Source organism: Scyliorhinus torazame, chromosome 16 (genome assembly GCF_047496885.1).
Source record: "Scyliorhinus torazame isolate Kashiwa2021f chromosome 16, sScyTor2.1, whole genome shotgun sequence".
Classification (NCBI taxonomy): Eukaryota; Metazoa; Chordata; class Chondrichthyes; order Carcharhiniformes; family Scyliorhinidae; genus Scyliorhinus; species Scyliorhinus torazame.
The window spans coordinates 101,214,739-101,693,709 of NC_092722.1; the positions used below are offsets into that span (position 1 = coordinate 101,214,739).

At 49.0% G+C, this 478,971-nt stretch overlaps 1 protein-coding gene and 1 long non-coding RNA gene across 2 annotated transcripts; one reads left to right on the forward strand and one right to left on the reverse strand.

The window, feature by feature from the left end:
* Positions 1 to 28,179: 28,179 nt before the first annotated feature.
* mypn (myopalladin) lies at positions 28,180 to 428,207 on the reverse strand. Its single transcript, XM_072478794.1, is given in 22 exon segments — positions 28,180 to 30,661; positions 34,508 to 34,641; positions 36,462 to 36,627; positions 38,220 to 38,366; positions 38,369 to 38,426; positions 50,392 to 50,515; positions 62,557 to 62,639; positions 65,453 to 65,602; positions 65,792 to 66,013; positions 86,146 to 86,196; positions 88,322 to 88,466; positions 94,371 to 95,033; positions 210,800 to 211,121; positions 222,212 to 222,328; positions 235,914 to 235,937; positions 239,121 to 239,262; positions 252,657 to 252,728; positions 254,101 to 254,224; positions 256,955 to 257,006; positions 260,043 to 260,218; positions 422,702 to 423,664; positions 428,038 to 428,207. Coding segments are annotated over 21 exon segments (4,101 nt in total). The 5' UTR covers position 423,664; positions 428,038 to 428,207; the 3' UTR covers positions 28,180 to 30,494.
* LOC140392973 (uncharacterized) lies at positions 270,309 to 392,486 on the forward strand. Its single transcript, XR_011935460.1, has 3 exons — positions 270,309 to 270,346; positions 369,015 to 369,085; positions 392,379 to 392,486. It is a non-coding gene; the product is annotated as an uncharacterized lncRNA (long non-coding RNA).
* Positions 428,208 to 478,971: the final 50,764 nt, after the last annotated feature.

The window sequence follows — 478,971 nt, forward strand, 5'->3', positions numbered from 1 at the left end:
AGTTTGGCTTTGTTTTTCTTTACACTGATTCTGGTTGGCATCTGTCTCTTAAAATGGGCGTTGTCGGGGCGGGGTTGATGAAGGCAATGGTTTTGATGGGCGGGGGAGGGCAGGTAGGCAACAATAGGTGGGAGACATGCTGGCGCCGGAGCCCCGGGCCACCAGGCTAGCTGGGTGAGCTAGTCTGCGGAAGCACAGTGGGGTGTGTGTATACAATCAGATTAGGGATGGGGTTAGGTTACAGAGTGTTGTTGCTATGTGGGGGAGGGGCGGTTGTTCGGCTGACGAGGGAGGGATTTGATTTTAGAAGCGGAGAAGAGGTCGGAGATGGGCGCTGCCAGGAGGTGGGGCAGTGGCTGGAGGCAGGCCCAGGAAAGGGGATGGCTGACCGGCAAGGGGGGGGGGGGGGGGGGGTCCGCGGTGCCCCCCAACTAGGCTGGTCACGTAGAATGTTAGAGGACTAAATGGGCCGGTGAAGAGGGCAAAGGTGTTCGCACATCTTAGGGCTCTAAAGGCAGACGTGATAATGTTGCAGGATACGCACCTGAAGGTAGAGGACCAGATTAGGTTGAGGAAAAGCTGGGTTAGTCAGGTATTCCACTCAGGGCTAGATACTAAGACCAGGGGGCCGCGATTCTGGTGAACAAGCGGGTGCAGTTTGAGGTGGGGAGTATTGTTTCAGACAGGGGAGGTCGCTACATTATGATTAGCGGTAAGCTGGAAGGGAGGAAGGTGGTCCTGGTCAACAGATATGCGCCAAACTGGATTATGCGGATTTCATAAAGAGGATTCTGGGGAAGATAGCCGATCTGGATTCCCACAAGCTGGTTATGGGAGGGGACTTCAATACAGTTATTGATCCAGGCCTGGACCGGTCGTGCTCAAAAACGGGCAGAGTGTCAGCAATGGGAAAAGAGCTGAGGGGGTTCATGGAGCAGATTGGGGCAGGGGGCCGACCCGTGGAGGTTTGGCAGGCCGATAGGGAAGGAGTTCTCCTTTTTCTCGCACGTCCATAGGGTCTACTCCCGGATCTCTTTTTTTATACTGAGTAGCGATCTACTGACAGGGGTGGTGGATGCGCAGTATTCGGCAATCACCATTTCCAACCATGTCCCGCATTGGGTCGAGCTACAGGTGAGTGAAGAGAGCTTCCAGCGCCCGCAGTGGAGGCTGGATGTGGGACTGCTGGCGGATGAAGGGGTGTGCGAGAGGGTGAGGAAGTGTACACAAAACTACCTGCAGGTCAACGATACGGGGGAAGTCTCAGCAGCGGTGGTGTGGGAGGCGCTCAAGGCAGTGGTGAGAGGGGAGCTGATTTCAATCCGGGCTCACAGGGACAAGACGGATAGGGCAGAGACGGATCGACTGTTAGCAGAGATCCTGCAGATTGACAGGAGCTATGCGGGGACCCCGCGTGCGGAGCTCTTGAGGGAACGGAGGAGACTGCAGGCGGAATTTGGGGTGTTGTCCACGGGTAAGGCAGTGGAGAAGCTCAGGAAGGCGAGGGGTGCGGTATATGAACATGGGGAGAAAGCAAGCAGGATGCTGGTTCAGCAGCTCAGAAAGAGGGAGGCGGCTAGGGCATTAGGTAAAGTGGTTTATGGAGGCGGCAACTTGGTAGGGGATGCGGCGGGTGTGAACAGGGCTTTCAAGGACTTTTATAGCAGACTCAATAGCTCGGAGCCCCCGCGGGGCCGGAGGGGATGAGACGCTTTTGGCCACTAGGATTGAGGATTGTGTGCCGAGTGTTATTAGGGAGGATCAAACAGGGTTCGTTAAAGGTAGGCAACTGGTGGTGAATATAAGAAGACTGCTCAATGTGATCATGATGCCCCCAGAGGGAAAGGAGGTGGAGGTAGTGGTGGCAATGGACATGGAGAAGGCGTTTGACCGGGTAGAGTGGGAGTACTTATGGGAGGTGCTGGGACGGTTTGGATGTGGGGTCGGTTTCATCGACTGGGTCAGGCTGCTATATCAGGCTCCTGAGTGTGAGGACAAACAGGATGACTTCCGACTATTTTAGACTGCACCGCGGGACGAGACAGGGGTGTCCCCTCTCCCCATTGCTGTTTGCGCTAGCTATAGAGCCGCTGACAATTGCTCTGAGGGCTTCAGAGGGTTGGAAGGGGCTGGTTCGGGGGGGGGGGGGGGGGAGCATAGAGTTTCATTGTAAGCAGATGTCCTGCTCTTTTCGTTTCGGACCCGATGGCGGGGATGGACGGAATCATGGCGACCCCCTGGGGGAATTCGGCCGGTTTTCGGGGTACAAATTGAATATGACAAAAAGTGAAATGTTTGTAGTTCAGGAGAGGGGCCAAGGGGACCGGCTGAGGAAGATGCCGTTCCAGTTATTTGGGGACAGTTTCAGGTACCTGGGAATACAAGTGGCGTGGGATTGGGGTCGACTGCACAAGCTGAACCTGTCCCAGCTGTTAGATCAAATGCGAGGGGAGTTCCGGAGGTGGGATGCGCTCCCGCTGTCATTAGCTGGGAGAGTACAGACAGTTAAAATGACGGTCCTCCTGAGGTTCTTATTCGTGTACCAGTGTCTCCCCATTTTCATTCCACGTTCCTTTTTTAAGAGGGTAAGCAAGATCATTTTGGGCTTTCTATGGGCGGGCAAGTCCCCGCGAGTGAAGAGGGTGATGCTCGAGCAGAACCAGGGGAAGGGGGGCTTGCACTGCCGAATTTCATCAACTATTATTGGGCGGCTAACATTGCCATGATTAGGAAGTGGGTGGTGGTGGGAGCGGGGGGGTGGCTTGGGAGAGGGTTGAGGCAGCCTCGTGTAGGGATACCAGTCTAGGGGCGTTGGTGACGGCGCCTCTGCCGTTCCCGTGTGCGTGCTTCTCCACCAGTCCTGTTGTGGTGGCGGCCCTTCGGATCTGGGGACAGTGGAGGAGGCACGTGGGAGCAACGGGAGCATCGGTCTGGTCCCCGATATGTGACAACCATTGGTTTGCCCCGGGGAGGTTGGACGGGGGGTTTCGGGTATGGCGGAGGGCGGGGATTGAGTGGATGGGAGATTTGTTTTTGGAAGGGAGCTTCCCTTACTTGAGGGCGCTGGAGGCCAAGTTTGGGTTGACGAAGGGGGAATGAATTCCGGTATATTCAGGTGCGGGACTGTTTGAGTAGGCTGGTGCCATCTTTTCCACTCTTGCCACTAAGGGGGATCCAAGATAGGGTAGTGTCCAGAGGATGGGTGGGGGAGGGAAGTGTCTCGGATATTTACAAGGAGCTCATGGGGGCGGAGGAGACGCAGACCAAGAAGCTGAGGCATAAATGGGAGGAGGAGTTGGGAGGGGAGATTGAGGAAGGCCTGTGGGCGGACACGCTGAGCAGGGCCAATGGGACTGCAACATGTGCCAGGCTTGGCCTGATTCAATTTAAGGTCGTCCACCGGGCCCACATGACCGTGTCCCGGATGAGCAGATTCTTTGTCGTAGAGGACAGGTGTGTAAAGTGTCTGAGAGGACCGGAAGACCATGTCCACATGTTTTGGGCTTGTCCAAAACTTACGAGATACAGGCAGGGGTTTGAGGACGTCATGTCTAGAGTCCTGAACACGAGGGTGGCAATGAGTCCAGAGGTGGCGATTTGTGGGCTTTGAGAGGCCCCGGAAGTCCAGGGGGAGAAAGAGGCCGACGTCTTGGCCTTTGCTTCTCTGGTAGCCCGGAGACGGATACTTCTACCTTGGAGGGACTCAAAACCCCCGAAGTCGGAAGCTTGGCTGTCAGACATGGCGAGTTTCCTGGGCTTAGAGAAAATCAAGTTCGCCTTGAGAGGGTCGTTGTTAGGGTTCGCCTGGAGGTGGCAACCATTCATTGACTTCTTTGCGGAGAATTAATCGTCAGCGGGGGGGGGCGGGGGAGGGTTAGGGGAATGTAGTATAGGGGGTCAATTAGGCAGATCTGGGTGGGGCGGGCTACGGTAATTGCACTATGTACTTTGTTCACTGTACAGTCCTTTTGTTTTCTCGTTCTGAAATTCTACTGTTTACAATGCCAACAAATACCTCATTAAACTGTTTATTAAAAATAAAAGGTTGATAGACATGGGCCGCGATCCTCCAAAATCCCGACCAAGTGTTGATGCCGGCGTAAATACCGGAGTGGTGTACGCCGGCGTCAACGGGCCTCCTGGCCAGCGATTCGCCGAAAGGCGACACTGCGCAGCCGGCGCATGTCCGCGCATGCATGCGACGGCCGTCGCGCCGACACTTGCGCATGGTGGCCGTCTCCGCGCTGGCACCAAGCAACATGGCGGAGACCTACAGCAGCCCGCGTGGAAGGAGGTAGGCCCTTTTCAGATCACAGGCGCCCGCCGATCGGTTGCCCCCGATCGTGGGCCTGGACGCCGTGGAGGACCCCCTGCAGTCAGATCCCCCCGCCCCCCCCCCCCCCCAAGCAGGACGGTCACCGCGGCCGCGAGTTCCCGCCGGGTAGTACTAGGTTGGTACCATGCCGGCGGGACCCGTCGGAACTCGGCAGGAATTTGGCCGGTTGACCGCAGAGAATCGCCGCGGGGCCGCTAAAAGAGACCGGTGCCACGTCAACCGCACGGGCGCGATTGACGCCGATTCTGCAGTCGCTGGAGAATCGCGTCCCGGTGTCGGAGCAGCGTGGCGGGAATTTCCCATGTCACCGGCGATTCTCGGATCCGGCGCGGGCTTGGAGAATCCCGGCCACGGGATTCTACTGAATTCAATCCTCGTCTTCCATTTGCTTATCTGTTTAATATGCAGAGTTTTCGTCCCTAATTGGACGCAGCTTGTGAGATCCTTCACTTTTCGTTGGAAACAGGCTTCACTGCGACACATTGGGACCAGCAGTTTGGACCCACCGTTACACAGGTGAACATTAAACAGCTACTAAATTAATTACTTGAACTTTCTTCATTAAAAATACAAAATTAAAACAAATTTTGTTCCTTTTATTCTCCAAGGTACATAATGATACACGGATGAAACTGGGTTTTATTGCATGTATTAGCCAGTTAGTTAGTTAGTTAGTTGTCGATAATGTAAGATTTCTCCAGATATTCATTCAGTATCAGTGATTATTTGTACTCGAGGGAGAGAATAGCAAAGACAGATGGTGGGATGTTTCTGCTGTGTCTGCTGGATAGAGAGCTCACTGCTTGTTCAGTTCTGTTTTCTCTGCTTTATTCTTGTGCTTTGTGACCGTGTTTGGAAGAAATGGCGAAAAGAGACTCCTGAACGACAGTGCAGTCTGTCAACAGTTTCAATTATAATGTTATTTTACTCTATCTTAATAAATCATGGCTGGTATTATCCATCCAGTGACGCCGGAATCGCGAAACACGATTGGGCAGAGAATTGCATGTGAGGTGAAAATCATGGCCGGCTCCAGGCGCCCGACGGAATGCTATATCCGGTTCCTCAACAGCAGTTCTACTCTGTACATACAATAAATGGCGTTGACATATCATTAATGGGCCCGACCTGGTATTCTCCACGCTACTCTACCTCTGCCAGGATGATGTTCACTTGTGGTTTTAAAAATGGCCTTCAGCGAGGAAAGGGAGGAGGGATTTCATGTTTTTTCTTTGTTTGGGGAGGATTGGGGGGACAAGGGGGAAAAATAAGGGGCAGGGTGAGTTGCAGGTTTGTTATCAGTTGCCGCGGTCAGCTTTCGCTTTTGTATCTGTGTTTTTGTTTTGTTTTCTGATATTTTTATGTATATATAAAATGCCTTTAATAAAATCTATATTGATCAAAATTGGGAGTGAGAGAGAGAGAGGAGGTAGGACAGAGGCACGACGGTGGGCTGCCAGACTTGCGGCCTTGTACTTTCTGAAGTAACTCACCAAACACTTCGATATGTCCAAACCAGGGCCTTTTATCGTGTCAGATGGCAATCTGATACAGAGCACGTTACCATGGACTCTTGCTACTCCTCTGGAACTTACACCTAGCACTGACCAAATTACAGGTATATCTTCTAGGTAATTTGGACATTCTGAATTCTCCCTCTGTGTACTCGAACAGGCGCCGGAGTGTGGCGACTAGGAGCTTTTCACAGTAACGTCATTGCAGCGTTAATGTAAGCCTGCTTGTGACAATAAAGAATATTATTATTATTATTATTACCCTCTCAATCTTCCTCTGGAGATGGCTGGATGCATCTCCCTTTCTTTCCGGGTCCCAGGACACATGATCTTGGTCAGGAGACTGCATAGTGTGTTTTTACTGCCATCTGCTGATTGGAGGTCGCAAACCATCCAACTATGATGTTGCCCATAGGCATATCAGCACAGAGCTGGCTGGGGGAGCGTCTGCCAGGGCCGGGCGGTGGGAAGGGGGCTGCTGGGGGGAGTAGCGAGGTGGGGGGAGGCTGTTACGTGGGGTGACCAATGGCCGTGGGGGTCGGAGTGCCCCCCGCGCCGGGACCGGGGTGTCCAGGCATGGACCGCCACTGCCGTAGCCTGCAAGGCAGCCACCTTGCAGCACACTCCACTGACCGCCCACCATGGCCCGTGGTTGCTCAGAGTGACACCGGCCGTATGGTTCCCCCACCGCAACACCCCCCCTCCTCCATCCCATCGAACCCCACCCTCGCTCCCACAATTGGGCACCATCCACCGGTGGATCATCATGCTGCCCACAGTAACCCCGACAGGAGGCTGCTGGACGGAGGGGGTCGCGGAGCATACCGACAGCATGGGTAGGGCCAGCCACCGGTACCCCCGCCAGCAGAGACGGGTGCCGGGCACCGATGGGCCAGGGGTGCGGTGCGGAGGGCACAGTGCCGGGGGAACGGCCTGAGGTGCCCATGGGTATGGGGAGGAGGAAAGGAGAACATGCAGGGTCAAGGACTGCAATGCAGCCTAGTGCCACCGTGTAGTCCATTGAACCTGGTTGGGAACCATGGTATGTACCATGCTAATATGTCTGCCTTTCCCCCCCTGCCAACCAGGAACGGTGGCCTCCATCCTGGCCGCTGCAGCCCTGGGGGATTCACTGAGGCTGTACGAGTTGCTGCTTGGGAAGGACCCTACAGTGGCGGACCCTGTCGCACAGGAACAGGAGGCAGCTGGTGAGAATGGAGAGCCTGCCTCCTGACAGGCCGAGGAGGTGGTGGGGAGCACCTGTCTCTCGAGGACCTGCTGGACCGGGCATGCTGTGGCTTTGGCTACGCAGGGGGACAGTGCATCTTATCTGCCAGATCATGGTGCACCTGGAACCGTGGGGGTATGGGGGAAGAACACCCGTTCCCAGTGGCAGTCAAGGAGACTGTCGCCCTGAACCTTTATGCAATGGGGCCCTTCCAAGCGCCAAGTGGGGCCCTGTCCCAGATCTCACAGACCTCGGTGCACAGGTGCATCCGCATTGTAACGGAGACCCTCTATGCCCGGTCGCCGTAATACATCAACCTGAATGTGGACCAAGCCCATCTGGATGCCCGGGAAGCGGGGCTTACTGCCATCGCTGGCATACCCAGGTCCAGAGGGTGATCAAAGGGATGCATGTCGCCCTACAAGCACCGGCCCATGACAGGCCGATTTTCACAAATCGAAAGGGGTTCCACTCGCTGAACATGCAGCTGGTATGTGACCATCAGCTGTGCATCATGCATGTCTGCACCCGATACCTGGGCAGTGTGCATGCCACCTTCATCCTGGCACACTCAACAGTTTCCAGCACCTTCGGCGCATCCCCGGGTGAGGGGTCGGTTCCTGGGCGACAGAGGTTATCACTGTGGTCGTGGCTGATGATGCCACCCGGAGGCCACAGACCGACGCTGAGACCCACTACAACGATGCCCATGCAGTGACCAGGGCCATGATCCCCCCCGGCTGACAACTATCTCCCATGATCACCTGTCCTACTTCACGCCCCCCCACGCCCACAACCACCTCCGTGATCCCTACTTGCGTGTAGGGTTGGCAGTAACAGCGGGTCTGGTCCAAAGGATGGAGGATGATGACAACCCGCACTGTGATGAGCTCTGGTGCTCCGCATCATCTGACAATGTCTAACTCCTGCCATTGGTAGCTCTTTCCACCGTCCACCTGGGCGATCCCTACATGCGAGCTGGCTATTCCATCACATGGCCCCCATCAAATCCCTGGGGAGCAGTGAACTCCTGGGGCTCTCCCACCACGTGGTGCTGCCAGTCCTGGAGGCCCACTCTCATCTCAACTAGGGTCTCCATGCTCGTGACCATGGGGCACAGGGGCTTTGAGAGGGTAGTGACGGGGGTTGGGGTGGGGGGTCTGAAACGCATGCCATTGGAAACTGCAGCTCAGTGGGGTTTCACTTGGTTGCTCAATGCTGACCTCTACTTCGGCGACTGCCCTCTCTCTGGGCCCACTGACCAGGTCTAGTGCCCGTTGCTCTGCGGTGGTGAGGGGCCACTGATCCGGCAGTCCCCCTCCGGCCTTCTCTCCCTCTTTCTCTCTCTCTCTCTTTCACTCTCTCTCTCCCCTGCTATGTACCGTCTTCTCCTGAGTGGGGGAGGGGTGACAGAAAGCGCACAGTGTTAGACTGTGGCGGACACGGGCAGCACAGGGGGTGGGCAGCTGATGCGTTCGTGGCTGGGGCACCCAACCATGGCGGCTGTTATGGGTGCTGCATGTGTGGCAGATTGGGGACCGTGCACACTGCCGACGGGTGAGTCTCGATCGCCCTGCGGGTTGAGGGGGGGCAGTGGTGGATACAGGTGTTTGGGACAGTGGTTGGTGCCGGGGCACAGAGCTGCCTTCTCACCCTGGCCACCCTGAGGAGGTCATGCAGCTTTTTCCAGCACTGCTGCCTGGTCCTGGTGGCGAGGACCACCGCACACACGCCCTCTGCCACTTGCGCCCAGGCCTGGTGTAGGGCAGTGCATGGCCACCTCCTTCCCACCCCAGGGAACTGGGTGGTCCGCCACAGCGTTCAGCAGGGTCTCCAGCTCTGCGTCCACAAACCGGAGTGCCGCACTCCTTGCTGCCATCTTGTTGGCTGGGTTGAGTGTGTGTGGGGAGTGGTATATTAGTACGTGGCCGCAGTTTGTCAGCCTCTCGAGTGGCAATCCCAACTCTGGCGAAACGGTCACCATTTTTCACTGAAAGCGATCGAGTTCCAGGTGGCGCCGGTACTAGCCCATTAACAGATCATGAATTGCTCTGGGACCGGTGCCAATTTAGTTGTCGTAAAAGTCCACCGGTTCAGTCCCGCCATCAACACTTAGGGCTGGATTCTCCATTGGCGGGATCCTCCATTTCACCGGCAGCGCACTCATGCCCGCGATTTCCCGATGGCATGGGGTGCCCACAATGGGAAACCCCATTGGCTGGCTGCTGGGACGTAGGATCTCGCAGGATGGAGAATGCCACCCTTATTGCTTTAAGACAGTATTGCAATAGAGAAATTGCCAGTGGGATTCACATTCTAGGAAGGATGTGATTGCACTGGAGGGGCTTCAGAGGCGATTCACCAGGGTATTGTCTGGATGGAACATTTAAGTTATGAAGAGAGGTTGGATAGGCTTGGGTTGTTTTCACTGGAGCAGAGAAGACTGAGGGGTGACCTGATCGAGGTGTACAAGATCATGAGGGACATGGACAGGGTGGATAGGGAGCAGCTGTTCCCCGTAGTTGAAGGGTCAGTTACGAGGAGACACAATTTCAAGGTGAGGAGCGGGAGGTTCAGGGGGGATTTGAAGAAAAACGTTTTTACCCAGAGGGTGGTGACGGTCTGGAATGCACTGCCTGGGTGGGTGGTAAGAGGCGGGTTGCCTCAAATCCTTTAAAAAGTACCTGGATGAGCACTTGGCACTTATTAACATTCGAGGCTTTGGGCCAAGTGTTGGCAAATGGGATTAAGATTGGTAGATCAGGTGCCTTTCATGTGGCGGTGCAGATTTGATGGGCCGAAGGGCCTTTTCTGCACTGTATGTTTTTGTGATCTGTTAAAATTGCTTCAGGCTGGGCTATTTTAACACCACACAGCCCCATTTCTCTATGTTGGGGGTTAATTTAGAGACCATGTTTTTTGCTGATTTAACTGACCTCCAAAAGGGGGAATTGATGTCCTTGGGATAAAATGGAGAATATCAGGTGTTCTTAATCCTGTTCAGCATCTGGTGACCCTTCTTAAAAGTGCACATGTGGGAAATAGATGTGAGCACAATCATGGGTGGCACAGTGGGCTGCTCTGCTGCCTCACAGCACCAGGACCCTGGTTCAATTTCCTCCTTGGGTCACTGTCTATGCGGAGTCTGCACGTTCTCCCCATGTCTGCGTGGGTTTCCTCCGGGTGCTCCAATTTTCTCCCACAGTCCATGGATGTGCAGGTTAGGTGGGGATTGGACCGGAGAGTTTTTAAAAATTCATTTACGGGGAATGGGCATCGCTGGTTAGGTCAGCATTTATTGCCCATCCCAGTTGCCCTTGAGAAGGTGGTGGTGAGTTACCTTCTTGAAACGCTGCAGTCCCTGTGGTGTAGGTACTGTTGTGTTCCGTGATCTTGTCTAGCAATGAACCTACAGAACTGCTGGTGACTTAACCAGAACCAGGATTTATTAATGTACACGTGGTAAGGTAACAATCAGATACAGACCAAGTTATCCCATCGAGTTACATTAGTCTCTCCTGGAACTACCCTTATGCACGACTGTCCTCATGTATGCCTTACAGCCTTCTGGCCTTAGCCGGATGTCCCCTGACTTATATCTAATGCCACCTGCTGGTGGGAGGTCACACTGCTGAGTACATGGCCACCTGTTGGTGGGAGGTCATACTGCTGAGTACATGGCCACCTGTTGGTGGGAGGTCATACTGCTGAGTACATGGCCACCTGCTGGTGGGAGGTCACACTGCTGAGTACATGTAATATTATCTACAGGCATCTCACCACAGGTACTATGCATTTTGGTAGAGCACATCAGGGCAGGACCTACTCAGTTAATGGTAGGGAGTTGGGGAGAGTTATAGAATAAAGAGATCTTGGAGTACAGGTTCATAGCTCCTTGAAGGTGGAGTCACAGGTGGACAGGGTGGTGAAGAAGGCACTCAGCATGCTAGGTTTTATTGGTCAGAATATTGAATACAGAAGTTGGGACGTCTTGTTGAAGTTGTACAAGACATCAGTCAGACCAACATGGAATACTGTGTACAGTTCTGGTCACCCTATTATAGAAAAGATATTGTTAAACTAGAAAGAGTACAGAAGAGATATACAAGGATGCTACCAGGACTTAATGGTCTGAGCTATAAGGAGAGGCTGGATAGGCTGGGAACTTTTTCCCTGAAGCGGAGGAGACTTAGGAGTGATCTTATAGAGGTCTATAAATAATGAGGAGCATTGATAAGGTAGATAGTCAACATCTTTTCCCAAAGGTAGAAGAGTCTCGAACTAGAGGGCATAGGTGTAAGGTGAGAGGGGAGAGATACAAAAGAGACCAGAGGGGAAATTTCTTCACCCAGAGGGTGGTGAGCATCTGGAACGGGCTGCCAGAGGCAGTGGTAGAGGCGGGTACAGTTAGACAGTTACATGGGCAGGGTGGGTATAGAGGGATATGGGCCAAATGCGGGCAAGTGGGACTAGCTTTGTGATAGAAACTGGGCGGCATGGACAAGCTGGGCCAAATGGCCTGTTTCCATGCTGTAAACATATCTATGACCACAGGTACACCCACAATGCTGTTAGGGAGGGCGTTCCAAGATTTTGCCCAGCAACAGTGAAAGAACAACAATATATTTCCCAGTGGTGAATGACTTGGAGGGAAACTGCCAGTGGTGGGGTTCCCAGGTATCTGCTGCTCTTGTCCTTCTAGATGGTAGTGGTTGTGGGTTTGGCAGGTGCTGTCTAAGGAACCTTGGCGAGTTACTGCAGTGCATCTTGTAGATGGTACACATGGCTGCCACTTACTGTTCATCTGTGGTGGAGGGTTTAAATGTTTGTGGAAGGGGGAGCAGTCAAGCGGGCTGCTTTGTCTTGGATGGTGTCGAAATTCTTGAGTGTCGTTAGAACTGCACTCATCCAGGCAAGTGGAGATATTCCATTACACTCCTGACTTGTGCCTTGTAGATGGTGGACAGGCTTTGGGGGGTCAGGAGGTGACTTACTCACCTTACGTTTCCTAGCCTTTGACCTGCCCTGGTAGCCACAAAATCCCTACCGTGCAGACGGAGGCCAATCGGCCCTTCAAGTTTGCACCGACCCTCCAAAGGAGCACCCAACCTATGCCTAATCCCGGCCCTATCCGTAACCCCACCTAACCTTTTTGACACGAACGGGCAATTTAGAATGGCCAATCAATCTAACCCGTACATCTTTGGACTGTGGGAGGAAACAGGATCACCCGGAGGAAACCCACTCAGACACAGGGAGAACGTGCAGACTCTGCACAGACAGTTGCTGAGGTTAGAATCGAATCCGAGTCCCTGACGCTGTGACACAGCAGTGCTAACCACTGTGCTGCCCCAAAATGGGCTGCTTCATTATCTGAGGATATTTTGGGCAGCGGAGGTGTCCCGCCAGCTGGATTTCTGGTCCCGCTGTTGGCAACGGGATTTCCCGTTGACTGCACCCCTTGACTGCACCGGGATACCTCAGGAGTCAGTAATAGTAATACTGGAATATTCCGCCGGCGTGAACAGCCGGTAAATTCTGCCCATTGTTTCATGAGTATGAAATCTGAGCCAGTCAAACAGCTCAGTGAGTAGTGGGCAGGACATGCATGTCAGCAAGCCGAGGTTTAGAAGGATGGTTCCAGGGATGAGAAACTTCAGTGATGAGGAGAGATTGGAGAAGTTGGGACTGTTCGCCTTGCAGAGAAGAAGGCTAAGACGAGATTTGATAGAGATGTTCAAACTCATGAGGGAATTGAGCAGAGCCAATAGGGAGATACTGGGCGCGATTCTACACTCCCGCGCCGGTTGGGAGAATTGCCTGGGCCGTCAGAATTTCCCGCGACGCTGGTCCGACGCCCTCCCGTGATTCTCCCAAGCGGCGAGAACGGCCCGGTCAAGTTCCGCGGGACGCAGGCCGGAGAATCGCCAGAGACACCCAAAATGGCGATTCTCCGGCACCCCTGCTAGTCTCAGGCCCGGATGGGCCGAAGTCCCGACGGCATGACCCCAGTTCACGCCGTCACCGTTCACACCTGCTTTTCAAAGTCGTCAGCCAGTCGTGCTGGCTGACGCTGAGCAGGGAGGAGGTGAGCAGACTGTTCCGCAGCTCCTGGAGACCGGGTCGGCTTACCCGAGAAGGCTGCGGCCAAAGGGGGGGGGAGCGGGAGAGTGTGCAGGTGGGAGGGGGGGGGGGGTGGGAGAGTGCGCAGGTGGGAGGGGGGGGGTGGGAGAGTGCGCAGGTGGGAGGGGTTTGTGAGGGAGAGTGTGCAGGTGGGAGGGGTGTGTGGGAGAGTGTGCAGGTGGGAGGGGGGGTGTGGGAGAGTGTGCAGGTGGGAGGGGGGATGAGGGAGAGTGTGCAGGTGGGAGGGGGGGATGAGGGAGAGTGCGCAGGTGGGAGGGGGGATGAGGCAGAGTGCGCAGGTAGGAGGTGGGGTGACGGAGAGTGTGGATGATATCGTCCATCCGCGGATGCCACATGTCAGCCGCCGTGATATGGCAGTACGGTGACGAGGACACGGCCGCAGGTTGTGTGTGGCTGATGGGCACAGGCGAGCGGCACACTGGTGAGCAGTACGGTGTGAGCTGACCGTTGGGCACAGACAGTGACCAGGTGTTAGGCTGGCTGCGTGTCTGCAGCGCGACCAGGCCACCGGGGCACACAGGTATCCCAGGCAACCCAGCTGGCGAGGTGTGGAAGAACCTTGGTGTAATATGTCGTTTCTGTGCCCCCCACCACCCTCCTGCAGGTCACCATGTATGCCAACCAGACAGCGATGTTCACTGCCGTGGTTGGAGCCGCAGTTCTGGAGTTTGCCATCCGGCAGCGTAGAGTCAGACGGCCCACAGTGGCTGCAGATGCAGCGGTTGCCGGTGCAGCAGAGGGGATGGCCGCGGAGTGGCCCGTCATCGACGCGCAGGCCGCAGGCGCTCAGGACCCGAATGTACAGGGGGATGCTGAGGGGAACATTGACCGCCAGACGGCAAGGAATGCAGAGGAAGTGCTTGGGGGGGTGGGGGGGGAGCAGGAGGAGCAGGAGGAGGAGGAGGAGGAGCCACTGATGGTGGTGCCAGGGCGCCAAAGGCTTCCATAAGACCATAAGACCATAAGACATAGGAGCGGAAGCAAGGCCATTCGGCCCATCGAATCCACTCCACCATTCAATCATGGCAGATTTCAACTCCATTTACCCGCTCTCTCTCCATAGCCCTTAATTCCTCGAGAAATCAAGAATTTATCAACTTCTGTCTTAAAGACACTCAACCTCCCGGCCTCCACCACCCTCTGTGGCAATGAATTCCACAGACCCACCACTCTCTGGCTGAAGAAATTTCTCCTCATCTCTGTTCTAAAGTGACTCCCTTTTATTCTAAGGCTGTGCCCCCGGGTCCTAGTCTCCCCTGCTAATGGAAACAACTTCCCTACGTCCACCCTATCTAAGCCATTCATTATCTTGTAAGTTTCTATTAGATCTCCCCTCAACCTCCTAAACTCCAATGAATATAATCCCAGGATCCTCAGACGTTCATCGTATGTTAGGCCTACCATTCCTGGGATCATCCGTGTGAATCTCTGCTGGACCCGCTCCAGTGGCAGTATGTCCTTCCTGAGGTGTGGGGCCCAAAATTGCTCACAGTATTCTAAATGGGGCCTAACTAATGCTTTATAAAGCTTCAGAAGTACATCCCTGCTTTTATATTCCAAGCCTCTTGAGATAAATGACAACATTGCATTTGCTTTCTTAATTACGGACTCAACCTGCAAGTTTACCTTTAGAGAATCCTGGACTAGGACTCCCAAGTCCCTTTGCACTTCAGCATTATGAATTTTGTCACCGTTTAGAAAATAGTCCATGCCTCTATTCTTTTTTCCAAAGTGCAAGACCTCGCACTTGCCCACGTTGAATTTCATCAGCCATTTCTTGGACCACTCTCCTAAACTGTCTAAATCTTTCTGCAGCCTCCCCACCTCCTCCATACTATCTGCCCCTCCACCTATCTTTGTATCATCGGCAAACCTAGCCAGAATGCCCCCAGTCCTGTCATCTAGATCGTTAATATATAAAGAGAACAGTTGTGGTCCCAACACTGAACCCTGCGGGACATCACTCGTCACCGGTTGCCATTCCGAAAAAGAACCTTTTACCCCAACTCTCTGCCTTCTGCCTGACAACCAATCGTCAATCCATGTTAGTACCTTGCCTCGAATACCATGGGCCCTTATTTTACTCAGCAGTCTCCCGTGAGGCACCTTATCAAAGGCCTTTTGGAAGTCAAGATAGATAACATCCATTGGCTCTCCTTGGTCTAACCTATTTGTTATCTCTTCAAAGAACTCTAACAGGTTTGTCAGGCACGACCTCCCCTTACTAAATCCATGCTGACTTGTTCTAATCTGACCCTGCACTTCCAAGAATTTAGAAATCTCATCCTTAACAATGGATTTGAGAATCTTGCCAACAACCGAGGTTAGGCTAATTGGCCTACAATTTTCCATCTTTTTCCTTGTTCCCTTCTTGAACAGGGGGGTTACAACAGCGATTTTCCAATCCTCTGGGACTTTCCCTGACTCCAGTGACTTTTGAAAGATCATAACTAACGCCTCCACTATTTCTTCAGCTATCTCCTTTAGAACTCTAGGATGTAGCCCATCTGGGCCTGGAGATTTATCAATTTTTAGACCTCTTAGTTTCTCTAGCACTTTCTCCTTTGTGATGGCTACCATATTCAACTCTGCCCCCTGACTCTCCTGAATTGTTGGGATATTACTCATGTCTTCTACTGTGAAGACTGACGCAAAGTACTTATTTAGTTCCTCAGCTATTTCCTTGTCTCCCATCACTAGATTACCAGCGTCATTTTGGAGTGGCCCAATGTCTACTTTTGCTGCCCGTTTGTTTTTAATGTATTTAAAGAAACTTTTACTATCATTCCTAATATTACTGGCTAGCCTACCTTCATAACTACTCCTCTCTTTCCTTATTTCTCTCTTTGTTATCCTCTGTTTGTTTTTGTAGCCTTCCCAATCTTCTGACTTCCCACTACTCTTTGCCACATTATAGGCTTTCTCTTTTGCTTTGATGCATTCCCTAACTTCCTTTGTCAGCCATGGCTGCCTAATCCCCCCTCTGATAACCTTTCTTTTCTTTGGGATGAACCTCTGTACTGTGTCCTCAATTACTCCCAGAAACTCCTGCCATTGCTGTTCTACTGTCTTTCCCACTAGGCTCTGCTCCCAGTCGATTTTCGTCAGTTCCTCCCTCATGCCCCTATAGTTACTTTTATTTAACTAACACCTTTACATCTGATTCTACCTTCTTGCTTTCAAATTGGAGATTGAATTCTACCATATTATGATCACTGCCTCCTAAGTGTTCCCTTACTTTAAGATCTTTAATCAAGTCTGGCTCATTACATAACACTAAGTCCAGAATGGCCTGTCCCCTCGTGGGCTCCATCACAAGCTGTTCCAAAAAGCCCTCCTGTAAACATTCAATGAATTCCCTTTCCTTGGATCCACTGGTGTAGCACCGTCAATATGACGCGAGGCAGGTTGAGGCAATGTCAATTGAAGGCTTTATTAAGCAGAACTTTATCCCCAGTAGCGTGGTTACAGAATGCAGCTGCTGAGGGAAATGGAGGGAAAAGCTGGGTTCTTATACCGGCATTTCTGGGTGGAGTCCAGTAGGTGGCAGATCCTATCAGCACCTGGCATCCCTCCACCAATAGCCTGTTGACACGTGGTGTACCGTATTACCCCTAATACATACCACCACATTCACCCCTTGTTGAAAAAAAACCCGGCGGGATGGTGGTTCGCATGGTGGTAGTTGTTTACAGAGTCGGTACTGTGCCGTAACTTTGAACAAAACACAAAATTATCGCTTCAACTGGGCCAACGGGCCAAACAGGGTCGGCATAATGCCATAACTATAACAAGACACAAAAAACTGAAAACTGGGCCAACGGACCAAACAGGGTCGGCATGATGCCATAACTATAACAAGACACAATAACTGAAAACGTTGAGAGTTAAAGTGATTCGATGAGCCGGATGGGCGCCCTGGTCGTCCTTTCCGATCGTCTCGGGCGTGGTGGTGATGGCGCTGGCTCGAGTCCCGTCGACTCTGGGAGCGTAACGCTGTCCCGTGTCCTTACTCATGAGCGGGTCTGGGAGGAGAACCGAACCCCCCGGGAAGGGGGTGGCTGCGGGATGAACCGGCGGGAGTGAGGAGGTGGTGATTGGCGTGGGTAGCTCCGGCGGGCGCCAGATCTCGCAGGGAGACCATGTCCTGTCGGCCATCGGGGTACTCCACATAGGCGTATTGCGGGTTGGCGTGAAGGAGATGCACTCGTTCCACCAACGGATCTGACTTGTGCGCCCGCACATGTTTCCGGAGCAGAATGGGTCCCGGAGCTGCTAGCCAGGTCGGAAGTGGCATTCCAGAGGAGGACTTCCTAGGAAAGAGGAGGAGGCGCTCGTGAGGCGTTTGATTCGTGGTGGTGCACAGCAGGGACTGGATAGAGTGAAGGACATCCGGGAGGACTTCCTGCCAGCGGGAAATTGGGAGACTCCTAGACCGGAGGGCCAGCAGGACGGCCTTCCAGACCGTTCCATTCTCCCTTTCTACCTGCCCGTTCCCCCGGGGGTTGTAACTGGTCGTCCTGCTCGAGGCTATGCCACTGCTGAGCAGGAATTGACGCAGTTCGTCACTCATAAAGGAGGACCCCCTGTCGCTATGGATATAGTCGGGGAAACCGAACAGTGTAAAAATGGTACCGAGGGCTTTAATGACCGTGTACGCTGTCATGTCGGGGCAGGGGATGGCGAAAGGGAAACGGGAGTATTCATCAACGACGTTCAGGAAGTACGCGTTGCGATCGGTGGAGTGGAGGGGGCCTTTGAAATCCAAACTGAGGCGTTCAAAGGGTCGAGAGGCCTTAACCAGGTGCGCTCTATCTGGCCTGAAAAAGTGCCGTTTGCACTCAGCGCAGATCTGGCAGTTTCTGGTGACTGTCCGGACGTCCTCGATGGAGTAAGGGAGGTTGCGGGCCTTAAGGAAGTGGTAGAAACGAGTGACCCTCGGGTGGCAGAGGTCCTCGTGGAGGACTTGTCGACGGTCCACTTGTACATTGGCACATGTGCCGCGAGATAGGGCATCGGATGGCTCGTTCAGCTTTCCGGGACGATACAAGATCTCATGATTGAAGGTGGAGAGTTCGATCCTCCATTGCAAGATCTTGTCGTTCTTGATCTTGCCCCGCTGTGCATTATCAAACATGAAGGCAACCGACCGTTGGTCAGTGAGGAGAGTGAATCTCCTACCGGCCAGGTAATGCCTCCAGTGTCGCACAGCTTCCACTATTGCTTGTGCCTCCTTTTCCACTGAGGAGTGGCGGATTTCTGAAGCGTGGAGGGTTCGGGAGAAGAAGGCCACGGGTCTGCCTGCTTGGTTGAGGGTGGCCGCCAGAGCTACATCCGATGCGTTGCTCTCGACCTGGAAGGGGAGGGACTCGTCGATGGCGCGCATAGTGGCCTTTGCGATATCCGCTTTGATGCGGCTAAAGGCCTGACATGCCTCTGTCGACAGGGGAAAAGTAGTGGACTGGATTAGCGCACGGGCCTTGTCGGCGTATTGTGGAACCCACTGGGTGTAATAAGAAAAGAAGCCCAGGCAACGTTTCAGGGCTTTGGCACAGTGGGGGAGAGGGAACTCCATGAGGGGGCGCATGCGTCCAGGGTCGGGGCCTATCACTCCATTACGCACTACGTAGCCCAGGATGGCTAGACGATCGGTGCGGAACACGCATTTTTCTTTGTTGTAAGTGAGGTTGAGGGCGTGAGCGGTCTGGAGGAATTTTTGGAGATTGGCGTCGTGGTCCTGCTGATCGTGGCCGCAGATGGTGACATTGTCGAGATACGGGAACGTGGCCCGTAAACCGTGCTGGTCAACCATTCGGTCCATCTCTCGTTGGAAGACCGAGACTCCGTTGGTGACGCCGAATGGAACCCTTAAAAAGTGGTATAACCGCCCGTCTGCTTCGAAGGCAGTATAGTTGCGGTCACCGGGACGGATGGGGAGCTGGTGGTAGGCGGACTTGCGGTCCACGATGGAAAAGACCTTGTACTATGCAATCCGATTGACCGTGTCGGATATGCGGGGGAGAGGGTACGCATCTAGCTGAGTGTACCTGTTGATGGTCTGACTATAGTCGATGACCATCCTGTTTCTACCCGGTCTTAACGACTACCACCTGGGCTCTCCAGGCACTGTTGCTAGCCTGGATGATGCCTTCCTTCAACAGCCTCTGGACTTCGGCCGGGATAAATGCTCGCTCCTGGGCGCTGTCCACGGATCGAGTGCGGTCGGGGGTGGACAAAATGGCGGCGCCCATCTCTCCCTCCTGGCGTCCGGGGTCCAAAATGGCGGCGTCCGTTGGTCGCACGTGGATCGCTGGGGGGGCTGGATCTGTGGTCCCGTTTCTTCCTCGGAGATAGCGGCGACCCCGCGGGACTTGCACACCGTCGCGTAGTGGCCCTTCTTCCTGCAGCTTTTGCAGGTAGCCGCGCGGGCCGGGCAGCGCTGCCGAGGGTGTTTCGGCTGCCCGCCAAAATAGCAGCGGGGCCCCCCCGGTTGGTCTGGTGTTTTGGCCGCGCAGGTTTGCGGGGGTGGGGGGGGGGGGTGTCGGAGAGTCGACCGCAGCGGGGGTCCACGGAGCCCAAGGGGCTGTAGTGCGGTCGGGGGCGTAGGCGCGGGCGTTACGCGAGGCCACATCGAGGGATGCCTCCAGGGCCCGAGCTTCTGTAAGTCCCAGAGATTCTTTCTCCAGAAGCCTCTGGCGGATCTGGGAAGAGGCCAAACCTGCCACATACGCATCGCGGACCAGGAGCTCTGTGTTCAGTCGCTGTTACCGCCGGGCAGTTGCAGTTTCGACCCAGGATCTGCAGGGCGCTATAAAACTCGTCCAGCGATTCCCCCGGAAATTGCCGTCGTGTGGCGAGCTAGTAGCGAGCAAAAACCTGGTTGGCGGGCCGGATGTAGATATCCTTCAGCGCGGCGATGACACCGGTGTAACCGTCCTCGTCCTCGATAAGGGAGTAGACGTCAGGACTCACCCTGGAATAGAGGACCTGCATCTTTTGTTCGTCTGTCGGTGTGCCGGGGGCCGTTCGGAGGTAGCCCTCAAAGCATGCCGGCCAGTGCTTGAAAATAGATGTCGAGTTAGCTGCACAGGCACTCCGGGGTGATTCGGAGCTCCATGTTCCCACGTCGTTTTCTTCAATTGAAATTCTGCTTAATAAATTGTAGCACCGTCAATATGACGCGAGGCAGGTTGAGGTAATGTCAATTGAAGGCTTTATTAAGCAGAACTTTATCCCCAGCAGCGTGGTTACAGAATGCAGCTGCTGAGGGAAATGGAGGGAAAAGCTGGGTTCTTATACCGGCATTTCTGGGTGGAGTCCAGTAGCTGGCAGATCCTATCAGGACCTGGCATCCCTTCACCAATAGCCTGTCGACATGTGGTGTACCGTATTACCCCTAATACATACCACCACAACTGGCAGCATTATTTACACAGTCCACCTGCATATTGAAGTCCCCCATGATCACTGTGACCTTGCCTTTCTGACATGCACTTTCTATTTCGTGGTGCATTTTGTGCCCCCGGTCCTGACCACTGTTAGGAGGCCTGTACCTAACTCCCATTATGGTTTTTTTGCCTTTGTGGTTCCTCAACTCTACCCACACAGACTCCACATCATCTGACCCTATGTCGTTTAGTGCTATTAATTTAATTTCATTCCTAATTAACAAGGCAACCCCACCCCTCTGCCCATCTCTCTGTCTTTTCGATAGGTTGTCAATCCCTGGATGTTTAAATGCCAGTCCTGAACCCCCTGCAACCAGGTCTCTGTGATGCCTACCACATCATACCTGCCAGTCACAATCTGGGCCACAAGCTCATCTACCTTGTTCCGTACACTGCGCGCATTTAAATATAGCACCTTTAATTCTCTATTGACCGTCCCTTTTTGTTTTCTTAGTGTGGTGAACCTTGGTTTACTGAGCCTTTCCATACACTGTGTCATATTTTGTGGGATGGGGTCTATCGTAACCTCTCCTGAGTTCTGTCTTTTCGTGCTTTTTTGTATTCCTAAGCAGCTACGCTTCCCACTGATTACTTCACTTCTTGGTTCCCTGACTTTCCCTTCCCCCCCAATCTCTAGTTTAAAGTCCTATTGACCACCCTATTTACTCTTTTCGCCAGAACACTGGTCCCAGCTCGGTTCAGGTGCAGACCATCCCAACGGTATAGGTCCCCCCTGTCCCAAAACTGATGCCAGTGTCCCATGAAAAGGAACCCATCGTTCCCACACCACTCTTTCAGCCACGTGTTAACTTCCCTTATTCTTGCCTCCCTATGCCAATTTGTACGTGGCTCGGGCAGTAATCCGGAGATTATGACCCTTGAGGACCTGTTTTTTAATTTGAATCCTAGCTCTTTATAATCTCTAAACAGGTCCTCTTTCCTAGACTTGCCTATGTTGTTGGTACCGACATGGACCACAACAACTGGATCCTCCCCCTCCCTCTCCAGTATCCTTTCAAGCCGGTCAGAGATGTCCCGCACCCTAGCACCAGGCAGGCAACATACCATGCAGGACTCTTTATCCTGCTCACAAAGGATACTATCTATCCCCCTGATAATAGAATCCCCTACAACGACAACTTGCCTATTTACTCCCTCCCCTTGAATGGCCTGCTGAACCATGGTGCCTTGGTCAGCTGACTCATCCTTCCTGCAGCCCTGTTCGCCATCCACACAGGGAGCAGGTGCCTCATACCTGTTGGACAGGGTCAAGGGCTGAGGCTCCTGAGTTCCTGACTGCTGGTTCCCTTTACCTGCCTGTTTTGCAGTCACACCCTGCTGTCCCTGCCACTGGCAGGATTTAAACTACTTACTCTGACAGGTGTGACTGCCTCCTGAAACACAGTGTCCAGGTAAGCCTCCCCCTCCCGGATGTGCCTCAGTGTTTGAAGCTCAGACTCCAGCTCATCAACTCTGAGTCGGAGGTCTTCGAGCAGCCAACACTTACTGCAGATGTGGTCGCTGAACTCGCAATGGGATCTGCCAGCTCCCACATCAAGCAGCTCACGCACATCACCTGACCAGCCATCACTAATTAATTAATTAGTTTAATTTAAGTTTACGAGTTTAGCTGTGTTTTTAAAAAAAATTTGGGGCAGATTTGCTATCAACCAATCAGATCACAGCTTCCCTCTGACGTCACCTTTGGGGGGAAAAACTGGAAAACAGGAAGTTACCGTTAGGTTTTTATACTCACAGAGACTGCTCCTCCTCCTCCGAATGGCTCCCAAAATTAGGCCCGAAGAAAGAGAGAGAACAAAACAGTCAGGAAAATGCACCTTCTCCCACTCTTCACCGAATTACCTCACTGCACCAAATTACCAAGGTTCAAATTCTCACTCTGTCTGTGTCTCACTCACTCTGGCTGTGTCTCACTCACTCTGGCTCTCACTCACTCTGGCTGTGTCTCACTCACTCTGGCTGTGTCTCACTCACTCTGGCTCTCACTCACTCTGGCTGTGTCTCACTCACTCTGGTGGTGTCTCCTTGACCAGCGCAATGCTTACTAAGTGTGCTTTCTGTCTGTCTTTTATACAGACTTTAGGATGACTCACACTAAAACTTCAAAGAGAAGAATACAATGTGTACCTTTGTGCCCCTTAACAGGCCTCAGGTGACTGCCAGATAACTGCTTCTCAGCAATTAGGGTGGGGGCAGCTTCAGCCAATCAAACACTAATCTACACTGCACTTTTAACTGAAAAACAGCAGAGTTAGATTAACCACTTACCTTTCCTGGTTACCTCACTGCACCAAATTACCAAGGTTCAAATTCTCACTCTGGCTGTGTCTCACTCACTCAGGCTGTGTCTCCTTGACCAGCGCAATGCAAGGCCGAGGGTGTACCGTGACAGAATGTCGTTCGAGGCCCTAACGGACATCACATGCAGGAGGAGACTACGGTGCAGCAGGGAGTCGGTCGCACATATATGCCAGCCCGTGGCGCACCTCGCACCACGTGGAATGGGAGGAGGACACGCTGTACCAGTCTCCATCAAGGTGACGGTGGCCCTAAACTTTTACGCTACCGGTTCCTTCCAGGTGCCGAGCGGGGACCTATCCGGGATCTCACAGGCATCAGTCCACAGGTGCATCAGGGCCGTCACCGACGCCCTGTACGCCATCGCGGACAGGTACATTCAATTCCCCGAGGACTGAGCACAGCAGGAAGCATGGGCACGTGGATTCGCCAAGGTGGCCGGGATACCGATGGTCCAGGGTGTCATCGATCGTGTGCACATCCCCATGCGCCCGCCTGCAGACAACAGTGTTCATGAACAGGAAGGGCGCATACTCCATGAACATTCAGATGGTGTGCGACCCCCACATGACGATCATGCACGTGTGTGCAAAGTACCCCGGCAGTGTGCATGACGCCTACATTCTGGCACAGTCATTCATCCCCGCAATGTTCGATGGATGCCCCCACCCCCCAGCTGTGGGGCTGGTTGCTGGGCGACAAGGGCTATCCGTTGAGGTCATGGCTGCTGACGCCAATACGAAGGCCTCACACCAACGCGGAGAGCCTATACAACGAGGCACATGCAGCAACCAGGGGTGTGGTGGAACGGTGCTTCGGGCTGCTGAAGATGCGCTTCAGATGCCTGGACCGATCAGGAGGGGCCCTGCAGTACCAACCCGACAGGGTCGGTCGCATGGTTGTTGTCTGCTGTGCGCTGCACAACATTGCCATGCAGAGGGGAGATGACCTGGTGGAGGAGTCGGAGGGAGGACCTGACGGCATCGGAGCCAACACAAACAAGGGGGATGGGGAAGAGGAGGATGCGGAGGAGGAGGATGATGGAGTGCATCAGGGTGGGGGGAGGGGCGCAGGACGCAGACACTGCCCGGCTGCTCGTTACATCCAGGAGGCTGCGCGACAGCACAGCCGCGGACAGCGGGCACGCGACGCGTTGGTGGCCGCATGGTGGGGGTGGGATCCGCTGAACACTGCCACTTGCACCGCCAGTCCTGCACACGGGCACCACACAGCACCCACCAGCCCCCCCCCCCCCCCGCCCCCCGCGCTCCCACGCACCGCGTTCACGGCAACAATTCCACATCACCTTACCACTGCGGCACTACGGGATTGCACAACAGTGATGATTGGGTAAGCGGGTGTGATCAGTGCCATGGTGAATGATGACAGCCCGCTCTGCGATGAGCTGTGTGCTCAGATTCACCAGCCGAGGTCTGACTCATGGCTATGGCTGAACCATGCACTCCGGTGGTCACAGCCTTCGAGACGGATATTTCACCACATACCCATGGGGTGGCTGGCGTCGGTGTACCGAGGACAATGGTGTCCGATTATGGGAGGCAGGGGGGGAAAGGGTCAGCACATCCGGAACAGACCTTGAACGGCTCGTATACCACTACGCCAATCCGGCACTCTCACGAGCCCCCTGGCACCGGACATAGCACACAGTCTTACAAGTCAAATTTAACAGTGAATTTATTTGTGTGGTAAACATAGGTGCCCTACCCACTACAACTAGACTGTGCCCTGCACCCGTGCCAACTTCTTATGTGCCTAACGTCTTTGCCTTACGGGCCCTACCACTACGTCTAGGTGTGTTCCCAGATGGTACAGCAGGAGTGAAGGCGGACTGCTTTGAATCACGCCCTTCGACGTGGGTCCCCATCGGCACACGTTTCCTGGGGCGGTCTGGCTTCGATGGGCCAGGCTGCTCTGCGGGCGTGCTGGATGGTGTGGTGCCACCCTGACCTGCCCGCTCCCCACCAGGGACGGAACGGGGGGAGGCCGAGTGTACCGGGACGTCCCTTGATGGCGCTACCGGGATGGGCCCCAGAACGTCCTCCTCCCTCGGGGAGCCCGATGGCCCCCGGGCCTCACTGTGGGATGGAGATGCGCTCGGAGACATGCCCCATCGCACCACCGACACCTGGCACTGCCAGTCCTGGAGGCCTGCAGCGGTATCGACCACGGTCCGAATGCTTGCCGAGACGGAGCCCAGGGAGTGCCACATTCCTGCCAAGGTCTGTGCGATCTCGACCTGTGAGTGCGCTACGCCATCCATCACGTGCGCCAGGCAGTCAATGCTCTCCACGACCGACTGCTGGGACTGTGCCATCGCTTGCTGGGACCAGGCCATGGCATGGTGAGACTCAGCCAGGGCCCCGAGAGCGGCGGCAATGTCCTGTTGGCTCTGGCGCATGGCTACCTGTGAGAGGACAGCCCTCTCCTGGGACATGGATGACGCATGTACGTGAAGCCCAACGCCTTGCAGAACCTGACCAACGGCCGATACAGTTTCACTCATTGCCTCCACTGCGGACGCCACCCGTGCGGTGTCGGCCTGGGTGGCTGTGATGAGCGGCACCACTCCCTGCTCCTGGATGCGGATAGACTGCTCCAGCTGCGTGTGCAGGTCCTGGAAGATGGCCCTCATCCCGTTATTCAGTCCCTTGGTGTCCACACGCATCGGTTGTCCGGATGGGTCAATTGCATCCAGGAACCCGGGAACCGTCTGGGTGGCAGCTGGTTGCTGGGCCTGGGCTGCCCTCCGACCGTCCAGCCCCTCGGCTGCTCCAAATTCTACCTGCTGTACCGGCTCGGCTGTGGGGTGCGCACCAGACAGTGACCCGGGAGCCTCATCACTTATATGCCCAACCGAGGTGGGTGTCTCTGTGATGGTGAACGGTGTGGGAGACCGCAGTGCCGCAAGCTCGAGGTCATCATCCGTCAGGAAGTCTGGTGTGTACTGGTCCCCCTCATCCATGCGGGCCATGTCATCTTGACCTCCAGGTGGATCCAGCGGGTGTGTGGCCGTGATGTGGGCTTCGGCATGACTGTCCACCCTGTGCCCCTCACTAATGTCTGTCTCGGTGTCTGAGCGTCCCGGTCCTGCGTCCCAGACTGAGAGGTCTGCCCTCCTGTCCGACCGACTGCCAACCTCTGCCGTGCGTCCCTGGGTGCAGTTGCGGTTGGCGATGCTCCGCTGTTTCCTGGGCGAGGCGACCCTGGACGTTCGGCGGGTGGCCCTGGGGAACATAAAGATACGGAGTTCGTTAGACTCGGTGGCCCGGGTGTATGATGCTGGTGGGTGCACAGTGTGAGGGGGGAGGGGATCGGTGGTGCAATGGCCAGAGTGTGAGGGGGGATGGGATCGAGGGTGCAGTGGCCAGAGTGTGAGGGGGGATGGGATCGAGGGTGCAGTGGCCAGAGTGTGAGGGGGGATGGGATCGGGGGTGCAGTGGCCAGAGTGTGAGGGGGGATGGGATCGGGGGTGCAGTGGCCAGAGTGTGAGGGGGCGATGACGGGTTGGGGGTGGAGAGGACATGCAGGGTTCTCTCACTTGCTTCTGCGCCTCCGACCTGGTATGACGCGACCTCCTGGGTGGCGGATCCCCCAGCGAGGTCCAGGGCCCTCTGCTCGTGAACAGTTAGGGGGTGCAGGACCGGAGAACCCCCTCCGGTTCTCATGCGCTCGCGCTGGTTGTGCGCTGTCTTGTCCTGCGGGGGGGGGGGTTGGATAAAGCATCACTATTAGGCGGGTATCATCAGGGCATGCAATATAGATAACATTGCTGCTGGTTCAGGAGACAGCACGCCATGGCATCGCTCCAGGGGGGTCCCGGGGCTCATGTGGGTCAAGTAGATAGTTGGGCACCGTGACCCCCCCAACCCCCCCTGATCCCCCCCAGCACCGCCCCTGATGCCCCCCCACCACCGCCCCTGATGCCCCCCCACCACCGCCCCTGATGCCCCCCCACCACCGCCCCTGATGCCCCAATCCCCCCCAACCACCGCCCCTGATGCCCCAATCCCCCCCAACACTCCCAACCCCCCCAACACCGTCCTTGATGCCCCAGTCCCGCCCAACACTCCCAACCCCCCCTGACCACCCCCACACCGCCCCTGATGCCCCAATCCCCCCCAACACTCCCAACCACCCCTGACCCCCCCCAACACCGCCCCTGATGCCCCAATCCCCCCCAACTCCCAACCCCCCCTGACCCCCCCACCCCACTCCCCCCCCCCCCCCGTGCCCGGGGGGGGGGGGCCTGGGGGCACCCTCATGGCACATACCCTGGCAGCCCGGGTGAGGTCGTGCAGCTTCTTGCGGCACTGCTCCCCGTCTGGGGGGTCTGCCCCACAGCACTGACTGAGGTGCCCACCTCCCGCCAGCCGCGCCTCACCGCGCTGGATGGCAGGCGATGCCCACGTCTTGGGCAGAGGGTGTCCCTTCTTTTTTCCACCTCATCCACCAGGGTGTCCAGGTCCGTGTCCCAGAACCTCGGTGCGGCTCTTCGGGGCTCAGCCATCTCCTCTCTTCTCCTCCGGGTCCTCTGTGTGCGGATCGCGCCATTTATGACGCAGCGCTGCGTCATTTGGACGTCGCGCGGTGATGACGCGGCCTTCGCGACATGCCCCCCCCCCCCCCCCCCGTGTTTCTCGCGGCCCCGATCCTAGCCCATTTCCGGGCCCTGAATCGGTCGGGATCGGGGCCGTTTCCCGCCGTCAGCGTTCACGACGGTGTGGGCACTTCGGCGCGGGAGAGGAGAATCGCGGCCACTGTTCCAGCTCGTAAATAGATCAAGCTCGAGAGGCACAGATTTAAAGTGATTTGCAAAGGAAGCAAATATGATGTGAGAAAAAATTTGGTCACACGGTGAATGGTTGGGGTCTGGAATGCATTGCCTGGAAGTGTGGTGAAGGCAGGTTCAATTGAGGCATCCGAGAGAGCATTAAATGGTTACGTGAATAGAGACAATGTGAAGGGTGCGGGGAAAAGGCAGTGGAATGGCACTAAGTCATGATGCCCGTTTGGAGAGCCGGTACAGACACATGGGCCGAATGGCCTCCTTCTGCGCCATAATAATTCAGTGATTCTGAACAGGCTCAAATACATTAAATAAAGCATCTCTGTTCCATTATTACCTCACTGGCAGATATCCCCCAAGCAAGTTCACGGCTTGAACACGTATTGGAATAAATAAAACTTTATTCACGAGATAAACAATCCATTATTTCTTTACAAGTGCAAGTTTACATTAAAACACTTGGCTTAAGCTACCTGGCACCTTATGTAATATTGCAGCCTGTATATACTGAATTAGGAAAGGTATTGTAAACTGCTAAACAACCTGAAGCATTGCTCAGAAAAAACTAAAAGACTATTTCACATGAATCTGTTGTCAAAAATATCTGTCAAATGAAAATAAATAGCTATCAGTTGTGGAGCAGATCCTATAATTTTCAGTAGGTATATAGTTAGATATGTGTGACATTTTAACAAGTAACTTATCAGTTAGCAGCACAGGTTAAAAAAAACAACCTTATGCAGTGAGCATTTATTGACCGATTTATTAAAAGCTTCCTTCTGTTTGTTCCAAAAAAATAATTTATAATCCGGGTTGGAATTTGTCCTGTGTTGATTTTGAATTGAGAAGATGTGAAGTTCCAGCTATCATTTATAGTAGCCATGGAGGCAAAATATTACCAACCAGATGGAATTACTGACTCAGGTTTTGCAGTCAGTGACAAAATGATGACGCTAGAGGGAGATGGTGGCGTAATTGTAATGCTGTTAGACTAGTATTCCAGAGGCCCAGAGTAATACTCTGGGCATGGGTTTAAATCCCACCATGGGGTTTTAAATTCAATGAATAAATCTGGAATCACAACATTAGCCTCAGTAATAGCGACCATGACATTGTTGTTAAAAACCCATCTGGTTTACTAATGTCCCTTGAGGGGCCATCCTTACCTGGCCTGGCCTACATGTGACTCCAGACCCACAGCAACGGAGTACCTAGCTCCTGAAATGGTCGAGCAGGATAATCAGGGCTGGGCAAGGAATCATGCCCACATCCCATGAAAGATTGAAAATAAAAACTTGCTACTAACCTCAAAGAAAGCTGTACACAAAATGTCTGGCAATTGCTGGGCTGTATGTTACACCTTTCTCCTGAAGTTATTTTCATTCTGGCATCAACTAAAGGGGATCTCTGGCAGAAAGCAATATTGACGCCATCAAGCGAGCTAAGCAGCCAATCACATTGAAGAATTCTCACAAAGAGACAACCAGGAAGTAACTAGCAGGTTTTATCATTCACCTTTTTAAAAAATTATTTTACAGGAAGTAAAGTAATGATTGTGACATACACATGGGATTAGTGTCGAAGCTGAAACATCATAAAATTTAATAAATATTTTTGTTTTTAAAAACCTGCAGAATAGAGAAATTTGACATTACACAGATCCTGAATTTGTTCTGGGGGGTCAGAAAGGTAGTTATGACCCTTCATTTATCTGGATGTACATTTTTCAAGGGTTTTTACAGCAAGACTAAAGTGAAAATCTATTTCCAAGGCTTTTAACAGCACACCGTGTGGAGGAGCAGGGAATTATTGGTAACGCCTTCTGAATTTCCACATTTAACAGCACTTTTCGGGCCTTCAGAAGCTGTTTCAGTTTCACAGGGGAACGGCAGCAAACATTGACAGTTTTGCCAGTTTTACAGCTGCGAAGTCCTGGCTGATGTAAATACTGAAGTAGATTTAGGGAACCCCAATAACCGTCTCATTGTGATTAGCTGCTTCATGTTTAAGTGTAAATTGCTGACAAAACAGTTCTGAGGGAAAGTACATTAACCGCTTTAATAAACAATCATAAGATTCACTTGTATTTGTTATAAATAAGGACAGAAACGCTCGAATAACAATGTCCACTGCAGTCAATGGGTTTAACTGGTACAAACAACTTGTTGCATGAGACCAGCTAGGATTATAGTAAAGAAACACAGGTTAATCAATATGCTATGGTTTTGCGGAGCGTGTCTGAGCTGTTGCAAGTTACATTTGAGTGAAAAACATCCTTTTGCAGACGTGACTAAGCCCTTCACATTGTCCAATTAATACTCTGACCGTCTACCTTATCCCAATGCTTTTGAAAACCTCCACAGACACAGACATTCAGATAAACAGCAGATTCTTTGGTGATTTGCTATGATTATGAGACAGCTGTCATCTTATTTTAACTGGGGCATTGCTGGCATCTTTGTTCATTAACTTGAGTTTTCCAATCATTATTAACGAGGAGTTACAGAAATCATCATATTGCTTCTGTATAATATCTGCACGCTACTTAAAAATCACCATTTCAATTGTGTTGCTTGCAACATTCACAAAAGCACCAAGGTCTTAGAAAAAAAAACAACTTCATGTGAACCTTGAATCGCTTGGCCTCTCTTATCTTCACAGTTCTAAGTCCTGCAAAAGCAAACATAATGAAATAACTTCACAGTTCATCGCTCTCCATCACTTCGTGTCTGGCTGGGAATTGCGAGTGGTCTACTGATGGGAAGGCAGATTTGAAGTCAAGTCCTTGGCTAGTGAGAGCTGCATATCGACTGCCTGAAGGCCGCACTTTCTTTATGGGCTGTGTGATCTGCTGGTGCCACTGCGCTGTAACAACAAAGAAAGTCAACCAGAGGCTCAATATTGCAATAGAGAATGTTATCATTCGATGGAATTCTAAGTGGTGCATGTTGACAACATGACTACAGCTGAAAACAATTTTCATTAGCAATCAGCACTGTTTAATGCAGAAATGAACAGATTGTTTTTGTGTAGTAACTAGTACCATTCAATTAGTTGTATTATACAGCAGTAATTATAATGGGATTTCAATTATATTATTCTCTAGGTAGCTCTCAATCAATTATCATGTAAAACCTCATTTAGTCAATTAGTCTCACCCCAGCTCCAGGAACAGTGTGATTTGATGCAATAGTATTTACTAGATAAGGGAAATCATGCCTTAATTTCCCCATATGTCTGGCTGACAGGAGAAGTACCTTTCTTCAGCTGCTTAGTGGCAACCATAAAATGGACGCAGTAAGTTACAGGTTATTCTATTGGCAGTCGAGATACGAGGATATGGAAGGAATGTACATGGATGTTGAAGGGTTTGTGGGAAAAATTGAAGGGAACAATTTTGATTAGGTCAGGTTTTCCAGCAGCAATTTAGTATAATAAACATGCATTACATGCAACATGTCTTACATATTGCATGGCACATCTCCAACAACTAATCACAATGAGTTTATAATTATAGTGGCATTATGCCATCTATTTCACATACTCTTAACTGGAAGTTTTCTTTAATATAGCTTTTCTCTCCAAGGACTCAAAAACGGAAAGGATTTCTTGAGGTCTGTTGTAAATTTGTGATTAGCCGGTGCCCCTAGTTGTGGGTCATGAGAAATTAGCATATGAATCTTTTAAATTGATCCCACATTTTGCATTGTTAATATCTAAAGTAGGGTAAGCTCAAATTTTATTTGTGTAGATCCTGATAGTAGATACCTCATGGGAATACTCAAGGTTAATAGTGTTGAAAAGAATTAAATTGATAAATGGCCGTTCACACAACTCAATGCAGGCATATGAGGAAATGAGTGCATTTGTTAGAGCTATAAGGATACATAAGTGTTGGTAGATCCGAGTAATGAGTCAGCAGCCCAACTTTATGGTTTTCTCCATTTCTACTTCTATTGAAAATGTAAAATGTGTGCTCATCGCGCTTTCAATGGCCTGTAATGTGCAGTCCGCAGCGGAGTGATGGCAATCGCCACTGACCTCAAGGAAAGCTGCCCCAAGAATGACAAAGGTAGGGTTTCCAAACCAAGGGTCGTGACAGGTCAACCATTTGGGGTCACAAGCTCCGATGCTGCAATGGCAACTGCCAAGCATAGACTCTGGTCAGGTCAGGAAGTTTTTTTTCAAACAGTTCGTCAACGGGACAAGCTTTCTGCTGCCCTGATTGGTTGTTCTTTCAGTGTCCCAAATGGCTCCTCGTTTTAGCACTCCAATTTGCACCAATTTTCAAACATTAAAATGTGGTCACAGTGGGAGAATGTTTGGGAAGCAATGGTCTAAGGTACTGTAAAAGTGAATTCCAACATTCAAATATTTTAGAACCATCCTTCCCAATCCCCCCCCCCGCCCCCCCCCCCCCCCCCACTACCCAACCCCACTTCACTACAATGAACACATGAATAACGAGTGTGGATAAAAAGCGGTTGTTCAAGATCGGACTGAAAGTTGATGTTCGAAAGCAGAAAATTCAAACATCTGTCTCAGTGAGGTAATAGTTGGATTTTATTTTAAGGAGAGGATTTCTCTGAGCACTTATTGTACTGCTGTTTTTTTAGTTTAAGGTTTTCCACATTAAGGTTCAATACAACTGATCCTCCACCCGGTGGGGGGGGGGGGGGGGTAGCAGCCGCGCCGCGTAAAGCCCTCTGCGGATATGGCCGCAGAATGGCCGGGTCTGTGGCTGTGCATGCGCCTGGCGGCGACCTGCGCCAGCCACACCGTACAACATGGTGCTGGCCACGCGCGGACCTGGCCTGCCAAAAACTGCCCCCCTCTAGCCCCCCTCTCCATCCCCGGATCACCCTCCACCAAAGCCCCCCCCCGCCAGTGGAACACAGTCCGCAGCCGCCACGTGAGGTCCCTGAACGTTGTGAGGACACAAGCCCCACAATAGTGATGTTTAAGGGGCATTTTGACAAATACATGAATAGGATGGAATGGAGGGATATGGACCCTGGAAGTGTAGAAGATTTTAGTTTAGACGGGCAGCATGGTCGGCACGGGCTTGGAGGGCCGAAGGGCCTGTTCCTGTGCTGTACCATTTTTTGTTCTTTATTCTTCTTTGTAAGCCATCGGGGACTCAGCCCATCGAGGGTGGAGCATCGGGGGAGGGCCTCAAGTGACGTCCTGAGGCCGTCCGTACTCCCCGAGTATGCCGTTTTCGAGGGGGCGGAGCATCAGAACAACAGTGCCATTCCTGATTCCATCGTAAAAACACATTCTCCAGCCGATTGGAGAATCCAGCCCAGTATTCCAGCTGCAGGTTCACCAAGGCTAGTTATAACTTTAACATCGCCATCTTAGACTTATAAAACATACGCTTACTATAACCTGCTGAAAATGTGATTTCTTGGCTGTCTCAACACCAGTTACGCAATGTCAGCATCAAGCACTCTCAGCTCTGCTGAAGCAAGAGATGGAACCAAACTTCAAATAGTCATGCTACTACGAGGTTAACAACACCGGTGTGAATTCATCCACATACCATGTGCTGTGCTGTTGGCTTGTTTGGTAGGTTAAACAGCTTGTGTCAGAATTTAGTCATAGATATGATGATGTTCACAAGAACACCTTCAAGATGGTGAGCACTGAATGGAAATGTACATATAGTCTGTTAATAGTTATTGAAAAGTGACCTACAAATTATGGTGACATCATCTGTACTTCTATTATTCTCAGTGAATTGTTAAATCTGCCCTATATCAGTTTGAATGTAAAGACATTCTGCAAATAAAAAAAATAATTCAACCTCTTAACAGTAGCAAGTTCACCATAGGACCACATTTTATCAAGAGATATTAAGGAATGTTCTAATTCAGGTCTATAATATGAGTATTCAGCAAGAAAACACTTCTGAGCAAAATGATTGTTGAAACCTAAAACCCTCTCCCTTAAAAAACGGAGGAGACTCGGGATGTCAATTTTTAAACGTAAGATTAATTTTTATCAGCTAAGGACATTAAAGTTTACAAAGCCAAAGAAGGGCATGGACGGTGGTGGAGTTAAGGTACAGGCAGGATTTGAACAAAGAACAAAGAAAAGTACAGCACAGGAACAGGCCCTTCGGCCCTCCAAGCCCGTGCCGACCATGCTGCCTGACTAAACTACAATCTTCTACACTTCCGGGGTCCGTATCCCTCTATTCCCATCCTATTCATGTATTTGTCAAGAAGCCCCTTAAACGTCACTATCATCCCTGCTTCCACCACCTCCTCCGGTAGCGAGTTCCAGGCACCCACTACTCTCTGTGTAAAAAACTTGCCTCGTACATCTCCTTTAAACCTTGCCCCTCGCACCTTAAACCTATGCCCCCTAGTAATTGACCCCTCTACCCTGGGGAAAAGTCTCTGACTATCCACTCTGTCTATGCCCCTCATAATTTTGTAGACCTAATTCAATGGTGAAACATGTTTAAAAGGCTGAATGTCTGAATCCTGTTCCTGTATTCCTGTGTATATTAAAAGTACCTACTGTCTGATTCTGATAGTCCTAAGGTCGGTCCTTCTGAGGTTTGCATCAATGGATCAGGGGTGGGGTTGGTAAAGTTTGCCCATCATTATAGGGGCATTACTGCCCTGCATGCACCTAGCAATGCCAATGAAAATCTATTCCAATTATTGGTAAGCAGCTAACATTCAAATATACACTGACCATATAAGTCGAGTCTGGCTGTACAAGACACTATTCCAGCTTCATTTTTGGCAGATACAGTATACCAACCAGCATCGTGCTTCTTGGTTGGCTGAATCAGGAGACAGACATATCCTGTGGTATCTTGGTGCAAGCTGGGTAAGACAATACCATAGATTCCATTAAAAACACAATAAACTGGAAGGCTAACTGGTGATCCAAACTATTATCTTAGGGCATGTACTTCAGAATAAACAACACAACTCATCACAAGTAGGTAATTTAATTTTCTTTTCACTTGCATTGCAACTTTTGATTTATTGTTTTTTCGAAAGAAAACGTCAGTTAAGTTTATATTTAATATTACAGAGCAACTCGTTCTACCAAGACTGAATTAAAGGGCAGGATTCTCAGGCCGTGCCCGCCCAGTGACCAAAAATTCCCACCCAAGATCAATGGACCGTTAAATGGCCCGCATCCCGCTCGTGGTGATCTTACAGCGGGCAGGGCAGAAGAATCTAGCCCAGAATGTTTTCTGCAGAAATAAGGCAGTGTAATTCTGGGTGGCACGGTGACACAGTGCTTAGCACTGCTGCCTCGCTGCTCCAGGGACCCGGCTTCAATTCCAGCAATCGGTGACTGTCAGTGTGGAGTTTGCACATTCTCCCCCTGTCTGCGTGAGTTTTTTCTGGGTGCTCTGGTTTCCTCCCACAGTCCAAAGATGTGCAGTTTACATGGATTAGCGATGTCCAAAGGTTAGGCAGAGTTATGGGGTTGTGGGGGGAGTGGGCCTAGGTAGGGTGCTCTTTCACAGGGTCAGTGCAGACTCGAAAGGCCAAATGGCTTCCTTTGGCACTGGAGGGATTCTATTCCATGAACTGACTAATCAACAATTGAAATAAAGTGATATTCAAAAAAACAAGACACTGCCTCAAACATAGTCCAGTTAAAATGACATTTTTCAGATACGACAAGAATATCCTACTATAATTATAGTGCACTGTGAAGATCTGAATGATTTTTACAGAGTCCGCACTCTTCAAATGTATTTGCGCTGTAAGATTAGTATTGGAGTTCACATGGCTCTGAAGCAAAGAGCAATGAAACTCCTGGGGAAGGACGAAAGTCTGTCACTCCTTTGGTTTGCCAATGCATTACACACACACAGCCATGAGGTCCATTGTTCTTGGGGGACCCCTTTGAATTTGCTGGAGAGTATTAAAATCCATCATACTGAAACTCAGATGTTTAAAGGCAGAGGCATGCTCGGTGGTGCAGTGGTGAGCCCTGCTGCCTCACAGAGTCAGGGACCCGGGTTTGATTCCGACCTCGGGCGGCTCTCTGTCTGGAGTCTGCACGTTCTCCTCGTGTCTGCGTGGGTTTCCTCCGGGTGCTCCAGTTTCCTCCCACAGTCCAAAGATGTGGTTTGGTGGATTGGATATGCTAAAACTGTCCTAGGTGGAGTTCCAAGGATAGGATGGGGAATTGGGCCTAGGTTAGGGTGCTCTTTCAGAAGGTCAGTGTAGACTCGATGGGCCAAATGGTCTCCTTCCGCACTCTATGATTCTATAAATTCTATGAATTGCACTCTCTAAACATTTAACTTTGTGTTTGGAGAATGCTCGGTCTGATCTTCCAACCGATGTGAACCACGCATTATAAGTAAGGTTCTGGATGCCTGAACCATGAACTGCAGTTACCCAGTTTCAGGTTGGCACCTGCAGTATCTTAGCTAGGGGCAATCAGGATAAAGTTCTGAGTTCAGATATACCTGATGGCAAATCTTGCCCACTGAATGTTTATCAGGAATTCAGGTGCGACCAAACGGTGATGAAGTACTGTGCTACATATGGCCACCTTTATAAAATGCAGTTTATAATATGGTTCCTCATGGGAACAGAATGTCATACGTATTTACCAGGTAACTGTCACATTAACAGCTATAGTCAAACTGTACACCGTAGCCTGTACATACCTTATCCTATCTCTATTGGGAGAGATTGTCTCATTGTCTTTCTTCCAGAAGATTATGGGTGGTGGCATGCCCACCACCCTGCACTCTATTCTGACTGGGTGGCCCTCTGGCACTCCAGTGTTCCGCAGCTTCTCAATGAATACAGGCGCCTTCATAATTTCTTTTGCTACAAAACACAAACAAAGGGAAACAGAATAACATTAGCTTTGACCTTTCTGTAAGTTTTATAATGTTTCTGTCTTTGCTGCACATATACTAATTTCTATTCCTGTAGTTCTTCCTCTCTTAAAGGAAAGCTGCGAATTTTCAGGTGCGTTAAACTAATGGAAAGGGACTACTGCCCCATACAACAGAGGGAATGCACAGGGACGCAGGTAACAAGTGCTACCACCTCTCTTCTGAAATGGAAAGCCCACAACTTGTTGGAGCCAAAGATAGAATCATTGAATCTTTCAAGGGACACACTACATACCAGAATATCCAACTGGGAGAAGGCAATGTTTGAATACACAAAGGAAAAACTTCTACATTTGCAGAATCTGACAGAATTAGGGGTTGACCTTTTATATTTCCTGAAGCGGGAAATGGATTTATTGCATTGCAATGCAACATGCTAATCAACATATAATCATGGGAACAGGTTTAGCTCAGTTGGTTGGACAGCTGGCAGATGCAGAGTGAGGCCAGCAGCGTGGGTTCTATTCCCGTATCGGCTGAGGTTATTCATGAAAGCCCCTTCTCAACCTTGTCCCTCATCTCAGGTGTGGGGACCCTCAGGTTAAATCACCACCAGTCAGCTCCCCTCCACAAAGGGGAAAGCAGCCTGCTGGGTCTATGGCAACTTTGTTCTAACTCAAGAATTTTGTTGTACAATCTGACTTCATGAAGTGAGGGATGTAACTAATACAAAGCATTATCTCATATAATATATAAAACAAGCCCATAATTATCAGCTTTGTTTTCTTGTAATACATCAATAAAAACAGAATCTATTAGGATTTCAGATTGCCCAACGAAAAAAAGCTTTCAAAGTTGCTGGGATATTCAACGTTCCATGAAAGTTGGATTGGTAAAGAGCAGATCAGGGTTGGACTAAACGCAGGGTTCACATTCAGTGGAAAACACCATTACTAGAATTCTGAAAGGATGGGTGTTTAAATCAGATTTATGGGTAAATTATCACATTATGGGTAAATTAACCTTTTAAATGGCAGATGTATTGGCACGAATCCCCATTGTCCAATAGGAAATCACTGAGTTACCGTGAACAAGCGAGAGCAGATATCCATTAACATGTACCAATGCAGGGGAGAGATTAAAGAAAGCAATTTGCTTCTAAAACATGGTTGTTGCAATAATTTTATTGGCTTTGAAGAGGGGGGTTGTGAGGGCTGGGGATGGGGGGCGGGGGGGGGGGGGGGGGGGGGGGGGCTGTGATGATGGTACGGGTAGCACAAAGTTCTAAGCATGAAGATTGGAACCTATTTCTTCTCCCACAATCTAGCAGTACCGGCTGCTGAAATTATGCAACCGACACTGGGTTTCTCTCTGCTCGAGGCTGCCCTCAGGCTGTCACCTGCAGTCCCTTCAATTGGAGGACAGCAGCTTTCCACCACCCATGTTGCAGTCGCTGGGAAAGTTCGATTTCCACCTGATCATCATTAAGTGATTGCAGGAATTTCTTTGGCAAATTCATCTGGTTTATACGAGGATTACAAGTAATTATAAACTTTCCTTTCGGTACGAACTATACTTTACCGACAACAGACAGCTCCAAACTAAAGGAACTTTGTCCTGCTTTGTTTGTTGCAATGCACGTGTAGGTTCCTGCGTCTCCTCCTGTAAGGTGATCAATCAAGAGGGAGTGAATTCCATTTTCACGCACGAGTATCTTGTGGGAAACACTGGTAAGATAGGTTTCCCGTTCAGCAGCCAGAAAAGGTCAGGGTTTGGCAGCCCACTCACCTGAAGAAAAAGGAAATATGTTTATTCCAGGGTGGGAATCGCTGAATGAGAAAGTATTGTGTCTGCCCGAAGTGCAATGAAAACACTCTCTAATTTTCTGACAAAACTACAGCTTTTCAAATTGATATCGATACACAGCTGAACCCTGGGGTGTACATTAGGAGCTCACCGTCGCCAAGTGGAATCGGCTAAAACACATTGCCATGCTTGAGAATGTCACGCCCCTGAGAATCTATGTTCATCTATAGGGTTTGGGTTTTCTCAAATGGAGTGCACACTCACTTTGTAGAGACACAGCCCGCTTACCTTCAGAATAATACAAAACAGAAGAGACCCTTTGGCTCATTGAGTCTGCACCTACGCATGAAAAGCACCTGACCTGCCTACCTAATCCCATTTGCCAGCACTTGGCCCATAGCCTTGAATGTTATGGCGTGCCAAGTGCTCATCCAGGTACTTCAAGGATGTGAGGCATCCCGCCTTTACCACCCTCCCAGGCAGTGCGTTCCAGCCGGTCACCGCCCCTCTGAGTGAAAAGGTTTTTCCTCAAATCCCCCCTAAACCTCTTGCCCGTCACCTTGAACTTGTGTCCCTCATAACTGACCTTCAACTAAGGGGAACAGCCGTTCCCTATCCACCCTGTCCATGCCCCTCATAATCTTGTACAACTTGATCAGGTCGCCCCCTCAGTCTTCTCTGCTCAGCGAAAACAAACCAAGCTTATCCAACCCCTCTTCATAATGTCATGTGAGAGTACCTTTAAGAAATGGGTGTTTATAAATGGTGTGTATATAAATATCTGCAGTGAGAGTACCTTTAAGAAATGGGTGTTTATTACTGCAGTGATGTCAGAGAGGGAGTGGAGCTGGGCTGTCTATCAGCGTTTTCCTTCGTTTTAGGCTGTTTGCTGCAGGGTGTATTTTAGTTTCGTTTTCAGAGCTGGATAGCTGCAGTCACAGCAGAGGGTGTATTAGAGTCTCACTTTGTAATCTAAAGAATGTAAATCGATCCTTTGGTGATTTAAAACTAATAACTTCTCTCAGTAGTGACTTTAACCTGACGTGCTTCTGTTAAAAGTTTTTTTTTGTCTTCTGGATGTTAAAAGAAAGCTTAAAGGATTACTTAGTGTTGTAATCTTTGTGGTTGTATTTGAATTGATGGTTGCTAAGATGTTCACTGTTTGTTTTAAAAAGGTTAACTTGAGTTAATAAAATAAACATTGTTTTGTTTTTAAAAATACTTTTCCATTTCTGCTGTACCACACCTGTAGAGTGGGCCGTGTCCTCCCCATACCACAATCTATTAAAAGTTGTGGGTCAGGTGAACTCCATGATACACTTTGGGGTTCTCTAAACCCTGGCCCATAACAATAACTTAAATGTTCCATCCCAGGCAACATCCTGGTGAATCGCCTCTGCACCCACTCCAGTGCAATCACATCCTCAAGTCATCCCCACTCTACAACCTGCCCTCTACCATCTGCTAAAACTGTTCATTATTCCAGGATCATCCTGGAATGCAAAGAGAACCCCTGACTTCTTTTCACTACTGCAACCCAACTTCTCTCTCCTGTCTCCTCCGTCCTCATTGCCAATAATAAATTCCAGGATCTCATCTTTGTGACTGAGATTGAGATCAGCCAATCATCTGCCACTATTAATCCTCCCTTCCACTAGCCCAACTGGCCATGTTTCCTCTAAAGGTCACCCGTGACCTAGCCTTATGTCTGGCATCTTTTTCTGGTGTTTCTCCAATCTTCCCTCATGTCCTCTTCAAGCTCATTCTGTCCACAAGACCCACCTCCTTTACACTCCAATCTCTTTCCATGCCAGCTGATACATCTCTCTCTCATTAGCTATTGACTATTAAATCTGTCATCGTCAACCTCTCCTCAAAAGAAAATGACCCTTGACCCCACCATCGTTGTAAATTATCAACCATCCCCAATCTCCCTTTCCTTTCCTAAATCCTTGATTGAGTTGCTACCTCCCAAATTCATGCCCACTGGAGGGTAGAACACAGCCCTTCCAAGGATGACACCCACAGTGGATCTCACAGGTGTGCACAGGACAGGGGCCGCAACAGGTGTGCACAGGACAGGGGCCGCAAAGTGTATCATTGCATGGGTAGCGCCATCCACCGGTACCCCTGACGACAGGGACGGTTGGTGGGGTCAGAGGCTCACCGGTGCCAGAGGTGTGGTGTGGAAGGAAATGTATCAGGAAGAACTGCTGATGTGTGGGAGGCGGGATCCACGGGGGTATGAAGGAGGTCACCTGCTCCCAGTGCCCATCAAGGTGATGGTTGCCCTTAACTTCTTCACCACGGGGTCCTTCCAGGCACCGAGTGGGGACCTGTCTGAGATATTGCAGATGTCTGTGCATAGGTGCATCTACGCCGTCATGGATGCCCTACATTACCAGGCAGCGGGCTATATAAATTTCAATGTGGACCGATCCCACCAGGTTGCCCGGGCAGCGGAAATCGCCCCAATCGCTGACGTGTCTCAGGTCTGGAGTGCACCGGATCATGAGGGGGTACCCTTCATCAACAGGAAGGGCTTCCACTCAATGAATGTGCAGTTGCTGTATGACCACCGGATGCACATTGTATTATTCCTTGTGTCTGAATAAAGCTCGTAGTCTTTGAGTTGAAGTAGATGCTTTATTGTGCAAGTTTGTTCTCTCTCCAGCACTTATACTATGTTACATCTGAGCTGCCTGTCTGTGTCCTGCTCACCACCTGCCGTTCCTGTGAAGAGTATGCTGTTGACTTCCTGTCTGTATTTATACACCTCCCGTGCTCCCTCTAGTAATTGCTTAGTTGTAGTGCATTTCCATTGACCCCTTGTATATATACACAGATATGCAGATCACTACATCCGCCCCTTTTTCTTTTACATATTTTCTGTACAGTATTAAGGAAAATTGTATAAAACAGTTAGATTAATTATGATATGTATATCTGTACAAGTGGTGATGATATTGGTCATTATACAAAGCCAATTAATATTTATGAATCCAATCTTAATTTAAAAAATTTATGAATCCAACTTTATGAATTTATTCCGTTGAGTTTATTTTTTCTTCTGTTGTTGACATGGTGATGTTGATATTAGAACATAGAACATAAAACATACAGTGCGGAAGAAGGCCATTCGGCCCATCGAGTCTGCACTGACCCACTTAAGCCCTCATTTCCTCCCTATCCCCGTAACCCAATAACCCCGCCTAACCTTTTTGATCTCTAAGGACAATTTATCATGGCCAATCCACCTAACCTGCACATCTTTGGAATGTGGGAGCAAACCTGAGCAGCTGGCGGAAACCCATACAGACACAGGGAGAACGGGCAGACTCCGCACAGACAGTGACCCAGCTGGGAATCGAACCTGCGACCCTGGCGCTGTGAAGCCACAGTGCTATCCACTTGTGCTACCGTGCTGCCCTATTGTAATTTCTTTGTGAATGTCGTCAGTGTTCTTGTTTTTTAAGTAACCAACAAGTCATCACGAGGTGTTTGAATGGTCGAACCACTGATGTTGACTGACATGGAATTTATTCTATGCTTGTGTTATCGATTTAGTGTGTCACCTGCCTTGAAAGCTGGTGTACTTGTTTGTTCTGGAGCAAATGTGAATTTGTGAGATTCATTGTCATGCCATGGTATGTTTGTACTCTTGTCATTGTTTTGGAGTGTGCTGTTGCATTGTTCTTCATGTGCAGAGTTGTACTATGTTGTACAGGTCGTTGTTTCTGTCTTTTCTGTCTTTGTTGTTTTCATTGTTGTTTTTGTCATGCTTGTTGTTTCTGTTTTTGTTGTTTTCGTTGTTGTTCTTGTTGTTTTTGTCATGCTTGTTGTTGCTGTTGTTGGCTTGGTAATGCTTCTTGTTGTTGTTGTGCTTGTAGTTTTTGTTGTTGTTCGTGTTGTGTTTCTTGTTGTTGCTGTTCTTGTTTCTGCTGTGCTTCTTGTGGTTTTTGTTGTTCTTGTTGCGCTCAATGACTGTTCCGTGTGGATAATTTGAATAATTCTCAAAGTTATTGGTGTCAGTGTCCTTTGTGGTATCTGATGTTTCATTGAGCGTTTCTTCTTGAGGATTGTGAGAATGATCTGATGTTGCATTGATCTTGGTGACATCAGTCATTTGTGGTGGATTTGATTCCTCTTCTTTGATTCCTTGGTGCTCCTCTTCTGGAGTCATTTCTGATTGATCTGAATCATCTTTGGTTTCTTGGTGCTCCTCTTGTCGGTAGTTTAGAGTAGATGAGGTTTCAATTGATGTGGTCTCACTGGACTCTTGAGTAGCTGTACTCTGATTGTTGAGTGCTTCTGTACAGACGAGCTGAGATCTGTCAGTCTCGCTGTGATCTTGCACATCTTGTATGTTGATTGTGATCACATTGCCACTTGTCTCACATACAGTGGGTAGACATACATTGTCTTCTTGTTGATTATGTGAGCTGGGTATACTTTCATAGTCTGCTTCTGGTTGCTCAGATACGGTGGGTAGATCTTCATGGTCTTGATCATACATGGCGTTCGCTATGGAGTGTTCAATTGCTTCCATTCTGGAGTCTGTCAAAGAGCACTCTGTGGAGGCTTGCGTCGCTCTCTCTGTGGAGTCTTTCATCACTCTGTGTGGGGTCGTGCAGTGTTCTCTCTGTGGAGTCGATCTGTGCTCTCTCAACGGAGTCGGTCAGTACTCTCTGTGTGGCGTCATTTTCTTCTTGAATATTTGACAGGTTGCTGTCATCCAATGTATCAACGATCTGCCATTGCATCATGGTATTGGATTCATCTACCATGAGTAGAGTCGTGTTGAGCTTTTCAACCGTGTCATCGATGCTTTTACGATCGTATCCGAACCACTCAGCCATGTCTGAGTAATATTCTTTGATAAACAAATCATCTTCTGGTGTTTCGGATTTGTTATTGTTCTCGTCATTGTTAATTAACACATCATCTGCTTTAGATTTGGATTTATTTATTTGCTCTTCACTTTTTATGCTGCAAATTGCTAGTTCCGGGGTGCTGCGGAAGTTATTTTCAACTGCTGGTGGAAGTTCAGGCAATGTTGTGCCTTTTTGAGGTTGAATTCTTGCCTTTAAGAATCTTGTTTGTGATTTTCGGGCATTTTCCCTTTGTGTGGGCGTGGTCTGAGCCGCCTGACATCATGATGCTTGTGACGTAAAGCATAGGAATCGTTTGCTCATGTGCAAATCAATTTTCCATTACTGTGCGCTTTTCCGTAAACTGCGCATGTGCGGCTTGCACATGGGCAGAATGATTTGCGCCCAAACCGGTTATTTTCAACTGTGCATGCGCGGCTGTGGTTTCCTGCGCATGCGCAGACCCAGATTTGCGTCTTTTGTTCCCCGGGCAGTTTCAAATGTGCTCAGACGCCAGTTTGACGTGGACTTCTGTGTTTTTTTCTTGGTAAAAAGTTAATGTTATTTTTTTCCTTTTGATTTGCACTTTTCAATCGTGATTTCCAGTGTTAAACCTTTCTGTTCTGGTAATGATTGTTTGAGTTTTGCATCACTCATTCCCTGTGCAATTTAGTCTCCAACCATTGAATGTCTTAAAGCAGCATTGTTACTGGTGTTTCAGTGATCTTCAGATTTTTTGAGTATTACTTCTAATTTGGTGTTGTCTTCAACTTTCAAGTATTTAAAGCAGTTATAGATTTCTCTAGCTTCATGTCCTGCTAGCAGCAGTGCTATTTTCATTTCTTCTGAGGCCGTGCTCAAATCATTAGCTATGATATATATTTCGAACATTTGTTTAAAACTTTTCCATCTATGACTTAAATTAGCGGTTGTTTTCAGCTGCGCTGGAGTTCCAACGAGTTCATTGAATCAGCGAAGTCTCCCCACGTCGAATGTCCGGTCCAAGTTTTTTGACAGTTCGATCTTTCTTTGTCTGCATCTTGTGTAATCTTCTAGTAAGCGTTCTGAAGCCCCCTGGTACCCCACTGAATAAAGCTCGTAGTCTTACAGTTGAAGTAGATGCTTTATTGTGTGAGTTCATTCTCTCTCCAGCGCTTAACTATATTACATCCTAGCTGCCTGTCTGTGTCCTATTCACCAGCTGCTGTTCCTGTAAAGAGTCTTTTGTTGACTTCCTGTCTGTCTGTATTTATGCATCTCCCATGCTCCCTCTAGTGATTGCTTAGTTGTAGTGCATTTCCATTGACCTCTTGTACATATACACAGATATGCAGATCACTACACACATCATGCACATCTGCACCTGGTACCCCAGCAGCGTGCACCACGCATTTGTCCTGGTGCACTCGACAGTGGCTGACACCTTCGAGGTGCTCCGTTGGGTGAGGAGGCTGGCTCATGGGTGACAGGGGGTATCCTCCGTTACAACGACACCCATTCAGTGACCAGGAGCATCATCGAGCATTGCATCAGCATTCCACAGACGCGGTTGAAATGCCTGGACCGCTCTGGTGGAGCCCTCCAATATAGCCCTAGGAGGGTCTCCCACATCATGTTGGCCTGCCGTGTCCTGCACAGAGGGGCATGCTGGAGGAGGAGGACGGGAAAACACCAGGTCTCCATAGACTAGGAGGATGCGGAGGACTTTTTAAAATTTAATTTGTTCTTGGGATGTGACCGTCTCTGGCTGGGTCAGCATTTTTCGCCCATCCGTATTTGCTCTTGGACTGAGTGGCTTGTTTAGGCCATTTCAGCGGGGGGCACTTAAGAGTCAATTGCATCACTGTGTCGGTCTGGAGTCACATGTAGGCCAGACCAGTTAAAGACAATAGATTTCCTTCCCTGAAGGACATTCCTGAACCAGATGGGTTTTGACAACAATCGATAATGGTTTCCAGGTCATCGTTAGATTTTTTTATTCCATATTTTTGCTGAGTTCAAATTTCAACATCTGCCATGGTGGGATTTGAATTTGGGAACCCCATACTGTGATGTCAATCTGACCAATCGGATACTGTGGTCTCAATCTGACCAATCAGAACCTGTGGCCTCAGTCTGACCAATCAGATGCTGTGACCTCATTCTGACCAATCAGATACTGTGGCCCTCAATCTGACCAATCAGATACTGTGGCCTCAATCTGACCAGTCAGGTACTGTGGCCTTCAGTATGACCATTCAGGTATTGCGGCCCTCATCTGACCAATCAGGTACTGTGGCCTTCAGTATGACCATTCAGGTATTGCGGCCCTCATCTGACCAATCAGGTACTGTGACCTTCAGTATGACCAATCAGAAATTGTGGCCTCAATTTGACCAATCATATATTGTGGCCCTCAATCTGACCAATCAGATACTGTGGCCTTCAATATGGCCAATCAGATACTATGGCCTTCAATCTGACCAATCAGATAATGTGTCCTCAATCTGACCAATCAGATACTGTGACCTTCAATATGACCAATCAGAAACTGTGGCCTCAATCTGACCAATCATATATTGTGGCCCTCAATCTGACCAATCAGATACTGTGGCCTTCAATATGACCAATCAGATACTATGGCCTTCAATATGACCAATCAGATACTGTGACCTTCAATATGACCAATCAGAAACTGTGGCCTCAATCTGACCAATCAGATATTGTGGCCTCAATCTGACCAATTAGATACTGTGGCCATTGGTATGACCAATCAGATATTGCGGCCCTCATCTGACCAATCAGATATTGTGACCTTCAATATGACCAATCAGAAATTGTGGCCTCAATCTGACTAATCAGATATGTTGGCCTCAATTTCAATCTGACCAACCAGATACTGTGGCCGTCAATCTGACCAATCAGATACTGTGGCCTCAGTCTGACCAATCAGATACAGTGGCCCTCAATCTGACCAATCGAATACTGTGGCACTCAATCTGACCAATCGGATACTGTGCCCCTCAATCTGACCCTCAATTCGGCATGTCCACATTAACTCTGACCAACTTTTACAGATGCACCATAGAAAGCATCCTATCTGGCTGCATCACAGCCTGGTATGGCAACTGCTCGGTCCAGGACCACAAGAAACTTCAGAGGGTCGTAAACACAGCCCAGTCCATCACACAAACCTGCCTCCCATCCATTGACTCCATCTACACCTCCCACTGCCTGGGGAAAGCAGGCAGCATAATCAAAGATCCCTCCCACCCGGCCTACACACTCTTCCAACTTCTCCCATCGGGCAGGAGATGCAAAAGTCTGAGAACACGCACAAACAATCTCAAAAACAGCTTCTTCCCCACTGGTACCAGATTCCTAAACGACCCTCTTATCGACTGACCTGATTAACACTACACCCCTATTTGCTTCACCCGATGCCGGTGTTATCTAGTTACATTGTGTACCTTGTGTTGCCCTATTATGTATTTTCTTTTATTTCCTTTTCTTTTCATGTACTTAATGATCTATTGAGCTGCTCGCAGAAAAATACTTTTCACTGTACCTTGGTACATGTGACAATAAACAAATCCAATCCAATCTGACCAATCAGTTACAGTGGCCCTCAATCTGACCAATCAGATACCGTGGCCCTCAATCTGACCAATCAGATACTATGGTCCTCAATCTGACCAATCAGTTACTGTGGACTCAATCTGACCAATCAGATTCTGTGGCCCATAATCTCACCAATCAGATACTGCGGCCCTCAATCTGACCAATCAGATACCATGGCCCTCAATCTGACCAATCAGATACTATGATCCTCAATCCGACCAATCAATTACTGTGGCCTAAATCTGATCAATCAGTTACTGTGGCCTCAATCTGACCAATCAGTTACTGTGGCCTCAATCTGACAAATCAGATACTGTGGCCTCAATCCGACCAATCAGATACTGTGGCCCTCAATCTGACCAATCAGTTACTGTGGCCTCAATCTGACAAATCAGATACTGTGGCCTCAATCTGACAAATCAGATACTGTGGCCTCAATCTGATCCATTTTTAATCTTCTCTTGCAGGAGAGGTTTCTCACTAGTGGAAGATGCAGATAATTGGATGGCAAAGAATCCATCCAGCTATTGTAGAGATAAAAAGTTAGAATATTCATGTCAAAAGATTAAACTGTGAGAAAATAATGGCAATACAATAATATTAATCACTGATTGTCACAAGTAGGCTTCAATGAAGTTACTGTGAAAATCCCCGAGTCACCACATTCCGGCGCCTGTTCGGGGAGGCCGGTATGGGAATTGGACCTGCGTCGCTGGCCTTGTTCTGCATTACAAGAAAGCTGTTTAGCCCACTGTGCTAAACCAGCCCCAATACTTAGTGTCGAAAAAGAGAACAGGGCCTGTAGCCGGATCACGAATTTGTCTTTCCATATTTTATATGGACCAACCTTCATTTGTGCTTAATTCAAGGACCTCACACTCTGAGAATTTGAGATGCTCTCCTTTCCAGAACTACTACTCTTTGTCAGCTGTAAATTATTCCTGGCCTACAGTTCTCAGCAAACTGCGTTTTATCAGTATTCACATCATTGAGAATTTCCCAGGGTGATTCTCTCAACAGTCAGGCACTCAAGCAAACTGCAGAACAACTCAAGGCATGTCTTTCCTTAGGTTATAACAGTAATTATGAATTTGTATCACCAAATAATTTCCAGAACAAGTTGGAGCATGAACTGCAGAAACCTTTACTAAGGTGTTGGAAATATGAGAAGAGAAATCATTCATTCATGTTTGCCAGAGCAGCTTTTCTCCTTTTAGCTGCTAAAAATTGCCATGATTTTCTGTCATTAATTCAAATTCTAACTTTAGGAGTGTTATAACCTGCCTACTTACGATTGGCTGGGGACTAATGACTATCCCACAATCCTGTGGGAGTATGAACTTCCCCAATGAGGGGGGCGGAGAAACTCCTAGTATAAATAAGCTGGCCAGTTCAGGAACCAGGAAGAAGGAGAAGGTAGCAAGGGAAGTTACTGCTACTGTTATGTGTATATTGTTATAGTAAATAAATGTTGTTACTTTGTATCCTCGTGCTGGATTCTTCGTGGCCCTTACAAAAAGGAGTCTTTAAAAACTTTTTATTTCTCGAATAGCAATGTATTGATGCGTATGGTGATGTAATAGGATATATTTCCCCCTTCTGATATGCAACCTCACTATCAAAAAGCACATTATCTGTAAATCTTGCCCATAGAGCAGCCAATGAATTACCACCTCCTCAAATTGAACCTCACATATACACAGGCAAAGGACTGTTTAATACAGGGTAATGTCAGAAAACTGTTCAGCGGTTTCACAGTAACTCAAGAAGTGATTTTTTTCACAACATCAACACAATTCTTCATAAAAGACTGAATGTGAGCTCAATAATAAATGGTTAACTGTTCCAATTGTGAAATTGCAGCAATCCAGTTCCAAATTCAGATTAAAAGATAAATGTCAGATGGTTATCACTGATTACAGCTTTAGTGCCATCTGTTATACTGTCGACTTGTTACCCTGGGCACTTTTGTGCTGTTCAGGATCTGGGACAACTGTGAGCCCCAGAGTACACTTTTGCCTCTTTAATGTTTAGGTAATTAGCCATGAACCTTTTTGCCATATTTTGGATTTCTACTTGAATCACACGATAGGTTTTCCAAGACCAACAAACTGCTCGAGTTGAAACTGATGACTGTGGCACTAAAATGCGATGCATATATGGTGTTGATTTTTATGGAGCCTACACGATTGGGAGAGAATTCAGGAGGGAAGGTGTGGTGGGTGGGAGGGGATGGAGGGTGGGAGTTGGAATGTCTGATTCCTTCCTGTCACCTTGACATTCTGCTTGTGAGGAAGGAGGAAGCTGCCCATTCCGCTCGAAGGCCGAATGAGTCACTTAAGTGGCCAATTAGGACCTGTTCCAGCCACCACTGGCATTTATACCAGAAGTGGATAAGCCCTCCGGTGTGTGGGACTACCTGCTGGCCTCCCTCTGGGCTTGGGGGTAGCGGAGAGCCCTTCTAATCAGTCACTCTGTGGATGATAGAGGCCCCCCCCCCTCCTCCCCTCCCCCCCCCCCCCCCCCCCCTCCCACACCACCCCTCCGGCAGCATTGGCCGCTCCTGTGGTAACACCTTACCTGTCCTCACCAACCCCATCCCCCATCTTAGCTAAGTCCTGGTGAGACCCAATCCCACTTTACCTTGCAGTGACAGCCAGCAGCTCTTATGGGCAGTTTCTCGTCTCTCAAAGTTACAGGATTCCTGGCAGCAGATCAATAGCTGCAAGGTGGGTTTATGATCCATCCAGAGTTCCTCAATCTGCTGAGGCTGGGTTTTTCCACCCCACCTTCCCCACCTCCTGCATCGCCCCACTGCTCCCAGCCCACCATCAGGATCACTGATGCCATGACAAAATCCAGCTCATTGACTATTTTAATTTTTAAAAATCTGCAATAATCCCCACGAGGTCCATGAGGATACTCTAATTGATCTCCCTGTGGGAGAATGTGAGCTACCGCACTAGTGGGTGGATGCATACCCAGCTTACAATCTAGTAGAAAGGCCGGCCTAAACAGGGCCCGGCACGTTGGTCGACCCAAATGGGACTAATACAGTGTGTGTATTTACCACCGTAGAGCCGTTTCCTTTGACCTTAAATAAACTAGCGTTCTCCCGACTATTCGACCTCCTGGGTCGTTATAACATCAATCTTTCGATCTCAGATGAGATCCTGAATTTTACAAAATGACTGGGAAATAGTTATCAAAAAATAAGAGGCAAAGAAAATGTCCATTAAACATGAAGAGAGCACACACAAAACCCATAAGATGGTTGTATTGTGTGAAGTCCTCTTTTCGCTGACAGCAATAAACATTAATCATTCATCTAAACCAATTTCTGAATTAACCAGGGTTTGTAACTCTTTATTTGCCAAGACAGAAAAGGAAACCAACACCACAATATATTGTGGATAAAAATTCTCCATTTTGTCACACTGCTCTCCGTGATTTGAACTGTAATTTGCAGTTCCTACCTTGCAATCCAATCGGCAAATTTGTCCTTCATGAGCGATCATGTCTCCAGGAGCCTGAAGAAAATGAGGGCAGAAAAATCGCTCCTGCACAGGTTCTTCGCCTTCTGACACCCGAGACCTTGTCCTGTTATTTAATACATGGCAAATTGTATTACTGTGGGCAATTAGACATTATTCCTTTGATTTCTGTCTCAGTAAAATGCAGGCAGTGAAATGTGCTGTCGAATTCAATAAGTGTACTCAGAACATTGGTCGATGGGCGGGATTCTCCGCTCTTGTCCGTGGCGGGATATGTTGTGACCGGGAATGGAATATTTGACATTCCACCCAGAAAAAAATTCTGGCCCCGGAAAATTCCAGCCATGAATCAGGATGGAAAAATGCAGCCTGTATCGAAGAATTATAGTCATTGTTATTTGTTGAATTACGAGGCCAATGTGAAATTTATTCAGTAACAAATTTTAGCAAGAATTACCTATTTTTCAGATTCACCAATCTGAGTTCTTTCTTGAATTACATATCTCAAATTCTAATTCTAGGTAGCACTCCATTTTCTTTATCAGTACTGTGTTCCTCTTTTTCAGTTTTTGCTTCTCATCAAGGTAATTGCTTGTATTCCAATGGCACAGTAGTTTCATTGCAACATAATTGTGGCAAGATCATTGAGGAAAATAGTCCAAAGTAGAATCATGGAATGGTTACAGCAGAAAATGAACCCATTCAGCCCATTATATATATGCCTGTTCCCTGCAAGAACAATTCGCCTGCCTTCCCTGTAACCCTGATGTTTTTTTTCCTCTTCACATACCGATCCAATTCTTTTTTGAAAGCCATGACTGAATCTGCCTCCATCACACTCTTAAGCAGCACACTCCAGATCCTAATCACACTTTCCGTAAAAAATGGCTTTCCACCTGCTGTTGTTGCTTCTTCTGCCAATCACCTTAAACCTATGTCCTTTGGTTCTTTGTCCTTTGACCGACGGGAACAGAAAATAATTCATATTTGAGATGGATGACGGAAGATGAAGGAATTATATTTTGACCGGAGGGGGTGCAGAGGAGATTCTCCAAATTGCCTGGGGTGGTAAGCTTCAGCTATGAGGAGGGACTGGATAGGTTGGGTTTGTTTTCCCTAGAGCAGAGGAGGCTGAGGAGGGATCTAATGGAAGTATACAAAATAATGAGAGGCGTAGATGAGGCAGATAGTAAGAATCTTTTCCTCATGGCAGAGGTGTCTAAAACCAGAGGGCATAGGTTAAAGGCGAGGAGTAAATGGTTTAGAGGGGACCTGAGGAAACGTTTTTTCACGAACATGGTGGAAATATGGAACGTGCTGCCTGAGAGGGTGGCGGGGGAAGGTACTCTCGCAATGTTTAAGAAGCATCTGGACGAGCACTTGAAATCACCAAAGCATAGTCAGCTGTGGACTAAGCGCTGGTAATTGGGATTAGTATATATTTGAATTTGATGGTCAGCATAGACATGGTGGGCCGAAGGGCCTGTTCTGTGCTGAATGATATTGACCAAGTGAAAGAATGTTCAACTGATGTAAGACAGGGTAGATTATCATATTATCTCCACTTGCTTGTAGTGGATTACACTCGAGGAAGTTTGGGAACAAAGTCAGATGGTGCTATTTGTCTAACAGTTGATCGGCATGATATTGGAGCAGATGCTTGCAATTATTCCAGAAGAATTTTTGAAACCAAGTAAACACAGTTATTTGGCCCATAATATTCACTTTGTCCTCATAATGATCAGAATGATCCAATAGCGAAAATCATCAAGACCATTATTATGACCCTTCATTCAAAAAGCTTAGAAGTTCACACAGGACTGACTGTTTCAACCAAGGTAAGGTCTTTTAAGTATATAATATAAGAATAATCTTTATTGTCACAAGTAGGCTTACATTAACACTGCAATTAAGTTACTGTGAAAGGCCCCTAGTCGGCACATTCCGGCGCCTGTTCGGGTACACAGAGGGAGATTTCAGAATGCCCAAATTACTAACAGCATGGGTGCGATTCTACACCGGGAGGGAGAATCGCCGGGGCGCCGCGCGAATCACGCCACGCCGCCCCGACCCTTGCACGTGATTCTCCCCCCCCCCCCCAAAAACAGCGATTCGCGCCGGGCCGCTCGGAGAATCGCCGCAAACGGCGAGCGGCGATTCTCCAGCCCGAATGGACCGAGCGGCCGCTACGACACGACAGGTTCCCACCACCGCCATCCACCCCTGGTCGCTGCCGGCGGGAACTCTGCGGGAACGCTGGGGGGGGCGGCCTGTGGGGGAGGGGGGCTCATTCACCGGGGGGGGGGAGCCTCCGATGGGGTCTGGCCCGCGATCGGGGCCCACCGATCGGCGGGCCAGCCTCTCCCCCTCCCCCGGACCTACCTACCTCCGCGTGCGGCCCCAGAACACCGGCGCCATGTTGGTCAGGGGCCGGCGCACGTAAGAAGTTCCCCGCGCATGCGCAGGATGGTGCGGCTCAACTGCGCATGCGCGGGTTGGCGCGGCGCCCATTTGGCACTGCGTAAGGACGCTGGAGTGGCGTGAACTGCTCCATCGCTGTGCTGGCCCCCTGTGGGGGCCAGAATGGGTCATGCCCGGGCCCTGTTCGCACCATTGTGGAACGCGACGGCGTTCACGATGGCGCGGGCACTTAGTCCCGGGAGCGGAGAATCCCGCCCCATGTCTTTCGGGACTTGTGGGAGGAAACGGAGCACCCGGAGGAAACCCACGCAGACACGGGGAGAATGTGTAGACTCCACACAGGCAGTGACCCAAGCAGGGAATCAAACCTGAGACCCTGTAGCTGTGAAGCAACAGTGCTAACCACTGTGCTACCGTGCTGCCCCAAAACAACAGATCTTTGTTCAGGCATATCCCTGCCAGATAACATTGACATTGTTGCATTCAGCAAGCACCATATGTGCTTATTTGCAGTCATCAATACACTCAGAAATCATCGTTTAGTTATCATTTGACATCCCAAGTAATTAAATAATGATCAACTGGCATCATTAGTTATTAATTGACATCAAATTAAATCACACAGGGGTCATAACATCATTTGTGATCATTTAGCATCATTTAATTACCTTTAACGTTCTCAGAAGCATTCAACTAACATCAAAACATTCCAAGTTCTCGTGATCACTCTGAAATTTGACTAAGTATCAACCATCAGTTGACAGCAACCATATCATTGCCACAGATATTTTCCAGTCCCAGGTGCTACAGTATATTACACATCCATTGTGTAGATTTCACTCATCCAGAGCCCATTGACACACTGCAACTTACGGAGGGAGTGGGAGCTTTCGCACATTTGGGTAAGGTGACAAAATATAGAATGGGAAGAGCGCGGGGAGAAAGGAGGCATCAATGAATAAATGAAGGTTGAATACCTGCGTGAATATGGCTAAGTGGGATATGGGAGGTAGGTCATGAGTGAGTGCGGCTGATTGGGGATGGGAGGGCAAAAGTGAGTGAGTGGGGGCTGTGTGGGGAGGGAAGGTGTGAGTGAGTGGGGGCTGTGTGGGGAGGGAAGGTGTGAGTGAGTGGGGGCTGTGTGGGGAGGGAAGGTGTGAGCGAGTGGGGGCTGGGTGGGGAGGGAAGGTGTGAGTGAGTGGGGCTGTGTGGGGAGGGAAGGTGTGAGTGAGTGGGGGCTGTGTGGGGAGGGAAGGTGTGAGTGAGTGGGGGCTGTGTGTGGAGCGAAGGTGTGAGTGAGTGAGGATTGAGGAAGGGTGTGATTGAGTGAATAGGGGTTGTGTGGAGATTGAGGGAGGGTGTGAATGAGTGAGGGCTGAATGTGGATTGGAAGGAGGGTCTGTGAGTGGGGCTCAGTAGGGATGGAGGGAAGGCGTGAGTGAGTGAGTGTGTGAATAAGTAAGTGAGAGAGTGAGTGAATATGTGAGGTGAGGTGAGGGGGCTGCAGGCCTAATGTTCGCTATTTATGTCAAATGATGATGATTCCAAATATTTTGAGTGTATTTGAACACAAATTATGTTGATAATTTCTGTTAGGGATGGTTAGAATTCTCCACTTTTATTCCTGTATCTTCCAACCATTCCACTCCTATTACAGGTTAATGGCAGCCAGGATAACAAAAAAGCCTTGTCTTTATTAGTTTGCTTAATAATGTGGAATGTTCAAGGATGGATTCTGTGTCCTGCGACATCCGGTGGACGTTTCCTGATGGGTCGGAGAATCGGCATCGGGGAAAATCGGCGAACGCAAAGCTCTGATCGCGCAGGTGCTGGGATCGAGGTTCACAACCATCCAAGGCCATTCCCCCCCCACCACAGATTAGCTCCAAACCACCCCCCGCACATCACTAGTGTGGTTGTGACGTGGTGGATCTTGGGGGAGTTAACCCCAGTGTCCATCTGAGGTTCACCCCCCCCCACAATGCACTGCCTGCCCACCCCTCCTCTACCAGATTCCCCCCCCCCCCCCCCCCCACACACACACAATGACTCCCTCCCAGGGACCCTTAAGAGGGAGACTCCCTCAGGGATCCCATAAATAGGAGAGACCCTTACCAGTGACCCATGAATAGACCCCTAACCGAAGGAGTAAATGCAGTGAAATCACACGCTTGAGTGATTGGAATGCACTTAGTGCATTTTCATCTCTTTGGTGTGGTCAATGTTTACAAACATTGGGGTTTCACCACTTAGGCCACTGAAGTATGAAGGGATATGAATGGATCAAAGCTGCAGATGTTTTTACGAGCTGTCATTCACAAACCACTGCTGGAAAACCATGAATGGATTGCAGATAATGGATCCCCTTCAAAGAATGGATACATGGAGCTGCAAGGTAAGTACTGCAGCTATAGAGCTTCCCAGAGGATCGGTATGGACTGCTCTCTAGCTTCCAGACAGGGGTCCTTTTCAAGGCCTGCGTGTTTGTGTGTGTTGGGGGGGGTTCCTTTAGGTGGGGGTCCCTGTGGGCTTCCCCCAATTACAGGGATCCCGGGGAAGTCTCTTATTACAGGGCTCCCAGTCAGGGAATCCCCTGCAACAGGGGGCCCAGTGGGGGTCCCAGTGGGGGTCCCACTATTACAGGGGTCCCGGGGGGGGCGTGTCAGGTCACCCTGTACTTATATCCATGCTCCAGCTGGCATGCAGTAGAACTCGTTCACGCCAACAAGGGGGGGGGGGTTTGGAGCATTGTGTTCGGGCCAATCCCGATTTTGCTGCAATGCCCGACTCTCCGTCCCATCAGGGAACGCATACCGGGTGTCCCAGGGACAGAGAATCCCGCCCATAGTCTCACAAACGGAAAGTTCAACCCAAACTCACCTTTAAAATCAAGTGGACTCCAACAATAGTGACATTTAAGGGGCATCTTGACAAATACATGAATAAGATGAGAATAGAGGGATACGGACCCAGGAAGAGTAGAAGACTGTGTTTAGTCAGGCAGCATGGTCGGCACTGGCTTGGAGGGCCGAAGGACCTGTTCCTGTGCTGTACTTTTCTTTGTTCTTTGTAACAGTAGCCTTGACAAGTTACTGTTTAAAAATAAATGTAAAGTACCCAATTCTTTTGTTTTCCAATTAAGGATCAATTTAGAGTGACAATCCACCTACCCTACACATCTTTGGGTTGTGGGGGTGAGACCCTCACAGGCATGGGGAGAATGTAAACTCGACATGGACAATGACACGGGGCCAGGATCGAATCCGGGTCCTCGGCCCTTGAGACAGCATTGCTGATCACTGCGCCACCCTGCCGCCCTGACTTGACAAGTTACTAACGCGGTTCACAAAAGTTAAATTAGGAGGTTTCAAAGACCAACCTACATTCCCTTGTACAGAAGATGAATGTGTGAACTAATTGAGGTGTTTAAGATAATTAAGGATATGATAGGGTTGACGTAGAGAAATGATTTTCTCTGGCTGGAGAAGTCCAGAACTATTCCTTAAAATTATAACTAAGTAATTCAAGGAGGTGTCAGGAAGCACTTTTTTTACATAAAGTATTGGAAATCCGGAACACTCTGCCACAAAAGCTGTTGAAATAGGAGCCGGAATTCTCAAGTCGCGACTGCCCCTTCTGCTGTGAGCAAGGACAGAGAATTCGGGGCTCAGCCAAATTATAGAATCATAGAATTTACAGTGCAGAAGGAGGCCATTCGGCCCATCGAGTCTGCACCGGCTCTTGGAAAGGGCACCCTACCCAAGCCCACACCTCCACCCTATCCCCATAACCCAGTAACCCCACCCAACACTAAGGGCAATTTTGAACACTAAGGACAATTTAACATGGCCAATCCGCCTAACCTGCACATTTTTGGACTGTGGGAGGAAACTGGAGCACCCGGAAGAAACCCACGTCGACACGGGAGAACGTGCAGACTCCTCACAGACAGTGACCCAGCGGGGAATCGAACCTGCGATCCTGGCGCTGTGAAGCCACTTGTGCTGCCGTGCTGCCCCATTCACTGCAGTGGGAACGGAGAATCCCGTCCAAGGTCAATCGAAGGTTTTAAAATGAAGATGTTTTGTATTATTAAGTGTTGCAAATATCATAATGCAAAGGTTTTAGAATATATCTTTTAGCTTTTGGAATTAAAGTTTCAATAGGTTAAGACACTGATAAGGAGCCTTGCAGTAAATGCAATTTAAATAAGCTTGGAATTCATTACGCTCCAAACCTCAGGCCACGTTGACTTAAGAGGTTAACAGCTGGAAAGGCAAGGTCATAAAATAGCATTTTGGTCTCTTTTGAAAATATATATAAATGTGTTATATGGTTCAGAGAAGATTCACTCAACCCATTCCTGGGTTGAGGGGCTTATGTAATGAAGAAAGGTTGGACAGTTTGGGCCGATACCTGAAATTCTGCAAGTCATCAACTTATTTATAGTTTTAAACCATTACATCGGGCTATTGGAAACCAAGAATGTTTTCCTGATGTTTTAACTCACTGCACAGGAGCCAGAGGGAGGCCGGTGCTGGAGCTTTGGAACCCAGAGCTGCGAGATTGCTGAAGGAATTGGAGGGTAACCTCAGCAGAAGCGAATGGAAGGACCCCAATTAAATCATGCAGCTTGGTGAATAGCCACTGATAAATCAGAGTGAATTCCAGCGAGCTGTGGTATATTTTTGGTTTGTTCCCAGAGCAGAAAAGTTAATTAATGCTCGAGATTTTTTACGATAAGGTGGGGGACTCTTGTAGGGGTAGGACGTACAATGTAAGTTCTCCCAGTGAGCCAGAGAAGACACAGCCAGAGTGAGACAGAACCAAGAGTGAGTTTGGGAATTTGAATCTAGGTGGGAATTCAAAGCTGGGTGGGGAGGAAGTGCTTTTTATCCCTGGTAAGTGACTGGTAAGTAGTTTTTCTGTTTTCTTTTTCTTTTCATTGGTATATTTATTTTATTTTTTCTTTGTTGTTTATTTGTTTATCTCAGACCCATGCCATGCTCCTCGTGTGCGATGTGGGAGCTCAGGGACACATCCACTGTCCCTCGCTCCTTCACGTGCAAGAGGTGTGTCCAGTTGCAGCTCCTGTTAGACCGCTTGACGGCTCTGGAGCTGCGGATGTGACTCACTTTGGAGCATCCGCGATGCTGAGGACGTCGTGGATAGCACGTTTAGCGAGCTGGTCACACCGCAGGTGAAAGGTACTGAGGGAGATAGAAAATGGCTGACCAAAAGACAGAGCAAGAGTAGGAAGGCAGTGCAGGTGTCCCCTGCGGTCATCTCCCTGCAAAACAGGTATACCGCTTTGGATACTGTTGAGGGAGATGGCTCACCAGGGGAAGGCAGCAGCAGCCAGGTTCATGGCACCGTGGCTGGCTCTGCTGTGCAGTTGGGCAGGAAGAAGAATGGCAGGGCTATAGTGATAGGGGACTCAATCGTAAGGGAAATAGACAGGTGGTTCTGCGGATGCAATCGAGACTCCAGGATGGTATGTTGCCTCCCTGGTGCAAGGGTCAAGGATGTCTCGGAGCGGCTGCAGGACATTCTGGGGGGGGGGGGGAAGGATGAACAGCCAGCTGCCGTGGTGCACATAGGCACCAACGATATAGGTAGAAAATGGGACGAGGTCCTACAAGCTGAATTCAGGGAGTTAGGAGTTAAACTAAAAAGTAGGACCACAAAGGTAGTAATCTTAGGAATGCTACCAGTGCCACGAGCTAGTCAGAGTAGGAATGTCAGGATAGATAGGATGAATGCGTGGCTCGAGAGATGGTGCAAGAGAGAGGGATTCAAATTCCTGGGACATTGGAACCGGTTCTGGGGGAGATGGGACCAGTACAAACCGGACGGTCTGCACCTGGGCAGGACTGGAACTGATGTCCTGGGGGGGGGGGTTTGCTAGAGCTGTTGGGGAGAGTTTAAACTAATGTGCCAGGGGGATGGGACCGATGCAGGAAGTTGTAAGGTAGTAAAACAGGGACAGAAACAAAAGGCAATAAGTGGGAAAGTGTAAGGCAGAGAAGCCATAGTCAAAAATCAAAAAGGGCGACAGTACAAGGTACAGTGACTGAGGGGAGCTCAGTGAATAGGACCAGGAATACTAAAAGGAATAAAACGGGAAGTGAAAACATGAATGGTAAGCAACGCGGCAGGTTGTTACATGAAGATATGGGTTCAACGACAAGGAAAATTAGGAGAAAGGTTAAGAGGAAATATAACTTAGGAGAGGTTACTGATCGAGGTGTTCAGATTCAGAACAGAGGTAAAAAAGCCAACATCAGTGTACTTTACTTGAATGCTCGTAGTATTCGGAATAAGGTAAATGAGTTGATGGCGCAAATCATCGTGAATGACTATGATTTAGTGGCCATTACTGAAACATGGTTAAAGGATGGTCACAACTGGGAGTTAAATATCCAAGGGCATCAAACTATTTGGAAGGACAGAGTGGATGGTAAGGGAAGTGGTGTAGCTCTGTTATTTAAGGATGACATCCGGGCAATAGTAAGGGATGACATCGGTGCTATGGAGGATAAGGTTGAATCCATTTGGGTGGAAATCAGGAATAGTAAGGCGAAAAAGTCACTGATAGGAGTAGTCTATCGGCCACCAAATAGTAGCATTATGGTAGGGCAGGCAATAAACAAAGAAATAACTGATGCATGTAGAAATGGTACAGCAGTTATCATGGGGGATTTTAATCTACATGTCGATTGGTTTAACCAGGTTGGTCAAGGCAGCCTTGAGGAGGGGTTTATAGAATGTATCCGTGATAGTTTTCTAGAACAGTATGCAATGGAACCTACGAGGGAACAAGCGGTCCTAGATCTGGTCCTGTGTAATGAGACAGGATTGGTTCAGGATCTCATAGTTAGGGATCCTCTCGGAAGGAGCGATCACAATATGGTGGAATTTAAAATACAGATGGAGGGTGAGAAGGTCAAATCAAACACTAGTGTTTTGTTCTTAAACAAAGGAGATTACAATGGGATGAGAGAAGAACTAGCTAAGGTAGACTGGGAGCAAAGACTTTATGGTGAAACAGTTGAGGAACAGTGGAGAACCTTCCAAGCGATTTTTCACAGTGCTCAGCAAAGGTTTATACCAACAAAAAGGAAGGATGGTAGAAAGAGGGAAAATCGACCGTGGATATCTGAGGAAATAAGGGAGAGTATCAAATTGAAGGAAAAAGCATACAAAGTAGCAAAGATTAGTGGGAGACTAGAGGACTGGGAAATCTTTAGGGGGCAACAGAAAGCTACTAAAAAAGCTATAAAGAAGAGTAAGATAGATTATGAGAGTAAACTTGCTCAGAATATAAAAACAGATAGTAAAAGTTTCTACAAATTAATAAAACAAAAAAGAGTGGCTAAGGTAAATATTGGTCCTTTAGAGGATAAGAAGGGAGATTTAATAATGGGAGATGAGGAAATGGCTGAGGAACTGAACAGGCTTTTTGGGTCGGTCTTCACAGTGGAAGACACAAATAACATGCCAGTGACTGATGGAAATGAGGCGAGGACAGGTGAGGACCTTGAGAGGATTGTTATCACTAAGGAGGTAGTGATGGGTGGCAAGCTAATGGGGTTAAAGGTAGACAAGTCTCCTGGCCCTGATGGAATGCATCCCAGAGTGCTAAAAGAGATGGCTAGGGAAATTGCAAATGCACTAGTGATAATTTACCAAAATTCACTAGACTCTTGGGTGGTCCCGGCGGATTGGAAATTAGCAAACGTGACACCACTGTTTAAAAAAGGAGGTAGGCAGAAAACGGGTAATTATAGGCCAGTGAGCTTGACTTCGTTTGTAGGGAAGATGCTGGAATCTATCATTAAGGATGAAATAGCGAGGCATCTGAATGGAAATTGTCCCATTGGGCAGACGCAGCATGGGTTCATAAAGGGCAGGTCGTGCCTAACTAATTTAGTGGAATATTTTGAGGACATTACCAGTGCGGTAGATAACGGGGAGCCAATGGATGTGGTATATCTGGATTTCCAGAAAGCCTTTGATAAGGTGCCACACAAAAGGTTGCTGCATAAGATAAAGATGCATGGCATTCAGTGGAAAGTAGTAGCATGGATAGAGGATTGGTTAATTAATAGAAAGCAAAGAGTGGGGATTAATGGGTGTTTCTCTGGTTGGCAATCAGTAGCTAGTGGTGTCCCTCAGGGATCAGTGATGGGCCCACAATTGTTCACAATTTACATAGATGATTTTGAACTGGGGACCAAAGGCAATGTGTCCAAGTTTGCAGACGACACTAAGATAAGTGGTAAAGCAAAAAGGCAGAGGATACTGGAAGTCTGCAGAGGGATTTGGATAGGCTAAGTGAATGGGCTAGGGTATGGCAGATGAATACAATGTTGACAAATGTGAGGTTATCCATTTTGGTAGGAATAACAGCAAAAGGGATTATTATTTAAATGATAAAATGTTAAAACATGCTGCTGCGCAGAGAGAACTGGGTGTGCTAGTGCATGAGCCGCAAAAACTTGGTTTACAGGTGCAACAGGTGATTAAGAAGGCAAATGGAATTTTGTCCTTCATTGCTAGAGGGATGGAGTTTAAGACTAGGGAGGTTCTGCTGCAATTGTATAAGGTGTTAGTGAGGCCACACCTGGAGTATTGTGTTCAGTTTTGGTCTCCTTACTTGAGAAAGGACGTACTGGTACTGGAGGGTGTGCAGAGGAGATTCACTAGGTTAATCCCAGAGCTGAAGGGGTTGGATTACGAGGAGAGGTTGAGTAGACTGGGACTGTACTTGTTGGAATTTAGAAGGATGAGGGGGGATCTTATAGAAACATATAAAATTATGAAGGGAATAGATAGGATAGATGCGGGCAGATTGTTTCCACTGGTGGTTGAAAACAGAACAAGGGGTATTGCCTCAAAATAAGGGGAAGTAGATTTAGGACTGAGTTTAGGAGGAACTTCTTCACCCAAAGGGTTGTGAATCTATGGAATTCCTTTCCCAGTGAAGCAGTAGAGGCTCCTTATTTGAAGAATAAAGGGATTAAGGGTTCTGGTGTTCGGGCCGGAAAGTGGAGCTGAGTCCACAAAAGATCAGCCATGATCTCATTGAATGGTGGAGCAGGCTCGAGGGGCCAGATGGCCTACTAGTTCTTCTGTTCTTATGTAGAAGTGAGTTTGAACACAAATCCTTATAAATTTCTAAGTTAATGCTGCTGCGTTTTTTATAAAACTGAAATCCTGTGGTGTAGTTCTGTCAGCTAATTACTGGGTGTTCACATTTCTTCTTTAAATGTTCACGGTCCCAACAGGATTGTAACATGAAGGATGTGGAACCTATACAGGTAGATGGTCTTTAAAATACAAATCAACCATGAATTCTGCAGCAGAACAGGGTCAAGGAGGCTGGATGGCCTCCTCTTGTCTCCTTGAACCCGTTCCGATGTTTTAACACGTGTATCGGTACTTATGTACTCAAAATGGCTGAAGATAACTAGATCCACCTGCACGGCTTTCATTGATGTTTGTATGACTAAAGCAGGAGATTATTGCTGCAACAGTAAACCCATAGTGAAAACTGAGGGGCCATGCCTTTGACAATGCATGGAGCATTCAGGATCCAGATCTTGGCAGATCATTGACAAGTTACTAACACCCAAAACAGCTCTTACTTTATGTGTCAGAAAATGTATATGTCAAAGAATGGGAAATAATACGCTATGCAACATAACTCTAAGGTAAACCTACCTACGGCTCTGAACTGATGGTACTATACGGCCACGTATTGGAGTATTCTGTACCATTAGATGACCAGAGAAACTGTTTCTTCCCTATATAAAACAGAGCATGTTAATACACTCAAAATAGGCTCAGGTCAAAGAATGATTTCAGTCAGAATGGAATGAAACAAATGTGCTATCCATATGTAAGCATATATAATTCATCCATATATAATCTATATATAAGCATTCAATGCAGAAAATTACTTAAAGCAGAATAGAACATAGAACATTACAGCGCAGTACAGGCCCTTCGGCCCACGATGTTGCGCCGACCTGTGAAACCACTCTAAAGCCCATCTACACTATTCCCTTATCGTCCATATGTCTATCCAATGACCATTTGAATGCCCTTAATGTTGGCGAGTCCACGACTGTTGCAGGCAGGGCATTCCACGCCCTTGCTACTCTCTGAGTAAAGAACCTTCCTCTGACATCTGTCCTATATCTATCTCCCCTCAATTTAAAGCTATGTCCCCCTCGTGCTAGACATCACCATCCGAGGAAAAAGGCTCTCACTGTCCACCCTATCCAATCCTCTGATCATCTTGTATGTCTCAATTAAGTCACCTCTTAACCTTCTTCTCTCTAACGAAAACAGCCTCAAGTCCCTCAGCCTTTCCTCATAAGATCTTCCCTCCAGACCAGGCAACATTCTGGTAAATCTCCTCTGCACCCTTTCCAATGTTTCCACATCCTTCCTATAATGCGGCGACCAGAATTGCACGCAATACTCCAAATGCGGCCACACCAGAGGTTTGTACAGCTGCAACATGACCTCATGGCTCCGAAACTCAATCCCACTACTAATAAAAGCTAACACTCCGTACGCCTTCTTAACAACCCTCTCAACCTCGGTGGCAACTTTCAGGGATCTATGTACATGGACACCGAGATCTCTCTGCTCAACCACACTGCCAAGAATCTTAGCATTAGCCCAGTACTTTGTCTTCCTGTTCTTCCTTCCAAAATGAATCACCTCACACTTTTCTGCATTAAACTCCATTTGCCACCTCTCAGCCCAGCGCTGCAGCTTATCTATGTCCCTCTCTAACTTGTAACATCCTTCCGCACTGTCCACAACTCCACCGACTTTAGTGTCATCTGCAAATTTACTCACCCATCCTTCTACGCGCTCCTCAAGGTCATTTATAAAAATGACAAACAGCAGTGGCCCCAAAACAGATCCTAGTGGTACACCACTAGTAACTGGACTCCAGTCTGAACATTTCCCATCAACCACCACCCTTTGTCTTCTTCCAGCTAGCCAATTTCTGATCCAAACTGCTAAATCACCCTGAATCCCATGCCTCCGTATTTTCTGCAGTAGCCTACCATGGGGAACCTTATCAAACGCTTTACTGAAATCCATATAAACCACATCAACTGCTTTACCCTCATCCACCTGTTTGGTCACCTTCTCAAAGAACTCAATAAGGTTTGTGAGGCACGACCTACCCTTCACAAAACCGTGTTGGCTATCTGTAATCAAATTATTGCTTTCCAGATGATTATACATCCTATCTCTTATAAACCTTTCCAAGGTTTTGCCCACAACAGAAGTAAGGCTCACTGGTCTAATAGCCTATAGTTAACTTCTAACCTGCAGCACATCCCCTTATATTAATTGTCCGATGGACTTAACACAGTATGACTGAATTTCCTGAGCTCTCCCACTGTAACATTGATGGTAACCTTGAGGAAATAGCGCAGATGGCTGATCTGAGTCATTGCTATAGTGAATTTCAACCAATCTCCCACTGGAGAATCCACCTGCAAACTTTAGGCACATATGTCATTTGCCATAGGTTGGTTTCTCACTCTTGGGGTCACCGGAACAGGAGTGGACCATTTAACCCCTCCAGCTTACAGATGTGGCAAGGTGATGCTATGCACGTTTCAAGGCGTTTACCGCCTAATATGATGTTCTCCACATTTCCAGATTGATTCTCGGGCTATTGCAAAGTCACATTTGTGAATGAAAGCAGTGGAGCAGGTCCTGGGCCACACATGCTGGGGATTTCACCAAGTGACCCGGAAATGCTGGACCTCCAGGTGATCATGAGTTTATTTGAATACATTTCTTCTAACACTTAAAAAAATGGGAGAGTATTTTAGAAAATAAATGCGCTCCCAGACATTTACACCCCTTTGAAATATATTCCAGAAACCAAAGGGGAAAAGTTTAGGTGAGCCTGTGTGTCTGTTAGCATTGGTGGATGTCTAAATGATTTAGCCAAGCCCCTTAGTTAATGAAAATGCTTTGAAGTCTTATGGAGAAAGGTTGTGCCTTAGCAACAAATTGTTGGCAAATGTTTGATATATTAAGAGAGGAGAGAGGGAAAATTAAAGATTAACCCATGACGTTAGGAGATACCAGGCAAATATCAGGCAATATGGAGTTAGGCTGCAGATTAGCCATGATCTCAATAAATGCTAGAATAGGCTTGGGAGACTAAATAGCCACAGAGTATAACTATATAATGGCCAGGATTCCTCAACACGCCCCCCCCCCACCCCCCACCCTCCCACAAAGTGGGACAGCTTGCCATTCGCCAGCAGGATCTTCCAGTTCCGCCGAAGTCTATGACATTTTGAATGGCTCACCCACCTTGCCACTGGGGTATCCGCCATTGGGGAGGCCTTCAGTGGGACCAGAAGTTTCCACCGGTGGAGAATCCCACCCAATGGGTGCATGATGACGAGGGAGAAGAAAAATAAGATACCCTTCCCTCACATGGACTTTACTTTTTGCGCAATCAAAAAAAAACATGATCATCTTCTAATTCTGTAATGCTACAGATTGCAATGCAAACAAATGAGCTACAAAATCACACATTCCAGTTAAAGACTTTGGTGCTCACCTGGGGATTTACAGCCATAATTGTGTAGTTTCCGTCATCATCATTCGTGGCTGATTCAATACACAACGAACATGCACCGTCACCATCGCGCTTCATCTTAAAATGTTCATTCTTCTTGGAAATCTGTTTACCATCTTTAAACCAATATACCTTGGGTTTTAAAGTATGAGAGCCATTATGGTAAATTGATGCCATTGACTGTTGCGCAGCAAGTATATATTCGGATAGAATAAATGACATATTTAGATAATAATGATTAACTATAGCAAGCATTGTGGAAAGGGGTCATCCCACAAGAGTGTTGGTAAGTTTTAACATCACAGACAGTCCAAAGCTTACTTTTGGCACTGGTATTCCCATAAGTTTGCAGCTCATTGTTACTGGTGACCCTTCAACCACTCGCAAATGTTTTAGTTTCTTGTCAAAGATTGGGGCGATGCACTTCCCTGTCGGAATATCCTCATGTTCCACCTCATCATCAGACTCTTCTACAGGAGTTCTCTCCAAGCGGAATTCAATTTCATTCAGGAGCCTTTGTTCAAAGTTGGACACCTTGTATTCCTAGGAGCAGAGATGACCTGTACACATTAACATCCAGAAACACTTATATATATGAATGCAATTGAGGTAGAAGGCAGAATTTTGAAAAGAAGAACGGCAGTAAATTCCAGGCTGTTGGGAGAAAAGCAACGATATTTGTAGCTGAGGCACCAGAGCAACAAAGTTGCATGCAAAGTGCTGAGGAGGCCAACACAGTAAGAAACTAACCACAACTTCAAAGATTATAGCAATGGGACCATGAGCAATGGAGAGTCCAGAGTAGCTGGGAGAGGCAGAAATTATTTGCCAAAGCACAACTGCCTTTTGGAGACCACTCCAGATATATGCTACCCACATGTAGCCGGTGTTTTCCTGATTAAATAATTGTTCATTTCTTGATAGATTTAACGTAAGTGAACATGTATCTTGCAGTTTTGCCTGCTTTCTCAACCTTTCCCCTCGCCTGAGGTGTGGTGATCCTCAGGTTAGATCACTATCAGTCAACTCTTCCCCCCTCAAAGGGGAAATCAGCCGATGGCCATCTGGGATTATGGTGACTTTACCATTATGTGAAATAAAACATTGGCGTTAACTGGCAAACAGAAATGAGTTTAAATTTGTCAAAGACAGGGCAGCACGTGGCGCAGTGATGGGACTACGGAGCTGAGGACCTGGGTTTGAATCCCAGCCCTGGGTCACTGTCCGTGTGGAGTTTGCAGATTCTCCCCGTGTCTGCGTGGGTTTCACCGCCACAACCTAAGGATGTGCAGGCTAGGTGGATTGGCCATGCTAAATTGCCCTTTAATTGGAAAAATATATAATTGGGTACTTTAAATTTAAAAAAAAAAGAAAACTGAAAAAACAAAAGACTGAAAAAAAAAATGTTTATAAAAAAAAAGATTTGTCAAAGATCTTGGTTGGCTGCTGTATCTTTTTGTTTTATACATAAAAGGACTGAAATGAAGAAGCTCAAGGCACTGATATTGGACAACAGATAGTTGAATTCCCATTAAACTGCAGATATTGAAACTTAAAGCCTGGTGTGCATATTGTATCTGTCTGGATGTTTGAAAAACCATAAACTAATGACTTGAACAGGTTGACTGCTATCTTTTGCCAAAGTCATAAACCGGGAGATTTTAACGTCATTTGTCTGAGTATAAAGAGGATTCATACATGCTAGACACTTTGGTGAAATGAGTTATAGGAGTAGAGTTTGAACAGAAACATTTTGAAACTAGCCATTATAAATAACGGTGTCACTGTGCCTCTTCTCTGTGTCGGAGGACTGTTTTTAGGTTATATCATTTCAGACACCTCATGAGACTACACTAAGTTATAGTAAGTACAGTAGTCACAGTCCCAGATGACCATAGGCTGCTTTCCCCTTTGACGGGGAGAGCCGACTGGTGGTGATTTAACCTGAGGATTGATCACCACAGCTCAGACGAGGGGAGAGGTTGAGAAGCGAGGCCTTCATGAATATCCTCAGCCGGTGTGAGAATTTAACCCGCGTTATTGGCCTTGCTCTGCATCACAAATCAGCCATCCAGCCAACTGAGCTAAACCAAACTAAACTGAGCTAAGTTAATATTAAAGAGTTTAATATTTAAATAATCTTATACATCAACTTACATGGAAAATGCAAATGCAACGTTATTTTAAATTTATAGCAGTTTAGAATTAAAGATCTTTCCTCTGAAGTATTATTTTCCCTGCAGTACTTGCTGCAAATCAACATTCAGGATTTCTCATATTATAACAGCTGCTCAACTCTTACTTTCAAACACTTCAGGAGAATAAATTGGTGAAAATATTGTTCACTCCTTACCCGACCACAACGTCACAGAATCACCGAGAATCCTAACCACACAATAAGCTTGGGTGTAGCTGGAAGGTTTAAGTGGCTACTGGACTAGTAATTCAGAGGCCCAAGCTTAAATCAGACCACGGCAGAATTTGAATTCAATACAAATATGGAATTAACAGTCTAATGATGACCATTGTCATGTGAGAGTACCTTTAAGAAATGGGTGTTTATAAATGGGTGTGTATATAAATATCTGTAGTGAGAGTACCTTTAAGAAATGGGTGTTTACTACTGCAGTGATGTCAGAGTGTGGATGGAGCTGGGCTGTCTGTCAGCTTTTTATTTTCGTTTTTGGTTGTTTGCTGCAGGTTGTGTTTTAGTTTTGTTTTCAGTGTTGGAGCTGAAGCCAGACACAGCAGGTGTACTGTTAACCTCTCTGCCATGAAAAGACTATCTCTTGATCATTTGGTGAATTCAGAATTATAAATGTTCTCAGAAGTGATTGTAAACCTAATGTGCTTCTGTTAAAAGGTGTTTCTTTTGTCTTCTGGATGTTGTTTGGGAAGTTATTAAGGATTACTTAGTGTTGTATTCTTTGGGGTTCTCTAAACCCTGGCCCATAACAAATTGGGGGCTCGTCCGGGATAAAAGTCTATCTATTGGATTGGCTTAGTGAACTAAAAGACACTGAGGGGTGAGCATATTGTGGTTATTTTTCAGGTGTGGTATTCTAGTTTAAGTAGAGAGTGTGTTGTGAACAATGGCTCTTTCAGAGGCTCTGATGTTTTTGGGGGTGGAGACGGTCACGTGCAGTCCCTTACGGACAGAGACTAAAAGCAGACTGGTAGATTCGGCAAAAACATTGCAGTTAACATTACCTGACAAAATGCAAAAAGATGAGGTAATTATGGCGGTGGCTAAGCATTTAAAGTTGCCTGAGATACAGTTTGACTCATTGGAAATGGCAAAAATTCTGTTGCAAATTAAACAAATGGAACATGAGAAAGAAGTAAAGCAACTTGAATACGAGAATGAGGAAAAAGAAAGAGAGAGAGAGGAAAAAGAAAGAGAGAGAGAGAGAGAGGAAAAAGAAAAGGGGAGAGAAGAAAGGAGAAAAGAAAGAATAGCCCTGGCAGAACAAAAATAAAGAGAAAGGGAGATACAGATCAGGGAAAACGATAAAGAGAGAGACTTTGAACTTCAGAAAATGGCCATGAAACGTGACAGTCAGTTAAAATTGGCAGACGTAAAGGGAAACGTACAAACATACAGTTGGATGATAATGAGAAAGAGTGTCAAAGTCGAAGGCTTTGTGGGAATCTATTTAACTATGTCCAAGCATTGCCAAGGTTTGACGAGAAGGAGGTAGAAGCCTTTTTCATTTCATTTGAGAAGGTGGCTAAACAAATAAAATGGCCACAGGACATGTGGGTATTACTAATTAAAACAAAGCTGGCAGGTAGAGCTAGTGAAGTGTTTGCATCACTACCGGAGGAGGTATCTGGGACGTATGAGGAGGTGAAAAAATCCATCTTAGGTGCATATGAACTAGTGCCTGAAGCTTACAGACAAAGGTTTTGAAATTTAAAGAAAGAATTTTGTCAAACATACATGGAGTTTGAAAGGCTCAAACAAAGTAATTTTGCTAGGTGGATAAGGGCTTTGAAAATAGACCAAAGGTATGAAGCTCTCAGAGAAATTATGCTTTTGGAATAGTTTAAAAATTCAATTCCTGATGTAGTGAGAACTCATGTGGAAGAACAGTGGGTTAAAACTGCAAGATTAGCAGCAGAAATGGCAGATGATTATGAATTAGTTCATAAATCAAAGCTTGGTTTCCGACATCAGTTTCAGCCTGTGAGGGATAAAAACTGGGGACATGAGAAATACTCAAGTGGCAGAGGCAAAGGTGATCTGATGGGAGATAATAAGGAGAGTGTACATCAGATTAAAAAAGAAATCCAGGAGGGTGGAAAAGTTTCAAATGTTTTCACTGTGATAAACTAGGCCATGTAAAGTCACAGTGTTGGTGGTTGAAGAAAAGCACTGGGAAGGCTGATGTGGTAAAACAGGATAAGACAGTGGGGTTTGTTAAAGTGGTAAAGGAAAGCCCAAGTGAAGCGAAGGAAGTGCAAAAGATTGTACAGCCTGATCAAGAGGTGATTGATAAGAAGGTGCCAGATGTCTTTAAAGAATTTACTTGTGTGGGTAAAGTTTACTCATGTGTATCAGGAAGAGTAGGTGAAGAAGTCACAATTTTAACAGATACAGGAGCTAGTCAATTCTTAATGGTAAGAGATGAGGAGTTATGTAGTTTAGGAAGAATGTTGCCAGAAAAGGTGGTAATATGTGGAATTCAGGGTGAGAGGAGTAATGTTCCATTATATAAGGTAAGGTTGGAAAGTCCAGTGAAGAGTGGTGAAGTGGTAATAGGAGTAATAGAGAAACTATCGTGTCCAGGAATACAGTTTATCTTGGGTAATGAGATAGCTGGATCACAGGTGGGAGTGATGCCAACTGTGGTTGATAAGGCAGTGCAAAATCAGAGAACTGAAGTGTTCAAGGATGAATAACCTGGGATTTTCCCGGATTGTGTAGTAACAAGGTCGCAAAGTCACAGGTTAAGACAAGAGGAGAAATCAAAGTGTGAAGATGAAGTTGAAGTGCAATTATCAGAAACGATTTTTGATCAGATGGTTGAAAAAGAACAAGAACAGGTGGAGGATGAGGCGTATATTTTTAGTTCAGGAAAATTGGCGGAGTTACAACAGAAAGATGTAGAAATAAAATGGGTATATATGAAAGCATACACGGAAGAGGAGTCTGAGTGGATACCAGAGTGTTAATACCGTAAAAGTGATGTCTTGATGAGAAAATGGAGACCTTTACATATGCAGGCGGATGAAAATTGAGCAGAAGTTCATCAAGTCGTATTGCCGGTCGGGTATAGAAAGGAGGTGTTACGAGTTGCACATGAGGTACCAGTAGGAGGTCATTTGGGAATAAGGAAAACTCAAGCTAAAATTCAGAAACATTTTTATTAGCCTGGACTACATAAAGATGTAGTTAAATTTTGTCAATCATGTCACACATGTCAAGTGATAGGGAAACCTCAAGCAGTGATAAAACCAGCGCCCTTAATACCCATTCCAGCATTTGAGGAACATTTTACAAGGGTCCTAATTGATTGCGTAGGACCGCTTCCTAAAACGAAAAGTGGGTATTTACATCTTTTGACGATAATGGATGTGTCTACTAGGATTCCAGAGGCCATTTCAGTATGTAATATTACAGCTAAAAAGATTGTGGAGGAGTTACTTAAATTCTTTACTAGATATGGGCTACCCACAGAAATTCAATCGGATCAAGGATCAAATTTTACCTTGAGGTTATTCAAAGAAGTCATGGATAGCTGAGAAATAAAATAACAAATCAACTGCATACCATCCAGAATCGCAGGGAGCGTTAGAAAGGTGGCATCAGACATTAAAGACAATGTTGAGGGCTTATTGTCAAGATTATCCAGAGGATTGGGATAAAGGAATTCCATTTGTACTATTTGCAATTAAGGATGCACCTAATGAGTCAACCAAATGTAGTCCTTTTGAACTAATTTCTGGTCATGAGGTAAGAGGACCACTTAAATTGATTACTAAAAAACTGGTGAGTGAGAAATCGGAAATTACATTATTGGATTATGTGTCAAATTTTAGGGAACGATTAAATAGAGCAGGTGAATTGGCTAGACAACATTTAAAAGTTGCACAAAATTTGATGAAACAGGTAGCGGACAAGAAATCCAAATGATCATAGTTTTGCCTGTGGAGATAAAGTTTTAGTGTTGTTACCAGTGGTGGGTGACCCTTTAAAAGCTAGGTTTTCTGGACCTTATCAGATTGAAAGTAAATTAAGTGAGGTGAATTATGTGGTAAAAACACCAGATAGAAGGAAAACTCACCGAGTGTGTCATGTGAATATGCTTCAAAGGTACTTTGAAAGGGAAGGAGAGAAAAAGGAGGAGGTTTTAATGATTCTAACTCAAAGTGACAAACCCAATCCAGATGACTTGGAATTTGACATACTTCAAATTAAATTGGAAAACGAGGATGTTCTTAAAAATTGGGATAAATTGTTGAGTTACCTTCCAGAGGAAAACCGAACTGACCTGAAAGAGTTATTGATATCACTTAGGCAAGTTTGTAGAGATAAATTGGGAAGTACTAAAATGGCGATACATGATGTTGATGTGGGAAATGCTGTTCCAATCAAACAACATCCATACGGACTTAGCCCTTTAAAATTGGCACAGGTGAACAAAGAGATTGAGAGTATGCTTAAAAATGGCATAATTGAAGTGGGTTGCAGCCAATGGAGCTCACCCATAGTGATGGTACCAAAACCAGATGGTACCAACGGTTGTGTGTGGACTATAGAAAGGTTAATGCAGTTACAAGAATGGACTCTTATCCTATCCCACGTTTGGAGGATTGTATTGAGAAAGTGGGACAATCAGCTTTTATTTCCAAACTGGATTTACTTAAAGGTTACTGGCAGGTACCTTTATCTGAAAGGGCGAAGGAGATTTCAGCTTATGTGACTCCAGATGGTATATACCAATTCAAAGTTATGACATTTGGCATGAAAAACGCACCAGCCACATTTCAACGGTTAACTAACAAAGTTGTTTCAGAATTACCCAATTGTGTGGTATACATCGACGATCTGGTAATTTTCAGCCAGACATGGAAAGAACATTTTAAATATCTGATGGAGTTATTCGATCGACTTCAGGAGGAGGGTTTGGTGATACATCGAGCCAAAAGTGAATTTGCAAAAAGCCTAAGTCACCTTTCTTGAGGAATTTCCGATACCCTCAAGACAAAGAGAAATAATGAGATTTCTTGGCATGAGTAGATTTGATCGAACATTTGTGCAAAAGTTTAGTAGCGTGATTGCTCCACTGATGGACTTGCTGAAGAAACATCGAAAATTTCAGTGGACAGCGGACTTTCAACAGGCATTTGACGGCCTGAAAACTGTGATAACCAATGCTCCTCTGTTGGAGAATTACAAGGGACTCTGTGATCAGATTGAACTAAAGTATCTGACTTTAAAGAGAAATGCTGAGGCGTAGAGAAATGGTCAGATCGTGCAGAGACCTTCTTGTTCAAAGAGACTGTCAATCAGGAAGGATTTCAGTTGGAGGAAGAAAAAAAATGGACTATATTATTATACCTGTTTGCGTGTGTTGTTTTTTGAAACAAAAAAGTATATTTACTATGTCCATTTCTTAAAGGACAGTGAAAGGTGAAAAATGAAACCATCTTGAAGTTGAGGGGGGGGGGGGTTCTTGGGGGGAGGTGTCATGTGAGAGTACCTTTAAGAAATGAGTGTTTATAAATGGGTGTGTATATAAATATTTGTAGTGAGAGTACCTTTAAGAGATGGGCGTTTACTACTGCAGTGATGGCAGTGTACTACTGCAGACAGCTGGGCTGTCAGCTTTTTACTTTCGTTTTAGGCTGTTTGCTGCAGGGTGTGTTTTAGTTTTGTTTTCCGTGTTGGAGCTGAAGCCAGACAGAGCAGGTGTACTGTTGATCTCTCTGCCATCAGCTTGATCATTTGGTGAATTCAGAATGATAAAATGTAGTGAATGTAAACCTAATGTGCTTCTGTTAAAAGGTGGTTCTTTTGTCTTCTGGATGTTGTTTCGAAGTTATTAAGGATTACTTAGTGTTGTATTCTTTGGGGTTCTCTAAACCCTGGCCCATAACACCATTGTCGAGAAAACCCATCTGATTCACTAATGTCCATTAGTGAAGGAAATCTGCCATCCTTACCTGATTTGGCTCACATAAGAACTTGGAGCTGGGATTGGCCATCTAACCCCTCAAGCCTGCGCCGCGATTCAATTAGATCACGGCTGATCTTTTTTTGGACTCAGCTCCACTTACCCATCCACTTACCATAAACCGTAATCCCTTTACTGTTCAAAAATCGATCTATCTTTGCCTTAAAAACAGTCAACGAGGTAGCCTCAGCTGCTTCACTGGGCAGGGAATTCTACAGATTCATGACCCTTTGGATGAAGAAGTTTCTCCTCGACTCAGTCCTAAATCTGCTCCCTCTTATTTTGAGGCTATGCCCTCTAGTTCTAGTTTCATGAAACTCCAGATCACGTGCCCTCAGTTCAAGGGCAATTAGGGATGGACAATAAATGCTCATCCCATGAATAAAATATAAATGTGAGCAATTAATTGTGCCTTTAGCTCAGGATTCTGCCTTGAACAGCCAGCACACTGGGTTTCTACTTGTTTAGAACTCACTAGAATTAACAGCTGGTGTGTGACCATAGCTGGAAACTGCCATAATTCCCTCGTTCTATGGAAGTCAGACCTTCTACAAGTTTTCATAAAGTAAGTGGGTGACTCCTTGGAGGCTCCTCTGAGTACCTGACTGATGACTCCTGTGAGGAACCCGATCAATAATGCAGAAGCTTAGTGACCACAAGGATGAAGCCATTTGGTTGCTCAAGATGTGATGCATGTCCCTTCAACAAATCTGGAGACAACCTTCATGGGTCTCCAGTACTGTCCGTCGTTCCTTGCTTAACGCTGTGTTCCAGAGAGGAATAAAGCTTAAGCTGAGGTGCAGACCAATTGAGAAGGAGGGCGCTGGACTCATTTTGCTGCAGGCCAGACACCATTTGCATGAGGCGCTGGATCGGGCAGCATGTAACGAGAAGGAGAACGGTGCTTCCGCGATGAATGGTGTAACGGTTGTACATCCACGGGCTGTGGGACCGAGGACTCCCACTCTGAGGTGTTCTGTGTCTCCATCTCGGAGTCGGAGTCCAAAGCCTTCGTCATTTTGGCGTCTTTATCTCCACACGGTTCTGCAACAACGTGCAGGCTTTGCGTGTATTACCAGAGGAAGATCGTGAGGATGAACCTCCGCTGTGTCTGGTCTCTGTGGCTGTAGAAGTGAGTTCCGAGGGCGGGGAATCTTTGGAAGAGGCGGCCTTCTGGACTGAACGTGGTTTAAATGCTTGCGCTGGAGACTACACTGGGCTTGCACATGGTAAGAAATTGGGCCCATTCGTCGAAAGATAATGCCAAGGGACCACTGGGATGGCTCCAGTTTCTGTCGGAACGACAGCGCCTCTTGCGCCCCCAGGACCAGCGTCTGCGATGGGGTCGGCACCCACAAGTCCAACACTGACATGGTTCCTCATCCATCGGCTCTGGAGAAGGCTCCCTTTGGGATATTGGATATTATAACCAATATCATGAATAGATCCTGAGCCATTTTCTCAACATGCAAGCTTGGCACCGAAGTAAGATGCATCAAAGCTCTCCTGAGGGATAATGACTACCCTGATCAGATCATTGCTCACTGTATATCATGGATACTCACTAAGGGGCCAAAGGCTGCTACTTGCAGACCTGAAATGTGCCCAGTTTACCTCAAATGACCCTGGAAGATATCTGAACAATCCCGTGTGCGAATTGCCCTAACAATGAATTTAAGAGTTGGGCTCAAAATGTGGCTCATTTACGCTTGCTAGAAGCTACATATATTCAGTCTTAGGGACCTGTCCTTCGCAGTCAAAAGAAACATGTCCATGCAATGCACCTTTTGCACGAAATAAAAACATGGAGGCCAATGGTTGCCTGATACATTCTCCGTGGCAGGCCTCATCTAGTCAACAAGCATCGTACTTTGATTCTTCAGTATAGTTTGTTGCCCCTTTTGAAATTTGGAATTCTTACATCTGTCCTGATGAGTGCAAGTTGAAAAGCTTTGACAGCACATCTCAAAGTCACACTGAGGCTCTCCTTGAAGGGTGGTGGTGTTAGCTTTAATGACTGGAAGGAGCTTGTTCCCAAATGTACAGAATTGCAACAACTTGTCCCTCAAGCTGCATCACACTTGGGATCCCAATGCCTTAATGATGAGGCAAAGAAGGCGAGAAAAGGAAGCCAATCCCACTCTTCGCGTCCCACCTCATGGGATGTCCTGTTCCATGTACCCAAAGGTCTGGGGGTTGGCCTGCTCAGTCACATGAGTATTCATGGCAGAAACCCACAATCCCAAGTAGACATCATCCTTGAATCGAAGGACAGTCAACAAGGTATATTCCACAAGGGGCAAAGAGAGAAAAATCAAAGTCAGATCTGCATGTGTGCGGGCGACACGGTGGTGCAGTGGTTAGCACACTGCCTCATGCCGCCGAGGACCCAGGTTCAATACCAGCCCCAGGTCAATGTCCATTTGCGGGTCACACATTCTCCCAGGGTCTCACCCCCACAACCAAAAGATGTGCAGGATAGGTGAATTGCCCATAATTGGAAAAAATAATTAGGTACTGTAAATTTATTTTTTAAAAGATTTCTATGTGTGCTTAATACAGTCATTGATATGATCACATTGACTGATATAAATTGTAACACAGTAAGAAACAACATTTTCTGCTTCAGGTCAACGTGCTATCCACATATCTTCTCACCCAGTTAATCTCCTGATGGAAAGTTCTGTGCATCTATAAATAAGTAGAATTCCAGAAGATATTTTCCTTCCCACATTTTCACTATTCAATCCAAAAGAATCGTTGTCTCGGGAAGAAAGCAACACAAGAAAATTCATGTTCCTTGGAACAGAGCACCTCAAACTTTGTCCCTTTCTCACATCCGTTTATCTTTCTTTCTTTTCCAAGTATTCAAAAGGGTTTACTTGTCTTTCTGTTCTGACAACAGAACTTACTTCAAATGTATTTTCCCCTTGGAGATCTGCTGAGCATTTTCTGCCTTCTCTCTGTCTCCATATATTCCAATCCCGCTCCATGTTTGAAGGGGTTAATAAACAGTGTATCCATTGGCTGTTCTACGTGTAAAATATTCCATCTGACCCAACAATCTCATTCTCGCAATCTAATCTGGGATCTTTCTCTGCTTGCTAAACTTCAACAAGTGTGCTTGAGTTCTGAAAGGTACTTTGGAAAGCAGTGATGGGCAACCTACGGCCCGGGGGCAACATCCGGCACATCTGGTTTCTGAGTACGGCCCACGGGTCATTATGTTGACCGATCGCCACATTCCGTGAATTTCCGTCTCCGTAGTTTCTTTTCCTACCAGTTTAACTGAAGTGATCTGCACGTGAAGCAAGGGTAAGAAAAGTGAGGTGCCCGCTGATTACACACAATATTGACTGAGAGAGCGGTGCGCTCCCTCTGCGTCCAAAGTGTAATATTTATTTTGTTTTTACCATTTGAAGTTGATAACAGCTCTATTAATATATAAATGATTCAGCATTTTCTGTAACTCACTGTGAAATATTGGGTATTTATTAAATGTATTTAATCTTATTCATGGATTGATAGTTAGTGAACAAGCCCAATTTCAATCTGCAGCCCACTGAGACAAAGGAAGGTTCTTGTAGTGATCTGTACATCTGTACATACATCTGCACATACACCAGGGACTGCAGACAGATATAACAGCCACAACATCACTAGAGGGCATCATAGACGGGTATAAAGGGTCCAGCCCAAGGTAGGGTCCGCCTCTTTCAGAAGCACAGGGCTAGTGAGCAGCAGCACACAGAGACAGCTCAGCATAGGCAGTTTACCTTAGCTTCTCTGGTCATACCTCTTGACTGTATTATATCTAGTTAAGCTCTGGAAACAGAACAAACCGACTGAATAAAGTATTTGTGTTAACTGGAAGTCTACAATCTTTATTCAGACTTAGAGAATAACATATGATACCAGGAGTGATTTCAGAAAGCTAGCTAGACACCAGCAAGAGAAGAAAAACTTAAACCAGATATTCGACTGTGGAAGACTTCGCAGCAAATGGATCCTCGATGACTAACTGATTCGATGGAACTTGTTGGGACTCCGTGGCAGCTGGAAACAGCCAGTAATTTAAGTTATAACTGGAAAATGTTTGAACAGCTGTTCCAAATATTTATTACAGCTAATGATTGAAGCACTGCCTCTGATGCAACAAAAATAGCCCTACTACTCTCAACAAGAATGCATGAAGCTAGAGAAATGTATAATTGCTATAATTACTTAGAAGGTGAAGACAACACCCTCAAAAATTTGCTAAACGCTGTAACAGACAGGCTGGTGCGATGCTGGAAAGATTTAAAACTTGTCAGAGAAACGGAGGGCCCATCTCTGATTTTATTACAAATCTCAAGTTAATACCCCAAGGCTGTGATTATGCTGATTTCAGAGACACTGTGTGTGGTAGTCAGTATGAGGGGTATTACGGTACCTAGGTTGAGACTGTAAGATCATTGGGGTGGGAGGTACCTGAGACAGGAAGATCATTGGTGAAGCCTGCCTGCTGGTTCCGCCCAGTAAGGCGGAGTATAAGAGTCTGTGTCTCCCTAGCAGCTGCATTCTGTACCTGCGCTGCTGGGGGAAACATCTAGTCCAATAAAGCCTTCAATTGTCATCCAATCTCGCTTCTGGAGTGATTGCTCGATTTATTGGATAGATTTTTTTAAATGGAGCTCTGAATCAAGCCGGAGTGTCTGCAACTCAGCCCCCATGCGGCAAACTCAGCGGCAACATTCAAACACTGGCTGGTGTGCTTCAAAGGGTACCTCAGGACGGCCACGACTGCACCCACGGAGGACCAAGAAGATGCATGTTCTCCACTCGAGGGTGAGCCCAGAGATCTACACCCTCATCGAGGATGCGGACGATATCGAGGCCGCGATGGCCCTGTTGAAAGGACATTACATTCGCCCAGTAAACCAGGATTGCGCCCACATCTGCTAGCAACAAGGCGACAAATCCCGGGGGAATCACTGGATGAATTCTACCGCGCGCTCCTGGTACTAGGTAGGAACTGTGACTGCCCGCAAGTTTCAGCCAGCGACCACACAGAACGTTTAATCCAGGATGCATCATTGCAGGTATGCTGTCCTCAAATCCGTCAGTGGCTGCTGGAGAAAGGGACACTAGGCCTCAAGGAGGCACGGACCCTTGCTAGCTCCCTGGATGTGGCCTCCCGAAACGCCCGCACGTACGCCCCCGACCGTGCGGCAACCCCTTGGGCAGCGTTGAACCCACCCACGGCCGACCCCGATGCATCCCCCATCCCCCCACAAGCTTGTGCCGCGCGGCTACCAGCCAACCCCGGGGGGCCCCGCTGTTATTTTTGCGGGCAAGCCAAGCACCACCGGCAGCGCTGCCCGGCCCGCTCCTCCACCTGCAAAGGTTGTGCAAAAAGGGCCATTTTGTGGCGGTATGCCAGGCCCGGTGGTCGCCACTGTCTCTGGGGGCGAACCGAGGCCGCCACCACAAGTCTCTCGACGGGCCACGTGTGGGCCCCGGGCGCCGCCATCTTGTTCCCCAGGGACCACGTCTTCAACTTTTACCACGACTCGGTGACCCTGGACCAGTCTCGGCCCCGAACGCTACCGACCGCGGCGACGACCATGCTTATCAATGGGCGCAGAACATCCTGCCTGATCGACTCCGGGAGCACAGAGAACTTCATACACCCCAACACGGTAAGGCGCTGTTCTCTTCCCATACACCCAGTTAACCAAAGAATCTCCCTGGCCTCCGGGTCTCACTCTGTAGTTCTGCGTAGCGGACCTCACGGTCCAGGGAAGAGAATTAAAAAAATTCCGACTCGACGTCTTCCCTCACCTCTGCGCTGCCACGTTCCTGGGATTGGACTTCCAATGCAACCTCCAGAGCTTAACCTTTAAATTCGATGGCCCTATACTCCCCCTCACTGTCTGCAGCCTCGCGGCCCTCAAGGTCGACCCGCCTTTCCTTTTTGCGAACCTCACCCCAGATTGCAAACCCGTCGCCACCAGGAGCAGACGGTACAGTGCCCAGGAACGGACCTTCATTAGGTTGGAAGTCCAGCGGCTACTGAAGGAAGGTGTTATCGAGGCTAGCAACAGCCCCTGGAGAGCTCAAGTAGTGATTGTAAAGACCGGGGAGAAGCACAGGGTGGTCATCGATTATAGTCCGACCATCAACAGGTATACGCAGCTCGACGCATACCCTCTAACCCGCATATCTGATTTGGTCAATCAGTTTGCACAATACAAGGTCTTTTCCACGGTGGACCTCAAATCTGCCTACCGCCATCTGCCCGGGCGACCGCAAGTACACTGCATTCGAAGCAGATGGGCGGATCTACCACTTCCTAAGGGTTCCCTTCAGTGTCACTAATGGAGTCTCGGTCTTCCAACGGGAGATGGACCGAATGGTTGACCGGTACGGTTTGCGGGCCACGTTTCCGTACCTCGACAACGTCACCATCTGCGGCCATGACCAGCAGGACCACGACACCAACCTCCGCAAATTCCTCCATTCCTCCATACCGCAAAAACCCTTAACCTAACCTACAACAAGGACAAATGCTTGTTCAGCACCGACCGTCTAGCCATCCTTGGCTACGTAGCGCATGATGGAGTCATAGGCCCAGATCCCGAACGCATGTGCCCCCTCATTGGGTTTCCCCTCCCCCACTGCTCCAAGGCCCTGAAACGCTGCCTGGGATTTTTTTCATATTACGCCCAGTGGGTCCCCAGTTATGCGGACAAGGCCCACCCACTAATCCAATCCTCGGTTCTCCCCCTATCGGCAGAGGCCCGCCAGGCCTTCAGCCGCATAAAGGCGGACATCGCAAAGGCCACGATGCACGCAATCGATGAATCCCTTCCCTCCAAGTCGAGAGCGACGCATCCGACGTAGCTCTGGCGGCCACCCTCAACCAAGCGGCCAGGCCCATGGCCTTTTTCTCACGCACCCTCCATGCTTCAGAAATCTGTCATTACTCAGTTGAAAAGGAGGCCCAGGCCATAGTAGAAGCTGAGCGGTACTGGAGGCATTATCTGGCCGGCAGGAAATTCACGCTCCACACTGACCAACGGTCGGTAGCTTTCATATTCAATAATGCACAGCGGGGCAAGATAAAGAACGATAAGATCTTACGGTGGAGGATTGAGCTCTCCACCTACATCTATGAGATCCTGTATCGTCCCGGGAAGCTAAACGAGCCTCCTGATGCCCTGTGCTGCGGCACATGTGCCAACGCACAAGTGGATCGACTCCGGACCCTCCATGAGGACCTCTGCCACTCGGGGGGTCACTCGATTCTTCCATTTTATCAAGACCCGCAACCTGCCCTACTCCCTCGAGAAGGTCAGGACCGCCACTAGGAACGGCCAAATCTGTGCGGAGTGCAAGCCGCACTTCTACAGGCCAGAGAAAGCGCACCTGATAAAGGCTTCCCGTCCCTTTGAATGCCTCAGTATGGACTTCAAAGGACCCCTCCCCTCCACCGACCACAACACGTACTTCCTGAACGTGATTGACGAGGACTCCGGTTCCCATTCGCCATCCCCTGCTCCGACATGACCACAGCCACCGTCGTAAAATCCCTCCACAGTATCTTTACCCTATTTGGTTTCCTCGCTTACATACACAGCGATAGGGGGTCCTCCTTCGTGAGTGACTAACTGCGTCAATTCCTGCTCAGCAAGGGAATCGCCTCGAGCAGGATGACCAGTTATAACCCCCGGGGAAACGGATAGGTAGAGAGGGAGAACGGAATGGTCTGGAAGACCGTCCTACTGGCCCTACTGTCCGGGAATCTCCCAGTCTTCTGCTGGCAGGAGGTCCTTCCCGTTGCACTCCACTCCATCCGATCACTGCTGTGTACCACGACAAACGAAACAAATGTCCCCTTATCTTCCCTCGGAAGTCCTCCTCCGGGACCTCGCTCCCGACCTGGCTGGCAGCTCCTGGACCCATTCTGCTCCGCAAACATGTGCGGGCGCACAAATCGGACCCATTGGTAGAGAGGGTCCACCTCCTTCACGCTAACCCACAGTACGCCTACGTGGTGTACTCCGATGGCCGGCAGGATACGGTCTCCCTACGGGATCTGGCGCCCGCTGGATCCCCACCCACACCCCCACCACCAACCCCACCGACGCACCCCACGGCTGCCCCCTTCCCAGGTGGATCGGTTCTTCCACTGGTCCCACCCAGGGCTGATGAAGCTACCGAAGAAGCCAAAGTCATGCTCCTGGAGTCACGGATGCCCGACCCGGCGCCTGCATCACCACCAAAACTGCGACGATCACAGAGGGCGACCAGGGTCCCCTATCAACTAATTGCTTCATTCTGATATGTACATATAAAATGAATACTGTAAATAGTTGTGACATGTAATAAGGCAAAACACTGTACCACCGACGGATACCACCATAACCTCTGCCACTGTATGACTCGAGACCACAACCCCCGCCGAACTACTGTCAGTCTTTACAAACAGAGAATCAGTGTCTAAAAAAGAAAATCAGAAAACACGGTGCCAAAACTTACCACGAGGCAGAGGCAGGATTAAAGGAAGTTCTGAGCGGCAGCCATCTTGAGAAAGGAGCCACACATGCGCAGTTGCGAAACAAGCGCACAGTACAGGAAACTCGGAGTGCGCATGGGCAATCGAGTCCTACGCATGACGTCAAGAGCTTCATGACGTCAGAGGACCAGGACCACGCCCACTTAAAAGGGTAATGCGTGAAAATGAACAAAAAGAAATTTAAAACTGCAAAACCCAATTTTCTTGCCTCAAAAGACAGAACAATGCCCGAACTTACACCAGCAGTTGAAAATAATTTTCACAACACCCTGGAACAAGCAGTTAGCACCGCCCTAGAAGATGATATGGTCCTTGTAGACTACAACTCAGACGAAGATTTCATCTTGGGAGATGGCTACTCCAGTACCAAATCCGAACCGCAACTAGAGGTGTTGTACCGTGAAGACCCCGACGGTGAGTTCTTCGGATTGGGGAATCTTCAGCCCAGCATATATGACATCCCGACTCGTGAGTGCAGGATTATGCTGCAGCCTGACGCCAAGTAACAGAGAGTGGTTCACTCATCACGAAGGGTCCCAGCCTCCACACAAGATGATTTGTTCATTGAACATGAAGAGAACGATCACAACTTTGAAACAGAAAGTGATGATTTGTCCAACGAACAATACGCACAATACTGCTCAGACATGGCTGAGTTATTCGGAGATCCTGATCACAGCATCAGCAACACAATTGAAAAGCTCAATACGACTCTTCTTATGGTAGATGAATCCAATACCATGGTGCCATGGCAGATTGTCGGTATATTGGATGACAGCAATACCCAAGACGAAGACGATGCCACACAGAGAGCACAGAACGACTCTGTTGAGAGAGCACAGATCGAGTCTACAGTGAGAACACTGCACGACTCCACAAAGAGAGCGATGACAGACTCCACAGAGAGAGCGATGACAAACTCCACAGAGAGAGCGATGAAGGACACCACAAAGAGAGTGACGCAAGCCTCCACAGACAGCTCGGTGACAGACTCAAAAATGGAAGAAAGCAAATACTCCATAGCGAACGCCATGCATGTACAAGACCATGAAGATCTATCAAGCTTATTTGAGCCACCAGAAGAAGACACGGAATGTCTACCCACTGTATGTGAGATAAGTGATGAAGAAATCACAACTCCCATACAGGATGTGCAGGATCACAGCGAGACTGACATATCTCAACTCGTCTGCACAGAAGCACTCAATAATCAGCGGACGGCCACCCATGAGTCCAGAGAGACCACGTCAATAGAAATCCTGAAGATTTTGACTCCAGAAGAGGAGCACCAAGAGACCAGAGAGACCACGTCAATAGAAATCTTGAAGATTTTGACTCCAGAAAATGAGCATCAAGCGATCACAGATGATTCAAATGAACCTCAAATGACTCCAAAAGAGGAACACCAAGAAATCAATGATAATTCAAGTGACCCAGAAATGACTCTAGAAGAGGAGTACCAAGTAAGCAAAGAAGAGGAATCAAATCCACCACAAATGACTGATGTCACCAACATCAGTGCAACATCAGATCATTCTCACAATTCTCAAGAAGATACGCTCAATGTAGCAGATACCACAAAGGACACTGACACCAATAACTGTGACAATGACTCAAATAATCCACATGGCAAACTCATTGAGTGCAACAAGAACAACAAAAACCACAAGAAGCACAACAGACACAAGAACAACAGCAAAAACAACATGCAGCACAACAAGAACGACAAAAGCAACAAGAAGCATCCCAGAAACAACAAGCAGGACAAGAAAAAGAACAAGAATAAAAGCGAAAACAACGAAAACAGAATCAACAAGCGCAACAAAAAGAACAACAAGAACGACAACAACAAGAACGTCAACGAAAACAACCAAGACAGAAACAACAACAATGAAACAACGACCTGTACAACATGGTACAACTCTGCACGTGAAGGACAATGTCACAGCACACTGCGAAACAATGACAAGACTACAAACATGCCATAGCATGATAAAGAATCTCATAAATTCACATCTGCTCCAGAACAAACAAGCAAAACAGCTTTCACGAATGATGACACACAGAATCAATACCACAAACACAAGAAAAAGTCGAGGTCAGAGAAAGGTGCGACACAGAATCGCTACCCACAATCAAATGGAACAGGGGATAAAGGTGTCCACATCATTAAACGACTCATCAGCAAAGCAGCCGTGTCACGTTCCGAAATCAACCTAGCTCTGTTATCGTACCGAGCAACCCCATTGAGCTCAGGACTGTCACCAGCGCAAATGCTCCTCAGCAGAGACATCCGGACAACCCTACCTGCAAAGCAATTCCGAGAACCAGCAACGCACCGGTTCTCAACGACATGCAGGCACTATGCTCCAAACAAAAACTATACTACGATCAACATGCGATCCCACTCAAGCCACTGACAATAGGTGACACCATCAGAATCAGGGCCCAGAAGGCAGATGGTCTGAGTCAGCCATGGTGATCAGGCAGGAGGCACCACGGTCCTACATTGTCACATCATCTGCGGGAGTACTTTTTCGCCCTAACCGCCGGGATCTATTAGAGATTCGACCTACAACGCCAGTATTTCCCACACTGGACTAGACCGAGTCCATTTGTCCACCGGACGTTCCTCACCAGACAACGGCAGACAGTACTCTTGATGACATCAAACCATCATACCTACTACCACCATTAAGACGCTCCAGCAGAAGCCGTAAGGCACCCGACCGGCTAGATTTGGGACGACACTTCAACACATGCACAAGACGAATATGGACATTTCTCACAATGGACTCAGAACACAGTTAATTTTTTCTGTATTACTTTTTACATTTTCACAGTGTGCAGATTTGCATATTCTCACCACTTGTTATGTACAGTTTTCTTGAGGCCAGTCTGGAAAACATGTCCAATAAAAAGGGGGGGGGATGTAGTGATCTGTACATCTGTACATACATCTGCACATGCACCAGGGACTGCAAACAGATGTAACAGCCACAGCATCACTAGAGGGCATCAGAGACGGGTATAAAGGGTCCAGCCCAAGGTAGGATCCGCCTCTTTCAGAAGCACAGGGCTAGTGAGCAGCAGCACACAGAGACAGCTCAGCATAGGCCCCTTACCTTAGCTTCACTGATCATACCTCTTGACTGTATTATATCTAGTTAAGCTCTGGAAACAGAACGAACCTACTGAATAAAGTATTTGTGTTAACTGGAAGTCTACAATCTTTATTCAGACTTAGAGAATAACATAGTTCTCATGCGACCTACCCACTAGTCTAGATTTCTCACCTCTGTTTTAAAGGGTAAAAAAGGATAAATAGACCTTAGGTGGGGAAAGAGGAAAACTGTGCAAGTAGTGGTTAGACAGCTTGGTTCTGAATGGTGATTAATGTGGGGAGAAAGGTAAAGGGGCTCAACAACTGAATTGTAGACACCTCCTCCACCAGGTGTTCGGGTTGGGTTGGAGGAGGGTTGGGGAGAGGGTGGAGGGGAAAGGCACAGGGGAGAGGGCAAATGGAGGCTGGCAGAGCTTGAGAATGATGTTGTTAGGTTTAAACTTCCATGCTTCAGTTCAAAGCTAAAGAGGTACTTTTCGGGAAAAAACAGTTCAGGAGATAGCCATCTTAAATTAGCAGATGCAAAGAAGTTAACGAGCAAGACAGGCATGCAACATTTGCCTAATTGGCGATGAAGCAGCTCAGGCAAGCAACACTGCAAACTCAGGATTGAAGGCTTTCCAAAGGTTGCATGTCTTAAAGACAGATTCACTTTGACGAGATGCTTTATAGAGCTGGAACATCTCATGCAGTTGGCTACAGAATGCCATACAGATGTATGTACATCTAATATTGTAAAACAGAAAAGATTGATGAGAAATGGCTCTGAAATAAAGAAGAAATAGTAAAATGTTGCTTTCGACTTAACCTGTTGTTGACCAAGACTGTTGCGAGTTGATTCTATCAGATATTTAAAGTCCTGCAGGCATAAAAAGAATTTAATAAACATTTGCTTCTAAATTTCATCACCATATGTAGCCACGCTTGGATAATGCGGAACCTTCATTGGGAATCTGTAGATAAGAAAGAATGATGAATGGGAAAATTTAAGGGATGGATGGTAGTTGGACGGATTGGATTGTTACAATGAATCAATAAATGGGCTAAGTGGTGAAATGGTTAAATGAATGCATCGGTGCATGGATAGCTGGATGGTTAGTCTGATAGACTAAAGAGAATTGGTGTATAAAGAGATTACTGAATGAATTTGATTGATGCATAGATTGCACAGATGTATTAGATGGACTGATGGATTACATGGATGGACCGGGTGGATAGATGGATGGACCAGATGGATGGATGGATGGACAGATGGATGGATTGGATGGATGGACATTATGATGATGATTTTGGGTGAGCAGGTCAGTGATGGATGGAATTCATGGAGAGCAGGTATGGAAGGACAGATTAGCAGATGAACAGGGTGAACGGATAGGTGGATGGATTAGATCGAGTGATGGATGGATGGCTTTTACAGTTAGGTGACTGGATTGATAAAGTGAATAGATGGCTTGGATGGATAATTGGATGCCTTGGATGAATACATTGAACAGATAGATCAGAGGATGAATGGTGTATTAAACAGGTGGATTGATCAATGGATTTAAAGGATGGCTTGAATGGATGGATGAATGGTTTGAATGAATTTATTGGATAAATGAATGAATGGATGGTTACCATTTCGTAACATCCTTTCATTCTGTTATGTTCTAGATTAATGGCCAAAATAAAGCATCTGGGTATATAGTGCACCAATCTGCCATATTAACCTTGAGCAATGTGATGGATGTGACAAACGAATATATTAGGGTACATAGTTTAAAAAACACATTCAGAGGCAACCTTTGAATAGAAACACCAAATTCAATCTGTTTTACGACTCCAACATCGCACACAAGGTTAGGAGCTGCTTTCCGTGGATTTGGCGATATATTAATGCCTAATGGTTTTATACAAACAGTAAGTGGCTGCATTTTGCAACCTCTGAGCACGCTACATGGTGAGTACAACGCATTAATGGCATTTAATTTCATATAGTGAAGATTAGATATGTATGCAATGAATAGATGTTAAATATTTTAATAAACATATGCACAGATCATTAATTCAATAGTTTGCAGATGAATTGTTAAATGTTAATTGCAGCAACTGAGTCAAATAGGATTGATTCAAATGGTATTGATGGTATTGATCAGCAAAGGGAATTGAAAAAAACGGTGTTGTACCTGTGATGCTGCAAAATCCTTTACCTCATCAAAATTTAATTTTGAAGGAAAGTTTGGTCCAAGAAATCTGGGGGCCATTTTATCCTCATAAATTATTCTCTATTGAAGGGAAGCAGGTGATTAGTCAATCGTGCCATAGCAATAAGCAGATGGCAGAATACTTCAACAGAATAGATGCAATGTGGGTGTTCCTGGCAAGGTAAGCATTTATTGCCCATTTCTAATTGGCCTTGAGAAGGTGGTGGTGAGCTGCCTTTTGAACTGCTGAAGCCTGTGTGATGGAGGTGCACCCACTGCGCTGTTGGGTAGCAATTGTCAGGACTTTGATTTCATCTTATGATGATTCCCGAAGGTGCCAACCACAAACGGGGTAACAACAAAATCCTCTGCTGCAACCGTTACCTCTTGGCATTGAACATGTAGTATTACTGTTGCAGCATTTAGTAATCCTTGGGGGTAAATTCAGTGATGCTGAATTTCTCAGCTCTCATTTGCTGGGACTTCAGGATGGAGAATGGGCCGCGTAACGGCAAGCGGCCCACACTGCCATTGAGATTCAGATCCAAGAATGTCCTATTCCTGAATTTATCCTTATGCTTCTTTTAAAATTGAAAAGATGCACCATTATATTCATGTTTTAGGATATGAGCAGGGAGGCAATTTGTAAATATTCTTGGGTAACTTTGAATGCGGTCGCATGTTAAGGGAATTAAAACCTTGACGCAGGAGAACATTTGACAAAATATTGCTGAAGCTGGAATTTTCAGTGTCAATACAACAAGAAATTTCTTGATTCTTCTCTGTGTTGAAAGCTCTTACCTGCTGCCCAGTTTGGAAAACCTCCTCTTTAAAGCGTAACTTTCTGTCGAGGTCATATATTACAGAATCCTTGTTCTCGCGTATTTCATCATCGGTGAATGTTTGAGGTGATTTGAACACTTTCTTCAAGACACCTTGCGGAGGGCTGTATTATTAAATAAAGTGTGTCACTCTATAACATTTGTACACATCTAATAAATGATATTGTTTAATTTGTAAAACACTTAAATCTAATATATTCCAAGATAAATGATTAATTTGGCACCAGTTGGCAGGAGGATGGGTTCAGTTGGCTATCATGTTGCCTTTGGATCAACTGTTAAAACCCACGTAAAATGGGTTTTGGTAACTTTAAGTGGTTCTCAGTGTGTTCTGTCCCACTTCACACACTTACCCAAGATCGGCAAAGATTAGCAATCTGACTCAGAAAGCCCATAGTGGTGGTTGGTTCTGGATGCAGAAAATTCACGCGGGCCCAGTAGGCGCTACTTACTTTCAGTTGAGACACAGTCAGGTCTTCCAACCTCTGGATAATCGGAGACCAGATGCACCCGAGTGAATTAAGCTCTTTTGTCCATGTTCAGACAAAGGCTGTAAAGAGATTAGGGACTGAGCTGCCCTGCTGGAACCCAAACTGAGTGTTAGTGAGCAGATTTTGCTTTGTAAGTGCCACTTGACAGCATGGTTGATGAAACCTTCAATCACTTTACTGATGATTGAGAGGAGGCTGATGGGGCAGTAATTGGCCATGTTGGACAGGACATACTTAAATAATTTTCTACATTGCTGGGTCATTGCAATTGTTGTAGACTTTCTGGAACAGCTTGTCTAGGGGCATTGCAAGTTCTGGAGCACAGGTCTTCAGTTATATTACCAGGATGTTGTTAAGGGCCATAGCCTTTGCAGTATCCAGTACCTTCAGCTGTTTCTTGATATCATGTGGAGTGAACTAAATTCACTGAAGATTGACATCTGAGGCGGAACGATGGTGCAGTGGTTAGCACTGCTGCCTCACGGTGCCGAGGACCCGGGTTCGATCCCAGCCCTGGATCACTGTCCATGTGGAGTTTGCACATTCTCCCCCGCAACCCAAAGATGTGCAGGGTAGGTGGATTGGCCACGCTAAATAGCCCCTTAATTGGGATTTAAAAATTGGGCACTTTAAATTCATAAACAAAAAAGGAAAAAATAAGATTGGCATCTGCAATGCTGGGGACCTCAGGAGGAGGTCGCGATGGATGATCCACTTGGAATTTCTGACTGAAAATGTTTGCAAATATTTCAGTCTTGTCTTTGCACTGATGTAGAACTTTCTCCACTTATTGGATGTTTAATTGTCCACTGCCATTCACAACTGAATGTGGGAGGACTGCAGAGCTTTAACTATAGGACAGCATGGTAGCATAGTGGTTGGCGCAGTTGATTCACAGCACCAGGATCCCGGGTTCGATTCCTGTCTGTGCGGAGTCTACCCCCTTTGTCTGCGTGGGTTTCCTCCCACAGTCCAAAGATGTGCAGGGTTAGGTGGATTGGCCATGCTAAATTGCCCTTCGGTTAGGTGGGGTTACTGGGATACAGGGATAGGGTGGAGGTGTGGGCTTAAGTGGGGTGCTCTTTCCAAAATCTGGTGCAGACTCGATGGGCCGAATGGCCTCCTTCTGCACTGTAAATTTATGACCTATGATCTATGATGCCTGGATCCATTGTGTGTGGAATGGCTTAGCTCTTCTATCACATGCTGCTTTCTCTGTTTGGTTCCAAGTATTCCTGAGGTGTAGCTTCACCAAGTTGACACTTCATTTTCAGGTTTGCTTGGCACTGCTCCTGGCATGACCTCCTGTACGTTTCATTAAACCAGTGTTTATCCCATGGCTTGATGGCAGTGTGGTAGATATGCTGGGCCATGGATTTACAGATTGTGGCTGAACACAAACCTGCTGCTGCTGATGACCCACACCACCTCATGGTTGCTAAGTTTTAGTTGCTAGATCTGTTCTCAATGGATATCATTCAGAATGGCGGTGGTGCAACACAACATCTTTTAAAGTTGCCACTCAAGTGGATAGAGCTGTGAAGAAGGCCTATGGTGTGCTAGCGTTCATTAACAGAGGGATTGAATTTAAGAGCCGAGAGGTGATGATGCAGCTGTACAAAACCTTGGTAAGGCCACATTTGGAGTACTGTGTACAGTTCTGGTCGCCTCATTTTAGGAAGGATGTGGAAGCTCTGGAAAAGGTGCAAAGGAGATTTACCAGGATGTTGCCTGGAATGGAGAGTAGGTCTTACGAGGAAAGGTTGAGGGTGTTGAGCCTTTTCTCATTAGAACGGAGAAGGATGAGGGGCGACTTGATAGAGGTTTATAAGATGATCAGGGGAATAGATAGAGTAGACAAGACAGTCAGAGACTTTTTCCCCGGGTGGAACAAACCATTACAAGGGGACATAAATTTAAGGTGAATGGTGGAAGATATAGGGGGGATGTCAGAGGTAGGTTCTTTACCCAGAGAGTAGTGGGGGCATGGAATGCACTGCCTGTGGAAGTAGTTGAGTCGGAAACATTAGGGACCTTCAAGCAGCTATTGGACAGGTACATGGATTACGGTAGAATGATATAGTGTAGATTAATTTGTTCTTAAGGGCAGCATGGTAGCATTGTGGATAGCACAATTGCTTCACAGCTCCAGGGTCCCAGGTTCGATTCCGGCTTGGGTCACTGTGCGGAGTCTGCACGTCCTCCCCGTGTGTGCGTGGGTTTCCTCCGGGTGCTCTGGTTTCTGACCACAGTCCAAAGATGTGCAAGTTAGGTGGATTGGCGGTGATAAATTGCCCTTAGTGTTCAAAATTGCCCTTAGTGTTGGGTGGGGTTGCTGGGTTGTGGGGATAGGGTGGAGGTGTTGACCTTAGGTAGGGTGCTCTTTCCAGGAGCCGGTGCAGACTCGATGGGCCGGGTGGCCTCCTTCTGCACTGTAAATTCTATGATACTCTATGATTAATCTAGGACAAAGGTTCGGCACAACATCGTGGGCCGAAGGGCCTGTTTTGTGCTGTATTTTTCTATGTTCTATGTTCTAACACAATGGAGGGTATCCTCAGTGATAAGACTAGATTTTGTCTTTACAAAGACTGGGGAATCGTCACTGCTACCAATATAGTCATGGACAGATGCCTCTGGAACAGCTAAATTAGTGAGGATGAGGTCAAGTATGTTTTGCCTCCTGTTAGCTTGCCAAGTCGAGCAGGCCCAGTTTTACAGCAGCATCCTTCAGGACCTGGCCAGCTGGGTCAGTAATGGTTTTCTGAGCCACCCTAGATTATGGACATTGGAAATCCCCCACACAGAGTACACTGTGTGCCCTTGCTACATTTGGAGCTTCTTCCATATAGTGTGCAACATGGAGGAGTGCTGATTCATCAGCTCAGGGAGGGTAGTAGGTGGTAATCAGCAGGAGGTTTCTTTGTCCCTATATCATACCATGAGACTTCATAATGTCCAGAGTTAATGTTTAGGCATCTCAGGACCATACCTACCTGACTGGATACCATTGTGCTACACTTCAGGGTCGTGTGTCATGTGGTGGGATAGGACATACCCAGACATTGTGGTGGACAAAAATTAGCTGCAAAGTACGATTCTGTAAGTATGACTATGTCAGGTTGTTGCTTGACAGGTCTGTAGGTTAGCATTCCCAGTTGCGGCACAAGTCTCCAGATACTAGTTAGGAAGACTTTGCAGGTTTTGTCATGTGCAATGTGTTCCTTTGTCATTTCCAGTTCCGAGTTTAGTGCCAGCTGGTCCAATCACTTTTCTCCATGTTCGACTTTTCTGTAGCAGTTTGATAATAACCGAGTGGCTGGCTTGATTCTGCTGGATTTTGCAATGGGTTCATCTTTGGTGGGACAGAATGTTTCGTTGACTTTGGCTCTTGACCCTGGGGTAATTTAGTTACGGGAGATTACAATTGAACCCGGCTAAGGAGTTGCAAAAGATTCGGGTCAGAGACCTGTACCAGGCCATGAGGACAGAAGAAGGCAACATCCAAAGTGACCGGAAATGGGGCCTGTGCACAATTCCACTCAGAGTGTGCTTTCATAGCACCTTCTTTATTTGCGCCCCAAAGGCCCCCTCCAGCATCTGTGAATATTCACACTGGGCCCTTCGAGGTGGCAGATGCAGGTGGTGACATTTTAGGTTGGACAACACAACTCAAGAAGGATGTGAACGCTTTAGGGAGGGTACAGAAAAGATTTAGGAGAATGATTCCGTGAACGAGAGTCTTCAGTTACATAAACAGATTGGCAAAGCTGTAACCGTAATTGTTAGAGAATGTCAAGAGCAGACTTGGTGGAGGTGTTCATGAGGGCTCTGGACAGAGAAGATAGGGAAAAATTGCTGAAAAAATACATTTTGTCAAAGGGTTCTCGACCATGGTCTACCACAAGCCTTCCTTCATTGATCAGCACACGCGCTGGGATTAGTACAATTCCACACTATAAGATTGGATTTATTGGATAAATAGGGCCCAGGCCATTTGCTCTCCATGCATGCTTGACGCTGAAATAGGGTGGGTCAAAGACATCCTGCGGGATAATGTCAACCCTGGTCAGATAATTTTGCTCTGTATATTTTGCAAACTCACAAATAAACGTAAGGTTTCAACTTTGAGTCCTGAAAAGTGCCCAGTCTACTTCAGATTAACCTGATAGGGCAAGGTATGTCAAACAATTGAGAAACGGCTGTTTCACGCTGCCACTATGCAGTAGCAACACAAGTAGTATTCCCCACTAACAGGATGCTGCCATTAAGCTAAAAAGGCATTCATCTGACCACACAAATGAGTAATGTTGCATATGAATTTCAGTGCCAGTGTGATGCTAGTTATGTAAGTTGTTGTCCCAAAGACTGGCGGATTATATCAAACAGGATGTCCCTTCCACTGTTCTCAAGGGGCAAGGTACAGACCGTATCCAACCAGCCTGTGTTTGAGAAACTCAAAACAGGGTGTCCAACATTAGATGTGACTCAGTGATTGGACAACTTTTGCTAAATAATCCTCAGTGTGCTAAGAATGACACACAACCAATTTAAGATTGTCAGTCAGGCTTGCAGTGTGGCATATTTGTGTGCACTGGAAACGACATGTATTAATAAATGGAGCCCTGTACTTTGTAGACAGAAAGAACATGTACACACATTATACCTGTTTCACTAAACAAAATGAGTGACAGCCATCCACTGGTTCATTCCACAGGACAATGCCTTGACCAATCAGGCTTATGCTGCCCGTTTTAAATTTTAAACAATGCTTTGTAGTTAACTGTCAGTCACTATCAACTGGTGTACTCTCCATGGCAACACCTTTAACAAAGAGCCCACTTGCCAACCAATCAGCACCCTCTTCTCATACAGAATAAAGTTGTTGTTTCCTCTGGTATTCTTGTGATTGTCCTGTTGAGTACAAGACCAATGTCTTTTCTCAGTAATACTCAGATTCTGTGCTACCAAACAACTATAGGGAGAAATTGTTCCCATAGGCAGGAGAAACAGAGGACACAGTTAAGGTGGTTAGCAAAATAACCAGAGGCAACATTATGAAAAACTTTTTTAGTGAGTGATTAAGTTCTGGAATGTACGCCTTGAGAGGGTGGCTTTCAAAGGGGAATTGGATAATTATCGGAAGATAAATAAATTTGCAGGTCTAGGGGAAATGCAGGGGAGGAGGAGTGGTTAGCAGAGATGGCACAGACACGACAGATCAAATGGCTTCCTCCCGTGTTATTACCATTCTATAGACTCACCTACTGAGAAAAGGTGATATGCAAGAAAAAAACATAACACATTCTCCATCAAGTTAATGTCCACACCCATGCCTGGCCAAAATCCATAAAATAATCAGGGTGATAGATGGGGAATCTAGCCTCTCATCTGTAACCCATTATGCCATCAGTTCCCTTACATAGTACTTGAGAGGATGAGCTTTAATGACCCATGCCCCAAACTCCCCATAACTTCTAGCACAGTAGTAATACGTCTTTTGTAACTGACACTTACATGGCTGGAGCACTCTTGGGAAGACCCATGGCATTGGTAGAGGGTGCAGAAGGCAATGATGGTAATACAGAGCTGAGGAAAGCTACTGGGTTTTGAACTGGACTCTGACAAGAGTTAGCAGCATTAATGAAAGTTGGTGATACAATCCGAGGTTGAGAGCTTGGCAGAGGAGGAACAGGGGAAGAAGTGGCTTGCCCAACTGCACTTGTGGTGGAGGGACTGCGTGGGAGTAGGGAGGGCAAACTCCTACTTGGATATATAAAAGGATCCTGAAATGCTGGTGTGAGTGGAAATCCAAAGTAATTTTTGTCATCATACAGCTTCTCTGTCTTTTCCGATCTTGCGTTCAGTGTGGGCAGAGGAGAAGGTGAGGGGGAGTAACTACGGACAGCTGCCGGCATTACATTCGGAGTGGCAATGAACTGTTTTGGCCGGGCATAATTAAACGCCTGTGGCAGGGTGTTTGGTGTTGGGGACCTGCTAGATGGGGTTGGTTGTACAGATGGAGGAGTAGCAGAATTGACAACATTCATGGTGGAATTGAACGCAGTTGGAAGTGAGGAGGACAAGGTTGAGGACTGTGATGGAGACTGTTGCAGGATCGCTTCTTGCTGCTGTTCAAGTAGGACCTGGTTGTGTAGTTGTTGCAACTGGACAGGATCACTGTACATAGAAATGGAGAAAAGACAATGAGTTAGATTCAAGTTCAAACAGCTGTCATGGACCAACACAAATCTTTCAGCATTTTGATCAAACTGACTCACTGGATGTTACATGAATGTTTATTTTTGTGTCTGATTCACACGTCAAACATTACAAAGACCCTTTTGAGAGATTATCATTACACCACAACAATAACTACACTTTGGAAATATTTCATTGGCTGTAGAGAACTTTGAGATGTCCCAAAGTCTTGAAACATGGGGCGTAATTCAGCGACCCCATTGTGCCCTGCACAGATTGGGCGCAACGGATGAATCACGCCTGAGCCCAAAATCGGGCACTGCGTCGGGCAGGTCACAAGTCACCTAACTCACTCCGCCCGGTGCGACCTGGATCTTGCCCTCGCTGAGCCTAACAGATCATTTAAATACATGGACACCGGATTCATCCAGTGCCCGGGATTCAACAGCCACACCTGGGACACCTCGCCAGGGTGTCGTGTAGTACTGGTCCACACAAACGTGTACCAGACGTAACGGCACTTGGGGGGGGGGGGGGGTCTCCTAGGCCATTGGAGACTCCTGGGTGGTCGGGGGCAGGGCAGGGTGGCACCCTGGCATTCCCCCTGGCACCTGGGCACCTTGGCACTGCCAGCTTCGCACCCTGGAAGTGCCACCTGGGCACCCTGGCCATATCACCTAGGCACCATAGCCATACCATCCTAGCACTGCTACCTGGGTGCCAATGTGGCATTGCCAATGTTCCCAAGTGCCTGTCAATGCCACTTGGCATTGTGCCCGTGCTGGGGATCGGTCTTGAACTGGCACTTAGAACTGTACAAGACAGATCAATACATCAGAAATCCCCCCCTCCCCCCCACCTCGCTCCCCAACCCCCCTGTGTGGTGTGTCGTGGAGGCAGCCCGCCATTGGCTGTGAACAAGGTTTCCTGTTCTATGCATGGGGAGGTAGTGGCTTAGTGGTGTTATCACTGGACTAGTGATCCAGAGATCCAGGATAATGCTTTGTGGACCCGGGTTCAAATCCCACCACGGCCGATGGTGAAATTTGAATTCAATAAATATCTGGAATCCTAATGATGGTCACAAAACCATTGCTGATTCTCATAAAACCCCAATTGGTTCTCTAATGTCCTTCAGGGAAAGAAATCTGACGTCCTTACCCGGTCTGCCTACATGTGACGGCAGACCCAAATTGTTTGATTCTGAAATGGCCCAGCAAGCAAATCAGATGAAGAGCAATTAGGGAAGGGTAATAAATGTTGCCCATATCCCTGAATTAATAAAACGCCAGGGAGCTAAATGGCCTACTTTTCTTCCTAAGTGGGTCCAACTCATAGGAGGTAAATCTCTACAAAAGTCAAGCCTAGATCATGCCAAAATTGAAAATATGATGGACATGATGTTCCTGCCCACCCGACGCGATTTGTTTTCTGGCGGCGGAGGCAGGACGTTATTGGCCACCGTTGTGATCTTCCGGTCCCGCCAATGTCCACGGCGTGTTGTGTGGCTCGCCCGCCCCGCTGCCGGGGACCAGTCGCAGGGGGTCACCCTTGGCGGGACCGGATGATCCCACCACCGGGAAGGGCAGGAAAATCCCACCCAATGGGTGCAATTTTCCCTGGATACCTCAGTTACTAAAGGTGACCAAGATGAGGTTTGAGCTGAGACACTAACTCAGCGAACCATTAGCGCAAGGCACCAACTAGCTGAACGATTTGAAATGCAGCCACTTTGAGGATTGTTAAGGCTCCAACTGCCAATTAAATAGGCTGCTGGCACTTATTTCATAGATTATCATAGAATTTACAGTGCAGAAGGAGGCCATTCGGCCCATCGAGTCTGCACCAGCTCCTGGAAAGAGCACCCTACCCAAGGTCAACACCTCCACCCTATCCCCATAACCCAGTAACCCCACACAACACTAAGGGCAATTTTGGACACTAAGGGCAATTTATCCTGGCCAATCCACCTAACCTGCACATCTTTGGACTGTGGGAGGAAACCGGAGCACCCGGAGGAAACCCACGCACACACGGGGAGGATGTGCAGACTCCGCACAGACAGTGACCCAAGCCGGAATTGAACCTGGGACCCTGGAGCTGTGAAGCAATTGTGCTACCCACAATGCTACCGTGCTGCCCTAGAGGTTGCACACGTTTTGGTGGTTAGTCCTGAAAATAATGCGCTCTCCCAACAGCGGCCAGCTAACCAGGAATAAACAAGCCATTGCAGAGGATTTTGAGCACTAATTAAAACCATGTTCAGCTTTCGTGTTCATGTGCTGTTAATGATTTACTGCGTTGAAGAGGACTTCTGAAACACACCAGGAGACTTTCTGGGACAGTCTTTCAAGACTTCCTCACACTCCATCAATATTCTTCCTGGAAGTTTTCTGAGGACCTCACCTAACAGGAGCAGCAGCTGTTGTACTCCCCTTCAAATGAGCCACCAGGAAAAAAGGTGTGCTTGGCACTTTGACAGGAGTCTCCCTTGGTCTTGTGGAGAATTGGGGAAAGGAGATTAGGTCAGGGAGAGCAATACTGGCTCCTGGAATCTAGATGGACAGAAGGGCAAATGGGACTCCTTCCCATTCCAGAGGTTACACAACATCGCTTGGCGCCTGAGCCATCCTAACATATTTCATTGTGTGTCAGTCAGGGTGTTCCACACCTTCGTGGTGCTATTATTCCATGACAATTGCTTCTAATCAGTGCTCAAGTGTTGATTGAGTGTCAAAGGGCCTCTTCTTCAGAGCACATTTAAATTTATGGTAATCAATATTTGCTTCAAAATGCAAGCCAAAGCTCAGTTTTTGTTATGGACGGGGTGGGGGGGGGGGGGGGGGGGGGGGGGGAGGAGCGGGGGGGGGGGGAGCGGGGGGGGGGGGGAAGCGGGGGGGGGGGAGCGGGGGGGGGGGAGCGGGGGCGGGGGGGGGGAGCGGGGGGGGGGGGGGAGCGGGGGGGGGAGCAGGGGGGGGAGCGGGGGGGGGGAGCGGGGGGGGGGGGAGCGGGGGGGGGAGCGGGGGCGGGGGGGGAGCAGGTGGGGGGGGAGCAGGGGGGGGGGGCAGTTAAAACACCGCTGTTTTCATCTACCACCTGTCCGTAAATAGAAGGTGTTTTGAATTAATAGAAAATGTTGGAAAAGCTCAGCGGGTCTGGCAGCATCTGTGGAATGGGAAACAAAGTTAACGCTTTGAGTCCGTATGACTCTTCTATTGCTCTGAAGAAGAGTCATACAGTCTCAACGCAGTAACTCTGGATGGATTTGGGCGGCACGCTGACGCAGTGGTTAGCACTGCTGCCTCACTCCGCCGAGGACCCGGATTCAATACCGACCCTGATTTACTGTCCGTGTGGAGTTTGTACATTCTCCCCATGTCTGCATGGGTCTCACCCTCAAAACCCAAAGATGAGCAGGATAGGTGGATTGGCCATGCTAAAATTGCACCCTAAAGAACAAAATTGAATTGGTCTCTCTAAATTTATTTTTTTTAAACTATGGGTGGATTTATCGCTCCCATTTTTGGGGACGGGATCAGCAGCTGGGGCAGGAGGTCCAGCGGGAGTCTCAAAACGTGATTTATGCTGGTGGGATTTCCCCTAGTCGTTGTCCCTACCCCCTGCCAATGATGTAACGGGAATCCTGACATTCAACATCATCATTCCCATTATAAGTTTAAATGTAATTATCAGGCCTTTAATTCCACCGCCCCCCTTGTTAGATTGTCTGTTCACATCGGTGTGAAGGTATGCCAACGCGAATCAAGACAGATCTCCCGCGGTGTGCATTTGGTGAGCAGCAACCGACCACCGGAGTTCAGGTGAGTGTATGGCTCCCAAGGGAGCCACTGTTGTGTAGTGGGGTTCCGTTGGGGGTGTGGTTCCGTGAAAAGGGCGGGTGTGTATGGAGTTCCAGTGTCCGGCGAGGTGGATCTAAGTTTCATTTCAATGTTTTAGATCTTTTAGAACTTAAGTTGTTGGCAAGGTGGACTGAATCAGAACCCAGGCGGGTTCTCCCACAATTGGTGGGATGGCCCGACGCCGGCGGCAAAAATGGCGCAAACCACTCCGGCGTCGGGCCAACCGGAAGTTGTGGAATCCTCCGTACTTCCGGGGGTTAGCCCAGCGCCGGAGGGGTTGGCGCCAAGTGCCGCTGAAGGGCCGGCGCGAGTTGGCTCATGCGCAGAACCGCCGGCATGGTTCTGCGCATGCGCAGACCGGCTGGCGTATTCCTGCGCATGCGCAGGGGGGTTCATCTCCTCGCCGGCCATGGTGGAGCCCTACAGAGGCCGGCGCGGAAGGAATGAGATCCCCCCCGCACCCCCCCGAGGACTCCACTAGACGGCCTACCAGCCAGTCCCGCCGTGTGGGACCATGTCCATTTCACGCCGGCAGGACTGGCCAGGAACTGATGGCCGCCCGGCCCATCGGGGCCTGGAGAATTGCCGGGGGCCCGATGCCAAGGGCCCCTGACCGGCGTGGTGTAAACCCCGCCCCCACCCAAAAACCGGCACCGGACAGTACGGCAGCCTGCGTCGGAGCGGCGGGGCGGGATTCACGCCACCCCCCGGGGATTCTCTGACCCAGCGGGGGATCGGAGAATCCCGCCCGTGATGTTGTGGGACCTGCCCCTTTGATTTCCTTATATTAAATCTGTAATGATACGAGGGAGGAAGTCGCCATTGGGGCTTCAACAACGTTTTTCCAACCCACTGTCACACTCGGCAAAAAGATGAGAAAATGCAACCCGACGTGGCTCAGACGCAAAAGGAGGTGGCACAATCGCAGTGTGATATGGCGCAGCTCCAGGCGGAGTTAGTCCACTCTCTTGTGCTCCATGGTCATGATAATGCAGACCCTGGTCGAGACGGCAGCAGGCCTTCAGGTGGCGGGGGAGCCTCAGGGCTTAGTTCCGCACACCCCCCCGTCCCATGGAGTAGCTCGGGGGCCTTCGTCACCCCGAGGGAGAAGGTGGTGATGGGGCCGGAGTCGGTGACTCCCACAGGGGAGGGGCTGGAACACTGCAGCACCTCGGATTCCCCTCCCCCTCCTGTCCCTGGTGCATCTGGTGGGCAGAAGCAGAACAGGGTGGCACCTGTTGTGTTATGTAATTTGGAATAACACAAGCTGCCACTTGATGCAGTTTTGAATAAAAGATGCTCCAGACTTTGAAGTGAGTTCAGTGTGTTTTATTGAACTATTAGCACAGATCTCAATGAGTTCGACTCTCTGCAAATCTAAATGTAGTAATTGGCAGCACGGTAGCATTGTGGATAGCACAATTGCTTCACAGCTCAAGGGTCCCAGGTTCAATTCCGGCTTGGGTCACTGTCTGTACGGAGTCTGCACATCCTCCCCGTGTGTGCGTGGGTTTCCTCCGGGTACTCCGGTTTCCTCCCACAGTCCAAAGATGTGCTGGTTAGGTGGATTGGCCATGCTAAATTGCCCTTAGTGTCTAAAATTGCCCTTAGTGTTGGGTGGGGTTACTGGGTTATGGGGATAGGGTGGAGGTGTTGACCTTGGGTAGGGTGCTCTGTCCAAGAGCCGGTGCAGACCCGATGGGCTGAATGGCCTCCTTCTGCACTGTAAATTCTATGAAAACAGTTCTAACTGAACCAGCCTTGCTCTAAGCCACGTGCTGGGGTGTGATGCGGAGGATACACCCTGTCTCACTCTGTTGGTCTGTGGAAAGAGGCGGGGTGTGAGTGCCTCATCCCTTTTATAGTGAGATACCACCCTGAGTGTCCTGACTGCTCATTGGTCGTGTCCTATTCTATGTGTTCATTACCTGCATGTTTGCATATCATGACAGCACCATGCCGCCTGGGACACCTGAGCAGCAGTTGGGCCCATCCAGACCCGGTCGCCCCAGAAGATGCGCGCAAACGGGGACCCAGGTCACAAGGCGAGAATCAGAGCAGGCCGCCTCCACTCCTGATGTACCCGTCTGAAAATCCAGCTAGACGTAGTGTTAAGGCCAGAAAGTTAGACACCAGTTAAGCTGTCACGGGTGCAGGGCACAGTTTAGTGATAGGGGGCAAGGGCACAGACTGTATATATTTGTTCACGTGCAAATTGTTACAACCTGCCTCGGTACTCTGTCAGGGGTGAGGGGTGGGCTGGTTTGGGCTGGCCAGGTGTGAGGGGGTGGGGGGAATTGACTGACATTGTGACGAATGTGATATACAATAGTTACTTTAGAGAAATTAGTTAATGTAATGTAGAAATAGGCCACTTTGATTCTGGTTAGTTCATAGACAAAGGATTTCAGACCGCATGGAAAAAGCAGGAAGAGGTGTGTCTACGAGAGTGATGCTGGATAATAGGGGCCAGAGGAAGGGATTGGAAGTGAGCCAATCAGAATAGATCAACAGGTCAGGAGGGATATAGGATGACCTATGGGCATCGTGTATGTGAAACTTGATGCCATTTGAATGTATCAGTACAGATTCCTTTGTTCCATATCTTCACTTGATTCCAGAAGTCCATGGAGCAGAATGTGCTTCGTGCTCCTGAGAATTGAGGAACGCTTGCAAGCTAAATAAAATAACTAATGTTATACCTGCAAATCCATCTCGACTTTTATTGAGGCCAGACTGACGGGTAAAGAAACCTGGGATTCAACATTTGGTGCCGTAAACCCGGGATTTATCAGGGCGATCCTGACCAACTGCGAAATCAGAATTAGACTGATTATGAACAGGAGGATGGGGAAAAAAGGGCCCTCAATGTAAAGCTGGAAAATGACCACGCATTGATTGTTCCCCTCTTCTTATCGTCTGATTAGTCTGGTCACTCGCGGTTGGCACAGAAAGATCGCCTCGATGAAATCAAAGGTCAGTCTGGGGATTAGCATTTTAATTGATGGGATCTCATATTGTTAATTCAGCTTGGGTTAGGTTATGGGAGGTCGATGGGACATTTGAAATTGAAAATGGTTCACCTCCATGTGTGTGTTAATTCGGCTTGGGTTAGGTTATGGGAGGTTGATGAGACATTTGAAATTGAAAATGGTTCACCTCCATGTGTGAGTGTGTTAAATATATAGTTGATTAAGCTAAAATTGTACCCTTGGACTGTAGTGGCGAAAAACGCAGTTCCGAGGACTAGTTGAGATTGTGGGGAATGCTGCATATTGGTTCAAGCAGAAGTCTCTCAAAGGGTTAACAGCAGCAGGCAAAATCAAAAGACAGACAGTGCTTCTCACTCAGGCTTTGAGATAACAGCAGCAGCCTGTAGTGTAATTGGATACCTTTCCTTTGAGTCAGTGAACACCAGCAAAGTTACGTTTTGAATTAATTAAAGGAAACCAGTGGGTTTCTCCACCTCTTTGATAAAAGTTATTATTTTCGAAAGCAATTGATTGAAATTGCCAGAATCTTAAGTTTTACTTACTTGAAATAATGTTTATCTCATTTTATCAGGAGATTAATAGAAACTTAAAGGAGGTCACGGACAGCATTTTAAAAAAGTGTAAATCTGGAGATGATAGTTGATTTTGCCAACATTTATGTGAATGTAAAAGAAAAAAAAAACTTGTTAAAAGAAAAATTGTTAAGATAAAGAAATAATTAAGTTGTAAATGTTATACAAGTTTGTGTTAAGCAAATCGTAAATTTAGTTCTGAGTTGAGATCAGAGCTAAGCTTGCAAGTTGCAGTAATTCAATTTGAATTTTCAAACATTTTTAAGTTTTAAAAAAAAACCCACTGTTAGAACCTTTTCAACCAAGTAGAGACAGGAAAGGCACGGGTGAAACAAAAGATGAGCTACGTAGTTCAATGGCTGGCCTTGAATTGACAGAAAAAGATAAATTCAATAATTTAGAAAATGTTCACTAAAAGTTCCGACTGCACCTGTAGCATTGTCTGCACTAATTCCAGAACCACCAGAGTATAATAATTGATATCCAGTCACTTCTCCCAAATTCCAATTATGCCAGTAACTCAAGCCCTTTTGGGTGATAGTGTGGGTCCTGATTTACCATCTTCACGATCAGTAGAGGGAGAGGAGCTCTGTTCCACAAGCCCAGTTAGCTCTAGGACAAGATCTCGGACAGCAAGAGAGGGGCTTGACCCTCACCAGAAACAATTAAGTATACCACCTAAGCCTCTCCAAACTAAGGAGACACCACAAGGTTCGGGAACAAAGGAACCTGCAATAGATGATTTTGAAGAGAAAGAACTCCCCCTAGTGACAGGGAGAGACGTTGAAGTCTTGGAACAAAGGGGAAATAGCTAGAGTGCCCCCTGGTGAGATTCGGAGACAGTTGCCGATTAGGAAGATACCAAACCCACCCAAAGGGACCCTCAGCTCCTTTTTATGGCCCACCGAATGCATCAACAGCTTTACAACCGCAGCCCCCTCTGAGGGGCCATTGGTCTACTGGGAGAAGAGGACGAGGCAGATATAGAGGGAGCAATGCATGTTTTAATTGCGGCCGTGCAGATCACTGGCAACAGGAATGCCCCTTTAAAAGACAGGACAGGTGTGTGAGTATCCTATTTCTGAACCTGTGACAGTCACTTACGAGAATAAGTCTGCAGATCATCAGTTTGTAGTGACTACTGGATTGGACTGTAACTTGCTGGCCCGAGGTTTACTGTGTATCTTCCAGCTACAGCTAGAGTGCGGAGATGAGGGGGTAACGGTTACATCATGGAGGATGAGACAACAGTGCTATATTTCTATCACCCCCCCAGTGGTGGACGTTAGACATTGAACAGTCACTGCATCACGTTACCCTGGCCTATGACAGAACTGGACGAAACAGGGAGTTGGAGGACAAATACCGGCCATTAATTGAGACCGAATGGCCAGTCAAGGTTACAGCCACAGTCATGGGAAAAGAAGGTACAGCCGATTTTGTTACAACATGGCCACAGTCAGCTTCGGTAAGCCCTCATATTACACGTCAGGTCCACGACCAGTACCATGCCAGGGATATGGGGCGAATGCTCAGGAGGGCAGTGGATCATTCGGATCCAACAGAGTACGCACTTCAAGTCATGCCGGACGGCACTACCATAAAATATTTTGAGGTCCCTGAAACGATTAACACTCGACTGCAGCATCACAGGGGACATAATGTGTTGGAATATGTCAATCCACAGGTCTGGGCGGAATACCCATCACAAGTGGGAAAGACAAATGTTACACCTATCAAGGTGATGATTAAGGATCATGTAAAGCTACCTTCCATTCAGCAATACCCCCTGAAATCTCAAGCTGCTCCGTCAATAGATAAATTAATTCAAGAGCTGTTGAAACAGGGTATTTTGGTCCCTTGCCAATCAGAATGTAACACCCCCATACTTGCTGTGCCTAAACCAGCCAAACCAGACCAGTACCGATTAGTACAGGATTTACGTTCAATTAATGCGCTGCCCACACGAATGGTAGGACCCCAGTTGACGTTGGTAATGAACGAGCAGATCGTGCAGCGCGAACAGCCGCGCAAATTCAGCAAGTGATGGTGCCTAAGATGTTAAGTCAGACTAAACGATCTACTATAAATATGTCTGCTTCTGACAAGTCAATGCCAACCATCCAAGACGTCATAAGGTTACAGGAGGACGCTCCTGAGAGTGATAAACAAATGTGGAAACGGTTAGGTTGTACATATGATTCTGTTTCCTCTTTATGGACCACGCCAGCGCATCAGACTTGTATGTCTGATGTGCTGGCTTTATGAGTCATTGAATGTGTACACTTTGCAACTCATTGTGGGGCTCGAGGGACTAGTGATTTGTTGCTGGACACTTGGTGGCACCCTAAAATGCAGGGGTTGGCCCAAAGTATCAGTAATCGGTGTTTGATTTGTCAGCAATATAACACCGGAAAAGGTATCCCTTGTGGGATGGGGCAAACCCCATTGCCCAGTGGTCCCTTTGAGACGCTCCAAGTGGATTACATTGAGTTGGAAAGGTGTCAATGTTATAAATATGTTTTGGTCATTGTGGATGTGTTCAGCAGATGGGTCGAGGCGTATCCGACTATCGATAATAAAGCTGCTACTGTGGTTAAAGTCTTGATGCGGGAAATCATTCCCCGGTACGGTATATCAGCTCAGTTAAGTTCTGATAATGGGCCTCATTTTATTGGACAAATTAACAAGGAGTTTTGCTCCCAGTTGGGCATACGCCAGCAGTTACACTGTGCTTATAGACCGCAGGCGGCCAGGTTGGTTGAGAGACACAATCAGACCCTCAAAACTAAATTGGCTAAATTAAGAGCAGACACGGGACTGACATGGCTTAAGTTGCTCCCCGTTGCCCTCTTCCAGCTGCGGGTTACACCTGCGGGACCGGCCCGGCTCTCTCCTGCCGAGATCCTTTATGGCAGGCCTCTTAGAACTCCCTGGAGCCTGCAGGTTCCCAGACTTTCAGTTTCGCCAGATGTCTGAAGAGATGACCACCTATGTTCTAGCCCTCACGCAAGTGCTCAAGGAACTCCATGGCCAGGTCCGCGCGGCTCACCAGCCATCGCCCCCAGTATCTAGCTCACTTTCAGTCCAGCCCGGTAGTTATGTCATGGTCAAAAATTGGACTAGGAAGGGGTCGGAGCCGCGATGGGACGGGCCCTTCCAAGTTCTCCTTACCACCCCCACAGCAGTTAAAGTGGAGGGGCGAAGTGCTTGGGTCCACCTACATCACTGTAAATTGAGTCCATCTCCACTACTGTAAAAGGTCGGATACTAACCTGCCTCCCTTCTCCAGTGCTATTTTACAGGTGTGGAGCATGATGGGGTGGCTACGCACCATCTGTGTGATATTTGGCCTCACTTCGCTTGGCGTGTTATTGGCGATGGACATGGAAAAGGGGAATATTATTTATAAGTGTAGCCCCAACCAATCTACAAGGATACATCACCTATGCAAAGTTGCTGTTCTTCGCTGCCCCCATATACGAGGACATGGTATCGACCGCATGGAAGGTCGTCAAAGTTAAGGAGAATGCAGGAGTCATGAAGCAGTTCCACCGGTCCCGGCGATGGGAAGGGAACATTATATGGACATTGCCTTGTTTTTGGAATACATGTAAATTCGATTTTGGATGTGTTAAGAGTGGTGCAATAAAGGTAACATCAGGCTGTCAGAAGAGCATAGGAAGAGGCTATGAGAAAGTGAAAGGGACTAGAGAGAGGACGGGGCGTATGAGAAGGGAAGTATAGCTAGAACGTAGGTTACCGGGAGATACACTTAAGTTAGTTAAAGGCCAAACTGAGGGAAACCCGGGTAGTATGAATCTCTTCTACCAGAATTACCACCGCTTGTATGGACAGGGACGGGTTGTCTGCTACCCGAACCCCGCAGCGGTGTCTAGGTTATTTTCTGTTTCACCGCTTTGGGGCACTCCCCAAACGGTGTTTCATTGTCAGCATTCCGAGCCACTACCCGAGCAGGTCACTCTTCCTTACGATCCGGGTTCAGCCCCACCGGTTATTTGCCTTCCCCTTCCTCGGGATAATTCCCATTCACAGTACGATAGGCTGCAACGGTGGAGGGCCTACATACCTAGCCACTTCACTCCCAATAGGGATTCCCGGTCGTACGAGAATTGTTTCAGCAGTGAAGGATACGGCTGTTTGCTGGTAGAGGTGGACACGAATATAACATGTCTGTTCCCCACCTGTACGGACAGGAGGTGCCATATCACCCAGGCGTCTGGCCAATGCGTTTGTTACAACACCACTTGCGTTCCATTGAACGCCGGCCTCCAGCTCCTTTGTGGCTGGGCGAATGTCTCTCATATCACTGTTGGGACTAGGGCTTTCCGCATTGCTAGGAGGCCCGAATGGGCGTTTCAAAGTTGGATAAACAGGGCTACTGGGGGGTCCTTACGCAACCGATATGCTGATTGTGATGCTAGCCTGCACACGGAGCAAGGATACTACTTTTTATTTAATGGTACAGCGACCAATGTTTTGTCACCCCCATTTCCCCGCCGAATTGCTATAGGGACTCTAGTCCCTACCACAGTCCCCTGCCCTTCGGCGTGGAAGCTGCATAATCAGTTAGCACACCGGGCAGTCTCTGCTGAATTTTGCGAGAACTGGAAAAAACCTCAGGTTCTTGCACCCAACCGGGGCCACTCAGCCGGGTGGGGGATTCTGAGCGTATTGACACTAGGAGGTGTGGGGGGTTCCTTGGCTGTCAGTGATAGGAATTATTTTATTTGTGGCCTTACCATCTTGGGAAATGAAACCTTGGGAGCCCTCGGGGCAATAACCAAGGAATTGTCTCAGCTACGGTTGTTTGCAATGCAGAACCGGTACGCTCTTGACTATCTTCTGGCCCGTGAGGGTGGGGTATGCGCCATAGTGCAGGGCAAGTGTATCATGGGAGTTCAAGACTTGACCACTAACATCACTAAATTTATGGATCGCATACGGGATCACCTGGACGGGATGCAGGATCCTGGTTCTTGGGGTAACTGGGGATTTGGAGGTTGGAAGGACTGGTTGATAAATATGGCCATGTATTTAGTGGTAGCTATCGGCTGCATCTTTGTGGGCCTGGCCATCCTTAAATGTGTGATGGGTAGAATGCGGGGTGCACTGGATCAGATCAACGCCCCTAAAACTTAACTGTTAAAATCCATGAGGGTGAAGCAGATGAGGGGGGCCAAGCCAGGAATTGGAAATGCAGCGACGGATCTTTTTAGATGAGGAACCGTAGCTATGGATTGGATAGTCCGGTCATCATGGAATGATAAAAGGAGGGAATGACGAATGTGATATAAAATAGTTACTTTAGAGATATTAGTTAATGTAATGTAGAAATAGGCCACTTTGATTCTGGTTAGTTCATAGACAAAGGATTTCAGACTGCATGGAAAAAGCAGGAAGAGGTGTGTCTACGAGAGTGATGCTGGATAATAGGGGCCAGAGGAAGGGATTGGAAGTGAGCCAATCAGAATAGATCAACAGGTCAGGAGGGATATAGGATGACCTATGGGCATCGTGTATGTGAAACTTGATGCCATTTGAATGTATCAGTACAGATTCCTTTGTTCCATATCTTCACTTGATTCCAGAAGTCCATGGAGCAGAATGTGCTTTGTGCTCCTGAGAATTGAGGAACGCTTGCAAGCTAAATAAAATAACTAATGTTATACCTGCAAATCCATCTCGACTTTTATTGAGGCCAGACTGACGGGTAAAGAAACCTGGGATTCAACAATTGTGGGTGGGCTTGGCTCAGGGACTGCAGTTCAGCCAGCGCTCACCAGTCCGGTCTCCCACGCTCACCCTCACCACCATCATCTCCACCCCCACCGTGCCCACCTCTGCCACCCCAGGGAATCGATGGGACTGTGAGATGGAATGGCCAGCTCGCATGCACGGATCACCCAGCTGGACGGTGGAAAGTGCCACCGCAGGCAGGAGTCAGACATTGTCAAACAATGTGGAGCAGCAGAGCTCATCGCAGATTGGGTTGTCATCATCCTCCATCCCATGGGCCTGACCCGCTGTTACTGCCAACCCAGGACCCGCATCCCGTAGTGCAGCAGATATGTATCACGGAGGGTATTGCAGGCTGTGGGGGGAGGAGCAGGGTGGTGGGGTGCGGTGTCCGTGACTCCCGGTCAGTCCCCTCATAGTCGGTGAATCTTTAGGCGATCAGCATCCCGTGCGCATTGGCCCTGGCACACACATTGTGCGGCCTCCCATGTCTGCCTGGGCCCCATGTCCCATCCATTCTCACCCTCACCCACATCCTTCTTGTCAGGCGAGGGATGGTGTTAATCCCCTCCTCCAGCATATCGCCCCTCTGCTGCGTGATGTTGTGGAGAATGCAGGAGGCCACCGTGATGCAGGCGATTCTCCCAGAACCATACGGGAGGGCCCTTCCAGAGTGGTCCAGGCATCTGAACTGCATCTTAAGGATACCAAAGGACCGCTCGATCACACCCCTGGTCGCTTCATGGGCGTTGTTGTAGTAGATCTTGACGTTGGTTTGTGGCCTCCGGAGAGGCGTCATCAGCCACGACCGCAGCGGATAACCCCTGTCACCAAGGAGCCAACACTGTCCGCCGGGGAGAGGCATCTCGAAGAGGAGGCATCGTGCACACTGCCCGGGTATCGGTGCAGACGTGCGTGTTGTCACATACCAGCTGCACGTTCATCGAGTGGAACCCCTTTTGGTTTGTGTAGAGTGGCCTGTCATCTGTAGGTGCCGGTAGGTCAACATGCATCTCATCGATGACCCCCCTGACGGCGAACCCAGCCGCCTCGGGCATCCTGGTGGGCCCAGTCCACATTGAAATGGATGTATGGTGCTGACTGGGCATATAGGGTTTCCGTGACGGCGTGGATGTAACTGTGCCCCGAGGCCTGTGAGATCCCGTACAACTCCGCACTCGGCGCCTGGAAGGACACCATGCCCTAAATATTCAGGGCGACCATCATCTTGACGGCCACTGGGATTGGGTAAGCTCCCCCATTCCTCTGCAGTGCCAGGTGCGCCATGATCTGGCAGAAATGTCGGACTGTCCCCCTCCTCAACTGGTGTCTTCGATGGCACGCCGGTCTGGCAAGTCTTCAAATGTCAGTCAGTGCAAGTACACAGAAAGCCACATGCAACGCCTACGTTGCATCTCCTCCTTATCCTCCTCGCCTGTTGGGCGGCCGGCTCTCCATCCTCACCGGCTGCCTCCTTTTCCTCTGGGACACGCTCTACTGCTGCAGCTTCCTCCGCCTCGAGCAGCTCTAGCTCGTACTGCCACAGTGCATCCCCAGGGCTGCGGTTACTAGGAGAAAGGCCACCAATGCTGGTTGAATTCCAATACCAATTGTCGGCGGGGGGTGAAAGGTCGACATGTCCACCTAAAATGGCTGATTCCCTATTAATTTTGCCAAAACCCGATTTAAAATGGTTCACCGAAAAAGCTGATGGGAAAAGCAGCCAACAGGACACAAACGGACAGCTGCAGACAGAATAGCATATGCGGCTCTGGGGAAGTCGGCCCAGAGCGATACTCAAGACCATTAGCAGCACATCAACCCAGACATCTACAGTTTAATCGGCTATCCCTGGGAACAATTGCAACATATTAGCAATTGAATGCCGGGCCAGACCTGTCGGCGCCTGCAGTGGCCGAAACAAAGACAGGTGAACGACCACCCCCCAATCAAGAAATCGCCCCGTTATTGGACGTATCAAACCCAGTGATTGGGAACAAGTCCAATCACTTGGGACTCAGGGTCAAGGGCCGCTCCGAGAGGCGGGAAGCCCCTGGGCCCTATAAAGTACGGGGCCAAGTTCAGATCTCTCTCTTTCTCATCTTCACCTGCTCGCGACCTTCGCAAGAACATCGACCAGAGAGCGTAAGTTTGACTCCAGCGATCGTTACCCGATAGAGAATCCTAGCCATCGACCTGTATCAGCCTTTTGAATCCCGTGGGCCAGACCCGATTGGATAAGCCTTTCGTTTCCCTGACCTGGTGGGCCCTTCCTAAAGCTAAGTATTGGCCAGTAGTGATAGGTTTCTACATAGAGAATAGCATTATTGTGTAAGCATTACTTGTTGTATATAATAAATGACCGTTGATTTCAATCTTACTAAGCGGTGTGCTGACTTATTAATCATAACCTGAACTTGAACCACGTGGCGGTATCAGAAAGATACCTGGTGACTCATGAGCAAAGGTGACGTAATTAGAACTAAATAAACTAAGGCTAATACGAGCAACATGTTAGCATGGTTCGTTAGCCCCTGCGCAACCAGGTCCAACGGACGACACAGTGGGCCCGGTTGGCACTGCGGACTCTGCCCTCACATGTCCCCCTCCCCTCGCCTCTCCACACCCCTGGCCCCGTGGGGGCCTCTGACCCTGAAGCCTATCCCTGCTGCCAGGGGTAGCCAGATATATCCTCTCCATAACAATATAATCTGGGCTGTATCAGAATAATTCAACATTGAGTCTCATTACAACCTTGATCCAAAGATGGATAAAAGAGCTGAACTCTGTCATGATATCCATGTTAACATATCATGGTGCAATCACACACACACACTGATGGACAGGTAGATGGACCAACCAACACACACACAACATCACAGCCAATCACCAGTGAGAGCACTCGCACTATAAAACAGGGAACACCACAGTTCCCGCTCATTCTACCAGGTGATAGCTCAGAGCACAGAGCTCACAGCGTGTCACTCAGACATACACCATGTGCTGAGTGCCTCACTAAGATAGTGCTAGGGCTGGGTCCACAGGTTAGCTGGTGAAGTACGAACCACAGCCAGAAGTTAATAGTTATTATTGTACAGAATAATAAAACAGAGTTGTACCATCTACAACCGTGTTGGTTTGTTTGTGTATCGGAACACCCAACACGACAAACTCCAGAGGAGAGGTGAGAGTGGCTGCCCTTGACATCAACAAATTGACTGAGACATCAAGAAGTCCTAATAAAATTGAGGTCAATGGGAATCGGGGGAAATCTCTCCACCGTTTCGAGTCATACTTGGCATCAAGTAAGATGGCTGTAGTTGTTGCATAGCTAATTAGCTCAGCCTCAGAACATCGCCGCAGCAGTTTCTCATGCATTAGACCCAACCACATTCAGCTGCTTCATTAATGACCATTGTTCCATCATAAGGTCACAAGTGTAGCACTATGGAGAACAGGTGAAGGATGGAATTAGAGCCACGCCTTTACACACTTTACAAAGATTAACCTGTTGACTCATCCACCCAGTTTCAATTTATAGGAACACAAGCGAATCAGCTACTGCCTACTACCTGAATACAAGTAAATGTGCAATGACTTTACATCGAACATAAAGTAGAGATGTTCACTGATGCCTGCACATTGTTCAGTTCCATTTGCAACTCCTCAGATACTAAATACTCCCATACATGCAGCAAGGCCCAGACAAAATTCAGGCTTGGGCTGTTAAGTTGCAAGTAACAATCATGCCACCTCAGTGCCAGGGATTGACCATCACCAACAAGTCGAAGGCTCCTCCTGACATTCCACGCATTACCATCATCAAAATCAATACCAATAACAACCTGAGGGTTCACATTAACCAGAAATTTCCTTTGACCTGCCGTATAAATGTTGTCTCTCCCAGTACAGTCCTTGCTCGGAGAACTAACCACACCAGGCCTTGCTTTGGGCTGGCTTTTATGTATCTGGGTGGCCTCCGCCACCTATCTGGGAAGTTCGTACTCCATGAGTCCTATGGGGAAATCAACAAGGATCTGGGGTTCTTGCGAGGATTATAACAAATGCAGTTCCACTACTACTTAAGAAACTAGACAGAAAACAGGACAAAGCAGTCTGCTTATCTTTGTGACAGGCTCATACTTCTCTACATTTCAAGAAATACGTAATCGGGATGCTTTCAAAACATTATTAGTTTTAACTTGACCTGCCTGTTCTTAGAACATAAGAACATAAGAACTAGGAGCAGGAGTAGGCCATCTGGCCCCTCGAGCCTGATGAGATTCAATGAGATCATGGCTGATCTTTTATGGACTCAGCTCCACTTTCCGGCCTGAACACCATAACCCTTAATCCCTTTATGCTTAATACTGTAGTTCGCATCAAGGTGCCTGATCAATCACTAAGTTCTAAGAAATTTTACGTTTTGAGAATTCAGGACATTGTTAAGGTTTTCAGCCAACCAACGATCAGCCATTTTGTTCAACACCACCAGACATGGAGACTGGAAAATCATTTAGATGAACGCCTTCAGAAGCCCCTTAGTGTTAGGAAGCAATGTAACTGAAAGGCAATGGTAAGCAATGAGAAGGTGAAACGTCCTCAGCCCTTTATTCATTCTCATGAGAGTGCAGTATTCGATTTGAATCTTCTGTCCATTAACATTTGCAATTTATTTCCTAAGCGCAAATGATCAATTAAGCCGAGGGATCAATAAATGTACGAGAACTTCCATTGATTTTAAATGATAACTCTGTTTCTCTCTGCACAGATGCTGCCAGACCTGCTGCTGTTTTCCCAACATTTTCTGTGTTTAACTTCAGATTTCCTGCATCCTCAGTATTTAGTGATTGCAGAACGATTAGTATTAGAGTGGTCTGATCAATGAGAATGAGGAATAATTAGTACTGAAGGGATTAATAATAAGAGTTAAGAATGATTAATGGTGCCTGGTAAATGGGATCGAAGCATACTGGAGGTGGCTGATTGGCAGGTAGACCAGATTAAGGATTCACAAACATCAGAATCCGTCTGTTAACAAGAATCAGCTTGATTCCCCCAAAATCAACACTCTGGGCGAAATTCTCCCCCAACGGCGCGATGTCCGCTGACTGGCGCCAAAAACGGCGCCAATCAGATGGGCATCACGCCGGCCCAAAGGTGCGGAATGCTCCGCATCTTTGGGGGCCGAGCCCCAACATTGAGGGGCTAGGACGGCGCCGGAGGGATTTCCGCCCCGCCAGCTGGCGGAAATGGCGTTTGTTGCCCCGCCAGCTGGCAGAAATGGCGTTTGTTGTCCCGCCAGCTGGGGCGGAAATGCGGCGCATGCACGGGAGCATCAGCGACCGCCGACAGTTTCCCGCGTATGCGCAGTGGGGAGAGTCTCTTCCGCCTCCGCCATGGTGGAGGCCGTGGCGGAGGCGGAAGGGAAAGAGTGCCCCCATGGCACAGGCCCGCCTGCGGATCGGTGGGCCCCGATCACGGGCCAGGCCACCGTGGGGTCACCCCCCAGGGTCAGATCGCCCCGCGCCCCCCCCAGGACCCCGGAGCCCGCCCACGCCGCCTGGTCCCTCCGGTAAATACCAGCTTTGATTTATGCCGGCGGGACAGGCAATTTCTGGGCGGGACTTCGGCCCATCCGGGCCGGAGAATTGAGTGGGGGGGCCCGCCAACGGTGCGGCCCGATTCCCGCCCCCGCCCAATCTCCGGTACCGGAGACTTCGGCGGGGGCGGGATTCACGGCGGCCAACGGCCATTCTCCGACCCGGCGGGGGGTCAGAGAATGACGCCCCCTATTTTTAATAAGATTCATAAATTCAGAGTGTACATTTTGGAAATTTTTGATTCAAACTTGGGCAGTTCCGACAAGAGCATGTGTGAAGGAATCATGGGACAATTCGCGAAAACCTTTTGTCAATCTCAAATAGCATTATGAGACTATACCATAAATTGATCAGCTGTGCATGTCAAAAATAAGACCATAAGACATAGAATCTACAGTCCAGAAGGAGGCCATTCGGCCGATCGAGTCTGCACCGGCCCTTGGAAAGAGCATCCAACTTAAGCCTACACTTCCACCCTATCCCCGTAACCCAGTAACCCCACCTAACCTTTTTTTTTTGGACATGAAGTGCAATTTAGCACGGCCAATCCACCTAACCTGCACATCTTTGGACTGTGGGATGAAACCGGAGGAAACCCACGGAGACACGAGGAGAACTTGCAGACTCTGCACAGACAGTGACCCAAGCCGGGAATCGAACCTGGGACCCTGGAGCTGTGAAGCAACAGTGCTAACTGTGCTACCGTGCCGCCCGTTTGAGCGGAATTAGACCGTTCGGCCCATCGAGTCTGCTCCGCCATTCAATCATGGCTGATATGTTTCCCATCCCCATTTTCCTGCCTTTGCCCATAACTTCTGATCCCCTTATTAATCAAGAACCTATCTATCTTTGTCTTAAAGACACTCAGTGATTTGGCCTCCACAGCCTTTTGCGGCAAAGAGTTCCACAGATTCACCACCCTCTGGCTGAAGAAATTCCTCCTCATCTCAGTTTTAAAGGATCGTCCCTTCAGTCTGAGGCTGTGTCCTCTGGTTCTAGTTTTTCCTACTAGTGGAAACATCTTCTCCACATCCACTCCATCCAGGCCTCTCAGTATCCTGTAAGTTTCAATAAGATCCCCCCTCATCCTTCTAAACTCCAATGAGTACAGATACACCGCTCCTCATATGACAAGCTCAAATGTTTGGTTAAACATTTTAAATGAAGAAAGCAAAGAGCCAATTTTCTTATCATTTCAGCTTCCCCACCTCTCGCATTTAACTAATTCAGCAAACAATGAGCTCAAAGAGCCAGCCGTTCATTATCCAAAGGGAAACAAAATAACATCTGTGTTTTCTGTTGCCTGTGGAAATACTGCCTCCGATTATGCTGTTTGCTCGAGATCAATAAAAGCAATGCTAATATTTACCTGCGGATAACAGTTTAATTTTGTGTTGATCAATCTCCGCGACTGGATGAGTTGGAGTAGTTCTGTTTAGCTGTACACTTCAACTATTACTACCAACCTGCAGAACCCATCTTACCTGCAGCTCTGATGCAGGTTTCTATTTGCCGGCCAGCATTATAGTAATGGCAACGTAACTCAATTGTTGCTCGAATTAAAATAACCTTGGCACATACGGGTGTTGAGTCTGAACTGACATGGAGAGTGAGGGAGTGGGGAAATGTAACTGAACAGTACAGAACAGTCATAATTTCAGGAAAATAGGGCAGCACGGTGGTGCAGTGGGTTAGCCCTGCTGCCTCACGGTGCCGAGGTCCCAGGTTTGATCCCGGCTCTGGGTCACTGTCCGTGTGGAGTTTGCACATTCTCCCATGTTTGCGTGGGTTTTGCCCCCGCAACCCAAAGATGTACAGGTTAGGCGGATTGGCCTCGCTAAATTGCCCCTTAATTGGAAAAAATGAATTGGGTACTCTAAATTTTTTTTTTTTTAAATCATTTCAGGAAAATAAAATTTGCTGACACTATTGTAAGTAGAAAGGTTCCACTTAATATTTCTTCAACAATTACAAACTTACAGTCTTCGCCTAAACATTTAATCATTCTTTACTGAGCTTTACTTGGCCACTTCAAGTTAAGCAGGCTGTCAGGATTCAGGCAGCAAGTTACATTTTCCCACTAACGATTATCATAGAAAGTATTATAGTATATTCAAAAACAAATGCACAAGGGGAAGTATATATTGAATTGCTCTTTAAAATGTTTATCAATATATTGGACCAAGTGGTTTATAAATTTTATAAAATTGTTCCCTCTTAGACCTTCCCTCTTCTGAGTAAGAATCCCAATGGGGAACACTGCAATAACCAGGAACACCCTTGGTGGGAATGACTGGGTAGTAATGAGTTCAGATCTCTTTCCCCACCACTACAATAAAGTACGTACTCTGATGTTTCCCAAATATTCTGTTGGTAAAATGAATGTGGCACTAAAATGCTTGAAACAAAAAATCACATTTCATAATTATTTTAAAGAAACAAGTTTAATGCGAATTAACAGATTTGAAGAATGCATTATTACTTTTCAGCACATCTTTCAAACATCTTTTCCAGGCTCAACCGGTTCTATTGAATCTATAGAATCCCTACAATGCAGAAGGAGGCCATTCAGCCCATCCAGTCTGCACTGACCCTCTGAAACAGCTCTGCTGCCTAGGCCCACTCTCCTGCCCTATCCCCACAACCCCCGTGCATTGATTATGGCCAATCCACCTAACCTGCACAGCTTTGGACTGTGGGAGGAAACCAGAGCACCCCCCCCCGCCCCCCGCCCCCGCCCCCCTACCCCCCATGCAGACGCGGGGAGGAAGTGCAAACTCCACACACATAGTCTCCCAAGGCTGGAATCAAACCTGGATCCCTGGCGCTGTGAGGCAGCAGTGCTAACCACTGTGCCACCGTATCTGTTATTATCTGTAGGCTTACCAAGGCAAATTGGATCCCAACTGTACTCCCAGTTTAAGAGATTTTTATTTTTAAATTCTTTCATGGGATATGGGCGTGACTGGCAAGGCCAGAATTTGTTGTCCATCCCTAATTGCCCATTTCAGGGGGCAGCTAAGAGTCAAACACATTGCTGTGGGTCTGGAGTCACATGTAGGCCAGACCAGGTAAGGACTGCAGATTTCCTTTCCAAAAGGAAAGTGTCTGTATGGGTTTCCTCCAGATGCTCCGGTTTCCTCCCACAAGTCCCAAAAGACGTGCTGCTTGGACATCCTGAATTCTTGGACGTGTCATTTGGACATTCTGAATTCTCCCTCCGTGTACCCGAACAGGCGCCGGAATGTGGCGACTAGGGGCGTTTCACAGTAACTTCATTGCAGTGTTAATGTAAGCCTACTTGTGACAATAAAGATTATTATTATATTATAGTGAACCAGATGAGTTTTTACGTTAATCAACAATGGTCACCATTAGACTTTAATTCCAGGCATTTTATGGAATTCAAATTTCACCATCTGCTATGGTGGGATCGAACCCTGGTTCCCAGAGCATTCCCTGGTTCTCATGGTCCACCATATCCATTATGATCATCATGCCAGGGTCCTGGTTCAATGAGGAATGTTTGAGAGTATGGCAGGTGCAGCGCAAGGCATGCCAATGAGGTACCAACCTTATGAAACCACAACACAGAATTACATGCATCTTAAACCGCAGAAATAGTATGCGATAAACAGAATTAAGCAACAGCTCAGATCAAAGCTCTACTCCTGCCACATACAATTGGGAATAATATTGGACAATTTAACAACTAAGTGGAAGAGGAGGCTCCACAATCATCCCCGATCTTCAATGATGGCAGAGCCCAGCAGACGAGCAAAAACCTTTGCAACCATCTTCAGGTAGAAATGTCCTGAGGTCCCACTCCTCATGGATGCCAATATTCAGACAATTTTATTCACTTCACATAATATCAAGAAAAGGTTGAAGGCACGAGATACAGCAAAGGCTACGGTCATTGATAGCACGCCAGCCATCATACTGAAGACTTGTGCCCCAGAGTTAGCCCCACCCTTAGCCATGTTAATCCAGTACAGCGACAAGACAGACATCTACCTGATAATGTGGAAAATTGTCCAGTTATATCTGTTGACAAAACGCAGGACAAATTCAACCAGGTCGATGACTGCCCCATCAGTCTACTCTCAATCATCAGCCGAGTGAATGGATGAATAGAATGGGAATAGAGGGATACGGACACCGGAAGTTCAGAAAGTTTTAGTTTAGACAGGCATCATGATCGGCACAGGCTTGGATGGCGGGAGGGCCTGTTCATGTGCTGTACTGTTATTTGTTCTTTGTTCTCGTCATTGTGAGCGTGGTCATGCTACACTTACACAGCAACAACCTGCTCACTGACACTCAACGCGAGTTCCGCCAGGGCCATTCGGCTGCAGACCTCATTAAACCCTTGGTCAGAGCTTGAGCAAAAGAGTTGAACTTCAGAAGTGATATGAACGTGACTGCCCATGGCATCAAGGCAGTATTTGACCACGTGTGGCATCAAAGAGCCCTAGCTAAACTGGAGTCAACAGGAATCAGGAACAAAACCCTCCACTGATTGGAATCATACTTACCACAAAGTTGTAGCTGTTGAATACCAATCATCGCAGCCCTCAGATATAAGGCCAGAAATGGGATGATTGCACAGTGTTCAGTACCATTCACAGCTTCCAAACGCTGAAGCAGTCGTGCCCATTTGCAGAAAGACGTGGACAACATTTAGGCTTGGGCTGATAAGTGATAAACAACATTCTTACCACACAATTGCCAGGCAATTACCATCTCCAACAAAAGAGAATCTAACCATCTCCCGTAACACTCAACAGCGCCATCATTGCTGATTCCTTAATCATCCAAACCCTGGGGGGTTAGCATTGAGCAGAAATTTAACTGGATTAGCCATATAAATACTGTGACTACAAGAGCAGGTCAGCCGCTGGGAATGCTATGAGTAATTTGCCTCTTGATTCCCCAAAGCTTCTACAAGGCACAAATCAAGAGTGTGATGGAATATTCTCCACTTGCCTGGATGGGTGCAGCTCCAACACACAAGAAGCTCAACCCCATTCAGGACAATGCAACCCATTTGATCGGCACCCCATCCGAGGCCTTAAACATTCATTCCCGCCACCACTAATGCACAGTCGCAGCAGTGTATACCATCTATAACCTGCACTGCAACAACTCGCCAAGGCTCCTTTAACAACACCTTGACAACCACTACCAAAGAAGGACGAGGGCAGGGAGAAGAATGCAAACACTACCGCATGCAAGACTCTCTTCTCACGCCCCGCTCAAAGCACACACCATCCTCCTGACTTGGAACTATATCACCATTCCTTTACTTACTGTCAGTGAGCCAAAATCCTAGAGATCTATTTCGAACAAAATTGATGGACCAGATGGACTACAGTAGGTCCATAAGGTGGTTCATCGCCACCTTTGCAAGGGCAATTAGGGATAGGCAACAAATACTGGACTTTCCAACAGCTGCCACATCATAAGAATGATCAAACAAAGATAAAAATTGAAATCAATAATTGGGCAAAGCTTACTCAATCTCTGAAAACAGACAGTAAGCTCCCTATTGTTAGAACCTGATGAAATTTGTACTTTCTATTCCCATTGACTTATTTCTAACTACCACAGGGTCTAGTTTGTCCAAAGTCTTCCAGTCCACAATAAATCGCTGAAAAATCCTGGATCTTTTAAGATTAAAATAAATGCCGCTGTTTTGCAGCTGCTTCTATTACAGCTTCAAATGAGTCACTACCCTCTGTGTACAACTGAAATTGAGAAACGCTGCTCAGTGTCAGACCATTGGCTGCACTTTTAAATACAAACAAGAGTGTTCCTTCTTTAAACAAACTGGCCGCAAACTGACACTGCAATTCTGTGAGCACAAGAATGAATGATAACACGATAGACAACTTGGAACAAATTCAAATAAAAGCAGATTACTGCGGGTGCTGTGATGCACGATCAATTGCACAAAGACTAAAGTTGGGTACAACTGCGGCTTTATCACAGATGCGTGGCCTCCTGCTGCAGCTGGCGAAATGGCAGGACGCTGGAGGTCATGCATATTTATACAATTCTCCCTGGGCGGAGCCAGCCAGCAGGAGCTACCGGCGAAGCTGTAGTGCAGGTCCTACCTTACATCTCCTATTACAGTGGTTCACCACATTCACCCCCTGTTAAAAATGAATCCGGCGGGATTGACGTGAAACTATATACAATTAGTGCAATTATGTACAGTGGTAGGGTAATAAAAGTCCATGTTGATGGTCCGGAGTCCGTCAAAGGTTCAGCCAGTCCGGTGCTTTGGTGCTTCGTTAGGATCGGCGTAACGGTGGCGGAGAAGTCGGTGATGGCGGTGGTGGAGGTGGCAGCGATGGCGGTGCTGATGCTGGCCAGTCATCGGGGAACTCCGGGAGCGTGCAGAAGTCCTCTTCGTCCTCTTGTGCGTAAAAGGGGAGGGGGGGTGGGGGGTGGTCTGGTGGGGTCAATATTGGCGGCACGGTGGGAGGGGTGGGGGGGGTGCATTGGTAGGGGGGGGGGGGGTTGGGGTGGAACCTGACGGTGCTAGTTCCTTGAGTGAGACAGTATCTTGGCTGCCGTCGGGGAACTCAACGTAGGCATATTGAGGGTTGGTGTGGAGCAGGTGAACCCTGGCCACCAAGGGGTCCGCCTTGTGGAGTCGGACGTGCCTACGGAGAAGGACCCGTCCTGGAGCAGCGAGCCAAGTCGGGAACGACACCCTGGATGTGGACTTCCTGGGGAAGGTGAAAACGCGTTCATGGGGTGTATTATTAGTGGCGGTGCACAATAGTGACCGGATGGAGTGTAGAGCGTCAGGGAGGATCTCCTGCCAGCGAGAGGCTGGGAGGTTCCTGGACCGTAGGGCCAGCTGGACGGCCCTCCAAACCGTCCCATTCTCCGTTTTACTTGCCCGTTTCCCCGGGGGTTGTAGCTGGTCATCCTGCTGGAGGCTATACCCCTGCTGAGCAGGAACTGACACAGCTCATTGCTCATGAATGAGGATCCCCTGTCACTGTGGATGTAGGCGGGGAAACCGAACAGGGCGAAGGTGGTGCTGAGGGCCTTGATGACGGTGGCAGACGTCATATCGGGGCATGGGATGGAGAAGGGGAATCTGGAGTACTTGTCGACCACACTGAGAATGTACGTGTTACAGTCGGTGGAGGGGAGGGGCCCTTTGAAATCCACGCTGAGGCATTCAATGGGGTGGGAAGCCTTCACCAGGCACACACGGTCCGGCCGGTAGAAATGCGGCTTGTACTCCGCACAGACCTGGCAGTCCCTGGTGACTGTCCTTACTTCCTCGACGGAGTAGGGCAGATTGCGAGCTTTGACCAGATGGTACAATCGAGTGACCCCTGGGTGACAAAGGCTGTCGTGTAGGGCCCGGAGTTGGTCCACTTGTGCGCTGGCACATGTACCTCGGGAGAGGGCGTCTGGGGGCTCGTTGAGTTTACCGGGGCGATACAAGATCTCGTAATTATAGGTGGAGAGCTCGATTCTCCACCGCAAGATTTTATCATTTTTGATCTTGCCCCGCTGTGTGTTATTGAAAATGAAGGCTACTGACCGTTGGTCCGAGGGGAGAGTGAATCTATTACCGGCCAGGTAATGCCTCCAATGCCACACAGCTTCAATGATAGCTTGGGCCCCCTTTTTCGACGGATGAATGTTGAATTTCAGAGGCATTAAGGGTGCGGGAAAAGAATGCCACGGGTCTGCCTGCCTGGTTTAGAAATCAATAATTGGACAAAGCTTACTCAATCTCTGAAAACAGGCGATAAGCTCCCTATTGTTATAACCTGATGAAATTTGTACTTTCTATTCCCATTGACTTATTTCTAACTACCACAGGGTCTAGTTTGTCCAAAGCCTTCCAGTCCACAATAAATCACTGAAAAATCCTGGATCTTTTAAGATTAAAATAAATGCCGCTGTTTTGCAGCTGCTTCTATTACAGCTTCAAATGAGTCACTAACCTCTGTGTACAACTGAAATTTCTATCAGTGAATGGCGCTGTCGAGAAACACACAGCTGGGGAATTAGAGAATTCGGACCATTGTTTTGTGCAATAAAGTGTTGAGTAAAGTTGTGTTGGTCCTTCAAATTAATCTTGTCTTCTTTGTCACCGCGGTAGCACAAGTGGCTAGCACTGTGGCTTCACAGCGCCAGGGTCCCAGGTTCGATTCCCCGCTGAGTCACTGTCTGTGCGGAGTCTGTACGTTCTCCCCGTGTCTGCGTGGGTTTCCTCCGGGTGCTCCGGTTTCCTCCCACAGTCCAAAGACGTGCAGGTTAAGTGGATTGGCCATGATAAATTGCCCTTAGTGACCAAAAGGATTACGAGGGGTTATTGGGTTACGAGGATAGGGTGGAAATGAGGGCTTAAGTGGGTCGGTGCAGACTCGATGGGCCAAATGGCCCTCTTCTGCATTCTATGTTATATGTCTATCTCACCGCGTAGCACATCTGAGTTAAAAAGGGTTACTGCAACCTGGTCAGTTGGGGTACATTTACCCACCTTTCACTTTACAACATTTTCAATCCTCATTTACCTAGAATTTCTGCAGCAAGGCATCTAATGGGAAAGTTACAATGTTATTCCCCTTTCAGCGAGTATATCTTTGCTGTAAAATGTAATAATTTTTACTTGGAACAATTTATCACCAGATTATTACCTGCAGGATTGGGAGCCCACAGTTTCTATTGCTCTCTTTATGGACGGAGAGATTGAAAGGAATTGCAGGAACATAAATCTTGTAATTAGAAGTATCCTATATTGTTAAGCACGAGCCCAGTCTTTCTGAGTCTAGGTTACGTTGTTTCAACAGTAATTTCCTGAAACTCACAGAGAGGTTGACACTCTCACTCACACACATGTATACACACACCCACTCACCCCTATCTCTCACACACTCACTCACCCCTCTCTCTCACACACAAACTCCTCTCTCCCTCTGTCACGCAACACACACATACATGCTCACCCCTCTCTCTCACACACACTCACCCCTTTCTCTCACACTTACGCACACACTCACCCCTCTCTCTCACACACACACACACTCACCCATCTCTCATGCACACACACACTCACCTCTCTCTCACACACACACACTCACCTCTCTCTCACACACACACTCACCCCTCACTCGCTCACACACACACTCACCTCTCTCTCACACACACACACACACTCACCTCTCTCTCTCACACACACACACCCCTCACTCTCTCACACACACACTCACCCCTCACTCTCTCTTTCACACACACTCACCCCTCTCTCTCACACACACTCACCTCACTCTCACACACACTCACCCCTCACTCTCTCACACACACACACTCACCCCTCACTCTCTCACACACACACACTCACCCCTCACTCTCTCTCACACACACACTCACCCCTCACTCTCTCTTTCACACACACTCACCCCTCTCTGGGTGGGATTCTCCACTCCCGCGCCGAAGTGGCCGCGCCGTCGTGAACGCCGTCGAGGTTCACGACGGCGCGAAACGGCCCTGATCCCGACCGATTCAGGCCCTGACAATGGGCCAGGATCGGGGCCACGTCATCTACACGCGCCAGGCCTTGTCGCCCACGTAAAGGCGGCGCCGCATAGATGATGCGGCCGCGCCGCATAACGGGCGTCATCCGCGCATGCGCGGGTTGGACGTCGCCAACCCGCGCATGCGTGGTTGCCGTCCTCTCTAAGTCCGCCCCGCAAGAAGATGGCGGACGGATCTTGCGGGGCCGCGGAAGGAAGGAGGTCCTCCTTCAGAAAGGACGGCCTGACGATCGGTGGGCACCGATCGCGGGCCACCCCACATTTCAGGTACCCCCTGGTGCAGGAACCCCCCTCGCCCCCCCGCAGGCTGCCCCCCCAGCGTTCACGCACCACTCACAATGGCAGCGACCAGGTTTGGATGGCGCCGGGGGGAACCCGCCGTTTTGGCCTGGCCGCTCGGCCCATCCGGGCCTGAGAACAGCGGGGGTGCCGGAGAATCGCCATTTTGGGTGTCTCCGGCGATTCTCCGGCCTGCGAAACCCGACCGGGCCGTTCCCGCCGCTTGGGAGAATCGCGGGAGGGCGTCGGACCAGCGTCCCGGGAAATTCTGGCGGCCCAGGCGATTCTCCCAACCGGCGCGGGAGTGGAGAATCGCGCCCTCTATCTTTCACACACACTCACCCCTCTTTCTCTTTCACACACACTCACCCCTCTCTCTCTTTCACACACACTCACCCCTCTCTCTCTTTCACACACACTCACCCCTCTCTCTCTTTCACACACACTCACCCCTCTCTCTCTTTCACACACACTCACCCCTCTCTCTCTCTCACACACACACACACACACACACACACAATCACCCCTCTCTCATGCACGCACACACACACACCCCTCTCTCTCTCACCCCTCTCACACACATGCACACTCACCCCTCTCTCACGCACACACACACTCATCCCTCTCCCTCTCTCTCACACACTGTGGTTTTTACGAGTTTAACAATGGAATGATGTAAATTTTCAAACAATTTATAGCTATTTGCAACACACAATACAGCCCTTCCTCACCGTAAATTACTGTGTGAGTTATCCATGAACAACGCTGTGCACATAAAACTTACAATTATTTTCCCAACAATTCTGGGCCATGGCACCACATGAATATAACAGAACATCAACACTCCTGTTATTTTTACTCTGGGTATACAAAATGCTCTCCAATATATTTACAGAGATGAATTAAAATAAATTTCAAATCAACAGATTATCAGGTACTTTGCAAGAACAGTGGCTTAAAGAGTGATGAATATGGATGCAAGTCTATGTTAAAGATGGCTCGAGACAGAATCCTTTGAGGAGAGCTTTTCACCCAGTCATATTTTGCAAACAATTCTTTGAAGATGCTTCTGCACTATAGTGTGTTTTCAGTCAGTTGCACTCTTTCATAATTTGCATTAATATAGTTCCCTAAAGTAGACACTTTTTCCCCTGATGTCATTATGTGGTGTGCTTACAGTTATTTGTGTATGTTAAAGGTTCTACTTGATTGAAAAATGTTGCTATAGGAACACAGCTAACTGCAGACACACATGCTGCGTCCCGTTGGATGCTTTATTGTGCAAACAGCCCCTAGCTCAGGAACCAATCTGTTGAAGTTACTCTCTGCGGATCTCCATTTAAAACAGAGATCGGCGTGGCTATTGACACATGCTGCAGTCCAAATAGAAAATTGCCGTACAATTGGAAAAGAACTGTAAGACCATAAAAGGTCTTAGTCATTCAACCCATCCTTCTCATGCACTTAACTTCTTCATTGCTGCCATTCTCTAACTTTCCGATTTGGCTTAACCCCTCCAGTACCCATATTGTCACATTATGTTTTAGCCCTCTCTTTTTTTCATAGGATGTGAGTATCGCTGATCAGGCCAGCTATTTGTTGCCCATCCCTAATTGCCCTTGAACTGGGTGGCTTGCTAGGCATCTCAGCGGGCAGTTAAGAGTCAACCACTTTGCTGTGGATCTGGAGGTGACATGTAGGCCAGACCAGGTAAGGACGGCAGATTTCCTTCCCAAAAGGACATAAGTGACCAGATGGGTTTTTACAACAATTGATGATAGTTTCTCAGCACCATTACTGAGAGTAACTTTCAATTCCAGTTTTTATTCAGCTGCCATGGTGGGATTTGAACACATGTCCCCTGTGCTTTTGGATCTTGACAAGTGTCATGACCACGATGCTACTAACTCCCCTTTAAATCCTCTCATATGCAAGTTTCCCAATGAACCCCATTGCAAAAAAGACGTGAATTTATTTGAACCATTTAAACAGCATTTTATACAGCTCCATCATAACCTCCCTGCTTTTAAATTGTGGAGATACCAGTGTTGGACTGGGGTGAGCACAGTAAGAAGTCTTGCAACACCAGGTTAAATTCCAACAGGTTTGTTTCAAATCACTAGCTTTCGGAGCACTGCTCCTTCCTCATATTCACCTGAGGAAGGAACAGTTCTCCGAAAGCTAGTGATTTGAAACAAACCTGTTGGACTTTAACCTGGTGTTGTAAGACTTCTTACTGTGCTTTTATATTGTTAGGGGAGGCAGTGGTGTAATGGTAATGTCGTTAACAAGTAATCCAGAGACCCAGAGTAATGCTAGGTTCAAATCCCACCATGCAGATGATGGAATTTTAAAACTCAATAAAATATCTGGAATAAAAAGTCAAATGATGCCCAGTCTGACGACGATATTGTAAAATCCCATCTGGTTCACTAATCTGCTTCAGGTAAGGAAATCTGCCACCCTTACCTGGTCTGGCCTACATGTGACTCCAGACCCATAGCAATATTGTCCACTCTGAAATGGCTGTGCAAGCCACTCAGTTGTATTCATCCGCTACAAATGGAACATAAAGGAATGAAACTAGAGGATTGAGGCACCAGAAACAACAATAACAAACTCAGCCCTGTCGACCCGGCAAAGTCCTCTTTCTATCATCTGGCGACTTGTCAAAATTGGGAGAACTGACTCACAAACTAGTCAAGCAACAGGAGTCATACTCCCGTAGCCATACTCACGGAATCATACATGTCCCAGACACCTCCATCATTATCCCTGGGTCTGTCCTGCCGATGGACACACCCTGCAGAGGTGCAGCACAGTGATGCACAGTCGAGAGCGAGTTGATCTGGGATTAGGACCCCGTGAAGTCTCATGGCACCAGGCCAAACATGGGCAAGAAAATATCCCATTGCTTACCAGTCATCCGGTGAATAATAATAATACTAATTGTTATTATTGGCACAAGTAGGCTTACATTAACACTGTAATGAAGTTATTGTGAAAATCCCCTCGTCGCCACACTCCGGCGCCTGTTCGGGTACACAGAGGGAGAATTCAGAAGGTCCAATTCACCTAACAAGCACGTCTTTTGGGACTTGAGGGAGGAAAAGGAGCAAACCCACGTAAACACGGGGAGAAAGTGCAGACTCCTCACAGACAGTGACCCAAGCGGGAATCAAACCTGGGACCCTGGTGCTGTGAAGCAGCAGTGCTAACCACTGTGCTACCGTGTCACCCCAAAATATTCCTCCGTGTTGAAAACCACTTGGAGGAAGCACTGAGGGTGCAAGGGCGCAGACTGTACTCTGGGTGGGGGACTTCAATGTCCATTGCCAAGAGTGGCTTGAAAGCACCACCACAGATCGAGCTGGCCGGGTCTTAAAGGACATAGCTGCCAGTCTGGGATTGTGACAGCTGGTGAGGGAACCAACAAGAGGGAAAAACAAACTAGACTTCATCCTCACCAACCTGCCTGTCACAGATACATCTGTCTATGACGGTGTCGGTAGAAGAGACCACTGCACTGCACTTGTGGAGAAGTCTCATCTTCATATTGAGGATACTGTGCATCGTGTTGTGTGGCACTACCATCGTGCTAAATGAGATAGACTTTGGAACAGATCTAGCAGCTCATAACTGGGCTTCCATGGCACTGTGCGCCATCAGCAACAACACAATCTGTAACCTTATAACCCAGCATATTCCCCACTTCAACAAGCCAGGGATCAACCCTGGTTCCATGTAGAGTGCAGGAGACCATGCCAGGAGCAATATCAGGCATGTCGAAAAATGAGGTGTCAACCTGGTGAAGCTACAACACTGGACTACTATTCCAAACAATATAAGCATGCGCGCGACGGCCCACCTCGGCGCGGCACCGGCCACATGGCGGAGCCACACAGCGGGCCCACGGGGAGGAAGACAGGTCGCTCCCAGATCGCAATGGCGTGCCGATTGGTGGCCACTGATCGTGGGCCTGCCCATCGTCGAGGCCCCCACTCCCCCGTTGTCCGATCCCCATGCCCCCCCCCCACCATAACGCCCCCATCATCCGCGACTCCAAGTTGCGGCCAGGTGGAACCACACTCGGCCCGTCGAGTGCGGAGAATCAACGGGGGGGGGGGGGGGGGGGGGCCTTTCCAACGGCCCCCGACCCGTCGATTGCGCACGTGTGAATGGCAGCGATTCTCCGGCATGGAGGGTCGGAGAATCCCGGCCCATATGCCTTTCTAGCTACTCTATCTACCTGCCCTGCTGCATTCAGGGATCTATGGATGTGCATCCCAAGATCCCTCTGGACCTCTGTACTTCCTACCGTCCTACCTATTGGGTGGCAGGGTGGCACAGTGGCTAGCACTGCTGCCTCACAGCGCCAGGGACCCGGGTTTGATTGCGGTCTCGGGTGACTGTGCAGAGTCTGCACATTCTCCCCGTGTCTGCGCGGGTTTCCTTCGGGTGCTCCGGTTTCCTCCCACAGCCCAAAGATGCGCAGGTTAGGTGGATTGCCATGTTCAAATTCCTCTCGGTGTGCAAAGATTGGGTGGGGCTGTGGGGTTGGGGTGGGAGAGTGGGCCTGGGTGCGGTGCTCTTTCGGAGGGTCGGTGCAGACCCGATGAGCTGCGTCCTTCTGCACTGTGGGGATTCTATGATTACTATGATTACTATTTGTTGTGTGTTCCCTTGCTTTGTTTGTCCTCAGGGATTAATTCCATTTAGAACATAGAACATAGAAAATATAGCACAGAACAGGCCCTTCGGCCCACGATGTTGTGCCGAATCTTTGTCCCAGAACAAATTAATCCACACCCCAGATCTACTGTAATCCATGCCCCTATCCAATAGCCTGAGATGCTAACGCTGTCTGTCCTGGCTTTTGACTTCCAGCCTAACTCCCTAAACTCGTTTATTACATCCACACCCCTTTTCCTACCTACGTCGTTTGTACCAATGTGCACCACAACTTCTAGCTGCTCCCCCGCCCCCTTAAGGATCCTGAAGACACGATCTGAGACGTCATGGACCCTGGCACCTGGGAGCCAACAAACCATCCGAGAGTCTCGACCGTGCCCACAGAACCACCTGTCTGTACTTCTAACTATCGGGTCCCCTATAACTAGTGCTCTCCTAATCTCCCCCCTTCCCTTCGGAGCCCCAGAGCCGAACCTTGTGCCAGAGACCCGGTCACTGCAACCTACCCCTGATAGGTAATCCCCCCCCAACAGTATCCAAAGCGGTATATTTATTGTTGAGAGGAACGACCACAGGGGATCCCTGCACTGACTGCTTCCTCCTCTTCCCTTCTCTAACTGTTACCCTGCTACCTTTGTTCTCAGGTGTAGCTATGTCCCTGTAGCTTCTATCTATCACCCCCTCAGCTTCCCGAATGATCCTCAGTTCATCCAGCTCCAGCTTCAGTTCCGTAACACGGTCTGTAAGGAGCTGGAGATGGCTGCACTTCCCGTGGGTGAAGTCAGCAAGGACACCGGTGGTCTCCCTTACCTCGAACATTCTGCAGGAGGAACATTCCACTGCCCTAGCTGCCATTACCTCTACTTAGTCTCCCAGTAAAAAAGAAAGAAAAAATAGCTTACCTGCTCACAGCACTGAGTCTTTTTTTATAGGTTAGAGGAGGAGGGCAGGTGGGAGACACCACACGTGTAGGGGGCGATTCTCCAATATAGAGCCCAAGTGTTCGCGCCATCATGAACACCGTCACGACGGCACGAACCGGGCCCGGGTACGACCGATTCTGGCCCCCACAGGGGGCCAGCACGGCGCTGGAGCAGTTCACGCGGCTCCAGCCTCCTTTTACGGCTTCAAATGGGCGCCGTGCCAACCTGCGAATGGGCGGGGGACTTCTTTAGCGCGCCAGCCCCAACTCAAGATGGCGTCGGTGTTCGGGGCCGGCCGTGCCAGAAAGTAGGCCCGGTGGGGGAGAGGCCGGCCCGCTGATCAGTGGGCCCCGATCGCAGGCCCGACCCCATCGGAGGCCCTCCCCGATGAAGGAGCTCCCCTCCCCCTCCCACAGGCCGCTCCCCCGACCGTTCGCACAGAGTTCCCGCCAGCAGCGACCAGGGGTGAACGGTGCCGGCGGGACTCTGTCGTATTGGCGCGGCCACTCGGCCCATTCGGGCCGGAGAATCGGCGGCCTCGCCGATTCCACCGGCCCGTGGCCGGCGCCCCGCCAAACATGCCAGCGCACATGGCGCTGATTCTCCGCACCTCAGAGAATCGCGCGCCGGCATCGGGGCGTTGTGGTGCGGCGCCGATTCTCCGGCCCGGCGCAGGGCCCGGAGAATCGCCCCCCAAGTGTCTCAGGTTTCCTCACCGTTCAAATTTATTGGGTAATAGAAACCTTCCCAGGTCTCCCCACGGCCGACTTCCGGTTTCCTGCTGCTCTGAGAAGAAGAAAAAAGCTCCGAAAAAGTAAGTTTAAAATCAAAAACTCAGCTTACCTTCCAGATCTCCCCTCCAAAAAATCACTCCCCTCTCTGCCCGCTCCGCTGGAAGAATGAGGAATGGAAAAATTTGTCACTGTTCTGCACATCTGACCAACCTAAGGCGTTCCTCCTGGCCATTTACTACACCACTAATTTTCATGTCATCTGTGAACTTATTGATCATACCCCTCACATTGACATCTGGATCATTAATGTACACTACAATCTCCCTCTGACTCCCGCCATTCAGCTAATTTTGGATCCAAGCTGTCAAATTTCCCTGGATCCCATGGGCTCTTACCTTCTTGATCAATCTCCCATATGGGACCTTGTCAAAAGCCTTATTGAAGTCCATGTAGATTACATCAACTGCACTACCCTCATCTACACACCTAGTCAGCACCCCCTCGAAAATTCAATCTAAGTTTTTGGACGCAATCTCCCCCTGACAAAGCCATATTGACTATCCTTAATTAATCCTTGCCTCTCCAAATGGAGATTAATTCTAGCCCTCAGAATTTCTTCCAAAAATTTCCCAACCACTGAAGTTAGACTCACTGGCCTGTAACTACCTGGCTTTTCCCTACTTCTCAAATGTTCCTAACAGTTCACCCTTTACCCTTGAGGTAAAATTTTGTTGAGCTTCCTTAGTGCATACATGTCATTCTGTTGCATTACTGAACCCTGGAATAGCTTAGTCAAGAATTAGTCTCAATTGCTCCAATCTAACTCTTAGGGATAGTTGGTCTTATTTTATTGTTGCCAATTTTCGACTGATTGGCTGCAGTTACCCCACTTTGATTTGTTAGTCTTTTAAAAAAATAGCAACTATGTCTTCTTGTTTCAAGTCCTGTAGAACCTCACTGAGTCACATATTGTACCGAGGTATCCCACTGCCAAAATATTACAGAATAATGTCACACAGCAGAGTACTGTAGCTGTATGAAACAGCCTACACACCTTATTAACATTTATCAATGCTTGCCTATAAATATTGCCCTCTTAAAATATTCCAAAATTCACTAATTATGCTCATTCCTGTAATGCATTAATTCGCTCACATGGTAACATGTGCGGTATGCAACTATAAAAATCCTAGACTGGCGTTTACTGTCTAGACACACAAAAAGACTTTCTTACTTCCAATGGCCAATGCTTGTCAATGACCCTCACTGTACTCACCTTCTGGAACTCATTACCCAAGATTACATTGTGCCCTTCATCAATTCAAAGCCAAAAAGGTAATTTCTGGGTTTATTGGTCTGGGAATATAAAATGTTCACTTTTTGCATTAACATTATGGCCTGTTGACTACCTTACTAGAATAGCTGACGAGCAGACTGAAAATCAAATCAATATTAAAGGCAAGTACTTTTTGTTCTTGGAGGAGTCTTAATTTGAAAGTCTAGACCTCTCCTTTCACATCCCAAGCAAAGGAAAGTCACACAACGACAGACAATTCTCACACAATGTTCCATAAAAATCCAGCAACTTACTAAAACTACTCACCTTTCTTTTTGACAGTCTGATAAAGAACCTTCGGCCACTCTGTGAAGTGATGCCCAATTATTTCATACCTGATGCTCAGCAAAGGATGAAAACAGAAACACCAAGAGCTATTAAAGAAACAGCTGAACTGACAGACTCCAAACTGTTCCCCCACAGCTCCTGTACTGTTTCCCTATTTGTTCTTCACCAAGCTCAGGGGCTGAGCAGTGACTTCAAAATAAAAGTCCCAATTCGGAGCTCTTATTTTCCTTTGTTGCAATTTTTATTACCCCCGGTGAGCAAACATGATGTAAATCTGTCAGAATCCATCAGAAACAACTTTTACCAATAAAGGACTGTACTTGTTGATAAAATCTGTAGGTATTTGAATTACTCAAACAATGAATGGTCGCTTCTGAAGGAGTGTATTCTTTTTGATCGGACAGCACGGTATCATTGTGGATAGCACAATTGCTTCACAGCTCCAGGGTCCCAGGTTTGATTCCCGGCTTGGGTCACTGTCTGTGTGGAGTCTGCACGTTCACCCCGCGTGTGCGTGGGTTTCCTCCGTGTGCTCCGGTTTCCTCCCTCAGTCCAAAGATGTGCAGGTTAGGTGGATTGGCCATGATAAATTGCCCTTAGTGTCCAAAATTGCCCTTAGTATTGGTTGAGGTTACTGGGTTATGTGGATAGGGTGGAGGTGTTGACCTTGGGTAGGGTGCTCTTTCCAAAAGCCGGTGCAGACTTGATGGGCCGAATGGCCTCCTTCTGCACTGTAAATGCTATGATAATCTATAATCTAATGTGCTAATACAACAAAATGCTTTAGCTTGAGTTCGTACATTTTCAATTTGAAAATATCTACTTGATATTTGAAGTCAAAAATCAAAGCGGAGAAAGAGACCAGTTGAGCTTGTGTCCTTGCTAGCTTTTCCTTTAATTCCATTTCCATAACTTTTCCTGATATATTCCCAAATACTTATCTCATTCCCTTCTAAGCTAGTTGTGATCGCTGCTTCATACCAAGTTGTGACACTACAGGTGCTAATTTAGTAGCAAAATGGCAGCAAAATATCCACCCAAACACAATGTGCGAATGCTGTGAGATTTGGGCGGAAGTCTGGAGCAGTGCTAAGTGTCTGAGGATGAGGTGAGGCTACACGTGTGAGGTTATAATCCTAATTGATTGATAGGGATTGTTGGTTGATGGGTGAAGGGGCTGTAGTGATTGTGAGGCTAGTGAGGCACAGATATAGAATATACGAACCTTGGCCATTCGTGTGAGGCAATTAAACTCCATCTGGCACTGCATCCAGATCCTTGGGCCTACACTGGTTACATAGACTGCATTGGCTACTTGCTGCCACTGCCTTTTCAGTATCTGTTTTGAGAGCCTCCTGGCCTCATAAGGGAGGAAGCTCTCTCTCTCTTCCTGTGCACCTTCTGCACTTAAATCTCCAATAGGCTATCCAAAATCCTGGCAACACGGTCTCTCCTGGTTTGTCATTGCTGACTGATCTTCAACTCTGCTGTACCCAGTTCCACTGGAGAATATCTGTCCGAATGCTGCCATCCTTAGCTGCAGTACAATGGGTAGTCCTGGTGTTTGAGAAATCATCCTTTGGTTCAATGCGGTGGCTCAAATATGGTGGAAACAGCTGCATGATAAAGTAGAAGCATCATGGGTGCTGTTAAGATAGTGGGAATTCACCAAGATGATAGACCAGGAGTGGCTGCAGACTGACTGCACGTACAGGGAGTGGAACCTTTTTCAGTACATCTCCACATTGAGGTGTAGTACCCACAGTGCTACATGCCTGCAGGCCGTCGCTCTCGGCTTGGGAATCATGCTACCATAGCAAAGCCACAATCTCACTCTTCCTGCTTCCCTCTGGTTTGAGAGGTTGCAATTAGGTTCTCCCTTTCCTGTACAATTCCTCTATGATCTTTCTAATGCAACGATGAACAGTGAATGGAGAAATGTTAGAGATTGGGCTCCACTACGGTAGAATCCGTTGGGATAGAAATTGAGGGCTGCAGTGGCCATGACAGACACTGGCAGTGCCACACTTGCCTTGTTCTACAGTGACAGGTCCAGTTGGAAAGGGTGGAATTTTTCAGTGAACATTTCCTTGGTGAAGCCACCCCCAAACCCTGCTTCAAGATGAGGCGAATGTGAGGGAAATGCCCTCTGAATACCCCAGCTAGGAATGTTAAGTGTCCTCCTCCTCTGTAAACAGCTTCCCCTCTCTGATATCAATCTGCATCCCGAGAGGAACTCCAGCTCCATCCTCCGTAACTGTCAGCAAGTTTATTGCTCAGAGACCTTTCAAATCCAGACTACTCCCTCCAAAGGTCCTGCATTATTCCCCTCTGATTGAAAACACTTCTGTCAACTCCCCCAACAAACACAAGACACACAGAGTATTTCCACTGATGTTGCAGCAGGAAAATAAAGTCAAAAGCACCTCACCTGAAAGTTGTGATGTCTTTATACAGCCTAGCTGGGGACTCTCTCATGCAGCTGAATACATATCCAGCTGTGTGTGTTTATCAGGAGCTACAAGGTCCAAAATGGCAGTTCATGCACCATATCAGCATGAGACACTGGCGGAATGACCTGCCCACTCTGCATCCTTCTGACACATACACGATGTCTGGGTAAAGAGCTGAACTCTGCGGTTTTAATATTTTCAGTGTCCTGCTTTATGTATATGTGTAAGTTTCTGCCTTTTCCACAGACATTAACTCATAACAACTAATTAATCCCATTAAAATAGCATAGACTTGAATTTATACAAATATGGGGATCCCATGGTCCAGTGGTGCCTGTAGCAATTTTCTGTGGGTGTTATAACTCGCTGGAGGCATTATCGTTGAATCCCAACAGTGCTGAAGGAGGTCATTTGACCCTTCGAGTCCGCACCGACATTCTGAAAGAGCACCCTACCTAGATCCATTCCCCAGCCCTACATTCGTAACCATGCGCATTAATCATGGCCAATCCACCTAACCGGTGTAGCCATCTGGGATGGCCACTTCCCAATTACAAAATGGACACTTGCAAAGAATGCAGGTAAAATTGGACAATGCTAATAAACAAGCAGGTGCAAGCTCTGTCTGTTGATTAGAACCTTAAACTCTCAGACAGGACAGAAACTACCAAAAAATCTACATACTAATGAGCCATCTCCGGGGACAAAAGAAGAAGCTAAGACAAAGCCGACTGACAGTCACCAGGACACGCCCAGCGATCAGGGAACCACCCCTCTATTGGAGGAAAATCAATACCGATGATTGGGAAAGACCCAATTAGTTGAGGCCAAGTTCAAGGCCCGCCCAAAAGCGCGCGAAGCCCTTATTAATATAAAAGGTATCCCCCAAGGGAGAATCTTCCTCCTTTGGCTTTGGCTCTCACAAAAGAGAGAGACCTGCCTAGCAGCTGCATCAGACCAAGTAAGTCCCAAGTCAACGCACGCTACGGGATAGATGCTCCTAGTTGCTACCCTGTAAACAGCTCAACCCAGCAGCCTCAGAACCGAGCAACGGCCATTGTTCCTCTGACTGAGTGGGCACCCGAAGCTAAGTATAGGCTTTAGTAATAGTGATAGTTTAGTTTGTAGAGTTTATGCATGAGTAGATTTGACTGTGTGTAAATAAATGAGCATTGCTTTTGAACTTACTAACTGGTGTATCGAGTCTTTGATCAGTATTCGGTTCTGAACCTTGTGGCGGTGTCGAAAGATACCTGGCGACTCTTGAGCAAACATGATTAAACAGAGCCAAATTAAGAGCCAACCAAAAGTTAGCAACACCGGTACAACTTTGGACTGTGGGAGGAAACCGGAGCACACGGAGCAAACCCACGCAGACACGCCGAGAACATACAAACTCCACAAAGTCACACAAGGCCGGAATCGAACCCAGTTCCCTGGCGCTGTGAGGAAGCAGCAGTGCTTACCACTGTTTACACAAATCACTCCTGTCTGATGTTTATAGAATCACTCCTATCTGAAATTTAAATACGTTGCTCCTCATACTATCTGCAACTTTCATCTGAACAATATTTCACATCTCGAGGCTCCTGCTAACACTAAGAATTATTATTTCAATCATTAATGGAATTTGTGGAAGAAATTCCCATTAGCATTTATCCCAATTGATTTTTATGAACCACACTGTTAGATATTAAATTATAATTCTGCACAAAACATCTCTTTCAGCAGATTTTTATCAAATTGCTTCTGAATTGTGTCTTTATATTACATCCCCCTCTCATAACATCACATCTCAGAGTTGGTCAAATGACTCCTAATGGTTTATACATGTTTATGCCTCTGAAGGAATTTCCTTTCAAACTTCCATTGCCCATTTATATTTAGAGGACCCTGAGGACTTTTAAATTAGAACTGAGAGCCTACGGAAGACTAATTTGCTAAACTGATGATTACCACATCTGTTCCTGTTTTCTGCACAAATTACACAACCACTTGATATTTATATCGAGACCAATACAGAACTTTATCATATTACATACCAGCTTGCTGAAACTGAATCATCATTGTCGCGGCATGGTGGCACAGTGGTTAGCACTGCTGCCTCACAGCTCCAGGGACCTGGGTTCAATTCCGGCTTCGGACGACTGTCTGTGTGGAGTTTGCACTTTCTTCCCGTGTCTGCGTGGGTTTCCTCCCAGTGCTCCAGTTTCCTCCCACAGTTCAAAGATGTGCAGGTTGGGTGAATTGGCCCTTGTGTCCTAAAGGTTAGGTGGGGTTACGGGGATAGGGTGGGGGAGGTGGGCTGAGGTAGATGCTCTTTCAGACGGTCGGTGCAGACTCCATGGACCGAATGGCCGCCTTCTGCACTGTAGGGATTCTATGATCAGAAAATGGTTGCGAAGCTCTATATGCTTACAATTCATTTTGCAAAATTACACAGGTATAGATTAAAAGGCCACATGGCACCTAGCAGTATGGCTAGATACATTTGTTAATTCGATGCTGTTACCTAAACTAACCCAAATAGAGAAGGAGGAGCTATGCTCCTTTCAAAGTTAACAATTGAAAATAATGATATTAATTTAGTTCCTAGCAGTCACTAACTTTGTTTTAAAATATCAAGTCCACAATTCTCCATGGAAAACTCCACTAGATTGGAATTGTACAGTTTGTGTTTGGAAGTGTCCATCCCCAATTTCCAGCCATTTGCCACATCAATTCCCCTTCCTCCAACTCTGACACCTCTACATTTGGCCTACCCACAGTTCAAATGAAAATCAACTCACCAATTTACAACCCTCTGGTCTTCACCTCAAGTTTAACAACTTTAGATTTTAATCAGAGCTCCCATTGCCTTTTGCAATGTGAGATGGATGTATCAGCTTTTCAGAGATGTGGGGCAGAGGGGAGATGGTGAAAGATTATGTTGTGGCTTGGACTGGGCACCCTCTTACATAAACAACACTGTGATATGAGTTGTATTGCTAATTTCAACATTCTTCAAGGTTACTTGTCTATCAGGAGATGTCCTCAAGTTTCCATTTCATCCGTCAATCGCCGTCCTTTTACCTATTCACACGCTCTTGGTCTCTTTTATTTCTCTCATTTTAACTCTTGTTGTCGCATTTGACCCATTTCACCATCTGTTTCCCAACCAAGCACTTTATGACTCATCTCTTTCCCTGATTCCTCGATCTGCTCCTTTTTGAATAATGTTCATTTAGACTCCCCTTAAGAGTTTCCACACTTGAAATGTGAACTTCCATTTTCTGCCCACTGAAACGGACTGAGCTGCCCAGCATTTCCAGCATTTTCTATTTTGCCTTCTAGTGTTTAAGTATTATTTTTTCTGATGAGAAGAAAAATGACCCTTCTGATAAAAAGAGAATTTCTGTTCTGTTTGGTTCCCCCACCTCAGATGTACCTGTTACTGATAACTGATGGTAAACCATAAAATGGTTTTCTTCAGTGCTGTATGGAAAACTAAAGTAACTGCTCAGAGATTTATATGAATCATAGAATCCCTACAGCGCAGAAGAAGGCCATTCGGTCTATCGTGTCTGCACCAGCCCTCTGAAAGAGCACCCTACCTAGGCCCAACTCCCCGCCATATCCCCGTAACCCCACCTAACCTTTGGACGTTAAGGGGTAATTTAGCATGGCCAATCCAACTAACTTGCACACCTTTGGAGGAAACCGGAGCACCCGGAGGAAACCGGCAGACACAGGGAGAACATGCAAACTCCACACAGACTTACACAAAATCGGAATGGAAGTCGGGTCCCTCATGCTGTGAGGCAGCAGTGCTAACTGTTGTGTTATGCTGCTTCGTGTAGCATAAGCTGCTTCCTTGATGTATGCTTTGACAAAGGAAGCTCCAGACTATGAAATGAGTTCAACGTGTTTATTGAACTATTAACACAGTTCTTAAATGAGTTCAACTCTCTGCTAATCTAACTGTAGTAACTCAGTAAGAAGTCTTACCACACCAGGTTAAAGTCCAACATGTTTGTTTCAAACACTAGCTTTCGGAGCACTGCTCCTTTCTCACCTGAGTCCAAAGTTCATGAATTTATGGCTTTCTTGTTTTGTTTTTGAAGTGTCGATGTTGATGTTGTCATTTCCTTGTGAATGCCGTCAGTGTCCCTGTGCTTAAGGAACCAAGAAGTCATCAGGAGGTGTCCAACTGGTCAAATCACTTAATTTTCTGACTTGCACTCTTTTTTTATTCGATGCTTGAGGTAGCGATTCTTGATGTCATCTTTCTTATCTGACCTGGACTGGTTTCTGTGTTTGTGGTATTGATGTTGTATGTCAGCTGCCTTGAAAGCTGGTCTGCTTGTTTGTAGTGTGGCAAACGTGAATTGGTAAGATCCGTTATCATGCCATGGTATGTCTGCACACTTGCCACTGTCTTGAGCTGTGCTGTCACAGTGTCCTGCTTTTGCAGAGTTGTACCATGTCATACCAGTCGTTCCACTGTTGTTGGTTTTGTCATGCTTTTGTTGACGTTGGTGCCTGTGGTACGCTTCTTGTTGTTGTCTGTGTTGTTATTTTTGTAGGTTTTGTTGTTGTGTTTGTTGCGCTCAATGACCATTCCGAGTGGAGAATTTGAGTCCTTCACAAAATTACTTGTGTCAGTGTCCTTTGTGGCATCTGCTGTTTCTTTGATTCCTCGGCGCTCCCCGTCTGGAGTCATGTCCGGTTCACTTGAATCATCTTTGGCTTGTTAATTCTCCCCGTCTGGAGTCCGTTCCGGTTCACCTGAATCATCTTTGGTGTCTCGATTGCCCTCTGTCGGAGTCATTTCAGATTCATTTGGATTGTCGAGTGCCTCTTGTGTATACGAGCTGAGATCTATCAATCTCGTATGGGAATTGTGAAGCCTTCGTCACTCGTCTCACATATAGTGGGTAGACCTGCAGTGTCTTCTTGTTGGTTAGATGAGCTGGGCAGACTGTCATAGTCTTCTTCTGGTGGCTCAAGTAATCTGGGTGGACTGTCATCGTCTTTCTGTTGTTCACGTGAGCGTGGCTGACATTCATCGTCTGCTGCTGGTTGCTCAGATAAGGTGGTTAGACCTTCATGATCTTGTTCATGCATGGACTGCGCTTTGGAGTCTTGAGTTGCTCCCATTGTGGAGTCTGTCAATGAGCTCGCTGTGGAGGCTTGTATCGCTCTCTCTGTGGAGTCTGGCATCGTTCCCTGTGTGGAGTCGTGCAGTGGTCTCGCTGTGGAGTCGATCTGTGTGCTCTCAACGGTCGTGCAGTGGTCTCGCTGTGGAGTCGATCTGTGCGCTCTCAACGATCGTGCAGTGGTCTCGCTGTGGAGTCTTTCATCGCTCTCTGTGTGGAGTCGGGGACTCTTCGTGGTGCGTGGACCACCCTCTGTTTGGCAGCAGGCCGCTCTCTGTGGGTTTTGTCTTCTTTGTGGGTATTTGACAGGTTGCTGTCATCCAATGTATCGACGATCTGCCATGGCATCATGGTATTGGATTAATCTACCATGAGTAGAGTCGTGTTGAGCTTTGCAACCGTGTTGCTGATGCTGTGATCAGCAATCCGAATAACTCAGCCATGTCTGAGTTGTATTCTTTTGTAAACCAATTACCTTCTTTTGTTTTGGTATTGTCATTGCGCTCTCTGTGTCCAAGGAGTAGTAGTCTTCAAGGACCAAATCATCTCTTTGGGCAGTGCTAACTGATTGTTGCAGGGTTCTGCGGAGGTTGATTTCAACTACTGGTAGAGGTCCAGGCATTGTTCTGTCTTTCAAGGTGAAAGAATGGTGTTTTGTGGCTTTAAAACTCTTCTTTTAAATTTTCGGATATTTCACCTTTAAGTGGGCGTGATCCGGGAACCTCTGACGTCATGACCCTCGTGACGTAAAGCGCAGGAATGGATTGAGCATGCGCAAATCGCTTTTCCTTCACTGTGCGCTCTTTTCGCAACTGCGCATGCACGACTTCTCGCGCATGCGCAAAACACTGTTTTGCCGGTTCGCGTCGACCAGGGGACTGTGCATGTGCGGACTGGGCCGGCTGGATATGCACAAGATGGCTGCCAATCAAACTTGCCGTTTGCTTCTGTTGCAACCCTACCTCTGCCTCGTGGTGAGTATTGGTGCCAGTTGTACCGATTTCTTTTGTGTTTACCTCGCAGTAGCTTTCAAATTAGTCCGGGACTGTCTGGAATTGCATTCTGTCCTGCCCTTTGGAGTATTTAAAGGAGTGGAAGATCTCTGTTGCATGTTCACCCGCAATGGTGAGTAGAAGAGCAATCTTCTCAGCATCGGACACGCCAGTTAGGTCGGATACTTCCATGTAAAGCTGAAATTGTTGCTTGAATGCAAGCCAGTTGGCACTGAGATTACCGTGGTACCTGAGTGGATTAGGAATCGGAATCTCGATCATCGTGCCTGGGTTCGGTTGGTGGTTGTCACGGATCTTGCTGAGTTGAACTGAATAGATTGAACAGGCACTCCTGGTATCATGTTATGTTATGCTGCTTCGTGTAGCATAAGCTGCATCCTTGATGTATGCTTTGACAAAGGAAGCTTCAGACTATGAAGTGAGTTCAACGTGTTTATTGAACTATTAACACAGTTCTTAAATGAGTTTGACTCCCTGCTAATCTAACTGTAGTAACTCAGTCTATCTTTACCAGCCTGCTCTAAGCCATGTGCTAGGTGTGATGCTGTTGATCAACCCTGATGTACTCTCTAGATGTCTGTCTGTGGAAAGAGGCAGAGCATGTGTGCCCTGTCCTTTTATATGGGTTGTGAAGTGCCCCCTTGTGGTAATGCCACCTCTGGGTGTCCTGATTACCCATTGGTTGTGTCCTGTTTTAATGACCCATTGGCTATATGTCTGCATGTCATGACATCTCTGGTGCTCCCTCCAGTGGTTACTTAGTTGTAGTGTATTTACATTGACCCCTTGTGTATATTCAGTGATGCATATCACCACACTAACTACTGTGCCATTGTGCCGCCCTTTGGACCACATCATTAGACCAGAAACATTTCATCAAGAATAAGTGGACTATAGGGGGGCAGTGGATAGCACTGGGACTGCGGCGCTGAGGACCCGGGTTTGAAACCCGGCCCTGGGTCACTGTCCGTGAAGTGTTTGCACATTCTTCCCATGTCTGTGCGGGTTTCACCCCCACAGCCCAAAGATGTGCAGGTTAGGTGGATTGGCCACGCTAAACTGCTCCTTAACTGGAAAAAAAATAATTGGGTCTTCTAAAGTTATTTTTTTTTAAATAAGTGGACTATGCTCACAAAAGTGTCATAACATGAACAATCAGTGTCCCTGAGGGAGATCAACATTAGTAGAGAAATGGTGCTGGGAAAACTGATGGGACTGAAGGCGGATAAATCCCCAGGGCCTGGGAATCTGCATCCCAGAGTGCTTAAGGAGGTGGCTCTGGAAATAATGGATGCATTGGTGGTCATCTTCCGGGATTCTGTAGACTCTGGAACTGTCCCTGCAGATTGGAGGGTAGCTCACGCCACTCCGATATTCAAAAAGGGAGGCAGAGAGAAAACAGGGAATTATAGACCAGTAAGCCTAACATTGGTAGTGGGGAAATCCATTGGGCGGGATTCTCTCACCCCGCGACCGGCGCAAATCGTGCCACGCCGCCCCGACGCCGGCAAGCGATTCTCCGCAGAGCGGAGAATCGGCGCCATTGGCGCTGGCGTGGTTGGCGCGGCACCGGTCGGGGGCTACGCTACGCGGCTTGCCCACCGACTCTCGGCCCAGGATGGGCTGAGCGGCCTTTGTGAAAACGCCAAGTTCCGCCGCCGCCATCCACACCTGCTCTCAGCCGGCGGGACCTCGGCGTGGAAGGGTCGGGGGCGGCTTGTGGAGGGGGGGAGGAGGGTCTGACCCCGGGCGGGGGGGCCTCCGATGTGGCCTGGCACGCGATTGGGGCCCACCGATTGGCAGGTCGGCCTGTCTGGCTGGGGGCCTCATTTCTTCCGTCCCTGTTGTCCTGCGCCATGTTGCGTCGGGGCCGGCGTGTTGAAGGAAGGCACTGTGCAGGCGCGCGTTGGTGCCAGTGCCACTGCGCATGCGAGGATCCCGCGGCACCCAGTTGACGCCGGGATCAGCAGCTGGAGCGGCGTGAACTGCTCCAGTGCCGTGCTGGCCCCTTTTGCGGGCCAGATTTAGTTGTGGGGTCAGCCCGTTCACGCTGCCGTAAAACGCGACGGCGTTTACGATGGCGTGGACACTCTGCCGCGGGATTAGAGAATCCCGCCCATTATCAAGGACTTTACAGCAGAACATTTAGAAAGCAGTGGCAGGATCAGTCAGAGTCAGCATGGATTTATGAAGGGGAAATCATGCTTGACAAATCTGTTGGAATTCTTTGAAGAGATAACCCATACAGTCGACAAGGGGGAGCCAGTCGATATGGTATATTTGGACTTTCAGAAGCGTTTGACAAAGTGCCGCATAAGAGATTATTGAGCAAAATTAAAGCACATGGGATTGGGGGAAATATATTGAGGTGGATAGAAAACTGGTAGGCAGAGAGGAAACAAAGAGTAGGAATTAATGGGTCCTTTTCAAATTGGCAGGCAGTAACCAGTGTGGTACCACAGGGATCGGTGCTGGGACCCCAGCTATTCACAATATATATTAATGATTTGGATGAGGGAACAAAATGTAACAGCTCAAAGTTTGCAGATGATACCAAATTAGGTGGGAGGGTGAATTGTGACGAGGATGCAGGGATCCTGCAGCAAGATCTGGACAGGTTGGGCGAGTGGACAAACCAATGGCAGATGCAGTATAATTTGGATAAGAGTGAGGTTATTCATTTTGGAAGCAAAAACAGGAAGGCAGATTACTACCTGAATGGTTGTAAATTGGGAGAGGGGAGTGTGCAGCGGGACCTGGGTGTCCTTGTGCACCAGTCGCTGAAGGTAAGCATGCAGGTGCAGCAGGCGGTAAAGAAGACTAATGGTATGTTGGCCTTCATTGCGAGAGGTTTTGAGTATAGAAGCAGGGATATGTTTCTGCAATTATACAGGGCCTTGGTGAGGCCACACTTGGAGTATTGTGTGCAGTTTTGGTCTCCTTCTCTGAGGAAGGATGTTCTTTCTCTCGCGGGGGTGCAGCGAAGGTTTACCAGACTGATTCCAGGGATGGCGGGACTGTCATATGAGGAGAGATTGACTAGGTTGGGATTGTTCTCGTTGGAGTTCAGAAGAATGGGGGGGATCTCATAGAGACGTATAAAATTCTAACAGGACTAGACAGGGTAGATGCAGGGAAGATGTTCCCAATGTTGGGTGTGTCCAGAACCAGGGGTCTGAGGATTCAGAGTAAACCATTTCGGACATAGATAAGGAGATAAGATAATTTCTTCACACAAAGAGTGGTGAGCCTGTGGAATTCATTACCACAGGAAGTAGTTGATGCTAAAACTTTGAATATATTCAAGAGGCGGCTGGATATAGCACTTGGGGAGAATGGGATCAAAGGCTATGGGGAGAAAGCAGGATTGGGCTGTTGAGTTGGATGATCAGCCATGATCGTGATGAATGGCGAAGCAGGCTCGAAGGGCCAAAAGGCCTCCTCCTGCTCCTATCTTCTATGTAACTGTGTATCATGCAACCACATGTGAAATCAGAACCTTTTAGGACTGAAGTGAGGAGAAATTTCTTCACCCAGAGAGTGGTGAATCTGTGGAATTCGCTGCCACAGAAAGTAGTTGAAGCCAAAACATTGTGTAATTTCAAGAAGGAATTAGATATAGCTCTTGGGGCTAAACGGAACATTGGATCTGGAAGGAAGGTGGGATCAGGGTGTTGAACTTGATGATCAGCCATGATCGTAATGAATGGCGGAGCAGGGTCGAAGGGTTGAATGGCCTCCTCCTGCTTCTATTTTCTATGTCTCTATGTGTCCCCCTCCTCACCTGCACTTCACTCAGGAGGACGTCCTGGGAGGTGTTACTGAATCTGGGATTGGCAGGCTATCCTAGTGTGTAACTTAATGTCCAGCCCACCCCAACTGCAATAATTAACGAAGCCTGCATCGTGCAATTCGGTGCGATCCTCCAGCAACCTCAGTGCTGGTAAAGACTCCCCATTTCCACCTCTACCATGAGTCTTAATCCGGGAATGGGAAAATTCCACTCCATGCTTTTATACTCTAAGCCTTTTATAGAAATCCCAGAATCTCAGGTGCCTTTTTCACCACTTTCTCAGCATGCCCCAGCCACTTTCAATGATTTTGCACATGTACCCCAGGTCCGCTGGTATTCACTGGAGTTTAAAAGAATGAGAGGGTATCTCATTGAAACATATAGAATACTGACAGGGCTGGACAGACTGGATGCAGGTATGTTGTTTACTCTGACGGGGGGAGAAGAACACAGAGTCACAGTCTCAGGATATGGGATGGGCCTTTTAGGAGGTGAGGAGAAACATCTTCACTCAGAGGGTGGTGTACCTGTGGAATTCTCTAACACAGAAGGCTCTGGAGGCCAAATCACTGAATATATTTAAGAAGGAAATCAATAGATTTCTAGACTATAAAGTTGTCAAGAGGTTTGGAGGGAGAGCAGAAATATGGCATTAAGATAGAGGGCCAGCCATGATCATATTGAATGGTGGAGCAAGCACAAAGGGCTCTTGCTCTTATTTGCTTTGTTTCTATGTCCCTGCACCCCACCTCTAAAATCTAACTTTTTTATTTATATTATCTCTCCACATTCTTCCACCCAAATGTATCAACTTACACTTCTCTGCATTGGATTTTATTGGCCACATTCTTGTCCATTTGACCGGTCTGTCTGTGCCCTCTTGAAGTCTTTCACTATCTTCCTCACAGTTCACTATACTTCCAAGCTTTGTAACATTAACAACATTTTAAATGGCACCCTTTGGACCCAAGCTTGGGTCATCCATATGTCCCATTATGTACCTTCCTCCAGTCCAAGAAACAACCATTCACGACTCTCTGTTTCCTGCCACTCAACCAACTTTGTATCCACATTGCCACTGTTCATTTTACTCCATGAGCCCCCCTTTTCTGGCAAGTCTATTACATGGCAGATTATCAAGTACGTTTTGGAGGTCCAGATACACCACATCAACTCATTCCCCCATCAACCTTCTCTATCATCACATCAAAACATACAAACAAGTTGGTTAAAAATGAATTGTCTTTAAAAATTCTGTGCTGGCTTTCCCTAATTGATGACAATGTTGTCCCCCACACTATTGTTTCCATAAACTTTCCCAACATTGAGGTTAAATTGACTGACTTGCAGTTGTTAAATTTATCTCAATAATAATAATCGCTTATTGTCACAAGTAGGCTTCAATAAAGTTACTGTGAAAAGCCCCTAGTTGCCACATTCCGGCGCCTGTTCGGGTAGGCTAGAACGGGAATTGAACCCACGCTGCTGGTCTTGTTCTGCATTACAAGCCAGCTGTCTTAGCCCACTGTGCTAAACCAGCCCCTCATACCCTCTTCTGAACAAGCAATTCTCCTGTCTTCTGGCACCACCAATGGTAGGAGAATTACCTCCCAACCCCACCTCACCCCAAATTAACAGCCATTATTTAAAAGGGAAATGTTTTATATAAAATAGTACATTCAATATCACCCAGAACTGTGGTCATTTTGATTGAACTCACTTAATTGGCCTCAGCATTATTGACATGCGTTTTATGAAAACTAGGTTGGCAAAAGTTTTCATTTTGAAAACAGGTAAAGACAGCATTCAGTAGAGCACATAGCTCAGTCATGCTGCCTTAACACAATAGTATTACAATTATGCAACCCTTTCGAGAAGTTTTTCCCTGCCTGGTTGCTGCTTTGTGATTAGAAAGCTGATTTAATTTTTAATTATGAGCTTCCGTCTTTGAGATTTAAGCCCAATCCACATCCAACAATCTGCTCTGAGAACTCTGCTCACACTTTGACAGCTGTGACAAATTCCATCGCAGCAGTTGAGACAATCCACAACATTCCAAAAGGATCAACAACATTCCAAATCAAATAACCGACAACATCCTCAATTCACCTTATCTTTCTAATGTTAATTATAATAATCTTTATTGGTGTCACAAGTAGGCTTACATTAACACTGCAATGAAGTTACTGTGAAAATGCCCTGTTCGCCCACTCGGGTGCCTGTTCAGGTACACTGAGGGAGAATTCAGAATGTCCAATTCACCTAACAAGCAAGTATTTCTGGACTTGTGGGAGGAAACCTGAGCACCCGGAGGAAACGCACGCAGCCACAGGGAGAACGTGCAGACTCCGCACAGACAATGACCCAAGCCGGGAATCGGACCGGGTCCCTGACGCTGTGAGGCAACAGTGCTAACCACTGTGCCACCGTGCCGCCCGTACTACCGAGCAATATTGACCACCTTTTTAAAAAATTCCAGGATCCCAATCCATATCTGGATCTGCATTTTTGCCTAACGAATGAATCAGCTCTTCCTTGGGCAGTACCCTATCGGTGTACCACGTTGCATTGAAATCTGTCTCTTTTGAGATTTTGTTTTGCAAACTGACAGTCAATAGTCAGGGGTGAAAACATAACCTTTGCCACTGAAGGTGCCAAGCACAAACATACCAAATATAGATTTACTTTAAACATCACTCCTCTCAACCTATTTTCATCATGTGTTGGCCAAGGAAACGAGCAGAATAACCTCTCCTCAGCCATTGTGTCTTTACAGCTCTGTACATTTTAGAAAGAATGGGAGGGGTTAACTTGTATTCTCAGTGTCTGCTCAGTATCTCCACTGGATTTGACTGGGACCTCACCACATAAGCAATCACGATCACCATGGGCCAGCACTTTAATCCCTGAAGGTCACATACTGTAGGAAAACATCCAAACAGATTCAGTAGGTAATACATTCACTGTCCAAATCGTTGCCTTTATTTGGCCACCTTTCATTGTGCCAGATAATTATCAAAACTATGGATCATTTTGTGAGGCCATGTATGGCTTCATGCAAAGCATTCCACCTTTCTGGACTATACATGGTGACATCTGTAAAATAAACTACCTTGGAGATGGGACAGATCTTTCGAGGCTGAATTTTACTCACACTTCTGGGACAGAGGGTTGTGAGTTTATTTTGCTGCGCAAAAACACTATCAAGGCTAACACGACAGGGCAATTCTGACGGAATGCTGTACTGTTGGAAGTGCCATCTTGCAGATGAGACAATTCAATTAATGCTCTCACGAATCGATCTTAAAGAGTCAATGACAGGTTTGGAAGAAAAGTTGAAGAATTCTCATATGAACAGGAGTCGACCAGTCGGCCCTTTAAGCAAACTCAAACTATTTTGATTAACATAAATAACCAAGTAAACAAAATCAAATGAAGTGAGGGACAAATTAGAGGGACAGTCCCTTAAAGGGAAACTGCCTTAATCAAAAAGCCAATCACAAAGGAAATTTAAGACATTAAATCAAAATGTGATTAACGGGGTCAATAAGACACCCCAGCCCCTACGGTGCCCATGGATACCGCATGTTCCCTCTCCAGGGATATCCGGACGCTAATGTAGCCGCGGAAGAGGGGAAAACAGTCGGGTTGGACAACCCCCTAGTTTGCCCGGAGCTGCCTGGAGCTGTTGATGGCAAGTTTAGCCAGGCCCAGAAGCAAGTTCATAAGCAGGTCCTCTTCCTTCCCCCCCCCTCTCCGCACTGGGTGCCTGGAGATCAGTAGCGTGGGGCTGAAGTGCAAACTTCACCAAAAGTTTTTTTCAATAACTGAAAAGGGAGTGCAGCATATAACGACCTATATAAACATGATCCACGGACTGCACTAGGCCACAAAAAGGGCAGGTATCTTGGGAGTCCGTGAACTGCTGCATACAACAACCTCCACCCTAGGTCCCCCCGCTTCACCTTCAAAGAAACATGCTCTTAATTTCACTCTAAATAAAGTTAAAGTCGCCACAGTCCCAAATGACCATGGGCTACTTCCTCCTTTGAGGACTTTGAGTGCTGATTGGTGGTGATTTAACCTCAGGATCACCACACATCAGGCAAGGGGCAAGGTTGAGGAGGTGGGACCTTCATGAATAACCTCCTCACTCTAAATAGGAAACAGCTGGATCCTGTGCAATTAAAGGTACACAGAGCTTGTTGTGTAATGAGCTCTTTACAACAGTATACTTTACGTTGCAATTATTATTGAGATCCTGAATTTAATAAACTTTGGATCAATTTTGCTAAAGTCATTGCTCAGATCCTCATCATTTATCAAGCATGTAAACTACTGCGCTGAAAGAGCTACCAGCTAGTTTATATATCTAGCGTGATTCTGATTCCTATCACAGTAGTGATGGCACTGCTGCTCCACATGTGCAATGTGAACAATGAGGGCACTGAGCTATCCTTCCCCTAGTTGGATTGGGAGCAGCTGTTTAAGGGTAAATCCACATTTGAAATGTGGGAGTCTTTTAAGGAAAGGTTGATTAGAGTGCAGGACAGACCTGTCCTTGTGAAAATGAGGGATAAAAATGGCAAGATTAGGGAACCATGGATGACGGGTGGAATTGTGAGACTAGCTAAGATGAAAAAGGAAGCATACATAAGATCTAGGCGACTTAAATCTGATGAAGCTTTGGAGGAATATCGGGAAAGTAGGACAAATCTCAAACACGCAATAAAGAGGGCTAAAAGGGGTCATGAAATATTTTTGGCTAACAGGGTTAAGGAAATCCCAAAGCCTTTTATTCGTATATAAGGAGCAAGAGGGTAACTAGAGAAAGGATTGGCCCACTCAAAGACAAAAGAGGGAATTTATGCGTGGAGTCAGAGGAAATGGGTGAGATTCTTAATGAGTACTTTTGCATCGGTATTCACCAAGGAGAGGGACATGACGGATGTTGAGGCTAAGGATGGAGGTTTAAATACTCTAGGTCAAGCCGGCATAAGGAAGGGAGAAGTTTTGGGTATTCTAAAAGGCATTAAAGTGGACAAGTCCCCAGACCCGGATGGAATCTATCCCAGGTTACTGAGGGAAGCGAGGGACGAAATAGCTGGGGCCTTAACAGATATCTTTGCAGCATCCTTGAGCATGGGTGAGGTCCCGGAGTACTGGAGAATTGCTAATGTTGTCCCTTTGTTTAACAAGGGTAGCAGGGATAATCCAGGGAATTATAGACCTGTGAGCTTGATGTCAGTGGTAGGCAAACTACTGAGGGATAGGATCTATTCACATTTGGAAGAAAATAGACTTATCAGTAATAGGCAGCATGGTTTTGTGCAGGGAAGGTCATGTCTTGCAAACCTAATAGAATTCTTTGAGGAAGTGACAAAGTTAATTGATTAGGGAAGGGCTGTAGATGTCATATACATGGACTTCAGTAAGGCGTTTGATAAAGTTTCCCATGGCAGGTTGATGGAAAAAGTGAAGTTGAATGGGGTTCAGGGTGTACTAGCTAGATGGATAAAGAACTGACTGGGCAACAGGAGTCAGAGAGTAGTGGTGGAAGGGAGTGTCTCAAAATGGAGAAACGTGACTCGTGGTGTTCCACAGGGATCCGTGCTCAGACCACTATTGTTTGTGATATACATAAATGATCTGGACGAAGGTATAGGTGGTCTGATTAGCAAGTTTGCAGATGATACTAAGATTGGTGGAGTTGCAGATAGTGAGGAGGACTGTCAGAGAATACAGCAAAATATAAATAGATTGGAGCGTTGGGCAGAGAAATGGCAGACGGAGTTCAATCCAGGCAAATGCGAGGTGATGCATCTTGGAAGATCTAATTCAAGAGCGGACTATACAGTCAATGGAAGAGTCCTGGGGAAAATTGATGTACAGAGAGATCTGGGAGTTCAGGTCCATTGTACCCTAAAGGTGGCAACGCAGGTCGATAGAGTGGTCAAGAAGGCATACAGCATGCTTGCCTTCATCGGATGGGGTATTGAGTACAAAAGTCAGCAGGTCATGTTACAGTTGTATAGGACTTTGGTTAGGCCACATTTGGAATACTGCGTGCAGTTCTAGTCGCCACATTACCAGAAGGATGTGGATGCTTTAGAGAGGGTGCAGAGGAGGTTCACCAGAATGTTGCCTGATATGGAGGGTGCTAGCTATGAAGAAAGGTTGAGTAGATTAGGATTGTTTTCGTTGGAAAGGTGGAGGTTGAGGGGGGACCTGATTGAGGTCTACAAAATTATGAGAGGTCTGGACAGGGTGGATAGCAACAAGCTTTTTCCAAAAGTGGGGGTGTCAATTACAAGGGGTCACGATTTCGAGGTGAGAGGGGAAAGGTTTAAGGGAGATGTGCGTGGAAAGTTTTTTATGCAGAGGGTGGTGGGTGCCTGGAACGCTTTGCCAGCGGAGGTGGTAGAGGCAGGCACAATAGCATAATTTAAGATGCATCTAGACCGATATATGAATGGGTGGGGAACAGAGGGAAGTAGATCCTTGGAAAATAGGTGACATGTTTAGATAAAGGATCTGGATCGGCGCAGACTGGAAGGGCCGAAGGGCCTGTTTCTGTGCTGTAATTTTCTTTGTTCTTTTGTTCTAGTTATCTAGGTGCGGTCATTTAATTATTTTTTTCCTGGGATGTGGGCATCGTCGGCTGGGCCAGCATTTATTGCCCATCCCTGAGTGCATTTAAGAGTCAACCACATTGCAGTAAGTCTGGAATCACATGGTGACAGATTTCCTTCCCCAAAGGACATTAGCGAACCAGTTGGGTTTTTACAACAATTGACAATGGTTTCACGGTCATCATTAGACTTTTAATTCCAGATTTTTATTGAATTCACATTTCGTCATCTGCCATGGTGGGATTTGAACCCGGGTCCCTGGCGCTTCACCCTGGGTCTCGGGATTACCAGTCCAGCGACAATACTGCTGCACCACCCTCGCCCCATAATGGTTAGAATGTGTTCCTCAAACCTATCCTTCGAAATGCTGGAGGTGTACTAAATTGTGAAGTTGGAGCACTAAAAGAGAATAAGCTTTGTAACGGGCACTGCCTTTTGAAAAGTTAAAAAATAACTTGTTTAATATTTAAACAGGAAATGCTAGAAAAATCTCTGTAGGTGTGGCAGAATTTGCGTAGAGAGAGAAAAAGAGTTAACGTCGCAGGTTAGGGGTATTAGCCATGCTAGAATTGCCCCTAGTGTCCAAAGATTTTCAAGGTGGATGGAGGTAAAGGGGTTACTGGGATAGAGTGGGGGATTGGGCCTAGGTGGGGTGCACTTTCAGAGGGGTCGGTGCAGACTCAAAGAGCCGAATGACCTCCTCTGCACTGTAGAGATTCTGCGGTATTTTAGGTCTGTGACCTTCCATCAGATCTGGGAAACTTTGAGACTTTTTCCAGCATTGTGTGTCCTTACCTTAGATTTCCAGCATCTGGTCCAGACCCCCCAATTTATATTAGGAAACCTTAGGCCTCTTCTGGGATTCCTGACGGTCGTTACGGTTCGCGAGATCTAACAAGATCTCGCAAGATGTCGTGATCTGGATCTGCCCACAATGGGCGGGAGGCAGACTTGCAGACTTTTTAAAAATTCATTTAAGGTACCCAATTCCTTTGTTTTCCAATTAAGGGCAATTTAGCGTGGCCAATTAACCTACCCTGCGCATCTTTTGGTTGTGAGGGTAGGCCCACGCAGACAAGGGGAGAATGTGCAAACTCCACACGGAGTGTGACCCTGGGCCGGGATCGAACCCGGGGTCCTTGGCGCCCTTAGGTAGCAATGCTAACTACTGCACCACTGTGCCGTCTAGACTTGCATAATTAAGTGAGCTTAAAAGTTCACTCTGCCGATGCCAGATCTAACCGGCACCCGGGATCTACCTGCCTCGCTGAGGAGACCCCAGCCATTTAGCACTGGTCCGCACAAATGGGGTCCAGGCGGTTCAGCACTTGGGGGAAGGTCTCCAAGGCGATCAGAGACCCCCGGGTGGTTGGTATCTGGGCAGGGTGGTACCCTGGCACTGATGATGCCATCCTGACACTGTGGTACTGCCAACCTTGTACTTTGGCTGTGCCACCTGGGCACCCTCGTAGTGTCACATGGTTGCACTGCAAAGGTGCCAGGCTGGCATTTTGCCCATGCCAGGGATCGGGCCCAGGGATGTCCTGCCCATATGAGGCGGGTTGCGGGGAGGGCTCATGGACCACCCAAGAGGTGAGTTGGGGTGTTGGGGGGTCTGCAGTAGCATCGGGGGATTGAGAGATCAGGGCGCCAACCAATCCCTTCCTGCACTGGCAAGCGGAGCTCCTCAGTGAAGGAAATGCAACTGAGTGAAGCCTCAGCAGGGCCTACCCGCTGAGGCCTTAAGAAAAGAGTGCTATTAGATAGTGGGGTCATTCCCGGTACCAAGTGCTGGTAACAATCCCTCGAATCCTGTCCAAAATAGGCTCAGTTTTTTATTCATTAGATCTTGTCCAAAGAAAGGCTTTTGAGCTTACTTTCCCATCTATTCAGTTGAGCGAAATCTACACACACAGATCAAATGCCACTTATTAATACAGTTAACACTCAGTGGCTTACAGATTTATTCACAAAGTCCTTGGGAGAGAAGCTTTCAGAAGTCAGTCTGATAAACACACCTTCTTTCCTCAGAACCCAGAGCAGAACTCTCAGCATGAAACCAAAAACATTAGACACAGGGCAGGGCTGAAAATGAAACTAAAAAACAGATCCAGCCCTCCTATAAGTGACATCACAGCCTGCCCAGCTGTTAATCACAGCTTTAGCGTACATCTCATCTGGATATCTGAACCTAAGTTATTTTAATAACATTACTGCAACAGACAGTAGTATATATAAATGATTTGGAGGAAAATGTAACTGGTCTGATTAGTAAGTTTGCAGACGACACAAAGGTTGGTGGAATTGCGGATAGCGGTGAGGACTGTCAGAGGATACAGCAGGATTTAGATTGTTTGGAGACTTGGGCGGAGAGATAGCAGATGGAGTTTAATCCGGACAAATGTGAGGTAATGCATTTTGGAAGGTCTAATGCAGGTAGGGAATATACAGTGAATGGTAGAACCCTCAAGAGTATTGAAAGTCAGAGAGATCGAGGAGTAAAAGTCCACAGGTCACTGAAAGGGGCAACACAAAGGTAGTCAGGAAGGCATACGGCATGCTTGCCATCATTGGCCGGGGCATTGAGTTTAAGAATTGGCAAGTCATGTTGCAGCTGTATAGAACCTTAGTTAGGCCACACTTGGAGTATAGTGTTCAATTCTGGTCGCCACACTACCAGAAGGATGTGGAGGCTTTAGAGAAGGTGCAGAAGAGATTTACCAGAATGTTGCCTGGTATGGAGGGCATTAGCTATGAGGAGCGGTTGAATAAACTCGGTTTGTTCTCACTGGAACGACGGAGGTTGAGGGGCGACCTGATAGAGGTCTACAAAATTATGAGGGGCATAGACAGAGTGGATAGTCAGAATCTTTTCCCCAGGGTTGAGGGAACAATTACTAGGGGGCATAGGTTTAAGGTGAGAGGGGCAAGGTTTAGAGTAGATGTACGAGGCAAGTTTTTTACACAGAGGGTAGTGGGTGCCTGGAACTCACTACCGGAGGAGGTGGTGGAAGCAGGGACAATAGTGACATTTAAGGGGCATCTTGACAAATACATGAATAGGATGGGAATAGAGGGACACGGACCCAGGAAGTGTAGACGATTGTAGTTTAGTCGGGCAGCATGGTCGGCACGGGCGTGGAGGGCCGAAGGGCCTGTTCCTGTGCTGTACATTTCTTTGTTCTTTGTTCTTTGACATATAACACATTATATATTTTAAAATTCTGCATTCATCACACTTTTAGTAGTAAGGGGCTGGCTACGTACCTGATAAATTAACTCCTTTCCACCCAACCTACACCAGCAAAAGGGTGACCAGATACACCAGGGGCTTGGGGAGGGAGTTAAGCAGCAACACCAGGGCCAACCAGTACCAGATAACAGAACATGAATGCCTGCAATTTAGCCTTAGGAATTTTGCCTTGTTGGCATTCTATTACACTCTAGCCTTTGGTGTATGGGATAACTCTGAAGTTCCAACATTATAACCATCAAATTTGAATTCATTTTTTTAAAAATTCCTTAGGGTCTATGACATGATCTAAGGATCATGAGCACTCCTCATCTCCAAATATTCTTCCCAATACAAAACTGAGAGTTTCTTAAATCCAATCTTGCATATCACACAAGAGAGAGAGATGTACTCATCCACGCACTGTCCACTTGGCCTGACCTTAAATGGAATGTTCTTGTGCTTTTGTTGATATAGATTTTCAGAAATGGCATATACAGCGGCTCCTATATCCACTTCCGTTTTAGTTTTGTTCCCGTTCAGTTTCGGATAGACCCCAAATCTCTGCATATTGCCTTGCATCGATACTACACCCGGTTTTAGTTCTTTGTTCTCCCTAGACATCGCGTCTTCTTGTAATTTTTATTGTCTTTGATCGTTCAATGTACTTGTGGGTATGGGTGCACCCTTCTGTTTACCCATCTTTAAAGTTTAAGTATTCTGTCTGTCCCAGTACACCGTTGTCATGTGACCTTTCTTGCCACAGTTATGTTGTTTGTTTTCTCAACACCATCATTCCTGTGACGACTGCCCCATCTAGGCATACCTATGGCGTGCTTATTTGTTAAGAGATTTTCTTTTTTCAGTATTCATCTAGTTTATTTTGGTCCCCCACCCTCCGACTGCATGACTCCCCCCACTGCCGGCTGAGACTACCTGACCCCCACCCCCCCAAAGACCTGTCTAACTCAGCCTTGACATATCTAATAACCCAGCCTGCACTGCTTCCAGAGGAACAAACACTATTAACCGCCTGGGAGAAGAAATTCCACCTTGTTTCCATCTTAAATGGGAGATCCCTTTGTGTCTCCAGAATTCATTTTGATTTTTCTAAGTTTTCTAAATTTCAAACTGTGGCTTCTAAATCTTCAACGCAAAATTAACCCGACAAAGTTTGGAAAATAAAGTTTTTTAAATGTTTAAACTGTCCAATGGAACAGCCTTAAAATGTACCAAGCAGCAGCAATCAGCTACTATACAGAATTCAGCAAAGCATATTCCTCAAGGGGCTTGGTTTGTCTTGAGGTGATTTGTGGTGAATGGTTTAATGTGTATATAGTCTCAATGCATTTGACTTCCTTTGCTGCCTGAGTGCCAAAATCTAATTTACGTTGGCTTCACTTTCTGCTGCTTTGTCTTGTTATTTTCTGGGCAAGTGCTTATTTGATTTTTCTAAACTTTTTTTTGTTTAGGTTACACTCTAGTCCGTAGATTTACCAAAGGATGCATTTACACTGAGAGATTGCTCCTTTCGATTTGTGAGCCCTGAATCTGAGCAGTGGCTCGCTTGGTGTGAGTGTGGGCTGAGTTGAGGCTGCGGCCTTCAAACACGGATACTCCAAATCGTTTCCACATTGGGCGAGGCTCCTACAGGGACAATGGGACCTCTTTTCCATGGCTTTTCATTGAATTCCCCAAATGATCTACCTTGCCGGCAAACTTCCGGCTCCGTCCCTCATTCCCCATAAAAGGGGCTTTTCACAGTAACTTCATTTGAAGCCTACTTGTGACAATAAGCGATTTTCATTTCATTTCATTTCAACATGATGATGCTGCAGTCCAGCTCCTAGAGGTTGCACGTGAATAGCTCATATGAAATTCAGTAATCTCAATCTTTATGGATTCATTAACTTCAGTGTTACAGCACAATTCACACTCCTCACAGTGATACTAAAATTGATGTGCAATTGTATCAAAAGTGTTTCCAATGATCTGTACAGAGCTTGAATACAAGAGAAGACCAAGAGACGTGATGGCAATAAATGCTGGTCCAGCCAGCGATGCCCACATCCCATGAATGAATAAAAACTAAATTTGATTGCCTTCCTGTCAGCAGAAACACAGGGCGCGATTAAACGGAAATGAAACAGAGTCCCATGTCGGGCTAGTTTAGCTCAGTGGGCTAGACAGCTGGTTTGTGATGTAGAACAAGGCCAGCAGCGCGGGTTCATATCCCATACCAGCTGAGAATTCTGACTTTGCCCTCTGTGTACCCGAACAGGCGGCAGAATGTGGCAACTAGGGGCTTTTCACGGTAACTTCAGTGCAGTGTTAAGGTAAGCCTGCTTGTAACAATAAAAGGTTATTTATTTATTTATGTTTAGCCAACAACGACGGGGACCGCCACATTGATATCTGGGACTGGGACTGATACCGAGTGTATTTGCCACCATAGCGGTCATTTTCTTTATAATAATAGTTATCACTTATTGTCACAAGTAGGCTTCAATGAAGTTACTGTGAAAAGCCCCTAGTCGCCACATTCCGGCGCCTGTTCCTGGAGGCTGGTACAGGAATTGAACCCGCGCTGCTGGCCTTGTTCTGCATTTCAAGCCAGCTGTATAGCCCGCTGTGCTAAACCAGCCCCATTTGACTATGAATAAACAAGCATTCTCCCTACTACTCGCCTCCTGGGTCTTTATATTGGCAACGAGGTAAAAGCAGTGATTACAATTGTGGATGTCCCAGCCATCCCATTGCATTTTGCAGCAATGTGTTTGACAGACGTTTGAAAAATTCTGCTCTTTGGGATGTTAGAGGCCTTTGATGCAGGCCTGGATGATTAGGCTCAGTGCGCTGAGCAAATTAGTTACTTTTTCCAGGCGAATGGCATGTGTGGAGAGGACCGACAGAAGGTAATTCTTCTGACTACCTTCAGGGGCTCCAGCCTTCAGCATAATTAAAAGCCTGATGCACCCGGCAGCCCCAAATTCACAGTCCTTTGATGAATTGGTCTTATGGTGGAGTTGGTATTTGAGCATTATGACCCGAAACTATCCGTGATTATGTAACGGTACCAACTGATTACTGCTGTGCAGACTGCGAGAGAGTCAGTTACAGATTTTCTAACTTGACTCCGAATGCTAGCTGAGCATTGCGACTTTGGTCCATCCCGTTTGGAGATGTTAAGGGACCATTTGGTATGCGGTATTTAAAAATATTTTTTATTCTCCTCCTTTTTCACATTTTCTGGTATGCGGCATCAATTATATGGCCACTCAGAGGAAGTTGTTGGAGGAACCAACACTGGACTTGAAAAGAGCCATCGGGCTAGCCCTGTCCCACAAGAACGCTGAGAATGGAGTTCAGGAAGGTTCTGTGGATTACAGTGTTCATAGTGTTGGTTGACCCCCATGTAGGAATACAGCACCCTCTCAGTGCCAGCAAAACCAGATTGCTGCCAAAACAGCAACCAACTGTGCAACATCGTGTCCAGACGCAGGGCCACCATGACCAGCGTGACACCACCCCAGAGGACGATGGGGAGCACCAGCAGCATTGCAAGCCTGTGGTCGCAAAACGCATGGCAGCTAAGGCCACCAGAAATGGCAAAGAACACGCCGCCCTGAGCAGATGATAAGATCACCCCAAGCCAGGGCTTTGCACATGGCCCAGCCTGAGGAGGATGACTTGATGAAACTAAATTGCATCATGGCCACTGAGTGGCACCGATCAAACTGCAGGTAAATGGACACCCCCTAGTAATGGAGATAGACACTGGGACTGGCGTCTCCATCAGCAGACCTTCTGCTGTCTTTGCACGGAATTCTGCCATTGAACCTGCGCGATACCAGATTGACGACATATACTGGGGAACCGCTGAACATTATTAGAATCACCGTGACCCCCGGTGACCCACGGGCAGCAGACATTCCGACTGTCGTTAATAGTGGTACAGGGGCCGGGACCCAATCTGTTAGGCTGTGATTGGCTGCGAACACTTCGCTTTGACTGGCAGCAGATTTTTCTGATGGGCACCAGAAACCTGTACAAGGTCCTCGGGAAGCACCCAATGGTATTCCAAGAAGGCCTGGGTAAAATAAAGGGGGCCAAGGCGCAAATTTACATCGAGCATACCCGACTCCCTTCGGGGTCTCTTCCATTTGTGCAATATTCCAGAGAGTCTTGGAAGGCATTCTTGCAGGGGCTACCCAAAGTGGCAGTTATACCTGGATGACATGCTCATTACGGGGCTACTGAGAAGGAGCACTTAGACAATCTGGAAGAGGTCCTCAGACGATCCTCTCACGTGGGTGTTTGCCTGTCTTTCAGTCAAAGGCAGTTACATACTTGGGTTACCGTGTGGACCAAGAAGGCTTGCACCCAGTGCAGGAAAAGGTCCAGGTCATAAAGGGGGCTCGGACACCAGAAAACATGACCGAATTGAGGTCATTTTGGGGGTTCGTAAATTATTACAGAAAGTCTATCCCGAATTTGGCCATCCTGCTGGCACCTCTACAAACAATATTAAAGAAGATCAAAAGTGAGCTTGGGAAGCTCCACAAGAGGAGGCATTCGCCGGTGAAGAACTGTCATCCTCCCAGCTGCTGGCCCACTATGACCTTTGACGAAGTAACGAGGAAGGTAGACAATGGAGAACCAGTGGACGTGATTCATTTAGATTTCCAGAAGGCCTTTGACAAGGTGCCGCATAGACTGTAAAATAAGATAAGAGCCCATGGCGTTACAGGTAAGATCCTGGCATGGATAGAGAATTAGCTGACTGGCAGACGGCAGAGAGTGGGGATAAAGAGGTCTTTTTCAGGATTGCAGCCGGTGATTAGTGGTGTGCCTCAGGAGTCAATGCTGGGACCACAACTTTTCACAATATACATTAACGATCTGGAAGAAGGAACTGAAGGCACTGTTGTTAAGTTTGCAAATGGTACAAAGATCTGTAGAGGTAGTATTGAGGAAGCAGGTGGGCTGCAGAAGGACTTGAACAGGCTAGGAGAGTGCGCAAAGAAGTGGCAGATGGAATACAATGTGGAAAAGTGTGAGGTTATGCACTTTGGAAGGAGAAATGGAGGCATCGACTATTTTTTAAATGGGAGATGCTTCGGAAATCAGAAGCATAAAGGGACTTGGGAGTCCTTGTTCACTATTCTCTTAAGGTTAACGTGCAGGTTCAGTCAGCAGTTAGGAAGGCAAGTGCAATGTTAGCATTCATGTCAAGAGGGCTAGAATACAAGACCAGGGATATACTTCTGAGGCTGTATAAGGCTCTGGTCAGACCCCATTTGGAGTATTGTGAGCAGTTTTGGAAATTTAGATTTCCAGAAGGTCTTTGACAAGGTGCCGTATAGGAGACTGTTAAATAAGATAAGAGCCCGTGGTGTTTCGGGTAAGATCCTGGCATGGATATCTAAGGAAGGATGTGCTGGCCTTGGAAAGGGTCCAGAGGAGGTTCACAAGAATGACCCCTGGAATGAAGAGATTGTCATATGAGGAACGGTTGAGGACTCTGGGTCTGTACTCGTTAGAGTTTAGAAGGATGAGGGGGAATCTTATTCAAATTTACAGGATACTGCGACGTCTGGATAGAGTGGCCCTGGAGAGGATGTTTCCACTTAGAGTTATAGAGTCATAGATGTTTACAGTATGGAAACAGGCCCATTGGCCCAGATTGTCCATGCTGCCCAGTTTCTATCACCAAGTTAGTCCCACTTGCCCACATTTGGCCCATATCCCTCTATAATCATCCTGCCCATGTAAGTGTTTAACTGTTTTTTAAAGTTAAAAAATTGTACCCGCCTCTACCATTGCCTCTGGCAGCCCATTCCAGATGCTCACCACCCTCTGTGTGAAGAAATTTCCCCTCTGGTCTCTTTTGTATCTCTGCCCTCTCACCTTAAACCTATGCCCTCTAGTTCTAGACACCTCTACCTTTGGGAAAAGATGTTGACTTATCAATGCCCCTCATTATTTTTTAGACCTCTATAAGATCACCCCGAAGCCTCCTACGCTCCAGGGAAAAAAGTCACAACTTATCCAGCCGCTCCTTATAGCTCAGACCATTAAGTCCTGATAGCATCCTTGTAAAGCTCTTCTGTACTCTTTCTAGTTTAACAATGTCCTTCCTATAATAGGGTGACCAGAACTGAACACAGTATTCCATGTTGGTCTGACTGATGTCTTGTACAACTTCAACAAGACGTCCCAACTCCTGTATTCAATATTCTGACCAAGAAAACCTAGCATGCTGAGTGCCTTCTTCACCACTCTGTCCATCTGCGACCACCTTCAAGGAGCTATGAACCTGTACCCCTTGCAGGAAAAACTAGAACCAGAGGACACAATCTCAGACTAAAGGGACGATCCTTTAAAACTGAGTTGAGGAGGAATTTCTTCAGCCAGAGAGTGGTGAATCTGTGGAACTCTTAGCCGCAGAAGGCTGTGGAGGCCAAATCATTGAGTGCCTTTTAGACAGAGATAGATAGGTTCTTGATTAATAAGGGGATCAGGGGTTATGGGGAGAAGGCAGGAGAATGGGGATGAGAAAATATCAGCCATGATTGAATGGCAGAGCAGACCCGATGGGCCGAGTGGCCTAATTCTGCTCCTTAGACTTATGGTCTTATGGATCCTTCCCAACCACTCGTCCTCATGTGTGACGCCTCCCCATATGGCATCAGAGCAGTGCTGTCCCATCGATGGCACGACTTCACGGAATACCCTATTTCATGCGCTTCCAGAACCCTGGAAATGCAGGGTGCCGTCATGCCCAAATAGAGAACGAAGGCCTGGCCGTGATATATGCAGTGAAAAAATGTCATCAATATGTCTACGGGCAGAATTTATCGACATCATGGACCGTAAGCCTCTGCTTGGTCTTTTCAAGGAGGATAAAGGGATTCCTCGCACAACCGAATCCAGCGCTGGGCCTTATTATGAGCGACGTACGAATACGCATCGCCCTGAGGTGCAAATAGCATATGCTGACCCCCTCAATCATCTCCCGCTGCCTGTGAGCCTCGCCTCCCCCTCAGTGACGCATGAAGCTGGGGCGATACTGAACTTCATGGATACTCTGCCAGTGACAGCCACATAGACTTGTGCATGGACCCAGAGAGATCCCACATTGTTGAAACTTTGCCACATTATTTTGCATGGTGGATTACAGTGGACCCCCCCCCTGGTCCCTAGGGCCCCCCCCCCCCACCACCCTAGGCCCCCCCCCCACCCCCACCCCAGCCCTGCATCATGAAACAGCAGGGGCTTAGTGAGGAGGACGACATCCTCCTATGGGGAGTGCACATGTTTGTCCTGGGGCAGGAGGTGATCCTATAGGACCTACATAGTGGACCCCAGGGACTTTGAAGATGAAGGTGTTGGCAAGGATCTATGTCTGGTAACCTGGGATAAATGGTGACATCAAGAGAGTGATGCAAACCTGCCCAGCATGTCGGGAGCACCAGCAGCTCCCTCGTTGGCCTCACTTCATCCCTGGGAATGGCCAGGATGCCTCTGGGTGTGATTACAAAGAACAAAGAAAAGTACAGCACAGGAACAGACCCTTCGGCCCTCCAAGCCTGCGCTCACCATGCTGCCCATTTAAATTAAAATCTTCTACACTTCCGGAGTCCGTATCCCTCTATTCCCATCCTATTCATGTATTTGTCAAGATGCCCCTTAAATGTCACTATCGTCCCTCCTTTCACCACCTCCTCCGGCAGCAGGTTCCAGACACCCATTACCCTCTGTGTAAAAAAACTTGCCTTGTACATCTCTTCTAAACCTTGCCCCTCGCACCTTAAACCTATGCCCCCTAGTAATTGGCCCCTCTACCCTGGGAAAAAGCCTCTGACTATCCACTCTGTCTGTGTCCCTCATAATTTTGTAGACCTCTATCAGGTCGCCCCTCAACCTCCGTCGTTCCAGGGAGAAGAAACCGAGTTTATTCAATCTCTCATCAGAGCTAATGCCCTCCATACCAGGCAACATTCTGGTAAATCTCTTCTGCACCCTCGCTAAAGCCTCCACATCCTTCTGGTAGTGTGGCGACCAGCATTGAACACTCTACTCCAAGTGAGGCCTAACTAAGGTTCTATACAGCTGCAACGACTTGCCAATTTTTATACTCAATGCCCCGGCCAATGGAGGCAAGCATGCCGTATGCCTTCTTGACTACCTTCTCCACCTGCGTTGCCCCTTTCAGTGACCTGTGGACCTGTACACCTAGATCACTCTGACTGTCAATGCTCTTTTTTTTTTAAATTTAGAGTACCCAATTATTTTTGTTTTCCAATTAAGGGGCAATTTAGTGTGGCCAATGCACCTAACCTGCACATCTTTGGGTTGTGGGGGTGAAACCCACGCAGACATGGGGAGAATGTGCAAACTCCACACGGACAGTGACCCAGGGCCGGGATTCAAACCCGGGTCCTCAGTGCCGCAGTCCCAGTGCTATCCACTGCGCCACATGCCGCCCCGACTGTCAATACTCTTGAGGGTTCTACCATTCACTGTATATTCCCTACCTGTATTAGACCTTCCAAAATGCATCACCTCACATTTGTCCGAATTAAACTCCATCTGCCATCTCTCCGCCCAGGTCTCCAAACGATCTAAATCCTGCTGTATCCTCTGACAATCCTCATCGCTATCCGCAATTCCACCAACCTTTGTGTCGTCCGCAAACTTACTAATCCGACCAGTTACATTTTCCTCCAAATCATTTATATATACTACAAACAGCAAAGGTCCCAGCACTGATCCCTGCGGAACACCACTGGTCACAGCCCTCCAAGTTGACTTTGCCGGACATTTCAGGCAGTCCATGTTTTTGGCCCTTGTAGACACCCACTCTTAGTGGCTAGATGTGCATAGGATGACATTCACCACCTCGAGAGCCACTACTGACAAATTACAGCACTGATTTAGTACCCACGGGATTCCAGAGGTACTGGTTACAGATAACGGGACCCTGTTCACAAGTGAGGAGTTCATAGCATTTGTGCGTGACAACAGGGTAAAGCACATACGGACTGCCATGTGCCACCGGTCCTCGAATGGTTGGAAGAGTGGGCGATTCAAGAATTTAAGTGAGGCATGCCGAAGTAGACCATTGGCTCCCTCGATACACAACTGGTGGGGTTCCTCTTCCATTACAGGACCATGCCACATGTCATAACAGCGTTAGCATCGGTAGAGCTATTGATGGGCTGGTGCCTCCGAACTTGCTTAAGTCTGACTTTCCCAAGCCTTCTTGGAAAGGTAGGGTCAAAACAGGATAGTCGGAAGAAATATCACGACCACAGTATGCCCGGGAGAAGTTTCCAACCAGGGGATGATGTATATGTCCGGAATTTCGGTGACGGCACCCACTGACTTCCGTGGATCATATTGGAGAAAACAGGGCTCGTATCGTACAAGGTCAGAACCTTCTGTAAACACGTGGACCACCTCAAAGGACAGAGAGCCCACCTCGGAAGAAGCTGCTCCAGGGACCTTGGTACCTCCACGCCTATGGGACAGCTTCATAGCCAAGGAATACAAACCCCCATGGTCCAACGCTCACACCGTTAAGATGCTGACGACTCAGGCTTGGAGGTGGACACAGAAGAATTCGCACTGATTGATGATGTTGTGTCCAGAGTCAAACCCTGGCAGTGCTCCTACGTGATTCGTCCGGAAAAAGCGATTGACTAATTGCCACATGCCACCCGACCCAGACTCACCACTGGCAGGAGCGCAACTGCATGCAAAGCAGTGAAGGAGGCCTCCTCAGATGGCTACTGAAGGGGAACGTTTGGACCTGGGGGTGAGTGGATGTAATAACCCCCACGAGGCCCAAGGGGATATCCTGACTGAACTCACCCTGGGCCCCGTGAAATGCGAGCTTCCCTGCTAGCGGGGCTCATAATTACCTTATATAAGGGCCGGCCCAGATAGGGACCAGCAGGTTGGTAGTCCCAACAGGGACTGATACTGTGTGTATTTACCGCCACAGCAACCATTTCGTTTGACCGTGAACAAATTAACATTTACTCGGCTACTCAGCCGACTGGGCCTTCATAGAAATGGTTTTCACCCTTTCTTGAACAACCATCAGCGGCTCCTTTTGAAAATGAAAATGAAAATCGCTTACTGTCACAAGTAGGCTTCAATGAAGTTACTGTGAAAAGCCCCTAGTCACCACATTCCAGCGCCTGTTCGGGGAGGCTGTTATGGGAATTGAACCGTGTTGCTGGCCTGCCTTGGTCTGCTTTCAAAGCCAGCGATTTAGCCCTGTGCTAAACAGCCCCTTTTAAGATGCAAGCTCCAATCTTTACTATTTGACAAATGTATATGAGGACTTCGAACACTCTCACTTCAGAATCAGGGGAGAATGCTACTTGTTTGTTTACAAGACTGCCTGATAATCAGGTTGACCTTGGTCATCAATTATTGTCGACTTATCATTTGTCCGATGAGAAACAAAATTATAACAATTTATAATCATCCATCGTAATTCATTCTCCAAGTCTAATTGATGATAGATTAGCAAGTCACTGCAGGTTTTTGAGCTGGGAGTTTAATTTGTTCCAAAACCATATACAACGGAATCATAATCCCCTCAAGGTTCAAAACAGGAGTATTTATGTATCGCATTTATTTTTAACATTTAGGGGCTGTTTAGCACAGGGCTAAATCGCTGGCTTTGAAAGCAAACCAATGCAGGCCAGCAGCATGGCTCGATTCCCGTAACAGCCTCCCCGAACAGGCACCGGAATGTGGCGACTAGGGGCTTTTCACAGTAACTTCATTTGAAGCCTACTTGTGACAATAAGCGATTTTCATTCATTTCATTGATGGTAAAAATGATTTAAAATTAACTCCAGATCTGTGGCTGAAGCAGAAGAGTCAATAATGTAACCTGAACACCTCAAAGCTGGGGCTATGCAGATGCTGCAGTGGTTTACTTGTATTTCTTTCAATTTGGTGTACTGCATTCACTGCTTGTGAGTGGCTTCCACCCTGGGGAGGCCAAACACACATGGAGTGCTCACTTTGGGGAACACCTCCATTCAGCCCCCAAGAGTGAGCCTGAGTTTCCAGTCATAACATTGACTCTCCACATTGCTCATCCTCTGACCTTTCTGTCCTCGGTTTCCTGCTGTGATCAACAAAACCCAATGCAAGCTCGAAGAACACCTCATTTTTCACTTGGATATTTTACAGCCTTCCGGCTCAATGCTGAATTCAACAATTTCAGATTGTGACTTTGACTCCCGTTTTCTTTTTCTTTGCTGGTTACGGCTTTCCTCTCCTCTTTCTCTCTCATCTCCCACTTTTTGCTTTTGGACAGCAGCTGTTTGTCATTCTGCCATTCACAGCTCCTCGAAACAAGTCTTTTTATTCTTTACATGTCCCATTATAATTCCCTTCGGCCCTGCACCTCTTTTAACCCTTCTTGCCTTCCACCCGGTCACAGACCTTAGAATAAAATCATAGAATCATAGAATCCCTACAGTGCAGAAGGCCATTCGGCCCATACTCCCAGAACACCATGCCGCCAAGCTCATATCAAAGCTCCAAAACCTAGGACTTGGCTCCCCACTCTGCAACTGGATCCTCGATTTTCTGACCAACAGACCACAATCAGTAAGAATGAACAACAACACCTCCTCCACAATAGTCCTCAACACCGGCGCCCCGCAAGGCTGCGTACTTTGCCCCCTACTGTACTCCCTGTACACACACGACTGCATGGCAAAATTTGGTTCCAACTCCACCTACAAGTTTGCTGACGATACGACCATAGTGGGCCGGATCTCGAATAACGACGAGTCAGAATACAGGAGGGAGATAGAGAACCTAGTGGAGTGGTGCAGCGACAACAATCTCTCCCTCAATGCCAGCAAAACAAAAGAGCTGGTAATTGACTTCAGGAAGCAAAGTACTGTACACACCCCTGTCAGCATCAATGGGGCCGAGGTGGAGATGGTTAGCAGTTTCAAATTCCTAGGGGTGCACATCTCCAAAAATCTGTCCAGGTCCACCCACGTCGACGCTACCACCAAGAAAGCACAATAGCGCTTTCAACTATACTTCCTCTGGAAACTAAGGAAATTCGACATGTCCACATTAACCCTCACCAACTTTTACAGATGCACCATAGAAAGCATCCTATCTGGCTGCATCACAGCCTGATGTGGCAACTGCTCGACCCAGGACCGCAAGAAACTTCAGAGAATCGTGAACACAGCCCGGTCCATCACACGAACCTGCCTCCCATCCATTGACTCCATCTACACCTCACGCTGCCTGGGGAAAGTGGGCAGTATAATCAAAGACCCCTCCCATAGAACATAGAAAATACAGCACAGAACAGGCCCTTCGGCCCACGATGTTGTGCCGAACCTTTGTCCTAGATTAATCATAGATTATCATTGAATTTACAGTGCAGAAGGAGGCCATTCGGCCCTTTGAGTCTGCACCGGCTCTTGGAAAGAGCACCCTACCCAAACTCAACACCTCCACTCAACACCAAGGGCAATTTGGACATTAAGGGCAATTTATCATTGGCCAATTCACCTAACCCGCACATCTTTGGACTGTGGGAAGAAACCGGAGCACCCAGTGGAAACCCACGCAGACACGGGGAGGACGTGCAGACTCCGCACAGACAGTGACCCAAGCCGGAATCGAACCTGGGACCCTGGAGCTGTGAAGCAATTGTGCTATCCACAATGCTACCGTGCTGCCCTTGAGAACAAATAAATCTACACTATATCATTTTACCGTAATCCATGTACCTATCCAATAGCTGCTTGAAGGTCCCTAATGTTTCCGACTCAACTACTTCCACAGGCAGTGCATTCCATGCCCCCACTACTCTCTGGGTAAAGAACCTACCTCTGATATCCCTCCTATATCTTCCACCTTTCACCTTAAATTTATGTCCCCTTGTAATGGTTTGTTCCACCTGGGGAAAAAGTTTCTGACTGTCTACTCTATCTATTCCCCTGATCATCTTATAAACCTCTATCAAGTCGCCCCTCATCCTTCTCCGTTCTAATGAGAAAAGGCCTAGCACCCTCAACCTTTCCTCGTAAGACCTATTCTCCATTCCAGGCAACATCCTGGTAAATCTTCTTTGCACCTTTTCCAAAGCTTCCACATCCTTCCTAAAATGAGGCGACCAAAACTGTACACAGTACTCCAAATGTGGCCTTACCAAAGTTTTGTACAGCTGCATCATCACCTCACGGCTCTTAAATCCAATCCCTCTGTTAATGAACGCGAGCACACCATAGGCCTTCTTCACAGCTCTATCCACTTGAGTGGCAACTTTCAAAGATGTATGAACATAGACCCCAAGATCTCTCTGCTCCTCCACATTGCCAAGAACTCTACCGTTAACCCTGTATTCCGCATTCATATTTGTCCTTCCAAAATGGACAAACGCACACCTTTCAGGGTTAAACTCCATCTGCCACTTCTCAGCCCAGCTCTGCATCCTATCTATGTCTCTTTGCAGCCGACAACAGCCCTCCTTACTATCCACAACTCCACCAATCTTCGTATCGTCTGCAAATTTACTGACCCACCCTTCAACTCCCTCATCCGTCATTAATGAAAATCACAAACAGCAGAGGACCCAGAACTGATCCCTGCGGTACGCCACTGGTAACTGGGATCCAGGCTGAATATTTGCCAACCACCACCACTCTCTGACTTCTATCGGTTAGCCAGTTCGTTATCCAACTGGCCAAATTTCCCACTATCCCATGCCTCCTTACTTTCTGCATAAGCCTACCATGGGGAACTTTATCAAATGCCTTACTAAAATCCATGTACACTACATCCACTGCTTTACCTTCATCCACATGCTTGGTCACCTCCTCAAAGAATTCAATAAGACTTGTAAGGCAAGACCTACCCCTCACAAATCCGTGCTGACTATCCCTAATCAAGCAGTGTCTTTCCAGATGCTCAGAAATCCTATCCTTCAGTACCCTTTCCATTACTTTGCCTACCACCGAAGTAAGACTAACTGGCCTGTAATTCCCAGGGTTATCCCTAGTCCCTTTTTTGAACAGGGGCACGACATTCGCCACTCTCCAATCCCCTGGTACCACCCCTGTTGACAGTGAGGACGAAAAGATCATTGCCAACGGCTCTGCAATTTCATCTCTTGCTTCCCATAGAATCCTTGGATATATCCCGTCAGGCCTGGGGGACTTGTCTATCCTCAAGTTTTTCAAAATGCCCAACACATCTTCCTTCCTAACAAGTATTTCCTCGAGCTTACCAATCTGTTTCACACTGTCCTCTCCAACAATATCGCCCCTCTCATTTGTAAATACAGAAGAAAAGTACTCGTTCAAGACCTCTCCTATCTCTTCAGACTCAATACACAATCTCCCGCTACTGTCCTTGATCAGACCTACACTCGCTCTAGTCATTCTCATATTTCTCACATATGTGTAAAAGGCCTTGGGGTTTTCCTTGATCCTACCTGCCAAAGATTGTTCATGCCCTCTCTTAGCTCTCCTAATCCCTTTCTTCAGTTCCCTCCTGGCTATCTTGTATCCCTCCAATGCCCTGTCTGAACCTTGTTTCCTCAGCCTTACATAAGTCACCTTTTTCCTCTTAACAAGACATTCAACCTCTCTTGTCAACCATGGTTCCCTCACTCGACCATCTCTTCCCTGCCTGACAGGGACATACATATCAAGGACACGTAGCACCTGTTCCTTGAACAAGTTCCACATTTCACTTGTGTCCTTCCCTGCCAGCCTATGTTCCCAACTTATGCACTTCAATTCTTGTCTGACAACATCGTATTTACCCTTCCCCCAATTGTAAACCTTGCCCTGTTGCACGTAAAACAAAAAAGAGTGGCTAAGGTAAATATTGGTCCTTTAGAGGATGAGAAGGGAGATTTAATAATGGGAGATGAGGAAATGGCTGAGGAACTGAACAGGTTTTTTGGGTCGATCTTCACAGTGGAAGACACAAATAACATGCCAGTGACTGATGAAAATGAGGCTATGACAGGTGAGGACCTTGAGAGGATTGATATCACCAAGGAGGTAGTGATGGGCAAGCTAATGGGGCTAAAGGTAGACAAGTCTCCTGGCCCTGATGGAATGCATCCCAGAGTGCTAAAAGAGATGGCTAGGGAAATTGCAAATGCACTAGTGATAATTTACCAAAATTCACTAGACTCTGGGGTGGTCCCGGCGGATTGGAAATTAGCAAACGTGACACCACTGTTTAAAAAAGGAGGTAGGCAGAAAGTGGGTAATTATAGGCCAGTGAGCTTAACTTCGGTAGTAGGGAAGATGCTGGAATCTATCATCAAGGAAGAAATAGCGAGGCATTTGGATGGAAATTGTCCCATTGGACAGACGCAGCATGGGTTCATAAAGGGCACGTCGTGCCTAACTAATTTAGTGGAATTTTTTGAGGGCATTACCAGTGCAGTAGATAACGGGGAGCCAATGGATGTGGTATATCTAGATTTCCAGAAAGCTTTGACAGGTGCCACACAAAAGATTGCTGCATAAGATAAAGATGCATGGCATTAAGGGTGAAGTAGTGGCATGGATAGAGGATTGGTTAATTAATAGAAAGCAAAGAGTGGAGATTAATGGGTGTTTCTCTGGTTGGCAATCAGTAGCTAGTGGTGTCCCTCAGGGATCAGTGTTGGGCCCACAACTGTTCACAAATTACATAGATGATTTGGAGTTGGGGACCAAGGGCAATGTGTCCAAGTTTGCAGACGACACTAAGATAAGTGGTAAAGCAAAAAGTGCAGAGGATACTGGAAGTCTGCAGAGGGATTTGGACAGGCTAAGTGAATGGGCTAGGGTCTGGCAGATGGAATACAATGTTGACAAATGTGAGGTTATCCATTTTTGTAAGAATAACGGCAAAAGGGATTATTATTTAAATGATAAAATATTAAAACATGCTGCTGTGCAGAGAGACCTGGGTGTGCTCATGCATGAGTCGCAGAAAGTTGGTTTTCAGGTGCAACAGGAGATTAAGAAGGCAAATGGAATTTTGTCCTTCATTGCTAGAGGGATGGAGTTTAAGACTAGGGAGGTTATGCTGCAATTGTATAAGGTGTTAGTGAGGCCACACCTGGAGTATTGTGTTCAGTTTTGGTCTCCTTACTTGAGAAAGGACGTACTGGCACTGGAGGGTGTGCAGAGGAGATTCACTAGGTTAATCCCAGAGCTGAAGGGGTTGGATTACGAGGAGAGGTTGAGTAGACTGGGACTGTACTCGTTGGAATTTAGAAGGATGAGGGGGGATCTTATAGAAACATATAAAATTATGAAGGGAATCGATAGGATAGATGCGGGCAGGTTGTTTCCACTGGCGGGTGAAAGCAGAACTAGGAGGCATAGCCTCAAAATAAGGGGAAGTAGATTTAGGACTGAGTTTAGGAGGAACTTCTTCACCCAAAGGGTTGTGAATCTATGGAATTCCTTGCCCAGTGAAGCAGTAGAGGCTCCTTCATTAAATGTTTTTAAGATAAAGATAGATAGTTTTTTGAAGAATAAAGGGATTAAGGGTTATGGTGTTCGGGCCGGAAAGTGGAGCTGAGTCCACAAAAGATCAGCCATGATCTCATTGAATGGCGGAGCAGGCTCGAGGGGCCAGATGGCCTACTCCTGCTCCTAGTTCTTATGTTCTTATGTACCTATCCCTCTCCATTACTAAAGTGAAAGTCACAGAATTGTGGTCACTATCTCCAAAATGCTCCCCCACTAACAAATCTATCACTTGCCCTGGTTCATTACCCAGTACTAAATCCAATATTGCCCCTCCTCTGGTCGGACAATCTACATACTGTGTTAGAAAAGCTTCCTGGACACACTGCACAAACACCACCCCATCCAAACTATTTGATCTAAAGAGTTTCCACTCAATATTTGGGAAGTTAAAGTCGCCCATGACTACTACCCTATGACTTCTGCACCTTTCCAAGATCTGTTTCCCAATCTGTTCCTCCACATCTCTGCTACTATTGGGGGGCCTATAGAAAACTCCTAACAAGGTGACTGCTCCTTTCCTATTTCTGACTTCAACCCATACTACCTCAATAGGGTGATACTCCTCGAACTGCCTTTCTGCAGCTGTTATACTATCTCTAATTAATAATGCCACCCCCCCCCCCCCCCACCTCTTTTACCACCCTCCCTAATCTTATTGAAACATCTATAACCAGGGACCTCCAACAACCATTTCTGCCCCTCTTCTATCCAAGTTTCCGTGATGGCCACCACATCGCAGTCCCAAGTACCGATCCATGCCTTAAGTTCACCCACCTTATTCCTGATGCTTCTTGCGTTGAAGTATACACACTTCAACCCATCTCCGTGCCTGCAAGTACTCTCCTTTGTCAGTGTTCCCTTCCCCAATGCCTCATTACACGCTTTGGCATCCTGAATATCGGCTACCTTAGTTGCTGGACTACAAATCCGGTTCCTATTCCCCTGCCAAATTAGTTTAAACCCTCCCGAAGAGTACTAGAAAACCTCCCTCCCAGGATATTGGTGCCCCTCTGGTTCAGATGCAACCCGTCCTGCTTGTACAGGTCCCACCTTCCCCAGAATGCGCTCCAATTATCCAAATACCTGAAGCCCTCCCTCCTACGCCATTCCTGCAGCCACGTGTTCAGCTGCACTCTCTCCCTATTCCTAGCCTCGCTATCACGTGGCACCGGCAACAAACCAGAGATGACAACGCTGTCTGTCCTGGCTTTTAACTTCCAGCCTAACTCCCTAAACTTGTTTATTACCTCCACACCCCTTTTCCTACCTATGTCGTTGGTACCAATGTGCACCACGACTTCTGGCTGCTCACCCTCCCCCTTAAGGATCCTGAAGACACGATCCGAGACATCCCTGGCCCTGGCACCCGGGAGGCAACATACCTTCCGGGAGTCTCGCTCGCGACCACAGAATCTCCTATCTATTCCCCTAACCATTGAATCTCCTACAACTATTGCTTTTCTATTCTCCCCCCTTCCCTTCTGAGCCCCAGAGCCAGACTCAGTGCCAGAGACCTGGCCGCTAGGGCCTTCCCCCGGTAGGTCATCCCCCCCAACAGCATCCAAAACGGTATACTTGTTTTGAAGGGGAACGGCCACGAGGGATCCCTGCACTGTCTGCCTGTTTGTTTTTTTCCCCCTGACTGTAACCCAGCTATTCTTGTCCTGTACCTTGGGTGTGGTTACCTCCTTGTAACTCTTCTCAATCACCCCCTCTGCCTCCCGGATGATCCGAAGTTCATCCAGCTTCAGCTCCAGTTCCCTAACACGGTCTTTGAGGAGCTGAAGTTGGGTGCACTTCCCGCAGATATAGTCAGTGGGGACACCGGTGGTATCCCTCACCACCCACATCCTACAGGAGGAGCATGTAACTGGCCTAGCCTCCATCCCCTCTTACCTGACAGAATATAGCTGCCCTGTGGACTAACTAGATCTCCGCCCTCCGACCCTGCTCCCAGTCAGCTACACTTTCTGTAAACTCCTGGCTCTCTTCGCACTCTTTGCGGAAATGTAGGAAACAAAATGAAAGGAGCACCTTACTCCCTCCTCACCTAACTCCCTCGGTCACCAAACTCTCACTATCGCACTCAAATGCACCAAATTCAGCACTCCCTCAGTCACTAAATTCTCACTATAGCACTCAAATGCAACAAAGTCTGCACTGTAGGGGATCACTTTTATACTGTGAATCTAGCCTCTGAAAACTGGCCTAATCCAATTAACTAATTAACAAGCTCCAGCTGCAAGTGCCTACAAGTAGAAGCTTGTTTAAAGCTTATTGAAAATTCACCTTCTTCTAAACCAAACAGCAACTTTTAAGTTAATTAACTAAATAAAAGAAAGACTAAACTTTAGATAAAAATGAAGCCTTATACTCCCTCGGTCACCAAACTCTCACTATCGCTCTCAAATGCACCAAATTCAGCACTCAGTGCAAACAAAATCTGCACTGTAGGGGATCCCCACCTGGCTTACTCACTCTTCCAACTTCTTCCATCGGGCAGGAGATACAGAAGTCTGAGAACACGCACGAACAGACTCAAAAACAGCTTCTTCCCCACTGTTACCAGACTCCTAGATGACCCTCTTATGGACTGACCTCATTAACACTACACCCTGTATGCTTCATCCGATGCCAGTGCTTATGTAGTTACATTGTATATGTTGTGTTGCCCTATTATGTATTTTCTTTTATTCCCTTTTCTTCCCATGTACTTAATGATCTGTTGAGCTGCTCGCAGAAAAATACTTTTCACTGTACCTCGGTACACGTGACAATAAACAAATCTAATCCAATCCATCGAGTCTGCACCAACTTTCCAAAAGAGCACCCTACCTAGGCCCATGCCCCCACCCAATCACCGTAATCCAGTAACCCCACCTAACCCGCACATCTTTGAACTACGGGAGGAAACCGGAGCACCCGCTGGAAACCCCCGTAGACACTGAGAGAAAGTGCAAACTCCACACAGTCACTTGAGGCCGGAATCGTACCCGGGTCTCTGGTGCAGTGAGGCAGCAATGCTAACCACATGCCGCCTTCTGTATTATTCTTTTTCTTCACCCTTCCCTTTCACTTCTTCAAACCTAACATATCTCTAATGTTTCCGGGTTTGATGAACTGCAGCAATGGCCTGGAGATGGGATGGATTCAGGAAATTTACATGTTGGCTGGCAGGGTTATTTTTATCTTCCATCCCCCTCTGATCAATGCCCGAACGGGGGCTGAAAATCCAGTCCCATGTTTCTCTTTCTGTGCCATTATCACATGGTAAATAAATTTGACTGGTGATTTAAGCTTGAATAACATGACACAGCTTTTCAAACTAGGACAATTTGGTGGCACATTATCTTGATAGAAATGTAACAGGTAACCCTGTGACACACAATCCCATTCACATTTACATAAAACAGATGTCTGCTGAGAGAAACTGCCTTTTTATTGTAAGCGCATGTTTAAAGTTTGGGGGCAGTATTCAAATTATAACAACATGGGCGAAATTCTCCGTAATCGGCGCGATAACCGCCGACCGGCCCAAAAACGGCGCAAATCAGTCCGGCATCGCGCCGCCCCAAAGGTGCAGAATCCTCCGCATCTTGAGCGGCCGAGCCCTAACCTTGAGGGGCTAGGCCCGCGCCGGACTAATTTCCGCCCCGCCAGCTGGCGGGAAAGGCCTTTGGTGCCCCGCCAGCTGGCGCGGAAATTACATTGCCGGGTGGCGCATGCGCGGGAGCGTCAGCAGCCGCTCACGGCATCCCCGTGCATGCACAGTGAAGGGGGTCTCTTCCGCCTCCGCCATGGTGGAGACCGTGGCGAAGGCGGAAGGAAAAGAGTGCCCCCACGGCACAGGCACGCCCGCGGATCGGTGGGCCCCAATCGCGGGCCAGGCCACCGTGGGGGCACCCCCCGGGGCCAGATCGCCCCGCGCCCCCCCCAGGACCCCGGAGCCCGCCCGCGGCCTTGTCCTGCCGGTAAGAGAGGTGGTTTAATCCACGCCGGCGGGACAGGCATTCCAGCAGCGGGACTTCGGTCCATCCGGGCCGGAGAATCGCCGGGGGGGGCCGCCAACCGGCACGGCGCGATTCCCGCCCCCGCCGATCCTCCGGTGCCGGAGAATTCGGCAACCGGCAGGGGCGGGATTCACGCCAGCCCCCGGCGATTCTCCGACCCGGCGAGGGGTCGGAGAATCCCGCCCCATATATATATTCTACGATAATTGCCTCTGAAAAACCAAATAATAAATAATAGATGCTTTAGCTTACAGGCATCAAAACTTTTCCTTTGTTCAAACTGCGAAATATCAGATGGAATTTTAATTATTCTTCCTGTTAATTTATATGTATTGCAAGTTGCTGATACTAACAGAAAATAGCATTCCAAGTTCGGGTTCAACCAATATTTCACTTGGGAGAAGACAAATGGACGTAGAGAATTTGGGGAGAGGGACTGTGAGGCTCTTGACCAATTTGACATAAGGAGTGAGGAGGTATTGAAGGTTGTGGCAGGGTTAAAAGTGGACAACTCCCCAGGTCCAGATGAGTTGTATCCCAGGCTGCTGTGGGAGGCAAGGGAGGAAATTACAGGGGTTCTGACCCAAATTTATAGTTCCCCTCTGGCCACAGGGGAGGTGCCATGGAATTGGAGGACAGCTAATGTGGTTCCACTTTTCAAGAAGGGTGGTAGAGATAAAGCAGGAAATTATAGGCCAGAGGGTCTCACAAACAATTGGCAAAAGTTCTGAAAGAGAGAATTAGTCTCCACTTGGAGGGGCAAGGTTTGATCAGGAATAGTCAGCATGGCTTTGTCAGAGGGAGGTCATGCCTAACAAATTTGATTAAGATTTTCGAGGAGATGATCAGGTGTGTAGATGAAGGTAGTGCAGTTGATGTAGTTTATATGGATTTCAGCAAAACATTTGACAAGGTCCCACATGGGAGACTGATAAAGAACCACATGGGATCTAGGGTAACGTGGCAAGTTGGATCTAAAGCTGGCTTAGTGGTAGAGGACAGAGGGTAGTGGTAGAAGGCTGTTTGTGTGACTGGAGGACGGTGTCGAGTGGCGCACCACATGGATCAGTGCTAGGTTCCTTATTGTTTGTGATATATATAGATGATATAGATGAGAATGTGGGTGGAGGTGGGGGGGGTGATCAGTAAGTTTGCGGATGACACAAAGATTGTCAGAGTGGTTAATAGTAAGGAAGAAGGTCTTAGGTTGTAGGAAGATATAGACCGGTTGGTCAGATGGGCAGATCAGTGGCAGTTAGAATTTAACCCTGAAAAGTGTGAGGTGATGCACTTTGGAAGGCTCAATAAGACAAGGGATTTCTCAATGAATAGCAGGACATTAGGAAACTCAGAGGAACAGAGGGATATTGGGGTGCTAGTCGACAGGTACCTGAAACGGCAGGACAGGTTACTAAAGTTCAGAAGGCAAACGGGACACTTGTATTATCATTCCTAGCATAGATTATATGAGCAAGGAGGTTATGTTGGGGCTGTACAAACCTTTGGTGAGGCCACAGCTGGTGTAATGTGTGCAGTTCTGGTCGCCTCACTATAGGAAGAATGTGATTACACTGGAGAGGCTGCAGAGGAGATTCACCAGGATGCTGCCTGGGATGGAGCAGTTTAGCTGTGAAGAGAGGCTGGATAAGCTTGGGTTGTTTTCTTTGGGGCCGAGAAGACTGGGGGTATCTGATGAGGTGTATAAGATTATGAGGAGTATACAGGGTGGATAGAAAGTAGCTGTTCCCTTTAGTTCAAGGGTCAATAACGAGGGGGCATAATTTTAAGATGAAAGGCTCCTGGTTTAGAGGGAATTTGAGAAAATATTTTTCAGCCAGAAGGACTCTGGAATGCACTGTCTTTGAGGGTAGTCAAGGCAAGAAACCTCACAACCGTTAAAAAGTACGTGAAGTATGTTTGAGATGTCATAACATTCAAGGCTATGGGCCAAGTGCTGGAAAGTGGGATCAGTGTAGATTTAGTGTAGTTTTTTCAGTGCAGACCCGATTGGCTGAAGGGTCTCTTTTATACTGTATGATTCAATGGTCGGAACTTAATCAAACACTGGTGTGATGAATGTAGAAATCATTTTCTCTTATATTTGTTATTTATATTTGTGGCAATAATGGTATTAAAGAACCTAGGTTAAGGTATCCAGACTGCGTCTGCTAAAGCTGTAACTAAGGAGTCGTAAAAGGTGAGGTCGCGATTGTTTCTAACCATTTACTTGTTATATATAGAGGGCTAATGGAACATTGTTATGATTGCTGGAGATTCCCTGCAGAGTAGATAATTTATGGGGGAGTGGTGCTTTGTCCTAGCTGAGAAGGTCATGGAACGTTGTGGGATGCAGATGATGTAATTAGTTGGTGAGCCAGGTCTGTCTGTACTTTTGCAGTTTGCCTTAGGATTTGAGTCTGACAAGGCAGAAGGATCTTAAGTTAAGAAGCAGTTATATCAAATGCTGCCAGGTTGAGCAGAACCCAAATGCTGCCAGGTTGAGCAGTATTGAATTTGCTCCTGAAAGGGTCTCTCTCACTCCAAAAGTCTCGACAAAGGTAAGCAAATAATCTGCTTGATCACTGTAAGGGCTCTTCCTGGTGATACCCTTATTTCCCATTTATTTTGTTTGGCCTTTATCATTTTTGATAATGGATGTTTAATGGACATATACCTGAAGTCAAGCAAAGGAAGTGAAGAACACAAAAATTGCAAAATAGTACACTGTGCTAGCTTTTGAACAGCAGAACTCAGACTTTGTGGCACCCTAGAGTTCGGAGGGATTTGGTTCAATTGGTTGGTTGGTGGCCAATGAATTGGCAAAAGGCTGTATTCTGCACAACGACAGGTGGTAATTGGGTCCTACCCGAGTGGGATGGTTTTCAGAGAACCAAGGAAATGGACACTAAGGGAGGAAGCTGTGAATGTCTCTCTTTCTCTCTCGTTCTCTCTCTTTCTCCCCAAATCTGCGTAGCTGTTATCTTTCTGAACTTACAGAAAATCTGGATAAATCTACAGTCAAATCTATTACAGGCTGAAAGCAGAAACCTCAAACTGAAAACCCATGCTGAAGGAAGGTGTGCTGGAGGACAAGCATCTGAAACTCTTATCCTTTGATGTCAGCCTTATTTTTACACCACTCTTTTCCCCTCTGTGTTTGTTTGCCGTTTTGTGTGTGTGTGTATATATATATGGGGGTGGGGGTGAGTTAAAGGTGGGGGGGTTAGGAATTAGATAATAGTTAACCAGTTGTATTTGGTGCATATTTAATTATAGTTATTGTTATTAATAAAAATTAAATGTGTTTAAATTTACAAACCTGATGAATGTAGCTATTGAACAGCCAAAGATCAGAGACATTGGGAATTTTCTAAGAATTAAGGGCAGGATTCTCTAATAATGGGGCTATGTGAAAACCGGCGGCAACGACTCCGGCGTCAACGGCCCCCAAAAGTGAGGAATTCTCACCTTTCTAGGGGGCTAGGTTGGCGGCAGAGTGGTCCCCGCAGCTCCAGTTAACGCGGAACAGCCCGCGCGAGTTCCCGCATGTGCAGAATGGCCGGCATATTTCCGCACATGCGCAGAGCGGCCGGCATGATTCAGCGCATGCGCGGGGGTTCCCTTCTCCGCACCGGCCCCCGGGCATTATGGCGGAGCCCTACAGGGCCCCGGTGCGGAGTATGGTAGGCCCCAACGGAACCAGCCCGCCAGCCGATCGGTAGGCCCCGAGCGGGGGCCAGGCCACTGTGGGGACGCCCCACCAGGTCGGATCCCCCCCGCTCCCCCTCCACACTCACCTTTCAGGTCACGCCATGTGGGAGGTGAGTAATCCACGCCGGCGGGACTCGGCCAAACTCGTCGGCCACTCTGCCCATCGGGGCCCAGAGAATCGCCGGGGGGGGCCCGGCGTGGCGGTGATCCCGCCAGCACCCGAAAAACGGTGCTGGAGAATGGGAAAGCAGGCATCGGGGCGGTGGGGCCCGGGGATTCTCCAGCCTGCCGCTGGTTCGAAGAATCCTGGCCCAAGTGTTAATTTCAATTGTGTTGCAACGCCAGGTCAAGTGAGGCTAGTATTGACGGTGCACTAGCCCAGGGTGTCGTAACATAACTTTATTTATAAGTGACATTTGAAATGTATTGAGTTGTTTAATTGGAGTTCGTAGATAACAAATTTAAGTTTTACCTTGTGGTTATAGAACCGTTTAAGTGATAATTGTAAAGCTATTTCTTTGATGTTAATGTGGTTAATTCAGTATTTTAATTACATAGAAATATATATAGAAAATAGAAGCAGAAGGAGGCCATTCAGCTCTTCAAACCTGCTCCGCCATTCATTATGATCGTGGCTGATACATTCTATACGCTGATCCCGCCTTCCCCCCTTGATCCCTTTAGTCCCTTCTTGAAATTACACACTGTGACATCAATTACTTTCTGTGGCAGTGAATGCCACAGATTCATCATTCTCTGGGTGAAGAAATGTCTCCTCACCTCAGTCCTAAAAGTTTTAACCCTTATCCTCAAATAATGACCCCTAGTTTTGAACTCTCCCACCATTGGAAACATTCTTTCTGAATCGATCCTGTCTAATCCTGTTACAATTTAAAAGTTTGTTTAAACATAAAACATATCTATTGGTCAGAGTCATTGGTGGGATTGTCCCTTTGGTGGACTGTCCGCACGCCCGCCGAAAAACGGGCGAGAATCACTTCAGACGTTTTCCTCGAAAGTCTGGGGTGGTTCCCCCTTTCCCAGGGGGCTAGTAGGCCTCCGCCGTGCATCCCGCAGCTCTGGCTGCTGGCGGGGCCCTGCTGTACAGACCGTGCAGCCACGCATGCGTGTTACGGCCGCAAGTGGGTCCGGGCATGCGCGCGGCGGCCCACCTTGGCGCAGGCGCCGGGGCCATTGCGGGGCCACACAACGGGCCCGCGCGGAGGGAGAGAGGTTGCTCCCAAATCGCAATGTCCTGCCGATCGGTAGACCCCGATCGCGGGCCTGCCCGTTGACGAGGCCCCCCCCCCGTCTCCGATCCCTACGCCCCGCCACCATAACGCCCACATCAGCCGCGACTCCGAGTTCCCGCTGGGTGGAACCACATTAGAAACATGCCGGCGGAAACTCGTCCGGTCGATCGCAGAGGATCGCCGGGGGGGCCTTTTCCAACGGTCCCCGACCGGCGCGGCTTCGATCGCGCGCATGTGAATGGCAGCGATTCTCCGGTTGCTGGAGAATTGCGTGCCCAAGTGGGGGCCTATTTTGGGTAATTCTCCGCGCCAAGCGCGATTTTGGCGCAGAGGGTCCGAGAATCCCGCCCATTATTTCTGGGGTGAAGTATCCTTGCCTCAATGCTTTACAAGTTTTAAACAATTGTTCGGGGTTCTTGGCCAATATCCAAACAAATGTTGGGGCCTAGCCCACGATCTTAACAATGGTAAAGTGTCAGGATCTCACAGGAAAATGGTGTGGAACTCTCCAGTTCCACAGACCAGTTTTTATGGAATGTTGAGGCACTTTGAAAAATAAAGTGAGTGGGCGTGGTTTACGCCATCACTCTGACGGGGCGGGGAGTGTCCGAGCCAGTAAAGATGGTGCGGGATTCCTGGTGCTCAGCCCAGCGAGGCCGGCAACGCTATTCAACGTTAATTGGTCCACTTAACGAGGCCCCATGGGCTTCTCGCTATAAATGAAGGCTCGCCAGCTGATTTGCCGGGACCGCACTCGCCAACTCCCTGCTAACAAGATCGAGCAGCACTTAAACATCTTTTGCTCAGCCAACCCCAGCCAGCTCGCAATCATGGCGCCCAGGGGACCCGCTCCAAGATTCAGGGATGCGGATCTGGCCTAGCTCCGAGACACAGTGGAAGCCAGGAGTGATGTCCTGTTCCCCCGAGGCCCCAGAGCATGAGTCACAGGACAGCCAGTGCTGCCTGGGATGAGGTGGCAGTGACTGTGAGCACCAGGAGTGTGACCAGGAGCTCTGGCCTCCAGTGCAGGAAAAAGGTCAATGACCAAACTGGGCAGCACGAGTGAGTAGACACCAACCCCACCCCCGAGACCTTTCTGCCTCCACGCGAGCATCCAACCCCCAACTCTCCATGCGACCCCCAACCCTTCTTCCAACCCCTCTCCCTTCAAACCCCCCAACCCTTAACCCCCCTCCCCCCCCCACTGTGAACCACATGTGTGGCTAACGATGCCCTCCCTGTTTCTCCTCAGGAAAAGCTCTCCCACTATTATTATTATCACAACCGTCGGGAGAAGGCCCAGACTGGCAGTGGGGTGCCAGACAAAAGAATCCTCACCTCCTTCGAGGAACGGACAATGGAGGTGAGTGGGGTGGCCGAGGAACAGGGCGTCACCAACGCGGAGGCTGGCAGACATTGCAGAGGTGAGGAACCACCGTGCTCCACCCGGAGGATCAAATGTGAGTTGTTATTGTCTTACTGACTGACCCATCCCTCCCACTGACCACATGTCCATTCTCCCGCAGGTCCTCCAGCCAATGGCGCTGGCCCATCCCAGGTGGCCTCCTCTCCATCCTCCCATGAGAACACCTCAGCTCCGAGGAAGACACAATCGAGGTGTCACAGCTGTCATCTCCACCCTCCTGCAGCACAGATGCACACACCTCGGTGGGCAATGTTATTGGTCAGGCTTCGGAGGCACAATCTGGTGAGCACCACACTGCTGATGCACATCAGGTAGAGGCAGGAACCACCAGGTGAGACAGCATTCGGAGGTCTGCTGGCTCCCAGGACCTAGCTGGGTCCCAGCCAGATGTTGAGCCTCTGGATCAGGCTATCCCAGAACTGATGGGGACATTAGGGAGCGACCAGGACATTGATAGGGAGATGTCAGCGACACTCCAGTAGGTCCACAGCCGAGGAGCCCCAGAGGCGCAGGAGAAGGCGCCGGCAATGCGTGGCACCGAGGCCAACACTGCTAGGGTGGGGGCCGAGTGGAGAGCCCGGTGCACGACGTTGGCACCATCAGTAGAGTTGTCCAAGGTTTTGCGCAGTTGGTGACTGCCATGTCTGAGGGTCTCGACAGATTGTCCGCCTAGCTGGGGGAATGTCATCCAGTACCAGGCTGAACTTGATGAGGTTCTGCGGGACATGTCCCACTCTGGGCATGGCCGAGGTGCTGCGGATCTTGGCCCAGTCACAGACAAGCATCGCTGAGGGTATCGACGAGGTGGTGTAGACCACGGGGAGTCGCCAGGGCAGTCAGAGCCAGATGATGCAGGCGTGGCTCAAACCAGCTGCCCCTCAGATCCATGGTGAACCCCAGGGCCCCATGGACACCGAGCGGGAAGAGGGGGTTGATGGACCTATCCACTAGAGTGGAGACAGTGGCCACCAGATCCCCCAAGTTCCAACCCTCTGATGAGGCCGCGTTTCACAGCCAGCACACAGGACAGGGCTCTGCATGTGCCGCCGACAATTGAGCCGGAGCCCTCCGGCCCCAGAGAACGCCCGCCAGCGGCATCAAAGGCCACGGGGCGAGGTAAGCAGCTGGCTGTCTCCACCTCCGATGTATATCTTGGGGACACACCTAGAAGTAGCGGTACAGCTAGGAAGGCAAAGTACATCAAAGATCACTGAGGGCACCGGGGGAGGGAGGCAGCACCATCGGGAGATTTGGGAATTGTTACACACAATAAACACCCTTGTGCACAACTTGTATGATGTCTCTGTCACTTTCCTCTGTGGGCCAAACCCTTGGCCCACCTCTTTAAGCATCACTCCTCCCCGTGGCACATGTTTCATCCCCTGGGTGGTCGGATGTTGACTGCTGCGTGTGTGGTGTTGCCTCCCGCAGTGTTCAGGCACAGTGTCCAGGCATCACAGTCTGATTGTGATGCTGGGCAATGACTCCCGCATTCTACAAGGCCCACTCCCCCACGGGAATCCAGTGGGATGTGTGAACTGCTCACTTAACCATGATTACGAATTCTCTATTAGCGATAGCCTTCAGCCGCATGGCAAGAGGTCTCGACAGTCGGTGGGGGTTATGGGTTGTTGGTGGGGCAGATTGACAGGGACAGGGGTTGCCCCCGGAATGTATACACATGACCTAGGGGTTGGCATGGTGGTGCCGCATGCGGATGCCTCCCGGTTGCCCCCCCATTGCCTCAGTCCCACCCTCCCATGGCGGCCCACCCATGCACAGTGCACAGGGTCCCCCACCCCAGCCGAGGGTCCCCCACCACGCGCCGAGCACTGGGGTAGCAAGCCCAATGCCCCTGGGCTCTTTGCCTGTGAGCAAAGATGGTTACTCACCTCCTAAGATCCCCACAGATGCCCTTGCACCAGGTTCATGTTTTTCAAAAGGAGTCTAATAGGTGTCAGTGTGACGACTTGCTGGGGAGGCCGATGAATCATGGGAGGCCTTTGGGTGTGGAGTTGCTTCTGTTAATTGTGTGGAAATAGGGTGAAAATTGGATTCTAGCCTCGCTATGGCGAGATCCCGATTTCGCCTATGGGAGCAGACCGGTTACATAGATACATAGATACATAGAAGATAGGAGCAGGAGGAGGCCTTTTGGCGCTTCGAGCCTGCTCTGCCATTCATCACGATCATGGCTGATCATCCAACTAATCCTGCTTTCTCCCCATAGCCTTTGATCACATTCTCCCCAAGTGCTATATCCAGCTGCCTCTTGAATATATTCAAAGTTTTAGCATCAACTACTTCCTGTGGTAATTAATTCCACAGGCTCACCACTCTTTGTGTGAAGAAATGTCTCCTTATCTATGTCCGAAATGCTTTACCCTGAATCCTCAGACTGTGACCCCTGGTTCTGGACACACCCAACATTGGGAACTTCTTCCCTGCATCTACCCTGTCTAGTCCTGTTAAAAGTTTATAAGTCTCTATGAGATCCCCCCCATTCTTCTGAACTCCAGAGAGAACAATCCCAACCGAGTCAATCTCTCCTCATATGACAGGCCTGCCATCCCTGGAATCAGTCTGGTAAACCTTCGCTGCACTCCCTCAAGAGCAAGAACATCCTTCCTCAGAGAAGGAGACCAAAACTGCACACAATACTCCAAGTGTGGCCTCACCAAGGCCCTGTACAATTGCAGCAACACATCCTTGCTTCTATACTTGAAACGTCTTGCAATGAAGGCCAACATACCATGAGCCTTCTTTACCGCCTGCTGCACCTGCATGCTTACCTTCAGCGACTGGTGCACAAGGACACCCAGGTCCCGATGCACACTCCCCTCTCCCAATTTACAACCATTCAGGTAGTAATCTGCCTTCCTGTTTTTGCTTCCAAAATGAATAACGTCACTCTTATCCAAATTATACTGCATCTGCCATTGGTTTGTCCACTCGCCCAACCTGTCCAGATCTTGCTGCAGGATCCCTACATCCTCGTCACAATTCACCCTCCCACCTAATTTGGTATCATCTGCAAACTTTGAGCTGTTACATTTTGTTCCCTCATCCAAATCATTAATATATATTGTGAATAGCTGGGGTCCCAGCACCGATCCCTGTGGTACCACACTGGTTACTGCCTGCCAATTTGAAAAGAACCCATTAATTCCTACTCTTTGTTTCCTCTCTGCCAACCAGTTTTCTATCCAGCTTAATACATTTCCCCCAATCCCATGTGCTTTAATTTTGCTCAATAATCTCTTATGCGGCATGTTATAACCTGCCTACTTACGATTGGCTGGGGACTAATGACTATCCCACAATCCTGTGGGAGTATGAACTTCCCCAATGAGGGGGCGGAGAAAATCCTAGTATAAATAAGCTGGCCAGTTCAGGAACCAGCAGGAAGGAGAAGGTAGCAAGGGAAGTTACTGTTACTGTTATGTATATATTGTTATAGTAAATAAATGTTATTACTTTGTATCCTTAAAACTCGTGCTGGATTCTTCGTGGCCCTTACAAAACTGGTGACGAAGGTAAAAGTGAATAGCTGTCTACACTGCTGAAGCCACCTCCCTGGACTTTTGTTGGATACAGGTTGGAAGTTGTTTTCTATTATACCATGCCTCTGTACGGACGTTTGGATGTTTTTGATGCTGCGCTGGAAAGCTGGAACCAGTACACACAACGGATGCGTTACTATTTCCGGGCAAACAATATCACTGAAAACGAGCGCCAGGTGGTCATATTGCTCACCGCCTGCGGGCCGCATACGTTTGGGGTGAGTAGGAGCCTTACGTACCCAGCTGCGCCGGACACCAGAACGTTTGACGAACTTGTGAATATAGTGGGGCAACACTTTAACCCAACCCCTTCCACGATAGTCCAGCGTTACCGGTTTAATACCGCTGAGAGGACGCCTGGAGAATCCCTTGCCGATTTTTTATCCAGACTACGCGGGATTACTGTGACTATGGTGAGACCTTGTCAGAAATGTTACCCGACCGTTTGGTTTGCAGTATTAACAATGCAGCAACCCAGAGAAAGTTGTTAGCGGAGCCAACATTGACTTTTCAACAGGCAATACAAATAGTCTTGTCCCGAGAGAGCGCAGAGCGAGGAGTACAGGAGTTACAGGGAATGGAAGTGCATGCCTTGGGGCGCAACCCTTTCCGCCCAAAAATGTCCTCCCGCACTCCTGCGGTACCTTGGGCGAGGCAACGTACGGACCAACGCCAGTGGCCATCGGACATTCCTCCCCGAAGGGAGCCTTCTCCAGAGCCAATGGATGAGGAGCCATGTCCGTGTCAGACTTGTAGGCGCCGACCCCGTCGCGGACGGCGGTCCTGGGGAGGCCAGAGGCGCCGTCGTTCCGACCGAAACTGGGACCAGCCCAGGGGCCATAACTGGGACCAGCTCAGAGGCCGTACATTCCATGTGGATGAACCTGCGGCGACCACTCCTGAGGACGTGGAGACGGAGGACGACTGCCTGCAGCTGCATTGTGTGGCAGCTCCCCGTGTGGCCCCCATTAAGGTGACAGTACGGGTCAATGGCCACCCGCTGGAGATGGAGTTGGATACTGGCGCAGCGGTCTCCGTGATCACCCAGAGGACATTCGACCGCATCAAGCAGGGTATACAGACCCTTACATTAACTGACTCACAGGCCAGGTTGGCCACCTATACGGGGGAACCACTGGACATTGCAGGAACTACAATGACCCCCGTTGTCTATGGACGCCAGGAGGGGCGTTTCCCACTTATCGTAGTGCGTGGCCATGGGCCCAGCCTGTTGGGTCGGGACTGGTTGCGCCATTTGCGGTTGCAATGGCAGCACATCCTCCAAACAGTTTCTGGCGGGTTGACTGAGGTGCTAGGACGATACCCAGAGGTATTCCAGCCTGGTTTGGGGAAAATAAAAGGGGCCGTAGCCCATATCCAAGTTGAACCAGGAGCCACGCCGCGCTATTTCCGGGCGCGCCCAGTGCCTTGCGCCTTGTTCGAGAAGGTAGAAGGGGAGCTCACTCGTTTGGAGAGTTTGGGTATTATCAGGCCCGTCCGTTTTGCTGACTGGGCAGCACCAATTGTACCAGTAATGAAGCCAGATGCCACAGTTCGCTTGTGTGGCGACTATAAACTTACAGTGAATACAGTTTCCCGACTCGACCGATACCCAATGCCTCGCATAGAGGATCTCTACGCGAAACTTGCAGGTGGATTCTCATTCACAAAATTAGATATGAGTCACGCCTACCTGCAGTTGGAGCTGGACCCTGCCTCCCGACCTTATGTAACAATTAATACACACCGGGGCCTGTATGAATATACACGGTTGCCCTTTGGAGTATCCTCTGCCTGCGCAATTTTTCAACGTGTTATGGAGGGCATTTTGAGAGGTTTACCACGTGTGGCTGTCTACCTAGATGACGTGTTGATTACAGGGACGTCGGAGCAAGAACATTTGGAAAATCTGGAGGCTGTCCTTAGACGCCTTTTGGAGGCTGGAGTCTGTTTACGTCGCACAAAGTGCGTATTTTAGGCAAAAGAAGTAGTCTACCTAGGTTATCGGGTGGACCGCGAGGGTCTGCACCCCGTCGCAGAGAAGGTGCGTGCAATTCAATATGCCCCCACCCCGACTGACACTTCGCATCTTCGTTCTTTTCTCGGTCTCGTAAACTATTACGGGAAGTTCCTCCCCAATCTGGCAACTACGCTGGCCCCTTTGCACCTGCTGCTAAAGAAAAATCACACCTGGGTTTGGGGTCAGCTGCAAGAAACCGCTTTCCGGCGGGTAAAGCAACAATTGTCGTCGTCTGGGTTACTAACCCACTATGATCCGGGAAAGCCTTTGCTCGTCACATGTGATGCATCCCCGTATGGTATTGGGGCCGTCCTGTCCCACAAGATGGAGAACGGGGCCGAGCGACCGATAGCTTTCGCCTCCCGCACATTGACTGCAGCGGAAAAAAAGTACGCGCAGATCGAGAAGGAGGGCCTGGCAATGGTTTTCGCGGTGAAACGCTTCCACCAGTATGTGTACGGCCGCCATTTCACTATCGTGACTGATCATAAGCCCCTGCTGGGACTCTTCAGAGAGGATAAGCCAATACCGCCCATTGCTTCTGCACGGATCCAGCGCTGGGCTTTGTTGCTTGCTGCATATGAGTATTCTCTGGAGCACAAACCAGGTACGCAGATAGCAAATGCCGACGCACTGAGCCGATTGCCTTTATCGACCGGCCCCATGTCGACCCCCACGACCGGTGAGGTGGTTGAAACCCTAAATTTTATGGACACCTTGCCTGTCACGGCATCACAGATCCGTGAGTGGACCCAGACGGAGCCAGTCCTGTCAAAGGTTCGGCACATAGTCCTGTATGGTGGGCAGCATAGACAGTTCCCAGGCGAGTTGCGGGCATTTTCCTCCAAGCTGTCAGAGTTCAGCATGGAAGACGTCATCCTCTTGTGGGGGACGCGTGTGATTGTCCCGGAAAAAGGCCAGGAGCTGATATTATCAGACTTGCACAATGGGCATCCGGGCGTGACCAAGATGAAAATGTTGGCCCGGAGTTATGTCTGGTGGCCAGGCCTCAACACCGACATTGAGAAGGTGGCCCAAAACTGCTCCATTTGCCAGGAGCATCAGAAGCTTCCGCCGGCCGCGCCCCTACATCACTGGGAATGGCCAGGGCGGCCTTGGGCACGCTTGCATGCAGATTTCGCAGGCCCTTTTCAGGGATCCATGTTCCTTCTACTAATTGACGCCCAGTCCAAATGGCTGGAGGTGCATAAGATGCAGGGGAAAACGTCCTGCGCAACAATTGAAAAGATGCGTTTATCGTTTAGTACGCATGGCCTCCCCGAGGTGCTGGTCACGGATAATGGCACTCCATTCACGAGTGAGGAGTTTGCTAGGTTTACAAAGATGAACGGCATCCGCCATATCCGCACTGCCCCTTACCACCTGGCTTCAAATGGGTTGGCAGAGCGTGCAGTGCAAACATTCAAAAGAGGCCTAAAGAAACAGTCTTCCGGATCAATGGACACGAGACTGGCTCGCTTTTTGTTTACGTACAGGACCACCCCCCATGCAGTGACTGGGGTAGCTCCCGCAGAACTCCTAATGGGCCGGAGACTTCGCACCCGCCTTAGTATGGTTTTCCCGGACATTGGCGCAAAAGTACGCCGCACACAAGAACGGCAGGGACAGGGATTGTCTCGGCATCGACCGATTCGGCAGTTAGCGCCCGGTGACCCAGTATTCGTGCGGAATTTTGCTGGTGGTGCCCAATGGGTTCCTGGTGTAATCTTTCGCCAAACGGGCCCTATATCTTACCAAGTGCAAGCCCAGGGTCGTCTCCAGCGAAAACATGTAGACCACGTCCGGTCCAGAAGATCATCCCCTCAAAAGATTCCCCGCCCCCGGAGCTCACTTCAACAGCCGCAAAGACCAGAGACAAGGGAAGGTAGTCCTCAAAATCTTCCACTGGTGCCTCACTCGAAGCCTGCGCAGGTCGTTACAGGACCAAATGGAGATAGAGACGCTGACATGACGGATGCAGCAGACTCTGACTCCGAGATGGAGACACAGGATGCATCAGAGGGGGAATCCTCGGGTCCACGGGCCGTGGATGTACAACCGCGCCATTCAACGCAGAAGCGCTGGTCTCCGTCTCGTTACACGCCGCCTGATCCAGCGCCGCGTGCAAATGGCGTCCGGCCTGCAGCCAAACGAGTCCGACGCCTTCCTTCGCCAGGGTCTTCGGTGGATTCCTTGGACTTTGGGGGGGTGGGATGTTATAACCTGCCTACTTACGATTGGCTGGGGACTAATGACTATCCCACAATCCTGTGGGAGTATGAGCTTCCCCAATGAGGGGGGCGGAGAAACTCCTAGTATAAATAAGTTGGCCAGTTCAGGAACCAGCAGGAAGGAGAAGGTAGCAAGGGAAGTTACTGCTACTGTTATGTATATATTGTTATAGTAAATAAATGTTATTACTTTGTATCCTTAAAACTCGTGCTGGATTCTTCGTGGCCCTTACAAAACGGCACTTTGTCAAACGCTTCTGAAAGTCCAAATATACCACATCGACTGGCTCCCCCTTGTCGACTGTACGGGTTATCTCTTCAAAGAATTCCAACAGATTTGTCAAGCATGATTTCCCCTTCATAAATCCATGCTGACTCTGACTGATCCTGCCACTGCTTTCTAAATGTTCTGCTATAAAGTCCTTGATAATGGGCGGGATTCTCTAATCCCGCGGCAGAGTGTCCACGCCATCGTAAATGCCGTCGCGTTTTACGGCGGCGTGAATGGGCTGACCCCACAACTAATTCTGGCCCGCAAAAGGGGCCAGCACGGCACTGGAGCAGTTCACGCCGCTCCAGCTGCTGATCCCGGCGTGAACGGGGTGCCACGGGATCCTTGCATGCGCAGTGGCACTGGCACCAACGCGCGCCTGCACAGTGCCTTCCTTCAACACGACGGCCCCGCGCAACATGGCGCAGGACAACAGGGACGGAAGAAATGAGGCCCCCAGCCAAACAGGCCGGCCTGCCAATCGGTGGGCCCCAATATCGTGCCAGGCCACATCGCAGGACCCCCCCCCCCCCGGGGTCAGACCCTCCTCCCCCCCCTCCACAAGTCGCCCCCGACCCTTCCACGCCGAGGTCCCGCCAGCTGAGAGTAGGTGTGGATGGCGGCGGCGGAACTTATCCAAATTATACTGCATCTGCCATTGGTTTGCCCACTCGCCCAACCTGTCCAGATCTTGCGGTAGGATCCCTGCATCCTCATCACAATTCACCCTCCCACCTAATTTGGTATCATCTGCAAACTTCGAGATATTACATTTTGTTCCCTCATCCAAATCATTAATATATATTGTGAATAGCTGGGGTCCCAGCACCGATCCCTGTGGTACCCCACTGGTTACTGCCTGCCAATTTGAAAAGTACCCATTAATCCCTTCTCTTTGTTTCCTCTCTGCCAACCAGTTTTTTATCCACCTCAATACATTTCCCCCAATCCCATGCGCTTTAATTTTGCACAATAATCTCTTATGCGGGACTTTGTCAAATGCCTACTGAAAGTCCAAATATACCACATCGACTGGCTCCCCCTTGTTGACTGTACTGTACTGACTCTTCAAAGAATTCCAACAGATTCGTCAAGCATGATTTCCCCTTCATAAATCCATGCTGACTCTGACTGATCCTGCCACTGCTTTCTAAATGTTCCGCTATAAAGTCCTTGATAACGGATTCAAGCATTTTCCCCACTACCAATGTTAGGCTTACTGGTCTATAATTCCCTGCTTTCTCTCTGCCTCCCTTTTTGAATATCGGAGTGGCATGAGCTACCCTCCAATCTTCAGCGACAGTTCCAGAGTCTATAGAATCCCGGAAGATGACCACCAATGCATCCACTATTTCCTTCTTAAGTACTTTGGGATGCAGATTCTCAGGCCCTGGGGATTTATCCGCCTTCAATCCCATCAGTTTTCCCAGCACCAACTCTCTACTAATGTTGATCTCCCTCAGTTCTTCCCTCTCACTAAACCTTTCATTCTCCAACATTTCTGGGATCTGATTTGTGTCCTCATTTGTGAAGACAGAACCAAAGTATGTATTTAATTGCTCAGCCATTTCTTTGTCCCTTCTTATGCATTCCCCTGTTTCTGTCTGCAGTGGGCCTACATTTCTCTTTACCAATCTCTTTCTCTTCACATATCTGTAGAAATTCTAAGTGTCAGTCTTTATGTTCCCTGCAATCTTCCTTTTGTACTGTACTTTGCCCTTCTTAATCAATCCCTTCGTCCTTTGCTGAATTCTAAACTGCTCCCAATCCTCAGACCTATTATTTTTCTTGGCCAATCTGTATGCTTCTTCCTTGGATGGGATACTATTTCTAATTTCCTTTGTAAGCCATGGATTGGCCCTCTTACCCCCTTTGCTTTTGTGCCAGACAGGAATGAACAGTTGCTGTAGTTCCTCCATGCATTCCTTGAATGTTTGTCATTGTCTATCCACTGTCATCCCTTTAAGTAACTCTCCCCAATCTATCAAGGCCAACTCACGCCTCATATTCTCATAGTTCCCTTTATTAAGATTCAGCATCCTAGTCTCCGAATCAACTACTTCACTCTCCAACTTGATAAAAAATTCTTTCATGTTATGGTCGCTCATCCCCAAGGGGTCTTGTACAGCCAGATTGGCAATGGGAAATTCCCTTCTCATTACACAGTACCCAGTCTAAGATGGCCTGCTCTCTAGTTGGTTCCTCAACATATTGGTTGCATCGGAAACTGTTTGGTGCCTGGTGCGGTTCTCGTTTTCAGCTTCTCCCACTATTCACTGGCCTCGTTTTGCTAGAGTGAGGGTGCACGAGGCCAGAGAATCGCATCCATAGTTTCTGGATAGGGTCATTTCAACCTAGTTCATTGAGGAAGAAACCCACAGAATTGGGTGAAACACTGGTTTTTCACCCTTCGAAATACCTTACATTGTCCTTACTGAAGAGTAATATTGGGCAGAGTGCAAAACCTGTCGTTGCTCCTGAAGCAATTATTTTGCCTCTGGACAGGTTAGTTTAAAACTGCCCCGTGTCAGATTTTCACTCACTGGTTTAAATCAGTTCCAAATGGTTCAGTATTTAGTCTAATTTTGTAAGAATGTGTTAATCGCATGAACAGACGTGTATGAGGGCCAAGGTTGATTGGGTAAATAGATTAAAAGGCATGGCGGTAAATACAGTGGGAAACATTTAACAGAATGTTTGAAAATGTTCAACAAAAATACATTCCATTGAAATGCATTTCAAAAACATCAAAACGCAACAGGAAATCCTGCTACAGCTTTTCCAAAATTCCCTAGATTCTAGAACAGTCCCAGCTGATTCGAAGTTAGTAAATGTAGCACCTCTATTGAAGAAAGGAAGGAGAGAGAAAAGAGGGACCAACTGGTCAGCTAGCCTGACATTAATCATTGGGAAAGTGCTGCAATCTATTATTAAGAAAGTCTTCACAATGCACTTAACAAATCATAGTATAAGAACGAGTAAATGTGATTTCATGAAAGGGAAATTGTGTTTGACAAATTTATTAGAATTTTTTGAGGATGTAACATAGAACATAGACATAGAGCATAGAACAGTACAGCACAGTACAGGCCCTTCAGCCCACGATGTTGTGCCGACTATTTAACCTAATCTAAGATCAACCTAACCTACACCCCTTCAATTTATTGCTGTCCATTTGCCTATCTAAGAGTCACTTAAATGTCCCTAATGACTCTGACTCCACCACTTCTGCTAGCAGTGCATTCCACGCACCCACCACTCTCTGTGTAAAGAACCTACCTCTGACATCTCCCCTATACCTTCCTCCAATCACCTTAAAATTATGTCCCTTCATGACAGCCATTTCCACCCTGGGGAAAAGTCACTGGCCTCTATCCATGCCTCGCATCACCTTGTACACTGTAGCGCACAAAGACTCCATGAGACGAAAAGAGTGAAGTCGATGAGGCTTTATTAAGCGTGTCTGTTCCCCAGCAGCCCGATAGTAAACTGGCCTGCGGGGGAAGGCACCGGCTTCTTATACTTCGCCTTCAGGGCTGAGGTCAACGGCCAACCAGGACCTGGGATCTGTCAGACAATGACATTAGGGCTTCCAGTCCCACATGACCCCCAATACATACTACCACATTCACCCCTTGTCAAAAATGAACCCGGCGAGGTGATGCTTCGTATGGTGGTAAGGGTTTACAGGGCTGGTCCTGGGAGGATAGAACAGTTACATGGTAGTACAGTATTGGACAGTATCGTCCTGTTACAACCATTTACAGAGGGTATAGGAAAAACAAAATGTTCATTGAACAGTCCATCTTTGTTTTACATCGACGCCACGAGTCGGTCGGGCGGTCTGGTCGTCCGTGTTGATCGCCTCGGCCCCCGCGGTGGTGGTGGTGCTTGTACCAGCATTGTCGCCTCCGGGAGCCGCACGGTTTCAGCTGTCGGTGCAAAGGGGAGGGGGACTGATCCTCCTGGGAAGGGGGCGGTCGCGGGGTGCGGCGGTGGCAGGAAGGGGGGCGGTTGGGTTGATGGTGTTGGGGGGGTGTGCGTGGTGCCGGCGGGCGCCAGATCCCGCAGGGAGACCGTGTCCTGTCGGCCGTCGGGGTACTCCACGTAGGCGTACTGGGGGTTTGCGTGGAGGAGGTGAACCCTTTCGACCAACGGGTCCGCCTTATGTGCCCGCACATGCTTTCGGAGCAGGATGGGTCCTGGGGCCGCCAGCCAGGTTGGCAGCGACGTTCTAGAGGAGGACCTCCTAGGGAAGACAAGGAGACGCTCGTGCGGCGTTTGATTAGTGCTTGTACATAATAACGACCGGATGGAATGGAGAGCGTCCGGGAGGACCTCCTGCCACCGTGAAACTGGGAGATCCCTGGACCGTAGGGCCAGTAGGACGGCCTTCCAGACCGTGCCGTTCTCCCTTTCTACTTGCCCGTTCCTCCGGGGGTTGTAGCTGGTCGTCCTGCTTGAGGCTATGCCCTTGCTGAGCAGGAACTGGCGCAGCTCGTCACTCATGAAAGAGGACCCCCTGTCGCTGTGGACGTATACGGGGTAACCGAACAGCGTGAAGATGCTGTTCAGGGCTTTAATGACTGTGGCCGCGGTCATGTCGGAGCAGGGAATGGCAAAAGGGAAGCGGGAGTATTCGTCCACTACATTAAGGAAATATGCGTTGCGGTCGGTGGAGGGGAGGGGCCCTTTGAAATCGAGACTGAGGCGTTCAAAGGGGCGGGAAGCCTTAATCAGGTGCGCTCCATCTGGCCTGAAAAAATGCGGCTTGCATTCCGCGCAGATGTGGCAGTCCCTTGTGACTGTACGGACCTCTTCTAAAGAGTATGGGAGATTGCGGGACTTGATGAAGTGGTAAAACCGAGTGACCCCCGGGTGGCAGAGGTCCTCGTGGAGGGTTTGGAGGCGGTTAATTTGTGCGTTGGCACATGTGCCGCGGGATAGGGCATCGGACGGCTCGTTCAGCTTTCCGGGCCGGTACAAGATCTCATAGTTAAAGGTGGAGAGCTCGATCCTCCACCTTAAGATCTTGTCATTTTTAATCTTGCCCCGCTGTGCATTATCGAACATGAAGGCTACCGACCGTTGGTCAGTGAGGAGAGTGAATCTCCTGCCGGCCAGGTAATGCCTCCAATGTCGCACAGCTTCCACTATGGCTTGGGCTTCCTTTTCCACTGAGGAGTGGCGGATTTCTGAGGCGTGGAGGGTTCGGGAGAAAAAGGCCACGGGTCTGCCCGCTTGGTTAAGGGTAGCCGCTAGAGCTACGTCGGAGGCGTCGCTCTCGACCTGGAAGGGGAGGGACTCGTCGATGGCGCGCATCGTGGCCTTTGCGATGTCCGCTTTGATGCGGCTGAAGGCCTGGCAAGCCTCTGTCGACAGAGGGAAGGTCGTGGTCTGTATTAGGGGGCGGGCCTTGTCTGCGTACTGGGGGACCCACTGGGCGTAGTACGAAAAGAACCCCAGGCAGCGTTTCAGGGCTTTTGGGCAGTGCGGGAGGGGAAATTCCATGAGTGCGCGCATACGTTCGGGGTCGGGGCCTATTATCCCATTGCGCACTATGTAGCCCAGAATGGCTAGACGATCGGTGCTAAAAACGCACTTGTCCTCGTTGTACGTGAGGTTCAAGGCTTTGGCGGTCTGGAGGAATTTTTGGAGGTTGGCGTCGTGGTCCTGCTGATCGTGGCCGCAGATGGTTACGTTGTCGAGGTACGGGAACGTGGCCCGTAATCCATGTTGATCAACCATTCGGTCCATCTCCCGCTGGAAGACCGAGACCCTGTTTGTGACGCCAAAAGGGACCCGTAGGAACTGGTATAATCGCCCGTCTGCCTCGAAGGCTGTGTACTTGCGGTCACTTGGGCGGATGGGGAGCTGATGGTAGGCGAACTTGAGGTCCACGGTGGAGAAGACTTTATACTGGGCAATCCGATTGACCATGTCGGATATGCGGGGGAGAGGGAACGCGTCTAGTTGTGTGTACCTGTTGATGGTCTGGCTATAATCTATGACCATCCTTTGTTTCTCCCCTGTCTTCACTACTACCACCTGCGCTCTCCAGGGACTATTGCTGGCCTGGATAATGCCCTCCTTTAGTAGCCGCTGGACTTCGGACCGAATGAAGGTCCGGTCCTGGGCGCTGTACCGTCTGCTCCTAGTGGCGACGGGTTTGCAATCCGGGGTGAGGTTCGCAAACAAGGACGGGGGTTGCACCTTGAGGGTAGCGAGGCCGCAGATAGTGAGTGGGGGTATGGGGCCGCCGAATTTAAACGTAAGGCTCTGTAGGTTACATTGGAAGTCTAATCCCAGTAATGTGGGGGCACAGAGTTGGGGAAGGACGTTAAGTTTGTAGTTTTTGAATTCCCTCCCCTGTACCGTTAGGGTGACTATGCAGAATCCCTGGATCTGTACGGAGTGGGATCCTGCAGCTAGGCAAATCTTTTGTGCGCTGGGGTAGGTAGTTAAGGAACAGCGTCTCACCGTGTCGGGGTGTATAAAACTTTCCATGCTCCCGGAGTCGACTAGGCATGGCGTCTCGTGGCCGTTAATTAGGACCGTTGTCGTCGTCGTCTGGAGAGTCCGGGGCCGAGCCTGATCGAGCGTAACCGAAGCGAGCCGTGGTTGTAGTAGTGGGGTGTGGTCCGTTGTTGCCGTCCAAGATGGCGTCGGGGATGGACAAAATGGCTGCCCCCATACATCGTACGTGGCTGGGGGGTCACAAGATGGCGTCGGGGGTGGACAAAATGGCCGCCCCCATGCGTCGTACAGGTCGGGGGCGGTCCAAGATGGCGGCGCCCCTCCTCCCCTCGTGGTGGTCGGGACCCAAAATGGCGGCGTCTGCGGGTCGCACATGGTGTGCTGGGGGGTCTGGGGAGCGCTAGGACCGCGCGGAGTTCCTTCACTGCGAGCGCCAGGGCCGCGGGCGCTAGGACCGCGCGGAGCTCCCTCGCCGGGGACAGCGGTGGTCGGGGCCCAGGTAAGTTGCGCCAGCGGGTCAGGCGTGGGGCGTGGGATGGGGGTGAGGGCCCAGGTCGGCGGGTCAGGCGTGGGGCGCGGGACGGGGGTGAGGGCCCAGGTCGGCGGGTCAGGCGTGGGGCGCGGGACGGGGGTGAGGGCCCAGGTCGGCGGGTCAGGCGTGGGGCGCGGGACAGGGGTGAGGGCCCAGGTCGGCGGCGCCGGCGGGACAGGCGTGGGGCGGCGAGCGCTAGGACCGCGCGGAGCTCCCTCACCGGGGACAGCGGTGGTCGGGGCCCAAGTCGGCGGAGCCGGCGGGTCAGGCGTGGGGCGCGGGAGGGGGGTGAGGGTGGCGTTCGGGATGCGAAAAACCCCCTCCTCTCCATGGAGAGTGTTGGCCGGCACCCAAATCGGGAGCGCCGGTGGCGGGTCGTACATGGACTGCGGGGAGGGGGGTTGGGGAGCGTGGGCGGCGTGCAGGGCTCCCAGTTCTCCCGGGGCTGCGGTGGTCGGGACCCAGAGCGGCTGCGCCTGCCGGTCGCACATGGCGTGCTGGGGGGGTTGGGAGGCATAGACTGCCTGTAGGGCTCCCTCTGGCCCCGGGACGGCGGCGACCTCGCGGGATCGGCACACCACCGCATAGTGGCCCTTTTTCCCGCAGCTTTTGCAGATGGCTGCGCGGGCCGGACAGCGTTGTCGGGGGTGGTTCGCCTGGCCGCAGAAATAACAGCGGGCGCCCCCGGTGCGACTCGGCGTTTGGGCCGCGCAAGCCTGTGGGGTGTCCGGGGGGGGGGGGTTTGCCGCGACGGGTACGTACGGGGCCCAATGGCCTGCCGCGCGGCCGGGGCCGTAGGCGCGGGTAGCGCGGCGTAGTACTCGTCCATCGATTCTTCGGGAGCTTGCCGTCTCGTCGCAAGCTGGTAGCGAGCGTAGATTTGGTTAACTGGGCGGACATAGAGACTTTTCAGTGCTGCGAACGCCGTCTGGAAATCGTCAGTGTCTTCGATGAGGGAGAAAATCTCTGTGCTTAACCTCGAGTGCAGGACCTGCAGTTTTTGTTCGTCTGTGACCCGGCCAGTGGTCGGTCTGAGGTAGGCCTCGAAGCAAGTCTGCCAGTGTTTGAAGGCTGCTGCCGCATTCACTGCGTGGGGGCTGATCCTCAGGCATTCTGGAATGATCCTGAGCTCCATAGTCCTTTTTAGGCACGCTTAATAAATTGTAGCGCACAAAGACTCCATGAGACGAAAAGAGTGAAGTCGATGAGGCTTTATTAAGCGTGTCTGTTCCCCAGCAGCCCGATAGTAAACTGGCCTGCGGGGGAAGGCATCGGCTTCTTATACTTCGCCTTCAGGGCTGAGGTCAACGGCCAACCAGGACCCGGGATCTGTCAGACAATGACATTAGGGCTTCCAGTCCCACATGACCCCCAATACATACTACCACATACACCTCTATCAAGTCACCTCTATGCCTTCTTCACTCCAGTGAGAAAAGCCCTAGCTCCCTCAACCTTTCTTCATAAGACATGCCCTCCAGTCCAGGCAGCATTCTGGTAAATCTCCTCTGTACCCTCTCCAAAGAATCCACATCCTTCCTATAATGAGGCGACCACGCTGGACACAATATTCCAAGTGTGGTCTAACTAGAGTTTTATAAAGCTGCAGCAAAACCTCACGGCTCTTAAACTCAATCCCCCGTTAATGAAAGCCAACACACCATACGCCTTCTTAACAACCCTATCAACCTGGTGGCAACTTTGAGGGATCTATGTACGTGGACCCCAAGATCCCTCTGTTCCTCCACACTTCCAAGAATCCTGCCTTTAACCCTGTATTCAGCATTTAAATTTGACCTTCCAAAATTAATCACTTCACATTTATCAAGGTTGAACTCCATCTGCCACTTCTCAGCCCAGCTCTGCATCCTGTCAATGTCCTGTTGTAACCTGCAACAACCTTCAACACTATCTACAACTCCCCCAACCTTTGTGTCATCGGCAAATTTACTAACCCACCCTTCCACTTCCTCATCCAAGTCATTTCTAAAAACCACAAAGAGCAGAGGTCCCAGAACAGATCCTTGCGGGACACCACTGGTCACCGACCTCCAGGCGGAATACTTTCCATCCACTACCACTCATTGTCTTCTTTCGGCCAGCCAATTCTGTATCCAGACAGCCAAATTTCTGTGTCTCTCATGCCCCCTAACTTTCTGAATGAGCCTACCATGGAGAACTTTATCAAATGCCTTACTGAAATCCATATACACAACATCCACTGCCCGACCTTCATCAATGTGTCTCGTCACATCCTCAAAGAATTCAATGAGGCTTGTGAGGCATGACCTGCCCCTCACAAAGCCATGATGACTATCTTTAATCAAACTATGTTTTTCTAAATAATCATAAATCCTATCTCTCAGAATCCTTTCCAATATTTTGCTCACCACAGACGTAAGACTGACGGGTCTGTAATTCCCTGGGATTTCCCTATTCCCTTTCTTGAATAGGGGAACAACATTCGCCTCCCTCCAATCATCCGGTACTACTCCCGTGGAGAGTGAGGGCGCAATGATCATCATCAATGGCGCAGCAAACTCCTCCCTCACTTCCCGTATTAACCTTGGGTATATCCCATCAGGCCCAGGGGACTTACCTATCCAGATGCTTTTCAAAATTTCCAGCACATCCTCCTTCTTAATATCAACCTGTTTGAGTCTATTAACCTGGTTCACACTGTTCTCATGGGCAACAAGGTCCCTCTCTCCAGTGAATACTGAAACAAAGTATTCATTTAGGGCCTCCCTCATCTCCTCAAACTGTAGGCACAAGTTCCCTCCACTGTCCCTGATCGGCTCTACTCTCACTCTGATCATCCTCTTATTTCTCACATAAGTGTAGAACGCCTTGGAGTTTTCCCAAATCCTTTCCGCCAGGGATTTTTCATGCCCCCTTCTAGCTCTCCTCAGTCCATTTTTGAGTTCCTTCCTGGCTACCTTGTAACCCACCAGAGCCGAGTCAGATCCTTGCTTCCTCAACCTTACGTAAGCTTCCTTCTTCCTCTTGACTAGAAGCTCCACTTCTCTTGTCATCCAAGGCTCCTTCACCTTACCATTCCTTCCTCGTCTCAGTGGGACAAAACTATTCAGCACTCGCAGCAAGTGCTCCTTAAACAATCTCCACATTACTGTTGTGCACCACCGAGACATCTGACACCTGGCCTGGTTCGTTGCCAAGCATTAAGTCTAATATGGCCTCCCCCCTAGTCGGCCCATGTACATATTGAGTCAGGAATCCTTCCTGCACACACCTGACAAAATCTGCTCCATTCAAATAATTTGCACTAAGGAGGTTCCAGTCAATATTAGGGAAGTTGAAGTCACCCATGGCAACAAGTCTGTTACTTCTGCACTTTTCCAAGATCTGCCTCCCAATCTGTTCCTCTCTCTCTCTGCTGCTATTGGGGGGCCTATAGAAAACTCCCAATAAAGTGACTGCTCCTTTCTTGTTTCTGACTTCCATCCATACTGACTCAGTAGACAAACCCTCCTCAACTATCTCCTTTTCTGCAGCTGTGGTGCATTCCATAATTAACAGTGCCACACCCCCTCCTCATTTACCTCCCTCCCTATTCTTCTGAAAGTATCTAAACCCTGGAATATCTAATAACCATTCCTGCCCCTGTGAAATCCATGTCTCCGTAATGGCCACAACATCATAGTTCCAAGTACTGATCCATGCTCTAAGTTCATCTCCCTTATTCCTGACACTCCTTGCATTGAAACAGACACACTTTAACCCATTCCACTGAGTGCAACTTTGCCCTATCAACTGTCTATCCTTTCTCACAGACTTGCTGCAGACTATTTCCGCCTATTCAACAGCTACCCTATCCTCTGATCCATAGCTCTGTTTCCCATCCCCCTGCCAAATTAGTTTAAACCCTCACGAAGAGCTCTAGCAAACCTCCCACCCAGGATATTGGTGCCCCTCCAGTTTAAGTGCAATCCGCCCTTCATGCACAGGTCCCACCTTCTCCAGAAGATATCCCATGATCCACATATCTGAAGCCATCCTTCCTGCACCAACCCTGTAGCCACATGTTCAGCTGCACTCGCTCTCTGTTCCTTGCCTCACTTGCACGTGGTATCGGTAGCGATCCTGAGATCACTACTCTGCTTGTCCTGCTCTTTCGCTTCCAACCTAACTCCCTAAAATCACTTTTTAGATCCTCATACCTTTTCTTAGCTATGTCGTTGGTGCCTATGTGCACCACGACTTCTGGTTGCTCCCCCTCCCACTTAAGAATCCTGTAGACTCGAACTGAGACACCCCTGGTCCTGGCACCCGGGAGGCAACATACCTTCCGGGAGTCTCGATCGCGACCACAGAATCTCCTATCCATTCCCCTAACCATTGAGTCCCCAATCACTATTGCTTTTCTATTCATGTAGGGTAGGGTAGATAAAGGGGAATCAGTAGATGCAGTAAAGCTGGATTTCCAAAAGGCAGTTTTTAAGGTGGAGCTCAAGATTTAAGGCTCATGGGGTTGGGGTGAACCATTAGCATAGATATGGGATTGGTCAATGGACAGGAAGGAGAGGGTATGGGTAAATGGGGCATTTTCAAGTTGGCAGGCTGTAATTAATGGAGTGTCATAAAGGTCACCTCTGCGGACCTCAGCTCTTTACAATCTATGTTAATAGTTTAGACTAAGAGAGAGGGAACTAAGTTTGCTGATGATATAAAGCTAGGTGGGAATGCAAGCTGTGAGGAGGACAAAAAGATGCTGCAAGGATATATGGACAGGTTAGGTGGAGTGCGAGCAAGGTGGCAGGTGGAGTATAATGTAGAGAAGTGTGAGGCCTTTGGTCACAAGAATAGCAAAGCAGAATGTTTTTAAGAGGTCGGAAATGTGTAAACCTTGATGTTCAGAGAGAGCTGGGTTTGGCTTACAAGGAACGCGAAAAACTATCATGCAGGTACAGAAGCATTAAGGAAAGCAAATGTTATGTTTGTGCATATTGCAAAGGGATTGGAGCATAGGAATAAAGAAATCTTGCTACAACTGTGTGGGACTTTGATGTGATCCCATTAACGACCGGCAGGAGTAGAGAATCCCGCTGCCAATGAACACCGCTCCGTTGAGAAACATGTGGCTGGGGGACTGGAGAATCCAGCCGTAAGTCTATATTCTCCAGAGTTTAGCAGAATGAGAGGTGATCTCATTGAAACATTCAACATTAGGAAGGAGCTTGACAGGATAGGTAATGAAACACTGGTTCACCTGATTGGGGAATCAAGAACAAGGGAGCATAGTTTCAGGATAAGGGAGCTGAATGTTTAGGACTGAGATGAGGAGAAATGTATCCACTCAAATGGTTATGAATCTTTGAAATTCTCTATTCCAAAGAATGATGAGTATGTGCCAATGAAAATATTTAAGGTTGAGATATACTCAGATTTTTGTCCTCTCAGGAAATCAAGGGATATGAAGGGTGAGATTCTCCAGCCGCGTCCACCCAGAAACTGGAGAATCCCGCCCTCATATCCCTTGATATGAGGTCAATGGACTTCTCCATCGTCCGCATCTCACCTGTTGCATTCCTGCGGCAGGCGGGGCTGAAGAATCCAGCCCAAGGAGCGGGTGGGAAAGTGCTGTTGAGTGGAAGATAAGCCACGATCATATTGAATGGTGGAGCAGGCTCAACAGTTTCTATGGTCTCCTCCTAGGCCGGGATTTTCCAGATCCCGTGGCGGGTTTCTCAGCCCTGGAGGGGGATCACCCAGCAGCATAGCCAGCGAACAACAGAAATGGCCATTGACGTTGCCGGGGCTGGGTGATACCGCTGGCAGCCAGCGATGAGCCGCCTCTGCAGCCTGAAAACCCAGTCCAGTGGGAGGGGCAAGGTGGATCAGAAAATCCTGGCCCTACCTTTTGTTTCTTATGTTCATATTCAAACTTTGTTGGTTGGCAAATAAGCATAACTATTCACAGAGCCAGGTGCTGATGCACATCTTGGGGCTTACCATTGAATCAGAAACTGAACTGGACTGTGGCTACCAGAGCAAGTCAAATCTGTGGAGTCTTGTGGCGAGTAAGTCACCCCCTGGCTCCCCAAACCTGTCCACCATCTACAAGGCACAAGTCAGGAGTGTAATGGAATACTCTCCACTTGCCTGGATGAGTGCAGCTCCAACAACATTCAAGAAGCTCGATACCATCCAGGACAAAGCAGCCCGCTTGATTGCTCCCCCTTCCAAAAACACTCAAACCTTCCACCACCGACGCACAGTGGCAGCCATGTGTTCCATTTACAAGATGCACTGCAGTAACTCACCAAGGCTGCTTAGGCAGCACTTTACAAACCCATGACCACGACCATCTAGAAGGACAAGAGCAACAGATACCTGGGAACCCCACCAGCTTGACGTTCCCTCCAAGTCACTCACCACCCTGACTTGGAAATATATCGCCATTCCTTCACTGTGGCTGGGACAAAATCCTGGAACTCTCTCCCCAATAACCTGCCTAGCCATTAACCCCTTAATCACAGCTTTAGCAGTCATATCACCTGGGTACCTTCCATTTTAATAACATGACTGCAACAGACGCATAATACAAAATACATAAAAATTCCTGCCTTCACCATCAGTGTCAAAGCACTCCACTACTATGGCAAACTGAACTTTGGTGTCAAATTTGTTTTATATCACTCCTGTAAAGGGTATTGGATGGTTTTCATGAATTGCAGGTGATACATGTCTACATATTGCTGTTTTTATGGTATAAAAGCTATTTGTGTTCAGCTGCATTTTAGCTTTAGGCAAGCGTTGCATTGCATGCTTTTTTCGAAGTGTTGATACTTCCAAAAACAACATTGACAGCTGCAGATTCCCCCCTTCGTTCTAGCAGTAAACAGGTTACAATAAAAGTTCAGGTCATGTCAAGCTCCTGTCGTACATTAAAGATAACTGAATGGAAAAGTGCAGCCTAAATTATACATGGTACTGAATTGTCAGCGTGCTTCTGTGAAGTCCTTTGAAATTTCAAACGTGATCTGTACAAAATAAATCTCTGAACCTAATCCACTGACCAGTTCCAACAAGCAAAAGTGAGGAACTTTTAAACTATCGATGCTCAAATTTACAATTTATTCTCTGCACTTTTGAAGTAAAAGTTCTTATTACCCATCCTTTTTATTTATTAGCCAGTGGGAAAAGATATTGGCCAGGATTCTCTCACTCGTCCGTTGCCGCCCGTTGCAAGCGAGAATGGAGAATTGGAGACGAGGCCAAAACTCCATTCACTTTCACTGGGACCGGAGAGTCCCAGTCGCGAGCGACGTCAGAGATTCACACCATCATCCCTGATATTCTTCTCCGCTGTGCCTTGGAATGCTCAGTTCTGAGGTCCAGAGGGAGAAAAATGTACCCGTTACACCAATTCTCTGCCTCTTCTATACTGCCCTTTTCATGGCTTTTGGCACTTAAAGATTGCAGCAAATAGGAATAGGAGCAGACCATTCAGCCCATCAAATCTGCTCCGTCATTCAATATGATCATTGCTGATTTTGGGCTTCAACTGCATTTTCCCGCAAATTTCCCATATCCCTTGATTCTCTGAAACCAAATATCTGTTTAATCCCAGCCTTAAATATATTCAATGATGAATGCCACAACCCTCTGGAATAGAGAATTGACAACCATTTGAGTGTTTTCTGATTATACCTAATTTTCACTCATTCTGATTCTCCTTCATGGGGCGGCAGGGTGGCACAGTGGTTAGCACTGCTGCCTAACAGCACCAGGGAGCTGGGTTAAATCCCGGCCTTGGGTCTCTGTGCGGAGTTTGTACTTCCCCCCGTGTCTGCATGGATTTTTTACGGGTGCTCTGGTTTCCGCCCACAGTCCAAAGACGTGCAGGTTAGGTGGAATGGCTGTGCTAAATTGCCCCTTCGTGTCCAGGGATGTGGAGGTGCGGTTGCAGGGATAGGTATCGTGTTCTTTAAGCTAGACGGTACAGACTCAATGGGTCGAATGGCCTCCTTCTGCACTGTGTGAATTCTGTTCTAAGTAGGCCCTTCCCATCCATTCAATCCATCCCCCTCACAATATTGTACATTTCAATTACAGCTCCCCTCAGCCTCCCTCTGTTCCAAGGAGAACACTCCAGCCGATCCAATCTATCCTCATTGCTGTAATTTTCCAGTCTCGGAAACATTCTCATCAATCTCCTCTGTACTCTCTCTAATGGTGTAATGAGGTGAGCTCTGTTGGCTGGACGGCTGGCTTGTGATGCAGAGTGAAGCCAGCAGCGTGGGTTAGTCATAATATACACCATTATATTATAGTGCAGACACACACACACACTGATGGACATGTAGTGGGACCAATCAGCATACACAACACCGCAGCCAATCACCAGTGAAAGCACACGCACTATAAAGACAGGGGACAGGAGAGTTCCCGCTCATTCTAGTAGCAGCCAGCTTGGAGCACAGAACTCACAGCCTGCAACACAGACATTCACCATGTGCTGAGTGCATCACCTGGTTAGGACTAGGCAAGGGTCAACAGTTAAAGCTGGTATTGCATTTACCCACAGTTCAAGTATGTTAATATAGTTAACCTTATAATAAAATAGAGTTGCACCACTTCCAGTGTTGGTGACCTGTTTGTGATCCAGAACACCCAACACATCATGGTACAAGGAGTGGTTGCATACTAGCACTTCTGAGACCCACCTGCAACTAATCAGCATTCCGGCATCCTGAAGTATGGAGAACGTAAACCCGCCGCCGCCGCTCCGCATCGCCTGCAATCTCGGGGTCAATTGGAAGATTTTTAAACAGCGCTTCCAGCTCTTCCTCGAAGCCACGGACAGGGAGAATGCCTCGGACACCAGGAAGATTGCTCTGCTCCTCTCCACGGCCGGGCAACACGCCAGCCACATTTTCAACTCCCTCACATTCGCAGACAACGAGGACAAGACAAAGTACAAGACGGTTCTCCTCAAATTCGATACCCATTTCAGCACAGAGGTCAATGAAAGCTTCGAAAGATACCTGTTCCAGCAGCACTTGCAGGGTAAGGACGAGCCTTTCCAATCCTTTTTAACACACCTCCGCATCCTTGCGCAGTCCTGTGGCTACGGGCCCACCTCCGACTCCATGATACGTGACCAGATCGTATTTGGTGTTCTGTCGGACCCCCTGCGTCAGCAGCTCCTCAAAATTAAGCAACTCACCCCAGCGACTGCCATCGAGACCATGAAAATGCCACCAGCCGGTACTCCCACATGCAGCGGCTGAAACGGCGTGGCAAGGTCCCCACGAGGCGGAATGGGTCCAAACAATTGAACACCTCCAAGGCTGCAGCCTGGATGAGGGCGGCCATTTCGCGCGCTATTCGCGGCCTCCCGCGCTTGTACGCGCCAAACGAGGGGACGGTGAAGTGGAGGAACGTGATGCGCAGGCGTGCACCACGCAGGACTGCACCGCACATGCGCGGTGACGCAACGAGCGTACTAACGTCACGCCGTGCAACAACTGTGGCTCCGCCCATTTAAAGCGGCAATGTCCTGCAAAATCGCGACACTGCCTACGATGTGGCAGACTTGGCCACTATGCTGCCTGCTGTTGAGCAGCTCAGTCTGCCAATTCGCATCGCTTCAGCCAGCCTCGCAGGAACGTTCGGGCATTTCAAGCCACGTTCACCGAGTCCGATTCCGACTTCCCGCAGATCAGTGACACCGAGGACCCGAGGGAGCCTTTTCGAGGCGCTGTTATAACAAAGAACAGGCTGTCCCCGAATCAAAACCAGCAGCCTCTGTCGGTGCGCAACATTGATCCAGACGACGAGTGGCGTGCCACCCTGACGGTCAACCAGAATTCGTCGCCCACCTCAGAGGCTTGACTTATGAGTTTTACAATGTTGGACTCTTTGATCTGTTCTGTTATCCTGTTTCATCATTCCAGTAGTTTGTATATAATGTTCATTTCGTTGTTGGTGTGACACCCTATTTCTCTGCACCAGGCACCTTCCCATGTAAATAGATTAGCCTCATGTACATAGTCATGTAAATAACACGCACACACATAGTCAGGTACATTCACTATATGATATTTATTGTCACGCAGGCACATGTTCTTTATATAAAAGGGGGGATGTCATAATAAACACCAATATATTATGGTGCAGACACACACACACACACTGATGGACATGCAGTGGGACCAATCAGCATACACAACACCACAGCCAATCACCAGTGAAAGCACATGCACTATAAAGACAGGAGTTCCCGCTCATTCTAGTAGCAGCCAGCTTGGAGCACAGAGCTCACAGCCTGCAACACAGACATTCACCATGTGCTGAGTGCATCACCTGGTTAGGACTAGGCAACGGTCAACAGTAAAAGCTGGTATTGCATTTACCCACAGTTCAAGTATGTTAATATAGTTAACCTTATAATAAAATAGAGTTGCACCACTTCCAGTGTTGGTGACCTGTTTGTGATCCAGAACACCCAACACATCAGGGTTCAATTCCCGTACTGAGGTTATTACTGAATGCCCCGCCTTCTCAACCGTGTACCCCACCTGAGGTGTGGTGACCCTCAGTTTAAATCACCACCAGTCAGCTCCCCCCGCTCAAAGGGGAAAGCAGCCTGTGGTCATCTGGGACTTTGGCGACTTCACTTACTTTACTTAATGGGGCGACCAACACTGCACAATTTCAGTTATCTGAGGGCATTTAAAGCTTCTACCAATTCCCCTCAGAATAGGTGGGCTTTTATCACAGCAAGAGGGATCTGAAATAGACCAGGAACATTTCTTCCCATCTTATTTTCATACCAGCACCCACTGCAGGAACACAGTTAGGCCCACACTCAAGAGAGGGAGAGAGAGAGAAAGAGAGAGAGAGAGAGCCGAGAATTCAGAGCCCATGGAACAGTTGGGTGGGAAGTGGGGTGATGCATTCTGACTGTGGACCTTCCACATTCTGAGAGGATGTCTCAAGGAAACAGATGAGTGATTTTTTCATTTATCTTTCAAAATTCATAATTAGTAATGGTGAAGTTATTTGGCAAGTAATTAAGTAAAGTTGCCATCGTCCCAAATGACCAGAGGCTGCTTACCCCTTTTGGGGGGTCAGGGGGAGCTGACTGGTGGTGATTTAATCTGAGGGTCACCACACCTCAGGCGAGATGCAAGGTTGAGAAGGTGGGGCCTTCGTGAATAATCTCAGCCACTACGGGAATTGAACCCACGCTGCTGGCCTCACCCTGCATCACAAACCAGCTGTCCAGTGAACTGAACCAAACCTCCCCCCCCACTTTGCTGGGTAACAACACTACTATTGGTAATAAGGTTTACTAGTAAAGTTTATTGGGAATTGTAGGTTTTATTAATTATAAGTTAACTTTAAAAAGTAATAACTTAATTAACACATAATAATGATGACAAGGCAGGTGGTGTGACTGCAGAATGTGGGTCTCCTGGATGCCAGTGTGGCCCAGGACAAACATGTCTGCAGTAAATGTTTGTGGCTTGAGGAACTTCAGCTCAGATTCATTGGATTAGGGCGGGAAGGGCTCGTTTTTCAGCCGGAACAGACACGATGGATCAAGTGACTTCTTTCTGTGTTGTAAATGTTGTGCGATTAGTGGATCTGACGGAATAGTTAGTCAGATATGGGAGGCCAGAATATGTTTTATTTTAAATAATTCTCTTCCAGCCAATGCATATGGATTTTCAGGCCTGGAAGCTTTCTGACTGCTGACCTCCAGTATTAGTCAGAAGGTCCTGAGGCTGGTGCCAGCTGTGCTGCTGCATGACATGAATGCTTCACAGGGATTCAAGGCTTGGGTCACTGTCTGCATATTCTCCCCGTGTCTGCGTGGGTTTCTTACGGGTGCTCCCATTCCCTCCCACAAGTCCCGAAAGAGGTGCTTGTTAGGTGAATTGGACATTCTGAATTCTCCCTCTGTGTACCCGAACAGGCACCGGAATGTGGCGACTAGGGATTTTTCCACAGTAATGTCATTGCAGTGATAATGTAAGGCTACTTGTGACACTAATAAAGATTATGAAATAATTATTAATTGCACCCGTGTTCTTCCCTCTGTTTCCTTGCATGTGGTCCTGCCAGGGATTAAACGCAAGTCAATGCTGCAATTGGACCACGCGAAGGCCAGGTTCAATTTCAGACACATACAGGGCGGGTTCTCCATCCTGCCAGACCTGATTTCTGCTGCGGTGCACCCCCGCCAGCAGCGGGATCCTCCGATCCGGCAGCCAGCCAATGGGGTTTCCCATTGTAGCCACCCCCAAGCCATTGGGAAATCCGCGGGCGTGAGTGTGCTGCCGGAGGATCCCGCCGATGGAGAATCCGGCTCAAAGACTTTGATTGGGAATTCCAGGCACCCTTCAACTGCCCAGGGCACAGCAAAGGAAGATCAAAGCGGAATATCAGGGCTATCATGATTATAGCAAGTCCTTCTGTAAACTACATGGAGCTCCCTCTCCCCATAGTCTGCATCATTTCATTGCAGTAGATATAAATTGATTAAAGAGGCTAAAATCATTCCTGCTGACGTTTGCCTTTACGATCTGAGAGCTGTGTTGGAACTTCGAAAAAAAACTGAAAGAAAATATGTGCAGGGAAAGAGAACTCTGATTGGAATTGCTTGCCATAAACTTTGCTCTCAAGCTTATCATTTTATGTATTTTTCAGCAAGGTTACAAATTAGATCATCAATTCTATGCAAACGTTCTGGAGGTCTACAGACAGCTGTGCTTGCACTAATGAGAAGATAGTCTTTTGAAACAGTTGGGATGGTCTGCCAATGAATGAATACCATTCTTTCAGCAACAAACAAATAAGAACCAATTGTCGCTTCATTGTTGTATGGAAGTACATAATTAATCCGGGATTGTGGTTTAGCAGATGTCAAAGGTTTTAATTCAGATACAGCAACAGGATCTGCAACATAAACCTATTCATTCTAAACAAAACAGGATAAACCCAAAGGAATAGAAACTACACAACAAAATAGCTTGTCACTTTACATCACTATTGAAAATAATATTGACAGACGGAGCTGGAAAGGGGTTTCTACTTCAGATAACAAGATGGTTTCTGCTGGTTAACCGATTGGTGACAACGGATCTTAGGCTCAGCATTATTAACAGAGCAAAGGGGAATTGGAAGATTTCCCCCTCCCCCCCCCCCCCAATAATGTTGAGACCCCAAGATGCTTTACAACAATAAGCTTCAGTTGGGAGCAGAGATTGTGGGTTCATAATGCCACTCCAGAGAGGGGGGCACTAAAATCTAGGCTGACAGTGCCGTGTATCAAAGTATTCACTCAAGTGCCTGAGGCCTCCAGACCACATCTTCAAGAAAATACAATTACTCCATTGGGATACCTTTGTACAAAACGGCCTACAGATATTATTGTTTCCCCTCACAATCCTGACTTTCTGATTCACTATGTGTCCTACAGAATTTTAGAAAGGAAATGGGGTTCCGTCATGGCGCAGACCACTGGAGGCTTATATCAGTTATATCAGCCTTATATCAGGACAATTCAGCTCTCCTATCTATTGTGAAGAATCTCCCACGTTAGGTATAAACACAGATGTACATATGCAACCTTCTCGTACAGGTTTATGATTTAAAACAACTGGTTCAGTTTCCTCCAAGATAGTTCAGTCAACTTGAGAAGTTTCAAACAATATTTCAGAAGAACATTTTCCTATGCTTCAACTAGGCTAGCAGAATAAAGCTTACAAATTGCTAATTATCTCACATGTAATCAAATATTTATCCCCTTGCGGGGAACCAGACTAGATCTGCATGCGGATTGCTGGATCACTCTTTGGGTTACAGAGAGAATTGATATCGTGCCCCTCATATTTCAGGGTAACCAAAGACTCTTGCTGCTCAGCAATACTTTAATAAGTTTAGTCGCTGTTATAATCCAGGAATTGGGGCACTAATTTGCAAACTGCAAAGGCAACAATGTTGTAGCTTGGTTCAGCTTCAAACAGTCACCAAGGAAGGGAATGCAATCAGTAGCTGGGGTTGGCAGCTTGGCAATCTCAGCATAGGCTGCAGGGAGAGGGACCAGGTCGGCAAATCAGTTTCTGGCGATGAAAGGGGTGTAACCATCGGCCCAGCCGATGGCAGCCATTGCCGATGGGAGGCCTCCCATGTATTATGGATCAGTTATGAAGGAAGACCCCATTACTGTAACCTGCTGGGAGGCCGCCACAGTTTACCTGGCTGTCTCCACATGTGGCGGGGCCTGTCCCAACACCAGAAGATCTCCAGTGGGGTCATTAAGTGGCTAACTAATTGGTTTAATTGGTCACCCAGCTCTGGTTGGCAGACAGACAAACTACTGACGTATTGCTGTTGAGAATATCCCGTGTCTTCAGGCAGATCTCGGATGCCCCTCCTTCCGCCTCCTGCCACCATTTTACCAGGTCCTCTGTCTCCCAGGGTAAAACCCAGCGCTAGGGAACTGAGTTTTATTCATGGAACAAAACATTACCTGCTCCAAGCTCTCTTCAGATAGCAGCATGAATCTGCCACGAGCTTTGTAACTTTAAAATATACAGCCTAATGTTTATGCATTTTCGAGTGCTACAAGTCTGTTTTGTCGGCAGAAAAATTTTAAATATTGAAAACTGAGACAAGCGGTAGTCAATAGGACTGCTAACGACAACTGTCCAAATTATAGCATTGTTGTACCAATACTTCAATCAGGAGATGCTCTGCCCTCAAACTCCCAGTGTTTCAGACTACATAAACGGCGTAATAATTCTGTAGGTCCGTATTTGTTATTTACTACTCACAGTTTTGGTTTGACAGATACTGGCGGGGGTTCTTTTGTGGGTGAGATTAGCCCCGATGCCCAGGTATTTTGTCCATTCGTTGTGCCATGTTCCCTCTCAAATGAAGGCTCGTTTCCAGTGTCATCTTCAGGCAGTTTGAAATGCACCCGCAGCCTCGCTTTCGGTTTGTGCTCGTGATGGTTCACAAGAACACCCTCCAGTTTGGGTTTTAGGTGGGCAGTGGGACGCAGCAGCGTCTTGATTGGCTGGACTTTCGCCCCAGTGCCCTCGACTGCTGCAGAGCTTGAAGCATTCATACTAACAGCAATACTGTCTTCAGTTCCTGTGAAGAGGGTTAGCAAATAGGATTGAAGGATTGCGGTCAGTTTACTGCATAAAAAATATGAATACAACAGGTAGTCTACAGTCAAGAGCCAATTTAAAGAAATTGAATTCTGAGTTGTGAGCCTCATCCGCCAGGAGCACGGCACAGAAAATTATGGACGTGCTTCCCACAATTTTCCAATCTCGTGGAACTCACCAACAGGCGGGCTCACCACCATGAATGTGGTCTTGTAAAATCTGCCCTCAGATATAGAATTAAACAATTTAAGGAAGCACTACATTAAAAATAAACTGATAGTAAAAAAAAATTACAGCCACTTTTTAGAGCACTCATTGTGAGCCAAGAGGACCACGAATGTTACCCTGGCCCTCAAGCAAATCTTCAACCTCCTTTTTGCCAATCATGGCCTCTTCTTCACTGACAATGATCAACAAGCCTGCCATTCACTCACAATTGAGCTCTGGGGCGTCATTCTCCGACCCCCCGCCGGGTTGGGGAATGGCCGTTGGCCGCCGTGAATCCCGCCCCCGCCCCCGCCAAAGTCTCCGGTACCGGATGGGCCGAAGTCCCACCCAGAAATTGCCTGTCCCGCCGGCGTAAATCAAAGCTGGTATTTACCGGCGGGACCAGGCGGCGTGGGCGGGCTCCGGGGTCCTGGGGGGGGGCGCGGGGCGATCTGACCCCGGGGGGTGCCCCCACGGTGGCCTGGCCCGCGATCGGGGCCCACCGATCTGCGGGCGGGCCTGTGCCGTGGGGGCACTCTTTCCCTTCCGCCTCCGCCACGGTCTCCACCATGGCGGAGGCGGAAGAGACTCTCCCCACTGCGCATGTGCGGGAAACTGTCGGCGCCCGCTTACGCTCCCGCACATGCGCCGCATTTCCGAGCCAGCTGGCGGGGCAACAAACGCCATTTCCGCCAGCTGGCGGGGCAACAAACGCCATTTCCGCCAGCTGGCGGGGCGGAAATCCCTCCGACGTCGGCCTAGCCCCTCAATGTTGGGGCTCGGCCCCCAAAGATGCGGAGCATTCCGCACCTTTGGGCCGGCGCGATGCCCGTCTGATTGGCGCCAGTCGGCGGACATCGCGCCGTTGGGGGAGAATTTCGCCCCTAATCTCGTACATTGGGGTGTCATCTGTGATTGCTTCCCATTCCTGTGTGTTCATTTCATAAACTTATCAGTCCTCTGATTCACCTCACAGGGGCTCTGTTGCCTAATCCCATGGGAAGGCTGTTTAATCATAGTAACATTGAGTCCTAATGGCACAGTTAACCCATACAGTTGGTCACTGTAGAGCAATCAAGTCAGTTGCATTCCCCACGGGCAGCAGGTTTTCTTCCCTCACATACCCATTCAATTCCTTTTTGAAATGATTCATCATTTCTGCTTCCACCACTCTCATAGGCAGCGCAATCCAGGTCGTTAGCACTCACGGCATAAAAATGTTCTGCCTCATATACCCCTGCATCTCTGGCCCAGAACCCCTCGTACCATCAGCTAATGGGAACAGCTTTTCTTTGCCTAGTTTATTGAAACCTCTCATAATCTCGTACACCTCTATCTCCCCTCAATCTCCTTTGCTCCAAGGAGAACATTCCAGTTTCTCCAGCCGAACCTTGTGACTAAAGTCCTTCATCCCTGGAACCGTTCTGGTAAATCTCTGAACCCTCTCAAGTACACACACATCCTTCCCAAAGAGTTGTGATCACAACTAGGTGCAACCCTCTAGTTGTGCTCCAACCAGAGCTTTGGAGAGGTTCGGCATAACTTTCCTTTGTTAGTACTCAGAGGGCGAAATCTCCCATCCTGCCCACGGTGGGCTTGGTGGCGGGCAGGAGCAAATAAGGTCAGAAACTCGCTGGTGTAAAAGCCCATTGCAGTTCTCCCATTGGTGGCTCAGTTTTCCCACTACCCAGTGGCGTGAATGCCATTTTCCTTCATTTGCGTCTCACGTACGCTTATTAAAACAACTTCCCACCGGAATGTCATCAGGCCTTCCAATCTTGCATCGCACTCGCAGGGAATCACGTCGGCCTCAATCCCATTTGAGAAAGAGTGGCGTGCACAAGGCAGATCTCAGTGCGCTCTAGACTTTGAGGTGAGTGTAACATACATAGCCTGCCTGCCATCGCACTGCACCGCTCCTATTGTGCTGAATGCCACTCTGCAGGGGCAGACTAGTTCATGCCCTCCAGCTCCATGCCAAGCTGGTCTTCATGGGCAGCACGGTACTGTTGGGCTCAAGCACCCTCCACTTAACCAACTCGGTTCAGTACGGCGCCTATGGTCAGGAGTGCAGTGGCCGTCTGCTCCCAGTGTCTGACACCATTGTCTGTCTGGACAGCACTGTGCTGTGGCACTCATACTGCCCCCACTTAAGCAGACCGAAGTTCAACTATGGGTGGTTTGTAAGGCAAGGGTGGGGCGGACGAAGACAAGGGGTCAATGAGGAAGGAGGGTTGTGCAAAGTGTCATGACATGCAGACACACACATGATATACAGACAAGCAGCTAATGGACACAGAGAACAGGACATGACCAAAAAGCAGGCAGGACACTCAGGGGTGGGATCTGACTATAAAAGACACAAGGCACGCACACTCCACCTCTTTCCACTGATGAACATCTAGAGAGCCAATCAAGGGTGTATGTACAGTATCACACCTCCACCATGTGGCTAAGAGCTAGTCTGGTTCAGTCAGACAGAGTAACCACACTTAAGTTAGCAGAGAGTCGAACTCACAGAGAACTGTGCTAACTGTGCTATTAGTTCAATAAACCGGATTGAACTAACTTCAAGGTCTGGAGTATCTTTCTGATCTAAGCTGCAGCCAGTTGCAGCCAGTGTTAGACCAGTGTACCTAACATGACACAAAGTGGGGGGGGGGGGGGCAAGGGGGCGCAATGCCAGGCCAAGGGGCAAGGAGGTGAATGAGGATGATGAACAATGGAAGGCAGAGGGAATCATGAAAGCCTGGGAAGCTGGACCCCGACAAGGCTGCACGAAACATTGACAATGAGGGGCTCAAAGGGGTACCACATCATTTACTGGAATGTGATTGACAAAGACTCCAGGTTCTGGGGTGAGGGCTTGTTTTAGTGGGTTGGTTCACAGCAGCATTCAGAATTGGGGGAGGGGGTGGGGTGGTTTGGGAGTTGTCCTTACTCCTCTTTGTAAAGGGAAAAGATGTCAACATTCCTATTTTAGTTCAAGTGCCTTGCAGACAGGAGTCAGAGAGTGCAGAGATTCCTACTAAAGGGAAAGGAGTCACAGATGACAAGCAGTTAGGAGACTATGTGGACCTCACAGTCAGACGTCAGAGAAAGGAGACAGTGCAGAAGTGCAGCAGGAGCAATCACTGGAACCATGGCGTACCTCAGCTGCAGGAAGGGGCAAGGGCTGTGTGCTCCAATGGAAAAAGCACAGCTTAGTGTATAGGACTTTCCTACAGTCGATGTCCCTGGGCTGGCCGGGCTCTGTATTGGATGGCAGAGATAATGGTGATGGCCACCGGGGCCATCTGCAGCCTGTAGGTAGGGAAGACGTGGGGCGGGATTCTCCAACCCCCCGCCGGATCGGAGAATCACCGGGGGCTGGCGTGAATCCCGCCCCCACCGGTTGCCGAATTCTCCGGCACCGGATATTCGGCGGGGGCGGGAATTGTGCCGCGCGGTTGGCGGGCCCGTTTGCTCTGGACAAGGATAGCCAAGCTGCAGGATTCACAGGTTTTGCAGCTATCTCAGGCTTCCCAAGAGTGCAGGGTGCTATAGACTGTACCCATGTGGCTATGGCAGCAACCCCTAATGCCTATTAATCACAAGAGCAGTCAATGTGTAGCTGGTGTGTGACCATCGCAAGCACATCCTACACGCATGTGTATGGTACTCTGGGAGCTGCCAAGACTCCTACATCCTTAGTCATCCCCAGATGCTTGGGAGTGTTGAGAGGACAGGATATCTGCAGGATAAGGGCTAACCACTGAAACACTGGCTGATGGCTCCAGTGCTCCGCCCTCAGACTCGTGCCAAGGAAAGAAAACATTACTGCTTCCCACATCATCGCAGTTTGCTGTGTCCTTCACAATCTGGCTATGCAAAGAGGTGAGGCCTTTACCAGAGAATGAATTGGAGAAGGATAAGAACTCATCGGAAGATGAAGATGTGGAGGTCCAGGAAGCCCAAAGGGCTGCTGAGGGTCAGCGTGAGCACGCTGATGTCCCCGAGGAAGGAAGACATGGGGAACGAGTCCCTGATACTTTAATAACTGGCAGGCTCCAGGATGAGTAAAGTTAAATGAGGTCATCTGGACACATCCTCCCCTCCAGCCCTCCAAGCCATTCCATGCCATCTCAGGAAAAGGCCTAACCATTGCTGAGAGGACGTGTCCTGCATTCACACTCAAGCATCCCAAATCCAGGACTCGCTAGCATTTGATCTTAGCTTTGGTAGGTGGTGATCAGCTAATGCACTCACTCTGTGAACTTGAAACGCACTGAGGAACGACAGTAATATTAGGCAAGGCTTGAAGCTTTCAACACCATTTAATGATGCAAATGCTGCCGCAATAGCTGCGACCAGCCTCAGGATCTCATCCTAAAATGCATGTCTTGTGTTTGAAAACTGACGTTGAGGAGGCCCACGTGCCTCGAGAACCTCCGATTGCATGAACCTCAGTTTTGTCAACCAGCACTCTATGTTGTACTTTGTCAGACACTTTTTTAAAAATCCATAAAGACAACGAGCGCGATTCTCCCAATCGGCGACTAAGTGCTCCCATCATGGGGAAACCAGAGTGATTCTCACTGGGACGAGGAGCAATCCCAATGTGCCATTCCATAGCATTTAGAGAAGAATTTCTTCTCAACAGGGTATTCAGTGCCATTAACTGACACATCGGGCTTCTCGCTGGAACTGAGAGGGGTAGGACCTAATCTCACTGAGAGGTCCTGCTTCTCTGAGATCGGAGCACCATTTTTAAAGGACCCTCCCGTGCTCTTTCTGGGGAACACTTGCGAACAAAGGCAGCCTCATAAAAAAACTGCAGTTAGAAAGCCACTGAGTTAATGGAGCTCTGTAGAGGTAATCTTAATCACCTTTGGAACCTACCTCAACCTGTCAATCAAAAATCGTTTAAGAGGCAATGGTGCATGCAATTGAATGCAAACAATACAGTTCAAAGCTTTTCGCCTTCTTTGCATACTCACAGACTTCAATACTTTTAAAAGGCAATTCAATTAATTGTGAAAAAAACGCTTCAAACTTTTCCACCACATTAATGGGATTGTTTTTACCTTCATCTCACAGATTTCTGAACTTGGCATACAGCCAGAGTTTTTAAACGATTTAGGAGTCCAGATGGAAACACTTTCACTTTATTCTGAGAGAACTTTAATTTTTAGATACTGACTGTTAAAAGGGTTTGAAGGCTGCAGTTGGGTAGAGGACCCACTTCAGCACCCTGGAGGCAATTATAGAGAGAAACTCAATCCTATACGACCCCTCGGAGTGCAAGCAGCTCGGTCCCCATTTCTCAGGCTTGCATGTGACTAACTCATGCCAACGGGACTCTCGGCTGGGGGGGCTGAAGCATTCCAGGAGACTGGTGAATTGGGTGTCCTGCCATAAAATCATATGCTAAGCAGCTCTAATGAGCTATTTGCATGTTTCTAGCAGGTCAGGGCAGGAAGATCATCGGGAACATTGGAAAACCTGTTATTTCTGGTGAGCCTGGCTGGGAGACCCACAGTCGGTTTGACACACGGCGCAAATTCCAATTTTGGCCCGACGCAGGATTCAGCAGGCCATCATGAATCCCGCAGCTAGCAGGCAGCCCTGACGAATCCTGGCCAACATCGTCTTCATCAAACTTCTCCATTATGGCATCAACAACTTCGATCGGATTAGGCAAGCATGAACGTCCTTTCACAAATCTGTGCTGGCTCTCCTTAATTAACTCCAATTTCTTGGTTGATTTTTTTCCCCCCCCCCCCGATTATTGGGCGGGATTCTCCGACCCCCCGCCAGGTCGGAGAATCGCCGGGAGCTGGCATGAATCCCGCCCCTGCCGGTTGCCGAATTCTCCGGCACTGGATATTCGGCGGGGGCGGGAATCACGCCATGCCTGTCGGCGGAAGCCCCCCCCCCCAGCGATTCTCCGGCCCACGAGGGGTCGAAGTCCCGCTGCTGGAATGCCTGTCCCACCGGCGAGAATCAAACCACCTCTCTTACCGGCGGGACTAGGCGGCGCGGGTGGGCCCCGGGGTCCTGGGGCCCGCGGGCCGATCTGGCCCCGGAGAGTGCCCCCACCGTGGCCTGGCCCGCGATCAGAGCCCACCGATCCGCAGGCGGGCCTGTGCCGTGGGGGCACTCTTTTCCCTCCACCTCGGCAACAGCCTCCGCGATGGCCGACGCGTAAGAGACACCCCCCCTGCGCATGCGCAGGCTGATGTCAGCAGCCTCTGACGCCCCCGCGCATGCGCGGACTTCCGCCGCCCGGCAAAGTCCTTTCGGCCCCGGCTCGTGTGGCGCCAAAGGCTTTGCACACCAGCTGGCGGCGCGCCAACCACTCCGGCGCGGGCCTAGCCCCTCACGGTGAGTGCTTGGCCCCTAAAGGTGCGGAGAAATCTGCACCTTTGGGGCGGCCCAACGCCGGAGTGGTTCACACCACTCCATCCCGCCGGGACACCCCGCCCCGCCAGGTAGGGTAAAATCCCGCCCATTGTTTCTAAAACCTTACCCACCACTGATGTTAAACTGACCACTGTAGCCAGGGAGATTGGACAACTAATGGATGCCCTTCCGATATCTCCACCCCTTCCCTCTGCAACCTGGGATGTAAACCCAAGAGCGACAGTGGTAGAAGACACAAGTAAGGGGTACAGACAGTGTATCTGTGGCCACAGACATGACTCCAGGATGGTGTGTTGCCTCCCTGGTGCAAGGGTCAAGGATGTCACTGAACAGCTGCAGGACATTCTGAAGGGGGAGGGGGATCAGGAAAAGGTCGTGGTTCACATTAGTACCAACGACATAGGTAGAATGAAGAATGAGATTGTGCAGCAAGTATTTAGGGAGCCAGATTTCAGATTCTAAAAAGTTGTAATCTCAGGATTACTCCCAGTGACATGTGATAGTGAGTATAGGAATAGGAGGATAGAGCAGATGAATGCGTGGCTGAAGCGATAGTGCAGGAGGGAGGGCTTTAGTTTCCTGGATCACTGGGTCCAGTTCTGGGGAAAGTGGGATCTGTTCAAGTCAGACAGGTTGCACCTGAACCATAACAGGACCAAGATCCTTGCAGGGAGCTTTGCTGGTGTTGTTGTGTTGGAGAGGGGGGTTTAAATTAATTTGGCAGGGAATTGGTTACAGAATGGAGGTGAAGTAGGGAGTGATGCACAACCAAATATAGAAGAAAAAAAAGAGTCAGTTTGGAAGGCAGAGCAAAGAGATACATGTGAAGGCATAGGGCTGGATGGCATTTATTTTAATCCAAGGAGTCTTCTGGGAAGACCGATGAACTGAAGGCATTAGGATGATCTGATTGCGAGGGATATGGTTAAGGGAGGAGCAGGACTGGCAGCTCAATGTTCCGGGTGGGCAATCATGTTGCTGGGAGTGTACTATGGACCCCCAAACAGTCAGGGAGAGATAGAAGAACAGATATCTAAGAAAATCTCAGAAAAGTGTAAAAACAATAGGATGATAATAGGATTTCAACTTCTTCAATATTAATTGGGATAGGCAAAGTGTGAGAGACTTAGAGGAAGCAGAACTCTTAAAGTGCATCCAAGAGAGCTTGTTGAGCTAGCACGTAGCAAGTCCTACAAGAGACATGACCTAATTTTAGGGAATGAAGCCAGGCAGGTGGTAGAAGTGTCAGTGGGGAGCATTTTGATGATTGTGACCATAACTCAGTAGGATTTAAGGTGGTTATGGAAAAGGACAAAGATGGACCTGAGGTTCTGAATTGGGGGAAGGTCGATTTTAATTGGATAAGACAGGATCTGGCCAAAGTGGACTGCGAGCAGCTACTTGTGGGAAAATTACATCAGAGCATTGGGAGTCATTCAAAAAGGAAACAGAGAGCAAATAAAGAAAAAATATGTTTTTCCATATTTGTTGCACAAGATGTCCTTCTTCTAGAACCTCCAACAATTTCTTCGGGCAAGCATTCCTCTTTGTGAAGCAATCTGATAATTGATGACTTGCATTGATGCATTTTATTTCAGAGATCTCTTTTCATAGATTCATAGAATCCCTAGAGTGCAGAAGGAGGTCATTCAGCCCATCAAATCGAAGCCGAACCTCTGGAAGAGCACTCTACCTAGGCCCATTCCATTGCCCTTTCTCCATAACACAATGACCCCACATAACCTGGTGGACATGAAGGGACAATGTAGAATGGCCTACCCACTTAACCTGCACGTCTTTGGACTGTGGGAGGAAACCGGAGCACCCGGAGGAAACCCACGCAGATACGGGGAGAATGTGCAGACTCCACATCGGCAGTCACTCGAGATTGGAATCAAACCCGGATCCCTGGCACTGTGAGGCAGGAGTACTAACCACTGTGCCACACCAATATTCTCGACAACATTTCCTTTAAACCAGAAAGGTCAATCCTCAACCTTTTCAGTAACACAGTGGTTAGCACTGTTGCTTCACAGCCCCAGGTCCCAGGTTCGATTCCCGCTTGGATCTCTGTCTGTGTAGAGTCTGCATGTTCTCCCCGTGTCTGTGTAGGTTTCCTCCGGATGCTCCGGTTTCCTCCCACAAGTCCCGAAATATGTGCTGTTAAGTAATTTGAACATTCTGAATTCTCCCTCCGTGTATCTGAACAGACGCCGGAATGTGGCGACTAGGGGATTTTCACAGTAACCTCATTGCAGTGTTAATGTGAGGCTACTTGTGACACTAAAGATTATTATTATTATTCACGAAGGGAAGTAGAGAAAAATTAGGTATTTTGACACCAGTGAGTCTAATATCAGTGGTCAGGAAATTAGTGGAAATATTTCTGAGGCACAGAATTAAACACCACTTGGAGTGGCAAGAATAATGAGGATAGTCAATATGGCTTTGTCAAGGGGAAATCATATCCAACAAATTTGATTGAATTTTTTGAGACCGTGTATTGATGAAGGTTGATGTACTCTGTATGGACTTCAGTGAGGTTTCTGACAAGGTCCCACATGGGAGACTGATCAAGATGGTAAGAGCCCATGGGATCCAGTGAAATTTGACAAATTGGATCCAAAACTGGCTTAATGGCAGGGGGCAGAGTGCAATGGTCGAAGGATGTTTTTGTGATTGGAAGCCTGTGTCTAGTGGTGTTCCACAGGGATCCGCGCTTGTGCCCTTGCAGCTTCTAGTGCACAATAATTATCTAGATGGGAATGAGGGAGGTATAGTCAGCAAGTTCGCAGATGGCATGAACATTGGTGGTGTGGTAAACGGCCAGGAGGAAATCCTTAGATTACAGGATGCTATAGATGGGCTGGTCAGATGAGCAAAACAGTGGCAAATTAAATTTAACCCTGAAAAGTGTGAGGTGATGCATTTTGGGAGGATGAACAAGGCAAGGGAATACACAATAAATGATAGGACCCTAGCAAGTACAGAAGACAGAGGGACCATGTCCAAAGATGCTTGAAGACTGCAGAACAGGTAGATAAGGTGGTTAACAAGGCATACGGGATACTTGCCTTTATTAGCCAAGGCATAGAATATAAGAGCAGAGAAGTTATGATGAAGCTGTATTAAACGCTCAGCTCTAGTACTGTGTGCAGTTTTGGTCTCCACACTATAGGAAGGATGTGATTGCACTGGAGACGGTGCAGAGGAGATTCACCAGGATGTCGTCTGGGCTGAAGTGTTTCAGCTATGATGAGAAGCTAGTTAGGCTGGCAGTGTTTTCCTTAGAGCAGCGGTGTACAAAATGATGTGGGGCATGGATAGGGTAGATAGGAAGAAGTCTTCCCCCTTAGTAGAGGAGTCAATATCAAGGGAGCATAGATTTAAGATAAGGAGCGGGCAACTGAGAGGGGATTGGAAGAAAAACTTTCTCATCCAGATGCTGGTGGGAATCTGGAACTCACTGCCTGAAAGGCAGGAGCTCTCACAACATTGAAGAAACATTTAGATCAGCACTTGAAATGCCGTAGCATACAAGGCAACGGACCAAGTTCTGGAAAATGGGATTAGAATAGATAGTGTATGATGGCCACCTGGACCAGGCAATGTATTCTTGAAGCATAGCTAGCCTACTCAGCGCATCCTTCCTATCAATCTTCAATCCTCTCGTTATCTTTAGCACCTTTGCTTCCACTGATATTTTCTCAGCATGCTTTTCCTTTAGTAAACTTGATAACAGATATTTGTTAAGTATTCTAGTCTAGCCCTGCATCCCTAAGCAAAAATCCTTTATCCCTAACAGACTACATCCTGTCTTTTATTTTCCACCTCCTATTTATGGCTGGGTAGAAGTTTTTTGAGTTCCTGTTCATGTTAGCAGCCATTCTTATTCTCAGATTGTTACTTTGCCAGTCTTATTTCCTCTTCGCCTCCTCTCTGAAATTGGAGCATTGGGACTGGTTCTCCAGTGCCGAATTCTGATGACATGAACCACCATATTCTTCAAGGGGACCCAGCTTTGGTTCCCCTGCCTTTTGCCCTTGTTGGAATATAACCGCTCGTCTATACTGGAGAACATCTCCTGCTTAAAGATTATCCATTCTTCTGTTACCATTTTTGCTGCCAGTCTTTGGCACCATTTTATCCCGACTAGATTCCTTCTCATCCCATTGAAGTTAGCCCACTTCCAACTTAGAAGCTGTTCTTGCTCTTCTCAATCCTGTTGCTTAACCAGAGATTGCTGCTTCACCCAATGGGACTGTTGTCTAACGCTGTAAAACAGGGGTTTAATCCCATGGGGCTGCTACCTTATCAAGTGAGACTGCTGCCCAATCCCACGGGTCTTATTCCATAGAGTTTGAATAATATTCTTCTTCTGGAGAATTTCAAAAATGTATTTCCAATGTGAAGCTTTTAATGTAGTAAGGCAATGTGAAAGGAACAGTGACAACCTACCGTATACAGTGAGTTGAGAAGTGCTTGACATGGTGCCATACTTGTTGCTGGCTGTACAAGTAAACATCCCAGAGTCTTCAGAGAAAGCTTCAGCAATTACCAGGGTGCAGATCTCCTCTAAAAATATTAAAACATATTACTGATACCTGACAGCCAATCCTCAAGTATTATTCGTATGTCAAAATGTCACAGTGAATTGCCGCTTACAACTTTCTGTGTCCTTAGCTGAGTAATCATACTTGAATAGACAATGCTATTTTTCACACCATGAAATATGAACATCTAAACAGGCTACAGTTAGTGTCACATGCTAGTTCAATTCATGTCCTAGATAACTAACATTGATACTCTTATACCTGAAGCAAGTGGTGGATAAATTGGAGTACTTTCTAAAGAAATGAGAAAATATAAGTTGTGACTGCAAGAAATCTTGGGAGTCCAACTAATCATTGGAAGCTAGTGGAAATGTACAAAGAGAAATCAAAAAGACTAATTAAATGTTGGCATTGATCTCAAGACGGTGGGAATACAAAAGAAAGGTAGATATGCTTTAAATCACGGCGCCGAGGTCCCGGGTTCGATCCCAGCCCCAGTTCACTGTCCGTGTGGAGTTTGCACATTCTCCCCATACCTGCATGGGTCTCACCCACACAACCCAAAAGATGTCTCATGCTAAATTGACCCTGAATTTTTTTTTTTTATTAATTTTTTAAAAGCTTTACATTTTACAGTGCTGTTGTCAGATCCCAGCTGGAGAACTGTATTTAATTCTGGGCACCAAACCTCAGGGAAGATAACCAAAAAAGCAAAATACTGTGAACGCTAGAAATCTGAAACAAAAGACAGAAAATGCTGGACTATTGTAGAAACAGAGTTAATCTTGCAGGCCTGTGACCTTTCATCAGAATGCAGGCAGTCATAAGATAATTTTATAAATTCTGAAGTCTGCATGGAAAATGATCACGAATGCGGCAGTCCACCCTGCTTCATGTTTACAGACAATAGAGATTCTCAGTGAGTGGTGTTTATTGAATGGACCTGAAATGACAGACTATAGTAGCTGCCTCATGGCAAAGCCGCATGACTACAACAACAGATAGGACATGCAGTGCTGTTGCATTTCAAAACCTAAACATTTCCGTTTTCTGGCAAACATAGCACATATTTGCATGCACGATCATGTTTAATAGTGAGTTACCCAAGTTGCCCACTATACATACTGTTCTCATATATTAACAACTGTTTGTTCCACTAATCAGTCTCTGCCCCTGCATTGCACAAATGGGGCTGGATTCTCCATGCAGGTCTCTTAATGGACCATATGTGTGTTGCATTGGCTGTTCATTACGGTGTTACTTGTCTGAAGAGTGCCTTTTCATGGCACTTGTGGTAACTTGTTATTCCATTGCAGTTACTGAGGACATGTGGACCTCTGGAATTGATAGTAGTTCTTGTTACACCACCCTAGGCACGTATGCGGTGAATTCCAACCCCACATGCCCCGGAGTCACAATACAAGTGAATTAATCAATAATTCATATAAAACCTCCCGAAATCTTTGGCGGCTCAATAATTACAGTCACCAGGTTTGTAAATTCAAACACAACTACTTTCATTTATAACAAGATTAATGGTCAAATATTAATAAGAACCTAATTCATACTGTAACTTGCCTCCCACGTCCTCTGCACACACACACACACACACACAGGACAAACAAACACAGAAGGGGGAGGGGAAAAATGTAAATGAAAGAGAAAAGAGTCTTTGCTTCAGATCAAAGTTCCTTGCGAGCTTTCTTCACAGTAGCTCAGGAATCACAGTCTTCGTTTTACAGCCTGTACGTACAACATTCCTGTTCTGATAGAGTCCATATTTCATCAGGCTATGCTCATAGTTCATGGCCTGCTTTCAGGCCCTGTTTTCAGGAATACAACATTCACAGGCTTATTGGGAAGAGAGAGTTAACTGGATCTTTTTTGAAGAAGCTTAGCAGCCATCTTCTGGAGAGGATTTTGCTGGATCTTTCATCTCTGCTGCCAGGACCAAAAGTAAAACTAAAATGGAACCTTGTGGCTCTGCAAAAACATCCCAGTGGGTTAATATCCAATCACCACTTGTTACTGGGCAGAGCACAGACTTTTGGGCCCAGTCATTGTTCACCAGGCATATCAATCAAACCGAGTAATCACTAACACCGGTCAATGGCAATCACAAGTCTAAGTCAGCACTGCCCTCTGGATCCTACTGTTTGAATTAAAGGCACATGCCACCGCTTTCTCCATCACTTGAATTAAACTGGCAGGCTGCCTTAAGGGTACATGTCCATCGATCATCCATGGATCAAAAGTGCACTGGCAAAATAAAAGGAAGGGGGAACTAAGGAAATAGACTAGGAATAAACAAGTAACAGAAAGGACACTTATGGGTGGCACAGTAGCACAGTGGTTAGCACTGTTGCTTCACAGCGCCAGGGACCCGGGTTCGATTCCCGGCTTGGGTCATTGTCTGTGCGTAGTTTGCACATTCTCCCTGTGCCTGCGTGGGTTTCCTCCGGGTGCTCCAGTTTCCTCCCACATCCCGAAAGATGTGTTTGTTAGGTGAATTGGACATTCTGAATTCTCCCTCAAGTGTACCAAATAGGCGCTGGAGTATGAAAACAAGAGGATTTTCACAGTAATTTCACTGCAGTGTTAATGTAAGCCTACTTGTGACATTAATAAAGATTATTTCTATTATTATATTCTCAGGGCAGCACAGTGGCATAGTGGTTAACATTGCAGCCTCACGGCACTGTCGAGCCAGGTTCGATTCCGACTCTGGGTCACTGTCCATGTGGAGTTTGCACATTCTCCTTGTGTCTGCGTGGGTTTCAACCCCACAACCCAAAGATATGCAGGTTAGGTGGATTGGCCACGCTAAATTACCCCTTAATTGGAAAAATGAATTGGGTACTCTAAATTTTGTTTTTAAATTATTATTACATTCTCTGCTCAGTACAGCTGGTGAGATCCCAGTACAGCTGGTGAGATTGTTGCAGCGACAACAATCTCTCCCTCAATGCCAGCAAAACTAAAGAGCTGGTCATTGACTTCAGGAAGCAAAGTACTGTACACACCCCTGTCAACATCAATTGGGCCGAGTGGAGATGGTTAGCAGTTTCAAATTCCTAGGGGTGCACATCTCCAAAAATCTGTCCTGGTCCACCCACGTCAACGCTACCACCAAGAAAGCACAACAGCGCCTATACTTCCTCAGGAAACTAAGGAAATTCGGCATGTCCACATTAACTCTTACCAACTTCTACAGATGCACCATAGAAAGCATCCTATCTGGCTGCATCACAGCCTGGTATGGGAACTGCTCGGCCCAGGACCGCAAGAAACTTCAGAGAGTCGTGAACACCGCCCAGTCCATCACACGAACCTGCCTCCCATCCATTGACTCCATCTACACCTCCCGCTGCCTGGGAAAAGCGGGCAGCATAATCAAAGACCCCTCCCACCCGGCTTACTCACTCTTCCAACTTCTTCCATCGGGCAGGAGATACAGAAGTCTGAGAACATGCACGAACAGACTCAAAAAAAGCTTCTTCCCCACTGTCACCAGACTCCTAAATGACCCTCTTATGGACTGACCGCATTAACACTACACTCCTGTATATGCTTCATCCGATGCCGGTGCTTATATAGTTACGTTGAATACCTTGTGTTGCCCTATTATGTATTTTCTTTTATTCCCTTTTCTTTCCATGTACTTAATGATCTGTTGAGCTGCTCACAGAAAATACTTTTCACTGTACCTCGGTACACGTGACAATAAACAAATCCAATCCAATCCCATCTTCCTGATCAGCCAATTGCTGTGAAGGAACAACTTTGTTGTTTGTACATAAATGCCTGCAGTTCCACCTGTATATTTGCTTGTTCACTTCTACCGCATAAGAGCAAGGTGACAAATTCTCTATGCAAGTCCCAAGTTACCACATGGACTGACTCCTGCTGAGAGTGTGAAGGTTTGTGTCCTGACTAGGTCTCCAATGCTCAGCTCTGCTGGCACAGCTCAATGGTCTTGCAGTCTTGACAAGGTTGAATTTGGCTTTCGCAGTTTCACCTTGGTGTTTTCACTCATGTCTGTTGCTACTTATGGCTTCAGTCGCTTTGTTTTGCTATTGGAAGAGTAGGTTGGATGTGATTTGACTTTAGTCTCTAGACTGGACTACTTTCCATGCCTTCAGTTGGTGCGTTTTTCCACTTGAGTGTTGCCTTGTGTACGTCGGCGTTGGATTTTCTCAATTTCTTGATGATTCCTTTGGCTATTTTCATTTTCATCTCAGCCTTTCCATGCATCTGGGGATAGTTTGGGGAAGAGGTGTCATGTTGAATTTCCCAATCCTTTGTCAATCAGCTGAATTCTTCACTTGAGAACTGAGGGCTATTGTCACTCAACCCAAAGTCTGGAATGCTATAAAGAATGAAGGCATTCTACCATTTATCCTTCATTGTTGAGGTCAGCTGGTCTAAGTCCCAGTAGTCCACAGTGACAAGATAATTAGTTCCTGGTATAGTGAGGAAATTCCTTGATGGATGTGCTTCAGCATCTCTCCTCTCATTTCCTTCGGGATGATGACTCGATTTATTTTGTACAAAATGCCATCTTATAGAACATAGAACATAGAACAATACAGCGCAGTACAGGCCCTTCGGCCCACGATGTTGCACCGAAACAAAAGCCATCTAACCTACACTATACCATTATCATCCATATGTTTATCCAATAAACTTTTAAATGCCCTCAATGTTGGCGAGTTCACTACTGTAGCAGGTAGGGCATTCCACGGCCTCACTACTCTTTGCGTAAAGAACCTACCTCTGACCTCTGTCCTATATCTATTACCCCTCAGTTTAAGGCTATGTCCCCTCGTGCTAGCCATTTCCATCCACGGGAGAAGGCTCTCACTGTCCACCCTATCTATCCCTCTGATCATTTTGTATGCCTCTATTAAGTCTCCTCTTAACCTTCTTCTCTCTAACGAAAACAACCTCAAGTCCATCAGCCTTTCCTCATAAGATTTTCCCTCCATACCAGGCAACATCCTGGTAAATCTCCTCTGCACCCGTTCCAAAGCCTCCACGTCCTTCCTATAATGCGGTGACCAGAACTGTACGCAATACTCCAAATGCGGCCGTACCAGAGTTCTGTACAGCTGCAACATGACCTCCTGACTCCGGAACTCAATCCCTCTACCAATAAAGGCCAACACTCCATCGGCCTTCTTCACCACCCTATCAACCTGGGTAGCAACTTTCAGGGATCTATGTACATGGACACCTAGATCCCTCTGCTCATCCACACTTTCAAGAACTTTTCCATTAGCCAAATATTCCACATTCCTGTTTTTCCTTCCAAAGTGAATCACCTCACACTTCTCTACATTAAACTCCATTTGCCACCTCTCAGCCCAGCACTGCAGCTTATCTATATCCCTCTGTAACCTGCTACTTCCTTCCACACTATCGACAACACCACCGACTTTAGTATCGTCTGCAAATTTACTCACCCACCCTTCTGCGCCTTCCTCTAGGTCATTGATAAAAATGACAAACAGCAACGGCCCCAGAACAGATCCTTGTGGTACTCCTCTTGTGACAGAACTCCATTCTGAACATTTCCCATCAACCACCACCCTCTGTCTTCTTCCAGCTAGCCAATTTCTGATCCACATCTCTAAATCACCCTCAATGCCCAGCCTCCGTATTTTCTGCAATAGCCTACCGTGGGGAACCTTATCAAACGCTTTGCTGAAATCCATATACACCACATCAACTGCTCTACCCTCGTCTACCTGTTCAGTCACCTTCTCAAAGAAGGTGCTTGGGCTATGAATTCATCTGTGTATGCCCAATATGCTCTTGTGACCACGGGTGTGTCCTTGATGCTCTCAAGCCATCCTTTTATAATGATTTCTTGTAGCGCTTGGACAGTTGCATCCTGTTATGTACATCTTTAAGTTGAGCAAGGTGCTTGTCTGTCAGATTCAATGGGCTGGATTCTCTGATTCTCAGGCTACGTCCTGACGCCGGCATGGGAACGGTGGTGTTTTACGCCCAAAAATTCAGCGCAAAACGGCCACCGATCCTCCGTTTGGCTGGGGGCTAGCAGGAAGGCAGCGTGAGCACCCGGCTGCTGGGTCTGTGGCCGCGCATACACACGGCGGTGGCCTGTAGCAACCGCGCCGTGCAACATGGTGGCGACCACGTGCGGACCCGGCCTGCAAAATAGTGTCCCCACTTTGGGCGGCTTACGCGCCCCGGACCGCCCCCAACAGTTCTCTCAGCCTCTGTCAAAGTCCCCCCTGCCCGCAGATCGGCCCTGCCCCGACTGAGTCCGCAGCCGCCACGCCAAGATCCCGACCGGTAAGACCAGGAGAGACCTACACCGTCGGGAACTCGGCTGGTCGGGGACGGAGCATCAAGAGTGGGCCTAAGGCCATTGATATGTACTCCTGGAGTATGCCACTTTGGAGGGGATGGAGCATCGCGAAAGCAGCGCCGCCCCCGATTTCGTCGGAAACAGGGATTCTCCGGCCTATCGCCAAAGGCGATTTCGGCGTCAGCGACCGGAGAGTCCCGCCCAATATCTCTGTTGGGTTGATGACGTCCAGATCATGTTGAGTTGCTACTTCACATTGAATCTGGAAGATTTCAAGTTCCATTGTCACATCCCCAACTTTCTTCATGGAAAGCACTGCTTTCGACAGCAGGGCAACAATGTACATCGGGGCGAGATTCTTCGACCCCCCGCCGGGTCGGAGAATCGCCGGGGGCTGGCATGAATCCCGCTCCCGCCGGTTGCCAAATTCTCCGGCACCGGAGATTCGGCGGGGGCGGGAATCGCGCTGTGCCGGTTGGCGGCCCCCCCCCGGCGATTCTCCGGCCCGGATGGGCCGAAGTCCCGCTGCTAGAATGCCTGTCCCGCCGCCGTGGATTAAACCACCTCTCTTACCGGCGGGACAAGGCGGCGCGGGCGGGCTCCGGGGTCCTGGGGGGGGGGGCGCTGGGCGATCTGGCCCCGGGGGGTGCCCCCACGGTGGCCTGGCCTGCGATCGGGGCCCACCGATCCGCGGGCGGGTCTGTGCCGTGGGGGCACTCTTTTCCTTCCGCCTTCGCCACGGTCTCCACCATGGCGGAGGTAGAAGAGACCCCCTCCACTGCGCATGCGCGGGGATGCCGTGAGCGGCTGCTAACGCTCCCGCGCATGCGCCGCCCGGCAATGTCATTTCCGCGCCAGCTGGTGGGGCACTTCCGCCAGTTGGCGGGGCGGAAATCAGTCCGGCGCAGGCCTAGCCCCTCAAGGTTAGGGCTCGGCCCCGCAAGATGCGGAAGATATCGCACCTTTGTGGCGGCGCGATGCCCGACTGATTTGCGCCGTTTTTGGCACCGGTCGGCGTACATCGCGCCGATACCGGAGAATTTTGCCCCTGGTTCTCTTCTTTACATATCATGTCCGGATGATATAAACTAAGTAACATTCTTTGCAGACATTTTAAAGCATAAAGCAAATATTAGCGGTTCAAGAGAAATACTTAGAAGTGGCTGGTGGTCAGACTCCACTGTTCACTGTCTCTCTCAAGCAGCTGCTGATGAAAATGATCACAAGCAAAAGAGAATAACCAGGCATTCTTCTTCGATCTGAGCATAGTGTTGTTCAGTTTGCATTGCCGTTCTGGATACAAATGCAACTGGTTGTCCTTGCTGAATTAGGGGTGCTCCAAGACCTGTCTCGCTGGCGTCACACTGCAAGGTGACTTCACCGTTGATATCATGAAAATTCAACACTGGTATTACCGCCATTCATTGTTTGATTTTAGTGAATGCTGTTTCTTAGCCCGGAGCGTGTTGTAATGTGTCACACGGCAATGACAAACTGGGCAAAGGTTTTGTGAAATAGTTCACAAATCCAACACTGGTTTCACATCTGTTGGTGGCTGCATTGTTGCTATAGCTTTCACTGTTCAGTGATGATCTTGCTCAGAACCGTGTGTTGAACATGGTCTGCCATTTACAGCTCTTGGCCCTTAGGGTTTGATGCATGGTTCTGGGCCGCAGAGGGCACAGTCACATTCAGGGGAGGTATTTGGATCAGGTGCAGTGGCAATTCTAATGTCATCATAGAATTTACAGTGCAGAAGGAGGCCATTCGGCCCATCGGGTCTGCACCGGCCCTTGGAAAGAGCACCGTACCTGAGCCCACAACTCCACCCTAACCCCCTCCCCCCCCCCCCCCCCACCACCCCTCCCATGGGGCGGGATTTTCCAGCCTCCCAGCCGTGTGTTTCTCAGCAGCAGGAAGCATTGCGCCATTCACTGGCGGTGGGATTCTCAGTTCCCACCGCTGTTCATGGGAATTCCCACTGAAGACACCTCAAGCCGTTGGGAAAACCACAGGCAGCCGGCCGGACTTAAGAATCTCACCGCCAGTGAATGGGTGGAGAATTCCGGCCATTTTCTTTAAACACTTTCACTCATAGAATTATAGAATCTCGAGAGTGCAGAAGAAGACCATTCGCCCCATCGAGTCTGCACTGACTCTCCAAAAGAGTACCCTTCCTAGGCCCAATTCCCTGCCCCACCCCCATAACCCCACCTAACCATTTGAATACTAAGAGGCAATTTAGCTTGGCCAATCCACCAAGCCTGCACATCTTTGGACTGTAGTAGGAAACCCACGCAGACACGGGGAGAAAGTGCAAACTCCACACACACAGTCACCCGAGGCCAGAATTGAACCCAGGTCCCTGGTGCTTTGAGGCAGCAGTGCTGACCACTGTGCCACAGTGCCGTGCCTGGTACCTCATTCTAGTATCTCAAACCATGTATCCATAAGGCACGGTGTGCCATCAGCAGCATCAGGTTTGTACTGCACCATAAGCTGTAAACATGTGGCCTGGCAGATCCCTCGCTCCAACATTACCATCAAGCCAGGTTTTAATGAACATGGCACAAACAGAACTAGGCATGACTAACAAAGAGGTGCTAATCTGATGAAACTACAACACAAGACCCCTATATGCATGTTTAATAGAGGATGCAACATGTTTTTGGTAAACTAAGCAATCTGACAAGCAACAGATCAAGCCTACAGTCCCGCAACACCTAGTCATATACAATGGTGGCTGGAGGCTCAAACTATCAGCCCCAGTGCACCACTACAAGAGTTCCTTGTAGTGTGTTCTGGGCCCAATCACCAGGGCAGCACGGTAGCAAAGTGGTTAGCACAGTTGCCTTACAACTCCAGTGTCCCAGGTTTGATTCCCGGCTTGGGTCACAGTCTGTGCGGAATCTGCACATTCTCCGGGTGCTCCGGTTTGCTCCCACAGTCCAAAGACATGCAGGTTAGGTGGATTGGCTATGCTAAATTGCCCTTAGAGACCAAGAGCCCTTAGAGTTCCCTGAGTGGGGGGGGGTGGGGGGGGGGGGGGGGGGGATTCGCGAGCCCCGCGCCGGGCCGGAGAATCGCCGCAAACGCGCCACGCCGCCCCGATGCCGGCGCGCGATTCTCCGGGGTGCGGAGAATCGGTGCCATTTGCGCCGGCGCGTGTGTCGCAGCGCTAGTCGCTGTCCGAGGCCGGGCCGCCGATTCTCCGGCGAACGGCAGAGTCCCGCCGGCGCCGTTCACCCCTGGTCGCTGCTGGCGGGAACTCTGCCCGAAGGGTCGGGGGGCGGCCTGTGGGGCAGAGAAAAGCGCTCCTTCACCGGGTGGTCCTCCGATGGGGTCTAGCCCGCGATCGGGGCTCACCGATCGGCGGGCGGGCCTCTCCACCCCGGTCCTACTTTGTACGTGGCCGGTCCCTGAACCCCTACGCCATGTTTCTTTGGGGCTGGCGCACTGAAGAAGTCCCCCGCGCATGCGCGGGTTGGCGCGGTGCCCAATTGGCGCGGGGAAGGGAGGCTGGAGCTATGCGGGTCAGAATCGCTACTGCCCGCGGCCGTTTCGCACCGTCGTGAAATGCAACAGCGTTCACGACGGCGCCAACACTTAGTCTCCATTTCGGAGAATTGCGCCCAGGGTGTTTGCGTGTGATTTCACAATGTTGACATCTTAATTAGCTCTGAACTAATCAGCATTCTTTTTCCTGCAGTATAAATGTTGTGGTCATTTCAAATTTGGCATTCTTGCATTTGTCCTCACAAAAACATTTGCCAACCTGTCCCTCTTTTCAGGAACATTCAGCAATATTCAAATTCTGTACAACCAAATAACAATGTTCAGCTCAATTTGCAATTCCCAGATAATAAAGCAGTCCTTGCCCATATACAACAAAATGGCTTTTTTATTCACTTATGGAATGTGGATGTCGCTGACTAGGCCAGCATTTCTTGCCCATTCCTAATTGCTGTTCAGAAGGTGGAGGTGAGCTGCCCTCTTGAGCCATTGCAGTCCCTGAGGTGTTGGTCATCCACAGTGCCGTTAGGAAGGGAGTTCCAGGATATGGACCCAGCGATAGTGAAGGAACGGCCGATATATTTCCAAGTCAGGATGGTGAGTGACTTGGAGGGGGACCTCAGATGGTGGGGTTCCCAGGTATCTGCTGCTCTTGGCCTTCTGTATGGCAGTGGTTGTGGGTTTGGAAGATGCTGCCTAAGAAACCTTGGTGAGTTACTGCAGTGTATCTTGTAGATGGTACACACACCTGCCACTGTTCATTGGTGGTGGAGGGGGTGAATGTTTGTGTAAGGGGGAGCAATCAAGTGGGCTGCTTTGTTCTGGATGTTGTCAAACCTTTTGTTGCAGGGTCCACCAGGGAGATCTTAGTGTCCATATACACAAATCCTTAAAGGTAGCAGGGCAGGTTGGGAAGGTGGTGAAAAAAAGCAAATTGGGCTACTTTAGTTTAAAAATAGATGAATAGAATATAAAAAGAGATCATGTTGGTACTTTATAAATCATTGGTTCAGTATCAACTGGACTGTTGTATAAAATTCTAGGCATTATGCTTCAGGAGGTATGTCAAAGCCTTCAGACACAGACAAGGTTTCCCAGGATGTTAATGGATGAGGGACTTCAGTTACGAGGAGAGGTAAGAAAAGTTAGAACTCTTCTCTATAGAGAGAAATTTAAGCGGCGACCCAATAGAAGTTCAGATGATGAAAAGTTCTAATAGAATAGACAGAGAAAAACTATTCTCGCTGGCAAGAGGGTCAGTACCCAAAGACTGTGAGGGCCATGAAGAATCCAGCACGAGTTTGTAGAATAGAAAGAAATAACATTTATTTACAATTACGTATATATACAACAGCAGCATCAGTACTCCCTTGCTGCTCACTCCTCTCTAGCTGGTTCCATACTGGCGGGCTCTATTTATGCAGGGAATCTGCTAATGGTTTTTCTGCCCCCCTCATTGGGGAAGCTCATACTCCCTAAGGATTGTGGGATTGCCATTAGTCCCCAGCCAGTGGAAAGCAGGCAGGTTATAACATCCCTCCCCCGCAAAGTCCAAGGAATCCACCGAAGACCCTGGCGAAGAAGGGCGTCGGACTTGTTTTGCGCACCATTTGCACAAGGCGCTGGATGGGGCGGCGTGTAACAAGACGGAGAATGGTGCTTCCGTGATGAACGGCTTAACGGTTGTACATCCACGGCCCGTGGGACCGAGGACTCCCCCTCTGAGGCGTCCTGTGTCTCCATCTCGGAGTTGGAGTCAACTGCCTCCGTCACCTCGGCATCCCTATCTGCACGCGGTTCTGCAACGACCTGCGCAGGCTTTGAGTGCGGAGCCAGAAGAAGATTGTGAGGAATACTCTCTACGGTGTCTGGTCTCTGTGGCTGTAGACGTGAGCTCCGGGGGCAGGAATTCTTTGGAAGAAACGGTCTTCTAGACCGAACGTGGTCTACGTTTTTGCGCTGGAGACGACCCTGGGTTTGCACCTGGTAAGAGATAGGGCCCGTTCGGCAAAAGATAACGCCAGGGACCCACTGGGCACCACCAGCTGGTTCCATACTGGCCAGCTCTATTTACGCAGGGAATCTGCTAATGCTTTCTCCACCCCCCTCATTGGGGAAGCTCATACCCCTAAGGATTGTGGGATTGCCATTAGTCCCCAGCCAGTGGTAAGCAGGCAGGCTATAACAAAGACAAAAGGGAAATGAGGAGAAATGTTCCCACACTCGGAGAGTAGTAAAGATCTGGAACGGTCTGTCTGAAAATGTGGTGGAAGCTGATTGCATAAGTAATTTTAACAGGGAGTTGGAGAGATATTTGAGGATAAGGAATGGACAGGGTTAGAGATAGAAAAGCAGGAATATGAGAATAAAAATAGATGTACTTTAAAAGAGCTAGCACAGGCCGATGGGGCAAATGGCCTCCCTCTGTGCAGTACAGGTCTATGTGGTGGTCCTTGCATTGGCAGTGGAATAAAAAACCCTCTGAAATCTGGAATCTAGGCAAGGTGAAAACAACTGCCCATTCATTCGGCTATTGTCATCCCTTGAGAAAATATTCTGCCTGTATGCAGGCGACTGAGGGAGCCCAGCTCTGAAAGAAGCCAGAGGAAAAGAAATTGGGGGCAGTGATTACCTTCACAGTGATGGGAAATGCATTGTTTGGTGTTAAAATTCATTCCTCCCAACATTCCTTCTGACAACTGCACCGAAAAGTGAACAATAGTACTGGGCTGGATTCTCCGGTCCGCCAGCCGCCTGTTTCTCGGTCGCGCGCCGTTCGCTTTTCCCATTGTAACCACCCCACGCTGCTGCAAAACCCACTGGCAGGGGTGTGCTGGTGGCAGGAAAACTGAATCCCAATGATCGGAGAATTCCAGCCGATATTACCTGCAAGTCTCAACACCCTCTGCTGGTCACAGATATAATGACATGATTAAATTCAACAAAACGGGTCCTCGCACAAAGCGTGTGCATAGAATCATAAAACCCCTACAGTGCAGAAGGAGGCCATTTGGCTCATCGAGTCTGCACAGAGCCCCCAAAAGAGCCCCTACCTATGCCACTCCTCCGTCCTATCCCCGTATCATGTCTTTGGACGGTAAGGGGGAATTTAGCATGGCCAATCCACCTAACCTGCACATATTTGGACTGTGGGAGGAAACCGGTGCTCCTGGAGGAAACCCACGCAGACATGGGGAGAATGTGCAAACTCCGCACACACATAGTCACCCAAGGCTGGCACATTGACGATAGGATTGACGATAATCTATTGCCCCAGAGCCCCTCCAATCTTTGTATCCGTGCTCACTCAAGTGAGGCATTCTTTTCCCATTTCTCAGAGTACAAATTTACTCATAATGAGGAAGCCTTGCTGTTAAATGTCAACTTGGACACTACAGTTGAATTGAGGCTGCACGTGCAATATAACTGCAGTTTGATGGTGCGCTGTACACCTTTAATCACCTCACAAAGTCCTATGTGCTCTTGAAAACTGTCATGACGTGGCTGTCAGAGCATAGCTTTCCTGCATTTTTAGGAAATTCTTGGGGCTCACTCGGACGCCCTGCCCGTGATCCATCTGTTTCTCATTCCACCCTGTGACTGCACAAGTGAATTCACAAGGAAGGGCAGCACAGTGTACACTGGTCTTTCCCCTCCCTTCAGAAAGTTTGAGAACCATCGCATTTATGGCCAGCTTTGCTGAAATGCCTAGTCAATAAAAATGGCAAAGAGCCTCCTAATAGGCACAGTCACTTACCTGAATCACTCATTGACCGTGGCTCTAGATAAATAGCAAGGAAAGAGAGAAGAGAGAATACGTAATTAGGAGTTTTCTCATTTGGACAACATTTTTCAAAAGAAGCATTTAATAACAATTAAGATTTACAAAATTAAAAATTAAATTTTGCAGCGTTAGCTCCATTTGAATCTGCCAAGGATTTTAAGGGTGCACATTTGGAAATATTTCAAAGGTGCTATCAAAAAGCATATTCTCAAATCTGTAGTGTTGGTAATGTTACTGGACTAGTTATCCAGAATCCTCAGCAAATGCTCTGGAGACATGAGTTGAAATCTCAATTGGAAATTTTAAATGCAATAAATAAGCACAAAATAAAAGGTTAGTGTGCATGATGGTGATCATTAAATTAAGTCATTGTTGTTTTAAAACCCCATCTTATTCAGTCATGCCCTTTAGGGAAGGAAATCTGCCATCTTTACCAGGTCTGATCTACATGTAATTCTAGACCTATAGCAATGTGGTTAACTCTTAACTGGCCAATGAAATGACCTAGCAAACTTCCCAGTTGTACCAAAAAAATACTGAAAAGTCTGAGAAGAATAAAACTGGACAGACCCCTTGGTATTAAGCTAGCTACCAAATGATACATTCTCTTTAAGTCAACACTGCGATGTCCTCCTTACTAACATCTTGCAACTTGTGCCAAAATTGGGAGAGCAGACCAAGAGATGAGTCAAGTAATAAGCTGACATAGCCATTCCTGCATATGTTCGACCCCACTGGCAGGACAGATCTATCAGAGGTGGCAGCTCAGGCAGGTGGTAGTGGCTTTGGGAATCCTCAACATTGACTCCAGAACCTCTGAAGCCATCAGATCAATCATACACATGAAAACCTTATCGAATTCCTTTTGGAAATCCAGGTATACAACATCTATTGGTTCCCCTTTAGCTACCTTGCTTGTTACATCCTCAAAGAGGTTCGTCAAATACAATTTACCTTTTGTATCCGGTCATATTATAATTTTCTAAGTGCATTATGGGCCAGGGTTTAGAAACTCCAAAGTATATTATGGAGTTCACCTGACCTATAACCTTTTGTTGAATTTGGCAAGGGTGAACACAAGAGCCTTCACTTGAGGTGCAATTCAACAGTCTGCCTAGTGTCATGTGATCGTACCTTTAAGAAATGGATGTTTAAGCAATGTACCTTTAAGAAATGGAGCTGATCGTATTACTGAAGTAATGTCAGAGGGTGGGGGGAGCTGAGCTCACTTCTGCTTTTTTGAGTTTCAGTTTGAGAAGACAGCTGGGAGTGTCTGTGTGTTTTGCTGTGAGCTGCAGGAAGAAACACAGAGCTGGTCTGTTGATGTCTGCAATCCAAAGACTATAAATATATTGAATGCAACCCAATGTGTTCTTATTTTTGAAGGTTTGAAGTCTTTGGATGTTTTGGGGGTTCTGTAAACCCGGACCCATAACACTAGACACTTTAATCAAAATAAGCTTTATTCGAAGAACTTAATTAACATTTATATACAAACAAATAGCAAGAATTCTCATCAATTACAAACATAACGATACCCCACAGCTACAGTAATCTACATATAATACTTGATAAATTCCCCCTTAACTGTTCAATTCAAAAACAAAATCCCATGAACCAAAAAACCCTTTTCAAGGGCGTGGCATAGTACTCTACATTCTCACTTGAATAAAATTGGTTTTCCCTGAGATTATTACTCCATCTCACCAGCAGTTTTAAACCCTTCCGGAAAGCAAACGATATCTCATAAGTTACCAAAACAGCAGGTAGCTATAATCAATGTTTTTTTTTACTGGAACAGATATTTAAATGAAACTAGAGAGAGACAGGCCAAAACTCTTCATTCTCCTGTCTGAGTCCACAGCAGCCAAAACTGAAAGCGGAAGTAAAACTCACAGCCTCAACTTTTCTCTTCAGAAAGTTTGACTTCAACAAATGTGTGCTGTCTGTCATTTATTGGCCCATTGTTCCCAAGTGACAATTTATTTGGTTTTGGATCATTGCCATCTGAAGGTTACCCACAACTGACTTTAGATGGACTGTCCTGTTATCCCAGGTTTAACCCTCTCTCCTTTATTGAATAGCATTGTAACATTTGCAGGCCAGCAGTCCTTTGGCATGGAGAAGTGGTGGTGCAGTGATATTGGCACTGGATCAGTAATCTGGCAGCTCAGGCTCTGGGAACCTAGGTTCAAATCCCACCATGGCAGATGCAAACCTGGAATTAAAAATCTAATGATGCCCATGAAACCATTGTTGCAAAGACCCATCTAGTTCACTAATGCCCTTTAGGGAAGGAAAACCGTCGTCCTGACCCGGTCTGGCCGACATGTGACTCCAGATCCACAGCAATATTTACATAATCAAAGACCCCTCCCTCCCGGCTTACTCACTCTTCCAACTTCTTCTATCGGGCAGGTGATACAAAAGTCGGAGAACACGCACAGACTCAAAATCAGCTTCTTCCCCGCTGTTACCAGACTCCTAAACGATGCCGGTGTTATGTAGTTACATTGTGTACTTTGTGTTGCCCTATTATGTATTTTCTTTTCTTTTCTTTTCTCTTCATGTTCTTAATGATCTGTTGAGCTGCTCACAGAAAAATACTTTTCACTGCACCTTGGTACACGTGACGATAAACAAATCTAATCCAATCCATATGGTTGACTCTTAAATGCCCTCAGGTCATAAAGAAAAATAAAGTCCCATAAAACCAGTCTAAGAAGGATTGAGAGATTGGCATCAGAGCCTTGAATAGCTACACCCTTTTTTCCCTCAGTAATCTAAGATGCTTTTAAGTACCTGTTTTTATCCTATCCAATTTCTATACTATCCTTATATAGCATCCTTATATATTTTAAAAGACCATAAAGACCATAACCTTACATATTTTTTATTGCAGATGATTCCATTTTGATTCTGCTTAAAATTGTCCGTTCCTAGCCAATTGTATCTATATGAAACGTGAAGAATTACTTGTGATTGAATAAAAACTAACCAACCAAACTTCCTGGCTTTTTATTCAGAATACATTACCAATTGGACTTACAAACTTGCAGAAACCTCTTTGTAAATGAATTCCCATGTAGCTGTCCAATTAATACAATAAAATTCCCGAATGGACAGTTATATTATGTTTTACGGTGTCAATTAATCGCGACTTTAATACACAATACTTACTTTTCTGCAGGATTCGAAAATCAGGAGAATCTTCTATTAAAGTTTCCTCCCTGTACCATTCCATTTTTGGGAAAGGTATTCCTTTAATACGGCATTCCAACACGACCAGCTGTCCCTCTTTCACTGTCACATCTTGTAGTGGCTGAAAATCATGATCATGTTAATTTATCAGCCTGAAGTTTTTTCTCTCTTGGCTAAGTACTTACATTCTTGTTTTACACAAGAGGATAAATATCCCCCAGGTATTTCTTTCGTATTTTAGCTCATAAAATATTTTTGAATGATTGTAACTGTTAATTGTCACAACAGACTGATATACAGGAGAGATGATGACAGAAAAATAAATCCAATTTTTGTTTAAATAAACATGTGGATTGGATGAATGAAAAGGTAGGTGGATGATAGCAGGATAGTTAGATAATAAAGGACTGAGCAGTAGGTGATACACTGATAAATAGCTATATCCTTCTATTTGTTCAAGTTACAATCTGCTTTGGGTAGAAAGTCAGGGGCTGGATTCTCTCATGCCGGGGCCGGGCCAGGAAATCCCCGCAACCGGCGCGAATCGTGGATGCCAGAACGTGTTCTCCCCAGAGCGGAGAATCAGCACCATTGGCGCCAGCGTGGTTGGCGCAGCGCTGGTCGGGGGCCGCTCTACGTGGCCCCCCCGCCGATTCTCGGCCTGGGAGCAGCTGTCGTAAAAAAGCCGAGTCCCGTTGGGGCCGTCCACACCTGCTCTCAGCCGGCGGGAACTCAGCGTGGAAGGGTGGGGAGGCAGCCTGTGAGGGAGAGGGGGGTCCGACCCTGGGGGGGGGGGGGCTCCGATGTGGCCTGGCCCGTGATCGGGGCCCACCGATCGGCGGGCCGGCCTCTCTGGCTAGTGCCTCCTTTCTTCAATGCGCCGGCCCCTGTAACCCTGCGCCATGTTGCGTCGGGGCCAGCGCATTGAAGGGAGCCGCTGCGCATGCGTTCGTTGGCGCCGGTGCCACTGCGCATGCGCGGACCCCGCGACACCCAGTTCACGCCGGGATCAGCAGCTGGAGCGGCGTGAACCGCTCCAGTGCCATGCTGGCTCCCTGTAGGGGCCAGATTTGCTGATCCTGAGGCCGTGTTGACGCCGTCGGGAAACACTTAGCCTCAGGATCACAGAATCCCACCCCAGTTTCCTGATGCAAAGAATGAAGTCCCAGAATTCCAACATTGGTTCCTGATTCAGGCAAAAGCTGCTGAAACAAAGGTGAAGTTTAGTCAGTGAACTCCCAAAGGACCAGGAGAATTGTGATATCAAATCCATTGCAAACATTAGGATGGGGGTTGTTAGCACATTTCAGCATTTACAAAAGATTTTTTGTATGTGTAATGTTGGATTGGTTTTTATTCATTGAATTCAGAAGGTGCCTGAGATGAAAATGCAAAGTAGGTGTGGAGGAGGGAGCAGGACCTCAATCAAAGTAGTTGGGCTGGATTCTCCGTCCCGCCGTGCCAGATTTCGGTTCAGCATGCCAGCGGGATGCTCCGTTTCGCCTATATGTTCTGGGCGTGTCCGGCACTCGATGGGTTTTGGAGGGGCTTTGCGAGGACCGTGTCTAAGGTGGTGAACACCCGGGTCAAGCCGAGCTGGGGGTTAGCATTATTTGGGGTATCGGACGAGCCGGAAGTGCAGGAGGTGAAAGAGGCCGGTATTCTGGCCTTTGCGTCCCTGGTAGCCCGGCGGAGGATTCTGCTACAGTGGAAGGATGCGAAGCCCCCAAGCGCAGAAGCCTGGATCAGCAACACGGCAGGGTTCATTAAATTGGAGAGGGTAAAGTTTGCCTTGCGAGGGTCTGTGCAAGGGTTCTTCAGGCGGTGGCAACCGTTCCAGGGGGTGGGGGCGGGGGGGGGGGGGGGGGGGGGGGGCGGTGAGGGAGGGCGTTTCGGGTATGTGTTTATTATTGTTTCATGGGGGGGGTTTGTACATTGGGGGAATTCGCAATATAAATGTATGATGTTGATCTGTGTGTTTTATGCTTTTCTTTTTTCTGTAAGGGGGGGGGGGTTTGTTGAAAATGTGCTAAAATTTAATAAAAATATATATTTTTTTGAAAATGTTTTTAAGATAAAAATAAATAGTTTTTTGAAGAATAAAGGGATTAAGGGTTATGGTGTTCAGGCCGGAAAATGGAGCTGAGTCCACAAAAGATCAGCCAAGATCTCTTTGAATGGCGGAGCAGGCTTGAGGGGCCAGATGCCTACTCCTGCTCCTAGTTCTTATGTTCTTTCAGTCATCGAGTCTATTGTTTCACTTTGACCCGAGAAAATGCATCATTCTGACCTGCAAAACATCGCCGTGTGGGATAGGGGTGGTCCTATGCCATAAAATGGAGCATGGCTCAGGGAGGCCAATTGCCTTCGCATCTGGAAAGCTTTCTGAGGCTCAACGTAAATACGCACAGATCAAGAAGAAAGGCTTTGTCATCATCAACGGTGTCAAGAAGTTTCACCATTATGCTTATGGACGACGTTTCACAATAATAACGGACCACAAATCTCTATTGGGGGTCCTTTGTGAAGATAAGCGGATACCACCAATCACCTCTGCCAGAGTACAACAGTGGGATTTGATGTTGGAAGCCCATGGTTACATCTTTTAGCATCGGCCAGGCACACAAATTACAATCGCTGATGTGCTGAGCCGGCTCCCATTTCCCAAGAACCTGGCACCCCCTCAAGAAATCATCTTGGCATTGAACCTTTTGGCCACCCTGCCAATTTCATCCAAACATAAATTAGAATTCTCGCTCGTAGCTACATTTGGTGGTCCGGCATAGATAAAGGTATTGAACACATGGTGTTCCAGCGTGACCCCTACCACACACAGCACATGCTGCCATCTACGGCCAGACTCCACCATTGGGAGTGGCCTGGTCGTTCGTGGACATGGGTACATAGAACATACAGTGCAGAAGGAGGCTATTCGGCCCATCGAGTCTGCACCGACCCACTTAAGCACTCACTTCCACTCCATCCCCGTAACCCAATAACCCCTCCTAATCTTTCTGGTCACTAAGGGCAATTTATCATGGCCAATCCACCTAACCTGCACGTCTTTGGACTGTGGGAGGAAACCGGAGCATCTGGAGGAAACCCACGCAGACTCGTGCAGACTCCGCACAGACAGTGACCCAGCGGGGAATCGAACCTGGGACCCTGGCGCTGTGAAGCCACAGTGCTATCAACTTGTGCTACCATGCTGCCTCGTGGACGTGTGGACTTTGCTGGTCCTTTCTTGGGCAAAATTGACGAATTCAATACCTCCGGGTTGGAGGAGCCAGTTGGGTGACTAAGGCAGTCTACGGGACCCAGAAAATCCCCCAACAGGATAACATTGTGATGGATTGTTATGGACTATCTTCCTTTGTGTTCCTCAGCCCGTAATGTATATAGTTACTGTATATAGCTTATTTATAAATATGTCATTGAAGAACTTAAGGCAGGTGGGATGTGGCCTCTTTAGGGTATGTGGCCTCACAGTCCATGTGGCTGGCTCGGGGCCTATCGTGTGGGAGTGCGCAAACCGTGACCAATGGGGAAAAAGCAAGGGGCCCAGGGAGCGGGGTCCTGTTCAGAGTTAACCCTGGAGCCAGAGTTAGTGAAGACCTGCATAGAGACTCTGTGCCTGTGTATAATTTATCCTTGTTAGTTGCCAATAAAACCACCTTTCCTTCATATTGAAGTCTACCTGGTATTGCCTGGAGCCACCACAAAAGGTGAGCGGGCAACAAAATGGCAGATGGAGTATAATGTAGGGGAGAGTGACAAAAATTAAAAAAGCAGAATACGTTTTAAAAGGCATAAAGCTTTTTAAGTGTTGATGTTCAAAGAGAATTGGGTGTGTTTATACAAGGAACACAGAGAGTTAATGTGTAGGTGCAGCAAGCAATTAGAAAGGCCAATGGCATGTTGGCCTTTATTTCGAGGGGATTGGAATACAAGAATAAGTAAGTTTTGGTGCAGTTGTTCAGTAGTTTGGTGAGATCACATCTGGAATGCTGGAATCACTTGCCCTTCGGGGTCTCATCAGCGATGCCATATTCCAACCGGTAGGGAGAACATACTCCAAGGGTTACTCAAAGTGACGGTGTACTTGGATGATATTCTGATCACAGGGAATTCAGAACTAGAACACCTGGCAAATCTAGATGAGGTCTTGTGGTGATTTTTGAAAGTAGGGATACATCTCAAAAGGGAGAAAAGCCCTTTCTGGATTCTATGTTCCTTATCCCGGTAGATGCACACTCCAAATGGTTGGGGATTTCCACGCTCTCCCGTGCTACAATCAAAAAACTATGACAGAGTTTTTGCACACATGGCATGCATGGTTCCAGACAATGGCACGGCCTTTACCAGTGGGTGTTCCAGGCCTTCATGAAATCAAATGGCATCAGCCATATTAGAAAAGGACGTTATCACCCAACGTTTAATGGACTGGCAGAACGGGTGGTGCAGACCTTTATAATCGGCATGAGAAAGCAATTGGCAGCATCCATAGAGACCAAGGTTGTGCGTTTTGTATTTGATTATAGAACCTCACACTGCAACAGAAATCGCCCCAGCAAAACTGTTAATGGGATGGCAGCTTTGCACGAGATGAGCCCAAGACTATTCCCAAACCTGGCAGTGAGGGTGGAGGCCCAACAAGTGAATATGAAAATAAATAATAATTATGTGAGATCCAAAAGAATATTCAAGACAGGTCTATGTGAGGAATATGAAGATGGCTCCAGCTAGGTCCCTCCGTGGGAGTACTGAGAGGGAAACAGACTTAAGGGGGGGAGAAACATTATGGTGAACATGAAGGACACGGGGCATCATCAATAGATCTCCCTGTAAGCTTCGTGGAATACAAGTTCCCCTATTGAGCGGGGGGAAGCTTGGCCAATAGGAGATTCATGATGGGGGCTCACAACCCGCTGTTCCCACCCAGACCGACATCTCCATTGATCATCGGGCTTGGACAAAAGTGTTGTACACCGCAGCTAGGGCCCTTTTTGTTGCTTTAATAAAGGGAGTTATTGTGAGAAGACAGGCCTTGGCAAAGCTATTAGAGTCTGGTAAGGGACCAATGATTATGGTGCAAGGTGAGTAAATAGGTGAAGATCAGCCACTGTCCAACTGAATGACGGCCTACTCCTGCCTGATCATACATTCCATATTAGAAGTGATATCAAACAGATTGTAACTATTAGAAAATTGTTATATATTATACACAAAATAAATCACCATGTTGGTTTACCATTAATTTCACCAGAATGCTGACCAATTTACCTCCTGAAAGACAGGAGAAATGAATGTGGTGGATGTAAAATCACAGCACATAAAATCCGAGTTTATTGAGCACATTTACATAACTGGACATTAAATGCAAAGGCAACTCTCCAGAATATAATAGCGTAAAAAAATGATTTGCATTTATATAGCGCCTTTCATAACCACTGGGTATCTAAAAGTGCTTTTTGGAGTGTAGTTGCTGTTGTAATGTTGCAGCCAAATTACATTCAGCAAACTCTCACAGTCAGCAATAATGACCAGATAATCTGATCTTTGCGATGTTGACTGAGGGTTAATTATTGACCAGGAAACTGGGGGAAACTCTGCTGCTCTATTTTAGAAATAGTTCCATGGGATCTTTTACATCCACCCAGGCAGGCAGACGGGGCCTTAAACATTGTATCCAAAAGACAGCTCAGGCCCCAGACCGGGACTAGAACCCAAAACCTCGTACGTGAAAGCCACACATGCTCCCAACTATAGTCAATGTAAAGATTCAACTGGGAGAAATAACTATTTTCCAGTAAAACAAGGGTGTAAACCAAGCTCTCCTTCAACATGCCCAAGAACTGAAGTACAATAACTTAGTCCTCGAATATTTTAGATGTCATCACACCTACCCCTTCAAGAACCTACTTTCCTTGCATCTAAATCATAGATTGCTAGGAATCTTGAAAGTGCATTATTAGGTTACTAACAAGAATACTATTTCTTAAAATCTAACTTTATTATCAGTCCCTAAAATCTAACCTTCTAGTTTACCAACACTTGACTTTATAAGATATTCTTATTGGTGGAATATTGAGTGGGAAAAGTTACAAGTAGGGTACAGCGTAGAAAAGACGGCAAGGCAGACGGATTCTGAGAGTTTGTGTCAAGTTTCAAAAGACAAAAGGACACGACCTCTGGGGAACACTGCTTGTGTCTCTCGTTACCAGATAAAGAACCATGGAGTGTGAAAGCAGTGAGACACAATGGACATTCCTTATGGAAATGTTCCTCCCTAACAGCACTGTGTACCTAAGCCACATGGACTGCAGCGGTTTAAGAAGGCACCTCAACCCCATCTTCTCAAGGGCAATTAGGGTGGGCAATAAATGCTGGTCTAGCCAGCGACACCCACATCCCATGAATGAATTTAAAAAATGTAAGGGGAGCAACAGCCACAACCTGATTAGTCAATGAAAGTGTCCTCTCACACCTGGGGCTGAAGATGACTGGGGTATGGGAGGGGTTAATTGGGTAATAGCCAGAATAATATAAACTCTCACTTTGTTTTTTGCACACTGAAGAGAAAGAGCATCCAGAGACAAGAACGAATCACGACAGACAAGGGAAAGCGAAAGATGGAGATAGAGAGAGAAAGATGGATCAAGAGAGAAAGAGAAAGATGAAGGAAGAGATGCTCAGAGGTATGTGGCCACCTAAAATGGTGTCCAGCAAGCAATGCTGGGAAAAGTGGTCAAGGATATGGAAAAGCAGGCTGCAGGCAGATCAAATAAAGCTACAGGAAAAGGCTTTGCAGATTTCAAACAATTTCACAGCTTGATGCGAATAACATAAGTAAAGGGCTATCTCCAGGCCATCAACAAGATCAATAGAGCTGTCTTGTTAATCACAATTGTTTACCAGACACAGCGGCACCTAACTTCATTATTTGGAAGAGCCTAGATGTTTCCAACACCTTCAAGTATGGCCACTGAATGCCCACCTCAAAATTGATGTGGCAGCCCCTGATTGGACTTTATCGATCAGGCCGATTGAGCCCTGATCAATTGATTGGCAAATGACCCAGAGACCGCCCACCACAAGAGTCACGAAAGTCAAACAGCATAAGAATTACTACACGGATTCATTCTTTCTCTTGAGCAGCAGTAACTAACAACGGTGACTTCCACCGGCCAACGAAGGAGACTATCCACACTACCAACAGAAGGAAGACCAGTGCCAGAAGAGAACTGTCATGATATTCAAACACACATCACAACACACATCATGATAGACAGACCAACAGACCAATTAGCACACATAACACGACAGCCAATCACAGACAAGAGCAGACACAGTATAAGACAAGAAACACGACACCTCCTGGTCAGTCCATCTGGAGACAGGACAAGGCCAGGACCTCATTAACAAGACACTCACACAGTCACCACGTGCTTAGTACAAGGTCAGATGTGTAAATAACTAGTTGGAATAAAACTGCGTTGTACCAATCGCAACCATGTTGGTTCGTCTGTACCTGAGAGCACCCAACACCATAAGAACCAGATTGATAACCAACTAACAAAGGACTACAAGATTGGAACTACAGATAACAGGCCTGTATATGCTCAGTACTTGTCAGTCAATGCCAAGTTAAGTTAAGATCTTGGAACTATTGGGTATATAGTGTAACCTATGATTGGAGTGTGTGATTGAATAACCATAACCATTGTGTGCACGTGAATAAATATTGTTCTGTTTTATAAACTGAGTCTCACAGTCATTTGTCCACCGTATATGAGTTAAGACACACTGTGGTTTAGAAAGGGCAACAGGTCAAAAGACCAAAACTGTGAGAGAAATTACTTTGTGCGCTCTGCTGTCCAGATCTTGACATTGGAATATATTCCGCGTTAAACTATAAATCACTGCTTAAGTTTGTTTGACATAATTTACCTGAGAACTTAATAAACTTGTCCAGACTTACTCAATAAAGTCAATTCACAACAAAACTTTGCTGTCAAGTCTGTTCCTGGATTAAGTGGTGCAAAAATCCCCAAAATCTTACAAAGGGAACTTCCACTCTTTGCATTTGTTGCAACTTATTGCAATAGCAAGCAGAAAATCTGGGATAAAATAAATCTTACCATGAAGAAAGGGTTACTTCCAGAGCAACAAAAATTAATGGAGAGAGAAAAATACAAATAAACGCTAATTTAAAAAAATTAAAAAACAGAAATTTACAAGTGAGCAAGAAATAATGTCAATCTATGAAATAAATGACAAGACTAAGAAAAGGTAATTGTAGGTGTCCTGCATTTATTATTCAGTGATGCATCTTACTTTTCTAGCCATTTTATTGATTTCAGACGATAACTGGCTATTATAATGTGAGTAGGCTGTATCAGAAAATCTAAATTATCCAAAATGCGATCAGCCCTGAAGAGTTCGGTTAACGGAGATCGGACTTGTAAAATGTTGCACAATGAAATTCTAGTTAGTCGAAAGGCTAATGATGCAACAAACACCACTGTTCAAAATAAAATGCCTACCATCTACTGGTATTAATTTTTTTCATAGATAAAGCATAGTTTACTGATTTCTGGGGAGACAAATGATTAATACATAGGAAAACAATGCAACAGTAGAAATGATATGGTCAGCTTAATTTCTTAAAGCTCCCGCATCTCAGAAATTCCTACTACGCGACTGGGTGTTCCTACATCTACTGCTTTGGAGAGGCCGTGGCTTTGGAAGATGCTGTGTAAGGAAGCTCAGCGAGTGATGCAGTGTATCCTGTGGATGGTACACACAGCTGTCAATGAATGCCGGTGATGGAGGTAGCAAATGTTTAAGATGGTGGATGGGGGTGCCAATCAAGTGGGCTGCTTGTCCTGGATGGTGTTGAACCTCTTGTGTATTGTTGGAGCAGCACCCATCCAGGCAAGTGGAAAGTATTCCATCACACTCTTGACTTTAAATGGTGGACAGGCTTTGGAGAGTCAGGAGGTGAGATACTCAACACAGAATTTCAAGCCTCTGCCCTGCTCTGGTAGCCACAGTATTTACATGGCTGATCCAGTTTCGCTTCAGGTCAATGATAACCTCCAGGATGTTGACAGTTTGGGATTCAGTGATGATAATGTCATTGAATGTCAAGGGGAGATGGTTAGATTCTCATTTGCTACAGAGGGCCATTGCCTAGCACTTATCAGCCGAACCCTAAATATTGTCCATATCTCATTGCATTTGGAAACAGATGGTTTCAGTATTTGAAGAGTCACAAATGGTGCTGAACATTGTGTAATCATTTGCAAACATCCACCCCTCTGACCTCATAGTCCAAAGAAATGATTGACGATGCACCTGGGGATGTTTGGACCTAGGATCTACCCTGAGGAACCTTTGCAGCAATTTCCTGACTCTGTAATGATTAGCTCCCAACTACCACAACCATGGTGCTAGGCGGGACTCCAACCACTGGAGAGCTTTCCCCGCTGATTTTCATTAACTTAATATTTCCGGGGTTGCCTTTGGGTGAAATGCGGCCTTGGCATCATGGACAATCACTCTAACGTCATTTGTTGAGCTCAACTCTTCTATTCATGTTTAGACCAAGGCTGTAATGAGGTCGGGAACCAAGTGGCTCTGACGGAACCCAAACTGAGTGTCAGTGAGCAGATTATTGCTGAGTAAGTGCTGCTTTATAGAATTGTCACTGACCCTTTCCATCACTTTGCTGATGATTGAGAATAGACTGATGGATAATTGGCTGGGTTGGATTTATTCTTCATTTTGTGTGCAGGACATACCTGAGCAATTTTCCCTATTGCCAGGTAGATGTCAGTGTTGTAGTTGTACTAGAACAACTTAGCTAGGGGTGCGGCTGGAGGACCAGTTTTCAGCACTTTAGCTGGTATGTTGTCAGGGCCCATAGCCTTTGCTGTCTCCAATGCCTTCATCTGTTTCTTTATAACATGTGGAGTGAATCGAATTGGCTGAAGACTGACAGCTGTGATGTTGGGGGCTTCAAAAGGAGGCCAAGATGGATCCACTCGGCACTTCTGGCTGAAGGATGTGTTAAGGGAAAGTCGTGTTTGACAAATTTAATTGAATTTTTTGAGAAGATAACCAGGAGTGTTGATGAGGGTAATGCATTTGATTTGGTCTATATAAACGTTAGCATGGTTTTTGATATCTGATGGCAGATTGGCCAAGAAAGTAAGAGCCCATGGGATCCAAGGGAAAGTGATACATTGGATCGAAAGTTGGCTGAGGTGTAGGAAGCAGAGGGTGATGGTAGAGGGATTTTCTGTGACTGGAAGACTGTTTCCAGTGTGGGACGCTGCAGGGCTCGGTGTTGGGACCCTTGCTATTTGCGGTGTACATTAATCGTTTGGACTTAAATGTAAGCGGTATGATCAAGAAGTTCGCGGATGGCATGTAAATTGGTAGGGTGGTAAATAGTGAGGCGGATAGTCATAGACCGCAGGAGGATATTGATGGACTGGTCAGGTGGGCAGAGTAGTGGCAAATGGAATTCAACCCGTAAAGGTGTGAGGTAATACACTTGTGACGAGCTAACATGGTAAAGGATTACACTATGCGTGGTAGAATCCTGGACAGTACTGAAGATAAGAGGGATCTTGGAGTGTGTATCAACAGATACCTGAAGGTGTCTAGAGAGATAAATAAGGTGATTAAGAAGGCATATGGGATACTTGCCTTTATTAGATGAGGCATAGCCTATAAGAGCAAGGAGTTCATGTTGGAACTGTATAAAACGCTGGTTTGGCCACAACTGGAGTACTGTGTGCAGTTCTGGTCACCACACTAGGAAGGATGCGGTTACACTGGAGAGGGTGCAGAGAGAATTTACCGAGAATGCAGCCTAGGCTGGAGAGTCTGAGCTATGAGGAGAGATTGGATAAGCTGGGGCTGTTTTCCTTAGAGCAGCAACAGTTGAGAGGTGACCTTATAGATGTGTATAAGATTATGAAGGGCATAGATAGGGTGGATAGGAAGGCACTTTTTCCATTAGTTGAGGAGTCAGTAACTGGGGGTAAAGATTTAAGGTAAGAAATAGAAGGCTGAGAGGGGAATTGAGGGAAACATTTTCACCCAGAGGGTGGCGGGAGTTTGGAACTAACTGCCTGCAAGGGTGGTTTAGTCAGAAACTCTGATAACATTGAAGAAGATTTTAGATATTCCCTTGCACTGCCGTAACTCCAGGGCTATGGGCCAAGTGCTGGAAAATGGGATTAGTGTAGTCAGATCTTTGTTGACTGACATGGACACAACGGGCTGGATGGTCCCCTTATGTGTTGTGAATATCTATGAATCAATGAAGGTGGTTGTCTATATCTCAGCCTTGTCTTTTGCACTGGCCTCCCCATCATTGAGGATGGGGATGTTTGTCAAGCCTGCTCCTCCAGTTAGTTGTTTTATTGTCCACCACCATTCACAACTGGTACAAGGACAGCACAGCTTTAATCAAATCTATTAGTTGTGTGATTGCATGCTGCTTCTGCAGTTTGGCACACATATAGACCTGTGTTAACACCTCATTTTTCGGTGTGCATCGTGCTGCTCCTGGCATGTTCTCCTGCACTCTTTAATGAACCAGGGTTGATCCCCTGCCTTCATGGTAATGGTAGAGTGGGGTCATGCTGGGTCGTCACATTACAGATTGTGGATGAGAACTATTCTGCTGATGCTGATGGTCCAAGCAGCTCATGGATATTCAATTTTGAGCTATTCTGAATCTGTCCCATTTAGCACAGCGGTAGTGCCACACAATGAGGGAGTGAGCTGGCAAAAAACATTGGCAATCTGGTGTAAGACCAATTAACAAAATTCTTGAGGCTATTGTGATGAATGTGTGAAATATTTATACAGATTATATTATATATCTGTTGCAGTAATATCATTACATAATCTAAGTTAAGGTATCCAGATTCTGTGGCTGCAAAAGGGGAAATTAAGATGACATAAAAGTGAAACCATCATTCATTCCAGCCATGCATATTGTTTATCCATATAGAGCTAATGGAATTTTGTTCAGAGAAGGAAGATTCCCTGGGGTTTTAGATAATCATGGGGTTGTGGTTAGCCTTAGTAAGATGGTCATAACCCAGTTAGTGGGACAAAGAAGGTTTAATTAATGGGAGGAGCCAGGTCTGTAGCAGATAGTTTAGCTTTTAATTTTGATAGGAGCTTAATGCTGAGCAGGAGCTTTTGCCAAAGGCTGTCAGGCTAAGCATTAGTTTCCCAAAGACAACAAGACTTACAGCTGGTGTCTGAAAGGGTTTCTCTCCCTCTTCAACCAGTCTTTCCAAGAAATCTCTATACAAGTGTACAGTAAGTAACCGTGTGTTTGCTAGCTTTAATTACAGGTGGCTTTTGACCTGTGATGGGCTTTGCTTGATTGGAGATGAAGAAGGTATCAGTTAGAAGTTAAAGTGTTTCTTTTTATTGTTAAAAATTGTTTAACTGTTAATTGAAAAGCTATTTTCTGTGATGTCAATGTAGTTTAATCCTGTGTTAATAATAATGCCTATTTTAAGACAAAAGTTAACTATTAGTCAATGAAATCACTCCTGGAGTAAAATTCCTTTCATCAGTTTTACAAATTTAAATTAAGTGTTTGGGGTTTTTGTCCAGTGTCCAAGCAAATGTCAGGATCTGTTCTGGGATCTTAACACTGTAGGTAAGCTAAGGCTGACTGCATCCTAGTATCCTTATAAAAAACAGACATTGCAAAATTTGGCACATGGCTTCAGTGGCACTGCTGCCTCACAGCTACAGGGTCCCGGTTTCAATTCTAGCCTTGGATGACTGTATGGATTCCAGACTTTCTCCTCGTGTCTGCGTGAATTTCCTCCGTGTGATCTGGTTTCCTCCAACAGTTCAAAGATGTGCAGGTTAGGTGGATTGGTCATGCTAAATTGCCCCTCAGTGTCCAAAAGGTTCGGTGGGGTTACGGGGATAGGATGGAGGCGTGGGCTTAAATAGGGTGCACTTTCCAAGGGCCGGTGCAGACACAATGGGCCGAATGGCCTCCTTCTGCACTGCAAATTCTATGATTCTATGAACACATCCAATGGCCCAACCCATTGGTAGACTCTCACAGGGCTGATAGATCAGTTTAACAATCAAACATATGTTATTCTCTAAGTCTGAATAAAGACTGTAGACTTACAGTTAACACAAACACGTTATTCAAAGGGTTTGTTCTGCTTCCAGAGCTCAACTAGATGTAAAACAGTCAGGAGGTATCACCGGTGAAACTAAGGTAAACTGCCTATGCTGAGCTGTCTCTGTGTGCTGCTGCTCACTAGCCCTGTGCTTCTGAAAGAGGCGGACCCTACCTTGGGCTGGACCCTTTATACCCGTCTCTGATGCTGCTCTCTAGTGATGCTGTGGCTGTTACATCTGTCTGTAGTCCCTGGTGTATGTGCAGATGTATGTACAGATGTACAGATCACTACAAAACAAATTATTTTTTTCAACTTACAATACCTTAGTAAAAACTGGAGCAGCCATGAGGGGCAGACCATCCAATCCCTGCAGCAAATTTGTGGGGCTGTGTATCTAGTGGAATAATAATACAGTTTTACCCAACTTCAGAAAGGTCAAAACAAAACAATTGTACATCCTGGATAAGCAGAACAGATACAACGGCACCTGAGAAGAAAACAAGTAAGTTAATGTTTCAGATGTACCAATCGTATGCTCCCCCGCCCCCCCCCCCCCCCCCCCCCCCCCACCACCACCACCCAACACTCGAGGGGAGTCCATTAAAAAATGTGCCGTGATGTTGCAGTCCCATTTCTGACTCAGCTCTGCTGATTGTAGCTTCCCTCGAAGGTGTTGGCTTGGTTGACAGACCCTCTGGTATTCTGAAACATTAAGATACCCTTACTTTTCATAAATGCTGACACTTGTGCTTGTGACAGTTCCTGCTTTGTTTAAAACAAGTTTTTGTTTCATTTTGCAACATGTCGTTGTTAGCCTGACAGAAACAGGAAACAGCCCATTCACCCAACAACAAAACCAGCTCAGTGGTCAGAAAGAAACATTGTAAACTTGTTAATCTCCATGAGGGAAAATGTATTGTCCCCCTACACTTGCCATAATGTAAGAGGTCTTACAACATCAGGTTAAAGTCAAACAGGTTTATTTGTAATCACGAGCTTTCGGAGCGTAGCTCCTTCATCACCTGATTGTTTGAGTACACAGATATAACGTTAAATTTAAAAAATAAAGGGAAGAAGCTTCTGGACTTAGTCGCTGCCAAAACAGTGGGACCGGCGATCTTCAGGTTAGCTACTCAATTTACTAATGGGCGGGATTAGCTATGGCTCCTTAAGCCAGCCATGACATTAATGTGCCTCCTCCATGTTGCCCAAACAATTGGGGAGATTGGGAGTGAGGGGGGTGGGGTTCAGAATGGAACATCTTATCAGCCACTGGCAGTGCAAGTCCACCTGCTCCACTGGGATGAAGGTCTTGTTTCAGAAGACTGCAGATGACAGCAGTGGCCTGCCATGAGAGCCCACGCTTCCTGAGGGCTTGAATCCTGCCCCATAGAAACCTGGAACATGCGAGGATCCTGACCTGACCTCAATTTCAGGGATTGACTGTGTATTCAAACAGCCATCCCACCCATGCCTTGACCGGGAACATTTACCCCAAATTTTTAAAAAAAGAAATTGACAAGTATTTAAGAATGAGAACATGGGAAATGAGCAGAAACATTGCCATAAATACACAATTTTAATTGAAGAGCCCGCACTGTAATTCTAGATGGAAAAAAAAAGTTTGGACCAATATTTTTATTCCCCCGTTTTACTGTTTTTTCCTTCTGGGGCAGATGTGATGGTCCAAATTGCCTTCTTCAGTGCGTGACTCTGTGACCCTCGGTAAATTCTGAAAAGAACACAGAACGTTGAATCAATAATACCTGATCAATTGGTCGCACTGGGGGTGAATCGACTGTGGAGTGTAACTGTTGAAACTCTGTATGAACAGTTGTAGGGTTGGATGGGGATGGAGCTGTAGCAGTAATGTTAATCTTTTCCTGAACCCTACATATAAACACATTATTGGTTAGAGCCAATACCTGATAACCTTTTGGCTTTCAATTATTTTCAATCTTACATAATCTAAACTTTAAAAAATCATTCACTTCAACATAAATCCACAAATAATCGACTTCACTTAACTTGGCCTATCACTCGCTGCTTGCACTGTTTGGGAAGCAAGCAGTCCTGTGTTGTAGCTTCACCAGGTTGACACCTGATTTTTAGATATGCCTAGTGTCTCTCCTGCACTCTTCATTGAACCAAGGTTAATGCCCGGACTTAAAGATAATGGGCGGGATTTTCCGAGACTCCGCGCCAAAATTGTGCTCGGCACGGACCAGAGAATCACCACCAGTCGGGGGCATTTGAAAGAGGCCCCCGCAGCGATTCTCCACCGCCAACTGGCCGAGTTCCCGCCGGCGTGGTTCACTCATGGTTCCACCCAGCGGGAGCTCGGAGTTGCAACTGTGGACCCAGTCTGCGGCCGCCCTGATGGGGAGCGGGGGTATCCGTCACCCCAGGCGGCCTCCAGGACGGCCAGACTCATGATCGGGGGCCACTGATCGGCAGGGCCGACCCACCACAGGCGGCCGCCGCGCACATGCGTGGACTGCGGCCAGATGTGCAGGGCCCCGTATCGGCAGCCGGAGCTACGAGGACTACTCTGGGGCCCTGCAAGCCCCTTTGAAAACGGAGAATCACTCAGGACTTTCTAGAAAAAATTCCAGAGTGATGCATGCCCATTTTCTCGCGGACGTGGAGATATAGTCCCATTAATGGAGACTCCCGCCCCATGGTAGAGTGAGGGATATGTCAGTCCATGAGGTTACAGATTGTGGTTGAATGCAATTTTGCTGCTGACAATGCCCCATAGTGACTCATAGATACCTCGGGGGCGATTCTCCGAGCCCCGCGCAGGAGAATCGGCGCAGCCGCCCCACGACGCCCCGACGCCAGCGCACGATTCTTCAAGGTGCGGAGATTCGGCGCCATTTGCGCGGCGCGTTTGGTGCGGCACTGGCTGGAATCGGCAGAGCCGCCGATTCTCCGGCCCGGATGGGCCGAGCGTCCACGCCGATACGACAGAGTCCCGCTGGTGCCATTCACCCCTGGTCGCTGCCAGCGGGAACTCTGCGCGAACGGTCAGGGGGCGGCCTGTGGGGGTGGGGGGGGGGGGGGGTGGTAGGGGGCGATTCTCCAATATGGAGCCCAAGTGTTCGCGCTGTCATGAACGCCGTCGCTTTTCACGACGGTGCAACTGGGCCCAGGTACGACCGATTCTGGCCCCCATAGGGGACCAGCACGGCGATGGGGTCTGGCCCGCGATCGGGGCCCAACGATCGGTGGGACGGCCTCTCCCCCCCCCGGGCCTACTTCCCTGCGTGGCCGGCCCCTGAACACCGACGCCATGTTGAGTCGGGGCCAGTGCGCTAAAGAAGTCCCCCGCGCATGCGCAGGTTGGCATGGCCCAACTGCGCATGCGCGGGTTGGCGTGGGGCCCATTTGGCACCACAAAAGGATGCTGGAGCGGCATGAACAGCTCCAGTGCCGTGCTGGCCCCCTGTGGGGGCCAGAATCGGTCGTACCCGGGCCAAGTTCGTGCCGTTGTGAAACGCGACGGCGTTCACAACAGCGCGAACACTTGGGCTCCATATTGGAGAATCGCCCCCCTCATTTCCAGTTGCTAGATCTGTTTAAGGCCTATCCCATTGAGCAAGGTAGTCGAGCCACACAACACGATGGAGGGTATTGTCAATGTGAAGACAGGACTTTATCTCCAAAAAACTGTGCGGTGGTCACGCCTACCGATACTGTCATGGACAGATGCATCCTCGAAAGGTAGATTGGTGAGGACAAAATCAATTAGGTTTCTCCCTCATGTTGGTGCCATTTTAGGCCCAGCCTAGCAGCTGTGTCCTTTAGGATTCAGCCATCCTGCTCATGTCAGTACTGCCAAGGCACTCTTAGTATTGAAAACTGAATCTTCCCCACCTAACATACACTCATAGAATGTACAGTGCCATTCGGCCCATCGAGTCTGCACTGGCCCTTGGAAAGAGCACCAAGCCCATACCTCCTATCCCCACACCTCCACCCGATCCCTGTAACCCCACATGGCTGTTTTTGGACATTAAGGGCAATTTAATATGGTCAATCCACCTAACCTGCACGTCTTTGGACTGTGGGAGGAAACCGGAGCAGCCGGTGGAAACCCACGCACACACGGGGACAACATGCAGACTCCGCACAGACAGTGACCCAAGCCGGGAATCGTACCCGGGACCCTGAGGCTGTGAAGCAACTGTGCTAACCACTGTGCTACTGTGCTGCCCTTGTCACCTTCAATGCTTCTTTCAATTAATGGGCTTCTGATTCATCAGCTGACAGGGGTGTGGGGGTGGGGTTGAGGTGGGAGGTGGTAATTAGCAGGATTTCAGGGGATCCGGAGTCAATACCCACATGGGGTTTCAGTTTGAGTTAGCAAACACCACTGGTTGAAACTGGTGGGTGGATGAAATCAACATCAGCTATTTCCAAGGTAGATATAACAGGTAACATATGGAATACACACTGATTACAGAATGAAAACACCTTTATTTTGACCTAACGTTTTACTTGCAGCCCTCGATTGAGAGCACATTAAAGTTCCAACAATGTGGGTACTTCCAATTCTCCTAATGATCAACAAAAAGTGTCAGATACAGCAGAGTGACAGGGCTTCATTGTACTTACTGAGTCATGTCTTCTTTTTCAGAGTCATGCTCAGATTCAGATGAAGAGAGTCCTGTGAAATATATAATGGGAAAAGGTTTAAAGGTGTGGTTTTAATAAACTGGTAAATATTTTCCAATAGCAGGTCTACATATTCCATAGAAACAAGATAGTTAAAAATGAAACAAATAAATAAGCCGTCAGCCACTGAGAAGTGTAAGCAGTAGAAGATCATTAGCACCTCTAGTGAGTTAGTTGCGGGGAATGATCCCTGTATTTCTATAGTAGGCCTGAGGCCTGGTCAATAGTGATTCTCGGTCCTCATTTTAAAAAGTCCGGTGAGCAGTAGATTCCACTCGGTGTCCCTGCAGCTTTGCCATCAAAGTGGAGATGGGCGACAGACAGCTCCCATAGTTGGAGCTGGTGAATGATAGAGAAAGAGGGGATGATAATGCATGGACTAGGAGTGGCCCTCAGCTAAACTGTGAAGCAGGGAGGAATCTCCTGTTTTCAGTCATGATGGTTCAATTTCAAGGGCAGCATAGTGGCGCAGTGGTAGTAATGTCGTCTCACGGCATCGAGGTCCCAGGTTCGATTCTGGCTCTGGGTCACTGTCCGTGTGGAGTTTGCTCATTCTCCCCGTGCCTGCGTGGGTTTCATCCCCACAACCCAAAGATGTGCAAGGTAGGTGGATTGGCCACACTAAATTACCCCTTAATTGGAAAAAATAATTGGGTGCTCTAAATTTATAAAATAAAATGATGTAGTTGAATTTCTCCCCAACTTCCTTTACTTTCAAGGACAAATTCAGTGCGGCTAGATGGCACACTCATTTTTTTTATTTCTCATTCAGGGGGTGTGGGCATCGATGACTAGGCCGAGTATTTATTGCCCATTCCTAAATGCACTTGAGAAGATGGTGGGGAGCTGCCTTCTAGAACGCTGCAGTTCCTGAGATATGGGTACACCCCCGATGCTGTTAGGGAGAGAATTCCAGGATTTTCACCCAGCAACAGTGAAGGAACGGCCAAATATATTCAGGATAGCTAAGTGTCCTGGAGGAGAACTTGCAGGTGGTGGTTTTCCCACCTTGTTTCCTTTCAGAGAGACGAACAAGTTGGATAATATGCAAGAATATATTTACGATGAAAAGAAAAAAAACTGGAAATGCACAATGTGTCAGTCAACATCTGTGCATTGAACAAGGTTTCAGATGTGAATGTACCCCTTAAACACTACCTAAAAAGTCCGTGTTGTGTGTTTGGAAGGTGCTGTATGTCTAAAAAGGTTTGGTGAGTTGCTGCAGTGCATCTTGTAAATGGTACACACTGCTGCCACTGTATGTCAGTCTTTGAGGTGGTGAATGTTTAAGGCAGTGATGGGGTGCCAAACTTGGATGTTATCGAGCTTCTTGAGTGTTGCACTCATCCAGGCAAATTGAGAATATTCCATCACATTCCTGACTTCTGTAGAATTCCCACAGAGCAGAAGGGGGCCATCAGGCCCATCAAGTCAGCCAGATCCTCTGAGAGAGGACCCTACCTATTCCCCATCCCCCGCCCAATCCCCATAACCCATCTAAACTACACATCTTTGGAAACAAGGGGCAATTTAGCATGGCCGATCCACCTAACCTGCACATCTTTGGACTGTGGGAGGAAACCGGAGCACCCGGAGGAAACCACGCATACACGGGAGAAACTGCAAACTCCACACAGACAGTCACCCAAGGCCTGAATCGAACCCAGGTCCCTGGAGCTGTGAGGCAGCAGTGCTAACTACTCTGCCAACTTGTAGGTGGTGGACAGCCTTTGGGGAGTCAGGAGGTGAGTTACTCCTTGCAGGACTCCTAGCCTCTGAACTGTTCTGGTAGCCATAGAATTTATATGGCTGCTCCTGTTCAGTTTCTGGTCAATTAACCCCTAGTATGTTGATATTGGGTTTCATTTGTGACAAGGAAAGATTAAATATGACCATCCCAATTATCTAATCTTCACTTACTGACAAGAATGCAGCATCTCTGAACCTACCACCAAAACATGACCTAAAAAGTATCCACACGTAAAACCTTGTTCAATATACAGATGTTGACTGACCCTTTGAGGGCCTTAAATGCCTGACCTCTGTGATAGCGGAGCCCCTTTAAGGGGCGGACCTTCGTAGGCCACGCGACCCACTTGGGGCCTATTGTGTTAGAGCGCGTAAACCCCGACCAATGGGGGAAAATTGTAGGGTCCTGGAAGCAGCAGCCTGGGCAGTGTGGACACAGGAGTCAAGGAGTAAAGACCAGTGCTATCCACTGCGCTACATGCCGCCTTTCCTCGTGCTATTACAACCTCTAGATTCCTTTAACCCTGATGCTGACCTCAACCAGAGTATCCTTAAGGAAATCAATGTTTCCCAAGGGTGTATAAACATCAAATTATTGATGAAGGCCATGAAGCTAGATGCGGGAAGAATGTTCCCAATGTTGGGGGCGTCCAGAACTAGGGGTCACCGCCTAAGAATAAGGGGTAAGCCATTCAGAACTGAGATGAAAAAGAACTTCTTCTCTCAGAGAGTTGCGAACTTGTGGAATTCTCTACCACAGAAAGCTGTTGGGGCCAGTTCATAGGATATATTCAAGAGGGAGCTGGGCGTGGCCCTTGCAGCTAAAGGGACCCAGGGGTATGGAGAGAAAGCGGGAATGGGATACTGAATTTGCATGATAATCCATGGTCATATTAAATGGTGGTGCAGGCTCGAAGGGCCAAATGGCCTACTCCTGCACCTGTTTTCTATGTTTCTATGTTTGTAAGCCTCAATCCCAGAAAATACTTCCTTCCTTTCCTGGCTCACTTTACCCAGGCTGGTCTGGTTCTGAATATTTGCCCCTGGATTTCACCTGTCAGGAATTGTACTTGGATGATTTCGGAAGGAATTTCTCCCTTTCCCACCAACAATATCTCTTATAACAGAAACATTTGAATGTCAATCAGGCTAGTATTTGAATTTGGGCCTGTTAAAATATTCAGGCCACACCATACTTGCCAAATCTTAATGTATTACATATAGCACCATGTTCATTGCCATAGATGCCGCAGCTTCAGAATTACTCCAATACCTTTACCTTCTATATAAAGTTCTGCAGATGTTGTGTCTGATCCATATATATTTGAAGCCAAGCAAGTGTAGCGTCCTGTATCCTCCACAAAAGCCTCAGAAATGGTCAATGAGTAATTATTACCATCATAGCCAATCTGAATATCATGTGAATTCTTGAGCTCCTTTCCTTCACAGTACCACCTGTAAAGAAATATTAAATTCCACTATTTAAACAGCTGCAAGACAGACCGGAGTAAAAACAGATTGTTAAACATCCAAAACGACACCTTAGGCAAAGTGCATTCATAGAATCATAGAATTTACAGTGCAGAAGGAGGCTATTCGGCCCACCGAGTCTGCACCAGCCCTTGGAAAGAGTACCCCACCCATCTTCGTAACCCAGTAATCCCACCTAACCTTTTTGGACACTAAGGACAATTTACCAAGGCCAATCCACCTCACCTGCACATCTTTGGACTGTGGGAGGAAACCGGAGCAACCGGAACAAACCCATGCAGATACGGGGAGAATGTGCAGACTCCGCACAGACAGTTAACCAAGCTGTGAATCGAACCTGGGACCGTGGAGCTGTGAAGCAACTGTACTAAAAACTGTGCTACCGTGCGGCCATTCAAGCCAAATAGAGACTAACTGCTACCACCTTTAGGATATAATTTGGGTTCATGACTATAGTTTAGTTATGATGGTCTCCATGACATTAAAGGCAGGGTATGTCTGCCCTGCTGCGTCTGACACTAATCCAAACTTGTTGCAAGTTTTGCCAAAATGGCATTGCATGCATCTGCATCATGTGTTAGTCCAAGAGCTGCACTAAACCTAGGTGTATGATGGCCTCGAAAGAATGGATAAGGTGATTTGTTACTTGACCAAATTCTAATGCAGCATCTATAAGATATGTTGCCACATTCAGCAAGATGAAATATTCTTGAGACAGGATGGACACTTCTGAGACACCCAGATCTTTATGTGGCAATTCGAGAGTTTAGTGTGAAGGGTAGATTTGTGTATATGTTACATGTAACAAGGTACATGATACCCCTTTCCTGATAGGTTTATGTAAATTACAGAGAAACCAAAGAACTAAGAGCTATGTGAGCAAGTTGTGTTCAAAGGTCATGTATTAAAATGTTGGCATATCATTGAACCAGGCTGTTTTTAGTGGGGGCGCACGTAAAATCTGAGGGGGGGGCAAGCATGAAATCTGAGGGGTGGCAAGCCTGTAAGAAACTACAGAGTCGTGAACACAGCCCATCAAGCGAACCCACCTCCAATCCATTGATTCTGTCTACACCTCCCGCTGCCTTTGGAAAGCAGCCAGCATAATCAAAGCCCCCTCCCACTTGGGTTATTCTTTCTTCCAACCTCTTCCATCAGGAAGGAGATACAAAAGCCTGAGAACAAGCACAACAGATTCAAACACAGCTTCTTCCCCGCTGTTACCTGACTTCTGAATGAACTGAACTGATCTCTCCACGCATCTCCTCGACTGAGTAGTACCACACTCCATGGGCGTCATTCTCCGACTCCCCAGCGGGTTGGAGAATGGCAGTTGGCCGCCGTGAATCCCGCCCCCGCCGGTTGCCGAAGTCTCCGGTACCGGATATTCGGCGGGGGCGGGAATCGGGCCGCGCCGGTTGGCGGGCCCCCCCGCTGGATTCTCCGGCCCGGATGGGCCGAAGTCCCACCGATAAATTGCCTGTCCCGCCGGCGTAAATTAGAGTACCTATTTACCGGCGGGACAAGGCGGCATGGGCGGGCTCCGGGGTCCTGGGGGGGGGCGCGGGGCGATCTGACCCCGGGGGGTGCCCCCATGGTGGCCTGGCCTGCGATCGGGGCCCACCGATCCGCAGGCGGGCCTGTGCCGTGGGGACAATCTTTCCCTTCCGCCTCCGCCATGGTCTCCACCATGGCGGAGGCGGAAGAGACTCACCCCACTGCGCATGCGCGGGAATCTGTCAGCGGCCGCTGACGCTCCCGCGCATGCACCGCCCCGACATGTAATTTCCGCGCCAGCTGGCGGGGCAACAAAGGCCGTTTCCGCCAGCTGGCGGGGCAGAAATACCTCCGGCGCTGGCCTAGCCCCTCATTGTTGGGGCTTGGCCCCCAAAGATGCGGAGCATTCCGCACCTTTGGGGCGGCGCGATGCCCGTCTGATTGGCGCCGTTTTGGGCGCCAGTCGGGGGACATCGCGCCGTTTGGGGAGAATTTTGCCCCATATTCTTCACCTGATGTTTATGTCTATGTACTTACATTGTGTAAAAAACTGGATAAAACCAAATTACTGCGGATGCTGGAATCTGAAACCAAAGAGAAAATGCTGGAAAATCTCAGCTGGTCTGGCAGCATCTGTAGGGAGAGAAAGAGCTAAAGGGTCACCTGGACTCGAAACATTAGCTCTTTTCACTCCCTACAGATGCTGCCAGACCTGATGAGGTTTTCCAGCATTTTCTCTTTGGTTGTTTACATTGTAGGCGGGATTCTCCCTTATGGAGAAAAAGTCCCCACGCTGGCGGGAAAATCGGCGGCAACCATTCCAGCGTCAACAGCACTTCCGGGGGCTAGGAGGACGGCGGAGAGGTTGGCGCCGCACTAGCCGGCGGTGAAGGGACTGCGCGAGTTAGCACATGCGCTGAAGGGCCGGCGTGATCTTGCGCATGCGCGGAACCGCCAGCGTAGTTCTGCGCATGCGCAGACCGGCCGGTGTATTCTGGCACATGTGCAGGAGGTTGCCTTCTCCGCGCCGGTCATGGCGGAGCCCTACAGGGGCATGCGCGGAAGGAAGGAGTGCCCCCACGGCACAGGCCCACCCGCTAATAGGTGGGCCCCGATCGCGGGCCAGGCCACCGTAGAGGCACCCCGGGGTCGGATATCCCTGCGCCCCCCCTGAGGACCGCCCCAGCCGACTTACCTGCCAGGTCCCGCCGTGTGAGACCATGTCTAATCCACGCCAACGGGACTGGCCAGAAATGGACGGCCGCTCTGCCCATCGGTGCCCGGAGAATTGCCGGGGGGCCCCCACTGCCAATGGCCCCTGACCGGTGTGGCTCGAACCCCGCCCCTGCCCGAAACCGGCGCCGGAGAATACGGCAGCCAGCGGCGGGGCGGCGGGGCAGGATTCGCACCGCCCCCCCCCCCGGGATTCTCCGACCTAGCGGGGGGTCGGAGAATCCCGCTTTGTGTATTTATCATATGTCCTATGTTTTTCATGTATAGAACGATCTGTCTGGACCGAACAATACTTTTCACTGTACCTCGGTACACTTGACAATAAATCTAAATCTAAATATCACCTTCCTGCCCACCCCTAAGATTTCCCCCATAATACGGTGGGTGAGCACCAAAATCGTCAGCCTAACAAGCAAGGAAGTGGGGATATATCCTTTGGGGGGTTGCCCTGTGCATGTCGGGGATAGCATCCAATGCAATGATGATATCCTCTGCTTTGTTCCTCACTGCCCGGCCTTACCCACTCTCTCATCTCCCACATCCTTCCCAGTCAATTTACCTCGCCCCAAAGACTCTGCTTGCTTCATCTATGGGACTACTTGCAGTTCGAGCAGCGCCCACTACTGGGACTGCTGCGCCTTCTCGCTCTTCCAGACAATCAGATTGTCTGATTCTCTCGAGGCTGAGACTTGCTCCCATTGTGTCCTACACTCTGATTGCTTAGGCCACCCGCAATATGTTATGGCTGCAGGGCCGCCTCCTTTAACATGTGCCGGCTGTCATCCGACATTTCTTCCGGGAACCGAATATTACGCTCCCTTCCCCCTCCCCCACCCACCCGTAAAACTCATCAAATAATCAGAGCCAGGTTTTCAAGCAGGCTCTTAATTTCGCAATATACTCTGAAAGTATTGGTTGCTCTCACATCGCATAAATAATTATTACAGAGCACAAAGAGCTCATAAATGTGCAATCTGAGCAACTATAATATGTTCATCAATACAGTAAATATGCAAACATACAAAAACACAGACAGGAAAGATTGCTTGGACCACGCTTGTCCCAAAATGTTACAAGGTTCTAATTAACAGCCTCATTAATCACAAGACTCACCGGACTCTCCTGTTTCCTTTACCTGGATCTCCCCTGTATCACATTCTCCTCATACTCACCACTCTTAACAGCATCATTTTACATCGGTTTATATCTTACACATTGACTATTAGCTATTCCATCAAGACAGGTACATTTTGAAGACACTACACAAGATTTTGAGGGCGGCATGGTAGCACAGTGGTTAGCATTATTGCTTCACAGCACCAGGGTCCCAGGTTTGATTCCCAGCTTGGGTCTCTGTCTGTGCGGAGTCTGCACATTCTCCCCGTGTGTGCGTGGGTTTCCTCCGGGTGCTCCGGTGACCCAAGCCGGAATCGAACCTGGGACCCTGGAGCTGTGAAGCAATTGTGCTATCCCCAATGCTACCGTGCTTCCCCCTGATGTAAGCCTGCTTGCGACACTAATAAATATTATGACAAATCCTTTGCTCTCTTTCTTGGAAGAACAGGTTCCACACAGCTGAATGGCACCAGTGGAAGTACAGCTTGTCCACATACCTTCTCCACTCTTGCTAGCTTTTATGAAGCAGAGTCAAGGCTATCCAAACTGGCAACAGCAGAGGAGATGTTCTGCAGGATTATTTCATACATGAGTATACTTGTGTCTTCTGTCCCACCATACATACTCTGGCTTCTGTCCCACCACACATACTCTGCAAGACAAGCTACAAATGCTTCAACCACCAACTTCACTTTCTCGCTGCTTTTCCTTCACACCACAAACTAATTCCACTTTCTCTCTTGCTGTGAATGTGGGAAACCTTGTGCTCGGGGAGGAAGAGAAGCCCTGACTTCCTTAAGATGTATCATCACTTGATATTGTAGCATAAAGGGTTAATGTTGAACATGTAAATATATATTCTACAGTATCGGTGATGATAACAGAACTATCTCCCCATGTTCTATGTAGACCATTATGTACAGACTACCTTGTAAATAGTTAGCACAACATTCACTAAAGGATAGAATTTGATAACAGTATCACTTCCAGCCTGATCAGTAAATCCAGGATTACAACAAGCATATACTCGACCAAAACCAACAATAACAGATTGTGGAAATGGTTAGATGCCGAAAGGAGCAACCCGTGAAGAGCCCCATGACTGGAAGGAGGAGCGAGGGAAACAACAGCAGGACAAGGACAGTGCAGGAAAAGCTTCGACCATATTCCAAACAAAGCAACAGTACAAGGAAGAGATGGAAAACGTCCTCCATCTACAGAATGCTTTGACCATTTGGAAGGCCTGGATCCAGCTGAAAAGTGGCAGAACTGGCGTCACAGATGCACCAGATACAAAACAGCATCAGGAGCAGCAGAAAGAACTACCAAGGAGAAGGTCAGTACCTTACTTTGTACCGCATCGGTTGGGAGGTCAGGCATACTAACCTCAGTGTTCTTGAAGGAGCCAAGAGCACCAGCATCGAGGCCATGATCATCCGAAGCCAACTCCGCAGGGCCTGCCATGTGCTTAGGATGTCAGAGTCCTGACTTCCAAAGCAAATCTTCTTCACCCAGCTCAAGGTAGGCTTCCAAACAAGAGGAGAACAAAAGAAGCACTTCAAGACACCCGAAGGCTTACCTCAAGAAATGCAACATCAACGTCAACACCTGGGAGACTGATGCGACCATCAATTCACACGAGACGGAGAGTTGAAGTGAACAGTGGTTTTAATCAGCTAGAACTGTGCCTGCCTGTGACTGCTCTGTACTGAGTGCCACACAGGCTGCAGCTCTATATACCTCCACCGAGGGGGCAGAGCCACAGGCGGAGCCCACAAGGGCATCAACATAATACAATACAATGTAATGCAATTACAATGGTGAATGGTAGCAGTAATACATTCACCACATTCACCCCCTGTTAAAAATTGAAGTCCAGCGCGGATGAAGTGGGCTCACAGATCGAGTCTGCCCGGCGCCTTGATCGTTCGCTGTGATCGTCTGAGCTCTGGTTTCGCTGCAGGCACGGGTGTTGAACTCGTCGTTGTGGGCATGGGTGTTGGGCTCGTTGACTCCGGGAGTGTCTCTTCTGGAGCTTCATCACTGTAGGTTGGCGATGGGGTGAGGGGGAGTGTAGGCCACGTAGGGGCGGGGGCGGTGTTCGGATTAGGGTGGGGAGGGGGGGGTCGGTGATGGTCGCAGGGGAACCGACGGGTGCCAGATCCCGGAGGGAGACTGTATCTTGTCGGCCGTCGTGGTGCATACTGGGGCTTGGCGTGAAGGAGCTGGACCCTCTCGACCAGGGGGTCGGACTTATGGCTCCTCACGTGCTTTCAGAGGAAGACAGGCCCCGGTGTTGTCAGCCAGGACGGAAGCGGACCCCGGAGGTGGATTTCCTGGGAAAAACAAACAGGCAGTCATGAGGGGTCTGGTTCGTGGCTGTGCTGAGGAGTGGCCTAATGGTGTGGAGCGCATTGGGGAGGACCACCTGCCAGCGGGAAACTGGGAGACTCCTAGACCGTAGGGCCAGAAGGACGGCCTTCCATACCGTCGCGTTCTCCCTCTCCACCTGTCCGTTTCCCCGGGGGTTGTAGCTCCTGCTCGAGGCACTGCCCTTACCGAGCAGGTACTGACGCAGCTCATCGCTCATAAACGAGGAGCCCCGGTCACTGTGGACGTAAGTGGGGAAACCGAACAGGGTGAAGATACTATGCAGGGCGATAATGACAGTGGCCGAGGTCATGTTGGGCATGGTATGGCAAAGGGGAAACGGGAATACTCGTCAATGACATTAAGAAAATACGCGTTGCGGTCAGTGGAGGGGAGGGGCCCTTTGAAATTGATGCTGAGGCGCTCAAAGGGCCGGGATGCCTTCACCAGGTGGTCCTTGTCTGGAAAATAGAAGTGCGGCTTGCACTCCGTGCAGACTTGGCAGTCCCTGGTCATGGCCCTGTCCTCCTCGGTGGAGTAGGGCAGGTTGCGGGTCTTGATGAAGTGGAGAAGCCGGGTGACCCCCGGGTGACAGAGGTCATTGTGGATGGCCCGGAGTCGGTCATCTTGCGCGCTGGCGCATGTGCCGCAGGACAGGGCATCTGGGGGCTCGTTGAGCTTCCCGGGACGATACACAATATCGTAATTATAGGTGGAGAGTTCGATCCTCCACCTCAAGATTTTATATTTCTTGATCTTGCCCCGCTGTGTATTGTTGAACATAAAGGCTACCGACTGTTGGTCGGTGACGAGGGTGAACCTCCTACCAGCCAGGTAGTGCCTCCAATGCCGCACAGTTTCCACAATGGCTTGAGCTTCTTTTTCAACTGAGGAGTGTCGAACCTCGGAGGCGTTAAAGAAGGCTGCCTGGTTAAGGGTAGCGGCCAGAGCGACATCTGACGCGTCACTCTCCACCTGGAATGGGATGGACTCGTCCACCGCGTGCATCGCGGCTTTGGTAATATCTGCCTTGAATTGGCTGAAGACCAGGTGGGCCTCAGTCGTCAGGGGGAAGATGGTGGCTTTGATAAATGGGCGGGCTTTGTCCGCATAGTTGGGGACCCACTGGGCATAAAATGAAAAGAACCTGAGGCATCTTTTCAGGGCCTTGGGGCAGTGGGGGAGGGGGAGTTGCAGGAGGGGGCGCATGCGGTCGGGGTCGGGCCCTAGGACTTTGTTTTCCATGACATAGTCGAGGATGGCCAGTCAGGTTGTGCGGAAAATGCATTTCTCCTTGTTATAGGTGAGATTGAGGGCTTGGGCGGTTTGGAGAAACTTCTGAAGGTTGGCGTCATGGTCCTGCTGATCATGGCCGCAGATGGTGACGTTGTCCAAGTACGGAAATGTGGCCCGCAGCCCGTACTGGTCCATCATTCAGTCCATCGTTCTTTGGAAGACCGAGACCCCGTTGGTGATGCCGAAGGGGACCCGGAGGAAGTGGAAGAGGCGGCCGTCTGCCTCAAAGGCCATGTAGCGGTCTCCTGGGCGGATTGGGAGCTGGTGGTATGCAGACTTCAGATCTACCGTGGAGAACACCCGGTAGTGTGCAATTTGATTCACCATGTCCGCTATCCGGGGAGGGGGTACGCATCGGGTTGTGTGCACCGGTTTATGGTTCGGCTGTAGTCTACACCATCCGGTTCTTTCCCCTGGTCCTGCCGACCACCACTTCGGCTCTCCAGGAGCTATTACTGGCCTCGATGACCCTCTCCCTCAAGAGCCGCTGGACCTCTGACTTGATAAAAGTCCTGCCCTGGGCACTGTACCGCCTGCTCCTGGTGGCGACGGGTTTACAGTCGGCGGTAAGGTTCGTGAAGAGCGGGGGCGGGGCAACCTTAAGGGTCGCGAGTCTACATAAGGTGAGAGGGGGTAGGGGCCGGCCGAACTTCAGGGTCAGGCTCCTGAGGTTGCACTGGAAGTCCAGTCCTAACAGGAGAGGGGCGCAGAGGTCGGGGAGGACATATAGCTTCAAATTGGAGCACTCGGCGCCCTGTATCGCGAGGTTCACGGCACAGTACCCCCGGATCTGCACTGAATGCGATCCGGAAGCGAGGGAGATTGTTTGGAACACGGGCGAACTTTGGAGAGAACAGCGCCTTACCGTGTCTGGGTGTATGAAGCTCTCCGTGCTCCCAGAGTCAAACAGGCAGGGCGTTTCGTGCCCATTGACCCGGACGGTCATCATCGCGTTCCTGAGTGCTTGGGCCGTGACTGGTCGAAGGTGACAACGCCAAGCTGCGGGGAGCCGGCATGGTCGGAGGTGGTGGGGCGGTCCCAAGATGGCGGCCCCCGTTGGTCGCAAGTGTCGGGCGGCGTTGAAGATGGCGTCCAAGATGGCGGCCCCCGTCGGTCGCACTTGTCGGGCGGCGTTGGAGATGGTGGTCAAGATGGCGACCCCCATGAGTCGCACGTGTCGGGTAGGGTTAAAGATGGCGGCCCCCACGGACATCACGAGGCTGATGACGCGTCCGAAGGGGGCGGTATCGGCAGGCACGCAGCCACGCTGTGGGGTCTGCGGGCCTGTGAGTCTGAAAGTCGGGCCTGTGATTTAGGAGCTTTGGATCTGGCCAGGCAGAATTTGGCAAAGTGTCCTTTCTTGCCGCAGTCGCTACTGGTCGCATTCCGAGCCGGGCAACGCTGCCTGAGGTGCTGGTTCTGACCGCAGAAATAGCAGGGCAGCTCCCCGGGTTGGGCGGGCAGCCACGCGGCACAGGCCTGGGACACCCTCTGGTCGGGTGTCCACGAGGGGATCGCGTGGTCGGAGGGGAAAGCATTGAGGCTCTGAAACGCTACTTCGAAGGAGGTAGATTCCTTTGGCTTCAGCTGCCTGTGGGTCGAGTTCCAGTCAATCAGGTTTGAGGGCTGCTTCCATAGCGATATTGTAGCTGACTAAATTAATGCGACCATCAATTCACACGAGACGGAGAGTTGAAGTGAACAGTGGTTTCAATCAGCTAGAACTGTGCCTGCCTGCGACTGCTCTGTATTGAATGCCGCCTACAGGCTGCAGTTCTACATACCTCCCCCGAGGGGTCGGAGCCACAGGTGGAGCCCACATCAACATAATACAATTACAATGGTGAATGATAGCAGTAATACATTCACCACAGAGACCCTTGCTCAGAAAGGACTTACTTGGAGGAACCTCCTGATTGGAGGGACACAATTCTTTGAGGATCCCCGACAGAAAGAGGAGGACCAGAAAAGGAGCCTCAGAAAGGAATACCAGCAATCTAGAATTCAAGGTACTGAAAACAGGCTGAGAAGATACACATCCAGAAACAGAAACTTCCACGAGGCTCTGGCTGAATTGATAATGGCCGATTGCAAGAGCACTCAATTGAACACGTAAACTCGTTATTGCTAGGTGGACTTTGTGATTACCCACTCACGTTTACACAAAAGAACAAGACCATGCTATGAATATGTAACAAATTTCCAGATACAGGTGATCAACTTAGCAGCAGGATGAAGGGAAAGACAAAAGAAGCCATCCGACGCCATAATGGGCTGCAAGCTGGTCAGACGAGGGTGTTTCAGAGGACAGTGGGTCTTGATTGAATTACCCTGGATAAACAGGTGTATCCTGTTTTTCCCATTAACGAGTTGGATGGGACAATGGCCAGTTGTGGATGTATACCTATGACTCAATGCTAGCAGACCAGCATAAAGGAAGGATCATCGGACCTGATCTTCAGCGATAACCTGGGAGTCCCCAGGCGCAACCGTCGCAAGAAAATGAGACCCTGGATTTTGACGCCCAGAGAAGGTATCCATATCGAGTGATCGTAACTGGGCCAGCCTCCTTTACTAAATGTGAGTAAAACCTGAAGCACAGTTGTGAGTCTGAGTCATACTTTGTTGAGAGAGAGAATTGTGAATAAAATTGTGTTAGACTGTGAACCTGGTTTGTCCTTTGTTCATCTCGCTAATAAGGGCACCAGGGTAAAAGTTTTGATTAATACACTGGTCAAAGTATCTGAGATTTTACAGAAACAGCACCTTCCAAGTGTGTGGTCGAAGATACGGCTCTAGGGTCAGGCTCATCAGCCACGCAAGAACCCACAGAACCCATGAGAAGTAACATGGAGTTTCTTAGGTGGACAATCATACTCGTTAGCGAGTGATTGCCGTGAAGATATACCAAAGACAGCAATGCAGATGACATAATGGTCAGACAGGTCATAAATGAAGACATTGCACCATATGAAGAAGTTATTAAAGTCTCTGATACTTATTTCAATCTTCAGAAAATCACTAGCAGAGAGCGAGCAAAATTTAATAGGTGATGCCAAAGTCACAGAGAGAGCATAGATTCCTTTTTAATGAGCTATATTGGTTCACAGAAAATTGCGAATATGGAGCCTTGAAAGATTAACCAATTTGGGATTGCACTGTTGTAGGAGTCTTGGAAGAGATCTGCATATCTGTATGTATATAAAGGGTTAATAGACGTAACAGCGAGGTAACCACTAGATGGCAGCACTAGAAATGGGTATAAAAGACAAGCTCAAGCCAAGTTTTTAAAAAAAGTTAGAGCACGCAATTAATTTTTCCCAATTAAGAGGCAATTTAGCGTGGCCAAGTTAATATATATTTAATCTTGTTAATTTAATCTCTAGTTTAGTTGTTGAAGAGAGAACACATTCACAGTTTGATTGTTAACGTTATTCAGTAAACAATTTGCTTTAATTGAAGACTTTGAGTGTTAATGAACATAGAGTACAGGATCATCTTGGAAAGAAGCAAATGAGTAATAAGATATTACACAATGTAATATAACATGGTACCAGGCTATTGATTTCAAGAAAATTTATTAGATTAGAATCAGCGAGAAAAAAGAAAAAATTTGTACCGACTATTCAACTGGGGAGGCTTCGCAGCATTCAGGGGCGAAATTCTCCCCCAACGGCGCGATGTCCGCCGACTGGCGCCAAAAACGGCGCCAATCAGACGGGCATCGCGCCGGCCCAAAGGTGCGGAATGCTCCGCATCTTTGGGGGCCGAGCCCCAACACTGAGGGGCTAGGCCGGCGCCTGAGGAATTTCCGCCCCGCCAGCTGGCGGAAATGGCGTTTGGTGCCCCGCCAGCTGACGCGGAAATGCGGCGCATGCGCGGGAGTGTCAGCGGCCGCCGACAGTTTCCCGCGCATGCGCAGTGGGGAGAGTCTCTTCCGCCTCCGCCATGGTGGAGGCCGTGGCGGAGGCGGAAGGGAAAGAGTGCCCCCACGGCACAGGCCCGCCCCGGGTGAGACACATTAGATTAGAATCAGCAGAAAGAATTTGTACCGACTATTGAACTGGAGGAGTAGAAAGATCTTGGAGTCTATGTTCATAGATCTTTGAAAGTTGCCACTCAAGTGGATAGAGCTGTGAAGGAGGCCTATGGTGTGCTAGCGTTCATTAACAGAGGGATTGAATTTACGAGCCGTGAGGTGATGATGCAGCTGTACAAAACCTTGGTAAGGCCACATTTGGAGTACTGTGTGCAGTTCTGGTCGTCTCATTTTAGGAAGGGTGTGGAAGCTTTGGAAAAGATGCAAAGGAGATTTACCAGGATGTTGCCTGAAATGGAGAGTCGGTCTTACGAGGAAAGGTTGAGGATGCCTTTTCTCATTAGAACGGAGAAGGATGAGGGGAGACTTGATAGAGGTTTATAACATGATCAGGGGAATAGATAGAGTAGACAGTCAGAGACTTTTTCCCCGGGTAGAACAAACCATTACAAGGGGACATAAATTTAAGGTGAATGGTGGAAGATATAGGGGGGATGTCAGAAGTAGGTTCTTTACTCAGAGAGTAGTGGGGGCATGGAATGCACTGCCTGTGGAAGTAGTTGAGTCGGAAACATTAGGGACCTTCAAGCGGCTATTGGATAGGTGCATGGATTACGGTAGAATGATGGGGTGTAGATTAATGTGTTCTTAATCTAGGACAAAAGTTCAGCACAACATCATGGGCAGAAGGGCCTGTTCTGTGCTGTATTTTCTATGTTCTATGTTCAAGCTTGACACTGGGGCTTTAGCTAATCTACTGACAAGCAAAAATCTCAATCCGATTCCAGGGGAATATGAGATTTTACCTGCTGCATGTAGGCTGAAAGACTACAATGGTAATCAGATTGCTTCAAGAGGATCGTGCCATCTTAAAGTAACAAATCAGAAAGTAAAGAATACACTACGATTTGAGATTGTGGATAACGAAAAATCATCACTGTTAGGCGCTGAGGAATTTCCGCCCCGCCAGCTGGCGGAAATGGCGTTTGGTGCCCCGCCAGCTGACGCGGAAATGCGGCGCATGCTAATCAACACTGTTAGGCGCTCAGACTTGCAAAGACTTGCAGCTTGTGAAAATGAAAATCACTTATTGTCACGAGTAGGCTTCAATGAAGTTACTGTGAAAAGCCCCTAGTCGCCACATTCCGGCGCCTGTTCGGGGAGGCTGGTTCAAAGAATCTATATGACTACTCAGGACACAATAGTCATGGAAGATGAAATCCGGCATATCCTTCAACGTGATTTATTTAAAGGTATGGACACTTTACATTACAGTACAAGATTTTACTGAAAGAAAGATGCAAAACCTGTAATTCCTCCGCCGAGGAGGGTTCCAGCTCCTTTGCGAGAGAGGTTGAAACTAGAACTTGACCGACTACAATCACGAGGAATCATCTCTCGAGTCACGCAGCCGACTGACTGGGTCAGCTCTCTAGTATCTGTTAAAAAACCATCTGGAAATCTTCGAATCTCCATAGATCCGAAGCATTTAAACAAAAATATTCGTAGGGAACACTATCCCATCCCTACGTGTGAAGAAATCACATGCGAGATGGCGAATGCTCATATCTTCACAGAACTCAGCACTTCGCAGGGATTCTGGCAGATACAGCTTGGCGACTTGATCAGATTATTGTGCACTTTAAATACTCCATTTGGACGCTTCTGCTTTAACCGCATGCCTTTTGGGATAATACCCGCTTCAGAGATTTTCCATAGGATAATAGAGCAGATGACTGAGGGTATCGATGGTGTAAGGGTATATGTCGATGACATAATCATCTGGTCCGCGACTGGTCCACGTTTAAAGAAGGTGTTTCAAAGAATCCATAAGTATGGATTGAAACTAAACCAATCTAAGTGCACGTTTGCACAAGCATCATTAAACTTCTTGGGAGATACCATGGGCGGGATTCTTCGACCCCCCTCCGGGTCGGAGAATCGCCGGGGGTGGCGTGAGTCCCGCCCCCGCCGGTTGCCGAATTCTCCGGCACCGGAGATTCGGCGGGGGTGGGAATCCCGCCGCGCCGGTTGGCGCGGTTAGGGCTCACGATGCGGAGGATTCCGCACCTTTGGGGCAGCGCGATGCCAGACTGATTTGCGCCGTTTTTGGCGCCGGTCAGCGGACATCGCGCCGATTACGGAGAATTTTGCCCTATGTGTCAGACCAGGGGCGAAATTCTTCGGAAACGGAGCGATGTCCGCCGACTGGCGCCCAAAACGGCGCAAATCAGATGGGCATCGCGCAACCCCAAAGGTGCGGAATGCTCCGCATCTTTGGGGGCCGAGCCCCAACCTTGAGGGGCTAGGTCGGCGCCGGATGAATTTCCGCCCCGCCAGCGGCGGGAAAGGCCTTTGGTGCCCTGCCAGCTGGCGCGGAAATGACATCTCCGGGCGGCGCATGCGTGGGAGCGTCAGCGGCCGCTGACGGCATTCCCGCGCATGCGCAGTGGAGGGAGTCTCTTCCGCCTCTGCCATGGTGGAGACCGTGGCGGAGACGGAAGGGAAAGAGTGCCCCCACGGCACAGGCCCGCCCGCGGATCGGTGGGCCCCGATCGCGGGCCAGGCCACTGTGGGGGAACCCCCCGGGGCCAGATCGCCCCGCGCCACCCCAGGGCCCCGGAGCCCTAGTCCTTGTCCCGCCAGTAAGGTAGGTGGTTTAATTTACGCCGGCGGGACAGGCATTTTAGCGGCGGGACTTCGGCCCATCCGGGCCAGAGAATCGAGCGGGGGGGGGGCCCGCCAAACGGCGTGGCGCGATTCCCGCCCCCACCGAATATCCGGTGCCGGAGACGTCGGCAACCGGCAGGGGCGGGATTCATGCCAGCCCCCGGCGATTCTCCGAACCGGCGGGGGGTCGGAGAATCTCGACCCTGATCAGAAAGTCCACCACTTTTGAATGGACATAAAGTCATCAAGATGAATGGGTGGATCTTAAAATACCAACGAATGACTGCACCAATACTTGCTTTCTTCGACCCGAATAGAGCAACCAAGATAGCCACTGATGAAGTCAGGATGGAATCAGTGCAGTTCTTTTACAGCAGAATGATCAATCTGATTGGGTTCCCGTTGCATATACTGCGAGGGCTAAGACTGCAACAGAGTGCAGCTATACACGGGTGGAAAAGGAATGTCTTGGACTGCTCGGGAAGACTGAAATTCCACGACTATGTGTACGGGCTTCCAAGTTTTCTAGTGGTAATGGATCACAGACCGTTGGTCCATATAATAGAGAAGAATTTAAATGACATGACTCCTCGTCTGCAGCATATCATGATGAAGTTCAGGAGGCATGACTTTAACTTGATATACACTCCGGGAAAAGATCTCATCATTGCTGAGACGTTATCCAGATCAATTACTACTGGAAGTACACTTACTAGAGTTTATTAGAGACATCGAAGCTCAAACTCAGTTATGTACGGAGAATCTTCCGGCATCTGATGAGAAGCTACAACTGGGGCGGAGAATGGCCGTTGGCCGCCGTGAATCCCGCCCCCGCCCCCGCCGAAGTCTCCGCTCCCGGAGATTGGGCGGGGGCGGGAATCCGGCCGCTGGATTCTCCGGCCCGGATGGGCCGAAGTCCCGCCCAGGAATTGCCTGTCCCGCCGGCGTAAATCAGACCTGGTATTTACCGGCGGGACCAGGCGGCGTGGGCGGGCTCCGGGGTCCTGGGGGGGGGCGCGGGGCGATCTGACCTCGGGGGGTGCCCCCACGGTGGCCTGGCCCGCGATCGGGGCCCACCGATCCGCGGGCGGGCCTGTGCCGTGGGGGCACTCTTTCCCTTCCGCCTCCGCTACGGCCTCCACCATGGCGGAGGCGGAAGAGACTCTCCCCACCGCGCATGCGCAGGAAACTGACAGCGGCCGCTGACGCTCCCGCGCATGCGCTTGGAAACTGACAGCGGCCGCTGACGCTCCCGTGCATGCGCCGCATTTCCGCGCCAGCTGGCGGGGCAACAAACACCATTTCCGCCAGCTGGCGGGGCGGAAATCCCTCCGACTTCCGCACCTTTTTGCCGGCGCGATGCCCGTCTGATTGGCGCCGGCTTTGGCGCCAGTCGGCGGGCATCCCGCCGTTGGGGGAGAATTTTGCCCCTGATTTGTCAAGAAACAAAGAAAGAAAATGAAATGAATGAATGAAATGAAATGAAAATCGTTTATTGTCACAAATAGGCTTCGAAGTTACTGTGAAAAGCCCCTAGTCGCCACATTCCAGCGCCTGTTCGGGGAGGCTGGTACGGGAATTGAACCGTGCTGCTGACCTTCCTTGGTCTGCTTTCAAAGCCAGCGATTTAGCCCTGTGCTAAACCAGCCCCTTTTGATGCAACTTTGCTAAGAACAAAGAACAAAGAAATGTACAGCACAGGAACAGGCCCTTCGGCCTTCCAAGCCCGTGCCGACCATGCTGCCCGACTAAACTACAATCTTCTACACTTCCTGGGTCCGTATCCCTCTATTTCCATCCTATTCATGTATTGTCAATATGCCCCTTAAATGTCACTATGGTCCCTGCTTCCACCACCTCCTCCGGTAGCGAGTTCCAGGCACCCACTACCCTCTGTGTAAAAAAACTTGCCTCGTACATCTACTCTAAACCTTGCCCCCTCACCTTAAACCTATGACCCCTAGTAATTGACCCCTCTACCCTGGGGAAAAGCCTTTGACTATCCACTCTGTCTATGCCCATCATAATTTTGTAGACCTCTATCAGGTCGCCCCTCAACCTCCGTTGTTCCAGTGAGAACAAACCGAGTTTATTCAACCGCTCCTCATAGCTAATGCCCTCCATACCAGGCAACATTCTGGTAAATCTCTTCTGCACCCTCTCTAAAGTCTCCACATCCTTCTGGTAGTGTGGCGACCAGAATTGAACACTATACTCCAAGTGTGGCCTAACTAAGGTTCTATACAGCTGCAACATGACTTGCCAATTCTTAGACTCAATGCTCCGGCCAATGAAGGCAAGCATGCCGTATGCCTTCTTGACTACCTTCTCCACCTGTGTTGCCCCTTTCAGTGACATGTGGACCTGTACTCCTAGATCTCTTTGACTTTCAATACTTTTGAGGGTTCTACCATTCACTGTATATTCCCTACCTGCATTAGACCTTCCAAAATGCATTACCTCACATTTGTCCGGATTAAACTCCATCTGCCATCTCTCCGCCCAAGTCTCCAGACAATCTAAATCCTGCTGTATCCTCTGACAGTCCTCATCGCTATCCGCAATTCCACCAACCTTTGTGTCGTCTGCAAACTTACTAATCAGACCAGTTACATTTTCCTCCAAATCATTTATATATACTACAAACAGCAAAGGTCCCAGCACTGATCCCTGCGGAACACCACTAGTCACAGCCCTCCAATTAGAAAAGCATCCTTCCATTGCTACTCTCTGCGTTTGATGACCTAGCCAGTTCTGTATCCACCTTGCCAGCTCACCCCTGATCCCGTGTGACTTCACCTTTTGTACTAGTCTACCATGAGGGACCTTGTCAAAGGCCTTACTGAAGTCCATATAGACAACATCTACTGCTCTACCTGCATCAATCATCTTAGTGACCTCCTCGAAAAACTCTATCAAGTTAGTGAGACACGACCTCCCCTTCACAAAACCGTGCTGCCTCTCACTAATACGTCCATTTGCTTCCAAATGGGAGTAGATCCTGTCTCGAAGAATTCTCTCCAGTAATTTCCCTACCACTGAAGTAAGGCTCACCGGCCTGTAGTTCCCTGGATTAAGGGTGATGCACCATCTCCAGCATGGTTGGCCAGAAGGACGATGTATCAAAACATTCAGACCGAGTTAACAGTAGTTGATGGGCTTTTGTTAAGAAATGACCAAATTGTAATTTCACATAATCTACGCTCTGAGATGCTACACAAGATTCACGAGGGGGGGCATCTCGGAATCGACAAATGTAAAAGGAGAGCACGACAGGCGGTTTATTGGCCTGGCAGCAACAAAGATATCACTGACATGGTCATAACATGTGAAACCAACCTGCACAATGTAAAGAAACCCTTCAGCAACATGAATTAATCACATCACCATGGACAAAAGTGGGGATTGATCTTTTCCAGGCAACTGGTTATGACTACGCTCTCTACATGGACTACGACTCAAACTTTCCGAAGGTTATGAAACTTCCTGATCTTACTTCTTCATCTGTCATAATGACATGTAAGAAAACATTTTTGCGACATGGGATTCCACAGACGGTAATGTCCAATAATGGTCCTTGTTTTACTAGTTGGGAATGGACAGAGTTTTCAAACACTACAACTTTCGACATGTGACATCGAGTCCACACTACCCACAATCCACTGGGAAGATAGAAAAAGGTGTTCACATCATTAAACAACTTATCAGTAAAGAGTCTGCATGAATTTATGAACGAATCCTTGACAAATCTATTGGAATTCTTTGAGGATTTAACTAGTAGAATTGATAAAGAGAAGCTAGTGGATGTGGTTTATTTAGATTTCCAGAAAGCATTTGCAAAGGCCCACATAAGAGATTAGCATGTAAAATAAAAGTGCATGGGATTGGGGGTCACCGATAGAAAACTGGCAGACAGGAAACAAAGAACAGGGGCGGAATTCTCCCCCTCAACGCTGGATGGGAGAATCGCCGGGGCGCCGCACGAGTCCCGCCACGCCGCCCCGACACCCGCACGTGATTCTCCCACCCCCCCAAACCAGCGCCGCGAGAATCACGCCTGGCCGCTCGGAGAATCGCCGCTCGCCATTTGCAAAAGGCGAGTGGCGATTCTCCGGCCCGGATGAGCCGAGCGGCCGCCCCAACACGACAGGATCCCGCCGCCGCCGTCCACACATGGTCGCTGCCGGCGGGAACTGCGTGGGAACGCTAGGGGGGCGGCCTGTGGGGGGGGGAGGAGGGGGGTTCCTGCACCGGGGGGCCTCCGAAGGGGTCTGGCCTCTCTAAAGGGGGCCCTCCTTTCCTCCGCCGCCCCGCAAGATCCATCCGCCATCTTCTTGCGGAGTGGCCTCGGGGAGGACGGCAACCGCGCATGCGCGGGTGACGTCATTTACGTGACCCCGGCCGCGTCATTGGTGCGGCGCCGCCTTTTATGCGGTGCCTAGGCCCAGCGCGCGTAAAATATGCGATGCCACTCCTAGCCCCCCGGGAAAATAGGGGGCTGGGAGCGGGCTCCGACGCCGGAGTGAAACACTCTGGTTTTCACTCCGCCGTCGGGACTTTGTCTCCATTTTGGAAAATCGCGCCCCAGGTCTTTTTCCAAGTGGCCTTCTAGTGACTAGTGGGGCACCGCAGGAATCAGTGCTGGGACCCTAGCTATTCACAATGCATATTAGCAATTTACATGCAGGAATGTCAAGTCTCCAAATTTGCAGAGAACACAAAGCTGGATGGGAGGGTGAGCTGTGAGGAGGATGCAGAGATCTTTCAGTGTGATTTGGACAGGTTGAGTAAGTGAGCAAATGCATGTCAGGTGCAGTAAAATGTGGATAAATGTGAGGATGTCCACTTTGGTAGCAAAAAATAAAGGAAGGTAGATTAATATCTGAATGGCTAGAGATTGGGAGAGGGGAATGTGCAACAAGACCTGGGCATTCTCCTAAGACAATCACTAAAAGTAAGCATGCAGGTATAGCAGGCGGTAAAGAAGGCAAATGGTCTTCATAGTGAGAGGATTCGCGTGCAGGAGCAGGGATGTCTTGCTGCAATTATACAGAGCTTTGGTGAGGCCACACCTGGGGCGAAATTCTCCGGAACTAGCGCGATGTCCGCCGACTGGCGCCCAAAATGGCGCAATTCAGTCGGGCATCGCGCCGCCCCAAAGGTGCAGAATGCTCAGCATCTTTGGGGGCCGAGCCCCAACCTTAAGGGGCTAGGCCGGCGCCGGACGAATTTCCGCCTCGCCAGCTGGCGGAAAAGGCCTTTGATGCCCCGCCAGCTGGCGCGGAAATGACATTTATCTAGTGACGCACACGGCGGCGCATGCACGGGAGTGTTAGCGGCCACTGACGGCATTCCCGCGCATGCGCAGTGGAGGGAGTCTCTTCCGCCACCGCCATGGTGGAGACCTTGGCGAAGGCGGAAGGAAAAGAGTGCCCCCACTGCACAGGCCCGCCCGCGGACGGTGGGCCCCGATCGCGGGCCAGGCCACCGTGGGGGCACCACCCCCAGGGCTAGATCGCCCCGCACCCCCCCCCAGGTCCCCGGAGCCCGCCCGCGCCGCCTTGTCCCACCGGTAAGGTAGGTGGTTTAATTTACGCCGGCGGGACAGGCATTTTAGCGGCGGGACTTCGGCCCATCCGGGCCGGAGAATCGCAGGGTGGGGGGGCCCGCCAACCGGCGCGGCGCGATTCCCGCCCCCGCTGAATCTCCGCTGCTGGAGACTTCGGCAACCGGCGGGGGCGGGATTCACGCCAGCCCCCGGCGATTCTCTGACCCGGCGGGGGGTCGGAGAATTTCGCCCATGGTGTGCAGTTTTGGTCTGCTTACCTGACGAAGGATGTTCTTGCTATGGAGAGAGTGCAGCGAACGTTTACTAGACTGATTCCTAGGATGGCGGGGCTGACGTTTCAATTATCCTAATATAAACTGGTTAGTAACAGTGTGAAGGGTGACAAGGGCGAATTCCTGAAATGTGTATAAGAGAACTAATTGTGATAAACCAAGCATAATGTACATGTATAAGAGCATCAACTTGGACAAAACAACATTAGCGAATGGTATTTTAATGGTATTAGATTAGCAATTTATAAAGGAATTAAATAAAGAGCTATTTTGACACCAGATGCAACGGCAGTGGGTCAAGTGGTCTCCTTCTGTGTTCTAAACTTCTTGGATTCCAAGAGAATTTTTCAACTGAATCATGTTGTGATACCCTTTTCAATAGGCAGCACATTAAAATGTGTAATTTCCGTGTTTCACATTGAACATATATTTGTTCAGAGGAATAATCAATGACTGTGTACTCATACTTAAATAGGGCATCAAGTTCAATTCATTCATGACTCTTCACTGAATGCTCCAGCTATTTTTTGCTGTGCGTCACTAGATAAATGCTATTTACAGTACTATTCATATACCAAATGTAATCCAGTTCATAGCGACATAATTTTCAGAATTCCATTCCTGCTTTCCTTTTAAGTTGAGGTGTACTGTACATTAATGTAGCTGAAAACGTGAGAATTGTTTCTGACCTTATCTCAACTATTACTTATCTTCGAGACCAGCTGCTTTCAATCCTACATTTTGATGATAAAAATACAACCAAGTATCAAAGAATTGATTGGAATATTTGTTAAATCAACAATAACAATAAATTACATTTAGGTAGGATCTTTAATATGGTATATGTTCCAAGGTACATCACAAAAACAGTATCATATAAATTCTGATTCAAGCCACATAATACGGAATTAAGCCTGAGATGTGCAGGTTAGATGGTTTGGCCATGCTAAATTGCCTTTTATGTCCAAAAGGTTAGATGGGGTTATGGAATAACAAGGGATACGGTACGGGTGCTCTTTTGGAGGTTTGGTGCAGACTCAATGGGCCAAATGGGCTCCTCCTACACTGTAGTGATTCCATGATTCAATGATATGGACAGGTGACAAAAAGCTTAAACAAAGGAATACCTTCAATGGGGGAAGGTCAAGGTGGGAATTCTAGAGTTTAAGGGCTGAAAGCCCCCCCCGCCTTCCTGGTTGCTGACCCCTCTCCACCACGGCCCCCACCATGCCATTATTCACTTGTGTCTGGGTTCCCCCTTCAATCCAAGGCCTCGGGTGTGTGTTTATACCAGCAGCCGCCAGCTCCTCCCCGGTGGCACTGTGAGTACTGACGAGCTGCCGGCCTGCGATTGGCCAGCAACTCTCCACAGGTGGGTCTCCTGGGTTCTTGATCGATCCCGGGGCAAGGCCCGCTGCCAGCCGGTTAATTGCTTGGGTGACACGAGATGTGGCGGGACGTCTTGAAAAGAAGTGACGCAGGGTTGGCCGGTTCCCCAGCTGGAGGCTGAGACCCCCATTGCCTCCAGAAGACTCTGCCCATAGAGCTTATGGAGTGTTGTAGGGCTGGAGGGAGTTACAAAGATAGCAACAACAAGAGATGAGGAAGGTCAAGACCCTTGAGTGGTTTGAACACAAGGATGAGAATGTTAAATTTGAAATGTTGTTGGAAAGAGAGTTTTATGCCTCATACTTCCAGTGGGAAGATTGAGCTGTCAACAGTGCAAATCAGAAATCCAGGCACAAGAGGTTTCTGATATACACCTGGGAGCAAGATTCACTGTCGAGAGCAAAACAATTGACGAATTACATCTCTTAAGTCATGTGGTGACTTAGTTAATTCTGTTCCGCCACTCATTTGCATTGGAGGTGGAATATTGTCTCACGAAGCAACACATATCTTCTGACACTATGGGCGTCATTCTTCGACCCCCCAGAGGGTCGGAGAATGGCCGTTGGCCGCCGTGAATCCCGCCCCCGCCTGTTGCCGAAGTCTCCGAAGGGAGAAAAGTCGGCGGGGCGTTAATGTCGCCGCTGCCGCGGAGAATGTCACGGGTCTGCGCAAGGCAGCCGATTTTCGGCCTGCCGATATTCTCCCTTCCGGATGGGCCGAAGTCCCGTCGACGTGATGACCATTCACGTCGACGTAAATTAAACCTCCTTTTCATCGGCGTGACCCTGTGCTCCAGGTTCACGCCGACCAGCGTGGAGGTGAGTGACGGCCTGAGGGGTTGGCTCTGGGCAGGCAATGGCGTGGCCGCAGTCTGAATGCGTGAGGAGAGGTGTGTCTCGGGTTGTGTGTGTGTGTGTGCGGTGGGGGGGGGGGGGGGGTGGTTAGAGTAGGCTGGGCTCCGGGGGAGTGCCAGGAGGGGGTCCGTGCCGGGTAGGTGGATGGGGGGTCCGTGCCGGGGTGGAGGTTGGGGGGGGGGGGGTCCATGCCGGGGTGGAGGTGGGGGGGGTCCGTGCTGGGGTGGAGGTTGGGGGGGGGTCCGTGCCGGGGTGGAGGTTGGGGGGGGGTCCGTGCTGGGGTGGAGGTTGGGGGGGGGGTCCGTGCCGTGCCAGGGTGGAGATTGGGGGGGGGGGTCCGTGCCGTGCCAGGGTGGAGGTTGGGGGGGGGTCCGTGCCGTGCCGGGGTGGGGGTTGGGGGGGGGGTCCGTGCTGGGGTGGAGGTTGGAGGGGGGGGGGGTCCGTGCCGGGGTGGAGGTTGGGGGGGGGGGTCCGTGCCGTGCCGGGGTGTGGTTGGGGGGGGGGGCCGTGCTGGGGTGGAGGTTGTGGGGGGGTCCGTGCCGAGGAGGGGGATGGGAGGGCAAGTGAGTTGGTCCACCTGGCCAGGTGCCAGCCTTCAACAGTTGGACCCATGCGGTCCATGCCACCTGGCTGGGGGGAGGAGGGGATATGGGCAATGATGACATGTCGTCGTTCCCCTCCCCCCCACCAGGCCGTCATGTTTTCAGATCATCCAGCGATGTTGGCCGCCGTGGTGGCAGCCGCTCATGTCTATGTTGCCCTGGATGAGGAGGAGGAGGAGGAGCGTGCCAGAGAGGCGGCGCAGGCTGCCGCAGAGGGGCAGGCGGCAGCCGCCCAGGATGGAGGGACACCTGACCGACAGGACGAGGAGGGGGAGGAGGACGTCGCGGCCCCACGGCAACGGAGGCACCCGAGGGCGCCCCGTATGTACCGGCCCCGGCAGTCATACCAGGACCTCACGGACCGGGAATGCAGGAGGAGACTCCGGATGAGCCGGGAAACCGTGGCACACATCTGCCACCTGCTGGCACACCTGTCACCGCGTGGCACTGGCGGGGGACACCCTCTACCCGTGTCCGTCAAGGTTACGGTGGCCCTGAACTTTTATGCAACGGGGTCATTCCAGGCACCGAGTGGGGACCTGTCCGGCGTATCGCAGACATCGGTGCACCGGTGCATCCGGGCAGTGGCAGATGCCCTATATGCCATGGCGCACCGCTACATCCGCTTCCCCGTGGACCGGGCCAGCCAAGATGCCTGGGCCGTGGGCTTCTCTGCCATGGCCGGGTTCCCCATGGTCCAGGGCGCGATCGATGGGATGCACGTCGCCGTGCGGCCACCTGCAGATAACAGGGCCGTGTTCACTAATAGGAAGGGGACCTATTCGATGAACGTACAGGTGGTCTGCGACCACGCATGATGATCCTGCACGTCTGCGTGCGTCACCCAGGCAGTGTACACGACTCATTCGTGTTGTCGCGGTCATCCATCCCCGGCATGTACGAGGGACGCCATCCCCGGCTGAGGGGCTGGTTGCTGGGCGACAGGGGCTACCCATTGCGATCGTGGCTGATGACGCCTACACGGAGGCCACGCAATGAGGCGGAGAACCGCTACAATGATGCCCATGTAGCGACAAGGGGAGTGATCGAGAGGTGCTTTGGCGTGCTGAAGATGCGTTTCAGGTGCCTAGACCTCTCTGGGGGCGCCCTCCAGTATCGGTCAGATAGGGTCGGCCGCATCATTGTGGTGTGCTGCGTCATGCACAACATAGCCCAGCAGAGGGGCGATGTGCCGCAGGCAGAGGAGGGCGGAGTGGAGGAGCAGCAGGAAGAGGCCCAGTCCTCCCCAGATGAGGGGGATGGGGGCAATGGTCAGGGCAGATGGGTAGACACAGGCGGGTGGCTGTCCACAGTTACCGGCTGGCCCAGCGGGCATAGGACAGACTGATAGACGCCCACTTCACTGACTAGATGGGCGTGGGAATCGGGTAGTATGGCCACAGACCGCACACTATGGTAACAGCCGACCACCCACACCCCCCACCCATCCACCCACCCAGCACCCTCACCCCCCTCCCCAACCCCACCCACCCCACCCGCATGCACACCACCCCACCCCCCCATTGCCAATCCACCTGCGGCACAACGGGCCGGGCTCACACAGTTGCGGGTGGACGCGCCCGATGCACCTGGGACGGAAGGGGGGGAGTCCGAGGTGTCGCGGTGTACCGGGACCTCCCCTACAGAGGGAGCCGGGACGGACCACACCACCTCCTCCTCCCTCGGGGTGCCCGATGGACCCCAGGCCTCTACATGGGTGGGGGATGCGAACGGACTGGCCATCCGACGCTCCCCCGACATCTGGCGCTGCCAGTCCTGGAGGCCCATGCTGGTATCGACAGGGGTCTGCAGGTTTGCAGCCATGGAGCCCAGGGGGTTGGCAAACCCTGTCTGTGACAGTGCGACGCCGGCTCGCACATGGCCACTGGCGCCGATGCCCTCAGCGATGGCCTGCAGAGACTGGGCCATGGCCTGCTGAGACTGGGCCATGGCCTGCAGAGACTTGGCCATGGCCTCCTGAGACTGGGCTATGCTGTTGAGCGCCTCGGCCACCTGGCGCTGGCACTGGCTCATGGCCTCCTGTGAGAGGGCAGCCATTTCCTGGGCCACAGGCGCCGCCTGCACGGAAGGCCCCAGGCCTCGCATACCGTTCCCCATGTCTGACACCGTCGCACCCATTGCCTCCACCGCGGACGCCACCCGTGCGGTGTCGGCCTGGGTGGCACGCATGACCGGCACCACTCCCAGCTCCTGGACGCGGGTGGACTCCTCCACCTGCGACCGCAGCCGCCGTAAGCCTCCCGTCACCCTCTTCGCTCATCTCCGGGTCGGTGGTTGCATCGGATCTATGTGTGGGTGTGGTAACTGCAGGAACCCGGGATCCATCTGGGCGGCAGATGTTCGCTTGGGCTGGGCTGCCCTCCGACCGCCCGGTCCCTCTGCTGCTCCTACCTCCACCTGCTGTACCGGGACGGCTGTGTTGTGCGCACCAGTGAGTGTACCAGACGCCTCATCACTAAAGTGCCCAACCGTGGTGAGTGTTTCTGCGATGGTGGAGGGTGTTGGTGACAGCAGTGGCGTTGTGTCGTGCTCTTCGTCCCACTCTGAGTCCATGGCACTTTGGGGTGGGGGTTCGTCTCCACCCATCCACTCTGAGTCACTGTCCGGTATTTCGACTTCCTGGGTAGTGCTGTCCCGGGTAGGGGTGTCCTGGGTAGTGGTGTCCTGGGTAGTGGTGTCCTGGGTAGTGGTGTGCTGGGTAGTGGTGTCCTGGGTCGTGGTGTCCTGGCTCGGATATGACGGGGACCTGTGGCTGCCCCCCTCGTCGCTGGGTGGTCGCTCCCGCACGTGACGGGGGTGTCGTCTCCCTGTTGCTCCAGGTCTCTCCGTCTCCCGTGGTCTCCGAGGGGCATCCTGCGGGCGTCGCATGCTGGAGGGTCCGGGTCTCTCCGTCTCCCGTGGTGTCCGAGGGGCATCCTGCGGGCGTCGCATGCTGGAGGGTGCGGGTCTCTCCGTCTCCTGTGGTCTCCGAGGGGCATCCTGCGGGCGTCGCATGCTGGAGGGTGCGGGTCTCTCCGTCTCCTGTGGTCTCCGAGGGGCATCCTGCGGGCGGTCTGCATCTGCGGGGATGGGTGCCTGGACGTTTGGTCCTGCGATACACAATGAAGCATGCATGCTGAGACATCAGGCAGTGATCAGGTGATACGGGGAGGGGGATATAGGGGAGGGGGGATATGGGGACGGGCTGTCGGTGGCTCACTTGCTAGTACACCCCCGACCTCTGCATCAGCAACCTCCCCGTCCTCAGGTCCGCCAGCCAGTTCCAGGACCCTTTTCTCGTGTACGGTCAGTGGCCTCTCATCAGCGGGCCCTCCTCCAGTCCTCACATGCTCCCTATTGTTGTGTGAGCGCTTCTCCTGTGGGGGGGGGGAGCCAGTGGTAAAAGGCAACAGTGTTAGGCAGGTATATGAATGCACGCCATCGGTTGCGCGTGCATTGCAGAGGTTAAGGTTAGGGCTGGATTCATTTGGGGATATGGGGGATATGGGGGAGGAGGGGATATGGGGGAGGGGGGATATGGGGGAGGGGGATATGGGGGAGCGGGGGATTTGGGGGAGGGGGGATATGGGGGAGGGGGATATGGGGGATATGGGGGAGGGGGATATGGGGGAGGGGGGATATGGGGGAGGGGGGATATGGGGGAGGGGGGATATGGGGGAGGGGGGATATGGGGGAGGGGGGATATTGGGGAGGGGGGATATGGGGGATATGGGGGAGGGGGGATATGGGGAGGGGATATGGGGGATATGGGGGAGGGGGGATATGGGGGAAGGGGGAATATGGGGGAAGGGGGGATATGGGGGAAGGGGGGATATGGGGGAAAGGGGGATATGGGGAGGGGGGATATGGGGGAGGGGGGATATGGGGAGGGGGGATATGGGGGAGGGGGGATATGGGGAGGGGGGATAGGGGGGAGGGGGGATAGGGGGGAGGGGGGATATGGGGGAGGGGGGATATGGGGGGATATGGGGGAGTGGGGATATGGGGGAGGGGGGATATGGGGGAGGGGGGATATGGGGGATATGGGGGAGGGGGGATATGGGGGATATGGGGAGGGGGGGATATGGGGGATATGGGGGAGGCTCACCCTGCCTGCTCTGACGAGGTCGTTCACCTTCTTGTGGCACTGGGTGCCTGTCCGTGGTGTCAGGGCCACAGCGGTGACGGCCCCTGCCACTTCCCTCCACAGACGCCGGCTGTGGCGTGGGGCAACTCTGCGGCCGTGCCCGGGATACAGGGCGTCCCTCCTCTGCTCCACCTCGTCCAGGAGCGCCTCCACATCGCGTGACTCGAACCTCGGGGCTGAGCGACGGCCAGCCATCCAGTCGGGTGTTGCGGTCGGGTGGGGGGAGCTGCGCGGCCTTATGAGCCGTCACGCCGTGCAGCGCATATGACGCTGCACGGCGTGAACCACTGCGCAAGCGCGGATCCCGTTACGTCGCTGCTAGCCCATTTCGGGCCGGAGACTATCGACCCATTTTTCCGACGTGACGCAAGTCGGATTTGCGCCGTTTTTTGTGCCGATCGGCGGACTTTCCGCCAATAACGGAGAATTTTGCCCTATAAGTTTATGTCAAAACACAAAGGGAGCTAAAATAGATAGCCTTCAAACACAGGTGCAGGGATCAAAATACACGATAAACCCACACCTGACATTTGAAATGCACGCAGCCCATCTTTGTGCTGTCTGCTGATTTCTGCATATAACCAGCTCAAATCGGGGCACCTATATTGTACCTTCCTAGTATTTCTTGGTCAGTCTGCATTGCTTAAATCTAGCTTTGCCCTCGTGAGGAGGAGATGTGTTGTTGCTGAAACAGGTGCTGGGAGTCGTACAGTAGTTGAATCTAACCTGGGATCAAGTTAACAATGGCACAAAGATAAGTTGTTCCCATTAGTTGATTGTAGACCGTATATAGATTTAGGTTTTTGGCAAGAGATACAGAGAAAGCGTGAGGAAAGGACATTTTTTTGCAATGAGTGCTGATCACGTGGAACTTACTGCTTTTGTACATGTCGGCTGCAAAGACAGTCAATGATTTCTGAAGGAAACTAGATTGATATTTTCAGGAACATAGGGCTAAAACAGTGTAATGGTACTGACTGGATTGCTCTCCAGAGAGCAGGCATGGACTTGATGAATCTCCTTCTATACCGTGATGACTCTATAACATATGGGAGAGTGAGGGTCCAAGGTTTTCCAATGGAGATCTTGTTGCATTGATAGGAAGGGGGTATATGTCCTGTATCCACAGGAGGCCAGGAAGTCTTTCAGGCACACTGTCAAAAGGCAATAGGAACAAATCACTGTGGAGGTCAATGTCAGGAGTCAAGCCCTGGGAATCTGGATCCTATGGCACAAGAAATTCAATGGCCTCATATCAGCTATCAAGACCAGCATACCTTGCTACTAATGCCATTTCCTACCAACTGCATCACTAGATTTAGTTATTACACAACTCACATCACCATCACTCACCTCCCAACTATCACTACCAATCAGTACTCATACTTAACATTCTTAAACTCCACAAGCCCCTGATCCATTCAGCTCTTGTGCAAGCATCACATCATAGCCAAGCTGTTCCAGTAGATTATATGTCTGCGAAAGCTGTGATTAAGGGTTAACAGTTAGGTAGGCTGTGATGTCACTCATGGGACGGTCTGGGTCTGATTTGAGTTTCGTTTTCAGCCCTGCCCTGTGCCTGATGTTTTTAGTTTCATTTTTAGAGTTCTCCTCTAGATCGTGAGGAAAGTCTGTTTCTCAGACTGACTTCTGAAATTCTGAAAGCTTCTCTCCAAGGACGTTGTGAATAAATCTGTAAGCCACAGAGTGTTAACTGTATTAATAAGTGGCATTGACCTGTGTGTGTGGATTTTGCTTAAATGAAATTTTAGAATTAAGTGGGAAAGTAGCTCAAAGACCTTTCACTATTTTATTTTAGAACTTATTAAGTGTTAATTGAAAAGCTGTTTTTTCCTGGATGTTAATCGAGTTAATAATAATGCTGTGTTAATAATAAAGCTTGATTTAACATAAGATCCCTAGGTTGTCAGTGAAATCACTCCTGGAGCAATGTATCCTTTCCTCATATTTTTCTCGAATTAACAGAATTTAAATAAGATCGCAGAGCTCAAAGATTGGTGTGCGAGAAATGGGGGTCTCTTTACTGGGTCTAGCTCCGTGGTCCGAGTCCACCATGGAGCACGGCGTAGATGCACATGCGCGGCCTCTGACCTGGAAGTGCGAATGCCCGTATCTGCAGCAAAAGCTGCGAGATTCACTCCGGGTCCCTGCTAGCACCTTGGAGGGCTAGGAATTTGTGTAACTTTTTTGCAGGAATTTCAGGAGTAAAACTCCACCGTTTTTATGCCGGCGTGGGGACATAGTCTCAATAATGGAGAATCCAGCACCTGGGGAGGGATTCTCCGACCCCCCCCCCCCCCCCCGCTGGGTCGGAGAATCACTGGGGGCTGGCGTGAATCCCGCCCCCGCCGGTTGCCGAATTCTCCGGCACCGGATATTCGGCGGGGGCGGGAATCGCGGCGCGCCGTTTGGCGGGCCCCCCGCCGATTCTCCGGTCCGCGATGGGCCGAAGTCCCGCCGCTGTCAACCCACACCAGCCGGCGTGGATTGAACCACCTTTGGGATGGCGGGACACGGCGGCTCGGGCGGGCTCCGGGGTTCTGGGGGGGGCGCGGGGCGATCTGGCCCCGGGGGGTGCCCACACGGTGGCCTGGCCCGCGATCGGGGCCCACCGACCCGCGGGCGAGCCTGTGCCGTGGGGGCACTCTTTTCCTTCTGCCTTCGCCATGGTCTCCACCATGGCGGGGGCGGAAGAGACCCCCTCCACTGTGCATGCGCGGGGTGGCCGTGAGCGGCCGCTGACGCTCCCGTGCATGCGCCGCTCGGCAAAGTCAGTTTCGCGCCAGCTGGCAGGGCACCAAAGGCCTTTCCCGCCAGCTGACGGGGCGGAAATCAGTCCGGCGCGGGCCTAGCCCCTCAAGGTTAGGGCTCGAACGCTCAAGATGTGGAGAATTCCGCACCTTTGGGGCGGCGCGATGCCGGACTGATTCGCGCCGTTTTTGGCACCGGTCGGCGGACATCGCGCCAATATCAGAGAATCCCGCCCCTGGTTTCAAGGTGATCAAAGCTGGGACCCAGTGCGATAGTTAGAAATTATCCTGGCTTCAAACATGAATGGGCTGCATGGTTAGCACTGTTGCTTCACAGCGCCAGGGACCCTGGTTCGATTCCCGGCTTGGGTCACTGTCTGTGCGGAGTCTGAACGTTCTTCCCTATGTCTGCGTGTGTTTTCTCTGGGTGCTCCAGTTTCCTCCCACAGTCCAAATATGTGCTAAATTGCCCCTTGGTGTCCAAAGATTGAGTGGAGTTACTGGGTTTCAGGGATGTGGTGGAGATGTGGGCTTAAGTAGGGTGCTCTTTCAAGGGCCAGTGTAGACTCAATGGGCCGAATGGCCTCCTTCTGCGCTGTAAATTCTATGATCAAGATGTAAAATCATTTTGAGTGGCGATCTTATGATCTCATGAAAGAGTGGAAAGAAGTCACTGGTGGGAGCAATTTGTAGGCCCCTTAATGGTAGGTGCATTAGAAGACAAAGTATAAATCAAGAAATAGAAGCAAAGGCAATACGAGGGAAAATGTTTTCACAGGTTCAATTTAAAGGAAAATTAGACTGTTATCTGAAAAGGAAGAATATTCAGGGATATGGGGAGAAGGTGGGGGAATGGCACTAGGTGAATTGTTTATTCAGGGAGCCAGTGCAGATGCAATGGGCCCAATGGCTGCCTTCTGCACTGCAACAATTCTGTAATTCTGTGAAATAATGGGGCTTGTAAGAAAGGTACAGAAATAATTGTAATCTTCATATAGACTGGCCAAATCAAATTGGGATAGGTAGCTTTGAGGATACGTTTAGAGAGTGCATTCATGAGAATTTCTTGGAACAATGCTTCTTATGCCAATCTATCAGATGAATATTTGAGCACAAATGTCCTTATCATATTCTTGAAGGGGAAAAATGGAAAGTGTTATCCTTGGCCTGGAAAGCCAAGAAAATAAAAAGGGTAGCTAAAAGTACCCTAGCTGTAGAAACACTGGCACTAGTAGAAGCAACAGATATTGTATTATATTTATCTAACATTCTCAAGAGCATTGTTGGGTTCCTATGACCTGAGAATAAATCAAGCATTGTATGTTCAAAACGTTATCCTTATTGCTATTTTTTTAACGGATGTTTCTGCTGAACAAAGAAAATATGGCTGCTACAAGTCACTTGATGCCATAGGGCTGGCTCTTTGTCTGGGAGCTTTCTCCAGGAGTTGAAGAACAAAATAGCTCTTTTCTCAGCAGTTGGAAATTCACACTTCATTGTACAGACCCTCTTGTAATCAACAAAAGCAGAGAAAATAGACAAACCTGCTCCCCAATCCTGAATTATCCTAAAAGCTGGAGTCCGAAACTCATTATAAGGATGAGCTGCTAATAACAACCTTGTCTCTCACCTAACGAGGGACAGTGCAATTCTGGGCAGAAGCACAGAAACTGATTGGGCAGTTACGATATCGTAATCGGCGATCGGGTGGAGAATCCCTGTTTCCGACTGGATTGGGGACGCTGTCTGTTTCCAGATGCTCCGCCCCCTCCAAAACTGCATCATCGAGGAATATGGCGCACGCCGTTGGAACGGCCTCAGGACATAACCTGAAGGTCCTCCCTCGAAGCTCCATCCCCGATTGGCTGAGTTCCCGACAGCGCAGGAGACGTGTGCTCTCAGTTTTCGTGAACCCGGTATGGCAGTTGCGGACTGTGTCCGGCAGCGCCACAGTCGGTGGGGAGCCATTCTACTGGCCAGGGAGGCTTCGGACTGGCCTTGGAGGACTGGTGGGTCGTGGCCGGGGGGGTGGCAGGACATCGCCATGCGCATGCGTGGCCACAGACCCGGCAATTTTCCAGGCGTTTATATCGGGAAGGCCATGCGTTTTACGTGGCACGGCTGCTAGCCCATCACCGATCGGAGCATCGGTGCGGGGCCGGCATCAACGTTTCCGTTGTAAAACCAGACACTTCCTCTGGATATAGGGCAAAATTCTCCGGTATCGGCGCGATGTCTGCCGACCGGTGCCAAAAACGGCGCAAATCAGTCGGGCATCGCGCCGCCCCAAAGGTGCGGGAACCTCCGCATCGTGGGGGGCCGAGCCCTATCCCTGAGGAGCTAGGCCCTCGCCGGACTGATTTCCGTTCCGCCAGCTGGCAGAAGTGCCCCGCCAGCTGGCGCGGAAATGACATTGCCGGGCGGCGCATGCGCGGGAGCGTTAGCGGCCGCTCACGGCATCCCCGCGCATGCGCTGTGGAGGGAGTCTCTTCCGCCTCCGCCATGGTGGAGACCGTGGCGAAGGCGGAAGGAAAAGAGTGCCCCCACGACACAGGCCCGCCCGCGGATCAGTGGGCCCCGATCGCGGGCCAGGCCACTGTGGGGGCACCCCCCTTGGCCACATCGCCGTGCGCCCTCCCAGGACCCTGGAGCCCACCCGCGCCACCTTGTCCCGCAGGTAAGGTAGGTGGTTTAATCCACGCCAGCGGGACAGGCATTCTAGCAGCGGGACTTCAGCCCGTCCGGGCCAGAGAATCGCCGGGGGCGGGGGGGGGGGGGGGGGGCTGCCAACCGGCGCGATTCCCGCCCCCGCCGAATCTCCGGTGCCAGAGAATTCGGCAACCGGCGGGGGTGGGATTCACGCCAACCCGGCGGGGTTCAGAGAATCTCGCCCATAATCTCAAAATTAGAGAATCCAGCCCATTGTTAAGTTGCAATTAACCAGTAATAGGCGATACCAAATGACCCAAGTATCTGACCTTTCGCACAGTTTTAACCCATCTTTGCGTTTCACAGCTTGCCTGCTGTTTTAACATTCAACTGGTGAACCACCAAGCAGCAGGCACCTCCTCGTAGAACAACAACCCGCCCCCGAGCCTGATTCTGCAGGAAGATTTTGTAGATCCGCCTACAGAACTGATTCAGTCTCCACGTGCCTACTTCATCTTGCAGCATCAGACCCACCTGAAATGTGGGGCGTCATTCTCCGACCCCCCGCCGGGTTGGAGAATCGCTGGGGGCTGCCGTGAATCCCGCCCCCGCCGGTTGCCGAAGTCTCCGGTACCGGATATTCGGTGGGGGCGGGAATCGGGCCGTGCCGGTTGGCGGGCCCCCCCGCTCGATTCTCCGGCCCGGATGGGCCGAAGTCCCGCCGATAAATTGCCTGTCCCGCCGGCGTGGATTAAACCACCTTTTTATCGGCGGGACAAGGCGGTGTGGGTGGGCTCCGGGGTCCTGGGGGGGGGGGGCGGGGGGGCGATCTGGCCCGCGATCGGGTCCCACCGATCCGCGGGCGGGCCTGTGCCGTGGGGGCACACTTTCCCTTCCGCCTCCGCCACGGTCTCCACCATGGCGGAAGCGGAAGAGACTCCCTCCACTGCGCATGCGTGGGAAACTGTCAGCGGGGCTGACGCTCCCGCGCATGCGCCGCCCCGAGATGTCATTTCCGCGCCAGCTGGCGGGGCAACAAAGGCCGTTTCCGCCAGCTGGCGGGGCGGAAATCGCTCCGGCGTCAGCCTAGCCCCTTAATGTTGGGGCTCGGCCCCCAAAGATGCGGAGCATTCCGCACCTTTGGGGCGGCGCAATGCCCGTCTGATTGGCGCCGTTTTGGGCGCCAGTCGGTGGACATCGCTCCGTTTGGGGAGAATTTCGCCCGTGAATCCTGTTCTTCAGCCAGCTGACCTCATTGGACTCTAACTTTGGAATTTGGAACTCGCATGAACCAACATGGATTTTTCTGTGGTCCTTGTACTGTAAACATCCTTTTCTCTATCCCCGCTTTGTTGTGTGTGTGTGGAGTGGGGATGGTGAACACTCCCTTCCTGAGTTTTGAATGTGGGAAATAAACTAATCTTCTGAGTTAATCCTAACTCAAGGTTGTTCCAGTTATTAGTAAAATTGAATCAAAAAAAGCCGAGGGATTTGGGAAAACACGTCACTGCCTATTTGTTAAAACTAATGAAAATCACTTTCTGCTTATGGACAGGTGATAAAGGGCTAGGGTTTGGGTGAGAGAAATCAGTACCATTTTCTGGTCACTCTCCTGTCCGAAACAACATTCTGAGAAACATTTGGCAATTAAATGCTATGTGGATAACAGTTCTCTTTGGGATAATGTTCATTCATCCATTTAATAACAATAATCTTTATTAGTGTCACAAGTCGGCTTACATTAATGAAATGAAATGAAAATTGCTTATTGTCACAAGTAGGCTTCAAATGAAGTTACTGTGAAAAGCCTCTAGTCGCCACATTCTGGCGCCTGTTCGGGAAGGCTGGTACGGGAATTGAACCGTGCTGCTGGCTTGCCTTGGTCTGCTTTAAAAGCCAGCTCTTTAGCCCTGTGCTAAACTGTGAAAAGCCCCTAGTCGCCACTGTCCGGCGCCTGTTCGGGTACACAGAGGGAGAATTCAGAATGTCCAAATTACCTAAGCGCATTCTTTCAGGACTTGTGGGAGAAAACTGGAGCACCTGGAAGAAACCCACGCAGACTCAGGGAGAATGTGCAGACTCCGCACAGACAGTGACCCAAGCCGGGAATCAAACCTGGGACCTTGGGGTTGGGAAGCAACAGTGCTAACGACTGTGCTACCAAAAAGGTTGAGGATTGACCTTTCTATATAAAGGAAATGTTGTAGAGAATGTTGGTGTGGTACAGTGGTTAGCACTCCTGCCTCACAGCGCCAGGGACCCGGGTTCAATTCCTTTTTTTAAAAATGTACTTTATTACAAACATGTATCAAAGTAGGTTACAGCAAATAAACACCCCGGGAAACACACTTCCCAACAATCAACTGTACAGTCTGTACAGATTTTTCCCCTTTTCCCCCTCCCCCTCCCCCTCAAACACCCACTCTCCACCCCCTGCACGAACAGCTCCTCAAACATGATCACAAACATCCCCCATCTTTACTCAAACTTCCCTGCTGAGCCCCTTAACTCATACTTTATCTTCTCTTAACCGCAGGAAGTCACCGAGTCATGCCGCTACCCCCGGTGGTGATGCCGACCGCCACTCCAGCAAAATCCGTCGCCGTGCAATCAGAGAGGCGAAGGCCATGACATTGGCTTTACTCCTCTCCATGAGCTCCGGCTTCTCTGAAACCCCAAATATCGCCACCAAAGGGTCCGGGTCCACCTCCTCCTCCACTATCTTGGGTAAGACACTCCTGCCCAGAATGTCCGCAACCCCAAAACATGTGCGCGTGATTCGCTGGCCCCTGCCCACACCTCTCACACTCATCTGTGTAGGAGGCCATATTAGGGGTGTCGGACCAACCAGGGTTTGAAACGGGCGCGGAGGCAGATGTGATGTTGTAGCCTTCGCCTCGTTGATCACCCGAAGGCGGATCACGTTGGGGTGGAGATCAACCTCTCCAACCTGTGGCCTGGCGTGGCGGGGGGACCTGCTGGAATACTTGACTCTTGAGAAGGTCAAATTTGAACTGAGGGGAATGATGGAGGGGTTCTGCAAGTCATGGGCATTATTCATTATGCACTTTTGAGAATTGGATTACATCAAACATTAGAGGGGGGGCTGGGAGGGTTGGGGGGAGGGGGGCTGTATGTGTTAATAGTGATTATGGGTGATTCCTGATTCCTCTTTGTCATTTGTTTATGTTAACATGCGGACTAATGTTTGGGGGTTTGGTGGGAGGGTGGGATTATTGTTATTGATGTGGGGATTGACATTGCATTCGTTACTGATTGTTGTTTATTGTTGGGTGTAAATTTGGGAGAAAATGTGAAAAAGGAGAATAGAAATATATATTTTTTAAATAATCCCACATTCAGATGAACTTAACTTATGTGGTTTCCCACATGACATTGGATCCAACCACTAACTTACCAACTGCTCCTAACATGGCCGGGATTCTCCCCTACCTGGCGGGGCAGGGGGTCTCAGCGGGGATTTCTCTGCACCTTTAGGGGCCAAGCACACACCATGAGGGGCCCGACGCCGGAGTGGTTTCCGCTCCACCGGCTGGAGTGGAAGGCCTTTGGCGCCATGCTAGCCAGGGTTGAAAGGGCTTCACCGGGCGGCAGAATTCCGCGCATGCGCGGAGCGTCAGCAGCTGCTGATGTCATCCCCGTGCATGCGCAGGGGGGGGTGTCTATTAAGCATTGGCCATGGTTAAGGCTGTGGCCGAGGCAGAGGGAAAAGAGTGCCCCCACGGCACAGGCCCGCCCGTGGATTGGTGGGCTCCGATCGCAGGCCAGGCCACTGTGGGGGCACCCCCCTGGACCAGATCGCCCCGGAGCCCGCCCACGCTGCCTAGTCCCGCCGGTAAGAGAGGTGATTTGATTCTCGCTGGCGGGACAGACATGACAGCAGCGGGACTTCGGCCCATCACGGGCCGGAGAATCGCCGGGGGGGGCCCGCCGACCGGCGCGGCGCGATTCCCGCCCCCGCCGAATATCCGGTGCCGGAGAATTCAGCAACCGGCGGGGATGGGATTCACGGCAGCACCCGGCAATTCTCCGACACGGCAGTGGGTCGGAGAATCCCGCCCCATATCTCGAGGTTAACATCGGGATCAGTGACTTTGTCTCCTCAGCACAAACTCATCATTTCTTTTTCCACTATCCAATCTGCCTCCATCAATCCACTGTGATTTGGTCATTCTTTATCGAGCAGATTGAAACCCGAAGTGACCTTCTTAGAAATTTCATGATAAGATGTTTGTCCTGTTTTTATTCCCTGGTGAATATTCATATTTATTTCCAAAGGAGTAAATAATGGCTGATGGGGTGGAAATTATACTTAAGTAAAATTCCTATTTGCACGTTGAACAAAGTTTAATCTCAGTAAACTGGTTCATAGGTTTGTTGAAATGGTCCAGATCGTCATTTCTCAAGCCTGAGCAGATTTCTGTTCAGTGGAATTTCAATGCTAAAGGTTCCTCAGCATCCCACTAGACTGGAGAATTGTTACTCCAAATTCATACGAGGTTTCGAGAGAATCTTCCATTTGCACCCCACAGATCTGAGTGGTGCTACAAATCAATCAATCTGCTTCAAGTTAAATGGATTACCAGATCGCATTTTGTCATGAGTGAGATGTTTATTCACATTTATTAGAGCCAAGCTTAGATCCCTTTTTGAGGCCAGGCACAGAGAGGGTCACAGTACAGTAAAGCCAGCCCTGGCTCTGTTCAGGCTCTTTGGAACCATTTCGTGAATAAGTAAACCATGCGCAATAATGTAGTCAGATCATTTGAACTCTTATCTGGTATTCTGGGTGCATCAGTCATCATGTGACAAGAGTGCATGCAATGGAATTTCAGCTGCCAGCCATCAGTCAAGTGCTGCCGGCCACCCATTCAATGCTAATCGGACTTTTCAGTTTACGATATTGAGACAAAGGTGGGACGTGGCAGGAGTTTTGGGGAAGTATTGGTAGAATCAGGAGATAAGCTGAGGGAGCATTGGAGACACTTGGTAGGATACTTTTTTTAAAAGGAATTGAACTTCACCTTTAGCAACCATTCCAAAGTGGTATTGTGTGACTGGAGCACTTGCTGCAGAGATGGTTTGCTTGTTTTTGTCTTGAGATACTTCGTTTTTTCCTATTCACCAAAATATTTCTTGTTTCTACCCAGTATTATTTCTTCACAGCACCAGGACCAGGGTTCGATGCTCTGGTCACTGTCTGTGCGGAGTCTGCACGTTCTCCCCGTGTCTGCGTGGGTTTCCTCCAGGCGTTCCAGTTGGGAAGTGCCTTTTTCACGCTGAAAGCCGAGTGGGTCCTGCCGGAGGTCCATCTCTGACCTTAATGTCCTCTGAAAGTACTGAGGATTCCATGTCTATATCAGATGCTGAGTCATCCGTATTCTGCTGGCCTGGGCACAGGTCTCTGGTGTGAAGTGCACCTTGTTCACAGATGGCAGACTGGGGAGGGCAACGGTGGTTCATCTGGCATGGTTTGCTCTGGAGCAGACGCCCTGCCTTTGAGGTGGTCCACGAGCTTTCACATGGTTTGATCTCCAGTCTTGACTGAGTAAGAGACTAGTCCTGTTCTCTTCAGCACGGTCCCTGGGATCCATTGGGCACCATCCCCGAAATTTCAAAAGTAGCCCGTGTCCCCAGGTTTAAATCCTCTGCCGCACGTTCAACGATCGTGGTATTTCTTTTGAAGGCCCTGCTCCTTTTCCACCTTCCCGCCAAGGTTCGGGAACATCAAACTTAGGCGGGTCTGGTGGCGTCGGCTCATCAGTAACTCTGCCGGAGTTACCCCGGTTGTAGCATGTGGCATGATCTGGTAAGTGACAGGAATCGTGCCAGCTTTATACCAACAGAGCCTGGAGTTTGTTTTTTCATACCCTGTCAGGATTCATTCAATCTTACAGCACACAGAAAATAGCCACTCTTTCCACCCCCCAGCTCTTTCAAAGAAATATCCCATTCAGTTCTGTTCTCCAGTGGTTTTGCCCCATAATCCCGCAAATAAGTTCTCTTCAAAAACATGTCCAATTGCCCTTTCAAAAGTTTCTATAGGACATGCTGTTAGGTAGTACATTCCAAATGTTTGCAACCTCCTGTATGAGGAGATTTCTTCTCATTCCTCCTTTAGTATTTTTTTGCAAATTATTTGAGCTAAACAGTTGGCTTGTAATGCAGAACAAGGCTAGCAGTGCGGGTGTGGCGACTAGGGGCTTTTCACTGTAACTTCATTGAAGCCTACTTGTGACAATAAGTGATTATTATTATTATTTAAAATCCATGTGCTCTGGGGCGAAATTCTCCGGAAACGGCGCGATGTCCGCCGACTGGCGCCCAAAACGGCGCAAATCAGTCGGGCATCGCGCCGATGGGCTGAATGCACCTGAGGAGATTTATGTTCAGTGGAATTTCAATGCTAAAGGTTCCTCAGCATCCCACTAGACTGGAGAATTGTTACTCCAAATTCATACCAAATCACCACTGAGGGAGGGCCCGTCCTTTATGGGAGCTGGAAAGTGGGTGGAAGGAGGTGAATACTGAGGTTCAGCCCTGGGGGCTGTGTGGTTCTTGGCTGGAGTCCCATGGGAGGCAAGACTGTAAGAACAGAGTGAAATTCTCATGGATGGCCCTGCCTCATGAGGAATGAAGACCCGTTCACTTCGGAAAGCACAACTGAACTCAGGACCAAGGCATTAAACTTAATTGAATTTTGATCCAACTCTTCATGGGAAATTTGTCTGTCAGGAATTAGTTCTCAGGGGCGAGATTCTCCGACCCCCCCGCCGAAGTCTCCGGCACCGGATATTCGGCGGGGGCGGGTATCGCGCCGCGCCAGTTGGCGGGCCCCCCCCCCCCGCACGATTCTCCGGCCCGGATGGGCTGAAGTCCCGCCGCTAAAATGCCTGTCCCGCCGGCGTAAATTAAACCACCTACCTTACCGGCGGGACAAGGCGGCGCGGGCGGGCTCCGGGGTCCTGGGAGGGGCGCGGGGCGATCTGGCCCCGGGGGGTGCCCCCACGGTGGCCTGGCCCGCGATTGGGGCCCACCGATCCACGGGCGGGCCTGTGCCGTGGGGGCATTCTTTCCCTTCCGCCTCCGCCACGGTCCCCACCATGGTGGAGGCAGAAGAGACTCCCTCTACTGCGCATGCGCGGGAATGCCGTCAGCGGCCGCTGACGCTCCTGCGCATGCGCCGCCCGGAGATGTCATTTCCGCGCCAGCTGGCTGGGCACCAAAGGCCTTTTCCGCCAGCTGGCGGGGCGGAAATTCATCCGGCGCTGACCTAGCCCCTCAATGTTGGGGCTCGGCCCCCAAAGATGCGGAGCATTCCGCACCTTAGGGGCGGCGCGATGCCTGTCTGATTTGCGCCGTTTTGGGCGCCAGTCTCATAGATTATCATAGAATTTACAGAGCAGAAGGAGGCCATTCAGCCCATCGAGCCTGCACCGGCTCTTGGAAAGAGCACCCTACCCAAGGTCAACACCGCCACCCTATCCCCATAACCCAGTAACCCCACCCAACACTAAGGGCAATTTTGGACACTAAGGGCAATTTATCATGGCCAATCCACCTAACCCGCACATCTTTGGACTGTGGGAGGAAACCGGAGCACCCGGAGGAAACCCACGAACACACGGGGAGGATGTGCAGACTCTGCACAGACAGTGACCCAAGCCAAAATCGAACCTGGGACCCTGGAGCTGTGAAGCAATTGTGCTATCCACAAGGCTACCGTGCTGCCCTTCGGCGGACATTGCGCCGTTTCCGGAGAATTTTGCCCCCGGGCTGTTAAATGGGAGAATGAGGTGCATTTTAGATGTGTGCTTGTCATGCTGACCGCAGCCTTCACTCTAATCAGCTGAGCCCTCTTAAAGGACTGAGCAAGCCACTCAGATCAAGGGCAATTAGGGATGGGCAACAAATGCTAGTTCCATCCACATCCCATGAAATAATATTTTCAAAATCTAATTCAAAGTTTTTTTTAAAACAATGTATTATTTCATTCAGTGGCGTTATACCATTCAGTGGCATTATACCATTCAGTGGCATTATACCATTCAGTGACATTATACCATTCAGTGGCATTATACCATTCAGTGGCATTATACCATTCAGTGGCATTATACCATTCTGTGGCATTATACCATTCAGTGGCATTATACAATTCAGTGGCATTATACCATCATTCAGTGGCATTATACCATTCTGTGGCATTATATCATTCAATGGCATTATACAATTCAGTGGCATTATTCCATTCAGTGGCATTATACCATTCAGTGGCATTATACCATTCAATGGCATTATACCATTCTGTGGCATTATACCATTCTGTGGCATTATATCATTCTGTGGCATTATATCATTCAGTGGCATTATACAATTCAGTGGCATTATACCATTCAGTGGCATTATACCATTCTGTGGCATTATACCATTCTGTGGCATTATACCATTCTGTGGGATTATACCATTCTGTGGCATTATACCATTCAGTGGCATTGTACCATTCTGTAGGATTATAGCATTCTGTGGCATTGTACCATTCAGTGGCATTATACCATTCTGTCGGATTATACCATTCTGTGGCATTATACAAGTCAGTGGCATTATACTATTCTGTGGCATTATACTATTCTGTGGCATTATACCATTCTGTGGGATTATACCATTCTGTGGGATTATACCATTCTGTGGCATTATACCATTCTGTGGGATTATACAATTCTGTGGGATTATACCATTCTGTGGCATTATACCATTCTGTGGCATTATACCATTCTGTGGCATTATACCATTCAGTGGCATTATACCATTCTGTGGCATTATACCATTCAGTGGCATTATACAATTCAGTGGCATTATACCATCATTCAGTGGCATTATACAATTCTGTGGCATTATACCATTCAGTGGCATTATACCATTCAGTGGCATTATACCATTCAGTGGTATTATATCATTCAGTGGCATTATACAATTCTGTGGCATTATACCATTCTGTGGCATTATACCATTCTGTGGCATTATACCATTCAGTGGCATTATACCATTCTGTGGCATTATACCATTCTGTGGCATTATATCATTCAGTGGCATTATACAATTCTGTGGCATTATACCATTCAGTGGCATTATACCATTAAGTGGCATTATACCACTCAGTGGCATTATACCATTCTGTGGCATTATTCCATTCAGTGGCATTATATCATTCAGTGGCATTATACAATTCTGTGGCATTATACCATTCTGTGGCATTATACCATTCAGTGGCATTATACCATTCTGTGGCATTATACCATTCTGTGGCATTATATCATTCAGTGGCATTATACAATTCTGTGGCATTATACCATTCAGTGGCATTATACCATTCAGTGGCATTATACCACTCAGTGGCATTATACCATTCTGTGGCATTATTCCATTCAGTGGCATTATACCATTCAGTGGCATTATACCATTCAGTGGCATTATACCATTCTGTGGCATTATACCATTCTGTGGCATTATATCATTCAGTGGCATTATACAATTCAGTGGCATTATACCATTCAGTGGCATTATACCATTCTGTGGCATTATACCATTCTGTGGCATTATATCATTCAGTGGCATTATACCATTCTGTGGGATTATACCATTCTGTGGCATTATACCATTCTGTGGCATTGTACCATTCTGTGGCATTGTACCATTCTGTGGCATTGTACCATTCTGTGGCATTGTACCATTCTGTGGCATTGTACCATTCTGTGGCATTGTACCATTTTGTGGCATTATACCATTCAGTGGCATTGTACCATTCTGTGGAATTATACCATTCTGTGGCATTATACCATTCAGTGGCGTTATACCATTCTGTGGGACTATAGCATTCTGTGGCATTGTACCATTCTGTGGCATTGTACCATTCTGTGGCATTGTACCATTCAGTGGAATTAAACCATTCAGTGGAATTAAACCATTCTGTGGCATTATACCATTCAGTGGAATTATACCATTCTGTGGCATTATACCATTCTGTGGCATTATACCATTCTGTGGCATTGTACCATTCTGTGGCATTATACCATTCAGTGGCATTATACCATTCAGTGGAATTATACCATTCAGTGGCATTATACCATTCTGTGGCATTATACCATTCAGTGGCATTATACCATTCTGTGGCATTATACCATTCTGTGGGATTATACCATTCTGTGGCATTATTCCATTCAGTGGCATTATACCATTCTGTGGCATTATACCATTCAGTGGCATTATACCATTCTGTGGCATTATACCATTCTGTGGCATTATATCATTCAGTGGCATTATACAATTCAGTGGCATTATACCATTCAGTGGCATTATACCATTCTGTGGCATTATACCATTCTGTGGCATTATACCATTCTGTGGCATTATACCATTCTGTGGGATTATACCATTCTGTGGCATTATACCATTCTGTGGCATTGTACCATTCTGTGGCATTGTACCATTCTGTGGCATTGTACCATTCTGTGGCATTATACCATTCTGTGGCATTATACCATTCTGTGGCATTGTACCATTCTGTGGCATTGTACCATTCTGTGGCATTGTACCATTTTGTGGCATTATACCATTCAGTGGCATTGTACCATTCTGTGGAATTATACCATTCTGTGGCATTATACCATTCAGTGGCGTTATACCATTCTGTGGGATTATAGCATTCTGTGGCATTGTACCATTCTGTGGCATTGCACCATTCTGTGGCATTGTACCATTCAGTGGAATTAAACCATTCAGTGGAATTAAACCATTCTGTGGCATTATACCATTCAGTGGAATTATACCATTCTGTGGCATTATACCATTCTGTGGCATTATACCATTCTGTGGCATTGTACCATTCTGTGGCATTATACCATTTAGTGGCATTATACCATTCAGTGGAATTAAACCATTCAGTGGCATTATACCATTCTGTGGCATTATACCATTCAGTGGCATTATACCATTCTGTGGCATTATACCATTCTGTGGGATTATACCATTCTGCGGCATTATACCATTCAGTGGCATTATACCATTCAGTGGCATTGTACCATTCTGTAGGATTATAGCATTCTGTGGCATTGTACCATTCAGTGGCATTATACCATTCTGTCGGATTATACCATTCTGTGGCATTATACAATTCAGTGGCATTATACTATTCTGTGGCATTATACTATTCTGTGGCATTATACCATTCTGTGGGATTATACCATTCTGTGGCATTATACCATTCTGTGGCATTATACCATTCTGTGGCATTATATCATTCAATGGCATTATACAATTCTGTGGCATTATACCATTCAGTGGCATTATACCATTCAGTGGCATTATACCACTCAGTGGCATTATACCATTCTGTGGCATTATACCATTCTGTGGCATTATATCATCCAATGGCATTATACAATTCAGTGGCATTATTCTATTCAGTGGCATTATACCATTCAGTGGCATTATACCATTCAATGGCATTATACCATTCTGTGGCATTATACCATTCTGTGGCATTATATCATTCTGTGGCATTATATCATTCTGTGGCATTATACAATTCAGTGGCATTATACCATTCAGTGGCATTATACCATTCTGTGGCATTATACCATTCTGTGGCATTATACCATTCTGTGGCATTATACCATTCTGTGGGATTATACCATTCTGTGGCATTATACCATTCAGTGGCATTATACCATTCAGTGGCATTGTACCATTCTGTAGAATTATAGCATTCTGTGGCATTGTACCATTCAGTGGCATTATACCATTCTGTCGGATTATACCATTCTGTGGCATTATACAAGTCAGTGGCATTATACTATTCTGTGGCATTATACTATTCTGTGGCATTATACCATTCTGTGGGATTATACCATTCTGTGGGATTATACCATTCTGTGGCATTATACCATTCTGTGGCATTATACCATTCAGTGGCATTATACCATTCTGTGGGATTGTACCATTCTGTGGCATTATACCATTCAGTGACATTATACCATTCTATGGGATTGTACCATTCTGTGGCATTATACCATTCTGTGGCATTATACCATTCTGTGGCATTATACCATTCTGTGGCATTATACCATTCTGTGGCATTATACCATTCTGTGGAATTGTACCATTCTGTGGCATTGTACCATTCTGTGGGATTATACCATTCAGTGGCATTATACCATTCAGTGGCATTATACCATTCTGTGGCATTATACCATTCTGTGGGATTATACCATTCTGTGGCATTATACCGTTCTGTGGAATTATACCATTCTGTGGGATTATACCATTCAGTGGCATTATACCATTCAGTGGCATTATACCATTCAGTGGCATTATACCATTCTGTGGGATTATACCATTCTGTGGGATTATACCATTCAGTGGCATTATACCATTCTGTGGCATTATACCATTCTGTGGCATTATACCATTCTGTGGGATTATACCATTCTGTGGGATTATACCATTCAGTGGCATTATACCATTCTGTAGGATTATACCATTCTGTGGCATTGTACCATTCTGTGGCATTGTACCATTCTGTGGCATTATACCATTCAGTAGCATTATACCATTCTGTGGCATTGTACCATTCTGTGGCATTATACCACGGTGAGCCTTACTTCAGTGGTAGGGAAATTACTGGAGAGAATTCTTCGAGACAGGATCTACTCCCATTTGGAAGCAAATGGACGTATTAGTGAGAGGCAGCACGGTTTTGTGAAGGGGAGGTCGTGTCTCACTAACTTGATAGAGTTTTTCGAGGAGGTCACTAAGATGATTGATGCAGGTAGAGCAGTAGATGTTGTCTATATGGATTTCAGTAAGGCCTTTGACAAGGCCCCTCATGGTAGACTAGTACAAAAGGTTAAGTCACACGGGATCAGGGGTGAACTGGCAAGGTGGATACAGAACTGGCTAGGCCATAGAAGGCAGAGAGTAGCAATGGAGGGATGCTTTTCTAATTGGAGGGCTGTGACCAGTGGTGTTCCACAGGGATCAGTGCTGGGACCGTTGCTCTTTGTAGTATATATAAATGATTTGGAGGAAAATGTAACTGGTCTGATTAGTAAGTTTGCAGACGACACAAAGGTTGGTGGAATTGCGGATAGCGATGAGGACTGTCGGAGGATACAGCAGGATTTAGATTGTCTGGAGACTTGGGCGGAGAGATGGCAGATGGAGTTTAATCCGGACAAATGTGAGGTAATGCATTTTGGAAGGTCTAATGCAGGTAGGGAATATACAGTGAATGGTAGAACCCTCAAGAGTATTGAAAGTCAAAGAGATCTAGGAGTACAGGTCCACAGGTCATTGAAAGGGGCAACACAGGTGGAGAAGGTAGTCAAGAAGGCATACGGCATGCTTGCCTTCATTGGCCGGGGCATTGAGTATAAGAATTGGCAAGTCATGTTGCAGCTGTATAGAACCTTAGTTAGGCCACACTTGGAGTATAGTGTTCAATTCTGGTCGCCACACTACCAGAAGGATGTGGAGGCTTTAGAGAGGGTGCAGAAGAGATTTACCAGAATGTTGCCTGGTATGGAGGGCATTAGCTATGAGGAGCAATTGAATAAACTCGGTTTGTTCTCACTGGAACGAAGGAGGTTGAGGGGAGACCTGATAGAAGTATACAAAATTATGAGGGGCATAGACAGAGTGGATAGTCAGAGGCTTTTCCCCAGGGTAGAGGGGTCAATTACTAGGGGGCATAGGTTTAAGGTGAGAGGGGCAAGGTTTAGAGTATATGTACGAGGCAAGTTTTTTATGCAGAGGGTAGTGGGTGCCTGGAACTCACTACCGGAGGAGGTAGTGAAAGCAGGGACGATAGTGACATTTAAGGGGCATCTTGACAAATACATGAATAGGATGGGAATAGAAGGATACGGACCCAGGAAGTGTAGAAGATTGTAGTTTAGTCGGGCAGCATGGTCGGCACGGGCTTGGAGGGCCGAAGGGCCTGTTCCTGTGCTGTACATTTCTTTGTTCTTTGTTCTTTGTTGTTCATTCAGTGGCATTATACCATTCTGTGGCATTATACCATTCTGTGGCATTATACCATTCAGTGGCATTATAACATTCAGTGGCAGTATACCATTCTGTGGTATTATTCCATTCTATTCACAATTTACATTGCTTAGTCAAAAAAACACTTGAGAGCCTCCAGATTCCAATGGGTAGGCTCTCATCTGCAGACACTAACTTTGACTGACAGCTCAATGGGCAAGTTTTCCAATTCGCTGTATCCTACACCAGTCTTATTCTTAGTTGCAGACAGTCTGTGATCTTGGCAGCCAGCAGGAAAGAGTGTCGATATTTCCAAGTTAGTACTCGCTTAGTTTTGAAGGGTCAAGTCAGAAAAGATTTTTGATTCAGAATTTCCTGTCAAAAATAATTGAAGTGAACGACACTCATTGTTTCTTGTGTGCAAAAGGGGCAGCAAGCTTCGGCAAGCAAATGGACAGTTAAACACAAAAATCCAGACATTGCTGACTGGAAAGTGTTGCTCCCAATCAAGAAACATTTCCTTTTTAATGGTGTAAAATATCTTCGGACTGATTTGGGTTCCTCTGACACAGAAAAGAAACCCAATACTCCGTATATTTAAAAATGTTATACTTATTCCTTCTCCTTATTTCTAAACTGGAATTTTTCTCTGAAACAAAATAATTCTCAGTTTCTGGAAATGTCACAACACCTCGTTATGCCTTGGGAGCTCCTAACAGACAACCTGGGGTAGGAATGTGATTTGCATTTAATAAGCCAATCTGGTTAGCAAAATCCAGGAGTCTACTGAGAGAATGGCTTCCCAAATGCCAGACCCTCAGCACAAATAGCATCCCTTTCAACCCATAATGGCTGAGAGATTATCAGTCGTGAAAACAAAACCAATTCTAGATGCTGACATCCCTTTTGAAGTCAAAGTGGAGGAGGGAGGTCACATGATCCAAGACACTGGCCTTTTGAACAGTTTAATAGCACATTTCTGGGCTGCACACTCAGTTTGCTGTTATACCATCTGACTGCAAAGCCACAAAGAAGCTGGCTCTGTCTAGACAGGGGCCGGGATTCTCCGGTATTCGGCGGGGCGGACCATAACGGCGCCAAGGGGTGGCATGAACCACTCCGGCGTCGGGTCGCCCAGACGATGCAGAATCCTCCGCACCTTCAGGGGCTAGGCCGGTGCTGGAGTGGTTGGCGCCGTGTCAACCGGCGCCGAAGGGCCTCCGCTGGCCGGCGCCAGTTGGCGCATGCTGGCGTGTTTCCTGCGCATGCGCAGGGAGTTCTTCTCCCCGCTGGCCGTGGCGGAGCTTTACACAGGCCGGCGCGGAGGGAAAGGGTGCCCCCACGGCACAGGCCTGCCTGCAGATCGGTGGGCCCCGAGGGCTCCACCCCCCCCCCCGCGCCCCCCTGTGGACTCCGCAGGCTGCCCTCAGAGTCAAGTCCTGCCGGTACGGACCTGGTCTAATCCACGCCAGCGGGACTGGCCGCTCGGCCCATCGGAGTCCGGAGAATCGGTGGGGGGTCCACGACCAACGGCCCCCGACCGGCGGTGCGCGATCCCCGCCCCCACCAAAAAGCCGGCGCTGGAGAATTCGGCGGCTGGCGTCGAAGCAGCGGGGCAGGATTCACGCCGCCCCCGGCGATTCTCCGACCCGGCCGGGGGGGGGTCTGAGAATCCCGCCCTGGCCCATCGAACCTGACTCTGGTGGAAGATTTTGCACCATTGCCTACAGAACAGACTCAATCTCTGCTTTCCAACTTCACCTTGGGACATCAACAGCACCTGAAAAGTGGAAAAGTGAAAAGTGGCTCCAGCCAGCAGAACTTGAAACACCTACATAAAAGAATTCCACATTGGACTCTAACTCTAACTCTGGAACTCATGTGAACCAATATTCAGTTTTCTGAAGAAATTGAAATAAAAAGTATCAGTTTTGAAGAACAAAAGACAGATGGCCTGCTTTCAGGGAGGGAGGGAGGGGGTGACTGCATTGAGGCAATACATAGAACATAGAACAGTACAGCTCAATACAGACCCTTCAGCCCACGATGTTGTGCCGACCATTTATCCTAATCGAAGATCACCCTAACCTACATCCCTTCAATTTACTGCTGTCCATGTGCCTGTCTAAGAGTGGCTTAAATGTCCCCAATGATTCTGACTCCACCGTCTCCACTGGCAGTGCATTCCACACACCCACCACTCTCTGTGTAAAGAACCTACCTCTGACATCTCCCCTATATCTTCCTCCAATCACCGTAAAATTATGTCCCCTCGTGACAGCCATTTCCACCCTGGGGAAAAGTCTCTGGCTATCCACTCTATCCATGCCTCTCATCACCTTGTACACCTCTATCAAGTGACCTCTCTGCCTTCTTCGCTCCAGTGAGAAAAGCCCGAGCTCCCTCAACCTTTCTTCATAAGACATGCCCTCCAGTCCAGGCAGCATCCTGGTAAATCTCCTCTGAACCCTCTCCAAAGCATCCACATCCTTCCTATAATGAGGCGACCAGAACTGGACACAATATTCCAAATGTGGTCTAACTAGAGTTTCATAAAGCTGCAGCAAAACCTCGCAGCTCTTAAACTCAATCCCCCTGTTAATGAAAGCCAACACACCATACGCCTTCTTAACTATCCTATCAACCTGGGTGGCAACTTTGAGGGATCTATGTACGTGGACCCCAAGATCCCTCTGTTCCTCCACACTTCCAAGAATCCGGCCTTTAACCCTGTATTCAGCATTCAAATTTGACCTTCCAAAATTAATCACTTCACATTTATTTAGGTTGAACTCCATCTGCCACTTCTCAGCCCAGCTCTGCATTCTGTCAATGTCCTGTTGTAACCTGCAACAACCCTCAACACTATCTACAACTCCCCCAACCTTCGTGTCATCACAAACTTACTAACCCACCCTTCCACTTCCTCATCCAAGTCATTTATAAAAACCACAAAGAGGAGAGGTCCCAGACAGACCCTTGCGAGACACCACTGGTCACCGACCTCCAGGCGGAATACTTTCCATCCACTACAACACGCTGTCTTCTTTCGGCCTGCCAATTCTGTATCCAGACAGACAAATTTCCCTGTATCCCATGCCCCCTAACTTTCTGAATGAGCCTTCCATGAAGAACCTTATCAAATGCCTTACTGAAATCCATAGAAACCACATCCACTGCCCGACCTTCATCAATGTGTCTCGTCACATCCTCAAAGAATTCAGTGAGGCTTTTGAGGCATGACCTGCCCCTCACAAAGCCATGCTGACTATCTTTAAACAAACTATGTTTTTCTGAATAATCATAAATCCGGGGCGTCATTCTCCGACCCTCCCTCGGGTCGGAGAATGGCCGTTGGCCGTCGTGAATTCCGCCCCCGCCGCCCGCCGAAGTCTCCGAAGGGAGAAAAGTCGGCGGTGCGTCAATGGCGCCGCAGACCTCGGAGAATGGCACGGGTGGGCGCAAGGCAATCGATTTTGGGCCTGTCGGTATTCTCCCGTCCAGATGGGCCGAAGTCCAGTCAACGTGATGACGGGTCACGTCGGCGTAAATCAAACATCCTTTCAATCGGCGTCAACCTGTGCTCAAGGTTTACGCCGACCAGCGTGGAGGTGGGTGACGGCCTGGGGGGTTGGCCGCTGGACAGGCGATAGCGTGGCCGCAGTCTGAATGTGTGGGGGAGAGGTGTGTGTAGAGTTTTGAGTGTGTGTGTGCGGCGGGGGGGGGTGGTTAGAGTGGGCTGGGCTCCGGGGGAGTGCCGGGAGGGGGGATGGGGGGTTCTGTGCCGGGGAGGAGGATGGGGTCCCTGCCAGGGAGGGGGGATGGGGGGGTCCGTGCCGGGGAGGAGGATGGGGGGGTCCGTGTCGGGGAGGAGGATGGGGGGGTCCGTGTCGGGGAGGAGGATGGGGGGGTCCGTGCCGGGGAGGAGGATGGGGGGGTCCGTGCCGGGGAGGGGAGATGGGGTCCGTGCCGGGGAGGAGGATGGGGGGATCCGTGCCGGGGAGGAGGATGGGGGGGTCCGTGCCGGGGAGGAGGATGGGGGGGTCCGTGCCGGGGAGGGGGGATGGGGTCCGTGCCGGGGAGGAGGATGGGAGGGTCCGTGCCGGGGAGGAGGATGGGGGGGTCCGTGTCGGGGAGGAGGATGGGGGGTCCGTGCCGGGGAGGGAGGATGGGGTCCATGCTGTGGAGGAGGATGGGGGGGTCCGTGCCTGGGAGGAGGTGGATGGGGTCCGTGCCGGGGAGGGGGGATGGGGTCCGTGCCGGGGAGGAGGATGGGGGGGGTCCGTGCCGAGGAAGAGGATGGGGGGGTCCGTGCCGGGGAGGAGGATGGGGGGTCCGTGCCGGGGAGGAGGATGGGGGGGTCCATGCCGGGGAGGAGGATGGGGGGGTCCGTGCCGGGGAGGGGGGATGGGGTCCGTGCCGGGGAGGAGGATGGGGGGGGTCCGTGCCGAGGAAGAGGATGGGGGGGTCCGTGCCGGGGAGGAGGATGGGGGGTCCGTGCCGGGGAGGAGGATGGGGGGGTCCATGCCGGGGAGGAGGATGGGGGGGTCCGTGCCGGGGAGGGGGGATGGGGTCCGTGCCGGGGAGGAGGATGGGGGGGTCCGTGCCGGGGAGGGGGGGGGTGCGAGGGCAAGTGAGTTGGTCCACCTGGCCAGGTGCCAGCCTCCAACAGTTGGACCCATGCGGTCCATGCCACCTAGCTGCGGGGAGGAGGGGGTATGGGCAATGATGACATGTCGTCGTCCCCCCCACCCCCCCACCCCCCCCAACCAGGCCGTTATGTTTTCCGATCAGCCAGCGATGTTGGCCGCCGTGGCGGCAGCCGCTAATGTCTGTGTTGCCCTGGATGAGGAGGAGGAGGAGGAGCGTGCCAGAGAGGCGGCGCAGGCTGCCGCAGAGGGGCAGGCGGCAGCCGCCCAGGCTGGAGGGACACCTGACCGACAGGACGAGGATGGGGAGGAGGACGTCACGGTCACACGGCAACAGAGGCACCCGAGGGCGCCCCGTGTGTACCGGCCCCGGCAGTCATACCAGGACCTCACGGACTGGGGATGCAGGAGGAGACTCCGGATGAGGCTGGAAACCGTGGCACACATCTGCCACCTGCTGGCACACCTGTCACCGCGTGGCACTGGCGGGGGACACCCTCTCCCCGTGTCCGTCAAGGTTACGGTGGCCCTGAACTTTTATGCAACGGGATCATTCCATGCACCGAGTGGGGACCTGTCCGGCATCTCGCAGACACCGGTGCACCGGTGCATCCGGGCAGTGACAGACGCCCGATATGCCATGACGCACCGCTACATCCGCTTCCCTGTGGACCGGGCCAGCCAAGATGCCCGGGCCGTGGGCTTCTCTGCCGTGGCCAGGTCCTCCATGGTCCAGGGCACGATTGATGGGATGCACGTCACCGTGCGGCCACCTGCAGATAACAGGGCCGTGTTCACCAATAGGAAGGGGGCCTATTCGATGAACATACAGGTGGTCTGCGACCACCGCATGATGATCCTGCACGTCTGCGCCCGTTACCCGGGCAGTGTACACGACTCATTCGTGTTGTCGCGGTCATACATCACCGGCATGTACGAGGGATGCCATCCCCGGCTGAGGGGCTGGTTGCTGGGCGACAGGGGCTACCCATTGCGATCGTGGTTGATGACGCCTGTACGGAGGCCACGCAATGAGGCGGAGAACCGCTACAATGATGCCCATGTAGCGACAAGGGGAGTGATGGAGAGGTGCTTTGGCATGCTGAAGATGCGTTTCAGGTGCCTGGACCTCTCTGGGGGCGCCCTCCAATATCGGTCAGATAGGGTCGGCTGCATCATTGTGGTGTGCTGCGTCCTGCACAATATAGCCCAGCAGAGGGGCGATGTGCCGCAGGCAGAGGAGGGCGGAGTGGAGGAGCAGCAGGAAGAGGCGCAGTCCTCCCCAGATGAGGGCGATGGGGGCAATGGTCAGGGCAGACGGGCTAGACACAGGCGGGTGCCTGTCCACCGTTACCGGCTGGGCCAGCGGGCACGGGACAGGCTGATAGCCGCCCACTTCACTGACTAGATGGGCGTGGGAATCGGGTAGTATGGCCACAGACCGCACACCATGGCAACAGCCGACCACCCACACACCCCACCCATCCACCCCCCACCCAGCACCCTCACCCCCCTCCCCAACCCCACCCACCCCACCCGCATGCACACCATAACCCCATTGCCGATCCACCTGCGGTACAACGGCCGGGCTCACACAGTTGCCGGTGGACGTGTGTCTATTGCAGGCCATGGAGGATGATGACAACCCGCCCTGCGATGAGCTCCTGGCTCCACATCGTTGGACTATGTCTGACCCATGGCCACAGTACCACCATCCACCCGGACCATCCCTGCATGCGGCTGTGACACTGCAGCGTAGGGTCCCGTCCTCTGCCCGGGGGGATGTTGATGGCGGCCCAGGGAGAAGGGGGCAGACTCACCTGGGGCTGAGGTCAGACCACCCCTCACACACACACTTGCGCTCAACGTACATGACACCCCCGCACGCATTGGACAGAGCACAAAGGCAGCTTTTGTAGGTGTAACATTGACTTTAATAACCAAAGGAGTTCATGCACGGCCCTAGCCCCTAAAACTCATCTGTGCCCTGCACCCGTGCCAACTTACTCAGTGTCTAATTGTTTGGCCTTACGGGCCCTTTGACTACGTCTACGTGGTTCCCCAGACGGCACAGCAGAACTGGAGGTGGACTCCTGTGATTCCTGCCCTTTGACACGGGATCCTTTTGGCGGCCGTTTCCTGGGGCGTCCTGGCCTAGATGGGCCAGGCTGCGGCCTGGGCGACTGGGATGGCGAGCTGCCAGCCTGTCCTGCCCGTTGCCCACCCGATGCACGTGGGACGGAAGGGGGGGAGTCCGAGGTGTCGCAGTGTTCCGGGACCTCCCCTACAGGGGGACCCGGGACGGACCACAGCACCTCCTCCTCCCTCGGGGTGCCCGATGGCCCCCAGGCCTCTACATGGGTGGGGGATGCGAACGGACTGGCCATCCGACGCCCCCCCGACATCTGGCGCTGCCAGTCCTGAAGGCCCGTGCTGGTATCGACAGGGGTCTGCAGGTTTGCAGCCATGGAGCTCAGGGGATTGGCAAACCCTGTCTGTGACTGTGCGACGCCGGCTCGCACATGGCCAATGGCGCCGATGCCCTCACGATGGCCTGCTGAGACTGGGCCATGGCCTGCAGAGACTGGGCCATGGCCTGCTGAGACTGGGCCATGGCCTGCAGAGACTGGGCTATGGACTGCTGAGACTGGGCCATGGCGTTGAGTGCTTCTGCCATCTGGCGCTAGCACTGGCTCATGGCCTCCTGTGAAAGGCCACAGACGCCGCCTGCACGGAAAGCCCCAGGCCTCGCAAACCGTTCCCCCATGTCTGGCACCGTCGCACCCATTGCCTCCACCGCGGACGCCACCCGTGCCTGGTGTCGGCCTGGGTGGCACGCATGACCGGCACCACTCCCAACCCCTGGACGCGGGTGGACTCCTCCACCTGCGACTGCAGCCGCCGCAAGCCGGCCGTCACCCTCTTCGCTCGTCTCCGGTTCGGTGGTTGCATCGGATCTATGGGTGGGTGTTGTAACACCAGGAACCCGGGATCCATCTGGGCGGCAGATGTTCGCTTGGGCTGGGCTGCCCTCCGACCGCCCAGCCCCTCTGCTGCTCCTACCTCCACCTGCTGTACCGGGACGGCTGTGTTGTGCGCACCAGTGAGTGTACCAGACGCCTCATCACTAAAGTGCCCAACCGAGGTGAGTGTTTCTGCGATGGTGGAGGGTGTTGGTGACAGCAGTGGCGTTGTGTCGTGCTCTTCGTCCAACTCTGAGTCCATGGCACTTTGGGGTGGGGGTTCGTCTCCACCCATCCACTCTGTGTCACTGTCCGGTATTTCGTTTTCCTGGGTAGTGCTGTCCCGGGTCGAGGTGTCCTGGGTAGTGGTGTCCTGGGTAGTGGTGTCCTGGGGCGTGGTGTCCTGGCTCGGCTGTGACGGGGGCCTGTGGCTGCCCCTTTCGTCGCTGGGTGGCACACGCCTGCGTCGTCGCACCCACACGAGGCAGGGGCGTCGTCTCCCTGTTGCTCCAGGTCTCTCCGTCTCCAGTCGTCTCCAAGGGACATCCTGCGGGCGTCGCATGCCGGAGGGTCCGGGTCTCTCCGTCTCCCATGGTGTGCGAGGGGCATCCTGCGGGCGTCGCATGCCAGAGGGTCCGGGTCTCTCCGTCTCCCGTGGCCTCCGAGGGGCATCCTGCGGGCGTCGCATGCCAGAGGGTCCGGGTCTCTCGGTCTCCCGTGGCCTCCGAGGGGCATCATGCGGACGTCGCATGCCGGAGGGTCCGGGTCTCTCCGTCTCCCGTGGCCTCCGAGGGGCATCATGCGGGCGTCGCATGCCGGACGGTCCGGGTCTCTCCGTCTCCCGTGGTCTCTGAGGGGCATCATGCGGGCGGTCTGCATCTGCGGGGATGGGTGCCTCGACGTTTCCTCCTGCGATACACAATGAAGCATGCATGGTTAGACACGCAGGCAGTGATCAGGTGATATGGGGGAGGGGGATATAGGGGAGGGGGGATATGGGGACGGGCTGTCGGTGGCTCACTTGCTAGTACGCCCCCGACCTCTGCATCAGCAACCTCCCCGTCCTCAGGTCCGCCAGCCAGTTCCAGGGCCCTTTCCTCGTGTTCGGTCAGTGGCCTCTCATCAGCGGGGCCTCCTCCAGTCCTCACATGCTCCCTGGTGTTGTGTGCGTGCTTCCCCTGTGGGGGGTGGTGGCAGGGGTAAAAGGCAACAGAGTTAGACAGGTATATGAATGCACGCCATTGGTTGCGCGTGTATTGCAGAGGTTAAGGTTAGGGCTGGATTCACTTGGGGAAATGGGGGAAGGTGGATATGGGGGAGGGGGGATATGGGGGATATGGGGAGGGGGGATATGGGGGAGGGTGGATATGGGGGATATGGGGAGGGGGGATATGGGGGATATGGGTAGGGGGGATATGGGGGAGGGGGGATATGGGGGAGGGGGGATATGGGGGATATGGGGAGGGGGGATATGGGGGATATGGGGAGGGGGGATATGGGGGAGGGGGGATATGGGGAGGGGGGATATGGGGGTTGGGGGATATGGGGGAGGGGGGATATGGGGAGGGGGGATATGGGGGATATGGGGGAGGGGGGATATGGGGAAGGGGGGATATGGGGGAGGGGGGATATGGGGAGGGGGGATATGGGGGTTGGGGGATATGGGGGAGGGGGTATATGGGGAGGGGGGATAGGGGGAGGGGGGATATGGGGAGGGGGATATGGGGAGGGGGGATATGGGGAGGGGGGATATGGGGGATATGGGGGAGGGGGGATATGGGGGAGGGGGGATATGGGGGAGGGGGGATATGGGGGATATGGGGGAGGGGGGATATGGGGAGGGGGAATATGGGGGATATGGGGAGGGGGATATGGGGAGGGGGGATATGGGGGTGGGGGATATGGGGAGGGGGAATATGGGGGTTATGGATATCGGGCAGGGGGGGAGGCTCACCCTGGCTGCTCTGACGAGGTCGTTCACCTTCTTGTGGCACTGGGTGCCTGTCCGTGGTGTCAGGGCCACAGCGGCGACGGCCTCTGCCACCTCCCTCCACAGACGCCGGCTGTGGCATGGGGCAACTCTGCGGCCGTGCCCGGGATACAGGGCCTCCCTCCTCTGCTCCACTGCGTCCAGGAGTGCCTCCACATCGCGTGACTGGAACCTCGGGGCTGAGCGGCGGGCGGCCATCCGGTCGGGTGTTCCGGTCGGGTGTTCCGGTCGGGTGGGGGGGAGCAGAGCGTCCTGATGAGCCGTCACGCCGCTGCTAGCCTATTCCGGACCGGAGACTTTGCGACGTTTGGGGCGGCGTGATGCAGGTCGGATTTGCGCCGTTTTTGGCGCGATCGGCGGACTTTGCGCCGATAACGGAGAATTTCGCCCCCTATCTCTCAGAATCCTTTCCAATATTTTGCTCACCACAGACATAAGACTGATGGGTCTGTAATTCCCAGGGATTGCCCTAATCCCTTTCTTGAACAGGGGAACAACATTTGCCTCCCTCCAATCATCCGGTACTACTCCAGTGGAGAGTGAGGATGCAAAGATCATCGCTAATGAGTCTATTAACCTGGTTCACACTGTTCTCATGCCCAACAAGGTCCCCCTCTCTAGTGAATACTGAAGCAAAGTATTCATTTAGGGCGTCCCCCATCTCTTCAGACTCTAGGCACAAGTTCCCTCCACTATCCTTGATTGGACCTTCTCTCACTCTGATCATCCTCTTATTTTCACATAAGTGTCGAATGCCTTGTAGTGATCTCTATATGTGCATATACACAAGGGGTTAATGTGTAATCAGTAGCACCACATGATCACTAGAGGGCCAAACCAACAAGGGTATAAAAAGCAACCACATTGGGTCTCTCGCTCTGTCTTGGGTACACTGTGACCAGGGCAATAGCAGACTAGTTCAGATGGCTAGTGGAGTTACGTATAGTTACCGTAGTTAGATCTTGTTAACCTTATCACTAGTATCAAAGTTAAAGTAAGATGATGATTTTGTTCTATGTCTATGTTTGTTATAAGGAAATAGTGTAGAAGGGCTTTAGAGTGGTTTCACAGGTTGGCGCAACATCGAGGGCCGAAGGGCCTGTACTGCGCTGTAATGTTCTATGTCTAAAGAACTCATGCAATTATTATTAAAGTTACTCAGTAAACCTTTTGTTACTACTGGAGGAGTTCGAGTCTTCTTCATCGAGATTCAGAAGACCTCATCACTAACCAAGGTTTGAGTAGCACATGTTACCTCCCACACAGGTAACAAAACATGGTACCAGGCGTTTTGGCTTTAACAGAACTAGTTAGATTAGGTTAGACAAAAAGAGAAGAAAATTCAGACCGGATATTCGACTGTGGAAGATTTCGCAGCAAATGGATCCTCGACGACTAACTATGGGACTCATTGGACCTCTAGGGCAGCTGGAAACAACTGGTAATTTAAGTTATGACTGGAAAAGATTTGAACAGATATTCCAAATATTTATCAAATGGCAATACTACTCTCAATAGGAGAGCATGAAGCTAGAGAAATCTATACTTGCTTTAATTACGTAGAAGGTGAAGACAACACCAAATTAGAAGTAATACTCAAAAAATTTGATGAACACTGTAAGAGTCAGTCTGGTGCGATGCTGGAAAGATTTAACTCTTGTCATAAATGCCAGAGAAACGGAGGGCCCATCACTTGCTTTTATTACAAATTTCAAGTTAATACCACAAGGCTGTGATTATGCTGATTTCAGAGACACTATGATAATGGATCTATTAATTTCTGGACTATCTGACAAAAATTTGAAGGAAGAACTTTCACAAGATAGGTATCTAACTCTAGAAACTGCTATACAAAAATGCCTTGCTTATGAACAAAAACAAAATCAATACTGTGAGTCTTTACAAACACAGAATCATTATCTAGAAAACAAAATCGGTAAAAATGGCACGAACACTCACCATGAGGCAGAGGCAGGATCTCACTTGATGCAACAGCACTTTTTGATTGGCAGCCATCTTGAGCGAGAGAGTTCCGGCCAGTACGCACATGCGCACTTCTCAAAAAGAAGGAAAACGGCAAAATACACTCGAGAAGTCACGCATGCGTAGTTGTGAAAAGAGCGCACAGTAAAGGAAACTCGAATTACACATGCGCAACGATTCCTACGTATGATGTCACGAGCATCATGACGTCAGAGGACCTGGACCATGCCCACTTAAAAGGGAAATGCACAGAAATGAACAAAAAGAAATGTAAAGCTGCAAAACTCAATTTTCTTATCTCAAAAGAAGAACAATGCCCGAACTTACACCAGCTGTTGAAAATAACTTTCACAACACTTGGGATCAAGCAGTCTGCACCACCCAAAGTGAAGAGTACAATGACAAATCCGAAACCCAAGAAGATGATTTGTTCATTGAACATGAAGAGAACAATAACAACTCCGAAACAAAAAGAGATGATTTGTCCACTGAACAATACACACAATACTACTCAGACATGGCTGAGTTATTCGGATATGCTGATCACAGCATCAGCAACACGGTTGCAAAGCTCAACACGACTCTACTCATGGTAGATGATTCCAATACCATGATGCTATGGCAGATCGTCGATACATTGGATGACAGCAATACCCACGAAGAAGACAACGCCACACAGAGAGCACAGATTGACTCTACAGCGAGAACACTGCACGACTCCACAGAGAGAGCGATGACAGACTCCACAGAGAGAGCGATGACAGATTCCACAGAGAGAGCGATGAAAGACTCCACAGAGAGAGCGATGAATTACTCCACAGAGAGAGCGATGAAGGACTCCACAGAGCAAGTGATGAAAGACTCCACAGAGAGAGCGATGAAGGACTCCACAGAGCGAGCGATGAAAGACTCCACAGAGAGAGCGACGAAGGACTCCACAGAGCGAGCGATGAAGGACTCCACAGAGCGAGAGATGAAAGACTCCACAGAGAAAGCGATGAAAGACTCCACAGAGGGAACGATGAAAGACTCCACAGAGAGAGTGATGAAAGACTCCACAGAGAAAGCGATGAAAGACTCCACAGAGAGAGCGATGAAGGACTCCACAGAGAGAGCGATGAAAGACTCCACAGAGAGACCGATGAAAGACTCCAGAGAGAGAGCAATGAAAGACTCCACAGAGAAAGCGACACAAGGCTCCACAAAGAGCGACGCAAGCCTCCACAGACAGCTCGGTGACTGACTCAAAATTGGAAGCAAGCAAATACTCCATAGCGAACGCCATGCATGAACAATACTATGAAAGTTTACCAAGCTCACGTGAACAACGAAAAGACTATGACAGTCTACCCAGCTTATTTGAGCCACCAGAACCCAGCTCATTTAACCAACAAGAAGACAATCTACCCAGCTTATTTGAGCCACCAGAAGAAGACTATGAAAGTCTACCCAGCGCATGTAACCAACAAGAATACATTGAATGTCTACCCACTGTATGTGAGACAAGTGACGAAGAAATCACAATTCCCATACAGGATGTACAGGATCACAGCGAGACTGACAGATCTCAGCTTGTCTGCACAGAAGCACTCAACAATCAGAGAACGGCTACTCATGAGTCCAGAGAGACCACGTCAAATGAAATTGTGAGATTTTGACTCCAGAAGAGGAGCACCAAGAGTCCAGAGAGACCACGTCAATAGAAATCTTGAAGATTTCGACTCCAGAAGAGGAGCACCAAGAAACCAAAGGTGATTCAAATGAACCAGAAATAACTCCAGAAGAGGAGCACAAAGAGATCACAGATGATTCAAGTGAACCATAAATAACTCTAGAAGCGGAGTACCAAGGAAGCAAAGAAGAGGAATCAAATCCACCACAAATGACTGATGTCACCAACATCAATGCAACATCAGGTCATTCTCACAATTCTCAAGAAGAAACGCTCAATGTAACAGGTACCACAAAGGACACTGACACCAATAACTGTGACAATTACTCAAATTATCCACACGGAACACTCATTGAGCTCGACAGGAACAACAAAAACTGCAAGAAGCACAGCAGAAACAACAACAACAGCCACAACGAAAACAACATACAGCGCAACCAGAGCAACAACAACAACAAGAAGCGCTGCAGACACAAGAACAACGACAGCAACATCAAAAACTACAAGCACAACAACAAAAACTACAAGAACAACAACAAAACCAACAAGAAGCATAACAAAAACAGAAACAACAAGCAGGACAAAAACAACATCAAGAACAACAACAACAAGAACGACAACAAAAATGACCAAGACAGAAACAACAAAAACAACAACAAAAACAACAAAGACAGACACGACAGAAACAACAACAGTGAAACAACGACCTGTACAGCATGGTACAACTCTGTGCATGACGGACAATGCCACAGCACACTGCAAAATAATGACAAGACTACAAACATGCCAAGGCATGACAAAGAATCTCACAAATTCACATCTGCTCCAGAACAAGCAAGCACACCAGCTTTCAAGGCAGATGACACACTAGATCAATACTGCAAGCACAGGAAAAAGTCCAGGTCAGATGTCAAAGATGACTTACAGAATCAATACCGTAGGCACAGGAAAAAGTCCAGGTCAGACAACGGTGTAACACAGAATCGCTACCAGAAGTATAGAAAAAAAAAGAAATCAGACAACAAAGTGATTCGACCATTCGATCACCTCATGATGACTTGATGGTCACTGAAACACAAGAACACTGACGACGTTCACAAAGAAATAACGACATCAACATCACCACTTCAACAACAGAAGAAGAAAGCAACTCAACCGAACAAATTCATAAAGTTTGGACTCACAATTTTTTAATTAAGATTGGACTCATAAATATTAATTGGCTTTGTATAATCATCAAGATCATCACAACTTGTACATAACATCATTTGTCTACCTATTTCACGCAAACGAAAAAACCTAAGAGAATAAATGTATTCACATTTGACGGACTAACTCATTGATTTTATGTAATGCATTTGCAAACTGCATCCATTATGTTTGTTCAATTTTCTTTACAACATACAGAAAATATGTAACACAAAAAAGGGGGAGTAGTGATCTCGATATGTGCATGTACACAAGGGGTTAATGTGTAATCAGTAGCACCACATGATCACTAGAGGGCTGGACCAACCGGGGTATAAAAAGCAGCCACATTGGGTCTCTCGCGCTCTCTTGGGTGCACTGTGACCAGGGCAATAGCAGACTAGTTCAGATGGCTAGTGGAGTTACGTATAGTTACCGTAGTTAGATCTTGTTAACCTTATCACTAGTCTCAAAGTTAAAGTACAGATCTCATGCAATTATTGTTATAGTTACTCAATAAACTTTTTGTTACTACTGGACGAGTTTGAGTCTTCTTCATCGAGATTCAGAAGACCTCATCACTAACCAAGGTTTGAGAAGCACATGTTAGCTACCACACAGGTAACAAAATACGCCTGGGGTTTTCCCTAATCCTTCCCACCAGGGCTTTCTCATGCCCCCTTCTAGCTCTCCTAAATCCATTTTTGAGTTCCTTCCTGGCTACCTTGTAACCCTCTAGAGCCGAGTCAGATCCTTGCTTCCTCAACCTTATGTAAGCTTCCTTCTTCTTCTTGACTAGAAGCTCCACTTCTCTTGTCATCCAAGGCTCCTTCACCTTACCATTCCTTCCTCGTCTCAGTGGGACAAAACTATCCAACACTCACAGCAAATGTTCCTTAAACAGCCCCCACATTACTGTTGTGCATTTCCCCAAGAACAATTGTTCCCACTTTATGCTCCTCAGCTCCTGTCTAACAGCAGTATAATTTTCCCTCCCCCAATTAAATACCTTCCCATACTGTGTGTTCCTATCCCTCTCCGTGACAATGGTAAAGGTAAAAGAGTTGTGGTCACTGTCACCAAAATACTCTCCCCACCGAGACATCTGACACCTGACCTGGTTCGTTGCTGAGCACCAAGCCCAATATGGCCTCTCCCCTACTCGGCCTATCTATATATTGAGTCAGGAATCCTTCCTGTACACACCTGACAAAATCTGCTCCATCCAAACTATTTGCACTAAGGAGGTTCCAGTCAATATTAGGGAAGTTGAAGTCACCCATGACAACAACTCTGTTACTTCTGCACTTTTCCAAGATCTGCCGCCCAATCTGTTCCTCTATCTCTCTGCTGCTATTGGGGGGTCAATATAAAACTCCCAATAAAGTGACTGCTCCTTTCTTGTTTCTGACTTCCATCCATACTGACTCAGTAGACAAACCCTCCTCAACTACCTCCTTTTCTGCAGCTGTGATGCACTCCCTAATTAACAGTGCCACTCCCCCTCCTCTTCTACCTCCCTCCCTATTCTTCTGAAAACATCTAATCCCCGGAACATCTAACAACCATTCCTGTCCCTGTGAAATCCATGTCTCCGTAATGGCCACAACATCGTAGTTCCAAGTACTGATCCATGCTCTAAGTTCATCTCCCTTATTCCTGACACTCCTCGCATTGAAACAGACACACATTAACCCAATCCACTGAATGCAACTTTGCCCTATCAACTGTCTATCCTTCCTCACAGACTCGCTGCATACTATTTCTGCCTGTTCAACAGCTACCCGATCCTCTGAGCCATAGCTCTGAATGGAATTTTTTTTTAAAAAGAGAAAGTGTAGGTTAAGATGGAGGTGACAGGTCAAATCTAAAGTTGCGGAACTCAACCTCGAGAACTGAGGGCTGCAATATGCCCAAACGGAAGATGAAATGTTGTTCCTCCAGCTTGCGCTGGGCTTCATCGGAACATTGCTGCTGGCCAATATTCCGTGCATGTATTGCCTCAATGCAAAATACCCCCTTCCACTCTCACACCAGCCATCTGTCTATTATTCTTAAAGTTACTACTTTTTGTTGCAGCTTCTACATTCTCCCCCCTTTCGGAGAATCCCTGAGGGGGCGGCACGAATCCCGCCCCGACGCCGGCTGCCGTATTCTCCGGTGCCGTTTTTTGGTCGGGGGCAGGGTTCATGCCACGCAGGTCGGGGACAGTTGCCAATTCTCCGGGCCCGATGGGCCGAGCGGCCGTCTGTTTTGGCCAGTCCCACGAGCGTGGATTAGACATGGTCCCACATGGCGGGATCTGGCAGGTAAGTCAGCGGGGGCGGTCTTTGGGAGGGGGGCGCGGGGGGATCCGGCCCCGGGGAGAGCCCCTATGGTGGCCTGGCCCACGATCGGGGCCGACCGATTTGCTGGTGGGCCTGTGCCATGGGGCCACTCCTTCCTTCCGCGCTGGACCCTGTAGGGCTCCGCCATGGCCGACACGGAGAAGTGAACCTCCCGCGTATTCGCCAACACACGCTGGCGGTTCCGCGCAAGTGCGAGATCATGCCGGCCCTTTGCGCCGAAACACGGCGGCGGTTCCGCACACGTGCGACATCTCGCCGGCCCTTTGGTGCATGTGCGAACTCGCGCAGTCCCTTCGGCGCCGGCTGGCGTGGCGCCAACCCTTCCGCCGTCCACCTAGCCCCCAGGCGTGCAAAGAATTCCACACTTTTGAGGGTTGTTGACGCCGGAGTGATTCAAGCAGTTTTCCTGCCGGCGTGGGGACTTAGTCCCCGGAAAGGAGAATCCCGCCCATTAACTTTGTTTCTCTCCTTGGGGTGGCACAGTGGTTAGCACTGCTGACTCATGGTGCCAACGGCTCGGGTTCGATCCCGGCCCAGGTCACTGTCCATGTGGAGTTTGCACATTCTCCACATGTCTGCGTGGGTCTCACCCCCACAACACAAAATGTGCAGGATAGGTGAAATAGCCACACTAAATTGCCCCTTTTTGGAAAAAAAACTCTATTTCTCTCCTGATAGATGCTGGCAGACCTGCTGAGTTTTTCCAGGGTCCTCAGTCCTTGTTTCCGATTCCAGTATCTGCAGTATTTTGCTTATTTCAGTTTTCTGTGGTTCTTGTACAGTAAACCTTCTTTTCTCTATCCCTCCCTTTACTGTGGGAATGTGGAGAGGGACATTGTGGACTCTCCCTTCACGGATTTTCAATGTTCGAAGTAAACTAACCATCCGAGTTAATCCCAAATTTGGTTTGCCGTAGATCACACAAAAATTGAGGGTTGGAACAAATATAGAGGGATACGGACCCAGGAAGTGTAGAAGATTGTAGTTTAGTCGGGAAGCATGGTTGGCACGGGCTTGGAGGGCTGAAGGGCCTGTTCCTGTGCTGTACTTTTCTTTGTTCTTTGTTCTTTGTTCAAAGCACCTTCTGTTTATGGACAGGTGTTAAGGACAAAACAATGCTGTAATGCTGTTTGAACTGAACCCACCTGCCTCCCAATACCGTCGGCTCCTGTCCATAACAATTGCCGAGCTATCTGTCTGATAGTGAAATAAATGTTTCCTTTTCCACAGCGCTTAAAATTTGAAGGAACTATGATAAACCCATTTTTCATTTGTTACACAACAACAGAAAATACTGGACAATCTTAGCAGGCCTGACAGAATCTGTGGAGAGAGTAGAGAGCTCACGATTCGAGTCTGGATGACTCTATATCGTGGCAGGGCTGCACCATCAGCGGGACCGCAAGACCCCACCAGTGTGATCAGCCAGGAAATCCCACTCAAAATCAACAGATAAGGCTTGAGATTACAAAAGTAATAAAAGGACAAAACTTAAGGCTTTGTATCTGAATGCATGTAGTGTTCAAAACAAATCAGATGAAGTGATGAGATAAGGAATCATAAAGGCCTCACCTCTACCTAAACCGCTTCCATATCCTGGTTTCCTGAACATAGGTCATCCCCTCTATTGTGCTAATTTCATCTTTAATTAACAGAACCACACCTGCACCTTTTCCTAACTTCCTATCCTTCCTAAAAGTCATATAGTCTTAAATATTTAGGTCCCGGGCGAAATTCTCCGGTATCGGCGCGACGTCCGCCGACTGCCGCCCAAAACGGCGCAAATCGGTCGGGCATCGCGCCGCCCCAAAGGTGCGGAATGCTCCGCATCTTGGGGGCCGAGCCCCAACCTTAAGGGGCTAGGCCCGCGCCGGACTAATCTCCGCCCCGCCAGCTGGCGGAAAAGGCCTTTGGTGCCCCACCAGCTGGCACGAAACTGACTTTGCCGGGAGGCGCATGCGTGGGAGCGTCAGCGGCCGCTCACGGCATCCCCGCGCTTGCGCAGGGGAGGGGGTCTCTTCTGCCTCCGCCATGGTGGAGACCATGGCGAAGGCGGAAGGAAAAGAGTGCCCCCACGGCACAGGCCCGCCCGCGGATCGGTGGGCCCCGATCGCGGGCCAGGCCACCGTGGGGGCACCCCCCGGGGCCAGATCTCTCCGCGCCCCCCCCCCAGGACCCCGGAGCCCGCCCGCGCCGCCTTGTCCCGCCGGTAAGAGAGGTGGTTTCATCCACGCCGGCGGGACAGGCATTTTAGCAGCGGGACTTCGGCCCATCCGGGCCGGAGGATCGCAGGGGGGGTGCCCGCCAACCGGCGCGCCGTGATTCCCGCCCCCGCCGAATCTCCGGTGCCGGAGAATTCGGGGCGGGATTCATGCCAGCCCCCGGCGATTCTCCGACCTGGCGGGGGGTCGGAGAATCTCACCCCTGATCTATGTCATCCTACAGTCAGGTCTCTAGTAGAATGGGGTATCAAAGAAGAACTAGTGGGAGCTTATCAGAAAGGTACAGTGATTGTCATGGGGGATTTTAATCTGCGTATAGACTGGAATAATCAGATGGGCAAAGGTAACATACATGATGAATTCATAGAACGTTTTCAGGATAATTTCTTAGATCAGTATGCTCTGGAGCCAACCAGGGAGTAGGCTGTACTAGACCTGTGTGGTGCAATGAGGTAGGATTAATTAATGACCTCATAGTGAAGGCACCCCGAGGTAACAGTGATCATAATATGATTGATTTTTAAATTCAGTTTGAGGAAGAGAAGAGTGGGTCTCAGACGAGTCTTTTAAACTTGAATAAGAGCAATTTTGAGGGACAGAGCAGAGCCAGCAAAATTGTACTGGTAATTTAGATAAGCCATACTTAAGGGAATATTTTAGAAGATCAGAATAGATGTATTCCAACAAGAAAAATCTGTGGTTAACTAAAAATGCGAAAAAAAATAGTATCAAACTAAAAGGAAAAGCATATAATTGCACAAAATTGGTTGGCAGGTCAGAAGATTGAACAGAATATAAAAAGCAACAATGAATGACTAAAAGATTAATAAGGGGCGAAATTCTCCGGAAACGGCGCGATGTCTGCTGACTGGCGCCCAAAACGGCGCCAATCAAACGGGCATCGGGCCGAGCCCCAACAATTAGGGGCTAGGCCAACGCCGGATGAATTTCCGCCCCGCCAGCTGGCGGAAAAGGCCTTTGTTGCCCCGCCAGCTGGCGCGGAAATGACATCTCGGGGCGGCGCATGCGCGGGAGCGTCAGCGGCCGCTGACAGTTTTCCACGCATGCGCAGTGGAGGGAGTTTCTTCCACCTCCGCCATGGTGGAGACCGTGGCGGAGGCGGAAGGGAAAGAGTGCCCCCACGGCACAGGCCCGCCCGCGGATCGGTGGGCCCCAATCATGGGCCAGGCCACCGTGGGGGCACCCCCCCGGGGCCAGATCGCCCCGCGCTCCCCCCAGGACCCCGGAGCCCGCCCACGCCGCCTTGTCCCGCCGTTCAAAAGGTGGTTTAATCCATGCCGGCGGGACAAGCAATTTATCGGCGTGACTTCGGCCCATCCGGGACGGAGAATCGCGGGGGGTGGCCCGCCAACCGGCGCGCCGCGATTCACGCTCCCACCGAATAACAGGTGGGAGACTTCGGCAACCGGCGGGGGCGGGATTCATGCCAGCCCTCGGCGATTCTCTGACCCGGCGGGGGGTCGGAGAATGACGCCCAAGGAGTGGAAATTAGAGTATGAGAGAAAGATAGATAGACATATAAAGGCAGATACAAGATTCTCCGCCTACTGAAGCCAAAATCATATCCGGCGAAGCGGCGGAGAATCCATTTTGGAGCACGAAATCAGGAGCGGCGCCAGCTCTTCGACTCTCCACCCCCCCGAAAATCGGTGTACTCATGGTACGCCGCGCCAAGTATCCATCGCCTCAGGCCATTGCCTGAGGCCCGCCCCGCAATGCTCCAACCCTGCCAATCCGAATTTCCAATGGCATGGGACTCGTGTGGTCCCACCGTCGTGATCCTCGTGTGGCCGCTGCGGACTCAGTTCGGGGCCTCCACATTCGGAGGAGGGCTAATTGGCGGGCAAGGGGAGGCTTCATTCAGGACTGGGGGCAATGTGTGCAGGCGGTCCGGAGTGCGCGAGCGGCCGATGTGGGGCACTATTTTGCTGGTCCAGGTCCGCGGGCTGAGTCCGCCATGGAGCACAGCGCAGCCGCTGGAGGTCGCCGCCGTGCGCATGCTCGTCCTCTGACCCAGGGGCCGTATCAGCAGCTAGAGCTGTGAACTCTACGATGGCTGCCTGCTAGGCCCCAGCAAAATGGGGAATCTGTGGTCTTTTGATGTCAGTCTTCCTGGCGTAAAAGACTAGAGTTTTCCCGACAGCGTGGGGACATAGTCCCAAAAACGGAGAATCCAGCCCTAGGAGTTTCTACTGATACTTTAAAAACAGAATGAGTAGTTGGCCTTATAGAAAATGAGTCTGGGGTTAATCATGGAAAGTAAGGAGATGGCAGATGAATTGAGTAGGTATTTTTGCATCGGTCTTCACTATAGAGGATGCAAGTTACATCCCAGAAATCGCTGTAAATGAGGAACTGGAAGGGAGAAAGGAACTTGGGAAAATTACAATTACCAGGGAAAAGCAAATTGTTGGAGCTGTGGGCTGAAGGATCCCTGGGCCTTGATGGAGTTCATCCTCGAGTTTGAGAAGGAGTGGCGAGTGAGATAGTTGATGCATTGGTTTTAATTTTCTAAAATTCACCAGATTCAATCAAGGGTCCATTAGATTGGAAAGTAGCAAATTTTACTCTTTAATCCACGATGGGAGGGAGACAGAAACCAGGAAACTATAGGCCGGTTGGCTTAACATCTGTCATAGGCCATTATTCCAAATGTTATGACACTGTACTTAGATAAATTCAGGGTAATCAGGCAGAGTCAACGTTTGTTTTATGAAAGGGGAATTATGTTTAACCAATTTATTGGAGTTCTTTGAAGGAGTCACATGTTCTGTGGATATAGGGAATCAGTGGATGTACTGTACATAGGATTCCAGAAAGCATTTGGTAAGTTGCCACATCAAAGGTTATTGTAGAAAATAAAAGCTAATAGTGGAAGAGATGATGTATTGGCAGGGTAGAACATTGGCCAACTAACAGGAAACAGAGAGTAGGCAGTTGTTGGTTTGCAGGATGCGACGAGTGGTGAGCCACAGGGATGAGTGCTGGAGTCTCAATTGTTTACAATTTATATAAAAGACTTGGATGAAGGGGCGGAAGGTATGGTTGCTAAATTTGCTGATGACACAAAGACAGGTGGGATAACTTCTAAAGAGGACATCAGGAGGTGACAAAAGGATATAGATAAAGTGAGTGCGCAAAGATCTGGCAAAATGGAGTATAATGTGGGCAAATGTGAAATTCCGCAAACTCCGCATCTTGGGGGGCCGAGCCCCAACCTTAAGGGGCTAGGCCCGCGCCGGATGGATTTCCGCCCCGCCAGCTGGCGGAAAAAGCCTTTGGTGCCCCGCCAGCTGGCGCGGAAATTACATCTCCGGGCGGCGCATGCGCGGGAGCGTTAGCGGCCGCTGACGGCATTCCCGCGCATGTGCAGTGGAGGGAGTCTCTTCCGCCTCCGCCATGGTGGAGACCGTGGCGAAGGCGGAAGGAAAAGAGTGCCCCCACGGCACAGGCCTGCCCGCGGATCGGTGGGCCCCGATCGTGGGCCAGGCCACTGTGGGGGCACCCCCCGGGGCCAGATCGCCCCGGCCCCCCCAGGACCCCGGAGCCCGCCCGCGCCGCCTTGTCCCGCCGGTAAGGTAGGTGGTTTAATCTACGCCGGCGGGACAGGCATTTTAGCAGCGGGACTTAGGCCCATCCGGGACGGAGAATCGCGGGGGGGGGGGGCCCGCCAACCGGCGCGGCGCGAATCCCGCCCCCGCCGAATATCCGGTGCCGGAAAAGTCGGCAGCCGGCGGGGGCGGGATTCACGCCAGCCCCCGACGATTCTCCGACCCGGCGGGGGGTCGGAGAATCTCGCCCCATATTTTCAAAGTGGTGAGAAATTGCAGAACTTTGGGTGTCCTGGTGCATGAATGACAAAAGGCTTTACAGCGGGTAATTAGGAAAGTTAATAGAATGTTATTGTATATTGGAAGGGGGATTACATAAGATGGAAGGATATGCTTCAGTCATACAGGGCATTCGTGAGGCCACACCTGCAGTATTGGGGACAGTATTGGTCTCCTTATTTAATGAGAGATTAAGTGTATTGAAAGCAGTTCCGAGAAGGTTCACTAGGCTGGAATGGTTATCATATGAGGAAGGTTGGTCAATTTAGGCTTGCGTGCATTGGGGTTTAGAAGAGTAAGAGGATTAATTGACTTGATTAAAACATATAAGATCCTGAGGGATATGGGGCGGAATTCTCCGCAATCGGCGCGATGTCCGCCATCTGGCGCCAAAAACAGCGTGAATCAGTCCGGCATCGCGCCGCCCCAAAGGTGCGGATTCCTCCGCATCTTGAGGGACTAGGCCCGCGCCGGACTGATTTCCGCCCCGCCAGCTGGCGCGAAACTGACTTTGCCGTGAGGCGCATGCACGGGAGCGTCAGCGGCCGCTGACGGCATCCCCGCGCATGCGCAGTGGAGGGGGTCTCTTCCGCCTCCGCCATGGTGGAGACCGTGGCGAAGGCGGAAGGAAAAGAGTGCCCCCACGGCACAGGCCCGCCCGCGGATTGGTGGGCCCCGATCGTGGGCCAGGCCACCGTGGGGGCACCCCCCCGGGGCCAGATCGCCCTGCGCCCCCCCAGGACCCCGGAGCCCGCCCGCGCCGCCTTGTCCCGCCGGTAAGAGAGGTGGTTTAATCCACGCCGGCGGGACAGGCATTCCAGCAGCGGGACTTCGGCCCATCCGGGCCGGAGAATCGGCGGGGGGGGGGGGCGGCGCCAAGCGGCGCGCCGTGATTCCCACCCCCGCCGAATATCCGGTGACGGAGAATTCAGCAAACGGCGGGGGCGGGATTCATGCCAGCCCCCGGCGATTCTCCGACCCGGCGGGGGGTCGGACAATCCCGCCCATGGACAGGGTGGATGTGGAGAGGACATTTCCTCTTGTGGGAGAATCTAGAACTGAAGTCACTGGGCGGGATCCTCTCAGCCCACACCTGGCCAGAGAATCGCTGGGCCGGGCGCGAGTCGCGCAACGCCGCCCCAACGCCGGTCCGCCGATTCTCCGGAGAGCGGAGAATCGGCGCCATTGGCACCGGTGCTGCGCCGGTCGGGAGCCGCTCTACGCGGTTCCCCGGCAAATCTCCACCCGGAATGGGCCAAGTGGCCACAAAAAAATCTGAGTCCCGCCGGCGGCGTCGAAGTGTGGTCTTCTACGGGGGACCTCGCCATGCATCCTTCCGGGAGCGGCCTGGCGGACGGGAGGAGGGGGTCCGACACCAGTGGTGTCCGACCTAGGGGGGCCTCTGGTGGGCCGGCCTTTCGGACCAGGGGCCTCTTTTGCTTTGCGACAGCTCTGTAGCCCTACACCATGTTGCGTCGGGGCTGGTGCAGTGAAGGAAGCCTGCGCGCAATCGCGCTGGTCGCACTGCGCATTCGCGCCGGTCGCAGCGCGCATGTGCTGACCCGTGGCGCCCACTTGGCACCGGTATCGGCAGCTAGAGTGGCGTGGGTCGCTCCAGTGCCATGCTGGCCTGCTGAGGGGCTCGGAATCGCTGCTCCTGGGGGCCTGTTGACGCCGTTGTGAGTCGCGATGGTATTTACGTCGGCGTCAACACTTAGCCTCAGGATCAGAGAACCCGCCCCCGTTTAAAAATAAGGGGCAGGATTCTCCGAATGTGCGCCGGGTCAGGAAATCGCTGGAGGAGCTGGCGCGAATCACGCGACGCCACTCTGCTGATTATCTGGTGACCGGAGAATCGCACCATTGGCGCAGGTGCGGTCAGCGCGACGCCGGTCGGGGGCCGCTCAATGCGGACCCTCCAACGATTCTCCCTGCGCGATGGGCCGAGTGCCTGCTGAGTTCAGCCAAGTCCTGCCGGCGTCGTTCTCATGTGGTCAGACCCAGCGGGACCTCGGTGTTCGTGCTGCTGGGGGCGGCCTGGTTGGGGGGGGGGGAATCCAACTCCAGGGGTAGCCTCCACGGTGGCTTGGCCCGCGATTGGGGCCTACCACATGCGCGGACCCACGGCGCCGTCCTGACACCCGTATAGGCAGCTTGAGCAGCGTGAGGCTCTCCAGTGCCGTGCTGGCCTTCTGGGAGGCGCAGGATCGCTGATCCTAGGGGCCTGATGCCGTTGTCGTAAAATTCCTCCGGCGTTTACGATGGCGTCAACACTTAGCCCCAGGATCAGAGAATCTAGCCCCAGGAGCCACCCATTTAAGTCAGGTGAGGAAAATTATTTTCCCTCAGACAGGAACTTGCAGAGGTAGATTGGGGGAGACTATTGGCAGGCAAAGGGACGGCTGGTAAATGGGAGGCTTTTAAAAATGTGTTAACCAGGGTGCAGGGTAAGCACATTCCCTTTAGAGTGAAGGGCAAGGCTGGTAGAAGTAGGGAACCCTGGATGACTCGAGATATTGAGACTCTGGTCAAAAAGAAGAAGGAGGCATATGACGTACATAAGCAACTGGGATCAAGTAGATCCCTTGAAGAGTATAGAGATTGTCGAAATAGAGTTAAGAGGGAAATCAGGAGGGCAAAAAGGGGACATGAAATTGCTTTGGCAAATAATGCAAGGGAGAATCCAAAGAGATTCTACAGATACATAAAGGGGAAAAGAGTAACTCGGGACAGAGTCGGGCCTCTTAAGGATCAACATGGACATCTATGTGCAGAGCCACAAGAGTTGGGTGAGATCCTGAATGAATATTTCTCATCGGTATTCTCGGTGGAGAAAGGCATGGATGTTAGGAAACTAAGGGAAATAAATAGTGATGTCTTGAGAAGTGTGCATATTACAGAGGAGGAGGTGCTGGAAGTCTTAAAGCGCATCAAGGTAGATAAATCCCCGGGACCTGATGAAATGTATCCCAGGATGTTGTGGGAGGCTAGGGAGGAAATTGCGGGTCCCCTAACCAAGATATTTGAATCATCGGCAGCCACAGGTGAGGTGCCTGAAGATTGGAGAGTGGCGAATGTTGTGCCCTTGTTTAAGAAGGGCAGCAGGGAAAAGCCTGGGAACTACAGACCGGTGAGCCTAACGTCTGTAGTAGGTACGTTGCTAGAAGGTATTCTGAGAGACAGGATCTACAAGCATTTAGAGAGGCAAGGACTGATTCGGGGCAGTCAGCATGGCTTTGTGCGTGGAAAATCATGTCTCACAAATTTGATTGAGTTTTTTGAGGGAGTGACCAAGAAGGTAGATGAGGGCAGTGCAGTAGACGTTGTCTACATGGACTTTAGCAAAGCCTTTGACAAGGTACCGCATGGTAGGTTGTTGCAGAAGGTTAAAGCTCACGGGATCCAGGGTGAGGTTGCCAATTGGATTCAAAATTGGCTGGACGACAGAAGGCAGAGGGTGGTTGTAGAGGGTTGTTTTTCAAACTGGAGGCCTGTGACCAGTGGTGTGCCTCAGGGATCGGTGCTGGGTCCACTGTTATTTGTGATTTATATTAATGATTTGGATGAGAATTTAGGAGGCATGGTTAGTAAGTTTGCAGATGACACCAAGATTGGTGGCACAGTGGATAGTGAAGAAGGTTATCTAGGATTGCAACGGGATCTTGATCAATTAGGCCAGTGGGCCGACGAATGGCAGATGGAGTTTAATTTAGATAAATGTGAGGTGATGCATTTTGGCAGATCAAATCAGGCCAGGACCTACTCAGTTAATGGTATGGCGTTGGGGAGAGTTATAGAACAAAGAGATCTAGGAGTACAGGTTCATAGCTCCTTGAAGGTGGAGTCGCAGGTGGACAGGGTGGTGAAGAAGGCATTCGGCATGCTTGGTTTCATTGGTCAGAACATTGAATACAGGAGTTGGGACGTCTTGTTGAAGTTGTACAAGACATTGGTACGGCCACACTTGGAATACTGTGTGCAGTTCTGGTCACCCTATTATAGAAAGGATATTATTAAACTAGAAAGAGTGCAGAAAAGATTTACTAGGATGTTGCCGGGACTTGATGGTTTGAGTTATAAGGAGAGGCTGGATAGACTGGGACTTTTTTCCCTGGAGCGTAGGAGGCTTAGGGGTGATCTTATAGAGGTCTATAAAATAATGAGGGGCATAGATAAGGTAGATAGTCAACATCTTTTCCCAAAGGTAGGGGAGTCTAAAACTAGAGGGCATAGGTTTAAGGTGAGAGGGGAGAGATTCAGAAGGGCCCAGAGGGGCAATTTCTTCACTCAGAGGGTAGTGAGTGTCTGGAATGGGCTGCCAGAGGTAGTAGTAGAGGCGGGTACAATTGTGTCTTTTAAAAAGCATTTAGATAGTTACATGGGTAAGATGGGTATAGAGGGTTATGGGCCAATTGCGGGCAACTGGGACTAGCTTAATGGTAAAAACTGGGCGGCATGGACTGGTTGGGCCAAAGGGCCTGTTTCCATGCTGTAAACTTCTATGATTCTATGATTCTATGATTCTCTCAGAGGGTCGCGAGTCTTTGGAACTCTCTTCCTGAAAAGGCGGCTGAGGCAATCTTTAAATATCTTTAAAATAGAATTAGATTGATCCTTGATAAGCAAGGGGCTTGTCACTCTGTAATCCAAATGCTCTCACTGGAACTCTGACTTTCACACAAGGGTTTCCAATTTCCGCTCTCGAAGAACACACCTTGGAATCTACTCCTAAGGGGATAGGCAGGAATGTGAAGTTGAGGTTAAAATTAGATAAGTGATGATCTTACTGAAAGGCAGAGCAGGTTTGCGGGGCCAAGTGACCTACTCCTCCTCTTACTTTTTGTGTTTGTAGGATAAGAAATAGAAACAGGAGAAGACCATATGGTCCTCTGAGCCTGCTCCACCATTCAATATGATCACTGCTGGTTTTTAGCTTCAGCTCCACTCTCCCGCTCACTCCCCATATCCCTGGATTCCCTGAGAGATGAAAGATTTGCCTATCAGCCTTAGATATATTCAATGATGGTGGATTCATACCCCTATGGTGTGAGGGGACATGCTCTGGAGCGCCTCGGCAATGCCCACCTGTGCATGGGACATGCTCCGCAGCACCTCAGAAAGGCCCACCTGGGACAGGGATATGCCCCCCAGCGACTGGGACACGTCTCCCCAGCGACATGCTCTCAAGGCACTCAGCCATGGCCATCACCAACTGAGCCATGCCTTGGATGCCTCCATTCTTGCTCTCCACTGCGGTCGCCACCCGGGCATTTTGGCCTTGGTGCCGCGCATTGCCGGCACCATCTCCTGAGCCCGTAGTCTCGGGGACTCCTCCAATTGGCTATGGACCTGTTGGAGTGTCACTGACATTTCCCTCTGAATATCACGGCCACATCCTATCAACTGCATCAACTCCGGGTAAACCTGGTCCGGAGGCTCAGCATCTGACTGGGGCGCACCAAGTCCTGGAATCCAGCAGACCTCCAACTGCTGTCTCCTGCCTCCACCTGATGTGCATCAGCAAGTGTGTAGCTCAGCAGAATGTGCCCCAGAAGCCTGACCACTACTGTCACCCACCGAGGTGTGTGTGTCTCTGCACAGTAGAGGGCGGGGATGACATCTGTGCAGTGAATATGGTGGTATCCTTGGAGCTCTCCTCCTAGGTGTTCTCTTGGGAGGAGAGGAGGAGCCACCCCAGATGGGTGGGCAGCACGGTAGCACAAGTGGATAGCACTGTGGCTTCACAGCGCCAGGGTCCCAGGTTCGATTCCCCGCTGGGTCACTGTCTGTGCGGAGTCTGCACGTTCTCCCCGTGTCTGCGTGGGTTTCCTCCGGGTGCTCCGGTTTCCTCCCACAGTCCAAAGACGTGCAGGTTAGGTGGATTGGCCATGCTAAAAATTGCCCGTAGTGTCCATAAGGGTTGGGAGGGGTTATTGGGTTGCGGGGATAGGGTGGAAGTGAGGGATTAATGTGGGTCGGTGCAGACTCGATGGGCCGAATGGCCTCCTTCTGCACTGTATGTTCTATGTAATCTATGTAATCTATGGGCTGACACCTTCGGATGGAGATCCTGCGAGGGAATGGGCAAGTGGTCAGTGGGAGAGATGGGTCATTCAGAATGGCATTAATAACTCACATGTGACAGGTCATCTGTTCAGCCGCCGGTGGATCCTCACCTTTGCGCTGTACACCAACCTCTACGTCAGTGACTGATCTGTCCTGGGCCACCCCTGTGAACCCCAGGGCCCATTCCCCATGAGGGATGAGGACTCTGTGGTCTGACACCCCGCCGTCCATCTTGGCCGTCTCCCATCTGTTGTGGGCCAAGACGGGCGACGGGGACACAGAGGCAGCATCATGAGCCAGATGCTTCGTTCATCGCGGAGTAGGAAGAAGGGGGGTAATGTGGTGGGGGGCTGGATAGGGCATTGGTGAGACCATACCTGGAGTATTGTGTGCAGTTTTGGTCTCCTTGTCTAAGAAATAATATATTTGTCAGAGAGGGAGTGCAGCGAATGTTCACCAGACTAATTCCTGGGAAGGCTGGATTTGTGTACAAGGAGAGATTGGGTTGACTGAGCCTGCATTCACTGGAGTTTAGAAGAATGATAGGGAATCTCATTAAAATGTATAAAATTCTGACATGGCTGGACAGACTGAATGCAGGGATGTTGATTCCTCTGGCTGGGGGTCTAGACCACAGAGTCACAGTCTCAGGGCACAGGGTAGGATATTTAGGAATGAGATGAGGGTGGTGATCCTGTGGAATTCTCGACCACAGAAAGCTGTGGAGGCCAAGCCACTGAATATGTTTAAGAAGGAAATAGATTGATGTCTAGATTCTAAAGGTGTCAAGGGGTATGGGGAGAGCATTGATGCATGGCATTGAGATAGAAGATCAGCCATGATCATATTGAATGGCGGAGCAGGCTCGAAGGGCCGAATGGCCTACTCCTGCTCTGATTTTCTTTGCTTCTATGTTTCTAAATTGCATTCTCACCTAGCTTTGTGTCATCAGAAAACGTGGATCCATTACTCCCTGTCTCTTTTTCTAAGTCATTAATATAAATTATAAGCTGTTGAGGCCCCAACACTGATCCATGTGACACTGCACCAGTCACAGCCGGTCAACCTGAAAATACGCCATTTATCCCCCATCTCTGCTTCTGTTTACCAACCCTCTACCCATGCTAATATACCACTGCCAACTCCTGAGCCTGTATCTTGTGTATTAACATTTTGTGTGGGACCTTATCAAAAGCCTTTTGTAAATTCAAGCATACTATATCTATTGGTTCCCTTTCATCTACCCTATGTTACGGGCAGGGGAAACATGGTAGGAGTTTTCCATAAAACCAGAATAACGCAAGAAATAGGAACATAGAATCATAGAATCCCTACAGTGCAGAATGTGGCCATTCAGCCCATCAAATCTGAACAACCCTCTGAAGGAGCACTCCACCCAAGCCCGCTCCCCTGCCCTATCCCAATAACCCCTTAATCTGACCTGCACATCTTTGGACACTTAAGGGGAAATTTAGCATGGCCAATTCACCTAACGCGCACATCTTTTGGACTGCAGGAGGAAACCAGAGCCCCCGGAAAAGACTCACAGACATGGGGAGAAAGTGCAAACTCCATACACACAGTCACCCAGGCCAGAATTGAACCCGGGTCCCTGGCACTGTGGGGCAACAGTGCTAACCACTCTGTCACTGTGCCGCCCATTAGAGAGCATTCAGTTCTCTAATCTTATTTACCCTATGCTAATTTTCATCTAGCTCAGATGGTAACCCAGGGATTATTGCTTTTATGATTCCACTTTTCAATTTAGCCCCAAGCTGCAAAAAAGGTTCCCGGGTCCAGACTATGGTCAATGATGCCTCTTAGGCCCATGAACCACAGGTTACGGAGAATGTGGCCAAACTTCAATTTGCAAGGGGCCAAGAGGTGCCTACCTCTGCAATGGAGCTGGCTAGGTCAGGAGTACAGGTCCACAACCTTATCGCGTGCCATCAAAAATTGGGGGCACCAGGAATGGGACAGGAATCCAGGAATCAGGTGCCACCCACCATTTGCACATGGCTCCAGAATCGTTTTGACTCTACGGAAATCCAAGCCAGTGGGCAGGATTTTCCGTTCACCCCACCGTGAATGGTGATAGCCTGCCATTGGCCAGCCGCAGGATCTTCAGATCCCGCCATTGTCAACCGGGCTTCCCATTGCAGATCCCACCAACGAGAAGTGCCGGAAAGTTCTGGCCATTGAGTCTGATGCCGGATCTGCGATGTGCAGCAAGTGGCTCCCCTAATGTTGCCACATAAATAAACACAGCCTTTCTGTAGTATAGTCACTATTGTAATGTGGGAAACATGGCACCCAATTTTGCATGCAAGAAACAGCGATGATAATATGTTTTTGGTGATGTTGTTTGAGGGTAAAATATTGGCCAGGGCCCCAGGAATATATGCCCTACTGATCTCGAGGGATTTTTTATGTCTACCTGAGAGAGCAGGGGCTTCAGCCAAAAGACAGTGGACGGGATTTCCTGGCCTCCCAATGGCGTGTTTCTTGGTGGCGGGAGGCAGCACGCAGTTCTCTGCCGGTGAGATTCTCTGCTTCTTCCGCTGTCAATAGGATTTTCCAATGAGGCGACCCAAGCTGCCGGGTTCCAGTCAGAACCTCCCCAAGAATGCAGCATTGCCTCACTACAGCACTGGACCTATGACCTAGGTTTTTGTGCTCACTTCTCGAGCAGAGGACTAGAACCCACTCAGAAGGGAAGGTATCATCAACATTGAGTATACAACATTGTATGGCTGACAGTAACAATCAACAGGTGAATAATCTCACAAGATATAAAAGTTATAGGGTACAATTTCAGCCTTGGGTGAAATGTCCTGATTGCACACAAAATGCTCTCTAATTTGCACTAATTAAATTACTGTTTAAGTTTCCAAGTTTAAGTTTAAAGTATGCAAATAAAAATTATTTGCATAATCGCAAACAATGATTGTTCATACAGCACCATTTGGCAACATAACTGAGCATAATTATGTGTTCATTTTCTTTCCAGAAATTATTCCTTGATGAACTTAGGAGTGATAACTTGGTTCACTTTAATTAATACAACTGAATATGGGATTATTGAAAAACATAAGAAGATTTAATAAGTAAATCCACCCACCCGCATTGAGTAAGTTGATATCAAATTACTGAAAATTACTTATCAATAATTGCTGAAAAAAATACATTTTTGTTGAAGCTTTTAGTCTTTCACTCATCATCTTGCACTGGGGCAGCACGGTAGATCACGAGGCTAGCACTGTGGCTTCACAGCACCAGGGTCCCAGGTTCGATTCCCCGCTGGCTTTATGTCTGTGCGGTGTCTGCACGTTCTCTCCGTGTCTGTGTGCGTTTCCTCCGGTTTCCTCCCACAGTCCAAAGACGTGCAGTTTAGGTGGCTTGGCCATGCTAAATTGCCCTTAGTGTCCAATAAGGTTAGGAGGGGTTATTGGGTTATGGGGATAGGGTGGAAGTGGGGGCTTAAGTGGGACGGTGCAGACTCGATGGGCCGAATGGCCTCCTTCTGCATTGTATGTTCTATGTATCTATGTATGTATCTATGTCAGTCAATGGTGCATTCTCCATGGCAACATCTCTATTAATCAGCACCTACTTGCCAACCAACCCTCTCTTGTCATCCAGTATAAATTGTTGTTTCCCTTACTTTGATGTTCTTGCAAAGTGTCCTGATGAGTGCAAGATGAAAAATCTTGACAAAAAATCTTTTTTCAACAATACTCATCCATATACTCATCTGTACTATCAAATGACTATAAGAAAATATGCTGAAATGCTACTTCCATTGGTGTAGACAAGAGAATTTCTTAGCGAATTAAATATTTTTGATACGGAGTTAAAGCCAACGAGTGCATGTGTGGCTAAGGAGCTGGAGTGATTCAGCTAGACTGACAGTCTTGCAATATATGTGCCTAAATAAGGGATAGAGACCCTGCTGACCCTGCCTGCATACAGAGACTGGGTATAAAGAGACGGCCACTAGCTACAACTAACTACAACTAGAGCTAAATCATTCTTGTTGCAATACAGCTTTGAGATTCAGAAATGAGTATGCCATCAAGACCAAACTATTTAATTGTCTGCTCTAACACAAGCTTAAGTGCAAGGAAATGGTTTGACTCCAGTTAGGTACAAGCCTGTCAGTCTTTTACACATTCAGCTGTGGCACCAGCCTGGGACGCTTACCAGGGCAAAGCTAGAGGAGAAAGAAGGAGTGAAATTGCTCAAATAAGTCACATATTCTCAGCTATGCATGAAGTAAAATCATCGACAATGCAAACGACGGAGGTTTCAGCTGACATTTCTGCCTATCCAATCTCCATTTCAGTCAAGCAGCAGGCTTACCAATTAAAGGGCTGCAGTTGTCCAACTCTTCAGAGTCTCATCAGTCACCGTCACATTTTTCAAACGCTAATAATTAATATTGAACAAGCGGTGTCCAAGAACTCAGAATGGAAGACTTACGCAGACAGGTTCTGTTTCCTGGGACATTTATTAAGCGGTTCAGACGATTGACATTTGAAGACTTGTTGCACGTACAATGCTGTCAGCCTCACCACAGCTTCAACTGATGTTGCTGTTGGAATCTCTCCTGAGACCTGGCCGAGGACTGTTAATGAGCTCATGCTGAAGGTCAGATTCCCCAGCGACTCCAACTTTATTTCAGCTTTACAGATTCATAACTCTCTGACACCCACTCATCAAAACCAAGCTAAAAAAGGTATTTCAGCTGGTGTGGACTGGCAAGATAGAGTTAAGGGACTGCATAATCCCCTGAAAATATAATTCATTTTGTAGAGCAATGATTTAATTCCAGCTAATTTTATTCCTTTCCCTTCACCACTTGCTGGCACCCTTCTTGTTTGAGTGCGGTGTCATTCATTTCAGCTTCCCTCTAGTATTCGGCTGGAGCATGGTCTCGTGGGTTCACTCCACTACTTTCATAGAATCATAGAGAATAACAGCATAGAATGAGGCCATTCGGCCAACCAGGTCCGCGTTAGTTGAGTATTAAACACAACGGGCAGGATTCTCCCTCCCGCCGCACCCTTTTTCCGGTGTGGTGCTCCTCCACCTGCAGTGGGATCCTCCGTCCCGGCAGCCGGCCAATGGGGTTTCCCATTGTGGGCACCCCCCAGGCCGTCGGGAAATCCATGGCATGAGTGCGCTGCCGGCCAAGCAAAGGATCCGGCCGACGGAGAATCTAGCCAAACAACTACGCAGAAGAAAGTTAACACTTTATATAATATTGAATTCATTTCTGTCCAAGCTTCATAAGTTGCAAAATCTGTTAACCAAACAGGGAAGCAAATTTGCAGCTTAATACCAGGACATAAACAGGCTTTGTGGATCAGTCGCCCATTATAGGCACAGCTTGATTCATTTCGGGTGGTTTCTGTACACGAGAGTTAACCTAAAACCCCAGTTTTAAAGCTGAAAAGTGAGCTGGGAATTTATCTCAGGATATCTGGAACATTTTTAAAGGAAAAAGACTCAGAATAATTAACAGAAATCTCCTATCTATTTTCTTTTATAAATTTAGAGTATCCAATTTTTTTTTTCCAATTAAGGGGCAATTTAGCGTGGCCAATCCACCTCACCTCTACATCTTTGGGTGTAACCCACATCTTTTGGGTGTAACCTACATCTTTGGTGAAACCCACGCAAGCATGGGGAGAATGTGCAAACTCCACACAGACAGTGACGCAAGGCCAGGATTCGAACCAGTGTCCTCAGCGCCATATAATAATCTCCTATCTCAAGAGATCTTGACCATATCCAAAGCCACCTCCTCTCGAAAGGCAGCCCATTGTTCCATTCCAGTTTTACCTGTGTTATAACTCTAATGGAGGTCCCGGGATCGGGACCATAAGGTTTCCCATTCTCCCTGGAACATGAACCTCCCCTTTAAGGAGGCGGGGCCTTCCCTTCCAGGGAGCGGGCTTCCCCTTAACAAGGAGACCCCACCTGCATAAATATCCTGGCCTGGTTGTAGGTCGAGGAAGGAGGCCCTTAGGGGAGTGGAAGAGTATTTAGAATTGTATTGTTCGGTAATTTCTACTTTTGTCTATGTGTCCTGCTTACCACGGATTCAACAACCTGTCAATCTCGGATTCCAATTTCAAAAAGCAAATACTGTCTTTTGTTACTCTTTCAGAGTGTGTTTGCTTACACTACTGAACATAACATGCGTTACTCAATCCAGTTGTTGATGAGGTTTTCTGTATCTTGATGAAAAAGACTCGAAGTCGTCCAGAAGTAATGAAAGGTTTACTGAGTAACTAAATTAGCAATTGCATGCGTTCTTTACTTTAATATCAATACTAGTAGCAAGCTTACAAGATCTAAATACAGTATCTATGTGCTCCTGCTCTCGTTACAGTCCAAGCAAAAGGAGAGAGAGGAACAGCCTGCGTCTGGCTTTTATACCCATTAGTGCTGCCCTCTAGTGATCTTCTGATTACTCATTAACCCCTTATGTACATGCACATACAAAGATCATTCCATCCCCCTTTTTTTGTGTTACATATTTTCTGTATGTTGTAAAGAAAATTGAATCAACATAGTTGATGCAGTGTGCAAATGCATTACATAAAATAAATGAGTTAATCAATCCAAATGTCACCAGTTCAAACGATTGGGTTCCATCTTTTTCTAATCGATGTCCTGCATGGATATGGAGTCACTGAAGTTTTAATGTCCTTCTGTTCACCAACGGATGGTTTAAATCATTGTCGAAGGAGTGAATCATGTAAATTCAACATTGGAAAGATAGGTTTCAGAGGTTGCCAATTACATCTGAGCAGCACACCCTCATCAGACTTTATACTACATGAGCGTGGCATTGCTTGTCGTCTTACTGTTGCAGTGTTCGTTGTCTGACCTGATCTTTTCTTGTGTTTGTGATGTCGATTCTGTATGTCATCTGCCTTGAAAACTGGTTTGCTTGTTTGTTTTGGAGTGAATATGAATTTGTGTAATTCATTGTCATGCCATGTTATGTTTCTACTCTTGCTATTGTTTTGGACTGGGCTGTTACATTGTCCTTCATTGTGCAGAGTTGTAACATGTTGTACAGGTCGTTGTTTCATTGTTGTTGGTTTTGTTGTTTCTGTCGTTGTCTTTGTTGTTTTAATTGTTGTTTTTGTTGTTTTCGTTGTTGTTCGTGTTGGTTTTGTTGTGCTTCCTGTTGTTGTTTTTGTTGTTTCTGTTGTTGTCCTTGTTGTTGTTTTTATTGTTGCTCTTGTTGGTGTTCTTGTTGTGCTTACTGACTGTTCCTTGCGGATGATTTGAGTCATTCTCAAAGTTAGTGTCCTTTGTGGTATCTGATGTTTCATTGAGCTTTTTGAGATGAGATTTGTATGAATGATCTGATGTTGCATTGACCTTGGTGACATTAGTCATTTCTGGCTGATTTGATTCCTCTTTGCTTCCTTGGTGCTCCTCTTCTGGAGTCATTTCTAGTTGATGTGCTTCATCTATGATCTCTTGGTGCTCCTCTTCTGGGGTGTCATTCTCCGACCCCCCGCCGGGTCGGAGAATGGCCGTTGGCCGCCGTGAATCCCGCCCCCGCCGGTTGCCGAAGTCTCCGAAGGGAGAAAAGTCGGCGGGGCGTTAATGGCGCCGCTGACGTCGGAGAATGGCACGGGTCTGCGCAAGGCAGCCGATTTTCGGTCTGCCGATATTCTCCCTTCCGGGTGGGCCGAAGTCCCGTCGACGTGATGACCGTTCACGTCGACGTAAATCAAACCTCCTTTTCATCGGCGTGAACCTGTGCTCCAGGGTCACGCCGACCAGCGTGGAGGTGAGTGACGGCCTGGGGGGTTGGCCGCTGGGCAGGCGATGGCGTGGCCGCAGTCTGAATGTGTGGGGAGAGGTGTGTCTCGGGTTGTGTGTGTGTGTGTGCGGCGGGGGGGGGGGGTGGTTAGAGTGGGCTGGGCTCCGGGGGAGTGCCGGGAGGGGGGTCCGTGCCGGGGAGGAGGATGGGGGGTCCGTGCCGGGGAGGAGGTTGGGGTCCCTGCCGGGGAGGGGGATGGGGGGTCCGTGCCGGGGGGGGGGGGGGGGGGGGGGGGGGGGGATGGGGGGGGGGTACGTGCCGGGGAGGAGGTTGGTGTCCGTGCCGGGGAGGAGGATGGGGGGGGGCCCGTGCCGGGGAGGGGGATGGGGGGGGGGTCCGTGCCGGGGAGGGGGATGGGGGGGGGGGTCCGTGCTGGGGAGGGGGATGGGGGGGGTCCGTGCCGGGGAGGGGGATGGGGGGCGTCCGTGCCTGGGAGGGGGGTGGGGGGGGTCCGTGTCGGGGAGAGGGATGGGTGGTCCGTGCCGGGGAGGGAGATGGGGGGGGTCCGTGCAGGGGAGGAGGTTGGGGTCCGTGCCGGGGAGGAGGATGGGGGGGTCCGTGCCGGGGAGGAGGATGGGGGGGGGGGGGGGGTCCGTGCCTGGGAGGGGGATGGGGGAGGGGTCCGTGCCGGGGAGGGGGATGGGGGGGCAAGTGAGTTGGTCCACCTGGCCAGGTGCAAGCATCCAACAGTTGGACCCATGCGGTCCATGCCACCTGGCTGGGGGGAGGAGGGGATATGGGCAATGGTGACATGTCGTCGTCGTCCACCACCCCCCAACCAGGCCGTCATGTTTTCCGATCATCCAGCGATGTTGGCCGCCGTGGCGGCAGCCGCTAATGTCCATGTTGCCCTGGATGAGGAGGAGGAGCGTGCCAGAGAGGCGGCGCAGGCTGCCGCAGAGGGGCAGGCGGCAGCCGCCCAGGCTGGAGGGACACCTGACCGACAGGACGAGGAGGGGGAGGAGGACGTCGCGGCCCCACGGCAACGGAGGCACCCGAGGGCGCCCCGTGTGTACCGGCCCCTGCAGTCATACCAGGACCTCACGTAACGGAATGCAGGAGGAGACTCCGGATGAGGCAGGAAACCGTGGCACACATCTGCCACCTGCTGGCACACCTGTCACTGCGTGGCACTGGCGGGGGACACCCTCTCCCCGTGTCCGTCAAGGTTACGGTTGTCCTGAACTTTTATGCAACGGAGTCATTCCAGGCACCAAGTGGGGACCTGTCCGGCATATCGCAGACATCGGTGCACCGGTGCATCCGGGCAGTGACAGATGCCCTTTATGCCATGGCGCACTGCTACATCCGCCTCCCTGTGGAGCGGGCCAGCCAAGATGCCCGGGCCGTGGGCTTCTCTGCCGTGGCCGGGTTCCCCATGGTCCAGGGCGCGATCGATGGGATGCACGTCGCCGTGCGGCCACCTGCAGATAACAGGGCCGTGTTCACCAATAGGAAGGGGACCTATTCGATGAACATACAGGTGGTCTGCGACCACCGCATGATGATCCTGCAAGTCTGCGCCCGTTACCCAGGCAGTGTACACGACTCATACGTGTTGTCGCGGTCATCCATCCCCGGCATGTACGAGGGACGCCATCCCCGGCTGAGGGGCTGGTTGCTGGGCGACAGGGGCTACCCATTGCGATCGTGGCTGATGACGCCTGTACCGAGGCCAGGCAATGAGGCGGAGAACCGCTACAATGATGCCCATGTAGCGACAAGGGGAGTGATAGAGAGGTGCTTTGGCGTGCTGAAGATGCGTTTCAGGTGCCTGGACCTCTCTGGGGGCGCCCTCCAGTATCGGTCAGATAGGGTCGGCCGCATCTTTGTGGTGTGCTGCGTCCTGCACAACATAGCCCAACAGAGGGGCGATGTGCCGCAGGCAGAGGAGGGCGGAGTGGAGAAGCAGCAGGAAGAGGCGCAGTCCTCCCCAGATGAGGGGGATGGGGGCAATGGTCAGGGCAGACGGGCTAGACACAGGCGGGTGGCTGTCCACCGTTACCGGCTGGGCCAGCGGGCACGGGACAGGCTGATAGGCGCCCGCTTCACTGACTAGATGGGAATCGGGTAGTATGGCCACAGACCGCACACCATGGCAACAGCCGACCACCCACACCCCCACCCATCCACCCACCCAGCACCCTCACCCCCCTCCCCAACCCCACCCACCACACCCGCATGCACACCACCCCCCCATTGCCAATCCACCTGCGGCACAACGGCCGGGCTCACACAGTTGCGGGTGGACGCGTGTCTATTGCAGGCCATGGAGGATGATGACAACCCGCCCTGCGGTGAGCTCCTGGCTCCACATCGTTGGACTATGTCTGACCCATGGCCACAGTACCACCATCCACCCGGACCATCCCTGCATGCGGCTGTGACACTGCAGCGCACGGTCCCGTCCTCTGCCCAGGGGAATGTTGATGGCGGCCCAGGGGGAAGGGGGCAGACTCACCTGGGGCTGAGGTAAGACCACCCCTCACACACACACTTGCACTCAACGTACATGACACCCCCGCCCGCTTTGGACAGAGCACAAAGGCAGCTTCTGTAGGTGTAACATTGACTTTAATAACCAAACGAGTTCATGCACGTGCCCTAGTCCCTAAAACTCATCTGTGTCCTGCACCCGTGCCAACTTACTCAGTGTCTAATTGTTTGGCTTTACGGGCCCTTTGTCTACGTCTACGTGGTTCCCCAGACGGTACAGCAGAACTGGAGGTGGACTCCTGTGATTCCTGCCCTCTGACACTGGATCCCTTTGGCGGCCGTTTCCTGGGGCGTCCTGGCCTAGATTGGCCAGGCTGCGGCCCGGGCGACTGATGATGGCGAGCTGCCAGCCTGTCCTGCCCGTTGCCCACCAGATGCACCTGGGACGGAAGGGGGGGAGTCCGAGGTGTCGCGGTGTTCCCGGACCTCCCCTACAGGGGGACCCGGGACGGACCACACCACCGCCTCCTCCCTCGGGGTGCCCGATGGCCCCCAGGCCTCTACATGGGTGGGGGATGCGAACGGACTGGCCATCCAACGTCCCCCCGGCATCTGGCGCTGCCAGTCCTGGAGGCCCGTGCTGGTATCGACAGGGGTCTGCAGGTTTGCAGCCATGGAGCCCAGGGGGTTGGCAAACCCTGTCTGTGACAGTGCAACGCCGGCTCGCACATGGCCACTGGCGCCGATGCCCTCAGCGATGGCCTGCAGAGACTGGGCCATGGCCTGCAGAGACTGGGCCATGGCCTGCTGAGACTGGGCTATGGCCTGCTGAGACTGGGCCATGGCCTGCTGAGACTGGGCTATGGTGTTGAGCGCCTCTGCCATCTGGCGCTGGCACTGGCTCATGGCCTCCTATGAGAGGGCAGCCATGTCCTGGGCCACAGACGCCGCCTGCACGGAAAGCCCCAGGCCTCGCAAACCGTTCCCCATGTCTGACACCGTCGCACCCATTGCCTCCACCGCGGACGCCACCCGTGCAGTGTCGGCCTGGGTGGCACGCATGACCGGCACCACTTCCAGCTCCTGGACGCAGGTGGACACCTCCAGCTGCGACTGCAGCCGCCGCAAGCCGGCCGTCTCCCTCTTCGCTCGACTCCGGGTCGGTGGTTGCATCGGATCTATGTGTGGGTGTGGAAACTCCAGGAACCCGGGATCCATCTGGGCGGCAGATGTTCGCTTGGGCTGTGCTGCCCTCCGACCGCCCGGCCCCTCTGCTGCTCCTACCTCCACCTGCTGTACCGGGACGGCTGTGTTGTGCGCACCAGTGAGTGTAGCAGACGCCTCATCACTAAAGTGCCCAACCGAGGTGAGTGTTTCTGCGATGGTGGAGGGTGTTGGTGACAGCAGTGGCGTTGTGTCGTGCTCTTCGTCCCACTCTGAGTCCATGGCACTTTGGGGTGGGGGTTCGTCTCCACCCATCCACTCTGTGTCACTGTCTGGTATTTCGTTTTCCTGGGTAGTGCTGTCCCGGGTAGGGGTGTCCTGGGTAGGGGTGTCCTGGGTAGGGGTGTTCTGGGTAGTGGTGTCCCGGGTAGGGGTGTCCTGGGTAGTGGTGTCCTGGCTCGGCTGTGACGGGGCCTGTGGCTGCCCCTTTCGTCGCTGGGTGGCACACGCCTGCGTCGTCGCTCCCGCACGAGACAGGGGCGTCGTCTCCCTGTTGCTCCAGGTCTCTCCGTCTCCAGTCGTCTCCAAGGGTAGTGGTGTCCTGGGTAGTGGTGTCCTGGGTAGTGGTGACCTGGGTAGTGGTGTCCTGGGTAGTGGTGACCTGGGTAGTGGTGTCCTGGGTAGTGGTGTCCTGGCTCGGATGTGACGGGGGCCTGTGGCTGCCCCCCTCGTCGCTGGGTGGCACACCCCTGCATCGTCGCTCCCGCACGTGACGGGGGTGTCGTCTCCCTGTTGCTCCAGGTCTCTCCGTCTCCCGTGGTGTGCGAGGGTCATCCTGCGGGCGTCGCATGCCGGAGGGTCTGGGTCTCTCCGTCTCCCGTGCTGTGCGAGGGGCATCCTGCGGGCGTCGCATGCCGGAGGGTCCGGGTCTCTCCGTCTCCCGTGGTGTGCGAGGGGCATCCTGCGGGCTTCGCATGCCGGAGGGTCCGGGTCGCTCCGTCTCCCGTGGCCTCCGAGGGGCATCCTGCAGGCGGTCTGCATTTGCGGGGATGGGTGCCTCGACGTTTGCTCCTGCGATACACAATGAAGCATGCATGGTTAGACACGCAGGCAGTGATCAGGTGATATGGGGGAGGGGGGATATGGGGGAGGGGGGATATGGGGACGGGCTGTCGGTGGCTCACTTGCTAGTACTCCCCCGACCTCTGCATCAGCAACCACCCGGTCGTCAGGTCCGCCAGCCAGTTCCAGGGCCCTTTCCTCGTGTTCAGTCAGTGGCCTCTCATCAGCGGGGCCTCCTCCAGTCCTCACATGCTCCCTATTGTTGTGTGCGCGCTTCTCCTGTGGCGGGGGGGGTGGGTGGGTGGGGGTGGTGGCAGGGGTAAAAGGCAACAGTGTTAGGCAGGTATATGAATGCACGCCATCGGTTGCGCGTGCATTGCAGAGGTTAAGGTTAGGGCTGGATTCACTTGGGGATATGGGGGAGGGGGGATATGGGGGAGGGGGGATATGGGGGAGGGGGGATATGGGGGAGGGGGGATAAGGGGGGAGGGGGGATATGGGGAGGGGGATATGGGGATATGGGGGAGGGGGGATATGGGGAGGGGGATATTGGGGGAGGGGGGATATGGGGGAGGGGGGATATGGGGGAGGGGGGATATGGGGGATATGGGGGAGGGGGGATATGGGGGATATGGGGAGGGGGGATATGGGGGAGGGGGGATATGGGGGAGGGGGGATATGGAGGATATGGGGAGGGGGGATATGGGGAGGGGGGATATTGGGAGAGGGGGGATATGAGGGAGGGGGGGATGTGGGGAGGGGAATATGGGGGATGTGGGGGAGGGGGGATATTGGGTAAGGGGGGATATGGGGAATATGGGGAGGGGGGATATGGGGGAGGGGGGATATGGGGAGGGGGGATATAGGGGAGGCTCACCCTGCCTGCTCTGACGAGGTCGTTCACCTTCTTGTGGCACTGGGTGCCTGTCCGTGGTGTCAGGGCCGCAGCGGCGACGGCCTCTGCCACCTCCCTCCACAGACGCCGGATGTGGCGTGGGGCAACTCTGCAGCCGTGCCCGGGATACAGGGCATCCCTCCACTGCTCCACTGCGTCCAGGAGCGCCTCCACATCCCGTTACTGGAACCTCGGGGCTGAGCGGCGGCCAGCTATCCAGTCGGGTGTTCCGGTCGGGTGTTCCGGTCGGGTGGGGGGGAGCCTTATGAGCCGTCACGCCGTGTGGCGTGTATGACGCTGCACGGCGTGAACCACGTGCGCAAGCGCGGTACCTGTCACGTCGCTGCTAGCCCATTTTGGGCCGGAGACTTTTGAACCATTTTTCCGGCGTGACGCAAGTCAGATTTGCGCCGTTTTTTGCGCCGATCGGCGGACTTTGCGCCGATAACGGAGAATTTCGCCCCTGGAGTCAACGTTTTCAAGATTTCAATTTCTTGTGGGTAGTTTAGAGTAAATGAGGTTTTAATTGACGTGGTCTCACTGGACTCATGAGTAGTTTTACTTTTATTGTTGAGTGCTTCTGTACAGACGAGCTGAGATCTGTCAGTCTCGCTGTGATCTTTCACATCTTGTATGTTGATTGTGATCACATTGTTACTATTCTTACATACAGTGGGTAGACATTCATTGTCTTCTTGTCGTTGATTGAATGAGCTGGATAGACTTTCATAGTCTGCTTCTAGTTGCTCAAATAAGATGGATAGACCTGCATAGTCTTCTTCATGAATGGTTGTCGCTCTGGAGTCTTTAATTGCTTCCATTCTGGAGTCTGTCAACGAGCTCTCTATGGAGGCTTGCATCACTCTCTCTCTGTGGAGTTTTTCATCGCTCTCTCTGTAGAGTCATGCAATGTTCTTTCTGTGGAGACTCTCAGCGCTCTCTCAATGGAATCGGTCAGTACTCTCGGTGTGGCGTCGTTTTCTTCTTGGCTATTTGAACAGGTTGCTGTCATCCAATGTATCAACGATCTGCCATTGCATCATGGTATTGGATTCATCTACCATGAGTAGAGTCGTGTTGAGCTTTTCAACCATGTTGCTGATGCTATGATCATCATATCCGAATAACTCAGCCATGTCTGAGTAGGATTCTTCAATAAACAAATCATCTTCTTTTTTTATTATGCTCTTCACTTTGAGTTTGCAAATGATCTTCTTTGGTTTCGGATTTGTTATCGTGCTCTTCACTTTGAGTTAGCAAACCATTTCCTTTCGTTTTGGATCTGTTAATTTGCTCTTCATTTTGGATGCTGCAAACTACTTGTTCCTGGGTGCTTCGACAGTTGTTTTCAACTGCTGGTTGAAGTTCAGGCAATGTTCTGCCTTTTGAGGTAAAAAAATCTGGGTTTTGTATCTTTAAGACTGATATTTTTGATTTTTGGGCAGTGTACCTTTAAGTGGGCGTGTTCTGAGTCTTCTAACGTCATGACGCTCATGATGTCATGCATATGAATCGATTGCGCATGCGCAAATCAATATTCCGATGATGTGCGATATGTTTTCAACTGCTCATGCGCAGCAGCTTCTTGCGCATGCGCAGAATGGAATTTTGCCGATTCATGTCTTTCCTGGATGTGGCATGTGCATACTGGTTTGAACGGGAGCTGGCGCCTGAATGAAACTATGATGCTGAGACTCCATTTTAACTGCTTCAGCCTCGTGGATGATTTTTTTGTTTCTCTGTAAAGATTCACAGTACTGATTTTGTTTTTGTTCATGAACAAGGCATTTTTGTATAGTGATATCTAATGTTAAATCCTTTGCTTTTAAAAGTGCTTGCCTTAAATTTTCATCACCTAGTCCATAAATTATTTGGTCCATTATCATTAAGTCTCTTAAAGCAACACAATTGCAGGTGTTACAGTGATCTTCAAATTTTTCGAGTGTCACTTTCAATTTAATTTTGTCTTCACCTTCCAAGTAATTATAGGAGTTATAGATCTCTCTAGCTTGATGTCCTGCTATTGCTAGTAGCAGTGCTATTTTTTTTTCTTCAGAGGCCGTGTTCAAATCATTAGCTACCATATATATTTGGAACATTTGTTTAAAAATTTTCCAGTTATGACATAAGTTACCGGTTGTTTTCAGCTGCCATGGAGATCGAACATGTTCCATCGAATCGGTCAGTCGTCGAGGATCAATATGCTGCGAGGCCTTCTACTGTCGAACCGACAGTACTTAATTTTCTTTCTTTTTTTCTAACCTAATCTAACTAGTTCTTATAAAGCCAAATGTCCTGGTGCCATCATTTGTTACTCCTTCAGAGTGTGTTTTTTTACACTATTGAACATAACATGCGTTACTCAATCCAGTTGCTGATGAGGTTTTCAGTACCTTGATGAAAAAGATTCGAAGTCATCCAGAAAGGTTTATTGAGTAACTAAATTAATAATTGCGTGCGTTCTTTACTTTAATATCAATACTAGTAGCAAGCTTACAAGATCTAAATACAGTATCTAAATCCTGCTCGTTACAGTCCAAGCAAAAGGAGAGAGAGGAACAGCCTGCGTCTGGCTTTTATACCCGTTAATGCTGCCCTCTAGTGATCTTCTGATTACACATTAACCCCTTATGTACATGCACATACAAAGATCACTACACACTGGAAATCTGAAATAAAAACAAAAAAATGGAGCGTGTACTGGCTCCCACTCGGGGCGAGATTCTCCGACCCCCCGCTGGGTCGGAGAATTGCCGGGGGCTGGCGTGAATCCCGCCCCCGCTGGTTGCCGAAGTCTCCGGCACCGGATATTCGGCGGGGGCAGGAATCGCGGCGCGCCGGTTGGCGGGCCCCCCCGCTCGATTCTCCGGCCCGGATGGGCCGAAGTCCCTCCGCTAAAATGCCTGTCCCGCCGGCGTAAATTAAACCACCTACCTTACCGGCGGGACAAGGCGACGCAGGCGGGCTCCGGGGTCCTGGGGAGAGCGCGGGCCAATCTGGCCCCGGGGGGTGCCCCCACGGTGGCCTGGCCCGCGATCGGGGCCGACCGATCCGCGGGCTGGCCTGTGCCATGGGGGCACTCTTTCCCCTTCCGCCTCCACCACGGTCTCCACCATGGCGAAGGCAGAAGAGACTCCCTCCAATGCGCATGCGCGGGAATGCCGTCAGCGGCCGCTGACGCTACCGCGCATGCGCCGCCCGGAGATGTCATTTCCGCGCCAGCTGGCGGGGCACCAAAGGCCTTTTCCGCCAGCTGGCGGGGCGGAAATTCGGCCGGCGCCGACCTAGCCCCTTAAGGTTGGGGCTCGGCCCCCAAAGATGCGGAGGATTCCGCACCTTTGGGGCGGCGCGATGCCCGTCTGATTTGCGCCGTTTTGGGCGCCAGTCGGCGGACATCGCGCCGTTTCCGGAGAATTTCGCCCCTGATCTTTCTGTCTGCTACAGTGTTTCAATGAAGCTTGAGGAACAGCAACTCGTCGTTTCCCTTGGCACTCGACAGCCTTCTGGATTCCATGCTGAGTTCAGAAACTTTAGATGTTAATCTCTGCCTCCATCTTATTCTCTGTGTTTTACTTGTGTTTGTTTCTTTTGTTTTTTTCCTTGCTGGCTTCTTTCTTTCTTTATCCCTTTACACTACATTCAGATAGCTGTTTTATAGCCAGTCCCACCTCACCTGGAAACTCACCTGGAAATCTCTTCACTATACCCATTACTACTCTTTTGTAACAAAAACAGAAAATGCTGGACCATCTCAATAGATCTGACAGCATCGGTGGATGAGAAGGGAGCTAACGTTTCGAGTCTGGGTGACTCTTTGTCAAAGCCTTTTGTTTTTGCACTATTAAATCTTTTGTGAGTTAATCTTTCCCGTCCTCCGCCCGACTTCCCCTTTTATTCTTCCGGCTCCCTGCCCGCTTCCACTGGCTTAAAAACTCTCATGTTTATCTTTCTTTAATGAAAGGTGAGTGAAATGTTAACGCTATTTCCCTCCACAGGTGCTGTGTGTCATGCTGAGCTTTTGCAGCATTTCTTTGTATGATGTTGACTTATCTGGGCCAGATTTGTTCTCAACCTCTAAAGTTGGCCTTCCCCCAAATAATAATTTTTACTTTGGTTTGCTCCTTGCCCTTTTCCATAACCTAAAATTTATGATACTATGATCATTATTCCTTAAACGCTTCCCTACTGGCAATTAATCCACCTGACCCATTTCATTGCCCAGAACCAGATCCAGCAACGTCTCCTTCCTCATTGGGCCAGAAACGTACAGGCCGGAATTTTCCGGCTGTTCCTGCCAGCGGGACCTTCCGGCCCTGCTGATGGCCAACCCCCAACATGGGTTTCCCGGCGGCTGGGGTGCACACTACAGGAAATCCTGTGACAGCGGCAGGATGAAAAAAGCCTTCCGGCAGCCAATGGCGGGCCCCCTTCGCTGCCGTAAAACTTGCCGGGGGGGGGGGGATCACGGAAAAATCCACTCACTGATCGAGAAAATTCTCTTGAACCCAGTTCATAAACTCTCGCTCACTCTGCACATTAATGATCCCAGTATAAACTGGGATTGTAATAAAGTTCCTCCATTGTAACTGCTCCATAATTTGTGCACCTCTCTATAATTTCCTTGCAAACTTGAGCCTCGGTAAGTTTCCCATTCATTGCTGGTCGACAGAATAGACCCTGCACTGTATTGTTTCTTAGCTCTAACCATATCAAATTGTCCTCCAGGGTATTCATCTCTCCAACACAGTACAGCACTTAATCAATACTGCCATCCCTTCACCATTATTTTCTTCCATACTTTTCCTGAACACCTTATATCCAGGAACACTTAGTACCCAATCCTGCTCGTTTTTATGCCAGGTCTCCGTTATCGCTGCAACATCATATTTCCATTTGGCTATTTCCGTCTGTAGTTCACCACCCTTGTTTACCACACTCTGCAGATTTCATACACAGTAAACCCACATTAGATCTTATTACATTCCCTCTGACCCCTTTTAATACCTAATTATTCCTACTGTAGCGCTATCTATCTCGAACGAAAGAGAAAATGCTGGAAAATCTCAGCAAGTCTGGCAGCATCTGTGGGGAGAGAAAGCTAACGTTTCGAGTCCGATGACTCTATGTCAAAGCTTTCAAAGATTCCAGCATCTGCAGTAATTTGCTTTTATCCAGCACTATCTATCTCTCCTAACTCACTGTGCACCTTGTTTTTCCTCTTTAATATTACCTCCTGATTCCCACACCCCTGCCAAATTAGTATAAATCCTGCCCAATAGCAGTAGTAAATCGCCCTACAAGGCCCCAGCCTTGCACAGGTGCAACCCATCCTGGCTGAGCAGGCCCCACCTTCCCCAAAACCAATCCCAGTGTCCCAGATGTGTCAAGCCCATCCTCCTGCACCATCTCTCCAGCCACATGTCCATCTGGTTTAAGATGGCGCCGGAGCGAGGTGACTCTCTGCGAGCTCTCCCAAACAGATCAGCTTTTTACTTAACCTATACTCGTTCTAATCTTTTAAAAATTAACTCTAAAACTAACATTACTAGCCTCTCTCTCTTATCTTCTCTTGCAGGCTTGAACATCCTCCTTTTGACCTTTTGACCCGACCCGACCTGACCTCTGCGACCTGGAAGAAGATTGGGCCCAAACCGGAAGTGACGCCCCAACCTCGATTTGGAGCCGGCCCGGACCTCGGAGCTCCCAACCCGGCTTAACTACCGACGCCAGCCCCCGGATCGCCTGGCTCAGTCCCCGGAGCTCCCAACCCGACCCCCGACGGCAAGACCCGGCCCAACGCGACCCCCAGAGACCCGCCCAGCGATCCGACCCGGAGAGGCCCGCCCAACAACCCAACCTACCTGGTGATGGAAGAAAGAAAAATCCACGTGGAGGCCCGACCGGGCCTACTTCAAGATCTGACCCCAGGAGCGCCCAGGGAGGGAACAGACCACGGGAGCCAGCCCAACCTGCCTCAGGAGGCCCCTGCCCATGACCCAGGACTCCCGAAACGGTGGAGACCCCGCGCAAGGACCCAAACGCGCTGCAAGGTATTCCCACGCCCGCAGAACGCCGGGACCCATCCAGATCACAAACAATCCCCCTAGCAACCCCTCTACCTCAACCAGCACCCGGGACCCTGCGAGACGCAACCCCAAATACGTAGACAGCGCCCTGTTCCAAGCCAGTGCCCGGGACCCTGCCAGACGCAACCCCAAATACGTAGACAGCGCCCTGTTCCAAGCCAGTGCCCTGGACCCTGCCAGACGTGACCACCTACCGTCCACAAGAGCTGACATCTGCCAACGGATCCCAGGATAATCCAGCAGCAGCCGCCGACCGAGGAAGCAAGGGAAACGCGGCGGTTTCCAAGTTAGACTGAAGCAACGCGGTTTCAAGACCCCTCTCCCCAGCATACTCCTGGCAAACGTCCAAGCGATCGCAAAAAAGCTGGATGAATTTAATGCCAGACTTACCTCTCAGAGGGAAGTAAGAGACTGCTGTGTGCTCTGTTTCACAGACACATGGCTCACCCCCGCCTCACCGGACTGTGCCATACAACCTGAAGGCTTCTCAATTCACCGGGCGGACCGCACGACATCATCAGGCAAAGCGAAGGGTGGAGGGGTTTGCCTCCTCATCAACTCCTCCTGGTGCTTGGATGTGGCGACTCTGGCGACCTACTGCTCCCCAGACCTGGAATACCTGACCGTGAAGTGCCGCCCATATTATCTTCCACGCGAGTTCACTTCAGCCATCATCACGGCGGTCTACATCCCACCCCAGGCAGAAGTGAGGAAGGCGCTGGACGAACTATACACAGTAATAAACAACTACGAAACAGAACACCCGGAGGCCTTGTTCATCGTGGCCGGAGACCTCAACAAGGCCAACCTCAAGAGTGTACTGCCAAAATTCCACCAGCACATCTCCTGTCCCACCAGCGGCGACAACACTCTTGACCACGGCTACTCAAAAATCAAGGGCGCCTAACGTTCCATCCCCCAACCGCACTTTGGGAAATCAGACCATAAGACGGCGCTCCTTCTCCCGGCATACAAGCAGAAACTCAAGCGGGAGAATCCAGCTAAGAAGGTTGTGCAGTGCTGGTCCGAGGAGACAGAAGAGCTCTTACGTGACTGCTTAGAGACAGTGGACTGGTCCATATTTAAGAACTCAGCGACCAACTTAAATGAGTATGCCACCACCGTCACAGACTTCATCAGCAAACATGTGGACGACTGCGTGCCAAAGAAAGCAGTACGTGCCTTCCCCAACCGGAAACCATGGCTCAATCGCGAGATTGACTCCCTACTGAAGGACAGATCTGAGGCATTCAAGGCAGACGACCCTGACCTATACAAGAAATCCAGGTATGACGTCCGCAAAGCCATCAGAGATGCCAAGAGAGAATATCAAACCAAGCTAGAGTCACAGACAGATTCTCAGCGGTCGTGGCAAGGACTAAACAACATAACGGGCTACAAAGCGAAGCCGAACAGTATCTCTGGCAGCAGCGCACCCCTCCCCGATGAACTCAATGCATTCTATGCTCGGTTCGAGCAGGAAACCAACAATCTGCTGTCGAGTGCACCAGCAGCCCATAATTCACCCATACCCACCATCACAGCTTCCGAAGTCAGATTGGCCTTCCTGAAAGTGAACCCACGGAAGGCGATGGGCCCGGACGGGATCCCTGGTCGTGCATTCAAGCCTGCACGGACCAGCTGGCAGAGGTATTCGCGGACATCTTTAACCTGTCCCTACTCCACTCCGAGGTCCCCACCTGCTTCAAGAAGACCACCATCATACCGGTACCAAAGAAGAACCAGGCAACGTGCCTCAATGACTACCGACCAGTGGCCCTGACTCCAGTCGTAATGAAGTGCTTCGAGAGGTTGATCATGAAGCGCATCACCTCCATACTCCCAGAATGCCTTGATCCACTTCAATTCGCATACCGCTGCAACCGGTCCACATCAGATACCATTTCCCTGGCCCTACACTCATCCCTAGAGCATCTCGAAAACAAGGACTCCTACATCAGACTCCTATTTATTGACTACAGCTCCGCCTTCAACACCATAATCCCAGCCAAGCTCATATCAAAGCTCCAAAACCTAGGACTTGGCTCCCCACTCTGCAACTGGATCCTCGATTTTCTGACCAACAGACCACAATCAGTAAGAATGAACAACAACACCTCCTCCACAATAGTTCTCAACACCGGCGCCCCGCAAGGCTGCGTACTTAGCCCCCTACTCTACTCCCTGTACACACACGACTGCATGGCAAAACTTGGTTCCAACTCCATCTACAAGTTTGCTGACGATACAACCATAGTGGGACGGATCTCGAATAACGACGAGTCCGAATACAGGAGGGAGATAGAGAATCTAGTGGAGTGGTGTAGCGACAACAATATCTCCCTCAATGCCAGCAAAACTAAAGAGCTGGTAATTGACTTCAGGAAGCAAAGTACTGTACACACCCCTGTCAGCATCAACGGGGCCGAGGTGGAGATGGTTAGCAGTTTCAAATTCCTAGGGGTGCACATCTCCAAAAATCTATCCTGGTCCACCCACGTCGACGCTACCACCAAGAAAGCACAACAGCACCTGTACTTCCTCAGGAAACCAAGGAAATTTGGCATGTCCACATTAACCCTTACCAACTTTTACAGATGCATCATAGAAAGCATCCTATCGGGCTGCATCACAGCCTGGTATGGCAACTGCTCGGCCCAGGACCGCAAGAAACTTCAGAGAGTCGTGAACACCACCCAGTCCATCACACGAACCTGCCTCCCATCCATTGACTCCATCTACACCTCCCGCTGCCTGGGGAAAGCGGGCAGCATAATCAAAGATCCCTCCCACCCGGCTTACTCACTCTTCCAACTTCTTCCATCGGGCAGGAGATACAGAAGTCTGAGAACACGCACGAACAGACTCAAAAACAGCTTCTTCCCCACTGTCACCAGACTCCTAAATGACCCTCTTATGGACTGACCTCATTAACACTACACCCTGTATGCTTCATCCGATGCCAGTGCTTATGTAGTTACATTGTATATGTTGTGATGCCCTATTATGTATTTTCTTTTATTCCCCTTTCTTCTCATGTACTTAATTATCTGTTGAGCTGCTCGCAGAAAAATACTTTTCACTGTACCTCGGTACACATGACAATAAACAAATCCAATCCAATCCAATCCAATCTGTTCCTTCTCCATGTTTAGCTCAGTTGGCTGGACAGCTGGTTAAGATGCACTGCTAGCAGCATGGGTTCAATTCCCATAGCGGCTGAGGTTATTCAAGCCCTGTCTTCTCAACCTTGCCCCTCACCTGAGGTGCAGTGATTCTCAGGTTAAATCGCCACCAGTCAGCTCTCCCCTCAAAGGGGGGATCATCTGTCACTATGGTGTCTTTACTTTATTTCATGTTTTTACGCTCACTAACATGTGGTACTGGGAATAATCAGATGTCCTGCCTGTTTGTTTCTTTCCTATTTACCTAAAATCTGCCTGCAGGATTGCATCCCTCTTTCTACCCAAGTCATTGGACACAGCCGTTGGCTGTTCACCCTCCCTCCTCAGAATGCTCTGCAGCCACTCAGTGACATCATTGACCCTGGAACCAGAGAAGCAACACCATCAAACCCCTACATGGGTTCACACTACATGGATTCCCATCCTTGGCCCAGAAATGCCTTTTTGTTTCTCTGACTATTGAATTCCTGATCACTATTACTTTCTCAATCCTCCTTCTACCCCTGCTGTTCAACTGAGCCTTAGACTTGGCTCTCGCTGCATTACCAAGAGGAAATATTACTCTCACCAGTAATCAGAACTGAATACTGGTTCGAAAGTTTGATGGACTTGGGGGTTTTCCGCGCTACTTGGTGGTCCTTCTTAACTGCAAGGTGACACCAATTTCTTCTCTGCCTGAATACCCTTTAACTATGAGGTGACCATATCCATAAACATGCTATCCATGAACTTTTATGCAAGGTATGACTTCAATAAGTCGAAGGTTTTCTCCTGATTTCCATTGACTCCAGTGTTTCAAAGGCTCCTTGATGCCATACTCGGTTAAATTCTGCTGTGATGTCAAGGTCAGTCACCCTTACTCACCTTTGAGTTCAGTTCTTTTTTCCATCTTTGGACCAAGGTTGTGATGAAGTTAGGAGCTGAGTGACCCTGGCGGAACCCAAACTGAGCCTCAATGAGCATCAAACATCTGTTTGACAGCACCGTGAACAAAACCTTCCGGCACTTTGCTGATGATTGAGAATAGATTGATGGGATGGTAATTGACTGAGTAGGATTTGTCCTCCTTTTCGTGGACCGGGCACACCTGGGCAATTTTCCTCATTGTCAAGTAGATGCCAAAGTTGTAGCTAGCGGCCCTCCTAGCTCTGGACTACAGATGGAATGTGGCAGGGCCCATAAACTTTGCTGTATTCAGTCCCTTCAGCCATTTATTGAAATGAATCGAATTGGCTGAAGACTGGCATTTATGATGCTGGCAATCTCATGAACAGGCCAAAGTGAATCATCCACTCAGCACTTCTGGATGAAAATGGAAATGCTTCACCTGTGTCCGTTACACTGGGCTCCACCATTACTGAGAATTGAGATTCTTGTGCAGCTTCCACCTCCGGTCAGTTGTATAATTATCTGCCGGCATTCAGGATTTTATCTGATAGGATTGCAGAGTTTAGGTGTGATCTGTTGGTTGTGGGATTGGGGTGCTTTGTGCTTCCAGTGTTTGTTATGTGTATAATCCTGTCCTATAGTTCACCAGATTGGCTTCGCATTTTTCGGTACACTTTGTGCTGCTCCTGGCATGCCCGCCCACACGCCTCATTGCATCAAGTTTGATCCTCTGGTTTGATGGTAATGATACATGTGGGAAATGCTAGGTCATGAGGTTACAAATTGAATACAATTCTGCTGCTGCTGATGGCCGGCGGAGCCTCATAGATTCCCAGTTTTGAGCTGCTAGATTTTTTTCTGAATCTGTCCCATTTAGCACGGCAGTGGTACCACACAAGATGATGGAGGGTATCCTCAGTGTGAAGACGGGACTGTTTCTACAAGGACTGTGTTGTCGTCATTCCTACCAATACTGTGATGGACAGATGCATCAATGACAGGTAGATTGAGGATGAGGTCAGGATGAGGATGAGGATTAGGCCCTTGTTGATGTGGTGTTGGGTTCTCTGGTGCACAGATGAGCCAACACAGTTGTATGTGGTACAACTCTATTTTATTATAACTCTTATAATACAGTTCGTTCTGGATACTCTGCACGTGCTGTCTCCCTGAGTGTCTTTGGCAATAGCTGTGTCCTGGTTCTCCTCTGCAGCTCTTACTGACCACCAGGGGTCGTGTCTTGTGCTTTTATATCTTTCTGTCATTGGTTGTGGTGTTGTGTGTTCTGATTTGTCTGTTGGTGTGTCTATCATGATGTGTGTGTTTGAATATCATGACATCCCCCCTTTTTACAAAGACAAGTGCCTACGTGGTTATAAATATAATTGTGTCGTGAGTGCATCTAAGAGTGTGCGTTTGTGTTGTGTACAGCGTGTGTTTATGACGTAACTATTTACATGGGGCGATGTCGGGTGCGTCACACTAACAAGGTTGTACCATAACAAAACTTGGATGCGAGAGAAAAAAAAACTTGAACATTGGTCCGGTCAGACGATATCTGGAACAATAAACAACAACAGGTTATAATACAGAAGTGTTTGACTTTTTGAACGTATTAACAGCGTTATAAGTCCAGTCTAATGGGTGACCGCCTCAAGAATGGGCTGGTCCTCAAGCCGGTTCAGCTGTGGAGATTTGGGGTCACACTGGTTCACCTTGGACTGTTGGAGGTGATGCTGTTGCCGAAGTCTCTACTTTACCATTTGTTGTACTTCATGCAGTGCTTGGTTTTTTTCATTCTTGCAAATATAACATTCAACATCTTTGTTAGTGGTGCCCTGGCTGTGGTTTGGTTCTGGTGGCGATGGAAGGGGCATGATCCGTGGCATCTCCACAAAGTCATCCTTGGGAACCAGTGGAGGATCCGGCGTGTGCGTACGGTGCAGTTGCGAGCGTGGAAGGCGGCACAAAGCCCGCTGATTGCGCCTACGCACCAATCCATCCGCCCTGCATGCCAGGAACAAGGTGGAGTCTGTTTTCTTTTTATGTTTGTGGTGGACGGCATCTTGTAGCCGATGGGTCGTTGCCATCGAAGTAGCACCATCACTAATATCATGCAAGGCGATGACTGTGCCAGATGTGGAAGTTGGCCAAGACCGTGTACGCTGGTTCCGGCCACCTGCTGTGCCGGAAGGGCGACTCCGCAGAGAAACGTCGAAGCATGTCGCCTTGGAGAGAGAATTGTTGCTCGCATCAACGTCTGGCGATGGCGCGAGTTGGTGTGTCCATCTTGGACCGCCGGTGCTGGTTGCCACTGCCGACCCAGTGGGACTGCCACGCGATCCATTCCCTGTCGCCGTGGCATCTGCCGTCACCCTGAGCGTGCCATCACCGAGGCCGCGACACCGCCCGTCCGGAGCAAGGTCTGGCGTGCGCAGATCAGAGTCGGCGCTTGGCTGCTCCCCATCTGGAGTCCGGTCTGCCTTCCGTCGATGCCCCCCGTCCGGAGTCCCAACAGGTTCACTGGAGGCAGCCGAGATTCCCTGAAGCTGCACTTCTGGAGTCGGAACATGCAGGAATGCACCAACCAGTGGAGAGGCTCGAGCCATCGAGGGTGGAAGCGGTGCGCCGCCACCGCAGTCGTCAGTGGTCCCACCGTGATCGTTGAGTGCCTCGGTACGCACTAGGCGAGGTCTGTCACCTTGCACCTTTTGCATGGGAAGTGGGATGCTGTCGTCACTCGTCTCACATCCCGTGGATAGATCGTCATTAGCAGCTTGCTGTTCACTAGGGTTGGGTAAATTGTCAGAGTTTTCATCTGGTGGTGCACACCATGTCGGTGGACTGTCATTGTCTTGCCATTGTCCTTCATTTGGGTTTTTCTTCTTTGGAACTTTAAATCTTCCCCCAGACATTGCAGAACCTTGTTTATTACCCCCAAATTCTCCCATATGTATGGTCTCGAATATAGGATCCACTGGGCGAAATTCTCCCCCAACGGCGGGATGCCCGCCGACTGGCGCCAAAGCCGGCGCAAATCAGACGGGCATCGCGCCGGCAAAAAGGTGCGGAAGTCTCCGCATCTTTGGCGGCCTAGCCCCAACATTGAGGGGCTAGGCCGACGCCGGAGGGATTTCCGCCCCGCCAGCTGGCGGAAATGGCGTTTGTTGCCCCGCCAGCTGGCGCGGAAATGCGGCGCATGCGCGGGAGCGTCAGCGGCCGCTGTCAGTTTCCCCGCGCATGCGCGGGAGCGTCAGCGGCCGCTGAAAGTTTCCCGCGCATGCGCAGTGGGGAGAGTCTCTTCCGCCTCCGCCATGGTGGAGGCCGTGACGGTGGCGGAAGGGAAAGAGTGCCCCCACGGCACAGGCCCGCCCGCGGATCGGTGGGCCCCGATCGCGGGCCAGGCCACCGTGGGGGCACCCCCCGGGGTCAGATCGCCCCGCGCCCCCCCCCAGGACCCCGGAGCCCGCCCACGCTGCCTGGTCCCGCCGGTAAATACCAGGTTTGATTTACGTCGGCGGGACAGGCAATTCCTGGGCGGGACTTTGGCCCATCCGGGCCGGAGAATCCAGCGGGGGGTCCCGCCAACCGGCGCGGCTGGATTCCCGCCCCCGCCCAATCTCCGGGAGCGGAGACTTCGGCGGGGGCGGGGGCGGGATTCACGGCGGCCAACGGCCATTCTGCTACCCGGCGGGGGGTCGGAGAATGACGCCCACTGTTTCTATCGACATTGTACCATTTTCCAAAGAACATTCCGTTTCACTTTTCTTCTCAGGTACCTCATATGTAACTTTGTTTAATGTACATGCCTTCATGGTCTCTGGGTCTGATTTTGCTGGGACTGGCATGGTCACAGTCTCTCTTTTACTGTTCTCAATTGCCCACATTATACTCCCCATACATAACTGCTTAATCACTGGGGTTAGTGTGGTACAATGGATAATCGGGTCGACCTTATCTGCATCTTCACCATTAGTGGAAAGCACACTTGGTTCACTTGAAACTGCTGTGGGTTTTAAATTCGTTATCTGGCTACTCGATGTCGGTGTCCTCAGGATTCTTGCTCCAATGTTCTGCTCAATAATCAGTGGAGTGTGTATAGGTTCAATGCAATTAATGTTCCCCTCCAGGTTTGAAGAGTCATTACTGACGAACTGCTGGTCTCCGAAGTTGGGATTTTGCGGCATTGTGTTGAAGGGAGACATTTGTCCCTGCTGTAGATATGATTCAGGTTGTGTTATTTCCATTACCTGAGGATCAATGTCTTGTCCATTTTTTCAATCCGTACTAAAACACTGGCAATTCTCAGTCTGCTCCTTGCAAGTTAAACATTCAATTAATTTTGTTAGCAAATCCTCAGCATCCTTCTGTGGCCGTGCTGCATTATTAATCTCTGTTCGGCTACAATGATCCTGAAGGTCAGCGCATAAACCTTTTTTCTTCGGGCTTGGACGAGGCGATTCCTTTGGCTTGTCTTCAGTTGGGCTTGAACAGTCTTCAGCGCTGTGCCCTTTATTGTAGCATGAGAGACCGTCATGGTCATGCTGCTGTGTGGTGGAGCATGGTGGGCTGTTATAGCCTTCTTGCTGTTCACGGGAGCGTGGCAGACTTGCATCGTCTGCCGCTGGTTGGTCAGGAGAGGTTGCTAGACCCTCATGGTCTTGTTCCTGCAAGGACTGCGCTCTGGAGTCTTGCGTTCCTTCCATCGTGGAGTCCGTCCACGAGCTCTCTGTGGAGGCTTGTGACACTGGAGTCACTTCTTGTTCGTGCAAGGACTGCGCTCTGGAGTCTTGCGTTGCTTCTATCGTGGAGGCTGTCCACGAGCTCTCTGTGGAGACTTGTGACACTGGAGTCACTTCTTGTTCGTGCAAGGACTGCGCTCTGGAGTCTTGCATTGCTTCTATCGTGGAGGCTGTCCACGAGCTTGCTGTGGAAGCTTGTGACACTGGAGTCACTTCTGGTTCATGCGAGGACTGCGCTCTGGAGTCTTGCATGTCGTCTTTCATAGAGTCGGGAACGTTGAGCGGGACGTGGACCACGCTCTGTGTGGCAGCAGGGCACTCTCCGTGTGCTTGCACCGCTCCCTGTCTGTTAATGTCAGGCTGCAGCATCATCCGGTACTGATAAGTTGGAACGTCATATCTGCTGGGTTGAAGATCCTCAAATCCGAAAAATGAATCCGCATCTGCGTCGGATTCAATGTGGGGGCCGCCAATGTGCAACACGAAAGGTTCGTCCGAGTCATAGTCATATAGGACCACGGAGCTATCATTGGGCTCGCGAGGTTCGGAAACACTGTAAAAATCGTCATCGAAGTATTCAAGGTCGGAATCATCGGCTTGTGCGTAGGTAACTGCTTGTCGGAGGGTTCTTCGGAGGTAAAATTCATCTCCTGGGTCAATTTGCGGCACTGTGCTGTCATTCCAGGTGAAGGAAGGTTGTTTTACAGCTTTAACAGATTTTTGTTTTTTTGATTTGGGACGTTTCCCTTTTAAATTGGATTTGGGACATTTCCTTTTTAAATTGATCCAGTCTTGGGCCTCTGACATCCTGACGCTCGGTATGTAGCACGTAGGAAGCGACTGCGCATGCTCAGATCGCTGTTCCTTTACCGATGGCCGTTTTCTTGACTGCGCATGCGCACCATCTCGCGCATGCGCAAACGAAACTTCCGGTTCTGCGCACTTCTCGCGCAACTGTGCTAGCGTTATACCTTTAGCAAGATGGCCGCCGACCTCGACCCAGCCTTTTCTCAGGCCCGGGATTTCGGGCTCCGGGATCCCAGCCACGAGGTGAGTACTGCAGCTTTTCTTACCTTTAAGTCCCCATTGGATTGCGTATTCTTCACAGTACTTGGCGAATTTGCCCATGACTGCCTGGTAATCGTGCCTTTGCTGCCTCCTGAAGAACCTGAACCTTCTGAACATTGCTCTTGCCCTTGCACCGGCGACGACGAGGAGAAATTCAATTTTTTCCTTATCATCCAGGTCCTTGAGTTCAGCTGCCGCCAGGAACAACTCGAACATTTGCCGGAATCGCCGCCAGTTTTCGTGGAGGTCGCCGTCGCACTGGAGCGCCTGCGGAACCGGGAGCTCGTACATCATGCCTGGGCACTGCTGGTTGTCTGTGTACACTGAGGTATGCCGGCAGGTCTCGATCCACTCCTGTACCATGTGGTGTTGGGTGCTCTGGTGCACAGATGAGCCAACACAGTTGTATGTGGTACAACTCTATTTTATTATAACTCTTATAATACAGTTCGTTCTGGATACTCTGCACGTGCTGTCTCCCTGAGTGTCTTTGGCAATAGCTGTGTCCTGGTTCTCCTCTGCAGCTCTTACTGACCACCAGGGGTCGTGTCTGTGCTTTTATATCTTTCTGTCATTGGTTGTGGTGTTGTGTGTTCTGATTTGTCTGTTGGTGTGTCTATCATGATGTGTGTGTTTGAATATCATGACAGTTGACAGAGATTTTTGGGTCATTGAATTTTACAGGACCGATGGAAGAAATCAGCCCATCTCTGGGCAATATCTGTGATACCTCTGAAATAATTAACTATCTAGTACCTGTTCCCAAATCAATTTTTATAAACCTTTTATACCTTTATAAAAAAGCTATTACTGGTTCTAATTCCACACCATTTTCTGATAGGATAGCCACAGCCGATAGATAGGTTCTTGATTAATAAGGGGATCAGGTGTTATGGGGAGAAGGGAGGAGAATGCGGATGAGAAAAATATCAGCCATGGTTGAATTGCGGAGCAAACTCGATGGGCCGAGTGGCCTAATTCTGCTTCTATATCTTATCTCCTCTTAATCATCCAAAGTACTAGTAAAAACTGGCCCCTTTTCTTTAGCCCTGTAATGGATCCATATGATTAAAATGAATCCAAAACGTTATTGTTTTGCCATGTTTAACAAATGGACTTTCTGCTCAATCAAAAAAGATGGCTGCTCCAAGTCACATTACTAAGAATTGCAAGAACACAAAAAATTGTCTCTCAGCCCATGAGGAATTGCACACCTCATTGTAGACCTATTGTAATCAACAAAAGCAGGTGAACTAGCTCTGCAGCCTGAATTATCACAAAAGAGAGAGATCAAACTCAATATACCTAACAGGCTCATCCAGAACCGCGGTCTGAGTCCACCATGGAGCACGGCGCAGCCGCTGGAGGCTGCCGCCGTGCGCATGCGCGGCCTCCGACCTGGAAGTGCGTGGGCCCGTATCTGCAGCAAAAGCTGCTAGTATTACGCTGGGTCCCTGCTAGCCCCCCCTGCAAGGCTAGGAATATGTGGCCCAGTTTTTACAACGGCGTGGGGACATTGTCCCAAAAACAGAGAATCCAGCCCATTGAGACTAAACTCAGCCAGAAAGGAATCGGCCTCTGGACATTGACTTCTCAGATATGGAAATTGTGAGCTAATGCACTTGTGTGGTTCTTGTACTATCCATAGTTGAAAAATTCCTCCCCCACCCCCAACCCCCTTTGGTGTGTGTGTTGGAGTGGGAAGTTGTGAACACTTCTCCCCTGGTTTTTGAATGTGAAATAAACTAACCTTCTGAGTTAATCCTAGGGCGAAATTCTCCCGAAACGGCACGATGTCCGCTGACTGGCGCCCAAAACGGCGCCAATCAGACGGGCATCGCGCCGCCCCAAAGGTGCGGAATGCTCCACATCTTTGAGGGCCGAGCCCCAACATTGAGGGGCTAGGCCGACGCCGGAGGAATTTCTGCCCCGCCAGCTGGCGGAAAAGGCCTTTGTTGCCCCGCCAGCTGGCGCGGAAATGACATGTCGGGGCATCGCATGCGCGGGAGCGTCAGCGGCCGCTGAAAGTTTCCCGCGCATGCGCAGTGGAGGGAGTGCGGGCCAGGCCACCATGGGGGCACCCACCCGGGGTTAGATCGCCCCGCGCCCCCCCCAGGACCCCGGAGCCCGCCCACGCCGCCTTGTCCCGCCGTTCAAAAGGTGGTTTAATCCACGCCGGCGGGACAGGCAATTTATCGGCGGGACTTCGGCCCATCCGGGCCGGAGAATCGAGCGGGGGGGCCTGCCAACCGGCGCGGCCCGATTCCCGCCCCCGCCGAATATCCGGTGCCGGAGACTTCGGCAACCGGCGGGGGCGGGATTCACGGCAGCCCCCGGCGATTCTCCAACCCGGCGGGGGGTCGGAGAATGACGCCCCTAATGTGAGTGGGCTGCAAATTATTAGCAAATAGGGTCACACAAACTGAGGGTTTGGAAAAACATGCCACAACATGCTTTCAAAATAAACTCAGAACACCTTTGCTTAGGGACAGTTGGTGAGAGGAAGTAAGTAAAATTTGCCTGTCTCTCTCCCGTACATAACGTCTGCCCCACAGCAAAAAGGATGGGATTCTCTGGTCCCCCAGCCACATATTTCTCAGTGGCACGCCATTCGCTGGCAGCTGGATTCACTAGTCTCGTCGCTTGTCAATGAGATCTCCCATTGAAAAGCTGCCAGCGGGAACAGCAAATCTCAATAGCCAGAAAATTCCAGCCAAAATCTCTCATCCCTAATATTATCATAGAACCCCTGCAGTGCAGAGGAGGTCATTGAGGCTGCACCAACCCTCTGTCTAGGCCCACTCCTCTGCCCTATCCCCGTAACCCCACCTAACCTGCACATCTTTGGACTCCAAGGCGCAACTTAGAATGGCCAATCCACCTAACCTGCATATCTTTAGACTGTGGGAGGAAACCGGAGCACCAGAGGAAACCCACACAGCCACTGGGAGAACGTGCAAACTCCACACAGTCAGTCACCGAAAGCCGGCATTGAAATCGGGTCACTGGCACTGTGAGGCAGCAGTGCTAACCATTGTGCCACCGTGCCGCCCGTATAATCCTAACCCATCTCTCCTACACTTTGCTTACAGCTTGTGACATTCTCCCTAAAGGTACACAACCAAAATTGGACACAACATACAAATTATGACCAAATCATTGATTTATTTAGCATCATAGAATCTTAGAATTTACAGTGCAGAAGGAGGTCATTCAGCCCATCGAATCTGCACCGGCCCTTGGAAAGAGCATCCTACTTATGCCCACATCTCCACCCTATCCCGTAACCCAGTAAGGCTTTGCATTATCTTCTGTACTCAGTGCATTGATGTACAAAGCCTGTGATTCTGTGTTATTTTTCTGTTTTATCAACTTGTATTACCAAAATTAAAGATTGAAGTGCCAGAAGTGTGTACACCTTTCTTCATAGAATTGAATCCATACAGTGCAGAAGGAGGCCATTCAGCGCATCAAGTCTGCACCGACCCTTCGAAAGCGCATTCCAACCATGTCCACTCACCCATCCACCTAGCCCTATCTCCATAACCCCAAAACCTAACCTGCGCATCCCTGCACACTAAGGGGCAATTTAGCATAGCCAATCCGCCTAACCTGCACATCGGTGGACTGTAAGAGGAAACCGAAGCACCCGGAGGAAACCCACTCAGACACGGGGAAAACGTGCAGACTTCACACAGAAAGGCCGGAATTGAACCTGGGTCCCTGGCGCTGTGAGGCAGCAGTGCAAACCACTTGGGGGGGGGGGGGGGGGGAATCTAATCCTTTTTAAAGGGCTAATTAAACTCTTTAATCTTAAAATGTGTCACCTCACATTCCGTTGCATTAAATGTGATCTAATACCGAGCATCCTAAAGAACTAATATTTATGTCTTTTTGATTCACTTGCAGTATTCAGTTACCTACTATGGAAGCAGTGAAAATGCAACCCCTCACTGATTTCTAACATTCTCCTCTATTTGGTAAGTTAGTACAATGTTGATGAAGATTTTTTATAAAAGTATTGATTTTGCCAGTCGGGGTAGCCTTTCAAAGGTGCAAACCACAATATATATTTGGATTTGAGATCAGGGACGAGACCAGCCATGGTCTGATTGAATGACAGATCAAGCTCGAAGGGCTGAATTGCCGACTTCTTCTCCTAATTCCTATTTTCCTCTATGTAGAGGCAGGTTCGTAGCATCTCAGAGATTTCCTCTTCATGACACCAACTATTCAGATTTGATTGTTGCATTATTTTTCCTCCAATCTCAACAGCAGCTTATTTTTGTAAGTCACCTGAATTGAACTTCAGATCAGGAAGGAGAATGGAAGAAGCTCCCAGTAACATATATGAAGGATGTTTCAAGAAGTAGGAGAGTCGGGAATGGAATTACATCAGCGTTCACCTCTAAGCCTGTGCGGTTTTGTGGATTTAATAGTTAGTGCTTCTTTCACTTATCATTCACTCCACTGGCGAAGACATGGAGACTATTCCCCAGTTATTTTCAGTGCATCGCTCTTTGAATTAGAAGTGACTATTTATCATACTGAGTGGAATGGATGAATTGTGTTAATACGCAATAAGCTTTCTTCTTTTCCCTTTGGCATTCCAGTACTCTAGCTTCAAGGGAAAATACTAAATATACCTGCAGTACTTTGTTGAATTGAGTTGTTTCTGTAATCAGTTTTTGAAGGAGACAAAACATATTACATTAGACAGAGTACTGGCATAGAAAACTCAAATTATAGAACCACAGAATTGTTACAATGCAGAAGGAGACCATTCAGCCCATTGTGTCTATATCGGCTCTCCAACGAATATTATGACTTTGTGCCATTCCCTGGCCTTTTCCTCGTACCCCTGCACATTGTTTATATTCAACTAATCTTGAACGCCTCGATTGAATCTGCCTGAACCATACTTCCAGGCAGTGCATTCCAGACCTCAACCACGTGTTGTGTGAATAGTTTTTTTTTTCTCACATCACGGGCGAAATTCTCCACCAACGGCGCGATGTCCGCCGACTGGCGCCAGAAACGGCGCCAATCAGACGGGCATCGCGCTGGCCCAAAGGTGCGGAATGCTCCGCATCTTTGGCAGCCTAGCCCCAACATTGAGGGGCTAGGCCAACGCCAGAGGGATTTCCGCCCCGCCAGCTGGCGGAAATGGCGTTTGTTGCCACGCCATGCGGCGCATGTGCGGGAGCGTCAGCGGCCGCTGACAGTTTCCCGGCGCATGCACGGGAGCGTCAGCGGGCGCCGACAGTTTCCCGCGCATGCGCAGTGGGGAGAGTCTCTTCCACCTCCGCCATGGTGGAGGCCGTAGCGGAGGCGGAAGGGAAAGAGTGCCCCCACGGCACAGGCCCGCCCGCGGATCGGTGGGCCCCGATCGCGGGCCAGGCCACCGTGGGGGCACCCCCCGGGGTCAGATCGCCCCGCGCCCCCCCCCCCCCCAGGACCCCGGAGCCCGCCCGCGCCGCCGTGTCCCACCGGTAAATACCAGGTTTGATTTACGCCGGCGGGACAGGCAATTTCTGGGCGGGACTTCGGCCCATCCGGGCCGGAGAATTGAGCGGGACCCCCGGCACGGCCCGATTCCCGCCCCCGCCCAATCTCCGGTACCGGAGACTTCGGCGGGGGCAGGATTCACGGCGGCCAACGGCCATTCTCCGACCCGGCGGGGGGTCAGAGAATGACGCCCCACATTTGCGTCATTTGCAAATCACTTCAAATCTGTGCCTTGTAGTTCTTGATCCTTTTCTGAGCAGGAACAGTTTCTCCCTATCTAATCTGTCTAGCCCCCTCAGGATTTTGAACATCTCTATCAAATCTCCTCTCAGTCTTCTTCTCTCCTAGGAGAACAGTCCCAACCTCTCCAATCTATCCTCATAACTGAAGTTTCTCATCCCTGGAGCCATCCTTGTAAACCTCTTCTGCACTCTCTCCAATGTGTTCACATCCTTCCTATATTGTGTTGCCCAAAGCTATACACAATACTCCAGCTGAGATCTAACTAGTGTCTTGTATAAATTCAGCATAACCTCCTTGATCTTGTTGGGATAAATATTCCGGTCCTGTCCACCACGGAAATCGGCGCGGGTGGAACGGAAAATTTGATGGACCATTTAAAGGTCCGATGACATCAGGTCAGAATTTCTGGCCTCAGGACGGGAGTGACCGGAAAATCCCACCTGTACTCTATATCCCTATTAATAAAGCACAGGATATTATATACTTTTTTAACTGCTCTCTCTACCTGTCCTGCTGTCTTCAATGGCCTGTGCACATATACACCCAGTCCCTCTGCTCCTGCACCCCTTCAAGAATTGTACCCCTATTGCCAGATACAAAAACAGGCAAGTAATCCTAACCTTACACACTTTGATCCACTTTGACACACAGCAACATAGACCCAATGAGGACAGCATTTGGTGGACCATCTCCTCAGTCATTTGCAGGGCCCATGGCCTCACTTTCCAGGAAGCAGGTAACTACTCTGTTGCTCTCCTTCAAGAGGACAGCCATCCACTCGCATGTGCTGCAGGCCAATTGGATGTCTGGCAGCTTAGCAGCTTCAACAGTGCCACCAGGGGTGGTGGCCACAGCTGGGGCTGCACCCGGGAGAAAAGAAAGGCCATAGAAGCAAACCATTCTCCCAACAGGTAAACAGGATATGTCGGGACCAGTCAGGCAGGCTCCGAGAGATGGAGTGTGTTGTTAACGACAGATGGTGCCATTTCAATGGAGGCCCATTACCAAAGAGCGGTCCTACCAGCCAGCGGCGGTGGGAAGAAGCCCTTAATTGGCCAGATTTAAACACTTGTATTGGCCTCTGTGCATGAGGTCACCTTCCCACCTTTGGCCAAATGGCAAAGGCTGGAAAACAACAGTCACTCCATTCCCCACCTTCCCTTGCCAAATATGACCCTCCTGCCATTGAGAGCAGTTTCTTTTCATTTGCTCTATCAAAATCCTTAATAATGATGAAATTTTTATTAAGTTTCCCCTTAACTCTCTCTGTTGGAATCAAGCTAATGCTAGCTGGTCATTCTGCATAACTAGTTCTTCAACCCTCGTACCATCCTACTAAACCTCTGCATCCTCTGAGCCATTGACATCCTTGCTAATTGTGATGAATGTGCATACAGAATTGCACAAAATAATCGAGTCTAGCCTGGAATTTGTTATTGGGTCAGTATAACTTCCTTGCTTTTGTATTCTCTGCTTCCACTTGTAAAGCCTGGAATCCTGTAAGTTTTTTTAATAGTGGGCAGCACGGTGGTGCACTGGCTAGCATTGATGCCTCACGGCGCCGAGGTCCCAGGTTCGATCCCGGCTCTGGGTCACTGTCCGTGTGGAGTTTGCACATTTTCCCTGCGTTGCGTGGGTTTGCCCCCACAACCCAAAGATGTGCAGGGTAGGGTGGATTGGCCACTGTAAAATTGCCCCTTAATTGGAAAAAATAAATTGGGCATTCTAAATTTAATTTTAAAAAGGTTTATTTTAATAGTTAGGTCAACTTATCCTGACACTTTCAAAAATATATGAATTCCCAAGTCTCTCAATATATACCTGCTATCTGTCTGTCCATTTCTTCACTCCGAGTCATTCTAGCCATATTTGGTCTGAGAGTATTGCATTATTATAATTAAACCCGTTGAACATTTGCAGTACACAAACAGATTACACTACAATTCTGCTTCAACGCATATTTCCTTTCTGGGATATGGAAACTTTCTTCCTCAAGGGGTGTAAGCGTCTTTCCTGTTTGTTCCCATTTATTCCACGTTTTTTCCCCTTTCTTTTATTTTTGCCGTTACATTTTTGATCCATGGATGATTTATGGACATGTGTCTTCAAGGCAGCCTGTGCATTTAATTCAAACAGAAGGAAGTAGTGGCCTGTGCCTTTAATTCAAATGAAAGCGGTGCTGTTTTAGACTAGTGATTGATGACTGGCCAGCATCAGGGATGAATTGGTTTGGATTGATTTGGCGGTAGGCCAATGAATTGGCCCAAAAGGTTGTGCTTTGCTCGGTAAAAGGTGATGATTGGATATTATCCCACTGGAATGTTTTTAAGAGCCAGGAGGTTCCATTTTACTTTCACTTTTGACTTTGGCAGCACAGAGGTAAAGATCCATCTAACTCTATCTCTCTCTCCAATGAGCCTGTGGGTGATGGATTCCTGAAAACAGGACCTAAAGGCAGGCCACAAACTGAGGGCAAAGTCTGAGGAAACAGTGACTCTGTCTCTCCAGGAAAATTCTGAGTAACTGCTGCAAAACAAGGACTCTGATTTACAAGCCTACCATGGAGAAAGTCTGCAAGGAACCACCATCTGACGCAAAGACTCTTTTCCCTTTCATTTCTTTTTTTCCCTTCCCCACCTCTGTATTTTTCTGTATTGTGTGTGTAGAGGATGGGGAAGCAAGACACAATAGGAGTTAGGTAATTATGAATATTTAACCAACTGTATCTGCTGTGTATTGGTCCAATAATCTTGTTACAAATAAACAGTAATTGTGTTTCAACTTACGAACCTGGGCCGGGATTCTCCCCTACCCGGCGGGGCGGGGGAGTCCGGCGTAATGTAGTGGCGGGAACCACTCCGGCATTGCGCCGCCTCAAAGGTGCGGAATTCTCTGCACCTTTAGGGGCCAAGCACTCACCTTGAGGGGCTAGGCCCGCGCGGAGTGATTTCCGCCCCGCCGGCTGGCAGGAAAGGCCTTTGGCGCCACGCCAGCCGGCGCCGAAAGGGCTTCGCTGGGCGACGCATGCGTGGGAGCGTCAGCGGACGCTCACAGCATCCCTACGCATGCGCAGTGGAGGGGGTCTCTTCCGCCTCCGCCATAGTGGAGACCATGGCGAAGGCGGAAGAAAAAGAGTGCCCCCACGGCACAGGCTCGCCGGCGATCGGTGGGCCACGATTGCGGGCCAGGCCACCGTGGGGGCACCCCCCGGGGCCAGATCACCCCACGCCCCCTCCCCCAGGACCCCAGAGCCCGCCCGCGCCGTCTGCCCCCACCGGTAAGGTAGGTGGTTCAATCCACGCCGGCTGGCGAGGGTTGACAGCGGTGGGACTTCGGCCCATCACGGGCCGGAGAATTGCCGGGGGTAGCCGGCCGACCGGCGCGATTCCCACCCCCGACAATTCTCTGGTGGCGGAGAATTCGGGACACGGTGGGGGCGAGATTCACGCCAGCCCCCGGCGATTCTCCGTCCCGGCGGGGGGTCAGAGAATCGCGCCCCTGGTGACTGTAATTATTGGGCAGCCAAGGGCTAAAGAATTGGGAATTTTTAAAATAATTATTTGTTAGTTCACTTGTGTTGTGACTCTGGGCCATGTGGGGCTGGAATTGACTGTGTACGTGCCCGGGCTGGCATAACAGGGGAAATTGATAGTATTCTAAAGATCAATTAATTTACATCAATTGATACAAAAGTGTCACAGTCTTCATATGTTACCATACCAGATTATATGTATGGCGGCACGGTGGCACAGCGGTTAGCACTGCTGCCTCAGGTGCCAAGGACCCGGGTTCGATCCCGGCCCCGGGTCACTGTCCGTGTGGAGTTTGCACATTCTCCCCGTGTCTGCGTGGGTCTCATCCCCACAACCCAAAGATGTGCAGGGTAGGTGGATTAACCTTGCTAAATTGCCCCTTAATTGGAAAAAAAGAATTGGGTACTCTAAATTTACTTTTAAAAAAATACCGGAATAGATGTGTACCAGAAAGAAAGCAGTTTATTTCACTCAATCTTAAACAGAATGTGATAGATTAAAATTAACCAATCACATAGAGGAGCTTATCGATGAGTCAAGCAAAGAGGCGTAACACGTTTTAATCACTTAAATTCAGAAGCTGCCATACAACTCAGGGCCTTTTTGAGCTTTGGGAGAAAAACGCTGGATAGATTTTTGAACCTTGCTATTCAAAACACAGGGTGAAACATGATATAAACTACAGCAACAGATGGAACCTGAACTAACTCAGCAATATTAACCATGATTATTTGCCAATAATGCCATACCCTGTTCTGGACTAAGAGATTTGTGTGTCATCAATTCTTTCAGCAGATTAAAGCTAACCCTCAACTCGCTGAAGCAATAAAATATGGATTAGATGTTGCACTTAACTCTACAGTTAGATACACAAAACTGACTCCATTGAAGGTGGGATGGAAATAGAGAGCAATGCTGTTACGAGTTATACAAATCACCTTAGGTAAGAATGAAGGCTGGAGCTCAGAAGGGGAATAAAAGAGAAAAAGAAAATAGCTTTGGTTGCAGAAAAGTAAGACGATGGGGCAATTTCAATCTTGCCCATCCTTCAGGAAACTAACCGAATGATTTTATACTTCGCCAATATCACACTCCATTAAAATCAACCCAGGATGCAAACCAGTGAGTGTAAACTAGTATTGTCCCCAAATCTCTTCAAGTTCCTGACAAGTCCCCTGGAAAACTGAAAGCTGCAAAGAGGTGGTGCTTAATGTGTTAGGTGTAGGATATGTCTTTCAGACGATATTATGTGTTCTGGAACTGGAGAAATCTAACTCTATTGCTCCGTGAAGTTCATCTGAGCAAGGTGCTACTGAGGGCATTAATGTCATTTTCTAATGGCATCTACTAATGGCTTTAAGGGTAAAGTAGTAGCATGGATAGAGGATTGGTTAATTAATAGAAAGCAAAGAGTGGGGATTAATGGGTGTTTCTCTGGTTGGCAATCAGTAGCTAGTGGTATCGCTCAGGGATCAGTGTTGGGCCCACAATTGTTCACAATTTACATAGATGATTTGGAGTTGGAGGCCAAGGGCAATGTGTCCAAGTTTGCAGACGACACTAAGATAAGTGGTAAAGCAAAAAGTGCAGAGGATACTGGAAGTCTGCAGAGGGATTTGGATAGGCTAAGTGAATGGGCTAGGGTCTGGCAGATGGAATACAATGTTAACAAATGTGAGGTTATCCATTTTGGTAGGAATAACAGCAAAAGGGATTATTATTTCAATGATAAAATATAAAAACATGCTGCTGTGCAGAGAGACCTGGGTGTGCTAGTGCATGAGTCGCAAAAAGTTGGTTTACAGGTGCAACAGGTGATTATAAAGGCAAATGGAATGTTGTCCTTCATTGCTAGAGGGATGGAGTTTAAGACTAGGGAGGTTATGCTGCAATTGTATAAGGTGTTAGTGAGGCCACACCTGGAGTATTGTGTTCAGTTTTGGTCTCCTTGCCTGAGAAAGGACGTACTGGCGCTGGAGGGTCTGCAGAGGAGATTCACGAGGTTAAGCCCAGAGCTGAAGGGGTGAGGTTGAATAGACTGGGACTGTACTCATTGGAATTTAGAAGGATGAGGGAGGATCTTATAGAAACATATAAAATTATGAAGGGAATAGATAGGATAGATGCGGGCAGGTTGTTTCCACTGGCGGGTGAAAGCAGGACTAGGGGGCATAGCCTCAAAATAAGGGGAAGTAGATTTAGGACTGAGTTTAGGAGGAACTTCTTTACCCAAAGGGTTGTGAATCTATGGAATTCCTTGCCCAGTGAAGCAGTTGAGGCTCCTTCATTAAATGTTTTTAAGATAAAGATAGATCGTTTTTTGAAGAATAAAGGGATTAAGGGTTATGGTGTTCGGGCCGGAAAGTGGAGCTGAGTCCACAAAAGATCAGCCATAATCTCATTGAATGGTGGAGAAGGCTCGGGGGGCCAGATGGCCTAATTCTGATCCTAGTTCTTATGTTAATAACCTTATATTAAAGAATACCACGGCTGCCATTTCAGTTATTTTAGGCATATGGCTTGAAACTAATAAATAATACTCTCTGCAGATACTGCCAATTAATTACAATATTAAGCTGCTTTTAATTATATGCATTTACAAACTACTTCTGTTGTCTTTGTGTGTTAGAAGGCTGAAGCAACACTTCCGGGTGCGGCGATGACCAGCTGAGTCGCACGTTTCGGCAGCTCCCGGTGAAACGGACTTTTGGGCTCTTGATAGGAGCCCCAACGGCAATTTTGACGGCTAAAAACACTGTGCGGTAAACCAGAAGGGAATCCCCCCTGGATACGGATGAAAAAAGGAGGAGAAAGTGGCCGGATTGCAGTGGATCCTTTAGAACAGCGGCAAGGAAGGAAAGCAAAAACCAAGATGGCGTCGGAAGGTGGCAGTTTAACATGCGGCCCTGAACAACAAGAGTTCTTGAAATGCTGTGTGGAAGAGCTCAAAAAGGAAATGAAGAAAGAGCTGTTGGCCCCGATACTACAGGCGATCGAACGGTTAAAGGAGGAACAAAAGACCCAGGAGCGGGAGCTTCGGGTCGTGAAGGCAAAGGCAGCCGAGAATGAGGACGACATACAAAGCCTGGTGGTGAAGACGGAGATGCATGAGGCACATCAGAAATGATGTGTGGAAAGGTTGGAGACACTGGAGAACAATGCAAGGAGGAACAACCTGAGGATTCTTGGTCTTCCTGAAGGTGTGGAGGGAGCGGACGTCGGGGCATATGTGAGCACGATGCTGCACTCGTTAATGGGAGCGGAGGCCCCGGCGGGTCTGTTGGAGGTGGAGGGAGCATACCGAGTGATGGCGCGAGGACCGAGAGCAGGAGAAATTCCCAGAGCCATAGTGGTGAGATTCCTCCGTTTTAAGGATAAAGAAATGGTCCTTAGATGGGCAAAGAAAACTCGGAGCAGTAAATGGGAGAACGCTGTGATCCGCGTTTATCAAGACTGGAGTACGGAGGTGGCGAGAAGGGGGGCGAGCTTTAATCGGGCCAAGGCGGTGCTTCATAAAAAGAAGATAAAATTTGGAATGCTGCAACCGGCAAGACTGTGGGTCACATATCGAGGAAGGCACCACTACTTTGAGACGGCGGATGAAGCGTGGACTTTTATTGTGGAAGAAAAACTGGAATGAGCGGGTTATTAAAAAGAACGTTTGAACAAAGTGGTGGGGCGAACGTGGGGGGGCAAAGAGGGGGGTTAAAAAGGGGGGAAAGAGGAGTTTTATGTACTAATCCTGCGATGTGGTAACTTTTCTCTCTTCCACAGGTGGTGATGGGGGGAGGAGGGGAGGTGGAGGAGATGGGGAGTTGGCCATTGGGGGCGGGGCCAAGGGAGAAGCGCGGGCTTGGTTCCCGCGCTATGATAATCATGGCGGGAATAGAGAAGCAGGAAGGAGGGGGCGTCGCACGGTGCGAGCTGAGGTCACGGGGGAAGCCGAGGTCGGCCAGAGTTTGCTGACCCCTGGGAGCATCATGGGGGGAGTAATTACGCTAGCGGGGGATCTAGCGGGGGGGGGGGGGGGTGGGAGGGGGGAATTACTGGATTGCTGCTGCTGGGGAGAGGGGGGAGCTGGTATGGGAGGGGATGGGCGGGGGGGCACCGCCTGGGGGAGATACAGCTGCGTGGGAACCGGGTGAGGAGCTGGAAAAAGGGGATGGCTAATCGACAAGGGGGGGGTAGGAAGCCCCCCAACCCGGCTGATCACGTGGAACGTGAGAGGGCTGAACGGGCCGATAAAGAGGGCACGGGTACTCGCACACCTTAAGAAACTTAAGGCAGATGTGGTTATGTTACAGGAAACGCACCTGAAACTGATAGACCAGGTTAGGCTACGCAAAGGATGGGTGGGGCAGGTGTTCCATTCGGGGCTAGATGCGAAAAACAGGGGGGTGGCTATATTAGTGGGGAAGCGGGTAATGTTCGAGGCAAAGACTATAGTGGCGGATAACAGGGGCAGATACGTGATGGTGAGTGGCAAACTACAGGGGGAGACGGTGGTTTTGGTAAAAGTAGATGCCCCGAACTGGGATGATGCCAATTTTATGAGGCGGATGCTAGGACGCATTCCCGACCTAGAGATGGGAAAGCTGATAATGGGGGGAGATTTTAATACGGTGTTGGAACCAGGGCTGGATAGGTCGAAGTCCAGGACTGGAAGGAGGCCGGCAGCAGCCAAGGTACTTAAAGATTTTATGGAGCAGATGGGAGGTGTAGAGCCGTGGAGATTTAGCAGACCTAGGAGTAAGGAGTTCTCGTTTTTCTCCTATGTCCATAAAGTCTACTCGCGAATAGACTTTTTTGTGCTGGGAAGGGTGTTGATCCCGAAGGTGAGGGGAACGGAGTATACGGCTATAGCCATTTCGGATCACGCTCCACACTGGGTAGACTTGGAGATAGGGGAGGAAACAGGAGGGTGCCCACCCTGGAGAATGGACATGGGACTAATGGCAGATGAGGGGGTGTGTCTAAGGGTGAGGGGGTGCATTGAAAAGTACTTGGAACTCAATGATAATGGGGAAGTCCAGGTGGGAGTGGTCTGGGAGGCGCTGAAGGCGGTGGTTAGAGGGGAGCTGATATCAATAAGGGTACATAAAAGGAAGCAGGAGAGTAAGGAACGGGAGCGGTTGCTGCAAGAACTTTTGAGGGTGGACAGACAATATGCGGAAGCACCGGAGGAGGGACTGTACAGGGAAAGGCAAAGGCTACATGTAGAATTTGACTTGCTGACTACGGGCACTGCAGAGGCACAATGGAGGAAGGCACAGGGTGTACAGTACGAATATGGGGAGAAGGCAAGCAGGTTACTGGCACACCAATTGAGGAAAAGGGGAGCAGCGAGGGAAATAGGGGGAGTGAGGGATGAGGAAGGAGAGATGGAGCGGGGAGCGGAGAGAGTGAATGGAGTGTTCAAGACATTTTATAAAAAATTATATGAAGCTCAACCCCCGGATGGGAGGGAGAGAATGATGGGCTTTTTGGATCGGCTGGAATTTCCCAAGGTGGAAGAGCAGGAAAGGGTGGGACTGGGAGCACAGATCGAGGTAGAAGAAGTGGTGAAAGGAATTAGGAGCATGCAGGCGGGAAAGGCCCCGGGACCGGATGGATTCCCAGTCGAATTCTATAGAAAATATGTGGACTTGCTCGCCCCGGCATTGACGAGGACCTTTAATGAGGCAAAGGAAAGGGGACAACTGCCCCCGACTATGTCTGAAGCAACGATATCGCTTCTCTTAAAGAAGGAAAAGGACCCGCTACAATGCGGGTCCTATAGACCTATTTCCCTCCTAAATGTAGATGCCAAGATCCTGGCCAAGGTAATGGCAATGAGAATAGAGGAATGTGTCCCGGGGGTGGTCCACGAGGACCAAACTGGGTTTGTGAAGGGGAGACAGCTGAACACGAATATACGGAGGCTGTTAGGGGTAATGATGATGCCCCCACCAGAGGGGGAAACGGAGATAGTAGTGGCGATGGATGCCGAGAAAGCATTTGATAGAGTGGAGTGGGATTATTTGTGGGAGGTGTTGAGGAGATTTGGTTTTGGAGAGGGGTATGTTAGATGGGTGCAGCTGTTGTATAGGGCCCCGATGGCGAGCGTGGTCACGAATGGACGGGGATCTGCATATTTTCGGCTCCATAGAGGGACAAGGCAGGGATGCCCTCTGTCCCCATTATTGTTTGCACTGGCAATTGAGCCCCTGGCGATAGCGTTGAGGTTCCAAGAAGTGGAGGGGAGTACTTAGAGGAGGAGAAGAACACCGGGTATCTTTGTATGCAGACGATTTGTTATTATATGTGGCAGACCCGGCGGAGGGGATGCCAGAAATAATGCGGATACTTGGGGAGTTTGGGGATTTTTCAGGGTATAAATTGAACATGGGGAAAAGTGAGTTGTTTGTGGTGCATCCAGGGGAGCAGAGTAGAGAAATAGAGGACCTACTGTTGAGGAAGGTAACAAGGGACTTTCGTTACCTGGGGATCCAGATAGCCAAGAATTGGGGCACATTGCATAGGTTAAATTTAACGTGGTTGGTGGAACAAATGGAGGAGGATTTCAAGAGATGGGATATGGTATCCCTGTCACTGGCAGGGAGGGTGCAGGCGGTTAAGATGGTGGTCCTCCCGAGATTCCTCTTTGTGTTTCAGTGCCTCCCGGTGGTGATCACGAAGGCTTTTTTAAAAAGGATCGAAAAGAGCATCATGGGTTTTGTGTGGGCCGGGAAGACCCCGAGAGTGAGGAAGGGATTCTTACAGCGTAGCAGGGATGGGGGGGGCTGGCACTACCGAGCCTAAGTGAGTATTATTGGGCCGCTAATATTTCAATGGTGAGTAAGTGGATGGGAGAGGAGGAGGGAGCGGCGTGGAAGAGATTAGAGAGGGCGTCCTGTAGGGGGACTAGCCTACAGGCTATGGTGACAGCCCCATTGCCGTTCTCACCGAGGAACTACACCACAGGCCCGGTGGTGGTGGCTACACTGAAGATTTGGGGACAGTGGAGACGGCATAGGGGAAAGACTGGAGCCTTGGGGGGGGGGGTCCCCGATAAGAAACAACCATAGGTTTGCCCCGGGGGGAATGGATGGGGGATATGGAATATGGCAAAGAGCAGGAATAACGCAACTGAAAGATCTGTTTGTGGATGGGAAGTTCGCGAGTCTGGGAGCGCTGACCGAGAAATATGGGTTGCCCCAAGGGAATGCATTCAGGTATATGCAACTGAGGGCTTTTGCGAGGCAACAGGTGAGGGAATTCCCGCAGCTCCCGACACAAGAGGTGCAGGACAGAGTGATCTCAAAGACATGGGTGGGGGATGGTAAGGTGTCAGATATATATAGGGAAATGAGGGACGAAGGGGAGACTATGGTAGATGAACTAAAAGGGAAATGGGAAGAAGAGCTGGAGGAGGAGATCGAGGAGGGGCTGTGGGCAGATGCCCTAAGCAGGGTAAACTCGTCGTCCTCGTGTGCCAGGCTAAGCCTGATTCAGTTGAAGGTATTACACAGGGCGCATATGACTGGAGCACGGCTCAGTAAATTTTTTGGGGTGGAGGATAGGTGTGCGAGGTGCTCGAGAAGCCCAGCGAATCATACCCATATGTTTTGGTCATGCCCGGCACTACAGGGGTTTTGGATGGGGGTGACAAAGGTGCTTTCAAAAGTAGTAGGGGTCCAGGTCGAACCAAGCTGGGGGTTGGCTATATTTGGGGTTGCACAAGAGCCGGGAGTGCAGGAGGCGAGAGAGGCCGATGTTTTGGCCTTTGCGTCCCTAGTAGCCCGGCGTAGGATATTGCTAATGTGGAAAGAAGCCAAGCCCCCGGGGGTGGAGACCTGGATAAATGACATGGCAGGGTTTATAAAGCTAGAGCGGATTAAGTTCGTCCTAAGGGGGTCGGCTCAAGGGTTCACCAGGCGGTGGCAACCGTTCGTCGAATACCTCGCAGAAAGATAGATGGAATGGAAAAAAGAAGGCAGCAGCAGCAGCCCAGGATCGGCGGGGGGGGGGGGGGGGGGGGGTAGGGGGGGGTGGAGGAGGAACCAGAAGGACTCTCAGGGTTGTTAATATATACTGTACAATATGTATAGGTCGTTGCGACAGATAATTATATATTGGACTGTTAAATTATATTTTTGGAGAGTGTTACTTGTGATAAGGCAGTTGCCAATTAGGGTTAGTTTTCATTTTTGTTAATTATTATTTATTCATTTTCTGTTTATAAAATAGGTCATTGTTATTTGTGTTGTTATAATATTGTGTAAAGGATGCACAATGTACTGTGTTGGTTGACCAAAAATTTTCAGTAAAATATTTTTTTTTTAAAAAGAAGTCTGAAGCAAACACAAAGATCCTGAGTGGAGTATAGGTTCCAGCTTGAAGGCATTATCCACCTCTATGCACAATAGTTACTTATGGACAGAATCTCCTCGCATCATGTATACAAGACAGTGAACAGCCACCTTTAATGGTTGTTCCACTGGAGGCATACTTCAGGGGCCAGTTTAGCTCAATTGGCTAGACAGCTGGTTTGTGATGCAGAGCAAAGTCAGCAGCGTGGGTTCAATTCCTGTACCGGCTGAGGTTATTCATGAAGGCCCCACCTTCTCAACCTTGTCCCGTGCCTGAGGTGTGGTGATCCTCAGGTTAAATTACCACCAGTCAGCTCTGCCCCACAAAGGGGAAAGTAGCCTATGATCATCTGCGACTATGGTAGCCAATTAAAAACTTAGGATTAACAAATTACATGAGAGGCTTGAAATAAGATAGAAAGTGCTGGAAAAACTCAACCGGTCTGAAAGCATCTGTGGAGAGAGGTTTTGAGTCCAATGTTGTTCTTGAGTGCTTCAGGGAAAGTGAAGGGGAAGCACCCCCAGCTGGTCTTTTCTCAAGAGCAAAAAGGCAAACTCATTTAAAAAATAGTAGTTAGAGAAATAGATAATGTCTGACTTAATGGATCCCTGCATAACTGTAAAAATGAACATAACATAAACACTCTGATTCATCGCTTTGAGCTGGCAGCGAGCCATCAATCACAATCCTTTTAGCAAGCATGGAGTGTGAATTTCAATGTAAACAATCCAGTTCAAAGCATTCAGCTTCCTAGCCATACACACTGGCATCAATACTTCCAAAGGCAATGAAATTAACTGTGTGAAAACCACTTTAAAGATTTTGAGCACATTAAAGGCATAACTTTCACCTTCATCTCACAGACCTTCAAACATGACATGCTGACAGACATTTTAAAGGGTTTAGGGGTACAGATGGGTTCATTCTCACTCTCTTATGAGAACATTTTATTTCTTGCACATTGACTTACTGTTTGAATGGTACTGGGGTACAGATGAGCACATTTTCACTTTATTATGGGAGAACTTTAACTTTTACATAGTGAGTGACTGTTGAATGGGTTTTAAAGATGCATTTTGGGAGAATAGCAAAAGGAGCTCCACCCCAAGGAAGACCTCTGGCCTGAGGTCTCCACCCCACTACAAGCCCCCCTGACCTCCACCTCCCAGGAAGGACCCACCTTGGCACCCTGGTAGCAATTGTTGGAAGAGTACCTACCACTTTGCCACTCCTCAGACTGCAAGTTTGGCACCGAAAAAGGGCAGGGCCTGAAGGGCAAGAATGAGGGAGGTGCTGCAGGGGGGAGTCTGGGGTGGTGAGGGGGGGCTGAATGGGGGATCTGGAGGGGCGAGGGAATGCTGAATGGGGTTTTGAGGGGGGTCTTGTCAGCACTTGTTTGATGTTGGATGTTTGGATGTTTGGATGTTGGATCCAGCACCTGCAGGATGTTTGAGGTGAGGGATGCCGTTAGTGTCCCTGCTGATTTTACCTGCAGGAAGTGCTGCCATCTCCAGCTCCTCCAAGACCGAATTAGGGAACTGGAGCTGGAGTTGGAAGAACTTTGGATCATTCGGGAGGCAGAGGGGGTCATAGATAGCAGCTTCAGGGAATTAGTTACACCAAAGATTGGAGATAGATGGGTAACTGTAAGAAGGACTGGGAAGAAGCAGTCAGTGCAGGGATCCCCTGCGGTCGTTCCCCTGAGAAACAAGTATACCGCTTTGGATACTTGTGGGGGGGGGGACTTACCAGGGGTAAGCCATGTGGTACGGGCCTCTGGCACGGAGTCTGTCCCTGTTGCTCAGAAGGGAAGGGGGGAGAGGAGCAGAGCATTAGTAATTGGGGACTCGATAGCCAGGGGCACAGATAGGAGATTTTGTGGGAGCGTGAGAGACTCACGTTTGGTATGTTGCCTCCCAGGTGCAAGGGTACGTGATGTCTCGGATCGTGTTTTCCGGGTCCTTAGGGGGGAGGGGGAGCAGCCCCAAGTCGTGGTCCACATTGGCACTAACGACATAGGTAGGAAAGGGGACAAGGATGTCAGGCAGGCTTTCAGGGAGCTAAGATGGAAGCTCAGAACTAGAACAAACAGAGTTGTTATCTCTGGGTTGTTGCCCGTGCCACATGATAGTGAGATGAGGAATAGGGAGAGAGAGCAATTAAACACGTGGCTACTGGGATGGTGCAGGCAGGAGGGATTCAGATTTTTGGATAACTGGGGCTCTTTCTGGGGAAGGTGGGACCTCTACAGACAGGATGGTCTACATCTGAACCTGAGGGGCACAAATATCCTGGGGGGGAGATTTGTTAGTGCTCTTTGGGGGGGGGTTTAAACTAATGCAGCAGGGGCATGGGAGCCTGGATTGTAGTTTTAGGGTAAGGGAGAATGAGAGTATAGAGGTCAGGAGCACAGATTTGATGTCGCAGGAGAGGGCCAGTGTTCAGGTAGGTGGTTTGAAGTGTGTCTATTTCAATGCCAGGAGTATACGAAATAAGGTAGGGGAATTGGCAGCATGGGTTGGTACCTGGGACTTCGATGTTGTGGCCATTTCGGAGACATGGATAGAGCAGGGACAGGAATGGATGTTGCAGTTTCCGGGGTTTAGGTGTTTTAGTAAGCTCAGAGAAGGAGGCAAAAGAGGGGGAGGTGTGGTGCTGCTAGTCAAGAGCAGTATTACGGTGGCGGAGAGGATGCTAGATGGGGACTCATATTCCGAGGTAGTATGGGCTGAGGTTAGAAACATGAAAGGAGAGGTCACCCTGTTGGGAGTCTTCTATAGGCCTCCAAATAGTTCTAGGGATGTAGAGGAAAGGATGGCGAGGGTGATCCTGGATAAGAGCGAAAGTAACAGGGTAGTTATTATGGGAGACTTTAACTTTCCAAATATTGACTGGAAAAGATATAGTTCGAGTACATTAGATGGGTCGTTTTTTGTACAGTGTGTGCAGGAGGGTTTCCTGACACAATATGTTGACAGGCCAACAAGAGGCGAGGCCACTTTGGATTTGGTTTTGGGTAATGAACCAGGCCAGGTGTTGGATTTGGAGGTAGGAGAGCACTTTGGGGACAGTGACCACAATTCGGTGACGTTTACGTTAATGATGGAAAGGGATAAGTATACACCGCAGGGCAAGAGTTGTAGCTGGGGGAAGGGCAATTATGATGCCATTAGACGTGACTTGGGGGGGATAAGGTGGAGAAGTAGTCGGCAAGTGTTGGGCACACTGGATAAGTGGAGCTTGTTCAAGGATCAGCTACTGCGTGTTCTTGATAAGTATGTACCGGTCAGGCAGGGAGGAAGGTGTCGAGCGAGGGAACCGTGGTTTACCAAAGAAGTGGAATCTTTTGTTAAGAGGAAGAAGGAGGCCTATGTGAAGATGAGGTGTGAAGTTTCAGTTGGGGCGATGGATAGTTACAAGGTAGCGAGGAAGGATCTAAAGAGAGAGCTAAGACGAGCAAGGAGGGGACATGAGAAGTATTTGGCAGGTAGGATCAAGGAAAACCCAAAAGCTTTCTATAGGTATGTCAGGAATAAGCGAATGACTAGGGAAAGAGTAGGACCAGTCAAGGACAGGGATGGGAAGTTGTGTGTGGAATCTGAAGAGATGGGCGAGATACTAAATGAATATTTTTCATCAGTATTAACTCAGGAAAAAGATAATGTTGTGGAGGAGAATGCTGAGACCCAGGCTAATAGAATAGATGGTATTGAGGTACGTAGGGAAGAGGTGTTGGCAATTCTGGATAGGTTGAAAATAGATAAGCCCCCGGGTCCTGATGGGATTTATCCTAGGATTCTCTGGGAGGCCAGGGAAGAGATTGCTGGACCTTTGGCTTTGATTTTTATGTCATCATTGGCTACAGGAATAGTGCCAGAGGACTGGAGGATAGCAAATGTGGTCCCTTTGTTCAAAAAGGGGAGCACAGACAACCCCGGCAACTATAGACCGGTGAGCCTCACGTCTGTAGTGGGTAAAGTCTTGGAGGGGATTATAAGAGACAAGATTTATAATCATCTAGATAGGAATAATATGATCAGGGATAGTCAGCACGGTTTAGGTCATGCCTCACAAACCTTATTGAGTTCTTTGAGAAGGTGACTGAACAGGTAGACGAGGGTAGAGCAGTTGATGTGGTGTATATGGATTTCAGCAAAGCGTTTGATAAGGTTCCCCACGGTAGGCTATTGCAGAAAATACGGAGGCTGGGGATTGAGGGTGATTTAGAGATGTGGATCAGAGATTGGCTAGTTGAAAGAAGACAGAGGGTGGTGGTTGATGGGAAATGTTCAGAATGGAGTTCAGTTACAAGTGGAGTACCACAAGGATCTGTTCTGGGGCCGTTGCTGTTTGTCATTTTTATCAATGACCTAGAGGAAGGCGCAGAAGGGTGGGTGAGTAAATTTTCAGACGATACTAAAGTCGGTGGTGTTGTCGATAGTGTGGAAGGAAGTAGCAGGTTACAGAGGGATATAGATAAGCTGCAGTGCTGGGCTGAGAGGTGGCAAATGGAGTTTAATGTAGAGAAGTGTGAGGTGATTCACTTTGGAAGGAATAACAGGAATGCGGAATATTTGGCTAATGGTAAAGTTCTTGGAAGTGTGGATGAGCAGAGGGATCTAGGTGTCCATGTATATAGATCCCTGAAAGTTGCCACCCAGGTTGATAGGGTTGTGAAGAAGGCCTATGGAGTGTTGGCCTTTATTGGTAGAGGGATTGAGTTCCGGAGTCAGGAGGTCATGTTGCAGCTGTACAGAACTCTGGTACGGCCGCATTTGGAGTATTGCGTACAGTTCTGGTCACCGCATTCTAGGAAGGACGTGGAGGCTTTGGAGCGGGTGCAGAGGAGATTTACCAGGATGTTGCCTGGTATGGAGAGAAAATCTTATGAGGAAAGGCTGATGGACTTGAGGTTGTTTTCGTTGGAGAGAAGAAGGTTAAGAGGAGACTTAATAGAGGCATACAAAATGATCAGGGGGTTAGATAGGGTGGACAGTGAGAGCCTTCTCCCACGGATGGAAATGGCTGGCACGAGGGGACATAGCTTTAAACTGAGGGGTAATAAATATAGGACAGAGGTCAGAGGTAGGTTCTTTACGCAAAGAGTAGTGAGGCCGTGGAATGCCCTACCTGCTACAGTAGTGAACTCGCCAACATTGAGGGCATTTAAAAGTTTATTGGATAAACATATGGATGATAATGGCATAGTGTAGGTTAGATGGCTTTTGTTTCGGTGCAACATCGTGGGCCGAAGGGCCTGTACTGCGCTGTATCGTTCTATGTTTTATGTTCTATGTTCTACTTCGGGTGGGGGTTGCCCTGCCTGTGATCCTGGGTGGTTGGAGGTGTTACTGCAGCAGCTAATGGAGATTGGAGCTCCCTTTAAAAAATGCCATGGAATGTCACGTCGGAGGCGCTTTCCACTCCTGCAGGGACCAGTCCCGATTCTCTGCTGGTGGGAGAACTTAGACTCTGGAACAGCGAACCCAGGCTAGGTACTGCAGAGACAGTCACAACAATTAAAGTCGCTATACAAGACTGACACAGGAGAAAAAGAGCATCAACATGCATCTAAACTTGTCGAGAAAGGTTTTTAAATGAAAACATCGCCTAGTTCAAAGTTTTGCATGAAAGCTTTGCTAAATACAGTCTACTGCCCAATTTTGCAGAAGGAGATGACAGATGGATTTTTGAAATGCTTGACTTCTTCACAATCCACTAAGTAGAACAAAGACGTTTAGGCAGAACAACTTGTACTCTCATGCAGTAGTTTAATGCCTGAATGTAATAAACATTGCACACTATCATATTGTAAAGTGTGCTATTCTTACTCTTCATCAGCCTACACTCAGTGGTAGCATTCTTGACTCTCAGTAAGAATGTTACGGATTCAAATTCCACTTCAGAGGCTTGAGGGCATAATCTCGGCTGACACTTCAGCGCCGTACAGGCATCGCTGAATTCTTGGAGGCATCACCTTCTTGCTGACATGTGAAACTAAGGCCCAGCCAGAGGTGGGCATAAAGCAACCCATGGCATTATTTGAGAAAGAAAATGGGAGTGCTTCTTGGTGTCCGAGCCAATGTTTACCCCTCAATCAACATCGCTACAAACTATTTGGTTATTGTTACATTGCACTGTGTGGACCCTTGTTATGTTTTCAGCGGCTTCCATGTTTCTTATGGTACCACAGTGGCCACACTTCAAACATTGTCGCACTGGCTGTAAAGTGCTTTTGGAGCCCTAAAGTCAAGAAAGGCACATGCTGTTTTTGTTACGGCTTAATGCCTGAAAAATACAAGCAAAGATTTAGTGAGCTATTGAAAACCCCACGTGGGATTTAGAGAATGAATTGTACAGCTGCAGGATTACTGCCAATCGTAGTTGGATGGGTAAAAGGAAACTGATGACAAGAGTATATGCCAATTATTGCTAAAGAGTCAGTTTCCATAAGCAATTAAGTTCATTTGAGAGTTTGGTTGCTTGTGGAAGACACTCGAGCAGTTGGTTGAACACACTGATCATTTTGTGGCCTCACCAATGTCTAAGAATCATTGTACCTTATATGTGCCAGTTTGTGGGGAAGAAATGAGTCGGAAATTTCACGGTGAACAATCGGGTCTGATTCTCCGGTCCGCCAGCCACGTTTTCCGGTGTGGCGCACCCCCACCGGCAGCAGGATTCTCTGTTCCCGCAGCCAGCCAATGGAGTTTCCCATTGTTGCCACCCCACTCTGCCAGCCGACCAGGATCCTGCCGACGGAGAATCCCACTGCAGATTTCTACCAGAAGGCAGTCTGAGGTCTGAAAAATATCATCAGGTGCTCCGCAGTTATGTTTAAGTGAAGAATGAGTGCATTACACATAGTGCTCTTCACAACGATATATAATTGACAACTGTGGGTGCCACATACTGAGCTACATACGGTAGATAAGAACATCCAGGTGATCAATCCTTATCTTCTTTTGGCCCTGTCTTTTTCAATAAATCCCATGTTCCTGAGCTTTTTGGAGAGACAGCATCTGAAGGGATGCTAATCGTAACAAAGTGGCTACATGTCAATACTTCACACCCGATTTAACAGCCAACAGACTATATGCCATTCTTTCTGTGGCATCGCGCAACAGAAGACAAGAAAAAATGTCACAACCATACCTGCTGATCCAAGCAGCCATTTGAGGCAGCAAGCATGGGAATTGTCTTCATTGGCCACAACAGATTCAAGGGCATCTGCAAATTTCATGCGCTTTAGAGCTGACACAGCCAATGACAACTGAGTCAGCTGTCGCCTCAAATCTACTTCCACTTCCTTTCAGGGATGCTACAATAGCGTCTATAGGAATGGTTATTGGGAGACAAACGGGCAACCTTCCTCACAGCTAATACACCATCTTCATTTCAGCAACTATCTATTAGGTCAGATGATGGTCTTTTCCATTGTTCACGTATGGACTCATGCCTCGACCTTTGCTTCCTTTTCACTCATTTGTTCACTTCTTCGACCTCTTTCCCTTCTGATTTGGCAAAGGCATCAGATGGATTACAATGTCCTTTGAGCCGAAGGCCACAATGATTATTGTCCGCCTATTCGGCCACTTTGTTATAAGTTTCACCCATATTCAAAGACTACCCACCGGGCCACCTGGTGGTGGTGGTGTTACAGTTTACTGAAGGAGTTGGAGTTGCTGGGGAAACACACACTCATTTACATGCACAGGATAGTCTGCAGCTTTGGATAGTGATGGTGGAGGCTCCAATTTATCTCCATAACATGGCTGATCAGGAATCCCTCCCATTCTTACCATTGACGTGTGTTTGGAAGGATTTACAGGTTGCTATCTGTGTGGCCACGTTATGACCGCACCTTCCTTGATCATCAAGTCCTGGTGTGGGAGACAAACCTGGGACTTCGAACTCTGAGGTCGGGATACTACAAGTCACTACATCATAAGGCCTCCATATTGGTCTATCTACCTCCTTGCATATGTCCAAAGCTGCACTTGGAGGAGCAAAGGAATTCTACAAATGACCTGTGTGATATGAAAAATGAAATGAAAATCGCTTATTGTCACAAGTCGGCTTCAAATAAAGTTACTGTGAAAAGCCCCTAGTCGCCATATTCAGGCGCCTGTTTGGGGAGGCTGGTACGGGAATTGAACCGTGCTGCTGGCCTGCCTTGGTCTGCTTTCAAAGCCAGCGATTTAGCCCTATGCTAAACAGCCCCTGATATGAATGTATCACCTACCATTAGAATCGTAGAATTTACAGTGCAGAAGGAGGCCATTCGGCCCATCGAGTCTGCATCACCCCTTGGAAAGAGCACCCTACTTAAGCCCATGCCTCCACTCTATCCCTGTAACACAGTATCCACATCTAACCTTTCAGACACTAAGGGGCAATTTAGCATGGCCAATCCAGTTAACCTGCACATCTTAGACTGTGAGAGGAAACCGGAGCACCCGGAGGAAACCCACGCAGACATGTCTGACGGGAATTGCACCAGTTCTCAACGATTCCGAAGTAAATTATTTCATAGAATTTACAGTGCAGAAGGAGGCCATTTGGCCCATCGAGTCTGCACCGGCTCTTGGAAATAGCACCCTACCCAAGCCCACACCTCCACCCTATCTCCATTACACAGTAACCTCACCCAACACTAAGGGCAATTTTGGACACTAAGGATAATTTATCATGGCCAATCCACCTAACCCACACATCTTTGGACTGTGGGAGGAAACCGGAGCACCCAGAGGAAACCCCCGCACACACGGGAGAACATGCAGACTCCGCACAGACAGTGACCCAAGCCGGGAATCGAACCTGGGACCCTGGAACTGTGAAGCAATTGTGCTAACCACTATGCTACCGTGCTGCCCATAAATGGCACCAGTAAATGAAAACGAACCCTTTAGAGTCTTTCTGAAAGAAATGAGAGGTCTTGTCTAGTTTGATGCCATGGAAAGCAGCAGAGGACAATAGCGAAGGAAATGTAAAGGAGTCACCTTCGAGGTAAGCTTTCCTCGTGGCTATGTGAATGAGGTCACAAAGCTATTTACAGCTAAATTTTTAATTTTGTGACATAAAGCGCAGAGAAGAAATCAAGCCAAAAGAATTACATGCACTAAAGGTTCAAAAGGAGGCAAGATCTAAAAGATGAAAATATGAAAAAAGTCTTCCCAATTTTAACATCACACAGTTGTGACACAGGAGAATTCGCCTCTGTCAGTTGTACATTAAGTCTTCATCTATGTTCCTTAGCTGATGTTAAACTAAAATTTAAGCTGTATTCCAGATGTTTCATACACTCCATTGTTCTGTTCGTTACTCAGAGCTGTAGAGACACTTGGTGGGCAGAAGTGTTCAATGCACAGTGTGGAAGCTGCCGCAAGACACTAACTTTATGCTCATGCACAGATGGAGAAGACATCTACGAAACATTAAAGCTTGACCACAAGCCAAGGATCTTACTGCTCTAAATTGGGTACGACACTGAAGAAAGTTAATGTTGTACCAAAAGAGAAAATGTTGGGCATTCTCAGCAGGTCTGACAACATCTGTGGAGAGAGAGCGGAGCTAACGTTTTGAGTTTGGTTGATTCTTTGTCAAAGCTGATGTTGTGCTTTGTCTTTCTCTACAGGAAGCTGAGTGAGACTTTTGGAATAAAAGAAGATAATTCCGAAAAACTGAGAGCCAGACCAAGAACAGAACAAAGTCTCCTCTTGTGCACCTGTAAGGTCTGTGGACTGAGTTGATAAAAAATATAACTAATGTGAGAGATAATTTGCTCATATTGCAATCATTGGATCAAAATCTTAATTCTGGCTAAAATTTAATGCAAATAACATAATAAAGGATTCAGATTGTGCTAAAGAGAATTAATCTAGAAATGTGCAATGGAAAAGTCATGCAACATACAAGACATCACATATAAATCTCATGATGTCATCATTGGCTACAGGAATAGTGCCAGAGGACTGGAGGATAGCAAATGTGGTCCCTTTGTTCAAAAAGGGGAGCAGAGACAACCCCGGCAACTATAGACCAGTGAGCCTCACGTCTGTAGTGGGTAAAGTCTTGGAGGGGATTATAAGAGACAAGATTTATAATCATCTAGATAGGAATAATATGATCAGGGATAGTCAGCATGGCTTTGTGAAGGGTAGGTCATGCCTCACAAACCTTATCGAGTTCTTTGAGAAGGTGACTGAACAGGTAGACGAGGGTAGAGCAGTTGATGTGGTGTATATGGATTTCAGCAAAGCGTTTGATAAGGTTCCCCACGGTAGGCTATTGCAGAAAATACGGAGGCTGGAGATTGAGGGTGATTTAGAGATGTGGATCAGAAATTGGCTAGCTGAAAGAAGACAGAGGGTGGTGGTTGATGGGAAATGTTCAGAATGGAGTTTAGTTACAAGTGGAGTACCACAAGGATCTGTTCTGGGGCCGTTGCTGTTTGTCATTTTTATCAATGACCTAGAGGAAGGCGCAGAAGGGTGGGTGAGTAAATTTGCAGACGATACTAAAGTCGGTGGTGTAGTCGATAGTGTGGAAGGATGTAGCAGGTTACAGAGGGATATAGGTAAGCTGCAGAGCTGGGCTGAGAGGTGGCAAATGGAGTTTAATGTAGAGAAGTGTGAGGTGATTCACTTTGGAAGGAATAACAGGAATGCGGAATATTTGGCTAATGGTAAAGTTCTTGGAAGTGTGGATGAGCAGAGGGATCTAGGTGTCCATGTATATAGATCCCTGAAAGTTGCCACCCAGGTTGATAGGGTTGTGAAGAAGGCCTATGGAGTGTTGGCCTTTATTGGTAGAGGGATTGAGTTCCGGAGTCAGGAGGTCATGTTGCAGCTGTACAGAACTCTGGTACGGCCGCATTTGGAGTATTGCGTACAGTTCTGGTCACCGCATTCTAGGAAGGACGTGGAGGCTTTGGAGCGGGTGCAGAGGAGATTTACCACGATGTTGCCTGATATGGAGGGAAAATCTTATGAGGAAAGGCTGATGGACTTGGGGTTGTTTTCGTTGGAGAGAAGAAGGTTAAGAGGAGACTTAATAGAGGCATACAAAATGATCAGGGGGTTGGATAGGGTGGACAGTGAGAGCCTTCTCCCGCGGATGGAAATGGCTGGCACATAACGGGCTACAAAGCGAAGCCGAGTAGTATCTCCAGCAGCAGCACACCCCTCCCCGATAAACTCAATGCATTCTATGCTCAGTTCGAGCAGGAAACCAACGATCTGCTGTCGAGTGCCCCAGCAGCCCATAACACACCCATACCCACCAGCACAGCTTCCGAAGTCAGGTCGGCCTTCCTGAAAGTGAACCCTCGGAAGGCGACGGCTCCGGACGGAATCCCTGGTCGTGCACTAAGAGCCTGCGCGGACCAGCTGGCAGAGGTGTTCGCGGACATCTTTAACCTGTCCCTACTCCGCACCGACGTCCCCACCTGCTTCAAGAAGACCACCACCATACCGATGCCAAAGTAAAACCAGGCAACGTGCCTCAATGACTACCGTCCGGTGGCCCTGACTTCCATCGTAATGAACTGCTTCGAGAGGTTCCTCGACTTTCTAACCCACAGACCACAATCAGTAAGAATAAACAACAACACCCCTACTCTACTCACTGTACACACACGACTGCGTGGCAAAATTTGGTTCCAACTCCATCTACAGGTTTGCTGACGATACGACCATAGTGGGCCGGATCTCGAATAACGACGAGTCAGAATACAGGAGGGAGATTGAGAACCTAGCGGAATGGTGCAGCGACAACAATCTCTCCTTCCATGCCAGCAAAACTAAAGAGCTGGTAATTGACTTCAGGAAGCAAAGTACTGTACACATCCCTGTCAGCATCAACGGGGCCGAGGTGGAGATGGTTAGCAGTTTCAAATTCCTAGGGGTGCACATCTCCAAAAATCGGTCCTGGTCCACCAACGTTGATGCTACCACCAAGAAAGCACAACAGCGCCTATTCTTCCTCAGGAAACTAAGGAAATTCGGAATGTCCTCATTAACTCTTACCAACTTTTACAGATGCACCATAGAAAGCATCCTATCGGGCTGCATCACAGCTTGGTATGGCAACTGCACGGCCCAAGACCGCCAGAAACTTCAGAGAATCGTGAACACAGCCCAGTCCATCACACGAACCTGCCTCCCATCCATTGACTACATCTACACCTTCTGCTGCCTGGGGAAAGCAGGCAGCACAATCAAAGACCCCTCCCACCCGGCTTACTCACTCTTCCAACTTCTCCCATCGGGCAGTAGATACAAAAGTCTGAGAACACGCACGAACAGACTCAAAAACAGCTTCTTCCCCACTGTCACCAGACTCCTAAATGACCCTCTTATGGACTGACCTGATTAACCCTAACCCCTGTATGCTTCACACAATGCCGGTGTTATCTAGTTACATTGTGTACCCTGTGTTGCCCTATTATGTATTTTCTTTTATTTCCTTTTCTTTTCATGTACTTAATGATCAATTGAGCTGCTCGCAGAAATATACTTTTCACTGTACCTTGGTACACGTGACAATAAACAAATCCAATCCAATCAAATCCAATTTCTTGGGTGATGGTCCTTTAATTAGTATGGGGTGAGCTTCCATATGTCTCTGTGAGGAGGTCCTACCTCACAGGGCTGCCAACTAATACAAAGCTAGCAACTCTGCACATCAGTAAGGCCAGAAGGAATGGTGGTCACTGCAGGTGGGCCAAGGAGGTGGCACTCAGCAATGGACCCAGATATTCAGGCAAGTCCAAGGTCTCGCTGGGGCCAGTCCAACAGGTTCCAGTGGGAGGGATTGGCAGGAACGTTGGACAGAGCTTGGGGGGGAGGGAGAGGATGGACATGGGGAGGCAGAGCTATGGGGTGGAGCCTGCGATTGGCATCATGGGCCGGCCAAGGGACATCGCCCCCTTTACCTGGCCAGCAGCACGCATGGTTAAACCGGCTGGGGTGCAGGTTGAGCGCAGGCCTTTCCTGCTGCCCATTAAATCAGAGCAGCAGCATGAGGTCCCTGATTAGGCATTAGTTGCCTGTTTAAAGACCTCAATTAGGCCACGGTTGAATGACCCAAATGCGTCTCCTCCACTGCTCATAAGATCGTGGTGAGTCATAAGACCATAAGACATAGGAGCAGAATTAGGCCACTTAGTCCATCGAGTCTGCTCCACCATTCAATCACGGCTGATATTTTCTCATCCCCATTCTCCTGCCTTCTCCCCATAACCCCTGATCCCCGTATTAATCAAGAACCAATCTATCTCTGTCTCAAAGACACTCAGTGAATTGGCATCCACAGCCTTCTGCGGTAAAGAGTTCCACAGATTCACCATCCTCTGGCTGAAGAAATTCCTCCTCATCTCTGTTTTAAAGGATTGTCCCTTTAGTCTGAGATGGTGTCCTCTGGTTCTAGTTTTTCCTACAAGTGGAAACATCCTCTCCACGTCCACTCTATCCAGGCCTCACAGTATCTTGTAAGTTTAATAAGATCCCCTTTCTTCCTTCTAAACTCCGACTTGTACAGACCCAGAGTCCTCAAACGTTCCTCATACGACAAGTTCTTCATTCCAGGGATCATTCTTGTCTCCTCTGGACCCTTTCCAAAGCCAGGACATTCTTCCTTAGATATGAGGCCCAAAACTGTTCACAATACCTTGCCTTTTTCCCAATTAAATCATGCCCATTATCTTTATGATGTTAAAGTTAGTAATACTGTGGTAGTTTGTGTGAATATACCATATCCATGTTTGTGTATGAAATCACTCCTGGAGTGATGTATCATTTCCTCACAATCTTACAAATTAAATTAAATACTGAGGATTCTGCCTGGTATCCTAGCAACTGTCTGGGTCTGGTCCAGGATCTTAATACTGCAGAGTGTAATTTGTAAGAGTTGGATTTTGTAGGTTTCAATTTTTTCTCACTCTGGTCATAACCATAACAAAGAGTTTAAGAATGATATACACTTAATTAGGTATTATTCCATTGATGAAGTAGTGAACTCCAGTAAATTCACCTTACGTTTTATTTTTGTCACTGGCAAATTTTAGTTGTCATTTAGGGGCAGCACGGTAGCATTGTGGATAGCACAATTGCTTCACAGCTCCAGGGTCTCAGGTTCGATTCCGGCTTGGATCACTGTCTGTGCGGAGTCTGCACATCCCCCCCCGTGTGTGCGTGGGTTTCCTCCGGGTGCTCCGGTTTCCTCCCACAGTCCAAAGATGTGCAAGTTAGGTGGATTGGCCATGATAAATTGTCCTTAGTGTCCACAATTGCCCTTAGTGTTTGGTGGGGTTACTGGGTTATAGGGATAGGGTGGAGGTGTTGACCTTGGGTAGGGTGCTCTTTCCAAGAGTTGGTGCAGACTCGATGGGCCGAATGGCCTCCTTCTGCACTGTAAATTCTATGATATCTATGATTCCCCAATCAAATGCTTTTGACAAGATGCAACACTCATAGAGGTAATTGTCAGGAATCTGCAGGGCCAATGGGCTGATTTCCCCCCAGTTAAAGTGCATTGTAGTCTGAGATCTTTAGTCCAGATAATAATCTTCTTTATTATTGTCAGAAGTAGACTTACATTAACACTGCAATGAAGTTACTGTGAAAATCCCCCAATTACCACACTCCGACACCTGTTCGGGTTCACTGAGGGAGAATTCAGAATGCCCAATTCACCTTTCAAGACTTGTGGGAGGAAACCGGAGCGCCCAGAGGAAACTCACGCAGACACGGAGAGAACGTGTAGACTCCATACAGACAGTGACCCAAGCCAGAAATGGAACCCGGGTCCCTGGTGCTGTGAAGCAATAGTGCTACTATTGTCTACAAGGTTCTGAGTGACATGGACAGAGTGGATAATCAGATGTTCTTTCCTAGGGTAGGAGAGTCAAGTACATGGGGACATAGGTTTAAAGTGCGTGGAGAAAAGTTTAGAACAGATGAGCAAGGCAAGAGTTTTATGCAAAGGGTGGTAAATATATGGAATACATTGCCTGGAGAGGTGGTGGGAGCAAGTACGATAGCTGCATTTAAGGGGCATCTCGACAAATATATGAATAGGGTGGGAATGGAAGGAAACGGACTCCGTAAGTGCATTCGGTTTTAGTTTAGGCAGGTACCATAGTCGGTGCAGGCTTGGAGGGCCGAAGGGCCTGTTCCTGTGCTGTATGTTCTTTGTTCTTTATTCTTTGCTAACCACTGTGCTACTGTGTTGCCCCTTGTGAACCTATCCACAGTGTGATCTGTTCCAAGATCCTGGGAATTAACCCTAGTTTGTAATCAACATTGGCTTTGCAGCAAAGTAATTTCCAGGCCACTGCAAGACATTTTATGAGAAGTTTTCAATCCAGATTGACTTTGACACACCCTTCAGACTTCTTTTCTTCACAGAAATTTATAAAATTCTAGTTTGACTGTACAATTAAAAAAATAGTGCATGCAAAAACTCAAATTATTCCAATCCTAGAAGATTCAGCAATAAATGAATTAATCCGCAGAAAAATAAATTGATTCACAATAAATCAATCCAGATTAAACTTCTCTATTATTTTGCCCTGGTTCAGTTTACAACAAGAAAGATTCCAACCTATTTAAAAGCAAAAGACTGCGGATGCTGGAAATCTGAAATAAACTCAATAGGTCTGGAAGCATCTGTGGAGAGAGGAACAGGGTTAATGTTTCAAGCCTGCATGACTCTTCTATTTTTTAAATTGAAGGAGGTGCAAGTGAAATGCAACATCATCTGAAAGGAATGTTTGGGGATTTGGATAGTGAGGAGGGAGGAGGTTAAGGAGCAGGTGTTGCACGTTCTGCTATTGCATAGGAAGATGCCAAGGGAAGGGAATGAAGAGTTGGGGATGAGGGAGGAGTAGACCAGGGTGTCAGGGAGGGAGTGATCCCTACGGAATGCTGACAGAGAGGGGTGAAGGGTAGATGTTTTCAGTGGTGGCATTGTTCTGGAGTTGGCAGAAATGGCGGAGGATGGACCTATGAACGCGGAGGCTGGTGGGGTGAAAAGTGTGGATAACAGCGACCTGTGGTGTTCTTTGTGTTGCTAATACTCAGGATGAATTCATAGTGGACACAAAGACCACAAAAAGCTAAGTCAAATAAACAAAGCTAAATTTATTGCACTACTTATTATGCAGTTCCATCACTATTCTTAAAACAAGCAATATTATAACTAAACTACAATCTACACTATACTAACACCTGTCTCATGCATTCTATCTTAAATTGTTCTCTGCTTTGCTCCTATTCTCTCTAGCCTTCTCCCGCCTTCTCTACACTCTCTCCCAGAAACCTGAGAGGCATTCCTTTTTATAGGTCTGTTCCCCAGCTCCATCTGGTGGTCAGCTAGAGTATTACATTAACCCTTAATGTGCTAGACATTATATATAATGTCACAGGATTGTGTGATAGTTCTAAGAGTGTGGGGAAGGGGTGAGGGCAGAGGTGTGGGACCTGGATCGGACACAGTTCAGTGCCCTGTCAATTACAGAGGCGGGGGGAGGGGGAGGGTGGGGGGGGGGGGGGTTGTCCCTGGTTGACAAAAAAAGGTAGGCATGTCCAAAGTGCCGTTTTGGAAGATGGAATCCTTGGAACAGATACGGTGGTGGCCGAGCAACTGAGAGAATGGGTTGGAGTCCTTGCAGGGAGCAGGGTGTGAGGAGCTGTAGCCAGGGTAGCTTTGGGAGTTGGTGGGTTTGTAATGAATATTTGTGGTCAGTCTATCGCCAGAAACGGAGGCAGAGCAGTCAAGAAAGGGAAGTGCCGGAGATGGACCATGCAAGGTGATAGGTGGAAATTGGAAGGAATATCAATAAATGTTTCCAGGTCCAGATGAGAGCATGAAGCAGCATGGTTATAGACATCGATGTGATGGGACAAGAGTTATGGGAGCAACCCTGAGCAGGACTGGAACAAGGAGTGTTCCACATACTCCACAAAAAGGCATTGAAGGGTCATACGGACTTGAACCAATAACTCTGTTTCTCTCTCCACAGATGCTGCCAGAACTGCTGAGTTTATCCAGTATTTTGTGTTCTTATTTCAGATTCTAATTCTCGATTGGATTTCACTGCAAACCCAGTGTGCAAGGAAGTTGTATTTCAATATATAAACAAGACAGGTGTAATTCAACTCTGAATTGGCTCCAGAGTGAACTCTATCAGATTGTTTGTAAATATAATTTGCAAGTAAACAAGCCAGGAGCCAAACTGGAATAGAAGACCTTGCACAAATGGATTGTGAAGTGCTGAAATGACTGAAATTTCCAAAGTTGATATTTTTTCACATATTTCAAGTTTTATCTGGACGCAATTGAGCTTGAATAATTTTTATTAGATATGCGATAAGTAAAAGTCGCCATAGTCCCAGATGACCATAAGCCACTTTCCCCTTTGACAGGGAGAGCTGACTAGTTACCATTTAACCTGAGGATCACTACACCTCAGGTGAGGGGCAAAGTTGAGAAGGCTTCATGAATAACCCAAGTCAGAACGGGAATTGAACCCTTGCTGCTAGCCATGCTTTGAATCACAAACCAGCTGTCCAGCCAACTGAACTAAACATTTTCCAGGGATGACGGGACTGTCATATGAGTGAGAAATCAGAACTTACATTATTGGATTACGTGTCAAATTTTAGGGAATGATTAAATAGAGCAGGTGAATTGGCTGGACAACATTTAAAAGTTTCACAAAATGTGATGAAACGGGTTGCGGACAAGACATCCAAAGTTCGTAGTTTTGCCAATGGAGATAGAGATTAGTGTTGTTACCAGTGGTAGGTGAACCTTTAAAAGCAAGGTGCTGTGGACCTTATCAGATTGAAAGGAAATTAAGTGAGGTGAATTATGTGGTAAAAACACCAGATAGAAGGAAGACTTACCGAGTGTGCCATGTGAATATGATTAAAAGGTACTTTGAAAGGGAAGGAGAGAAAAAGGAGGAGGTTTTAATGATTCTAACTCAAAGTGGCGAACCAAATCCAGATGACTGTGAATTTGACATACCTCAAATTAAATTGGAAAATGAGGATGTTCTTAAAAATAGGGATAAATTGTTGAGTTACCAACCAGAGGAAAAACGGACTGACCTGAAAGAGTTATTGATATCACATGGGCAAGTTTGTGGAGATAAATTGGGAAGTACTATACATAATATAGATGTGGGAAATGCTGTTCCAAACAAACAACAGCCATATAGATTTAACCCTTTAAAATTGGCACAGGTTAACAAAGAGATTGAGAATATGCTTAAAAATGGCATAATTGAAGTGGGTTGCAGCCAATGGAGCTCACCCACAGTGATGGTACCTAAACCAGACGGTACCCAACGGTTGTGTGTGGACTATAAAAAGGTTAATGCAGTTACAAGAACGGACTCTTATCCTATCCCACGTTTGAAGGATTGCATTGAGAAAGTGAGACAATCAGCTTTTATTTCCAAACTAGAATTAGTTAAAGGTTACTGGCAGGTACCTTTATTCGAAAGGGCGAAAGAGATTTCAACTTTTGTGACTCCAGATGGTATATACCAATTCAAAGTTATGCCATTTGGCATTGAAAACGACATGGGGTTGGATGATGTGGAGTCTGTGTGGGTAGAGTTGAGGAACCACAAAGGCAACAAAACCATAATGGGAGTTATGTACAGGCCTCCTAACAGTGGTCAGGACCAGGGGCACAAGATGCACCACAAAATAGAAAGTGCACGTCAGAAAGGCAAGGTCACAGTGATCATGGGGGACTTTAATATGCAGGTGGACTGGGTAAATAATACTGCCAGTGGGCCCAAGGAAAGGGAATTCATTGAATGTTTACAGGAGGGCTTTTTGGAACAGCTTGTGATGGAGCCCACGAGGGGACAGGCCATTCTGGGCTTAGTGTTATGTAATGAGCCAGACTTGATTAAAGATCTTAAAGTAAGGGAGCACTTAGGAGGCAGTGATCATAATATGGTCGAATTCAATCTCCAATTTGAAAGAAAGAAGGTAGAATCAGATGTAAAGGTGTTACAGTTAAATAAAGGTAACTACAGGGGCATGAGGGAGGAACTGACGAAAATTGACTGGGAGCAGAGCCTAGTGGGAAAGACAGTAGAACAGCAATGGCAGGAGTTTCTGGGAGTAATTGAGGACACAGTACAGAGGTTCATCCCAAAGAAAAGAAAGGTTATCAGAGGGGGGATTAGGCAGCCATGGCTGATAAAGGAAGTTAGGGAATGCATCAAAGCAAAAGAGAAAGCCTATAATGTGGCAAAGAGTAGTGGGAAGTCAGAAGATTGGGAAGGCTACAAAAACAAACAGAGGATAACAAAGAGAGAGATAAGGAAAGAGAGGATCAAATTTGAAGGTAGGCTAGCCAGTAACATTAGGAATGATAGTAAAAGTTTCTTTAAATACATTAAAAACAAACGGGAGGCAAAAGTTGACATTGGGCCGCTCCAAAATGACGCTGGTAATTTTGTGATGGGAGACAAGGAAATAGCCGAGGAACTGAATAAGTACTTTGCCTCAGTCTTCACAGTAGAAGACATGAGTAATATCCCAACAATTCCGGAGAGTCAGGGGACAGAGTTGAATATGGTAGCCATCACAAAGGAGAAAGTGCTAGAGAAACTAAGAGGTCTAAAAATTGATAAATCTCCGGGCCCAGATGGGCTACATCCTAGAGTTCTAAAGGAGATAGCTGAAGAAATAGTGGAGGCGTTGGTGATGATGTTTCAAAAGTCACTGGAGTCAGGGAAAGTACCAGAGGATTGGAACATCGCTGTTGTAACCCCCCTGTTCAAGAAGGGAACAAGGAAAAAGATGGAAAATTATAGGCCAATTAGCCTAACCTCGGTTGTTGGCAAGATTCTAGAATCCATTGTTAAGGATGAGATTTCTAAATTCTTGGAAGTGCAGGGTCGGATTAGGACAAGTCAGCATGGATTTAGTAAGGGGAGGTCTTGCCTGACAAACCTGTTAGAGTTCTTTGAAGAGATAACAAATAGGTCAGACCAAGGAGAGCCAATGGATGTTATCTATCTTGACTTCCAAAAGGCCTTTGATAAGGTGCCTCACGGGAGACTGCTGAGTAAAATAAGGGCCCATGGTATTCGAGGCAAGGTACTAACATGGATTGACGACTGGCTGTCAGGCAGAAGGCAGAGAGTTGGGATAAAAGGTTCTTTTTCGGAATGGCAACCGGTGACGAGTGGTGTCCCGCAGGGTTCAGTGTTGGGGCCACAGCAGTTCTCTTTATATATTAACGATCTAGATGACGGGACTGAGGGCATTCTGGCTAAGTTTGCCGATGATACAAAGATAGGTGGAGGGGCAGGTAGTATGGAGGAGGTGGGGAGGCTGCAGAAAGATTTAGACAGTTTAGGAGAGTGGTCCAAGAAATGGCTGATGAAATTCAACGTGGGCAAGTGCGAGGTCTTGCACTTTGGAAAAAAGAATAGAGGCGTGGACTATTTTCTAAACGGTGACAAAATTCATAATGCTGAAGTGCAAAGGGACTTGGGAGTCCTAGTCCAGGATTCTCTAAAGGTAAACTTGCAGGTTGAGTCCGTAATTAAGAAAGCAAATGCAATGTTGTCATTCATCTCAAGAGGCTTAGAATATAAAAGCAGGGATGTACTTCTGAAGCTTTATAAAGCATTAGTTAGGCCCCATTTAGAATACTGTGAGCAATTTTGGGCCCCACACCTCAGGAAGGACATACTGGCACTGGAGCGGGTCCAGCGGAGATTCACACGGATGATCCCAGGAATGGTAGGCCTAACATACGATGAACGTCTGAGGATCCTGGGATTATATTCATTGGAGTTTAGGAGGTTGAGGGGAGATCTAATAGAAACTTACAAGATAATGAATGGCTTAGATAGGGTGGATTTAGGGAAGTTGTTTCCATTAACAGGGGAGACTAGGACCCGGGGGCATAGCCTTAGAATAAAAGGGAGTCACTTTAGAACAGAGATGAGGAGAAATTTCTTCAGCCAGAGAGTGGTGGGTCTGTGGAATTCATTGTCACAGAGGGCGGTGGAGGCCGGGACGTTGAGTGACTTTAAGACAGAAGTTGATAAATTCTTGATTTCTCGAGGAATTAAGGGCTATGGAGAGAGAGCGGGTAAATGGAGTTGAAATCAGCCATGATTGAATGGTGGAGTGGACTCGATGGGCCGAATGGCCTTACTTCCACTCCTATGTCTTATGGTCTTATGGTCTTAAAACGCCCAGCCACATTTCAACAGTTGACTAACAAAGTTGTTTCAGGATTACCCAATTGTGCGGTGTACATCGACAATCTGGTAATTTTCAGCCAGACATGGAAAGAACATTTAAAACATCGGATGGAATTATTCAATCGACTTCAGGAGGCGGGTTTGGTGATAAACCTGGCCAAAAGTCACTTTCCTTGGCCATACAATCAGACAGGGTCGAATGGTCCCACGGGATGTGACAACAAAAGTTATTGGGGAGTTTCCAATACTCTCGACACAAAAGGAAATAATGCGATTTCTTGGCATGAGTGGATTTGATCGATCATTTGTGCCAAATTGTTGTAGCGTGGCTGCTCCACTGATGGACTTGTTGAAGAAACAACGAAAATTTCAGTGGACAGCAGAGTTTCAATGGGCATTTGACTGCCTGAAAGCTGTGATAACCAATGCTCCTGTGTTGGAGAATTACAAGGGACTCTGTGATCAGATTGAACTAAAGTATCTGACTTTAAAGATACATGCCGAGGCATAGAGAAATGGACAGATTGTGCAGAGACCTTCTTGTTCAAAGAGACTGTCAATCGAGATGGATTCCAGTTGGAGGAAGAAGAACAAAAATGTGCTATATTATTATACCTGTTTGCGTGTGTTGTTTTTTGAAACAAAAAAGTATATTTACTGTGTTTCTTAAAGGGTAGTGAAAAGGTGAAAAATGAAACTATCTTGAAGTTGATGGTTTATTATTTTTTTCTTCGGGGGAGATGTCATGAGAATGTCACTTTAAGAAATGTTTGTCTGCTCATGATACTGCAGTGATGTCAGAGTGTGGGTGGAGCTGAGCTCTGGCTCTGCTTTTTAGTTTCACTTTGAGAAAAGCTTGGGTGTGTCTGTGTTTTTTTGGTTTCGTTTCAGTGTTGGAGCTGAAGCCAGACAAAGCAGGTGTACTGTTGTTCTCTCTGCCATGAAAAGACTATCTCTTGATCATTTGGTGAATTCAGAATTATAAATGTTCTCAGTATTGAATTTAAACCTGCTGTGCTTCTATTAAAAGGTGTTTCTTTTGTCTTCTGGATGTTGTTTGGCTGTTGCGGGGGAAATTTGCATACGTCATTGCGCTCACTCTAACTTGAAAGTGTACCTGAGCAAGAGACCCTAGCTGTTCAAGTGAAGACAAGCATCCAGCAGAGGGCAGTAGAGCAGAGCTGCTGATTGGCTGTTGTGGGGGAAATTTGCATACGTCGTTGTGCTCACCCTAACTTGAAAGTGTGCCTGAGCAAGAGACAGACCCTAGCTGTTCAAGTGAAGCCAAGCATCCAGCAAAGGGCAGTAGAGCGGAGCTGCTGATTGGATGTTGCAGGGGAAATTTGCATACGCCGTTGTGCTCACCCTAACTTGAAGGTAGTTTGTGGAGGAGCTGTTGTCAAGTGACACTTAAACCCGAAACACCTCTTCAGTGTTTCCCTCCCTACCCCCTCCTCTAACCAAACAAAAAACAACCGCTGGAAAGGCTCGAGGGCAGGTAGACGTAGAAAGAAGGTGAACTGTGACGTCACGGCCTGCAGGTAAGTGATTGGCTGGTGACTGGTAAGTAGGTTTTTTTATTTTTTATTTTATTTTCCCTCAGGTATTATAGTGCGGGGCGCAGAGGTTGCTGAGTGAGTGCTTGCTGAGAAGGAGAGTGAATAACAGGTAAGCTCTTTCTTTCTTTTTCTTTTTTATCTAGAGGGGATGGCAGGGAAGGTAGAGCAATGTTCCTCCTGCAGAATGTTTGAGGTGAGGGACGCTGTCAGTGTCCCTGCTGATTTCATCTGTGGGAAGTGCGGTAGCATTGTGGATAGCACAATTGCTTCACAGCTCCAGGGTCCCAGGTTCAATTCCTGACTTGGGTCACTGTCTATGCGGAGTCTGCATATCCTCCCCGTGTGTGCGTGGGTTTCCTCCGGGTGCTCCGGTTTCCTCCCACAGTCCAAAGATGTGCGGGTTAGGTGGATTTGCCATACTAAATTGCCCATAGTGTCCAAAATTGCCCTTAGTGTTGGGTGGGGTTACTGGGTTATGGGGATAGGGTGGCGGTGTGGACCTTGGGTAGGATGCTCTTTCCAAGCGCAGGTGCAGACTCGATGGGCCGCATGGCCTCCTTCTGCACTGTAAATTCTATGATCTATGATCTCCAGCTTCTCAGAAACCGCGTTAGGGAACTGGAGCTGAATGAACTTCGGATCATTCGCGAGGCAGAGGTGGTCAGAGAAAGAAGCTTCAGGGATGTAGTTACTCCGAAGAATAAAGATAGATGGGTGACGATGAGAGGGGCTGGGAGGAAGCAGTCAGTACAGGGATCCCCTGTGGTCATTCCCCTTAGTAACAAGTATACCGCTTTGGATACTTTTGGGGGGGGGGGACTTACCAGGGGTAAGCCATGGGGTACAGGTCTCTGGCACAGAGTCGGTCCCTGTTGCTCAGAAGGGAAGGGGGGAGAAGAGTAGAGCATTAGTCATTGGAGACTCCATAGTTAGGGGGATAGATAGGAGATTCTGTTGGAACGAGAGAGTCTTGCGGTTGGTGTGTTGCCTCCCAGGTGCCAGGGTCCGTGATGTCTCGGATCATGTTTTCGGGATCCCTAAGGGGGAAGGAGAGCAGCCCCAAGTCGTGGTCCACATAGGTACCAACGACATAGGTAGGAAAAGGGATAGGGATGTAAGGCAGGAATTCAGGGAGCTAGGGTGGAAACTTAGATCTAGGACAAACAGAGTTATTATCTCTGGGTTGTTACCCGTGCCACGTGATAGCGAGACGAGGAATAGGGAGAGAGAGGAGTTGAACACGTGGCTACAGGGATGGTGCAGGAGGGAAGGTTTCAGATTTCTGGATAATTGGGGCTCATTCTGGGGTCGGTGGGACCTCTACAAAAGGGATGGTCTACACCAGAGGGGTACCAATATCCTGGGGGGGGGGAAATTTGCTAATGCTCTTCGGGAGGGTTTAAACTAATTCAGCAGGGGCTTGGGAACCTGAATTGCAGCTCCAGTATACAGGAGTTTGAGAGTAGTGTGGTCATGAGGAAGGTTTCAAAATTGCAGGAGTGTACCGGCAGGCAGGAAGGTGGTTTAAAGTGTGTCTTCTTCAATGCCAGGAGCATCCAGAAAAAGGTGGCTGAACTTGCGGCATGGGTTGGTACCTGGGACTTTGATGTTGTGGTCATTTCGGAGACATGGATAGAGCAGGGACAGGAATGGTTGTTGCAGGTGCCGGGGTTTAGATATTTTAGTAAGCGCAGGGAAGGTGGTAAAAGAGGGGGAGGGGTGGCATTGTTAGTCAAGGACAGTATTACGGTGGCAGAAAGGACATTTGATGTGGACTCGTCTACTGAGGTAGTATGGGCTGAGGTTAGAAACAGGAAAGGAGAGGTCACCCTGTTAGGGGTTTTCTTTAGACCTCTGAAAAGTTCCAGAGATGTAGAGGAAAGGGTTGCAAAGATGATTCTGAATAGGAGCGAAAGCAACAGGGTAGTTGTTATGGGGGACTTATTGGATTTGGTACTGGGTAATGAACCAGGACAGGTGTTAGATTTGGAGGTAAGTGAGCACTTTGGTGATAGTGACCACAATTCGATTACGTTTACTTCAGTGATGGAAAGGGATAGGTATATACCGCAGGGCAAGAGTTATAACTGGGGGAAAGGCAATTATGATGCGATGAGGCAAGACTTAGGATGCATCGGATGGAGAGGAAAACTGCAGGGGATGGGCACAATGGAAATGTGGAGCTTGTTCAAGTAACAGATACTGCGTGTCCTTGATAAGTATGTACCTGTCCGGCAGGGAGGAAGTGGTCGAGAAAGGGAACCGTGGTTTACTAAAGCAATCAAAACATTTGTCAAGAAGAAGAAGGAGGCTTATGTAAAGATGAGACATGAAGGTTCAGTTAGTGCGCTCAAGAGTTACAAGTTAGCAAGGAAGGACCTAAAGAGAGAGCTAAGAAGAGCCAGGAGGGGACATGAGAAGTCTTTAGCAGGTAGGATCAAGGATAACCCTAAAGCTTTCTATAGATATGTCAGGAATAAATGAATGACTAGGGTAAGAGTAGGGCCAGTCAAGGACAGTAGTGGGAAGTTGTGCTTGGAGTCCAAGGAGATAGGACAGGTGTGAAATGAATATTTTTCGTCAGTATTCACACAGGAAAAAGACAATGTTGTCGAGGAGAATACTGAGATTCAGGCTATTAGACTAGAAGGGCTTGAGGTTCATAAGGAGGAGGTGTTAGCAATTCTGGAAAGTGTGAAAATGGATAAGTCCCCTGGGCCGGATGGGATTTATCCTAGGATTCTCTGGGAAACTAGGGAGGAGATTGCTGAGCTTTGATCTTTAAGTCATCTTTGTCTACATGAATAGTGCCAGAAGACTGGAGGATAGCAAATGTTGTCCCCTTGTTCAAGAAGGGGAGTAGAGACAACCCCGGTAACTATAGACCAGTGAGCCTTACTTCTGTTGTGGGCAAAATCTTGGAAAGGTTTATAAGAGATAGGATGTATAATCATCTGGAAAGGAATAATTTGATTAGAGATAGTCAACACGGTTTTGTGAAGGGTAGGTCGTGCCTCACAAACCTTATTGAGTTCTTTGAGAAGGTGACCAAACAGGTGGATGGGGGTAAAGCAGTTGATGTGGTGTATATGGATTTCAGTAAAGTGTTTGATAAGGTTCCCCACGGTAGGCTACTGCAGAAAATACGGAGGCATGGGATTCAGGGTGATTTAGCAGTTTGGATCAGAAATTGGCTAGCTGGAAGAAGACAAAGGGTGGTGGTTGATGGGAAATGTTCAGACTGGAGTCCAGTTACTAGTGGTGTATCACAAGGATCTGTTTTGGGGCCACTGCTGTTTGTCATTTTTATAAATGACCTGGAGAAGGGCGTAGAAGGATGGGTGAGTAAATATGCAGATGACACTAAAGTCGGTGGAGTTGTGGACAGTGCAGACAGATGCTACAAGTTACAGAGGGACATAGATAAGCTGCTGCACTGGGCTGAGAGGTGGCAAATGGAGTTTAATGCAGAAAAGTGTGAGGTGATTCATTTTGGAAGGAATAACAGGAAGACAGAGTACTGGGCTAATGGTAAGATTCTTGGCAGTGTGGATGAGCAGAGAGATCTCGGTGTCCATGTACATAGATCCCTGAAAGTTGCCACCCAGGTTGAGAGGGTTGTTAAGAAGACGTACTGTGTGTTAGCTTTTATTGGTAGAGGGATTGAGTTTCGGAGCCATGAGGTCATGTTGCAGCTGTACAAAACTCTGGTGCGGCCGCATTTGGAGTATTGCGTGCAATTCTGGTCGCCGCATTATAGGAAGGATGTGGAAGCATTGGAAAGGGTGCAGAGGAGATTTACCAGATTGTTGCCTGGTATGGAGGGAAGATCTTATGAGGAAAGGCTGAGGGACTTGAGGCTGTTTTCGTTAGAGAGAAGAAGGTTAAGAGGTGACTTAATTTAGGCATACAAGATGATCAGAGGATTGGATAGAGTGGACAGTGAGAGCTTTCTTCCTCGGATGGTGATGTCTAGCATGAGGGGACATAGCTTTAAATTGAGGGGAGATAGATATAAGACAGATGTCAGAGGTAGGTTCTTTACTCAGAGAGTAGTAAGAGCGTGGAATGCCCTGCCTGCAACAGTAGTGGACTCGCCAACACTAAGGGCATTCAAATGGTCATTGGATAGACATCTGGACGATAAGGGAATAGTGTAGATGGGCTTTAGAGTGGTTTCACAGGTCAGCGCAACATTGAGGACCAAAGGGCCTGTACTGCGCTGGAATGTTCTATGTTCTATGTTCTATGTATTAAGGATTACTTAGTGGTGTACTCTTTGGAGGTTGTATTTGAGTTAATGGTTGCTCAGATGTTCATTGTATGTTTTAAAAAGGTTAACTTGAGTTCATAGAATAAACATTGATTTGCTTTAAAAAATACTTTTCCATTTCTGCTGTACCACACCTGTAGAGTGGGCCATGTGCTCCCCATACCACAATCTATTAAAAGTTGTGGGTGAGGTGAACTCCATGATACACTTTGGGGTTCTCTAAACCCTAGCCCATAACAGTGGTAAGTAACTCACCTCCTGACTCCCCAAAACCTGTCCATCATCTACAAGGCACAAGTCAGGAATGTCATGGAATTCTCTCCACTTGCCTGGATGAGTGCAGATCCAACAACACTCAAGCAGCTTGGCACCATCCAGGACAAAGCATACCACCTGATTGGCACCCCATCCACTACTCCCTCCACCACCGATAGACAGTTACAGCCCTGAGTACCATCTACAAGATGCGCTGCAGCAACTCACTAAGAATCCTTTGAAAGTACCTTCCAACCCATGAATTTAAAGGACAAGGGCAGCAGATCCATGCTGACACCTGCAAGTTCCCCTTCACATATGCACCATCCTGACTTGCCGTTCCTTCACTGTCACTGGGTCAAAATCCTGGAACTCTCTCCTTAACAGCACCGTGGGTGTATCTACATAATTTCAACTTCAACAATTTAAGAGGGCAGCTCACTACCACCGTCTCAAGGGCAATTAGGGATGGGCAACAATGCTGACCTTCCAAGTGATGCCCACATCCTGTGAAATTTCTTGTTAAGTTGCAAAGTTTAGAGATTTACAGTTTCTTCATGGTGATGGAAAATTTAGGAGACACCCTCTGATGAAATGTTAGCGCCATTATTGATGCTGCCAAGACCTATCATCACTCGATAAGGATGACATCTGCGTTATGGCTTCATATTGCTCCTCCAAATACTACAGTGCTAGTTCAAGCACAGCTATGGTATGTATGGGGATATCTTCCACTGTCAGCATCATCCCTACCTGCAACTCCATCCATGTTTGATCTCCTCCACCAAATCACAATATCTGCATCTAAAAGGAACTGATGTTCTCACTGACACCCTTGCCTCAACATTAACATCTGCCTTTCCAACACTGCCCACAAGAAGCAGGTGACAGCCCAGGGGCGGGGAAGTAGACAAGGTGGTTAAAAAGGCATTTGGGATACTTGCCTTTATTGGCTGAGGCATAGAATATAAGAGCAGGGAGGTTATGATGGAGCTGTATAAAATGTTTGTTAGGTCAGATCTAGAGTACTGTGTCCAGTTCTGGTTGCCATACTATATGAAGGTTGTGATTGCACGAGAAAGTGTGCAGAGGAGATTTACCATGATGTTGCCTGGGTTAGAACGTTTCAGCGATGACGAGAAGCTCGTTAGGCCGGGGTTGTTTTCCTTAGAGCAGAGATGTCTGAAGGGGAACTGATTGAGGTGTACAAAATTACGACGGGTATAGATCGGGGAAATAGAAAGAAAGGTTTCCCAGTAGTAGCGGGGTCACTAAACAGGGGCATAGATTTAAGGTAAGGGGCAGGAGATTTAGAGGGGATTTGAGGAAAAACCTTTTCACCCAGAGGGTTGTGGGAATCTGGAACTTGCTGAAAGGGTGGTTGAGGTGGGAACCCTCACAACATTTCGGAAGAATTTAGATGAGCACTTGAAACGCCACAGTATAGAAGGCTACGGACGAAGTGCTGGAAAATGGGATGAAAATAGAATGGTGTATGATGGCTGGCACAGACACGATGGATTGGATTTGTTTATTGTCACGTGTACCGAGATACAGTGAAAAGTATTTTTCTGCGGGCAGCTCAACAGATCATTAAGTACATGGAAAGAAAAGGAAATTTTAAAAAGTACATAATAGGGCAACAGAAGGTACACAATGTAACCGCATAAGCACCGGCATCGGATGAAGCATACAGGGGTGTAGTGTTAATGAGGTCAGTCCATAAGAGGGTCATTTAGGAGTCTGGTAACAGCGGGGAAGAAGCTGTTTTTGAGTCTGTTTGTGCGTGTTCTCAGACTTCTGTATCTCCTGCCCGATGGAAGAAGTTGGAAGAGTGAGTAAGCCGGGTGGGAGGCGTCTTTGATTATGCTGCCTGCCTGGGGGGGGGGGTCTCTTGGGGTGGCGTTTGGGTGAAGGTGTTTTTTTTTTCCCTATTTGTGTTTTTAAATGTTATATGGGGGGTTATTGTACATGGGGGAAATCCAACGTATAATTTCTGATTGTTGCGTTTTTGTTTCTTTCTTTTTGTTGGGGGGGAGGGGTTTTGATGAAAATGTGTTGAAAAATTTGAATAAATATATTTTTTAAAAAAGATTATGCTGCTCGCTTTCCCCAGGCAGCGGGAGGTGTAGATGGAGTTAATGGATGGGAGGCAGGTTCGTGTGATGGACTGGGCTGTGTTCACGACTCTCTGAAGTTTCTTGCGGTCCTGGGCCGAAGGGTCTCTTTCTGTGCTGTAGAACTCTATGACTCCATGCCTTCTCAAACCGACTCCAACACATCAATCCTCACACCAACTTACCGCTGATCTCAGTTCTTGCACCTTTTCACATCACCATATGTAGCAGGTTACTGCAGATTGTGGTATTGTCACCAGACTAATAATCCAGCACCACAGGTGTTAATGGGGACACGGAGGGTCCATACCAAGTAAAATCAGAAACAAAGTTTTATTTACACAAATGTTATGTGTACTACCCGGTAGATCCCTACCAGGTTCCTGCTCTGTCGGGGACTTACTGGACGATCTTATGTACATGGGTTAATTGAGATACCCCACCCCTAGCAGAGGATCCCATAGACTGAAAGAAGGAAGGGGAAGACAAGCATTTCCAACCCCTAGGTTCCATATTGGGATATTACAATATGGATATCAGCACAGCCTTTGACAAGGTCTCACATGGGAGACTGATAAAGAAGATAAAATCACCTCCAGAGTAACGTGGATCCAAAATTGGCTTAGTGATAGGACACAGAGGATTGTGGTCGAAGGCTGTTTGTGTGACTGGAGACTGCTGTCCAGTGGCGTATCACAGGGATCAGTGCTAGGTTTCTTATTGTTTGTGATATATATAAATGATATAGAAGAAAATGCGTGTGGGGGGGATGATAAGTAAGTTTACAGATGATACGAAGATTGGCCAGTGACAGTGAAAAAGAAGGTCTTCGGTTACAGGAGGATATAGACGGATTGGTCAGCTGGGTAGAGCAGTTGCAGATAGAATTTAACCCTGAAGCATATGAGATGATGCTGTTTGGAAGGAGTAACAGGACAAGGGAGTCTTCAATGAATGGCAGGACACAAGGAAGCTCAGAGGAACAGAGGGATCTTGCGGTGCTTATCCACAGATCCCTGAAGGTGGCAGGACAGGTTCAGTGTAGTTCAGAAGGCATATGGGCGCTTGCTGTTATCAGTCGTGGCATAAATTATAAAGCAGGAGGTTATATTGGAGCCATGATTAGGTCACAGCTGGAGTACAATGTGCAGTTCAGGCCACCGCACGACATGCTGGATTCTCCGATCCCCGATGCCAAAATTGCGTTCGGCGAGGGGGCGGAGAATCCCCAATTTCCCGATGCTCCGCCCACTGAAAAGTACGCCGCACACTGTATCCATGGCCTCCGGCCATTGCCTGCGGCCCGCCCACGATGCTCCGTCCCTGAAAAGTACGCCGCACACTGTATCCATGGCCTCCGGCCATTGCCTGCGGCCCGCCCGCGATGCTCCGTCCCTGACCAGCCGAGTTTCCAATGGCGTGGGACACGTGTGGTCTCACCCGTCGTGAACTTCGTGTGGCGGCTGCGGACCCAGTCTGGCGCCGCCACAGATAGCTGATCCGCAGGCAGGGGGGGGCTTCATTCAGGGCTAGGGGCACTGTGGTGGGGCGGTCCGGGGTGTGCTACGGGTCAAAGGGGGGTACTAATTTTGCGGTCCGGTTCCGCATTCTGAGTCCACCACGAAGCACGGCACGGCCTCTGCAAGCCGTCGCAGTGCACATGCACGGCCACAGACCCAGAAATGTTCAAGCCATATGTATCGGCAGCTAGACCTGGGAGCTCTACGCTGCCTCCTTGCTTGCGCCCCCCTCCCTCCCCCCCATCCCCGAGCAGAGAATCAGTGGTCGTTTTTCTGGTCTCCCAAACGGAGAATCCAGCCCCCCAGGGAGGATGTGATTGTACTAGAGAGGCTGCAGAGGAGAGTCACCAGGATGCTGCCTGGGATGGAGCGTTTTAGCAATGAAGAGAGGCTGGATAAGCTTGGGTTGGTTTCTTTGGAGCAAAGAAGGCTGAGGAGGGGTGGGGGGGAACCTGATTGAAATGTATAGGATTATGAGGGGCATGACAGGGTGGATAGAAGTTGAAGGGTCAATAATAAGAGGACATAATTTTACGGTAAGCAGCAGGAGATTAGAGGGGATTTGAGGAAAATAAATTTCACCCAAAGGGTGCTGGGAATCTGGAATGCCCTGACTGGGAGGCTAGCAGAGGGAGCAAGCCACACAATCTGGGGAATCTGGAACGCCCTGACTGGGAGGCTAGCAGAGGCAGCAAGCCGCACAATCTGGGAATCTGGAATGCCCTGCCTGGGAGGCTAGCAGAGGGAGCAAGCCGCACAAACTGGGGAATCTGGAACGCCCTGACTGGGAGGTTAGCAGAGGCAGCAAGCCGCACAAACTGGGGAATCTGGAACGCCCTGACTGGGAGGCTAGCAGAGGCAGCAAGCCGCACAATCTGGGGAATCTGGAACGCCTGCCTGGGAGGCTAGCAGAGGGAGCAAGCCGCACAATCTGGGGAATCTGGAACGCCCTGACTGGGAGGCTAGCAGAGGGAGCAAGCCGCACAATCTGGGAATCTGGAACGCCCTGACTGGGAGGCTAGCAGAGGCAGCAAGCCGCACAATCTGGGGAATCTGGAACGCCTGCCTGGGAGGCTAGCAGAGGGAGCAAGCCGCACAATCTGGGGAATCTGGAACGCCCTGACTGGGAGGCTAGCAGAGGCAGCAAGCCGCACAATCTGTCAAAAATACTTGGATCAGCACTTGAAATGTCACAACATGCGAGACTGTGGGCCAAGTGCTGGGAAGTGGGATTAGTGTATCTTCGTGCAGCCCAACATCACCGCACCCCATTTTGCGAAGGATCAGGTCAACCACATGCTCTCATGGCGATCGCAAAATTCTGGCCATGGTTTTGTGAGGCACGATCAATTGAACAAACTCTAGAGTTGGATACAACTGAGGCTTTATTGTGCTAAGATGTGTGGCCTCCCACAGCAGCTGGCGAAATGGCTGCTGAATGGAGCACACGCATATTTATACTCCGCCCACTGGGCAGAGCCAGCAGGCAGGGACTACCGGCGAACCTGTAGTACAGGTCCTACCTTACCTCATCTAATACAGGAGCAACAGTGGTTTACCACATTCACCCCCTGTTAAAATTGAGTCCGGCGGGGGTGGTGGAGAACTATATACAGCAATGAATTTATATTTACAGTATTTGATCAGATAAAAAATGTCTTTTGAAGTCCGGCGGACCAGTTAGAGGTTAAACCGGTCTGGTGCCTTGATGTTCCGCTGGGAGCGACGTAGCGGTGGCGACGATGTCGATGCTGGCCTGATGTTCAGTGACTCCGGAGCATGCCAAAATCCTCTTCATCCTCGGGCGTGGGCAGGGGAAGGACGGATGGTCCTGATGGGGTTAATGCTAGGAGCGCCGGGGGGGGGGGGGGGGGGGGGGGGGTAGCGCCAGGCCGGAGAGGTGTGTGTGTGTGGAACCTGCTGGTGCCAGGTCCCTGAGGGAGACAGTATCTTGGCGGCCGTCGGGGGGTGGCATGGAGCAATTGCACCCTTTCCACCAACGGGTCCGCCTTGTGGAGGCGGACGTGCCTGTGGAGCAGGACTGGTCCTGGAGTTGCGAGCCAAGCCGGGAGCGACACCCCGGATGTGGACGTCCTGGGGAAGGCAAAAAGACATCCATGGGGTGTGTTGTTTGTAGCGGTGCACAGCAGTGACCGAATGGAGTGGCGTGCATCAGGGCGGACCTCCTGCCAGCGAGAGGCTGGGAGGTTCCTGGACCGTAGGGCCAGTTGGACAGCCCTCCATACCCGTCCCATTCTCCGTCTCTACCTGCCCGTTTCCCCGGGGGTTATAGCTGGTCGTCCTGCTGGAGTCGATACCCCTGCTGAGCAGGAACTGACGCAGCTCATCACTGTCACTGTGGATATAGGCGGGAAAACCGAACAGAGCTAAGATAGTATTTAGGGCTTTGATGACGCTGGCAGACGTCATGTCGAGGCAGGGGATGGCGAAGGGGAACCTGGAGTACTCATCGACTGAGAATATACGTATTTTGGTTGGTGGAGGGGAGGGGCCCTTTGAAATCCACACTGAGGTGTTCAAAGGGGCGGGAGGCTTTCACCAGGCGCGCACGGTCCGGCCGGTAGAAGGGCGGCTTGCACTCTGCACAGACCTGGCAGTCCCTGGTGATTGTCCGTACTTCCTCGACGGAGTAGGGCAGGTTGCGGGCCTTTGTGAAATAGTACAACCGTGTGACTCCCAGGTGACAAAGGCTGTCATGCAGGGTCCGGAGTCGGTCTACTTGTGCGCTGGCACATGTACCTTGGGATAGGGCATCTGGGGGCTCGTTTTGCTGGGGCGATACAAAATATCGTAATTATAGGTGGAGAGCTCGATCCTCCACCTCAAGATTTTATTGTTTTTGATCTTGCCCCGCTGTATTTTATTGAACATGAAGGCTACCGACCGTTGGTCAGTGAGGAGAGTGAATCTCCTGCCGGCTAGGTAATGCCTCCAATGCCACACAGCTTCAATGATAGCTTGGGCCTCTTTTTCGACGGATGAGTGCCGAATTACTGAGGCATGAAGGGTGCCGGAAGAGAATGCCACGGGTCTGTCTGCCTGATTGAGGGCGGCAGCTAGGGCGACGTCCGATGTGTCGCTCTCGACTTGAAAGGGCAGTGTCTCGTCTATTGCATGCATCCCGGCCTTTGTGATATCGGCTCTGATACGGGCGAAGGCCTGCTGTGCCTCGGCCATCAGGGGAAAATGGGTGGACTGAATGAGTGGGCGGGCCTTGTCCGCATAGCCTGGGACCCACTGGGCGTAGTACGAGAAGAACCGCAGGCAGCGTTTGAGGGCCTTGGGGGAGGGGAAACTCCATGAGGGGGTGCATGCGGTCGGAACGGGCCCCAGAACTCAGTTCTGGACCACATAGCCGAGTATGGCTAAGCGGGTCGTGCTAAACACGCACTTCTCGTTGTTGTAGGTGAGGTTCAGGAGAGTGGCGGTGTGGAGAAATTTGGCAAGGTTGACCTCGTGGTTCTGCTGGTCATGGCCGCAGATGGTGATGTTGTCTCGGTACGGGAAGGTGGTCCGCAAACCGTACCAGTCGACCATTCGGTCCATCTCCCTTTGGAAGACCGAGACCCCGTTACTGACGCCGAAGGGAACCCTGAGGAAGTGATAGAGACGACCGAAAGCGGTGTATGGGCGGTCTGATTTACGAATGGGGAGCTGGTGGTAGGCGGATTTGAGGACTACCGTTGAGAAGACCCGGTACTGTGCAATCTGATTGACCATATCAGATATGGGTGGGAGGGGGTACGAATCGAGCTGCGTGTACCAATTGATGGTCTGGCTGTAGTCCACGACCATTCACTGTTTCTCCCCAGGTTTAACGACTACCACTTGGACTCTCCAGGGGCTGTTGCTGGCCTCGATAATGCCCTTCCGAAGCAGCTGCTGGACCTCGGACCTGATGAAGATCCTGTTCTGGGTGCTGTACCGTCTGCTCCTGGTGGCGACGGGTTTGCAATCCGGGGTTAGATTGGCGAAGAGGGAAGGCGGATCGACCTTTAGGGTCGCGAGGCCGCACACAGTGAGGGGGGGTAGTGGCCCGCCGAATTTGAGGGTTAGGCTCTGGAGGTTACACTAGAAGTCCAGGCCGAGTAGTAGGGCAGCGCAGAGGTTAGGGAGGACGTAGAGGCGGAAGACGCTGAATTCTACGCCCTGGACCGTGAGTGTGACCGTGCAGAACCCCCGGATCGCGACGGAATGGGATCCAGAGGCCAGGGAAATTCTTTGGTTGGCAGGGTGTACCGCGAGGGAGCAGCGCCTTATCGTATCCGGGTGTATGAAGCTTTCGGTGCTCCGAAAGTCCAGCAGGCATGAGGTCACGTGGCCGTTGATTTTCACACTGGTCGATGCGGTGGCCAGGTTGTGCAGCCGAGACTGGTCGATCGTCACTGAGGCGAGTCGTGGTTGGTCATCGCTGACGTCGGATGATGGGCAGCCTGGGAGGCCGAGGTCATGGAATGCTGTCGGTGTCCATGCCCCGTGGGGGAGACACGTGGCGGCGCCTGAAGATCCATGTGCCACACGTTGCGGGTGTTGGACAAGATGGCGGCGCCCATGGACTGCACATGGACTGAGGGGGAGAAGATGGCAGCGCCCACTGGCCGCACATGGCCCCAGGAGGTGAAGATGGCAGCTCCCACTGGCCCCGGGAGGTGAAGATGGCGGCGCCCATTGGCCGAGCATGGTCCGGGGAGATGAAGACGGCGGCGCCCATTGTGTGTAGGCTAGGGGGTGTGGGGGCGATAGCGGCGACTGCGCGGGCCTGGCACACAGCGGCAAAGTGCCCCTTTTTGCCGCAAGCCTTGCAAAGGGCAGCGCGGGCTGGGCAGCGTTGGCGAGGGTGCTTCTGCTGGCTGCAAAAGTAACATCGGGGACCCCCGGGGTGCGCGGGCTGGCGTGTGGTGCAGGCACACTGGCTGGGTAAGGCCCCCACTGGGGCGGCCGTCTGTGAGGTCCACGAGGGGTAGGAGGGGTGGGCAGCGCGGCTGGTGGGGTAGGCCTGAATGTTACTTGAGGCAACCGTCATGGAGAGCGCTAGCTTCTTTGTTTCAGCTAGGTCGAGCGTGGCCCCTTCTAACAGTCTTTGGCATATGAGGTCCAACCCAATCCCCGTTACGAACGCGTCCTGCATAAGGAGGTTTGAATGTTCAGTGGCTGTAACGGACTTACAGTCACAGTCCCGGACGAGTGGGCTTAGGGCCCACCAGAAGTCTTCAATGGACTCACCAGGGAGTTGAGAGCGAGTGGCGAGGGTGTGCCTGGCGAAGAGCGTGTTCGTCTTCTATGCGTAGTTTTCTTTGAGAAGCGCCATGGCGTCTGCATAGTTCGGGGCGTCCTGGATCAGCGGAAACATGCTGGAGCTCAACCTTGAGACAGGATCTGTATCTTCTGAGCCTCTGGAACAGGGGTGGATGCCGAGTTGATATACGCCTCGAAGCAAGCTAGCCAGTGATTAAAGTCCTTTTTGGAGTCGCTTGATTGCGGATCCAGCTGCAGGCGATCTGGATGGATTCGGAGGTCCATCTTTTCGAAAATCTTAGAGCAATAAATTGAGGCACGACAAATTGAACAAAGACTAGGGTTGGATACAACTGAGGCTTTATTGCTCTAAGATGTGTGGCCTCCCACAGCAGCTGGCAAAATGGCTGCTGAATGGAGGACGCACATATTTATACTCCGCCTATTGGGCGGAGCCAGCAGGCAGGGGCTACCGGTGAACCTGTAGTACAGGTCCTACCTTACATCACCTAATATAGGTGTAACAGTGGTTTACCACATTTTGCACACAAATTAACTTTGGAATACAAATTGAATAATTGGTCTTGCCTGCATCTGTGTTTCTCTGCTTGTCAGCAGGTAAATCAATAGAATAATCAGTTTTCAGAGGCGCATGCTCCACTATCTGACCAGATGTGATCACACATTCCCATTTATCCCATCCCGAAAACAGGAAGGAAAAAAATATATATATATACATCTACATCAACTTGGCTACTTTATGAAATTATTATCTTGTTTAAAAAATAGACAAAGGCTTTACCTTGACATGTCTGACTAACCATGACTCATACCAGAGGAATCTCTGGCCTTTAGAAAATCAACAGGGTCCTCGTTATCTTTAAAGAGGCCCTAATGCCCCTTGTGATTGCAGAAAATCAAGTTCCAAAAAATGCACAAACACCCTTTACATTACTTAGGCCATGGTGACGATCTGTCTGCAAGGACAAAAAGGACCCTGACTCTTCTACTAAACCTCTCAGGATTCCCCGCCTGGTAAAATACTTTTTCCAAAACCCAGGAGAAGAAGTATGTCACTTGACCTCTCCCTGTAATATTGCCTGTGGAACTGAACTCAGGCAGTCTACCATTTTACCACCTGACAGGTAGCAGCAGTTTAAGCCTGCTGACTTCTGTAGCAATACATCAGTAAACTTTTCTGGGCTCTGGATTCATGTGAAACCATAGCTCTTGTTTTTACTGTGATCTTGCTCTGTCCCCTCTCTTTCCCTTACCCCTACTTTATTGAATGAGTGCAAAAGGGGCGATCATTGTGAAACCCCCTCCCCACATTTTATGTGTGTGTAAAATAAACAAACCTCCCTATTTGACCTTACCCCGAGTTTGCTCTGGGATTATTGATAGAGGATCAGATCACTCCAAACTGAAAGGTTGGGGAAAATATACCACCGCTTAGAAAGGGAGAAATCAAAAATCAAAAACACCTTTCTGTTTACGAATAGGTTGTGAGAGGGCTGTTTAAATTAATCTCCCTTCCTGTCTGTAACATACTTCACTGAGCCACCAAGAAAAGGTTTTATATACATTCACGATCTACCTATCTATAAAGGGAAAGTGAATTTTGTTAAACTATCCTACAATGGGGCTGGTTTAGCACACTGGGCTAAATTGCTGGCTGTGAAAGCAGACCAAGGCAGGCCAGCAGCACGTTCGATTCCTGTACCAGCCTCCCCGAACAGGCGCCGGAATGTGGCGACTAGGGGCTTTTCACAGTAACTTCATTGAAGCCTACTCGTGACAATAAGCGATTTTCATTTCATTTCAATGCTGCATTTTTATAAAAAGCTGTGTTGCCTTAGGTCTGGAATAAGAGCAAGGGATATACAAGAATGTCCAACAAAGGTCATAATATGCTGGAAACATTGACAGGGAGGAAAACAGCCGTTTGGAATTGGGTTTTGTGAAAATGTTTCACTTAGGAGAGATAAAGAGTGTGAATACTCTTCGTGTTTATGCAGTAGCTTTGAGAAAAAAAATGGTTACCCAAAGCTCTTACGTTTGTTCCAAGTTCAACCGAGGAGGTGTTTCTACCAGTGTTCTTATTCGTAGATTCATAGAATTATAGAATCCCTACAGTGCAGAAGTTGGTAATTTGACGCATCGACTCTGCACCGACCCTCCGAAAGAGCACCGCACCCAGGCCATGTCCCCACCCTATCCCCATAACCCCACTTAAACTTTTGGGCACCGAGGGACAATTTAGCATGGCCAAGCCACCTAGACTGCGCATCTTTGGACTGTGGGAGGGAACCGGAGTAGCCGGGGAAAACCCATGCAGACACGGGAAGAATGTGCAAAATCCTGAAGTCAGAATCGAACCGGGTCCTTGGTGCTGTGAGGCAGCAGTGCTAACCACTGTGCCACCTTGTCGCCCCAATTTTACCTGGATTTCCTATACCTGAGTGCAGAAGACCGTTGTCTCAATACTCAATACAATTTATACTGGGCATCCATGTGTAAGAACATGTAATTAAGATGTTACATTTTTCACTGTGAGTTCTGTGAAGCCAATGACAAGTTAGCAAACTCCCTGGTGATGGTGGAATAATGAAATGCCTGATCAGACATTGTCAATCTAAATATATATTCAGGCAATGCTTAAATTATATGTGATAGACAATTAGCGATTGTTCAATGTCATAAATCATGACACGTTTAACAAAACAAAGGGCAACTTGAATACTGTGAGAGCAAGGCTACCAAACTTTACTGTTTCAAGTCATCTTAAGCAACAACAAACAGCTGAAATGCAACAAGCTCACTTCAAGGCCCAATGATTTGCACATTGCTTGCAAAACTAGGTGGAATCATGGACTGTGATCCGCAAAACAACAGTAAAAATCCAAGATTTCTACAGTATAAAATGGACTTTGTCATCCTGGAAAACTGTGTTCTGTTAATGATATCTCTTGAATCAAAGTTACCAAAATTAATCACAGAATAATACAGTAGAGAAGAGGCCTTTCCGCCCATCGAGCTGCAGCCTCACCAAATGAGCCAATGGCACTAGCCTTGGAATATATGCAGTTAATCTATACCAAATAACAACCTCGAAATGATTATCACAAGTGTTGTAAACCAAGTAAATCGCCAGCTTTCCTCAAATTTCACTGAATCCTTTTGGTTGCTTACACTTTGTAAACGCAGAATGAAGTTATTTCCAGATCACACACGTTGCAATCTATGTTTATCACTTAAAATCATTCAATTCTTGAAGCCAGAAGCTGAATAAATTAATGACAAGTTGTTATAATAAAGCTAAATAGAAAATAACAGATACTTAGCAGGGTTTTACAAATATATAGAAATACTTCACAAGCCATAAAGTTGAACTATTTTCCTTAAACACCATTGTATAACAAAAGTCTAATTTCCATCATACTTAAAAGATGAAAAGGACTAATTTTTCAACATTACTTTGCTGGTGCAGATCCTTCTGGCCAGGAGCTCAGATTCAAAATTCAGACACAACCATACACAGTTTTCAAAACATTTAAAACCATGGTCAGAAATCATCCATAGGGTGCATGAACTTTTCCCCATGCAATAGCAGCCAACAAAATTGAATACTGACCAGTTGAGGCCCGGGAATTAACCCCCAAATCTGTTTAATTACCTCGACCAATTTGTCAACTCGTAAACACAAACCTATGGTGGCACTTACCTTACGTCTGGTGTTGGTAATCCTGTCACAACGCATTCGAGCTGGACCCTGCTTCCTTCTGCTGCTTCTCTGCTCTTTAATCGCTGGATGAAGCGTGGAGGATCCCCTTCACTCCCTTCAGTGTGAACTTCAGTTGACTGAACTTCCGTTGTTTTAGCTTCTGCTGTTAGTGTCTCGGTGCCTGCTGACAGAACCGGGACCTGTGCTATTTCTTCAGATTCCTCCTTCGGTATAGTTTCTTCGTAGTCCTGAGCTGATAATGGCACGTGTGTCCTCTCCCTCTCGTCAACAGACCAAGATGAATATTGAGCCTGTGAGTGGGATTTTGTCTGCACCCTGCTTCGAGAGTTCTTACAGGTTCTAGGTTTAACACGCTTTGTACTTGTTGTCTTAAAGAGTGAAGATAACTCCTCGATAAAATCCGCAGCTTTAGTTAAATAATCTTTTTTCGCATCTGCTTCAGTAGAGTAAGGGCTGTTCTTCGACTGCTTCCTGAATTCTCTGTGTGTTTCTTTCAAGTTGCTGGGACTCCTGGTTAAATTCTCACAGTGGTACGATTGATTGTTCAATTGCTCTGGGGAACCTGAGGAACGTGCAGGATCTAAAGCGTTCCTATTCCCAGCAGGTTTCAAAGTGTTAGATAAATCTTTGGTGGGGCAACCTACATTGATCTGCTTTTCGTCTTTCTTCACTTCATGAGAACACTGGGCAATGGCTTGCTGAGCTAAATTTACGCTTTTGTCCAATTCTTCCTGACTCAAAAATGCAGACAAGTCAGGAGATTCATCCTGACCATCTAAATCTTGGGGAACCCCAGATTTACTGCCATAATAGAAATGCTGTGAGGTACCTTCTGACCTGCTTTTCTCACAGTGCTCTTGATGTATTCTGACTTCAGCTAAATAGCTCTCCCTCAGAAGTTGAGATATGGACGTAGAAGCTTCGAAGTTGTCCTCTTGCATTCTATCATGAATAAAAACAATTTCCAGGTTATAAATTCAGTACAATGTCACTAGCTGAAACAAAAATCCATCCATTCAGCTTTATGTTATACAGCGCTACCACCGTGCTAAATGCGATAGATTCAGAGAAGATCCAGCAACTTAAGACTGGGCAGCCATGAGGTGCAGTAAAGTAAAACCAAATAGCCATAGTCCCAGATGACCATAGGCGTCCTCTTTGAGGGCGGGGGAGTTGACTAGTGGTGGTTTAACCTGAGGGTCACTACATCTCAGGCGGGGGGCAAGGTTGAGAAGATGGGCTGTGATGAATACATTCCGCCGGTATGGGGATTGAACTCACACAGTTAGCCTCGCTTGGCATAATAAACCAGCTGTCCAGCCAACTAAGGTAAAGAGGCCCCCAAGGGGCAGTAGACCATCAGCAGCAGCAGAATTGCACTCACCCAGACTCTGTAAGCTTATGGCCCGGCATATCCCCCACACTGCCATTACCACCAAGCCAGGGGATCAACCGTGGTTCAATGAGGAGTGCAGGAGGACATGCCAGGAGCAACACCAGGCAGACCGAGAAATGAGGTGTCAACCTGGTGAACCTACAATACAGGATTAATTGTGTGCAAAACAGCATAGCAAAAGGTAATTGACAGAGCTAAGCGATTCCACAACCAACTGATCAGATCTAAGCTCTGCAGCCCTGCTACAACCAACTGTGAATGGTGGTGGACACAACTCACTGGAGGAGGAGGCCCCCCAAATATCCCCGGGCGGGATTCTCTCAGCCCGGGGCCGGGCCGGAGAATCCCCGCGACCAGCGCGAATCGTGGCACGCCGCCCTGACGCCGGCAAGCGATTCTCCGCAGAGCGGAGAATCAGCGCCATTGGCACCGGTGTGGTTGGCGCGGCGCCAGTCGTGGGCCGCTCTACGCGGCCGGCCCACCGATTCTCGGTCCGGGATGGGTCGAGCGGCCGTCGTGAAAACGCCGAGTCCCGCCGGCGCCGTCCACACCTGCTCCCTGTCGGCGGGACCTCGGCGTGGAAGGGTCGGGGCGGGGGGGGCCTGTGGGGATGGAAGGGGGTCCGACCCTGTGGGGGTGGGGGGGCCTCCGATGTGCCCTGGCCCACGATCGGGGCCCGCCGATCGGCGGGCCGGCCTCTCTGGCTGGTGGCCTCCTTTCCTATACAACTACTGTGGCTACAAGAACAGGTTAAAGGCAAGAAATCCTGAGACGAGTAACTCACGTGACTTCCCAAAGCCTGTCCACCATCTACAATTACCAGTGTAATGGCATACTCTCCACTTGCCTGGATGAGTGCAGCTCCAACAACACTCAAGAAGCTCAACACCATCCAGGGCAAAGCAGCCCACCCGATTGCTCCCCCTTCCACAAACATTTAATCCCTCCACCACCAATGAACAGTAACATCCATGTATACCATCCACAAGATGCACTGCACCAAGTGTCCTTAAACAGCATCTTGCAAAACTACGACCACCACTATCTAGAAGGACAAGGGAAGCAGATACCTGGGAATATCAGCAACTGAAAGTTCCCCTCCAAGTCATTCACCATCCTGACTTGGAGAGGTGGTAGTGCAGTGCTATTGTCGCTGAACCAGTAATCCAGAGACTGAAGGGGTCTGGGGTCCAGGTTAAAATACTACCACTGTAGATGGTTAAATTGAAATTATCGAATGTTGTAAAAAGCTCATCTGGTTCACAATGTCCTTTCGGGGAGGAAATCTGCCATCCTTACCTGGTCTGGCCTACATGCGACTCCAGACCAACAACAACGTGGTTGACTCTTAAATGCCCTCTGAAAGGCCGACTGAGCCACTCGAGGGCAATTAGGTATGGGCAATAAATGCTGGCACAGCCAGCGATGCCCACATTATCCATGAATGAAAAAATATATATCGACGTTCTTTTACTATCGCTGGGTCAACATTATATAATTGTCTCCTAACAGCAAAGTGGGTGTACCTACACTACATGGACTGCAGCGGTTCAAAAAGACACTTCACCACCACCTTCTGAAGGGCAACTAGGGATGGGCAATAAATGCTGGACGAACCAGAGATGCCCACATCCCGTAAATTAATTTAAAAATCGCGACCTTTATAATTGAAGAATGGCATACTCTCATTGTACCGATCACCTCCTGACTTCAGGATCATCAATCTAAGGGTATATTTACAAACCGAGTCTAGTTTGCAGTGAAGTGGGGCTTAGATAAATTCTTTCTAAAAATTCATTTACAGGAGTTGCGCGTCACTGGCAAGACCAACATTTGTTTCTCATCCCTAATTGCCCTTGTTCAGAGGATATTTAAGAGTCAACAACATGACAATGGGTCTGGAGACACACGTAGGCCAGACCAGGTAAGGATGGCAGATTTCCTTCCCTGAAGGACATTAGCGAACCAGATGGGTTTTTAACGACAATCGTTAGACTTTTCAACTCAAATTCCACAATGTGCCAATGTGAGATTCAAACCAGGGTTTCCAGAGCATTACCCTGGGTCACCAGTCCAATGACAATACCTCCTCCTTTCTGCCATCCTTTAATTCAGGGATTTCAGGCCCCACGTTATGCATTGCTTTAGCTCTTAGTTACACAAATCATGATAATGGACATAGAGTGGGACAGTTAATAATAATCGCTTATTGTCACAAGTAGGCTTCCATGAAGTTACTCTGAAAAGCCCCTAGTCGCCGCATTCCGGCACCTGTTCGGGGAGGCCGGTACAGGAATTGAACCCGCGCTGCTGGCCTTGTTCTGCATTACAAGCCAGCTGTTTAGCTCACTGTGCTAAACCAGCCCCTAATAGGATTAGTGCAACAGGCCTCTTCAAACTGTCCCTGGAGCTATCTACTTGTAGAATATGGACACATGAGCAAAGCCAGTCAAAAGATGTGCAGATTAGGTGGATTGGCCATGCTAAATTGCCACTTAGTGTCCAGAGGTTAGATGAGGGTTAAAGGGTTACAGGGATAGGGTGTGGGATTGGGCCTAGGTAGGATGCTCTTTCAAAGGGTCAGTACAGACTCGATGGGCAGAATAGCCTCCTTCTGCACTATAGGGATTCTATGGATTCTATGACTCTATGACTGGGAGTAATTCCACAGACTTATGACCCCTGTAGTAAGCTAATTCATTGGAAGCCGATGATGGAAGATTGGGAGGACCATGCTGTTCATCTAATTCCATAATTCCGACTCACACTCCCTTCAAACAAAACTATCTCATTAGAAACACAAACTTGAAGGTTCACTCTCACTGTTCCAAACACCTCTGATGAATGTGTCCTCTCGATAGCTTCACTTTAGAAATCATTTCTGTTTTTCTATATATTTCAGTTTCGGTTCAATTTACAAAAAGGTGGTTCATTCACAAAGTAGCATTTTAGTCTTAAAAGATACTGTGCAGTAACATATCACCCGGAATCAAATATTCATCCTGGACTCCCCTCCTTATCAGCACTGTGGGTGTATCTACACCACACAAACTGCAGCAGCTCAGGAAGTCAGCTCTCCATCACATCCTCAAAGACAAGGAGGGATGGTGAATAAATATCGATCTTGCCAGCGACACCAACATCCTATGAATAAATGGAAAAAAATCTTTCCAGTCTGCTTTTTAAATGCTGATAACTTCTGTCTGCTGACGTAGCGCAGTGTATAACCAGTGCCTTTGAAGGAAATCTCCATATAAGCTATCTCAGTGCAGGTCCTTCCTCAATACCTATGAGGTTGAAAGTTGGTGATATTAAATCTATGATTAGACGACCAGTCAATATTACTGATGCATTGATTGCTCTCAGCTGACCACATGTTGCTGACACTCAGAACAGCAGAAATCAGCAGAGGAAACATTGCCCTTCCAGAAGAACTCTTTTTGCAGCTGTTGTGTACATTAATTCTAGGAGCAAATCCTCTCTAAGCAATAATCTAATTATAGGCCGTGATATCATATTACTATACAAAAATCAAAGCAGACCCTGAGTCATCTGAAATTTGTTTCAAACTGAGAACCGACTTTGTAATGAAACTGAATTTGAGAAATGGACCCCAGAATGGATGGGAGATGAGATCATTCGATAAGAATCTGTGACGTCAGCTGAATAGCTAATTCATCTGTGGCAAGCAATCGCTTCAGTCGCTTAATAAGATAAAAATACACCATCCAACAAGTCCTGAACTCGAGCACAAACGAAACCCAATGACGACTTTTAAATCAAATTCTCAGCACTGGAGTTCAATAGAACCACAGAGGCTTTGCGAGTGTATGTGAGACAGCATGCTACTTTCAATTCTATATTCGTCTCTACAAGCTAGTCAATACATTAATACTACGTTAAACCAATAAAACAATACCTTTTGACTGGCCCAGTGGATGGTGTGATGTGAGAATCTAGCAATGGCAGTTACCCAGTAGAAGCTGAGAGATGAGATGTGGGACACCTCTGCAATCCTGGAGACCCTTGGGACAAGAGGAACCAACAGCCCGGGGGTTGGTTGAGAGTTAACCTTGACGTTAGTGAGGTAGTGGCAATAAGCAATGGGCAACCTGTCACCACGACACAAGTAGCATTTGTCAGCATACTGGGTCCGAAGTTATTTTCAGCAGACGAGACCATGTGCCTAGGACATGCTCACCTCATTGGATGGGAGACTGTGAGCAATGTATAGCAGCACCTAAGACACAGTCTCAAAGCCTGGCCTATAACATTACTCCAATGGATATGCCAGAAATCTTCACTGATTGATCAGCACAAAACATAATGGGGAGTGGGGCTATTACACAGAGCATTGCTTTTGTATTATTTCAGCACACATTACATCCCTGTAAAGTCAAACATTAGAATTCAGGAGTGTAATTTCAGAATAAAAGTGTGGATGAACGACATTGAAGCATTTTTCATTCTATTCCCCAGTGACCGTTTAACAGGTGGGTACTCCTAAAAATAGCTCCTACATGCCAGTTGCCTTTGTTGCAAAGATCCATATGCTGATTTACTGTTCAAAGAAACCCGTTTGTACTCGCTTATAACATTTGTAAAAAGAAAAGCTGTAAGGTATCATACATTCTGAATTTAAGAAGGCAGAACAAACATTTAAGAAGTGATTTGCACTTATATTCCAAAATTGAGGAACTTTTTGATTCTATCAGCAGAACTTCTATGTCTCAATCCGACTCCACTCAAACAGTTGACCACCCTACCTCTTGGGACCCATGTTAGCTGATATTATTAATGGCTCTCTCCTCTCTCTCCTCAGGTACTGTTTACCGGCCCAATCCCTTCGAATCTATGATCACCCCTCCCCACTTGACCCCACTGTCTCAGCAGATTGCTGTCCCATCTCCAATTTTACTTTCCTCTCCACAAATATTGGACATGTTGTCACTTCTCAAATCTGGGTCCATTTTCCCCCACACTTCCATATTTGAATCCCTCCAATCAGGTTACTGGCACTGCCACGGAACTTCAACTACCTTTTTACAAATTGCATCGACCTATCAATAATCTTCGATGATGTTTACAACACCATCCTCTCTGATGCAGTGGGACTTTCTGGTCCCGCAGTACGGTGGCATAGTGATTAGCACTGTTGCTTCACAATGCCAGGGTCCATTGGTTCGAATATCGGCTTGTGTCGCTCTCTGTGTGGAGTCTGCACATTCTCCCCTTGTCTGCGTGGCTTTCCTCCGGGTGCTCCGATTTCCTCCCACAAGTCCCGAAAGTGGTGCTGTTAGGTGGAATAGACATTCTGAATTCTCCCTCTATGTACCCGAACAGGTGCCGGAGTGTGGCGACTAGAGGCTTTTCACAGTAACTTAATTGCAATGTTAATGTAAGCCTACTTGTGACAAAAAAGATTATTATTATCAATGGCATTCCCATTCTATCCACACCACGTTGCTGGGAAACCCAGCATGGGGGTGCACCGTCAGTTCAGAGGGAAGATCCCGCTAGCGTGAACAGCCAGAAGATCTCACCGATTGGCCAAACGCTGGCCATGGTTTCCATCCATGGCAAATCTCCAAAGTTCAGCCACACCGTTCTCAACCTTGGTGTTGTGCTTGACCCTAAATGAGTTTCAACAAAACATCTGCCCCATCACTAAGACTGCCTTCTTCCTATCCCATAACATTGCTCAAGTCCAGCATACCTCAGCTCTTCTGCTAATAAAACTCATTCCTTGTGTTTGACAATTCCAATGTTCTCCTGGTCACCCTCCTCTGTTCTACCTGAAAATACATCAGTCCATTAAAAAAGAAATTGCAGAGCACTTGAAAGCATTGGCAAGATCGGACAGAGCCAGCCTGGACTCCGGCACCTGTTTGGGTACACAGAGGGAGAATTCAGAATGTCCAATCCACCTAACATGCTTGACAGATATACTGGAATTCTTCGAGGATGTAACTGGTAGAGTTCATGAAGGGGAGCCAGTAGATGTGGTTTATTTGGACTTTCAGAACACTATCAACAAGGCCCCACATGAGAGGTTAGCATGTAAAATTAAAGTGCAAGGGATTGAAGGTTGTGCATGAAGATGGATAGAAAACTGGTTGGCAGACAGGAAACAAAGAGTAGGAATAAATGGGTATTTTTCCAAGTGGCCATCAGTGACTAGTGGGGTATCACAAGGATCAGTGTTAAGACCTCAGCTATTCAGAATGTATATTAATGATTTAGATGAGGGAGCTAAATGTAATATCTCTAAATTTGTAGATGACATAATGCTGGGTGGGACGGTGAGATGTGAGGTTGGTTCAGCAATGCTTCATGTGATTTTGACAAGATGAGTGAGTGGGAAAATGCGTGGTAAATGCAGTATAATGTGGATAAATGTGAGGTTATCCACTTTAGTAGCAAAAATAGGAAGACAGATTATTATCTGAATGGCAGTAGATTGAGAGATGGGAATTTGCAATGAGACCTGGATGTCCTCATACACCAGTCACTGCAGGTAAAGAAGGCAAATGGTATGTTGGCCTTCATTGCGAGAGGTTTCGAGTGCAGGAGCAGGAATGTCTTGCTGCAATTATACAGGGCCTTGGTGAGGCCACACCTGGAATATTGTGTGCAGTTTCCATCTCCTTATCTGAGGAAGGATATTCTTTCTATAGAGGGAGTGCAGCGAAGGTTTACCAAACTGATCCCTGGGATGGCAGGACTGACATATGAGGAGAGATTGAGTTGGTTAGAATTATGTTCACTGGAGTTCAGAAGAATGAGGGGGTATCTCATAGAAACCTATTGAGGCACAATCAATTTGACTTAAAGACGAAAGTTGAATCCAAACTGAGGCTTTATTGGTATCAGATGTGTGAAATCCTCTTCATCGACGGCCGTGGACAGGGGGAGGATGGACGGTCCTGGTGTTGCGAGCGATGGGGGAGGGGAGGAGGGCGGCGGGGGTGTTGTGGGGGTGGAACCTGCTGGTGCCAGGTCCCTGAGGGAGACGGTATCCTGGTGGCCGTCGGGGAACGCCACGTAGGCGTACTGGGGGTTTGCGTGGAGCAAGTGTAGCCTCTCCACCAACGGGTCCACCTTGTGGAGTCGCACATGTTTACGGAGAAGCACGGTTCCCGGAGCTGTGAGCCAAGTCGGGAGCGACACCCCGGATGTGCACTTCCTGGGGAAGGCAAAAAGGCGTTCATGCGGTGTATTGTTAGTGGCAGTGCAGAGTAACAAGCGAATGGAATGTATGCATCAGGGAGGATCTCTTGCCAGCGGGCGGCCGGGAGATTTCTGGGCCATAGGGCCAGCTGGACGGCCCTCCATACCTGTCCCGTTCTCCCTTTCTACCTGTCCGTTTCCCCGGGGATTGTAGCTTGTCGTTCTGCTGGAGGCGATACCACTGCTGAGCAGGAACTGGCGCAGCTCATCACTCATGAATGAGGATCCCTTGTCACTGTGGATGTACAGTAAGAAGTCTTACAACACGAGGTTAAAGTCCAACTGGTTTGTTTCGATGTCACTAGCTTTCGGAGCGCTGCTCCTTCCTCAGGTGCTCCTTCTTCAGGAGCAGCGCTCCGAAAGCTAGTGACATCGAAACAAACCTGTTGGACTTTAACCTGGTGTTGTAAGACTTCTTATTGTGCTCACCCCAGTCCAACGCCGCATCTCCACATCATGGCTACTGTGGATGTCGGCAGGGAAACCGAACAGAGTGAAGATCGAATTGAGGGCTTTAATGACGGTGGCAGACGTCATGTCGGGGCAAGGGATGGCGAAGAAGAACCGGGAGTATTCATCGATCACACAGGAAATATGTGTGATGATCGGTGGGGGGAGGGGGCCTTTGAAGTCCATGCTGAGGCATTCAAAAGGGCGGGAGGCCTTCACCAGATGCGCGCGGTCCGGCCGGTGCAAGTGCGGCTTGCACTCCGCACAGGCCTGGCAGTCTCTGATGATTGTCCTTATTTCCTCGACGGAGTAGGGCAGATTTTGTGCCTTAATGAAGTGTGTACAGCTACAGCCGTGTGACCCCTGGGTGACAAAGGCTGTCGTGCAGGGTCCAGAGTCGGTCTACCTGTGTGCTGGCATATGTACCTCGGGATAGAGGGTCTGGGGCTCGTTGAGTTTGCCAGGGCGATACCTAATCTCGTAATTATAGGTGGAGAGCTCGATTCTCCACCGCAAGATATTATCATTTTTGATCTTGCCTCGCTGTGTGTTGTTGAACAGAAAGGCTACCGACCGTTGGTCAGTGAGGAGAGTGAATCTCCTGCCGGCCAGGTAATGCCTCCAATGTCGCCCAGCTTCAACGATAGCTTGGGCCTCTTTTTCGACGGATAAGTGGCGAATTTAAGAGGCATGAAGGGTGCGGGAAAAAAATGCCACAGGCCTGCCTGCCTGATTGAGGGTGGCAGCAAGGGCGATGTCTGATGCGCCGCTTTCTACTTGGAAGGGCAGTGTTTCATCTACAGCGTGAACTGTGGCCTTGGCAATATCAGCTCTGATCCGGGCGAAGGCCTGTTGGGCCTCGGCCGTCAGGGGAAACTGGGTGGACTGTGATGCACGATCAATTACATTCAAGACGAAGTGATTTCATAACTGAAGGCTTTAATCTACTAGAACTTGTTCCCCAGCAGCTTCGGTACAGAAAGTGAAGGCTGCTGGGTCGGCACCATTTCTTATACTCCGCCTGTCAGGGCAGAGCTATGTAACAACAGCCAATGGTAGACTCCTGGGTCTAACCAATGGTCATCAGCCTCTTAGGTACCGCAATACCTGGTACTACCACAGACGTTATGAGTGGGCGGGCCTTGTCTGCATAGTTTGGGACCCACTGCGCATAATATGAAAAGAACCCCAGGCAGTGTTTGAGGGCCTTGGGGCAGTGGGGGAGGGGGAACTCCATGAGGGGGCACATGCGGTCGGGATCGGGCCCCCTAACTCCGCTCTGAACCACATAGCCGAGGATGGCTAAGCGGTTTGTGATGAACACACCCTTCTCCTTGTTGTAAGTGAGGTTTAGGAGAGTAGTGGTTGGAGAAATTTAGCAAGGCTGGTGTCGTGGTCCTGCTGATCATGGCCGCAGATGGTGACATTGTCTAGGTACGGAAACGTGGTCCACAAACGGTACCGCTCGACCATTCGGTCCATCTCCCTTTGGAAGACTGAGACCCAGTTAGTGACGCCGAAGAGGACCCTAAGGAAGTGATGTAGACGGCTGTCTGCCTCAAAGGCGGTGTATGGCCGGTCCGATTTACGGATGGGGAGCTGGTGGTAGGCGGATTTCAGGACCACCGTTGAGAAGACCCGGTACTGTGCAGTCTGGTTAACCATGTCAGATATGCGTGGGAGGGGGTACGCGTCAAGCTGCGTGTACCTGTTGATGGTCTGGCTGTAGTCCACGACCATTCGGTGTTTCTCCCCAGATTGAACCACTACCACTTGAGCTCTCCAGGGGCTGTTGCTGGCCTCGGTGATGGACTTCGGACCTGATGAAGGTCTTATCCTGGGTGCTGTACCGTCTGCTCCTGGTGGCAACGGGTTTGCAATCTGGAGTTAGATTAGCAAAGAGGGAATGTGGGTCGACCTTTAGGGTCGCGAGACCGCACACAGTAAAGGTCCGCCGAATTTAAGGGTTAGGCTCTGGAGGTTGCACTGGAAATCCAGGCCGAGGATAAGTGCAGCGCAGAGGTTAGGGAGAACATAGAGGCAGAAGACGTGGAATTCTACGCCCTGGACTGTAAGCATGACCGTACAGTACCCCCGGATCACTACGCAATGGGATCCGGAGGCCAGGGAGATTTTTTGATTGCCGGGGTGTATCGTGAGGGAGCAGCGCCTTACCATATCCGGGTGTATAAAGCTCTCGGTGCTCCTGGAGTCCAGCAGGCAATAGGTCACATGGCCGTCGACTTTCACGCTGGTGGATGCGTTGGTCAGGTTATGCGGGCGAGACTGATCGAGTGACATGGAGGTGAGCCTTGGTTGGTCGTCGGATAATGGGGCGGCCGTTGAGTTCCGATCTAGGAACGCTGGTGGTGTCCATGTGCTGAGGGGTAGACAAGATGGCGGCGCACGGAGATCTTGGGGGTTACAAAATGGCGGCGCCCATGGAACACACGTTAGGGGGGTGGAGCAAGATGGCGGCACCCATGAAATTCACGTGTTACGCGGAGGGGAAGATGGTGGCGCCCACTGATCGCACATGGTCTGGGGGGGAGGAGTAGATGGCGGCGCCCATTGTCCGTGACTGGGGGGTTGGAGGCGATCGCAGCCACTGAGCGGGCCTGGCACACCGCGGCGAAGTGGCCCTTCTTCCCGCAGGCTTTACAAAGGGCAGTGCGGGCCGGGCAGCGTTGGCGGGGGTGCTTTTGTTGGCTGCAAAAGTAGCATCGGGGCCCCCCGGTGTTTGCTGGCTGGCGTGTAGCGCAGGAGTATTGGGTGGTCAGTGTCTCCGCTGGGGCGGCTGCCTGTAAGGTCCATGAAGCGTAGGAGAGGTGGGCCGCACGGCTGGGGGCGTAGGACTGGACATTGCGCAGGGCGACCGTCATGGAGAGCGCTAGCATTTTAGTCTCTGTGAGGTCGCACGTGGCCCCTTCTAAGAGCCGCTGACGTTTGATGTCTGACCCAATTCCGGTCACAAAGGCGTCCCTCATAAGGAGGTCTGAGTGTTCCTTAGCTGTAACGTCCTGACAGCCACAGTCCCTGACTAGCGGGATTAGGGCCCTCCAGAAGTCTTCTATGGACTCACCCGGTAGTTGAGAATGAGTTACGAGCGCGTGCCTGGCGAAGAGCGTGTTTGTCTTCTGCTCGTAATTGTCCTTGAGTCGAGTCATGGCTTCGGCGTAGTTTGGCGCATCCTGGTTCAGCGGGAAGACTTTGGAGCTGAGCCTGGAATATAAGATCTGGATCTTCTGAGCCTCTGGAATAGGGGTCGGCGCCGCGTTGATATACGCTTCAAAACAAGCTAGCCAGTGCTGGAAGTCCTTTCTGGCGTCGCTTGAGTGCGGATCCTGCTGCAGGCGATCTGGTTTAATCTGGAGGTCCATCCTTCAAAACTGATACCAATAAATTGAGGCACGATCAATTTGACTTAACGATGAAAGTTGAATCCAAACTGAGGCTTTATTGGTATCAGATGTGTGGCCTCCCACAGCAGCTGGTGAAATGGCTGCAAGCTGGAGGACACGCATATTTATACCCCGCCTCCTGGGCAGAGCCAGCAGGCAGGGGCCACAGGCGAACCTGTAGTGCAGGTTCTACCGTACAACCTCTAATATAAGTACAACAGTGGTTTACCACACCTATAAAATTCTAACAGGACTGGACAGGGTAGATGCAAGAAGGCTGTTCCCGATGGAGGTTGTGTCCAGAACCAGGGGTCACAGACTGAGGATACAAAATTTAAGACTGAAATGAGGAGAAATTTCTTCACCCAGAGAGTGGTGAACCTGTGGAATTCGTTACCACAGAAAGCCGTTCAGGCCAAAGCACTATATATTTTAAAGAAGGAGTTATAAATCATTCTTGGAGTTAAACGGATCAAAGGATGTGGGGGAGAAGGCAGGAACAGGCTATTGAGTTGGATGATCAGCCATGATCGTAATGAATGGCGGAGTGGGCTTGAAGGGCCAAATGGCTCCTATTTTCATATTTTCTATGTTTCCAGCAAAAATATATTTGTGTTCGTTCAAAGCTCTTGTCGCCTGCACCTTCACTTTCTCCAAGTCTCATTCACCATCACTCCTTCCTCCTGAATTGTAATGGCTCCTGGTCTGTTAAATTTAGTATCCAGAACCTCGTTTTCAACTCCTTCCATGGCTTCACCCCTCCTGGGCTTGAATAATATGCCCAGTTGTGGTGGGCAGGACTCACACCCAGAAGTGAAAGGCGTTCTGACTCCCACCCCTGTCATCCAAATATGCCATATAAAGGGGCAATTATAACATTTCAGGCCTGAGGGTGGGTTTCCAGTCGCTAGACTGAGTACACTTCCAAAGCCCACCCCATCAGTGTTGCGGGACAGGGTGTTCGACATCCAAAGTTGTTGGCCCTGTCCCAGAAGGAGGTCAGGGTCACTCATTCCAAAGGTTACCTGGCACAGGGCAATGCTAGATGACCCAGCATGTGTGTGCTTTCTCCATACATCTATCGAATGTATTCAGCAAAGAACCAGGCTTGGCTGCAGGTAAGTGTGAATACGTTCAACATTTTACTGAATAGTGTAAATTCTAAGTTGCTTCTTGCCACTGACCACAGTGGTGGTCATAAAATTTGACCCTGAACATGTTTCCAAGATCTTAACAGAAGAGAAGCTGTTTAGTTCTAGCTTGTCTTCCTCCATAGGTGTTTCGAGGCAAATGAGTGAGGATAGATGGAGGAGAGAAGGGTAAGAATAGCCTCAAATGACAAATCCCGGTTCATCCTCCTCCAGGCTGTGCCTACCAGATGTGAATACCTTCTGCCAGAAGCCTGGCAAGAGATGCCAGCGGAGGTCAGCAGTGTAGGCATCGTGCCTCACACATGGATGCAATGGCAAAAGAGGCTGAATGACCTCTTGAGGTTGACCAAGGTGAGTAACTCTTCATTATGTCTATTCTTCTGCCAGTAAACTGCAGGGAAGGCTCGAGAATGCTGAGGTCCAAGGCAGCATTATGCAGCAGTGCCATTGGTCTTTGCTCAGGTGCTTCTGTGGATTTGTCATGTTGGTTCCGTGAGGATGGCCCTGTACACATGAGGAAGGTTCGTAGGGGTCTTGCCAGCCAAGCATTGTGGTGATCATGCATTTCTCTGTCACCTTGGAGGCGGGCTGACATCAACTAACCTAAGAGTGTTCGCTATTGCAATGTTACAGCTACTTTCAGGAGAAGCGTGCCCACCATGCCAATGAGAGAGGTAGAACTGAAGGTTCTCCTCATCTCCTTAGTGGCTTTGTCAAGGTCCATTGGCAAAGGCAAGACTGAAGGAAGGATCTGGTGAGATTGCAAGTGGCTGAAATTGGGGCACCGGGAGAAGGCACATGGGAGGAGTACTGATAATTGGCATGCTTCCAAAAATGTAAAAATGGTTGTCTTGGCACACAAAGGCAGGGAGGCTCCCTGGTGGAACTTGTGATATTGTTGCAGGGTGTGCTGTGATGATGTGATGATTGCAATGGGTCATAGCTCATATTATACATGATTCTCATGATGCTGAGCATTGTGAGCTTGAACACCCATGGAGTGGGCTTCAATGGCAGCCAATATCCTTTTGTCAGCGTGTCTTGCGCAGGTAAAGTCTATTGCGTGGAACGCGACAGAGACAAGTCCCTCCAAGGATAAGCAAGAATCCTCAGAGGATGCAGAGTTACACTCTTTCACCGCGCCAAGCACCAGCGCAGATGCTGGCACCACGATTTAGCGGATCAGGCCAACGGCGGGCACACTCTGGTGAGGGAATTTCACGGTCGTATGTGTAGCCGCTAGAGAATGTGGTGGAGCACGCCTTGGGCAGCACGGTAGCATTATGGTTAGCACAATTGCTTTACAGCTCAAGGGTCCCAGGTTCGATTCCCGGCTTGGGTCACTGTCTGTGTGGAGTTTGCACTTCCTCCCCGTGTCTGCGTGGGTTTCCTCTGGGTGCTTCGGTTTCCTCCCACAGTCCAAAGATGTGCAGGTTAGGTGGATTGGCCATGATACATTGCCTTTAGTGTCCAAAATTGCCTTTAGTGTTGGGTGGGATTACTGGGTTATGGGGATAGGGTGGAAGTGTGGGCTTGGGGTAGGGTGCTCTTTCCAAGAGCCGGTGCAGACTCGATGGGCTGACTGGCCTCCTTCTGCTCTGTAAATTCTATGATTACTCTTTGAGAAGTGTCCAATGTGATCCATGAACTGATTCCAAGTCGGATGATGAAGCTCTGGAGTCGCCCGTTAGGTGGAAGATGGTGGAGATCCATTGTGAGCTCTGTGGAGATTTGGTGTGTACAACTAGTTGGATTGTGTGCTCTGACCCAGACTGTGGAAGTGTCCATACAGGCCATGTGCACTGTGAGTACCCACTCTTCAAAGCGTCAATTGTCCCCAATGGCTGGCAACTGACCTGACGGGACAATCTGAACATCATGCTGACACAACTACGGGTATGCACGTCTGCACTCCAACCTGTACATCATCACTCAGCCTCTGAGCTCAGTGACCCAGAGCCTGGGCAACAGGGAGACTGGTTGCCCCAATTTTAATCATTCAACTATTGGCTGCTATAGTATCAATGGTGTAGTAGCTAGCCCCTCTGAGGAACATTCTCTGAGGGAGGAGTCACTTGACCTGCTAGTCCAATGAGGGAGGGAAGTTGAGAATTCACTGGGACGTGTTGAGATTTGTCCCTGCAACTGGATCCTGGAGCTGAGAATGGAAAGACCTTTTTAAAGCACTCCATAAATAGTTGTTTATAGTTGAAATGTTGTTTCTTATAAGTGACACAATGGCCGGCACAGTTGCACAGTGGTTAATACTGCTGCCTCACAGCGCCAGGGACACGGGTTCAATTCCGGCCTTGAGTGACTGTCTGTATAGAGGTGCAGGCTCTGCCCGTGTCTGTGGGAGTTTCCTCCGGGTGCTCCAGTTTGTTCCCACAGTCCAAAGATGTGCTGGTTAGGTGGGATTACAGGGATAGGGCAGGGGAATGGGCCAAGGTAGGATGCTCTTTCAGAGGGTTGGTGCAGATTCCATGGGCCAAATAGCCTCCTTCTGCATTGTAGGAATTCTATGATTCTAAGTTAGCTGGTGGAGCCAGTTACGACAGAAGGTAGTGACAACCGATAGTCGTGAACACAGGGCAGTCCATCATGTGAACCCGCCTCCCATCCATTGACTCAGTCGACACCTCCCGCTGCCTTGCGGAAGTGGGCAGCATAATTTTTAAAAACTCCCACGCGGGTTATTCTCTTTTCCAACCTCTTCCATCAGACAGGAGATACAAAAGTCTGAGAACATGCACCAAAAGATTCAAACAGAGCTTCTTCTCCACTGTAACCAGATTCCTAAATGACCCTCTTTTGGACTGAACTGATCTCTCCACGCATCTTCTCTACTGTGGCGCACTACACTCTGTATGCTTCACCTGATGTCTATGTCTATGTATTTACTTTGTGTATTTATCATATGTCCTATGTTTTTCCATGTATGGAGCGATCTGCCTGGACTGTACGCAGAACAATACTTTTCACCATACCTCGGTACACGTGACAATAAATCTAAATTTAAATCTAAATCTGGAGCCAATTCTTGAAGTCATTACAAGATGCCTTGAGTGAAAACTCTTTAATTCCCTCCCTAAATACTTCTGCCTCCTTTAAGATGCAGGTTTCTGCTGATGTATCAAAAGGTTGTTAGTGGAGCACCAAAAGAGCACTGAGGTGTATGATCTCCGTGAATCCTGTACAGAATTGAAGGAGTATGGCAGTGTGAGAAGCGCCAATCTTTGGATGGGATGCTAAACAGCGGTCAGGCATCAGTCACTTTAATGTAATTTGCCAAGTAGAAAATTGGCTTCAGTAGTCAGTAACATTGGGCAGGTGTAAAACCAGCATAGCACTGGCACTTGTCAATTTCCCAATAGGCAAGTTAAATTAAAATTGCTCCCTCAAAGACAATAATGGAACAATATGGAGCTGGTCTTCTAAGAGGTTGAGAATAAGTTAGCTAAAACATCCCTTTCATCTGAATCCTTAATATAATTTTGTTACTGGAGTGAGATATTTGCAACATTATTTCCTGTTTGATTTTCCAGTGAACTGGACAGGTTGACACATTTCATGAGACAATGAGAAGTGAACAAATCACTGGACAATTATAAATATATGGGCTTCACTTTGTGCCTCTCTGTTCAGCATAAACAGCACAGCCATGACAATGGTGGTGTGAATTTGCCATCACAATGGCCCAACTCCAGGTGCCGCAGACCCCACCCCAACCCCAGCCCTTTCCATCCCCTCCCCACCCCCAAGTTAGGCAATACACCAATGTTAAATGAAAATTGAGATTTCATCCAGGCTGTAAAACATTGTTCACAATTCCAGGATAAGACATGATTCTCTCAGGCAGTGCTTCCAATAACCCAGATTCTGTGTTGCCGTGGTAATCCCCTCATTCTGTCACATTACACCACTACGCTCAGACCTTGCTGATACAGAAATCCAATCCATGCTTAAGTTAACTGGAAACAGGGCTGGACTGTTAAAGGGGACAGAGATAGAATGGACAAGAAATACAGAGTTGGACTTGGCTGAGATGCGTTAGAAGATGCACCAAAACTGGTGGGCAGCTGATTTGGGCCAGGAGATTAGAACATGGGAGTGGCGAGAATAAAAATCGATACATTGATAGAGGAGGTGGGGTAGAGGTGGGGACGTGGCAATTTATATTTATAGAATTTACAGTGCAGAAGGAGGCCGTTCAGCCCATCGAGTCTGCACCGGCTCTTGGAAAGAGCATCCTACCCAAGGTCAACACCGACCCACTTCCACCCTATCCCCCTGACCCAATAACCCCTCCCAACCTTTTTGGACACTAAGGGCAATTTATCATGGCCAATCCACCTAACCTGCACGTCTTTGGACTGTGGGAGGAAACCGGAGCACCTGGAGGAAACCCACGCAGACACGGGAAGGAAGTGCAGACTCCGCACAGACAGTGACCCAAGCCGGGAATCGAACCTGGGACCCTGGAGCTGTGAAGCAATTGTGCTATCCACAATGCTACCGTGCTGCAATGATGTGGATGATGTGAGTGTGGTACCCAGTATCTGCAACAAACTCAGACCTGTGACAAAATGGTAGTTGTGGCTAGTGCAGAGAGAGGCGTAGCTACTAAAAGAGGAGTGGATCCTAAGGACTTTTTTTTGGCAAACGGTAAAATACTGTCTCTACTGGTGGGGAAAAAGGGAATGGTGGCAGAGGATTATCACTGAATATGTAGAATAGAACAAGGTTTCAAACTGCCATCTCCAACCACCACAGCTGACAAACCAAAAGACGTGGGAGTAGAATAAGCCACTCGGCCCATCGAGTCTGCTCCATCATTCTATGAGATCATTCTGATCATAAGACCAAAAGACATAAGAGCAGAATTAGGCCGTTCGACCCATCGAGTCTGCTCCACCATTCAATTATGGCTGATATGTTTTGCATCCCCATTCTCCTGCCTTCTCCCCATAACCCCTGATCCCCTTATTATTCAAGAACCTATCTATCTCTGTCTTAAAGACACTCAGTGATTTGGTCTCCACGGCCTTCAGTGGCAAAGAGTTCCACAGGTTCACCACACTCTGGGTGAAGAAATTCCTCCTCATCTCTGTTTTAAACGATCGCCCCTTCAGTCTGAGGCTGTGCCCTCTGGTTCTAGTTTCTCCGACTAGTGGAAACATCCTCTCCACGTCCACTTTATCCAGGCCTCGCAGTATCCTGTAAGTTTCAATAAGATCCCCATCTCATCCTTCTAAACTCCAATGAGTACAGACCCGAAGTCCTCAACTGCTCCTCATTTGACAAGCTCATCATTCCAGGAATCATTTTAATGGTTAGCACTAGGGCTTCACAGCACAAGGGTCCAGGTTCGATTCCCGACTGGGGTCACTGTGTGTGCGGAGTCTGCACATTCTCCCGTGTCTCCGTGGGTTTACTCCGGGTGCTCCGGTTTCCTCCCACAAGTCCCGAAAGGCGTGCTATTAGGTAATTTGGACATTCTGAATTCTCCCTCTGTGTACCCGAACAGGCGACTAGGGGCTTTTCACAGTAACTTCACAGCATTAATGTAAGCCAACTTGTGACAATAAAGATTATTATTATATTGTTAGCATTTGTGTGAACCTCCTCTGGACCCTTTCCAAGGCCAGCACATCCTTCCTTAGTTACGGAGCCCAAAACTGCTCACAATACTCCAAATGGGGTCTGACCAGAGCTTTATACAGCCTCAGAAATACATCCCTGCCCTTGTATTCTACCCCCTCTCGACATGAATGCTAACATTGAATTTGCCTTCCTTTTTTTTCAAATGTATTTTATTATCAACGTGTATCAAAACAGGTTACAACACATAAACACCCCGGGAAACATACTTCCCAGCAATCAACTATACGGTCTGTACATATTTTACCCCTTTGTCACCCATCCCCCCACCCTCCCCCCCTGTGTCGAACAGCTCCTCAAACACGGTCACAAACATCCCCCACCTTTTCTCTAACCCAACTCATATTTTATCTTCTCCAACCGCAGGAAGTCGTACAGGTCACCCAACGAAGCCGCTACCCCCGGTGGCGATGCCGACTGCCACTCCAGTAAAATTCGCCAGCGTGCAATCAGAGAGGCGAAGGCCACAACATCGGCCTTCCACCTCTCCATGAGCCCCGGCTTCTCTGAAACCTCAAATATCGCCACAAAAGCATACAGGTCCACCTCCTCCTCCACTATCCTGGTTAAGACCGCAAACACTCCCGCCCAGAATCTTCCCCAATTTTTCCCAACCCCAACACATGCGCATGATCTGCTGGCCCCTGCCCACACCTCATACACTCATCTGCTACCCCCTGAAAGAACCCACTCATTCTCGCCATACGCACCCTGTGTAAAACCTTAAACAGTATCAGGCTCATCCTTGCACAAGATGAGGTCCCGTTTACCCTTCGCAATGCCTCACTCCATACTCCCCAATTGATCTCCCCTCCCAACTCCACTTCCCATTTCTCCTTGATCTTCACATCCCTGCCCCCCCAGCCGCTTGTATATCTCCCCAATTCTTCCCTCCCCTTCCACATCCGGAAGCAGCAGTCGCTCCAGCAGGGCGTATCCCGACGTCCTAGGGATCCCCCTCCAGAACTTTTGCGCAAAGTCCCTAACCTGCATATATTTGAACTCACTCCCCCTCGGCAGCTCTACCCTCTCCCTTAGCCCCTCCAGAGTGGCGAATACTTTCTCCAAATACAAATCCCTTACATTAGCCAGCCCCACTTCCCTCCACCTCCTGTATACACTATCCACCCTCCCCCGGCTCAAACCCATGATTCTCGCACAGAGGCTTGAACACCAACATCCCTTCCACCCTCAACTGATGCCATACCTTCACTGTGGACTGCACCACCGGGCTCCCCGAATACGTGCTCGGAGCCATTGGCAATGCTGCCATCACCATAGCCCTCAAATTAGACCCCTTACAAGATTCCTCCTCCAGCCTAACCCAGTCTACCCCTCCTCCTTCCCACCATCGCCGCACCTTATCCACATTCGCCGTCCAATAATAATGAACAAGTTTGGCAACGCCAACCCCCCCTGCTGCCTCTGCCTCCCCACCCTCGGTACCTTCCCCGCCCATACAAAGTCCGAAATGATCGTGTCCAATTTCTGAAAAAACGGGAAAGTCCCTACATTCAGTTTATCCTCCGAGAACCCTCTAAACCTCTCCAGCAGACCCATGATCCTTTCCATACTCTCCAGTGGATCAGAAACATACAGCAAGAGGTCATCGACATAGAGCGACACCCGATGCTCCCTCTGTCCGCTCATAATCCCCCGCCTCTCCGCCGACCCCCTGAGAGCCATCGCCAATGGCTCTATGGAAAGGACCCAGCAGTGTGGGGCCGTCCCCCTGCACCTCAATGGGGGGAAGGTGCAAGGACTGATACCCATAGACCACCGGAGCAGGCATGAAGCCTACAAAAGCCAAATGTCCCCAGTATACGTGATGAGGCGGGAGGTTAATCAGTCAGCGATAATTCATAGAATCATAGAATTTACAGTGCAGAAGGAGACCATTCGGCCCATCGAGTCTGCACCTGCCCTTGCAAAGAGAACCCTCTTAAGCCCACATATCCACCTTATCCCCGTAACCCGATAACCCCACCTAACCTTTTTAGACACTAAGGAGCAATCCACCTAACCTGCACATCTTTGGACTGTGGGAGGAAACCGGAGCACCCGAAGGAAACCCACACACACCAGGAGAACGTGCAGACTCTACACAGAGAGTGACACAACCACTGCGCTACCGTGCCACCCTTTGACTCACCCTGTGTCAGGTCCAGTCAAACTCATGGCGTGGTACCACTGGGACTGCAGCACCTGTACCCAATTCTATGTGAATTAAGTTTCCGTTAACCCGCACAGGGACACAAATAGGGGCCACTCATGGCACTGCCACCCAGTTCAGCTGAATTTCTGAATCATCTCCAGCTTCTTCAGGGTTGTCCAAATATAGGTCACTAGAACAGGGCCGATGCCTACCTTGTCCCTGGCAGTCAGAGCACTGCCCCTCACGCTGCTGGCGGCTCAGCGACTCCGATGTCCATACTTCTCGCAAGGGATGGAGTCGGCCCCTCCCAAATCCAGAGAGGGTGTTTGCCACGGTGCAGGACCTTGAGGCCTCGGGCATACTACGTTGCAGCGGTCAATTCTAGTCATTTACAAACAGCGAGGAACGCGGCACCAGACAACAATACCTCCATTCCCTAAAGTTCCTGCATGGCCCCTCCTGTGAAAGAGGAATGTGCAAACATCTGCTGAAATGTCACTCAGAAGCTTTTTATGAACGGCGACATTGTTAATATGCAAACCAAGCCGTCACAAAGCATATCCGCCACCACAACCTCATACTCGCTGTGGTAGTCTGTATTAGGGGTATTACGGTACCCAGGTTGGAGGTACCTGATACTGTAAGATCATTGGTGTTGGAGGCACCTGAGACATGAAGATCATTGGTGAAACCTGCCTGCTGGTTCCGCCCAGTAAGGTGGAGTATAAGAGTCTGTGTCTCCCTAGCAGCCGCATTCTGTACCTGCGCTGCTGGGGGAAACATCTAGTCCAATAAAGCCTTCAATTGTCATCCAATCTCGCTTCTGGAGTTATTGATCACGCATCAATGTTGGCGAGTCCACTACTGTTGCAGGCAGGGCATTCCTCTGACATCTGTCCTATATCTATCTCCCCTCAATTTAAAGCTATGTCCCCTTGTGCTAGCCATCACCATCCGAGGAAAAAGGCTCTCACTGTCCACCCTATCTAATCCTCTGATCATCTTGTATGCCTCAATTAAGTCACCTCTTGACCTTCTTCTCTCTAACGAAAACAGCCTCAAGTCCCTCAGCCTTTCCTCATAAGATCTTCCCTCCATACCAAGAAACATCCTGGTAAATCTCCTCTGCACCCTTTCCAATGCTTTCACATCCTTCCTATAATGCGGCGACCAGAACTGCACGCAACACTCCAAATGCGGCCGTACCAGAGTTTTGTACAGCTGCAACATGACCTCATGACTCCGAAACTCAATCCCTCTACCAATAAAAGCTAACACACCGTATGCCTTCTTAACAAACCTATCAACCTGGGTGGCAACTTTCAGGGATCTATGTACATGGACACCGAGATCTCTCTGCTCATCCACACTACCAAGAATCTTACCATTAGCCCAGTACTCTGTATTCCTGTTACTCCTTCCAAAATGAATCACCTCACACTTTTCTACATTAAACTCCATTTGCCACCTCTCAGCCCAGCTCTGCAGCTTATCTATGTCCCTCTGTAACTTGCAACATCCTTCCGCACTGTCCACAACTCCACCGACTTTAGTGTCATCCGCAAATTTACTTGCCCATCCTTCTACGCCCTCCTCCAGGTCATTTATAAAAATGACAAACAGCAGTGGCCCCAAAACAGATCCTTGTGGTACACCACTAGTAACTGAACTCCAGGCTGAACATTTCCCATCAACCATCACCCTCTGTCTTCTTACAGCTAGCCAATTTCTGATCCAAACTGCTAAATCACCCTGAATCCCAAGCCTCCGTATTTTCTGCAATAGCCTACAGTGGGGAACCTTATCAAACGCTTTACTGAAATCCATATGCACCACATCAAGTGCTTTACCCTCGTCCACCTGTTTGGTCACCTTCTCAAAGAACTCAATAAGGTTTGTGAAGCACGACCTACCCTTCACAATACCGTGTTGACTATCCCTAATCAAATTATTTGTTTCTAGATGATTATAAATCCTATCTCTTATAAACATTTCCAAGACTTTGCCCACAACAGAAGTAAGGCTCACTGGTCTATAGTTACCGGGGTTGTCTCTACTCCCCTTCTTGAACAAGGGGACAACATTTGCTATCCTCCAGTATTCTGGCACTATTCCTGTAGACAATGACGACATAAAGATCAAAGCCAAAGGCTCAGCAATCTCCTCCCTAGCTTCCCAGAGAATCTGAGGATAAATCCCATCTGGCCCAGGGCACTTATCTATTTTCACACTTTCCAGAATTGCTAACACCTCCTCCTTATGAACCTCAAGCCCTTCTAGTCTAGTAGCCTGTATCTCAGTGTTCACCTCGACAACATTGTCTTTTTCCTGTGTGAATACTGACGAAAAATATTCATTTAGCACCTCTCCTATATCCTTGAACTCCACGCACAACTTCCCACTACTGTCCTTGACTGGCCCTACTCTTACACTAGTCATTCTTTTATTCCTGACATACCAATAGAAAGCTTTAGGGTTATCCTTGATCCTACCTGCCAAAGACTTCTCATGTCCCCTCCTGGCTCTTCTTAGCTCTCTCTTTAGGTCCTTTCTAGCTAACTTGTAACTCTCGAGCGCCCTAACTTCACGTCTCATCTTTACATAAGCCTCCTTCTTCCTCTTGACAAGTGATTCAACTACTTTAGTAAACCACGGTTCCCTCGCTCGACCACTTCCTCCCTGCCTGACAGGTACATACTTATCAAGGACACGCAGTAGCTGTTCCTTGAACAAGCTCCACATTTCAATTTTGCCCATCCCCTGCAGTTTCATTTCCCATCCTATGCATCCCAAGTCTTGCCTAATCGCATCATAATTGCCTTTCCCCCAGCTATAACTCTTGCCCTGTGGTATACACCTATCCCTTTCCACGCTAAAGTAAACGTAACCGAATTGTGGTCACTATCACCAAAGTGCTCACCTACCTCCAAATCTAACACCTGTCCTGGTTCATTACCCAGTACCAAATCCAATGTAGCCTCGCCTCTTGTTGGCCTATCTACATACTGTGTCAGGAAACCATCTTGCACACATTGGACAAAGACGAACCCATCTAAAGCACTCGAACTATAGCGTTTCCAGTCAATATTTGGAAAGTTAAAGTCCCCCATAACAACTACCCTGTTACTTTCGCTCCTATCCAGAATCTTCTTTGCAATCCTTTCCTCTACATCTCTTTTCGGATCAACTTTTTGGAGGCCTATAGAAAACTCCCAACAGGGTGACCTCTCCTTTCCTGTTTCTAACCTCAGCCCATACTACCTCAGTTGATGAGTCCTCATCAAACGTCCTTTCTGCCACCGTAATACTGTCCTTGACTAACAATGCCACCCCTCCCCGTCTTTTACCACCTTCCCTGAGCTTACTGAAATATCTAAACCCTGGAACCTGCAACAACCATTCCTGTCTCTGCTCTATCCATTTCTCCGAAATGGCCACAACATCGAAGTCCCAGGTACCAACCCATGCTGCAAGTTCACCGACCTTATTCCGGATGCTCCTGGCGTTAAAGTAGACACACTTAAACCACCTTTCTGTCTGCCGGTACACTCCTGCAACCTTGAAACTTACTCATGACCTCACTACTCTCAACCTCCTGTATACTGGAGCTACAATTCAGGTTCCCAAGCCCCTGTTGACCTAGTTTAAACCCTCCCGAAGAGCATTAGCAAATTTCCCCCCCAGGATATTGGTACCCCTCTGGTCCATGTGCAGACCATCCCATTTGTAGAGGTCCCACCTACCCAGAATGAGCCCCAATTATCCAGAAATCTGAAACCCTCCCTCCTGCACCATCCCTGTAGCCACGTGTTCAACTGCTCTCTCTCCCTATTCCTCGTCTCGCTAGCACATGGCACGGGTAACAACCCAGAGATAATAACTCTGTTTTTTCTAGCTCTAAGATTCCACCCTAGCTCCCTGAATTCCTGCCTTACATCCCTCTCCCTTTCCCTACCTATGTCATTGGTGCCTATGTGGACCACGACTTGGGGCTGCTCCCCCTCCCCCTTAAGGATGCCGAAAACACGATCCGAGACATCATGGATCCTGGCACCTGGGAGGCAGCACACCAACCGCGAGTCTCTCTTGTTCCCACAGAATCTCCTATCTATCCCCCTAACTATGGAGTCTCCAATGACTAATGTTCTACTCCTCTCCCCCCTTCCCTTCTGAGCAACAGGGACAGACTCTGCGCCAGAGACCTGTACCCCATGGCTTACCCCTGGTAAGTCTCCCCCCACACCAGTATCCAAAGCAGTCAAAGCGGTATACTTGTTACTAAGGGGATCGACCACAGGGGATCCCTGTACTGACTGCTTCTTCCCAGCCCCTCTCACCATCACCCATCTATCTTCATTCTTCGGAGTCATTACATCCCTGAAGCTTCTATCACAGTGTTAACCACTGTGCCACCATGCTGCCCCAAGATCTGAGGTCTTGCCAGTGCAAATCCCGCAATGCCCTCTCACGAGATTTATTGGCCATAACAGGATTTCTGGCCACCGTGAACAGGCCCTCTGAAAACCGAAGAAAGCACCTGATAACAATCATTTGAATTTATTACTTAGCAAATGTGGGAACCCATTGGAAGTTGGGGCAACTGTGGGCTGTTTGTTCAGAAGGATTGTATTTCTGTGAAGCATGTGATGATGATAGAAATAAAAGGGGAACATTCCTCTCTGCAGTTTAAACTATGAGTTCCCTACAAAACGAAATAGTAACAAAGAATGCTGGAAAGGCTCAACAGGTCTGGTAGCAATTGTAAGGAGAAAAAGCAGAGTTAACATTTTGAGTCCTTTTGGTACGTAGTCAGAACTGATTTGCTTATTAAAAGGCTAATAGTGTTCATTCAATAGTGCTTTTAGTCTTTTGTTATGGTAAAAGTTTAAAAAATTCTTTCAGCTCATAACTGGAAGTTTGAATCTCTTTCTAAAATGTTATCTATCTCGACAGAGATTGTAACAAAATTCAGGCTCTTGCAACATTTTGAATCTGCAGACTGCGGTGAGTACAATGGGTTTGGCTAGAGTTTACACAAACAAGGAGCGGGATTATCCCACAATCGGCGGGGCAGGCCGGACCGGCGCCAAAGAGTGGCGTGAACCAATCCGGCGTCGGGCCGCCCGGAAGGTGCGGAATCCTCCGCACTTCCGGAGGCTAGGCTGGCGCTGGAGTGGTTGGCGCTGCGCCAACCGGCGTGAATTGGCGCATGCGCAGGAGCACCAGCGTGTTCTGGCTCATGGACAGAACCGCTGCGTGAATCCTGCGCATGCACGTAGGGTTTCTTCTCTGCGCCGGCCCGGCGCGGAGAGAAAGAGTGCCCCCACGGCACAGGCCCACCCGTAGATCGGTGGGCCACGATCACGGGCCAGGCCACCCTGGGGCCGGATCCTCCCGCGCCCCCCCCAAGGACTCTGCAAGCCGCCCTCAAAGCCAGATCCCGCTGGTATGGACCTTATCTAATCCACACCGGTGGGACTGGCTGAAAACGGGCGGCTGCTCGGCCCATCGGGGCCCGGAGAATTGGCGGGGGGGGGCCACTGCCAATGGCTCCCGACCAGCGCGATCCCCGCCCCCGCCCAAAAACCGGTGCCGGAGAATTCGTCAGCCGCCGTCCGGCATGGCGGGATTCACGCCGCCACCCCCCCCACCCCCAGCGATTCTCCGACACGGTGGGGGGTCGGATAATCCCGCCCAAGATTTCTGAGTGACTCTTGCAGTATTTATTGCAAAGTCAGAAATTTTGATTGCTGAAGTTTTCATTTAGAGAAAGGGCTTGCCTTTGTTCACCTCCCAAGAGTTAAAGAAGGTCAATTTAAAATAGGTGGCAGAAAAGTTGGAAATAGAATTAAAAGTAGAACAAAGTAGAAACAGTTGAGGTTATGGCTCAACATTTCAACCTTGAAGAAGGAAAACATGGTCCAGATAAATTGCAGCGTGAGTTACAAATGAAGCAAATTGATTTCTAAGAGTGGAAAAATTGAACTCAAAAGAGATAGAGAAAAGCAAAAATTTGAGTTCAAGAAAGAAAGGGGCTGGATTCTCCGTTTCAGCGGCTAAGTGCCAGCTGAAACGGAGAATTCCCGGGCGTTTTACATCGCCAAAATCGGCGCCGAACCCTCACCGATTCCAGGTTGGTGAGGAGTTAGCAGCGGCATCAGGTAAAACTTCCGGCTTCAGCACCAAAAATGGCCCGAGAATGGCCGGGTCCATGGCCACACATGTGCACAGCGACAACCTGCAGCGGTTGCGCTGTACAACATGGCGCCGGCCTTGTGCGGACCTGACCTGCCGAATACTGCCGCACAGGCCACCCCCCACCAGTCCCACCAGCCAGCGGCACAGCTCGTGGCCAACTATGGCAGCACTGGAGACTTCCGGGTGCGGCGATGACCAGCTGAGTCGCACGTTTCGGCAGCTCCCGGTGGAACGGACTTTTGGGCTCTTAATAAGAGCCCCAACGGCAATTTTAACGGCTAAAAGTACTGTGCGGTGAACCAGAAGGGAATCTCCCCTGGATACGGATGAAAAAAGGAGAGGAAGGTGGCCGGATTGCGGTGGATCCTTTAGAGCAGCGGCAAGGAAGGCAAGCAAAAACCAAGATGGCGTCGGAAGGTGGCAGTTTAATATGGGGCCCTGAACAACACGAGTTTTTGAAACGCTGCGTGGAAGAACTCACAAAGGAAATGAAGAAGGAGCTGTTGGCCCCGATATTACAGGCGATCGAAGGGCTAAAGGAGGAGCAAAAGACCCAGGAGCGGGAGCTTCGGGTCGTGAAGGCAAAGGCTGCCGAGAATGAGGACGACATACAGGGCCTGGTGGTGAAGACGGAGATGCACGAGGCACACCATAAACGATGTGTGGAAAGGCTGGAGGCGCTGGAGAACAACGCGAGGAGGAACAACCTAAGGATTCTTGGTCTTCCTGAAGGTGCGGAGGGAGCGGACGTCGGGGCATATGTGAGCACGATGCTGCACTCGTTAATGGGAGCGGAGGCCCCGGCGGGTCCGCTGGAGGTGGAGGGAGCATACCGAGTGATGGCGCGAGGATCGAGAGCAGGAGAAATTCCTAGAGCCATAGTGGTGAGATTCCTCCGCTTTAAGGACAGAGAGATGGTCCTTAGATGGGCAAAGAAAACTCGGAGCAGTAAGTGGGAGAACGCGGTGATCCGCGTATTCCAAGACTGGAGTGCGGAGGTGGCGAGAAGGAGGGCGAGCTTTAATCGGGCCAAGGCGGTGCTTCACAAAAAGAAGATAAAATTCGGAATGCTGCAACCGGCAAGACTGTGGGTCACATATCAAGGGAGGCACCACTACTTTGAGACGGCGGATGAGGCGTGGACTTTTATCGTGGAAGAAAAATTGGAATGAGCGGGTTATTTAAAAAAAGAATGTTTGAAACAAAGTGGTGGGGCGAGTATGGGGGGCGAAGAGGGGGGTAAAAAGGGGGGAAAGAGGAGTTTTATGTAATTAATCCTGCGATGTGGTAACTTTTCTCTCTTCCACAGGAGGTGGTGGGGGGAGGAAAGGAGGTGGAAGAGACGGGGCGTTGGCCATTGGGGGCGGGGCCAAGGGGGAAGCGCGGGCTCGGTTCCCGCGCTATGATAATCATGGCGGGAATAGGGAAGCAGGAAGGAGGTGCGAGCCAAGGTCACGGGGGGAAGCCGAGGTCGGCCAGAGTTTGCTGACTTCTGGGAGCAACATGGGGGGTGTAACTACGCTAGTGGGGGATCTAGCGCGGGGGGTGGGATGGGGGAATTATTGGGCTGCTGCTGCTGGGGAGAGGGGGGAGCTGTAATGGGGTGGGATGGGCGGGGGGGGCACCGCCTGGGGGGGACACAGCTGCGTGGGAACCGGGTGAGGAGCTGGAAAAAGGGGATGGCTAATCGACAAGGGGGGGGGGGTAAAAAGCCCCCCAACCCGGCTGATCACGTGGAACGTGAGAGGGCTGAACGGGCCGATAAAAGGGGCACGGGTACTCGCACACCTTAAGAAACTTAAGGCAGACGTGGTTATGTTACAGGAAACGCACTTGAAACTGATAGACCAGGTGAGACTACGCAAAGGTTGGGTGGGGCAGGTGTTCCATTCGGGGCTAGATGCGAAAAACAGGGGGGTGGCTATATTAGTGGGGAAGCGGGTAATGTTTGAGGCAAAGACTATAGTGGCGGATAGCGGGGGCAGATACGTGATGGTGAGTGGCAAACTACAGGGGGAGACGGTGGTTTTGGTAAATGTATATGCCCCGAACTGGGATGATGCCAATTTTATGAGGCGTATGCTAGGACGCATCCCGGACCTAGAGGTGGGAAAGTTGGTAATGGGGGGAGATTTCAATACGGTCTTGGAACCAGGGCTGGACAGGTCGAGGTCCAGGACTGGAAGGAGGCCGGCAGCAGCCAAGGTGCTTAAAGATTTTATGGAGCAGATGGGAGGAGTAGACCCGTGGAGATTTAGCAGACCTAGGAGTAAGGAGTTTTCGTTTTTCTCCTATGTCCACAAAGTCTATTCGCGAATAGACTTTTTTGTTTTGGGAAGGGCGTTGATCCCGAAGGTGAGGGGAACGGAGTATACGGCTATAGCCATTTCGGATCACGCTCCACATTGGGTGGACTTGGAGATAGGGGAGGAAACAGAAGGGCGCCCACCCTGGAGAATGGACATGGGACTAATGGCAGATGAGGGGGTGTGTCTAAGGATGAGGGGTGCATTGAAAAGTACTTGGAACTCAATGATAATGGGGAGGTCCAGGTGGGAGTGGTCTGGGAGGCGCTGAAGGCAGTGGTTAGAGGGGAGCTGATATCAATAAGGGCACATAAAGGAAAGCAGGAGAGTAGGGAACGGGAGCGGTTGCTGCAAGAACTTCTGAGGGTGGACAGGCAATATGCGGAGGCACCGGAGGAGGGACTGTACAGGGAAAGGCAAAGGCTACACGTAGAATTTGACTTGCTGACAACGGGTACTGCAGAGGCACAGTGGAGGAAGGCACAGGGTGTACAGTACGAATATGGGGAGAAGGCGAGCAGGTTGCTGGCCCACCAATTGAGGAAAAGGGGAGCAGCGAGGGAAATAGGGGGAGTGAGGGATGAGGAAGGAGAGATGGAGCGGGGAGCGGAGAGAGTGAATGGAGTGTTCAAGGCATTTTATAAAAAATTATACGAAGCTCAACCCCCGGATGGGAGGGAGAGAATGATGGGCTTTCTGGACCGGCTGGAATTTCCCAAGGTGGAGGAGCAGGAAAGGGTGGGACTGGGAGCACAGATTGAAATAGAGGAAGTAGTGAAAGGAATTAGGAGCATGCAGGCGGGGAAGGCTCCGGGACCGGATGGATTCCCTGTTGAATTTTACAGGAAATATGTGGACTTGCTCGCCCCGCTACTGATGAGGACCTTTAATGAGGCAAAGGAAAGGGGACAGCTGCCTCCTAAATGTAGACGCTAAGATTCTGGCCAAAGTAATGGCAATGAGGATAGAGGATTGTGTCCCGAGGGTGCTCCTTGAGGACCAAACTGGGTTTGTGAAGGGGAGACAGCTGAATACGAATATACGGAGGCTGCTAGGGGTAATGATGATGCCCCCACCAGAGGGGGAAGCGGAGATAGTGGTGGCGATGGATGCCGAGAAAGCATTTGATAGAGTGGAGTGGGATTATTTGTGGGAGGTGCTGAGGAGATTTGGTTTTGGAGATGAGTATGTTGGATGGGTGCAGCTGTTGTATAGGGCCCCAGTGGCGAGTGTGGTCACGAATGGACGGGGATCTGCATGCTTTCGGCTCCATAGAGGGACAAGGCAGGGATGCCCTCTGTCCCCGTTACTGTTTGCACTGGCGATTGAGCCCCTTGCAATAGCATTGAGGGGTTCCAAGAAGTGGAGGGGGGTACTTAGAGGAGGAGAAGAACACCGGGTATCTCTGTATGCGGATGATTTGTTGTTATATGTAGCGGACCCGGCGGAGGGGATGCCAGACATAATGCAGACACTTCGGGAGTTTGGAGAATTCTCAGGATATAAACTGAACATGGGGAAAAGTGAGTTGTTTGTGGTGCATCCAGGGGAGCAGAGCAGAGAAATAGAGGACTTTCCGCTGAGGAAGGTAACAAGGGACTTTCGTTACTTGGGGATCCAGATAGCCAAGAATTGGGGTACATTGTATAGGTTAAATTTAACGCGATTGGTGGAACAAATGGAGGAGGAATTCAAGAGATGGGAAATGGTATCCCTGTCACTGGCAGGGAGGGTGCAGGCGGTTAAAATGGTAGTCCTCCCGAGATTCCTCTTTGTGTTTCAGTGCCTCCCGGTGGTGATCACGAAGGCTTTTTTCAAAAGGATCGAAAAGAGTATCATGAGTTTTGTGTGGGCCGGGAAGACCCCGAGAGTGAGGAAGGGATTCTTACAGCGTATTAGGGATAGGGGGGGGCTGGCACTACCGAGCCTAAGTGAGTACTACTGGGCCGCCAATATCTCAATGGTGAGTAAGTGGATGGGAGAAGAGGAGGGAGCGGCGTGGAAGAGATTGGAGAGGGCGTCCTGTAGGGGGACTAGCCTACAAGCTATGGTGACGGCCCCATTGCCGTTCTCACCGAAGAAATACACCACAAGCCCGGTGGTGGTGGCGACTTTGAAAATTTGAGGACAGTGGAGACGGCATAGGGGAAAGACGGGAGCCTTGGTGGGGTCCCCGATAAGAAACAACCATAGGTTTGCCCCGGGGAGAATGGATGGGGGATTTGGAATATGGCAAAGAGCAGGAGTAACGCAACTGAAAGATCTGTTTGTGGATGGAAAGTTCGCAAGTCTGGGAGCGCTGACCGAGAAATATGGGTTGCCCCAAGGGAATGCATTCCGGTATATGCAACTGAGGGCTTTTGCGAGGCAACAGGTGAGGGAATTCCCGCAGCTCCCAACGCAGGAGGTGCAGGACAGAGTAATCTCAAAGACATGGGTGGGGGACGGTAAGGTGTCAGATATATATAGGGAAATGAGGGACGAGGGGGAGATTATGGTAGATGAGCTGAAAGGGAAATGGGAAGAAGAGCTGGAGGAGGAGATTGAGGAGGGGCTGTGGGCGGGTGCCCTAAGTAGGGTAAACTCATCGTCCTCGTGTGCCAGGCTAAGCCTGATTCAATTTAAGGTGTTACACAGGGCGCATATGACTGGAGCACGGCTCAGTAAATTTTTGGGGGTAGAGGATAGGTGTGCGAGATGCTCGAGAAGCCCAGCGAATCACACCCACATGTTCTGGTCATGTCCGGCACTACAGGGGTTCTGGGTGGGGGTGACAAAGGTGCTTTCGAAAGTAATGGGGGTCCAGGTCGAACCAAGCTGGGGGTTGGCTATATTTGGGGTTGCACAGAGCCAGGAGTGCAGGAGGCGAGAGAGGCCGATGTTTTGGCCTTTGCGTCCCTAGTAGCCCGGCGCAGGATACTGTTGATGTGGAAGGAAGCCAAACCCCCGGGGGTGGAGACCTGGATAAATGACATGGCAGGGTTTATAAAGCTGGAACGGATTAAGTTCGTCCTAAGGGGATCGGCTCAAGGGTTCACCAGGCGGTGGCAACCGTTCGTCGAATACCTCACAGAAAGATAGAGGGAATGGAAAAGAAGAAGGCAGCAGCAGCCCGGGGGGGGGGGGGTGGGGTTGGGGGGGGGGAGGAACCAGAAGTAGTCTCAGGGTTATTAATATATATGTATAATATGTGTAGGTCATTGCTATAAATAATTGTATATTGGACTGTTAAACCATATTTTTGGAGAGTGTTTATCTGAGACAAGGCAGTTGCCATTTAGTTTTAGTTTTCGTTTTAGTTATATATTATTTATTCTTTGTTTATAAAACAGGTCATTGTTATTTATACTGTTATATTATTGTGTAAAGGATACACAATGTACTGTGATGGTTGACCAAAAATTTTCAATAAAATATTTTTTTTTAAAAAACTATGGCGGCACTGGATACAGTCCGCTGCACCAGGTTCCCGACCGCTCAGACCACACGTCAACCACGCGGTCGGCAACTCGGCCTATTGGGGGCGGAGCATCGGGGAGGGCCTTCCGATGACGCGCCAATGCTGTTCTAACGCTGTGTGGCGCGCAATACAATGATGCCATTTTGGAGGGGGCGGAGACTCGAAGTCCGACATCAAACCGCTGCCGCTCCCGATTTGGGTGTCGGAAGGGGTTCTCTGCCCGATCGCCGATTATGATATCGTCGTCGGTCAACGGAGAATCCCGCCCAAAGAGTTGTAAAAACTTGGGTTAGAATTCCGAAAGGAAGACAAAGAGAGGGTGGGGTTTTACTGACGCGGCTCACCTTTAGCCAACAGCAGGATATTCCGGTCCTGCCGAGATCTATGGCATTTTGCGCTGTTCGCCAGCCATGCCACTGGGAATACCGTCAGGGAAGGTCACCATCTCACAGGTGGGAAGGGCTGGAAAATCCCACGTGAAATGAAATGAAAATCGCTTATTGTCACAAGTAGGCTTCAAATGAAGTTACTGTGAAAAGCCCCTAGTCGCCACATTCCGGCGCCTGTTCGGGGAGGTTGGTACGGGAATTGAACCTGCGCTGCTGGCCTGCCTTGGTCTGCTTTCAAAGCCAGCGATTTAGCCCTGTGCTCAACCAGCCCCGTTACTTCAAGAGTTTCAAAGAGAAAGGAAAGCCAGGAAAGTTAATCTGAGGGAAAGGCTTTGATTCTGTGAACTGATGATTGGGAGGAAGCTGAAAGAGCGAGAATTAGCCAGGATGTATTTGTCCTGCTTCTTGTGGAAAAGGGGTACCTGGGAAATTTTCCACATTGCCGGGTGGATGTCAGTGCTGAAGAGACGCTGGAGCAGGTCAGGGAAGGGCACTTTGGGTGATCTTAGAATCTAAAGAATACAAATAAACCTGTTTCATTGATTTCAAAATTCCCTTCCTCTCTCCAAATATGCCAGCAGGCCTGCTGAGCGTTTCCAGCATTTTCTGCTTTTGTTCCCCAGAATCCGCAGTACTTTAGTTTTATTTATTTTATAGTCAAGCCAAGGTTTGAAAGGAAATGGTCATGTACACTGTAGCTGAACACTCACCTAAACAGAATGGAAAGCTGTTAACCTCCGAGGAGCAGCAATCTCAATCGGGTCGCCACTGCGCTCTGTCCTTCCGACCTTGGTTGTGTAGCCACCTGGGTTGGCCACGTCCCAACTTAAAATGGAGATCCGCTAAGAATGCAGGGAAATTCAGCCAACGCAGGAAAAACAGCAGGTGCAAAGTTTCCTGTATATTAGAACTTGCAGGAACCCAGACAGCACTGAAACTAACAACCATATACATATCAATGAGCGATCCAGGGAACAATTGGAAACAGTTGAGGTAAACAAGGCCAAGCCAGACTCCTCGGCGCCAGCAGGAGCCAAGACAAAGGAAGGCCAATGGACACTTAGGAAACGCCCAGCGATCAGGGAACAGATCCAGTATTGGAGAAATTGATCCAAGTGATCAGAACTCAGTCCAATCACTTGGAACCAGGTACAGGGTCCGCCCCGAATAGCGTGAAGCCCCTGTGGACTATAAAATAGAGTCCCCAAGTTCAATTCGTCCTTCTTGGCAGGGTCTCTCAGCAGCTCGAAACAACCCTTGAACGTGACCCGCCTAGTAGCTGCACCAACCAAGTAAGTCTCCAGTCAACGCACGCTACAAGATAGGCGCTCCTAGCTACCAGTCTATACCAGCTTTGAAGCCTGCAGATTCAGAATCGAATGAAAGGCCATTTGTTCCCCTGACCTGGTGGGCCAGTTCCAAAGCTAAGTATAGGCCTTTTAGTGTTAGAGATAGTCTAGTAAGTAGAGTTTTATACATGAGAAGTGATTAACTGTGTATAATAAATGTGTTTTGATTTGAAATGTACTAACTGGTGTATTAAGTTATTGATCAGCACTTGAACTTGAACCTTGTGGTGGTATCATAAAGATACCTGGCGACTCTAGAGCAAAGGTTATAGAAACAGAGCAAATTAAGTAAAGGCACAACGAGCAACATTTACTGGCGACATCTGACGGGACCCGACTTAGAAGTGGCCTAACCACTCCGGGAGGACCTAAAATTTGAATTGAGATTGGGAACAGAAACATTCACAAGTGTTCAAGCAGTTCTGATCAATCCTCATAATTCAGAAGCATGTACCCCTCATTCCAAATTTTAAAAGAGAGCACTCAGATAGGAAAGATGGCAATGAAGGCAATGGAATGCCTCATGAACCCTCAAGAATTCGTGGTCGCAGCGACCAGCAGTAGAGTAGGTCAGTGTCCCGTTTGGGAAGTTGAGATTAGAAGATACCTCAAAGGGAAGGGATGGCCCCTTTGGAGTGACTTTTGTTCAAATGAGGAAACAGGTCCCGGGAGTATAGGACATACTTGGTGGGAGAACCTGAGCAAAATCCATAAGAAGAGCTTAGGGAAAGCTCGCAAGCCGATGGCAATTGTGTCCTGTCTGGCACAATTGCAAGGCACAGAGGAGGTCGTTCGGACGCTCTGCAAAGAGACAGAAGAGAGACATCGTATGAGCAAGGTCGATGTTAGTGAGATCGAGAGAGAGAATATAGACTTGAGAAGGAAGTTGGCAGCAAAGGACGGAGAGGTGGATGATGCCAAGTGGGCACACCAGTCTTGTCTAGCGCATCTGAGCAGCTTCCACACACAATACGATAAGGCCTATCAGGACACGCAACGTGCAGTCCTGGTAAGAGGAGAGACAGAGAAACAGGTAGAGGCATTGCAAAGGCAGTGCAGCGATCTAAAAGCAGCGTTAAGAGCACTCCATGCTGCCACCACGGAGCACAGACAAAGCTCAGTGGATCATGCAATATGTCGGAAGCAAATTGCGGAACTGCAGTCTTTGCATTCAGTGCAAAATGGGTTTCAAAGCACCTTTGGATCCCAATTAGATGAAGAAGACGGCCCTGATTGGCAAGAACTAAACAAAACCGCGCATAGATATGTACAGGGAACATGTGCACAAGGAAAGCCCCAAAGGAGAAAAGCACCCCAACCCCCAACAGAGCAGATAGATCAGGCACCCATGAATCCAGTAACTACCCACCGCACAGTCACATCGGACGGAGACGCGGAATTCCTTTACACCACCCCCTTAACCGTGACCCAATTACGGGACGCGTGCGAAAAGATCACACTGTTCCTCCCCACCTCAGACCCCCACTTCTTTGCTAGAGTGAAGCAGCAGGCGGCCATGTACGGCCTGGATGAGCGTGAGCAAGTGAAGCTCACAGTTTTAAGCTTAGACCCTTCTGTTGTAGCAGCCCTTCCTGAGCCACAGAATGTAGGAGGAGGCACCCTTGCAGAGATGCACACGGCGATCCTAGACGCAATCGGTTATAACAGAGGAGACCCAGTAGAAGGCCTAAATAAGTGCAGACAGAAGAAAACAGAACACCTCACAACGTTTGCTGGACGCCTGTGGATCCATTTTACTGCCGTTTTCAGAAACGTAGACCGCGCCCATTTGACTACCGACAACATGGCCAAAAGGACCCGCACCCTTATCTCCCATGCCACAGAGGCAGGACAAAAAGCTTGTAGTAATTATGACCCCCTCGGAAGAAACGCACAACGAAAAGTGGGTTTTAAAAAGGTTGTCCCGCTCCTGGGAGCAATCTGTCCACCACAAACCCGCGATTAGAAAACCCGAAGAACAGCAGGCAGAGGCAGGTAGCCAAGCAGTTAAAACGCACCAGAACCCTGCATGGGTGAACGAAGGCATGAACAGCCCCCCACAGAAACCACAGGAGTGTTACAACTGTGGGCAATTAGGTCACTTTGCACGAGAATGCAATGCCCCATGAAAGCCACAGAGAGCCCAGCAGACAGGCACTCTGAATAATAACAGGACAAACCCCATACATAGTGTAAGCACCCGTTCAGACCAGACAGACATGAACAGAACTGACTGACGGTGTTCGGGCTCCCCCACCTGGGTCTGTGACACCCTTTGGGATAGGTCGTTGCAGTGAAAATACAGGGACAGCCCATCGAATTTCTCTGGAACACAGGAGGGTCCCGCACCACAATTGATTCCTCCACCATGTTCCAAAAAGACACATGGCCCACTACAGCCACCATCACCCTCAGCGGCTTCACAGGCCACTCACAACAGGGACACATCACAGCCACTGTACCCATTCAAATTGGCAACATTACAACAAAACACCCCATAGTTTTGGTCGATCTGCCCCACACAGCAGAACACATTTTGGGCGTCGATTTCATGAACTCCCACAACCTATCATTTGACCCAGTAAATCAATGTGTCTGGAAAATGACCAAGTCAGCAAGAGCCCCCGCAACGCTCACAGTAGGTGAGTATGCTAATAAGATTAGCGCAGTCGGCGATTTTTGGTTTGACCCGACCACGATTAGCGCAGACAAACAGGTTAGGGCAGTTCTTCAGAAAAACAGGACCGCATTTGCAAGTCATAAACATGACTGTGGCAGGATGGCTGGTTCGGTTCAAATAACAGGACCTGACCCTAGACCTCAGAAGCAATATGGATTTCCCCAAGAGGCAGAGGGAGAAATCTCAAAGTTATTGATAGTTTGTTAGAACAAGGCGTACTTAGATCAGTAGCCTCTACTAATAATTCCCCGATTTGGCCAGTGAGAAAGCCCGATGGATCATGGCGACTGACCATCGATTATCGGGAACTCAACAAAGTCACCCCTGCAGCAGCCCCCACGGTAGCCACAAGTCCCGAGACCATGCTCAAACAGGGACTCAACTCACAATATTTTACGATTTTGGACATCAGTAACAGATTCTGGTCCATTCCATTGGCAAACGCGTGCCAATACAAATTTGCCTTCACTTTTAAAGGTCAGCAGAACACGTGGACATGCCTTCCACAAGGATTCCACAACTCCCCCTCCATTTTCCACCGACAGCTGGCCAATGGTTTATCAAAATTTTCTCACCCTGAATGTCTGGTCCAGTATGTAGACGACCTATTACTGCAGACAGACACCATGGCAGAGCACATCGCGCTTCTGGCCAAACTCCTGGAACTCCTGCAGCAAATTGGATATAAATTGAACCCCAAGAAGGCCCAAATTTTGGAGAACAAAGTGGTATATTTGGGAACGATTATCACGCATGGTACACGCGAGATCGAGCATAAAAGAATTGACTCGATTGTCAAATTGCCCCTTCCCCAGAATGTTTCCGCCCTCCGGTCGTTTTTAGAACTGGTTGGCTACTGCCGAAACCATATTGACGGTTTCGCCACCAAAGCAGCACCCCTCTCGGAACTCCTAAAGAAAGGTGCCCCTTGGGAATGTCTTCCGCGGCATACGGATGCCGTAGATGCTTTAAAGCGCGCACTCATTGCAGCCCCCGCACTACAGGTTCCAGGCGTGCTTTCCCCCTATGCTATAGAGATAGCTACCACAGATCGTACCCTTTCGGCCGTGCTCCTCCAGGAACGGCACGAACAGTTAAGATCCGTGGCTTACGCCTCCAGAGTTTTAGATCCTGTGGAGCAGGGATTTTCGGCCTGTGAAAGGCACCTGCTCACAGTTTTCTGGGCCGTTCAATACTTTTCATATATCACCGGACTAAACCCCATTACAATCCTCACAGAACACACCCCCACCCAACCTTTACTAGACGGACGACTTAAGGACGGTACAGTAAGCCAGATCAGAGCAGCCCTTCTTTTCCAGGGACGGGACATCACTGTTAAAAGGACCAAGACTGACAATTTCCTAGCCGACAACCTTCAGTACACAGGCACCCCCCACGAATGTGAAATCATCTCACCGCACCACAACACAGGCCCCTTTATCGTGAAAACACGCCCAAAAAGATAGGTAGTTCACCCCAGAGCCCCCAGCACACAGACACGTGCGCACCCTTGAGAATATATGTGGATGGTTCTTCCACTATATTAAACGGGAAGCGCATTACAGGCATCTATGTTGAGGACGCGCCCTAGAAGAAATCTCATTAAAACTGCCAGGACACTTAGGCGCGCAGTCTGCAGAACTAGCAGCCATTGCATACATTATAGATCACCCAGATTCCTACCCCAGCCCAGCAGACATATACTCGGACAGCCTCTATGTCTGTAACAGCCTCACAGAATTCCTACCCCTGTGGAAAGCAAGAGGATTTGTTTCTGCGGACGGAAAACCCCTCCCTTCAGCCCCATTGCTCCGGCACATTTTGGACAAAGCACTGGACAGGACATTTGGTATCATTAAAGTACAAAGTCACCACCGTTCCTCCCCACCTGGAAATGTAAAAGCCGACGCACTGGCTAAAGCAGGGCAGGATTCTCCCCTACCCGGCGGGGCGGGGGGTTCCGGCGTAATGGAGTGGCAGGAACCACTCCGGCATCGGGCCACCCCAAATGTGCGGAAGTCTCCGCACCTTTAGGGGCCAGGCCATCACCTTGAGGGGCTAGGCCCGCGCCGGAGTGGTTTCCGCTCCGCTGGCTGGCGGGAAAGGCCTTGGCGCCACGCCAGCCGGGGCCGAAAGGTCTTCACCTGGCGACGCATGCGCGGGAGCGTCAGCGGCTGCTGACGTCATCCCCACGCATGCGCAGGGGAGGGGGTCTCTTCCGCCTCTGCCATAGTGAAGACCATGGCGAAGGCGGAAGAAAAAGAGTGCCCCCACGGCACAGGTCCGCCTGCGGATCGGTGGGACCCGATCGCGGGCCAGGCCACCATGGGGGCACCCCCTGGGGCCAGATCGCCCCGCACCCCCCGCAGGACCCCGGACGCCGCCCGCGCCGCCTTGTTCCGCCGTTCAAAAGGTGATTTCATCCATGCCGGAGGGAGAGGGTTGACAGCAGCGGGACTTCGGCCCATCGCCGACCGGCGCGGCGCGATTCCCGCCCCCGTCGAATCTCTGGTGGCAGAGAATTTGGAACACGGCGAGGGCGGGATTCACGCTAGCCCCCGGCGATTCTCCGACCCATTGGGGGGTCGGCGAATCACGCCCCAGGTTCCAGACATGGATATTTTTGGAACTCCCCCCGAAAGCGCCCTAGTGAATACAGTTCAGGTCTCACAGACAAATATCGAAGATTTAGTGCAGGCCCAGAAGCAAGATAATAATCTCAGGGAGATTTCAAAAGGAATATTTCCAGCCCCATACGATAGGTTTAAAAATGCACTGACCACACATGACGGTGTGGTCCTAAAAGACACCCTTTATGTGTTTCCTGAACAGGACAGGAATCAGCTTATTTGATTGTTCCATGATAGTCATTGGCATCAGGGAATTGACCCCACTACAGCCCACCTCAGGCAGCTCTGGCCGAATTTAAGGGGAGACGTCACGCACTATGTTAAAAATTGCCTTATCTGTGCCCAAAACAATCCGAACAGATATGCAAAGAAATCTCAGCTTAGCCACACCCGATCCGTTAATGGCCCCTGGACGAACATCCAGATTGATTTTATAGGACCATTGCCCCCTTGCAGGAATGGTTACACGTATGTGTTAGTCGTTATAGACACGTTTACGAAATGGGTAGAGGCATTCCCACCCAGAACTAACACGGCAAAGACCACAGCCAAGATCTTAACCCACCACATCTTTACCAGATGGGGAGTCCCCCGCAGCATTGAATCTGACCAAGGTTCCCATTTTACGGGATGTGTCATGAAGAACGTCCTCACGATATTTGGCATTACCCAAAAATTCCACATCGTATACCACCCCAGTCAAGTGATATCGTGGAGCAAATGAATCGGACCTTAAAAGCAACCCTCAGGAAAATGGTCCAACAAAACAGCACCACTTGGGATTCAGTCCTCCCTTTTGCACTAATGTTTTTGCATAACACTGTTTCGACATCCACAGGATACACCCCACACACTCTTATGACCAATGTCACACCATGCAGCTTTAGCAACCCTCATCCATTCAAGAGTATGGCATCCAGGAGAAGATGATGACATTGAGTCTGACTCCCTCTGCTATTGCACTAGCAGCTCGGGGAGGTGGGTAATGCCAATCCGGCAAAGCCTCGTAGTTTCTCGCAAGGTGCTGCCCAGGATCTTGCCACTCACAGATGTGGGATCAAGTCCCATTCTCGATCGCAGCAGGGGTGACTTTTTAATCTGGTGTGAAAATTCACCCGGTTAACTGGGTTTCTCTCTCCACAGAGCTGCCTGACCTGCTAAGTGGTTCCAACATTACTAAAGATCACATGGCTGGGTTTATAATTCCGTGATACCTGTTAAAAATGATCTGGTGTTAAAACCATGTTGTGTAAGCAACATCTAAATATCCATGAAAATCCTATCTACTCACAATTCAACAATAACAAATTATATTTGTCTACTGCCTTTAATGTAATATAATGGGCGGAACTTTCCCCTTAAATAGCTAAGTGCCATTTTGGGTACGGATATCAGTGGAACGGACAGCACGATTCCCATCGAGATCTTCCTGCACTTCGCCATTTTTTTGGAGAGGGTCATGATTTGCACCGGCATTGCGGGGGGGGGGGGGGGGGGGGGGGGGTGGATTGGGGCGCCCTTTATCTCAAAATGACATTAAAGATCCTCCCCCCCCCCCCCATCCCCATTCTCTCCCCCATCCCACCTCACCCCGAAAAGATCAGTGGCATTGGGGAATTGGGACCTTTCCAACGGTTCTCCCTTCAGGTCCTGCCCCTTCATGCCGGCATCCGCCCAATCACAGGTAACTGCACCCCCCCCCCCCCCCCCCCCCCCCGCCTCCCACTAGCCAGGTGAGCAACATCCTGCTATGGAATGGCCTTCATGTCCCCTAAGGCTCCACTCTTTGGCAGTTTAAACCTGGCACTGCCCCATGACACACTGTCAGTGCCATCTTGGCAGTGCCAACCTGGAAGTGTCAACCTGATAGTATCAAGTTAGCACTGCCAGAGTGCCATGGTGGTCATCAAGATTGGTCTCCGGTGGTGGAGACCAGTAATTCAATCCCTCCAGCGTGACGTGAAGCCAGCAGATGGGTGAATCGCGGGACCCGGGAGAATTCAGCTTAAAGCCAATTTTTGATATGGTAATACTGCTGAATGCTGCATTTAATATGCCAACCTGGTTCACACCCAGAAAGTGCATGAAGCAGATCACATTAGCCGCAGTGGCCTGGGTGCATCACGCACTGTTCAGCACGCGACGCAGATCCCGTTTCGGGCCTCTCCTGTTCTCTCGACATAGTGGGGTTTGCGCCGGGGACAAAGCAGTCGGAAAATCAGCCTCAATCTCCCATGTTAGAGTAACTTATAATAAAACGAAACGTCTAATGCACCTACAGCGCCGTCAGTGAACTAGCTGAAATTTCAACTCCAAAATCTAAGCAGCCATTTTAAAATAGATTTTTATTATTCTAGTCACACCAACCAGCCAGTTACATCAGTGACAATTACTGATATTTTTCAATTACCAATACTGTACCCTGCATTCTCTCAATAAAGGTCAGCAGCGGGAATATTCCGTCGGCGGGATCCTCCGCTTCGCCGGCAGAGCACCCACCCCCGCGGGTTTCCCGACGGTGTGGGGGTGGCAACAATGGGAAACCCCATTGGCCGGCTGCAGGAACGGAGAATCCCTCTGACAGCGGTGGTGCACCGCGCCGGATAATGGGCCTGGCAGGACGGAGAATCCCGCCCCAGAGCTCTGCAGCAGCTCATACACTTGGGTTAAATATCTTTTCAATAGCTGAATGACAAGAGACCTCTCATCTAAATAAAAGACGACTGCTCTGCTTGGATAATTAAATTGGTTCCAGCATAGCCTGGTAAGATTTCATCATTAACTTGCCCAAGCAATACCAATTCAGCAAAGAAAAGTTCCCTGACTTTAGTACCTCTGATGCAGATAAGGCATTAGACATTTTCATACTGAAATGACTGAGAGTAAATTAAATCAACTATTATGACACTCAACCTGTCACATTGTGAAGCACCCCCTAGCTCCATTGCCACAATTATCTATCCTGTTTCTATTCATTCCTCAAGAAGTGTTCAAAGTTCACATGGTACAGAGCTCACAAATTCTCAAGAACACAACTTTTGTTTTGAAGGACAGTGTCAGCTGTCTTCCTCCCATAACTCTTATCTTCACTGAACAATACCAAAAAAATCTACCGACCCCAGTGCATAAAGGTATGGGTGGTATGTCAGTGAGCAGAAGGCAAAGCTCCAAAAAGAAAGATTAAATCACGGTATCCAAATGGAACAGCACGCAAACATCATATGCTATTCGCAGTTTTTAGATTTCTGCAAACAGGTTATCAGCATTTTTGCAATGAATTCATGATCCATGTCCGAGCATCACAAAATAATGTTCACAGGGAATCCTATTTCAAGCAAAATCTAAATTTATAACATTATCTAAAGGTTATCACGAACTGATTCATCAAATCACTGCAGGAACAGTATACCATTCAGCCAAGTTCTTTGGTTCACAGTTTAATTCAAAATAAATTGATAAAAGACAGTTAGCCTTTTGGAATCAGGCTACAAGCTGATGATTTTGCTTTACTATTCTCCAAATTCAAACCAATCCAAATGCAATGTGAATTCAAGAATGGTGTGTCAGAGCTGAACACCTCAGAAACAGACCAGAAATGTACACATTTACCCATAAAAAGCCGACTCACGAAGGAGGGAGCATTGCGAAGCGACACCCAGAGGTTCCTGACTTGATACAATTTCAATTTAATTGAACAAAGCTTTTCTTTAATGCGATAAGTAAACTGATGCCATCAATAAGGAAATCCTGGTAAATCAGGCGAAAGCTTACCATGAAGAAGGACAAATCGCTGGTTAAAGCGACGCACAGCTTTCAGACACCTTGTTTCTTTTTCTATGGGCAGACCATTCAGATTGGTCTTTTATTGCTATCATTGCAAACCGGCAAGAAAGCTAATTTTAGGCAGCGTCATCATCAGGCAGTAGAAGGCGAATGTCAGACCTTGTAATAGAGCCCCACTCGGAGTTGCAATGTCCTGACAACTGTTGCTTATCATACACAAATGGATTGCAAACAAAGAGGCCAATGAGCAAGCAAGCATAAAGCAGGTGGGAAAATGTGTGAAGTCATGATTTAAAAGCATGAAATCACTCATTTGGACAAGTATGGATAGCAGCCTGGCTGCTTTGTCACTTACATTTATATTTTAAACATGTTCTAAAGAAAACCAAAATAAAAGTTTGACAAAATATTTTCTTTAGCTTGGATTTTCCATTCCCATCTTTTGGGGCAGCACGGTAGCACAGTGGTTAGCACAGTTGCTTCACAGCTCCAGTGTCCCAGGTTCGATTGCTGGCTTGGGTCACTGTCTGTGCGGAGTCTGCACGTTCTCCCCATGTCTGCGTGGATTTCCTCCGGGTGCTCCGGTTTCCTCCCACAGTCCAAAGATATGCAGGTTAGGTGGATTGGCCATGATAAATTGCCATTAGTGTCCAGAAAAAGGACAGGTGGGGTTACTGGGCTACGGGGATAGGTTGGAAGTGTGGGCTTAATTGGGGTGCTCTTTCCAAGGGCCGGTGCAGACCCGATGGGCTGAATAGCCTCCTTCTGCACTGTAAATTCTATGGTTCTATAATCTGAGTGGGTGGGTTCGGCAACGGGAGCAGAAAATCTCTGCGAGAAGTCCCAAACCATGTTTGACCCTGCCGTAAGCATGGGACATGATGGTTCCCCAACCCTCCCGCCTCCCCCCCGGGCCCGGCCACCAGTGACGGGGCATGTTTCCTGATGGTCAACGTCAGGAATGTAATTTGAATGCGTGAGCATCTAATTATCAGGCCCCTATGCCTGAATCATCTTTCTCCCCCGCACCTCCCCCCCATCAGGAAATCTTGTGAAAGCAGAATGCCGTGAACCATGACTGGTCTCCCGCGCCGTGCACCCGGCCAGCAGACCTCCCAGGGGGCTCATGTGAGTGCAGTGCTCGGGGGGGCGGCATCATCCTGGGGCAACACCAGGGAAGAGGATAAGGAAGGGTGCAGTGTAGGGGTCTGTTTCCAAATGAAGTCATTTGCCCTGGGACAGCCTTTGAAAATAGCATCCCGATCATCGAGGGATTAAGTTGCTGGCAGTGTGGGCCAATAGAGGCTGCCCTCTGTTGCTGTATTTGGTTGGCTCTGAATATGGCGGTCAATATGGTCCCCTTCCTTAATTCTAATTACGTTTGCTCTAGAGTCGCCAGGTATCTTACGATACCGCCACAAGGTTCAAACCGAATACTGATCAAAGACTCGATACACCAGTTAGTTAGTTCAAAGTCAAATGCTTATTTATTTACACACACAGTTAAATATACTCATGCACAAATACTACAGACTAAACTATCACTACTGCTAAAGCCTATACTTAGCTTCAGGCGCCCACTCAGTCAGAGGAACAATGGCCGTTGTTCGGTTCTGAGGCTGCTGGGGTTGAAGTGGTGAAGAGAAACAGCTATGGTCGTCTGTCTGGTAGCGTGCATTGACCTTGGACTTACTTGTTTCTGGTGGACAGGTCTCTCCTCGGTGAGAGCCGGGTTCAAGAGAACGATTCTCTCTTGGGAGCTCCATATACCCAAAGGGGCTTTGCGCGCTTTTGGTCGGGCCTTGAACTTGGCCCCAATCAATTGGGCCGTTTCTTGATCATTCATATTGATCTCGTCCAATAAAGGGGTGGGTGCCCTGATGGCTGGGCGTGCCCTAGGTGGCCGTTGGCCTGCTTTGTTCCGGTTTCCTCTGGCACCGGGGTGTCTGCCTTAGTATCGGTTACTCAAATGTTACTCTTTTGTTCCTGGAGATGGGCCATTAGTATGCTAATGGACATACAGTTTTGGTCTTGTCTGGGAGCTGCGGCTCCAATATGCAGACAAACCCTGAACCTGCTTGTTTTCTCAGTATTGTCCATTTTCCCTGCAATCTTTGCAAAGTGTCCATTTTGTAATCGGGAAGTGGCCATTCCAGATGGCTACACCTCCCCCCCTCTCCAACAGCGTTACATCATGGGGCATGCCACTTTAAGTCTGGTACTCTAAGGGCGCGATTCTCCGGAAAGATTTCAAAGTATGGTAGTGAACGGGAACTGCCGCGAGCTTCCCTGCGCTTGGCCCAGCGAGGCCTTCAATGCTATTGAACATTAATTGGTCCACTTAAGGAGGGCCCACGGGCTTCTCGGCGCAAATGAAGGCTCGCCAGCCAATTCTCCGGGACCGCGTTCGCCAGCCCCACACTACCAAGGTCGAGCAGCACTGAAACAGCTCTTGCAGTGCCAACCTCAAACAGCTCACAGCCATGGTGCTGAGAAGGCTGGCCCCAAGGTTCGCCGATGCGGATCTGGCGAGGCTCCTAGATGCGGTCGATGCCAGTGCCACCTGGGACGAGCTGGCGCCGGCTGTAAGCTCAGGGAGCATGAATAGACGTATGGCCTTCAGTGCCGTAAAAAGGTCAATGGCCGACATCAGACATGATACCAACGCGCCCCCCCCACCTCCCCCCAAACATTTTTCCGCCCCCATGCGAGCATCCACCACCCCCAACTCTCCATGTGGTCCCCAATTCTCCTTTCACCGCCCCTCGTCCTTCAGCCCCCCAACCCTATCTTCACACACACCCTCTCACCACGCATTTAGTTGACATTTGTATAAACACACACAGTAAGAATTTTATCAATTACAAACATAAAGACCCACACAGCTACAGTAATCTATGTATAACTCTTAATGAATTCCCCCTTAACTGTTCCAATTCAATAACAAAGCCCAAATAAAACCAGAAACCCTTTTTTAAAAGGCGTGGCCCAGCCCAAGACATCCTCACTGTTATTAGACTTCTTATTGATACTCTCTTCCCCATTTCAAACAGCAGGTTTGAATTCTTTCCAGAAAGCAATTATCTCTTTTAAGTTATCAAACAGTCTGGAAACAGCTTTTAAACTAAAGATGGAGAGTCACTTTTTTTCAACCTGTGCAGTTCAAAACCAGTCCAAACTTAAAGCGAAAGTAAAACTCACAGTCACAGACAAGCTCCACCCACACAATGACATCACTGAAGCCATGTGATTAGACAAAAACATTTCTTAAAGGGACACTCGCATGACAGCAAGGAGGTTATGCTGAACTTATACAAGGCACTAGTTAGACATCAGGTGGAATATTGTGTACAGTTCTGGGCACCATACTATAGGAAGATGTGAACACATTGGAGAGAGTGCAGAAGAGGTTTACAAGAATGGTTCCAGGGATGAGGAACATCAGTTATGAGGATAGATTGGAGAGATTGTGGGCAGGATTTACTGATCACCCCACCGCGTGTTTTTTGGTGGGAGAGGTGGCCCCGCCATCAGGATGTACCGGTCTCACCATTGCCAACAGGACTTCCCGTTGACAGCATGCCTCGCCACCGGGAAACCTGTGTGCCGGTGAGGGATCTGAATTTCCCGCCGCCATGAACATCCGGTAAATCCCATTCTCGGAGAGAAAAAGGCTGAGATTTGATTGAGATGTTCAAAATCAAGAGTGGGTTGGACAGAGTATGTGGTGATCTTTGTAAGGGGTTTCCGGGATAGAAGACGTAGTGATCACAAAGATACACAAAGCTCTTTTTAAGGAACTAAACTAACTTTATTTTAACACCACTAAATGTGAGTTTGACACGTATTCCAAAAAGCAAACATACATATAAGAACTAAACTACACTCACTAACATTATCTATATCTATTAACTATAACAATTGTCATGGGAGTGTATCTTTAAGAAATGGGTGTTTATCAAACAGCTGCAGTGATGTCATTGTGGGTGTGGAGCTGAAATGTGATTCTGTCTTTTTACTTTCGTTTTGAGCTGGCAGCTGCAGTGTGCCTTAGTTTTGTTTTCAGTTGGAGAGCTGCATTCAAAGCAAGAATATGTTTGATCTCTCTCTCTGCAATCTAAAGAATGTCTCCAGATCACTTGATGATTTCAAAGTAAGACCTGTTTCTGTAGAGAATTTAAACCTGCTGTCTTTATTTAAAAAGGGTTTAACTTATGGATGTTGTTTGGAAAGTTATTAAGGGTTATCCATAGAGTACTGTATCTTTTGGGGGGTTGTCAGGGTTGGTAGTTTGTAAACTGTTTACTGTGTGTTCATAAAATGTTAACTGGATTCATAGACTAAACATTGTTTTTGTTCAAAAATACTTTTAGTTCTCTGTTGCATCACACACCTGTAAAGTGGGCCCTTGTGCTACACATAACCAAAATCTATTAAACGTTGTGGGTCAGGTGAACTCCATGGTGTTTTTTGGTGTTCTCTAAACACTGGCCCATAATAAATTGGGGGCTCGTCTGGGATAAAAGTCTATCTTTCGTGATTGGGTTGGCTTGGTGAACATAAAGGCAGTGAGGTGTGAGCATATTTGTGTTTGCTTTTCAGGTGTAGTATTCCAGGTTAAGTAGGGAGTGTGCTGTGGACAATGGCTCTTTCAGAGGCTCGGACGTTTTTGGGGGTGGAGAAGGTCACACGCAGTATCTTACGAACAGAGACCAAAAAAAAGGCTTTCAGATTTGGCAAAAACATTGCAGTTAGCATTACCTGACGGCACATGAAAAGAAGAGGTACTTGCGGTGGTAGCTGAGCATTTAAAATTACCTGAGATACAGTCTGACTCATTAGAAATGGCAAAAATTCAGTTACAGATTAAACAACTGGAACTTGAAAAAGAATTAAAGCAGCTTGAATACAAAATGAGGGAAAATGTCCTACAAGCAGAATTTAGGGAGTTAGGAGCCAAGTTAAAAGTCGGACCTCAGAGGTAGTAATCTCAGGATTGCTACCAGTGCCACGTGGCAGTCAGAGTAGAAATGAAAGAATAGGCAGGATGAATGCGTGGCTTGAGAGATGGTGCAGGAGGGAGGGGTTCAGATTTTTGGGACATTGGGACTGGTTCTGGGGGAGGTGGGACTACTACAAATTGGATGGTCTACACCTGGGCCGGACTGGAACCAATGTCCTTGGGGCTGCTTTTGCTAACGCTGTTGGGGAGGGTTTAAACTAATGTGGCAGGGGGGTGGGAACCAAATGAGGAGGTTAGTGGACAGTAAGGAGGTCATAACTAAAGCCTGTAAGGAACTAGATCATGAAGTCAGCATGACTAAAGGGAAGGGTAGGCAGGGAGCAGATGATGAACGCAAAGGGACTGGTGGAATGAGTGCATTTTTTTTAATGCAAGAGGCGTAGTAGGTAAGGCAGATGAACTTAGGGCTTGGATTAGTACCTGGGAGTATGATGTTATTGCTATTACTGAGACTTGGTTGAGGGAAGGGCATGATTGGCAACTAAATATCCCAGGATATTGATGCTTCAGGCAGGATAGAGAGGGAGGTAAAAGGGTTGGAGGAGTTGCATTACTGGTTAGAGAGGATATCACAGCTGTGCTGAAGGAGGGCACTATGGAGGACTCGAGCAGTGAGGTGATATGGGCAGAGCTCAGAAATAGGAAGGGTGCGGTAACAATGTTGGGGCTGTACTACAGACCTCCCAACAGCGAGCGTGAGATAGAAGTACAAATATGTAAACAGATTATGGAAAGATGTAAGGGGCAACAGGGTGGTGGTGATAGGAGATTTTAATTTTCCCAACATTGACTGGGATACACGTAGTGTCAGAGGTCTAGATGGAGCAGAATTCGGAAGGAGCATCCAGGAAGGTTTTCTAGAGCAGTATGTAAATAGTCCAACTCGGGAAGAGGCCATACTGGACCTGGTGTTGTGGAATGAGCCCGGCCAGGTGGTTGAAGTTTCAGTCGGGGATTACTTTGGGAATAGTGATCACATTTCCGTAAGTTTTAGAATACTCATGGACAAAGACGAGAGTGGTCCTTAAGGAAGAGTGCTAAATTGGGGGAAGGCCAACTAGACCACAATTCGGCAGGAGCTGGGGAATGTGGATTGGGAGCAGCTGTTTGAAGGTAAATCCACATTTGATATGTGGGAGGCTTTAAAGAGAGGTTGATTAGAGTGCAGGACAGACATGTCCCTGTGAAAATGAGGGATAGAAATGGCAAGATTAGGGAACCATGGATGACAGGTGAAATTGTGAGACTAGCTAAGAGGAAAAAGGATCAGACCAAGTAAGTCCCAAGTCAACGCACACTACGGGATAGACGCTCCTAGTAGCTACCCAGTAAACAGCTCAACCCAGCAGCCTCAGAACCGAGCAAAGGCCATTGTTCCTCTGACTGAGTGGGCGCCCAAAGCTAAGTATAGTCCTTAGTAATAGTGGTAGTTTAGTTCGTAGTGTTTATGCATGAGTAGATTTGACTGTGTGTAAATAAATGAGCATTGCTTTTGAACTTACTAACTTGTGTATCGAGTCTTTGATCAGTATTCGGTTCTGAAGTTTGTGGCGGTGTCGAAAGATACCTGACGACTCTTGAGCAAACGTGATAAAATAGAGCCAAATTAAGAGCCAACCAAAGAGAGCAACATTTACTGGTGACTCCACCGGGACTCTACTTAGAAGTGGCCTAACCACTCCGAGAGAACCCAAAATTTGAATTGAGAATCCAATTGGGAACAGAAAAACCACAAGCGTCAAAACAGTACTGATCAAGCCTCTGAGATTCGGAAGTGTGTTAATGCATGCGTACTAATAGGGATATAAGGTAAACCTGAGAGATTTTGTTGCGAAAAACTGTCGGGAGTTTTGTAGGCCGGAAATTAGCGTAAGCCATACCCGTGTTTACATCACCGCTTTATCACACCCCGTTCCAAATTCGGTAGAGATCCTAGTAGAGAAAATGGCAATGAAGGCAATGGAACGCGACCAGCAGTAGAGTAGGACAGTGTCCGTTTGGGAAGAAGAGATCAGGAAATATCTCAAAGGGAAAGGATGGCCCCTTTGGAGTGAATTCTGTGATAATGAGGAAACAGGACCCAGGAGTATAGGACATACTTGGTGGGAGAACCTGTCAGAGATCCACAAGAAGAGCTTGGGAAAAGCTCGCAAGCCGATGGCAATCGTGTCCTGTTTGGCACAATTGTGAGGCACAGAGGAGGCCGTTAGGACGCTCCGTAGAGAGATAAAGGAGAGAGACAGAACCAGTGAGGTAGACGTGAGTGAGGTAGAGAAAGAGAATCGAGATCTGAAAGAGCAATTAGCAGCAAGGGACAGAGAGGTGGATGATGCCAAGTGGGCACATCAGTCTTGTCTCGTGCATTTGAACTGTTTTCAGACACAATACGATAAGGCCTACCAGGACACGCAACGTGCGGGCTTGGTAAGACAAGTTGAGAAATTGCAGAAACAGTGCAATGATTTAAAAGCAGCCCTACGAGCACTCCATACTTCCACAACGGAACAAAGGCAGAGCTCAGTAGACCATGCAAAGTGCCGGAAGCAAATTGCAGAATTGCAATCCCTGCTGTCCATGCAAAATGGATTTCAGTGTCCATTCGGACCCCAATTAGACCAAGAAAACGGCCCCGATTGGCAGGAATTAAACGAGACTGCCCATAGATATGTACATGGGACATGTACGCAGGAAAAACACCAGAAAAGGAAAGCACCCCAACCCCCAACTGAACAGGCAGAACACACCCCCATGAATCCTGTGACCACACACCACAGGACCGCAGGAGAAGGAGAAGCAGATTTCCTTTACAGAACCCCGTTAACCGTGACCCAATTACGGGACGCATGTGGAAAAATTACACCGTTCCTGCCCACTTCAGACCCCCACCAATTTTTCGCGGAAGTCAGACAACAGGCTACCATGTACGGCCTGGACGAAAAGGAGCAAGTGAAGTTCACAGTTTTAAGCCTCGACCCTTCAGTCGTGGCAGCCCTTCCCGACCCACAGAATGTAGGAGGAGGCACTCCTCCAGGAGATGCACACAGCGATCCTTGACGCGATCGGCTTTAACAGAGGAGACCACGTAGAAGACCTAAATAAGTGTAGGCAAAAGAAGGCAGAGCACCCCACAGCGTTTGCTGGACGTTTGTGGATTCACTTTACTGCAGTTTTTGGAGAGTGCCCATTTGTCCCCAGATAACATGGCTAAATGGACCTGAATTCTAGTCTCCCACGCCACAGAAGCAGGATGAAAAGCTTGCGCAAATTATGACCCCCTCAGATGAGGGCCACAATGAAAAATGGGTTTTGAAGAGATTGTCCCACGCTTGGGAGCAATCAATTGCAGACAAAACCGCATTTATAACACCCGAGGAAGAGGAGGCAGAGATGAACCCAGTTAAAGCGCACCAGAACCCCACATGGGTAAATGAGGGCAGGAACAACCAACCTCAGCCAAAACCTCAAGAATGTTATAATGTGGACAGCTAGGACACTTTGTACGAGAGTGCAATGCACCCCAGAAGCAGCAGAGAAATCAACAGACAGGCACCCTAAACAGGAATAGGGCAAAGCCGATCCATAGCGTTAGTGCCCGTTCAGAGGATGCAGACATGAACGGCACCGACTGACGGTGTTCGGGCTTCCCAACTTGGGTCTGCGACACCCTTTGGGACAAGTCCGGTAGACCGGTAGTAGCAGGCACAGTTCGGGGACAACTCGTGGAATTTCTTTGGGACACAGGAGGGTCCCGCACCACACTCAATTCCTCCACGATGTTCCAGCGAGACACGTGGCCCACAACAGACACCATTACACTCAGCGGTTTTACAGGCCATTTACAACAGGGACACATCACAGTCCCTGTAGCGATACAAATAGGGAACATCACGACTAAGCACCCAGTAGTTTTAGTTGATCTGCCCCAGATAGCAGAACATATCCTTGGGATCGATTTCATGAGCTCCCATAACCTTTCTTTTGATCCAGTTCACAAGTGTGTTTGGAAAATGGCAAAAGCAGCACGAGCCCCCGCCACGCTCACAGTAGGAGAATACGTAAATAGGATTAGCTCAGTAGGAGACTTCTGGTTCGACCCTCGAGCCATTAGTGCAGACAAATAGGTTAGGGCAGTCCTGCAGGAACATAAAGCAGCATTTGCACAGCACAAGCACGACTGTGGCAATTTGACTGGCTTTGTGAACGTTACAGGTCCCGACCCTAAACCCCAGAAGCAGTACGGATTTCCCCAGGAAGCAGAGGGAGAAATCTCCAAAGTAATAGAGAGTTTGTTGGATCAAGGCGTACTCAGATCAGTAGCCTCCACAAACAATGCACCGATTTGGCCCGTCAGGAAACCGGATGGATCATGGCGACTGACCATTGATTACCGGGAACTGAACAAAGTAACCCCAGCAGCAGCCCCTACCTTAGCCACGAGTCCCGAGACCATGCTCAAACAGGGACTCCAGTCAAAAAAAAATTCGGTTTTGAACATTAGTAATGGCTTCTGGTCCATTCTATTGGCAAAAGCGTGCCAGTACAAATTCGCCTTTACATTCCAAGGGCAACAGTACACGTGGACATGCCTTCCACAAGGCTTCCACAACTCCCCCTCCATTTTCCACTGGCAGCTGGCAAATGGATTAGCAAAATGTTCCCGCTCCGATTGTCTGGTCCAGTATGTCGACGACTTGTTACTACAGACAGACACAAAGGGAGAGCACATTTTGCTTCTCGCCGAACTCCTAGCACTCCTAAAAGAAATTGGTTGTAAAGTCAACCCCAAGAAGGCCCAGATTCTGAAAGAGAAAGTGATTTACTTGGGAACAGTGATCACTCATGGTAAACGCGCGATCGAGCACAAGAATCATAGTAGAATCATAGAATCATAGAATTTACAGTGCAGAAGGAGGCCATTCGGCCCATCGAGTCTGCACCAGCTCCCGGAAAGAGCATCCCACTTCAGCCCACACCTCCACCCTATCCCTGTAACCCAGTAACCCCAGCTAACCTTTTTGGACACTAAGAGCAATTTACCATGGCCAATCCACCCAACCTGCACATCTTTGGACTATGGGAGGAAACTGGAGCACCCGGAGGGAACCCATGCAGACACGGGGAAACGTGCAGACTCCGCACAGACAGTGACCCAAGCCGGAATCGCACCTGGGACCCTGGAGCTGTGAAGCAACTGTGCTAACCACTGTGCTACAGTGCTGCCCCTGGTCCTGACCCGAACGATCTCCCTATCCGCCCTCCGCTGCCTTAATTGATAGGCCAAAAGCCGACTCACCTCCCCAAACTCGTATACTGCCCGTTTTGCTCATTTCAACTGCTGAACTGCTTTGATATCAGGCTGTACTGCATTTGCAATTCAAGAGATTTGACTCGATCGTCAAATTGCCCCTTCCCCACAATGTCTCAGCCCTCCTGTCATTTTTAGGACTAGTTGGCTACTGCTGAAACCATATTGATGGTTTCGCCACTAAAGCAGCGCCCCCTTCCGAACCTCTCAAGAAGCAGGCACCTTGGGAATGGCTTCCACAGCATACAGATGCCGTGGACGCTTTAAAAAGAGCACTCAGCACTGCCCCCGCACTACAGATCCCAGATCCACATTCCCCGTACACTATAGAGGAAGCAAGCACCGACCGAACCCTTTCGGCTGTGCTCTTCCAGTAACGCCACGACCCGTAGCATACGCCTCACACGTGTTAGACCCCGTAGAGCAAGGATTTTCTGCCTGTGAAAGGCATCTGCTCGCAGTTTTTTGGGCAGTACAGTACTTTGCCTACACTACAGGACTCAACCCCATCACCATCCTCACAGAACACACACCGACACAGCTATTGTTAGACGGCCGACTTAAAGATGGCACAGTCAGCCAAATTTGTGCAGCCCATTGGACCCTTCTTTTACAGGGACGGGACATCACGGTAAAGAGAACCAAAACCCACACATTCCTTGCCGATAATTTGCAGTATGCAGGCACCCCTCATGAATGTGAGATCATCACCACGAAACAGAACACAGGCCCATTTATTCCCAAAACACCCCCCAGGAAAACAGGTAGTACACCCCAGAGACCCCAGCCCACAGACTCGTGCGCACCCCTGAGGATTTATGTCAATGGCTCATCCACAGTGTTACATGGAAAGAGAATTACCGGTTGCGGTATATATGTAGAGGATGCGCAGGGACGCACCCTAGATGAAATTTCCTCGAAGTTGCCAGGACACATAGGCTCGCAGGCAGCAGAGCTGGCAGCGATTGCATATATTGTAGACCACCCAGACTCGTTCCCGACCCCAGCAGACATCTACTCAGACAGCTTGTATGTCTGCAATAGTTTGACAGAGTTCCTACCACTCTGGGAAACAAGAGGATTTGTTTCCGCGGACGGTAAACCCCTACCCTCAGCCCCATTACTCTGCCATATCTTAGAGTCAGCGAAGGATAGGAAATACGGAGTAATTAAGGTTCGCAGTCATCACCGTTCTCCTTCCCCCTGGTAACGTTAAAGCAGGCACCCTAGCGAAGGCAGGCTCCAGGCATGGTTATTTTTGGAACCCTCCTGAAAGCACCCCAGTACACGCAGTTCAGATCTCACAGACCAACATTCAGGATTTAGCGAAGGCCCAGAAAGAGGACGAGAAACTCAGGGAAGTTTTAAAGGGAACCTTTCCAGCCCCGTACGACAAGTTTAGAAACGCAAACACCACACACGACGGTGTGATTTTAAAGGATGGCATTTATGTAGTTCCCAGCCAGGACAGGAACCAGATCATTTGTCAGTTCCATGACAATCATGGACACCAAGGAATTGAACCCACCCTAGCCCACCTCAGACCGCTTTGCGGGTGGCCTGATTTAAAAATCGATGTCACACACTACGTCGAGAATTGTTTAATCTGTGCCCAGACAATCCGGACAGATATGCTAAAAAGGCTCAACTTAGCCATACCCGCCCCGTTAATGGACCCT